The sequence below is a fragment of the Erinaceus europaeus genome, chromosome 7, assembly GCF_950295315.1.
Source record: "Erinaceus europaeus chromosome 7, mEriEur2.1, whole genome shotgun sequence".
Classification (NCBI taxonomy): domain Eukaryota; kingdom Metazoa; phylum Chordata; class Mammalia; order Eulipotyphla; family Erinaceidae; genus Erinaceus; species Erinaceus europaeus.
Window position 1 is genome coordinate 127,431,066 of NC_080168.1, and position 520,000 is coordinate 127,951,065.

The 520,000-nt window shown below is 46.0% G+C and overlaps 3 protein-coding genes and 1 long non-coding RNA gene across 11 annotated transcripts; 1 reads left to right on the top strand and 3 right to left on the bottom strand.

The window, feature by feature from the left end:
• Window positions 1–23,704: 23,704 nt before the first annotated feature.
• On the bottom strand, window positions 23,705–330,285 carry TMCC3 (transmembrane and coiled-coil domain family 3). Of its 7 annotated transcripts, none has more exons than XM_060195557.1 (5): window positions 330,194–330,285; window positions 293,522–293,638; window positions 36,759–37,663; window positions 32,248–32,383; window positions 23,705–25,611 (listed from the first exon to the last, which is right to left on the bottom strand). In XM_060195557.1, exons 2-5 carry the CDS (start codon window positions 293,573–293,575, stop codon window positions 25,309–25,311), a joined length of 1,398 nt encoding a protein of 465 aa, XP_060051540.1. In that variant the 5' UTR covers window positions 293,576–293,638; window positions 330,194–330,285; the 3' UTR covers window positions 23,705–25,308. The 7 variants fall into 7 exon arrangements, with proteins under 7 accessions (XP_060051540.1, XP_060051541.1, XP_007523257.1 ...); XM_060195558.1 differs by lacking the exon at window positions 330,194–330,285 and adding an exon at window positions 295,830–295,887; XM_007523195.3 differs by lacking the exons at window positions 293,522–293,638; window positions 330,194–330,285 and adding an exon at window positions 111,372–111,746.
• LOC132539534 (uncharacterized) lies at window positions 73,181–88,491 on the top strand. Its single transcript, XR_009550881.1, has 4 exons — window positions 73,181–73,420; window positions 87,133–87,410; window positions 87,493–87,653; window positions 88,283–88,491. It is a non-coding gene; the product is annotated as an uncharacterized LOC132539534 (long non-coding RNA).
• Window positions 330,286–428,052: 97,767 nt separating the features above from the next.
• On the bottom strand, window positions 428,053–450,253 carry NDUFA12 (NADH:ubiquinone oxidoreductase subunit A12). The gene is made up of 4 exons (XM_007523194.3): window positions 450,088–450,253; window positions 447,119–447,201; window positions 444,516–444,603; window positions 428,053–428,331 (listed from the first exon to the last, which is right to left on the bottom strand). Exons 1-4 carry the CDS (start codon window positions 450,171–450,173, stop codon window positions 428,151–428,153), a joined length of 438 nt encoding a protein of 145 aa, XP_007523256.1. The 5' UTR covers window positions 450,174–450,253; the 3' UTR covers window positions 428,053–428,150.
• A 13,717-nt stretch (window positions 450,254–463,970) lies between these two features.
• On the bottom strand, window positions 463,971–519,639 carry NR2C1 (nuclear receptor subfamily 2 group C member 1). Of its 2 annotated transcripts, none has more exons than XM_060195550.1 (14): window positions 519,184–519,639; window positions 512,190–512,246; window positions 507,475–507,705; window positions 505,763–505,844; window positions 502,971–503,150; window positions 500,501–500,648; window positions 499,875–499,965; window positions 491,958–492,142; window positions 490,052–490,205; window positions 481,862–481,983; window positions 473,844–473,983; window positions 471,743–471,880; window positions 468,929–469,034; window positions 463,971–465,805 (listed from the first exon to the last, which is right to left on the bottom strand). In XM_060195550.1, the coding sequence occupies exons 2-14, from the start codon at window positions 512,241–512,243 to the stop codon at window positions 465,631–465,633; spliced, it is 1,806 nt and encodes a 601-aa protein (XP_060051533.1). In that variant the 5' UTR covers window positions 512,244–512,246; window positions 519,184–519,639; the 3' UTR covers window positions 463,971–465,630. The 2 variants fall into 2 exon arrangements, with proteins under 2 accessions (XP_060051533.1, XP_060051532.1); XM_060195549.1 differs by having other exon boundaries at window positions 490,040–490,205; window positions 519,184–519,638.
• Between the last annotated feature and the right edge of the window lie 361 nt (window positions 519,640–520,000).

The window sequence follows — 520,000 nt, forward strand, 5'->3', positions numbered from 1 at the left end:
ATTAGTTTTTTTTTTTTTTTGGCGCATTTTAAACATGCCGTTTACAGGAACTACGATGCGGTCGGAAAATCCATCTTTGGCTGTGATACGAGACACAAATATTTCTTCATCCTGTGTCACTTGTCTTTGGATTTAAAAAAATCATCCTAGACTTTCTGCTGTCTTATTTTTAGTACGATTTATTCCTTTGTGTACGTATGCCTGAGAGACTGCCGTCTCTTAATTTGCTCTTTAAATACCTTATCGTGTGCCGTTATCTGTTTAGCAGAATTCTTGGAAATCGCATCTTTTATTAGCTGCATTTAAACTGGCACTTCCCTAACAGGGTGTCTTGAATTGAAGAGTTCCCGGCTTCTGGAGAGCTACCCTGGGGGAGTCTGGAGAGATCTGGGAAGCGCCCAGCCCACAATGCCTCTCATCTGCTTGATGTTGGCTCTGATGAATCTCCTTTTCTCAGGGAGTGACAGTTTTTGGACTCTTTGTCAGGATTCCAGAACGTACCACCTGTTTCAGTCTTTAATCATCCCTCCCCTCGTTACAGGCGCAGAAGGAGAAGGCAGCTGGAGAGCACCTGTCCCAGGGAAAGGCACCGTCTCTCCTGTCCCTCTCCTTGCTGGCCGCAGCAGGCCAGGCTACCTGCCTTCCACCTCGCTCCCAGCAGTGTCTCCAACACTCTGCCTCTCTCCCTGCTTGTCTCAGCCTCTGTCCCAGGCAGGCTCCCTGTACATGGGCACTGCTCCAGGTGTGCGGGGGCTCCCCGGAGAATGTGTATTCTTTCAGAGAAGAATGAATGCACAATAACGTGCAAAAATAAATATGGTGGCTAAAGAAACAGCTCAGACTTTAATGCCTGAGGCTTCTAGTTGGATGTCTGGAGCCACAAGTAATGGAGTGGTGCTCTGCCACCTCTCTCTCTCTCTCTCTCTCTCTCTCTCTCCACACTTTTACTTTCTCTCACACGCAGAAGCTGTCTCACAGGAAATAAGTAAAACACATCTTAAAAATTTAAATATAAAAATGAGTAGGAGGAACTAAGTCATAACAAATCACAGTTTCAAAAGCTTAAAAACACTACAAAGACACAAAATGCAGGAAAAGAACATATTGACCTATGTTGAATTTTTCTAACTGATGCACTTCTCCAATACTTCTCTCCCCCTCCCTGGCCTGGTCCTGCTGGAACGCAAACACTCTGCTTCTATCTTCATGAAACAGTGTGTCCGGGTACCCCGCAGACACTGTTGTCCCTGGGGATGGGGACAGGAAGAAACCCCAGGCTTTTTTTTTTTTTTTTCGGACAAGGCTGAGCACGGAGAGAAGTTTATGCTTGCATCACAACTGGTGTTTACCTCAACATGCTGAGCCATGGAGATGCACGAGTCACCTGGCACCCCACACAGACAGACACACTGTCGTCCTGATCGTCTGGGGTTAAACCCACAGGGGGACTGCTAAACTCAGTGATGCCCGGCTGTCGTCCAGCGAGAAAACAATCTAGAGTGTGTGAATTTAGCTTTATCTGCTGCACCCCTGGCAAGGGATAATCTTAGCTTTCATCTTACGTGATTGCATTAGAGGACTGGAAACATTTTTTTTAAATAATGTATTTATTTATTTTCCTTTTTGTTGTCCTTGTTCTTTTTTTTTATTGTTGTTGTTATTGATGTTGTTGTTGGATAGGACAGAGAGAAATGGAGAGAGGAGGGGAAGACAGAGAGGGGGAGAGAAAGACAGACACCTGTAGACCTGCTTCACCGCCTATAAAGTGACACCCCCCTGCAGATGGGGAGCCGGGGGCTCAAACCGGGATCCTTCCGCCTGTCCTTGTGCTTTGTGCCACCTGCGTTTAACCCACTGAGCTACTGCCTGACTCCCAGGACTGGAAACATTTTAATGGACCAAACTTTGGCTCTGTACATTTCCAACCTGTTTCTCTCTTGCACTCTCTGCATATATCTGGTGGTGAAGATGAACATATTAACATTCCAAAACCGCCACTAACCCTGAGGACCTTGTCATCAGTTGGGGAAGTCAGGGTCATGGAAGTATTCTGAAACCACCTGCACCGAACAACTAACAGATGGAATGACACCAAATAAATCATCTCATTGGACACAGAGTGAATGTTTCTCCTGACTGGTCATCAAAAATGCCTGTGGTTATGTCAAGGCCAGAAAGAGGAAGAATCCAACAGAGGAGAAGTTGACACAGAAAGAGACGGGTCTCTTGATAGCTGCAGCTAATGTATCTCCCAATTCTTTTTCAAAAACAAACAAGTAAGATTCCCACCCAGGGGGGCCACTTGGTGGAGCCCACACAACTTAAGGATCCAGGTTCTAGTCCCCTGTCCCCACATGCAGGGAGGAAGCAGTGCTGTAGGAATCTTTCTCCCTCTCTATCTCCACTTTTGGTCTGAAGTTTTGTATTTATGAGAGAGAGAGAGGAGGGGAGGGAGAGGGGAAGGGAGAGGGAGAGGGAGAAGAAGAGAGAGGAGGGGAGTGGCTACAGGAGAGGTGGATTTGCGTTTACACTGAGACCCAGCAATAACCCTGGTTACAACAACAACAACAACAACAACAAAGTTTCCCACCCAGAGCCAGGGAGGGGCCCCATAAGTTAGTGCCATCATCAGCTCCAAGGCAAACGCACTTCCCTTCCTGCTGCCCCCCACCCCCAACCTGTCTAACCCTCTCACAAAGTCTCTATATCTGTCAGACAGAAACCCGCATGAAATAAACTGAATGGAGAATACCAGGGATCCTCCCTACAGCCTGGGGGCCAGCAGGAAGCAGCAAGGAAGGCTCAGCCAGGACGCCTTTGCCCGCCACCCCTTCCTGCTCCCTCTGCGAGCACAGATGGACACTGGCCCCCCAGAGGCTGAGCACTGACAGCACCAGGCTGGAGCTGCGTTAATGTGCCCTTCCAGGGAGCCCCTCATGGACTCTGATGGGCGGGGTGGGGGTGCGTGTGGCACACCTGGTCCAGCACACTTATCACCACGCACAAGGACCCAGGTTCAAACACCTGCTCCCTTCGCAAGGGCTAAGGCAGGGTTGCCAGTGTCTCCCTCTCTTCCTTTTTCCTCAGTTTCTGTCTGTCCTAGCAAACAAAAACAATAAGTAAAAAAAAATTTTTTTTATATTTATTTCCCCTTTTGTTGCCCTTGTTGTTTTATTGTTGTAGTTATTATTGTTGTTGTTGATGTCGTCGTTGTTGGATAGGACAGAGAGAAATGGAGAGAGGAGGGGAAGACAGAGAGGGGGAGAGAAAGACAGACACCTGCAGACCTGCTTCACCGCCTGTGAAGCGACTCCCCTGCAGGTGGGGAGCCGGGGGCTCAAACTGGGATCCTTGTGCCAGTCCCTGCACTTCCTGTCATGTGCGCTTAACCCACTGTGCTACTGTCCAACTCCCAAAAGAATTTTTTTTTTAAAGAAAAACTGGCCACCAGGATCAATGGATTTGTTGTGCAGGCACCAAACCCAAGCAATCATCCTGGCGGAGATTTAAAAAAAAAAAAGGTGGTGGTGTACCTGGTTGAGTGCACATGCTACGATACTCAAGGACCTGGGTTCGGGCCCCTGGTCCCCATATGCAGGGGGAAAGCTTCCCAAGTGGTGAAGCAGGGCTGCAGGTGTCTCTCTGTCTCTCTCCCTCTCTAGCTCCCCCTTCCCTCTCAATTCCTGACTGTTTCTATCCAATACATAAATAATGATGATGATGGTGATAATAATATAGGACTCAGGTCAGAGCAACTTGGGCCTGGGGACTACTGTTGGGGACACCGTGATGGACAGCTCCCTTGGAGGGATGGAAGGAAGCGGGGGTGCTGTGGTAGAGAGCAGTGTAAACCACCCCCCATGTCAATGTCTGGTATGTGTCCTTACGTGACAAAAGGACTTTGAAAATGTGAGTAAATGAAATTAAATTGAAATGGAGGACATGATCTGGACTAGCTAAGTAGTAGATGCAATGTGATTCACAGGGCCTTTATACAAACGAAGGGCATGGCAGAGTCAGAGACAAGGAAAGGGGACACGGGGTGGCAGGAGAGGTTGGAAGGGTGGGGGACGTTTGTAAGGAAATGCCAGGAGCCTCCATGAAGGGAAAGAGCCCGGGAGCAGACTCCCTTCCATGTCCTGCACACAGGCCGTGGGGCTTCCAGGTCTGCACGGCGGGTGCGTGTCTGGGCTTCGGGCTGACACACACCTGCGGCAGCCGACTGCAGCTGGAACGGGAAGTGGACCCAGGAGCCAGAAGAAGGCAGCGAGGTGCATGCCCACTGCGCCTCCCCTGGCTCCTCCCCTGGCTGCCCACCCACTGTGGGCTAAACCCGTCCTCCCCAGATGTGCACAGGCACGCCCCACCCCTCCCCATGCCTCAGAACGGGACTCTGCTGCAATGAGCTACGTAAGGGGAAATGCAGTCACTAGGGTGACCCTGAAAGCACGGTGACTGTGTCCTTGTGGGGTTCGAGGCCCCAGCCCCCACCTGAAGGGGGAAAGTTTGCAAGTGGTGAAACAGTCCTGCAGCTGTCTTTCTTTCTCTCTCCCTCTCTAACTCCCCCTACCCTCTAGATTTCTGGTTGTCTCCATCCAATAAATAAATAAAGATTAAAAACTTAAGGGAGGGTAGGCCACGGCACAATGTTAAGTGCTCGCATTCCAGGGCACAAGAACCTAGGCTCAAGACCCTGGTCCCCTCCTGCAGGGGGGAAGCTCTGCGTGTGGAGAAGCAGGGCGGCAGGTGTCTTTCTTCCTCTCTATATCCTCCTCCCCTCTCAATTTCTCTTTGTCTATGCAATAATGAGAAAATAAAAGTAGGGAGTCTGCTGGTAGCACAGCAGGTTAAGCGCAGGTGGTGCAAAGCGCAAGGACTGGAGTTAAGGATCCTGGTTCAAGCCCCCGGCTCCCCACCTGTAGGGGAGTCGCTTCACAAGCAGGTCTGCAGGTGTCTGTCTTTCTCTCCCCCTCTCTCCATTTCTCTCTGTCCTATCCATCAATGACAACATCAATAATAATAAAAACTACAACAATAAAACAACAAGGGTAACAAAAGGGAATAAATATTTTAAAATAAATAAATAAAAGTATTTTTAAAAAATTAATGAGAGACCATACAAAGACACAGGGAGCAGACACCCATCTTCAAGCCGCAGAGAAAGAGAGAGAGTGGAAGCAGCAGCCCTGCAGACACTGAGGCCTGGTCTCTGGGACTGTGAGAAGCCATCTCGCTGGTGGGGGCCATCTGTGGTGGTCCAGCCGTGGCAGGAAGCTGCTGCAGAGGCCTGAGCAGGGAGCAGCAAGGCTGGTGGCATCTGGAGAGAGATCACGGTGTGGAGCGCTTACAGGGGCAGGCTCCGGGGAGGGGTGACGTGGGGAATGAGTGCCCGTTCAGAGCCGCCACTGCCTGTGTGTGCTGTGGTGTGTCTGTCCCCATCTGTGTTCACACGTGTGCACACATTCACCTTCCTGTGTGTGTGTGCTCCCACACACACACTTAGAGGCAGAGTCAGTCTCCTGGGCAAGCGGGCTCCACCCGCTCCTTCCTGCCCTTCCTGCTGAGCCCTCCAACCCCAGGCCCCAGGGAGCAAGGGGAGGCAGTGCTGAGCTGTGGACAAGCATCATCCCTGCCCTCGGGACACTCCTGAGAACTCTTTTTTTGTATATTTATTTATTTATTTTCTCTTTTGTTGTCTCTTGTTTTTAATTGTTGTTGTAGTTATTACTGTTGTAGTTATTATTGATGTCGTCATCGTTGTTAGGACAGAGAGAAATGGAGAGAGGAGGGGAAGACAGAGAGGGGGAGAGAAAGAGAGACACTTGCAGACCTGCTTCACCTCCTGTGAAGCGACTCCCCTGCAGGTGGGGAGGCAGGGGCTCGAACCGGGACCCTTACACCTGTCCTTGTGCTTTGCGCCACCTGCGCTTAACCTGCTGCGCTACCGCCTTTTTTTTTAAAAATTATTTATTCCCTTTTATTGCCCTTGTTTTTTTATTGTTGTCATCGCTGTTGGATAGGACAGAGAGAAGTGGAGAGAGGAGAGGAAGACAGAGAGGGGGAGAGTGCAACGCCCCACTCAACTCCAGAATGATGGGTCTGACAGGGTCAGCACCCAGGAAAACTCTCTTCAAGGAAGGAGAATTCTGGGAGTGGGTCTTGGCATCCTGAGCAGATCTAAATTGGAAACTCTGATTATTGTTTTCATTATGTACATGGTAATGATGCCGTGTAATCGGGGATGAACAGTCCCTGTTCCCAGATTAGATACAGACGGACAGGAAATGAGGTGGACGAAGTTATGGGTCATCAAATACATAAAGTTTTAGGAAAAATTCTTAATAATACTTTCGCACCTCCTCTTATGAAATATGTTAAAACTCTACGTAAAATACTATCTGCTAAACCTATTACTCAGAAATGCATCACCCCATGAAGTACGACATTTCTGTAAAACCGCAAGGCCATCTAATCAAGAAATGAGCTTTACTTTCTGTTTCAGATATTGTTTATGTAAGACTGAAAGATATATAAGTTCTCACTGGCTGAATAAAAATGGAGTTCAGATTCACCCTCCAACAGAGTGTGGTGTATTCTGTTCTCCCCTGCGCCGACTCCTGACCCTCCTGGTCCACCCATGGGTCTCTTCAGGGACCCTGCTCCTTCCTGATGCTCTTCCGCTGTAGCGGTCTGTCGCAGGAGAGAAAGACAGACACCTGCAAACCTGCTTCTCCGCCTGTGAGATGACTTCCCTGCAGGTGGGGAGCTAGGGGCTCGAACCGGGATCCTTACGCCGGTCCTTGAGCTTGGAGCCACCTGCGCTTAACCCGCTGCACTACCGCCCTACTCCCCTGAGAACTCTTTACTTCAGGCTGGTGCAAGACTTGGTCCTCGGTGCTCAGTAACCGTGGCAACCCCTAGAGGCTGCTATAGCCTAGGCAATGAGGAGGATGGTGCCTGGGAGACTGGCCGCCTCCCCCCACCTGCCCACACAGAAACAGGCAACTGAGCCTTGAGGGCCACAGGGCATGACCCAGCACATGCCACCATGAGTGGAGTCCTCCTACTGCTAGTGCCAGAGGGGAAAAACTCCCCCTCCGTGCATCTTGAGCAAGGAGATCACACAGCAAGTAGGAGAATGATGCCAGCAGCAGCTGACGCTCCCAGAGGCCACTTTTCCCATTTTGTTACCCTTGTTGTGATTGTTGTCATTGTTGTTGGATAGGACAGAGAGAAATCGAGAGAGGAGGGGGAGACACAGAAGCAGAGAGAAAGACAGACACCTACAGACCTGCTTCACCGCCTGTGAAGGGACCCCTCTGCAGGTGAGGGGTCTGGGGGCTTGAACCTCGATCCTTGACGGTCCTTGTGCTTTGCGCCTTGTGCGCTTAACCTGATGCGCTACCACCCAGGCCCCTGCTTTCTCTCTTAAAAAAAAATTTTTTTTGTCATCTTTATTGGGTAGAGACAGCCAGAAATCAAGATGGTAGGGAGAGAGAGAGAGAGAGAGATGCCTGCAGGCCTGCTTCACCACTTGCAAAATTTCCCCCTGCAGATGGGGGGTTGGGGGCTTGAACCCATCACCAGGCACATGGGACTTTCTCCAGCAATGACCAGGAGCATTGGGCTAGAAAGTGGCATCAGGCCTGGAGAAAACCCAGGTCAGAGGAGCCAAGTGGAAGATACTATAACAGGGCTCTGGGCCTTTTGAGGTCTGGCTACTAAGAACTGAACAGGATGGGGAGATAGGCTGTCTACCACACCAGAGGCCCTGGGTTCAAGCCCCAGCATCACACTGAGGCACCATGAACAGCACAAGGGGGTGCTCTGCGGCTGGCAGAGTGGTGCTGTGGTGTCTCTCTATTTCTCCCTCTCTCTTCACTGTCAGAAAATAATGTTGAGTGGCTGGGTGGTGGTACACCCAGTAACGTGCACAAGGACCCACTCTCCACCTGCAGGGGGCTCATTTCACAAGCCGTGAAGCAGCTCTGCAGGTGCCTATCTTTCTCCCCTTCCTCCTCTCTCGATTTCTCACTGTCCTATCTAATAAAACGGATAGAAAGAGGAAAAAGTGGCTGCTGGGAGTGGTGAATTCTTAGTACTGGCACTGGGTCCCGGTGATAACCCTGTTGGCAATTAAAAAAAAAACAACAACAACCTCCAATAACAACAAGGACAAGAAAATGGGAAAAAATGGCCTCCAGGAGCGGTGGATTCATAGTGCAGGTACTGAGCCCCCAGCAACAACCCTGGAGGCAAAAACATTCAATAAATAAATACCCTAATAACATCTCTTCCTTCTTCCTTCTCTTGTGCTTACTGGACAATTCAGCATGAAGCCAAGAGAGGTGGGTGGGCACAGTACAGCAGGGTGCCATATGTGTGCAGGGTGGCTGCCGGCCCGAGAGTCTCGGCAGGGCGCAGAGCTGTCATACCCTGGGGTGGCCCAGTGAGGGTGCCTTGGACTGCAGCAGGGAAGGAGCAGGCCGACAAAGTGGCTGGCAAGGGGGGAATACCAGCACCCCAAGGCTGCTCTCATGGGGGACGTGTGGGCAGTGGTGATGGAAATGAGTCGTACACAGCAGAGGCCACGGGGGCCAGGCTTCACTGTGGAAGAGGGAGAAGGAGTTCTCGGGGCTGGGTGGGACCAGAAGGGCTGGTAAGCCCACTCAGTTCTCAGGACCCAGGCCGACACACACGTTGCCACCTTAGCTGGGGCTGCTGGAACAAAATGCCATTGACTGGAATTTACAGTTCCGGTGGCAGTCAAGTTCAAAATCAAGGTGAGGTGGATCTTTTTTCTGGTGAGGACTCTCTTTTTATTTCACGGTTTTAAAGTTTTATTGCCACCAGAGTTATTGCTGAGGCTCAGTTTCAGTGCAGTGAATTCACGGATCCTAGCGACCATGTTATAAGCTTTTTACAGAGACAGAGAAACTGAGAGAAAAGTGGACATGGAGAGGGGGACGAAGAGATATCTGCTTTATTTCTCATGAAGCTCCCCCTCTGCAGGTGGGGACCAGGGCGTGAGCCTCAAGCATGGTAAGGAGTGTGTTCTACTAGGCGTGCCACCCCTTGGCCTCTCTTGCATTTTATAGATGACCACCGCCTCACTCTGGTATTTCCTCACTGCAAGAGACATGGAGAGAGAGAGAGAGGAAGAAGAAGATGAGGAGGAGGAGAAGGAAGGAGGACTATCTTCCTTTTATATGGTCACTAATTCCATTGCAAGGAAACTCATGTCCCTATCTAACTCTAATTACCACCAATGGCCCCATATAGAAATATATTTGTGTTTCACGGACACACACACACACACACACACACACACACACACACACACATATCAGAGTACCAGCACTCCCCCGGTGCTGTGGCACTTTCATAGAGAGCCAGGATAAAAATCTGGGCCAGTCTGAGGGCAGAGTGTGCACAGGTGAACTATTCGCCCGCTTAGGAGAAAGATCTCACTTTTAGGAATCGCATACTAGTGGCCAGGTGTGGTGCACCTGGTGATGAGCACACGTCACCCAGCACAAGGATCCGGGTCCAGCCTGGGAGGTTGGGAACAGGGGAAATTCATGAGCAGTGGAGCAGGGCTGCAGGTGTCTCTCCTCTCTTCCTCTCCCTCTGTTCTCTCTGAAAGCTGTGCAGGCAGCAAACTCTACTGCAGTAGCCCAAGTGGAAAAAAACAGGAAGGTGAAAAGGAATCACGTATTAATGGAAGTGATTTGTCAGCCTTGGCTTGGAGTGAGACAGATGTTTTATAGTCAGATCCAGCAGCTCCGTGCTTCTCACAGACTCTGTAAGAAGAGGCTGCAGTGTGATACAGTGACCTCACCCACAAAATCCCCACCCCCTGCTTGATAGAAAAACTCAGGAGACAGCAACCACTTCTCCTTATCAGTTTAAAGGTCGCTGTCAGTTTCTGTGTTTGAGATTACAGAAGGGGGTGAGATCACCATTTTGATTTAAAAAAAAAAAATGAGAAGGGCTGGAAGCCAGCCTGGGCTGGGCTCTGGGGTGTGTTCCCTTTTCTCCAGATGATCTTTGGACCCCAGCCGGGTCTCAGGAGACCTGCTTTATGGTCTCACGGCTCCTTTTGGGCCACAGGAGGAAGGGAAGCTGGGGCGTGGGGAAGGGCTGAAGGGCAGCTGGAAGAGGGCGTTGTCTCGGTGACACGGCTCTCACCCTCGGCAGTGGGACGGAGTTTCAGGGGGACCATTGGCTGGAATAGCCCCAAGCCACAGTCTGTGACATTGACAGAGTGCCAGCTGTCTAGGAAGGACTAATTGAGACGTGAGCTCAAACAGAGAAAAACATTTAACTCTTAGGTGAAATCCCAAACCCAAAGCAGACCTGCCCCTGCAGACAGCGGTGGTTACCAGAGGTGAGGGCATGCCTGTGAGGGGCACAGAGTGGCTAAAAGGGAGAGGGCAGTCAGTCCAGAGGTGCCTGCCTTCAGTCAGAAGAACAGTAGGTCAGGTGACGCACTCTCAGCATGGTGACCAGCGTTAACAAATACACTGAATATATTTGTACTGCCTGGCCCCTGCTTGTGGTGACACAGTAGACCGTCCACCATGGATGGAAGTCCTGGCACAGTGCTTGATGTCAGCCTTGGTGACAGAGTGTTCAACCTCCCAGCCTCCACCTGCAGGGAAAAAGCTTCACAGGCAGCAAAGCAGGGTCACAGGTGTCTCTCTTCCCCCATCTTCCCCTTCCTCTCCATTTCTTTCTGTTCTATCAAATAGAAAAAAAGAAAAAAGAACAGAAAGACAACATGCCCTTATTTAAGAAACAAAGAGTAGATCTGAAAAGTTCGCTTCACAAGAAAAGGAAACATCATAGTCTGTGTGGCGATGGGCACCAGTTAGTCCTGTGTGGAAAGGAATATATATATATATATATATATATATATATATATATATATATATATATATATATATACACACACAGTTGAAACTAATGTGTCATTTATACCTCAAAAAGGGAAGGAGAAAGAAAGGAAGAGAGTGAGGGAAGAAGGGAGAGAGGGAGGGAGGGGAAGAAGAAGACAGTGAAGAAGAGAAAGAGAAGGAGAAAGGAGGAGAAGTGGGAGGAAAAGATTGGATAGGACAGAGAGAAGTTGAGAGAAAGGAGGGGGGGAGAGAGAGAGAGAGAGAGAGAGAGTGAGGACACCTGCAAAGCTGCTTGTGAAGTGTCCCCGAGGGGGCAGGAACCCACATCCTTACATGGATGTTGTACATAGTGCTGTGTGTGCTGACTTTTTAAAGACTATTTGTGTGTGTGTGTGTGGGGGGGGAGGTGGCACACCAGGTAAGTGCACATAGAACAAGATGTAAGAACCTGCACAAGGATCCTGGTTCGAGCCCCTGGCTCCCTGCCTACGGGGGGTTGGGGGGGGATCACCTCTCAAGCAGTGAAGCAGGTCAGCAAGTGTCTCTCTGTTTCTCTCCCTCTCCACCTCCCTTTCCTCTCACAATTTCTCTGTTCTACACACACACACACACACACACACACACACACACACACACACATCTAAACAGTGGCCACAGGAACAGTGGATTGGTAGTGTAGGCACTGAGCCCCAGTGATAGCCCGGGGCAAAAAGAAAAGACAGGGAGTCCGGCAGCAGCGCGGTGGGTTCAGCGCACGTGGTGCGAAGCACAAGGACCAGCGTAAGGATCTGGGTTTGAGTCCCTGGCTCCCCACCTGCAGGGGAGTCACTTCACAAGCGGTGAAGCAGGTGTCTGTCTGTCTCTCCCCCTCTCTGTCTTCCCCTCCTCTCTCCATAGCTCTCTGTCCTATCCAACAACAATGACATCAACAACAATACTTCAATAACAACAACAATGATAACTACAAGGGCAACAAAAGGGAATAAATAAATGCATGTTAAAAAATTTAAAAAGACTATGTATGCATAGATCTGTATCAATAACTAGAAATATGGGGACAGGAGATAGCTCGCCCAATAGAGTGCAGGCCTTACCTGTGTGTGAGGCCCTGGGTTCGATCCTTGGCACCACATGGCAGCACAGGGATAGCACCAGAGGAGTTCCATGGATGGTGAAGCAGTGACGTTGTGAGATCTTTCTTCTGTCTGTTTCTCCACCTCTTAAAAATGTAAATAAAGAGCAGGGACTGGGCCCAGGAGGCCACTTAATGGTACCGCAAATGCTCAAGCCACTGGTTCCTTCCGAGCACTGCACAGAAACAACTGGGAGTAAAGATCTGCAGCTGGAAAAGAAGTGAGACCTTGCTCTAGACAGACGGTGGCGTCTGTCACAGAGATGACAGCTGGATCTGGACAGAGGGGACGAGAGGAAGAGGATGAGAGTGCTGAGAGGGACCAGAACTCTCAGTCCACCAGAGTGAAGTGAGTCTGCAGACATAGACTATCAAAAAGGCAGAAAGTGTAGAAGACGAGAAAAGCTGGGCAGGAAGGAGCTGACCAGATTCATGCCTGAGGAACCTGGGAGTCCCAGGTTCAATCCCTGACACCACCATTTGCCAGAGATGAGCCGTGCTCCCAGCTCTCTGTCAGTAATATGAATGACTGAGTGAGTGAGTGAATGAGTGAATGAGTCTTTCTTTTTTAAAAAATATTTTATTTATTTATTTCCTTTTGTTGCCCTTGTTGTTTTATTGTTGTAGTTATTATTGTTGTTGTTGTTGATGTCGTCATTGTTGGATAGGACAGAGAGAAATGGAGAGAGGAGGGGAAGACAGAGAGGGGGAGAGAAAGACAGACACCTGCAGACCTGCTTCACCGCCTGGGAAGTGACTCCCCTGCAGGTGGAGAGCCGGGGGCTTGAACTGGGATCCTTACGCGGGTCCTTGCGCTTTGCGCCCGCTGCACTACCGCCCGACTCCCGTGAATGAGTCTTTCTAAAAAAAGATACAGGCTGTGTTGCATGCGATGGATGGAGTAAGTGGGTTGCAAGCAGCCCCACTGGGAGAAGTTCCAGCTGAGTTGGGAAGCTGTAGCTGAGTCTTGGTGAGCTAATGAAGTGGGGCCCCTTTTCCAGGTAAGCAGGTGAAGAGGAGGGGGGCACAGAGAAGTGAGCTTGGAGACCCTGCTCCCCGCCTGGCGGGGGCTCCACAAGGGGTGAAGCAGGTCTACAGGCGTCTCTCTCCCTCCCTATCTTCCCCTCCGCTCTCAATTTCTCTCTGTCCTGTCCTATCAAATAAAATAGAAAGAAAAAGAAAAGGGAGAAAGGAAGAAAGAGAGAGAGGGAGGAAGGAAGGAAGGAAGGAAGAGAGGGAGGGAGGAAGAAGTAGCAGAGTATTTATAGTGCTGGCACTGAGCCCCAGTGATAACCCTGGTGGCAATGTAAAAAAGAAAGAAGGAAAGAAAGAAAGAAAGAAAGAAAGAAAGAAAGAAAGGAAGGAAGGAAGGAAGGAAGGAAGGAAGAAAGAAAGAAAGAAAGAAAGAAAGAAAGAAAGAAAGAAAGAAAGGGAGAGTAGTGAGCTGAGGAAAAACAGGAACCAAAAGGACAGCAGCGGCACGGACACTCGAGAAGCGGAAGCCAATGCAGGAAAACACGTGGGCGGTGGCTCAGGCAGCAAAGTGCAGGCCTTGCCTCACCGGCATCACATGCTGCAGAGTAGTGACTGCTTTTCTCTCTTCCTTCTTGCCCTTCCTTTCTTCTCCCTCATAAATAAATAAAGCTTAATAAAAAGGAGGAAGAGAGACTGGGCTGGAGAGACAGCTGAGTCTGTGGCGACAAGCCTGCAGGCCCGAGTACCCAGAGGCACCGAGTTCCAGCCTGGGCACGACCTTATGCCCAGAAGGGAACTGCTTCCCTCCACCCTTGCTCTCTCACAATAAGTAAATTATAAATAGCAAACAAACAAACATCAGGCAGGGAGCAGAGAACCTGAACGTAGAGAAGCAGGAGTTCAGAGGTGGGTAGAGGAGCAAGGGAGCTCACCCACAGGTAGACGCTGAAAAACAGGGACAGAAGGGAGAACGCTGAGGAGAAGTCGGACTGGAGTGTGCACTACACCAAAGTAAAGGCCTTGGGGCTGGGGCTGGGGCTGGGACATGAAGGCACAGGAGGACCTAGCGGGGGCTGTGTTGTTATGTGGAAAACTGGGAAATGTTATGCATGTACAGACTACAAACTACTGTATTTACTGTTGACTGTGAAACATTAATCCCCCAATGAAGAAATTAAAAGAGAGAGAGAGAGAAAGGGAGCCGCTTGGGCAGGAGGGAGACAAGAGGAGCAGAGGGGAGTGAGTGAGTGTGTGTGTGTGTGTGAGTGTGTGTGTGTGTGTGTGTGTGTGTGTGTGAGTGTATGTATGTGTGTGTGAGTGTATGTGTGTGTGAGTGTATGTATGTGTATGTGTGAGTGTGTGAGTGTATATGAGTGTATGTGTGTGAGTGTGTGTGTGTGTTTGAGTGTGTGAGTGTGTGTGTGAGTGTGTGTGTGTATGTGTGTGTGTGTGAGTATGTGTGTGTGAGTGTGTGTGTGTGTATGTGTTTGTGTGTGTATGTGTGTGTGAGTGTGTGTGTATGTGTGTGAGAGTGTGTGTGTGTGAGTGTTTGTGTGTGTGTGTGTGTGTTGCTTTTAGGCCTGAGGAAGTGGCGATCCCACCCCGGTGGAGGGTGCCTGGAGGAAGGCACCAGTTGTTGAGGTACTGAGGAGGTTTCTGGGTGAGGCCACCCCCCAGGCACTGAACCTGGGGCCCTGGCACGCAGCAGGACGCGGAGGGGCTGCTGAGGAGTTGGGAGGGTCTGCAGGGGAGTCCTGAGCGCCCTGTGCTGAGGGGTTACTCAGCGCTGACTCAGATCCAGGTGCTCATTTGCATCTGATTCATCCCCAGCCCCACCGCAGGCTGCAGGCGGGAACCCCGGGAGCAGCCCAGCCCTTTCCACACAGGCCCTGGATCACACTCTGCCCCTCAGGCTCTGCGGGGCTGTGTGCCAGGCTCAACTGGAAAGACAGACTCCAGGATGTCTGTTTCCTCTCGCAAGTGTCTCTAGGGAAGGTTTAATTTTAGGGTGAAGGCTCAGAGCACGGCCCTGACGGGCATGGAATAGTGCGTTTCATGCTTTGTCTCTGCCTAGCAGAATGTCCCCCAGGCACACAGAACAGGCGCTCAGTAAGCACCCGCGGAGGCCATGTGCTGGTGCATACTTTACTGGTCTGCGCCCGCTCCCCGCCCGCACAGGGGAAGTTTCAGGAGTGAAGAAGCAGGTCTGCAGGTGTCTCTCATTCACTCTCTTTTCTTCTCTTTTCTTCTCTTTTCTTTTTTAATATTTTTTTTATTTGTTACTTATTCCCTTTTGTTGCCCTTGTTTTATTGTTGTAGTTATGATTGATGTCATTGTTGTTGGATAGGACAGAGAGAAATGGAGAGAGGAGGGGCAGACAGAGAAGGGGAGAGAAAGATAGACACCTGCAGACCTGCTTCATCACCTATGAAGTGACTCCCCTGCAGGTGGTGTGCCGGGGCTCGAACCGGGATCCTTCAGCCGGTCCTTGCGCTTTGCGCCACCTGCGCTTAACCCGCTGCGCTACCGCCCGACTCCCTCACTCTCCTTTTCTGTCTCCCCCAGCCCCACTCAATTTCTCTGTGAACTAATTAAAAAAAGAGAAAAAAGAAAAAGAAAAAAGAAAAATAAATAACTTCCAGGAGTCGTGGATTTGTCGGAGCTCCAAGGATAACCCTGGTGGCAATAAGAAAGAAAGAAAATTAAAAAATGAACACCTCAAGGTAGGTATGGTCCTGTTCCAAGCACTTTCTCTCATTAGAGGGTGCCACCTGGGAGTCGGGCGGTAGCGCAGTGGGTTAAGTGCACGTGGCGCAAAGCGCAAGGACCGGCATAAGGATCCTGGTTCGAGCCCCGGCTCCCCACCTGCAGGGGAGTCGCTTCACAGGCGGTGAAGCAGGTCTGCAGGTGTCTGTCTTTCTCTCCCCCCCCCGTCTTCTCCTCCTCTCTCCATTTCTCTCTGTCCTATCCAACAACAACGACATCAATAATAACAACTACTACAACAATAAAACAAGAACAAAAGGGAATATATATTAAAAAAAACATGCCATCTTGTTCCTATCATTAATCATTAGCCAAGAAAATATATATATAAAAAAAGAGGGTGCTACCCTGGGAGCTGGCAGTCTAGAAACGGGGGGTTCTGGAAGACCCACCATTCGCCCAGGAGAACCAGACCGTGGGTGAGGAGAAGCCAGCCACCAGCTCAGGGCCTGTGCTCTGCTACCTAGCTGCTTACCGGCTGAACACAGCAGAGAAAGGGATCAAGCTAAGGCCAACTCCCACAAGCAAATCCTCAACCAGGAGCAGCAAATGAAGACACTGACTTAGCATGCAAGTCCAGGGGCTCCCGGCAGCTCTCATGTTCCCAGCAGCTGCAAAGCTGGGGGTGGTCCTGGCCAGACAGCCCTCCACAGGGCTAGATGGTGGTCTGTGTGCTGAGCAGAGGTGAGTACATGCAGGGAGGCCAAGGAAGCCTGGTGTGGGCTGGGAGCCAGCCAGCTCCACGGCCTCTGGCCAGCCGGGACCCTGCCTCCAGGTGCCGCCCCTTCAGCGCTCCAAATAGCCTGTGTCCTTTCAGCCTTGTCCTTCCCCACTTTCTTCTCTTTTTTCTTGCCTCCAGGGTTATTGCTGGGGCTCAGTGTGAATCCACCACTCCTGGAAGACCTCCCCCACCCCCATTTTATTGGATAGGACAGAGAGAAATGGAGAGAGGAGGAGAAGACAGAGGGGGAGAGAAAGACAGACACCTGCAGACCTGCTTCACCGCCTGTGAAGCGACTCCCCTGCAGGTGGGGAGCTGGGGGCTCGAACCGGGATCCTTACGTTGGTCCTTGTGCTTTGCACCATCTGCGCTTAGTCCGCTGCGCTACAGCCCGACTCCCCTAATGTTTTTTTATATTTATTTATTTATTCTCTTTTTGTTGCCCTTGTTCTATTGTCATATTTATTATTACTGATGTTATTGTTGTTGGCTAGGACAGAGAGAAATGGAGAGAGGAGGGGAAGACAGAGAGGGGGAGAGAAAGACAGACACCTGTAGACCTGCTTCACCGCTTGTGGTGCAACCCTCCAGCAGGTGGGGAGCCAGGGGGCTCGAACCGGGATCCTTATGCAGGTCCTTGCGCTTCAATCCATGTGTGCTTAATGTGCCGTGCTGCTGCCAGGCACCCCCTTTTTCCTTTTGCCACCAGGGTTACCCAGGGGCTCAGTCCCAGTGTTATGACTTCACCACTCCCAGCGGCCACTGTTTTTCTCGTTATCCTTTGGATGGGGAAGGGGGTACTGCAGCTGAGCTCCTCTGCTCATGAGGCTTCCTTGCGTCCACACAGGTAGGGAGGGGCTTGAACCCAAGCCAGGGCTCTACCTGCTGTGCACTGTGCAGGAAGGGAACCGAGTGCCTGTGCAGCTGTGATGCCACGGAAAGGCTTCCCTTTGCCTGATTTTTCTTTTTCCATTTTTCATTTGTATTGCTCCCACGGTAGTTGCTGGGACTTGGTGCCTGCACGGCAAATCAAATTCCCTGCTCCCTGTGGCCATTTTTTCCCTTTTTATTTTCTTTTTTGACCTAGAGAGAAGAACTGAAAGGGTGTGGGAGGTAGAGGGAGAGAAAGTGAGAGAGAGAGAGGGAGGGAGAGAGAGAGAGAGGAACCTGTAGCACTGCCACACTACTGTGAAGCTTCTCTTCTGCAGGTGGGGACTGGCGGCTTGTGCGTGGTAACCTGTGTACTCTAATGGGTGCATCACTCCCAGGCCCCCCTCCCCCCAATCTTTTCATTCTGCCAGAAACCACTGCACCACCCCACCCACCGTCCATAGAGCGGCCTAGGTGTGTCTGTATGGTGTCAGGGCTCAAGTCCAGGGTCTCCTGCACGACAGGAGTTTCTACAGGGTCAGACATATCTGAACCTGCAATAGCTTATTTTCAAGGAGAACAGAAAAAACAAACAACAACAAACACGCTCCAATTTCCAATGCCTTGGCAAATAGAGTGACCACCAACAAAACAGCTGTTACCACGGCCGACGTGTGTTCCTGTTAAGTGCTTTTGTCAAGTCGAAGGCCTGGCAGGGGGAGCCTTTTTTTTTTTTCCATTTTGTTGCCCTTGTTTATTATTATTTTTTTAATATTTATTTTCCCTTTTCTTGCCCTTGTTGTGGTATTGTTGTAGTTATTGATGTCATTGTTGGATAGGACAGAGAGAAATGGAGAGAGGAGGGGAAGACCGAGAGGAGGAGAGAAAGACAGACACCTGTAGACCTGCTCCCCTGCAGGTGGGGAGCCGGGGGCTTGAACTGGGATCCTTACGCCGGTCCTTGCGCTTTGCATCACGTGCGCTTAACCCGCTGCGCTACTGCCGCCTCCCATTTTTACTTGACTTACTGTTTTTATCGGCACCAGGGTTTATCCCTGCGGCTCAGTACCTACACTCTGAGTCCACTGCTCCTGGTGGCCATCATTTTCCCTTCTTTTTTTCATCTGATATGACAGGTGAAGTCAGAGGGGAGGGGAAAGGAGAGAGGAAGAGACACCTGCTTGTGGAGCTTCCGCCCAAAGTGGGGACCAGGCCTCGAGCTCAGATCCTTGTGCTCTGCCCAGTGCGCCAGCAGCCCAGCCCTTATTTTAATTTCTTACGCAGCACGGGGGAGCGGCCCCAGGGTCGTGTATATACACATGATACTGCTGAGTGACCTCCCTATGACTGACTTTTCTAGAATTAAAAAAAAAAACATCTTTTAAAAATTATTTATTGGATAGAGACAGTCAGAAACTGAGAGGGGAGGGGGGAGATAGAGAAGGAGACAGACAGACACCCGCAGCCCCGCTTCGCCACTCATGAAGCTTTTCCCCTGCAGGTGGGGACCAGGGACTTGAACCTGGGTCCTTGCGCACTGTAACATGTGCGCTCTACTAGGTGCGCCACCGCCCGGCCCCCATAAGTTTTTGAATAAGGAGGTGGGAGAGATACCACAGCCCTGCCCTACACCCAGAGTGATGTCCACAGTGCTCCCATGTGGTGCTCACTTCTGAGCCTGAGGTCTCACTTCTGAGCCTGAGGCTGTGGTATGGCAAGGCCTGCACTCTATCAAGCGAGCTATCTCCCAGCTTGGGAGACATGCTTCCCTTGTTTACATCAGTTTCCTTGTTTTCATCTCCAGCCATCAGATGACAGTGGGTGTGCCAAGTAACAGTAGAGGCGGCAAAGCTGCCACGGATCCAAGTGTCTTCTGTTACGGGGCAGGGGGTGGGCTGATACATTCACGAAGTCCTCTGTTCTCTAGGCGTCTAATTCTTTTGTCTGTAGGGTTTGGCGGCTGGGTGGAGACAGTTGCTCAGGACTGCAAGCTGGGTGCAAAGGACAGTGTGGGGCAAGGCAGAGCTCCCTGCCACTCTCACCTCAGGAATGGCTAGTGTGTGCCAGCCTGGACTGCACCCATGCCTTGGTGCAGATGCTATGGAAGTGAGATGCTCTGAAGACAACCACCACCCACACCAGTAACCCCTGCAAGGCCTGCCCACTCCCTGCCCTCTGGTCACGGGCACACCGGTCTCGGGGCTGCTGCACTCCTTGCTCTTTTCACCTCAGCTCACACTGGCTCCTGCTCTGTCTCCAGCACACCAGCACACCACTTTTCCTTCTGTCTGAAAGGCTTATTTTATGAGAGAGAAAGAGAGAGAGAGAGAGAGAGAGAGAGGATGAGGTTGACACTCAACTGAGACACAGAGGAAGAGAAGCCAGAGCACTGCTGTTACACGTAGTGCTGGGGACAGAACTGGGAGCTCCAGACAGGACGCTCGACCACTTGGGTTATTTCTTCAGGTGCCAACTCCAGGTACTGACTGTGAGTAAACCAGGCTTTTCCCTTCCCTCCCCAGGCTCCTGGGAGGGTCTGCACACCGCACACACAGGCGCCTATGGGTCAGAAGACTAGAAATGTACTCAAACACTGATTGGGGGTATTAACTACTCCGACTTTATAGCAGAGGGACTGAATCGATTTCTAGTTGTTTGGAACTGTGTCTTATTGTTATCATTTAAAATATGTATTTGACAGAACAGAGAGATGTTGAGAAGGGAAGGGGAGACAGAGAGGGAGAGACACCTGCATCACTGCTTCACTTCTGTGAAGCTTTCCCCCTGCCGATGGGGACGGAGGCTTGAACCTGGGGCCTTGTGCATGGTATTTTGTGTACTCTACAGGCTGCACCGCCACCCAGCTTAAGACTGTATCTTACACTGAGCTGTGGCTTTTGTAAAGAGTTGTGATTCAGGGATTTGCACAGAGCAAGTGCTCCATAAATATGTGACAGGTGACTCAAGGACTCAGTCCTAGTTGTTGAGGGAACTTCAAGGCAGTGAAATTATTCTGTGTGAGGCTGTAATAAGGGCTATGTTTGCCCAAGTCCACTGAAGGCACAAGAGTTATTCTAATGTAAATTATGAGCTTTAGGTGATGATGTGTCAGTGAAGTGTCACTGACTGCAACAATTGTGCCCTTCTGGCAGGGGGTGTTGACGGCAGGAGGAACTGTATGTGAGTGGGGCTGCCAGGACAGGCAGACTCTATCTTCTGATCCAGTCTGCTGTAGCCCTACCACTGCTCTAAAAACAAAGTCCAGACCCCTGGCTTCCTCTGCTCTGTTCCTCCCTTTGGGCTCCTGTTTATTTGTCCTCCTTTATAGCTCACTGTCTTTCAGCCACCAAGCTGCGGATGCTGCTATGACTCCATCCTGACTTCTTCCCTGAATAGACGACCTCACCAGTGTGTCCTGGAACCTCCCCTCCCCAGAGCCCTGCCCCACTAGGGACAGACAGAGACAGGCTGGGGGTGTGGATCCACCTGCCAACACCCATGTCCAGGGGAGAAGCAATGACAGAAGCCAGAACTCCCACCTTCTGCTCCCCATAAAGAATTTGGGTCCATACTCCCAGAGGGATCAAGAATAGGGAAGTTTCCAGTGGAGGGGATGGGACTGGTGGTGGGAACTATATAGAATTATATCCCTGTTATCTTACAATCTTGTTAGTCACTGTTAAATCACTAATTAAAAATAAAGACAAAGTCTAGTTAAAAACTGATCTTAGAGACACCTGGTAGCACACCTGGTAGAATACACACGTGGCAACGCTCTATGGCCCAAGTTCAAGTTCCCGTCCCCACCTGCAGTGGGAAAGCTTCACGAGCGGTAAAACAGGGCTGCAGGTCTCTCTTTCTCTCCTTTTCTATCCCACCTCTCAGTTTCTCTCTGTCTCAGCCAGTAAATAAATAAATAAATGAAACTTAAAAACCTGATTTTAGGGAGCTGGGCAGTGGCACACCTGGTTAAGTGCACGTTACCATGTACAGGGACCTGGGTTTGAGCTTCCCATTCCTTACCTGCGGGGGGTGGGAAGGAGAGGGCATGCTTCACGGGTGATGAGACAAGTACTGCAGATATCTCTCTCTCCCCTTTCTAATTTCTCTCTATCCTATACAATATAGAAAAATATGGCCACCAGGAGTGGTGGATTCATTGTGCAGGCACTGAGACCAAGTGATAACCCCGGTGGAAATAATACCAAAGCAAAAAATATCGATTCTCGGGTCAGACAGGTAGCTTACCAGGTAGAGATGTGATTTTTGCTATCACACAAGCTGGGTTTGAACCCAACACCGGGAGGTGCCGTGTATCAGAGGCAGCTCTGGTGGTACTTGTCTCTCTGAATGAACAAGTTGCTGGGAACAGTGAAATCATGCTTGCACAGGCCCCCGAATCCGGGGGGGGGGAGATAAATTAAACATACACATTCACACAAATCTACTATTCAAATGGGCTCTGACAAAGGTGAAAAGTTAAGAAATTTAGCTGTTTATTTAATGTGAAAGCTAACATCAAGTATTTTTTTAAAAAAAATAATGGCACCTGCTATGGATGGGAATGAAGTGCTACAGAGAATTCACAAGTTCAAGGGGACAGAGACCTGCAGTGGACCGCAGGACTGAGATTCCGCAGTAGAGCGCAGAGCTGACTTGCCCAGCGTCTACTTTCAGCACTATTGACAGCTGCCTAAACGCATCTCAAACACAAAGCATGTTCTGTTGGAGCATTTTCCTAAGGACAGACACAGCAGACATGCTTTAGATAAGTTAAAGCTGTGACACACCAATCATTCCTAAGACAGTCCAGGCATGTCATCTCCCCTGTGCTCCTGCTAAGAACAGAGAATGGTACGGACTTTAGAAGGTTAGAGGTTCATTCTGATTTCAAATTACGGGTTACCAAACTCCTGTTAATAACTTCACTGACTTTTTGGCTTTTACTTCTTATCTTTGCTGTAAAAAGAAACCTAGCTTCTTCCTGGAATTTCTCTAGCCAGGTAAAACCTTGCATTTAAATTCTTCCTGCCCCAGCTCCGCTCCTCACAACTAGAGAAATATGCAAAACAGGCTGTTTTATCACACGAGTTTATCTTGATGAATATATGTAAATGTTTTACAACTAACGTGCACCCACTGGATATGAAACCATCTAGCCTTCAGAACTCGCCCGAAAAGGGCAAAAGTAATGAGTTGCCCAAGGGAGTCCCCTCACTATTACTGAACCCACAATCAAACCTGTTATACTAGAGGAACTGCAGGGCAGTGAACACATGTAGTGGAGCAATGTCTCTGTGAGAGAGAGCAGGAATGGCAAAACAGGTCACCAGACTGCAGCTGCTTATCTGTTCAGTGATGGCCTCTCACCTCCAGGTACGAACAACATGTCTAATGCCAGCAGAACAAGGGAAAAGATTAGATGACTTCAATGTAATTCAAGCACCTAGTCCCAGAATGTGTTTTGGTTAGAGCATCACTTTGAAATGTCTCACTGTAAAATGTTATTTAATATTCTTATGAAGTGATGAAAGCAAGCAGAGGGTTTATTCCTTAGGAAGCAAATAAGCTGCTGAGGAAAAAGCTCCTTGGAGGTGATCACCTTACCTAACAACCTGGTGAGCTTTCAGTAAGAGTCAAACAAAACAGGTGCACATAGCCAGGTGCACACAGCCAGGCTGCCTGATGGCGAGTGAGCCCAGCCCGAAGAATTTTTGAGAAGAGTTCATCAACAGGTAGGGCCGCTGAGAGCCAGCTTCTGCTAACAGGTCCAGACTAGAGGGTGTGGACTGTTCTTTTTCCATTTTCTTCTCTGCTTCCTCTGGGAGAAGGGTGGTGGCGAGGCAGCCTGGCTGCGGGTCTGGGAAGTGTCCAAGCAGATGTGACGGGGGTGTTGGTGGCACAAGGACAGGAGGAACCGGTCGTCTAGGATGTGCCAGAGCCCTCACCACCAGGCTGGCATGCTCACCATCTAACTCTCAAGCGACACCAGCACCTAAACCCACCAAGAGCCCTGGGAGTCCCCAGGGTGCATGAGGGAGACGTACAGCGATCAGCGCACCTGCCTGGGGCCCCGTCTGATTCAAAGGTCTGAACGGTACCCAGAGCTCAGCCTATCTGGCCCTTCATACACAGGAAGTACAACTGGCCAGGCTGCTCCTGCCCTCCCCCCCAGTACTCCTGAACGCCCTCCTCTGGACTGGATGGGTCACAGCGCCTTCAGGCTGACTTGGGCGACCAAGGGGGAGGCAGACAGTGAAAGGGAAACAAACGGCCACAAGATGGGGTGGGCTCACAGACCCCTCTGCTCTGAGCCCAAAGTACATCACAGACAAAGGTTTTAAAGAAATGATGTTTATTGTTTAAAAAAAGAAAAGCTTTCGCCTGAAACTCAACAGTGGTGACAGTGGGTTGACTAGTGGATTGAACGGTCAACTTGAGAAAGACAAAAGCAGGGAGCTTGGGCCGTGTAGCGCTGAGCCCCTCACACCCGCTGAGCTGCACCCGCGCCCTGGCTGCTCCACGCTCTCGGACCACTGCGCGCCGTCAATGCTTGAGAAACACCTCACTCAACTTCAGTGCAGGCGGCCTGGATGCCCCTGGGAGAGAGAGAATGAGCACTCCTCTGTGTCTTCCTGCCTTCAGACGGGGGGCGGGGGGTGCATGCGGTGGGGGGTTGCCACCCAACCGCCATTCAAACCTCCTGGGTGTTTCTTCCTGTTCCTGTCTGTACAGAGAAGCAGTTAACTGAAAGTTATTGCCTGGGCTTGAAGAGAGCCAAGGGCAACCCCCTGGCCCCACCCCAAATGGTGACAGAGGTTGGCTTCTGGGTGCTTTCACCTGGGGGGGGGTGGCTACTGGGTGAGCCCTGGAGCTGTTTGCAGTGAGCGCCTCTGGGCTCCCATTCTGGCTGGTCTCTCGGCATCCTACCTCCCTCCTGTCCCTGGGCCCCCACCTCAGTGCACCTGAGCGCTACAGCCCTTGACCCTGCTGACCCTGAGCCAGCAGCGCGAGCCTCGCCCAGCACGTGTCTGCAGTGTGCTCTGAGCCCTGTGGGCCTACAGAGAAAATGAACCACGTCCTGGGGGGGGGGGGGGGCTGTCAGAGCCGAGGCTGCTGAAAGCCACGACCAGAGCAGTGTTTATGGGCCCCAGAGTCAGGGGAGAGTCACGGCCGGACATGGGGGTTGGAGGCATCTCTGCAGGCTCTGAAGGCCAGATAGCCTGCGGCCACTTTCACAAGTCAGAGGTGTGGCTCCCTGGACATTAAGAGGGAAAAGCCCGCCTTACAGCAGACAGTGCGACACAACACCTAGTCAGACTCTTAGTGGGTAGACAGGTGTGATATATGGTTTCCATGTTACAGAAAGTCACACAGGACCGACCACATGGACACTGGGTACACAGGGGGCCCCGGGAGCATCTGTGGACAAGTGGGGTGACTGCCTGGGCTTTAACTGGGCTCCCACAGGCCACTGGCAGGTGCTTCCTCCTTCGCCCGAGGAGAGCCACCTTTTCTGCTGTTTACAGGGGGGGAAAGAAAGGCCACACCTGGGAACAGTGAAGTCAACTTCTACAGACTTGAGGGAGAGGGAGGTTTCAAAAGAAGCAGTCCCCTCTTTTGGGTCACAAGTTAGACCAAGTGCTCAGCGACCACGGTTTACCATGTTGGGCTAAACAGGTGGGCAGGAAGTCTGGTCTGATTAAGGCAGTGAGCAGTGTGGGGGGCTTGGAAAGGATTCACATTAACCAAGGACGGGGACTGAGCCGGCAGCTGCTACGGGGTTCACAGAGCTGCGGGTATCTACGAGCACAGCCCCAGTGCTCCTTGCCACCTTCCATTGGCACACATGTTCATTTTCAAGATTTGGTTGTACGCACAGAGTTCTCTGGGAAAAAAATAATGAAAGCTTGAAAGGACTTGAGGCCAGGCCCCCGCGGCTTCATCTTGGTATGATTATCCGTTCCACGGCGCACACAATATGGTCCCAGTTTTTGCAGAATATGGCAAGGAGAGTCACAGCAAAGAAGGTGCCCAGGATGTGGGAGCGGCTCTTCATCATGGGCGAGACGAACCTGGCGATGGTCGACACACACACCAGGACGACGGTCATGAAGGCCAGGACCACGTTGATGCACTTGCCCAGGAGGACCTTGGCGTTCACCGTGTCTGTCTGCAGAACCTGCTGCTCCTGCTGGTGGAGCTCCAGCTTGGAGATGCGAGTCTGGCAAGATTCCAGGGCTTCCTGCGGGAGAGGGAGGGAGAGAGGGAGGGAGAGAGAGAGAGAGAGAGAGAGGGAGAGGGAGGGAGAGGGAGGGAGGGAGGGAGGAAGAGAGAGAGAGAGAGAGCTGCTGAGGCGGCCAGATGCCTGTGAGCGTGTGCTCTGTGGTGCATGCAGGCTCTGTCCCAACCCCTCCAAGCTCACAGCACTCAGCGCTCGGAGCAGCTTCAGAAAGCTGAATGCTTAGATGGGGTGATAATGACTGTGACTGGCCTCAGATGATGGTGATGGTGATGATGATGACGACGAGAGAAGCGGCAAGACAACGCGCCCAGGGTGGGTCTCCCCCTGGTGTTTGCGGACAAAATGAGCATACGTGCACAGCCACAAGATACCAAGATGGGGTGGCGGCTCAGGGTTTTGACTCCCGTTTCTGTTTGATGTGAACTGCACAGAATACTGGCCTCTGCTGGTAAGAGCAGGGACGACACAGAGGAGCGGGGCTCTGTGCTGGAGCAGCTGACTACCTTCAGCCACGGGTAGGGTCGGCCGTATCTCTGTATCTCAACTGCCAATCTCCCCCCCCCCACGGCCAAATTTGGCTCTGGGAGGGTGGAGGGAGAATGCACGCTGACTGCTTCCAAGCCCTCTCTGAATGCATTCCTCAGACACTCCATGTGTCCTGACCTTTCTTCTGTTGATTTCTTTTACTGCCAGCAGGGTTATTGATGGGGCTTGTTGCCTGCATGATGAACTCCCTACTCCTAGTGACCATCCCTCCCCTTCTTTTATCTGATAGGATAGAGAGACGCTGAGTGGGGAGGGGGAAGAGAGACACCTGCAGCACTGCTTCACTGTTTGTGAAGCATGCCCCCTGCAGGTGGGCACTGGGCTGTGTGCATGGAAACGTGTGCTGTCAACCAGCTGTGCCACCACCTGGCTCTGGTCTTGACATTTCTTAGGTCTGATTGCTGAGGCCCAGAGGACTCCCGGCTATCTTTGTTAACGCTGACTGGCATCTCTGCCTTCCTGACACCTCCACCAGAGCTCCCTAAAAGCTCTGAACTCACCAAGTCCGAATGGGACTCAGGCGTTGCACTGACCCTTCCAGCTGCCACCAGTCCTCTTTCCCATGTAGCCTTCCTTTCCTCACAATAAGGACCACGACCCACCAGCTGCTCATAGAAGCATCTGTTAAGCCATTCAAGACCTCTCCCTTGCACCCAGCCCTGTTGACAGAACATCTAGTAGTTATTTCCTTTTTGTTTATAAAGATTTATCTTGCTTATTAAATTTAAGAGAAGGTGATGCAGAGACGAAGAGAGAGGAAGAGAGAGAGAGAGAGCGAGCAGTCGGAGTACCGCTGAGATACCTGTAGTGCTTGGGATTGAACTGAGAACCTTGGGTGTGAGGAAGTCTGGTGCTGGACCAGTTGAGCTACCGCCCCAGCTGCCCAGAGCTACTGCAGCTGGCTCACTCATCTCCCCTTCCAGCCACCAGTCAGTCTCAGTCTGCAGCATCTCTTACCAACAGTAAGCTTGGTTTGTCCACATACTTCTATGCTCCTCAAGCCCAGGGATCCATCTGCCACGACAGCCAGAGATCTCGGAATAATGCAAACCTGTGGCAAACATCACCGAGTCTTTCCGTCGGGAACATGGCCTCCCTCCCAGTCCCGGCCTGTCCGCTCACTGTCGCCTGCCTCCCTAGATCCAGTCCACCACTTGCCCTCGCTGTGTTCCGGACAGACTGGCCTTTGTCTTTCTAGTGCCAGGACCCTGCTCATGCATCATTCCACCACTCCCAGAGCTGATTTTATTGTTGTTGTTATTCGGTTTAAGAGAGAGGAGAGGGGAGGAGATGAGAGGAGAAGAGAGGAGGTGAGAGAAGAGGAGGTGAAAGGAGGTGAGAGGAGAGGAAAGGAGAAGAAGTGAGAGGAGGCGAGAGGAGAGGAGAGAGAGGAGAGGAGAGGAGAGAGAGAAGAGGAGGTGAGAGGAGAACAGAGGAGGTGAGAGGAGAGGAGAGGAAAGAAGAGGAGGTGAGAGGATAGGAGAGGAGAGAGAGGAGAGGAGAGGAGAAGAGAGGAGAGAAGAGGAGGTGAGAGGAGAGGAGAGGGGAGGGGAGGGGGGAGGGGGAAGGGGAGGAGAGAGGAGAGGAAAGAAGAGGAGGTGAGAGGAGAGGAGAGGAAAGAAAAGGAGGTGAGAGGAGGTGAGAGGAGAGGAGAGAGAGGAGAGGAGAGAGAGGAGAGAGAGGAGGAGAGGAGAGAGAGGAGGGGGAGGGGAGGGGAGAGGGGAGTGGAGGGGAGGGGGAGGGGAAAGGAGGGGAGGGGAGAAGGGAGGGGAGGGGAGGGGAGAGGAAAGGAGAGGAGAGGAAGCTTATTCCCACTGTGCCACCCATGCATCTTCCTCCAGTGCTATGTTGCTCAAATCTGGGGCACTGGGCACTGAGCACCGACCACTGAGCACTGAGCACTGAGCACCGAGCACTGAGCATGTGCTCTACTGGGTGAGCTAGTCCCTGCCTGCCCCTCCTGCCCCCAGCTGACCGCTTCATATTCTGAGCAGGAATGTGCCTGCCGCCTCTGCACACGTGGATCTGGCTCCCCCTCACAGGTGACGCAGGCCTCGCTGAGACTGTCCCAAGAAGGAGCTCTGCTGGGTCCCTCTGGCCCTCCTCCTTAACCAAGAGATGAAGCTGATTCCGAGGACAGAGGTGCCGGGCACACTGCGAGTACCCCGCGTGGGCTGAATGCGCACCAGATGAACACTGCCAGTGCGACGTGAGGCTCTCGGGAGACGAGGGCTGAACAGAGGCCCCTAGCAGCTCACTAGCCCACCGCCTGGCTCATTTACCAACATGTGTTTGCTCAACTAAATCACAGCCGTCCTCTTGGGCTTTAAACAAGCGTAGCAGCTCCCACGCTGACTGGCTTTCTGTCTGGTGACTATATTCCCTGGGTCAAGGAGCGGGGTTCACTCACACAGGCTCCCGACACAAAGGGCAGAACTGTCGTGTCTTCCCAGTGCCAAGAAGTGTGAATGTTTTATAATCACAGGAAGGCATGTGGCCCAGAGGCCAGGCACTCGTGTCTCTGGTTCCCTCCACTTCAGGTGTAACAGAAAAGTGGAGAGACCAAGAGACAAAATCATTCTTTTAAGCAAATTAACTAGTTTTTGATAGCGCAGAGGAATTAAAACTATCAATAAATTACCGTAGAACTGATGTTATCTTTTTTTTCTCCTAGCAGAGGCAGCATGGAACAGAGAGGGAAAGACAGGCACCGACAGCACTGCTCGGCTGCTCAGGAAGCTTCCTCCTTGCAGGTGGGGACCGGGTGCGTGAACCAGGTTCTCCTGAGTGATGGTGTCTCACTCTACTGGGCACACCACCGCCTGGCCCCATCTCTTCTGATTTTTAAGTTTGTTTTGTGAGGCTCTTCCCCCAAGTACACCCCTTTGTCCCTAATGTATGCTTGTTAAGAAGAAAAGGGGCAAACAATATCAACTCGGTATTAACTCTCAGCAAGAGAATGCCACACTCGGACACAACCCAGTGGCGTCCCAAGCAAATCCTATTATACTAGAACCTTCGACTGTAGCAGGGGGGGATGTTGGTGCTTGGTGGTGGGTATGTTGTGGTGATACATTTCAGAGAGGTGTGAAACTGTAGTCCCCTTCTGCCCCCCCAAAGAGGAAGTCTTGTAAACCACTATTACCTCAACCAAAAACCAACAGAAAGCTCTGATAAAACTGACTGTATTGGTAACCTAGCAACAATTCAACAGGTTCAGAACAGCTGGTTGGAGAAGAGAAGCCTCCTCACTCAGGGCTGGGCAGAACACCCCACCCCCTACCCAACACGCACGCACACACAGCCCACAGCCCACAGTCACTGGCGGCAGACACGTCCAGTCAGCCCTGATGTTCTGGCTCACAGAGCTGTTCAAGCAGGCGGCCGAGGGCAGCCCCAGCTCATGAGTCGCGAATGAGACGTGGGCAGTCAAGTTCCAGCTCACATCCATTTTCTCCCTTGGAAAACAGGACTCAGACTGCCAACAGCCCCTCCTATAACTGCCTACAGAGAAATACTGTAAATATTTTGGAAGTTGAACATTACACTCTGAATTCAGAGTGTCTTTCTTTTTTCCTTTCCCTTTCTTTCTGCAACTGACGGGGATGTGAATTGTGCAGTCGCCATGGAGAACAGTGTGGAGGTTCCAGGAAAAGTTCATCAAGGGAACTGTCACCATCACCACACGACCCAGAACTTCCACTGCTGGGTCAGCCTGGAGGAAACGGAGTCATCACGCTGAGTCACCTGCACCTCCGTGCTTCTCAGCCATGTTTACGACCCAGCAAAGACGAGGACACAGCCTGAACGCTAGCTAACAGGGGACTGGCTACCCAAAGCAGGAGGACAGGCACATGTCACTTGGTGACTAGACCACAGTCTGAGAAGAGGGCTAGGCAATTGCCTCCTTTTAGGAATGTCAGAAAGCTGGATGTCTTATCCTGCCCCACACCAAGTATAGTATATGGGGCCCATCACCATATATGCAGCCATCACTGTCCAGAATGCTATGCAGTGCAAGTATGTATATCCTCATGTATAGAAATAGTATGCAGTCATAAAAAGGAATACCTGCCACTTGGGTAGGCTTTTCCAACTATCTTTATAAGCAGGACACACACACACACACACACACACACACACACACATATCTTATTTTAATGAGAGTGACATACAGAATGACCAGAGACTGCCTAGCTCTTGCCTTATGGTGGTGTCCGGGACTAGAGACAAAATTTCAGAGTCTCACACATGAAATTCTTTTACATAATCATTATGCTGCCTCTCTGCCTCTTGAGCATGATGAGGGAATTATGCTGAGTGACATGTGCTGGCTGGAGAAGACACTGTTATGGCCTCACTTATATGTGGGATTTGAAAACACTGACCTCTCAGCAACAGTGAACAACTTTACAGAGGATGAAGGACAGGAAAAATGGGTGAAAGTCATCAAAAGGCACAAACTTCCAGTCCCAAGACAATAAGCCCTGGGGATGAAAAAGTAGAGCACAGTGGGAGTCGGGCAGTAGCACAGCGGGTGCAAAGCACAAGGACCAGCGTAAGAATCCCAGTTTGAGCCCCTGGCTCCCCACCTGCAGGGGAGTTGCTTCACAAGTGGTGAAGCAGGTCTGCAGGTGTCTATCTTTCTTTCCCCGTCTTTCCCTCCTCTCTCCATTTCTCTCTGTCCTATCCAACAACGACAACATCAACAACAATAATAACTACATCAACAATAAAAACAAGGGCAACAAAAAGGAAATAAATAAATATTAAAAAAAAAAAAAAAGTAGAGCAGAGTGACTAGAGCTGACCACCCTGCATTATGTGTTGGAAAGCTAAAAGGGAGAGAGGGCCAGGCGGTGGCATACCTGGTTGAACGCACATGTTACAGTGCACAAGGACCCAGGTTTGAGCCCCTGGTCCCCAGCTGCGGGGGCAAAGCTTTGCGAGTGGTGAAGCAGGGCTGCAGGTGTCTCTCTTCCTCTCTGCCTCCCCCTTCCCTCTTGATTTCTATGTGTAGCCAATGAAAACGTAAAGATAATGAAAATTTAAAAAGAAAAAGAAAGCTAAAAGTAAATCTTGAACACCATCATCACAAGGGAAAAAAAAATGACCCTGTGGGTTGATGATCATTGATCAGACTCACTGCAGTAATTACTTCCTATTTTGTACAGAAAGCCTGTCATTTTTCCAGACGCCTTAAACTAGTGCAAAGTTCTGTGCCAACTGTGCCATGCTAACAGCAGTGCAGGCAGAGAGCCTCTGCTGACTGAGAAGAAGGGAGAAGACCCCAGCTGACACAAGGCTGCTTCACTGGCACCGGCCACCTCTTCCTTCTGTCTGTCTTCCCTTCAAGTCCTGCCTCCTTCAGGAAGGACGTCTATTCACATCCACTTTTCAGGGGACGTATGCCTGCGCTAGTCTGAGTCCTTAACCTCTCCGAGCCTGACCCTACACGGGAGGCATGCAGAGGCTCACAGGAACTATCTGTAAGAGTCGCTGGGATTGCACAGGGGGGAAAGGGGCATGTAGCGGGCTCTGCTAACGTGAGGCATCGAGTTTGCATGCAAGGGCGAGGAACTGTAACAAACGGGAGAGATGTCATTTCTGGAGGAACAAACAGACTTGAGGTGGGCTCAGCTGGCAACAGCAGTGCTGGCGCCGAGGGCTCAAGCCGTGCTAAGTGCTGGCCGCCCCGGCACTCCACAGCTCACCAGGCGCTGCGGCTTTCGGGGTCTGCCTCGGGATTCTGGCCCTTGCTCATACTGCCTTGAGCTGTCCTGCCATCTGGGCTAGACCTGACCCCCACCTAGCCAGCAAGCTTCTGGAAGACGGAGGCGTGCCATTATGAAGGCATCATTAAACTGTGGCGAGCAGGTGTGCTCTGACGCGGGCAGCAGGTGGCCAGCACGGCGTCCTTGCTCGGGAAGGTCTAGGGCAGGGACCCATGGGATTAACGCGAGGGGACACGCCTGTGCAGGGGGAATGCTTCACCCCACCTAACAGGGCTGGGGGCTGAGCACTTGCTCTCTTAGAGGGATGACAGGCTGGGAAGAGCCGGGGGGGGGCGGGAGTGAGGGAGGGGGGTACCTGGATGTCCCGGGACCTCTCGTAGGCCTGGTAGGCCACCTTCTCCTCGACGCTGGCCAGCGCCTGCTTCAGGTTGGCCGTCTCGTGCTGGTGCAGGTCCGTCAGGTCGTGCAGCTGGTCCTCTAGCCGCTCGTACCTGAGCAGAGAGAGGAGCACACTCTGAGCCCGACACAATGTGAAGAAGGGCGTCTTTCCCCTCAGCGCCACCAGCACCCAGGGCTTGTTTTCATTCCTGACGATCCATTTCCCAACGTCTCAGCCTGGCTCTGGGAAGCAGGTTTTATTCATTTATTCATTTATTTATTTATTTATTTTGTTTGCTTGCCTCCAGGGTTATCACTGGGGCTCGGTGCTGGCACAACAAATCCACTGCTCCTGGGGGCCTTTTTTTTTTTTTTCATTTATACTGAATAGGACAGAGAGAACTGAGAGGGGAGGAGAAGAATAGAGGGGGAGAGAAAGAGAGACAGACACCTGCAGACCTGCTTCACCGCTTGTGAAGTGACCCCTCCCTGCAGGTGGGGTTCTGAAGGCTTGAACCGGGATCCTTGTGCTTCATACTACGTGCACTTAACCCGGTGCGCCACTGCCTGGGCCCTAAATAATATTTATTTTATTTGGATAGAGACAGAGAAATTGATAGGGAAGGGGAGGTAGAGAGAAAGAGAGAGAAACATCTGCTTAACTGCTTGTGAAGCTCCCCCCCCCCCCCCTGCCGCAGGAGGGGCCAGGGGTTTGGGCCCGGGACTCTTCCACACTGAAATACGTGCAGCAGCGCCTGGCCTGGGGAGCACACGTCTCAACAGCTCTGAATGCCGGCTCTCCAAGGGCCCCTGCACTCTTTTTCTGTTTGTTCTATTTTAATAATTTTCAGTAGCTGACTGTCTCTAACCACAGCACTGCTCAGCTCTACCTTAGGGTGGTGCTGAGGACTGAATCTGGGCCCTCTGGAGCCCAGGCACGAGTTCTTCTGTGTAACCATTATACTGTCCCCCTGCAGTCGTAACTCATCCAGCTTCAGCACTGACGTCTCGTGCAGACCAAAGCGGTCCTGCCACCCACGTCACACTGGCCCTTGTGGTGACCACAGCGTCACTGTGGACTGTTCAGCGTCCTGCTCAAAGCAAGGGTCCACTGGCACCTCGGCGGTCTTCCCTCTCAACCCCTGCAGTGCCTCCATGACCTACTTCTACTCTTCCTCCTGCACACACTGACTCTGAAGACAGTTTACAGCTCTGAGGATTTAGATGCCGATTAAAAAATAAACAAGGTAAGCACACATGGCGCAAAGCGCAAGGACCGGCATAGGATCCAGTTTGAGCCCCCGGCTCCCCACCTGCAGGGGAGTCGCTTCACAGGTGATGAAGCAGGTATTCAGGTGTCTGTCTTTCTCTCCCCCTCTGTCTTCCCCTCCTCTCTACATTTCTCTCTGTCCTATCCAACAACGACATCTATAACAACAATAATAACTACAACAATAAAACAATAAGGGCAACAAAAGGGACTAAAAAATTATAAAAATAAAAATAAAGTAAATAAAATAAACAAGGGAGTCAGGTGGTAGTGCAGCAGGTTAAATGCACGTGGCGCAAAGCACAAGGACCAGCATAAGGATCCCAGTTTGAGCCCCCGGCTCCCCATCTGCAGGGGAGTCGCTTCACAGGCGGTGAAGCAGGTCTGCAGGTGTCTGTCTTTCTCTCCCCCTCTCTGTCTTCCCCTCCTCTCTCCACTTCTCTCTGTCCTATCCAAAAATGACAACATCAACAATAATGACTACAACAACAATAAAAACAACAAGGGCAACAAAAAGGAAATAAATAAATATTTTAAAAAATAAAAAATAAAACTCAAGCTTGGCCTGGGAGGTGGCACTAGCCTCTCAAGCGCGAGGCCCTTAGTTCAAGCCCTGGTCTCGTGCCAGAATGACGCTCAGGTTCACCCTCCTTTCTTTTCTCTGATTGATTTTCTCCCCAGCCAGGGCTACCTCCGGGGTTGAGTACCTGCACAAACAATCTACCACTACCAGTGGCCATATCTCTCCCTGCCCCCACTTTTAAAAGATGTTTACTATTATCTTTATTGGATAGAGACAGCCAGAAACTGAGAGGGAAGGGGGAGATAGAGAGGGAGAGAGAGACAGGGCGACACCTGCAGCCCTGCTTCACCACTCACAAAGCTTTCCCTCTGCAGGTGGGGACCAGGGGCTTGAACCTGGGTCCTTGTGCACAGTAATGTGTGCTCAACCAGGTGTGCCACTGCCAGGTCCCCAATAAGCAAACAAACAATCGAGAACAAACAAACAAAAGCACCCCTAAGATTTGGGGCTGGGGATGTGGCTCAGTGGTACAGTGTGTGCACGCCTCTTGTTTGGAGACCTGGCTATGATTCTAGGAAAACATATGCTGGAGTACTGTTCTGAGCTCTCTCTCAGAAAGCAAATATATCAAAGAGCCAAACAGATAAAAATTAAACTTATTACAAGGTATAGTTGACTTAACTGGTGGCATCCCCCAAATTCCAAGCTTAAAGTAACAGTCACTCAAAGATCCCATTCCTCTCCCGCAGGCCCCTGTGACAAGAGGGCTGCGTCTTACACGGAAAATCGTGTGACTGTGTTTACTGTTATGAAACAAGGAGCGCTGCTTGAGAGGGATACGCTAGCCTGAGATGACTCTGATCAATGTCAGGTCGCCACAGAACCATTTTCAAAAATGAGAACAAGGAGCCTAACAGAGATTTCGTCGTGACTATGCTCAGGTGGGACTTCTGGAGTGGCCGGTGCCAGAGCTATCAACGGCTTTTCAAAGATCTCCAGAAGTCAGCCATACGATGAATGGTGGCACTGCGGTGATCACAAACTATACGAAAACCAGAAACTGTCTTAAATGCATGTAAAGATGTGTAATGTGGAAATCTGGATTCAAAACTTGCACCTGAAGAGTGCTGGCTCCAGTCTAATCAGACAGAACAAACAATGATAGAAATTGGAAAAGTCGAGATTCAAGAATAGATCCAGTGAGACAAAGAAACCAAAGGTTTATGCAAGAAATATAGAGTGAGCATTAAAAAATTAGTAAGGTCATGGGACCCCTGGAATATGTCTAAAATAGACTTCCTAGCATTTTCCAAAATGGAGACCCCAAATCTCATCTGCTATACTCTTACCTTTAGATTCCTGATTATTAAGCTATTTGTTCTGCTTTATATCTTAATGTTTTTCAGCCACCAAGTTGCAGATGCTACCATTGACACCAACCTGACTTCCCTGGGCAGACGATCTCACCAATGTACCATCTCTCCAGAGCCCTGGCCCACTAGGTAAAGATAGAAACAGACTGGGGGAGTAGATCCACCTGACAACGTCCATGTCCAGTGGGGAAGCAATTACAGAAGCCAGACCTTCCACCTCCTGCTTCCCATAATGATCCTGGGTCCATGCTCCAAGAATGATAAAGGGTAGGAAAGCTTTCAAGGGAGGGGATGGGATGTGGAACTCCGGTGGTGTGAATTGTATGGAATTGTACCTCTCTTATCCTACGATTTTGTCGATCATTATTCTATCAATAAAAAAAGCCACATTACTAAAAAATTACATCTATCAGATATGAAACCATATATAGTTTTATAGATACAGAAGAATGTACAGATTAAATTAAAAAGTTACAATACGTGATATTAGAAGTCAGTATACTCATTATGACCAAAAGAAAAAAAAAAACAAAAACCTGGGGGTGGATATCTGTACTGGGAAAAATCACCTCATATCTGGCTCTAAGACTCTACTAAGCTACAAAGCTAGTAAGCTACAAGCATAAAAGTCAGCCTACACTAGACCTTCCACCTTCTGCATCCCACAATGACCCTGGGTCCATACTCCCACGGGGATAAAGAATAGGGAAACTATCAGGGGAGGGGATGGGATACAGAGTTCTGGTGGTGGGAATTGTACCCCTCTTATCTTGTCAGTGTTTCCATTTTATAACTAAATAATTTTTTTAAAAAAGTCAGACTACAATTCAGCTGGTTCTCAAAATGAGTTAATATTATCCACAAGATTTTAGCTGATACTATAATTTTTAGGATGATTCTTGAAGGATCTTTATTTAGGATGATAGCTTAACAAACAAACAGTATGTACGCATATACTTTATAGATAGTATGTACTCTATAAAGATTGGACGGATACGCCCACCTGGCTGAACAATGAATCCATTTTTCGCTCAGCGGTTACTATGGAGGGGGTAGGGTACAGGTCTCCGAGTTCTAGTGAGGCTTTACAACAACACCTACCCAACCTGCTTCTCAGGCACATGTGCTAGTTTAACAGACCCGCAGACGTCAATAACAGCCTTTCCCAAACTGCCAACGCGTAAGGCAAACGGACTAATCGAGAACTGCGAAGTAGGGGGCAGAAGGACCGACTCCCCGATGCCTTTGGCTCCCCACACGCGGACAGCCACTGGCAGCCACACCCAGGCCACCTCTCTGAGAACCGCAGGGAGTCGGAGTACCTGTATCTCTCCTCCTGCAGGGTCTGAGAGATGAAGCCATACTCTCTCTTGAGCTGCACCTTGAGCGCCTCGATGTCCTCTGCCAGCTGCGCCTGCGTCTCCTTGATCTCCCGCAGCTCCTCCAGGACCATGGTGAGCTTCCCCTGGCTGTGCAGCTGGCCGGGCCCGCCGGCCCCAAAGGACTGGTTCCCGTTGCTGTCCGCGGAGCCCGACGTCCCGCTCGAGCACTCGTCGTCACTGCCGTACTTGGGCTTGTTCACGATGGTGGCGCTGCCCCCGTAGGCCCGGGCGCCAGCCTCGGGCCGGAACTCCTCTAAGGAGTTCTTCAAGTGAGCGATGTTGTCGGCGCTGCCGAACTTGTTACGGATCAAGTTGGCGAACTCCCTGGACTTATTGAAGACGAACACGGGCGGGGTGAGGGACACCCCCGGCATGCCGCCCGACTTGCTGCTCTCCATGCTGTGGGGGGCCGTGCGCGACTTCACCTGGGCGTCTCTCAGAGAGCGGTGGATGTCCTTCAGGTCCTTGGAGCTCCGGGCGGCCCCATTCTGCTCGATCTCCTTGAGCTTCCTGTGGTAGTGCTCTAGCTTCTTCTGCAGCTGGGCGATGGAGTGGGCAGACTTCTGGTTCTTCTTCTCAAAGACTTGCTTGATGCGGCCAGCCTGCTGCTTGTCCGCGCTGTTGACCAGCTTCAGGTATTCGGCCACGTTCCCATCTCGGGACGTCTGCTCGATCTTGATCTGCTCCGTCACCTTGAGGATTTTTTGCTTCAGGCTGTCCGTGTTGAGCTTGGCCTTGTGGAAGTCCAGGATGCCATCGGGCACGTCGAAGTTAAGGTTGGTGTCTGACCCGCCTCGGCGGATGTTCAGGGGCAGGCTGAGGGTATTCATGTCATGACGCTCCACCTGGAAGGGCAAGGAAGTAGTGCCGTGAGTTGTGAGGTTGCAGAGATACGCTGTGTGCGACACATACACACACACACACACACACACACACACACACACACACACACACACACACACACACACACACACACACACCCGTTAAGCCTCAGATGTTCGGACTGCAAGAATCCACAGGGTAAGAAGTCCCTAGCAGTCTGACTTTTCCGCAGTCTTGTAAATTGAAGGTATTCAGCTGTCGGCCTGATTAGGTAGATGGACACTGTTGGGTGCCAGGCTGGAAAATGCACAAAGGAATGAGGTCACCAGTTAGTCCTGGTTTCTCCAAAGTGCCCAGGTAACCAGGGGCCTGCCCCATTCACAGTGGGAAATGCAGCCAAATCAGAACCCAATCACTTAACAGAAGAACAAAAAGAAACAAGGAAATAGAAAAAAAAAAAAAAAAAACCAGCAATGTTCAAATAGTACATTCATCAAAACAAGAATTTTTTCTATTTTATTCAATAGAACAGACAGAAATTGAGAGGAGGTGGAGACAGAGAGGGAGAGAGAAAGACAAGCACCTGCAGACTTGTTTTACTGTTCCTAAAGCTTCCCCCCTGCTGGTGGGGCATGGGGGCTCGAACCCTGGTCCCTGCATGGATCTTTGCACATAGCACTATGTGTACTGCCTGGCCCCTAACAAGAATTTTTTCATTGGAATTGTTCGGTATAATGGAATAATATCGTGTAAATCAATTAGAATCTAAATTTATACTGCAATATAAATCTTAAAATGAAGTTATACAACAGTATGCAAATGTGGAAACACCAACTACAACCAGACTAACAAGCCAACCACAGCAAAGTGATTAAAAAGACCGACAGTGATAACACTAAGGCCACATGGAACAGCCTTCTCACTGTTCCCTCATGTGGGGACTTGCAGAGAACACCTCCGTCCTTCTTGATAGTTCTGGAAAAATACATGACCAGAACTCTCTCTTGTTCCTGACCCATTTCTATCCCATTTGATTCATCCGTTCACTATTCAGCGGTTTATACAATCATAAGAAGACAGGGATACAGTCCCACGCCACTCCCACCCCCAGAGTTCTGTGCCCCATGCCTGGTCCCCCAAGGCTGACCGCCAGAGTTCTCCCCAGATCTTAGACAGAAGTCGGCTACTTTTGTTGTCGTTGTAACTTCATGTATTTTCAATCGTTATATTATGAAGTGTTTCATTTTTTACAAAGACTTTTTTTTTTTAGTCCTCAGATCTGATAAAGCCCTGTCAAACATCTAGTTTATCTTGGCACACAGCTGGTGCTCAATAACCTGAACAAAACTACGCTTACTTTTATGAGACCGAGGCAGCGCCCTGCCGTGGGATGTGCGGTCCAGGGGAGCAAGCCTGGGTCCTCACCCAGGCACGTCTTGGCTCTGCCCCGAGGCTGCCTCACTGGCAGTTAAACATGAGCACCTTGCTTGTTCTGTTCACAAGCTGATCAGCAGGCCTTGCAGAGTCTTAACGGCAATCAGTGGGTGGCAAGGTGATATTACTTTTTGCGTGGACAAAGTATGAGGTCACAGACTCGCGTTGCCTGAGATCACGTCCACAGTGGGTATCAGCACCTGTCTGCACAGGAAATCCGTTCACTGGTTTCCCCAGAGAAGGGAGACCAATGTCATGGGGGGGACACAGTCCTTGGCCAGCAGGTCTCACCTTCTTCATGACGCACGGAGTGTCTTTATTTTTTAAATATTTGTTTATTGGCTGGAGATGAGAGAAACTGAGAGGGAAGGGGAGATAGAAGAGAGAGAACGAGAAACACCTGAAGCAACACGTAGAGCACTGCTTCTCTGCTGTGAAGCTTCCCCTCCTGCAGCTGGAGACTGTGGGCTTAAACGTAGGTCTTCGGAAACGGTAACGTGTGCCGAACCGTGTGCAACACCACTTGGCCCCTGGAAGCCTCTTAATACTCATTCCTGCTCCCTCTCTTCCAACACACTCTTCTTTTTTTCTTAAGCCCACGAATAAGAGGCAGAACAGCCGTATGTAAGAAAGGTCAGAACTATGTGTGAGATCACTGTGAAACCAGGGCTATGGAGAAGGGCAAAGGGGTAGTGATTTCTGCCTGGCCACGAGGGAAGGACAGGAGCAGGGGCGAGAGAAAGTGAACAGTCGCCTTCAAGACCACAGGAAGCTCAAGACAGTCATGTGAGGACGCTCACTAGTGAACCCAGGCAGGAATGGCTCCAACAGGAAGAGAGTGCTGGGCAGGCAGGGTCCGCATGGCCACTGGGATCCGAGGGTGCGTATCTGAATTCACCGACGCAATCTGATCTGCCACTCCCAATTCTCAGCACCTTTCTTTGGCTCCCTAGGGCCTCCCAAATGAAATATAAGCTGACCACCATGAAGCCCGAGTTGACCTGTCAGACCTCACCGTGCACCTGCCTGATGCCGTTCACTTCAGGGGGCACCTTTCAAATCAAAGGCTTCAGGATACATGTGACTTTCTATGCATTTCCGTGTACATATATTTGTAACACCCACTATCCATCCACTTCTGCTTGGCAAAATCCCATGTACCCTTTGTTGCTGTTGTTCACCACTGGGGCTTCAGCCCTGAGTCAATTTTTTCAGATAGAGAAGGAGAGGGAGGGAGAGAGGGAGAGGGAGAGGGAGAGGGAGAGGGAGAGGGAGGGAAAGCTCTACCTTACAAGGCTTCCTCCAGTGCTTGGGGCTACAGAGAGGGTTTGAACCTAGCTCAGGCGCACAACAAAGCACGAGCACTACCCAGGTGAGCTGTCTTCCTGGTTCCTCCATAAAGATCCACTCCCAATGTCTCTTACCCACAGATTCATTCCTATATCCCCCGTCCCCCTAGAAAGCTACCTTTCCTGGGGCGTAGAGACTGGGGCTACTATGAACAGCTGGGTATGACGGAGCAGAGATGTGATGCTCTTTAAGAAATAAAGGAATAAAAACCTTGGGTCAACGAAATGACCGGGAGACAATATTCACACATCACGCATCTGATAAGCGATCGACACTGAAAAATTTTATAAAGAGATCACACAGCTCAATAACAAGAACACAAACAGCCCACTATGAAAGTGGGCAAAGTATTCTAACTGTCTCTAAAGAAGACATTCAGGTGGAACACAGACACATGAAACAAATGCACCCAGTCACTTATCACCAGGGAAATGCCAGTTAACACAATGAGAACCCACCTCACACCTGTGAGAACAGCCCACCAACAAAACAGGCACTGAGTGGGGACGAGGAGAAAAGGGACCTGGACACACCGCTGGGTGGAATGCCAAATGGTGCAAGTCCTGTGGAAAGTAACAGAGTCATTCAGCAAATAAAAATAGACACCCAGAGGCCCCAGCTCCCCATCTGCGGGGGGGTGGGGGGGAGCGATTCACTGGCGGTGAAGCAGGTCTGCAGGTGTCTGTCTTTCTCTCCCCCCTCTCTGTCTTCCCCTCCTCTCTCCATTTCTCTCTGTCCTATCCAACAACGATGACAACAATAAAAAAACAAACAACAACAACAAACCAAGGGCAACAAAAGGGAATAAATAAAAAAACAGACAGCTTGTTACTCAGCAATACCACTCACTCCTAGACAGTGTTCAAAGGACATGCAAACACTTCTTAAAGGGGCACACGCACCCTGACATTCACAGCTGCACCCCTCCCAACAGCTAAACACTGGCTGCAATCTTCATGCCCGATGGCGGACGGCTGGACAGCGAAGCCATGGAATATATGTTCAAGGGAGCACTGCGCTAAGTAGACGAGATCGCACCACTCAGAACAACATGACGGAACCAGAACTGACTGTGTGGAGGGAAACAGGTGAAGGACAGCTGCGGGAGGTTTTAGTCACACGAGGACTAAAGCTCGAGGATGGACTTGCAAAGAGTCACCAAACTGTCTCTTGGACTCAGCGGCGGCTACGGCGGTTATGGGTGTGGGAGGAACACAGGACATTGGTGGTGGTGGGGTGTGTGTGTGTGTGTGTGGTGACTTGTACACATGAGGTGTGGGTTTAAAATTATACCCCTTTGTAAAACACTGTGACGATATTAATAAAATTCAAAAACAGAAAACAACAGCTGGGCCAGGGAGGCAGTCCAGCAACACCACTGCACATGTGTGAAGCCCCGGGCTAACTCCCCGCTGCCACATGCGACAAAAGGCTGCTTCTCCCTACCTGTGACCCTCCTAGGTGCTTTGGAGGCACTCTTTTCCTCTCCTATAATCACTGAACCATTAAAAAAAATTATCTTTATCTATTTATAGGATGGAGACAGCCAGAAATTGAGAGGGAAGGGGGTGATAGAGAGGGAGAGAGACAGAGATGCCTGCAGCCCTGCTCCACCACTCACAAAGCTTTCCCCCTGCAGGTGGGGGCTGGGGGCTCAAACCCTGGCCCTCGTACATTGTAACATGTGCGCTCAACCAGGTGCGCCAGCATTATCCCTCGATTATTTTTAATGGCTGCAAGGGTCATCCATGGGACTTGAGCCCAGTTCCTTGTGCACGGTGATACACATGCTTACGAAGGTGCGCCACTACCCCTGCCCCCGCCAGCCATGAGTTCCTGATCCCAAGAGAGAATGAGATCCTTTGTGGAGCGATGACGTCTCACCTGTATCAGCCTGTGGTGCCGGCACTGTCCACATTCACAGGAGGCTGATGCTCACACAAGGCGGGGGCTATGCTTTGTTCCGGGGGAGCCTGCTCCGTACATTAGAACAAACAGGGGAGTCGGGTGGGAGCGCAGCGGGTTAAGCGCACGTGGCACAAAGCTCAAGGACCCGCATGAAGATCCCGGTTCGAGCCCCCGGCTCCCCACCTGCAGGGGAGTCGCTTCCCAGGCGGTGAAGCAGGTCTGCAGGTGTCTGTCTTTCTCTCCCCCTCTCTGTCTTCCCCTCCATTTCTCTCTGTCCTATCAATGGCAACAATAACTACAACAACAATAAAAAACAAGGGCAATAAAAGGAAAAAATAAATATATAAAATTTTTTTTTGATAAATAAACAAAAAAACCTGACTGGGGAGATGATGCAGTGTTTTTTAAATATTTATTTATTTATTCCCTTTTGTTGCCCTTATTGTTTTATTGTTGTAATTATTATTGCTGTTGTTATTGATGTTATTGTTGTTGAATAGGACAGAGAGAAATGGAGAGAGGAGGGGAAGACAGAGAGGGGGAGAGAAAGACAGACACCTGCAGACCTGCTTCACCGCCTGTGAAGCGACTCCCCTGCAGGTGGGGAGCCGGGGGCTCAAACTGGATCCTTACACCGGTCCTTGTGCTTTGCACCACCTGCGCTTAACCCGCTGCGCTCCGGCCCGACTCCCCATGCAGTGGTTTTATATCAGATATCCATAACACAGAAGTGAACAGTGTTCACAATGTTCAGTTTATGTCTGTCTGTCTGACTGTCTCTCATTAAAATAAATAAATACTGGGGCTGGGTGATGGTGCATAAATGTAAGTGAGGACCCAGGTTTAACCCCTGGCTCCCCACCTGCAGGGTGAGAAGGTTCATCGTGGAGCAGGTGTCTCTCCCTCCACCTCCCTATTTCACCTGCTATAAAAAGGAAGACAAAGGGAAAAAAGAAGAGGGAAGGAAGGAAAGAATAATATAAGTAGCCCAGGTGACAGGCCTGATGGCAACACACAAATACATATTAAGAAATACACTCCTGACAATCCAAGGTAAAGATGGCTTCCCATTACCTTGGCAGTCAAGTCTGTGTCATTTCAGATGCATCCAACTGAAGGAGGTTTTCTATGTCTCAATGTTTGACAAGACACGGAGGTACAAACACGCATATTTTACTCAAACAAAGGAGGAGATTTAGACATCACACTATGAATTTTTACCAACTGAGCACATAGTGCTAAACCATTGCATTCTCAACCAAGTTCAAACTGAAGAAACAGAAGCTCGCCTCATGTTCCTCCCCTCCCTTCACAACAGCACCAACTCCCCCTCCAGGGGCAAATGGGAGCTTCCTAACAGCACATAGTAGCTTAGCTACCTAACCTGTCAGTCTGTCTATCCACCCACCCTCCTACTGCCTTCTTCCACTCAGCACAGCTTGTGAGAGAGCGCGAGCCCTAAGAAAGCTCTTTCTGGTGGTCCGGGAGGTGGCACAGTGGATAAAGCATTGGATTTTCAATCATGAGGTTCTGGGTTCGATCCCCGGCAGCACATGTACCAGAGTGATGTCTGGTTCTTTCTCTCCTCCTATCTTTCTCATGAATAAATAAATAAATTCTTTAAAAAAAAAAAAAGAAAGAAAGAAAGCTCTTTCTGTTCTCAGATAAGATAGCGCTAAGCTACTAGGAAACAACCACCTCAACACCTGCCTCTTGTCTATGGGGACCAGAGCCTCCGTCCGCCCCTTGGATGACCAGAGGCTTCTACACCTTACCTGCGGAGGTGGCACCTGGGTCCGGAGGCCCCAGCAATGGCCTGCTTCTCCAGTGGGCTGCTGTGACAGGGCAACTCGCCTGCACGGGAGAGAGGGTCTGCCCGACTTGCAGCCCACTCTGCGGCCTCAGCGATGCTTGGCGCGTCCTCCTGAGTGCACGATGAGAGAGCAGCAGGCGTTCAAGGCGGTCGGCGAACCGCGGGGAGGAATGTCTGAGGAGGGTGGGGAGCTGGAGCTACGGGGTGGGGGGCGCCTTCCAGTCGGCCACACGCACCAGCAGATGCCCTGCGAGCCCTGAGCACAGACCAAGCTTCTGTGCGCGCGCGGGGAAGACAGCAGCCAGAGCTCCTGGCCCGTCAGAGCTCAGGGGTGTCAGGGCTGGGATGCGGGGAGCACAAAGGTCGCTGATCATCAGAGGCCACGCACCCACGGCCACCGAGGGGCAGTTTCAGCTGCGGCACTTCACAGCCCCGCGTGCTCGAGCAAGTCGAGGTAAAGCTACAGAAATCAGGAGCCAGAGCAAGCGCTGCGTCACGCCACAGCACACAGCCCGGCTGCCTTTGCCTTGGGCATCTCGCAAATAACAAGCCCCGGGCTCTGGAGACAGCCTGTCTTGAATCCCGACTCGGCACCACTCTGCTGGGCCGCCAGGCCTGGGAAAGATGGCTCAGGCCTCGCTGCCTCAACCTCCTCCACCCTAACGTGGACAGAAGGCTTCTCTCTCCCGAGCGCTGCCAGGAGGCCATCAAAGTGCTTCAGGACTTCCTGGCACGAGCGTCGCCCCCATAAACTGCTGCTATATCCCAACTGCACATGGAACGTACCTGCAAATCAAAACTAAAAGGAAGTTGCAACGTGCTAAGATTAATTATCAGCTGCTGTGGACTTTGAAGGGTCATTATTTTTATTTTGATTTTGCTTTCTCATCCTCCAAAAAAAAAAAAAAAAAGAAAGCGTGTACCTCAGTTTCAGCAGAGAACACGTTTTAAAACATGACTGCTAGCCTCTTTCAGCTCTCTCATGATTACTTATTACCTTACACGAACACTAGCCCACAAGCATCCCAGTGAAAATTCCCAGTAATGCTTTGCTTCCAGCAGAAAAACAAACAAACAAACAAAAAACCCCCACGTTTCCACTGTCACCTCAGTGTTCTGGAACAACGAGTGAAGGAAAGGCTTAAGCCCTGGGCAGACCCAAGAGTCAACCAACGCTGAGTCATCTCTGTAATAATCCGAGCCTGCAGCCCAGGCTCCCGGCAGGCTCACCTCACTCACCATCGGGATGCAGATGCGGCTCAGTCAGCAGCGGTGCTGCTGAACACACCGCACGGAGTAAGGCACAGGGGGATGGCATTCCACAGCTGCTGAGCAGGGCGAGCCCAGGGGCAGGGATGCCAGCATCGGGCACACTATACAAGCCAGCATCCTCGCCGGCACCAAGTGGGGCTCCTGGGCACGCCTGGAGGATGGAGGGGACAGAAGTGCCCTGGGGTTCAGAGTGGCCAGAAGAAGCGGGGCTTAAAGAAGTCAGAACAAGAGGACAGAGCCGCCTGTTGAGCTTTGGGCTCAAGCTCAGAGAAACGTTGCCTGAGTGGCCGGGGAGGGGGTCCAGGGGCGCCTGACTCTGAAGCACGAGGTCCTGAGTCCGATCCCATAGACGTGATGCTCTGGTTTCTGGTTTTCTCTCTCTCACAAATCATGATAAATATTAAGAAGGAGGAAAAAAATTGGTGCTGCTTGAATGCAGTCCTGGTCAGAATGTGCCAGGCTGGCACAGCAATGTCAGAAATGCTGGCGGCTTAACAGAAACAATCTGCTCAAATGGCGCATGGCGGCCAGGGGAAATAGCACGGCGGGCCAAGTGCAGTTCCTGGTGGGCCCAGCAGCACATCTCCTGCAGTGGCGCTCTGGAGTGGTGCTCTCCTTCTCGAGAGATAAATAAATCTTGGGGGGGAGGGGTGACACCCAGCAGGACACACACCTTACCATGTGTGAGGACCCTGGTTCACAGCTCTGATCCCCACCTGCAGGGTCGGGAAGCTTCAGCAGTGGTGAAGCAGGGCTACAGGTATCTTCCTTTCTCTCTACCTCTCCTCTCAGTTTCTGTCCCTATCAAAATGAAATAAATAAATAAATAAATAAACAAACAAAACAAGATCACTGGGAACCAAGCCCCAGAGGTAACCCTGGTGCCAGCAGAATTTAAGAGATAGATAAATAAATCTTTAAAGAATAAATAAAATAGGGCCAGGTGGTGGCACACCTGGCTAAGTGCACATTCAAACCCCTGGTTCCCACTTGCAGGGGGAATGCTTCACAAGTGGGGAAGCAGGGCTGCAGGTGTCTGTGTCTTTCTCCTCTATCTTCCTCTCCCCTCTCAATTTGTCTCTATCCAATAAACAAATAAACAAATATTAAGAATAAAAAATTTTAAAGTAGCTTATCTGGGAGTAGTTATCTGGGAATCAGACTGTGTGACCTCAGCAAAGGTGGCGATCTGATAACTCCCACAGGCCCTGAAGATTTCATGCCAGGAGAGACCTGTGACACCCTGCACGGGCCGTCCGTCTCCTGACCTCCGGGAAGGGACAGGTCAGGGAGTACAATCCTGCCGTATTCTCAGGAGGAAAGATGGGACGTGAGTGACTTCCTTAATTATCAAAATAGTCACTTCCTTAATTATCAAAAACTTGCGGTGGACCCTCCTCTTGTCACTATTTTGCAAGTGAGGAAGAAAGCTATGCCCAGGGAAGTCAGGGAAGGTGACAGGGGCACACAGCCAGTCAAGGCAGAGCGAGAAGTGACATCTCCGACATCTCCAGCCCCTGCCTCCCTAACAGCTGAGTGTATCTGTCATGGATCGAGCCCTGTGCGGAGGAGTCTTTACTGCGGTGTTTTTCATATAGCTACACATGCCTATTTTACGAGAAAAGCATGGCCCGTGGCCAATATAAAGGTGTCTTGAAGCTCATGGATACTGGCTTAGCTTCACGGATCAATAAGGATACGTGAAATGTGCAAGACTTTACACAGGGCCCAGGAGATAGCTAACATGTAAGAGCATAGGGAGTGCTTACCAGAGGTTCCAGGTCTAAACCCAGGCACACAATAGGTCAGAGGTGACAAGTCCTCTCGTCAGTCTCTCTCTCTCTCTCTCTCTCTCAAAACTAAGTGAATCTAGAAAAAAAGAAAAAAAAGACTATGCCAGATAAGTAGAGGCTCTGCTACCAATCCTGTGACAAAGCTTCTGTAATGCCCTCTACATGATCTAACATTTATGTGTATGTATAGATATGTACACACACACACACACACACACACACACACACACACACACACACACATCTAATTTTACTAGCTAGGCCGGAGAGAAATTGAGGTGGAGAGGAAAGAAACAGACACCTGCAGCCCTGCTTCAATGCATGTAAAGCATTTCCCTTGCAGGTGGGGATCGGGGGCTTGAACCCAGGTCCCTGTGCTTGGTGATATGTATGCTAAGTGGGTTTGTGTGGACACTACCGCTCTGACTTATACTGCTGTCAGAGAAGTTTCTTCAGCCCAAACCTGAAGCCACCGTTCCTGTAAGCCGCCTTTGATGTTACTGTCTCAAGCCCAGGCGATCGCAGGTGTAGGGACCACCATAAACTTGCACTTTTTCATCAGCACTTCAGATCATCAACAGGGCCAGGAGAGAGCTCACCTGCCAAGCCCCATGCCTGACCATGCTCCCAGCCCCGACTGAGCCCTGGCAGTGCAGGTGCACTAAGCATCTGAGGAGCTCTATAGATGGTGGTCAGTCGTATCTAACCTGCCTGCTCCCTGCCTACCTATTACAGTTTCTCTTTCTAGCTCTTTCTCTCTCTCTCTCTCTCTCTCTCTCTGTGTGTGTGTGTGTGTGTGTGTGTGTGTGTGTGTATGCACTCAGCACAGGAGCAGTGGAATCATGCAAGAGCAAGGCCCTGGTACCAGAAAAAAAAAAAAGTGTGTACATGTGAGTATGCATGTGTGTATGATGTGTGTATGTGTATAGTCAGACAAAATAACTTTGAGGATAAAAGAAATATTGGAGGGCCAGGCAATAAAGCACCCAGTTATACACACAGATTACCAAGTGCAAGGACTTTGGTTCAAGCCCCCACTCCCCACCTCTCACGGGGGACACAGCGAGAGAAGGGCTGGGCCAGCATGGCCCGACAGGGGGAACCGTCACATCCTCGGCCAAAGACCTGGAGCTCTGCATCCTCTTCCTGCTTGGAACAGACATGATACACACATCCCTCTTCCAGTTTGACACGTGGTGGTCACCGGACACACACACTTGTGAAAAGCCCAGCTGAAATAGGACTTTGGTGGTGGGTGTACATGTGTATATAAAGGTGTGGAAATATATTCCTAAAGTCTTGCAATATTGCCGTACAGCGTTAAATCATTAAGGGGAGGGAGTTGGGCTGTAACGCAGCGGGTTAAGCGCAGGTGGCGCAAAGCACAAGGACCGGCATAAGGATCCCGGTTCGAACCCCAGCTCCCCACCTGCAGGGGAGTTGCTTCACAGGTGGTGAAGCAGGTCTACAGGTGTCTGTCTTTCTCTCCTCCTCTCTGTCTTCCCCTCCTCTCTCCATTTCTCTCTGTCCTATCCAACAATGACAACAACAATAATAACTACAACAATAAAACAACAAGGGCAACAAAAGGGAATAAATAAATAAAATAAATATTAAAAAAAAGAAATTAAAAAAAATCATTAAGGGGAAAAAATATCTCCAATTGGTCAGAGAATACTAGATTGTAGTACTCAGTACTTGGTTTTCTGGCTAGTTAAGATGCCACACTGGAAAAAAGAAATCACTGCAAATGCTTGACAAGCATCAAGCATCTGTGTCAAGTTGTAACTACTGCACTCATGTGGTTCTGTAGACAGCAGGTCCAGTGACTGTTATTTCAGAAGAAAGCCACTTTCCCCTACTACTAACTAGAGATGAAAATTCTTAAAAGATCTGCATATAGTAGCCAAAAAAAATTGTTAAAGGGTCTTAATGGAATGTTCTAATTTCTTTACACAGTAACATTTCCTGCAGTAGTGCAAGTTGGATAAGAGGACGTTCTGAACTCTAAAAAGGTCCACAATTGACTGAACGGGAACTGCGTCACTAGTTTTACCCAAAAGATTTTATTTCCTTAATCTCTCCCTTTGTTAGTGTGATTGCCAAAAGCAATTTTGTAGCATCAAGTCTTTCTGTTTGTTTGTTTTACTGCAGGTTAAAGGAATCTCACTAGTCTAAACAGGGATTATTTGAAACAGGGGCTAGGAGACAAGTACCTTTCAGAGTCCACTTCTTTATCCACAGACACTACATATTAACAGTGTGAAGGAGATAGGCAAAGTGTTCAAGGTTCTCAAAAACAAATGCTTCAAGCATTTTCAAGCAATTATAAACACTTCTGATACTGTAATTAGAAATAATTATCTTCTTAGTAAGCCACCACTATGCAACAGAGGTGACCTACTTTGAGCTGACATGCACTGCAAAACAATCACTTCTTCCATATCTCACATTTTCAATTAATCCAAAGGAATCCCTTCAGAGAGCCGCCTGACTCTGTACCGGTGGACCAGGTACTCTGTAACAGACACTGAAGGGGAGGCCTGATGAGAGGCAGAGGGTACAGGCTATGGGGACGTACAGTGCTAACAATAAGCATAAGGAGGCTCTCTCTTGGCTGAGGAAGGATCTCTGGGGATCCATGTACCCAAGACAAACAAAGCCAGGTGGGAAAAGACAAGGGGGCCTCACGCCTGCCCTGTCAGCTGTGCGGCCTCTCTAGACAAGAACCCACAGTTCCTCCTCAAGGGGAGAAGTGGGGTGGAGAGTTTTTGAAAGGAGAAGCAGGAAGCCCCACTTTTAGGATCACACACAGAACAAACGTCACCGAGGCTTCCAGTTCCTGCGGTCAGGAGACATCAGGTGGGGCAGGTGGGGAGGCCCTGGACACTGACAGCTAACAGTTCTAGGGAGGAGGCGGCTGGTGGCTTGGAATGTCCCCTCCCCTGTTTGCTGCTCCCCGTGGTTTCTGGCACAGGGTGTCAGGAAAGCCTTCCCAGGGAAGGGCTATGAGCACCATGTTCCACTGAGGCAGAAAGAACCGCTCCCAGGAGTGGGAGGCATAGATGCCACCTGGGTACCCTGGCTCCTCGGCCAGTGAGCAGGAAACAATGGTGGCCAGCCCTGGAAGCTGGCCTCAGATGGAAGCTATGGCTCCTTCTCCCGTGTGTGACCCAGCCTTCTGCCTTTCCCGCTTATTTGCCACCTGCTTTGACCCCAGACCCAAAGGACAGGGTTTCCTGGGAAGGCTGAGTATAATCAGGGAGTCATCTAAATTCCCGAGTAACAGCCCCAAGTCCAGTACTGTCCTCCTGGGCCTTCCAGCACTCCCACGCCCAACTCTGTGCTTGGAGCATCCTCTCAGACGCGCAATGACGACAAGGACAGATTCAGGAAGAAGCAGAGACCTGCCATGGAAGTGTAGCTTCCAGAGCTGGAAGAGTCCTTCAACATCTCACTTGGTCAAATCCTTGCTTCTGAAAGAACCAGCTAGACTATGAACCCAACTCACTTCCCTTTTCAACCCATGCTTGTTTCACTGCACAAAAAGAAATCTGTCGTCTAGAGTATCTCTTCTTGGATAGATACAGAAAGCGAGCACAACTGTGACAGTGACAGGGTTGTCTGTCAAGTAACAGCAGTTATGACGCTTTCTCTCTTTTGCTGAGGATGCTACAAGTTCAGAATCAAAGTGAAAAGTAACGGTTGGACCTGGTGATAGGTCTTTTTGTCCCCGACTCCCTCTTAAAAAAAACACTTTTGCATACCACTAGTACTATTTCTTATGCACCTAATTCAACACTGCCTGCCTCTCAGTGGGAGAAGGGAGGCGTTCCTTAGTCTACAGGTGTCACATATGTCCCCTCCTGGAAAGCCATTCTCCCTCCCACATGTCACAGGAGGGATGTGGCCAAACCTGGCCAGCTCATAAACTGGGCACAGTTCCTGCTATCCTACTACCTCCCATCCCGGGGAACGGGGAACGCAGAGAGTCTCACCATCATCACAACAGACTCGTATCCCTTGAAAAGTTACTATCTAAGCCTGATCCAGGAGCAACATTGATACTCAGCCTCCAGAGTGCACTCCCATGGCAAGCCTGACCTTCATGACTAAGTTATCCTCTGAAGGTCAGGGTGAAATTTGGTTTGGCGCGATAACAAAATCTGGAAGGGAAAACATATGGACTGGATCACTGGTAATACACAGTTTTGCTGTAAGTGGATTAGACTAGCTATGAGATGGAAATGACAATTTTGAGGGAGGAAAAAACTGATCTATATTAATCTCTTTTCTTTTTAAATGTTGAGGCTATTTTCTCTGGGCAGTTATTTATCTTCTAGTCTATGTCAGCAGCACGCTACCAAACAGCAATTGAAGGTGCAAGGTTCCTTTCAGTCCTGCCGAAATCTACAGCACTGCATTCGGAGAAAAAAATTATTGTCATGTCTATAAAAAGTGCACTCCACCAACATTTTAATTTTTTCTTTGAATAGGTGGAAAACCATCTCATTTTCAAGTTGTGTTAGGGGGCGGGGGAGATAGCATAACGGTTATGCAAACAGACTCTCATGCCTGAGGTTCCAAAGTCCCAGGTTCCATCCCCCGCACAACCATAAGCCCAGAGCTGAGCGGTGCTCTGGTGTTTCTCTGTGTGTGTGTGTCTTTCTCCTTGCATCTCTAAATAAATAAATAAATAAAATATCAAGTTGTGTTAGGACTTAAAATGAGGCCAGTCAAATATAAACATTCTTACTTCCTGGGAGTCAGGGTGTAGCACAGTGCATTAAGTGCACATGGTGCAAAGCACAAGAACCAGTGTAAGGATCCCGGTTTGAGCCCCCGGCTTCCCACCTGCAGGGGGGGTCGCTTCACAGGTGATGAAGCAGGTCTGCAGGTGTCTGTCTTTCTCTTCCCCTCTCTGTCTTCCCTTCCTCTCTCCATTTCTCTGTCCTATGCAACAACAACAGCAATGGCAACAACAATAACAATAACAACAACAACAAGGGCAACAAAAGGGGAAATAAAATGGCCTCCAGGAGCAGTGGATTCATAGTGCAGGCACCGAGCCCCAGCAATAACCCTGGAGGCAAAAAAAAAAATCCTTACTTCCTTAGGTCAAGTAACATAATCTTCCTGAAAGATAGATTGAAACAGGTCTTATCACTTCTGGAAGCTTTTATAGTTTCTGAGAAAGAGAAAAAAAAAAGGCAAAAATCTTTAGCAAAGAATGAAAACTCTTGCTTAGCCCAGTGCCAACAGACTCATCTGTCATGCACTGGGCACCTGTAATGACACTGGGCACCTGTAAGGCCCGGGGCACCTGTAATGACACTGGGCACCCGTAATGACACGGGGCACCTGTAATGACACTGTGCACCTGTAATGACACAGGGCACCTGCAATGACACTGCGCACCTGTAATGACACTGGGCACCTGTAAGGCCCAAGGCACCTGCAATGACACTGCGCACCTGTAATGACACTGGGCACCTGTAATGACACGGGGCACCTGTAAGGCCCGAGGCACCTGTAATGACACTGGGCACCTGTAAGGCCCGGGGCACCTGTAATGACACTGCGCACCTGTAATGACACTGGGCACCTGTAATGACACGGGGCACCTGTAAGGCCCGAGGCACCTGTAATGACACTGGGCACCTGTAAGGCCCGGGGCACCTGCAATGACACTGCGCACCTGTAATGACACTGGGCACCTGTAATGACACTGGGCACCTGTAAGGCCCGGGGCACCTGCAATGACACTGCGCACCTGTAATGACACTGGGCACCTGTAATGACACGGGGCACCTGTAAGGCCCGAGGCACCTGCAATGACACTGCGCACCTGTAATGACACTGGGCACCTGTAAGGCCCGAGGCACCTGCAATGACACTGCGCACCTGTAATGACACTGGGCACCTGTAAGGCCCGAGGCACCTGTAATGACACTGCACACCTGTAAGGCCCGGGACACTACAAAGGGCTGAAGCCTCAAGAACACTCATTTAACCCCCACAGCTCCACAAGCATAAAGCTGCGCTTTACAGACCGCAAGCCGGGAGGCGTGAAGTCGGAGCTCCGGCTAAGGAGACACAGCAGCGCCATTTGTACCAGGGGTGACGCCTTTAGTCTTTCCCATTAGTCCACTAAGACAGCCGCCCACGAGGCTGTGGGCACCTTCCCTCTCCCGTGTCCGGTGCCAGCTGGCTCCTTTCCCTAATCCGGCCTCTCTCATGCCTCCATCCCAATTTCCCTTCCCAGAGTCAATTCGATCATTCTCTTCACGCAGAGCTTCCCCTGCATACAGCTGAAACCGAGTGTTCCCTGGGTGCCCACTGCCCCCAAATTAGCAGTGCTGGGCTGCTGGGTTTGGGGAACAGTGTTTGTGAAATGTGTGTCCCCATTGTCCTGCAGCCTTGAGAGGAAGCTTCTAATGAGCCACCTGGGCCCAGCCTCCCAGCCCTCCCTCCAAAGGACCTTTAGTGTCTGCTGCGTGAACCAGTGGCGAACGCGCAGCCAGCCGGGGCAGTCAGCTGTCCCTCAAGGTTGTGTTGGATTGTTTTCAAGACAGACTGAACTGCGGAATGACTGTGGCTTTGGATTTATGCAAGAGACCAGATATTCATGAAGCTGGCATCTTTCTTTTTTTTTTTAAATATTTATTCCCTTGTTATGCTTGTTTTATTGTTGTAGTTATTATTATCATTGTTATTGATGTCATTGTTGGATAGGACAGAGAGAAATGGAGAGAGGAGGGGAAGACAGAGAGGAGGAGAGAAAGACAGACACCTGCAGACCTGCTTCACCGCCTGTGAAGTGACTCCCCTGCAGGTGGGGAGCCGGGGGCTCGAACCATGACCCTTACGCCGGTCCTTGTACTTTGCGTCACGTGCACTTAACCCGCTGTACTACCGCCCGACACCCGAAGCTGGCATGTTTCAAGACTCTATTGCTCCAAGTAGAACACAGATGATCAGTTAGTGAATGTTAAGTATTCAGATCTGCAACTCAATGAAGTGCCAGTGAGCTCTACTCCCCCCAGTGGCCTTCTAACATGCCCATGTTTTGGAGCCTGACCCATTCTCTGTGATGTTATGATGAAGCAGTCTTGTACCGTATCCAGTGGAGACTTTTCAAATAATTTCTCTAACCCAACAGCAAGATTGTCAACTGCAGTTCTTTGTCCCATAGGAAGTCATAATGCATCAGAGCAAATCCTCTCAAATCTAAGAAGCAGTTACTTGTTTAAAGGGTAAAAGAGGATTGTGAGGAGGGAGGTCCAAGAAGAGGTAGGATCTTAAGTGTTCAAGTCACTTTAAGAAAAAAAATGAAAGAAAGAGGGAGTCGGGCGGTAGCGCAGCAGGTTAAGTGCACGTGGCGCAAAGCGCAAGGACTGGCTTAAGGATCCCAGTTCGAGCTCTGGCTCCCCACCTGCAGGGGAGTCGCTTCACAGGCGGTGAAGCAGGTCTGCAGGTGTCTTATCTTTCTCTCCTCCTCTCTGTCTTCCCCTCCTCTCTCCATGTCTCTCTGTCCAATCTAATAATGATGGCATCAATAACAACAACAACAGTAAAAAAAAAACAAAAAAAACACCAAGGGCAACAAAAGGGAAAATAAATAAATAAAATATAAAAACATTTTAAAAAATACAAGAAAAAAAGCGATCAGTTTTCTAAGGACTTGTTAAGCCTCATATAGTTTTTTAAATGCTGTGCATACATTTTTTTTCTCTTTTCAAGAATCTGGGACTAGTTAGCCCCATTTAACAGAGGGGAAAAATGACTTGTCTGACATTATAAATCTAGTAACAGCAGAGCTGGGCTTCCAGTGCAGGTCCAGCTGTCCCCATGGCCTGGACTCTAGTAACACCGCTACTTTCTACTGGGAGTTTGCTGTATAAGACACCAAAAAGAAGGAAGGAAGAAAGGAAGATGTGTCTTATAGACCCCGAAGGCCAACTGACATCATTGTGTTACTACGAGACTATAAGATGAAGATATGTATGGTGAAGATGCCAGAATAACAAATGCTAACAGATGGCTTTAGACAGTTTGGTGTTACAAGGCAATTATGGGAGGTTTTTTTTTTTTTTTTTTTTTTCCTAATTTGACTTTAGTAAGAAAGAGAACAAGCAACTGAAATCCCAAGATATCTCATATAATAAAAAATGTAGGTTGCTCCTGTTTTAACCACTAATGATTCTCTGCCCACTGAAACATGCTAGCCGGTGCACAAACTCCCTCTTCTGGCTAAAACTCTGGATGCTAGAATCACTACTGAGACACTACCTACAGAGTCACTACCTGCAGACAGTAGGCATCAGGCCTGTCCCTGGGCCCCAGCAGCACAGCAGAAACAGAGGTTTATATTTCAGGTAGAAATCAGCCCTCTAGAAACCAACTGTTTGGTAATCTGAGGGAAAGAGAACTACAGTGAGATAGACTGGAAGGAGGATTGCAATTTTTAAGATAAAAATGCTATCATGGGGCTGGGAGATGGTTACCATGTTATCAAGCCCAGGGATCTGGGTTTGAGCCCCGAGTCCTCCCCTGCAGGGGAGCCTCACAAGCAGTGAAACAGTGCTCAAGGTCTCTTGTGCACAGTCCTGGGCTCCAGCCTTCACTCCCTCTTTCTCTATTTCCCCCTCCCCTCTCAGTTTCTCTCTGTCCTATCCAATAAAATGAAAGAAAGAGAGGGAGAAAGAAAGGAGATGACAGAGGGAAGGGAGGGAGGGAAAAAACATGAGAAAAAAAAAAAGGCAGCCAGGAGCTGTGGGTTCATCATGCCGGCACCAAGCCTCAGAGATAACTAGTGGCAATAAAACAGAAAGTCAGGCATTAAAGTTCTATGTTACTATTATCAGTAAAAGCAAGGACTTTAGATAAGCAAAAGCTGATGTGTAACATTTCCTATCTCCAAGTCCTTTAAGCAAAACGAGAAACATTTGAGGGGATGGGTGGTAGCACACCTTGGACAGTGCGCAAAGGACCTGGGTTCAAGCCCCTGTTCCTTACCTGCAGGGGAGGGGAGAAGCTTCACAAGCGGTGAAGCATTGCTGCAGGTCTCTCTCTCTGTTTCCCTCCCCCTCTCAATTTCTCTCTGTCCTACCCGATAAAAGAAAAAGAAAAAATGTATTAGAAATACTTAGCTAATAACTGCAGCTTGCAGCTTCCTCTGAAAAGCCTCTTCAGTTCTTGAGGGCACTGTGTAATGGAAGCTTTTGCATTTATGTGTGGGGCAGTTGGACTGGTCCCCGGCTAATCCCATGATTTCATCGATTGTTCATTGCTGAACTTCACCCCCACTCTTTCTCCTTTGTCCTTTCTTCAGACCTACATCCAATTATCTCTTTGTCCTGTAACTTCCTGGCTCACTGGAATCCAGGTCCTCACATTCCGTGTCACCTCTACACAGGACAAGGGAGTGACCAGGTCACAGTGCTTAACACATTACTCTTCAGTCCTGCCCATGGAAAGTCACTACAGTAGTCTACATGCTCACTTTCATCACATTAAATCACTGCACAAGACAAAACTTCTTCCTTTAATAAAAGAATCAGGTTCCTTGGGGCCGCATGGTGGCGCACCTGGTTGAGCACACACATAACAGTTGACTGGCTACGGAAGAAGGGCAAACGCTAGAAGAAGGAGACAGTGCGTATGGACCCGGGTTTGAGCCCCTGGTCCCTACCTGCTGGGAGGAAGCTTTGTGAGTGGTGAAGCAGGGCTGCAGTTCTCTCTCTTTCCCCTCTCTCAATTTCTAGCTTTTTCTAGCTAATAAATAAAAAAATAAAGATAATAAATTTAAAAGAAGAATCAGGTTCCTCTTCCTGCTAGTACTTAATCCCTGAGTAAATTTTTCCAGTTCTGAGTTTTCACTGTCTTTCTCCTTCTTTCCACCACCCACCAAACAGATCTCAGCATGTAATACACTGAGCACATTTCTATACTTCAAAAAAGAAAGCGATTTCAATACTTACATATTCCTCTCTGAGCTAACCATTCCAAGACCTCTGTCTTATCCCATTCAAGTTTTTTTTTTCCCCCTCCATGAGGTCTTCCCAAAGAATTCCTGCCCACATTTCCATTTCCTCTCCTTGATCCATTCTAAATCTTAATTCTGTTGTTGAGTGGGACCCTGTTTATTGTCCTTGTTAGACTTTTAGGCTAATGACAGTATTTACTTTTTTTTTTAGATGCCATGTAATAATACTCAACACAGAATTAACACGACCACTGAGCAGCAGACATTTACTGATGTAGCCAACTTCTTCATAAAAAGCAGCATACGGGAGTCCGGCAGTTACGCCCTTACTCATCTCACCTGTAATCCCTTTGCTCTGAATCATTTTTACCTTAGCAGGAAGGTATAAGACTAAGGACTAGCTTTTCACTTATAGAAATCTCAGAATCTGAATTTACCCTAATATTTTTCCATCCTAACAATCATCTTGGTTTTCACCAAGGCTTTAAAAGGACTACGCTTGGGAAATGCAAAAATTCAAGACAATTGCACTGAAACTCTCATAATAGACATAGACACTGTTAAACTTCCCCCTTCCTGTCCCTTTAGGACTTGGTTCTAATAAGAGTACGTTCCATAAACAGAGTCAGTAACGTCTCAATTGACACTAAGAAAGAAATACAGGTGAGTAAAGGAAATCTCCAGATAGTTGGCATTTTGTAGGGTCAACATGCTATAAGCCAATCTGACAACAGAAGTATAGGTTTCCTTTGTTTATTTGTTTGTTTTGATCAGAGTACTGCTCAACTCTGGCTTATGGTGGGGTGGGGAACTGAACCAGGGACTTCAGAGCCTTAGGCACAAGAGTCTCTGTGCACAACCATTATGCTATCTATCCCTGCCCCAGATTTGTAAGTTTCTAAATTCCCGTGAGTGCTTTCCTGTTGACTAGGGTCATTCATATATTTAAATTTGAATAGTGACAGAGTACTGAGACCTGGAAAAGAAACCTGAACTAGACTGACAAGGGAGGCCTGAGCCCTGGTCAGTGCTCTAGGATTAATTCCGTCATCTGAGAAAGCAGACGGCTGACCCTGCCACAATTTTTTCCTGCCGCCAAGGTTATCACCTGCACCACAAATCCAGCCACTTTTTTCTTCTTCCTCTCCATTCCTCCTTTCCTTTCCTCCCCTCCTTCCTTCTTTCTTTTTGATATAGGCAGAAAGAAATTGAAAGGAAAGAGGGAGATAGGTAGAAAGAAAGACAACTAGGGCTAGGAAGATAGAATATGGTTTTGACTTTCATGCCTGAGGCTCTGAGGTCCCAGGTTCAATCCCCAGCACACCACCATCACAAAAACCAGTGTTGTTTAGAGCTCTGAATTCTCTCTGTATCAAAATTACAGCACTGCTGCATGGCTTATGAAGCTCCTCCCCCCATGCAGGTGGGGGCTGGGAACCTGAACTTGGACCCTTGCACATGGTAACATGGACTCTCTTCTGGGTGTGCCAGTTCTTGGCCCCAAGCCTGCAACTTCTTTTTTTTTTAAATATTTATTTATTTATTCCCTTTTTGTTGCCCTTGTTTTACTGTTGCAATTATTATTGTTGTCTGTTTTCGTTGTTGGACAGGACAGAGAAATGGAGAGAGGAGGGGAAGACAGAGAAGGGGAGAGAAAGACAGACACCTGCAGACCTGTTTCACCGCCTGTGAAGGGACTCCCCTGCAGGTGGGGAGCCGGGGGCTTGAACCTTACGCTGGTCCCTGCACTTTGCGCCATGTGCATTTAACCCGCTGTGCGACTGCCTGACTCCCCAAACCTGCAACTTCTAAGGCCTTTGTGTCTCATCTGCTTGCCGGTGCACCTGCTGCTCAATGCAGGGGTGCAGACACAGAAGACCGCTGCTCAGGAGCAGGGGAGGGACAATGGCTTGCCAGAAGGTGGCGCTCGAGAGCACAAGGCTGCTGGCAACCTCCAGGTGGAGGTGGGAGTTAAAGCAAGCACCAGAGCTAAGAATCACCCAGCAGTACATTTTTTTTTAAATATTTATTTTATTTATTCCCTTTTGTTGCCCTTGCTGTTTTTTTGTTGTTGTTGTTATTATTGTTGTTGTTGTTGTTGGCTAGGACAGAGAGAAATGGAGAGAGGAGGGGAAGACAGAGAAGAGGAGAGAAAGATAGACACCTGCAGACCTGCTTCACCGCCTGTGAAGACTCCCCTGCAGGTGGGGAGCCGGGGCTCGAACCGGGATCCTTATGCCGGTCCTTGTGCTTCGCGCCACCTGCAGTACATTTAAGCAGGCACCTGCTCGCAACTTATTTCTCAAAAGGGTGAAATGCAAAAACCAAACTTAGGCCATGAAAAATAGGGACACTGTGAACATCAATACCAGCACATTTCCAGGACCGACAGCATTACAAGTGTGTCGAGACCGCGGTATTCAACTCTAGCGCTAGCGAGACAGGACTTCAACTTCATGAGCATGCCAATTCACGCCGCGTTCTGCCGATTCTAGCACGAAACGCTTCTGAAACTTTCATGACACTCTCGAAAAAATAATCGTTTTTTTAGCACCAGAAAACCAATGCACAAAACACAGAAAGGGTGGAAACTTGTGCGGAATACTGATACGGCACTAATATCTAAGTGATTTAGAGGCAAAAATATTTAATAATAAATCCTGCAAAATGCAGCAAGATATTCTAAATGCCATACCAATGCAGAATACAAAGGCTCTGGTTCATTACATAACAGTTATTTAGGAAGCTAATGTCTCTCCAAGAGGCTGGATTTAACTAAAAGCACACAAAGTCCAATTAGGGCTTACTCACTTCTTAGACCAAATTGTTTTTATGACGGTGACTGGAACTGATTAATGCAGGCTCCAAACAAGGCCCGTGAAGCACAGTCTCCACTGCAGGATGTTTGGGGGCATCTATCTGCTAGCTAGCTGGGGACTGAAAGCAGCACATTCAGGAGGATGAACATGACCAATCAGGCCCTCGGAGTTCACCGGTCGACCACACAGTCACAGAAAATCCCAGTAAGTACTACAGGGGATGGGGGGGGGGGGGGGGCAGGGAGCCAGAAGGCTTCAGAGAAGAGGTCTCAAAGGGAATATTCCATTTTCCCTAACAAAATTTTAGGATGCTCCAAACTCAGCCCAGAGAATCTAATAATGAGTACAGAGACAAACAGTTGAGTACATCAGAGATGAAAAGCTTCTTCGGTTCCGCCTGAGTCATTCTCAATTAGGGGATGAGGAGGGGCCAGGAGACAAGCTCACTCAGTAGAACTTATACTTAACTGTGGCTGAGGACTCGGGTTCAAGGCCCTGGCTCACCACACAGGAGGACCTGCATAGACGGAGCTTCATGAGAAGTGGACAGTACTGCGGTGTCTCTCCTCAGCTGTCTGGGGGCGAGAGAGAGAGGGAGAAGGAGAGGGACAGGGAGAGAAAAAGGAGGAGGAGGAAGAGCCTGCTGGAAGGGGGCTGTAGAAGCATGCAGGCACAAAATCTCAGCAGAAACCCTGGTGGCAAAACAAATCGGACTGAACGAAAGGGCAACGAACAGAAGGGCAAGCACTTCTCAAAGGAAGCACAGAACTCTGAGGACTCCACAAACTGGCCAACTCTGCAAGCCAGGCTAGCTTTGATATGTTCATTGCTGGGGGGGGGGGGCCTGTGGCCAGGAGACAGTCACCCAGCAGGGCACACCTTTATCTGTTCATTGCTGGGGGGGGGGGGGGTTGTGGCCAGGAGACAGTCACCCAGCAGGGCACACCTTTATCTGTTCATTGCTGGGGGGGGGGGGCTGTGGCCAGGAGACAGTCACCTAGCAGGGCACACCTTTATCTGTTCATTGCTGGGGGGGGGGGGCTGCGGCCAGGAGACAGTCACCCAGCAGGGCACACCTTTATCTGTTCATTGCTGGGGGGGGGGGGGGCTGCGGCCAGGAGACAGTCACCCAGCAGGGCACACCTTTATCTGTTCATTGCTGGGGGGGGGGGGGCTGCGGCCAGGAGACAGTCACCCAGCAGGGCACACCTTTATCTGTTCATTGCTGGGGGGGGGGGGGTTGTGGCCAGGAGACAGTCACCCAGCAGGGCACACCTTTATCTGTTCATTGCTGGGGGGGGGGGGGCTGTGGCCAGGAGACAGTCACCCAGCAGGGCACACCTTTATCTGTTCATTGCTGGGGGGGGGGGGCTGCGGCCAGGAGACAGTCACCCAGCAGGGCACACCTTTATCTGTTCATTGCTTGGGGGGGGGGCTGCGGCCAGGAAACAGTCACCCAGCAGGGCACACCTTTTGCCATGGAGAGGATCCAGGCTGGAGAGTCTGTGGGCACACGGGAGCATCACGTCTAGCACAAAGGCAGAGTTCCATGAATGGTGGGGCCGCGCTATCCCTCTCACTGTCTATCTCCCATCTCCCCCTGTTTGAGACTGGCAAGGTAACAATAAAATAAAATAAAACAAAAGTCCAGTGAAATTGTACCAGTGCAGGGCCCCTGTAGAGGGAAAGAGGGAAGGAAGGAAGAAATAGAGGAAGGGAGGAAGGGAAGAAGGGAGGGAAGAAGGAAAGAGATGGATCACAAAGATCTTTTCAAGTTGGAGATTTTTTTTTTAAATATTTATTTATTATTTATTCCCTTTTGTTGCCCTTGTTGTTTTATTGTTGTAGTTATTATTGATGTTGTCGTTGTTGGATAGGACAGAGAGAAATGGAGAGAGGGAGGGGAAGACAGAGAGGGGGAGAGAAAGACAGACACCTGCAGACCTGCTTCACCGCCCGTGAAGCGACTCCCCTGCAGGTGGGGAGCCGGGGGCTGGAACCAGGAACCTTAACGCTGGTCCTTGGGCTTTGTGCCACCTGCGCGTAACCCGCTGTGCTACCGCCCGACTCCCGGAGCTATTTTTTAACAGCCAAAATGCAATAATGAGGCTCAAGAGGAGGCTCCCTATCAGAAGCCACACTTTGCCACACAGGAGCCTCAGGTCCAGGCCCCAGCACCACAAGGCAGCACAGCAGCACTGGGGAAAGCTCCGTGGTGTCTCCCCCCTTCTCCCTGAGATTACAAAAGCAATGGGAAAGTTCCTCTGGATACAATCCATGTGCATGAGTCCTCAGTGGCAAAAAGAGAAAGCAACATCACAGGAAGAAGGGGAACGGTGACATGTCCAGCCCATCCTCAGATGCGACGCCGTTTGGCCCTGCCTGCTTTAGGACGCAGGCCGCGACTACGCTGTACACTGGGGTTTGGTCTGGCTCAGAGGCTGCGCGGTCACTTCAGGCTTCATGAGTGGACGTGTCGGATCTGCCCGGCATATGGCCGGACACCTGAGGCGCTGAATGCCAGCACTAAGTGGGCCTCTGTTAGGGATGCAGGGATCACACCACCGGACCTACTGTTCCTGTTAACAGCTTGGAGCGGAGGGCAGCTTGAGTTCTCGTGAGACAGAAGAGCAGGCATTTGGCCTCATCAGTGCACAGGGTGAACGATTCACTCGTCTCCACTCATCTCTCCTGGCCAGAAGTGCTCAACAAACTCCCAACTATCACAGCCTCACCACGCTTCGTCGCAGGGCTCTCTAGACTACAGAGGAGCGGGCTTCTTCCCACAGTGGGTGAAAAGGCGAGAGTTAAGTCAGCTTCTCCGGAAGGTACGGTGCCTTCTGCCACTTATTTAGAGATCGGAAAGGAAAATCACCTTGAGGTATGATGCAAATCACATGGGCCTGGCTTGAAGCTACAGTTACGGAAAGCCTACCAGAGCCTGGTGCCTGCAAGCAAACACCACAGAACACCTCTTTATACTGAGTATCTATTATGATGAGATTCTGTCTGGAAAAAAAACTTTATAAAAAGCCAAATTGGATTACTATAGAAGAAAGAAAGGAAGGCTGGAAGAGAGAAAAGCATGTGGAGAGTAGAAGGCTGGGAAAGTACCTGAGATTTCTTTCCCCTCCACAGGGAACTGCAGGAAACTCAATCATTTACAAGTGAGTCTGCACTTGTAGCCTAGAACCCTCATTTACCCACAAGCCTGAAGGAAGCCTCAGAGGGGACACCTGCTGCCATTACAGCTCCTGTGCAGAACTACTGGAGCCTTCCTGAGGGGGCAACAGTGCCTTTCCTGGGAGGCTCAGTCCCTTAGAATGTATGTGATTGTAGGGAAATTGTGAGGATGTGGTTGAGATTCGCAGGGCTTGACTTGAGGGGACATCCATCCTGTCAGTCTCTCTCTCTCTCTCTCTCTCTCTCTCTCTCTCTACTGAGAGGTCGAGCGAGGAGGGACACAACCCCCCAAGGTTTGCCTCATCTTATCAGACTCCCTGCCTCACAAAGCACCCTGCACTCCTGATACTATGGCCTGCTCCCTTATTATCTACATAATCAGTTTTGCCTGAAATATCCCCACCCATTCCATTCCTTTGATCTATCTTCTTTCTACCCTCAAGACCCTCCCTGCCTACAGGGTAATATTAATCCTGCCAGCTAAAACCCTCGCAGCAGTTGCTAAGGAAGTTCCTACCTTTCCCAGTCCCTTTCTGCCTTTCTCCACCCCTTTCCAAACCATGGCAAGCCATTTCCATTTCTGACTTGCCACTTCCAGGTCCGACTCTTAAAAGCCTTGGCTCTCTGATCAATAAATAATCGAATCGCCTCGCCACCACGAGCTCTGTTCCTGGGTCATCTCTCTCGAGTCGCTGAGTGAGTAGCAGCCCAGGCTGGCTCCAGTCACCATCCAACCCAGAGAGCACACACCCGGGAAGAGGCACCCCCACACTAGCCCGGCAAGTGATGCTGGGGCTGTCCTCCTTCTTAGACTGGGGGAGCCGATTTAACTTGATAACACTCCAAGGGCTTCTGGCCACTCCAGAGGATTTCAGAGTGGTGCACTTTCTAACTTGACTCAGTCCACCTACCTTATTCAGCATTTCAAAATGTTAAGGGACCATCTGTTCAAGATTCACTTTGAACATTATGAAACCTCATTCATCCTAAGCTATTCCCATGAATTCTGTGCACTGACATTCACTTTACATCTATACCTGCTCCCATCTCTAATGGCACTCACTATGCCAGATGCTGTTAAGACCCGTGCATTATGAGTGACATCTCTGTCAACCTATCTGTAAGTGCACAATGCCTGTGTAGTCACTCCCCATCCTGCTACCGTGGATACACAGCCCACATCACAGGAGTGAATCCAAGACGCAATCAAAGCTAATCAGAGGCCGGAGTATATCCTTCAAAGGAACCACACTTTGTATATCAACAGTGGGACACTGACCAGATCAGGCAAGAATTCAATAGCAGATTTGCTTACTTTTCACTAACAGCATTTTCCTTCAAAAAACCTTAATATATCTTGCCAAAATGTTCTCATCTCAACCTGGGATATGATCATTTGAAAATGTCCTGATTTCACACTTGCCAACCAACAGGCATTCAGCCTTCAAGACTCACTGCCAAGTCTCTCCCCTGCCTTGATCCTCTTATCCAAAGCGTCCTTTCCATCTGGATTCTCTCTCTCTCTTAAACCAACTCCCCATTCTCTTTTCTCCAACACCTGATGACTTCCCGGTTCACATTCTTTTAATAGATTTATCTAGTTATCTATGAGAAAGAGGAAATGGGGGGGGGGAGACGAGGAGGGGGAGGGAGGGAGAACACTTCTTTTTTTTTTTTTTTGTCTCCAGGGTTATCTCTGGGGTTCAGGTCCTGCACCATGACTCCACTCCTCCTGGAGGCCATTTTCCCCATTTTGTTGCCCTTGTTGTAGTTGTAATTGTGGTTGGATAGGACAGAGAGAAATGGAGAGAGGAGGGGAAGACAGAGAGGGGGAGAGAAAGACAGACACCTGCAGACCTGCTTCACTGCCTGTGAAGCGACTCCCCTGCAGGTGGGGAGCCGGGGGCTCGAACCAGGATCCTTACGCTGGTCCTTGTGCTTTAGGCCACATGCGCTTAACCCACTGAGCTACCGCCCAGTCCCTGGGAGAACGCTTCTTTTTCCTCTAATACCTGATGATGACTTCCTGGTTAGATTCTTTAAAAATATATATTTACTTATTTATAAGAGAGGGGAAATGGGGGAGGGGGAGGGAGGATGAGGGAGGGAGGATGAGGGAGGTAGACAGAGAGGGAGAGGAGAGGGAATGCCAGAGTCTCACTGCTGGCAGGGACGAGACTCAGGACCTTATGCATAAGGGTCCAATGCTTTAACCACTGCACCGCCTCCCAGGTCTCTGGTCTGGATGTTCTGCACACAGCACGACTGGGCCACCACTAGGACCTGAGTCAGCTCACTGTCTCAGGCTGCCCCTTTCCATGGCCACCACATGGCTGTTTACAGGCGGTCTAGAAGCCATGCACTGAAAGTCAAAGCCAAGGTCTCCCGTGTCTCCCCCAAGTCTGTACGCACATCCTCCAATGGCCCGATCTGGGTGCACTATGTCCTGCTCAGCGTCCCTTCTGCTAGTGGGATTCCCCGCACCTGGGGTCCCCACTGTCCTCGACCATCTTCACTGCCTACTCAGCGCCGGCCTTGTGCCAGTCAACACGACAGACACCTGACAGCTCCCACCTCCGACCCCAGCCCCATTTTCTAGACTGACTTTGCTCTCATATGATGAGCATCAAAGAAATGATGACTCGGGCAAAGCCACACACTGGTGAGTTCTGACTCAGTTCTGATTTCATACCATGTGATCTAAAGTCTCAGGTTTCCTAAAGAGACGCCACCACCCCCACCTCCCTTTTCCTTCAGTCTGGCTCCAAACAAACCGTCCCTCACAAAGCCCTCCCTCAACCTCTTCAGAGGCTAGTGACTGGTACGCAGACCATCTCCTGTGCTTCCCTTGGGTCCCTCCAGTTGTGCTTGATCCTTCACTGCCTCATACGGCTCGAACCCCCGCGCTTCACACCGTCTCTTGAATAGAAGAGACAGTAGTGTCTTACCACCTCGCCGTTCTGAATGTTGTTTCCTCTGGGCAAACGCCCCTATTTCAGTTACTGAGTAAGTTAATGAAATGGGCAAGAGTCCCAGAGGACAGGGATAACTTGGTGACTTAAGACGCGTCACCACCCACCCAAGCTCTCGTCCATATTTCACTGTCCTCAGATGTGTGCCTGTTTCTTCAGGAAGGAGAGAGGACAGAGGCAGTCCTAAGACTCACACAGGGACAGTTTCTGGTCCCAGACAGGTGTACTGCTCTTCTTTCCTATTTTATTTTCATTTTTTGACTTTATTTATTCCCTTTTGCTGCCCTTATTGTTTTATTGTTGTAGTTATTATTGATGCTGCTGTTGTTGGATAGGACAGAGAGAAATGGAGAGAGAAGGGGAAGACAGAGAGGGAGAGAGAAAGACAGACAGAGAGGGGGAGAGAAAGACAGACACCTGCAGCCCTGCTTCACTGCCTGTGAAGCGACTCCCCTGCAGGTGGGGAGCCGGGGGCTTGAACAGGGATCCTTACACTGGTCCTTGTGCTTTTGCGCCACTTGCGCTTAGCCCGGTGCACTACCGCCCAGCTCCCTTCTTTCCTATTTTATTTGGAGGGACAGATTTCATCCAGATTTCCCTCCTTTGGCTAGGATGGTGTTACATGTCCCTGTGCGAGAGAGACTGCAGAAGCAGTTAGTCAGTGTTTAGTTTCTACTGAGAGCTGACTCTGCTGGGCAGGTAGAATGGAAGAAAATGACGCTTGGACGGGCAACTAACAGTGTTTGCAAACAAGACCATTAGGGAAATATGCATGTGGTGACAGGTACTGTAAAAAGAAACTCCTCCACGTCCAATTTGATGAATTACCATAAGAATGGACTTGCTCATCAGTCTGTATGAAGGATGTTAGGATGACTGGGTATATTCAACAGAGTACTACTCAATCAACAAGACGGGATTGTATCTATCACTTGGGGCGAAATGGATGGGACTGGAGGTCATTATGCTGAGTTAAAAAGTGAAGAGAATAACACCAACTCCTGGATGGTTTTGTGTGAATGTGGAGTCCAGGTGACCAAAACAAATGAATCTCTAAAAAGCAAACAAACAGAAAAAAAACAATGGTAAGCAAACTGTCTCTCGGGTTTTGTGACAACTACGGCAAGTATGGGGGGGCACAGGACTTTGGTGGGTGTGGTGACTCACGTCTGCCATGTGTGAACTGGCAGCTTTTATACTTGTACAGTCTCCTGATTTGATCAAACATTGTTACATCATTAAGAAACAATGGAAGAAAAATCCTATTACAACAGGGTGCTGTGTATAGCAAAGGCAGGATAAAGAGAGAACCAGAGTCCCCTGGCTTCTTAGCCGACAGGCTGTATATCGTCAGATCCTTGGCTAATGTCCGTCTCTTCTATCCTCATGAACACCATAGAGAAGACAAGGCAAAGAGATGGGGGTGGAGGGGGCGGCACAGGCCTGCTGAACTTCCATACAGATCTCCAAGTATACTGAGAAAATCTTTAAAATTGCAAGAGATCTGAAGGACAGCTTGCCTTTCTCAGTGTTCCACCACCACCACCGCCAGGCTTCGTTTTAGAATCAGCACAGACATCCACCGACGGGAACCTCTTAAAAGTTCTAGCACTGCACACTGGCGGGGGGGGGGGGTGCACAGTGGCTAAAGCACTGGACTGTGGAGCATGAGGCCCCAAGTTCAGCCTGGCATAGCACATGTCAGAGTGAGGTTCTGGCTCTTTCACTCACCCCCTCTCTTTCATTAATAAATCTTTTAAGAATTCTAGTGCAACAACAACAAAAAATAATGAAGCCACTAAAATTGAAATGGATCTAGGAATATACTACCACGGGAAGCCCTCCGGGCTAAACTGAGCTATGTCTACAGTGCACACTCGCTTGTGCTCTATGGGAAGGGCGGTGTGTGTGTGTGTGTGTTCGCGTGTGTGCACGTGTGTGTGTGTGTGCGTGCATGAGTACATGCGTGTGCCTGTACACACACAAGATATAAATGCGTTCTGGAAACCCCTTCCTCCTTCCCTCCTTCCCTCCCTCCCTCCCATCTCTCCCTTTCTTTTTAGGAGGTGCTAGGAAGCAAATACCCAGTGTCAGTCACACTGGCATGTAAGACTGAGCCAACTCCCCTCAGTCCAATTTATCTTCAAAGAGAGGAAGGGGAGGGAGAGACACAAGGCAGCATTCACTGTCTGTCCGTGGACACCTCTACCATGCTGTGGTGCTGGGGAGCAGCCAGCCTCGGGCCTCCTTGGAGCCACTTCTGAGTCGCCTGGAGAGAAGCGGCTAGGAGGCCATCTAAGGAATGGTGGGTGCTAGTGGCCACTGGAGAACATAATTTGGATTTGGGGCGGGTTTGCTTCAGCCTACTTTTTGGTTCAGGTTAACTTTCATTTATCCTGTTGTTTTCATAATTTAAAAAAAGTCCCCAGAGCCTGTAGCCTCCAAGTGAGTCCAGTGAACAAAATACCTGAAAACTTTTATTAGCATACTTGAGACTTCCTGGCTTCCTCTTAGGTCCCATAATTCTACTAATAATATCAAAACAACCCCAGTCTTCAGCCAGTAAGCAGTTCTGCAGCTCATATTAACTTGATTTACTTATGGGGCTTTAGAAAAACTCCCTCCTGAAAAGAGCTTTTAAATCCAATTTCCCAAGGACATAAAAATCATGTTCTAAAATATATATATGGAACTAAGATGAAATTGCCAAGTCACAAAAATTAACTTTGAAAAGAATATCTTATAAAAACAATGGGTATCAATGGACACAGCTCTTCACAAAATGCCATCTGCTCAGGGGGCCAAGGCTACCCAGACCTTTCTATGGAGAATGTGGCTTCCCCACCGCTCACTGTTGTGCACTTAATCCTTTCTTTCCTTTTCCCTCCCTCCCCCCCTCTTCTTTCCTTCCTCCCTCCCTCCCTCCCTCTTTCTCTTTCTCCCTTTCTCCCTCCCTCCCTTCCTTCCTTCATCCCCTCCTTTCTACCAGAGCACTGCTCAAATCTGGCGCGTGGGGGTGCCAGGCATTGAATTTGGGCCTGGAGCCTCAGGCATGAAAGCCCTTTGTGTAACCGCTGTGTTGTCTATCTCCCCAGCCCTTGTTCACAGCTTTGAAGCTTCACCACACAGGCTCTTCACTGAGAGCACCCGGGGCAGCTGTGCAGAGCGTCCTCTTCAGGGCGAGGCAGTCAGAGAACTGATGACTGTGCATACAGTCTCTGTCGCCCTTGGGGCTGACTGTCTTCTTTGTGATTTGGGGGTCTTCAAGTTTAGTTTTGCCTTTCAAAAATGGATTCTGTACTAACAGTGACGACGATGACAATGACGACAATAAAACAATCCATCTGTGTCCTGACAACTGAAGTTTCTCATTAGTGGAATCAGGACAGGACTGGTGCCAGTACTTTTTTTTTTCCTGGATGGTTCTAGGATTTGTTTCTAAATGAAGCAGTGCTGAAATAGGAGTACAAGATGCATCGGAAACGTTTACATTTAATGAATCCTTCAGACACTCAAAATGCTTGCATGTGGACCCAGAAATTCCACTCCGAGGGCCAAATGCCCGCACCAGGAGCACACACTGAAATGGTTCCCAGCTGCAGGCTCTCAACAGACACCACCCCCACCCCCAAATAACCCCAGGTCTTATTTGTACTGCACAGTGGAATAAAATGGACCATAGTTACAAGAACTAAAATGACTACGTTTTAAAAGAAGCAAATAAAAGAGGGAATACGTAGGGTATGAATTATACTTATGAAAGGTTAAGTACAGGCAAACCTTGTTTACATAAAAAACAGAGAGGTGGAAAAATGATAGAGAAGAGGCCAGGAGAGGAGCCAAGAGGTGGCATGGTGGGTAAAGCGTTTGACTCTCAAGCATGGCATCCTGAGTTCAATCCCCACAATCCTCTGCGTCACAGTGATATGATGCTCTAGTTTCCCTCTCTCAACAATAAATGAATAATTTGAAAAAAAAAAAAAAAACAGAAGGCTAGTTTACACAAATCTCCAAAGAGTACATCCCCTTGGGGGTGGAAGACTTGAGAGAAAGCTATAACCAGAGGAAAGGTCATAAGATCAAGTCCCAAGTCTTACTGTGGTGCAAGGTGTTTCTTGCTACTGTTTCTTTTCCCTTTGTGTGTGGGCTTGTGTGGGCTTGTGTGTGCAGCTGGGGTCTCACACATGGGAGGCATGTGCTCTACTGCTGACCTATATCCCCAGTCCTTTTGCATTGTTTATTTTTAAATAGAACATTCTGTATGTATAACATTTTATAACTGATAATAAAAAAAACTAAAGTTATGGGGTAAATGATAAAGCAAATGTGTGTGTCTGTTTAAGCTGTAATCTCTTAGTCCTCCTACTTTATTTCTGACTCCATGCTTAATGTCTTACTGATTGTTAAACCAGTGGCCTGAGAGGTAGCACAGTAGAGTCAGCACTGGACCCACATCCTGAGGTCCCAAGTTCGATCCCCAGCATAACATATGCCAAAACGGCTGACTTTGCTTCCTTAGCTCTCTCATTAACAGTAAATAAATCAGCATCTTTCAAATGTTAAATAAATACTAAGGTAGCATTCAAATCTGAGTTTGAGGCTAAGTTAAATCATGACCTGGGCTTCGAGGCCCAGAGGCCTCCTGCAGCATGTCCTGACCCAGTCTTCCTGGGTCCTGCCCTCGCAGACTGATGTGAAGAGCCCCCTTCTGACACGCCTGTGAACACAGTGCTCCAGCTCTACTGGGGAGGCCATTTCCCCTTTCATTCCAGCTGACATCACACGTGTCAATCTCTGTCGTTCTCTGCGCTCAAAACTATGAGGTTACTAAGACATGTTTCTATTAGAACAACTGGTCCTCTAGGTTTTTTTTTCTTTCGTAATAAAAAAATGAGTCTCCAAGCTGCAAAGGGTCAAAAAAGCAAACAAACAAAAAGCCCCCACAATTCCTCCCCCAACTTCCCTGGCTCCTCGTGACCCCCACCAACTACTGCAGCTTCTAATGAGGGTCATTATCATCTGTGGACTTGCCTGTGTGACACAGAACTGTCATTAGAAGAAAATGGCCTGAATTAATAAATGTATGCAAGCATTTTAATGACCAGGAAATGAAAGACTGTTGATTTTGCAACAATATGCTCAAGTCCCTAACACAGAGGCAATATTACTCTCTCTCCCTCTCCCTCTCCCTCTCAACATGGATCTCCCCTGAGGTCAGGGAAATGAAGCACCCCGCCCCCCAAGCCCCACAGGGAACCCTCCGGTCATGGGGGAGGCTGCCTAGGGGCTCACCTGGCTCTTCAGATCCAACACCCCCCACACACACACACACACACACACACTGCTGCTCTTCCCTCAACAGAGCTCCCAGTGCCCACCACATCTGTCTTTCCCCAGCTGGACAGACAGGGACTGAAAGTCCAGTGCCTGGAGTCAAAAGCTGCCAGGGAAGGGAGGGAATTCAAGATGTCCACTTGTCAGAAGGCCGGATGTCAGGAACCAAGTTCAGTTCCAACTGGACCTGGCTGGACTCAGACTTTCCAACCAAGAAGGAAGTGGGAGGGGAAGTGGCTCTTCTCCAGCCAGCAGCCACTAACCCAGATTATTTGCTCATCTCTTAAATCGCACATGTTGGTTCCACATTTTAAAGTACCAAACGAAAAGGTGTGTAAGCAGTTTAAATGCACAAAGCCCTACTGAGAAGTAGGGAAGGAACTGGACAAGTATAAAGATCACACACACACACACACACACACACACACACACACACACACAATTTCTTTCACACACATCACAGGTCATCACTGACTGCAAAGCTCTAATACATCTTTACACACTGACTGAGATGCAAGAGCAGTGAAGAGACTTACCGAAGGCCACAAGACAAACCAGGGAGAGACAGGACGGGCGGCCAGCTCACTCTGCTGCCCGAGAGGCACTGAGCCTGAAAGGAAGGCGGGCGAGGTATTCCAACGGCACCTACCTCATGACTCAGCCTGGACTCTGGAGACACTCACGTATCTCTGAGTATTCCTCCATTTGTCTCGGGAAACTCCACGCCCTGCACTGTACCCAGCACGAGGGCCAGCAGTAACACACTGTGTTCGTCTGCTGGGCAGAATGGGCTCTTTGTGCTGCTGGGAGGAGACACACATGCTTTGTATCTTCCTAGGGAGGCAGCTTGGGGGTGGGGGTTCTGTTATCACAGAACTGTGGGATGGCAAAGGGAACCTCTGAGGATGTCCAGTCCCTCATGCCCAGCTGGCTGACAAGGGACTCGGCTCACTGGGCAGCAAACCCAACAGGAAAGGAGGCGAGGCCAGTAAGGAATAAGCGGCCTCAGGGTCCACAGAGGACCATGGCTGGATGGCAAGGTCTGGAGACACTTCCCTCCGTGGCTTTACTTGCAAGCTGAGGCTTCCAGTGCACCCTGGCCCACGGTAACAGTCACTGAGGGGTGAGTGCCCTGCCCTGAGAGGTGGCTTAGTGGCTGGGAGCCCTTCAGGACAGCCAGGGTGGGAGGATACGCAGTGTTAAGGCAGGGAGAGATTCAGTCAGAAGGGGCGTCAGATGCACCGAGGTCTGAATTAGTCAGAAAGCAGGTGGACACGGGGGTAAGGTGAGGGCAGGGAGCGAAACGGGCGCAGACAGAGAGACTGGACCTTGTAGGCACCAGTCAGATGGCGCTGAGGCGCTGGGATTTCATGGGATGGGCCACGTGGCAGAAACCTCCATCAGAGGTCTGATGGAGATCAGGTTCTCCTTGCAGGAGGGAGGGACCAGAAGAGAGCTCACCCAGCAGAGCAGATCCAGGTCTGGGCTCCGTGGATGGTGGTGCGGTGACGCTTGCCTCTCTCTTCCAAAAAAGGAAGAAAGAAGACTGAGCCAGTGAGGAACAAGTGAGGAACAAGTGAGGAGCAAGTAAGCCAGTAAGGAACAAGTGGAGGGCGCTGCTTTAAAGCCAATTACACACAAGACAGGAACCTGTGGCGAGGCAGACGGAGGGAGTCAGCTGCTGGGGGTGTTTCAGCACTGGTGCTCAGAGCGAAGGGGCCCGGGCTGCAGACATGGAACCGGGGCCCGTCAGCGGCAAAGCAGTCAGGGCACCTTACTGAGAGGACATACGTGAAACCTCTGCCCCTATGCAGCTGCATGACTGTGGGCCTCTGAGATTCTAGTCTCATCTCGGGAAATTCTTCCTGGAAATTAGCAAGATCAGAAAAGGACCCTTCATGCCAGACACAGAAGGTATTTAATACTTTTCTCCTGCCCTTTCACGGTCATATTCTGCTTTCTATTAGAGTCATCTGAGACCTCACCTCAGCAAGGGATTATAAGCATTCTTGCTGCCTGTCATTTATCTATAAATAAATCCCTTCTGACCTTCTTCCTATGAACACCCTCTCAAATATTTGAACTGCCGTAAGTCAGATGAGAAACTCATGTCAGAATGGGTCTAGGGAACCGGGCGTTTCTTGCCCTTGACATTAAATAACTAATGCAGAGATCTCAAAATTGCCATGTGCTTTAATTGGTGTTGATTTAATTCGGTAGTAGACATGTGATGGAGGAGAAAAGGGCAATGGGATTTGAAGAGCGAGAATTTTGTCAGCCTAATAAAGGTTAGTCCTAGAAACAGAACTCTGTGTGTATACTGTAATATTTAAGAGGAAGAGTGTCTGCTGAAGTTAATATTGCATGGCCTCTCTCCGCTGGCTCAGTCCAAGTGGAGGTCTGAAGTATGTTAAATGTTCAATAATATATTCCAGAAAATGGACCATGCCTTAAGCCGTATGTTAGATCAATAGTATTCTGCAGTGAGAAATACCTTCTTTGCTAGATTCATCTCACTTATTCTATGTGTAAATCTTTAGAGGAACATTTAAAAACTACAGTGCTCTAAAAATTAGACCGACCATGATGGGCTAAGAATTCAAATCCACACAGGCAAGCTTGTTCATTTGACTTCTAGATCTGCCTTCAGACGTGGACTCTGACTTTCCTAACCTATTTTTACAACTGCCCTCCCAGTCTCAAAATATCTCCATCACTGGTTATTTTATTTCAACTCCAATTTAGGTAAATTTTTCCATCCATAGCCGAGTTCAACGTGCCCTCTTCATCTCAGTCATAAACACTTCAAAAAATTCACACAAGGAGGGGCCAGGTGGTGGCGCACCTGATTGAGGGTACATGTTACAGTGCACAAGGACCCAGGTTTGAGCCCCTGATCCCCACCTGCAGAGGGAAAGCTTTGTGAGTGGTGAAGCAGGGCTGTGGGTTTCTCTCGTCTCTCTCCCTACTGCTCCCTCTTAATTTCTGGCTGTCTCTATCCAAATAAATAAATAAATAAATATAATTTAAAAATTTAAATTCACACAAGGTTCTAATATAAAATGATTTGACAGCGCCTTCAAGTTCTCTAGTCATTTGACTCACTAGCTATCTTGAATTGAAATTATTCAACTGGAACCAGGGAGGTGGGGCAGAAAGGACTTATAAGCACATGGTCCTAAGTCTGATGCCCTGCATCACGTGTCAGAGTGATGCTCTGGTTCTCTCTCACCTCTCTCTCTCTCTCTCATAAATAAACAATTGCTTTTAAAAGAACTGTTCAACTTAGTGGTGTGCTCTTCAGATCTGGCTTCACTTTCTGCAATTTTTAACCTGGCCAGATGTGTGGCTCAAGTGTGAGAGTCTGAGAGAGTGTTCCTGTGTGCTGAGGAGTATGTCCTGAAGTGTCAAGAAAGAGCATGCCTCACCTCAGCGCCGAGTCTACCCTGAGGTCTCAGGTGTCCAGGCCTTCTGTACGCAGATGAAGAATCCCTTTAACCTCCCACTTGGCCAACCACCGGAGCCAAAGCCAGCCTCTACCATTCTGAGACTCTCTGACATACAGACATACAGACCAGTTCTTTCATGGTTTGAAAAGACTCAATAAATTGTCTTGGGCATCAAGAAGCGCTCTGTTGCTGCCAACAGGAGGCAACGTGAAGGCAGATAGACAGATGGTCAGAGGAGATCACACCCACCACTAAGCAAACCATATCCCCTTAAACACCAGGCTCCTGAATTGAAGATCCCTTGGATCCACTTAAGGAGAGGCACACAGTCTGTGAGAAAGACTAAGATGGCATCATTTTCAATTCAAACATTGCTTTAAAATATACATATACATATATCTAACACACACACACCCCTACCTCCACTATGACTCACTAAATTATAGGTGTGTTTAAAACAAAGAGAATCCCAACACAATGTTTCGCTCCAAACTGCCCTAAGAGACAGCTCACAGCCGGCAAACAGTTGACCACAGTTTCAAGCTGAAGTTTCTCCGATCCCATTCTGCTCTAGGAAGAACCTGTAACATATGGGGGTCGGGCGGTAGCGCAGCGGGTAAAGCACAGGTGGCGCAAAGCGCAAGGACCGGTGGAAGGATCCTGGTTCTAGCCCCTGGCTCCCCACCTGCAGGGGAGTCACTTCACAGGTGGTGAAGCAGGTCTGCAGGTGTCTGTCTTTCTTCCCCCTCTGTCTTCCCCTCCTCTCTCCATTTCTCTCTGTCTTATCCAACAATGAATGACATAAACAATAACAATAATAACCACAACAAGGCTACAATAACAAGGGCAACAAAAGGGGGAGAAATGGCCTCCAGGAGCAGTGGATTCATGGTGCAGGCACTGACCCCCAGCAATAACCCTGGAAGCAAAAAAAAAAAAAAAAAAAAAGAGCCTGTGACATAAAAGCTCACTTAGTGTGTGCTGCTCTGCCATGGGTATGACACGGGTTCAAGCCTGGACCCTACCACAGCGAGAGAAGTCAGTGCTGTGGTCTGTTTCGCTCTCTCTACCTTTCTGACGGTCTCTATAGGGAAAAAAAAAAAAAGACAAAGACTGATGCCCAGGCCATACATAAACAAGACTTACCAGCTCTTGGGGGCTGGGTTTTCAGGTCCCCAGGTAATGCCTACGTTGTGGGCAGAGTTTCATGCAAACGAGAAGAAATCAAGCTTTACGAACCTAGCCAGAGAAGGCAGCAAATTCTGTGAGCCAAATCACTCAGGGTCTACACTGCTTGAAAAACAAAACAATGGACTTTTCTGAACATGACAAGATGGGATGGCAGCTGAACCCTATCTTGTGCGGGGCCTGCACACGGCCTTCTCATCCATGTGGCATTTCAGCTTGTCTGAACTGTGAGTGGACAAGCCATCCTTCAAGCTGGAAAGAAGTCTGGATGGTGTAGATGAGAGTTTCTCAAGCTGTGATTGCGATCAGCTGGTCTCCAGGTGCTACTGACACCTAGGAGTCAGGGCTGAACCCAAGGGTCTACCTTACACAGCCTCCTCCCGCAGCTCCCACTCGCCCAGCCCAGCCCAGACTAGGCCACCCCACATCAAGCTCCAATCATCTCTAAGCTCACCCTGGGCCCCTCCTATCCTTGCCCCACCCCAGACCTAATAAACCAGAATCTCTGGAGAGACTCTTTAAACTAGGAGCCTTTAAACTAGTGCCCCGGGCCATTTCTAGAAACAAGTGGGTGTGTGGGGGTGGGGAACCAGTGAATTCAAAGTCCTCCTTTTAAGATAAGGAAAAGTCTAAGAAGTCAAATAGCTTTCTCAAGGACGAAGCAGCTGACTAAGACAGCTGAGACCTGAAATTTGGGGAACTAACCCTTTCCTCTTACACCAGCACTACTTCTTCTTCATTATGTTTACACGGGAGCATCTGTGAAGAAGTTACTGATTCACCAGTATGAGCCTCTATGTAAATGTGACTAATGCAGTCGGGACCCAGTGAGCAGGTCGGAGCATGCCACTGTTGTGAAGAGTAACTAATGCTGTCCCCTTGGCGTTCTTTCCCTTTCAACACCAGTAGAAGGAGAAATTACAAACCAAAAGCATCTGCTAAAAAAGTGAACTCAGCCCCACATAAGCAGGTGAAGCAGGAAGAGCACAATGGCCGGCTTAGTCTGCATCACCTCCCCATGTGTCCACAGCAGCACCTCCCGGCAAAAGCAGGCTGAGCTCAGTGCCGCTCACGTCAGCCTGCAGTGAGCAGCTGGCAGAGGAAAGAGGAGGACTCCCCCAGGGATGTAAAAAGAGGACTCCTGCCCTGGAGTCAGTGTCTCCAAACTCCAAGGAGAAACACTGATGGGAAACAAAACCCCCAGCCTGGAAAGCAACACAGCAAGCTTTAATCCAGTTATAATTGCCTCTAATTGGCCCACCCACACGGTCTCACAATGTACAGCTGTAACCAGTTCCACAAAGAAAAGTGCTACATTTCTTTTCTAGCTTGGAGATCAGAATCATCTTCGGTTAGATTTCCATTACTGTTTCAAACTTTGATATGACGTGGGGGGGGGGGGAGAGGGAGAGAGAGAGATATTAAATGAGTGAATGAATAAAAGCAAAAATGTAGGCATATCTTTAAGGAGTAAGTGCTGATCTCTAAGACCTAGTAACAACCCCGTGGGATTCAACTTTGTAATGGAGACTGATGTCTTGAGAAATCTTTGCGTTCTAGGGCACAGATCTGAAAACTGTATTCATCTTGTTGGACGTTTTTCCACACTCTGATTTTTATCTTTCTTGCATGCTTGGCTCTTTTCTAATAAAAGTCACAACCCTTTGTTACCATGGAGTCCAATCAGACATGGAGTCTGTTACTATGACTTCCCTGAAAGTCTAAAAAAAAAGACCCAATGACCAAAAGAATATTCCTTTTTTTTTTTTTAACTTTTTAAAAATATATTTTATTTATTTTCTTTTTTGTTGCCCTTGTTTTTTGTCGTTGTAGTTATTGTTGTTGTTGTTGTCGTCATTGTTGGATAGGACAGAGAGAAATGGAGACAGGAGGGGAAGACAGAGAGGGGGAGAGAAAGATAGACATCTGCAGACCTGCTTTGCCGCCTGTGAAGCGACTCCCCTGCAGGTGGAGAGCTGGGGGCTTGAACCAGGACCCTTATGCCAGTCCTTGCGTTTTGCACCACGTGTGCGCTTAACCCGCTGCGCTACCACCCGACTCCCCGCCTTTTGTTTAACATAGAGATGATAATTTAGAAGTCAAAGAGGATCCCCAAAATAACCCTTTAGTAGCCACTCAAGTTTAAGCTTTTATGCGAGTTAGCTTGACATAACTTTTGAGCCAAAGCTAGACAATGTATCATAGATTTTCACCTGGGGCATTGCAAAGATGCAAAGATGGTGATTTCACAAATATTTATCAAAGGGCAAACATATTCTTGAGAGTATTTTTTTTGTCTAAGCAAGAAGACAAAATTCATCTTTTTAGGATTGCTTCTTTAATTCTAGGTAAGCTTCCTGCAATCTGATAGCTATTTAGTAAACACACGTCAATCAGTAGCTACCAAACTGTAGTTTTCATATCCATCAGTGCTTACATCTTGCCAAGAGCTCAGTCTTTGTGAAGATACGTCAAACAGTACAAAAGACCCTCTGTTTCTGGACTTGGATTAATTACACTTGTAGGGGAAAATATCTGAGCTATGTAAGTAAAGAGGATTAATATTTGTTGAGTGACTACCATATGTGGGGACTTGTATATCAACAGAAAAATATCGGAACTATGTAAGTAGAGAGAATTAATATTTGTTGGGTGACTGCTGTACGTGCGAACTTGCATATCATCATCAGAACCTACAGAGGATCTCCATTTATTTTTAGATAAGGGACCAAGACTCACAGAACTTAAATACAAGGCCTTGAATAATGAACATCCTTTCATTCAATGTCATTTTATTATGAAGCTGATAAAGAGAACAGAAATCCTGAACGTTGAGCAAAGTCATGTAATTCAAGAATCTGGCTCAAACTGCAACTTCAGGGGGTCAGGCAGTGGTGCACCTGGTTAAGTGCACACATTACCATGTGAAAGACATGGGTTCAAGCCCCCACTCCCCACCTGCAGGGAGGATGCTTTATGAATGGTGAAGTAGGTCTGCAGGTGCCTCTCTTTCTCCCTCTGTCTCCTTTCCCTCTCAAACTGTCTGACCTTTCCAATTAAAAAAAAATTAATTAAAAAAAGGGAAAAAATGGCTGCTGGAAGTGGTGGATTTGTAGTGCAGGCATGCAGCCTCAGTGATAACCCTGGTGGCAATTAAAAAAAACTGCAGCTTCCAAGACTCAATGGAGGACACGAAGTGAGCGAGGACTTAACTGCTGATAACATCAGAGCAGCTGTTTCAGGACAGATGAAAGCAGAGGTTTATTAGGCTCCTGGGAGCCATGGTAGCAGGTTGACTTTCTGGTCTTACTCTCAGCAGATAAAGCTAAGTGATACTGAGAACAGGTGGAAGAAGAAAGACCTAACAGCAACAGTAACAGTGCAGTGTGACTTAGTTTCTCTTCTAAGGCCATTCCCCAAACCATCATCTTGCCAAGTGCAACAAAGGCTTAAATAGTTGCTTTTTTTGTTTTTTTGTTTTGCATTTTCCCATTTGTGGACAGGACAGAGAGAAATCGAGAGAGTCCGGAAGACAGAGACAGAGTGGGGGAAAGAAAGATAGACACCTGCAGACCTGCCTCACCATATGTGAAGCAAGCTCTGTCCTCCCTCCTCCCACCCAGTCACCCACCCACCCCCACCCCCCGCAGGTAGGGAGTCAGAGGCTCGAACTGGGATCCTTGCACTGGTCCTTGAGTTTCACACCACATGCGTGTAACCCGCTGTGCTACCACCCAGCTCCCTTAGTTTTTTGTTTGTTTGTTTGTTTGTTTGTTTGTTTTCCTCCAGGGTTCGGTGCCAGCATTACAAATCCACTGCTCCTGGTGACCATTTTTCATTTTTATTGGATAGGGCACAGAGAAATTGAGAGAGGAGAGGAAGATAGAGAGGGAAAGAGACAGAGAGATACCTGCAGACCTGCTTCACCACTTGTGAAATGACCCCCCTGCAGGTGGGGAGCCGGGGGCTGGAACCGGGATCCTTGTGCTTTGTGCTATGTTTGCCTAGCCTGGAGCACTACTGCCCGGCACCCACTTACTCGAGTTTTCAGAGCCCATGTCCCTCCGCCCGGCTGTCCCCTGCGCTATGTTGTATGCTGGTGCTAAAGCGACACCTGCTAGTCATGCCCACGTGGCTGCACCTTCCTCTTTGTCCGTGGCTCTGACAATCAGCAGTCACAACGAATATTCTCAACACTTGCCTACAATGCCTACTGGTATTCGTTCATTTCACACTCCTGACTTCACAGGGTGTGATGCCCTCTGCTAGGCTCTGTGGTCTTTATGAGACAATTTGCAGACTGCAAAGCTCGTCTGAGAAGAGGCTGTGGCATCTGTTCCTACTGGCACGGGGCGCCATGGCTGTGGTCAGCTCCTAACAATAGCATCCACACAGTCCAGCTACCCCCTAGGGAAACAACGAGCAAGTAAGTGCCCAGGCCACCTTACCCAAGGAAAGATGGGGGCCAGACAACTGCTACCCCCGCAGAGGCTGGCTGCTGCCCAAGGCCTTGCACCCCTGATGGCTGTCTTGGGGAGGACTCCGAAGGGTCTACTGGTATGCACTTCCCACAACAACGGCAAGTCCAAGCAGAGGGTAGTCATCACAGCTATTTCGACCCATCTTTTGGATAGCCGGTCTTGGGAAAGGGCTCTGAAAGGCCAGGGTGTGGCTGAGTGGCGGGCTCCCATGGGAGATGCCATGGTGATACTCTGGTTCTACCCTGAAATAGATAGGCTTTTAAAAACAGTTACTTTGGATAGAGGCAGAAAAATTGGGAGGGAAGGGGGAGAAAGAAATGCAGGAACACAGACACCTACACTTGTGAAGCCTGGGGCTTGAACCCAGGTCCTTGCACCCTGTAACATTTGCTCGACCACATGTGCCACCACCCGGCCCTGTAAGCTTTTAAAATACTCGTTTTGTTTATATATATATGAGAGACAGTTGTACAGGATACAGGGAAAGATGGCAGGAGAGAGAAGCCAGAGCACTGCCCCGTACATGGGGTGTGGAGGGCTGAACAGGGAGCCTGCGGCAAGCAAGTCCAGCATCCTGCCAGCTGAGCCGTCTTGCCAGCTGCAGGTGAAGGATCTGTCTGGAAAGAAGTGACTAGGAAGCAGAATGGAGCAAAGCACAGAGTTCATTCTGAACTTTTGTCTTTGGTCACAACAGTCTTTCAGCCAAGGGTATTGTACCTAATGTCACATATAATGACAGGGACCTTCATTAAAAGGAAATGGTAAGGGCGGAGGGTAGATAACATAATGGTTATGCACAGAGATGCTCATGCCTGAGGCTCCAAAGTCCCAGGTTCAATCCCGCACACCACCATAAGCCAGAGCTGACCAGTGCTCTGGTTAAAAAAAAAAAAAAGGGAAATGGTAAAACCAGCACAAAACTGGGAGCTTCACACCCACCGGGACAGTTAAGACCCAGACAGACAGAATGACAGAAGAAACAGAGCCCATAAACTGCGGGTGGGAACTTACAGAGCTGCAGCTGCTGGGGAGCATGGTCTGCAGGCCCCTCCAAAGGCTAACCAGATCTCCCCTGGTGCCCTACCTCTACCACATCTGCTCCAAGGCACATTCCCAAGCAGGCTGAAAATGGATGCCAGCAAAAATAAAATAAAATAAGCCCACCTGTCCACAAGTGTTTATAGGAGCACTGATCGCAAGAGCCCCAGAGAAGTAAACACTGGCTGTGCAGCAACGGGAGATTGGATGGACGGTGTGGTGCGCCCACACGGTGAAAGGCTATTCGGCAAGAAGAGGGAGTGCGGTGCTGATGGAAGCTCCAGTGTGCCCGACCCCGAAGGCGCTTCCCTCCAGGAAGGCAGACAGAAAGGCCACATTGTGCCTGATTCTCCCTGCAGACTGTCCCAAACAAGGCATGCGCAGAGACAGAAAGTGGCCTAGAGCTTCTAAGCAGAAAATGAATGGCGACTGCTTAGGGGGAACAGAGATTCTTGGTGGTGTGTGTGTGTGTGTGTGTGTGTGTGTGTGTGTGTGTGTGTGTGTGTGTGTGTGTGTGTGTGTGTGACAGAAATGTTCACAAAATTGACTGTGGCGGCTGTGTAACTCTATGAATATGCTAAAAAAAAACAACACTGAATCGCACACTTTTAAATGGGCAAATTGTATGAGGATGTCAATTCTTATCTTAACATAGCTGCTATTTAAAAATGCAAAGCCAACACGGCCCTTTCTCGATTTCTGCCTGTCCCATTAAACAGAATACAGGACAACCACCCAGACTGCCTAAGCTTGGACAGGCTCCTTTGTCTCTCAGGGTCTCCGTACCAGTTCAACAAGGCTCAGGACTGAGCAGAGCAGGACGCTCTTTCAAAACCAGAGCAGAGGGGCCTGTGAGTTTCTTCCTGAGAGAGAAACCACAGGGAAGGGTGGGTTCCAGACACCTGCTAGGCGCACTCTTTTAGCTCTGATCTCCAACTCACTGCCGTTTCTGTACACCGCCGAAACACAGAGACAGAAGCTGGACTCGGAACCAGAGGCTAAACTGCTTCTCTTATTCTCACCTCTGTTTCTCAAATTGGGTCACAGACTTATACTTGAGGTCCATGTTTGCTGGAAGCAAATTAAAATGCTGTTGACTTGTTTATTTTGACCTGAGCACTGCTGGGGACTGAATCTGGGATTTCTGGTGCCCCGGGCATGGAAGCTCATTGCCTGCTAGTGCTGGCCTGCAAGTGCTATTTGTTTCGATGGTAAGTTTCCTATTAATCTGGGGAATCCCAAGGCAACCACCTGCTCACCCAGTACCGCCCTAGGGCTTCAAGGTGTCCTCTGTGTCTTCATTCTGCTGCAGGCTAACAGGAAACACCTGGCTGACTGCATCACTTTCCAGGGCCGCATAACAAAAGAGCCGCTGTCTAAATGACTTGATCCAACAAAACTGTCTCACAAGGAAGAGATGATAGACTACTGTTTCACTCACTGTGGGATATACAGAAGTAAAACAAACAAACTTGAAAAAAACATAAGCAAACTGTCTCTCAGACTCAGAACAACAGTGGTGTGTGTGTGTGTGTGTGTGTGTGTGTGTGTGTGTGTATACACTTGGGTGGAGGCTGTGCTGACTTACACACACTCTGTATGGGTGTGAAACTATACCCCCAAAACCTTAGTCTTATAATTTTTCCGGTGCCTTCGTATCTTACTTCTTCTGTTTGCCTTTCTCCACATTTCCCCTTTTTAGAAGGACTTGCCCTTTTTACACGGAATATTGAGCTACAGTCCATGTCCATCCTACTGACCTTACATTAACTAGATTCCCTCTGTTAAGGCCCTGTCTCCAAGGACGGTCATACTTTGAAGTATTTGAGGGCCGGGATTTAATTTTTTATTTACATTTACTTCCTTTTTGTTGCCCTTGTTTTTATTGTTGTTGTAGTTATTACTGTTGTTGTTGTCATTGTAGTTGGATAGGACAGAGAGAAATGGAGAGGGGGAAGACAGAGAGGGAGGAGAGAAAGACAGACACCTGCAGACCTGCTTCACTGCCTGTGAAGGGACCTGCCTGCGGGTGGGGAGCTGGGGGCTCAAACCAGGATGCTCACGCTGGTTCTTGCCTTTGTGCCACGTGTGCTTAACCCACTGCGCTAATGCCCGACTCCTGAGGGCCAGGATTTAAAAAAAAAAAAAAACTTAATCCTGTGTATCTCCTCCTCTCACACACCACAACCATACTTCTGATCATCAAATACGTACGTGTGCATGTGTGTGCGTGTGTGTGCGTGTGTGTATCCCCCCCATATACATACAAAACATTCCACAATATGACTGGCTGAGCTATAATGTAACTCAGTCCTAACACCATCTAACCAGAGACAGTATAAAACTCCATGGGATAAGGCCCCCATGCCCTGGACTGCTACTCACCTGTGGCCCTCACCATTCAGACCCCAACTGCAAGGCCCTGTCACCTTTGCTTCTGACCGACTGGCAGTATACTGGAGGTCTCCAAGACCCTCTCCTTGCACTGGTCAATTTGCTAGGGTGGTCAACAGGATACAGGAGAACACTCAGTTCCTACTTCACTCGCCACAACCAGACCATGGGGTGTTGGGTGGGCACAGCTCACGGGCCTAGGCTTTTGTTCTTTCTATGACAGGGGAGAGAGAGATGCCATAGCACCACTCCACCAACCACGGAGTCTCCCGAGTGGTGCCCCCAGATAGTGCTGAGGTTTGAACCCAGAGCTGTGCTCTACTGTAAGCATGTGCTCTACTGGGTGCTTGTCCCTGGATTGTACCGGAACTTCAGTAAAAAGGTGTGATAGACCGGACCACTGGCACTGGCCTCTCTCCCCTCCCTGGGAGTAAAGAACAGAATCGTGAAAGTCCCAGATTTCTAATCCTGGTTGGTTCCCCTGGCAACCATCCCATCCTTAGGGTCTTTCCAAAAGTTAAATGTGAACATTAACTCAGGTCTGCTAGAAAGGGGTTTGTTCTCATATGAGTAACAAAAAACACGCAGTTCACTTTCTATGTTAACCTTTGCTTTGTGTACACCATTGTTTGGAATTTTTTTGTAATCAGATGCAAGGGGAATATTTCTTCAGACTGCTGACAAAACCTGCTAACAAAATCTCTATTCTTCTAGATCCCTGAGTGAAAACACGAATTAGCATCTTTGGGCAAACATTTTCCTACAAGCCAAAAGCAGAAAGAAGATAAATTTTAAAATATGGAGATAAGAGTGCATGTCTTCTTTAATTAGCCTTACTTCAACAGCAAACGTAGCCATGGCCTTCACTAATCAGTCAGTCAGTGTCCTCAAACACTGAGCTCTGCAAAGGGAAATGCTGCTGTCTGCTGGAATGTGGGAGCTTAACTATCACACTGATATCTGTGCGTGGAACGCTTCATTCATTCCTTCTTTGTCTCCTGCCATTTCTCTATCTAGCCAAACATTTATTCTGCATTATGCATCAAGCACCAGAGATGCAATCTCTGCCCAATTTCCTGTAGGGAGACAGACAAGAGAAGCATAGATGACAAGAATACAAAGGCTCATCATCCCAGATGGGGTGCAGGCTGGTGGGGCAGCACCCATGCTGGGCTGGTGGGAGTCAGGAAGGCTCTTTCAGGAAGCACCTGCCCTGTCGGGAAAGGCACCCTCCGTCCACACCAAGGTGTAAACTCAAACGGGCGGGCGGGCAGGCGGAGCTCGCAGCTTAGAGGGGTCTGCACTGGGGACTGAAAAGCGGGTAACCAGGGGGAGTAGCTCAGCTGGCCCACAGCCCGCGATGATAAGGGCCCTTGGAGGTCTTGAACAGGAAGGGAGCCTGGGAGATGAGCCGCGTTTAGATATGGCCGCTCTGTTTTTACTGCCGCCAATTCTGCTGCTGGGGATTGGTGTCTGCACAATGAATCCACTGCCCCTGCACTCATTTCCTCCTTCCTTTTACTTTTTAAAAAATTTTTATTTTATAAAAATGTATTTACTACTTATTTATATAAAGAGAATTTATTTATTAATTTTTATTTATAAAAGGCACAAAGTTCTTTTTTCCTTTTTTACTTTATTCGACAGGCTGAACAGAAACAGAGAGGAGGGGCAACAGACACAGAGAAAGAGACACACCTGCTTAACCACTCAGGAAGCTTTCTCCTGCAGGTGGGAAGTGGGAGCTCGAACCTGGGCCATCACATGTAGTAAATAGGTACTCAGTCAGGTATGTCACTGCTCAGCCCTGATAAGACCACCTAAAAAAAAGATTCATTGGGGGTGGGGCAATAGTGCAGCAGGTTAAGCACACATGGCGCAAAGCACAAGGACTAGCTCGAGGAAGCTGGTTCGAGCCCCCGGTTCCCCACATGCAGGGGAGTCACTTCACAAGCGGTGAAGCAGGTTTGTAGGTGTCATTCTCTCTCCCTGTCTTTCCCTCCTCTCTTGATTTCTCTCTGTCCTATCCAACAACAACAACAACAATAATAATAACAACAACAATAAACAATAAGGATAACAAAAGGGAAAAATAGTGGATTCCAGTGCAGGCACTGAGCCCCAGCAATAACCCTGAAGGCAAAAAAAAAAAATTCCAGGGGTGGGGTGGTAGTGCAGTGGGTTAAGCCACATGCTGCAAAGCACACGGACTGGCCTAAGGATCCCGGTTTGAGCCCCTGCCCCACCCCCACCTGCAAAAGGGTCACTTCACAGGCAGTGAAGCAGGTCTGCAGTGTCTTTCTCTCCCCCTCTCTGTCTTCCACTCCTCTCTCCATTTCTCTCTGTCCTATCCAACAACAATAACAGCAATAACAACAACAACGATAAACAGGGCAACAAAAGGGGAAAAATAGCCTCCAGGAGCAGTGGATTTGTAATGCAGGCACTGAGCCCCAGTGATAACCCTGGAGACAAAAAAAGAAAAAGAAAAAGAGAGAAAAAAAAACCCATTCATCCCTCTATTAGCATGAGACACAGAAGAGAGAGAGGAGAAAGAGAGAGGGGCAGAACACATCAGAGTATCACTCCAGCACACGTGATGCCAGGGACCAAACTTGGCGCCCCATGCTTTCAAGTCCAGCAAACCACACCACCACCCACACAGCACCCTCTTCAGCTGTCCATGGTGCTCCTGTGTGAGGCCAGGGATCAAACCAGGGCCTCACACGTGCTCGGGCACCACTCTTCTGGCTGAGCTAAGGCCTTGCCTCTCAACGATGTATCTAACCTGTGGCTGGGGCCGGTCCATCTTGCCCTCGAAGAGTACGATCCTGATGCGGGGAGGGCCTGATTTTACCCCTGGGGCATCGAGCACAGGAGGTGCTGGGGGCGTGTTCAGGGGACTCACCTGTAGGCACGCGCCACACCTGTGCTGCCTGGGAACAGACTCTGCCCGACATTTCCTTTCCGCTGTCCCCTGGCCTGGTGGAAGGGGTCACTCAGGAGTCACTTGGGTGTTGGGAGGGGAGGAGGAAGCTGAGCTAAGGGGTTAAAGGAACCTTGCTTTTAAATCCAGAGACATGCAAAGCTGCCCAGGTGACTGATTCTGCATGCCGCGCACTATGGAGACCAGGTGCCACCAACACTGATGATGCCGTCTGAGGAAGTCTATTAGGGCCCCGCCAGGTGCCACCGACACTGATGATGCCGTCTGAGGAAGTCTATTAGGGCCCCGCCAGGTGCCACCGACACTGATGATGCCGTCTGAGGAAGTCTATTAGGGCCCCGCCAGGTGCCACCGACACTGATGATGCCGTCTGAGGAAGTCTATTAGGGCCCATGGCCCCTCTCAAGGTATAGTGTGTGGGGGGGAGGGGGGTGCTCCGGGCCAGTTTGAGGATGTGAAGACAAATCTAAGGTTTTACCTTCTCTCAAGGTGAACAGACACCATGAAAAGACACTCAAGGCAAGGCGGTGCTTACACTCCACCCGTTCACACCAGGGCTCCTTGCTCACACGGGTCTTCGAAACCTCACCCGGACTGCCCAAAGTCAACCAACAACGCTCGCCCGCCCGCCCCTCCAGGGTTTTTAGACAGTGAGTGGGGCATGTGTGTGTGTGTGTGTGTGTGTGTGTGTGTGTGTGTGTACTTTGAACTTGTCTATGTGGCAACTTACAGAAATGGGCTTTCTTTTTTGGTCTCCAGGGTTATTGCTGGGGCTTGGTGCCTGCACCATGAATCCACTGACTATATTCCCCCCCTTTGTTGCCCTTGTTGTGGTTATTGTTGTTATAGATGCCGTTGTTGTTGGATGGGACAGAGGGAAATGGAGAGAGGAGGGGAAGACAGAGAGGGGAGAGAAAGATACACACCTGCAGACCTGCTTCACCACCTGTGAAGCGACACCCCTGCAGGTGGGGAGCCAGGGGCTCCAACTGGGATCCTTATGCCGGTCCTTGTGTCTTGTGTGCCTAATCTGCTGCACTACCACCTGACTTCCAGAAATGAGCTTTCTAAGCATCTTAACTAACATCTGCTCAATCTCAGGAAAAAAGCGTGGTGGGGGGGGTGGGGGGAGAGAGAACAGGATCATACAAGGGCAAGGAGAAAAAAATATTAAAAATTCAAAGTATGGGAGATGGAATACTCCTTCCCAGGGAGGAGCTGTGCCCAGAAGGTGCTGTCTGTCAAATTCCAAATGCTTTCCCATTCTGATCCTTCATAGGAATCCTGACCACACGACTCAGACGGGTTGAGACGGGGCTGGGGGGGCAAGTCTGTGGAAGGGAGGATCCATGTACAGTAACGGCAGCACCTCAGCACCTGGCATTGTGACTCCAAAGCACTGGACTCTGAACTTCAATGAAGGCATTAAAAAAAAAAAATCCCTGAAAGACTAACCCCCCTCAAAATAAATTTAACAATAATGTCCCACTGAGAAATGGTACTGTATCTTTGCATTTGTATCAAGTCTGTTGTCTGTAGTTAGAAAGGGAAAAAAAAAAAAGAAAAGAAAAGAAAAGAAAAGGTGACTGGTTTGAGTTACAAAGGCAGTGTGTTCTACTACAAAAACCTGCTGGTTGCCATGACAATTAGCATCTCTGTGCCTCCCTTCTCTACAACACGCTTCTTCTGTCAGAGTCAAATCGAATAACCCGTCTACCTGTGACGCCCATGATTCAGTATTTCCCTTGCATGAGGATACAAAGATGTATACACACCCCTACAAAACGCACAGCTCAGGGCTAACCACAAAGGACCCTCTCTCAATAATGTCCTACCAACTGCTACCAGGAGACAACCCCCACAGGAGGGCACGGGTGTGGAGGGAGAGGGGCTGGACTTACAAAATGGCGTCCACTGCTTCTGGACCAGAGCTTTGGTTCAGTTCTTTCTAGAACTCATCCACATGAGGCCAGGAGCCCCTGAGAGACTCACATTACCTGTCTTCGAGTCTGCCCTCCCAGTCTGAGCATCCAAGGGCAGTGCCTACACCTGAGGGGTCCACGTGAGGGGTCTCAGAGCCCTAGAGGCCCAGAGGCCCTCAGGACAGGGAAGGGTCTCTGGGGCAGGGTGGCCCGTCCGTACATTTTCTACTGAAACCTACACTTTGGGCCCTGCCTGCTTCAAATCAGCTCTAATCTGAAGTGTAGCAGGAAAAGTCAGGAAAAGTTTTAGAACCACACTGTACCTACAACGTGCAGCCTGGGATGCCCACAGCCTGCAGGTGCTGCTGGTTTCCATCACCAGGGTCAAACATTTGGCCCACTGCCTCTTCCCAGGCCAAGACAAGAGGGAGAACCAATTAATTATAGCATCAATGAGATTTTGTTTTTTCAGGACAAAGTCTACTCATCATAGATACATTTCATTGTGAACCATGTTTATTTTAGAAGAGTTATGAATATGCCTAAGAGCTAGAAGAAGAAAAACAAAACACCCACCATTCTACTACCCAGAGGCAAATTTATCTACACAGGGTCTGCATCTCTCTCTCTTTTCAGAGACTGAAGGAGTTCTGCCAGACGGCTGGAGATGGGCTCTGGAATGCAGGTCAAACTGGATGCATGCTCTAGCCCAGGGGTGAGGGCCTGTTTTTTCAGTCAGTGGCCATTCAGATATTTATACCATCATTTTCAGGCCATACAGAATGATCAACTTAAAAAATTAGCACATAAAGCAGGGAGCTGGCCAGGAGAGTGGGGTGCTCTGACAGGACTGGGGCAATGGCAGGCAGCCAGTGTCGAGAACTATAACCCAGATTTAAAAAACAAAAAACAAAGCACTTAAACGAGCTCCTGGCTTTGTGGAATTCCAAGTCTGATCTAAGGTTGCCTTGCTAGGACCAGACCAAATGAATTCATGGGCTGTGTGGCCTGGACAGCTGTCTCCCACCCTGACATTAGCCATCTCAGTGTTTTGCTTTTTAATCACCAAGACTATCTTCTGGGACTCTGAGCTGGTAGACTCTCTGCTGTTGTTTTTTTTTTGTTTGTTTGTTTGTTTTCAGTAGAGGAAGAGAGACCAGGGGAAAAAAGAGAAATCACAGCATGACCCCACTGCTCAGAAAGGCACTGGCCCACCTAGCTGAATGTACACATTACCAGGAAGGTGGGAACCTGGCTTAAGCCCCCAGGACCCACTTGCAGGGGAAACTTCATGAATGGTGAAGCAATGCTGCAGGTGTCTTTCCTCTATCTCTCATCTCCCTCTCAATTTCTTTCTGTCCTATCAATAGATATAAATAAGTAAATATTAAAACAACAACAACAACAGAAGAAGAAGAAATTAGTGTCCTTTCAAACTAGAGTTTGACACGCTACAGTCTTCATAACACTGTGGCAGTGACACGAGAAAAACGGAGACAAGTACAGTCAGCTGTGAGGCCCTGCATTTAAGTCAATAAAGAGGAATAAACGGCCAGTACTTATAATCGCGTGGAGCAACCTCAAAGCACTATGATGAGTGCGAGAAGTCATACTAGGAAGGGGAAACTATGAAGACGTGAGACCGCAGAGGAAGAGTGGACTGTAAAGAGGTGAGGATGAGTGTTGAGGTGAAGGCAGTATTCTGGACCTCAGCTGGGCGGTGATTGCAAACCAGTGCCACAATCCACATTTACAGAAGAAGAGTTTCACTGTGTGGATATTACGTACTGAAAAACACCGCACATCAGCTTGTACAGACTGTACCAGGAGGAGGGACGTTAAAGGAATGATGACATTCAAAACGCAGTCTAGTAGCCAATTCAAAATGATTTTACATTTGCTTTCAGATAAAATAAAAAATGCACACAAACTTCAGACAAATACTACTCAACACCTACACAAAATCCAGCATCATTTTGACTTTTTTTTCTATTTCTAGATGTTAAGGTGTATTTAAAAAAAAATCACTAGTGCACATGTAGTTACTTACAAAAGCACTTAAGAACCTCTGACAATGGTGTAGACATTCTTCTTCCTTAGTCTGCCCTAGCAATGTCACTTCTAGCTCCTTCTCTAGAGAAATTCTCCTACAAACATAAAGGCCTTCTTAGTCAGCCTGCCTGCACACCAAGAGAATGCTTTAAACACACCCTGGCTCAGTTAAGAAGGTATTGTACATTAGTTTAAAAAATGGGGAGGGGGGTTCGAGCAGTAGGGCAATAGCGCAGCAGGTTAAATGCATGTGGTGCAAAATGCAAGGACCGGTGGAAGGATCCCGGTTCGTGCCCCCGGCTCCCCACCTGCAGGGGAGTCGCTTCACAGGCGGTGAAGCAGGTCTGCAGGTGTCTGTCTTTCTCTCCCCTTTCTACCTTCCCCTCCTCTCTCCATTTCTCTCTGTCCTATCCAACAATGAGTGACATCAACAACAACAATAATAACCACAACAAGGCTACAACAAGGGCAACAAAAAAGGGGAGGAAATGGCCTCCAGGAGCAGTGGATTCATGGTGCAGGCACTGAGCCCCAGCAATAACCCTGGAGGGAAAATAAATAAATAAATAAAACGGGGAGGAATTTTAAACCACCGTGTTATTATGCTGACAAAGATAGTAAGGTACAGGATATGCCATTTATGTAAATGTAATATTACACATCGCTTACGGATCCATCCAATTTATAAAAACAAGAAATGAAATTTCAGGTTATGGAAACTGCTGAGAAGCTCAGAGGGAAAAGGTAGCCAATTAGTGCTATCTCAGACCACTTATGTCTGAAAATTAAGTGAGAGAAATCTGACACAAATATGGAAAAATGTCAGCACCTATTCAGTCTAGAGAGTACATGTATGTGTATCATTTCTAGATGTATCTTCTACATTTGAAGCATTTAGCAATTAACTTTGTCTACTTGCCATTTGATCATAACTACTCGGTTAATTATTTAATGTGTTCTTTTCTCATGCTCAGAACTGTCTTCCTGCTATGAATCTGGTTTACTTTTTAATTAGGGTGTAAGCTGTCTTTTTTTTTCTCATGAGTTATTTTATTACATTATAATTTTGCAATCTGAGGTCACTGCATGTAATTCCAAAGGTCATTAACTTCAACCTTAAACAACCAAAGCAAATATAAACTTAAAATTAAAATGCACTAAGAATTTAATAAGGTAAGTGCCCTAGAAAAACAATCAGGCTCATTTTAGGCCACTGTAAATAAACTAAGGAGATATTTACTACCACACGAAGCTTTCTGAAATGCCAAGAGCATCAGAAAACATCAAATAGGTTTAGTGTCTACCATGTGAAAGCACACTGTCATTCTTACTTAGTGGCTCTGTCATTAAAATTACCCCAAATGTGGGACAAATTATTTAAAAATGGGAGTTGAGAAAGTATCTGAATTTACAGTTTATCTCATCTACTTCTAATAACTTTCTTTTGATGAACATTTTTATTAGTGTATACCAAACATACCTGGTTTTTTTTTAATTTATAAAAAGGAAACACTAACAGAACCATATGATAAGAGGGGTACAACTCCACATAATTGCCACTACCATCTCCTCTCTTCTGTAGAGAAATATAGGCACCAAAAAGTGTTGTCTGCAAAATGTCCTTAAACAGCCAACTACAAGGCATCTTTAAGAGCTTAACTTGAGCCTCCAGGCCCTCAAAAACTTCCTTTCTACTAAAATCATTTTAGGTGGCCAGTGGACCAGAGAAACTTCTCAAGGGAAGAGTTTATAATATGATCCTACCCAGCAAAACAGTAGTGCCTTTTTAAGTGCAAGGACTTGACAGATGATCTGAGTATAAATAAAAGTTCCCCAGATAGAAACTGGACATAATGACCCGACCTGGCTGAATGAAAGACGACTCTCGCTTTAACTTTAGTGCTCATGTACGTACCCAAAAGGCACCAATTCAGGCCAAACTGCACAGCATAAGAGGTATTCTCTGGCTGGCCTTACACAACAAATCTTACGTGGTAGTCTGCTTAAATCAGGAGGTTTTTACAGGGGATTGGGCGGTGGCGCAGTGGGTTGGGCGCAGTGGGTTGGGCGCACGTGGCGCAAAGCGCAAGGACCAGCGTAAGGATCCCGGTTCGGGCCCCCGGCTCCCCACCTGCAGGGGGGTCACTCCACAGGCGGTGAAGCGGGTCTGCAGGTGTCTGTCTTTCTCTCCCCCTCTCTGTCTTCCCCTCCTCTCTCCATTTCTCTCTGTCCTATCCAACAACATCAACAATGGTAATAATGATAACCACAACGAGGCTACAACAACAAGGGCAACAAAAAAGGGGGGAGAAATGGCCTCCAGGAGCGGTGGATTCATGGTGCAGGCACCGAGTCCAGCAATAACCCTGGAGGGAAAAAAAAAAAAGAAAGCTTTTACAAGCACAACGCTGATCCCAAGCACAGCATGTTCACCAAGAGCAGATTCACTCCCTCACGCGCATGCTCTTAGGTCAGGTTATGCCGTGGGAAGTGCTGCTTCTGGGCACAGCTTATGCACTTTCAGCTTCTCACTGTGTGAGACAGGCTCGGATTACGAGGCAGGTGGACAGCTCCACAACTAACACAGGTGCACAAACCACCCCTCCATAGCTCTTGATATTTGCTGAGCCACCAGGGTAACTAAAACGAAAAGAAAAAAGTCGTATTAACTAGAAACTTGACATCTGGCTGAATTCCCCTTAAGTCTCCCAGCGCCTACTGAGGGAGAGGGTCCTGGGTCGGTAGCCAGCAGAGCACAGGGACCCGGGGCTGCTGTTCTCGGGGACAGCGAAGGCTGACTCCTCACTCTCCCTGCTGTGAGGGCAGCTAGAAGTCTATGTTAAAGAGAACTGCTGAAAGGTAACTTCTGTCCAAAAGAAATCTAAACACAGACTGTGAACATAAAGCAAGCTTTCGCCTGTGGGCCCTTCCTTGCTGTGCAGATGTCAGGATCACCCCGACTGGAAAGTTTCTAAGTGTGGACCAAAATTCTCAAAATGTTTCTGACTGAAACCTGGTTTGGGTTTCAAAGCAAAAAACAAAACAAAACAAAACAAACAAAAAAAACAGGCTGACAAAATAAGCTTACTTGGATAGTGTGTTGCTCTGCCATGTGTGTGACCCAGGTTCAAACCCAGCCTTCACCACATTGAAGGAAGCTTCGTGTTGTGAGTCTCTCTCTCTCTCGAACAAAAACACTAATAAAAAGTACAAATTTGTAAAAATGAATCTATAAATATGGACTATAAGTATGGACAGAGGAAAGCAGTGCAGGGATAACTGTAGGTATCTGAAAGGGAGCCCTATTCTAACTCGATCACAGGTAGAAATACATACTAATAAAAAAGTAAACTATATTAGAAAAAACAGGCCATTATTTTTTGCTTTTAGAAAAGAATCTCAAAATATTAAAGGCCATTCTCGGAATAACACAAACATATAGACAGAAAAAACTTTCTTATAAAAAATGTTATTTGCTGGAGGTCAGGCAGTGGCGCACCTGGTTAAGCGCACACATTACAATGTGCAAGGATCCAAGTTCAAGCCCCTGGTCCCCACCTGCAAGGAGAAAGCTCCATGAGTGGTGAAGCAGGGCTGCAAGTCTGTCTGTCTGTCTGTCTCTCTCTCCCCCCCCCCCCGTTTCTGCTTATGAAATAGAGAAGAGAATGATAAAGAAGGGTAAGAAAACCCAGAGAGGGCTAGGTGGTGGCTTACTCAGTACAGTACAGTACACACTTCACCATGCCCAGGGACCTGAGTTCAAGCCCCTGGTCTCCATCTAGAGGGGCAAAGCTCCTCTAGATGTGAAGAGGTATCACAGTACAGGCACCAGGCCCCAGCAACAACCTTAGTGCCAGAGACAGGGAGGGAGGAGCTAGAGCTTCATTCAGCTCTGGCATATGTGCTACTGGGGGCTGAATCAGAGACCTCAGGCTTGCAAGGCCTGTGTTCTACTGCTAAACTTTACATCTCGCTGTCTCCCCAGCTTACATTCTTTCTTCCTTTTTTTATTATTGCCATCAGGGTTGTTGGAGGTTCAGTGCAGGCGCCATAAATCCATTGTGCCTGCAGAAAAAAATGCAGCCATTTTTTCCCTTTGTTTTTAGTAGATAGGACAGAGCAACTAGGAGCATGTGTGTGCATGTGTGGGGGGAGACAGAGTGGGAGAGAGAACAACAGACACCTGTAGACCTGCTGCAAAGCGCATGAAGCGTCCCTCCTACAGGTGGGAAGCGGGGCTTGAGGCCAGGTAATGTGTGCGCTCAGCCCGGTGTGCCACTGCCCGTCCTCTCCAACTTAGTTTCCTCGTGACGACTTCAGGTTGACATTCAGTCAGTGTTCACCAAGTACTGGTCTATGCTTAGCACAGACAGACAAGGCATATCCTCAAGTGTGCATGGCATCTAGGTACCCTAAGATGGTGCCTACGAGCCCTACCTACTGGGTACACACCCTGCATGACCTCCTTCCTGTGTGTGAGCAAGACTGCTGAGCAGAATGGAGTTCTGCTCCCAGGCCTAGATCGCCTTATATGGCAAAGGTACAAAAGTTTTACAGACTCAATGAAGGGCCTTAATCCTTCCATTAACCAAAGGCAGATTAGCCGGGTGAGCTTGACCTAATCACGTGAACCCTTAGAAGAAGGCCTAGAGCCCAGAAACAAAAGGCAACAGACTCTCACTGGTCTTGAGGAAACAAACCGCCATGTCGTGGACAAAACCACAAGACAGGCATCATCTCGGCAGATGGAGGCCTGAGTCACATCTGCAAGGACCTGACTGAGTAAATAAGCGGTGAGTCTGGGAAAGAGTCCCACGTGCCGGAGGCCTGAGACCACGGTCCTGGCCGCCATCCTGACTTCAGGCTGCCGGAACTCCCAGGATGCAGGCAGCAGGCGGGACGCCCGGCCCATGGCGGGCCCGATGGGATCAACAGGTATGTTTGAATGTGCTGGGTCTGGAGCGGTCTGTCACATAACAGCAGGAAATTAGTAAGGCTTGAATGAGAAGTGGAGGGCGCACTATGGGCCACTTATTTAGTAAGGAAAACACTTCTATAACCAGATTTTAAAAATTACTAAATATAACCCAGTAGGCAAACGGTGAGAATGCAGAAACAGGCAATTTGTAACAAAGTGTTTTAAGTATGTGCAATCTGATCCACGTAAATGCTACAAACACCCAAGGGAATTGGGAATTGGGGGAATTGGGAGACCGGCTTTCCTCCCCCACCCCCACAACCTCATTTGTATCAAGAAAAATGCAAATTAAAAAAAGTTACAGGGGAGCTGGCAGGCGGCTCATCCAGGAGTGCACATGTGTTACAGTGCACTAGGACCCAGGTTCAAGCCCCGGGCCCCCACCTGCAGGTGGAAAGCTTCACAAGTGAAGCAGGGCTGCAGGTGTCTCCTTGCCTCTTTTACTCACTATCTCCCATCCCCTCTCAATTTCTCCCTGTCTCTATCTAATAATAAGGAAATACAGATATTTTAGAAAAGAATTCTGAAAAATGTGCAAAAAAAAAGGCATTCTGAAGATAGTTATTAAAGTATCTATAATAAGCAAAGGCTAGAAGCAATCTACATGTCCTTTTGTAAATAAAGAAATGACAACATAAACTATGGAACACCCCAATCCATAAATTAAAATTTAAAATTTGGAATCCAATCCATAAATTAAAACAAAGTCTAGTGATCTGCTTTGATGCGGATCAGGAGCAGAGTGTCTTACAGCTTAAGTCCACGGAGCAATCTCACAACATCACAACATACCCACGTTCCTTTGCTTGGTACTACTGCACGTGTGTGTGTGTGTGCGTGTGCGTGTGCGTGTGCGTGTGCGTGTGTGTGTGTGTGTGTGTATTATATAGCAATAGTACTGACAACTGTTGGATTGTCAGCAAAGTCATGATTTATTTTTCTATGCAAAAATATCTCATCACTTTCCTAACAAGCCAGTGTGTACCAGGCTCTGCACACAGCAGGGACCAGGCAGTGGGACACCTGGTAAAGAGCACACACATTGCAGTACGCAAGGACCCGGGTTCAAGGCTCCAGTGTCCCCCTGCAGGAAACAGCGCTGCGGGGGCCTCTCCCCCACCCCCATCTCTTCATTTCCCCTTCCCACTCAATTTCTCCCTGACTCTATCTGAAATAAATAAAGGGAAATGGGGGGGGGTGAGAAAAGAAAAGGACCATAGCTGTCCCTATGTGAGACACTGGAGCAGAAACATGACTCAGGAAATCCAAGAAATAAGGTCAGAGTTCAAGGGCTGAGAGTAGGTCAAAGTCAAGGGTTGGATGCAGCTCTGCGTGCCAGGCTACAAAGGTGGAATTCTGCCCCGCTGAAGGACTTAAAGCAGGATACTGACAGGACACTACCCAAAGCTCACACTTGGGTGGCCGTGGGAGGCCATCTGGGATTTCATCAGAGGTGTGTTAATGGAGCTAAAACAGCCGCAATTGTTAGTGAGTTGAATCACGTAGGCACACCCATCAGTTCATGCCTGCAGATGTGCGAACACCTATAAAAACATGAGGACAACATCAAGTCCCCTTGAGACCATACTTAAGATTCATTTTAGCGGTAGTGCAGTGGTTAAGCGCAGGTGGCGCAAAGCACAAGGACCTGGGTAAGGATCCCGGTTCCAGCCCCCGGCTCCCCACCTGCAGGGGAGTCACTTCACAGGCAGTGAAGCAGGTCTGCAGGTGTCTGTCTGTCTCTCCCCCTCTCTGTCTTCCCCTCCTCTCTCCATTTCTCTCTGCCCTATCCAACAACGACAACAACAATAACAACAATAACTACAACAACAAAAAAACAACAAGGGCAACAAAAGGGAATAAATTTTAAAAAATTCATCTGGCTCCTCTGGAAAAATATAAGTGGACTTCCCAAGAGGCTGGACAAGCTACTCTCCATATTTCTTCACTAGCTCAAGTCAACATTTAAGAACTTAGTCAAAGCAGCAAACTATCAAAGTGTCCCTCTTCCATCTCCCTCTCGGTCTTCTGTGCTTTGAACGGCTGAAGCTTGCAAGAGCTTTGTCCCAACAGCTCTCACTGAAAGGGCTTCAGATTTACAGATAAATTAAAGTCTATGCCAGGCAGTGATTCAGTCTCCAAGAGCGGCCACCTGTTCCAATTAGTGAGATTAAAATAGCACACCACTGACTCTGGCGTTGAGTTCCAGGCTACCAGGAGGCTTACCACAACACTTTTACCAAAGCTGAGTAGAAGGGACCTTTTGGGCCCAACACACAGTCACATACTCTGGAGTAAACATATTGAGGTGCTGAAGCGTAGCATTCACAAAGGACACACTTAACTTCTGGGCAACCGTTTGTATCCAACTTCAGTCCAGGACTGCAGCTCAAGGCACCGCTTAATTTCCTCCCATCACAATAAGCCACACACAACTTTTAGGTCCAGCTTCCCTTCAGGAAAACATAGCTTAAGCGTCTTCTCCACTTGCCCGCTTTCTGTCCTTGCCCAAGATGTCCACGCCTCCAGGGTGTTTCATTCTTCAACTGAGGGCCTCTCATTGTCTCAGTCTCCTTCAGGTCATCCACTGGGAATCTGGAGACGCAGGCTAAAGCAGGTATGACACATATCTACTTCCCCACCCTCCTTGTGCCCAGAGAAAACTGTCTTCAAATCAGCTGAGTTAGCTCCTCTTCCCCAAATCCAAAATTATCCAATTTTCACAATGCATAAAGGGCAACACACACACACACACACACACACACACACACACACCCTACTTAGTAGGCTACAGGTCTTTAAAACAGGATTTTAAAAAAAGAATGAAATAAATTAGAGACGAGATGAAGAGCAGCGTTTCCCTAAATGATTCTGGATTACCTGAATGACCTAAAACAAGGTTTGGTGGGTAATATGCACAGCTTACCATGCCTGAGGACCTGCACCTGACCCCTCACACAGTACGGATAGCACGAAGGGGAGGAACTCCACGGATGCTGGGGTAGATCTGTGGGGTCTCTCCCGCTGTTCCCCACTACACACACCTATTGGGGAGCCAGGCGGGGGGGTGGCATCAGGTTGAGGGCACAGATTACCACGCACAAGGAACAGGGCTTGAGCTCCCAACTTCCCATTTGTAGGGAGGTCTGCAGGTGTCTCTCCCTTGCCTCTCAATTTTTCTCTGGCCTATCAAGTATAATGCAATGAATGAATGAATGAATGAATGAATGAATGGAAAAAAAGGGCTGCCAGGAGCAGTAGATTTGTAGTGCCGGCACCAAGTCCCAGCAACAACCCTGGTGGGAATAAAATCAAATAAAAATTGCGCGCACACACACACACACACACACACACACACACACACACACTTTTTCTATTTTTCTTTACTGGGAGAATTAATGGTTTATAGTTGACAGTAAAATACAGTAGTTGGTACATGTGTAATATTTCTCAGTTTTCCACGTAACACTCTAACCCAGCCTAGGTCCCCCTCTGCCATCATGCTCCAGGAAACCTATTTTTTCTATGCAAAAATAGGTCATGACTTTCTTGACAGTCCAACAGACTGAAAAATGCCAGGCGCAGGACCTGCATGTTCGAAGCCCCGGGCTGGATCTCTAGCACAGAGCATGCTGGGACTGAGTGGTGCTGTGGTGCTGCCGTCTCTCCTCTTTTTCATTCTATCTCATAAAAAATAAAATATCTTAAAAGACTGTGCAGCAGAAGCAGCTCAGAGGTGTTGCAAATGCTTAAGTCCCCAGGTTCCTCCCCAGAACCAAATTAAATTAAAAAACAACCTTAAAGCAGGTAGCACAGGGTCACAGCTAACAGCTCTCGGGGCTCCAGGCCAGACAGGAGGGACAGCAGCGCTGATGCTGTAAAGCGCTCACGTACGTGTTGAGGAGTGAGCGGATGTAGAAGCAGCAAGTAAATGAAAGTCCAGGTGGCATGAGGCAGTGTGTAGGTGTGGGAATGACTGGGGTCTGGGGAACCGGTGAGCAGCCAGTGACGCCACGTCCCTAAGGGGTTTGTTTCCCAAGGCCGCTTCTCCAGGCTGCTCACACCTCCAGTAAGTGGAGGACCTGAAAATCAAGTCTGACTCCAGAGCCCACACTCTTCACCTGCACTCTGATCCACAGAGCCAGAAGCAAGGCAGGCGAGAAGGTGGAGAGAAAGAGAGAGAGTTAGCTGGGGGTAACTTGAGTAAGTAAAGCACATGCGGGGTGGGGAAGAGTAGGGTTTGAGAAAGCTTCCCAGGCATCTGGCTTGGAGACAAGCTGGATCAGAAAAGTACTGACCAGAAACCAGGGCGGGTGGGTGGGCTCAGGAGAGTGAGCCAAGTGGCCTGGGAGGTATACAGTGCATAGAGTCAAAACAAAGATGGACTCATTTTGCAGAACTATTTTTTATGACAGTAACAGGGCCAGGCAGTGGCACACCCAGTTGAGCATGCATGTGACACACGCAAGGACTGGAGTTCAAGCCCCCAGTCCCCAACTGCAGGATGTAAGTTTCACAAGAAGTGACCAGGCGCTCCAGGTACTGCTTCTCCTCTTTACTTGCCCTCCCCTTCCAATGGCTCTGTCCTATGAAATAAAAGGGGGAAAATGGCCACTAGGAGCTGACAGATTCGTCAGTAATCCTGGTGAGAATTTTTAAAACATGATAAGGGCTGGCAAACTAGCACACCTGGGCAGGTGCCCGTCTTGTTATTCATATAACCCAGGTCTGAACCTCACCACCCACCCCCTTAGCACTGGGGAAAGCTGTCCTGTGGTGTCTCTCCCTCTTTCTGTCTCTTTAAAATTCAGCTGGGAGCCTCAGATGAGGCGAAAAGAAGACAATTAAAGAAGAATTAAGAATGAATAATTAAAAACAAAATGGCAGGAGACCCAGCACAGCCACGTGGTCTAAGATATGAGATCTGCACTGCTGCCATTCCTCCCAGCCCCCAGCCTCACCAGAAACCTGCAAAGAGATCCAAGGAAAATGAGTGGTCTAACCTTAGTTCATCCACTTCTTTTTTTAAACCTAGAAAGCTCAAAATTTTTAAAATTTAAAACCTGTTATTGATTTTTCTACTTAAAATAATTTAAAATTCCCATTCTACCTACTTAAAATGCCTATCCCATGTAATTTAGCAATCAATTTGATATTTTAAAATATTTAAAGTAGCTTCCTTTGAAAGCATTCTCTTTTTATTTACTTATTCCCTTTTGTTGCCCTTGTTTTATTGTTGTTGTTGTTACTGATGTCGTCATTGTTGGATAAGACAGAGAGAAATGGAGAGAGGAGGGGAAGACAGAGGAGGAGAGAAAGACAGACACCTGCAGACCTGCTTCACCCCCTGTGAAGCGACTCCCCTGCAAGTGAGGAGCCAGGGGCTCGAACCGGGATCCTTACGCCGGTCCTTGTGCTGAAAGAACTCTTTTCTTTAATGGATTTTCTTTTAAAGAATCCTCTTTACAAGAAACTGATATAGTGGAGTTGGATCTAGCCAGTCTGGATCCTCTCACGGGGTGCAATCTGGTGGGGTGTCACTTTTCTGTCTCTGCAAAAGGAGTGCTCCCTGGGGGTCTACACTCTCTGGTTCCTCCATGGTAAAGTCTTCGAGGCTGACTTTTTTTTCCTCCTTTTTTTTTTTTTTTTTTGGTTTTAGGTTTTTTATTATTATCAGTGATTTACTAACCACCAGAGTTCTGCATCCCATCCCCTCCATTGGAAACTTCCCTATTCTTTACCCCTCTGGGAGTGTGGCCCAAAGATCTCTAAGGGGCACAGAAGGTGGGAGGTCTGGCTCCTGTCACTGCTTCTGTTTCTACGCCCTGCCTTAACTATGAGAAGCCAAGCTTCGGTCCAGTGCAGATAGAGTTCTACAGAAGAGCGAGGGCCAGGCCAGATTATGACTCAGTTTCCCCAAGGAAGCGCCGCATCACCGGCTCTCACTGATGGTCCTCCAGAGACCACATGTCAGAGCAGAAGGTGGTTCCTGAGAACCACTGAAAAGCTTTTTGAAGATTTCCCCAAACCCCAAGCAGAATTCTCCTATCCTCAGCATTATCAACAGTTCCTAAGCTATGACTTGAGCTCATGCATCACCAGGAGCCCGCTCGGGGCCTGTGGCCAGTGCAAGCCTGACTAAACGCCATGCCACGAGGACCACACAGCCTGGCCAGGCTGAATAGACGGGGCCCGACTTGCAGAAGTTGAGCACATCCATCTCCAAGCACTCAGCAGGTAACTCAGCCAGCAGCTCTCCTAGCCACCTACCTGAGTGACAGACGGCAGGCAGCGGTGAAAACACAAGCTCTGGCTTAGACCTGGTTCAGCACACCCACCTCTTGTCATTCCCCAATCACCACAGGTCTGTGGACAGATAACCCGCCTGGGCCTCACACCTTCACCTGAAAGATGCGAGTATAAACAGGCTACTGTGGCAGGCTGTAAGCAGACTGTACACTGGGGACGGGCAGCACCTGGTTAGACGCACGTTTCACCACGAGCAAAGACCTGGGTTGGGGCCCGGCTCCCCCCCTACAGGGGGACACTTCATGAGCGGTGAAGCAGGTCTGCCGGTGTCTTTGTTTCTCCTCCTCTCTATATCCCCTCCCCTCTCAATTTCTCTTTGTCTTACCTAAATACTCAAAAAAAAATAATGTTTAGAAAAAGGGGGTGGGCGTTAGCGCAGCGGGTTAAGCGAACACGGGGCAAAGCACAAGGACCAGTGCAAGGATCCCGGTTCGAGTCGCTGGCTCCCCACCTGCAGGGGAGTCGCTTCACAGGCAGTGAAACAGGTCTGCAGGTGTCTGTCTTTCTCTCCCCCCCACCCCCGTCTTCCCTTCCCCTCTCTATTTCTCTCTGTCCTATCTAACAACAACAACAGCAATAACAATAATAACAACAACAATAAACAACAAGGGCAACAAAAGGGAAAAAATATCCTCCAGGAGCAGTGGATTTGTAGTGCAGGCACCGAGCCCCTGCAATAACCCTGGAGGCAAATATATATTGCCACTGGGAGCAGTGGATTTGTAGTGCCAGCACCAAACCCAGTGATACACTGGTGGCAAAAGATAAAGGAGGAGGAGGCTGTACACGTGAAGTGCTTAAAAGCACGCCTGGTATGCTGTATGAACACGCTAGCCGTCAGCACTGCTACTGCACTCTTATGTTCTTTTTGCTTCCTTTTTTATTTTATTAAAAGATTTTATTTATTGATTAATGAGAAAGACAGGAGGAGAGAAAGAACCAGACATCACTCCGGTACATGTGCTGCCAGGGTGTGAACTCAGGACCTCACACTTGAGAGTCAAGCATTTTGTCCACGCACCACCTCCCGGACCACTTCTTTTTGCTTCCTCAAAGAGAAGTAGCAAAGAAGAATTGTTTCCCCAAGGAGATCCCCAGCCCTCAATCCCCAGTCAATGAAAGCTGGTGGATGATGCACAGATCAAGTACCCTGTCTCTTTCCTAAGGAGGATCAAGTCCTCGTTCTGATTCTGATTCACGGTGCAGTGATTCATGGTTCTCGTCCTTTCTTCTCACCGCCCCCTCCACTGACAACATAAAAACACAACTAAGGAACAGCAGGCCTGGGAGTGACAGCTTCTCCTTAAGACAAGATGAAAGTCGATTTCTGACCAAACAGCAGTCCTGGAAATTCAGAAGCAAAATACATCTTGCCATCCTGCTTGGTAGCAGATGTCTCAGTGTTCCACGGCGGATATGACCAGCAGCTGGTGGCTGGCAATTTGTGCTCTAAAGAGAACCAGTGAGCTTGCAGCAAAGCACAGCCCAACACACAACCACACAACCACACACACACACACACACAGCAAAGCACAGCCCAACACACACACACACACACACACACACACACACTCTCTCTCTCTCTCTCTCTCTCTCTCTCTCTCTCCCTCATTCTTGACCCATCTAGCCAAGCTACATTAAAGAAAAATCTGATTTGAGACTGTCAACATTATTCAGCAGCCCTTTAAATATCGCCTTAGTCGCACACGAACCGCTGGTTAAAAGCCGACTCACAGACTACTTGGTCTATCGCTTCAGCAGGTCAGTGTCACCTACAGAAGTCTGCGCCCATTCACCAGAGTCCCTGCCTGGGGCATAAGCATGCCATCTTTAACTTGTTGCATCACTGCCTAACTATTTCCACTGCAGGAAGAGCTGTGGCATCATCTTCTTGACTGCCAGGGGCCATTACAGTTCGGGATCTGACGCCAAGCGCCAGCACCGGTGACGTGCCAGGTGGCAAGCCTGCCCCACACAGGTTTCACCAGTGGCTTTTGGTTTCTGTCATTTTCACTGGGCTTCACCGCTCCAGGCCACCACCCCTTGCCCACCAACCCAACTTATTCAGATCCACAGAGGCAAGAGGACACGTCACAGCTCCCCCTCCGAGCACAGTGAGGACTGGGGCATGGCAGACAGGTGTGTTATCCAGGTGAGCTCTCTGGCCAGTCCAGAATCTGTTCTTATTATATAAATCTACATTTCTTTCAGAAAAAAAGGAGGGCATTTCCTAGAGCCACAAGTATGACTTAGTATAAATTACCAAATAAGCTTCCTGAAGGAGCTGAGTGGCAGTACACAGAGTTCAGCACACATGCTGCCAGGTACAAACCCTGGTTCCCCAACTGCAGGGGGACGTTTCCCAAGTGGTGAAGCAGAGCTGCAGGTGTCTCTTGGTCTCTCCTCCTCTATCTTCCCTTCTCCTCTCAATGTCTCTCTGTCCTATCAAGTAAAAATAAAAAGGGGGGGGGGGATGGCCACTGTGAGTGGTGGAATCACCCCACAGGCAACAAGCCCTCAGCAACAGCCCTGGTGGCAAAGCAGCCCTGGAGGCCAGACGGTCTTCCTGGGGCGTGGAACAGTGACCAGCAGTTCTCAAGGAGACGGCTCCCAGCAACAGAAAGGAGCTCTCGGAGTGCTAGAGTCTGAAGTTTGAAAACAAGCAAAGGAGCAAACATGTGCACACACACTGTGACAGAGAGGTACAAATTGCTCAAAACTCAGGAAGGTCTCTCCACGTAACTTCCCCAGTTTTAAACTTACCCAACTTTCTTACACAGCAGTAACAAAAATGGCCATTATCCTTTGAGCTTTGACCGTCCACCTGACACAGCTCAGACATCACTGCATCTGTATCTTGCCATACCCCCAGGGTGTGAACGAGGGAGCGAAGGCTTAGGACCTGAGAGGTTGAAGGTCACATGCTAGGGAGACTGAGCTTCTAGGGGTTAGTCTGTGACACAGGCCCCGCAGACGGAATAACCTGGTCCTTGCAGGCAGGGTGGGATAGAAGTCGGTGGGACCACGGGAGGGAGCACTTGGGGTCAAAAGTAACTATGCCAAGGGGAGACATTTGGGGGGCCTTGGAGGAACCAATTCTAAAGGTAAAGAAGAGCCTGGGGCCCGGAGGGTGACACACTCAGTAGAAGGCACACATTGCCTTGCTCCAGGACCTGGGTCTAAGTCCCTGTTCCCCGCTTGCAGGGAGGGTCGGGGGTGGGGGGGGGCGCTGTAAGAGCAGCGGGGCAGTGCAGCAAACATTTCTTTTTCTCTGGCTCTCTCTACCTGCCTCTGAATCTCTAGTTTAAAGAAAGGGGAAAATAGGGAGTTGGGCTGTAGCGCAGCGGGTTAAGCGCAGGTGGCGCAAAGCACAAGGACCGGCATAAGGATCCCGGTTCGAACCCTGGCTCCCCACCTGCAGGGGAGTCGCTTCACAGGCGGTGAAGCAGGTCTGCAGGTGTCTGTCTTTCTCTCCTCCTCTCAGTCTTCCCCTCCTCTCTCCATTTCTCTCTGTCCTATCCAACAACGACGACATCAATAATAACTACAACAATAAAACAACAAGGGCAACAAAAGGGAATAAATAAATAAAAATAAAATATTAAAAAAAAAAGAAAGGGGAAAATAGTCACCAGGAGTGCTGGAGTTGCACAGGCACCAAGTTCCAGCAATTGCCCTGGTGGGAAAAAAAAATAATAATACAAATAAAAAACCCCTGGGAGTCGGGCGGTAGCACAACGGGTTAAGCGCAGGTGGCGCAGAGCACATGGACAGGCGTGAGGATCCCGGTTCGAGCCCTCCGGCTCCCCACCTGCAGGGGAGTCGCTTCACAGGCGGTGAAGCAGGTCTGCAGGTGTCTGTCTTTCTCTCCTCCTCTCAGTCTTCCCCTCCTCTCTCCATTTCTCTCTGTCCTAGCCAACAACGACATCAATAATGACTACAACAATAAAACAAAGGGCAACAAAAGGGAATAAATAAATAAATAAATATTTGAAAAAAATTCTTAAATAAAATAAAAAACCCAAGAAGGAAAGGAAAGACCCAAGGGAATGGCTAATAGGTTAGAGACAGGCTAAGACAGCCTTCCAATATCCACCTTACACATGGATAACAGTATCCAGTGCTGAAATATATACACAACCTTTAAAAAATAAATAAATTCTCTCTTAATGAAAGACTCACTGTCACTCCTGGAATATTATCTGGGAATAGCAGCAGGGAATGTTATCACTTCTTGGACACGAGGATGGTCTGGGGTCTCTGGAAGGTTAGACCCTGCCCTGGTCACACAGGTGAGAAGCGTGAAGAGCCAGGGGCTGATGGTGATACCTCTGGCCATTTGAAATGAGAACTAATATGAATTTAGTTCACACATGACTGCTTACTCAAAACCCGACACTGGCTAGAAAGTCGATGGCCTGTATTCTTAAAAAGATGATGCCTTTCTTTCATACAGATGTGCACAGATCTCTTCAGATGGATGTCTTGGCTTCCTCTGGATAGATCCCCAGGTGGAACTATTGGGTCGTGAGTAGGTCCAATTCTAGCATTTCGAGAAACCTCCAGACAGGCGAGGAGGTGGCTCACCTGGTTAAGCGCTCACATTACAGTGCGCAAGGACCCAGGTTCAAGCCCCTGGTCCCCAGCTACAGGGGGAAAGCTTCACAAGTGGTGGAGCAGGGCTGCAGGTGTCTCTCTCTCTCCCTCCTCATCTCCCTTTCCCTTCTCAATGTCTGTCTCTATCCAATAATAAATAACAATTTTTTCAAAAGAGAGAAATCTCCACACTATTTTCCACAGGGTTGGACCAATTTGTACTTTTGAGATAAGACAGTACCCTTGTGACAACTGCCCGGTAAACCATTAAACACACAAGGTGGGGGGGGGGGACGATAGGCTTTAACTATCTAGGACAGGGGAGAATAAAGTAAGATTCTAATTATGCACATTTCACTTACAGTAGAGGGAGGTCCATGTACAGAGTTAACCTGGGTCATTTTTGAGTGTTACCCCAATGAACTTAAAAATGTGAATGACCCTCACTTGTTGGCACAGAGACAACCACAGAATTCATTCGATATACTGCATTTTCACGGGGTGAGGGGAAGATGTGGCAGAATCTGGGTTAGTCCACCTGGCTATTAAAAATAGAGTTCTGTGATGTTAAAATAATGCACTGCCTCATTATTGTGCCAATCTCAGAGGCTTAAGCAACTCAGCAAGAAACAAGTGTGTTTTCCTTGCTATCTTAACAGGGTATCAAGTGTGAACTGAAACACTGACTATTCAGTAACCGAGGACCTGATCATGGAGTCTTAGCCCTGTCCTGGGAGGAAGCAGCTTAACTCTGAGAGGCTAATCGACCCTCCACATGCAGGTCCAGTCCTTCTTAATGGTTTCAGGAGAGTTAATTTGCCCAGGGAGTCCACAGAATGGTTCATCTTAGAGGGTACACTGCCAAAGAAGACTGGCATCAAGAAATTGACCCCTCACACAACTGATGGAACTGATGGTTTCTTTTTGCACCACATACTTCGGGGGTGAGGAAAACAAGCCTTGGCAGACGTAGCGAAATGTGTTTCGCAAACAAAAGCTGCAGTCATTTAATGAGATACCTTTCTGCGCAGGAAAATCACTGCTGTTTCTCCTTCATTCCACCCAGCTTATTGCTGCCTGCAGCACAGGCTGCAAATTACTCTGGGTCCACTTGAGAGAAGTTCTCATGAGTTTACAAATTCTCCACTGGTTCCCTCTAGCCCTTACTCCCGCAACAAATAGACTGTAAAAACAGACGGTCAAGGAAATTAATCAGGGATCTCAGCATCACGGCAATAGGACTTGCAACTACTGCCCTTTCAGTCAGATTTTTAGTCTTCACTAGGCTCCATTGGTCCAAAAAGCTAATTTACAGTAATGCATATAGCAAACGACTTTAATACGCAGTCTGTTTACAAAGTAGGTACCTCCATGCTAGCGAAAACGATGTCCAGTCAAGGGGGGGGGGGTGGCTGGCTCAGAGGAGGGGAGCAGGACTTACACGAGTGAGGCTCTGGGCTTGACCTCTGACTGCATGCGCTGAAGCAAAGCTCTGTTCTCGCTCCATTTTTTTAATTATTGCTACCAGTGTTATAGCTGTGGCTTGGTACAGGCACTACAAACCTACTCCAGGCAGCTAATCCTTCCCCCCTTTTCCTCTTTCTAAGTTTTATTTTATTTTTTTTAATATTTACTTATTTATTCCCTTTTGTTGCCCTCTCTTTCTAATTTTTATTGACTATGACTGAGAGAAGTTGAGAGAGAGGATGGAAAGATGCGGGGAGAGAGGAAGGCAGACGCCCTGCAGGTGGGGAGCAAGGGCTAGGACCTGGGTCCTTGTGCATGATATGTGCACCACCACCACCACCCAAAGTAAGTCTTTAAGTTAATCATGTGGGAACCAGACAGTGGTATACCTGCTTAAGTGCATATGTTAGCATACACAGGATCTGGGTTCAAGACCCTGATCCCCACCTGCAGTGGGGAGGCTTCTTGAGTGGTACAGCAGCACTGTAGATGTCTCTCTATCTCTCCTTGCTTATCTCTCCTCCCCACTCTTCTCTTTCCTATCAGGAGAAAGAAAGGAAGAAAGAAAAAGAAAGAGGAAGAAGAGGAAGAGGAAGGAGGAGGAGGAAAGGTGGCCACCAGGAGGGATGGATTTATCCTGCAGGTATCAAAGCCCCACAATAACTCTGGTGGCAATGGTAAAATAAACTAAACAATAATGTACAGCCACTCTTAACAGGGGTGGGGTGGTGATGGTGGCACAGAGATTATGTGTCAAAAACTCATAACTCCTAAAGACTCAAAAACTTTCCTTACAGTCTGTCGTGGCCAGAAACCTTGCACACGACGTAAACAGTCCATTAATAAACTTCTTAAAAACACTATATTGTATTATTACTATAAAGTAAGGTAGAGGAGAATGTTATGAAAACCATAAAGAAAACTGGGACTGGGTCAGCATTAAGGCTGTAGGTTCCAACCCTGACACTGGTCTCTTTCAGTAAAGGGGGGGGGGGGAGAACAAGCCCTAAGAGAAAGCAGAGTTACCGTATTTGCCCTGTATTTATGAATACCGTCTTTCCTGTCATCTGCTCACAAGAAGATCTGTGGGTAAGTAGGCCAGTGCAGGATAAGCCCTGGCTGTTCAAAATCGCCCCTGGTAAAATGCTGTCAACATAATTTTAAAAATCAGAAGAAGAAAAACTCGTTTCCCATTAGGTTGTGATATCTTTCCAGAAAAGATGGGTCTGGGAATGGGACGCAGCAGAGGTGGCAGAGACAAAGTCGGAAAGAAGTTACAAACTGCTTCCTCACTTTTCATCTACGTTGAGGTAAACACTTCACCATCACTCCACAAATCTTGAGGGGTCAGTTTTGTCAAACTGATTCCGTGGCCTCACAACGACTTACTAATTTTGCTGTTGACACAAAACTTGTCACAACTGGGACAAGAAAAGCTTCAACACGTTTTCTAGGTCTCATACTGCTCCAGTCAACGGCAATGAGGACTATACAGACTCCAAGCACAGTGTGTCAGGAAAATATCCCGGCCTTTCTTTCCGGTTAACTATACAGACCTGAAGCCATCCTTTGAAGAACTTCTAACCAACGACAGAATCGTGTCCTTAATCAATGCTTTCTTCCTACTGGAGTTTTCTGACAGCTTTTTCTGCAGCAGCAGAGCACAAGACTTGCATATCTGAGGCCTGGCGTTCAGTCCCCTGCTCTGCACTGGGAGTTTCTGGCTATTTTCATAATGTACTGCTATGAAACCTTTTAAAAAGTGCAAACTAGAAACGTATTCTTTGGGGTGGGAAGTAAGAGAATTGGAGTGTGTGCAGCTAAGCACTATCCCACCAGGCACACACCCCACCTGTACAAACCCAAGACCATTCTGCTAAGTGGACCAGCAGATGTTAATGGCAGCACGGGTGTGTATACTCAAGGCTCAGTTACACCTTCTGCAGCAGCTGATGGTGCTGAACATTCCTGCCCACCCAAACCTGCACGGGGCGCCACCCCACACACCTGCGACTGGAATATCTGCGCCCATCTCAACTCCACAGGGAGGCAGAGGCGCCCAGAATGCTGAGCCAAGAACAGGCGCCCCTACCTGCCGCCAGAACAAACACCAAGGTGGAGGCAGGACCCTTCCAACTGGCACATTTAGCAGCCAAGAGAACGGACGGACAGCAGAGCTGAGCTGGCCCGGGCTCCACGACCCACGGCCAAGAAGGACAAAGGTATCAGGGGCGGGCGGGGAGGGGTGGGGGTGCCCTCCTGGCCGGGGCCGGGGCCGGGGCCGGGGCCAGCGTGGCGGCCTCCGCCTTTCCCATACAGCACCGTGCGCTCCTCTCTGCAGCAAGCTCGAAAGAGCTATTTTCGCCCACAGCCAAAAGCGGCAACAGCAAATTACCCTGCAAATAATGGAGAGGCGCCTGCAACGCTCGGCTGGAAACTCCGGAGCGGCGGCGCGAAGCCCGACTTTTCTCCCGGGCTGAACCGGGCGCGGTGGCCGCGGGACACCCGGCAGCCCGGGCGCCGCCTCCTCCCCGCGCCCCGGCCGGCCGCCAGCGCTGGGCCACCTGCTCGGAGCCGGGGGTCCCCGGGGCGCTCGGCACCCGCGCGGGCTCGTCCCGGCCGGGGGGCCGGGAGCCGCGGGGACCGGGAGCCGGGGGCCGGGGGCCGGGGGCCAGGAGCCGGGGCCAAGAGCCGGGGATCTGGAGCCGGGAGCCGGGAGGGGAGCCGGGGGTCGGGAGCCGGGGGCCAGAAGCCAGGGATCTGGAGCCGGGAGCCCGGAGCCAGGGCGGCGGAACTCCCTCGCGGGCGCTCCCTGGCGGCGGGGCTCGGGGCTCCGGGCTGCGGGCTGCGGGACCGGCGGGCGGGCAGTCCAGCCCCAGGAGCCGCAGGCTCTGCCCCTCCGCGACCGGGGGTCCCGGGCCGCCGACTAGACTCCGCCGCCCGCCCCCGCCGCCCCCGTCTCTAGCCCGGCCTGGGCAGCAAGGGAGGAGAGGCGGCGGGACGGGACGCGGGAGGACCCCAGCCCGGCCGGCCTCGCCGCTCACCCGGTTCCTGCAGCGCTGCTGCCGGCCCGGGTCGGAGTAGGTCCGGTCCACGGTGAGCGCCGTGTCGCTGCCGGGCATGTCGGCGCCCGCACCCCAACTTTCCAGCCTGCCGGGGCGGCTCGGGCCGGAAGACGCGGCCGAGAAGGCGGCGCGGGCCGCGGCAGCTGCCGACAGACACCCCAGCGGCCGACACCCTAGCGGCCGCGCCGAGCTGCGCCGCCCGCCGACTCCGCCGCCGCGTGGGGGAGGCGGGGCGGGAGCGAGCGAGTCTCCGCCCCCCGCGCGCCCCCCGCGCGCCCCCTCCAGGTGCGACCTCTCAGCCCCCCGCCCCCCGCCCCCGCAGAAGCTCCATCCCACCCGGGCCCCGTTTCCCCCTCAAAAGCTGAGCTGCCTCCATGCTATGTGTTGACTTGCTTGGATGTTGCTGATAAGATGAATTTCTAGCAAGATGCTGAGGCTTGCCTTAAATGCTTCCTTACATTTTTTTTTTTTTAATAGCAGTTACTATGGGCCAGACCCTGAGTTGGAGAGCAAAGATTTAAAAAAAAAAAAACTACATTTTTCTTAGGATTCTACTGATGGAGCATTGTACACACTTGCACTTAAGCAAAGATGTTTGTTTGCTTTATCTGTCACTGGAGCACAGCTAAACTCTGCCTGCTGGTGGTGCTGGCTCGGGCTGGGAATGTTTGGTGCCGGAGATGAAGGTCTGTCTGCATGACCCCTACGCTGTCTCCTCAGTCTTGCAGCAAAGACCTCTTGGTACTGTGTATTTTAGTTTGCATTCTGGCCCACCCTTATGCCATAAGCTACTTGGAAGTCAGGACATCTTTTTTAGGCTTTCCTAACTTCCAGAGAACAATCCCTGACCCCAAGGAATTTAGAATCTAGAAGAGACAAAGACTGATGGGGGAAACTATGCAGATGATCTAAATCAACATCCAGAAAGCTCACTTTCTGGCATGGCAGCTGGCGTAGTGGAGACTGGGCTGTAATACTGAGAAGTGCAACTGCTCCAGTGAGGAGTTAGAGGGCAAGGGGGCCAGCCTAGAAGGAAGGAGGCCTTGGCTCTTCCCTTTCAAAAGGCTGGGGTGGGGGAACAGTGATGGTACAGGGAAAAGAATGGAGCTCATCAACACGAAGTGCTAGGCTCTGGGCCTATCCCAGTGGAGGGTGAGTTCCAGGCTCTGCATCTACGAGAGTGGTGTTCCGGCATTTCTCTCAAGTCTATGCATCTCGTATGAAAATGAATTTTAAAACATTTTTAAATGGTACAGTTGGAAAACTTCAAATTATCAATTTAGGTGGTGTTTCCAGGAACACAGCTGAGAAAAATGCAGGTGGAAGCTATTTAGTGCAGGTATCTGCTCTCATGGTTAATAAACTATACTCAGGTGGAGAGCAGATAGCATAATGGTTATGCAAATAGACTCTCATTACTGAGGCTCCCAAGTCCAAGGTTAAGTCCCCCACATGGCCATAAGCCAGAGCTGCTCTGGGAAAAGAAAAAAGTAGTTCAACCTTAATTTTTGGCTATTGAGCAAATGCTGGAGGTTTGGGCCAGAGAAATAACTGCTAGAATAAACCCTTACAGAGATACATTTGATAGCTAAGTGAGGCACTGATTAAAGATGGGTAAGAAGGGGCACGGGTTAGAAGGCCGTTGCAAGGATTGAGAATAATCTAAGTGCCCTTCCAAAGGAGACTAAATCATTAAATATCTATCCAGCAGACTATCAGATGGTTATAATAGCATGAGGAAGTTCTAGAAACAGAGTTAGCATTCTTATAGAAATATTTCTAACATTATTAATAGGATACTTCATCATGTATGTAGAAACAATAAATTCAAATACATATATACAAATAACATGGATCTAGCAGGGTAAACAAGAAACTAAAGAAATATATAAGAAACTGATGGAGGGGTCTGGTGGTGGCACACTCTGTTAAGCGTACATATTACCAGGTGTAAGGAGCCAGATCAAGCCCCACTCTCCACCTGTAGGAGTGCATGCTTCACAAGGAGTGAAGCAGGTCTGCAGGTCTGTCTCTTCCTCTCTGTATCTCACTCCTCTCTCAGTTTCTTTCTGTTCTAGCTAATAAAAATTAGAAACAGAAAGAAAGAGAGAGAGAGACAAAAGAAAAAATGGTTCTAGGAGTGGTAGATTTGCAGTGCCAGCACTGAGTCCCAGCATTAACCCTGGGTGGAAATAAATGTGTGTGTGTGTGTGTGTGTGTGTGTGTGTGTGTGTGTGTGTGTATTGATGGATGGCCCAGGAGGTGACGCAGTAGATAAAGCATTGGACTCTCAAGCATGAGGTCCTGAGTTCAGTCCCCAGCAGGACATGTACCAAGGTGATGTCTGGTTCTTTCTCTCTCCTCCTACCTTTCTCATTAGTAAATAAATAAAATCTTTTAAAAAATGATGGGAGTTGGGTAGTAGTACACCATGTGAAGCCCAAGGACTGGCGTAAAGATCCTGGTTCAAGCCACTGGCTCCCCACCTGCAGGGGAGTTGCTTCACAAGCGGTGAAGCAGGTCTGCAGGTGTCTTTCTCTTCCCCCTCTCTGTCTTACCCTCCTCTCTCCATTTCTCTCTGTCCTATCCAACAACAAATGACATCAACAACAGCAATAATAACCACAACAACAATAAAAAAACAAGGGCAACAAAAAGGGAAAAATAAATAAATAAATATAAAAAATTTTTTTAAATGAAATGATGGCAAGAATGGGGAACTAGGTGGTTAGAACAAAGAGACAAGAGGGGTTTATTTCTTATTGAATATACATTTTAAACATGAACATTTATATTATAAGCATAGATTATCCAAAAAGTAAAATTTTAAAAAATTAAATAGAGCAAACTTACTATAATTAATCTAAGAGAGTCAGAAAACTCCACCTAGTCTTAAAACTATCCAAGAAACTAAACCAGCACTTTTACTTTATTTTATTTATTGCCACCAGGGTTATCAGTGCCAACACTATCAATACACCACTCCCACAGTCATTTTTTTCTTTCTTTTTTTCCTCCTATTTTATATGGTAAGACAGAGATAAATTGGGGTTTGGGGGTAGGGAGTGAGAAGATAAACACCTGCAGACGTGCTTGGCCACTTGTGTAGATGAGAATGATGAGGACAATGGAGGCTTGAACTGGGGTCCTTGGACGTGGCAATGTGTGCGCTCAACCCGCCGTGTGAACAGCTGACCTAAACCAGCACTTGCAGGCAACCTCTCCGTGTATGTGCACATAAACAACAAACACAATCACAGCAGAGTCACAGAGGTTTTTAGGTGATTTCTCCTAAAGCACAGAGATGTCAGATTTATCAAACTGTGTGTGAGAGAGATTTTAGCGAGGGTGGCTAGATAAGGCCTCATGATAAAATGATTGAGCAGAGAACTGTGAATTCCAAGCAGGAAGAACAGAAAGTACACAGGTCCTGAAGCAGAAGTATTTGGAGAGTGCTCAAGAAAGGTAAGGAGTCACTAGGAAGATGGAAGAAGATGATGACATCAGAGACATTTCAAAGGGCTGGATCATATACGCTATTTAAATCACTTCAGTTAAGGACTTTGATTTTGTCACCTGAGGAAGTTGAGAAGATTTGGACATTTTAAATCAAAGGAGTAGAGTAGCATACTCTGGCTTTTCAATTAAAAAAAAACCTCCACCTCAGAGCATACACAAAAATCAATACCAGATAGATTGAAGGCATAAAGGGGGGAAAAAAAAACTTTTAAAACTGTTAGAAGAAAGTAAGAGTAAACTATTATGATCTCAATTCATAAAATGCAAGACACAAAAAGTATTTACCACATAAAAATTTTAAAAATGTCATGGTCTGGGAGGTGGCACAGTGGATAAAACACTGGATTCTCAACCATGAGGTCCCGAGTTCAATCCCCAGCAGCACAAGTACCAGAATGATATCTGGTTCTTTCTCTCTCTCCTATCTTTCTTATGAACTAATAAATTTTTTTAAAAAAAATTTTAAATGTCTGCCTATGAAAAGAAATAGTATTAAAGGAAAACAAGCCATAAAACCGGAGCTAAGAAAACTAATATGGATGAATTTTGCAAATAATACTGAGAAACCAAAGAACAACTTAACATAAAACTGTGCACTGTAAGAGTCTATTCATATGAAGCTTAAGATATTAAGAGTAAACACTTACCACTTTAGGGGAACAAAGATACAGAATGAAACCATTACTGGGGCCAGTGGTTGCACACTGGATTAAGCGCACATATCATGATGCTCAAGGGTCTGGGTTCGAGCCTCCATTCCCACATGCAGGGAGGACGTTTCATAAGCAGTGAAGCAGGTCTGCAGGGGTCTGTCTTTCTCGTTCCCTCTCTTTCTTTCCTTCCCTCTCAATTTCTCTCTGTCCTGTCAAATAAAAATTAAGTAGAAATTAAATTAAATTAAAAAAAGGAAAAAGTGGCCGCCAGGCGTCATGAATTCATAGTGCCTGAACAGAGCCCCAGTGATAACCCTGGCAGCAATCAAAAATAAATAGGGGCGAGGATAGGTAGCATAATGGTTATACAAAGAAGTTCTCATGCCTGAGCTCCAAAGTCCCAGGTTCAATCCCTCACACCACCATAATAAGCCAGAGCTGATCAGTGTTCTGGTAAAAAAGAGCACACACACATTAAATTAATTAATTAATTAATTAATTAAGAAATGCAGTGGATGGTATACCCAAATTTCAGAATATGGCCAAGGCTCAATCAACTTTATATTAATAAAATGAAATAAATATTAAGCACAAAGATTGGCGTAAGGATCCTGGTTTGAGCCCCCGGCTCCCCACCTGCAGGGGAGTCGCTTCACAGGCGGTGGAGCAGGTCTGCAGGTGTCTGTCTTTCTCTCCTGCTCTCTGTCTTCCCCTTCTCTCTCCATTTCTCTCTGTCCTATCCAACAACGACGACATCAATAACAACAACAATAATAACTACTACTACAATAATTAAAAAAAAACAAGGGCAACAAAAGAGTAAATAAATATTTAAAAAATTTTAAATGAAATAAATATTGTGGAAAGGCAAAAAGAATCCACTGGGGAAAAGATATTAGAATATATATTAACTCTTTCACACATACACTTTTCTTATTTACTTTTTTAGGGCAACAAAGTCTCAAGGATAGATTAGTAATGAGGGGATCCTTTACCCCAGAAGTCAGGTCACCAATGGGTCCACCTTCTCAAACAATAATAACATCCTGACATCAGAAATAACATCATAAAGCCTGACAGAATGGCCAGGCACTCTGTTATCACTAACTGAAGTCCTATCAATTTAACCCTACCAAGATACAGTCTGAAAAGCTGAGTTCATCTCTGGGTTTTTCTCCTGCCTTTGCTTGGTACTTGACTTTTTTCCCCCCTCTCTCCTTATGGTTATAGTAAGTACATTACTTTTTTAACTTTTAAACATTATTTTACTTGGTAGGACAGAGAGAAATTGGGGGGGGTGGTCAAGAGAGAAAGAGAGGCAGAAAGACACCAGCAGATCTGCTTCACTGCTTGTGAAGCTTTCCCTCTGTAATGGAGACTGGGGGCTTGAACCCAGGTCCTTCTGCATAGTGGCATGTGCACTTAACCAGTGCCTGAAAAGTACATTACCTATGTAAGTGTAGTGTGATGTGTGTGTCTCTCTCTGTGTGTGCACACCTAATTTCAGGGGTCCTTAAAAAACAAAGGTCAGTGTGCCAACAGTCACCTGCTGTCCATTTCTATTATTGTCTTGATGTCCTCACAAACTCTAGCCTGGAACTGTGGACCCTCAATGAGAAGGATGAATCAGGCTCATATAAATTCCAATTAACAGTGATGTTCTCATTTACATTTCTTTCATAAGCTCATTGCCCAAAAGCTACTGTACTGCGTACTCACACAAAGTAGTTGTTTGAAAAACAGAAATTAAATATCACAAGAGCAAGCTTCCCAGAAAAGAAAGGAAACACGCTGTGCTGATGACCACTTGGCTCTCCCGCTGGGAAGGGCCCAACAGGAAAACAGACCTGACCCTTTCTTTGGAGGCAATGCCTAGGGTTTTATCAATGTGACACACACAGAGACAGAGAAAACAAGTTTCCTTTCTTTCTTTCTTTCTTTTCCTTTCTTTCTTTCTTTCTTTCTTTCTTTCTTTCTTTCTTTCTTTCTTTCTTTCTTTCTTTCTTTCTTTCTTTCTCTTTTTTTCCCCTGTTGACGGAAGAACTGTCTGGGCTTCTGGCCATACCTCCAAAAGCCTCTGCCTTTACCAAAAGCAAAGAGGGGGAGGGGTACAGTTACAGAGAAACAAATGCAATCAGAACAATTAAGAATACAAAGTTACAAAAACTAGGCTATGAAATGACACTTGTGGATTTCCAAATAGGCAGCTCACATGAGTAAATATCACTGCAAGTTTGGAACAACCAGAAAAGAAAGGCTTCATAAGGGATGGTGTTGCATTTAACTCTCACAGTGCATATTTGTTCTTTCTTAAGAAAGAAGGGGGAGGTCGGGCATTGGCACAGTGAGTGGGTTAAGCGCACATGGCGCGAAGTGCAAGGACTGGCTCAAGGATCCCAGTTCAAGCCCCGGCTCCCCACCTGCAGGGGGGTCGCTTCACAGGAGGTGAAGCAGGTCTGCAGGTGTCTGTCTTTCTCTCCCCGTCTCTGTCTCCCCTCCTCTCTTGATTTCTCTCTGTCCTGTCCACCACCAACAACAGCAATGACAACAGTAATAATAAAGACAACAGCAAAGGCAACAAAATGGGAAAAATGGCCTCCAGGAGCACTGGATTTGTAGTGCAGGCACCGAGAACCAGCAATAACCCTGAAGGCAAAAAAAAAAAAAATTAATTGGCTGAATTTTTCCTTTGAGAGCTAACCTATCCCTCTAACCTCCACTTAAGTGCTCTGAAGTGAGGCTCCAGCCTGGACCAATCAGAGCAGTGTAACAGAGAGAGGCAGATGACCCTGTCAGAGTCACCCTTGAGACTTTTGCTGGAACTGCTGCACTGGGAAAGGGCTGGGCACCATTAAGCTAACAGACTCTAAGCCTGCTGCTGTGGTGAGCTTCCCTCCCACCACACTGAGACGTCTCTCCAAGGACAGCAGGACTGAAAAGAGAAAGACTCGTCGCTGGACTGTTAGAACCGTATCTATTGTCCCCCTAAAGGTAAGGTTTCAAACCACTACCATGCGTCTGCACGACTCTGGATTGTGACCACACTCCAAAGCGCTGGCTAGGAGAGTACTCTACTCCAGGTGACACCCAGTGGGGCTGCACGCCAAGCTGGCTTCACTCACACGACAGCATCTGCAGGGGTGAGGGTGACTCACCCGGCCACTGGCACTTTCTGGACACCCTCATATTTCCCCATCATAGGTTTACACTGTGTAGACTCACATCTTCCTGGGCTTCCCTTTCTTCATCAGGGCTGCTGATTCTTTTTTCTTTTGCCTCCAGGGTTATTGCGGAGGCTCTTTGCCTGCACTATGAATCCACTGCTCCTGGTGGCCATTTTTTTCCATTTTTTTTTAATTGGGTAAGCAGAGAGAGGGGAAGGGAGATAGAGGAGAGAAGAAGAGAGACCCCTGCAGACCCGCTTTGCTGCTTGTGAAGCATCCCCCCTGAAGGTGGGGAGGCCAGGGGCTTGAACCTGGATCCTTGTGTGGGTCCTTGCACTTAGTATAATGTCTAATGAACTGGGCGCGCCACCGCCTGGCCCCAGGCTGCTAGGGGTCTTGACATGGTGACTGGCATCTGAGAGAGCAAAAGCCGGAGCTGCCAAGCGCTCCAGGCCTAGCTTGGGACTGGCAGAATGTCTGCTGCTTCTGCTACCCTTACACAGAATGAGCCTAAAGCCCAGCTTAGACTACTAGCAGGGAGTAAGTCCAAGCCAGTGTCTGCCTCCTGACAGGAGTGCTCTGTTCATAGAGGAGGGAGAAACTGCTGCTGCCTTTCCAGAAACCAGACCTGACTGAACCCCCTGGTCAGCTCTTTTTTGGGTTTCTCTTTTTGCTTTAACTAGTTTCAAGAATCCCAAAAACACTCGTTCAGTGTTCATTGTTGGCCCGGGCAGAAAGAGGATAAAGAGCAGGGCAGCATTTCAAGAGAAGGTAGGAGCTGTGGATGGCAGGGATGGAAGAGAACTCGAGTGGGCGTGGAGAATCTTTTAGAAGACCTCTCATGAGCCATTACACCAATGACAGCCTGTACTTCCATTTTAACACAAAAATGGGATTCTTTATTATGTCTTGTAAATGATTTATGTCGGGACCAAGGCATAGGTCACTCGGTGCTGGGTGGACTCTACCGTGCCCTGGTGTGGTCCCCAGCAGCACACAAAAGCACCATGGACAGCACAGGGCTAAGGGGAGCTCCAAGGATGTGGGGAGAAGCGACGTGGTATTGCTCCTATATCCGTGCCTCTCCCTTTCTCTCTAAATAAAAAAGAAAGGAAGGGAGGAAAAAAGGAAGGAAGGAAGGAGTCGAGCCTGGGAAGCCACCTGGTGGCACATGGGTAAGGCCCTGGGTTCATTCCCCTAGAACTGCATTAAAAATAAAGTGTATTTTATGTGGTGACTTGTATGTGACCCCCTATATACACATGATTGGAGGTTTCTGAAAAAATATATATGCTTCCTAGGTAACTGAGTATATATATATATATATATATATATTTGTGTGTGTGTGTGTATATATATATATATATATTCCTGAAAGTTCATGATAGAGTACTAGTCAATACATATAAGCAAACAAACTTGCTATTTATTAAATGTCAATCAATGTAGTTTCTAGGCACTAGGATTTAAATAAGTAAGACAGGCTTAAGTAAGTAAGATGAGAAGTTGTAGTGAATAAGAAGTGTGAAGTTTTGTAGAACGATGAATATTGCCCATTTTCACATAGTGTTATTGATGTTTGTAAACCTTGTGATTATTCATTGAGCACTTAGGATTTCCTGAGCCCAGTTACTGATGTTGGGGATACAAGAAAAAACAAGATATGGTCTAATCCTAATGGCATGGCCCATCTAGAGAGACCGAAAAGCAACGGATAGTTGCCAGTGGGGTGAAGTTTACTGTGTCCTCAGTACAGAGGCAGGACAGAAGCAGCAGGCTCCCCACAGAACTCACCTCCTGGGGGTTATAGTCTACCATGTCATCACAGCAGGAAGAAGGAAACAGACAGACAGACAGCGCATTAATGCAACGCAGGGGGGTGGACACAGCACCCCACACTAAGTCATCTCCCAGTCCACTTTTCCCAGAACGAAGAGGTGGAGATAGGGAGAGAAAGAGAGAGATCTGTCCATGGTGTTCACTGTGGAGCCAGGGATCAAAACAGGCTTGTGGCATGCAGGTGTCCTCACTGGCGGGCCGCCTCTAAAGCCTGGAAATGTTTGCCTGTACAGTTTAGCATGTGATTCTCTTGCAAAGAAGAATGTCTCTCCTTTCATATTCCATTTGAATTCTGCAGTACAAGAACATATTCCCTGAGTGAAAGATGCAGAAGATGTGAAGTACAGGAAGTCATATTTCCCTAAGGATTTAAGGAGGAGAATGAGAAGACTAAGCTGGGTTTCAAGCAGTTAGCGCAAGGTGCACCTACGCTGGTATACATGTCGTGTTCATGCCGAGGAAGCTGCAGGGAAGATACAAAGATGAATGTCTTATTTTAGCCCCCTGGTTTACCACCAATGGGAAATGACCAATCTCAATACTTGTATTCAATTAAAAAATTTTTACTATATTTATTTATTTATTGGCTAGAGACAGACAGAAATCTAGAGAGAGAGACAGAGAGACACCTGCACTTTACCACTTGTGAAGCTTCCCACCTGCAGGTGGGGACTAGGGGCTTGAACCTGGGACCTTGCAAGCTGTAATGTGTGTCTAGTCCCTGTATTCAATTTTTAACACAGCATGTTTCATATAACGATAAAAAGACAACCACTGCTATTTATTTAGCATTAGCAGTCATCTGGCACAAAATCTCAAAACTTCCACTTGGCAAGATTTTTTTTTTTTTGGCCTCCACAGTTATTGCTGGGGCTTGGTGCCTGCATTACTAATTCACTGCTCCTGTGGCCATGTTTTTTCGATTATTTGGGTAGGACAGAGAGAATCTGAGAGAGGAGGGGAAGACAGAGAGAGATAGAAAGAAAGACAGACACCTGCAGGCCTGCTTCACTGCTTGTGAAACGACCCCCCCCCACACACACACACATGTTGTTTTATCCGGGCTGGCTTCACGGGCAGGTAACAGAGACGACCAGAGACACATGGCTGGGCTGAGAACGCAGTTTAATCTTTATTCACGAACGGGCAAATCACCACACCATGTGCTTTTCTCCATCATCCTCTCTCCGCCGCTGCTGCTGGGACTCTGCCCGTCCTTAGCATAGGGGGCAGGGAGAAAGCGGGGCGCAAAACTAGCAAGGGGCAAACCAATTCTTCTCAGAGGTCGGGGGGAAGGGAACATAGCAACAGTTCCCCCTTCTGTTTTTAACTAAATGACCACAGTATCAGGGGTGTGGGGTGAACAGAAACTTATATCGTATAGGCATTTTCAAAAAAGAAACTGGCACAAACATGGAGAAGCATGTAAGCAAGTAACAAGAACCAGTGTGCTGCCAAGGGAAGGCCTGAGGGGGCCATTTTTTGCCTCTGTGGGCAAAACTTTAGCAGCTTAAAAAAAACATTTCCTGCCTCTGGGGGGCGTACATGTCTCGACGGGCATTTTCTAGCATGGGGGCAGGGAACGGCCTAGAGTCCCAAAGGCAGCTGGCTGCAGTCAGTGTTTGAGAAATCTAGCAGCACTTTTGCACTTTTGTGCAAAGTGTCTGAGGGTGTACCAGTGAGTCCAATAGGAGTGCCAGTCGAAAGCAGATGTCCACGGAAGAATTGCCAGGGGGTGGAGCGTTGTATGAGGAAGGTCCACTGCCGGAATTCTGATTTTCTGTAGAGAACTTGACAGCTGCAATTTACTTACTATGAAACAAACTTGTAGCAGGTTAGAAGTTTATCACAATTGATAACTATTACAATTAGAAGTCTTTTTTAGAATGATTTTAAGGTTGGTTAAAGTTTAAACAATAGAATTGAAAAGGTAAACATGAGAATCAAGGAAAGAAAACCTCAGGTATGAGTATCATTAGCATAGCCATTGTGTAATCTACCATTTCTAATATGGAAGGTAATCGAGAGTTTTACATATCAACAAGTCTATTTAACCTTTTGTTACACCCATTTAAGATGGAGACACACCCTAGGTGTGCGCAGGTTTTGTTTAGACCAACTTAGTTAAAATATATTGATTGTTAACTAATTTTTACCTCAGACTTTAAATGTAAGTTAATTTTATCTTTATGAGAATTACGTTGAAAACCTTTTTCATTTAACTTTGCCTGGTAAGAATTTAGCCTTAAAGTTATATTCTTAACCTTAAAGTTAATGTTACCAAACTTTAAACACACACATACACATGTTCTTCAATATACAAGGAGAGAAACTTTTGTTACGAAGACATGTCATTTTAAACACGAATTTAGATCTATACTGTCTTAGCTGTTCTGGGAGTGCGTTGTCCAGCGGTGGCCTCTCGGGCAGCTTCACTTCTAGGAATTGCAGGTTGCGATCTCTGGACAGATCTCTGCGTATTTTAGCTCGTCTGCCTTCAGACCCAAGCTGGAGATCTCGGCCAGGGGGCCCAGTCTCGGCAGGGAGCCTGTGGTCTCCAGGTGGTCCGGGATCTGTCCAGACTTCATAGCACGAGGGCGGGTGGGCCAGCCGTGCAGAAGGTGCGGGCCGAGGTGCCCTGGGGTGGCGGCCAGGATAGGCTGCCGCAGCCCTGCCCCATGGCCCTGCCATGTCTGCTGCCCTGCTCACAGTGGCCGAGCAGCGTGGAGGGAGCCCACGCCCAGCGCCACGTGACGGAAAGCTCCTGCAGGCTGGCGTTGGGCTCCTGCGGGCTGGCATTGGGCAGAAACCACAGAGTGGTCCAGAGATAAATGTTCCAGAAACAGCAAAACAGTCTCATGAAGAAAGGGCAGAGGCCTTTGGAGATCTCTTCACAAGCAGAAGAGAAGGCCATAGTGCATAGGTAGCCAAATTGTCTTCACTTATCTGAGAGATGCGCAGGTCCGGTCCCACGTTGTAGGCACCATATGTTGTTTTATCCGGGCTGGCTTCACGGGCAGGTAACAGAGACGACCAGAGACACATGGCTGGGCTGAGAACGCAGTTTAATCTTTATTCACGAACGGGCAAATCACCACACCATGTGCTTTTCTCCATCATCCTCTCTCCGCCGCTGCTGCTGGGACTCTGCCTGTCCTTAGCATAGGGGGCGAGGAGAAAGCGGGGCGCGAAACTAGCAAGGGGCAAACCAATTCTTCTCAGAGGTCGGGGGGAAGGGAACATAGCAACACACACACACACACACACACACACACACACACACACACACACGGCAAGCTTTCTGAGAGACACAGGGAAGTAGAGAGACTCAACTAAGCTCTGCGGGCTAGTGGGTTAGCCTCCAATACACTGATTTCTTAGGAGCAGGGAATCTTCAGAGGACTCTACAGGAAGGCTTCTGATGCTCTGGAAACTGGTTTCTAATATACTTTTTAATTTTTTTCCCTGAAGACATCTAGTTACATTAAGAAGTACCTATATACAGGGCTTCACTGCTCGGGGTCGACTTTTTTTCAGACACACAGAGAGACGGGGTTATACAGGGAGAGAAGGGAAGATGCCAAAATCTCTGCACCAAAATCCTCCCAGCGCAGAGAGGCTGTACTCGGACCCAGGCTGTGTGGAAGGCAGAGCAAGCACCTTCCCAGGTGAGCCGCCTCACCAGCTCCAAACAGCTCTTTTTAAACCTCCCCAAGTAAAAGTAAATAAATAAATCCCTGCTTTGTGAGCTTCTTGCTAAGAAGATGGACAAGTAAAGATGGAGAGAAAACACCTGAGAGACCAAATAGCTAACAAATTAGCTGGATTAGTTTCTGAAACATGTGAAGAACTCCAATGGGGGAGGACTAAAATGTGAACAAAAGACACAGACAGATATTTGCTTGGAAAGGATATACAGACGAAAAACTGTCCAACATCATTTGCATGATGAAAATGCAAATTAAAACCACAGAGTGGGTAGCATTACACGTCTATCAGAATGGCTAAACCAGGGCCCCGGAAGGCTCACTTAGCTTGCTTGAGGCCCTGGGCTGAGTTTCAGCCCCAGAGGAGAGTACCATGGATGCCCTCAGAGACCTCCAGGGATGTGGGGAGTTGCTGGGTTATGTGTCCTCTCTGTCTCTCTCGCCTCCTCTCTCAAGGAAATAAAGAATGGAAAATTAAACTGAGCTCAGTCAGTGGTATTAGGCACTGGGTTCATTCTCTAGCATTTCATGAAGAAAAAAAAAAAGAATGGCTAAGACAAAAGAACTGTGACAAATACTAAATGTTGACAAAGAGACAGAGGAGCAGATAACATATTGCTGGTGAGAAATGTAAAATATCAAACTTTCTGGGGAAAAAAATGTGGTATTTCCTTTTACAACTAAACATAAAACTGCCATATGACCTAGAAATTTTGATCTTGGATTTGCCCCAGAAAAAAAAGAAAACATATGTACACACACACACACACGTCCACATCAGCTTTATTCAAAGAAGTAGAAGACTAGAAACGGCCTACCTGCCCTTCCACAGGTGAAAATGGAAACAAATTGTGAGGCTGCACAACATGACACCACTCACCAATCAAAAGGGGCAGGCTGCAGGCATTCGGGGGTGACATGAGAGAGTGTCAAGGGAAGGGCACAGTGAGAGATGCGGGTCCCAACAGTCACACACTGCATGGGGCCATGTGTGCCGCAGAGTGGCGTCACAGTCAGCTGACAGGATCATAAAGTGGACACAATCGGTGGTTGCCAAGGGTGAGGAGAGTGTGGCGAGCGAGGTGTACGTGGTTGGCAAAGGGCACCCCTGAGACCCTGTGATGGGCTCTCTGGGTGGTGAGAGTGGTGCTGGGTGGGACGTTTGCAGGCGATGGGACCGCAGAGAAAGACAGCTGAATCTTGGGCTGCATAGTGTGAACTGCAGGGGCCCCTTACAGACAGATTCTTGTAAATGGACAACAGGCATGAGGTGACTTCTGCTATGAGCCTGGGATAAACACAGCTGTGGGTAAGTACAGTATAGCTTCATAGATTATTAACTCCATAGTGTTTTCTTCTGTCAAGCTTCCGTCACTGTAGAGATACAGTGCCTCATACATGCATACGTTGCACGACCTGTATGCTGGCCAACTGTTTACCGTCAGTGAAGCCTCAAGTCAGCAGCAGACCAAGAGAGTAGAGTTTGGGAAGGCGTGAAGAGCTATGAAGATGCTTCAACTGGCGCAGAGGTTCAGCACTCTTACAACCCCTGCCCCACGCCCCCTATGCTCCATGATTAGCTACATAAGAAAAACGAGGGACATCTGAGTAAGACAATGGACTGTAGTAATGCTAAGATGATATTGGACTACTGGTTTCAGCCTAAGCTTTCTCTGGGGAGACTGGGGAAAGGACACAGCGGAGGTCTCTGCACTACTCCTTACCATCAAATACGACTCCACAACAATAATCTCAAAATAACAACTGTAATTAAAATGTACTATAACTGGGAGTGTGTGTGCTGGTGGCGGTGCTCCTAGTTGAGTGAGTACACACACTCCACTGCACAAAGACTCAGGTTCAAGCCCCCACTCCTCACCAGCAGGGGGGAAGCTTCATGAGTGGTGAAGCAGGGCTGCAGGTATCTCTCTCTTTCCCTATCTACCCTTCCCTCTTGATCTCTCTCTCTTTGTCTCTAAATAATAAATTAATTATTTAATTAATTAAATAGTTTTTAATGTATTACACTTAGGAGCAAGAGAGCTGTCTCCCTGGGCAGGTGCCTGCCTTGCCATGTGCATAGGCCAGGTTAAACCTTGGCACCACAGTGGAGGTACCATAGCCCTGGAGAAAGTTTTGGTGCTGTGGCATCTCTTCTAGCTGAATGAACGGTGGCTTGGAAGCTGTGGATGTACATATATTATAAAATTATATTGCTATTATTATTATTATCAGAAAACTGCTCAGTTCTGGCTTTTGGTGGTGTGGAGGAGTAGGGGAAAGGTTGAACTTGGGACTTTGGAGCCTCAAACATGAAAGCCTTTTTATATAACCACAGTGCTATCTCCCCCCATATCCCCCAAAAGGAATTTTAGATTTAGGAATAACTGGTCATTTTCACAGGTAAAGTCTGGGTTTGAGTGGGGGTGGGCAGTGGTGCGCCTGTCAGAGCACACACGTCACTGTGTGCAAGGACCCAGTCCCCACCTGCTGGGGGGAAGGAGCTTCACAAGCAGTGTCTTTCTCTTTCCCCCACTTTCACTCTCCACTTTTCTCTGTGTCTATCTGAAAGTAAGGGAAGGAAAAAAAGCCCATGAGGAGTGGTGGAGTAGTGCAGGCACCAAGTCCCAACAATAACCCCGGTGGCAAAAATAAATAAATAAACAAAAATTTGGGTTTGGGTGGTAGAGGTATTTTTCTTTTCGCCTCTGGAGAAATGCTCCACAGAACAATGCTGTCCCAGCTCTGAGCCCTTCTTACAGCAGGAGGAAGCTGCTGTGGGAACCAAGAGATGGGGCCAAGGGCGAGGTATTCACCAGGTAGAACACATGCTTTACAAAGCTGCAGGCCCCGGGCTCTGTCCCCAGCACCACGTGGAAGTACCATGGACACAGAGCCAAGGGAACTGTGGATAATGATGCTTCGGTATCCCTCCCCAAATCTTTTGCTTTTTCTAAAACAATAAAGACTGACAGTTTCATTAGGAAGCAGTTCTGTAGTATCATACACACGTGAGCCCTGGGTTTAGCCACTGTTGGTTTTTTTTAATGAATTTTTTTTTACTTTACTTTTTTTTTTAATATTTATTTATTTATTCCCTTTTGTTGCCCTTGTTGTTTTATTGTTGTAGTTGTTGTTGATGTCGTTGTTGTTGGATAGGACAGAGAGAAATGGAGAGAGGAGGGGAAGACAAAGAAGGGGAGAGAAAGACAGACACCTGCAGACCTGTTTCACTGCTTGTGAAGCGACTCCCCTGCAGGTGGGGAGCCGGGGGCTCGAACCAGGATCCTTACACTGGTCCTTGTGCTTAGCGCCACCTGCGCTGTGCTACCACCCGACTCCCTTTTTAAATGAATTTTAAAAAAGAGGGATGAAGAGGCTGAGGGCCATGCTCATCAACAGGACCACTGCCATCAAGACTGCCGTCTACAGCATGTAGTGAGTGTCTGAAGCTCAGCTCAGCCATGAGGAACCGGAGGGTCAACGACAGGGTCCTTTATCCTTGGCCTTCTGGTACTGAGCATAGCACCTGGCACTAGGAAGTGACTCACTCTGCTGAACACATGCCTGCTATTGAGTCTTAAGTTGGTTGGAAGACTATATTCAAGTTCTTTATAGGCTGGTTTGGGTTGGAAATAGCATTCTTTGCTAGTAAAGTGCTGGGGAATGAACAATAGATCTAGCATGATACTGTTGAGAGGCTTTCTTGGCCCAATTTTTGTTTTTGATTCTGTACTCTTGGTGAGAAATAAGAGAAAAAGACAGAAATGGAGAGACCCCAAAACACTGCTCCATCACCCCTAGAACTCTCTTAGTGTTATTTATGGTGCTCCCATGCGGTGTGGGGGGTTGAACCCAGGACCACAAGTCCAGTAAAGCAAGCACCCTGCCCAGTGAGCTACCTCCTGCCCCCTGCCTGCCCCCAATGGCTACTTATTCAGCAACAATTTACACCTGCAAAGAGGGGCCAGGCAGTGGCACACCTGGTGATGCACCTGGTCAAGTGAACACATTACAGTGTGTAAGGACACACGTTCAAGCCCCTGGTTTGCAAACTGCAGGAAGAAAGCTTCACAAGTGGGGAAGCAGGGCTGCAAGTCTCTCTCTCTCTTTCCCTCTCTATCTCCCTCTCCCCTCTCAATTTCTCTCTTGTCTCCATCCAATAATAAATAAAAATATTAAAGAAGAAGAAAAAAAATTCTCCAAGATCATATACTTTGTTCTATTACAGGGTTCCATACTGGCTGAATCTGTTTCATATCATGAATTCATAAACTGTAACACAAGTGCTTGCGTTACTGCTAATCTCCTGAGCTGAGTGAGTGAGTGCCACGGGAGGGCTTTACCATCTGATCACTGTGTATGACTCTGGTTCTCTGCAGCTGCAGCTTCCCAGAAGCCCACAGCGACTACAGGAGAGAGACGTGAGAGCAAGTGTCTGACTTCACACCAGGCTCAATGTTCGTTCGGTCGAGCCCCGGTTACGGGAGCTGTGATGCCAGGGCTCCTGCTGCACTCAGCCACAGAGGCAGTGGCTCCCTGGAGAGTTCGAGCCGACTTCCCTTCTGTGCGTGGCCAGCCCAGGAGAATTCCTTTTCATTAGGCACTTGCTGCATGGAAGACACTGTCTATGAATTCAGCGTATCTTTCTGCTGTGCAAGATAAGGATACAGGGAGATGAAACTGCCAGCGATATCTACAGACAGCCCAAGCCCAGTCCTGGCAAGAGTAAGTTCTGCTGTTGACATCCTCCTCACCTACCCCAGTCCACACTCATCTCCCCTTCCTCTGAATTCCAACACTATCTATTGCTTCCATCATGAACATAAACATTAATGTGTAAAGGCTCTTCTACCAAGCCTTTGCCTCTACTTACTGGCTATCCAGCCTGGCTTCCCTCACTTGAAAGCTAGACAATAACAGGTCCAGCTTGTACTGTGGTTGAGGATTAAGGGAGATAACACATGTAAAATGTTTCCAAATAAAAGCTTAGTGAATGTCTGCAGACAACAAAACAAAACCTGAAAGCTCTCTTCTGGTGCTTTTTCTCCCCGGTGATAAGATTTCCAAGATGTATGCTTCTGTTAAGGAAGAGGAAGCATTGCAGAGCCATACTTCAATGCCACAGATGGTGACACAGACCACAGAGGAAAGGAGTCATTGCTGAGTAAACGCTGGGTCTTGGCTCTGGGCTGAGTAGGGAAAACATTCTTCCTTCATATTAATCTTCAGTGCCCTTTGTCCCCAGGATAATGACTTCCATATGTAATACAGATTTTATTTCACTTACACATTTTGGTGAAACAATCCCATTTCTAGGAGTCTGCCCTAGAGAAATAAAATAATACAACAGAATTTGTATAGGCAAGACTGCTCACCACAGTGTCTTTTCCTTTTGAAAAGTGTGGAACAGTCTAAAGGACTATTTACACAACTGTTGTCTGTGATAATAAAGGGTTAATTATGTAAACTATGGTTTAATCACACAGCAAGTACAATACACCTAAATTCTACTTAGGAAGATTTTATAACCATGTGGGGAGATGGGGAGGATGTCTATATAATGATGTAGTTATGCTCCGCCCCCCAAATCAGGATAGTCTTACCAGTACAAAAAATTAAAATGTATTCTGGTACTTAGCACTGCTAGTCATGTATAATAGTAGGAATTCTCACATGTGGGAAATAGAGATATTAAGAGATACAGCCCTCTTGGAGCAGGATTTGGCATACACTTGAATTTACAGATAGGCCAAGACCTAGTCTCTGCACTCCTCATCTTACACCCCAGTCAACCTAATATATGTCCAAATCATCCAAGGGAGAGTCTGCTGGAGACAGAACTCAACTGCAGACAACCCAGTTATTGGATACTTTCTAGCAAAGTGATTTTCCAATTAATATTCTTCTCTAAAATGCGAACTGGAGCCTACTAATATCAACTCATCTTACGGACTAGAGTTTTTTTTTATTTTTTCCCTCCCTCCCACCAAGGCTATCTCTAGGACTCAATGTCTTCACGACAACTCTGCAGCTACTGGAAGTCATTTCCCCCTTTCCTGCCTGCCTGCCTGCCTGCCTCCCTCCCTCCTTTCTTTGCTTTGTCTTTTCTCTCCTTGATAGAGGGTGAGAAACAGAGGGAAGAGCCACCAGGGACAGAGAGACAGAGAGGAGAGACAGTCGTAGCACTGCTCATGACCTGAACTCAGGCCTTTGTATATAGGAATGTGTGTGCTCTACTGGGTATGCTTCCACCTGGGCCCTAAGATTTTCTGCTCCATTTGGCCAAACCTAATACTGAAAACAAAGCCAACTCATATGGCCTCCTGTGAAGTGTCCCAAATGTTGACACCTCCTGTCCTGCACCCTACCCAGATAGTCAAGGCAAAATGGCCCAGAGATGCCCCAAAGGTTTTGCTACTGGAAGTAAGGGAATTTTTTTCTCTCCATTCCTTTTGTGTCGTCCTATAGCTTTACGACACTCTGTATGAAATCAGAAAATGACAGCAGTCGTTATTTATTCAGCCTACTTCACCTGTACCAGGAACTTCCAACACGTCGACTGTAAGTTAGTGCCAGGCCCCTTCCCTGCCCTCCCCTCTACGAGGTGAGGTGCTATGCTTTTCCCAGCTGGCTGAGCAGCAACCCGGGCCTCTGAAGAGACTAAGTGACTCGAGCAAGGGTTGCTCGGCTAACAATTGGCATAAGTGGAGCCCAAGACCCCTTTTGGGGCTTAGATTCTAAAACACATCGATTTTGTGTATATACCTGAACAATGTCTGCCATCTTTGTGGGTTTCAGTCTCTTCACTTGCAGAACGGGTATGACTGGACCCATTAAGCAACAGGTGACTCTCTCCTAAACAAGCATCTGTGCTGCACTGCTGAGACTGTGGCTGGGGCAAGTCCCAGCACATCTGGAGGCTTCACATGCATACCCTCCAGCACACGGATGTGTGAAGTCACTGCTATGCTTCTGCCTTTCCCTGTCCCTCCCAGTTTCATGAGCATCCAGCATTCTTAATAACCCCAAGAGAAAGATGATTCCCTATTAATCTTGTTTTCCCTTTTGGTAAAGAAAAGAGAAAAAACAAACAAAAAACAACAACACAACAACAGGGTCTGAGTTCAGAATGACCCCATCATGAATATTCTCCCCCAAAGAGCTCCTTGTAGACCTAATTTTTATAATTTCTAGGAACTTCTGAATTTTTACTTTCGCATTCAGAACTTCACATAATGAGAAATCAATTCTCCTGTCATTCTGGAAGAGAAGGCTAGATTTCCCACCCATATTTAGAAGTGTGCACCATCCTAGCTGACAGTTTTGCAAGGTATTCTATAGTTCTATTGTTTCTCATTGCTTGTTCCCAGATCAGCAGTGGCTGATGCACTTGAGTTAATACTTCTGGCATCCCATTGATTTCCCTTCCATTACAAGGCCTATCTTTCACAAAAGGAGAAAGCTGTCACACCAAGCACAAGATTTAAAGTATCTAATACAGACAATAACTTGGATTCACCTGCATATCAGATTTCAGGCTCAGAGAAAAAAAAAAAACTAGTATAGCTACAGGCCCTTTGAAATATAACTAAAATATGCCTACTAGCTATCTACAAAATGGAGGACCCCATAACACTTCATCTGCACTATCCCAGCCTTTAGGTCCATGATTGTTCAACAATATGTTTGGCTTTGTATGTTAACTCTCTTTCCAGCTACCAGGTTCCAGATGCCAGCAGGATGCCATCCAGACTTCCCTGGACAGACAACCCCACCAATGTGTCCTGGAGCTCAGCTTCCCCAGAGCCCTGCCCCACTAAGGAAAGAGAGAGACAGGCTGGGAGTATGGATCAACCTGTCAACGCCCATGATCAGCGGGGAAGCAATTACAAAAGCCAGACCTTCCACCTTCTGCATCCTACAATGACCTTGGGTCCATACTCACAGAGGGTTAAAGAATAGGAAAGCTGTCAGGGGAGGGGATGGGATACGGAGTTCTGGTGGTGGAAACTGTGTGGAGTTGTACCCCTCTTATCCTAGGGTTTTGTTAATGTCTCCTTTTTAAAATAAATTTAAAAAAATTTTAAAAAACAAATAAAGTATCTAATATAAAACCCCAAGATGCACAGGCTCACATGCATGAGTATGCACTCAACTCCCACATATTCAGGAGCCAGAGGGTTGTTTTTCCAGAAAACTAGCAAGTTTGATCACTGGTAGTTAAAAACAATACACACAAAGTCCCAGTTACAATCCCTGGCACTCCACTCACTGAGCAGTACTATGGTCTTTCTAATAAAAATACAATTTTAAAATGGCACTACCCCTTATAGTCAATAAAGAAGACCGTCGTAGGTTAATATGAGAGAAAACAAAAGATCTGAGAATAGACTGAACGGTTTATAAAGCTCAGTTTTGAGTGTCTGCTGTATCCAAAGAAGAAATTCCACAAATTGAACTGTAGCTTCCAGACAGTCGTCATAATATCTAACTGTTCTCCAAACACTGCTCTGCTGAGATTAGGCTGTTCTCATTCTTGACTATTGCCAGCTGGTTCCATTACAAATGGAACTGTGTTTCCTTCAGTCCCCAAATATCAGAATGTTCTAGACATAATCAACTAAAATACTAAATGAGAATATATGTTACCCATAAACCCCGGCTCAGAAACACCTATTAAATTAAAATGCTTGACGTATCTCCCCACCTGGAAAGCAAGATAAATCTCCTGTCTTGATGATTATTTAGTCACATGGACAAATAAAGTAGACACCGGCCACCTGTGACCAGAGAGCACTTGGAATGTGCCAACTGAGATGCAGGAACTAAACTTTTGGTTTTGTTTAAAAGAGAGAGATGTTGTGATTAGGACTTTGAAAAAGAGCAAAGTATCTCGATAGCCTGTTGCTGATCACATGCCAACATAAACAACAAAGTCTACTTTCATTTAGCTGTCAGAAAAGCACAAAGCTGCTAAGTATGTTCTATCTCTCCTATAGGAAATAGAAGTACACATGTGCACTTGCCTCCACAGTCACGGGTGGGGTTTCGCGCTTCTTCAGAAAGGAAAAGAGAAGAGACCAAGGGGCTGGGTTTCTCTCTCTCTCTCCATCTCCCCTTTACTATCAATTTCTCTCTGTTCCTATACAGTAAATAAATACAATATAAACGAGAGAGACAGAGACCAAAGTAGCAAAGCTTCCCCCAGCGCTGTAGCGCTCCCACGTGGTATGCACCAGGGGTCTGGGCCAGGGTTGCACGCAAGGCAGGGCATACACCCTTGCAGGTGAGCTATCTTACTGCCCCCTAAGTCAAATGAAATAGAAACACTGATACTGACATTATGCCTGGCTCAATAATCTCTAAGGTTAAATGAACCTCCTTCTTTGGTGCCATGTTGTATATGGTTTTCACAGAATATTCACCATAGTCTAATTTACACTGCACTATTTTACTTCTATTAAATATTTTGTATACATGTCTCCCATACTTCTTTGGGAGGAATAACTTGCTCATTTAAAAGGCCCTCCAGGGTCCAGGGGCATAGCACAATGGTTCGTGCATCAGTCTTTCATTCCTGAGGTTTAATGTCCCAAGTTCAATCACTGGCACCACCATCTGCCAGAGTTAACAGTATTCTTGCTGTCTCTCTTTCCTCTCTCTCTCCTTCTTTCTGTATACTCTATCTCTCATTAAAATAAAATAGATTTCAAAAGTCTTTAAAGCCCATCAGTACTCAGCACAGTTCTTAAGATGGAAAGTCTTGCATAAATCCCTGAGGATTTGAATATAGTGTTACTAATGTTTTTAAAACATTCGTGGTTCTAAAGAAGAAAACATAAAATTAACATGGAGCTATTCTATGTTCACAGAGAGAAAAATATAGTATCAACCAGATGTCAACATTACTGAAATCAACTGATAAGTGAAGCGGAAATAGATACATGCATATTTGGAAGCTTCATCTATGACAGAGGCAGCTTTATAAATCAGCAAGGAAAGGAAAATATTGGTAATTCATATGAGAAATGTAAAAACTTCAGAAGCCATCTATCTTGTATCAAACTGAAAGATTCAATTCATCTCTGAAAGCTATGTCATAGCTTCTAGTACTTGGGAGACTCTCAAGCAGAGTGTGTGATGCCTGGATTTGACTTTGCTCCTATCTAATGAAAATAGGCAAGAACAGAGATTACGATGTTTAAGGGCTTATTTAAAAGATACTTGCTCAACAGGGTGTGTAAAATACTTTTATTTTCCTCAGGGTGCTGAACCAAGCCAGAATTCACGGCAGCTTTAGGATGGGCTGTCCGTTAGAGCTAGGGTTAGGGAGACAGTGCAGTGATGGGACACCAGGCCTTGAGGGCTGAGGTCTAGAGGCCCCAGCTGCACTCCTCAGCACCACCATCTGCAGAGCTCAGCAGTGTTCTCGTGTCTCTTGACAATAAATAAATCCATCTTTTAAAAAATTAGAACCAATCTATATCTTGGTTTTGAGGCTTTGTTAGGAAGTGGACTACCCGAAATGGAATTAAGGCGTCCTACGAGAAAGGAAAGGTCTCACCCGAGTAATGAGGCTGCAGGGTTGACATTCCACGCCTGACGTTTCTGGACACATTTGGAAGTGAAGCCTGCTGAGGTGGTACTCGTTGCATTGAATAGGCTGGGACCAGCAGGGTCAGTTGGTATGAATTGAGAGAAGCATTTAGGAAAGTGAGCCCCACCCTAGAGGTTCCAGGACTGGGGGGGATTTGGGCTCTCTAGAGGAAGCGGGAGGTTCCTGCTGTCTTAGGGTTTAAGAAAATAATAGATAGTTATTGCTGTAATCACATTATCTGGCAATTGGGTTGACTTTGAAAATCCCATTGTTAGGATTTGCTGTATCATACACAACCTCACCATTATTTGTCCTTTGATGCCGTGTGTGTGTGTGTGTGTGTGTGTGTGTGTGTGTGTGTGTGTGTGTGTGTGTGTGTTTTATAAAGTAGCTCCACCGGTTGCTTCTGCTTTCCTGCTCTAAGCTTTTAGGAGAGTCAACATTTCAAAGACTCAGCCTATGGTCTGTGCATTAAAAAGTTTGAGACATTCAATTAATTTCCCCCTCATATTAATTAAATAGTGATTTATATGACTGCAAGTTAATAGGAGTGTACATCTGCTTCCCCAGAGCCCTTCCCCACTAGGGAAAGAGAGAGACAGGCTGGGAGTATGGATTGACCTGTCAATGCCCATGCTCAGTGGGGAAGCAATTACAGAAGCCAGACCTTCCACCTTCTGCATCCCACAATGACCCTGGGTCCATGCTCCCAGAGGGATAAAGAATGGGAAAGCTGTCAGGGGATGGGATGGGATATGGAGTTCTGGTGGTGGGAATTGTACCCCTCTTATCCTATGGTCTTGTCAGTGTTTCTATTTTATAAATAAATTAATTAATTAAAAAATTAGAACAGAGAGGGAAGTCAGTCAATAGACAGGTTCTGTTACTGTGCGAAGTCCGTCTCAAGACTTCTTTGAGGGTTACTCCATAAAGCTGGAACAGTTCCAGACGAACAGTCACTGCCCCAGAGCTGCCTGCCGGAGCCTCCACCAGCCTGGACTCTCCCTTGCCCTGGCCTCAGCTGCTCTTCTCTCAGCAGACCTGGCCTGCCTGATTCCTAGAAGCCACTCTCCCTGCGGGGACTGCTTCTACGCACTTCTGCAGTTCTCCGTCAGAGGTGAAATTCCTTCTTGGCTTCAAAAGATGCTGAACTTCCCAGGCTGGGCTTTGATAGGGGACATTTTTTACATGTCAATATTTTCCAGATCTTGTCTTGAGTCAGTTTATTTCCTGCTAGACAGCTGGTTCACCTGATTGCCAGCCTCCAAGGCTTGGGCTTTCCTGCTGAGCCCAGGGTGAGCTCAGACCGGCAGATACTGCTCTCAAATTCGTATTCTGGGGCTACCATAACAGAAACCCACAGAGGTGTTTTTTTTTCTCACAGCTCTGGAGACTAGATGTCCCAGGTCAAAGTGCAGCGAGACTGGCCTCCTCTGAGGCCTCTCCCTGGCTTGCAGATGCCCGACTTCCTCTTCACAGGGGCACCTCTCTTTCACACATCCCTTCTCCTTCAGCATGTTCTTTTCTTTCTACTTACAAGGACACCAGCCAGCCTGGATTAGGGTCTTACTTTAACTTAATCACCTCTTTAGAGACCCAATCTACAAAGCAGTTGAATTCTAAAGGATTGGGGTGGGGGGTGAGGGTTTCAACACCGGGATAGGGGGACCCAGTTCAGCCATAAGGCTCCCAGTTTGGTAAGTCTATGCAGGCAGCCACGCCGTGAGGCAAGGAGGCACAGCAGCTGGGGAGAGGCGGAGGAGAGCTGTCTAAACCCACAGAGAAACTCCACGTCCCTGGGAAAAAAGACATCCTGATTCCTTTTGTTGGAGATGGCTGATTTTGATTAGGCAGTCTTTCAATTTCACACAGAGGTAGAGTGGCATAAGGAATTTCACCAAAGAGCTAACGAGGGAGGTGATGATCCATGAAATGTCTCTAACAGCTCGTACAAAAATACCAGTCTTTGCCCCTTCTGAACAGCTACAGTCCTCAAGATGCCGGCTTCTGTCCTCAGCGAAAGCCTGTGCAGGGCCTGGGGCAAGTGGACAGAGTGTGGGGTCAGGCGGAGAACTGAAGAGATGAGAGAAAAGGAAGCCAGTGAACCTCAGTTGTAAAGAAAGAGGTGCACCAAGCTAGCAGAGCACTAAGGGGCCGGGGGTGGTGGGGCGGCAGAGGTGTGTGTCTTGTACGTGTGAGGTCCCGGGTTGATCCCCGGCACTGAGTATGAGGGAGTGGTCCTCTGGGCTCTCAGAATAATAAAGGAAGAAGGAAAGAACAAGAAACACACTGGGTTGTGGTGCATGATGGTGGGAACAGACGTAAGTTAGAAGGGAGAGTAGTTGGCAAATATCTGTCATGAAGAAATGAGCAAGAGTACCCATGTGTCAACAACTATCCTGTAAACCATCAGGCCTCAATAAAATGGGGAGAAAAGAAAGAAGGAAGGGAGGAAAGAAGGAAGGGAGGGAGAAGGGAAGAAGGAAGGATGGAAGGGAGGAAAGGAGGAAGGCAAAGAAAGAAACATACTGTTGATAAGAACTTTCTGCAAGGGGGCCAGGCAGTAGGGGCTGGGCGGTAGTGTGCCAGGTTACTCACACGTGGCACAAAGCACAAGGCCTGGCGTAGGGATCCCGGTTCGAGCCCCCGGCTCCCCACCTGCAGGGAGTCGCTTCACAGGCGGTGAAGCAGGTCTGCAGGTGTCTGTCTTTCTCTCCCCCTCTCTGTCTTCCCCTCCTCTCTCCATTTCTCTCTGTCCTGTCCAACAACGATGACATCAATAACAGCAAAAAACAGTAACAAGGGCAGAGTCAAGTGGTAGTGCAGCGGGTTAAGCACAGGCGTCACAAAGTGCAAGGACCGGCGTAAGGACCCTGGTTTGGGCCCCCGGCTCCCCACCTGCAGGGGGTTGCTTCACAGGCGGTGAAGCAGGTCTGCAGGTGTCTGTCTTTCTCTCCCCCTCTCTGTCTTCCCCTCCTCTCTCCATTTCTCTCTGTCCTGTCCAACAACAACGACATCAATAACAACAATAACTACAGCAATAAAACAACAAGGGCAACAAAAGGGAATAAATAAAATAAATATTTAAAAAAGAATAACAAGGGCAACAAAAAGGGAAAAAATGGCCTCCAGGAGCAGTGCAGATACTGAGCCCCAGCAATAACCATGGAGGCAAAATAATAACAACAGTAATAATAATAACTTACTGCAAGGGTGCTTCTCTGAATGACATGCTAGGACAGGACTGATTAATTTCTGATGTGAAAATAGATAATAGAAAGAAAAAATGTATGAACATGTGCTAAAACTCAGTGATTTTTTTTTTTTTTAACCAGAGCACTGGCTCAGCTCTGGCTTATGGCGATGTGGGGGGCTGAACCTGGGACTTCAGAGCCTCAGGCATGAGAGTCTCTGCATAACCATGACGCTATCTCCCCCACCCTCAGTGGTTCATTTTGAAATGATGTGAAATCTGCTTGAGAGCTCTGGGCACCACGGAGAACATGAAGCTAGCTCTCAGTGGGGACTCTGCTGTTCTAACTGGGGCAGGGGGCTGGGGCAGGGAAAATGCTCTGCCGCTGCCGAACAAACAAGAAGGGAGGTTTCCAGGTCAGACAAACAGCGTCCCCAAGGAGTTCAAGCTGCGCTTAGCAAAGGGCTATGCATTCTCAGGTTCCGATATGAAAAGTCTAGACCGTGCCAAGATAAATATATTTAAAGAGCTGTGGCCAGCGATGGGCTTTTATAATTATATATTGATTTAAATCGAATTTCTTGGTTGGCTGCAGAGTTTGGAATCTCTCCAGGATTACTACCCTGCCAATTTCTAGGTGACTTATAGCCATTTCAAAGCACCTCCAAATATACATCTTCAACAGATGGGATTATTAAATGCTTAGTGCAAACAGTGATCCACAGATGTGCTGCCACCCAACGGTAGACAAAGCAGATCTCCTCTCTGCTCCACTCTCACTCCAATAAATATTTACTCATTTCAAGATAGGGAAAGCCACTGCTCTTTTAGGGTGAATGCAAGAAATAGCTGGTGCTTTCTGGAATTTCCAGTTAACTAATGCTCAGAAGAGTGTCTGCTTGGTAGAAAGACTAGACACAGTTCATGGTCTGTAGGCATTTTCATTTATACATTCGTTTTACTCTGCAGTATGGTGCCAAGGGATTTTTCCAAGTAGGAGCATTTTTATTCCTGCTAGGACTTCATACCTGAGTAATTGCACCTACACGAGTAGACTTTTTTTTCCTTTTTACCAGGCAGAAGGTGAGAAACACAGAAGGCAGGAGAAACACGGCGGTGCTCCTCCCCCCGCTCAGGAAGCTTCTCCTTCTAGTGGTACTCCTAAGTGGGGGCTGAGACCCTGAGCCCAGGCCCTGTGACTGGTAAGGTGTGCCCTCTGCCAGGAAACCCATCTACCAGCCCTGGAGGCCTCTTTTAAAGTTATTTTTTAGAGGTCATTACTGTAGACCTTTTCGCAACCATGAAAAGTGCATGGTCCACTATCTGCTTTTTGTTTTTTACATTACTAACTTATTATTTATTTATTTTGCCTAGAGAAAGAGAGAGTCATGAGACAGGAGAAAGAGGAGGAAGAGAGGGGTGGGGACCGAGGGCAGAGAGCTCCTCCTCCTATCCCTCTTAGTTAGTCTGTGGAGGAGGCTGAGGTGAGAGCCAAGGCTGCAGTTAATGGGAAAGAGGGCTGCATTATTTTAGGTATATTGTTCCCAAGGATGAAATAATTTGGGTTTCTAGCATCCAGCCCCATTTCAGTTTTGGTCATGAGCATGTCTCGATAAGCACTCAGCACTGGTAAGGGATTTAGCCTACTTCCTGATTCAAAGAAACCCATGCGCTGCGAGGCTGGGTGGTGGCGCATCTGGCTGAGTGCATGTTACAGTGCACAAGGACCCGGGTTCGAGCCTCTGGTCCCCCCTGCAGGGGAAAAGCTTTGCGAGTGGTGAAGCAAGGATGCAGGTGTCTGTGCCTCTCCCTCTCAATTTCTAGCTGTCTCTATCCAAAAAATAAATAAAGAAAATAAAAAAGAATCTTAAAAATTGCCTCTATTAAAAAATAAATGCATGTATTGCTTATAAAGTTACTTTTAAAAAATCTCTGGGAACTGGGAGGTGGAACTGGGAGTGCTCACATCACCATGCTCAAGGACCCAGGTCTGAGCCCCGCAAGTGAAGCTGCAGACAGACGGCTCTTTCTCCCTCTCTACTTTCACCTTCCTTCTCAATTTTTCTCTGTACCACCACGCAATAAATTAAAAAAATAAATAAAATTTAGAAAGTCTTTGGCAGAGTAGGTGTGACTTAGAAAGGAAGAGAAGGTGGGACCATGGGTAAAAATGGGCAAATATATATATGGAGAGACAAATAGTTCCAGACATAAGAGTCAACCCACATCTGTGATCATGGGAGAAGTACTGTAGCTTCCAACTGAGAGAATGGGGATCCAGAACTCTGGGAGTGGGAACAGTGCAGAATTATACCCCTGCTACCTTATGATTTTGTGAATCAGTATTAAGTTACTAATAGAATGGGGCCAGATAGTGGTGCACCTGGTTAAGTGCTCACATTGCAGCGCACCAAGACACAGGTTCAAGCTCTGGTCTCTGCCTGTGGGGGAAGCTTTACAAATGGTGAAGCAGGGCTGCAAGTGTCACTCTGTCTCTCTTCCTCTTCATCTCCCTCTTTCCCTCTCAAATTCTCTCTGTCTTGATCCAATAAAAATGATTTTAAGTTACTAATAAAATTTAAAAAGTCTTTGGCTGCATTGGGGAGGTAGAATAGTGGTTATACAAAAACAAACAAAAAACCTTTCATGCCTGAGGCTTCATGTTTTCAGGTTCATTCCATCACACCGCCATATGCCATAAGCCAGAGCTGAATAGTGCTCTAGTAAAATAAAATAAAATAAAATAAAATAAAATAAAATAAAATAGTGACTGGAGAAATGGTTCAACTGGCAGAGCACCAGGCTCTAATGCCTGAGTCCCACTTCAATCCCCAGCACCACATGTATCATTAGATTACAATAGAGTCAAATTTAAAAAAATCGGCTATGCTTATATGTGCTTCCCAAAGCCATAGGGGGTGGAGACTCTACAGGGAAGTAGAAGCATAACTGGTTCAAATCACAAAGAAACTAAAAGATGACCCACTCATCTTTTAGTTTTCTTGGGAAGTTCAGAAATCAGGCCTTTTGAAAGAAAATTAATCAAGCCCTACGGCTTTGTGACAATGTGATGGAGAGACGCACACAGTGTTTCTGGGGACAGAAACCAAGCGGCTGCCCTGGGCCAATCACTGTTTAACTCTGTCGCCATGTGCACGGTGCCCAAGTTCAGCATCGGGAATAGCACTGACTGACTGACTGACTGACTGGGTTACAGAGTTGCTGCCGGGGCTCAGTGCCTGCATTATGAAGCCACTGCTCTTGGAGGCTACTTTCCCACTTTTGTTGCTGTTGCTGTTGTTGTTGTTATTATTGCTCTCATTGTTGTTGGATAGGACAGAGAGAAATCAAGAGAGGCTGAGAAGACAGAGAGGGGGAGAGAAAGACACCTGCAGACCTGCTTCACTACCTCTGTAGGTGGGGAGCCAGGGGGTGGGGGGCTGGAACCGGGATCCTTAGGCCGGCCCTTGTGCTTTGTGCCATGTGTGCTTAACCTGCTGTGCTACCACCCAGTGCCAGGAATAGTATTTATTATGCCTCTCTTGGTTCTGGGCAGAATCGGAGAGGTAGAGGCAGTGAAAGCACTGTCTTTCTTCCCAGTGTATCTTGTGACTGAAGGTGGAGTGAAAGGTAATTTCTCTAATGGCTACAGTCTTGAAGCAACATGTTTTATCTGTGTAACAACATCCACCAAATGATCTGAGAGAGAGAAATCTCAGTGATTACTTGACAGTTCCCATGTCACGTATTTAGAAAACACCTGCGTCTTTACTCTCCACTCCTATGATGCATGCTGGCGAAGCAGGTCTACTGCAAGTCAGTGACAGCAGAGCAATGCGTGAGGCAGCGTGTGCTCTCTGATGGGTCTCCACACGTGACAGGCTTTCCGTTTGCTCTGGCCTGAGGGTGAACCTGTTTTGCAGCCAAGTCCTGCCTGAGTAAATGTTCACACATCTACCACCAAGAAACAAACAAACAAACAAACAAAAAATGTCCCGCACAGCTGGTCCAGTTACAGAGCTCAAAAGTCTCCTTTAAACATTCTGGAAACTCCACTCCAAAGCAAGACCGCATCTAAGCCCAGTTCTGTGCCTACTCCTGACCATGTCCACTTCTGACGGAGAGAGACATGTGGCCGCCCCAGCCAGAGGCCCTAAGGTGGAAGAGGACCTAGTTTATTTTTCCCTTTTGAAAAAAAAAAAATTTATTCACTTTTATTACTAAGATTTGTATTGATTTAACATTGGTTTATAAGATTTTAGGAAGATAGTTTCAGGGGCGAGGGTAAATAGCATAATGGTTATGTGAAGAGACTCTCATGCCTGAGGTTCCACAGTCCCAGGTTCAATCCCCTGCACCACCATAATCCAGAATTGAACAGAGCTCTGGTCAAAAAGATTAAAAAAAAAAAAAAAAAAAGGAATACAGTTTCACAGGTGTACGTACTGTGTGTATAAGTACTCCACTACCTAAGTGCCTGTGTCATCATGCCAAATGTCACCCTCTTTCCCCCTCCCCCATGCTTTATCCAGGTCCCTCTGATACAGCCACAGTTTTTCACAAAATCAGGGTTTAAATTTTATATTTAATGTATTTTTTAATATTTATTTATTTACATTTTGTTGCCCTTGTTTTTATTGTTGTTTTTAGTTATTATTGTTGTTCTTGATGTCATTGTTGTTGGCTAGGACAGAGAGAAATGGAGAGAGGAGGGAAAGACAGAGGGGGGAGAGAAAGACAGACACCTGCAGACCTGTTTCACCACCTGTGAAGTGACTCCCCTGTAGATGGGGAGCCGGGGGCTCAAACTGGGATCCTCACGCCAGTGCTTTGTGTCACGTGTGCTTAACCTGCTGTGCTACCGCCTGACTCCCAATACTTTATCTTATTTTGTGTTAGGCACTGCTATTGCCACCAGAATTCCATGGTTGGAGCCTGGTATCTGCACTATTCCATCACCATTTCCTGCAGGCATTTTTTTTTTCCTTTTCCTTTTCCTTTCTTGGCAGAGGGAGAGAGAGACATCAAGAGAAAGAGATACCTGTAGCACTGCTTCACCGCTCATGAAGTTTCTCTCGATGCAGGTATGGTGCAGGGACTTGAATCTGGGACCTCTGGCATGGTGACGTGTGCATCTGCCAGGGAAGTCACCAACCTGCCCCCAAAATTTAAATTTTGAACCTCCTGGTCCTGACCTGTAGCTCTCACTGTACATGACCGATGCTGACAATGTTGAGCGGGGGTGGAGGTGGCAGATTAAGCGTGACAGAGACCACATGCAGCAGGCATTTCATCTATGTAACATTCTGGGCTCTGAGAAGCTCTGAGTAGGAGTGAACCAATCCCACAGCCAAGCAGATAAAAGCTGAAATCACCTTCTTGGCACAATTCTGTGGGGTCTCCTCTTCTTGCTCTACAAGACTAGCTCTCTCCTCCCCTGCCTCAACCCCAGGGGCCGGGGCCAGGGCCGGGCTGCCTAATACCCCGACACCCAAACTGCAGTCTTTTCCTTGCCTCCAAATTAGCACTGGGTAGAATTAATAGTAGCATAAATGTGAAAACAAAAAGAGTGTCATTCTTCTTTAAAGGGTATTTGGTACCTGGGACTGAAGTGTGGACAGAAGAGGTTAGTATGATGATCATTTCAAGTCTGGGCCTTGTGGAACCTCCCACAATCTACTGGAACCAGCCTTTCCTCTCCTTTCAACATCGACTCCTCCTGCCCTTCTGCCGTTCTCACCACTGCCTCCATTTACTCAGCCTGTCTCACGTCTAACTCGCAGGTTAAGCTCCAGTTAGAAAGCCTAACCCCTCCCTCTCTCAGGAACCCTTCCCTTCTGAGCCCAGGTCGGTTGTTCCTCCTCAGAGAAATCCTCTTTGCCACAGCTAATAAGAACTTCACAATAACAGCAGCTACTAATGAGACTGCCGATTTGAGTTTTGCTAAGGGGCAGGAACTGTGCAGAGCACTTTATAAATGCTACTTCGCGTAAGCCTTACACAGACTTCTGTGAGCGTGCAATATTATTCTCTTTAATAACTAGGGAGGCAGGTTCAATTCTCTGGAGTCAAAAAGGAGGAAGGACTTTGAAGGGGAGTGAAACTGGCTTTGGGCCAGGGCCAGACTCCAGAGCCCATGCAGTCCAGCACATGCTGCCTTACCCTGGAACTCACTGGGGGTAAACGCTCCCTGCTCATCCTCGATCCCCCAGAATAGGCTTCAGGACACATGAGGAGTGCAACCAGGTATGGCCTGAGTAAGTCAAGGATCCAAGACCCAAGGAGGTAGGGGAAATCACACCCCTGAAACTTCCTAGAGGCTTCCAAGAGATGCACAGTATGTGGACACGACTGTTTCCTCAGTTGGCGACAAAGGGTGTGAGGCATCAAAGAGCTACCTCAGGGCAGATTTCTTAGAATGGGAAGCTGGTGGTGGGGGTTGGGGTGGCTTTCTTTTCAGGTGGTTCTGCTATAAATCTATGTGTTGCAGACTCACTTGACTCCTTCAGTTATAAATTAGGGTGTTATAAGAATAGAGTTGGGGGGGTGGGGTCGTAGCGCAACGGGTTAAGCACACATGGCAAGAAGCACAAGGACCAGCATAAGGATCCCGGTTTGAGCCCCCGGATCCCCACCTGCAGGGCGGATGGTCACTTCACAAGCAGTGAAGCAGGTCTATAGGTGTCTATCTTTCTCTCCCCCTCTCTGTCTTCCTCTCCTCTCTCCATTTCTCTCTGTTCTATCCAATAATGACTTCAACAACAACAACAATAACCATAACAACATTAAACAATAAGGGCAACAAAAGGGGGAAAATAGCCTCCAGGAGCAGTGGATTCGTGATGCAGGCACTGAGCCCTAGCAATAACCTTGGAGGCAAAAAAAAACCAAAAACAACATAATGGATTTGGGAGGCTGGGTGTTGGCGCACCTAGTTGAGCGCACATGTTACAATGTACAAGTACCTGGGTTCGAGCCCCAGGTCCCCACCTGCAGGGGGAAAGCTTTGTGAGCGGTGAAGCAGGGCTGCTCTCTCTCTTCCTCTCTGTCTCCTCCTTCCCTCTCGATTTCTGGCCACCCCGTCATCTGGGGCCCTTGCCTCATCAGGGAATCCTTAGAGTCCCACTCAGATAAAAATAATAATAAAAAAGAGTAGCAGTGGTTCTGGTGCTGCAGGTGAGTCTGTGCTACTATTACTGGATGGCTATGTGGTCAGAACCGAATCATGGAGCTCAGTTTCAGGATTCTGCTGGAGAGGCTCTGCAAGAGGGGTTTATTGGTAAAGTTGCAAGCTAAGGACTGCCAAGACCACCAGTGCAAAAAGTCGTTCTGAGAGTGAAGCTTCTGGTGAAAAAGAGTAGAACTTGAGTGAGAAGAGTTTTGGTGGGATATGTAGGGCTTAGGGGGGTTATTCCTTGAGACTTGTATATGCCAGTCAGGCCTGGATGATGAGTGTGAAACCTTTCAGTGACGCATGTTGCTAACTCTCTCTCTATCTTCCTTCCTTTCTCCCTTCCTTCCTTCCTCCCTTCCTTCCTTCCTTCCTTCCTTCCTTCCTTCCTTCCTTTCTTCCTTTCTTTCGCTCGGGTCACTTGGAGTTGGTTTCCATGGCCTGTGACAAGAGAACTCTGACCTAGCTTCCATGTGACACATAACTCATCTCTCATGCAATGCACCCATTGAGAGCATGCATTTCGGTGACTTTTACCTTATTCAGAGATGAGTAAGTATCACAATTATGCACAACGTGAGGCCCCTAAATTCTCAGAAATGGCTCAGGGGCAGGAGATGAGGCTGGTACTGGGGTCATGCATGTGCAAATCTGCCTCCAAAGTCACCAGTATTTCAAAACCACTCTTAAAGTTTGACAAATAATTGACTTCTTGACTGGAAGTGACTTAAAGTTCAACACAGTATAATGCAAAAGGAAACAAACTAGGCTCTAGAATTCCTGGCTCCTCCTAAGAAAAATGAGAAAATCCCTCTGATCCCATCATGCTCTGAATACCTTCACAACTTCTGTCCAGGCCTCTCATCTTTCAGATAATGAGGTAAGGAGCACAGAGGGTAAGCCAAGTGCCCAAGCTGACAGTGCTATTTTAAGGCCAGACACATTCTAGAAGATCATCCTGCTCTCTGGGCTAGTTCTTACTTTTCCTGCTGAAATTCACAATCAAGATCCAGATCCATCTCTTGAACCTCCTAGAAGTTGAGGTTCTTGGTAACAAGTAACTAAGAAAAGCTCTATGATCCTAAGGACCTCCTCTATTCATGTTCAAGCCCAGCATGTCCTCTTTAGATAAGGGAAACATTGTATTTCACCTTCAGCTTAGAGGGACATCACTATACTGCCCTTAAAACAGGGTTTAATAGGGAATTTAACAAAACACTCATAGTTTTTAGTGTGCTAGGTAAGTAATTTATTGGTGAGTTTATGTATACTTTTGCGTAAGGGTCTTGCTTTGCAAGACCAGGTTTACTCACGAAGAAGAGCTTCTGGGGACAAGGGTGGGTGATGCTTAAGGGAATAATCACACTGTTATCCCAAGATAATTAAAGATATTTGATAACCAATCTAGAAACTTAGGATAACTTTACTTCTAACCACCCTGAGACAGGAGGACTTAGAAAAGGCGTAGAGAATCCTTTAGCTGGGATAGGGGCAAGAGACTGGTTCACTTAATGATGGCTTTTTTTGGCCAGTACCAGACCACCCAATCATCTGGGGCCCTTGCCTTATCAGGAAATCCCTAGATTCCCACTCAGATACAATGCGCCTAAACCTCTAACAGACCCCTCTCTCCACCATCGCTGTTCACTTCCATTAGGAACGTCTTCGTAAGCCCTCTCGTAGGCCACTCTAGGAGCTTGCCCTCACTGTAGAGGAGCAATGGTGGGGACTCCTCTCTCTCTGAAGGGAGGCTGGACCATCCTGCCCTGCCACTGCAGGAAGCCGGGTCCTGACATGAGCGCAGCCTAGAATGTTCTAGGCCATCCTGCCCTGCCACTGCAGGAAGCCGGGTCCTGAAATGAGCACAGCCTAGAATGTTCTAGGCCATCCTGCCCTGCCACTCAAGGAAGCCGGGTCCTGAAATGAGCACAGCCTAGAATGTTCTAGGCCATCCTGCCCTGCCACTCAAGGAAGCCGGGTCCTGAAATGAGCACAGCCTAGAATGTTCCCAGCTGTGACCATGGGCTGGGAGCTCAGACTGTCAGGGACTCAGAGGCCGCACAGGCTCCTGGGCTAAATATGAACAGATACGGGCCCTGGGTCAGGTTGATGGGATAAACAGTTAATTTTGTTCATAGATTTTCTTCAAGTTTGGGACCTAGTCTCTGCCCAATTCCAACTTTCTTCCCCTATTCTCAACACTGATGCCATCGTCTCAGGCAGCATTCTTGTCCCACTCCTTGTTAGCTGTCAAACCCAAGCAAAAACTGCAGAAGTCATGGGCCTCTAGGAACAGACCTAAAATAGACTTCCTAGCTTCTTCCCACCCTAAGATCCCTATTCTCATCTGCCCTATTCCAACTTTTTGGTTCCTGTTCATTAATCATTTGGTCCTGTTTTATATCTTACTGCCTTTCAGCCACCAAGTTGCAGATGCTACTTTGACGTCAACCTGACTTCCCTGGGCAGACGACCTCACCAATATGTCCTGGAGCCCCCCCTCCCTGGAGCCCTATCACACTATGGAAAGATAGAAGCAGGCTGGGGGCATGGATCTCCCTTTTCTAACATCCATGTTGAGCAGAGAAGCAATTACAGAAGCCATAACTCCCACCTTCTGCACCTCAAAAAGAATTTTGATTCATACTCCCAGAGGAGGAGAAATGTTAGGGGAAGATACCCAGAGGGCTCTGAACTCCAACTCCATCAGGATCCGGAAAGAAAAGAGGAAAACAGGAAAGATATTTGGAAGTAGTAATAGGTGTGACTTAGAAAGAAAAAGAAGGCAAGACCATAGGGGAAAAATGGGCAAGTGTATATAAATATAGATCATTACAGAAGTAATAATCAACCCATATCTGCAGCCTTGGGAGAACTACTGCGGTTTCCAGTGGAGGGACTGGGGGCACAGAACTCTGCTGGTGGGAACAGTGCAGAATTCTACCCCGGTTATCATAGGGTTTTATAAATCAATATTAAGTCACTGATAAAATTTTTTAAAAAGAGAGAATCCTTGGGAGCTGAGTGGTGGTGCACCAGGTTAAGCTCACATAGTCTGAAGCATAAGAACCCACACAAGGATCCCGGTTTGAGCCCCCGGCTCCCCACCTGCAAGGGGGTCACTTCACAAGTAGTGAAGCAGGCCTGCTGGTGTCTCTCTGTCTCTCTCCCTCTCTATCTCCCCCGCCTCTCTCAATTTCTTTCTATCCTATCCAATATAATAATAATAATAATAATAATAATAATAATGGCCGCCAGGAGCAGTGGATTCATAGTGCAGGCAACCGAGCCTCAATGATAACCCTGGAGGCAAAAGAGAGAGAGAAGGAGAGAGAAAGAGAGAGAGAGAGAGAGAGAGAGAGAGAGAACCCTTTAGCTGTTTTTAATTATATATCTGAACACATAAGAACTCTCTACACTGATTTTAGAAACTTTGAGAACACACTTCCTGGAGGAAGTGCAGAGGTTTGTATGGGGCAGACAAAATGCAGTACAGTTCAGGGCAGGATGCATGTGATTGGCTGTAAGCAAGGGCAGAAGGGCACTTGCTTCATCTAGGATATCCTGTGAGGACACACAAGGAACATCGAGGGAAACAGCAGCAGCAGCAGAAATAATATTCATGATCATTATTTTCAGTGTTTTTTCCCCCCACAAAACTAGAAAAAACAAGTTGCATCCTATCAAAGAGTATTGGATGTCTCAGTTAATGACAAGCAAGAGGTAGCAGATTTGTAAAACTCAACTCTGCAGTGAGGTCCTTGGATAGATTTCAAGGGAAAAATCATCCAACCGCCCTGATACAAATAGGAAGAGGACTCTCCACTTCTCCATGTACTTGTTATTTGTAGTTACAACTGGGAGAGGACAGAGCTCTCAGATGTACTGCCAAAATCTGTCTCCCTGTTCCTCAACCATCCTCCCTCCCGCCATGACTTCCCGGCACACAGATAGTTCCAGTCTTAGACACTATCATGACCTCTCTCCCTGCTAAGGCCAGGATCTCCAGGGACACAAATGGAAAAACATCAACAGGCTGCCAGCCCTGAATCTTTCCACTGTGTCCTTAGAACTCATGGTCTGTCATCAGCATAGTCCTCTCCATTCTCAAATTAAAAAAAAAAAAAAATCAATCAGAGGGCTGGGTAGTGATGCACCTAGTAGAGTGCACATGTTACCCTGCACAAGTATTCCTGGGTCCTCACCCACAGGGGAGAAGCTTCAAGAGCAGTGAAGCAAAGCTTCGAGTGTCTTGTTTCTCTCCCTATCTTCCCCTTCTATTTCAATTTCTCTCCCTATCTTCCCTTCCCATTTCAATTTCTCTCTGTCACTATCAAATAAAATCAAAAGAAAAAAAAAAAAGAAGGAAAAAATGGCTGTTGGTAGTGGTGGATTCATAGTGTCAGCACCAAGCCCCAGCGATAATCCTGGTGAGAATTAAGAGAAGAAAAAACTATTTTTATGAGAGAAAGCATGAAAGGCAGGGAGAAGCAGAGAGAAAGACCCAAGCACCGTGGTTCAACCATCCAAGCATGGTTCAACATGCAAGTCCTGTGCTCTGACACTGAGTGTTTCCCTTCTATTCTCAAACTCTGAACATTTTTTCCTGTCTTTAACTGGAACCTGGATCCTCCCTGGACACTGCTTCCTTTCGCACTTCCATTGAGTCAGTGGCCCTTAGCAGTAAGTCTTAGGTCTCTCTGAGTCAATGTTGTTCCTCTCTCTGCACTGGCCAGATTCTAAGACTGTTGTCATTAGACTACACCAAAGGCTGCCTCTCTTGTTGCATATCAGGAGAATGATATGCAAACCACATAGCCCCCAAACCACCACTCTCCTCCTCCTCCTCCTCCTCCTCTTCCTCTTCTTCTTTTTCTTCTTTTTTTTTCAGCTACCACCGGGGTTACTGCTGGGATTCAGCACCTGTACTACGAATCCACTGCTCCTGATGGCCATTTCTTTCTTTCTTTCTTTCTTTCTTTCTTTCTCCATTCCTTTCTTTCTCTCTCTTTTTTTTAAATTTTTAAAATTTATTTATTTTTATTATTGGATAGAGACAGAAAGAATTGAGAAGGGAGGAGGAGATAGAGAAAAAAGAGACAGAGAGACACCTGCAGCCTTACTTCACCACTCATGAAGCTTTTCCCTGCAGGTGGGGACCAGGGACTCAATCTCGGGTCCTTACACATTGTGATATGTGTGCTTAACTAGGTGTGACACTTCCTGGTCCTCCTTCCTTTAATTCTTACTATCTCTCTCTCCCTCTCTCTCTTTCTTATAATAGGACAGAAAGAAGTTGAGAGGAGAGAGAGGAGGAAGGGAGAGAGAGAGAGAGAGAGAGAGAGAGAGAGAGAGAGAGAGAGAGAGAGACCTGCAGTACTACTTCACTATTCATGAAGCTTTCCCCTGCAGGTGGGGACCGGGGGCTTGAACCCAGGTCTTTGCGCATGGTAACATGTATGCTCAAGCAGGCACAGCAACACTCAGCCCCTCTCCTGTACATTCCTGAAGGTTCTTAAAGTGCTGGTGAAAGAAAGATGGTTGAGAAGCAAGGGGACACGCCTGACTCACAGTTAAGCTCGCCAACGTTACATTACAAATACTTGATTTCCAACCACAGAGCAGCCTCCCACTGTCCCTGCCCCTCTGTTCCCTGACCACCTTTCCATCAGATCACTTGTCTTCTGTCACAGCTATGTCACCATCAGCACTGGCACTGCAAGGGGGGGGGGGGATTGGGGGGGGCGCTGTGGTAACAGAAACTCCTGGGCGGAGAAGCAATCGGAAGAGAATTGCCATGAGTTTCTGTCACCACAGCCCCCCCCCCAGGCGGTGCCCCTGAACCCACACACCCACTCACACTCTGACTTCCCTCCTGTCTGCACTGGGCCCTCTCCCTGGGCTCTGCCTTCCAGCCCCTCCACCACTCCTGACACCAGGCCAGCCATTGTCTCTTCTCTTCTTGGTGAGTTTCCAAGGACAAACACATGGTTATTCTCCTCATCCTTAGCAATACCTCCTGATCTCCGTCTCCCCTATTAGAACAAAGTCAAATCTTGTCAGTCTTCCCTTGAGTCCCCTTAGAGAGTCATCACTGCTACCAGGACCCAGTCAGGCCTTAGGGCTCTCTCTCCCTTCCAGCACACACTGGGGGGAGGGGGTGCTCCCCAGTAAAAGAAGGTCTCTTTTAAGGCAGTGGGTGTGTTCTCCCTCACTCTGCAGCCTCTGCCACCTTTGCAGAGGGCTTTTTTTGGGAAGCTGCAATGCAACCTCCCTTCCCCTTCCACTCCCGTCTCCAGCCCCCAGCTCTCCCTCTCTCCTCCCCACCCTTTTCTCATTTCAGTTGGTTAGCTATTCCCCCAGGGGATAGTCCTGGAGCTAGAACCTGAGCTCTGGGAAATCTGGGATTTGGCTCTGGGTTTGGGTTTTGTCTGGGTAATCACTGCTGAATGCACCCACAGGGCTGCAGGGCTAATAGATCTTGTTGAGTAAATGAATGGTTACAATTAAAGACAGATGGAGTGTCAGATCATTTTAAACTTTTGCAGCTATCATTCTTCTCTGGCTGACCTGAGCCTTCGTTCTGTCAGGTTCTATTCTAAATGTGCCTGTGTCTTTCCAACAGAAGTTGACTTGGGGTTGGGTGGTGGCACACCTGGTTGAGCGCTCACATTACAGTGCACAAGGACCCAGGTTCGAGCACCCGGTCCCCACCTGCAGGGGGGAAGCTTCATGAGTGGTGAAGCAAGGCTGCAGGTGTTTCTCTCTATCACCCACTTCCTTCTCGACTTCTCGCTACTATATCCAATAAATAAATAAAGGTAAAAAAACCTTTAAAAAAAAAGAAGAAGTCGACTTGAGTGAGGAAACAAAATCCCTGAGTTCCATGGAGTCTGCGCCCAGCCTCTCCTTCTTTCCTTTCAGCTGTACTAGGTTTGATCTGGAGGAAGAAGGCCTTGGTGTCTGTCAGGAGCTGCTGCACAGAGGGGCCGTGCAGAAAAGAACTGAGGGCTTGGGGGCGGCAGGGGTGCACCTGGCTAAGCACACATATTTCCAAGTACAAGGACCCAAGTTCGAGCCTCTGCTCCCCACCTTCAGGGGTCCGCTTCACGAGATGTAAAGTACATGTGTAGGTGTCTATCTTTTGCTCCCTCTATCTCTCCATTTTTCTTAATTTCTCTCTGTCTTATCTAGTTAAAAAAAAAAAAGGCCTCCAGGTGGACTCCTAGTGCAGGCACAGATAACCCTGGAGGCAAAAAACAAACAACACACTTAGGACTTCAGTAGGAATATCTGGCAACAGAGAGCATAAAGCCCAACCGTGACAGAGGAAGCAGACCAGCCCTGTCACCCGAGAGCATGGTCACCACATGGACACTGTGGACCCAAGGCAGTTCCCGAGGCTCAGAGGAGTGACATTCCACCCCAGATGAGAGATCTCAGCCACCATAAAAGGGAAAACAAAAGCCAGTGTGATGGATTCCCAAACCACAAGGAGACTGAGCTCTGGGGCTGGAGAGACCTCATTCTGGGCTTGGCCCCTCCGCCCACCTTCCTGCCCTGGGGACCCCGTGCTGAGGTAGTGGGGACAACACCGCAGAGCCAAGCCCTAGTAGCAGCTAGCAAACAGCGAGGGCTGCGGGGACCCTAGCTCCACCCAGCCCCACCTGCCCCGGGTCCCCAGAGCCCAGCCTAGCGGTGGTGTAGGGGACAGAGGGTGCTCCCTGAATGTTACTTTAGTGAGCAAGGGTGCAACTTGGGAGGAGTCTTTGTTTTTAACCCGGGCACTGCTCAGCTGTGGCTTCTGGTGGTGCCGGGGACTGAACCTGGGACTGAAGTCTCAGGCATGAGAGGCTGTTTGTTGTATGACCACTATGCTTTCTCCCTCTGCCTCTGCGCCAGGCTTCTCTGCATTGGTTTGTTCTCACTTTACTATATACCCTCTCCCCTTCTCTGCTCACCTGGTTCCCGACCATCTTCCCATTTATTGTTTGTGTCTCTGCTCCACAACAGAAGCATCTGTGACATCTGTGATGTCTGTGACGTCAATCCCTGAGCTGCCAAACACTTCTTTCCATTTAAAAACACTGGGTCAGAGCAGAGAACCACCAGCCAAGGAGACGCTATGCACACTCCCTGGTCTCCATTAATCACTCTCGGCTAACAGTAATTTTAGCAAGTTGGTGTTCTCTCCTCTAGAGGAAAGCCGGTTTCCATAGAAGGATTTCCCTCCTTTGTGTTCCTTCTTCATTCACAATTTGTTTACTTTTGCTTTTTTTTTTTTTTTTTTTTTTTGTCTTTGCATAGTCCTTGCAGTTTCCAGTATCCGAAGAGACTAGACTGGAATCCTTCAACCTTCCCTGAAAAGCAGTCTGGTTCCTGCCAACAGAAACTGACACGCTTCCCTTGTTTTCCTTGCACACCTTGATGGCATGAAAGGATTCTGGGAAATCATGTAACGGTACCTTAGACAACCTGGTACTTGTTTGTGGGACACAGGGTTTCAGTCTGCTTTAAAAACCCCCTTCTGTTTCATTTGGTTTAAACCCCCTGCATTCTATTTACATAACACTTCATTCTATTTACATAACCTCTGTTAACAAGCACCACCTTCCCTCCAGGGCATTGGTGGTTCAGTGATAGAATTCTTGCCTGCTCCGCCCCCTCTCCTTGTCATACCCTGATTTTCACCAGTCACTTTTCTCTCTGCCCTCTCTGCGTAGCATCCTGTTCCCACCCTACTGAGCTAGTATATTTATAAAGGACAAGATTGTTTGTAGTTTTTAGTTTAGCTTAGCTTGGTATAGATTGCGCTGCGTCCTGCATGAATAAAGAGATACTGCGTACAACCCAGCCATGAGTCCCGGGTTGTCTGTTACCCGCCCGTGAAGCCAGCCCGTCAAAAACAACATTATATAACTTATGTGATAGTCACAAGAGCTCACTTGTATTTCATTAAACCAAATAAGTACTTTTATATTTTTATGTAATTTCCAGAATACTGGAATACTGGATAACCATTATATAACCTCTGGTCCCTACTTGCTGGGGACAAGCTTCACAAGCAGTCCCCTCCTCTCTCTCCCTCTCACCTTTCACTTTCTCTCTGTCCTATCAAATATAAGAAAAAGGAAATTGGGGCCAGGTGGTGGTACATTCAGTGAGTGCATGTTACCATGCACAAGGACCTGGGTTCAAGCCCCCAGTCTCCACTTAATAGTGGCAATTTCACGAGTCGTGAAGCAGAGCTGCAGGTGTCTCTCTGTCTCTCTACTTTCTCTCTACCTCTCTTTTCCATCTCAGTTTCTGTCTCTATTCAATATAAACATTTAAAAAGAAAAAAGGCAAACAAATGTATTAGGATGAAGGAGGGCAAGAGCCTCTTTGCTCGGGAGAGGAAGCCCCCTGCTCAGGGGACAGCTCTGTCCAGAAGGACATGGTGTCTGTTAGAGGCAGTAACTCTAAAATAGTTATAGTTGCTTTTTAAGTTTGAGTTTTAAGAATAGTTTAAATATAGTTGCTTTTTGCCTTCCTGCCCAGTGAGGTGGAAAATTCCTTGCCCCTTTCCCCTCGACAGAACCTGAGAGGCCATCAATTATTTTGACAGACCCTGCAGCGAGCAGGACTCATCATGACCTCTGCAACAGAATACTGTTACCAGACAGTTAAAAATGGCCTGACAAATGATGACCTGATAGATTGCAAACAGATGGTCGGTGGTCCCAATAAAGAACAAAAAAATGTGGTGACCCCCACTTTGGCAATGACCTATTGGTCTGGTGTGATGTTTAGAAATAGCCCATGCTTTGCTCTGAATGGATCAGGCTTTTGCTAAGTTTGAAATGATTGGATATAGGCAGATAAGGTGATGTGTTCCCCCTCCCTGAGTGTAGTCTGAATTCCTATAAATTGTATGGTTTGAGCTTTGTTCAGGGTCGAGCTTGGTAGACTGACACCAGTCACCATCTCGGCCCGGATTGCAATTCGTGAATAAACATCTTTTGCTTCCTTGCAGTGGATGGTGGTTTGATTTCGCTCTTTAACATTTGGAGGCCCCAGCGAGATATCCTCAGACGGAGGCTCCTGAGGACACCCCATCCTGGGTCCGGATCCTAGGAAAAACCTTGGAAGCTTTTGCCCGGCGCCGGTAAGTCAGGCCTGATTTTTGTGCACGGTACCGTTTCATTTGTGTGCTTGTGTGTCCCCGCGGGGCCTGGGTCTGTGGATTGCGGGACGCCGCATTGAAATCCCAGACTGCAGCGCTGGGAACTGACGACTTCCAGGCTGCTTGGGTTGGGTGATAACTGGATCTGAAACAGGGTCCGCACCCTAAGGATCTGAAACAGGGTCGGACAGCCCAGGGTTGGGTGATAACTGGATCTGAAACAGGGTCCACACCCTAAGGATCTGAAATAGGGTCCGACAGCCCAGGATATTAGTTCTGTCTTTTGTGGCCATTTGTTGTGTCTGTCTTCTCTCCTCTTTGACGATTCGCGAAAAGGTTGACCTTGTTAGTGCAACTGACGGGTCTGGCCGGAGCTACTCTCCGGTGACTCCTGAAGGCCTAACCTGTGATGCCTTAGTAGCGATGGCCGGAAAGGTAATCGCCCTCCCTTGACTGGATGAATGGTTTGATGTGAATGCTAGTGTGCCTGTTGCATGCCTCACGGTCGAAAGACTACGGGGCTTGATTGGGCTCCAACCTGCGTGTCCGTGGAGTCGTTTCAGCTAAGTGGAGATTCTCAGCCTGCTGAGACCGAGGCCGGGGTTTATACGGCTACTCCTAAGCTAAGACTCCTTAAGGTCCCGCGAGGGGCCCGGCCAGGCGAGCATAGTTGATTGTCTGGCATCCATCGGATGTCAGTTCTTTTTCCAACACCCACTGTTTGTCTCTTTCTGTGTCAGCTGTCTTTCTGTGTCCAGACACCAATAGGCTTCAAAAAAAAAATAATAATAAAGAACTCTTGGGTAGGAAAACTGGAGTCCTCATTTATAGAAGCTCCACGCAGTCTAGTTAAGGGAGAAAGTCCCAGGTGGACACCCTTTGGGTTAGCAGGAAAAACGGTTGAGAGTGAGAGAACGTGTGAGAGTGTATGGTGTGCTGGCCAGCAAGTACAAGGAAGAGTGAGAGGAATCTTTGGTCTAATTGCTGTGATTCTTGTTGCAGTGTTTGTCTCCCTTCTTTTCCACTTTGACGAGGAGATGGGACAGAGTCAGTCCAAAACCAGCTCGCTAACCCCCCTTGAATGCTTGACTAAAAATTTTTCAGATTTTTCCAGGAGAGCTGCTGGGTTTGGAGCCCAGGTGGACGCCTTCACACTGAGGAAGTTCTGTGAAAGGGAATGGCCAGCCTTTGAGGTTGGCTGGCCTGAGACGGGAAGTCTCGACCTGGGAAAGTGCACGGCAGTGCACGATGTGATCTTTGGGAATCCCGGGCACCCTGACCAAATGCCATATATTGAGATCTGGATGAGTATTGCTAATGATAAACCAAGGTATCTGCGGGAGTGTCAGGGCGACTCCTAAGGAAAAAAGAAGGTCAAAAGCAGGTCGAGAGTGTTGGTGATCAAGGGCACGAAGGGGGATAGATTCCCTAGGAGGCCTACAGCTCCTCCTGTCCTCCCCACTAAGCCCGAATCCCCCATACGACTGAAAAAGAGGAGGGATGAGAACCCTCCACCGTATGCTGGCACTTCAGGGGCTACCGCTCCTGAACCCGATTCCACTTCTGGGTTGCCATCAGGAGTCCTGAGCCCACCTCATACCAGAGCAGGAACTATGTTTGGGTCAGAGTCCACACCAGTCGGGACTTTTCCTTTACGGGAGGTGGGGGAATTAGATACGTCAGGACGGCCCCTCCGAACTTATGTCCCGTTTAGCACTTCTGACTTGTATAATTGGAAAAATCAAAACCCTCCTTTCTCTGTAGACCCAGAAGGGGTGGCAACTCTACTTGAGTCAGTTTTTTACACTCATCAACCTACTTGAGATGATTGTCAGCAGCTGCTGAGTACCCTATTCACTCTAGAAGAAAGGGAGAGAATTAAAATCGAGGGAAAGAAGCAGGTCCGGGATAAAAAGGGAGAGCCTCCCACTGACTAGGACGTGGTGGAGGAGGTGTTCCCCCAATCCCGACCTAAGTGGGACCCCAACACAAGCACCGGGTATGAGGCCCTCACCAGGTACCGCCAGACTCTATTAAGGGGTATCCGGGCTGCGGGTCGGAAACCCACCAATCTGTCTAAGGTGACCAAGTGTAAGCAGGGTGCAGACGAGAGTCCGACTGCCTTCTTGGAGAGGTTGTACCAGGTATATCGAACCTAGACGCCCATAGATCCCAAAGCCCCTGAGAATGTGCAGGCAGTCGCCCTCCAGTTTGTGGCCCAATCCGCCCCAGATATTAGGAAGAAGTTGCAGAAGTTAGAGGGTTTTGAGGAGAAATCTCTCTCAGAGCTGTTGGCTGTAGCACAGAAGGTTTTTGATAATAGAGAGGACCCCGCGAAAGCCACTCTGGAACTGAATAAGAAGATGGCACAGGTCCTTTTGGCTAGGGAAATAAAAAATAGAGAGGAAAGAGAGAGGTATGTGAGAAAAAAAGGGCAGATGAAGAGAAAAGATAAACCCCTGAGAAGACTGAAAAAGACTCAGTGTGCCCTATGCAAGGAAGAAGGGCACTGGAGAAAAAAATGTCCAAAAAGAAAAGAAGAGGAAGGAAAGAGAATGGGGAAGAAAGCCCCCCTCTTAGTTTTAGATTGAGGAAGTCAGGGCTCCTCCAGCCCCCGGGAGCCTAGGGTAAAACTCGCGGTAGGGGGGAAAGTAATTAATTTTTTGGTGGATACCGGGGCCACCCACTCAGTACTTCAACAACCAATTGGACCCACCAGAAGAGATAAGGTTAAGATTATAAAAGCCACTGGGGAAGCAAGGAGTTATCCAAAGTCCATAGAAAGAGTCGCTGGCCCTGGCCTGAAGACTATTACTCACTCTTTCCTGGTGATACCCGAGTGCCCTGAGCCACTATTAGGTAGGGATCTCCTTCATAAGCTACAGGCCACCATTTCCTTTGAGACAAATGAAAGACCAATAGTACAAGCAGGTGGCCGAATTTTGCTCACCATGCCGGTAAGGGAGGAATATCGTCTCTATGAAGCACCACAGAATGTAGACAACCCGGACTTATTAACAAGGTGGAAGCGGGAGATTCCAAGAGTTTGGGCCGAGACCAACCCCCCAGGGTTGGCTAAACATGTGACCCCCATAATAGTCCAATTGGTCAGCACTGCCACCCCAGTCCGAGTCCGGCAGTATCCCATGAGTCGGGAAGCCCAGCATGGTATCAGGAACCATATTAGACGCCTAAAAGAGGCTGGTATCTTGGTGCCCTGCAAGTCAGCCTGGAATACACCCCTTCTCCCGGTCCGAAAGCCTGGAACGAACGACTTCAGACCAGTGCAAGATCTGCGAGAGGTAAATAAGAGGGTAGAGACCATTCATCCCACAGTTCCCAACCCTTATACTCTCCTCAGTCTACTGTCGCCTGATCGAACCTGGTATAGCGTCCTAGATTTGAAAGATGCCTTTTTCAGCCTCCCCTTGGCCCCACAGAGCCAACCTATCTTTGCCTTTGAATGGACAGACCCCGAGGAAGGTGAGTCAAGACAACTAACTTGGACCCGACTTCCCCAAGGTTTTAAAAACTCTCCGACCTTGTTTGATGAAGCCCTAAACAAGGACCTACTGACCTTCCGAAGTGAGCACCCTGAGTGCAGCCTCCTACAATATGTGGACGATCTGCTGATCGCTGCCTTATCTCGAGAGGATTGCGAAATGGCAACCAGAGACCTACTCGAGGTACTGGGGAACTTGGGGTACCGGGTATCGGCCAAAAAGGTTCAGCTGTGTACCCAAGAAGTAACCTACCTGGGCTACCAAATTAAAAAAGGACGAAGGGCCCTGTCTGAGGGAAGAGTCCAGGCTATCCTAAAGATCCCGACCCCCACTACCAAGAGACAGGTCCGGGAATTCCTGGGAGCGGTAGGCTACTGTAGGCTATGGATCCCAGGGTTTGCTGAACTAGCAAAGCCCCTCTACACCGCCACTGGAGGGGGCGACACTCCTTTGAAATGGACTGAGATGGAGGAAAGGGCTTTCCAGGCACTGAAGGAGTCCCTGGTAAGTGCCCCAGCTCTAGGTCTCCCAGATCTGAACAAACCGTTCCAGCTGTTTGTAGCAGAAAGTGCTGGTGTGGCTAAGGGAGTACTCTACTCACTCAAACCCTGGGGCCCTGGAAGAAGCCTGTCGCCTACCTGTCTAAACGACTGGACCCAGTAGCGGCCGGATGGCCTGGATGTCTGAGGACAGTGGCAACAGCTGCCCTACTGGTGAAAGAGACTACCAAACTAACTTTTGGGCAGACCCTAGAAATCACCACAGCCCACAATCTTGCCAGCTTACTTCGCTCCCCTCCGGACCGATGAATGACCAATTCTCGGGTCACCCATTATCAGGTACTGTTGTTGGACCCACCCCGCATTACTTTCAAACAGACTGCAGCCTTAAATCCAGCTACCTTGCTCCCCAACCCAGAGGAAGACGCCACCCATGACTGTGGAAAAATCTTGGAAGCCCTGACCTCATTGAGAGCTGACCTGACGGACGTCCCGCTACCAGACGCACAGGAAACCCTCTACACGGATGGGAGCAGCTTTGTGGAGGACGGCGTACGGTATGCAGGTGCCGCGGTGGTCACCAGCCGGGAGGTCTTGTGGGCTGCATCCTTGCCACAAGGGACATCAGCCCAAAAGGCAGAGCTGATAGCACTCATTCAAGCACTCAAGTGGGGAGCAGAAAAAAAGATAAATGTGTACACCGACAGCAGGTATGCTTTTGCCACCGTCCATGTCCATGGGGCACTATATCAAGAGAGAGGACTGCTGACGGCTGGGGGAAAAGCTATCAAGCATGCTCAGGAGATACTGGCCCTGCTAGCAGCTGTTTGGGGGCCAGAGAGGGTTGCTGTCATCCACTGTAAGGGACACCAGAAGGATGACTCAGAAGTCTTGCGAGGCAATCGGTTGGCAGACCAGACAGCTAGGGAAGCGGCCCAAAGACTAGTGGGGACCATGGCCCAACTGGTGGTGGCTACCCCTATACCAGGAGAAGTGACAAAAGGACAGAAACCAGTGTACTCGAAACAGGAAGAGGAGATGAGCCGGAGACTGGGGGGGAGATTAAATGAGAAAAGATAGATCGTCCTCCCAGATGATAAGATTCTATTACCCCAGCCACTGAGAAGACAGGTGGTCTCTCAAACGCACCAAGGTACCCATTTTGGGGAAAACAAATTAGCTGAACTGATCAGTAAATTTTATTTGATAATTGGTTTACACAAGATCTCCCAGAGTGTGACAGGTCACTGTGCAACGTGTGCCAGAGTCAACGCTAACCCAGTACAAGTGAAAAGACCAGGAACCAGGTGGCGGGGGGGGGGGGGGGGAACCTGGAGAACACTGGGAATTAGACTGCACTGAGATGCCTGTGGCTCAAGGAGGATATAAATATCTCTTAGTCATGGTAGATACCTTTTCAGGGTAGACCGAAGCCTTCCCCACTAAAAAAGAGACTTCCCAGGTAGTAGTGAAACAACTGGTCTTTGAAATTATCCCCAGGTTTGGGCTCCCTTATTCACTGGGGTCAGATAATGGCCCGGCATTCATTGCCAAGGTCACCCAACAATTGACAAAAATTTTAAAAATTAAATAAAAATTACATTACATTTACCGCCCCCAGAGTTCGAGACAAGTAAAAAAAATAAATAAGACTATTAAAAAAAGCTTAACCAAGTTAAAAATAGAGACTGGCGGAGACTAGATTTCCCTTTTACCCTTTGCTTTGCTTAAAAGCAAGAATACCCCATACGTGTCTAGATTTACTCCATTTGAGATTGTGTATGGTAAACTGCCAACCTTGGTGCCCCGGGTTGAGACTAAAAAATTGGCCGAAGTGTCACGGGGCAGACTCCTCAAGTCCCTACAGGCCTTGCAGGTGGTGCGAAGAAAAGCCAGAGCCGCCGTCCGGGACGAAAAGCCTGGGACCCGGAGGGAGGAAAGCCGAGGCCAAGTCCCCTTGTTCGAGCCTGGTGATTCCGTACTGGTGAAAAAGCTGCATCCTGACCATCTCGAAGCCCGGTGAGAAAGACCATACACCGTGATTCTGAGTACGCCAACTGCTGCTAAGGTTGCCGGGAAACGACACTGGATTCATCATACTCGCCTGAAGAAATTTGTGGCGGACCCCCCGGAAATAGAGAATCTGAGGAAATGGTGTGCCGTAGCCACCCCAGACCCAATGAAGGTCCGCTTGGTCTCCTGCTAACTTGTGTGTGTGTTTTGCCTGGTGCACTTCTGTTTTACCTCTGCCACTGCCCAAGCTCACATGCCTCCCACCCCCGAGTGTCCTCTCTGTATGTATGGGAGCTGAAAAACAAAGAGAGAAAGATGGTCGCCAACCAACTAACTGCCGGGCAGCCTATATTCACTCTTGATCTGTGTGATCTATTTGATGCCAACTGGACCAGGGTAATCTATGCCGGCCAGACTGCAACCGGAGGGACTACTATAGATGGAGGGTGTGGCTCCATTGACCTGGAGGCTCGCCTTTGGGACAGACCCTATTATGTATGTCCCAAAGAAGACAGCCCCACCAACTGCAGAGGAGAACCATATTTTTTCTGTGGGTTGTGGGGGGAATGTCTGACAACATCTCCAAGGAGGGATGGTGATAAACACCTAAAAGTCACAAGAGTGATTCGACCAGGTGGCCCGACCGAACCAGGTACTTGCTATATTGGAGACTGTAACCCTGTGGAGGTGACGGTCAAAACTTAGAATGAGACTGATTCATAGATTAGAGGGAGAATGTGGGGCATTAAGATTCCTTTTTCTGAAAAGGACTTTGAGACATTATTCACTATTCAACTGCGGATGCTGCCATGGACTCAGAATCCTATTGGGCCCTTGAGACCCATCATTTTAGGAGAAGACCCCCGACCTACTCTCTCCCCCTCTCTACGGATGGGTGGAGAGAATGAGACTAATGAAGATCAGACTGACATTACACCAAGTGGCACTAAACTGACTGACGCAGAACCTTTGCATCCCAGGGTGAAGCCACTAGTGAAAACTGTAAAATTAATGTATTACCTTTTGAATGAGTCTGACCCTAACATAACCAGAAACTGCTGGCTGTGTTTACACCCTGAGCCTCCTTATTACATAGGTGTGGCTGCCTCTGCAAAAATAGGTAGCCAGAAGAGAGACATAAAGAAGCTGGCTCTATCCTCTAGCAACTCTAAGGGCCCAGAATGTAAGTGGGGAGTACAGCCCCACATGACACTGAGAGATATCCAGGGAACAAAAACTTGTATTATCACAGCCAACTATAAATTGAAATCCTCCCCGTACAGGGGAAATTGCAACCTAACCATTAAAGTTAGTAAGACTCAAGAGTGGGCGACCCTCCTCAAAGCCCCTGAGGAGACTTGGTGGGCCTGTACTTCGGGCATGACCCCGTACATCACCCCCTACGGAATGACCAAAGAGGACCTCTGTGTTTTGGCCCATATCCTGCCCCATGTATACTATTCCCATGGCGAAGAAGGGTGGGCTCACCTTGAACGACAAGAAACAGACTACCTCGGACCAATAAGATGGAAACGTGTCCCGATAGTAGTTCCTATACTCGTGGGGACAGCCATAGCAGGGACAGCGACAATGGGAGCTGCAGTCCTAGCTAAAGAGACTACTCTAGTACAGTTAGATCAACAGATCAATCAAGATATGGCCACACTAGAGGGCACTATTGAATCTCTCGAAGGGTCCCTATCTTCGTTGGCCGAGGTGGTCCTGCAAAATCGTAGGGGACTTGATTTGTTATTCATAAAACAGGGTGGGTTATGTGTGGCCCTAAATGAGGCCTGTTGCTTTTATGCCAACCACTCCAAAATGGTAAAAAAAACTTTAAGTGAGGTCAAAAAAAAAATAAAAGATAGAGATAACCGTCTAAGAGACCTGAGCGAGGACAGCTGGTTCACAAATCTATTTTCTTGGCCCTCTTGGTTAAAAACACTAATTAGTTCCCTGGCAGGGCCTCTGATCACCCTACTTCTACTTCTTACCCTGGGGCCTTGTCTATAGAGGTCTTTGATCTCCTTGATTAAAAAGAGAACTGAGAAGGTTATGCTCCTAGAGTCTCAGTATGTCGAAGAGCAATATAGCTCAAAAAAAAAAAAAAAAAAAAAAAAGATAAATCAAAGATTTGATTCCCAGCTAAGACTAGTGGGGAATGTTAGAGGCAGTAACTCTAAAATAGTTATAGTTGCTTTTTAAGTTTGAGTTTTAAGAATAGTTTAAATATAGTTGCTTTTTGCCTTCCTGACCAGTGAGGTGGAAAATTCCTTGCCCCTTTCCCCTCGACAGAACCTGAGAGGCCATCAATTATTTTGACAGACCCTGCAGCGAGCAGGACTCATCATGACCTCTGCAACAGAATACTGTTACCAGACAGTTAAAAATGGCCTGACAAATGATGACCTGATAGATTGCAAACAGATGGTTGGTGGTCCCAATAAAGAACAAAAAAATGTGGTGACCCCCACTTTGACAATGACCTATTGGTCTGGTGTGATGTTTAAAAATAGCCCATGCTTTGCTCTAAATAAATCAGGCTTTTGCTAAGTTTAAAATGATTAGATATAGGCAGATAAGGTGATGTGTTCCCCCTCCCTGAGTGTAGTCTAAATTCCTATAAATTGTATGGTTTGAGCTTTGTTCAGGGTCGAGCTTGGTAGACTGACACCAGTCACCATCTCGGCCCGGATTGCAATTCGTGAATAAACATCTTTTGCTTCCTTGCAGTAGATGGTGGTTTGATTTCGCTCTTTAACAGTGTCCACTCAAGCAAGTATCAGGCCTCTAGGATTAGCGCATAAGCTACAGGACAGAGGGGACTGAGAACTACCTGCTAGACTCCACAGTAGCAAAAAGAAAGGCAGCAGATGTGCAGACGCAAAGGGAGTGACCCCATGAGGGGACACCCAGTCGGAAGCAAACTCAGGAATAAAGGCAGGGCCTCTTCTTGGCTTGCGTGCTGTCTCTCTGGCACTTAGCAATGTGCACAAGTCATGACTGGTGCTCAGTAGATATCTGTGGGGTGCGTGAGGGAGATAGAAGGACAGGGCCTCTTAGATGAGTAGGGGAGTTTTGGAAAGAGTAAAGCTTTCTGTAGCATTTGACTTTACTAGAAAAGATCTGTAATTCCACTGAGTTCCTAGGTTGATGTGGCCTGAAGAATATGAATCACCAAGGCTATTTTTCTGCCATATGTAATAAACTAAAAAGAGAGAGCTTCAAGCAAAGCAGATGATACTGCTGGAAAGGAGATGAGAAGCTAGGATGACCCGCGCACACAGAGCTGCATCTGCGTGAGTACTGCATGCGGCCAAGGAGGCACACACACACACAGCTAGCTAGAACTTACTGGATGCTTACCTCAAGATTAGCACTTTTTTTTTTAATTTTTAAAAATATTTCTTTATTCCCTTTAGTTGTAGTTATTATTATTGTTGTAGTTGATGTCATTGTTATTGGATAGGACAGAGAGAAATGGAGAGAGGAGGGGAAGACAGAGAGGGGGAGAGAAAAACAGACACCTGCAGACCTGCTTCACTGCTTGTAAACTGACTCCCCTGCAGGTGGGGAGCCGGGGGCTCGAACCTGGATCCTTACGCTGATCCTTACGCTGGTCCTTGCGCTTTGCGCCACCTGCACTTAACCCACTGCACTACCATACGACTCCCACGAATAGCACTTTCTAACTCTCATACCATCAAGATGTAGCACAATACTTCCACCATTGTACAAATTCAGGAATCAAGGCTGTAAGAAGTTTATTTTTCTAGAATTTTTTAATTGGGGGGACTAATGGCTTATAGTAAATAACAGTTGTTGATACATGAGCAAAATTTTCTGCAAAACACTCTTACTCCCAACCTGGGTCATCCTCTACCATCATGCCCCAGGACCCGAAAGCCTCCCCAAAACCTTCACTTTGGCGCAAGACACCAAACCCAGTCCACATTCTATGTTGTCTTTCCCCTTTCTGTTCTTATTTCTCAACTTCTGTCTATGAGGGAAAGCATCCCATATCCATCTTTGTCTTTCTGGCTGATCTCACGTCCCATGATTCCTTCAAGCCCCATCCAATATGATGTGAAGAACATGACTGAACACAAGGTAACCTTGGACGGGCCCAGCAGGCAGCTGACGTGGGGGCATGCTTCCTCCGCTAGGTGTACAGCGCAAGCTTGAGCCCAGTCCCAAACATACTGGAGAAAGCTTTCAGTGCTGTGGCATCTCTCTCTCTCTCTCTCTGAAAAAAAGCCCACATGAAATAGAGAAGCCCCAGCAGCAATAACAAACAGGCAGCAACCTTAACAATAAAACAATTCTTTCTCTTACAAAGATTTTTTTTTGACTAATCTGATTTTTTTTTAAGAAATGAAATCACAAAAAATCTTTCATATGCACTATTCAAAATAACCTCAGGGTTACTTTTTCCCCCCAGTCTGATAAAGAGACAGAAACCAACATTTGAGAATCCCTTTACTGAGAAAAACTATTAAAATTTCATATAATCTTGGAGATATAATTACCAATGTGAAGAATCTTATTCTTTCACAATGAAATAGCATGTGACATGATTTCCAAAGGAGATATTACTAAATTCTAGCAGGTCTGGATGTCTCTACATGTATTTCTCAGAAGCCTAGACAGGCATTTCTTGGTTACTAAAAATCAGAATTTACTATGGAAGTCTTCCACTTTATCCAACGACTTTCTCTTCAGTGGCTTTACTATTTTACACCTAGGTTCTGCTCTGATAGTCTCGGTCTCTTTATAGGCCTGGAGTTTCTTTAACCAGCACTTGCTTTAAAAGTAAAAGTGAAGTTTCAGGCTACAGACAAGATTTCACTTTCTATGTCTGAATCAAACACACAGACCTTAAGTCTAAAGCCAAATCAAGAAACATGAGAATAAATGAAACCAAAAAAGATATATTAACAATATGACACTTCTTCTTCCAGAGAGATATTTACTAACACGAATATAATACGATCAACATGACAGATGCCTTTATCATCACTATAACCAGTACTGGGGTAGGGGGAGAGTGTTCTGGAGATGAAACCGAGATTTCCATATGTATTTCCCATCGAAAGTCACTTTCTGTGTCAGCTGATATTGTTCTAGAGGCTTTGAGTTTATGTCTGTCCTGTTTCCGCAATAAAAACACACATGAACGCTGGATTGATTCCAAACACTTACCATGGCAAAGGGCATTGAAATGAATAGCTTTCTGGATAAATATGAACATGTGTTCTTAATGATTTCTATAGGTTATTTTTAGATGAAATGTATGCTAGTTTCTAGGGGAGCAAACTGGGAAGTCTCTAGAAAGACTGTATCAATATGTCCTGTGCAGTAGAGTCAACATTCCACTATGTCTTCCTGCTGTTGTAGTTGCTACATTAACCAAGACATGGCTGTAACAATAATACATTGCAAACTTTTTGTTGTTGATGGACCATCACTTATGGGAAGTAAAGTACTCAATCTAAAGAGTGCTGAGGCTGGGAGTATAGATTGACCTGTCAATGCCCATGTTCAGCGGGGAAGCAATTACAGAAGCCAGAACTTCCACCTTCTGCATCCCACAATGACCCTGGGTCCATACTCCCAGAGGGATAGAGAATGGAAAAGCTATCAGGGGAGGGGATGGGATACAGAGTTCTGGTGGTGGGAATTGTGTGGAATTGTACCCCTCTTATCCTATGGACTTGTAAGTTTTCCATTTTATAAATAAAAATTAAGAAGAGAGAGAGAGCTGTCTGAAGAGTCTTTACATAAGTATACCCTGCAATACCACTAATATCAACAGATAGAAGACATCCAACATTCCAGGAAGTCTCACTGTGACTCTTCCAACTCAATACTCCCCCACCTCTTACCCTAGAATAAGGGTCAATTTTCTCTTATTGTTGTTGTCATTTTGTCTTCACCACTCCAAGTGAGCCTTTTTTTTCCCAGATAGGAAGACAGAGAAATAAAGAAAGACATCATAAGCATGTAAGCTTCTGTCAGTACAGTGGGGGGCCTGTGCAAACCTGGTTTGTGTGCATGACAAGCAGGGCACCACCCAAGTAAGCTGTGGGGTTGTCAGAAAATCATTGTGTATCTTCCTGTTTTTCTATGCAAAACTCTGCCATGGTTTTTCTGACAATACAATATCTTGCCGGTCCAATTCCCTTTCCTCACTGTCAATCCATTCTAGCTGTCCTCAAACCTCCTAGATATACTCTGTTTCTGACTTCTGTTTCCCCAATATAATATATTTTTCTTAATTTTAACATTTATTTATAAAATAAAAAATAGAAAATAATGACAAAACCATAGGATAAGGGTGGTAAAATTTCACATGACCTCTCACAGAATGGGAGAAGATCTTTACATGCCATACATCAGACTAGAGGCTAATAACCAAAGTATATAAAGAGCAAACTTAGCAACAAAAAAATCAAATGACCCAATCCAAAAGTGAGTAGAGGATATGAACAGAATATTCACTATAGAAGAGATCTAAAAGGCCAATAAATAAATGAAAAATTGCTCCAGGTCACTGATTGTCAGAGAAATGCAAATAAAGACAACAATGAGATACCACTTCACCCCTGGGAGAATGTCATACATCAAAAATGACAGCAACAACACATGGAGAGGTTGTGGGGACAAAGGAACCCTCCTGCACTGTTGGTGGGAATGTCAATGGGTCCAACCTCTGTGGAGAGCAGTCTGGAGAACTCTCACAAGGCTAGAAGTGGACCTGCCCTATGACCCTGTGATTCCTCTCCTGGGGATCTGTCCTAAGGACACAATCACACCCATCCAAGAAGATCTGTGTACACCTATGATCATAGCAGCACAATTTGTAATAGCCAAAACCTTGGAAGCAACCAGGTGCCCAGCAACAGATGAGTGGCTGAGAAAGTTGTGGTCTATATACACCATGGAATACTACTCAGCTACTAAGAATAATGAACCCGCCTTCTCCAACCCATCTTGGATGGAGCTAGAAGGAATACAATATCTTTGAGACATATACATGTTTTTATATTCTCGGCTAATTTATTATATTGTCATGAAATTAGTCTGTTACTTTTATTGCTGTCAGGTATCGCACTGCACGAATGCATGGCATTTATCTGATCCCTCTCCCTGCTGATGTCCGTCTGCATAATTGGCTTGAGGACACTGGGAATGAGGCTGCTAGGAACAGCCCTGTGCACAGCTCCGTGCTCTCACTTTTCTTGAGTCTACAGCTATGAGTGGAAGTGCGGTCATGGAGTAGCTTTGAAGGAAACTAGCAATTTTTCAAAATGATTGAATCAATGTCTATCCCCCAGAATAACATTATGAGAGTTCCAGTTATTCTGTATGACCACTAATATACTCTTCAGTTTAAAAAACAAACAAAACAGATTTATTCATTCATTCATTCATTCATGAGGGAGAGTAGCAAAGAGATAGCAAAAGAGAGTGAGAACTACAGTATTACTAAGCACATGCAACACTGGAGATCAAACTCAGGGTCTCACGCTTGAGAGTCCAATGATTTATCTATGGCAACACCTCCCAACCTGCGCTACCTAAATCTTCAGGCATATAAACCAGGTTTTACAGACTTCTATCTGTAGTGCAGAGCATACAGTAATAGTGGAGAGCCTAGACAATTAATCCAGCTAGTTGATTTCTCACCTGAATAGTGCAGCTGCACTGCCGTGCATATGACCCCTGGCCCCTACAGCAGTGGAGGGAGCCTTGGTGCTATGGTGTCATTCTCTCAGTCTGCCTCTCTTTTTAGATAGAGACAGATAAGGAGAAGAGGGAGAAAGAGAGAGAGCAAGATCACTGCACCAAAGCTCCCTTCAATGTGGTGGAGGCTGGGCTCAAACTTGGGGTGCACACATGGCAAAGCAGTACACTATCCAAGTGAGGTAGTTTGCCCTTGCAGTCTCTTCATCTGAAAAAGTCAGCCCGGAGAGTATGGCCCGACCTGCCAATGACCATGTTCAGCGGGGAAGCAATTACAGAAGCCAGACCTCCCACCTTTGGCACCCCACAATGATCCTGGGTCCATACTCCCAGAGGATAAAGAAGCAGGACCGGATGGTGGTGCACCTGGTTGAGCACATGCATTACAATGCGCAAGGACCCAGGTTTGAGCCCCCGGTCCCCGCTTGCAGAGGAAAAGCTTTGCGAGTGCTGAAGCAGGGCTGCAGGTGTCTCTCTCCCTCTCTATTGCCCCCACCTTTCTTGATTTCTGGCTGTCTCTATCCAATAAATAAAGATAATAATAATAATAATAAAAGAATAGGGAAGCTATCAGGGAAGGGGATTGGGTATGGAGCTCTGGGGGTGGGCATTGTGTGAAAATGTACCCCTCTTATCCTATAGTCTTGTCAATATTCTATTTTATAAATAAAAATTTTTAAAAAGTCAGCCCAGAGTGGTGAAGTCCTAGAGACAAAGACAACAACAACAAAGATAATTCAATGTACAGACTTGGACTGACTGAAGCCTCTCCCATCTAGAAGGGTGTGAGGTGTGCTGCTATGCTTATGTTAGGTAAACTGAGATTCTGAAGAGGCATGGCTAAGGAGATAATAAACCAACTTCAAAGGCTTTGTGGAAGTACTGATACCAGTTCTTTGTCCTCCAACTAAGTTCTGGAGATTTTTGTCCACATGTGCACATAGAAAAACTGATCTGTAACTGTCTACCTGGTGGATCTAGCCATCTGCTAAACAGCTGGAGCCAAGTATATTTGTATCTGCACAGATACTAAGACCGAGATACAGAATCCACATTCTGCCTCTCCACTCCCACCCATTTCCTGGTAAGAGCTGAGTACTTTCATCTGCCCTTCAGGACCTGTTCTACCCTCTGCAGGTTCCCAGTCTACATGATCTGAACTAAACTTCCAGCAGGGCTTATTCCCGGGTGACTGGAGCAGGGGGAGGAAGAGAAGAGTGAAGTGGGCCTATCTATTCCCCACAGTGGGCTGACTGCGTTACTTTATCAAGCCACAGTTCCGGTGGGACAGCCCCCTCCTGTTCCTGGATTCTGGCTAGCTACTTCCTGGTTCTGTTTTTTATTGAGCATTAGAGCTGGTATCAGCCCTTCTGCTGGCCACAAGCTTGAAGCAGTAGCTCTGCACTGTATCCTGCGTTTTCTCTCTAACTTTGGAGAGGGTGCTCTTTATTCATGCTCCTAAAATTCTCGGGCTTGTGAATGTCATATAGATCCTTTGTGCACTCTTGTTGACTGTCATCTTTTCAAAGCCTTTGTAACACGTGTGAAGTAGGGCACCATCAGGAATATCTTAAGGACATGTCTAGTCTCAGGAGGAGGCCTGGAGCGTCCCCTACCACCCCATAAACTGGAACCAACCGTGAGGAATCAGCACCACCACCACCCCTCGCCATGTGGTCAAGGTGAGTGGGTGGAGGAGTAAAGAGATGCTTAGTGAGCACCTGCCAAGTACCAAGCCCAGCACCAGCTGGTCATATCCATCATGGCAAGTACCGCACAACTGTGAGCAGACTTGTAATCTCTCCATCTCAGTTTATCATCTGTAAGTGGGAATGATCTCAGGCCTTCTTTTAGTGCTGAGAGAATACTGGGTTGTCAGAGAGGTCATAATGCATTTTTGCATAGAAAAACACATCATAGGGAGTCAGGCGGTGGCGCAGCGGGTTAAGCGCAGGTGGCTCAAGATGCAAGGACCGGCCTAAGGATCCCAGTTCAAGCCCCCGGCTCCCCACCCGCAGGGGAGTCGCTTCACAGGCGGTGAAGCAGGTCTGCAGGTGTCTGTCTTTCTCTCCCTCTCTCTGTCTCCCCTCCTCTCTCCATTTCTCTGTCCTATCCAACAACGACGACGTCAACAACAATAACTACAACAATAAAATAACAAGAGCAACAAAAGGGAATAAATAAATATTTAAAAAAAACACATCATGAAGAAGATAAGAGGGCTCTGAACTCCAGCTCTATCAGCACCTGGAGAGAGAGGAGGAAGGAGGAAAGGGAAACGTGTGGAGGCAGTAATGACATCATGAGTGTATTGGAGAGGAAGACAGGGTTGGATCCGGAAGAAAAAGGGAGCAACTATGTACACATGACGTGGACAGCTGTAGTGATGCTGTAGTGATGGCGGCTGGCCCATGCTTACAACCTTAGGGGAACTGCAGTAGCTCGCAGTAGGGAGACTACAGATTCAGAGCTCTCTCGGTGTGGATGGTGTGGAGCTGTGCCCTTGTTGACAAGTAATTCTGTAAACTGATATCAAATCACTAATAACATGGAGTAAAATGAAAACCACACCATGACTTTTCCAACACCCCAGTAAATGGGATGACACACATGAGGTACCCACAGCAGGACAAAGCATATGTTCAGTGAACATTAACCAGTAGTGGTGATGGTGATGAAGCAGATGACGGACACGGACTTGACAGCGGTTTCCGACACAGCTGTCATTTCCCCAGTTTAAGGCCAGAGAAACTGAGGCTTTAGTAAGTAAGGAGGGGAAGAGAAATTGGTCAAAAGCCTGCACGGTAGCACGCACTGTCTATGCCACCACCGTCAGGCCAGCCCCTCTGTGTGCCGCAGTGCCCACCCATGGGAGGGAGAGTGTTCCTGTGACACATGTTCTCACACCCTTCTCTTAAAAGTGCTGAGGCTCCTCTTTTCAGCAGATCCCCCCCCCAAAAAAAGCCTCCTAACATGCTACCTACACAACCACTAGTAGTCAGAGCTGACCAGGGAAGAGAAACTCACTTGCTAGGCCTGAAGGAAAACAATAATTCAGAGGAACAAGGGGGAAAAAAATTAAAATCAACAAAGAGTGTGTGGGCCACAGATCAAGTCCAGGGCTTAGAAAAACCTCTGGTACCTAGAAAGTAGTCAGTAATATTTGTTGAATGAATGAATCTAGTGATCTCTAAGAGCCGGCATAATGTCATGAGGGCATTTATAGAAACTAAATACAGACAAAAAGAACATAAACAACTACAGTGCAAATCACACCAAAGCAGGCAGCAAAACCCTGCAACTAACTGTGGTAAACTGGAAAAACAGAGCAGCCTGATTCATTTTCAACAACCCTGAATTGGAGAAGAAATGGGGGAGGTAGCTGGCAGTGATGCACCCAGTTAACTGCACATATTACCACGTTCAGGGACCTGGGTTTCAGCCCCCGCTTCCCCACCTGAAGAGGATCTGCTTCATGAGCAGTGAAGCAGGTCTGCCGGTGTCTCTCTCCCCCTATTCATCTCCCCTCCCCTCTCAGTTGCTCTCTATCCTGTCAAACAAAAATTGAAAGAAAAAAAAAAAAAAGGAAAGAATAGCCACCAGAAGCAGTGGATTTGTAGTGCAGGCACTGAGCCCCAGCGACAACTCTGGTGGCAAAAAAAAAAAAAAAAAGCAATAGAGCGGTCCTTTCTAGCCTCTTAGTCTGGGTTCAAAGTCTCTCCAGGCAGATGATTTCATGGGCCTCCCTTAATGGCCAAAGGAAAGTAATTCACCATTAGCAACACCATTTGCCTTACATTGTTTACAGTTTCAGGTGATAAATGGTCTTGTCTATTTAGAATAAGTACTCATTCTAGAAGTCTTTTTTTAGAATTCGAGCAAACCCAAATTTGGAGTGGATGAGATCTCAGATTATTTAAACTTGAGTTCCCAGGGCTTTTGTGTGTCCCTTTTCCACTGAAACCCAACAGTGTCCTGGTCCAGAGATTCCATTTCCCTTTTGAACCTAACACGAACATATATTTAATCTTTTATTACAGAAGTCGCCTAAACCTGTTCTAATCTACACTTGATACAGAGGTTGGGACAGTGAAAAGCAAGCTATTCGCTCTCTCTCACTCCACCCAGATAAAAACAGGGTCAGCAAACTATGGCAAGTGGCCAAACCTGGCCTTCTGTTTATTTTTCTACAGTCTGTGAGCTAAGAATGGCTTCTACATTTTTTAACATTGGGAAAAAACAATCAAAAGAAGGATTCTATTTTGTAGGAAGTGAAAATGAGATAAGATTCAGCTTTCAGTGCCCACAGTCTTACTGATACACACCCATGTCCCTTCATTAGCTGTGATGTTCTGTGGCTGCTTCCATGCCCGAAAGAAGGACAGAGGCTAGGGGCATCCCTGGTGGAGGACAGATCCTGCCAGAGTTTCCAAAAACCATTTCTCCTGCTCACTCACTCACTCACTCACTCACTCACTCACTCACTCACTGTTCTGGTATTCACCCAAGTATGTATCAAACAACTCGCCTGACACAAGCTTGTATGTCAACCTACTTTTAAGGTATCTATTCGAAGGCTGGCAAAACACCTCCCTTGGATAGTGTGCCGTTCATTGCTCTTTGTGCAACCCAGACTCTTGCTTTGCCCTTATAACACTGGAGGAAGATTCAGGACTGTGGTCTCTTTCACTCTCTCTGCCCCTTTGTCTCTATCTGAAAAAAAAAAAAAAAATCACCCCAGAGTGATGAAGCCCTGGTGATGACAAAAAGAAAAAAGAAAAGAAAATGGATTATCTAATGTGGACACCCTAAGTTTTCACAGAGCCATCAAAGGTCCAGTAGGTCTTCTACTGCCAGCATGGTCCTATCCCAGTCCCCTGGGTACACGCCCAAGGGCACACCTCCCTCCCTCTTTGCTTATCTTGTAGGGGATCTGGAGAACAGGGTGGCTGCAAACACCCCACTGGTGATCCATCATGCTCCAGCGTGGCCCTCAGGTCTGTGGGAACACATCCTGTGTGACTGTGCTGTCTGGCTGGAGAAACATTTAGGAGACAAATGTCTTGAGTGAGTGGGGAGCCCCAGACAAATGAAAATAAAAAGATGTCGTTCTTCTGCCCTTTACCCTGGTATGAGGGTCTGCTCTAGACTGCACAGTGCTCGTGCTTGACTTTGACTTCGAGTGGCATTTCTTTCCACTGTAACTAGGCTGTCACTTTGTTACCATCTGACTGAAAAATGTGCTTTTCCTTAGAAGAGTACAATTAAAGAATAGGAAAGCTATCAGGGGAGGGGAGGGGATCCAGAGTCCTGGTGGTGGGAATTGTGTGGAGTTGTACCCCTCTTATCCTATGGTTTTTGTCACTTTTTCCTTATTATAAATAGAAATTTTTTAAAAAAAGAAGAGTCCAATTAAGTCAACAAATCTGCACCAACAGCATACGTGGTCTTTGGTATTTGCTTGAGTGAGAACAGAGAAAAAGCACTTTAACTACGCAAACACAGTTCCTGGGCTAATTTTTGTAGATGGTTCGAATAAGCGAGAAGAGACTTCCTGTCCTGTCATGAGGAAAATCAGACTGGTTTTGGTGTTTTGTTGGATTCTAATTTACATTGGCTACGGGAAGCCGGCAGGTGTTCCAGAACCTACCACTGAACAGCTCACACCACCGAAACTGAGTGCTAGAGACAACTGTACATACTTACTTTGCTCACAGAAGCTCAGTGAGTGGCTCACAGTAACTACAGCCACTCAGTTTGCTCAGGAAGGTTACAGTCTGGGTGGTGGGAACAGCTCAGCTCTGCTCCACAAAGCATTACATGGGTCACAACTGAGGCTAGGTGGCTGGCTCAGTGGGTAGGTGGCTGGCTCAGTGGCTAGGTGGCTGGCTCAGTGGATAGGTGGCTGGCTCAGTGGGTAGGTGGCTGGCTCAGTGGCTAGATGGCTGGGTCAGTGGGTAGGTGGCTGGCTCAGTGGGTAGGTGGCTGGGTCAGTGGCTAGGTGGCTGGCTCGGTGGCTAGGTGGCTGGCTCGGTGGCAAGCAGGTATTGGTTTCAGGGGTGTTGTTAGTCACCCTCCTCATCTCCTCCCCCTGTGGGCCTCCCAATGGGCTCTCTGGCCTTCACCACACGGCAAGATCATACAAGTCTTCTGACAGTTCCCTTATTCACAAGGTGTCATTCCAACTGTATTCTACCCATAAGCAAATGAGAAAGGTGAGCTCAGATTCAGAAGGTGGGTAATTTTATCCTTCTTCTCAGTGGGAGGGGTTGCAAAACATCTCTGTCCACCTTGAATCTACCACAGAGCATAAAAGAAAATCACGTTAATCAACTGGATCCTGCAGTGTGTCTCTAAGAGCAGGCACTAGATACTGAGTTGATAACAAAGAGAAGCCAAGGGTGGAATCAGAGAATCTCGTGACTGAGCCGCTTCCTGGGGAAGAAGTGACCATAGCAATGAGGAGTACCAGCCACCTGGAGTGACCCTTGCTTTGACACACAGCAGCCGGGTGACCTGGACCCCCACATCCTCCTAGGCAGTCTGAGGGAAACAAGGTCTATCGCAGTTTGTTTGGAACAATCCAAGCTCTGCTTTTTACTGAACTGAAGATCTGATATATAACATACATACCAAAAAAAAAATCACTAAGTGCTGTATAAATGTTCACATGTGACTCAACTTACTCAGCTGACCACCATGCAGACAAGATAAGGGCAGTGCCAGACCGGGTGTCCACTAAGGAGCAGCAGTGACTCTGGCACACTGGGAGCAAGTACCCATCTGATGGCAATGATAGCTTCTTGACTTTTCCCTTTTGCTTCCAAGCAAGGGTAAGACTAGTTAACTGCAAGCTCAGACTGACAGAGACTCAGCTCACACAGGCTCCTGTGCTAAATATGGGTAGACATGGGCCCTAGGTCACATCAATGGGGTAAACAGTTAATGGTATTTATATACTTTCCTCATGTTTGGGAGCTACTCTCTGCCCTAATCTAGCTTCCTAGCCCTATTCTCAGCTCAGACACCATCTTCCCGGACATTATTTTTAGTCTTCCTGCATGTTAGCTAGCAGGCTCAGGAAAAAAATTACTAAAGTCACGCCCCCCTGAAACATAAGTAAAATAGACCTCCTAGCTTCTTCCCCCGTGAAGTCCCCTAATTTCATCTACTCCATCCCTACTTTCTGGTTCCTGCTTACTAAATAATTTGTCCTGTTTTACATCTTACTGCCTTTCAGCCACCAAGTTGCAGATGCTACTATGACTCCATCCCCACTTCCCTGAGCAGACAACCTCACCAATGTGTCCTGAAGTCTCACCTCTCCAGAGCCCTTCCCCACTACAGAAAGAGAGAGACAGGCTGGGGGTATGGATCCACCTGCCAATGTCCATGTCCAGTAGAGAAGCAATTATAGAAGTCAGATTTTCCTCCTTCTGTACCCCATGAGGAATCTTGGTCCATACTCCCAGAGGGATAAAGAATAAAGAAGTTTCCAATGAAAGGGATGGGATACAGAACTCGGGTGGTGGGAACCATTTGGAGTTATACCCCTGTTATCTTACAATCTTGTTAATCATTATTAAATCACTAATAAAAAAAAAGGGGAGTCGGGCAGTAGCGCAGCAGGTTAAGCACAAATGGCACAATAGCGCAAGGACCAGCCTAAGGATTCCAGTTCGAGCCTCCAGCTCCCTACCTGCAGGGGGGTCGCTTCACAAGCAGTGAAACAGGTCTGCAAGTGTCTATATTTCTCTCCCCCCCATCTCTTCCCATCTCTCTCAATTTCTCTCTGTCCTATCCAACAACAATGACATCAATAACAACAACAATAATAATCACCACAACAATAAAAAAACAACCAGGGCAACAAAAGGGGGAAAAAATAGCCTCCAGGAGCAGTGGATTTGTGGTACAGGCACCAAGCCCCAGCAATAACCCTGGAGGCAAAAAAAAAAAAGTAGATAAGAGAGTGCAGGCTAAACAAAACATAGCAGAGTCCAACCTCAGCCCACAGGCTTGCATACAGGAAGTCTCCTCAGAAAGCACGATGCACAGAGCACAAGGAGAACTTAGAACTGGGGGGAGTGGGAGACGGAAGGAAGCAGGAGTGCAGCGCACGGCTGACTGTGGCAGGGCTAATGGATATGGAACTGACAGGGAAGAACTCGTGAAGCTGCCTTCATGTAGGATAAAGGCTTCCTGATGCTGGGGAGGACTGAGACAAACCTGCCACAAAGTCAAACACTCATTCATACTGACTGACTGACTGACTGACTGACTGACTGACTGACTGATTAAATTTTTGTCTCTACCTAGGCTTCACTAGTCTGAGATGATTTTTTTCCAGACAAAATGAGAGAGACAGAGAGCCAGAGGAAGAGAGGGGGAGATACCAAAGCTTCCTTCAGTCTGCACAGGGTCTAGTTCAGACCAGGGGCATGTGCATGACAAAGCAGGCACTCTACCCGGCTGAGCCATCTTGCTGCCCCACTGCCCAGTTTAATCACTGAGCTATCTGAGGGAGCTTGATGCCCTATGACCAACTGTACTGTGTCTCTCCCATTCATTTTGCAGAGATGAACACTTTTTAAAAATGTGCTAATGGATGGACATCAAACATGTGCTTCATTGTTGTGCCAACTCCAACTCCCCTGTCCAACCCTCTCTCTACTTTCTATGAGAGAGAGAGAGAGAGAGAGACAGGTAGAGAGGTAGAGAGAGAGAGAGGCAAGAGAGGCACAACTCCACCATCCTTGGAGTTCTGACTTGCTGTTTTATTTCTTGTGAAGTGCTTGAACCCAGAGCCTTGCACATACAAGGTGTGGGTCTTGTATGACTGAGTCACCTTGAAGGCAGACTTGTAACTTTCTTTTCTTTCCTGTATTGTCTTTGTATTTTTAATATATTGCCTTCCGAACTTCTTTAATACATTGCCTTCCTAACTTCTTATGAAGTGACCCACAGCACACATATTGTTGGAAGAAGTTAGCACTTTGAATTCTTTTTGGAAAGAGGCAGCTACAAATTAGTTGGTGAAAACCACGTCCCGTTCACAACTCTTCAAAATCTAAGGCACCTGGTAGACCAAATAGCCCCTAGCCGCCCTCCTCCTCCTCCTCCTCCTCCTCCTCCTCCTCACTGTCATAGGATTCAAGCAGTGGCTACTGATAAAGTGGGGAGAGAACTATCTGGAATCGCTTGCAAATAGCTGTGAAACTGGCAGATCTGGGGAATACCTGCCCACAGGATGAAGCTGGTGAGAACATCAGGAGGAGGACTGATTTCTTCAGAAATGTTCTCTTTAATCTTCTTCTTCTTCCTCTTCTCCTTCTCCTTCTCCTTCTCCTTCTCCTTCTCCTTCTTCTTCTTCTTCTAGCGTTTGCCCTTCTTCCGTAGCCAGTCAACAGCGTCAGGTTGAAAGCTGCTTGTTGCTGGCTTTGAAAGTGACTGGGATCCATGTGGATTCAGTCGGCTAGGAAGGATCGTCAGTTTCCCCAATGAATGGGTACTCATGGGATGCACCACGAGAAGGTCAATCAATAATTAAGCTGCCCAGGAGATAGTGCAGTAGGTAAAGCACTGACTCTCAAATACGAAGCCCCAAGATTGATCCCTGGAATCCCACGTGGCAGAGTGATGCTCTGGTCCACTCTCTTTTCTCTCTCATTAATAAAACTAAAAAAAAAATTAACCATTATGGTGCCAGGCCTTACACATATGAAAGATCACTGCTCCCAGGTTGATTTTCTTTCTCATTCTTCATATTTATGAGAGAGAGAGAGAGAGAGAGAGAGAGAGAGGGAGATGCATTACAACACTGCTCCATCATCTGTAGCCCCCCTCAGTGCTACACGGTGCTGGGGCTCAGCTCTAAGACTCTGCATGCAGTAAGGTATGTGCCCCATAGGATCAGCTCACTCCTGGGTCAGAAATTCTTGAATCAAATTATCATCTGAATATTACGTATGTGGCTGCAACTTATTCTGTGAGAGAGTGCACGATAAGCATGTCAGCATAAAGACTGCCAGAAAGCAGGTGGGAAATCCATCCTTCCTCTCCTTCCCGCCCTCTGCCCTGTCTTCTCTCACTCTGTCAGGTTGTGTGTGCTGACATGGACCTCTATCCACTTCAAGTGTCTGCGGGTACAGCCAGCTCATATTCTCCAGCTCTGCTCCTGGCTTGGCCAGAACACCGACTTTGTAGAGACCCCAGGAGAACGTAACACTGAATACTTCACTCGTGCGTCAGAGGTGATGTCTCTAGTTCAGAGATCTGGACTGTCTCTGGGGATAGGGTCTGTGTTCTAGAAATCATCACTGCTTTGGAGGCAGTATAATAGCACAGCTGCTTTTTAAAATTTTTGTTATATTTATTTATTCCCCTTTGTTGCCCTTGTTGTTTTTTATTACTGTAGTCCTTATTGTTGTAAAAACCTAAACAAACAAATATAGCACCACAACATCTCAGGGAGAAAAAAAGGAGAAAGCAGTTTTTGCACTTCTTGAATAAGCACCTTTCACCAGACCCTGCAGATACTCAAAGGGACAGGACCTATAACACTGGAGCGCGTGCGCCTCCCCATAGACAGGACTTTAGAGATGTTCAGAGCTGTCGTCGTTGGACGGGACAGAGGGAAATGCAGAGAGCAGGGGAAGACAGAGAGAGAGAGAAAGACAGATACCTGCAGACCTGCTTCACCGCCTGGGAAGCGACTCCCCTGCAGGTGGGGAGCCGGGGCTCGAACCGGGATCCTTACGCCAGTCCTTGCGCTTTGCACCACATGCGCTTAACCCACTACACGCTGCTGCCCAACTCCCTAGGACACATGCTATTTAGACAGCCAGGTGCTTAAATACATTTAGATAGAGATAAGATGTAAAGTAATGGAATAAAAATTAAGAAAAAACTTACTGGGGGCCGGGTGGTGATGCACAGGGTCAAACACACATAGTATGAAGCTCAAGGACCTGTGCAAGGATCCCTGTTCGAGCCCCCAGTTCCCCACCTGCAGGTGAGTCGCTTCATAAGCAGTGAAGCAGGTCTGCAGGTGTCTTTCTCTCTCCCTCTCTGTCTTCCCTCCCCCTCTCAATTTCTCTCTGTCCTATCCAATAAAATGGAAAAACGATGGTCACAGGAGCAGTGGATTTGTAGTATAGGCACCAAGACCCAGCAATAACCCTGAAGGCACAAAAACAAAACAAAAAAAATTCCCCTGAAATCTCAGTTTGCATCCTGTGGTAGCCTTAAGTACAGTGTTTTTATTTCTTCAAACACTTGTCTTAAATTTTTATAGTAGCACAGCATAAATTTAATAGTAACTAGGGCGGGGGAGATAGCATAACAATTAAGCAAAAAGACTCTCATGCCTGAGGCTTTGAAGTCCCAGGTTTAATACCCCCACACCACCATAAACCAGAACTGAGCAGTGCTCTGGTTAAAAACAAAGTAACTGGTCATTGGCTTCTCTTTGGTTAAGACGTGCAATATGGGAGCCAGGTAATTTCATACCTGGTTGAGCACAAATGTTACCAAGTCACTGATTGTCAGAGAAATGCAAATAAAGATATCAATAAGATACCACTTCACTACTGTGAGTGTCAGACATCAGAAAAGGTAGCAGCAGCAAATGCTGGAGAGGGTGTGGGGTCAAAGGAACCCTCCTGCACTGCTGGTGGGAATGTCAATTGGTCCAACTAATTGGTTGTGGAGAACAGTCTGGAGAACTCTCAGAAGGCTAGAAATGGACCTTCCCTATGACCCTGCAATTCCTCTCCTGGGGATAGATCCTAAGGAACCCAACACACCCATCCAAAAAGATCTGTGTACACCTATGTTCACAGTAGCACAATTTGTAGTAGCCAAAACCTGGAAGCAACCAAGGTGTCCAACAACAGATGAGAGGCTGAGAAAGATGTGGTCTATATACACAACAGAATACTACAGTACTCAGATACCAAAAATGGTGGCTTCACTTTCTTCACCTCATCTTGGATGGAGCTTGAAAGAGTTATGTTAAGTGAGATCAGCCAGAAAGAGAAGGATGAATACGGGATGACCTCACTCATAGACAGAAGTTGAAAAATATGACCATAACGCCGGCCTGCTTTTCCTGGGCGGATGACATCACCAAAGTGTCCTGGAACCCCACCTCCCCAGAACCCTGCCCCACTAGGGAAAGACAGAAACAGACTGGGAGTATGAACCAACCTGCCAATGCCCATGTCCAGTGAAGAAGCCAGACCTCTCACCTTCTGTATCCCTTAGAGATCTTTAGTCCATGCTCCCAGAGGAATAAAAAATAGGGAAGCTTCCAGTGGAGGGATGGGATATGGCATGCTGGTGGTGGGAACTGTATGAATTGCATCCCTCTTATCCCACAATCTTGTTGGTCATTACTAAATCAATAATAATAATAATAATAAGGAAGTTAAAAAATAAGAAAACACAAAGCAGAATTTGGACTGGAGTGGTGGGGGGAAGAGTTCAGGTCCTGGAACATGATGGCAGAGGATCTAGCAGGGGCCGAATTTATATGTGGAAAACTGAGAAATGTTATATATGTACAAACTATTGTATTTTATTTTTTGTTTTGTAATTTATTATTGACTGTAAACCATTAATCCCCCCAATAAAAAGAAATATTACTATGCACAAGGACCCAGGCTCAAGTTCTTGGTCACACCTGTAGGGAAAAAGCTTCACGAGTAGTGAAATAGTGCTGCAGATGTCTGTCTGTCTGTCTGTCTATCTATCTTCCCCTCCCTCTCAACTTCTCTCTTTCCTATCAAGTAAAAGAAAGGGGAGGAGGAGGAAAAATGGTTGCTGGGAGTATGTGCAAGAACCCTAGTAAAAATTAAAAAAAAAAAAACAGTGCTAGATATTTAAGACTGTAACTCTCAAGAGTTTAAGATAACTAACTTTATTTCATTGTTAAATTAAGAATTGTTTTGGAGAGAGTCTAAGTGCTGAGGAAGCCTCTGTGCTCTACCAGTTAGTAGTAATTTGAGGCAAAAGCAGTTTGTACTGCTCAGAATTGAACACAGAGTCTACAACTGGGCTTAGACATCAAAGTATTTCTATTTGCACCTGTGTTTTAGAGGTATTTAAATTTTAGCAAATGTTCTTTTAGGTCTCTAAACACACACATTCTTATGTGAATTGATCTATAAATTCACTTTGAAAGATGTTTTTTCTCAAAAGTCAACAATGCAATTCTACGACAATAGTTACATCTGCAACATTGATGTTATCCAGGGTTCTATTCCTGGGCACTGCCCCATATGATGGTCAGCATTTCACCATCTTAAACAATGCCTAGTCATCATTGTTTTTATTTTTTAAGCTCTTTTGGAAGAACTCACTTAATTTAAATGTTTTATTATCTTTATTTATTTATTGGCTAGAGAGGGAAGGGGGTGATAGAGAGGAAGAGAGATACCTGCCACACTGCTTCACCACTCACAAAGCTTTCCCCCTGCGGGTGGGGACGGGGGGCTTGAACATGGGTCCTTGTGCACTGTGACATGTGTGCTCAACCAGGTGCGCCACCGCCTGCCCCCCACCAGCCATCATTCTTTACGTAAATTTTTACTACATGTCTGTCCCATTCTTAAGATAATATGCTAGAAGTCACTGGAGCAAAGGATCTGTATGCTTTTAATAGTTTTCTTTTATTTTAATGAGATAAAGACCAAGGCACTACTCAGCTCTGGCTTATAAGGCAGTGATGGGAATCAAACCTGGTACTTCAGAGCCTGAGGCATGACAGCCTTCTCTGCATAACCATCATGCTGTCTTCCCAGCCACAGAATCTGTTTTTCACACCTTGGGATGCATATATCAAACTGCCTTCTCAGCAGACGACAGACATTTACTTGACACATAGCTGGCCAGCACCTCTCCCCACGACCTGCCAGTCCTGACTCCCCTTTCTCCTCTGCGGTCTTTGCTGGCACGTTGCGATCACGTGCCTCCCCTGACTATCTGTGAAGCTCAGCCCTTCACACATTTCTCCTCCTGGCCTATGCAGGAGCGAGTCCCACGCAGGTTCTCGCTGTACCTCAGCTCGGCACCACAGACCCCACAGGCGTCTGAGGAAGACCTGTGTGCACTTGTGAAGCCATTTGGGCTGCAAGATCTAAACAGAGTGAGACAGAAAAAGGGATGACTCAACCACAGCTTCTTGTCTCAAGTAAACAAAACAGCCTCCCTTGTGGGTCAACACACCTAGGACTTCTCCCTGCAGGGAAGGGGCCGGCTCTGGCTGCTGAGTCACTGAAATAATGCCCCACTTGGCAGCATGACTTCAGTGCCTTTTGCAAGCTCACGGGGGGCTCCAAGCTGCTCCAAACTGAGGCAATGCATTCAGGATGAAAGGATAAATACAGAAACACCTATCTGGGCAGGAGGTCAGCTATTTAAACAAAGTTCAATGCCTGCTTTTTGATTCAGTCCAGTTAATCTTTCTTAAATTAAAATTTAGACAAACTATTACAGGGCTGGAAATAATCTGAAGCAAAACATCTAAAATTCCTCTCTGAGTATTTTATCCCTCCCAGTGCTAGACAGTACCAAACAGTCATGGCTAGATTGCTGGTATTCCTCGTGTCTATTTCCTTTTCCAAGTTCATTAGTTCCTACTCCAGACCTGATGTGTCGTCTATGTTCATTATCTCTGCCCAGTGGCCTAGCTGCCTTCTGGGTACTCAGGGAGAAGACTGTGACACAGGGACTGGGCAGTGGTACACCGGTTGAGCACACGTTATTACCATCTGCAAGGACCCGGGTTCTAGCCCCCATCCTCACCTGCAGAAGGGACACATTATGAGTGGTGCAGTAGTACTGCAAGTATCTCTATCTGTAACTTCTTCTCCTCTCAATTTCTCTCTGTCCTATGCAGTTAAAAAAAAAAAAAAAACCAGAAGAAATGGACACTGAAAGCCATGGATTCATAATGCAGGCACCAAGTCTCATTGATAACCTGGTGGCAACAAAACAAAACAAACAAGCAAAAAAAAAAAAAAAAACCCTACAATATAACCTTTATTTCTCGGGCTTTTTCTTTACTTTATGAAAATGCAAATAAATGGGACCAGGAGGTAGCCTTCCTTGCCGTGAATGTGATGCCTATTTGAGCTCTGATGGCACAGGAGATGTGCTCTGGAAACTGAGGAAGCTTCGGTGTTGTGGTGACTCTGCCAGTCTGCCTGTCTGTCCGAATGAAAAAGCAGCCCTGTGTGGTGAAATAATGCATAGGTGAGGCCCCAGCTCTCCAACACACACACATGCACACGCACACGCACACGCACCACACCTGGAATTTAGAGTGACTCTAGAATCACAACACGACCTAAGTACACACAGAGTACGGAGCTTCAGTCTCCCCCAGCCTGGATTCTCCTCATTCAATGTCTCTCACCACCAGGGTCTGTTTGCCACAGTGAAGGAACTGATGCTGAGGCCTTCCTAGTAATTCACCTCCACACCCTCCTCAAATGTCACTCTCCTCGTTTTCCCCAATGCCCTTTGCCAGGCTAGCCTGAGGGTGTTTCTTCCCGGGCATGTGCTCTCTGGGTTGGAGAGAACTCTGCCGGAGCCAACCTAGGCTGCTGCCTACTCAGCGACGTGGGAGAGGACCAGGGACTCTCGTGGCTGAGCAGGAACACAATATGCCCCTCGTTTATTAATCAGATACATCACCTTTTAGGTATCTCGTCACCAGAAGAGGCAAGGGGAAAGGAAATGACTAGGAGAGGAGGCAGAGCAAAAAAAAGAGCTCAAACAGAACATAGAGAGCTTCCACCTAACCAGTGGGGATGAAACCAATACCCTGCAGGCAGAGTGGGTCTCAGGCAAGACAGTGATTATGTAAATAGATCACGGCATCAAGCAATGCAGGGGAAACTGACGTGATGACCAACACGGATAGAAACAGAAGGGGTCTTTAGAAGCAGAATTAGCCAAAGGAGAAATGATGACCAACAGCCCTTTGTCTTTGTCTGCAAGAGACTACTTGACATTCAGCCAGGTGTCCCAAGTCTCCTCTGGCCTATGACCATTCCTCGGCTGTTCTTTGGTTTTGATGACATGGATGGTCAGGCATGCCATAGGACGCCCCTCAATCAGAATCGGTTTGATGTCGTCTAATGTTTAGACTGGGAGCATGGGCTTTTTGGAGGACGGCCGCAGAAGTGGTGTGCTATTTCATCACAGTTCAAGGGCAGAGGCTGTCAGCACAATCATGCAGGGAACCTTGACCACCAACTTGGGTTTCTCCACCCTGAGGCTACTTCTTTGTCCCATTTCAGATTCATCTTACTGGTGAGGAATCTAAGGTTAGGAGCGAAATGGCTATGATGTGAAGGCAAAAGAAGTAAAACTGAGCACGGGGAGCTCAGCAGTGGCTCACTGGGTTGGGCACACGCACTACTATGTTGAGGACCTGGGTCCAAGCCCCTGTTCCCAGCTGCAGGGGCAGAAGCTTGACGAGCAGTGGAGCAATGCTGCAACTACATCTCCTCTCTGTCTGTCTTCCCCTCTCTGTTTTTCTTGTCTCTCATCCTTTGTCAGAAAGAAGAAAAGGGAAAGAAATGGCTACCAGGAACCATGGGGTTGCACAGGTCCTGAGTCCCAGTGATAATCCTGGTGATAAAAACTAAACAAGAAACGCCAAACCTAAAAATAAAACTCAGGGGTTCTCGCTCCTGGTTCTGTTTCTTCCACAATACCAGAGGCCAGCAAGCCCTGGTGGGCTGTGTGCCAAGTCCAAGCAAAGCATGGTTTTTATATTCTTCAATCATAAAAAATAAGCACGTTATTTCATTCCATCATCTGGGGCCCTAGTTGGGGAGTCCTGGGATTCCCACACAGACATGATGGGTCTATACCTCAAATAGATTCCTCTCTCCACTGTCACTGGTCATCTCTATCAGCAACAACATAATGGACCCCTTTGTGGGCCCCCATAAGGCCTTGCCCTCAATGTGGATCAACAGTGGTAGAGAATGTTCCATCGTCTGAAGGGAGGCTGGATAACACATTCTATCTACCACCTGAGAACGATGGATCCTGACATTGGTGCAACCTGGGACGTTCCTACTCATGACCACAGAATGTGAGCTCAGATCTACAGGGATGCAGAGGTTACATAGACTCCCAAGCTGAATATGGGCCCCAGATCAAATCGATAGGGTTTACAGTTAACCATATTTATACCTTCCCCATATTTGGGGGCTACTATCGTCCCCGATCCAGCTTTCTAGCCCTTTTTCCAGCCATGACATCATCTCCTGAGACAATAACTTGGGTCCACCTGCATATCAGATGTCAGGCTCTGGCAAAAACTAGTAAAGTCACAGGTCCCTTGGAATATACCTAAAATAGACCTATATGAGCTTTTTCCAAAATGGAGATCTCAAATCTTCATCCGCAATATTCTTGCCTTTAGGTTCATGACTAGTCAACAATTTGTTTGGCTTTCTATCTTAACTCTTTTTCAGCCACCAGGTTCCATAATGCCAACTGGACTTCCCTGGGCAGACGATCCCACCTATGTGTCCTAGAGCTCTGCTTCCCCAGAGCTTTGCCCCACAGGGGAAAGAGAGAGACAGGCTGGGAGTATGGATCGACCCATCAACGCCCATATTCAGCAGGGAAGCAATGACAGAAGCCAGACCTTCCACCTTCTGCATCCCACAATGACCCTGGGTCCATGCTCCCAGAGGGATAGAGAATAGGAAAGCTGTCAGGGGAGGGGATGGGATACAGAGTTCTGGTGGTGGGAACTGTGTGGAGTTGTACCCCTCTTATCCTATGGTCTTGTCAGTGTTTCCATTTTATAAATAAAAATTATATAAAAGAAATAAAGGTTTCTGGAACAATGCCATACGCACTTGCCTGTGCTTGCAGCTACATTTAAGTTAAGTCGACCAAGTAGTGAGCAGTTTTGACAAGAGACTAGATGACCCGAGACAGATTACACTGTCTGCTCTTTGACCAACCCAACACTCTACCCTGCTTGGTAGCAAGGAAGCAAGTAGCCTCTGATTTTTGCCAGAGTGATGGAGAAAAGAAGCCCTTCATGCCTAAGACCTGCTCACTGGGAAGTTGACAGAGTGTAACATGTTTCTGTAGGGACTCATATTTGAAGTCTGCTGTGCCTTCTTGCTCTGAGTGATGAAAACACCTTGTGGAGTGGTTGGGAGTACAGAGAGGAAGAGACAAGAGGTAGAGCAGAGGGACAGAAAACCTGCCATCCCTTGGAGATTACAATGAGGTGGGTCGGCGTGGGGAGAGACTCTCAGTGAACAGATGATAAGGGAAATTAGTGCTGTGAGCTGAGAAACAAAACTGCCCATTCCCTGAGAGAATGTGCGCTAGCCGGAGTCTTTGAATGCCAGCGCTGAGATCCACCCACACGTGCAGTCAGCACTCTCAGACACTTGTGGCTGCATGGCCCCGGTGTCAGCTGCTCTCCATCATGTCCCACAGAAAGCAGACTCCTCGCTCCCAGCATGCCCCTCATCATTCTTCCCACAATCCACCAGCCTGGCCACTTGCTCAGCTCCAAAGCTGCTCTGTTTATTTCTAATGGCAAGGAAATGATGGAGGTGCTTCATGATAACAGGATCCTGGGTTGCCTCTTTATATGTCTGACTTTGTATTGCACAGGTGACACAGAAAATTACTTCTGATTTTTTCCTTATGAAACATTTTATATTTATTTATTTATTTATTTTGCTTCATGGGGCTCAGCTTGCACTACAAATCCACTGCTCCTACAGGCCATTTTTCATTTGTATTTGATAAGACAGAGAGAAATTGAGAGGGGAGAGGAATATAGAGAGGGAGAGAGACAGAGAGACACCTGCAGACCTGTTTCACTGCTTGTGAAGTGACCCCCTGCAGGTGGGGAGCTGGGGGCTTGAACTGGGGTCCTTGAGCTTTGTATTATATGTGCTTAACCAGGTGTGCCATTGCCCGACTCCTCAACATTTTTAAATATTTTATTTATATTTATTATTGGATAAAGATAAAGACAGAGAGAAATTAAGAGGGGAGAGGACAACAGAGAGGGAGAGAGACAGAGAGAAACTGCAGCCCTGCTCCACCACTTGTGAAATTGTCCCCCTGCAGGTGGGGACTCAGTATCTTTTATAAAGAGTCTTTTTTTCCTTTTCTGATCTCATAGCAAATGCCTATGCAATGTCTTAGGCAAAAGACCCCCTCATTTAGAAAAATATTTTGCAAAAGCGTATGAAGAAGCTGCCACTGGTCAAGAATCAGAAAAACGGGATCATTGTTGGAGAAGAAAATGCAGCTGTCATGGCGTTGGGCAGTGGTGCACCAGCTGAGCACACGTCACTACCATGCGCAAGGATGTGGCTCAAGGCCCCGCTACCTGGATAGAAGCTTCACGAGCTGTGAAGCAGTGCTACAGGCAGAGCTCTTGCTTTCTACCTCTCCCCCTCTCAACCGCTCTCTATCCTATCAAATGAAAGAGAAAAAAGAAAAGAGAAAAGGAAAAGAGGGCCACCAGGAGCAGGAGCAGGAGCAGTGGATTTGTCGTGCAGGCACTGGGCCTCAGTAATAACCATGGTGGGGAAAAAGGGAAAGTGTTGTTTTCGCTGGGCTGGCTTCACGGGCGGGTAACAGACGACCAAGGACTCATGGTTGAGCTGTAGGCAGTATCTCTTTATTCATGCAGGACGCAGTGCAATCTATACCAAGCTAAGCTAAACTAAACTACAAACAATCTTGTCCTTATAAATATACTAGCCCAGTAGGGTGAGAACAGGATGCGACACAGAGAGGGTGGAGAGAAAAGTGACTGGTGAAAATCAGGGTATGACAAGGAGAGGGGGCGGAGCAGGCGAGAATTCTATCACTGAACCACCAATGCCCTGGAGGGAGGGTGGTGCTTGTTAACAGAGGTTATGTAAATAGAATGCAGTGTTAAGCAGGGGGGATTTAAACCAAATGAAACAGAAGGGGTTTTTAGAAGCATACCAACAATATTCCCCATCGAGACAGACATGCAGCATTTCATCCCTTGGCATTTTCTTCTGTGGTCAGCTACTTTGGACTAACACCTCCATCGGACTTACTGGTACACGCTGCTGGGTTTCTCAAAGACTAACTTCAGCCAATTGCCTTGAGACTTTATAGACCGTGTCCCCTCACCTGCAGGCTCTGTACCCAGAGGTAGAAAACTCCCCCTCCTTATTAGGTTATGCCCACAGAGGCAGGAAACGCCCTTTGAGGCAAAAGATGCCCCCAGAGGCATGAAGCGCTCTCAGAGGCAAGAAATGCCATTTCGCCTGCTAGACCTTGCCCTTTGAGGCAAGAAACGTTCCCCTTGGCATCACACTGGTTATTGCTGCTCGCCTATTTTGTTTTCCATGTCTTATGCCAGTTCTTTTGAAAACGCCTGTACGATATAGGTTTCTGTTCACCCCACAATCCTGATACTATGGCCATTAGTTAAAAAGAAAGGGGGAATTGTTGGTATGCTTCTAAAAACCTCTTCTGTTTCATTAGTTTAATCCCCCCTTCTTAACACTATTCTATTTACATAACCACTTCATTCTATTTACATAACCGCTGTTAACAAGCACCACCCTCCCTCTAGGGCATTAGTGGTTCAGTGGCAGAATTATCGCCTGCTCTGCCCCCTCTCCTTGTCATACCCTGATTTTCACCAGTCACTTTTCTCTCCACCCTCTCTACGTCACATCCTGTTTACACCTTACTTGGCAAGTATATTATTTTAGTTTTTAGTTTTAGTTTAGCTTAGGTTGGTATAGATTGTGCTGCGTCCTGCATGAATAAAGAGATACTGCATACAGCTCAACCATGAGTCCTGGGTCATCTGTTACCCGCCTGTGAAGCTAGCCCAGCGAAAACAACATAGCCTGTCGAAAACAACAGGAAAGAAAACGCAATTGTCGCAGAAGGGCCAAGGGAGGCAGGCACTCCTGGAGACACACACGTGGGTTCTGGTGCCCAGCCCCCACTGGTAGGAGGGAAGTGTCACAAGTGGTGAAACAGTGCTGCAGGTCTCTGTCTCTCTCTCTCTCTCTCTATCTATCTATCTATCTATATATATATATATATTCCTCTTACTTCTTAGTTTCTCTTTGTCCTATCAAATAAAATACATTAAAATTAAATTAGAAAAAAAAATTTAAAGGGCAAAGGGAAAGCCAATTAGAAAGAATCGCCTGACGGCTAATAATAAGCAAAACTCCCCCCAAGGGACTCTGCTCCACTGCTGGTGGGAATGCAAACTAGTGCAGACCCTTTGGAAGACTATATGGAGAGTCCTTAAACAAATAAAAATGGAATAATCTTATGATCCAGCACAAATATCCTTGGGTTTGCTTTCTGTGGGACATGCTGGAGCAGCTGAGACTGGGGCCATACAGCCAGAAGTCTCTGAGTGCTGACAGCGCATGTGGGTGGGTCTCAGTGCTGGCATTCAAAGACTCCGGCTATTACACAGTCTCAGGTCCTGGGCATTGCTGAGTCTGTCTACACATGTTATAGTCAAGGGCTCAAGGGCTCTACTTACATTTCACACCTCACACTTTCTTAATGTGCCTGATTAAACGACCCAAACTGCCCCTGCGGCTACAGACAGACTATGACCCACATAGTCAACGACTGCCACCTCTCCAGATTCAAAGGAGGTCTCAAAACTTTACATCAGGCTCAACCTGATGCTGTTGACTGGCTACGGAAGAAGGGCAAACGCTAGAAGAAGAAGAATTATAGCAACCCTGTGAAGTTAGGAACTGGTTTTGTTTAAAAAAAAAAATCCCAGAAGGATAAAATGGTCCATTTAAGTAACCTCCATGCGGCCAGAGCTCAGTATGTTGGATTCAACATTATTTACCCAGAACACAGTGGGTATTTGATGCAGGGCCCGAATCCAACTCAATCCCCTCTTCTCTCAGTTTCTCTCAGTCCTACCCAATAAGATGGGGAAAAAAAGACCATAGGAGCAGTGGATTCGTAGTAACAGCACTGAGCCCCAGCAATAACCCTGGAGAAAAAAAAAAAGGAAAAGAAATGAACACAATCCTTGCCCTGAACTGAAATTAATTTAAGATGCCCAAGATTCTGGGTGTCAAGTTGCTTTCTCGGTTCTGTTGATTTGCAGCTGACTCCCGGAGTGCCAGCAGTTGTCCTTCTGTGAGGCTCAAGCCAACAGATTGGACACTAAAGGTGGGCTAGAAGGGAGAGGGGCACTTATTGTGGCAAGGGCTACTCTTCATCCATTAGCAGCAAAAGCAGCAGAGACAGAAGAGCTGGAGACCTGCTTCACCACTTGTGAAGTGTCACACCTGCAGGTGGGGAGCTGGGGGCTCGAACCAGGATCCATGAGCATGGTTCCTTGTGCTTTGTGCTATGTGTGCTTAACCAGCTTCACCACTACCAAGCCCCTAGACTGTGTTAATTCCAAAAGGAAAGTATGGGCAAGACATTTATTTCTATCCATTAACACTAGTCATTACTATTTTGCAGAGCCAGGGCCTAACACAACCAAGCTAGCATTTCCATTCGGACAGAGAGACAGAGATGGGGGCCAGGAGGTGGTACACCTGGTTAGAGGCACACATTACAGTATGCAAGGACCCAGGTTCAAGATCCTGGTCCCATCTGTGAGGGAAAGCTTCATGAGTGGTGAAGCAGGGCTGCAGATGTCTCTCTGTCTCTTTCCTTCTCTATCTTCCCCCTCCTCTCAATTCCTCCTTGTCTCTATCCAATAATAAACAAGTAAATATTAAAAAGATAGAAAGAGAGAAAAGGAGAGAGCACAGTGGCAGAGCTTGCCCCAGTGATATATGACAGCCCCAAGCAGTGCGGGGGGCTGAGTCGGGGCTGCCCTTATGGCATATGGCATGAAGTGCACAGACCAGCACAAGGATCCCAGTTCACGACCCCTGTTGTTAAAATTTCATAGGCTCTTGCCGGGCGGTTTAGCTTCACGGGCGGGTAACAGAGACACGGAGACAACGGCTGGGCAGGGAAGCTGTATTTCTTTATTCAGGAACAACGATTCATAAACTAAGACAAACTAATCACCAAACAGAACTCTGCTGTCTCTTTGCAGCGGCGCAAGCACTCTCTCTCTGCAACTCAGAAACTCTCGAACTCTCGAACTCAGGAACACTCCAACTCTGGAACTCTTGAACTCTCAAACTCTTCCACTGTGGAACTCTCTCTTACTCTGTAACTCTGAAACTCTCCAACTCTAACTCTGGAACTCTGGCGGGGTTCCTCGGGGCAGGGCCAAGCGGCCCGCGAAATTAACTGGACTGATCCAATTCTCTTGGCGGGGGAGGGCTAGAACAAACCAATGTAAAGCATACGACAGACCCCGGCTCCCCACCTGCAGGGGGGTGTGTCACTTCACAAGTGGTGAAGCAGGTCAGCAGGTATCTTTCTTTCTCTTGCCCATCTCGGCCTTCCCCTCCTCTCTTAATTTCTCTCTGTCCTATCCAACACAACAATAGCAATAACAAAAAATATGATAATGACAATAACAATAACAACAATAACAAAAGGGAAAAAATGGCCTCCAGGAGCAGTGGATTCATAGTGCAGACATAGAGCCCCAGTGATAACCCTGGAGGCAAAAAAAAAAAAATTAGGGTGGGGTCTGGGGAGTGCCAGCCACCAGGAGTCCTGTAGGCACTGGGCCTCAGTTATAAGCCTGGTGGGGAAAAACAGAAGATAAATAAAAGCACGTAGTATATATTATGAATGTACTTTATGTGGACGTATGAGCAACACACACAGAAGTATGACTAGAGTATCTTTAAAGGAACAGAAACTCAGTATCGGTTGCTTCTGGGGAGGAGGCCAGGGTGGGAAAGAGCGACTTTATACCCTCCAAATCTTCTAATTCGGATTTTCTGTTTTTAATATGTCTTTTATTTAATCATTATTGGATAGAGACAAGGAGATTGAGAGGGGAGATGGTTCTAGAGAGGGAGAGAGACACCTGCAGTCCTGCTTCACCACGTGCAAAGCTTTCTCCCTGCAGGTGAGAACCGGGGGCCTGAACCCCGGTCCTTGCGCACTGTACCACGTGTACTCACTCAGCCATGTGCGACATCACCTGGCCCCACGGGAAATGTTTCCTTCGCGCTCCCTCTGCCTACTACGTGTGTCCACTCCACACTTAGTGCCATGACACGCCACCTTTACTTCCTCCTTCCTCGAGAAGGACGAAGGACAAGCCCAGAGAGGAGGCTGCATGCCCCAGGCAAAATGTCTGGCCTCTGAGGGACCAGCAGCTTCCTCTTGTCTAATTAGACCAGGAGCTGAGCAAAGCACAGCCTCTCATTCCTCCCTGAGAAATCACTGAAAGAACTGAACCTGACCAAGGGCAGAGCCACAGGGGCAGGAATGGGAGCTATTTCCCCAGGAGCACAAGTGTACAAGATGCTGTCAGCATGGAGCGCAGGAAAGGCCCCCGGTGGCCTGTGGGGCACTTCCATCTCTCACGGAGCCTGAATCCTCAGAGGCCTTGGGCTTGACCCACTGGCCACTTAGAATTACCGAGCCCTCCTTCAGCTCGCCTCTGATCCTCCTGATCAGGTGAAGTGTGTGTGTGTGTGTGGGGGGGGGGGGTCTCTGGCATGAGTCTGGGAGGCTCTGCAGTGGCCACTGTGTGTCTGTTGACAGTGAAACACAAACATGGGAGCCACTTGGTGACAGCTGCTGTTGGGGGAGCTCTGGGACCGGCATCTGAACTGCTTTTTAAGGTGGCGGGTGCTCCTGGGAAGCTGAAATTCACCTGCAGATGGAGCTCTGCTGCGCTGATGCAGGTGCGGACCTTGAGAGCAGTGCTGAGATAGAAACGCGTTTTCCTCCTCCAGCAGACCCTCTTCCCCGCAACACCACATGTGATGATTCTCCTGGTGGCCTCTGAAACCATGTGTCTGTGCATCGGCATATACAGAGTGGCAGGGCGGTGAGGAGAGGGGTGTGTGTTTGCTCTCAGGAGCAAAGAGCTGATCTCGGTGCTTTGTCTCCTGCACTCTGTACCTCCCCAGCGGCCGCCAGTCCTACGCAATTAGGGACTCGGTTTCTTGCAACCCACCACCAATGCCAAGACCAAAATCAACCAAAGAAGTGGGGGCACAAAAAGACCCAGAGGATCTGTTGTTGTTTGGGGGATTGCTGTTGGCTGGACTTTGACCTTGCAGAGTGCTCATTTCAGGAAGGGCTCAGAGTAAATAGTGCCTGCGCCCAGCAGTCTATCACCACCCTCTCCTGCCAACAAGACGGCTGTGTGCTCTGTAACAGCACTCAATGAAATGCCAAGCACAACATTCAGGTGGTTTCGTTCCTAAGTGGAGTACAGATGATGAAAGAAAAGGGACTGAGGAAAAGAAAGGAGGAAAGCCAGACTCTTCTAAAAATGTGAGAATTCAGGGGGTGTTGGGAGGGCACAGCACTTTGGTGGGGGATGTGGCGGCCTGCATGTGCCAAGTGTGGGCACAGAAATACTCCTGGAATCTGAGGATTCTGTAAAACAAAGTTAACAGTGTTCAACCACTAACTACAAAAGAAACTGCAAGTGTGAAATTCTGCAAAACCTCTGATGTTAATGGATCCAGAATGGACTTCTGTCTGTTACTTGTCACTGTTTATTGGCGAGCTGAGAGGAGAAGGCATTATTTCTTTCACTTTGGAGGCATAACTTTGTGGTTGAGGAACCACACTGGGAATTCCGACTGAAGCAAACTTGCCAGCGATCTCCTGAGCTTGGGCAGACTATGGTGCAAGTCCCCAGCCTCCAAGTCTTCCCTGGCTCCTCAGTCACCCATCGGGCAGAGGTGTAAAAATCACTTCATCTGTTGAAATGTTCTTCATGCAGAAGAGTCTGGTCCACTGCAGACTGACTGACTCTATTCCCTTCATAAGACCTACCAATGCTTGGTTATGGCAGGTACTCAACAAAGTTAGCTGGAGGAAGTGAAGATCAGAACTATATACATTAATAGAGGTGTGACTCCACGCCACTCCCACCACCCAATTTCTGTGTCCCCACCCTCTCCAGTGGTAACCACCATAGTTTTCCCGGGTCATAGATATGGACAGACTATGTATGTTTTCTTCTTTTTCCAAGTTCATGCATTTCAGTTCTCTGTATCCCACTTTTAAGTGAAATCATCCTGTGGTGTTGGGAAATTGTGAGGATGTGGTTGAGCTTGGCAGGGCTTGAACCTGAAGGGTGCGTCTATCCTGTTAGTATCTCTCTCTACTGAGAGGTTGAGCAAGGAGAGACAGTAGTAACCCTCGTCCTATCAGACTCCCTGCCTCACAAAGCACCCCACATTCCTGATACTATGGCCATTAGATAAAAAGAAAGGGGGAGATGTTGGAAATTAAGCCAGCACCCCCTGCCCCATCCTGCATTGCTGATACTATGGCCTATTTACATAATCATTGTTTTGCCTGAAAGATCCCCACCCATCCCATTGATCTATCATCTTTCTACCTCAAGACCTACCCTGCCTGCAGGGTAACATTAACCCCACCGGCTAAAACCCTCGCAACAGTTGCTAAGGAAGCTTCCACCTTCCCAGCGTGCTTCTGCCTTTCTCCACCCCCTTTCCTAGCCATTTCCATTTCTGACTTGCCACTTCCGGTTTTATCCTATAAAAGCGTTGGCTCTCTGATCAATAGATCCTTTTGCATTACCACACTGCCACGAGTTCCTGAGTCATCTATCTCCCGTGTCGCTGAGTGAGTAGCAGCCCAGGCCGAGTCCAGTCGAGTTCTCTCCAACCCAGAGAGCACGCACCCGGGGAAGAGGCACCTCCACGTTAGCCCAGCACTGTGGTTCTTCACCTCCTCACGTCACCAAGCATGACCACTGCCATGGCTGACGCCGTGTGGAGGTTGATGCTCATTTTCTCTCACTTACTTTCTAAGCCACACTTTCACCTCTGATGACTTCTGGAAAGGCCTACACTCTGTTTAAAAGACCTCAAACCCACAGGAGCACCTGCTTTAAAAAGAAGTTACTTATAAAAAGGAAACACTGACAAAACCATTTATATGTATATATAACTTTGGATAAGAGGGGTACAACTCCACACAATTCCCACCACCAGAACTCCATATCCCATCCCCTCCCTTGATAGCTTTCCTATTCTTTAACCCTCTGGGAGCATGGACCCAGGGTCATTATGGGGTGTAGAAGCTGTATAGTCATGGGCCCTTTGGAATAAAACTAAAATAGGCCTGCTAGCTATCTTCAAAATGGAGGCACCTTTTAATCTCAAGCAACAAGTTCTAAAACTTCATGAAAGGGAGTACTAGCAGATAATTTCTTTTAAGAACATTTTATTTATTTATTGGATAGAGACAGAGAAAAACTGAGATGGAAGGGAGAGGCAGAGAGGGAGAGAGACTCCTGCAGCACTGCTTAACCATCTATGAGCTTCCCCCTGAAGGTGGGGACCAGGGAATTGAACCTGTGCTCTTGAGCATTGTAATGTGTGTTCAACTGGTACACCAACACCCAGCCTCCTGGCAGTTAATGTCTTACACATGTATATATAGTCTCAAGCACTTCTATCTCCAGTATCTCATTTAACCCCAATGACAATCTTATAATGAAAGTTAAAGGTATTATTATCTTCCTTTAAAATATTTTTAAAGAAAATTCACTGGACCTTTTTGTGCCTGTGTGTTTCACTGCTTGTCAATGTCTGGCTCAGTGTTTCCACACAGGAAAGCAACTGATCTTTAATGCAAACAAACCAACAGTCACGTCACCATTTATATGTATATATAACTTTGGACAAGTAATTCAACTTCTCTGCTTGTCCTTTAACCAGAACACTGCTCAGCTCTGACTTGTGGTGATACTGGGGAATGAACTTTGGACTTTTGGGGCCTCAGGCATGAACATTTGTTGTGTCAATGGCTGTGTTACTCCTTAGAGTTGTAAGCCTTCACCCATGCGTCTGTAAATGAGGATACTCAAAGGGTTATTTTAAGAACTGAATGTGATGGTGTAGGCGTAGAGCTTAATGTACGATTTCATGACAGCCTCACCCAGGAAATGCTGGCTGTTGTCATCCTTCTGATGAAATGAAGGCAAGAAAAGGCAATCTGTGTCTCCGAGTTTATACTGAGGGTCACACGGCCTAATTTGTAGCAACATATTTTTCCTTTTTTTAAATCTTTATTTATTTATGTATTTATTTATTGGATAAAGACAGCCAGAAATAGAGAAGGAGGGGGAGATAGACAGAAAGACACCTGAAGCCCTGCTTCACCATTCACTGTTGCTTGACACAGCGGCGGGATGCGAAGGAGAGAGAATCCAAGCGCAGAGGGAACACAAATCTTTATTGTTGGGTCAGACAGGTGGTTCAGGCCAAAAAACCAGCCAAAAAAAAAAAAAAAAATGGCTGTCCCCTGCTACCTCACCACCAAGCACGAGGGGAGGGAGAGTAGGCGGACTTTTTAGGTCAACACCCCGGAGTGAAGTGTCGGGACATTATTGGTTGGGGAAAGCCTTGAAAGTACCATAATACTCTATGTAGGATGGCAGGGCCTTGGGGAGACATCTGTACAGCAATTCACAAAGCTTTTCCCCCACAAGTGGGGACTGGGGGCTCGAACCTGGGTCCTTGTCTGCAACATATTTTCCTTAGTTTCAGACTTTCTCCCCTATTGAAAACTGCTTGAATAAAAGTTAGCATAGTCTAAACCAGACAAAGATCTGGCAATGTAACTTTTTTTTCACATTTTAAGCAGTGCATGAATATGTGCATATATGCAGAACACACGTTGTGCATGACGGGAAGACATATGCTTGCACACAGTAGAGCAGATTTCATAAAACTAACATCTTGAAAAACGGCAACTTTATGGGTTTCTTTTCAGTGAAAATAATAGTGACAGAATGAGATTCATTCTCACAGACTGTAGACCCCACTACTGGTAAAAATTCATCCCATACAAGTACCAATGCATTCAAATTCTGATCGACTTCCTTCAAGTCTAGGAACTAGTGCTGATGAACATGTTATCTCTTGAAAGCTCTTCATCATGACTTCCAACAGACCAAAGACCCAGCAGACTGCAGGAGTAATGATGGCTAGCAGTAATTAACTCGTTTAGAAAACTGGAAGTCACAAATACATTATGTCAGTAAAGGAGTAGATTCCTTAGTGGTGGTTCCACTAAGACATAGATTCTGGAGTTGGTTTGTTTGTGCGCACTGTACCCAGATTCTTCAGCAGTTTGATTTCAAGCAGATGATCTAATACTTCTGGGCTGCAGTTTCTTATCTCTAGACAGTCAATCAGAAGAGCACACACTTCAAAGGGTTGCTGTGAATACAAAATAGCTGACACATATTTTGTAGCAAAGCCTGAACCATAACTCACTCAATAGAGCACACATGTCGCTATGTGTGAGCCTCACTTCATGGGAGCACCAGAGACAGCACTGGGGGAACTCCATGGATGTGGGGGAGGGGGGGTTCTGCTCTCTTTCTTTCTCTCTGCCTCTCTCCCATTTCCCCTCTCTCTCTCCAAGAGGGTGGAAAAATTGGGGTAGGGAAGCTATTCAGCAACACTGAGCATTAGGTTCATTCTTTGGTGCCACATCTGGAAAACAAACAAAAAGTACTTAGCACATGGGGGTGGATGAGTGCGTGTGAACTGCCACTACTGTACCAAACACAGAGCCTGCCCAGTTAACAAACACTCATCACTCAAACCACAGCTCCCTCCTTAGTGCCCTCCCTCAGGATTTACATCCAGACAACGATGCCGTGAAAACTCGGTTACCTTACGGTGCCTGTTCCTCAGTGCCCGTTGCTGTGACTGGCACAGAGTAGTTATTCCACACATATTTGCCAAGAGAATGAAATGATAATAGCAGCATACTCGAGCACTTTCAATATATGCCATGAAAAGTGCTATTCACTGTGACCTTCAGCGGTTACTGAGAAAACACTCCACGCTCAGCCTGCCCCTTGTCCCAGAGGGATGAATAGCAGAGGCCTAACAGAGCACTGGGCCTACATTATGTGGGTTTCCCAGTATGACAGCAACAGAAAGCTCCACCATGGAGCCAAGGCTGGTACCGCAGTACTTGAAGAACCAAAGAAAGCACTGTCACCCACACATTTCTCTCTTGTCAGTGCACTAGAGAGACTAGGGAATCACAAAGCTCCAAGGATTTGGTATTGCTTTCTCCACCTCTCACAAGCTCTTGGTCCCAAAAGCAGGCAGTAAGCAGAGTACTGACTTTCTAGCAGGCTTTATAATTGTCCCCTAACAGCAAAATCCTGGGGGGAAGCTCGGGACCAGTATGTCATTCGGGGATCAGGTACCAGGAAAATTCATAATCAGACAAGTGGGAACTGCTTGAGACACACAAGCAAAGCTTTCACCAAAGTCCATCAAAATGCTAAGCTTCGAAGGCAAATATCCTCCACCACCCCACCACCAACAAGCCAAAATGATTCCCATGGGGGACAGAGACTTCAGTGTTCCAGAGGCAAAGACTTTTGTTTTCTTTAGTAAAAAATAATAATAACCAACTACTCCAATATAAAATCAAATGGCTAGCATACATGATCAATTAAGCTCCTCTGTCCCCCCAAAGAAGGTTAAAGACCAACACGTGGAGTGGGTCAGTTTAATTAAAGAACAGCAAAACCAGGGGTCGGGTGTTGGCTCACCCTCTGGAGTGCACCTGTTGCCAGGCCTGGAGACGCCTAGGTACTAGCCCTTGGTCTTCATCTGCAAGGGGAAAGCTTCACAAGCAGTGGGGCAGAGCTGCTGCCCTCTCTCACTCCCCTCTCTCACCATCTACCACTAACAAAGAAAGTGCTGGGAGCAGTGGAGTCATTGTGCAGACAGAGCAAACCTACAGCCAACATCATACTCAATGGTGAAAAACTGGAAGCATTTCCACTCAGATCAGGTACGAGACAGGGCTGCCTACTATCACCATTACTATTCAACATAGTGTTGGAAGTTCTTGCCATAGCAATCAGGCAGGAGCAAGGAATTCAAGGCATACAGATTGGAAGAGAAGAAGTCAAACTCTCCCTATTTGCAGATGACATGACAGTATACATAGAAAAACCTAAAGAATCCAGCAAGAAGCTTTTGGAAATCATCAGGCAAATCAAGACAACAATGAGATACCACTTCACTCCTGTTAGAACGTCAGACATCAGAAAAGGTAGCAGCAACAAATGCTGGAGAGGTTGTGGGGTCAAAGGATCCCTCCTGCACTGCCGGTGGGAATGTAAATGTAATGGTTCAACCTCTGTGGAGAACAGTCTGGAGAACTCTTAGCAGGCTAGAAATGGACCTACCCTATGATCCTGCAATTCCTCTCCTGGGGATAGAGCCTAAGGAATCCACCACACCCGTCAAAAAAGATCTATGTACACATATGTTCTTAGCAGCACAATTTGCTATGGCCAAAACCTGGGGCAGATTTCAGTAAATGTGTCAGTTGTGTACAGGCCAGTTCAGGAAACGTGTCCTGCTCTCGCTCACAACTTGAAGCACAAATGTATGGAGATCAGGAATCTTTCCATTGTGGATGGAGACAACTCTTGGTCTAATACAAGCTCACTTTTCTAAAGAGAGATACAAGACCAGCAGAGAAACATGACACTGCATTATTTAAGAAGAGGAGAGAATGGAAGTTCTGACAGTTTAATTTTCCTGAAAATGGATGTGTCTGAATGTACTGCTGGCTGTGCCTCCGATGCCTGCCGATCAGCTCCTCTCCTTTCTCTCTCTCCCTGGAATGGCACAGCACGGCATGGCATGCTGGGTGCAAATGTGTGAACTCGTCAGCCTTATCAGGCATAGTTCCAACTAGCCACCTCACACGAACACAGTTAAAAGTTAAGCATCAATTAAAATTCACCAAATCCGTTTAGTTCACACACAAAAAAAAGCAATAATAAGTGTCCATATTTGGAGCACAAATTAGTTTTTCATCACTCTTTAGTTATCAAACATACTGGGCCTCATTTTCAACTCTATTAATTGCTCGTTCAGCTTACATGGAGCAGGCAGTGGAAAAAGCCTGGGACAAAAGACAGCAGAGAATCAAGTACAGTGCTGGCTTGAGATGGCCAGCCAGGGAGTCTGTCCGCAGAGACTAGAGCCAGCACTGGAGACTTTCTGTGTGAGGGCAGTCTCTGCAGGGGAGGGGGCAGTGATCTCTTTTCTGAGACTTTCGAAGATACACTCATCTGTTTGACACAGATATGGGGGAAGGGCTGAACCCAGGCTTCATGAATACGCATAGATTCACTATTCTTGGGTTGCTTTTTCCCTTCAGACAGAGAGACAGAGAGATGGGAGAGACACCACAGCAGCAAAGCTCCCTCCACTGCCACTGCACCTCCCACAGGGTGCCTGGGCTTGAACCTGGGTCATATGTCTAGCAAACCAGGTGCTCTGTCCAGTGAGTGAGCTCCCCCTCTGTCCTCTCTGTCCCTCTTACCTCCCCCTCCAAGGCCCAAAAGGCTTTTTTTTAAAAAAAATCATTGCCACCAGGGTTATCACTGGGGCTAGGCACCTGCACAATGAATCTGCTGCTTCTGATGGCCATTTTTCCCCTTTTTTATTATTAGATAAGACAGAGAGAGACTGGGAGGTTGGGCAGTAGTGCAGCAGGTTAAGCGCACATGATGCAAAGCACAAGGACCAACTAAGGATCCCGGTTTGAGCCCCGGCTCCCCACCTGCAGGGGAGTCGCTTCACAGGCGGTGAAGCAGGTCTGCAGGTGTCTGTCTTTCTCTCCCCCTCTCTGTCTTCCTCTTCTCTCTCCATTTCTCTCTGTCCTATCCAACAACGAACAACATTAACAACAACAGTAATAACCACAACAAGGCTACAACAACAAGGGGAACAAAAAACAAAAAGAGGGAATAAATGGCCTCCAGGAGCAGTGGATTCATGGTGCAGGCACTGAGTCCCAGCAATAACCCTGAAGGCAAAAAAAAAATAAAAATAAAAAGACAGAGAGAGACTGAGAGGGAGAGGAAGAAAAGCACTTGTAACCCTGCCTCACTGCTCTTGAGGCTTCTCCCCTAAAGGTGGGTGCCAAGGGCGTGAACCCTAGTCCTAGCACCGGTAATATGTGTGTCCAGCTGGGGATGCCACAACCAGACTCCCAGCAAATCTTCCCACCCGCCCGGCCAAGTCCTAAAACGCCTGAAACAGAATGCATAATCCTCCTGTGCTCCTCTGCTTCACCAACCAACCGCATCAGGCCAAGTTCAGCATCACCCTGAATCTCTGTCCTGTATCCCACGGCCACCCAAATGACTACTATGTTCAGACCTTTCCACAGCATTGTCCAGAGCTCTATCTGTCCCTCTGGCATGACTTTTTTAAGAGAGCATAGTCATTGCCACCTCCTCCTAACTGGCTTCCCTCATCACCCTCTTGCCTCCCAACAAGCCATCTTTTTGAGAAACTGAGTTAGTTCATCAGTCATCTGCTTCACACTGCATCTTACAGCTAGAAACCTATATTCATTTTCTACTATTGCTGTAAAAACTACCACAAGGTGGTGGTTTAAAACACCACAGGTGTATATTCTCCTATAGTTTAAAGACCAGAAGTCTAAAGACAAGGAACCGCCAGGGCCCTGGTTCCTTAAGAAGGCTTCAGAGGAAAGCATACCCTTGCCTTTTGCGGCATTTAGAGGTTGCCCGCATTCTTTGGCTTGTGGCCCCTCCTTCCACTTCTCTGGTTTTGACGTTCCCGTCTCACTCTTAGAAGGAACTCTGTGACTACACTGGGCCGAAACAGATAATTCGGGACACTGACACTTGCAAAGTCCTTTTACCATGCAGCATACTTACAGGTTCTGGGCACAAGACAGCATTTGCAGGAAGGAGTTGCTTATTCAGCACTGAGGCTAACCACAAAAACAAAAACAGGACTAGTACCTCCTTCGTGGGGTTGACCAACCCTGTGTGACCCAGACTTGCTCACCTTTTACCCTTGTCTCCCACAGTCCTCTCCCTTACCCATCTCCTGCCCCCACACTAGTTTGCTTTCTATGCCTTCCACACACCAAGCTTGCTCTCATCTCAGGGTCTGGAGCCTTGCTATTCCCTCCACCTGGAGCCTTGTCCCTCTAGAGGCTCCTGTAACTACTTCATTCCTGAGAGCTCAATTATTGCCAGCTGAAACCATCCTGCTGACTTAGATTGTCACTGTCACTAAGCTAATTCCTAGGGGAGGTTCCTTTTCTGTCTTGCACTGTGCCACCTAGAGTAGTGATTGACATAAAGAACGTAGTACCTACGGAAAGAATGAGCGGACTTTCAATGACCCCCTATAACAAGCCTTTATAACCTACTCTGCTCTCTCTGACTCACATTTATACAAATGCTTTCAAGACTCATCAACATTTTCAGCCTATATCTGTTTGCAGAAGAAGAACAAACAGAATAGAAACAACTCTGAAGCCTATAAAATATCAGGGGACAGAATGAGAGGATGTGACTGAAAAAAAATATGAACAACACAGAACGCAGAGAAGGCCCAGTGGGGGGCTGGATGGTTGGCGCACCTGGTTGAGCGCACATGCTACAATGTGCTAGGACCAGCATTCAAGCCCCTGATCCCTTCCTGCAGGGGGAAAGCTTTGCAAGTGTTGAAGCACTGCTGTAAGACTCTCTCTCTCTCTCTCTCTCTCTCTCTCTCCCCCTCCATCCCTCCCTTCCTCCCCTCCACCTTCCCTCCCTATCTCCCCCTTCCTCTTGATTTCTGACAGTCTCTATTCAATAATAATGATAATAAAAATTTTAAAGACCCAGAGGGGTTAATTATAGTTGACTCTTTACATGGCTCGTCAATGTGATGGAGCTGCCAAAGACATGATCTCCAGGCAGTAGCTATTTACAAGTAAAGAAAAAGAAAAAAAAAAAAAAGTTCCTTGGACATAGCCTATTGACAAAGATATCTAGCATTTACTGAGATTACATAATATGAAATAGATGTCAGTAAGAGCAAATGAAATAGCTCATTTAATCCTCAAAATACTGTTACAGAGAGAACACCATTAATATTTCTCATTTCACAGATGAGAGAATCATAGTTCAAAGAAGTCAGATGACTCACCCAAATTTATAGAAGCAGTAAGTCTCAGAGTTGGGATTCATGATTTCACTGCTGGGGTTGTGCGTGTGTGTGTGTGTGTGTGTGTGTGTGTGTGTGTGTGTGAACACAATGTCCAAGGGCACCAACTTTATTATATGAGTGTCACTAAGTGTTGGTAAGAAAACACTAGTCTTAAACAACAAGGGCAACAAAAGGGAAAAATAGCCTCTAGGAGCAGTAGATACCTAGTGTAGGCACCGAGCCCCAGCAAGTAACCCTGGAGACAGAAAAAAAAGAAAAAGAAAAGCAAACACTAGCCTGCTCTCAGAAGCAGTGGGTTTAAGGGTCTGAGCAGCCCTGAGCTCACCAGCAGGTTTATGACCCACAAGCGGAAAATGAAGCCCTTAAGCCCCAGCCTGCCCCCACTGCAGTCTTGCACACATGCAATTCTGCTGTTCGGGGCAGACCTTTCTCTTCTCATTTCAGGGAGAGAAAGACAGAGAAGGCGGGATCCCACAACACCATTCTACCATTATGGAACTTCCTCTAGAGCTATGCAAGGCGTCCATGTGGTGCCAGGGACTCAGACCCAGGTCCCCATGCAGGGCAAAGTCTGCGCTCTGACAGATGAGATATCTCCTGGCCCTGCAACATCAAATTTATAATTACAGAACACCAACCCGATGATTAGCTCCCAAACCACTACCATCTCCCAGGCTTCACTTTTCTTTTCTTCCTTTCTTTCTTTCTCTCTCTTTCTTTCTTTCTTTCTTTCTTTCTTTCTTTCTTTCTTTCTTTCTTTCTTCCTCTCTCTCTCTCTCTCTCTCTCTCTCTCTCTCTCCCCCTTTTGCCCAGGGATACTGGGGCTTGGTGCTTGCACTACAAATACACTGCTTCTGGTGGTCATTTTTCCATTTTATTGGATTGGATTGGATAGAGAGAAATTGAGAAAGGAGGGGAAGATAGAGGAGAGGGGGAGAGAAAGATAAACACATGCAGACCTGCTTCCCTACTTGTGAAGCGACCCCCTGCCAGTGGAGAACAGGGGCTCGAACCTGGCCAGGCTTCACTTCTTAAAACCATCTGTTCTCATGGTTGAGAGTCCAGTGCTTTATCCACTGTGCCACCTCCTGAGCTGCGATCTGTTCTTCCACTTCATGTCTTATTTCCAATGAGTCATAAAGGGTAGCCATCAACACCTATAATATTTATTTACTTTTTTATATATTTGTTTTTCCTTTTTGTTGCCTGTGTTGTTTTTCATTGTTGTTGCAGTTATTACTGTAGTTGATGTCGTCATTGTTAGATAGGACAGAGAGAAATGGAGAGAGGAAGGGAAGACAGAGAGGGGGAGAGAAAGACAGACACCTGCAGACCTGCTTCACCGCCTGTGAAGCGACTCCCCTGCAGGTGGGGAGCCAGGGGCTCGAACTGGGATCCTTATGCAGGTCCTTGCGCTTTGCACCACGTGTGCTCAACCTGTTGCACTACCGCCGGACTCCCTAATATTTACTATTATAATCACCTTATTTTAAAATTAAAAACACAAACTTATGGTAAGACCTCTACTACTACAAAAGATATGCCAATCTGAAAGTAGTAACAGGTATAGGTGTGACTTAGAATGGAAGAGAAGGCAGGACCAGAGGGAGGAAAAAGAGGAACATATACATATATGGACAGATAGTTATAGAAATAATAGTCAGTAGATAGAGATAGCTCTGTGACCTTGGGGGCACCACTGCAGTTTCCAGTGGAGGGCATGGGGGCACAGAACTCTGGTGCTGGGAACAGTGTGGAATTATACTCCTGTTACTTTGCAATTTTGTAAATCACTGGAAAAAAAAAAAGATGTGTCAAAAAAAAGTCTCCCTCTCATCTTGGGCTCCAAGTGTCCTTTTCTGAAGACAACTGCTATTGACACACGTACACAAGTGTGCACGCACGCACACACACACACACCAGTGGGGAAAGGAATGGCGAGCCTGGCTGTGGGCCACTTTACACACAGTGCAGAGAAGATGAGTGTGGGTCAGGCTGCCTCCAGGAGACCCACGTGGAGGCTTCTGATAGCGAGAGTGCTGGTGCACCATGCTAAGACCCTCAGATAGGACCAGCATGGCATGCAGAAGTGTAGATGGGATGGACCAGGCAGCGCTTGGATTTAGGGGCAGAAGAGAATCAAGAGTTTGGGATGACTCTGGCGTGGCCACCTTGCGTGGCCATTTCCCTGAGAGGAGCATGGTATGAGAAGGCCAGCTTTGGCAGGCATTCACAGTGACTGGGAGACAGGAACCATTGGGGATGAGGGTCAAGAGAACAAAGAGGAGGAGGAGGTGAGGCTACAGCCAGGGGATCACTGAAGCCTTCAGAGGCCAGCTCACATAGGGAGGCCCTGTTGGTCAAGAGATGAGGGCCTGGGGATGCTGAAGACAGCTGGAGGAAGCAGTTCAGGCACTGTATCCACGGCACACACAACAGTACACTTGCCCTACGGGACTTGCCCGAGACCTATCTTACCTGGAGGTATGATTTTGGCACTTGGCTAAACCCAGTGTTGCCTGGCGCATCTATCAATTCACATTCCCGCTATTCTATAGCAGTTGCCATCCTTCCAGACGTGGAGAGGGGGGCTGGCAGGTAGCTCACCAGGCGGACACACCCACAACCACAGGCAGGCCCCAGCATAAAGTCCCAGGTAGCCAGTCTCCTAGTTCTGCCACTGCCAGGAGGAAAGCCGTGCCTGTCCAGCATGGGCCCAGAACTGCAGTCTCCCCAGCTGGCCCACAGAAGTGCAAGTGAGGAGGAAAAGCGCATCTCCCTTATTGGCATGACTCCTTCAAGCTCCAGCCCAGATGACGCGAGGGAGATGACTGGATCACGCTGAGCGGCTGAGCAGGATTCTGTTGTGGCTATGTGCCACAACTCACTGGACATCTGAGTCCATCTGTTATCAGACGTCGAGACAAGTCCAAAAGAGAAGTGTGATTTCTAGATATCTCCCCTATAGGCAGCACTCAAAAAACAAGAACAGAAAGGGGAAACACAAAGTCAAACCTGCCCTGGGTTTGACGTCTCGCACAGAAGCAAAGGGCACTGGGGAAGCGGGGGGTCCTGATGCATGATGGTGGGAAGGGACCCAGGTCGGGGCTGAGAGTCTTGTACATATGCCTATGATGGAGAGTGAGAAATTAAACTCATGTACCAACAACTGTGCTCTAAACTGTGCTCTAAACTTCCCAATAATGATAAAGGGGGTCTAGTGAGTAAGAAATGCTTCCCTGTCGGGGATTAGGCGGTAGCACAGTGGCTTAAGTACACATGGTGCGAAGCGCAAAGACCTGCGTAAGGATCCCAGTTCAAGCCCTCAGCTCCCCACCTGCATGGGGGAGGGTCACTTCACAGGCGGTGAAGCAGGTCTGCAGGTGTCTGTCTTTCTCTCCCCCTCTCTGTCTTCTGTCTTCCCCTCTTCTTTGCATTTCTCTCTGTCCTATCCAGCAACAGTGACAGCAATAACAACAACAACAATAACAACAACGATGGACAACAAAAAGGAGGTTGCTTCACAGGCGGTGAAGCAGGTCTGCAGGTGTCTGTCTTTCTCTCCCCCTTTCTGTCTCCCCTCCTCTCTCCATTTCTCTCTGTCCTATCCAACAACAACAACAGCAATGATAACAACAATAATAATGACAACAACAAGGGTAACAATAAGGGCAACAAAATGGGAAAAATGGCCTCCAGGAGCAGTAGATTCATAGTGCAGGCACTGCACCCCAACAATAACCCTGGAGGTAAAAAGAAAAAAAAAGAAGTGCTTCCCTGTCATGTGCACCTGAGATGGGGGTGGTTATCATGCAGTATGTGCTCCCACTTGTCTGGGGTTGGTGCACTGCGCCAAAGGAAGACTCTGGGGTTGGGGAGGGCTCAGGTCTCGGAACAGGATGGCAGAGGAGGACCGAGAAGGGGTTGAACTGTTATGTGGAAAACTGAGGAATGTTACACATGGACCAAGTACTGTATTTGACTGTTGACTGTAAACCAGTAATCCCCCCAGTAAAGAAAATAAGTAAATAAAAAGGTATTCTCTTTTTCCTGATGTATAATTGATAGAAACTGCAATGTCCACCTTTCCATCACTTCTGACAGATGCAAACACTGGTGTAACCCACACCTGCAGGACAACTTGGAAAGCTGCCTCTAAGCCCAGAAAGCTACCTCTGGCCCTCTGGGCTAATCCCCACCTGACTCCTTCAGTCAGTGCCACGGTAAAGCAAGGAAGGTCAGGGGTCAGCCAAATCCAGTTCACTGCTGTTTTGTATGCCCCATGGGCGAAGATTGGTTCTCACATCTAAATAGTGGAGAGAAACATCAAAAGGGAAACATCACATTGTGAATGTGAACCATTCCTGAAGTTCCCCTTTCTATGCCTGCTGTAAAACCTCATTGGCATGGCCCTCCAGCTGTTTATCTGACAGCTGCAGAGCTGAGCAGCTGACACAGCAGCCTTAGCAACGGGCTTATCTGGCCCTCTCAGAAAACATCTGCCCATCCTGCCTAGGAAATGTGGCTGAGTTAGACATTCACCTGAGTTAGACAAATCACTCCTGAAAAATGCACATGCTCATGAAAAGTCTAAATGTCATCAAAACACACCATGTAGAAAGTGAGAACACGCTGAGATTCTCAAGAACGCGACAGCTAAGTCAAAAACAAAGGCGTGGGGGTGGGGACTGGGTGGCGGTACATCAAGTAGAGCACACATGCTACCATGCACAGGGACCTGAGTCTTAACACTTAGCCCCTCGTGTGTGTGTATGGGGGGGGTCTTCATAAGCAGTGAAGCAGTGCTACAGGCGTCTCTCCCCCTTTCAACTTCTCTGTCTCTATTAAATAAATAAGGATATATATAAAACGTGGTCTGGGAGGTGGCGCACTGATAAAGCTTTGGACTCTCAAGCATAAGGTCCTGAGTTCGATCCCCGGCAGCACATGTGCCAGACTGATGTCTGGTTCTTTCTCTCTCCTCCTATCTTTCTCATAAATAAATAAAATCTTTTAAAATAAATAAATAAAATAATAAAACAAGGGCTGCAGAGACAAAACAATGGTTACGCTTCTGCCTGAGGCTCTGAGGCTCTGAGGCTCTGAGGTTCCAGGCTCCAACCCCAGCACTGGCATGAGGCAGAGCTAAACAGTGCTTGGTTTCAAAAGAAAGTTTTAAAATGAGCCTTAATTGTTGCTGTCCTGTGTCATTTCCATTATGGGTTGGTATGATCTGAAATATCATTAACAGAACAGGAGTGAGAGAAGCCAGGAAGAGGAGCAGGCCCAAAGCAGATGGCCAGGGACGACAAGGGAACTAACTGCCTGCACTCACCTGGAAGAGATGAAGCAGAGCTGGACCCCAAGAGCACAGGCCTTAAACATTCACAAGTGCAAGGGCAGCTCAGGCATCCAACACAGGAAGCAAAGGTCCTTTGGGGAGGCAGGGAGGAGCCTGAGCTGCCACCCCACTGTGTGGCCTTGGGATTTCCCCTCCCCCACACCACCACCACCACCACCACCACGACTACCACCACGGAGCTGGGCCTTACGCATGGCCACTGGTCTGCAAAGTTTCTCCATTCAGATAGAGGGAGGGAGAAGGACCACATCGCTGCAACTTCTGGGGTCACAGCACCTCCCACGAGCCAGGCTCCAACCTAGGACACACACACACACACACACACACACACATACACACACACACACAGAGCAAGGCGTGCACTCTACCAGGTGAGCTATCTCTCAGGTGCAGCTGAGTTCTTTTTTTTTTAAATTTTTTATTTAAGAAAGGATTAATGAACAAAAACATAAGGTAGGAGGGGTACAACTAACTCAGCTGCACAGAATGCTCCTTCCTCTGTCCCTCTGCTGGGAGCACAGGCAGCATGTCTACTGTGCTTTGAGAACACACACTCTGCAGGCATCCTGGGAGAATCTGACTTTGGGAAACATCTCCAACACTAGAAGTCTGTTTCTTTGAGCTTTGCCCAACTCGTTCAGGATTCTTTATTAAAAATACTTGCTTTTTTCACTGGACAATTTCTAGTCTCATTAGGAGCCATTTCAATGATCAGAGAGTTAGCTGACCTGGCAGAACACCTGCCTTGCCATGTGCACAGGCCAGGTTTGAACTCTTGGCACCACACTGGAGGTGTCATGGTATTGGGGGGAGCTCTGATGCTTTAGTCTCTCTCTTTCTATAATTAAAAAGCAGCCTAGGTTAGGGGGTGGGGGGAAAGCAAAATGGTTCTGCAATGACTTTCATGCCTGAGGCTCTGATGTCCCAGGTTCAATCCCCTGCACCACCAAAAGCCAGAGCTGAACAGAGCTTCTCTCTCTCTCTCTCTCTCTCTCTCTGTGTGTGTGTGTGTATTCCTCTTATTAAAATATATAAGATATATAAAATAAATACTCTTTACAGTTAAAAAAAATAGCACCCAGGGTGGGGGAGAGAGCCTAACGGTTATGCAGAGAGACTCACTCATTCCAGGTTCAGTCCTCTGCACCACCACAAGACAGTGCTGAGCAGTGCTCTGAAAACAACAGTTCAGCCTGGGAGTGGTCTGGTCATTCACCATGTCTTATCTAGGAGGAGGTAGAGAAGGGGTTGGAGGAGGGAGGAAAGGGAAAGCAGACCTGCTCCGACACTACAGAGGGATGAAGGAAGGGTACTAAGCCAGGACTGTGCTGTGCTGTGCTGTGCAGGCAGAGGGAGTGGGAATAAACTGAATTTCTTGGGATTACGGTAAACAGGCTGAGTGGCTCCTTCTTATGTCAGTTCCTCTAGTATAGGCTGTATCACCATCAAAAACTATCACTTCAAGGGGCTGGGTGGTGGCGCAGCTGGTTAAGTGCTCGCTATACAGTGAGCAAGGACCCAGGTTCAAGCCCCTGGTCCCCACCTGCAGGGGGAAAGCTTCATGAGTTCTGAAGCTGAATTGCACATGTCTCTCTGTCTCTTTTCTTCTCTACTTCCGCCTCCCCTCTCAAATTCTCTCTGTCTCTACCCAGTAATAAATTAAATTTTAAAAATATGTCACTTCAGGGGACAGAAGATTGCTCACCTGGCAAAGTGCATAGCTCCCCACAGTGGCAGGTCCAAGATTTGAACCCTGACACTACAGAAGAGCAGCACTGCACGGGGGAAGCTCCATGGCTAGTGCTGAGGTCCCTTCCCTACCCTACTCACTATCTATCTGAAGTAGTGAGAAAGTGTGATGTTTGGGGATGAGAGTATTTTGCACACACCTAACACAGGGAGATGAGAAACTGTGTCCATGTGTCAACAACTACACGATAGTCCATTAGCCTCCCCACCCAATAAAGGGAAAAAATATTTAAAAAAAAAAAAAAAGTCAGGCGGTAGCACAGCAGGTTAAGCGCACGTAGCACAAAGCACAAGGACCGGCGTAAGGATCCCGGTTCGAGCCCCCGGCTCCCCACCTGCAGGGAAGTCGCTTCACAAGCAGTGAAGCAGGTCTGCAGGTGTCTGTCTTTCTCTCCACCTCTCTGGTTTCCCCTCCTCTCTCCATTTCTCTCTGTCCTATCCAACAACAACGACATCAATAACAATAATAAAAATAAGTAAATAAAATAGATTTTTTTAAAAAGTCAGCCCTGAGAGCAATAACATAGTCACTGTATGAGGCTACAGGGCCTTAAAAGCCACTTTAGGGGCTGGGTGATGGTGCACCTGGCTAGCACATCTGTCACCGTGCACAGGACCCAGGTCCACGCCTCCAGCCCCACCTGCACGGGGAAGTTTCAGGAGAGCTTGAAGCAGGGCTGCAGGTGCTCCCCCCCAGTTCCCCTTTCCCTCTCAATTTTTGTCTCTCTCCAAAATAAATAAATAATTAAAAAATTTTAATAAATTAAAATTTTGTTAATTTAATAAATTAACAAAATTGCTTTCAAGATTAATTATTAGTCAGTTGTGGGTACCCACATGTTTGAGCTCTTTTTTTAGGGGGGGATATGTGTGAATAACTCATTAAAGTTATGGGTCCTGAAATTGGGCTCTGAAATTGGGACAACTTGGAACATTCCTGCTCATGACCACAGAATGTGAGCTCAGATCTATAGGGATGCAGAGGTCACATAGGCTCCTAAGCTGAATATGGGCCCCAGATAAGATCAAGTCTAATCTATGGGGTTTACAGTCAACGATATTTATACACCTTTCCCATATTAGGGAGCTACTCTCGTCCCTGATACAATTTTCTGGTCCTTTTTCCAGCCATGATATCATCTCTCCAGACAATAAATTGGATCCACCTGCATATCAGATGTCAGGCTCAGGGAGGAAAAAAAAAAAAAAAAACTAGTATAGTCATGGGCCCTTTGAAATATAACTAAAATAGGCCTACTAACTGTCTTCAAAATGGAGACCCCCAAATGTCCATCTGCAATATTCTTGCCTTTAGGTTCATGATTAGTCAACAATTTGTTTGGCTTTATATGATAACTTTTCTTTCAGCCACCAGGTTCTAGATGCTACCATGATACCAACCAGACTTCTCAGGGTGGACAACCCCACCAATGTGTCCTGAAGCCCCACTTCCCCAGAGCCCTGCCCCACTAGGGAAAGGGAGAGGCAGGCTGGGAGTATGGATCGACCTGTCAACACCCATGTTCAGTGGGGAAGTGATTATAGAAGCCAGACCTTCCACCTTCTGCATCCCACAATGCACCCCTGGGCCCATACTCTCAAAGGGATAAAAAATAGGAAAGCTATCAGGGGAGGGGATGAGATATGGAATTCTGGTGGTGGGAACTGTGTAGAGTTGTACCCCTCTTATCCTATGGCTTTTGTCAGTGTTTCCTTTTTATAAATAAAAATTAAAAAAAAAAGAAAGCTATGGGTCCTTTCCCCTAGAAAAACTACACATGTATACACACACCCACTAATTCATGGGTGGACTTTGCTGGTGCAGGGCCCAGGGTCCCAAGCCTCAAAGCCTCCCACTAGTGGGTACAGGGAAGGCAGTGCTCACTGGCGCCCCCTGTGGGCCCCGCTTAGGTGTAATGTGCATGGGGCTGCACACCAGGCTTCCATGTCAGGACTTAGCCAGTGTTTGGTGAGAGGATGCAAGGTCTGGCTGGAGAGCAGAATACATGTTGGCATTCAAACACTGCATGTGCATGCACACGACGTGTCTATGGATGTGGTGTGTGTGTGTGTGTGTGTGTGTGTGTGTGTGTGTGTGTGTGTTTGAGAGAGATGAGCTCTCTGTTCTCTGGCCGCCATTTCCAGGGTTACCAGGAAACCCACACTGGGGGAAGCCAGTCTTTGGGACCCAGGGTAGACTGTCCCCAGGGAGCTCTGCCAAGCTCCATCTTCGCCACCCCCAGAAGGCTGAGGCCAGGAGCCCACACCAAAGCTTTTTCATCATGCAGGGCAGGTCCAATTCCCCCTTGTCACTAATCTGCTGCTTATCACTAAGCCTCCTGAAACTACATCGAACAGTGAGGCCTAGAGGGGATTACACGCTGCTTTCTCCCAGCCAGCAGCAGCCTGGAGTGTTCAAAAAGTGACAGAGGCAAGAACTGAGAGTAAAGGCATTCCCAGGGGGGTGAGTTTGTGTCTCTGAGGTACTGCGAGAGCATCCTACACAAATGTAAGACATGAATCGTAGGCTTCCCTGAATTCTGTCTTTCCTTGGCTAAAAGCTTAAGACTGATAGTGTCTGCCTACTCCTAGCTCGGGCCAGTGAAGAAAATCAAATCAGGAATGGCAGGCACCTGGCGTGGGCTTTCCTTTGGGCAAACACGCTGCAGACACGGGAGAGAGGAAAGAAAAGGCCACCACCTTCCTGGATTTCCAGAGACAGGCCTGGGATTGTTGCTGAGGTCGTCCAGACACGGTTCAGCTAAGGAGAGAGAACACTGTCATTGCCCAGGGTCAGCAGATTCCTCCTCGATTGCTTTCTGTGCATGTGCACACACAGTGCCCGGCAAGTAGTTACTTACTCTGCTGGCCCACGGCAGTGAAAATTGGTCTGTCCATCTGCACTCTAGTTTAGATCCCAGTAACTCCTGAGACCACAGCAAGAACAAAAGACTTTTGTTGGGCATTATTCCAGCCCCCCTGCTCTATAGCTGACGCTGTGGTCTATTTGCATAATCATTGTTTTGCCTGAGACCTGCCCTGCCTGCAGGGTATTGGTTAATCCCACTGGTTAGAACCTTCACAACAGCTGCTATGGAAGCTTGCTACCTTCCTGCTCTTTTCTCCAGCCCCTCTCCTAGCCATTCCCTTTTCCCACTTGCCACTTCCGGTTAAAGATACATATAAAGGCATTGTCTCTGATCAATAAAGGCATCGCACTGCATTCCCACTCTGCCACGAGTTCCTGGTCTCTTCTTTCTCCAGCGACGCTTGCCCGGCAGACTTTATGCTGGGCAAAGCCTGGTGGCCCAGGTCACCCAGTTCACCTCAAATCACTTTCTTCCTTTAAAAGAAATGCATGTGTGGGGACAGACAGTGGTGCATCCACATTCGAGCCCCTGCTCCCCATCTGTGGGGGGATGCTTCACGGATAGTGAAGGGGTTTTATACGCATCTCTCCTTCTCTGCCCTACTCCCTCTCCGTTCTCTCCTATCTAATTTTTTAAAAGGGAGGAAAATTCCCCACAGCTATCAATATCTAATTTTTACAAGGGAGCCCAAAATGTTAAATAGAGAAAGGACAATCTTTTCAACAAAAGTATTGGGAAAATTGGGTTGAAACGGGCAAAAGAATGGAACCAAACCACTTCATCTCACTACCAGAGAAGTAAACCCCAGGGAGTCAGGCTGTAGCGCAGCGGGTTAAGCGCAGGTGGCGCAAAGCACAAGGACCAGCATAAGGATCCCGGTTCGAACCCCAGCTCCCCACCTGCAGGGGAGTCGCTTCACAGGCGGTGAAGCAGGTCTGCAGGTGTCTGTCTTTCTCTCCCCCTCTCTGTCTTCCCCTCCTCTCCATTTCTCTCTGTCCTATCCAACAACGACAACAACAATAATAACTACAACAATAAAACAACAAGGGCAACAAAAGGGAATAAATAAATAAAATAAATATTAAAAAAAATAGTAAACCCCAACTGGATCAAAGGTTTGGATGTTAAATAAGAAACCATCAAATACTTAGAGGAAAAAACTGGCAGAGCTCTTTTCCATCTAAGTTTTTAAAGGAGTCCTTCAGTGCTTCAAATCCATTTCCAAGGAAAACAAAGACAAACAAAAATTAACCAATGGGACTACATCAAATTGAAAAGCTTCTGCATGGCAAAAGAAGCCACCGCCCAAAAAAGAGACTATTTACAGGAGAAAAGATCTTTTCATGCCACACATCAGACAAAATATTAATAACCAAAATATACAAAGAGCTGACTAAAGTCAGCAACAAAAAGGCAACCCCATCCAAAAGTTGAGGGAGGATATGCTTAGAATAATCACCAAATAAAAGATTCAAAGGACCAACAGACATATGAAAAATGTTCAAAGTCTCTGGTTACCAGAGAAATGCAGGGTGGGGGGAGATAGCACAGTGGTTATGCAAAGAGACTCCTGTGCCCGAGGCTTCAATCCCAGGTTTTATCCCCTGAATCACCATAAACCAGAGCTTGCCAGTGCTCTGGTAAAATAAATAAATAAAGACAACCATGAGATTCCACTTCACTCCTGTGAGAATGTCATACATCAAAGGTCACAACAAATGTTGGAGGAGTTTGGGGGGTAAGGGACCCCTTTTACATTGCTGGTGGGAATGCAAATTGGTCCAACCCCTGTGGAGAGCAGTCTGGAGAATTCTCAGAAGGCTAGAAATGGACCTACCCTATGGTTTGGCAATTCCTCTCCTAGGGCTATATCCTATGGAAGCAAATAGATTCATTGGGATCTGTGTACACTTATATTCATGGAAACACAATTTGTAACAATAGCCTAAACTTGGAAGCAACGTAGGTGCCCAACAGCAGATGAGGAGCAAGAAAGCTGTGGTGTGTACTCACTATGGAGTAGCACTCAGCTATCAGGAATGGTCAAGCCCCTTCCTTCACCCCGGCCTGGATAGGGTCTCTCCGATCATGGTAAGCCAGGAGGAGGATGGGTATGGGATGACCTCACTCCTAGACAGAAGGCGAGAAACAAGAACAAAAAGGGGAGACCAGTCGTCTGCACTGGTTGAGTGCATTGTACCAAAGCAAAGGTCTTGGGTGAAGGAGGATGGGGAGAGTGGTGGTGGAGGGGGCTTTCAAGTCCTGGTGCAGGATGGCGGAAAAGGACCTAAGTTGGGGGGGATGAGAGTGTTCTTCAAGGACCTATGTGTGCTTAACCTGGTGCACCCTACAGGAAACTGAACACATGTGCTAACAACTATACTGTAAAACATTAACTTCCCAATAAAATGAATACACAAGTAAGTTAATAAATCAACAAATGAAAAGAGGGGTTTAAAAAGACCACCAGACACTGAGCCCCAGTAATAACCCCGGTGGTAATTTTTAAAAGATTTTAATCTTTTGGGGAATTCTCACTTGCCTATATTGGCCTTTAAGTCAAGCAAGCCAGGGGCCAAGGAGAGAGCACCAGTAGCATGCCAGGCTCTCATGCTGAGGCGAAGCTCTGGTCCCACTCAGAAAAGCAAATCAGGGTGATCCATATCCACTATGAGCCAAACAGAAGCACTTTTGAGAATGAAAGACACTGCCATTAATACAAATTCTGGGACGGGGGCTGGGTGGTGGCACACCCATTTAAGGGCATATATTACTAAGCACAAGGACCTGCACAAAGATCCAAGTTCAAGCCCCCGGCTCCCCACCTGCAGGGGGACGCTTCACAAGTGGTGAAGCAGGTCTGCAGGTGTCTCTCTTCTCTCTCTCCCTCTTTCTCCCCCTCCTCTCTCAAGTTCTCTCTGTCTTATCCAATAAAATGGAAAAAATGGCTGCCAGGAGCAGTGGACTCAGAGTGCTGGAACCAAGCCCCAACAATAACCCTGAAGGCAAAGTAATAATAATAATAACACTGAGGCAGCAGCCATAACCATCAAGAGACAAGACTCCACCTCAGGTGAGTCCTGTGAACCACCCTCTGTCTCCAGCCATCCACCTGCTGACTCTTCTCAGTGCTTTTATTTGCCTCCAGGATTATCGCTGGCTGTTGGTGCCTGCACTACGAATCCACTGTTCCTGTGGCCATTTTTTCCATTTTTTTTAATAGGACAGAGAGAAATTGAGAGTAGAGGGGAAGATAGAGAGGGAGAAAGATAAGACACCTGCAGACCTGCTTCACTGCTTGTGAAGTGACGTCCCTTCAGGTGAGGAGCCAGGGGCTCAAGCAAGGTTCCTTGTGAGGGTCCTTGCACTTTGTACCGTGTGCGCTTAACCTGGTGCACCACCCTCCCAGCCCCCTCCTCTCAGAGTTCAGAACAGGACAAGCCTTCTCCAGCTGTAACACACCCTCCTCTCCCTGCTCTGTGTATCCTCAGCTTCCTCAGGAAGCTCACTCCTTTCCAGTCACTCTTCTCCAACCTCAGTCTAGGTGGAATGCGGTTAGGGAGGCCACCTTAGGTCCCATGATAAGCCTGACTCCCTCTCACGGGCTCCCAGAATGTCCTCCCCCTAGACACAGTGGTGAACCAGGTGTTCACTGCTGCCTTCTGCAGTGCAAGGATGAGAGCAACTCCTTTTTAAATTTTTTTATATTTATTTATTTTCCCTTTTGTTGCCCTTGTTGTTTTATTGGTGTAGTTATCATTGTCATTGATGTTGTTGTTGGATAGGACAGAGAGAAATGGAGAGAGGAGGAGTTAGACAGAGAGGAGGAGAGAAAGACAGACACCTGCAGACCTGCTTCACCACCTGTGAAGTGACTCCCCTGCAGGTGGGGAGCCGGGGGCTCGAACCGGGATCCTTACGCTGGTCCTTGCACTTTGCACCATGTGCGCTTAATCTGCTGCACTGCCACCTGACTCCCTGAGAGCAACTCCTACCGCCAGATCCTCAGACCCCTGCACCGTGCCTGAGGTGCGGCAGTGGGCTTGCCCCTGTCTGAGATGCTTTACCTGACACCACCTCCTCTCCCCATGCCGAGGGAAGGACGGATGGTCCCGAGTGCTTCTTAGACCCCGGGCTGCCCTGACCTGCCTGGATACACTGTGGGCTAGGGGCACAGAGCTACAGTGAGGGGCAGGTGCTGGGGAGCACTGGGACCACGGTGCCTCCCCTGGAGTTTCAGGCCCAGAAGTGTGTCAGGAGCAAGGCTCTGTCATCTGGCAGTGGTGAGGTTATATAATGTTGCCTGAGGAGCTGCAGCTGGGGCAGGAAACCCTGAAATCTGTCACCCTGACGACTCTGCAGCAAAATGTGTGAGCATTCACACTAGGCCCGAAATAGAGCCTTCCGACTTCCTCACCCCCTTCCAGGTCAGGCTGTGTCTGGCATTTCCTTCAGGTCAGAAGAGTTTTCTGTCACAGGGATGAAGAAAATTTGGTTGCAGAGAGCTTCTGGACTTTTAAGATCGTGGAAAAGGAAGTGTAGACATGAAGTAGCTGGCATTGAACAAAGTACTCAGGTGCCAGGGCTGTATGCTATGCTATGCAATATAATATTTTATATTAATATACATGCATTACTTGGAGCACACAGGATGCATATGTAATATCTCACCTAGTCCTGAAAATCGTCCTATAAAGTAAGTAGTCTCACATTTCTGACTTCTCAGGTAAGAAAACTGAGGGAGAGAGAGCACAGAGGACACACAGGGTAAGCTCCAGCCCATGAAGCCGGACACATGATCCAGCAGGCACTCAGGGATCACCGGGTAAGTGAATGTTGGTATGCTTCTAATTCTGCTTTTAAAAACCCCTTCTGTTTCATTTGGTTTAATCCCCACTGCATTCTATTTATATAGCACTGTATTCTATTTACATAACCTCTGTTAACAAGCACCACCCTCCCTCCAGGGCATCGGTGGTTCAGTGGTAAAATTCTCACCTGCTCCACCCCCTCTCCTTGTCACACCCTGATCCTCTCCTTGTCATACCCTGATTTTCACCAGTCACTTTTCTCTCCACCCTCTCTATGTCACATCCTGTTTCCACCCTACTGGGCTAGTATATTTATAAGAACAAGATTGTTTGTAGTTTGAGTTTAGCTTAGCTTGGTATAGATTGCGCTGCGTCCTACATGAATAAAGAGATACTGCGTACAACCCAGCCATGAGTCCTGGGTCGTCTGTTATCCGCCCGTGAAGCCAGCCCGGCGAAAACAACATATGGCGCCTACAACATGAGACCGGACCTGCGCAATTCCCAGATAAGTGAAGACTTTGCCTACCTATGCACTATGGTCTTCTCTTCTGCTTATGAAGAGGTTTGCCAAAGCCTCTACTGTTTCATCATGAGACAGTTACTCTGTCTCTGGAACATTTTGCTCTGGGTCACACTTTGTTTCCCTGACCGGGAACTTTGGTTTCTTGTGACCCTAATCATAGAGCTTGGGAGATGCACGGAGATTTCTCCTTGGACTTTCTGGATTCCCTCTCCCATGTTTCCTGAGGAAAAGGACTACATTTTGCTCCGGGCCACAATTTGGTTCTTTATGACCATGATCATAGACCTTGGGATATGCATGGGGATTTCCACTGGGACTTTCTGGACTTCTTCTCGCATGTTTCCCATGGAGAAGGACTACTCTAATTTGAGGAGCATTCTCCAGTACCCTGGCAGTCCCCAAGAATGGAGACACGTGGTTAGTTCTACTCTCCTGATTGGATTCTTTCTTCGATGGGAAGACACTTTTAAAAATGGGTGCCTGAAGCAATCCAGCAGGAACAGTCAGAAGCACCCTAAATGGAATTTCGAGGAGCTTTTTGGACTAGGACGCCCTCCGGGGATTCTTAATCCTACATGGTGAGATCTGTTTCGTAAGAGAGTGATTTGAATGACTGAATTTTTGTTTGACATTGACTTAAAAAAAAAATGCTAGACACAGCCATGATTTCTAGAGACATCCAGAAATAATCCAAAAAATTGTTTTTTCCTCCTTTGATTTCTTTTTTTACGTCTTGGCATAAATCTGAAATGTTTAATACTGAAACGGTATGAGTTATGGGCGGGGCAGATAGTGCAATGATTATGTTAATTATTCTCATGCCTGAGGCTTCTACCGTGGTTCTTCTGTTTACCTTTCCACATTTTATTGAGTTTAAACTGTTTAAACAACCTTAAAATCATACTAGAAAGGACTTCCAATTATAATGGAGTTTTCAATTATAGTAAACTTCTAATCTGCTACAAGTTTTGTTTGACAAATAAGTGAATTTCAGCTGTCAAGTCTTCACATGAAAAAGCATCTACTCAAATGGAATTCCTGGAAATCCATTTGGATCCTGTTCTCTGACATTGCCCACAAGATGGAATGACTACAACACACCCCCGGAAACCAATGATGTGACCTGGCACGACCTGAAGAAACAGATTCACAGACTCCAAAGATCACTCTCTACAGAAAAGCAGAATTCTGGTGGCCGACATTCTCCATCGAGACAGACATGCAGCATTTCATCCCTTGGCATTTTCTTCTGTGGTCAGCTACTTTGGACTGACACCTCCATCGGACTTACTGGTACACGCTGCTGGGTTTCTCAAAGACTAACTTCAGCCAGTTGCCTTGGGACTTTATAGGACATGTCCCCTCGCTTGCAGGCTCTGTTCCCAGAGGCAGGAAACTCCCCCTCCTTACTAGGTCATGCCCACAGAGGTAGGAAATGCCCCAAGAGGCAAGAGATGCCCACAGAGGCATGAAGCGCCCCAAGAGGCAAGAGATGCCCACAGAGGCAGGAAACGCCCTTTGAGGCAAAAGATGCCCCCAGAGGCATGAAGCGCTCTCAGAGGCAAGAAATGCCATTTTGCCTGCTAGGCCTTGCCCTTTGAGGCAAGAAACGTTCCCCTTGGCATCACACTGGTTATTGCTGCTCGCCTATTTTGTTTTCCATGTCTTATGCCAGTTCTTTTGAAAACGCCTGTACGATATAGGTTTCTGTTCACCCCACAATCCTGATACTATGGCCATTAGTTAAAAAGAAAGGGGGAATTGCTGGTATGCTTCTAATTCTGCTTTTAAAAACCCCTTCTGTTTCATTTGGTTTAATCCCCCCTGCATTCTATTTACATAACACTGTATTCTATTTACATAACCTCTGTTAACAAGCACCACCCTCCCTCCAGGGCATTGGTGGTTCAGTGATAAAATTCTCACTTGCTCTGCCCCCTCTCCTTGTCACACCCTGATCCTCTCCTTGGCACACCCTGATCTTCCACCAGTCACTTTTCACCCCACCCTCTCTATGTCACATCCTGTTTCCACCCTACTTGGAGAGTATAAAAATAGCTGCTCTTCTGAGTAAACACACTTGGAAATTGCTTTCTGGCTCCGAGAGTTCCAGAGTGTATCTCCTGCGAAGTTAGTGCGGCATGAGTTCCTAATTGCTCTCCCACACAGCAGCCTAGATCAGCTCCAGTTGAATTCTCTCCAACCCAGAAAGCACTAGCTCGGGAAGAAGCACCCTCAGGCTATCCCGGCAAGTGAATGCTTGGAATGACAGTGGGTAAAACCAAAAGGCTCTGGAGAGATGAACCTAACGCAGCTACAGAGCGCATCTCCAGAGGACTGCCTGCTCGGGGCCCTGTCCCAGGCATTGCTTCTCCCCCAGCTCAAAGGTTTACAGAAAGAACATTCCCAAGAAACCCAATGCCCCTGGACACAGAAGCCCAGGGCAAAGCGAAACTCCTAGCCCAAGGCAGGATGGATAGGATCCTCCCCTCAGGCTGGGAAACTGGAATTGTGAGGTCATTCATTTTCTGGGTCTCTTGACTAGAAAATAAACATAAGGAGCCAGGCGGTGGCACACCCAGCTGAGCGCATATGTTACCATCCATGCACAAGGACTTGGGTTCAAGCCTCTGGTCCTCATCTGCAGGGGGAAAGCTTCATAAGTGATGAGGCAGGTATGCAGGTCTCTCTCTCTTTCTCTCCTCTATCTCCCTCTTTCCTCTTGATTTTTTTCTTTCTCTATCCAATAAATAATAATACATACATACATACTTCAGAGGAAAACAGGAAATAGCTATATCCAGTGTAGTGCAGATATCCAAATATAGTCTGGTATGTTCTAGCATATAGCCTTTTCTCGCTTTCTTTTTTCTTTTCTTTCCTTCTTTCTTTCCTTCTTTCCTTCCTCCCTCCTTTCTTTCTTTCTCTTTCTTTCTCTTCCTCCCTCCTTTCTTTCTTTCTCTTCCTTTCTTCTTTCCTTCCTACCTCCCTCCCTCCTCTCTTTCTTTCTTTCTTTCTTCTTGCCTCCAGGGTTATTGCTGGGGCTCTGTGTGCAGGCACTACTAATCCACTGCTCCTGGTGGCCATTTTTTTCCATTTTATTGGATAGGACAGAGAGAAAATGAGTGAGGTGGGGGAGATAGAGAGGGAGAGAGGAAGAGAGACATATGCAGACCTGCTTCACTGGTTGTGAAGCATCCTCACTGAAGGCAGGGAGCCGGGGGCTTGAACTGGGATCCTTGCTCGGGTCCTTATGCTTAGTATTATGTGCCTTCAACCAGGTGTGCCTCTGCCTCTGTTTCCTACTTGCTCTTCTTCAATGAAATGCTGGTTGGCATGCAGGGACTAGCAGGCCGCTCGGGACTGCCACCACCCCTGATATGCAGCTGAGTATAGTCAGGAGTCGTCTGGTGAGGCGATCACTCAGCCAGTGTTTACTGTGTACCTGCTATGGGACAGGCACTCTGCTCAGTGGTGGAAAGCAGATCTATGTGGTTCCTGTCTTCTTGGGTGACACAGATGTAGTGGAAAGTAAAATAACAACTTTTGAGTGTTATGATCTGGGGGATATGTGGGAAGCAGAGAAAATACCCAATAGTGGCTTTAAATCAATTAGCAACTGGAACTGAAGTGGAACAAAAATTAATTACACTATTTATGAGCAGTTCAAGGTTGGTCTCAACACATTTTTCTCCAAAAACTAAATGATTGTGAAGAATTACTGATACAAACAGTAAAGCTGGGGATGGAGTCTTCATGTGCACACTTAATCATCCTGACGCCCCACTGTCAAGCACGGGCTGCCTGACTGAAGGAGATGAACAAGACTTGCATACATCCCACAAATGCCGACTAGAACACTCAGTATGGAAAAGCTTGAGTGCAACTTTCAGAAAACACTCAGCCCAGCTAATGTATGTTTTCCATTTAAAGTCAGACTTCACCCACTGAAAACCTGCACTCTGCAGAAAGCACTTGCAGAATTATCAGGTCACAGCTGGATTTCAGGAGCTAGGAGGGGGTTTCAGAGACGGTAAGCATGAAGAGGAGCCAGAGCAGCAGAACTGATGCAACATGTGCATCATCTGATGCAAAGATGAGAGACGGTGAATGTCCCAATGGTTTCTCCCTTTTCACTTAACATAACCTCAGTGTGTGTGGTGCTTGGATATGCCCTGCTGAATATATTCTTTCCTAGCCTCCCAACGTCCACAGAAGGCTGCATATCACAGTTCTGGTAAAGAAAAGCTAAGTAACTGTCTGTTTCTGACTCCTAGTAAAAGGATAGAGCGACTTTGCAAGTGTGTCTCTCCCTATTCACAGGCTGCCTGGAGCTTCCATCGCCATTTTGTCAGAATGGGCATCAAAGACACCAGGTCTAGCAGCTCTGATGAGGGAGGACCTGGGCTAGTCTACTTCAGAGACTTCATATTATGCAGAATGCAAAACAAACAAACAAAAATCCTCAAATAGGATTATGTTTTCACTCTTATTCCTAATATTTTTCATCATTTGCAACCAATTATTTCTAGGTGAATAGTACAAGACAGAAGGTTACTCTGAAAAGTTTGGGTCGTGGGGGTTGGGTGATGGCACAGCCAGTTAAACGCACTCATTACCATGCATGAAGACCCAAGTGCAATCCCCCGCACCCACTTGCAGAGGGGAAGTTTCAGAAGAGCAGTGAAGCAGGTCTGCAGGTGTCTCTCTCTCTCCCTCCTTTCTCAATTTCTATCTGTCCTATCAAATAAAAAAAATAGAAAAGGAAAAATGGTTAACAGGAGCTGAGCTCCAGTGATAACCCTAGAGGCAATAGCAAAAAATAAAAAAATTAAAAGCTGGGGCCAGATGTTGGTGCACCTGGTTGAGTACACATGGACCTGGGTTCAAGACCCCAGTCCCTACCTGCACGAAGAAAGCTTTGTGAGTAGTGAAGTAGGGCTGCAGGTGTCTCTCTCTCTCTCTCTCCCTATCTTCCCCTTACCTCTCAAGTTTTGGCTGTCTCTATCCAATAAATAGAGATAATACAAAAAACTTTTTTAAAATATAAAATAAAGAGGCTGAATTTTAGGCAATTGAAGCTATAATGTCTAAAGGGTTCTCTGTCATTGACAACTCAGTGTGAACACCAGGAGTAAGCTGTCATGTGTGGAGCAGTTTAACATATTATTACCTCAGGACACCAGATGGGACTGTCGGCAGAGGCTAGTGGTCATCTTCTCTACACAGAACTCTGAGTCTGTTTTCACGGTGAGAACCCAAGGTCCCTTCCCAGCCCCATAGCAAGCTCCATTTGTGTCATTTGTGTCCATTTGTGTCCATTTGGAAAACCAACAGATATTGTAAATATGGTCAGGGACCAAGTTCTAGCACGTAGACCATTCAGCTTCTTCCAGCCTCCACCTTGGATGCAAGAGGGTTTGATAAGGAATACACACTTAATCTGGTTTATCTTAGGCCTGTCCAAGTATACTGTCAAAGCTTTCAGGCGTTGGGGGTTTGGGTAGTAGTGGATTTCTAGGTAGCTGTTATTTTTTATACAGAATTCTTCTTCTTCTTCTTCTTCTTCTTCTTCTTCTTCTTCTTCTTCTTCTTCTACTTCTACTTCTTCTTATTATTCTTATTCTTCTCAATGGAAGTTTTTAATCAAGACTTGCTTATTTTTTAATGATCAAGAGAACCAGAGAATTACTTTTGAATGTGTGGTGTTGGGGATCAAGCTCAGGGCAAGTCCTATACTCTCCCTCTTGCACTACTCTGGCAGTCCAAAGGTAGCTTCTTAGGCAGGAACCACAGAGGCAGGTCTACTTCTCCTGCGCCTAGTGCCTCCATCATTCCCCTTTTAAAACTTCAGTAGCTGTCTATACTTTTCACTCACACTGGGCTAGTGCTTCATCTGTTAATAAGAGACCCCCTTTCTTTCCCCCAAATGAAAAAAAAAGGCACAAGAGGAATGCAAATCAAGATAACAATGTGATGCCATCTCCCCTCAATGAGAATGGCCTACATCAAAAAAAGGACAATAAGGCTGACAAAGAGATGGAGAGAAGGGAAGCCTACACAACCGCTGGGAATGCACACTGCCACAGTGTGGTCCTGTGGAAAACAGCTTGGAGATGCCTGAAAACATTACAAATCAGCTACCACACAACCAAACAATTCTTCTCCTAGGTATCTATCCAAAAAAACACAAAAACGGCTATAGGGATTACATGTGCACAGCTATGTTTATGGCGATGCTCTCAATCTTTGCAACATGCAGAAACAACCCCAGTGTTCCTCAGCAGGTGAGTGGTTACAGAAGTTGTGGCATAACTGGAATATTACACAGCTGAAAGAACTGGCATTCGTTTTGCCACAACATGGATGAAACTGGAGCAAATCATGTTGAATGAGGTAAGCCGGGAGTTAGACGGGTGAGCACTAGCTGACCTCACCCACTGATGGGCTCTAAAAGACATAGCAGAGAACAAACCGTACAGGGGGTTCTGAATAGGATTCCAGAGCTTGGAGTGGGAAGGAAGGAGCACTAAGGGGAGGCAGAGGATGTAAGTCTTACGAAAAAAAAAAAAAAAGGTTTAGGTTGAGGGTGAAATGTATACCTACCTTAGGGAAATAGACCTTTGTGACAACAAAAATCCTGTAAGTCAACATTTCCTCAATAAAGCGATGCTATAACTTGGAAAAAAAAAAAAGGGTACGGGGGAGTGACAGGTGACAGGTGCTAGGATGCATTCAGAAACAGTAAGTAAGGCTGGTGAGAGGTCAGAAGTGAAGTTGTACAAACAGGCAGAATTTCATCTGTCTGCATCAATGCCTGACTTCCGTCCCAACAGCAAGAAGAGTCTCCTGAAGGTCTTTAAGCAAGGGAGTGGTATGACCAGATTATTTTGTATCTAGGTTGAATATTTGTATTTATTTATTTTTTTATTAGGAGAGAGAGACCACTCAGACCTAGTATCTACTGGTACTAGGGATTAAACCTGTGGCCTTTGGAACCTCAGACATGCAAGTCCTATGCTCTAACAGGCTAAGCTATGTCCCCAGTCCCCATTACCAGGATTTTTTTCCCATTATTATTATTATTATTATTATTATTATAAAGACCACCTTGGCTGCACTGAGGGGAAGCAAATTTCAAGATGGCATCAGGAGGTTGCTTCCAAGACAAGATTCACTGGCGAGTTTGAGTGGTGTTTGGGAATGAAGAGGGAAAGGACTTATGCAGCAGAATATTACATATTACAGTGCGCAAGGAGCCAGGTTTGAGTCCCCTGTCCCCACCTGCAAGTGGAAGATTCACGAGTGGTGAAGCAGTGCTGCAGGTGTCTCTATATATAACCACCTTCCTCTCAATTTAGTTTCTGGCTGTGTCTTGTTGGTCATTAGGCCAGGTCTGCTGCATTGCTTGATGTTGTGGTCTATTTACATAATCACTGTTTTGCCTGAGACCTGCCCTGCCTGCAGGGCATTGGTTTAATCCCCACTGGTTAGATGGAATTCACGCTCTTTTCCTTCTCTCCTACCCACTTCCTTTTCCGGCCGGCCACTTTCGCCTCAGAAGATATGAAGGCAGATTCTTTTCTGATGAATAAACACATTGGACTGTGTTCCCACTCAACCATGAGTTCCTGGTCGTCTCTCTCCCTCCCGCTAAGCTAGCCTGGCTGTGTCTATCCAAATAAATAAATACATACACACATACATACATACTAGAGAGGAGAAAGGGGTGGAGGGTCAGCGGAAAGCTGGGAGCTCCAGGACAGGAGCTGGGAGCACCTCTGGTCAGTGTTACACAGTTCAGCCCAGCTCTGAGGGGCTCCTCCCTCCCCAGAGGACGTGTACTGTGGCCACCCCTGTGTCCACGTGACTCTCACCGCTGCCCTGGACTCAGGGAATTCATCAGTGGCTGATGGAGACCCCCACCTGGAAACCATGGAGAGTCATTTGCCCACACTACACACACTTAGAAGTGAGCAGAGCAGAAGAAATCAGAAACAGAGAGGGAGTAGGGACATTTCTCTGTCCAGGAAGACACCCACCATGATTCTGTGCTAAGGTTGGTTTCTCTTACTTGCAACTATAAAAAGCCCAAACTATAGCCAAGAAGAGAGGCAGAAATATAAACAGCTGTACTACCTGACAGAATGAAATATGTGTTAGATGGAGATCCGAGAGGCAGCTGGGTGGGGAGGAGGCGGGCCGGCAGGCAGGAGATTGATTTTGGTTGGGTTGAGGGAATGCTTCCAGCAGGGAGGTGGCACCAGAGCTTTTAAGGACTTTTAAGGGATAGTAGGGAACGAAGGGGAAAGGCACTCTTTAGCTGAGGAGCAGCTCCAGCAGATTCTCCACTCAGTGCTCTCCGAGGAGGCTGTGGCGCACAGAAGGGAGGTCCAGGGCTGCTAAGGGTTCCACAGTACTGGGGAAACGCCCATCTTAGGCTGCTGTGAGCTGAGTTCAGTGTGGAACACTACAGCAAGGTGTGTGTGTGAGTGTATGTACACACATGTCTGTGTAATTGTGTGTGTGTGTGTGTGTATACACACATACATCTGTGTGAAGACCTGCCAGCCCTTCTTTTATTTATTTTTGCATGTGCATATATTCTTTATTTAAATCCCATCTTCGTCACACTGGTCTGCAGAGACTGCCAGGTGTGGTTATTTTATTAAAAACTTTGCACCAAGCAAAGCACTTCCTCTTGTGGTTTCAAGCTCTGTCCCACTCCCTTGTATCAAGCTACTTTCATTGCTTCCACACTGGCATGGGGAATACATCCAGCCTTTCTTTGAAAACAAGTTTTCTTTGTTAAGTTCGTGTGATTAAAGTCCAAGGACCTAGATGTTAGTTCCTGGTCCCCACATGCAGGGGGCAGCTCCACAAATGGCAAAGCAGTGCTGTAGGTCTCACTCCCCCCCACACACACTCTATTGTCTCTTCCCCTCTCAATATCTCTGTCTCTATCAAAAAAAAGGAAAAACAAATGATAGCCAGGGCCAGAGGATTTGTCATGTAGGCACTCAGCCCCAGTGATAAAACTGGTGGCAATAAAAAATAAATTAAGATTACCTCTTAGAATTTAAGTATTTCCCTTATATTCTAAGATTACCATACAGGTGGAACTCCTGTCTCACCCTCAGACGGCAGGTGAACTGGGGGTGTCTGGGGAAACAGGTGTGGAGTAGAGACCGAAGTGGGGTCAAGAGACATGGGAGCTGGGGCAGGAGGCCTTGACTTGTAACCGACATACTTCCCACGTTCAGCAATGGGCCGTGCGCGTGTGGTGGTATCCACAGGTCAGAGCACAGCGGGCTACACCTTGGCGGCCTCTGTGAACACACCCTGTGATGTTAACACAATAGTGAAGCTGCCTACTGATGCCATTCTCTGAACACATGCCCATCATCAGCGGGTACCTGACAGTGCACTCACATGAAGACAAGGCTGGCTACAGGAGACCAAAATTCGCCTTGGCATAGTCTTCCCAAATATGAATAGGCTATGAGTTATTTTCTTGCCTTGTTACCTGACTGTTACTGAGGGCCTATTCTGTGCTGGACCCTTTGCATGCACTTTCTCCTTTCATCATTATGAGCCTTTCTTGGGAGGCGTTTTCAGATGAAGAAACTGAAGCACAGGCGGGTTGATAAGATTAATTTTTGCACAATTAAAGACAGTGTGAATGCCTACACAGAGCTTACAGACCAATGGCCCAGACGGAGCTACTTATGACGCAGATGTACTATAGCAAGATGCGTGCAGAGAGCCAGGGACTCTTTCAAAGAGTCTTAACTCGAGGGCTGGCTGCTGGAACACCAGGTTAAGGGCCCATAGTACCAAGCACAGGGACCTGCACAAGGATCCCGATTTGAGTCCCCAGCTCCCCACCTGCAGGGGAGTCACTTCACAGGCGGTGAAGCAGATCTGCAGGTGTCTGTCTTTCTCTCCTGCCAGGAGCCATTTCTCTGCTTGATAGATGATAAGCTTTGAGACAACGGAACCCCTCAAGACAAGTGTTAATCCCCCCCTGGGCAGGCCATTTCCCCTTAGGTAAACCATTTATCAGTAATCAAGTGAGTCAACACAAGTGAGTCAACACACAGTTTGGTTCCTGCCATTTGTTGCAAGGAACATTCCGCTTTGAAGTTTGCTCCCCCTCCCCCCTCCTCCAGCATTCCCTCTCCTTCCCCAAAGCCTTATAATGCCTGTGTTCACAATAAAATTTTACAGCTTGATCAGAAACTTGTCTTGCTGTCATTCTTCGTGTCTCATGTTCCTCCATTTCAGGTCTCATTGGGTTCCTAGCCCCTGTTCACCGCCCTGCTGGTCGGGGCACTCTCCCCCTCTCTGTCTTCCCCTCCTCTCTCCATTTCTCTCTGTCCTATCCAACAACAATGACAGCAATAACAATAATAATAACAACAAAAGCAATAATAATAGAAACAAAAGGGAAAAAAAAGAAAGCGTACCCACATGTCAACAACTAACTATAAGTCATAAACACACCCCACCCCCATGGAGTGATTAAAAAAAGAAATTAAGGGTGGGCTCAACTGGTAAAGCTTACCTGCCTCAAGTTCCCAGTTCAGTCCCCAGCACTGTGTCTGGTTCACTCTCATGTAATACATAAAATATGTCTTTTAAAAAGACCAGGGCCAGCAAAATAGCTCACTTGGATAGTGCTGACTTTGCTACATTCATGACTGAAGAAAGTTTCGGTGCTATGGTTTATTTATTTATTTTTTAGAGAAAACAGTCTTTTTTTGTTATTTATTTTTAATGAAAGAAATAGAGACTGGAGAACTTCTCAGCTCTGGCATATGGTGGTGGTTTCTTTTCTTCTCTATCTCAGAGATGAGAAATATCCAACCATCAGACGTTCACATCACTTGGGTTGGCCCTGCCAAGGCAACCACAGATGGAACTCAATAAATATAGGAGCTATTTTCATAGCAACACATTAAGTGCAGAGGGTTACACCTTGTGTGGCCTACAAATGATGTTATAAATATCCAAATTTGGGGGGGGGGGCGGCATAAGAATCTCGGTTCGAGCCCCAGGCTCCCCACCTGCAGGGGGATCACTTCACAAGTGGTGAGGCAGATCTGCAGGTTTCTATCTTTCTCTACCCCTTTCTGTCTTCCCTTCCTCTCTCAATTTCTCACTGTCCTATCCAACAATGACAGAAATAATAACAACAACAATAATAACACCAACAATAAAACAACAAGAGCAACAACAGGGAAAAAATAGCCTCTAGATGCAGTGGATTCCTAATGCAGGTACCATGATAACCCATCAATAACCCTGGAGGCCTATACAAATGGCCCTTGGTGTTTTTTTTTTTTTAAATAAAAGCTCTGCACCCCTGATTTATCTGGAAAATTCTGCCTGGAGGGGAAAACCTGCAGATGAAAAAAAAAAGAGAAAGAGAGAAAAACCCATTTAGGTTCTGAAGAAGCCTGCTTCAGCTCTGCAGGAGTGGCTGTGAAGAAGCTGTGGAGGGTGACAGGCCACTCTGCAGATGGCGGTAGGGCCTGGGAGAGAAGGCGAGGATGCCCCAGGAAGCTGATGGCCCGCAGTCCTGGCACGGCCAGGGAGAGCAGCAGCCAGACATCTCCTGGCATTCCTTCTCCTCCGCTCTGCTCTGTGGTGCTGTTTACTTCCTCAGTGACACAGCCTCCGAGAAGGAGGCGGCTGGCCTGACCAGGTGGAACAGATTCAGAGACACTCAGCCATCTAATCTTGCTGGATCGCTCAGCAGTAAACTTCCATCCTGAGTGTGTGCTGCCCTCCCTCCTGCTGGGTTTGAACATGTCCCTGGAGACCGAATATACTCTGTACCCTTGCAGACTAGACCAGTGCCAAGATGTGTCCAGGGTTACTACAAAGTCTTTCAGACCCAGACTTGTGAGATGCTTAAAGCAATTCGCTTTCTCATTCCCCGGGACTGATGCTTTGCATCATTTCTTCGCCAAGGAATCTGAGACCACACTGAGTTGTTTCCAGAAGCTATCTTCAGAATCACTCCCTTTTCTTACCGAAAGCTCGAATTCTGCTTCAAAATGCCATCAAACGAAGTAACGAAGAAAAAGAAAGCTGGTGGTGTTTCAAAATGTTAAGTTATGGGAGCCAGGCGGTGGCGCACCGGGCTGAGCTCACGTTTCCATGCTCAAGGGCCCAGGCTGGAGGCCCTGCTCCTCATCTGCAGAAGGGAACGGAAACACCATGAGTGCACAAGCAGGTCTGCAGGTGCCTTTCTCTCCCTCTGTTCCTCTCTGTCCTATCAAATACAATAGAATTAAAAAAAAAAAAAAAAGGAAAAAGTGGCAGCTGAGGAGCTATAAATTTCTAGTGCTGGCACCAAGTCTCAGCAATAACCCAGTGGCAATAAAAAAATAAAAATACCGGAACTGAGTGGTGGTGCACCTGACTGAGCACACCTGTTACAGTACACAAGGACCTGGGTTCAAGCCCCGGGTTCCCACCTGCAGGAGGACAGCTGAGTGATGATCGCCCTCCTCCCTCTCCCTCTCCATTTTTGGTTGTCTCTATCCAATAAATAAATAAAGATAATAAAAAAGAAAACATATTAAAAATTTTAAGTTATTTAAATTCAAGTTTCCTTATTTTACATCATTCGAAGACACTCAGGTCACACAGACATGATAAACAGTCCAGTGCAACTCTACTCTCCCCACTCAGGTCTTCAAGGGCACTTATCTTTTCTTTTAAGCTTTTTGACTTTTATTTATTATTGGATAGAGACAGAGAGAAATTGAGAGGAGAGGAGGAGGGAGAGAGGGAGAGAGATAGACACCTGCAGCCCTGCTTCACCACTCGTGAAGCTTCCCCCTGTAGGAGGGGACCGGGGGCTTGAACCAGGCTCCTTGCTCATCTGCCTCCTAAACCTACTCATCTGCCTCCTAAACCTACTCATCTGCCTCAAGCCTAGGTCTGTAGTTCCCTCTCCCCTCCCTAGAGTAAGAATGAAAACAATTGGTCAGGAAGGTCACTCAGTGGTGATAGCCCACACACACACACACACACACACACACACGGCGAGTCCTGGGCTCATTTCTCAGACGTCCCACACACATCTATGTTTCTATGTATTTTTAAATATATATTTATTTACTTATTCCCTTTGTTGCCCTTGTTGTTTTATTGTTGTAGTTATTGTTGTTACTATTGATGTAGTCATTGTTGGATAGGACAGAGAAATGGAGAGAGGAGGGGAAGACAGAGAGGAGGAGAGAAAGACACAGCTGCAGACCTGCTTCACCGCCTGTGAAGCGACTCCCCTGCAGGTGGGGAGCCGGGGGTTCAAACCGGGGGCTCGAACCGGGATCCTTACTCCGGTCCTTGCGCTTTGCGCTACGTGCACTTAACCTGCTGCACTACTGCCTGACTCCCGTTTGTATGTATTCTACTGGGACCATGCTGTAAAGGTCTTCTGCCAACTCAGTGTTCCACTTCATATTGTGTGGTGTAGTGTGGCGTGGTAGATTCTGTGGGCTGGGTGAGCCTATACTCCTTTGCACTGTTTGTCTCTCCATCTGCCTGTACCCATCGTTTTGAAAAGCTAAAGATTCAATTTATTAGCAGTCCTAGGAAGGGCCATATGTAAAGAGATCTTAGCTGGGGTGGGGGGGCTTACAAGGAAGCTTTTGCTTTCCTGATAAGGTGGACACATTAGTAGCAGTTGCCACCTCCACTCCCTCCTCTCAGCTTGGGAGGTGGACCCAATGCCTGAAAGTACAGCAGCTCTCCTGTGGCCACAAGGTCTCAAGCAACAGGAAGTTCACAGGCACTGCAGAACAGCCCTGTTGTGGCCAGACCTCAGAACCCAGCAATGCCAGCTGCTGCCTGTAGCCCATCTTCTTGTCATAAGGGGAAAAAGATCACTAAGTCAGCTAGAGTAAACATTTTTATTACTTGCAGCAAAAGCTTCTGACTTCTGTCATGAAAAGCAATGTAAACAGTTTTGATGCCATAATATCTGCTCTTCTGTGACAGCCTTTTTGAAATGGAGGCTCTGAGTTCAATCCCAGGCGCTGCATATATCAGAGAGATGTCATAAATGCTTTTCTCGCTAATGAATGGAACAAATCTTCTAAAACAAGAAGCCACTACTTTGGGGGGCTGAGAGGTAGCCTGAGCCTGGAGCTGAGACCCCAGCCTCCACATGGGAGCACCTGCACCATGAAGATTCTAGACGTGGCAGAGCAGTGCTTGGGTGTCTCTCCTCCTACTTCTTTCCCTCTCTGTCTCTCACTCCTACCTAAGAAGAAATCAAGTAAATGGATACACATTATTATAGCAAAGAGATGTAATGATTTATTTAACTACTTATCTACCGTTTGGCCGTGAAGTTTCTTTATAGACATACCTTAATACACATCCCTGCTTATTTCCAAGGGCACGCACATTTTTAGAGCTGACACCAGTCTGCGCCCTCATCAGCAGTACAGGAAAGTGTTCATTTCCTGTCTTCTCCCTAACGGGGAAATGGCCCTTTTAAAACTAAAAACCACACTCCCAGGTACCTCTTTCCCTCAAGTAAACCTTTCTGACTCTGCTTGTGGAAAATGAGACTTGAAGGTACTGGTGGTGACTTTTCAGGCTTGTAGTTCGACTACAGAGCAGCGAACACACTGTTGGCAGCAGGGCTTTGCAACTTTAATCCGCACAAATCTCCCCATTACGGGGACCCAGACTCCTCTCTGCAGCATAAGACTCTCCAACCACAAGCCAAAGCAGAACATCTGGGAAAGCTCAGAGAGGAGCTACAGGAAGAATGACTGGAAAATAGAGCCCAGAGCTGACCCAAGAGAGGAAGCAAAGTTCAGAGGGAACAAGGAGTGAAGATGAGGAGCAGCAGGTCCAGAATGACGGACCTTCAGTCTCCCTGGTAAGCCTGCCTCCCTCCTCTGCAGTGCCCTGTTAAAAAGCTGTCCCTTACTTAATAGCAGTTCTTTCTCACTTGTGACTCAGCTTTTTAGAGGGGACACCTCTGACCACCTCACTGAAAGTACTGAGTTGTCTGAAAAGTCCATGTTGCATTTTTGCATTAAAAAAATAGAACTCTCCTGGGGTGCAGTGGGGAGGTTTCAGGTCCTAAAAAACAGGTAGGTTTGAATTGTTATGTAGAAAACTGAGAAATGTTACACATGTATTGCATTTTATTTTACTGTTGACTATAAACCACTAATTCCCCAATAAAGAAATTAAGGGAAAAAACACAGTACATCATGACTTGTCCAACAACCCACGAGATGCGTCTTCTCCGACCTTCACAGCCTTCACTTATCGCTAACTAAAGTGACTGTGCTGACTTTGACTGTATTTGTGGTCACCGTCAGTGTTGTCATGGCGGACTGTGTCCTCAGCCTGAGTATGAGCCTCACCGCTATGTCTTCAGCTTGTAGACTAGTGCTCAGTGTACATTTGCTGACTGAATGAGCAAACAAACTGAAACTTCAAGCCACACACACAAAAAAGCTCACCATGGGTAGCAATAGATGACTTAGTTCTTCTGGGGAGCTGGTCAGTTTGCAACTCTCCTAAGAGCTGGTTTTGTTTTGTTTTTTTCCCTCGCTGACCTGCTTGGAAGGGAAAGAGTCCAACTAGCTGCTTAAAAAGGCTCTCAGAGGATCCAGCTCAGAGCTCCCGGCTCCCCACCTGTAGGGGGGTCACTTCAGAAGCGGTGAAGCAGGTCTGCAGGTGTCTATCTTTCTCTCCCTGTTTTCTCCTCCTCTCTCAATTTCTCTCTGTCCTACCCAACAACAACAACGGGAAAAGATGGCCTCCAGGAGCAGTGGAATCCTAGTGCAGGCACTGAGCGCCAGCGATAACCTGAGAAAAAAAAAAGGCACTCTGAGCAAAGCCTGTGATCCCTGTGGAGAGTTTAGAAGGGATCAAGGCAATTTTCCAAAAGCATCCAACTCCAAACAGTAATCAGTCAGGTCAAACGGACACTTCTGCCTGGTACCCAGTCATTTCAGCTGTCACCTCTGGTTACTTAACGCCCCTGCTTCACGCCTTCCAGATCCTGGAAGGAGGCTTCTTCACTAACTGGGCCTGCCTTTCCTGTTGCCTCACATGAACAAAAGAGGAATACTAATTAGCGTGTCTCAAAACCAACGTGAAAGCAGGTGTTACTATCTGGCTTTGAGAGAGGGGTCTTCTGGGGCAGAGGGGGGTCTCTGAGAGCCGACCCTGTCAGGGTGGGCACAGACACCACTGATATTTGCCCAGAACATGGCAAGCCTGAAATGAGCACGTGAGCTCAACTAAAGAGGCAGCAGGTGCCTGTGGAGCTCTGGCATCCTGATCACTCAGGCCATGGATGAGAAACAGTAAACGACAAAAGCAAAAGTTGCAGGATGACACATTAAAATTGCCTGCAAACGTTTATCACCTTAACTTAGCAAGAGCTGTTTTCCTTCTACTTGGCTTCTAACCATATACAGACTCCTTATTTAACATTGCAAACACATTCCCAGCCTTTAGGTCTCCCTCAAAATTATCTTGTCATTGCTGTTGTCACCAAAGTTTCTCCGCCTGGGAGAGACACCACAGCACCGAAGCTCCCCCAGTGCTACAGTGCTCCCACATGGTGTGCTGGGGCTGGAACCTGGGCCATATGCTTGGCGAGCTGACTGGCCACACCCCCCAGATTTATTTTAAATGGCTGCATGGTATAGATATGTTGACAAACCTAATTCTCTGTTCCTTTCCCCTTCTGTGGACATCTGTCTTGTCCTTCTGGGGGGTTGGGGAGGCCTGTGGGGTTCTAGGAAGCTGTGCTTTTGCTCCTCTCCCCATCTGTTATTGTTCATCTCCCTGCCTGCTTCTTGGAATTGACATGAACATAAAAGTGTTAGGTAAGTCCGAAAAGATGAGCGTTGTATCAGAGAGTGACAGACAGAGACAGAGAGAGAAGCCACAGCACCACTCCAGCACAGGTGATCAAGCAATGGGTGCAAGCCTGGCACTCCACCCGCTGAGATATTTCCCCAGACGCTGCATGAACACTCGTGCAGTCCACTACTCGCCTGGCCTAGCCCTACCGTTAAGGCTTGATTCACTGCTGCTTATTCCAGGCAGACTTCCCTGGCCTCCTGGCCACCTTAATACCTAGTACTTGAAGGGTGACGGCACCTGCCATGCTGTTATAACTGCTTGTCTACCGGACTACAAGCAGGAGCCATTTTCTTTTCTTTCTTTCTTTTTTCTTTTTTTTTTTTCTTTGTCTCTAGGGTTATCGCTGGGGCACTACAAATCCACGGCTCCTGGAGGCCATTTTTTTCCTTTTTGTTGCCCTTGTTGTTTATCGTTGTTGTTATTATTGTTATTGCAGTCGTTGTCGGATAGGACAGAAAGAAATGGAGAGATGGGGGAAGACAGAGAGGGGGAGAGAAAGACACCTGCAGACCTGCTTCACCACCTGTAAAGTGACCCCCCTACAGGTAGGGAACTGGGGGCTCAAACTAGTATCCTTATGCCAGTCCTTGCACTTTGCGCCATATGTGCTTAACCCGCTGCGCTACCACCAGCCCATTTCATCTTTTACATTTTATTTATTTATTTATTTAATGAAAAAACGGTATTGTGAGGAAGAGAGGGGGAAGGAAGGAGAAGGCTGATACCAGAGCACTGCTCCGCTCTGGCTTATGGTGGTGCTGGGAGCTGAACCTGGGACCTCAGAGCCACAGGCATGAGAAGTTCTTGTAGAAACATTATGCTGTCTCCCCAGCCCCATAGGTCTATTATTACCTTTCCTTTTTCTTTTTTTGTGCCTCCGGGGTTATCGATTGGGCTCAGTGCTGGCCCTACAAATCCACAAGCCACTGCTCCTGCAGCCATTTCCTCCCTCCCTGTCACCCATCATTTTATTTGGTAGGACAGAGAGAAATTGAGAGGGAAAGGGAGATAGAGGGAGGGAGAGAAAGACAGACACCCGCAGACCTGCTTCACTGATTGTGAAGATCCCCCCTGCAGATAGGGACTGGGGGGGGGGCTTGAACCTGGATCCTTGTGTGGGTCCTTTGCTCTTAGTACTATGTGTGGTTACTCTGGTATGCCACCACCCAGCCCCCATCATTACTATTTTCCAAAGGTTCAGAAGACTAAGTCGTTTTCTAGAGGCTGCACTGACTTAGAATATGATGCCAAGAACCTAGTACGAGTTTCTTCTTAAAAAAAGCCCATTTGGTCATCTGATGCCAAGAACCCAGTACGAGTTTCTTCTTTAAAAAAAGCCCATTTGGTCATCCACAGAAACCAGTACATATAATTTCCAGAAGGTTATGGATCCCCTGAAACTCACCACCTTGGAATCCTTGTTCAAGGCTCTGCATTAAGGAAAGAAGATTCTATAGAAAACCTCAAAGATTTATCCAGCCCATAGAGCAAACTGTGTCAGCAAGAATTCCAGAGGAAGCCTCACAGCCCAGGAATGGGCTATAAATCACCAGGTCTCACCAGACATCAGTTCTCTCACAATTAAAGTCATTGGACTGATTGAAGACTCTTGACCAAGGAAGAGGCACATGGTATGAATACTGTACTCTGATAAACCAGGTGCTGGGAGAGATGGAGGCCAGCAGCTGTCAAACCAGGGCCAGGCCCTTGATAGTGCAGATCATTTCCATTCACACCCCCTACCTGAAGTGCCCTGCAGAGTGGAAAAGCAGTTGCTAAGTGGGACCTAAGAGGGTGCAAGGAAACACCAGGGGTGCAGGAGTCACTTTGTAACACTCCTGATCCTGGGCTGTCCTAGGCTCAGAGTGGCTCCCGGGACCACAGGGCTTCCACATTGTGAGGCTTCTCCTGGGGTTTAAGAGGGGAACGTGTCTCTCACTAAGCCAGTTGAGAGACAGCAGCCTGGTCACTGAGCGTGGCGAGACCCGTCATCTGTGCAACAAGCCCTAAGCAGAGAAAGCTTAGGGCTTGTTGCACAGCCAAATGAAGCAATAAAAACGTACAGCACAAGTGTGTGTGCCAGACTGGCACTGTGTGGGCAATATCTCCAAGGCCACCTGGGACTGGAATGAGACAAGCCAAAGTAGTTTCCATGGTGAGGGTCTCACAACCAAGGAACAAAGGCTCAGGACTGTGAAGCATCCAGGAAAGCCGCCTGCTCTGGAGAGTGAGGTGTGACCAGTACACACATCCTCTCCCTCTCTTCCTCTCTCTCTGATGGAAACTGATGATTCTCTACATTCACTTAGGAGAACAAAGGGCGTGTGGCTACAGGAGCTCACTGAGAGAGCTGTCGATCTCCAAGTGAGAGCACACAGTGGTGCAAAGCAGGCCCTGCAACGTCTGGGAGGCAGACCCTCCATGGAAACTAAGTGCATTTTGCTTTTAGCAAAGGGCTTGAGGGCCCTCTGTCAAATCTATTGCCTGTAGTCTGAATTAAACCTCCACCAGTGCCAAAGTGTGTGTGTGTGGGGGGGGAGATCCTTAGCCCACAATCCATTACTTGTAATTCTGCAACACATGAAGTTCTGAAAGCTGCAATATTTTCCTAACATGTGCAAATCACTTATGGCCAAAATCGGAACTAAAATGATATGTCGTTGTGACGGCCTTTGTGTGCTGCGTCTAATACAGAAGCCCGAGGTCACACTGCAGATAGATGAGAGCAGGGAGCTGCCCAGCCCTGCTGAGGGTGTTATGCAGGGCTGGGGAGACAGCATAGTGACTATGCAGAAGATTCATGTCTGAGGCTCCAAGGTTCCTGGTTCAATCCCTGTAGTAGTGCTTTTTTATTTTATGTAATTAAACAATTTCAGACAATCAGTGATAAGCATGTATTCCCTGTTCTACAAGTCATAAGACCAATTGGGATGGTGATGATGACAATAAAAAGCCTGTGAGGTTTACTTAGTCCCTTGGCAGGTACACGGCTCTGGGGATCTGTCTCTGCCTGGGGTCCCTGGGCCAGTCTATCCTTCCATTTCTGGTTCTGGTTTATGATTTATCCAAGACATTTGATTCCATTAAACTCTTAACCCTGTAGCCATATAAATCCAAAGCAACAGCTGTTTTTCACTCACATATCAACATCTCCTACAGTGATGGTGAGAAGAGGTGACAGAGTCCTTACCCAGAAGAAAGTGGACCAGTGACTCCAACCGTTTTGTCTCCAGGGTCCTCTGATGTTAGCAGAGGAGAACCAAACAAAGTGATAGGTGAGGCATCTTCTTGATGATTCAGTTTTCAAAGAACAAGAGAAGGTAGGGGGCCAGGCAGTAGTGTAGCGGGTTAAGTGCACATGGAGTGAAGCACATGGACCTGCATAAGGATCCCAGTTCGAGCCCCCCCGGTTCCCTACCTGTAGGGGGGTTGCTTCACAAGCGGTGAAGCAGGTTTGCAGGTGTCTATCTTTATCTCTCCCTCTCTTGATTTCTCTCTGTCTTATCCAGCAACAGCAATAACAACAATAATAACAACAACAAGGGTGACAACAAAATGGGAAAAATGGCCTCTGGGAGCAGAGGATACTTAGTGCAGGTGCTGAGCCCCAGCAATAACCCTGGAGGCAAAAAAAGAAAAGGAACATGAACAAGAACAAGAGAAGGAATCCCCAAATTCCCAGCTTATCTGCTTGCTGTGCAGTGTATCTCTTCGGCTCCATAGCAAGGCAGGAGTCATTTTGGAGACTAGGAAACAAGAAAAGACCCAAGCATGATATTATAACCAAGAAGACGCGGATTCTAAGCCAGACAGTCCACTTTAATAACTTTGTGACCTTGGAAAGTCCACCTCCCTGCAGCTGAATGTCATTTGGAACCTGGAGAAAGATAATACTTCCCTCAGAGAGTTTTTATGAGGGATTAAATGGTATGTAAAACATGGAATGCATGGTAGGCCCTCAATATGTGGCTGCTATTAGCACTTGCTATATGCTTACTGCTTTCAGTTCTGGAATTCGAACAGTGCTTGACTTCACTTATTTCACCAGATCACCTGGCTCAGCAGAACACAGGGGATATTGACTTCATGAGCACACAACCAGAAGGTAATAAACACGCCCAGCAACAAATCACATCAGCAAGCCAATCTCCCTCAACTAATAACTGCTTCCCAGGCTCTTCCATTTGCCCTGTTAGAATTAAATCAGTTCTAATGGCTATGAAACCAAATCATCTAGGAGAGAGAGAATTTCATCAGCATTCAAGTTTCATCTGAGAACCACATGTGCTGGAGTCTGTGCTCAGTTGCCTCTTTTAAAGGAGGCTAAACAGGGGGTTGGCAGGTGGCTCACCCGGCAGAATGCATGTGGCAATCCATGCAGGAGGACCTAGGCCCCAGGCCATCACACAGGAGAGCCTGTGGGGGGGAGGGGGCTAGAGAGGTGGAGGGCAGCTTCACAAAAGGTGGAGCCCTGGGAGTTGGGCGGTAGCACAGCGGGTTAAGCACAGGTAGTACAAAGCTTAAGGACCAGCTTAAATGTCCCGGTTCGAGCCCCCAGCTCCCCACCTGCAGGGGAGTCGCTTCATAGGTAGTGAAGCGGGTCTGAGGTGTCTATCTCCCCCCCCTGTCTTCCCCTCCTCTCTCCATTTCTCTCTGTCCTATCCAACAATGACAACATCAATAACCACATCAATAATAACTACAACAACAATAAAAAACAAGGGCAACAAAAGGGTAGGTAAATAAATAAATAACGGTGGAGCCCTGTTGTGATATCTTTCCTCTCTCCCTATCTCTGTCACTCTATCTAGAGGAAAGGAGGAAATGGCTGCTAGGAGCAGTGGAGTGGAGCAGGCACCAAATCCCGGTGATAACCGTGGTGGAAAAAAAAAAAAGAATGAAGGCAGTTAGGGGACCCAGACCTTTGGTGGTGGTGGGTGTCATGTGAAATGATATCCCTGTATGCACCCCGTTGAACACACGTGTTACCATGCACAACCATCCTGGGTTCAAGCCTCTGGTCCCCACCTGCAGGGGCGAAGCTTCACAATCAGTGAAGGAATACTGCAGATGCCTCTCTCTCTCTCTCTCTTTCTGTCCTCCACTTCTCAATCTCTGTCTGTCCTGTCAAATAAAAAAGGAGGAAAGATGTGGGTGGCTGCTTGGAGCAGTGGATTCATTATGCAGGCACAAACCCCAGTTACAACCGTAGTGACAGTAAATTTTTAAAATAATTTATCTATTTATTTGTTTATTTTAATTTTAATCTTTATTTATATTTGGATAGACATCCAGAAATCATGAGGGAAAGGGCAGATAGAGAAGGAGAGAGACAAGAGAGACACTTGCAGGGCTGCTTCACCGCTTGCAACGCTTTCCCCCTGCAGGTGGAGACTGGGAGCTCAAACCCTGGTCCTTGTGCGCTGTGACATGTGCCCTCAGCCATGTGCATCACCACAGGCACCCCTGTTTTTTAAGAAGTTATGTTCCTATGATATTATCATTCTATAAACTGATTAGATTACTGATAAAAAATATACTACATTTTTTAAAGAAGTGGGGAAAAGGCTAAGCAACAACAATGCACAGGTCATACCAGTAGCTGTGACAGGTGCTTATTAAGGTGGAATGTCTTCCAAGACTTCTCTTACCTCCCATTCTTTCAGGTGACATTTACTGAACATACACTAGCTCCAAATGCCAAGTGCTGAGACACAAAGATGAAAGACAAGGTCCCTGCCTTCTGGGAATGCAGGCTTGTATCTACGATAGATGGGTGTGTTAGCTGGTACAGTGTTTGTTGTCAGCACCAAAGACAGAACGATGCGGAGCTAGCACAGAAGATCGCTCTCTATGACAAAGATTGTTGTCATTTTCTTAATGTTAAGGTGTGTCCATAATGCCATAATTTTAGGTAGTAAGCACAGCCTGCTGCTGAAATCAGAAAAAAAAATTAAGGAAAAAAAAAAAGAACAGTGTTGGGATGGTGGAGACAGATTATCAAGTATTCAAATAATGGGATGAGTGCCAAAAATCAGGAATAGAAGAGTTCCTTGGTGAGGCACTCGGGGGAAAATGCTGCCCACACCCACCCTCCAACTACACACACACACACACACACACACACACACACACACACACACACACACACGGAGGTAAAAATGGCAAGTCAGGCTTCCCTGGTAGGTGACAGTTATGATGAGACCTAAAAGCTGTATGATGGTTTGCCCACAGGAATGCTAGTTAAGCCTCTTTTGAGGACAATCTGGGAGTGGTTATCAGCATTCACAGCACTCACACCTCGTGACCTGGATGATCTCCAATTGAGGGGAAACACACATGGAGATTTGCATAAAAGGCCATTTAATGCATCTCTGTAGAGGGTATTATGACACTGGGATCTGGTGACATGTCCATCAACAATAGGAGGTTTCAAAAATTATAGTGTAGCCATTGAAGACACTTGAATACTCCCTGCCAGCTTCTATGAAGCCAACATCACTCTGATACCAAAAGCAGACAGGGACACAACCAAAAAGAAAACTATAGACCAGTATCTCTGATGAACATAGATGTGAAAATATTGAACAAAATTCTAGCCAACTGGATCCAGCAGTCCATTTAAAAAATTGTTCATCATGACCAAGTGGGGTTTATCCTAGGGAGGCAAGGTTGCTTTCATATATGTAAATCAATCAATCTGATTCACCACATCAATAAAAGCAAGATTAAAAACCACATGGTCATATCAATAGATGAAGAGAAAGCCTTTGACAAAATACAACATCCCTTTATGATCAAAACACTACAAAAAATGAGAATAGATGTAAAATTCCTCAAGATAGTGGAGTCTCTATATAGCAAACCTACAGCCAACATCATACTCAATGGTGAAAAACTGGAAGTATTTCCCTTCAGATCAGGTACTAGGCAGGGCTGCCCACTATCACCATTACTATTCAACACAGTGTTGGAAGTTCTTGCCATAGCAATCACGCAGGAGCAAAGAATTAAAGGGATACAGATTGGAAGAGAAGAAGTCAAACTCTCCCTATTTGCAGATGACATGAGAGTATACATAGAAAAACCTAGGGAATACAGCAAGAAGCTTTTGGAAATCATCAGGCAACACAGGAAGGTGTCAGGCTACAAAATTAACACTCAAAAGTCAGTGGCATCCTCTATGCAAACACTAAGTTAGAAGAAGATGAAATCCAGAAATCAATTCCTTTTACTATAGCAACAAAAACAATAAAATGCCTAGAAATAAACCTAACCAAAGAAGTGAAAGCCTTGTATACTGAAAATTATGAGTCACTACTCAAGGAAATTGAAAAAGACACAAAGAAGTGGAAAGATATTCCATGTTCATGGGTTGGAAGGAAGAATTAACATCATCAAAATGAAGATGCTACCTAGAGCCATCTACAAATTTAATGCTATCTCCATCAAGATCCCAAGCACATTTTTAGGAGAATAGAACAAATGCTACAAATATTTATCTGGAAGCAGAAAAGACCTAGAATTGCCAAAACAATCTTGAGAAGAAAGAATAGAACCGGAGGCATCACACTCTCAGATCTCAAATTGTATTATAGGGCCATTGCCATCAAAACTGCTTGGTACTGAAATATGAACAGACACACTGACCAGTGGAATAGAATTGAGAGCCCAGAAGTAAGCCTCCACACCTAATCTTTGACCATCTAATCTTTGACCAAGATGCCCAGAATATGAAATGGGAAAAGAAGAGTCTCTTCAACAAATGATGTTGGAAAAAGTGAGTTGAAATACACAGAAGAATGAAACTGAACCACTATATTTCACCAAATACAAAAGTAAATTCCAAGTGGATCAAGGACTTGGATGTTAGACCAGAAATGATCAGATACTTAGAGGAAAATATTGGCAGAACTCTTTTCCACATAACTTTTAAAGACATCTTCAATGAAATGAATCCAGTTTCAAAGAAAACTAAGGCAAGAATAAACCTATGTGACTACATCAAATTAAAAAGCTTCTGCACAGCAAAAGAAACCACTACCCAAACCAAGAGACCCCTCACAGAATGGGAGAAGAGCTTTACATGCCATATATCAGACAAGAAGCTAATAACCAAAATATATAAAGAGCTAAGAGTTTGTTGCCAAACTCAACAACAAGATAACAAATAACCCCATCCAAAAATGGGGGGAGGACTTGGACAGAATATTCACCACAGAAGAGATCCAAAAGGCCGAGAAACACATGAAAAAATGCCCCAAGTCTCTGATTGTCAGAGAAATGCAAATAAAGACAACAGTGAGATATCACTTCACTCCTGTGAGAATGTCATACATCAGAAAAGGTAACAGCAGCAAATTCTGGAGAGTTTATAGGGTCAAAGGAACCCTCCTGCACTGCTGATGGGAATGTCAATTGGTCCAACCTCTGTGGAGAACAGTCTGGAGAACTCTCAGAAGGCTAGAAATGGACCTACCCTATGATCCTGCAATTCCTCTCCTGGGGATAGATCCTAAGGAACCCAACACATCCATCCAAAAAGATCTGTGTACACATATGTTCTTGGCAGCACAATTTGGAAGCAACCCAGGTGTCCCACACCAGATGAGTGGCTGAGCAAGTTGTGGTCTATATACATAATGGAATACTACTCAGCTATAAAAAATGGTGACTTTACCATTTTCAACTGATCTTGGATGGGCCTTGAAAAATTCATGTTAAGTGAAATAAGTCAGAAACAGAAGGATAAATATGGGATGATCTCACTCTCAGGCCGAAGCTGAAAAATAAGATCAGAAGAGAAAACACAAATAGATCCTGAACAGGAATTAGTGTATTGCACCAAAGTAAAAGACTCTGGTGTGTGTGTGTGTGGGGGTGAGAATACAGGTCTAAAAAGGGTGACAGAGGAGCTAGTGGGGGTTGTATTGTTATATGGAAAACTGGGAAATGTTATGCAAGTACATACTATTGTATTTAGTTTGAATATAGAACATTAATCCCCCAATAATTTTTTTTTAATTATGGTGTAGTCATATGTCAAAGTGTAGCCATGGAAAAGGCTCAGGCGACATTGATACAGAACATGCTGAGTTCTAAAAGGCAAGTTACCCAGTAGTGTGATCTTGTTTAATAAAAATAGGTTATATGTACTTTCCACATAACAATGATTCTATATGAAGATATAGGAGATAACTGAAAAATATGAAATATACCCACAGCTCACAGAACTAGAGCTGGTAGGCTGGTCTCATGTAGACAATGTCTGCAATTTTACAGCTGAAAAAGTAGCTTGCTTAGATAGTGTGGTGCTTTGCCACCTGTGCAGCCCGGGTTCAAGCCCAGCCCCCACTGCACTGAAGGGGCTTTTTGGAGCTGTGGCTTCTCTCTCCCTCTACCCCCTGCTCATTTTTGTCTGTTTCTCTATCTAAAAAAGCCATCTCAGTGATGACAAAAGAAAAAAGACTACAATATTATAATGATGGTATATTAAAAAAAAAGAAGAGTACCCGTAAGTGGACAGTTATGGGTAGAGAAGAGTAGAGATTTTAGGGGGGGAAAGAGTCCAGAAACAGCTTAGCATTACTTGAATACAGGAGTCTCATTAGTGCAGAAGACAGACTTTGTGGTGGTGGTTGTGGTGATGGAGGCTTCACTACTCTTTCAGATGTGGTGGGAAGCATATCCCATCAATGAAGCTTTCTCCAGTGTGGGAGGGGCTGGGCTCAAACCTGGGGAATGCGCAAGGGGAACCAAGTGCACTCTGCAAGTTTCACCAGGCCCAGGGGAAAGAATTTAAGGCCGACTTGCAGAAGAAGAAACAGAAATGTGGGTTTCAGCACAGAGGAATGGACAACAGTAGTGGAGGGAACACAGTGGAACAGCCAGAAGGCAGCACAAGTATCAGCGCCACAGATACTGTTCACAGACAAAAGCTGCACAGGAGAGTGGGCTCGGGACTTTAGAGCGAGAAGCGGCTACTCTATTCAGTAGGAGAGTGTGAAGTGCAGAGGGATATATTATCTGACAGCAAAGTGTCGGAGGACCTAGTGGGGGTGGTATTGTTATGCGGAAAACTGAGAAATGTTATGCATGTACAAACTACTGTATTCACTACCGACTGTAAAGCATTAATCCCCCAATAAAGAAATTTAAAAAAAAAAAAAAAAAAAAAAGGAAAGTGTCTTGGCTTTTAAAGAAGTCAAAAGCATGTTTGCACTAAGGAGAGATACTTGGGAACATGACTAGTTTCTTGCAAATAAGCCAAATGAAGTCCTTAATGCGCTGATTAACTCAAGTGTTGGCCTATTACAAACACCAGGGACACTTGGAACAGAATCCTGACAATTAAAACTATCACCCAGAAGTGTCAGACTAGCTGTGGTGCTCTGCACCCCAGCTTCTCCTTTCTAGGAGCTTCCTCCTCCTTGTCGGCTCTGGTTTATCTCCTTGCCTCTGGGGAATCCAGTCCTTCCCGTAGGAAGGACGTCATTTTGGGTACAGACAGCAGCATACCTGGCTGAGCGTGAGAACTCTGGTTCGAGTCCCTGCTCTCCACGGGCAGGGAGGACACTTCACTAGTGGTGAAGCAGGGCTGCAATTGTCTCTCTCCTTCAGAAAGGAAGGGAGGAAGGTTTCTTTTTATGCATCAATGTGAATTTAAAGTCATTTTATTAATCTTTCAGTGTATTTTAATTTTAGGTCCTAACTCTAAGTAAAAAGTCCCACAGAGGGTTTTTGTTTGTTTGTTTGTTTTCTCTTCTTTTCTTTTTGGAAAGCAGTTTTGTGCATCAGGCAGATGTGGAGAGAGGGCCAGTTTCTTGACAACCGTAAAGTAGACAGAGTGCCTGTATTTACTGCCTTTGGAAGCTAGTCCTCTTCTGTCTTTCTAAACATGCTAAAAACACCTCTCTGAGCACTGCTATTTTGGCCCAGGATCTATATTTTGAATTTTGAAATATTGATCAGATGGGGCCAGGAGGAAATACTCACTTGTACCACTGTCCCAAGACATGTCAGCAAATAAACTGAAGATACAACTATTTTCTGGTTAATTTAATAAATTGTAGATGAGAAAATTAGTTAATTCTGCAAAAAAAAAAAAAATATATCATTGTGGTGGTCTGCTTGGCTGTCTACATCAATCAAATTAACTTGGTAACTCTAGTTTCTTATTTCCTATTGTGTCACATGAGTAATACTTTGGCAGGCTTCATGCAGACAATCTTAATTTTCTTATCATCCTCTCAGAACAGTCTGGCAGCTAAAACATATCCGTATTCCTTCCAAAGACAGGCCCTTCAAACAATGCCCAACTGATGCCAGTGTGGTGGGGGCAGTGGAGCATGGCACAGTTCAAACACTGCCCAGCTGGTCAGCGGCTGCAGTTAGGAATATGTAATGTTTTAAGCTGCGATCACTGTAGCCAGGGGAATACCTTAGCTGGACGAGCACAGGCCGTGCACACCGTAAGTTCCTGGTCTAGTGCCAGCGCTGCAAGGACCAGAACAGTGTCCGGGTTCCCATTTCACTGAAATGACCAACATAAACCTTTAGTGTGTGGCCTAGGAGGTTACCCTACAGATCTCTAGGTGTGAGATCCGGAATTCTTGTTGTCTCACAATGGTATTTAAACTTGACTTGTATTTGAATTCTCATCTTCTCACAGTGGTGTTTAAACTTGACTTGATATTCTCCCGCTGGAAACAGAAATGTAAGGAGCCTGGCAAATGAGAGGGGAGCAGAAGGGTAGTTCATTCTCTACACCGCCGTGTTTAAAAACAATAGTGGAAGACAAACGACAAACGGTAAATATATTTTTAAAAGCTCGACTTCACTTGCAACGCGATGTAAGTGACCCTTTTTTAACCTACTAGATGGGAGACATACTGGAATATTATTCCTGATGTGGGAGAGTACTTAAGAAAGCACATGCTTTTGGGGGGAGTATAGGTTGCTGAATTCTTCCAGAGTAATCTGAAATTTTGTTTAAAGTATTTTTTAATTCAAGTGCCCTGGGACTCAGCAATTCTTACTAAGAAAGAATCTCAACAAGCAAGTGCAGACGGTGATGTGCACAAAGGCTGTCTATCTAGTGAGGTCTACAAGAACAAAAAGTCATGGAGACCATAAATGCCCATGAAGAGTGAATTGGGGCAAAAGATGTAACAAAATGGACACATGAAACACTTCTGGGAATATGACACTCCTGCCCAGTCCTGTTGTGCTTTCTGATTTCTCCAACAATGAGCAGGTGGCATGTGTTTCCCAAGGACTAGGAGGTAAACAGGCCCAAACTTACACAGCACAGGTGGCACTGTCCCCACCTGCTGGCAAATACTGAGAAGGACCACTCAGCTGGCCTGACAGTGGGAGGCAAGAATTCTACCACTGAACCACCAATGCTGACCTGACAATGGATCTGTAATTCTGATGGCCGGTGTCAAGTTGAGAGGTTTTGATCTATACATGTAACACTGAGACTGATTTAGACTAAGATCATCTCTTGCAACAGAAAACATACTTTAAAGCAGGAAGATTTCTCCACATTAACAAAGGCAAAGCAAGGGAGCTGGGTGGTGGAACACCCAGTTGAGCTGGGTCCATACACAGGGACCCAGGTTTGAACCTCCACTCCTCACCTACAGTGGGGGAAAGCCTTCATGAGTGGTAAAGCAAGTTTGAAGGTTTCGCTTGGTCCCTCTTCTTGGTCTCTCTCATTCTCTCTCTCTCTCTCTTTCTGTCTATCTCCCCCACTCCTCTAAATTTGTATCTGTCCTATTTAATTAGGAAAAAGAGGAAAAATGGCTGCCAGGAGCAGTGGAGTCATTGTGTGGGCACCTAGCCACAGTGATGACCTGATGGCAATTAAAAAACAAAATGACAAAGCCAAGTAACATTCACTGTGTCTAAGTGTTAGAGAAAACCACACTCTGCTGAATGTGACATTATTCAAATAGTATACATTTTCTTTTTTAAAACAAATACTTTATTTATTCATGAAGATAGAGAGATAGGCATGTGCTACCAGGGATTGAACTCAGGGCCTCATGCTTAAGAGTCCAGTGCTTTATCAGATATGAGAACAGCTGCTCCTGCCCTTTTATGTGGGCCATTGGTTTGTATGATAGTTTTCCATCCTTTCACTTTGAGTCTGTTTGTCTTGTTGAGTTAGGTGGGTTTCCTACAGACAGCATATGGTTGGGTTGTGTTTTCTGATCCATTTTCCCACTCTGTCCCTTTTAGTAGCTGAATTCAGGTGACTGACATTTATTGATATCATAGAGTGAAGATATTTTAACGCTATCCTTTTAGATTTTTAGAGTGTTCTGATCTATGGAATATTTATGGTGATCTGACTGTTTATAGGAGACCTTTCAGAACTTCTTTCAGGACAGGCTTGGTGATAGTTGATTCTTTCAACTGTTGCTTGTCTGAGAAGGTTTTGATGCCTTCATCTAGTCTGAATGACAGTCTAGCAGGATACAGTAGTCTTGGTTGAAAACCTTTCTCAGTGAGCACTCGACAGATATCTTGCCATTCTTTTCTGGCCTGTAGTCTTTGTGTGGAGAAGTCTGCTGCTCATCTTACAGGTTTTCCCCTGTAGGTGACTCTTTGTTTTTCTCTTGCAGCCTTCAGGGTCCTTTCTTTATCCTTATTCCTTTTCATTCTAAATAGGATGTGTCTTGATGTCTCTAAATGTCTGGATTAATTCTGTTTGGGACCCTCTGGGCTTCTTAAATTTTTATGTCTTTGATGTTGTCAGCTGTTTGAACTTCTCAGCTGTTATGTCCTGAATAATGTTTTCTTCCCCTCCCTCTCTTTCTTCCTCTGGTAAGCCAATAGTGCATATATTCTTTTTTTGAAGTCATCCCATAGGTCTCTGTTGTTGTTTTCAGTATCTCTTAATCTCTTTTTGAGATCTTTTACTTCTTTTTTGGTTTTCTCTAATTCATCCTAAATTTTGCTAATTCTGTCTTCAGCCTCTTTTATTCTATTCTCTCTACCTCTGCTGTTTTCTGTAGTTCAGCTATTTTGTTTCCCTGTTCTGATACTGTATTAGCTTGTTCAACTAGTTGTGTTCTTAGCTCAGTTATTTCAGCTTTCAGCTCTCTAATTACCTCAGATAGTGTTTCTTTCAGAGTCTCATTTGTTGTTTCCCCATTTCTGATGACTTTACTTGCAAACTCTTTCCTCACTCCTGTGACTAATTCCTCAATTAGTGTTTGGATGTTGATCTCATTCTGTGCTTCTACCTCTGGGGGGATTTTAGCTGGGCTTTTGTCCTGCTTCATTTCTCCAATGTTTCTTCTTGGTTTAACCATTTTATATAGTATGTTATGAGGTCCCTCTCTCAGTACTTTTCAAACTACTGATCACTCTTGCCTGGATTGACTTGTGTCTAAATAAGGTACTTAAAGAGTTCACAGTTGTGGAAATTAACAGTTGTTTCAATGTTATCTCAGTCCCTGAGTTGAAGCATAGTGGCTGTTAAAGTCTCTTTTGTTCTTTTCTTCCCTGCAGGCTATATGGGAGCCTGAAGGCTTTTTAAACTGTAAGTAGGCTTTTTAGCTTAATCATTCACTCCTGACAAAGAGATAAATCAGGGTGGAGGAGAGATAATACAGCGATTATGCACAGAGACTCCCATGCCCCGAAGATCCAAAGCCCTCAGCTCAATTCTTAGAGCAGCCAGAGCCAAGCTGGAAGTAATACTTGGCCTTGTAAGTTTCCAAACAAGTCCCTGTTATACTCTGTGGGTTCTGTGGCAGTTATTCACCACATCTCCCCAATTCATCAGGAAAACAATGTGAAAAGTCTCCCACTATATAGCCCCACCTCTAGCCCACCAGGGTGTAGATCTTCTCCTGAGTTTCCCAACCAGTTCTGTGCCCCCACTGTCAGCCTGGAGCCTCCCGGCTTCTGCTCCAGCCTCTGAGAGGCAGTAGCAATGGAGACTAACAATTGCATTTGGTTAGCCCTTGGCAAGTTCTCTCCTCCCGTCAGCAGTCTTTTTGTTCGTAAAACAGACTGGAGGTGGCGCCTCAACCAGCAAACTGCCAGCCTGTTACTAGCTGCTTGGGAGTAGATTTGGGCTTTATCCCCAAGAGTCTCTCCTTAGGCTCCTCTCTGCCCATGAGCCACACGTATTTGCACTCACCTATGACTTGCTGGATTCCCAAAGTAGTTTTAGACCTGTCTTATTGTGGTCCCAGGTGGTCTCCTTTGATATTCCTAGTTCTGTTTTTTTGTTTTGTTTTGTTTTTTGTTTTTTAATGTCTATGCTCAACCAGGTGTGCCACCACCCAGCCCCAGATCATTATTTTTTAAGGAGTGGGGATGGCTCATGAGTTATTCCAGGCAGAAGTGACAGCACTGCAGACAAGAGTTTGGTTCCTTTGGGGAACTGGAGGAAAGGGATGTGGTTGGAGAGAAACACAGGAGATGAAGAGAGCAATGAAAAGAGGATGAGAGTGCCTCCAGCCTCTGCCTAGGGGCCAGGAACTTTGCCCTCTCTTTGCAAAGATCTGTTTCTATTGCTGTACAGCTGCCTAGAAATGTTTCCTTGTGCTCCAGAGAAACTGCTGGCTTCCACACACTAATATTTTAGTTCAACCCCTTTGAATTTTACACAGAAAAAAAAAGTAAAATTCCTCCCTTTCCCTCATGGAAGGCTTCAGTTACCTATAGACAGCTAGTGTGCTGTTGCTTCCAAGCTGAAACAGGCCCAAGTCCCTACACTGTATGTTGTCTATGTCACTCTTACAGGAAAGAAGATTTTATTTTCCCAGGGTCCAACTCTGTTATGGGATTTGAATTTCCTTCTTCACATGTAGTCCAAACTTTATTTGCAGCCTTGGATACTGTTTTATTCTTCTCAGTTTCTAACTGCTTTTCTGGATAATATCAAATAAGTGACAGTCAAGCCTGAGATCCTTAAGAACTAGGAAATCCTGCTAATCATTATTAAATAAAAAATAAATATGTTTTTAAAATCAGTAAATAAAATTTAAAAAAAGAACTAGGAAATCTCAAATGCATGCCATCAGTAGTATTTGTTTTTTTCTTCCTGTCTCTTTCCTGTATTCTTACAGGCAAATTCCATTTGAGGGGCTAGATTAGAGATCTTCTTCAAATAATGGCAATGACAGTGGACACTTACCAAAGGTACATTCAAAGAAATTCTGTGCTTGGTTTGCTGTACAAAAAATAAACACAGTCCAAAAATACAGACTGATCTGCCATTTATTTGGTGGAGAGGTGGTTGTGTTACATTCAGGGAAGGTGACTATAATGTAAAAATCCTATTGTTAGTTGCTTCCCTGACAGACCCAGATTCTCCTGAAATTGTTGCAAGGTTACAGGGCTGGTTTGTAGAATGGGGTAGGGGGGGAAGCATTTTTCCAGGCAGGTTTCATGCATCTCCACTTCAAAACCAGAGTGAAAAAATATATTGAAAATTTCCCAAGTAAATATAACACCCCTGTGGGGCCAGGCAGTGGCACACTGGGTTAAGTGCACATAGGATGAAGCACAAGGACTGGCACAAGGATCCTGGCTCCCCACTTGCAAGGGGGTTGCTTCATGGGCGGTGAAGCAGGTCTGCAGGTGTCTGTCTTTCTCTCTCCCTCTGTCTTCGCCTCCCCTCCTCTCTCATTTTCTCTCTGTCCTGTCCAAAAACTTGAAAGAATGACTGCAGGAGCAGTGGATTCATAGTGCAGGCACCAAGCCTTGGTGATAACCCTGGAGGCAAAAATAAATAAATAGATAAACAAATATAGCACTTCTGGAACACCAGGCAAAAGAGAAATAGCTTTTACTAAGACATTTTATCCAAATAAGTCAAAGTCTCAGTATTCCATTATTATTATCTTTATTGGATAGAGATAGCCAGAAATCAAGAGGGTAGGGCAGACAGAGAGGGAGAGAGACACCTGCAGCCCTGCTTCACCACTTCTATAGCTTTCCCTCTGCAGGTGGGGACCAGGGGCTCGAACCCAGGTCCTTGAGCACTGTAACATGTGCGCTCAACCAGGTGTGCCACCACCCAGTCCCAGTCTCAGTATTCCTAACTGCTCTCTTTCTGTTCTCTTTTATCACTGAGGTCAGATTTCTGGGCTTCTTTGCTGCTTCCTGTTGCAAGGTCAATTCTACTAGAGAAAGGGCTTGGCTCCCAGATGATTTCTATTCCAAAGGCTTTCTTCTCCACTGCCAGTCTTCCATTTCTGCATTATACCTTCATCAGAGGTGGGAAGGAGGCCTTCAGAGGCATGTGAGATTCAAGCAGACAAGAGACTTCACCCCACTCAGTGAAACACCCATGGGATAGGTGCTCAAAGAGAATCTAATGGAGAAAGGCTGTCCCGTCCTCATTAGCCTATATGGGCTCAGCTTCTACACACAAGGAGGAGAAATGCGTGCAGGAGAAGGTCTCCACATACCTGCCCTATTCTATTGCAAGTGACACTAAGATTCAGTGGATTATGATGAATGGGCTTCTCTCATAGGAATTATCTAATGTGTAAAACTCTTGGGAATTCAACTGCCAATTTCTAAAAGGCCCGGGGCCATGTTTATTCATTTCTATGTTATTTCAATAGTTGACAAACCTGCAGATTTAATTTTGAGCACAATACGTTTTATGAATATGATTCTTGACAATAACAGGCATAGGCAGTGAGAAAGATTAAGAATGACCTGAGTGGTAGGAATAAGTTAATTTTCATTTCTTCTTTTTGACTTCTTCACAAGCTCCTGATTCAGTAGTGAATCTGGGACACATTTAGTCCAAAAGATACCATTAAAAGTGAAATTCGGGGACCACAGATTATAGTCCCCTCCTCTGGACCCCGTGAAATGAAGGGCCAGAGCTGCTGACCAGCGCATCCAAAGCCACAGAGCTGATCAGCGAGGAAGCGGAGAGAAAGGTGAGGCTGTTCACGTGTCTCTGTGCAGCACCAATTCTCCCAACACACCCTGGCTTTCCCCCTAAGACATCATTTTGGTCATCCTGCAATCTAATGTCTTTAAAGGCCTCTAGCTCAATCTAAAAGCAAAATGTGTTATGTGGTGAGCTTATCCCATAAAAGATATTAATGTGGAAAATACAAAACAGAGTTTAGTTTAAAAGTTACTAAGTGAAGCATCCTCTGGTCTGCAAACACCTCTCTGCTACACCTTCGTCCCCCTCCCTGCATAGCCTCTCACAGGAAGCTAGACATGTGTGCAGGACTGAGCAGTGGACATCACACAAAGGATGGCCTGTGGGTTAGTTTGCTTTCCAAGGAGAACACTTAATTTAGGAGACAGTTACTGGGGGTTCACCTCCCATGAGATTTGTTAATGTGTGAATTCCATACTTTTATTATAAAAATTACAAACATACAGGGGCCAGGTGGTAGCACATCCAGTTAAGCACACATATCACTATGAACAAGGACCCAGGTTTGAGCCCCTGCTCCCCACCTAAGGGGGTACACTTCATGAGTGGTAAAGAAGGTCTGCAGGTGTCTATCTGTCCCTCTCTTTCTCAGTCTCCTCTCCTCTCTCAATTTCTCTCTGTCCTGTCAAATAAAAAGAAAAAAAATGGTAAAAATTACCACTGGTGGATTCATCATACAGGTACTGAGACCCAGCAATAACCCTGGTGGAAGAAGAAGAAGAAGGAGGAGGAGGAGGACGAGGACGAGGAGGAGGAGGAGGAGGAGGAGGAGGAGGAGGAGAAGGAGAAGAAGAAGAAGAAGAGGAAGAAGAAGGAAAAGTAGGAGGAGGAAAAAGAAAATAATAATAACTTAAGCATACAAAAGAGAACACTGAGGTGCGTTTCCATTAGCAGTCATCCAAATTCAGTCATTCCTCATTTATGACTACACCACCAGTCACTTTGCCTTGCCGTGGTCATTGGAAATTAGCCCCCAAAGTTCCCTCAGGCATAAATATTCTAGTATGTATTTCTGAAAAATAGACTCCATCTTTAAACATAACCACTCAGATATCACCACACCTAAAATATAACAATTCCTTAAAAATAACCAGCTATCCTGTGTTTTCATTTTTCTTCTCCAAAGAGAGAAAGGAAAAAAATGTAGCCAGTTTAATCCATCCAGCACCTTCTACTAGCTCAGCTAATCCTTGTCGTGACAAGAAGGGAGATCACATTGTATCATCTCCATCTTACAGGTGAGACTGAGGCACTGACAGGTGAAAGGACTTAGTCGAGGCTGCCCAGTGGCAGGTAGCAGAGTCAAGTTTTGAACCCCGGTGTCCTTGACTCTCAAGTCTGAGCTACCAACTTTGCTCAGTGTGTTCCAAAATACAGGTGAAAGCTCAGAGTTTCTGATGTTCTGTGTGTTGGGAGCAGGGATAGGCACAGGAAGGCATCGCTCTTGTCCTTGAGGTGTGGAGGAGTCTGGGGACAGGCTGGAACCCAGAGATCAGCATCAGACTGCTCTCACATGCTTCAATCTTCCCAGTCTTACTGGAAAGCACCGCCCCTGAGGTCTGTGACTCTGGAAAGACCCTGGACTGGAAGCCCTGCTGGTGGCAGTGCTTGGCTATGAGCTGCTATGATTTAGCCCATCACCCTCTATTCAGCCAGAAGACCCCAGGCCCCACCAGGAAGAAGATGATTCAGCTATCTGAGTCTCTGCTAGCAACAGCTGATTAATTTAAAGTGCAGGATTTAAAAAGAGATTGGGAAAGAGATAATTTACAAAGGTTCAGGCAGGGAGAAGGGAGACGCCAACTGGTAGCACAGAACCCCAGGACTCCTAACAATAGGCGCTGTCACCACCCCAGCCTGACCAAGGAATGAGTCCTGGACACAGGAGCCGAGACCTGCAGTTGAGGGACTCACACCTCAGGATTACTCCTCCCTTCCGCCACCCTCACTGTCTTCCTTACTGACTGTACCCAGTGAGGAACCCCCTGGGGTTCCAACAGGGCAGCCTCCTAGAGCTCAGAGCAGGGTGAAGAGGGAGGGGCAGCTCACAGCCTCCTGCAGAACTCCTAGTCTCTCAGCACTTCAACGGGCAGGCTTCCTCCACTGCTACCTTGCACTGTGCTGGCTCTAAGTGATCGGATGAGTCTAAGGTCCTCCAACAGTTTCCACCTTGTGCAGAATAAAGTCCAGAGTTCTGACATGCTTTGCATGGCTCTGTACAATCTGGCTCCTGCCTACCTCCCTAACCTCATCACACATGCAAACATGGTATTTGTTGAGCTCACACGCAAACATGAGAGACAAAACAACTCTGTTCATCTGAGCTCTATGTCAGTATCCCAATCCACTTGGCCAAGTCCCTCAGCTAAGCTGCGCTTACCAACATGTTTGCTGTTCGTTGTTTTTATGACAAAGCTTAATCCATGCTCATTTTTGAAAAATTCGGAGTGGTAGTCCAGGAAGTGGCACAGTGGATAAAGTGTTGGACTCTCAAGCATGAGGTCCTGAGCTCAATCCCCGGCAGCACATGTACTGAAGTGATGTCTGGTTCTTTCTCTTTCTCCTCCTATCCCTCTCATTAATAAAGAAAAAAAAATTGGGAGTGCACAGATAGCAAAATTTGATCAATATTGTTTTATGCATGTATTATACCAAATGGAACCTTTCTTTTGTTTGTTTCATGGCCTGCACTTTTGATTAACACTCAAAAGGTCATGTAAGTCTCAAAGTATACTGCATTTGCAGCTCTGCTGGACAGTGTGCTGCTTTGCTACATGCAGCCAGGTTCAAGCCTGGCCCTCACTGCACTGAAGGAAGCTTCAGCCAGCAGTCTCTCTTTCTGCCTTACTGTTAAGAGAAAGAGAAGTAGGAGGAGGAAGATGAGGAGGAGGAGGAGGAGGAGGAGAAGGAGAAAGGAGGAAGGGAAGGAGAGAAATGGGGAAGAGAGTGTTGGGAAATTGTGCAGATGCAGTCACATCACCATGTTGTCTCCTTAGGGTATTGTCAGTTCCTGCGAGAGTTGAAATTCTATTCCCGGAGTGCCTTGTTCCACCATGTTTTCCCCTCAGGGTATTGTCAATTCCCACGAGAAACTCGAGAAACTATCCGGGAGTGCCTTGTTTCCTAGCCAATCTTGTCCTGACTTGTCACTTCCGGAATTTCTCCCATAAAATCCCTTCTGCTTCTGCCCCTCTCTCTCTTTTTGCCCCTTTTCACCTTGGTGATTGGATGCAGAGATGGGTTGCTGCGTGTAGCAGGAGGCGGCCATTTTGCTAGCTCCATGTGGCCCGAACCGCTGGGCTCTCACCCAACTCTGAGGTGTCCACGTGAATAAAGATTTGTGTTCCCTCTCCGCTCCGATCCCTTCTCTCTCCCCCGCGACACAGCCCGACAAGAGAGAAAAACAAAATACATTGTTTTTCATTGAATAGTATTTCACTATATGTCAAAACAAAGTTGTCATTCACTAGTCCATATTGCTGGAGATTTCATTTGCTTCCTTTTTATTAACTATGATTGAAAAAAAATACATGAGTATGTTTACATCAGTGCACATTTCCATTACTATATGTTTCAGATAGATTCCTAGAAGTGGCATTGCTTGACAAACTGAAATAGAAATTAGAGCACTCAATACCCTCTTAATGCCACTGATGCTGCACTTAAGCATCAGTGAATAAAATAATCACCTCCTTTTACCTTTACCAACACTTTGGGAGAAAGGAAAAGGCAATAATGTATTTATTAAAAACTATGCTAATGTGCTGGCTGTTTGCTAATGGTCTAAGTCTCGTATTAGATCACACACTTCTTAAGAATGAAGACGATGCTTCCTGCCCCTGATCTATGTCTGATATGCAGTGGGCGTGTATTCTGAGCAGCTGGGTGGATGGCAACGTGGAAGCAAGAAGGGGTCTGGATGGATGAAGTTGGTCAAGGAGGACAAACTTCATCTTTTTTCAGTTCCTTTATTTATTTTTATTATTTTAAAATATTTACTAATTATTGGATATAAACAGAGAACTTGAGAGGGGGTGAGGAGATAGTGAGGGGGAAAGAAAGAGAGACACCTGTCTCCACTCCTCTGAAGGTTTCCCCTACAGGTGGAGACCAGGGGCTTGAACCTGGGTCCTTATGCGCTGTAATGTGAGCACTGAACTAGGTGCACACTGCCCTCTTTCTTCAGTTCCTAAGCCTCTCCAGACTGCTTTTGTGATTACCCAGGGGCAGCCGCTCCTCCTTGATTGAATTCTGCAGAGCACCCTCTGCATTAGGCTCTGGACTCAACATCCTCCCCATTCTGGTTCTCCCTCCCACTTGGCTTCAGCAGAAGAGGTATTAAAATCACTTATTTTGGCTTACATAATGTTTGCTGTCTCAAGGATAACTAATTAGTGTTTTACCAGCAGAAGAATAAATCTCAGGTCTCCCTCAGCCAAGTAAAACTGAAAGTAAACACCACACTGGTGTGCTCCCAGCAGCTAAGGGGACCAGCCAGAAAGATACCACCACCGGAGGCTGAACGTGACCCAGAATTTAGGCTAAGAAAAATGTAACCCAAATGATACCACGCTGGAGAGCTGCTGGTTCCCATTCATGCCTGTGTCAAACCCAGTGTGTCCGCCTTCAGGAATCCCAGGGTGGAAGGGTGTTGTTCACTGCATGGTCTCTATGTCCAGCACTGTTCGGATTACAGTAAATACCTTCGTTTTGTAATAACGATGAAATGTCTAGTGAATGAACAAACCCAAAAGACAAGGAGTGTAGGATAAGAAGATTTATGAAATTCTAGCTGAGGGCAAGGTAGGATATGGAGAACTCTCTATTCTTTACTATCCTCTACACTGAAAGGGAAAAATGGGCACCAGGTGAGGAGAGAGTTGTTAGAAATATGAGACAGAAAATGAGGCACGTAGAGTCAGGTGTGGAGACCAAGGAAAAGTCTTGATGCAGCAGCCAGGGGAGAGCTTGAGAAGGGCAGCTTAAGTAGTTGTAGTAGGGAGCTTAGGAGCCCTGGCCAGGAAAGTGAGAGAGCCCAGCGGGTGGAGCTGGAAGCCCAGCCCCGGGACAGGCAGCTGGGCCTTACAGAGGGCCTTAACTCAAGAGCCTAGACTTGTGATCCATTCAGAGGTTTTTCTGGTGGGACGTGTCTGGTACAGGCAACAGTTAAGTCTTCCCACGTGGGTAAGGGGTCTGCTTGTTCCCAGCATGGCCCCTTCAGTCTGTTTCAGTGAGGTAAGTTCTTTCCGTGAGAGTAGGGTCAGGCCTATATTTCCTTCAAGAGTTGTAGACAGAGTCAGGGCTCATAAATTCTGGAACCAGATTTGAACCTAAATCAGCAACAATCCCTGCTCTATGCTGCCTTTCAACCTTAGAGAGAAAATGTTCAATGTCCTCTATGTGAGAACTTGTATTGCAATAAATAATTTGAATGATAGTTTCAGATATAAATGGCCTCAACTGATCAATAATCTTAAAAGGTTCTTACTGCAACCTGACCTCTAAATGGTCCCTATAGCTGAAAAGCTACAGAAGACAATTTTCTACCAACAACAAATCAACAGGAAAAATAAAGGTTTCTTAGGTCAGAAAAGCAGAGAGCAAAATGTAGTCTCTATTTTTTTTTTTTTCTTAACAGAGCACACTGCTCAGCTCTAGCTTGTGGTGGTGGTCGAATCTGGTGGCTGAAAAAGAGTTAAGATATAAAGCAGAACAAATTGTTGACTAATCATGACCCATCTTATGCTAAACTGCTGTTTTTCTAGGAAACTGGAGCAAAGAGTTAGGCCTCATCCTCAGATGCCAGGAGAAGACCCAGGAAAGCCCTAGTTCAAGTAGCATATGGACAGCCTTTGGGGTTGGACTATGCATCTGCATCCCAGTTTGATAGTCTTTGCAGCTATGGGACCTTGGATAACTTCCTTATTTATATCCTCTGTCCCTCAGCTTCTGCATTTGTAAAATACGGGGATGGCAATAGGACTTCCTTCCAAGGGTGCCTGTGAAAACAGAAGAGAGCAATGCCTAGTGCATGCAGTGGGATTAAGAAGCACTGGCTGTTGTCATATAACCATTATTGTTATGGAGGCTGAGGAAAGTATTACATAGGAAACAGCAAAAATCCCTACTGATTAGCACAGGCCAGAAACAGATTACCTCAAATCAGTCTCTGAAGTCCCTGGGTGTGTGAGCATGTCTTTCCTGACTCCTAGCCTTACAGAAAGCCCACCAGAGGTCCATGAATACATCTAGGAATGTGTCTGATGAAGACACGCTGTAGTGCCAGGCCTCACCCTTCAGTAAAAATAATAATTTTCTTTGGCTAAGAGATAGGCTTAAGGAACCAGAAAGTTTTGTTATTAAAAGTAAATAGCAACATATTCCATTCTTCCTCCAGGAATCCAGAATAAATTGACTTGGCAGGCAGGGCTTGTAACTAAGTGCTAAGCTCCTCACACTCTTCTCTGCAAGTTCCTTTTAAGCCCCAGAGAGGTATGAATAGCTTATGAAGCTCTTCTGTTTGCTGACTGGACCCTTAATAAAGCTGAACTCGCCTGCTTTCTGAAAAGTATTTGAGCTCTATTATCTGGGAAAGACTGTGTGGGCCTAAAGGGCCTGCTTGGTGGCAGAGTATTTAGGAACATTAAGCAGTTCCCTGAGATGAGGAGAATGCTGAAGGACTTGATCCGGGAAGGGAACTAGCCTGTCTCTGTCTTCAGTGTTCTACTTGGGACTGTCTCCTTCCCCATGGGAAGAATGGGGATGAGAGGGCAATGTGGTCACCTAACCCATGAGCACATGTCAGATAGGGCAAGAAATGGCAATTTTCCTTCCTTCCTTCCTTCCTTCCTTCCTTCCTTCCTTCCTTCCTTCCTTCTTTCCTTCCTTCCTCTCCTCCCCTTCCTTCCTTCCTCCCCTTCCTTCCTTCCTCTCCTCTCCTCTCCTTCCTCTCCTCTCCTTCCTTCCTCTCCTCTCCTCTTCCTCTCCTCTCCTTCCTTCCTCTCCTCTCCTCTCCTTCCTCTCCTCTCCTTCCTTCCTCTCCTCTCCTCCCCTTCCTTCCTCTCCTCCCCTTCCTTCCTTCCTTCCTCCCCTTCCTTCCTTCCTCTCCTCTCCTTCCTTCCTCTCCTCTCCTCCCCTTCCTTCCTCTCCTCCCCTTCCTTCCTTCCTCCCCTTCCTTCCTTCCTCCCCTCTCTTTCCTTCCTTCCTCTCCTCTCCTTCCTTTTTCTCCTCCCCTTCCTTCCTTCCTCTCCTCCCCTTCCTTTCTCTCCTCTCCTCCCCTTCCTTCCTCTCCTCCCCTTCCTTCCTCTCCTCTCCTCCCCTTCCTTCCTCTCCTCTCCTTCCTTCCTTCCTCTCCTCCCCTTCCTTCCTCTCCTCCCCTTCCTTCCTTCCTCTCCTCCCCTTCCTTCCTTCCTCTCCTCTCCTTCCTTCCTCTCCTCTCCTCCCCTTCCTTCCTCTCCTCCCCTTCCTTCCTCTCCTCTCCTTCCTTCCTTCCTCTCCTCCCCTTCCTTCCTCTCCTCCCCTTCCTTCCTTCCTCTCCTCTCCTTCCTTCCTCTCCTCTCCTTCCTTCCTCTCCTCCCCTTCCTTCCTCTCCTCCCCTTCCTTCCTTCCTCTCCTCCCCTTCCTTCCTCTCCTCCCCTTCCTTCCTTCCTCTCCTCTCCTCTCCTTCCTTCCTCTCCTCTCCTTCCTTCCTCTCCTCCCCTTCCTTCCTCTCCTCCCCTTCCTTCCTCTCCTCTCCTTCCTTCCTTCCTCTCCTCCCCTTCCTTCCTCTCCTCCCCTTCCTTCCTTCCTCTCCTCTCCTTCCTTCCTCTCCTCTCCTTCCTTCCTTCCTCTCCTCCCCTTCCTTCCTCTCCTCCCCTTCCTTCCTTCCTCTCCTCCCCTTCCTTCCTCTCCTCCCCTTCCTTCCTCTCCTCCCCTTCCTTCCTTCCTCTCCTCTCCTCTCCTTCCTTCCTCTCCTCTCCTTCCTTCCTTCCTCTCCTCCCCTTCCTTCCTCCCCTTCCTTCCTTCCTCTCCTCTCCTTCCTTCCTCTCCTCCCCTTCCTTCCTTCCTCTCCTCCCCTTCCTTCCTTCCTCTCCTCCCCTTCCTTCCTTCCTCTCCTCCCCTTCCTTCCTTCCTCTCCTCCCCTTCCTTCCTTCCTCTCCTCCCCTTCCTTCCTTCCTCTCCTCTCCTTCCTTCCTCTCCTCCCCTTCCTTCCTTCCTCTCCTCCCCTTCCTTCCTCTCCTCTCCTCCCCTTCCTTCCTTCCTCTCCTCCCCTTCCTTCCTTCCTCTCCTCTCCTTCCTTCCTCTCCTCCCCTTCCTTCCTTCCTCTCCTCCCCTTCCTTCCTCTCCTCTCCTCCCCTTCCTTCCTCTCCTCCCCTTCCTTCCTTCCTCTCCTCTCCTTCCTTCCTCTCATCCCCTTCCTTCCTTCCTCTCCTTCCTTCCTCTCCTCCCCTTCCTTCCTCTCCTCCCCTTCCTTCCTTCCTCTCCTCTCCTTCCTTCCTCTCCTCTCCTTCCTTCCTCTCCTCCCCTTCCTTCCTTCCTCCCCTTCCTTCCTTCCTTCCTCTCCTTCCTTCCTTCCTCTCCTCTCCTTCCTTTTTCTCCTCCCCTTCCTTCCTTCCTCTCCTCCCCTTCCTTCCTCTCCTCTCCTCCCCTTCCTTCCTCTCCTCCCCTTCCTTCCTTCCTCTCCTCCCCTTCCTTCCTCTCCTCCCCTTCCTTCCTTCCTCTCCTCCCCTTCCTTCCTCTCCTCTCCTCCCCTTCCTTCCTCTCCTCCCCTTCCTTCCTTCCTCTCCTCCCCTTCCTTCCTCTCCTCCCCTTCCTTCCTTCCTCTCCTCCCCTTCCTTCCTCTCCTCCCCTTCCTTCCTTCCTCTCCTCTCCTTCCTTCCTTCCTTCCTTGTCATCACAGGGGCTTGGTGCCAGAAATAAGAATCAACTGCTCCTGGTGGCCATTCCCCATCCCCCTTTTTTCCTCTTTTATTTGATAGGACAGAGAAATTGAGGGAGGGAGTAGCTGTATGAAGAGGGAGAGAAGATAGACACAGAATGGTCTCCCTGCTTGTGAAGCATCCCCGCTAGAGGTGGGGAGTAGGGGCTCGAACCGTGGTCTTTGCATGGGTCCTTCCACATAGTGCTCTGTGCACTTAACTGGGTGCACCACCACCCGGCCCCTAATCATTCTTTCTTCAGCCGGGGCGGGGGGGGCAGGGAGGAAGAAGAGATGCAAGGGGCTCACCATCTGTTCTCTGCACAGGTGCTCCAAAGGTTTTCTCAGAAACCATATATAGAGGTTGCGAAATGTACAGAATTGCTGAACTTCACATCTTAGCTTCTGCCATGCAGCATGACAGATGACATATTTAGGGCTCTTATAGTTCTTATTAAACTCTCACGCTCCTCTGAAGAAATTGCTAGCACGCTCATCTTTACAAAAGAAAATGGAATCTGAGAAAGAGGGACTTCCCCCAAGATGTCACAGCCCATAAGTAATGGAACAGAGTGTGAGTGTAGGTCTGACAGTACCCTCATCCATCTAGCCAGGATGCTGGGCTGGCTCTTGGTTTCTCATTCTCTGTTTTTCTCAAATGCTGCCTGCAGTGTGTTAAGATCACTTCACCACCTGTCTGTATTTTGCATTGGTGAAGTCATGTAAATGGATTTTTTTAAACATTCAATTTTGTGTGCTACGACATTCATGTCCACCTGGTTTCTTGAGGACTGAGAAAGAAAGAGCCTTCCTCCTCTGGTCAGAGCACAGACTGTTGCAAGTCTGGGACGTACTTGTCAAGGAGAGCCCTACAGGAGGGTCTGGTGTCAGCGCTTACAAGGGGCCCCAGGCTCTGCTTTCTCTCCTTTCATCCTTGCTCCCACCTCACTCGGGTCTGCCTGAACCAGCTCTCCCTCTCCAGCCCAGGCCGTGTTCTCGGGACATGTCTATCAAGCAACTTGACACTTGCAGAACTTTTTGCTTAAAAGCAGGGAAAGTCAAAAGAAATTTTTAAAGAAAAGTATTTTCAGCTGTGTTTCTGGTTTTAAATCTATGAAATTGATGGAGCTTTAAGCCCATACCCCTAAAATAGTTATGTATCAACACATCATAGGAATGAAGAACCTTCTAGATCTTTTCCTTGCCTATAGATGCCTTATTGTTTTTCCCAAAGCTTGGAATTCTCTCACTTCCCACTCCTTTTTGAAATGCAAACCTTTTTCTTCCAACAGGATTCTCTCAGTCACTGTAAACTGTCTAAGCTTCATGGAGATAGTAGAATATACCTTAAAGAACTGTCAGGGAGATGTGGTTCATAGTGTGCAGTAAATGAATAACTGCAGGTATTAACAGTTCTTAGTAACTCTTACTTTCCCCTCAATCCTTTTTCTCTTATTGCCATAACTTCTCACTTCCTTCAGAAACTTTTCGTAAAAGTTTAAAACTACCTTTCAACAATATAAAAGAACTTTCCATAACACTGCTGACATAGGTCTCTTACATTTCGCTGTGTTAATCCATTTATTATGATAGATTATTTATAGATAAAGAATAGGAAAGTTATCAGGGGAAGGGATGGGATACGGAGTTCTGGTGGTGGGAATTGTGTGGAGTTATCCTACTGTGTGGAGTTATTCTCTTATCCTTTTGTGTTTCCCGTTTATAAATAAAAATTAAAAAATAATAAGCTTCACAAGGACAGAATGGATACGGTGGCCTTTCAGTAGTTCTCAACACCAAAAAAACGAGTGGACAGTGGTAGAGCAGTGGGTTAAGTGCACATGGTGTGAATCTCAAGGACCCGCACAAGGATCCCAGTTTGAGCCCCCAGCTCCCCACCTGCAGGGAGTTCGCTTCACAAATGGTGAAGAGGTCTGCAGGTGTCTATCTTTTTCTCCTCCTCTCTGTCTTCCCCTCCTCTTTCAGTTTCTCTCTGTCCTGTCTAACAACAATAAGAATAACAACAACAACAAACACAACAAGGGCAACAAAATGGGAAAAACGGTCTCTAGGAGCAGTGGATTTGTGATGCAGGCACCAAACCCCAGAGATAACCCTGGAGGCAAAAAAAGAAAAGAGTGGATAAGTTAAATAGCTTCCTCTGCTGTATTTTCACATAAATTTTTATTGGCTTTTAATATCGCTAAAATGTTAACCCCTTGTGGGCTGGGTGGTGGCACATCTGACTGAACACACATATTACCATGCATTGTTGGTATGCTTTTAAATTCTGCTTCTAAGACTCCTTTTGTTACATTGCTTGAGGCTGTGGTCTAGTTACATAATCACTGTTTTACCTGGGTCCCGCCCTGCCTGCAGGGTATTGGTTTCATCCCCACTGGTTAGATGGAAGTTTTCTATGTTCTGTTCGAGCTCTTTTTTTGCTCCACCCCCTCTCCTAGTCATTTTCTTTTCCTTACCACTTCCGATGAAGAGATGCATAAAAGGTGATGTATCTGATTAATAAACGAGATACTGCTTCCCAACTCAGCCATGAGTCCCTGGTCATCTCTCTACCGCCTGTGAAGTCAGCCCAGCAAATGGCACCCTGAACAAGGACTGGCATATTTTCCCCCTTTCTTTTTTTTTAATTTATTTCTTTATTGGGGAATTAATGTTTTGCATTCAACAGTAAATACAATAGTTTGTACATGCATAACATTCCCCAGTTAACAATATAACCCTCACTATGTCATTTATCATCCCCCTTTCTTCTTAACTAATGGCCATAGTATCAGGAGTGTGGGGTGAACAGAAACCTATATCGTACAGGCATTTTCAAAAGAACTGGCACAAGACATGGAGGAACAAGTAAGAGAGCAGCAAGAACCAGTGTGATGCCAAGGGGAGGCCTGAGGGGGTGTTTCCTGCCTCAAAGGGCAAGGCCTAGCAGACGAAAGGGTGTTTCCTGCCTCTGGGGGCATCTCTTGCCTCTGGGGGCATTTCATACCTCAAAGGGCGTTTCCTGCCTCTGTGGGAAGGGCCTAGTAAGGAGGGGGTGTTCCTGCCTCTGGTGACAGGGCCTGCAGGTGAGGGGACATGGCCTATAGAGTCCCCAAGGCTGCTGGCTGCAAAGTCCATGGACTGATGCGGTCAGTCTTTGAGAAACCCAGCAGCCTAAAGGGAAACTGCTGTAAAGTTGTGTAAAGTGTCCAAGAGGTGTACCAGCAAGTCCGATACAAGTGTCAGTCCAAAGCAGATGACCACAGAAGAAATGCCAGGGGATGAAATGCTGCACGTCTGTCTCGATGGGGAAGATCAACCACTGTAATTCCGCTTTTCTGTAGAGAGTGAGCTTTGGAGTCTGTGAATCAGTTTCTTCAGGTCGTGCCAGGTCACATCATTGGTTTTGGGGGGGGGGGTGTTGTAGTCATGCCACCTTGTGGGTGATGTCAGAGAACAGGGGTCCAAATGGATTTCTGGGGATTTCATTTGAGCAGATGCTTTTTCATGTGAAGACTTGACAGCTGTAATTCACTTACTTGTGAAGCAAAACTTGTAGCAGATTAGAAGTTTACTATAATTGATAACTCCATTATAATTGGAAGTCCTTTCTAGTATGATTTTAAGGTTGTTTAAACAGTTTATAAAATGTGGAAAGGTAAACAGAAGAGCCATGGTTAGAAGCCTCAGAAATGAGAATCATTGGCATAACCATTGCTTTATCTACCCCGCCCATACTCATACAGTTTTCAGGATTAAACGTTTCCAAGACGTAAAAAATCAAAAGAGAAAAAAATAATTTTTTGGACTGTTTCTGGATGTCTCTAGAAATTATGGCTGTGTCCAACTTTTTTTTTAAGTCAATATCATACAAAAATTAAGTCATTCAAATCACTCTATTACGAAACACAACTGAAAGCAGACAGCAAACTTAAGATATTCAGAGATAACAACAAGGGGGGAATCGAGAGAAAAGCAGTAGGCAGTTTTTGCTTCTTTCACCTTGAACCAGATTATCCAGATCTCACCATGTAGCATCATGAGTCCCCAGAGGGCGTCCTAGTCCAAAAAGCTCCTCGAAATTCCATTTAGGGTGCTTCTGACGGTTCCTGCTGGATTGCTGCAGGCACCCATTTTTAAAAATGTCTTCCCATTGAAGAAAGAATCGAATCAGGAGGGTAGAACTAACCATGTGTCTCCATTCTTGGGGGCTGCCAGGGTACTGGAGAATGCTCTTCAACTTAGAGTAGTCCTTTTCCACGGAAAACATGTGAGAGGAAGTCCAGAAAGTCCAAGGAGAAATCTCTGCATCTTTCAAGCTGTACGATCATGGTCATATGGTACCAAAGTTCCCGGTCAGGGAACCAAAGTGTGGCCCAGAGCAAAATGTTCCAGAGACAGAGAAACTGTCTCATGAAGAAAGAGTAGAGGCTTTGGGAAACCTCTTCATAAGTAGAAAGGCAGCCCATAGTGGATAGGTAGCCAAGTTTACTTATCTGGGAGATGGGCAGGTTAGGTCCCACGTTGGTTGGGCACCATATGCCAGTCCCTGTCCAGGGCACCATTTGCGGGGCTGGCTTCACGGGCGGTAGAGAGACAACTAGGGACTCATGGTTGAGCTGGGAAGCAGTATCTCATTTATTAATCAGATACATCGCCTTTTATGCATCTCTTCACCAGAAGTGGTAAGGGAAAGGAAATGACTAGGAGAGGGGGTGGAGCAAAAAAAAAGAGCTCGAACAGAACATAGAAAGCTTCCATCTCACCAGTGGGTATGAAACCAATACCCTGCAGGCAGGGCGGGACCCAGGTAAAACAGTGATTACGTAACTAGACCACAACCTCAAGCAACGTAACAGAAGCAGAATTTAGAAGCAGACCAACAATGCACTAGGACCTGGTTTCAAGGCCCTGCTCCTCACCTGCAGGAGGAATGCCTCATAAGAGGTGAAGCAGGTCTGTAGGTATCTGTCTTTTTCTCCCCCTCTTTATCTCCCAATCCCCTCCTGATTTCTCTCTGTCCTAACAAATAAAATAGAAAGAAAACAATAATTAAAAAAAAAAGGAAAAAATGGCTGCTGGGAGCTCCAAAGTGCTTCAAAGTGGCTTCAAAGTGCTGGCCAGAGCCGCAGGAATCACCCTGGTGTCAATCAATCAATCAATCAATCAATCAATCAATCAATAATTTCAACTCTTTAGCCCAGGAGGTAGCACAGCAGATGAAGTGTCCGACTCTCAGGTATTCAGTCCCAAATCTGATCCCCAGCGTCACATGTGCTAGAGTGATGTTTTGGTTTGTTCTCTTCTCTCATAAGTAAATCATTAAATCTTTAAAAAATATATATTAATTCTGTCTTCAGTCAGACACATCCATATTAAGCAACAAAAGCTGTGGGGTAGATAGCATAATGGTTATGCACAGAGACTCTCATGCCTGAGGCTCCAAGGTCCTACACTCAATCCCCGCACCACCATAAACCAGAGCTGAGCAGCACTCTGGCAAAAAAACAAAAAAGAAAGAAAGAAAGAAAGAAAGAAAGAAAGAAAGAAAGAAAGAAAGAAAGAAAGAAAGAAAGAAATTTAAAGTGCAGTTTTTTGTAGGCATGGAAGCCTTCCACATTTGCAATTCCACTGCTCCTGGACAAACTTATTTCTTTTAAAAATTACAGATAGAGGGGGCCGGGCGATAGCCCAGCGGGTTACGTGCACATGGCACAGAGCACAGGGGCTGGTGCAAGGATCCTGGTTTGAGCCCACGGCTTCCCACCTGCAGCGGGGGTCACTTCATGAGCGGTGAAACAGGTCTGCAGGTGGCTATCTTTCTCTCCTCCTCTCTTCCCTCTTTTCTTGATTTCTCTCTGTCCTATCTAACAATGACAGCAATAACAACAATAACAACAATGATAAACAACAATGGCAACAAAAGGAGAAAAACGGCCTCCTGGAGTAGTGGATTCCTAGTGCTGGCATCGAGCCCCCGCGATAACCCTGGAGGCAAAAAAATAAAACATTACAGAGAGGGGCCCTGGCAGTGGCACACTGGTTAAGCACACAAAGTAGGAAGCACAAGGATCTGGGTTCAAGCCCCTGCTCCCCAGCTGCAGGGGGAAGGCTTCATGAGTGTGAAGTAGGTCTACAGGTGTCTACCTGTCTCTCCCACTCTATCTCCCTTCCTCTCTCAATTTCTTTCTGTCCTGTCCAATTAAATGGTTAAAAAATGGCTACCAGGAGCAGTGGATTCATAGTAGTGGCACCAAGCCCCAGAAATAATCCTGGAGGGAAAAAAATTACAGGTAGAGGAGGAGAGAGAGAGAGAGCTCATCCATGGAGCTTCTCCTATTGCTGTGATGCTCAGATATGGTACTGCAGCTCAAATCTGGGACTTCACCCATGGTAAGGTGTGCACCCTACCTGGTGAACTCTCTCAGCCCCTACAAGTACAATAGCTTAGAAAATACCTCATCTGAGAAGCTCGTCGGCTCCCTCTAAACGCCTAGGTTATGGGCCTTATCATGTCTCTCTTTCTGCCATGCTTCCAGGAAGCTCAAGGTAAAAGTCAATCAAAAAGGCCTATTTTAACACTTACAGAGAACATTCTGGTATTTATTTCTTTGGTTCTGACTTTCAATTTATATATTCACATTACTAGTGTCATCGCTACACATCTTCTGAAAGTCACTTCCAATTCTTCATACAGTGGCTTAGGCTAAGTCAAATAAAATTCTAAAAGCTCTCTGCAGTCTTTTATATCCTTTCACATCTTGTCTCAGTCCTCCTAAGCAGGCTTCCCGGAATTCTGTACTATTCAGAACTCTTAAGACACACACTGCTTTTCCTGGGACTAATGTGCTACTCAGAGGGCATGGGGAAATGTTTACCTGTCACAGAACTGACTCAACTTGGCCGTGCTGGCTGGCAGCTGCACCATCTCCTCAGGTGACGTTTTGCCTTCAAGCACAGAGCCCTGCTTCATCCTGACACCAGGTCTGTGGTGAGAAAGTGACTGCCATCATTTTATTTCTTCCTTCCTTCTTTCCTTCCTTTCTTTCTGTCTTTCTTTCTCTTTTTCTGTTTGTATTGGGTTGTTCTTTTTCTTTTTAATGAGCTGTATGAGTTCTTTACAGATGTTTGATATCAACCGCTTTTCTGAAGTGTGGTGTACAAATATGTTCTCCCAGGCGCTAGGTTTCCTATTTATCGTTATGGAGCTTTCCTTTAATGCATAGGAGATTTTTAACTTGACACAGTTCCATTTGTTCAATCTTGTTTTTGTTCCCTTTGCCCATGGGATGAACTCTCCAAATACAACTTTAGTGTTAATGCCATGAAATGTTTCACCGATATATTCTTCTATGTATTTTATACTTTCAGGTCTAATATCCTGATCCTTGATCCATTTTGAGTTAATTTTGGTGTATGGTGTGAGTTGGTGGTCTAGTTTCATTTATCTGCATGTGGCTGTTCAATTCTGCCAAAACCACTTGTAAAAGAGACCTTCTTTTCCCCACTGGGCTGAGTTAGTCCCTTTGTCATAGATGAGGTGCCTGTATGTTGTTATTTAACTTAAAGCGGGGGGTTGGGGAGCAGCGGTGTGTAAAAGGATTCACAGTGGAAGTTGGGAACAAGTTTTAACAATACAAGGTTTATTAGGGTGAACCAGGTAAAGGGCAAAATAAGCAATTATCATCAGGGGTTAAGAGTATGCTAGGTCCATAAAGTTTGAGTATAGTTATCAAAAGTTTAGTCCCATAAGATAAACAATTAACAGCTGAGGTATAGGTTGCTCATGGCTGTAGAGGGGTCTAAAAGTTTACCAGCTAAGGGCAGGGGTAGATAGCATAATGGTTATGCAAAGAGACTCTCATGCCTGAGGCACTGAATTCCCAGGTTCAATCCCCCGCACCACCATAAACCAGAGCTGAGCAGTGCTCTGATAAAAATTTAAAAAAAAAGTTTACCAGCTAGCAGAATCACACATGTTCAGGTCCCAGGAAAAGTAGCCATGGCGGATACCTGGAGCATCTCCACCAAGATGCTTTTGACCAGGAGAAGAAGCAGTAGCCAAAGAGAGCCATCTGCTCCAAGTCCGTGTTTTTATACATCCCCTTCTGTGTCTCCTCTGGCTGATGTCATTCATATGCTAATAGTCCCAAACTCCTGTTGGGGTCACAACACCTCTACATGTGTGGACTGAACTCTGGACTCTCTACCCTGTTCCACTGCTCCATAGGAGCATTTCTGTCCCAAGACCATCCCTGCCATCACTTTCTATTCACACTCTGATGAGCAAACTCTCTGTTACAACTCTTCATCATGGCTACTTCATGCCACCTAAAGTAAATGCTGGGCTCGCTGCCTGAGTGAAGACTGTCAGTGCTCACAGTGCAGGAGGGAAAATAGCAGAGAGTAACCTCTCTTTTTTGTTTCAGTGTTTTCCTACCCACGCCGCTGTTTACATTTTGGGATCCACAGGACACACAGATGCTGACAAGCACAGAAGATTCTCATGAACATTAATTTTCTCTCAGCTCGGGGGAAGGCTGTCTCAAAAAGCTGTTAGTGGCACACTTGTCTGTGATAGCTCTCAGTAGCTACTGATGTCGCCCTTACCGTGCCCCAACACTAGGGGAGGCAGACCCCTGCCTGTCCTTTCCCTACACAAGAGAACACAGAGGGGAGAGCACAGAGGGGTTTTGTTCAGAGTTGATTTGCCATTTGCACCCTGCAGAGTGGCCCTGCCAATTCCTCACATTTTTAAAGACCAGTGCCTCACCTTCTCAGAGTATTCTTACCACTTGGTCTCTCCTCCATCAGTTCATGACCGGGTCATCCTAGTGGGAGTCCACAGAGCAGTTCCGGTGCAGTACTTGTCTTGTACCAGATGACTAACAGTTTAAGCAGCATCTGGGGTCTTGCTTCTTCTTCTCCTTCCTTGTTGGACACACACTCACTCATTTCTTCCCATGTGCTCATGTCAACCCCTCCCCTCTCTTGGACACAGCAAGCTTGGCAGGAGATAAAAGACATTCTCTTTTCACCTCCTTCAGGAGGACCAGGGACCCATTGATTCTATTTATTTGTTTGTCTGTTTGTTTCTATAATGAAAGAAGATCAAGTGAGCCTTTTACCCTCCCTGAGGGCAAATGCTCACGTGTCAACTTTATTGGTGGCATCAGCCACGTATGTCATGCCTCCTACTCTCTTGGCAAATCTGAAATCATCAAAGGCTTTCTACTTAACAGCAAAAGTATCCCATGAAGAGAAAGCAACTAGACATTCCACAGCAGAGTTTGAAAGTCAAGGTAGTAACCAGAACTGTGTTTGGGCAACATCCCAAACTAGGGCACTGGAGGGTGAGGGTGACAGATGCAAAATCCGAGGAACACTTCCAGCGATGATTATGCAAAGCACTAGCCTTTCACGCTCTGATGGCAACTTCCAGCTCACTAAATGCAAGCAGAGTTTAATGACAGCAGCTGGATTGAAAGGTAATTGGGAGCCAAAAATAGCTCTTTGCCTCATCATAATAACCCCCTACTAGAAGTGTTTGTTGTGTAAAAATGCATGATTCCCAGGACACCCGTTTCAAGGCATGGCCATTGAAGACTTTAAGGATGTTAAAATTAACAGTGTTTTTAAGCTGTAAATGCTAATAGTCCTATAAAAATTGATATGGGGAGAACAGGATGATTGAATACCACTTCAGGCAAATAAAATGTGAGAGCAATAAATCTGAACTATGAGCTTATTCTGCTCACCTGACTCCCCTTTACTGATGTTTTCTCCACGCCTCTTGGCTCTTTCCCCTCTTAACATCTTACCCCTCCCTGATATCTGGAACCCCAATATGCTCTGTACAATCTTTGTTATTTTTGCCTCCAGGGTTATCACTGGGGCTCGGTGTGTGGCGCTACAAATCCACTGCTCCTAGAAGCCTTTTTTTTTTCCATTTTACTGGATAGGAAAGAGAGAAATTGAGAGAGAAGGGGGAGAGAGAGAGGGAGAGAGGAAGACAGACACCTGCAAACCTGCTTTCACTGCTTGTGAAGCGACCCCCCTGCAGGTGGGGAGCCAGGGGCATGAACCCAGATCCTTGCACAGGTCCTTGCACTTAATTCTATGGGTGCTTAACCAGGTGCACCACCACCCAGCCCCCTTTACAACCTTTTAGAAGAAGCAAGGTGGGGCTGACAGAACTGCTCACCTGGATAGTGTGCCTGCTTTGCTGAGCACCCAACCCTGGTCTGAGCAGCTTCCACTGCACTGAAGGAAGATCTGGTGCTATGGTCCTTTCTCTCTCTCTCTCTCTCTCTCTCTCTCTCTCCTGAAAAAACAACAACAACCATGTAGTAGGGTATACTGAGGAAAGAAAGAAAAGAGGCTATTCTCCTACACTATTCCCTGCCACCCCTATAGTCTGACCACCTCATGAAGTCCTCTGGTAATGACGGTAGTGGTATGGTGACAGCAACCACCATTATGTGTCTGCATTGTACAGACTTGCTGGAATTCTACTTTAATTCTCAAGTGAACCAGATATGGAACAAGTACTTTCGAAACCCTGTTTTGATGGCAACATGCCTGACAGGAGCTCATATAATAGGGGTCTCATGTTCTCACACAGCAGGAAAGTTGGATACAGACAGCCCCACAAATGCTTGGGGAGCTTGCCATTGATAGAACATGGGCTGGGATTTCTGGGATTCTTCTGATACTTGGCCCCCAATCACACCGTCATGAAGCGCCTGCAGTGGCTCCAAGCATTGCATCCTAGGGCAACTGCACCCACAGCAGAAAACAAGGAGTAAGAACAGGCAGAAGTCATTCTACTCAACTCCCTCTTACCCAAGAAGCCAATGTCCCGGATGTCTTGTGCTCCAGTAAGCACTCCCAGAGCCAGGTCCTCAGGCCAGGAGCAAGGCCCATCTTTTAAGCAGCCTCAGCCTGTCTTTGCTAACAAAGAAGGAAAGAAAAATGGCTCTGGGGTAAGCAGCCAACAGTTCAACAAAGCAACATATTTTGTAACCTCCAGATGAGGTGACTGGGCCTAGTGGGGTCATGAACCTGGGAAAGGCCATGGCTAGTCAGACTCAAAGCTGGTCAGGCTGATCTTCACCCCACCGAGCAGCCACTGTCTCCCAGGCCGCAGCATCCCCAGAGAGATAGCCCATCTACTCCATCTAAGGTGCCCTCTCCTCTTCTTTCACTTTATAAGTCTCTTTTTTAATATTTTGTTTATATGTTTGTTTATTGGCTAGAGAGAAACTGAGATGTGGGAGACAGAGAGAGAGAGAGAGACCTGCAGCCCTGCTCATGAAATTTCTCCCCTGCAGGGGTAGTGGGGGCTTGAATCCAGGTCCATGGATATCATGAAGTATGCTCTACCAGGCATGATAGAACTCAAATTTCACCCTAGAATGACCAAGTCAGCCCATCCCCAAACATATGTCAGAGAGGAGTCCAGATGGGATAGGTCTGAACACCTGAACTGCTCTGCTGAGGACAGCCACTCCTAGCTGTCCTCTACTGGGGTCCCAGCAGAGCAGTCATCCCGTTATGGAAGCCTCAGGGACTTGCTGGCTCCAGAGATGTGGGGCACGTGGCCTGACAAAAATGTTATCTTCCTAGATTCAAGGGGGTGAGCGCCTTCCATACAGCTGAAATGTCAGGCCCGGGCTAGGCTGCACTTAGTTTCGCTGCAGTGAGCGCCGGAGGCAGCGGAGGCAGCAGACAATGAAGGTCAGGGTCTGAGCAGATGCTCACTGTCCTGGGAGATCTGCAACCCCCCACCCCCACCCCCGTGCTCCACTGCCCAGACCTCACGATGGAGGTGGCAACAGCATCTGTTCTAATGCATGTTTAGTTTGGAGATTTCAAAGACATAAACAGGGTTACAAAGCACCCTGTGGTAAAGGGCAGTGCTTAGGCAGTAATAATGGCAGCAGTAGTGGACAGAGAAACAAGACCCAACCCGTGCTCCGCAACCTGGGTTTCTGCAGATTTAATGGCACTAGCCAATTGCCTATCTATCACCTCATCTGTGTGAAAGCATGGCTCACTCCTCCCTAGACACTCCCAACAATGAATAATCACCCCGACACACACAGTATAAATTGAGTATTATATACTATCTTGGTGGGGGTTTTTGTTTGTTTGTTTGTTTGTTTGTTTTGATTTGTTTTTGCCTCCAGAGATATCACTGGGGCTCAGTGCCTGCACTACAGATCCACTACTCCTGAAGCCTATTTTTTCCCTTTTGTTTCCCTTGTTGTTTATTGTTTTTGTTGTTATTATTATTGTTGCTATTGCTGTAGTTGTTGCTAGATAGGACAGAGAGAAATGGAGAGAGGAGGGGAAGACAGAGAGGTGGAGAGAAAGATAGACATCTGCAGACGTCCTTCACTGCCTGTGAAGCAACCCCCCCACACACACAGCTTGTGGGGAGCCAGGGACTTGAACTGGGATCTTTACACCGCTCCATGTGCTTTGCGCCGTATGTGCTTAACCCACTGTGTTACCACTTGGACCCCAAATATCTTGGGTTTTTAAATTCTCTTCTTCCTGTGTATGTATGATAGATATTCCAAGAAACCTAAGGGATGTATATAATATGATGCTTTAAATCAAGGAACAATGAGACACACCACATATTCAAGCCAGAGACTAAGAAACAGAAGAAAGCCACTATCTCTGAAGCCCTGTGTGTCCTTGTACTGTTCCTAGTTCTACCCTGCCCACCACCCAGTGCAGGTAAACCTCAATCTGATTTACTGTTATTTTATTATCTTTTTCCCCTGAGCACTGCTCAGTTTCGGTTTAATGGCACTACTGGGAATTGAACTTGGAACTTAAGAGCCTCAGGCAAGACAGCTGTTTTGCATAATCATTATGCTGTCTCTGCCCCCATGTGAATTTTAAATTGGTCATTCTTTTGCTTTTCTTCATAATATATATATATATATATATCCCTAAGCAATAAATTATTTTATTTTGTTTTATTAAACTTTATGCAAATGAAATTATATAGCAGGTAGTCTCCTGAAATCTGATTTTTCATTCAATATTTATCATTTATTTACCTATTCTACTTATGGATATGTGCCTTGTTTCTGGTTTAACACTTCTAACCTAAAGATGGGCTTATCGATCCTAAAGATTTGGGGTAACCATACCACTTATTCAAATAAGATATATGTAGAATATAAGGGAATGCTACTAATAAATTCACCAAGACAAACAGAAATAAATTAGATTGCATTGTTACCATATACACATAGATATTATCTCAGTTAATCTCTTTCTCCCTCTCACCGACACACACACACACACACACACACACCTACCTAACATAGAATGAGGCATTTCAGTCCAGCCCTGCTTAACTGATGATTAGATAATATTTCAAATGCTGTTACCTTCTGCACTTGGGAAGTCCAAACAATTATCTTTTATCTTGGGAAGAAGAAAAGCAAATTCCTTAAGAGGTAAAATGCAGACAAGACAGTTTCCAGCTCCTGCTATCTCAGACATCCACAGCTCATCATCATGTGAAGGAAATTCCAGCTACAATGCTAATAATAATGGAGATAAAATATGTATGACCTTAAAATCCAAGTCATTTTTTCTGAGCTAGAACAGTGTTGAGTTCTCCTCCAGCTGCACATGGCAAATGTGGAAACTGAAGCTCAGAGAGGTCGAGAAACGTGTTTGAGTTCCAGTGCAACATCCAGTGCGAGCCTTCTCATGCCAACCAGGCCGCTGCAGTGAGTGAGTAAGGGGGGAGCTACTAACAACAGCACCAGGGAAACTGTGAGCTGGGTCTGTCCCAGAAACCCTGGCCCTATGGTCAGCCCAGTTTTAACTTTTCCACATGTTCTTATAAATTTCCAAGTGTAGATATTAGTAATTTGGGGGACTGATCAGATAGCGGACCTAAATCTTTGGTGTCCCTGCTCCTGATGGGTGGAGATTCCCCCACCGTTGCAGGCCCTCACCTGCAAGGTCCTTCACCTCTTCCTCTTGAGTACACCTGACAGACACCCTGGTGGCATCCTTCAAACTGACACAGTAAGTTGGGTGGCTCTGTGAATTCATCATCAAATGACTGCAGCTTCCCTCTCAAAGGTCTTCTGTCTAGAGCTGTCAGAGCACAGACAGTGCTGCATTCGCTGGGGTGGTCGTCTCTCTGTGAGGCTACAGCCTCAGTCTCTGACTAGGGGCTCAGCAGCCCGTACCTGCCACAGGCCCAAGACCCTCAGCCCCAGGCCTTTCTGCACCTGTGTGCATATGCATGTGTACACGTGTGTTCTTCCCCGTGTACATTTTAAAAGAAATAATCAGGCAAGGGAAAACAGAGCCACATTATAATCACCCTTAAGTCTGAAGCCCATGTAAATTTTTGCTATACAAAAAAGTTCACAACCACTCTATTAAAGTAGGCCTAAATCAGAAACTACACAAATGATCATTAACAGTAAAATAATTGGGAGCCTAGGAGATAGTCAAGTGTTGGGCTGGCTTCGTGGGCGGAGACAGACGACCAGAGACTCACGGTTGAGCTGTATGCAGTATCTCTTTATTCATGCAGGATGCAGCACAATCTAAACCAAGCTAAACTAAACTAAACTAAAACTGAAAACTCACAAACCTGTCCTTATATATACTGCCAAGTAGGGTGTAAACAGGATGTGACATAGAGAGGGCAGAGAGAAAAGTGACTGGTGAAAATCAGGGTGTGATAAGGAGAGGGGGCGGAGCAGGTGAGAATTCTACCACTAAACCACCAATGCCCTGGAGGGAGGGCGGTGCTTAGTTAACAATGGTTATGTAAATAGAATACAGTGTTAAGCAGGGGGGATTAAACCAAATGAAACAGAAGGGGTTTTTAGAAGCAGAATTAGAAGCATACCAACAGTCAAGCCCACTAGAGCATTGGATTTGCATGCTAAGGCCCCAGAGGATGCAGGTATCACCTATGTCACAGTGGAATGGTACTGATCGATCTCTCTCTCTTTCTGTAAATAAATATACTAAAACACACACACACAGAGGAAACTGTACCAGGACAAAACAGATGGAACTTGATGTGATTATGCTTAGCAAATGGGGATAAAGTATTAGACTCTCAAGCATGAAGTCCTGAGTTGAGTCCCTGGAAGCACATGTACCAGAGGAATGTCTGGCTCTTTCTCTCTCTCCTACTATCTTTCTCATTGATAAATAAAACCATTAAAAATTTTGACAAAAATTAGCCAGACCCACAAAATAAAAAAGAAAGAAGACTCAAATAAATAGGATTGTACATGAAAGAGAAGATATCACAACAGACACCACAGAAATCCAATGTCTCATGCAAGGCTTCTTTGAACAACTACATGCACCAGTATTCCAGCATAGGAAATTATCCTATGCAGATGGGCCATGTCAAAAAGAGTTGTGGGGGAGGGGGGTCGGGCGGTGGCGCAGTGGGTTAAGCGCATTTGGCACAAAGCGCAAGGACCAGCATAAGATCCCGGTTGGAGCCCCCGGCTCCCCACCTGCAGGGGGTCGCTTCACAGGCGATGAAGCAGGTCTGCAGGTGTCTATCTTTCTCTCCCCCTCTCTGTCTTCCCCTCCTCTCTCCATTTCTCTCTGTCCTATCCAACAGCAAACGACATCAACAATAGCAATAATGATAGCCACAGTGAGGCTACAACAACAAGGGCAACAAAAGGGGAAAAAAATGGCCTCCAGGAGTGGTGGATTCATGGTGCAGGCACCGAGCCCAACAACAACACTGGAGAAAAGAAAAAAAAAAAAGAGTTGTGTGCTCTTATGATCATCTCCATAGGATAGCTTCCTAAAATGGCGTGGTGTCACTTGCAGCTGCGGGACGCAGAAAGGGAACTCAATCCTTTATTTGCACTGGCACCTCAGAGTTGGGTGAGAGCAACAGTTTGGGCCACGTGGAGGTAGCAATAATGGCCGCTTCACACAGCAACCTTCCCTGCGTCTAGTCACCGAAGTGAAGGGCCGGCAAGAGAGAGAGGTGTGGAAGAAGAAGGGCTTTTACGGGAATAGCTCTCATGAGAATGAGAAGAGGGAGGGGTAACGATAGCACTCCCACTATCGTGGGGAACTGACAATGCCCTGGCGGAACAGGCTCTCCGAGAATGTCCCAACTCTCGTGGGAACTAGCAATAGCCTGAGGGGGCAACACGGCAGATGAGAAATGGAAAGAGGAGTTGTAGTTATTACTGTTGTTGATGTCGTCGTTGTTGGATAGGACAGAGAGAAATGGAGAGAGGAGGGGAAGACAGAGAGGGGGAGAGAAAGACAGACACCTGCAGACCTGCTTCACCACCTGTGAAGCAACCCCCTGCAGGTGGGGAGCCAGGGGCTCAAACCGAGATCCTTATGCCGGTTCTTGTGCTTTGCGCCACATGTGCTTAACCCGCTGTGCTTAACCTGCTGCGCTTAACCCGCTGTTCTACGGCCCGACTCCCAACCCATCATATTTTATCACCAGATGCACAAAGGGCTTTGAAGCAAGCCCCAGGAAGCCTGACTGCAGAGGTGAAGATGTGCACTTTGAGAAAGAAAGGGCAGCGGTTTGGGGACATCTGAGATGTACAAGGGTGATTACTCTTGCTTCTGCTAAGGTCTAGGGGTAAGGACCAAAACCAAAGGAGTTAAGTTACAAGGAGAACAGATGTAGGTTATAGCTTAGGAAGCAAGCAAGACTTATGGCCACCCTGTAAGCCTCACACTCCCTTCCGGTCCATCAGCAAGGAGCTCCCTGGAGGTGTCTGGTGATATAGCAGGTGGCATGTGGGCAGCCACTCAGAATCATCCCAAGATCAGCCTCCCAGACCAGCCTACTGTGTGGACAATCACATGACTTAGGAACTCCACAGTTCCCATCCAAATTCCAGTCTTAGCTTTTCCGACAGCAAGTTCTTTGAATTCTACACAAACTGTGCTGGGAAATTATGCCGATGCAGTCACATCTGCCACGTTATCCCCTCAGGCTACTGCTAGTTCCCACGAGAGTTGGGATATTCTCGGAGTGCCTGTTCTGCCATGTTGTGCCCTCAGGGCATTGTCTATATCCCCGCGATATCCTGGAGTGCTATGGTTACTCCTCCCCCTTCCCATTTTCACGAAAGCTGCTACTATAAAAGCCTTTCTTCTTCCGCACCTCTCTCTCTTGCCAGCGCTTCACTCCAGTGTTCAGATGCAGGAAAGGTTACTGCGTGAGGCGGCCATTTTCGCTACCTCCACGTGGCCCAACCTGCTTCTCTAGCACCCAACTCTGAGGTGCCAGCGCAAATAAAGATTTGTGTTTCCTCTTCGCTCCAGACCCCCTCTCTCTCATCTCCGCGGCCCGTGCTCAACAACATCTGGCTCAACAACAAAACTGGACCACTTTTCTCCATTTCTCCCACCCAACCCATCTTAGTCAAGCTGTCACCACTTCTCTCTCCTGGACCAATGACTTTCTTAATTGGTTTTGTTCTTCTGCTAGTCACCCCTGTTCCCAGTCCATTTGCTACACAGAAGCTGAAGCAATGGTTTTCCTAGTTCAAAGAGAAAAACAAACAGAAGCCATCACCATGACTACAAGACTCAAGAGAAGATTTCCCTTCCAGCTTTGCACAGGCCTCCCCCCCCCCTCCCTGCACCCCAGTCCAAAACTGGCGGCTTTTTGGTTCCTCTTTCACATTCAGCTCAACTCTTTCTGCCTCGGGGCATTTGTACAAGTTAAAATACTACCCATCCCCCACTTTCTTCATCCTTCTAGAACTCAAAGCTGGTTGTCATTTCCTAGTTTTTGATCCTAGAAGGACATCCCAGTGTCCTAAGGGTTTTATATGTGATTGTCACAACTCACAATCTTTACCTACTATCTCCAGCTTCTTAACAGCTGAATGCTTCTCCACCAGTCCTTCCAATGCACCAGTACACTCTTACCCCCTGGATTTTTGGGGAAAAAACTTATTTATTTATTTAGCCTTCAGGATTATCCTGGGGGCTCAATGCCAGCACTACAAATCCACTGCTCCTGGGGGCCATTTTTTTCTATTTAATTGGATAGGACAGAGAGAAATTAAGAGAGGACAGGTAGGGAGAAAGGGAGAGAGAAAGATAAACACTTGCAGACCTGCTTCATCATTTGTGAAGCAATCCCCACACACAAACACGCATGTTGGTATGCATGAGACCCCTTCTGTTTCATTTGGTTTAAATCCCCCCTGCTTAACACTATTCTATTTACATAACCACTTCATTCTATTTATATAACCGCTGTTAACAAGCACCTCCCTCCAGGGCATTGGTTCAATCCCCACTGTTTCATGATATGTTTTTGCTCCACCCCCCCTCCTTGTCACACCCTGATCCTCTCCTTGTCACACTCTGATTGTCACCAGTCACTTTTCTCTCCACCCTCTCTATGTCACACCCTGTTTCCACCCTACTTGGCAAGTATATATAAAGACAGCATTGTGAGTTTTAGAGTACTTTACCTTGAGTTTAGCTTAGCTCGTCTTAGATTGTGCTGCGTCCTGCATGAATAAAGAGATACTGCCTACAGCTCAACTATGAGTCCCTGGTCGTCTGTTACCTGCCCGTGAAGCCAGCCCGGCGAAAACAACCTAACCCATCGAAAACAACACACGCACACACAGGTGGGGAGCTGGGTGCTCGAACCAGGATCCTTGCTCGGGTTCTTACACTTTGTACCATGTGTACAAATCTGGAAAACACCAGAGGAAGGCAGGCACTGTTCACTTATTGAGAGAGAAGAGGGAAAAGGAAGGACATTCAGAAGCAGAAATAGGTGTAGATGTGACTTAGAAAGGAAGTGAAGGGGGGTCGGGTGGTAGCGCAGTAGGTTAAGCACATGTGGTACAAAGCGCAAGGACCAGCATAAGGATGCCAGTTCGAGCCCCCGGCTCCCCACCTGCAGGGGAGTCTCTTCACAGGCAGTGAAGCAGGTCTGCAGGTGTCTGTCTTTCTCTCCCCCTCTCTGTCTTCCCCTCCTCTCTCCATTTCTCTCTGTCCTATCCAACAATGAACGACATCAACAATAACAATAATAACCACAAGGCTACAACAACAAGGGCAACAAAAGGGGGGGAAAGGAAGTGAAGGCAGGACTGTAGAAGTGGATAAAAATGGGGAAAGAATATGTAGATAGAGATGTAGTTAGACAGATACAGATCTACAGTCTACCCATATCTGTGATAGGGGAGAACTAAGGCAGTTTCTGCTGGAGGAGGATGGGGACACAGAACTCTGGTGGTGGGAACAGTGTGGAATTATCTTAGAGTTTAGTAAGTCATATTAAATCACTAACAAAAAACCTTCTTGTGGCCAATTCTTTTTTTTTGCATCCAGGGTTATCGCTGGGGCTCAGTGCCTGTACTACGATTCTACTGCTCCTGGAGGCCATTTTTCCCATTTTGTTGCCCTTGTTGCTGCGCTTGTTGTAGTTGTTATTGTTGTCATCACTATTGTTGTTGGATAGGACAGAGAGAAATGGAGAGAGGAGGGGAAGACAGAGGGGGGGGGAGAAAGACACCTGCCTTCACCACCTGTGAATCGACCCCCTACAGGTGGGGAGCTGGGGGCTCGAACTGGGATCTTTACGCTGGCCCTTGTGCTTTGTACCATGTGCACTTAACCCGCTACACTACCACTCAGTCCCCCTTGTGACCAATTCTTATGACTGTCCGGATCCAGCTCGAATGTCAGTCCTCAGGAAGTCCCTCTTTCCCTGCAAATGCTTTCTTAGGCAAGTCCCCCAGTGTGTCCACAGCAACAATACTTATTCCACCATCATATTCATTTTATTCCACTGTGTTTCCTGCTACATGGAAAACTATATGGAGGCAAGGGCTACGTCTACATTGCTCAGGACTTTTGAGTAAATAAAGCCCTCTTAAATATCTATGCCTCCCCCATCCCAACATCTGAGTAAGTTAAAGGCTTTTAAGAAAATAATAGATTTCAACAGGAAGCAGGCAAACATGTGCTATTTCCTTCCTAGAATAATGAGGTGGATCTAGATTTCACACAATCCCCCTGCTAGGCAAAAGTCCACTGTGTATAACTTTCATTTTCACCAGCTGGTGTGGTGATTATCCTTTACCAGTCATTTAGTGCCCTGGGCCAATTTTCAGAATACATACCAAAGGTTCCGTCGGTCCTAACTAGACTAAAAAGATGTATGACATCGAATTCATAAAATGGCAAGATATAAGAGAAAAGTAAATCAGGAAAATACTGGAGGGCCTAAGACTAATAGGCAAAAGACAAATCTTTCACAGTCTGTTTCCCCAAAGGCATAAATAATTTCTTTTAATTTGATGAAATTGCTTCTTGAGAAAGCCTTTAAGAATTCAGAGCCCCACGAGCTAGGCTGAGCCTTGGGGAAGTCAGGAGACAACCAGCAGAGCCAGTGCCCCTGTGGCCCTGATGCTACCGACATAATGGAGTCTTGCTAACGGTTCATCTCCTATCACCTCTGCACTCAAGAGAAACCAACTTTAAGCTTACGCCCTACGAGGCAGCTCCGTGAGAAAGATTTTACCCCAAGTCAGCAGCTGACAGGTCCTGGCTCTCCCCACAGGAGAAGACATTCCAGTTTGTCCCCCTTTTATTGTCAGCTGCATGTGGTCTAAGGAAGCCTCAGCTTCTCACCTAAGTTAAGTGATCTTAGGCAAGTTACTTAAGAGCTTCACTCCTTAACAGTAATTAAACTCGCACTTACTATTTTCTGTCCTGTGCTGAGCACCGAATCTAGCACATAAGTGGAATTACAGTCCTTGGTGCATAAACAAATAATGCTATTAATCATCCTGTAAGCACATTTAACCTTTCCGTTTACTGCATCAGGTCCCATCTTCAAAGCAAAGGCAAGGAGCCAAGAGAAAGTTTACTTGGTAGGACCCCTGGTCCCCATGGATGCTATTGTCCTCTCATGGGGAGTGGAGAGATGCAGTGGTATCTCTCCTCTCTCTTTCTCTCCCTCTCTGTCTCTATCTGAAATCAAAGGGGGAAAAGTGTGATGGCAGAAGCATGTAAAGGGGGTGTGTGGTGAGGGGCAGGATACAGACAAAATACTTTGGAGTGAGCTCAACTCCGATTATGTGCTTAAGGGAATTTAGCAGCAACGGTTCTGAAAACTGTTGCCTAACTCACACTTCCTTAATACTCCCTGCCTCCTCTCTCCTAAATTCTGGCTACACACACCCCCTCAGAGTAAGAAAGAGTACAGTGACAAGAAAGAGGAAGAAAGGGAAGGAGAGAGAAAGGATACAAAAGTTAAGAAATGCTTTGCTACTGCTACTGTCTGTCAGTGAAATTTTATTTTTGTATTATCTTTATTTATTTATTTATTGGCTAGAGAGAGCCAGAAATTGAGAGGGGAGAGGGAGAGAGAGAGAGAGAGAGAGACTGAGACCTGCAGCACTGTTTGACCACTCCCAAAGTCCCCTGCAGGTGGGGACTGAGGGCTTGAACCCAAGTCCTTGTGCACTCAATGTGTGTACTCAACCAGGTGCACTACCACCCAGCCCCACCAGTAAAATTTGTTAACCACATCCCAATATGAGGAAAGTAAGTCTTTAACCACACTTCTCTGGTTCTATCTTTTATTTTTTCTTATTCTATTTATTTAGTGGACAGAGACAGAGAAATTGAGAGGGAAGGGGGGGAGAAACCTGCAGCACAGATTCACTGCTCATGAAGCTTCCCTGCTGCATGTGGAGGCTGGAGGCTTGGACCCGAGTTCCTGCACATTAAAGCACACGTGCTCACCTGGCCCCTATCTCTTTTTTCCCTCTTTATTATTATTTTTATTATTTATTTATTTATTTATTTATTATTGGATAGAGACAGAGAAGTAAGGGGGAGATAGAGAGGGAGTCAGAGAGACACCTACAGCCCTGCTTCACCACTCATGAAGCTTTCCCCCTACAGGTGGGAACCAGGGCTTGAACCCGTGTCCTTATGCACTATAATGTGTGCACTTAATGAGGACACCCCCACCTGGCCCTTCCTGGCCCCATCTCTTCACCTCCAAAGTTCATTTTGAAAGGCATTTATGCAGGTTCATTTGAAAACACCTGCTCCAGGACCCAGTCCCTGCGCTTTGCACCATGTGTGCTTAATCCAATGAGCTACTGCCTGACCCCCCCCAACATCTTTACTGGGATGTTTAGTGGGTACCTCGTGTCCCCAAGTGAGGGCCTGCATTCCTCCCAATTCTGCCTGTGGGAAGGGGCCACTGCAGTAAATGGGCCCAGTATCCCCTCTGGGTGCTTGGGTCAAGGGCTTTAGCTTTCCACCCCACTCGGGGTAAGTCGAGGTCCTTCCCACGTGTGCTCATCCATCCCAAACTCCAGACTTCCACATTCAGATGCCTATTTGACATTTTCTTTTCTTTTTTCTTTTTTTTTTTTTTTTTTTTTTTTTTTACCTCCAGGGCTGCTGGGGCTCTGTGCCTGCACTGCGAATCCACTACTCCTGGAGGTCATTTTTTCCTTTTTTTGTTGTTGTTGTTATCATAGTTGTTATTATTGTAGCTGTTGTTGTTGAACAGGACAGAAAGAAATTGAGAAAGGAGGGAAAGACAGAGAGGGGGAGAGAAAGATAGTGACCCCCCTTGCAGGTGGGGGTTTTCCACCCCACTCGGGGTAAGTTGAAGTCCTTCCAATTGTAACCCCACTCAGCCCAATTCTCTCTGCAACCTCCTCTCTAACTACTCCCTCCAGCCACTGCCGCCAGCTGAGACTACACATTACTAAACTCCCTGTTTTGTTTGGCCCAGCAGGCTCACTCCCTGCTCTGGAAAAGCCATAATGTATTTTTCTGTTTTTCTTTTGAAAGCTTTTTACTTATTTATGAGAAAGATAGGAGGAGAGAGAAAGAACCAGACATCACTCTGGCACATGTGCCGCCGGGAATCGAACTCTCGACCTCATGCTTCAGAGTCCAAAGCTTTACCGCTGTGCCACCTCCCGGACCACTCTTTTTGGTTTTCTATGTGAAGGCGTGTCATGACTTTCTTGACAACCTAACAGGTCAAATATCACCTTTTTAGACTCTCCCCTGGTCATCCTTTTAGAAGTTACAGTCTGCCCCTCCAAGCACTCCTTTCTTCTTCCCTGCTTTGCTTTTCTCCACGAAAGTGCACCAGCTCAGCTCAGTCAGCACAGAACTCACATCCCTGCGGCTCCCGCTGTGACCCCCAGCACTGCATGTACCAGAAATGGTGCTCTAGCCTTTCTCTCTCATGTAAAACTCCATCTCGTGTGAAACAAGTTGCCAAAACACATCACCATCTCAAGTTTTAGAATCTGTCCTTGTCTTTGATTACTGTCTGTCTCCTCAACTAGAATGTGAACGCCAAGAGAAGGGAAAGAACCATCCACCTTGCCTGCCACCCCTCTTTTTTTATTATCTTTATTTGTGTATTGGATAGAGACAGTCAGAAAGCAAGAGGGAAAGGGAAGAGAGAAAGGAAGAGAGACAGAGAGACACCTGCAGCCCTGTTTCACCGCTTGCAAAGCTTTCCCCCTGCAGGTGGGGACCGAGAACTTAAACCTGGGTCCTTGTGCACAGTAACATGTGCGCTCAACCAGCTGTGCCACCACGGGCCCTCTGGCATATATATCTCTAATACCTAAAGCAATACCTAAAACACAGTAGGCATTTTTAAATTTATTAGTATTACTATTTTTACCAGAGCACTTCTCAGCTCTGGTTTATGGAGGTGGAATTGAACCTGGGACCTTGGAGCCTCAGGCATTAGAGTCTGCTTGCATAACCATTATGCTATCTACCTCACCCTTAAATGATTTTTATCTTTATTTATTTACTTGATAGAGACAACCAGAAATCAAGAGAGAAGGGAGAGATAGAGAAGAAGATAGGCAGAGATACATCTGCAGCCCTGCTTCACCACTCACAAAGTTTTCCTGTGCATGTGGGGACGGGTGGCTTGAACCTGGGTCCCTGAGCATTGTAAAATAATGCACTCAACTAAGTGCGCCACCACCTGGCCCCTTAGGCATTTTCTTTTTGCTGGAAAAAATAAATCAGTTGATAATCAGTCATATGTGGTTTATGAAGGGTAGCAGAATACCCACAGCAAAGCATGCTAAAGTTTAGCATAAGGATTATTCGGAGCCAAAAGCAAACGAGAAGTAGCAGATAACAGTCCTCAGTCTCCTCCTGTCAGGAAGGACAGGCATAACTCAGCAGAGACACTCCAGCCCTTCATCAGCTCACAGACGGCACTGAAGAAGTCTGTGGGCAGTGCTTGCAAAGCCAGTCCTTATCTACCCACCTCCCCCAAACATTTGCCTTCCCATGGGTGCCGGCACGAGAAGCTCCAAGTCCCTTTTCTTTGTCTCATCCCTTCTCTGAAAAGGTGCCGCTCTTTTGCCAAGCTGATGCACAGCTTCAAGTTCCAGGTACCCCCTTTAGTTACACAGCTGAGTGCTTCCATATCCTCAGAAGACGCACATGTTGACAAGCTTTTATTTGCCTCTTGTTAATGCATCTTTTGCCCTTTATTTGCCCTCTTGTTAATGATCTATGTGCCCCCTGTCAAGAACCTAGCAGGCAGAAGAGAAAGGTTCTTTACCTCTGCCGATATCTGGGTAGAGCAGAGGCCAATTTTGGACTGGGGGAAGTAGGGGCTCTATAGTGGAGATGTGAGGTTCCTGCTGTCTTAGGGTTCAAAAAGACAATCGATAGTTAATGTTATCATCACATTATTTGGTAATTGGGTCAACTTTGAAAAGTCCTTTTGTTAGGGTTTGCTGTACAGTACCCAGTATCTTGTATATAGCTGTGCTATTGGTTGCTTCTGATCTACTTGGTCTAGGCTTTTGAGAGAGTCCGCATATCAATTACACAGCCTATATATTGAAAAGATTCAGTTTGTGTTTTGAAAAAGTTCGAGACATACAATTAATTTTCCCCCTATTGTATTAATTAACTAGTGATTTATATGACTACATTTTACTAGGAGTGTACATAAACACCATTCCCACCACCAAAAGACTGTGACCCATCCCTCCCACTCACTCCCACCCCCCACTGTCCCACTTTCCCATATGCCTCTCCCAATCCATATCAAATAATATTGCATCTGCCGATCACAACCTAACCAACACAACGATTGCCACCTCAACATGCTTCACTTCAGACTGTGTCCAGAGACTTCACGTGTGGAATGACAACCGTTCAACTTCATTACTCGGGTGAGACCTTTCCTTTCATAGTACACTCTAATTCCATTCACTTTCTAACAAAGTCCCAAAACCTAGATATACACCAGTTTCTGTGAGAGAAAGCATATGTTCACACGTATCCATAAACTACTGCAAAATATATACCTGAAAGCAGAAGTACACTAGAGTTTGCAGTGAGTACCTTCCTAACACTTCCTCTCCACTATTCCAAGCTTTGGGTCCATGATTGCTCAACAATTTGTTTGGCTTCGTATGTTAACTCTCTTTTCAGTCACCAGGTTCCAGATGCCACCAGGATGCTGGCCAGGCTTCCCTGGACTGAAGACCCCACCAATGTGTCCTGGAGCTCAGCTTCCCCAGAGACCCACCCTACTAGGGAAAGATAGAGGCAGGCTGGGAGTATGGACCGACCAGTCAACGCCCATGTTCAGCGGGGAAGCAATTACAGAAGCCAGACCTTCTACCTTCTGCAACCCACAATGACCCTGGGTCCATGCTCCCAGAGGGATAGAGAGTGGGAAAGCTATCGGGGGAGGGGGTGGGATATGGAGATTGGGTGGTGGGAATTGTGTGGAGTTGTACCCCTCCTACCCTATGGTTTTGTTAATTAATCCTTTCTTAAATAAAAAATAAAAAAAAATTAAAAGAAAAAGAAAAATAGGAAAATGAAGAAATGCCCAGCTCAGACATTAGTTTCTTTTCCTCTTGTCTGAAAACACTGGTCATTCTGGGTATAAGGAGAAGTGCACATTGCAATGCTCTTTAGACTTCAGTTACAAAGAACAAAGAGGAAATGCAGTATCTCAAAAACAACTTTTTTAGATGACGACAGAGAGACAGGGGCAGAGAGAGTATGAGTGTGAAAGAAACCATAGCACCAAAGCTTCCTTCAGTGTGATGGAGGCCAGGCTCAAACCTGGGTCGCACACATGGCAAAGTAGTGCGTATCCAAGTGAGCCACTGGTGTTCCACTGTCCTCAAAAATAACTATTGTAAAGCATGCAGATCTGGATCACGGAGACAACTCAGCGAATAACAGCACGGGACTTACAGACCTGAAGGCCCAGGTTGGGTCCCCATATGCCAGAGCTGACAGTGTTCCAGTGTCCCCACCTCACACAAATAAGTAAGCACATGTATAAAAAGAGCTGGGGGCAGGAGAGTGCACACTCTAACATTCTCATAAGGACCCGGATCAACCTCCAGTCACAACATGAGAGCACCCTGCAAAGGGGAAGCTTCAAGAGCAGTGCCGCTCCTCTTTTGACCTCTCTCTCCCTCACCTTCTAGCTTTAAAAATCTCTAGTGGATGCAGGCATGGGTGAAATCAGACAGGCAAAAAGCCCCGAGAAAACTCTGGTAACAAGAAAGACATTTTAAAACATACATGGCTTAGGATCAGTATACAGTTTTCAGAGTAATCACGGATGGAGGAGGTGACTGGCTAGTCCTGGTGGTGGCACACCTGGCTGAGCACACATGTTATAGTGTGCAAGAACCCGGGCTCAAGGCCCTGGTCCCCACCTGCAGGGGAAAGCTTCATGAGCAATAAAGCTACAGGTCTCTCTCTCTCTCTCCCTCTCTCTCTCTTTCTCTCTCTCCCTTTTTCTCCCTTTCTTTCCCTCTCCCTTTCTCTCTTCCTCTCCCTCTCTCCCTTTCTCTCTCTCTCTCCCTCTCTCTCTACCTCTTCCTCTCCCTTTCTCTCTTCTTCTCCCTCTCTCCCTCTCTCTCCCTCTCTCTCACCCTCTCTCTCTCACCCTCTTTCTCTCACTCTCTCTCACTCTGTACCTCACCCTTCTCTCTCAATTTCCTTATCTCTACCCAATAAATAATAAATAAATATAAAATATTTTTTTAAAAAAGAAAGGAGCTTACTGGCTTGTTAAGGCAGAGTGAAGGCAGAGGCAGGAACGGGGTACCCAGTCTTATCTTGGAGTTGTTCCAAGACATTCTGCTTGTATCACCTTTTATTCATGTCCAGTCTCCTGAACTTAAGGAATTAATTCTTATGTTCAAGTTTCCTCTCACTTCCACCAACTAGGCCTGGTCATGTCTAGAAACAAATATTCACATAACAACTCTAAAAACAAGATAATTTCTGTTTCTTGGTTTCACTGGAACAGTGTACCTAGATGAATTTTTACAGGTCTGCCTCTCCCCAGGATTATTTGACTAGATTCCTGCCCAAGGCAGAAGCTCCACCACTGGCCTCCAGAGCCTGATTTCCCAACTCCAGTCGTGAACCTGAGTGTCCAGCCTCTCTGAGTGTCAGTGTCCTCCGCTATGTACAAACAGTAGAGTATCCACTTGGGGCTGCAGAGACCTCTATAGGTCAAGGACCTGAAAAGCGCTTAGTCCCTCCATCTGGCACATGGGTAGCACTCAATACACATAATAGAAAAGCAAAAGCCTTTCAACATTGTCTCCTGTCAGTCATTTTATTTCCAATTATCTGTGAAAAAACAAACCCAACATATGAATGCCTAATTATCTCAGGACAGCAAGAGGCATTTGAAAGGGAGGGGGACAGGATAGGGGGCACACACAGGCTACAGCAGGAATTCAGTTGGTGACTAGATGTAGCCTCCCCAAGAGCTCTGAGCCTGCCAACCAGATAGCAATGAATGGGCCTTTGTACTGGATTTCTCCAGGGAGACTCTGCCTCTCAGCCCCAGTCTCCCTGTTTTCCTTTTAAGTTAATTTAATCTAGGAAACATGAGTTTTTGTAGCTAAGGCCTAACGTGGGTGCCTGCACCCTGGTCTAGTGCCCACTCTGCATCAAGAATAGCTCCACTATAATGTCAAAGGAGGCTCACCAAGACTAGGCACTGGCCCCCCCAAAGGGCTATCTACGTCTGTATAATGCAAGTCCTGTAGAGTGTTTTGAAGATCATTAACGTGTTCTTCTGGATAGACCCTCTTCCCAGCAATGAACAGCCTGCACACTGAGGCTTTATGCTACCACCCACAGTTGCATGTCCTGGTGAGATCCAAGCAGGCCTGCAGAACAACTCAGAATTGACCCATCCTGCTGGCTGAAATAAGTTGACAGAGAAAGACAATATACTTGGAACTTGAAAACATCAGATGCCTACAAACAGTTTAGAAGGGCAGTTTCCAGAGACTGAGGAGTTAGGGAAACTCAGAGATGTTGGTCAAAGGTACAGACTTCCAGGTGCAAGAGGTGCAAGGTCTGAGGATTAAGGCAGTGTGGTGACTATAGTTAACTGTACTGTACTATATATTCAAACTGTTGCATCAATAGATCTAAAATGTCATACACACACACAAAAGTAATCATGAGAAAGAATGGGTGTTAGCTAACTTTAATTTGGTAATTATTTAATAATAAACAGCACATGGTTACACATACACACACACACACACACATATATATATATATATATATATATATATATACACACACACACACACACACACACCAAACATACATGTCTCATACCCATTATTTGACTAGCTAGTATATGTATCTAGTCAATAATATTTCAATAAAGATGAGGAAAAAATCATCTGAGACCTGGAGCTTTTCACCGATTTCCTATCCCACTGCAATCTACAGACTTTTTCCACTTGATTTTTTGCTTTTAAATAAAAGCAACACATCACTCTCCCTGTCATAGCTGAAGAAAATGGTAACCATTTGGAGAATTATACCTCTCCCTTATCTGATGGTATTTCTGTGAGAACAGGGACTATGACTCAAAACATCTTTGCATTCCCAGCAATAAACACAGAAACTGATTCAAGAAAGGGCTGTTGAATAAATATATGTATGTGTGTATGTATATATAGTTGGTTTTTGTAACACCTAATGACATTGGAAACTTCCAAAGTAGAAATAATAAAACATATAGTAGCAAACCCCCCTTTCTCTTTTATTGCCACCAGGATTATTGCTGTGGTAGCCATTTTTTTCCTACTATATTTGATAGGACAGAGAGAAATTGAGAAGGGAGGGGGAGCTTGAGAGGGAAATAGAAAAAAAGACACCTGTAGACCTGCTTCACTGCTTGTGAACTGTCCCCCCTGCAAGTAGAGATCGAGGACTCAAGCCTGGGTAATATGTGTGCTCAATTGGCTGTGCCACTGCCACCCCCCCCACACACACACACCCATATCTATCTCTTAAGAAGAAATTGCAAAACCAATCAAGTGCCACATACTACCAAGGATTTTATACAATATCAAAACTAAAGAAAATGGACTACAACATATGCTTCGTCATTCACTTCGATTAGCACAGGGCCACCAATTTATTCTAGCCTTTACTTTATAAAAAATGTAGCAGTTCTCCATTTACAAAGCGGAAAAAGCAAATGTTGCTTCAATACATCTTTGTGAGTATTAAATAAGCTAACGTGCATCATGCTGAGAATAAGGCCTGGCAGACAGTGGCCACTTAAGAATCATTAGCCTTCATCATTGCTGCTACTGGCAGGCACTGTCCTGGCTAACAAAATCAGACCAAGTTAAACAGAAGTTCATTAAGTTAATTCGCCCAGAAAAGTATTAATAGAAACACGATACACATATAGTCCATCCTTTTGACAACAAAATTTTCCCTCAGAGCCTTAGGTATCTTCTGAAAGCTAGTAATGGATTCTCATCATAAAAGAATTACCTATACACTGTTTATTTCTTAGAATGTGATTATACCTTGAAGGAGAAATACATGTATTTAGTTGGCCCCAAAGAGATGCCAGGAGTAAGGGAAGTTAACAGCTTCTCTAAAAGATTCCTTTTATAAATACTACTACTACTAATAATAATAACAATAGTAAAAGTATATCAGAGAGCAATTTTTACCTTTTCTTTCAGGAAGAAGACGTTTCTGTGCGGTGAAGTTTGGGCCACTTTCATCGGCTGAAGGGCTTGTGAGTTTCTGAGCTTCAAAATGACTACTTCGTGGGTTACATATGGTCACTGAGAAACAAAAAGCAGAAGTATTTATAGAATTGCTCCTCTGCATTCTCTACACACACCACCATTCTGCGGCACCATACAACTATTCTGTGGAGAAGTTTAGGGGACACACTACCACCCCTGTTGAGAGCCACAAAGCCTATGGACCCAGTACAGATCTTGACCCCCGAGGAAAGATATTTGTTTAACTACATTTAACCTACTGTTTAAAACTTAATTAACCACAAATCTCCCCTCCCCCCTAGGTACATCTACTAGAATTAACATTTTGAAGCTGTCTAAAATTACTTATTTCTTCCCATTTAGAAGGGCTGTAGGCACAGTCCCCTGGCCCAAGCAAAACAGATGAGAAGGAAAGTAACTCTATGCACACCTACTTCCCCTCACTCAAAGCACATTTTCTCGTGTACAAATCAAACAGACTAGGGAGTTGGGCAGTAGTGTAGCAAGTTAAGCACACATGGCACAAAGCCTAAGAACCAGTGTAAGAATCCTGGTTTAAGCCCCTGGCTCCCCACCTGCAGGGGTGTTGCTTCATAGGCAGTGAAGCAGGTCTGCAGGTGTTTACCTTTCTCTCCCCCTCTCTGTCTTCCCTTCCTCTCTCCACTTCTATCTGTCCTATCCAACAACAACAATATCAATAACAACAACAATAATAACTACAACAACAATAAAAAAGGGCAACAAAAGGGAAAAAATATATATATATATACTCAAATCAAACAGACTACACTCAGGTAAGATGTGTAACTTCTAGGAATGGCACTCCCCTCTTTCATTTTGTTTTCTTTTTTTATAAATATTTATTTATTCTGTTTTGTTGTCCTTATTGTTATTACTGTTGTTGTTGTTGTTGGATAAGACAGAGAGACATGGAGAAAGGAGGGGAAGACAGAAAGGAGAGAAAGATAGACACCTGCAGACCTGCTTCACCGCTTGTGAAGCTACTCCTCTGCAGGTGGGGAGCCGGGGGCTCAAACCGGCATCCTTACACCGGTCCTTGCGCTTTGCATCACCTGCGCTTAACCCGCTGTGCTACCGCCCGACTACCCTCTTTCGTTTTTTTTAACCAGAGCACTGCTCAACTTTAGTTTATAGTGGTGGACTGAACCTGGGACCTCAGAGCCTCAGGCAAGAAAGTATTTTGCATAACCACTATGCTATCTTCTCAGTCCAAGTCAAGTGTTTAGAGAAGTAAAAATATTCTAAAAATGGATAATGGTGATGGTTGCACAATGTTATGAATTCATTGAACTTATAGTGGATGGAATTTATGATATGGAAATTATGCCTCAATTTTCACTTTTTATAAAATTATGTACTAGTACTTCAGTCAGTTGAATTTGGATTCCCACTGTGTCAATATAACCCGGGTTCCTTTTAACTCTCGCTCATTATCTTAGGGACTCAGCCTTTGAAATAGAGTCCCCTAAGCATTTCGCTGGACAGAACAGAGGCTGACCTATGTCCTGGCAAGAGCAAGATATTTTCCAAATCAACAATATGAAAGCTTTCAGTAAATTCATTTTTGTTGTTTGTTTCTAAGAGAACTGGACACAAAAGAAAATGTCATCATCTCCTTAGAGATGCCTGGCAAGTGGGGGTGGGGGAAGCACGAGAAAAGCAAAGCCATCTGCAGAGGAGCTGGGACAGCAACACAACTACCAGGCCTGCACCAGAGACTCACCGGCACTCATGGAGATAGAGGAAGGGACCTTGGTGCACTGCTGGCTACTTCCCGTGAGATCAGCTGGAACCCAGGCAAGTTCAAAAGCCTTTGCCTTTCATCTTATGGGTTTAAATCTCTCTATGGAAAGGGAAGGGAAACTGCAGGGCAGCAAACTCTCTATTCCGTAAAACAAGGAAGAGTCTTCTGGTTCTCCATTCCTTTGTGCTGGAGAGGGCATGGGGGAAGAGACAGCCGTGGAAAAACATCCAGGGCATCAGGCAAGCCGTGAGGAAAAGTGCAGCGGTCACCTCTGGCTGGCCACTCCACCAGCACGCACTGTCCTGAAAGATACTAAGTCTCCCTGCACGCTCTTCAGCCACGCACATCAGGGAGGCTGGGATGAGACGCCCGCCACGTGGCAGGGTTGCCTACACAGGGTTGGGCACTTGCCTTCAGTCTCTAGACTCGCTGTTCAGCCACGAAACCTCAGAATGTCCAAAGGAAGCATGTCATGGAATTCACCCAACATGAAGTCTCTCTAACTCAGCATCCAAGAAAACTTCAGAGCCTCTTTGGGGCTTTCTCCTGGGGACTACCTATACGGAGAAAAATAACTCCCTCAGAGGAAAGCCTACGGGGATCAAATGTAAGTGTCCTTGAAATGCAGGAGGACAACAAGGCCCTGTCCTTCTGGGTCTGTCCTAGAATGCTGCCTCCCTTCTGCTTTATCTGCTGCAAAGTCACGGAACTTGAAAGTTGAGAAGGCCTAGGGGGTGAGGTGGAACAGCTCAGCAATGGTCATGGAGAGCAGAAGTGGTCAAGCCAAGGCATTTTACTCTACCAAGTAAAATATCTCCTAGACCCAGACATACATTATTTCAGAAATCAAAAAAACATAGATTTGAAAGATTATTTTTGAGAAGAAATTTGCCACCAGGCTATTCCCAGATGACTGAAAGTGTCATCAAAGAGCAAATACAATGGAGTGCGGAGAATCCAAAGAAGCAGGGGGAGATGGTCTGTGTTTGGGAAGACTAAAAGATGGAAGTCAGGGGGACCTCAAATTATACAGCAAATATGAAAGAAAGATGATGCCTGAAAGTTTTAGGTTACAGAGGGATAGATTTTTGCAAAATAAGCATGAATTCCAAAAGAACAAAGAAATTTAAGAGTGATGGATGGCTTCAGCAATCCCTAGTTTAAGCAGAGAGATTCTAAAAGTATGGGGGGAAATGAGGGGCCCTGAAGAAAGCAAATCAGTAATCCACTTTCTTTCCCTAGTGGAGATCAGTCCCACAACCACAAAGGGAAAGATCAAAACTGCATTTAAACAAGTGTGCCACCACCTGGCCCCTTCTTTCACTCTCTCTTTCTTTCTCTCTGCCTCTTTGTCTCTCTTTCTGAAAAAAGTCATCCTGGAGCAGTGAAGCCCCCGTGATGATAGGAAAAAAAAAGCGGAGGGGTATTTATACTGTATTTGTACTCTTCTACAAATATAAAGTCCTTCAAAAGAATGAAAGTTTTTTAAATGACACAAATATCCTTACGCTCCAGGAAGATGTGCCGTGTTAATGTTATGGCTGCAGGGCCTCACGAGCCCCCTTAGCATGCCCCATCACTCCTGCCTGAGATCAGCAGAGGCTCTCTAGGTCATGACTCCCCACCGGAAGGAATGGGATACGGCACATAATTACCCAATTAAGTCTCTATATCCAGGATCTTTTCTAAATCCCACTCTGATGGGGAACAAGATGAAGCAGTGACAAGGCCCTGGCTGTGGTCCCATCATTTAGTGCTTGTCTAAGATCTGCACGAGATGAGTTAGTGACACACACAAAGGACAAACTTTGTGTGGGTGTCAATATTAATTCATTTACCAAGAAGTTTTGCTTTTCCCTCTTGCCTTCTAAAACAACTTTATTTAAACACTTAGTGCCACCTCCAGAGATAAACTGTCAATAAACTCTCAGCAGATGAAAAAGAAAAGCAGAGGGGTCAGGTAGTAGTGCAGCGGGTCAAGTGCATGTGAGGCAAAGCGCTAGGACCAGCTTAAGGATCCTGGTTCGAGACCCCAGTTCCCCACCTGCAGGGGAGACGCTTCACAGGCAGTAAAGCAGGTCTGTAGGTGTCTGCCTTTCTCTCCCCCTCTCTGTCTTCCCTTCCTCTTTCCATTTCTATCTGTACTGTCTAACAATGACGATGTCAATAACAATAATAATAACTACAAAAATCATGAAAAACAAGGGCAACAAAAGGGAAAGTAAATAAATATTTTAAAAAAATTTTTAAATCTTAAAAGAAAAGCAAACTTTCCTACTAACCTTTATTTATGTGCCTTTATTCTTAACTTGTTTCTGTAATCTTTGGGTAAGATTTTTTTTCTTTTTGGTTGTTGCTTTTAGGATAAAGTTTGCTTGCAGAGCACCCCATACCATTTATTTGACACAACTATGTGCTTCTCCCACCAGGGATTTGCAGGTAAGAGGCTCTATTTCCCTGCTCTATGAAGCTGGGCAGACCTTGTAACTTGCTTTGACCAACAGAATATAGCAAGTTGACAGCTTACAATATTTTAAGCCTAGACCCATATGGTTCTGATTAGTTCAGCTTACATTCTTGGAACCCTGTTCTATAGACTTGAGAAAAAGAGAAAACATGTGGCTGGGATTACTTAACATGAGATAATATCACATCACCCTGGGGTCAGCTGGTGGTTTGCTCACTTAGGAAGTTCTTGGTTGGGGGAACTAGTGTCATATGACCTTGCTATGACAGTGTGCTCATGGCAGTGGTGGAAGTAAGAGACATGCCACTGCTCCAGGACCCAAGATTGAACTGGACACACAATTCATCACTGCTACTTCATTCTATTAGCCAGAGCCAAAGTCGCAAGGCCAGACGCAGGAGGTGAGAAAGAGTGTTCTTCCAGGAAAAGAACTGAAAATGGCACAGATGTGAAAGAGGTATAGAAATGACAATTCTTACATTTTAGCTCCATACCTCCCTCCCCTCCCCCTCCCTCTCCCTCTCCCTCTCTCTCTCTCTCTCTCTCTTTCTCTCTCTCTCTCTCCCTCTCCTTTTCCCTTTCCCTTTCTCTCTCATTACCACCAGGCTTAGCACTGGGGCTCAGTGATTGCACAATGAATCCACTGCTCTCAGTGGATATTTTACTCCTTTTTAAAAGATTTTATAGAGAAAAGGGGGGAAAAAGAAAGATAAAGAGAGAGAGAGAGAGAGAGAAACACCTACAGCACTGCTTCAACACTAGTGAAGCTTTCCCCTGCAGGTGGAGACCGGGAGCCTGAATCCAGGTCCTTGCACATAGTAGCATGTGTAATCTACCCTGTGCCCCGCTTCCTGGCCCCAAAAGTACTATTTCTTACCCCAAATGCTTTAACTGGCTCAGGGATGCAAAGAATTGTTGGGCCTTGTGGTTGGGTTGAGGAGTAAGAACTGTTAAAAGAACTTTTAAGCAAATTATACAAGGATAACCAGGAAACCCAGTAAATGGGAGAAGACAATTTGCACATCACGTATCTGACAAGTGACTGATATGAAATATCTATATCAGATTGGTACAGATTGATGAAAGAAGTAAAAATGACCCAATAAAAAATGGGCCAAAGAACTAAACAGACATAGTTTTTTAAAGAAGAGATACACATGGCCCACAGACATATGAAGAAATTCTCCACATTACTTATCATAAGAGAAATGCAGATTAAAGATACACTGAGATACCACCTCACACCTGAGAGAGTTCCTTACATCAACAAAACAGATGTTGGCAAAGTTGTGGAGAAAAGGGAACTGTGCTAGACTGCTGGTGGGAACGTAAATTGATGCAGCTCCTTTGGAAGACTGTATGGACAGATCTTAAACAAATAAAAACAGAATTACCTTATGATCCAGCAATGCCACTCTTAGGCTTTATTCAAAGGACACTCAGAGTCTAATTCAAAGGTGACATGCGCCTCTGTGTTCATAGCTGCATTTGGCAATAGCCGAAGAGTGGGAACAGCCTATATACTCATCAACAGATGACTGGCTAAGAAAATTATGAGCTATATATTCCATGGAATACTCCTCTGCAATAAAAAAAGATGATATTGTGTCCTTTGGGACAAAATGGATGGAACAGAAGACAATTATGCACAGCAAAATAAGTTAAGAGATGAAAGACAACTGCCAGATGGTTTCACACACATGTGGAATCTAGAGATGTGATTTACATGAACTTGCAAAAAAAAAAAAATCACAGAAGAAAGCAAACTTTTTAAGACCTGTAAGAACTACAGTGGTTATTTTGGGGAGGTGGGAAGGTGGGGATACAGAACTTAGGTGGTGTAGAAATATACATATAATTTTAAAATATTGTAACCTGCTATTAATCACAAGTAGAAAATGGGAAGAAGTAGCAGAGAATTAAATAAATAAATAAATAAGCCTTTAAAGAGATCCCAGGTGGGAAGAGAGGAAAGGAAGAGGACGGAGCTCCATGGCAGACCCGTGACATGGCGGGGTGTGAGTACTTGAGAGCCATGTCTGACACATGTCTGTCTAAAGTGAGCAAGGGAAATAGAAAAGGAAGTTAGGTCGATACAGAGGAACACCACTGGAGGCACATCCTTCTCTGTGTCCATAGTATTTATGTTGCAGAGCAGGTCTGGGTTAAAGCTTTGTCATCTAATCTTGAGTCTGCCCCAAACCTCTAGGACACTAGAACACAAGGACTGAACTAGTGTCGCTGATCGCTTTTCCAGCACCAGTACCCCAGGATTATCCATTTTATGCTGCTGCCACTCAAAACTCTCTTTGTGATATCTATTCTTCAGGTCCACCTGTATGACTTTCCTTTCAGCACTTGGAAGATCAAAAGGAGCACAGCCATCGGCATTACCTTAAACTCAACCTTTCCAAATGGAATTCTACCACCTTAGATGATCAAAAGCTGGCAAAGGATTATTAGTCTGTCAAAGTAGCTTTGTGTGAAGGGAATCAAATGTGTACATTTTCAGGGCAGTGCAGATTCACTGGTAATTGAACAGAGATAAATCTATTTCAAGCAATAACTCCTCTGAATTCCCTCACAATAAGACTTGCCATTATTTCCCTTATTTCAGGTGTGTAGGTGTGTGTGTGTGTGTGTGTTTAATTCAGTTTAGGGGCCAAGAGACAGTTTAGGCAACAAAGCACAGATCTTACCATTCTCAGGGTGGTGGGTTCAAGTCCTGGAACCATACAGGAATGTTATAGACAGTATCAGGGGGTTCCATGGATAGGGAAGTGATGCTATGTTGGTTCCCCTCTTTCTCTGTCTCTCCCTTTTTCTTGTCTCTCTCAGAAATAAGGAATAAGATAATTGGCCTGGGAAGGACACTCAGCCATAGTATTGCACATGCACAAGGTCCTGGCAGTGCATAAGAAAGCAAATTAATGGGGCAAGGACCCGGGTTCAAGCCCTCAGCCCCAACTGCAGGGGGAGAATACACAAGGGGTTAAGCAGTGTTGCAGGTCTCTCTCTCTCTCTCTCTCTCTCTCTCTCTCTTTCTCCCCCACTTCCCTCTATATTCTCTCTGTAACTATGAAAAATAATCAATAAATAAGGGACCAGGTGGTGGTGGACCTTGTAGAGTTCACATATTGCCATGCTCAAAGATCTGGGTTCATTCCTGCAGGGGGGAAGCTTCACAAGTGGTGAAGCAGATCTGCAGGTGTCTCTGTTTCTTCCTCCTTCTCTACCTGTCCCTTCTTATCTCAATTTCTTTCTGTCCTATCAAACAAAATATATAGTAAATAAAAAATAAAAGAACATATTAAAATAATCAATAAATAAAATACATTTTTAAAAAGCAAATTAACAAAATTCACTTTTATATAGGTGATTATGTACATGGCACTAAACTCCTAAGTTACAAAATAGCCAAGAGTAAATCAGTAAAATTAGCTTTGAAAAGCCAAGTAATAAAACATTAAATGGCTCCCTATGATCCTTATTCCTAGTACACTTACACTTACAAAGTCCTCCTTAGGGGCCAGGCAGTGGCACACTGGGTTAAGCTTATAGTACAAAGCACAAGGACCTGCGCAAGAATCCTGGTTCAAGCCCCCGGCTCCCCACCTGTGGGGGGAGGTCACTTCAGAAGCATTGAAGCAGGTCTGCATGTGTCTATCTTTCTCTCTCTCTCTCTCACTATCTTCCCCTCCCCTCTCAATTTCTCTCTGTCCTATCCAATGGAAAAAAAAAAACTGGCCTCCAGGAGCAGTGGATTTGTAGTGCAAGCACCAAGCTCCAGCAATAATCCTGGAGGCAAAAAAAAAAAAATTCTTCTCAGGGACAACAAAAGTTATCAGGTGTGTGTGTGTGTATGTATGTGTGTGTGTGTATGTCTGTGTGTGTGTATGTAGTGCACATGGACACACATGTAAGCAACACATACTGGGGCTAGGAGATAGCTCACCTGGTAGACCACACATTTTCCTAAGCACTAGGTCCCAGTCTGAGCCCCTAGACCACATGGGAAGCCATCACAGCATAGGGAGAGGCTCCGTGAATGGTGGAGTGGTATTGTGGTGCTTCTCCTCTCTGTGTGTCTATCACTCCCTCCCTCTCTGCTTCTCTATTTGGATTTTTTTAAATAAAACTCTGCCAGCAGCAGTGGAGTCACACATGCCATTTTGCTCTGGGCCACATTTTGTTTCCCTGACCGGGAACTTTGGTTTCTTGTGACCCTAATCATAGAGCTTGGGAGATGCACTGAGATTTCTCCTTGGACTTTCTGGATTCCCTCTCCCATGTTTCCTGAGGAAAAGGACTACATTTTGCTCCGGGCCACAATTTGGTTCTTTATGACCGTGATTGTAGACCTTGGGATATACATCGGGATTTCCACTGGGACTTTCTGGACTTCTTCTCGCATGTTTCCCATGGAGAAGGACTACTCTAATTTGAGGAGCGTTCTCCAGTACCCTGGCAGTCCCCAAGAATGGAGACACATGGTTAGTTCTACTCTCCTGATTGGATTCTTTCTTCGATGGGAAGACACTTTTAAAAATGGGTTCCTGAAGCAATCAAGCAAGAACAGTCAGAAGCACCCTAAATGGAATTTTGAGGAGCTTTTTGGACTAGGACGTCCTCCGGGGACTCTTGATGCTATATGGTGAGATCTGTTTCGTAAGAGAGTGATTTAAATGACTGAATTTTTGTATGACATTGACTTAAAAAAAAAAAAAAAGCTAGATGCAGCCATGATTTCTAGAGACATCCAGAAACAATCCAAAAAATTGTTTTTTCCTCCTTTGATTTCTTTTTTTTACGTCTTGGCATAAATCTGAAACGTTTAATCCTGAAATGGTATGAGTTATGGGCGGGGCAGATAGTGCAATGATTATGTTAATTATTCTCAAGCCTAAGGCTTCTACCATGATTCTTCTGTTTACCTTTCCACATTTTATTGAGTTTAAACTGTTTCAACAACTTTGAAATCATACTAAAAAGGACTTCCAATTATAATGGAGTTATCAATTATAGTAAACTTTTAATCTGCTACAAGTTTTGTTTGACAAGTAAGTGAATTTCAGCTGTCAAGTCTTAACCTGAAAAAGCATCTATTCAAATGGAACTCCTGGAAATCCATTTGGAACCCTGTTCTCTGACATCGCCCACAAAATGGAATGACTACAACACACCCCCGGAAACCAATGATGTGACCTGGCACGACCTGAAGAAACATTCACAGACTCCAAAGATCACTCTCTACAGAAAAGCTGAATTCCGGTGGCCGACATTCCCCATGGAGACAGACATGCAGCATTTCATCCCTTGGCATTTTCTTCTGTGGTCAGCTACTTTGGACTGACACCTCCATCAGACTTACTGGTACACGCTGCTGTGTTTCTCAAAGACTAACTTCAGCCAATTGCCTTGAGACTTTATAGACCATGTCCCCTCGCCTTCAGGCTCTGTTCCCAGAGTCAGAAAACTCTCCCTCCTTATTAGGTTATGCCCACAGAGGCAGGAAACGCCCTTTGAGGCAAGAGATGCCCCCAGAGGCATGAAGCGCTCCCAGAGGCAATAAATGCCCTTTCGCCTGCTAGACCTTGCCCTTTGAGGCAAGAAACGTTCCCCTTGGCATCACACTGGTTATTGCTGCTTGCCTATTTTGTTTTCCATGTCTTATGCCAGTGCTTTTGAAAACTCCTGTACGATATAGGTTTATAGTTCACCCCACAATCCTGATACTATAGCCATTAGTTAAAAAGAAAGGGGGAATTGTTGGTATGCTTCTAAAAACCCCTTCTGTTTCATTAGTTTAATCTCCCCTGCTTAACACTATTCTATTTACATAACCACTTCACTCTATTTACATAACCTCTGTTAACAAGCACTACCCTCCCTCCAGGGCATTGGTGGTTCAGTGGTAGAATTCTTGCCTGCTCCGCCCCCTCTCCTTGTCATACCCTGATTTTCACCAGTCACTTTTCTCTCCACCCTCTCTGCGTGGCATCCTGTTCCCACCCTACTGGGCTAGTATATTTATAAGGACAAGATTGTAGTTTTTAGTTTAGCTTAGCTTGGTATAGATTGCACTACGTCCTGCATGAATAAAGAGATACTGTGTACAGCTCAACCATTAGTCCCTGGTCGTCTGTTACCCGCCCGTGAAGCCAGCACGGCGAAAACAACATCAGCCCATCTTGGATGGAGCTTGAAGAAATCATGTTGATTGAAATAAGTCAGAAGCAGAAGGATGAATATGAGATGATCTCACTCACAGGCAGAAGTTGAAAAACAGTATCAGAAGAGAAAACACTAAGCAGAACTTGGAATGAAGTTGGTGTATTGCACTAAAATAAAAGACTCTGGGGTAGGTGGGTGGGAGGGTTCAGGTCCTGGAACATGATGACAGAGGACCTAGTGGGGGGTTGTATTGTTATGTGGAAAACTGTGAAATGTTATGCATGTACAAACTATTGCATTTACTGTCAGCTATAAAATATTAATCCCATAATAAAGAAAAATTTTAATTTAGTTTAAGAGTGAATTCAGCAGTGGTATATATATGAATACTACTCCGCTGCTCAGAATGATGAATTCATCTCCTTTGCCTCTTTTGGATAGAGCTTACAGTATCTCTCTTTTAATAGATTGAAAGTAAAAGAAAAAAGAGTGAAATCATAGCGGTGCTTCACTACTTGTGATGTTCCCATGCAGCGGCCAGTGGCTTTAATCTGGGTCCTTGCAAGTGGTTAAGTACACAGGCTACTGAGCAGCCCATTTCCCTGTCCCCTGCATCAGTGTTCTGCAGAATAAATGACATCAGAGATAGCTGTTGAAGTGTCCTCTCTGGGAGTATCTGTAATGCTGCTTCTGGAAGAGACCAGCAATTAAACTGATGCACTGAGTAAAGTCAAAGGTCTTTCCCAAAGTGAGTGGGCACCATTCAGTCAGTCAGTGACCCAGACAGAACAACTCAGCCCAGGAAGGGGGAGACAGCATAATCATTGTGCAAAGAGACTATCATGCCTGAAGCTCCAATGTCACACGTTCAAACCCCTGCACCACCTAAACCAGAGCCGATTAGTGCTCTGATGAAAAACAAAACAAAAACAAACAGGAAGAACAGGTCCACTCTTCCCTGAGCAGAGACACTGTCTCCTCCTGCTTTCAAGACATCACACTAGCACTGCAGGCTCCCTGGATTTCAGGTTCAGATCAGGAATTATCAACCCCTCCATTCTCTCAGCCCCCCAGACAGAGTTCCAATACGCTTTCCTGGCTCTTTGTCAAGAGATTAGAGTACTTCCCAATCTTCATAACCACGTGAGCCAATTTCTACAAAAACATATTTTCTTCCTTCCTTTCTTCCTTCCTTCCTTCCTTCCTTCCTTCTCATCCATCCCATCCAGTCTATCCATCCATCCACCCACCTACTCACCCACATACTCATTGCTGTTTCTCTGCAGAACTTAAATACATCAGCTTCTTATGAATTTCAGAACCAAGGAACTTCAAGGGCCCTGAATAAGTGGCTAGAGAAACACTCTGTGTGATACCTAAACCCTTTCTTCCCTCTGCCCTATCTAATCTTTCTTCATTCAAAATTCATTTTCTTCCTTTTGCCAGACCCTAATCATTAGCAACACAGACTGCTCACCATGTCTAGGCGCAGGAGCCAGCCTCACTCTGCACGGCCTGCCATGTGGACACGACACTGCTGCAAGCACAGCTTCCGCAGCCTTTGCCACTCAGACACCCAGACCCTGGCTCACCCCCGCTGGCACTGTTGTCCCCTGATAGCCCTGCAGCTAAAGTTAACTGACTCTCAGGACTGCAAATGCTTCCTGTAGTCCTCCCAGAACCATACAGAGAATGCATCTGAGAGAGTCAGCATTGATAATAGCTTTAATAAAAACAGTATTGGCTCTGTTTTCAATTAAGATCTTAGCTTTTGCACAGCAGAACTTTAATAGAAATCCTAAGCCTAGGAGGTCACTGAGAATGCACAATACCTTTCTCTAGCAAACAAATAGCAGGGCTTTTGCTGCCATTCCTGAGGTCTCCCCCTGTCTCCCACCATTCCAATGCCCAGCTGAGGTTCATTCTTTTCTCCTTGCACAGCCAGATCACTTCCTTGTGTCCATGAACTACAACCTCTGTTTTTATTCCCTCAGAAAACATTTACATGGACTAATAATCCAAAGGAGAAACTAAGCAGTAGATGGGCTTTGTGTTCCTTGCAATAGGCTGCCATCAACAAACATACACTCTCACCAGGATTGCAGGTAGGAAGACACATCAGCTAAAGAGACACAAGGCAGGAGAGCAATGTCTGAGCTCTCACTCTCTTTTATCTTTATTTGTTTATTGGATAAAGACAGTCAGAAATTGAGAGGGAAGGGGGTTATAGAGAGGGAGAGAGACAGAGAGACACCTGCAGTCCTGCTTCACCACTCATGAAGCTTCCACCTGCAGGTGGAGACTGGGGGCTTGAACCTGGGTCCTTGGGCACTATAAGATGTGCACTCAGGGGAGTCGGGTGGTAGTGCAGCGGGTTAAACGCATTGTGGCACAAAGCACAAGGACCGGTGTAAGGATCCCGGTTAGAGCCCGACTCCCCACCTGCAGGGGAGTCGCTTCACAGGCAGTGAAGCAGGTCTGCAGGTGTCTATCTTTCTCTCCCCCTCTGTCTTCCCCTTCTCTCTCTATTTCTCTCTGTCCTATCCAACAATGACAACAATAAGAATAACTACAACAATAAAACAAGGGCAACAAAAGGGAATAAATTAATTAAATTAAATTTTAAAAAAAAGATGTGCAGTCAACCAGGTGCGCCAACGCCTGGCTACCGATGTCTTATCTCTCTGCCCATATCATGCTTCCTTCAAAACAGCCTCTTTGGGTCTGGCAGCAGGCTCTGGATAACATCACGTCTCTATAAATCAGTTCCACCACTCAGATATGATTTGGTTACTCATCCCTCAGGACAACAGGATGTTGGCTGATTCAGATTTGTTTTCTGAAGATAAATGAGGTCAGTCCTGGAGACTAGTTGCCTCCCTGCTAGGGGACAAAGGGACTATCCTGTCTATTTCGCCTGGTTCATAGGGGGTGATTCTCAGGTGTCTCCTATGAAAGAGACGAGCAGAAGATGGCCTGGGTCAAAAGGTAGAAGACAAAATAAAAAGGTAGAAGACACAAGAGACTGTCAAGAAAAGCAGTGATCGGATGGTAAGGAGTGACTCAGAAGGTAGCACAGCACATGTTCCTGTCGGTATGCATGAGACCCCTTCTGTTTCATTTGGTTTAAATCCCCCCTGCTTAACACTATTCTTTTTACATAACCACTTCATTCTATTTACATAACCTCTGTTAACAAGCACCACCTTCCCTCCAGGGCATTAGTGGTTCAGTGATAGAATTCTCGCCTGCTCCACCCCCTCTCCTTGTCACACCCTGATTCTCTCCTTGTCACACTCTGATTTTCACCAGTCACTTTTCTCTCCACCCTCTCTATATCACATCCTGTTTCCACCCTACTTGGCAAGTATATATAAAGACAACATTGTGAGTTTTAGGGTACTTTACTTGAGTTTAGCTTAGCTCAGCTTAGATTGTGCTGCATCCTGCATGAATAAAGAGATATTGCGTACAACCCAGCCATGAGTCCCAGGTCGTCTGTTACCCGCCCGTGAAGCCAGCCCGGTGAAAACAACATAGCCCAGAGAAAACAACATGGTCCTGAGTTCAGTTTCCCAGCATTGAAGATGCCAAAGTGATTCTCTGGTTCTCTCTCGCTCTCTCAAATTAAATAAAAATGGGTTTTTTTTTCTTGAAAAAAAAAACTCAGTTAATTTTAAGTGGATATTTCATGTAGTGAAGCAGGTCTGCAGGTGTCTATCTTTGATTCTCTCCCCCTCTGTCTTCCCCTCCTCTCTCCATTTCTCTCTGTCCTATCTAACAACAACATCAATAGCAACAATAATAACTATAACAATAAAACAAGAAGGGCAACAAAAGGGAATAAATATTTTTTAAAAAACTATCAGGAGTCAGGAGGTAGCGCAGCGGGTTAAGCGCAAAGAGCAGCATAAAGATCCCGGTTTGAGCCCCCGGCTCCCCACCTGCAGGGGTGTCTCTCCACACGCAGTAAAGCAGGTCTGCAGGTGTCTGTCTTTCTCTCCCCCTCTCTGTCTTCCCCTCCTCTCTCCATTTCTCTCTGTTATTTAACAACAATGACATCAGTAACAACAATAACTACAACAACAATAAAACAAGGACAACAAAAGGGAAAATATTTTTTTTTAAAAAAACTATCCACAATGACCCAAGTTCAGGTCTCAGGTCCCTTCCCACCATGAGTGAAAGCTTCAAAAATGGTGAAGCAGTGCTCAGGTCTCTCTCTTTACCTCTTTATTCCTCCCCTCTATATTTCCCTTTTCCTCTAAATTTCTCTCTGTGTCTATCCAAAAATCAAATAAAAAAATAAACTTAGAATAATATTACAAGAAAAGCAGGGGTTAGGGAGACAGCATAATGGTCACGCAAGACTTTCACGACAAACTCTGAGGTCTTCAATCCCCAGCACCAACATAAATCAGAGTTGAGCAGTGTTCTGGTGTGTCTGTCTATCTCTCTATCTTCCCCCATCTCCCACCCCATATCTTCCTCTCATTAAAATAAGATATTTTAGAAAGAGTAATAAAGCAGCTTAGTAATTCCACTAAGAAACTTCCAAGAAAGCAAGGGTGGCACACCCCACTAAGTACATGTTACAATGTGTACAAACTCAGATCCAAGTTCCCAGTCCCCTCCCGTAGAGGAAAGCTTCATAAGTAGTGCTGCAAGTCTCTCTCTCCCTCCCTCCCCACCCTCCCTCCCTCCGTCTCTCCTCCTCCTTCCCTCTCACCCGTACATGCCTTTCCTTAAGTGAGACTGTGAGTTTGATGCTCAGCACCATGAGAAAACCAAAGACAAAAATAGTGATGGAGTATGCTGTGGTGTCTCTGTCTCTCCCTCTCTCTATAAGAAATAAAAAGAGCCCCCAACTCTTTATCTGCACTATTCCAGCCTTACATCCATGATTGTTCAACAACTTGTTTGGCTTTGTATGTTAACTCTCTTTTCAGCCACCAGGTTCCAGACACCAGCATGATGCCGACCAGACGAGCCCACCAATGTGTCCTGGAGCTCCGATTCCCCAGAGCCCCACCCTACAAGGAAAGAGAGGGGCAGGCTGGGAGTATGGACCGACCAGTTAACACCCAAGTTCAGCAGGGAAGCAATTACAGAAGCCAGACCTTCCACCTTCTGCATCCCACAATGACCTTGGGTCCATATGCCCAGAGGGATAAAGAATAGGAAAGCTATCAGGGGAGGGGATGGGATATGGAGATGTGGTGGTGGGAATTGTGTGGAGTTATAACCCTCCTATGCTATGGTTTTGTTAGTGTCTCCTTCTTAAAAATAAATTTAAAAAATAATAAAATAAAACATATTGTGTATCCTAAAATTTATATTCCCATGTACTCAAAAAAAAAAAGCAAAAAAAAAAAAATTAAAATAAATAGAAAAAAGTTTTTAAAAAGAAAGAAAGAAAAAGAATAGGGAAAAAAGTTGACTGAGGAGTGATAAAATTCATGAGGTCCTAGAACCAGAAAAGACAAGATATACCTAAAGTAGAATAAGATCATGGTTTGCTTGAGCATAAAATGTACTGGTATCTATCCTGGGGAAATGTGGAAATGTACCCTTGTAACCACAAAAGTCCTGGAAATCAACATTTCATCAATAAAGTAACACTGGAATTGGAAAAATACTACATATTAGGTCCAGTGCTACTTGGGGTAGCTTTCACTGGGGTAATATAACATCCCTACTTCACACAAATAAAGGGGGGAAGCTGTACTTAATACTGGTGGAAAGAATTTTGCAAGTGGGAAAATGTTGTTTTCGCTGGGCTGGCTTCACGGGCGGGTAACAGACGACCCGGGACTCATGGCTGGGTTGTACGCAGTATCTCTTTATTCATGCAGGACGCAGCGCAATCTAAGCCGAGCTAAGCTAAACTCAAGTACCCTAAAACTCACAATGCTGCCTTTATATATACTTGCCAAGTAGGGTGGAAACAGGATGTGACATAGAGAGGGTGGAGAGAAAAGTGACTGGTGAAAATCAGAGTGTGACAAGGAGAGGATCAGGGTGTGACAAGGAGAGGGGGTGGAGCAAGCAAGAATTCTATCACTGAACCACTAATGCCCTGGAGGGAGGGTGGTGCTTGTTAACAGCGGTTATGTAAATAGAATGAAGTGGTTATGTAAAAAGAATAGTGTTAAGCAGGGGGGATTTAAACCAAATGAAACAGAAGGGGTCTCATGCATACCAACAATTCCCCCTTTCTTTTTAACTAATGGCCATAGTATTAGGAGTGTGGGGTGAACAGAAACCTATATCATACAGGCGTTTTCAAAAGAACTGGCATAAGACATGGAAAAGAAAATAGGCGAGCAGCAATAACCAGTGTGATGCCAAGGGGAACGTTTCTTGCCTCAAAGGGCAAGGCCTAGCAGGCGAAAGGGCATCTCTTGCCTCAAAGGGCGTTTCCTGCCTCTGTGGGCATAACCTAATAAGGAGGAGGAGTTTTCTGTCTCTGGGACAGAGCCTGCAGGTGAGGGAACATGGTCTATAAAGTCTCAAGGCAATTGGCTGAAGTTAGTCTTTGAGAAACACAGCAGCGTGTACCAGTAAGTCCGATGGAGGTGTCAGTCCAAAGTAGCTGACCACAGAAGAAAATGCCAAGGGATGAAATGCTGCATGTCTGTCTCCATGGGGAATGTCGGCCACCAGAATTCAGCTTTTCTGTAGAGAGTGATCTTTGGAGTCTGTGAATCTGTTTCTTCAGGTTGTGCCAGGTCACATCATTGGTTTCCAGGGGTGTGTTGTAGTCATTCCATCTTGTGGGCGATGTCAGAGAACAGGGGTCCAAATGGATTTCCGGGAATTCCATTTGAGTAGATGCTTTTTCATGTGAAGACTTGACAGCTGAAATTCACTTACTTGTCAAACAAAACTTGTAGCAGATTAGAAGTTTACTATAATTGATAACTCCATTATAATTGGAAGTCCTTTCTAGTATGATTTTAAGGTTGTTTAAACAATTTAAACTCAATAAAATGTGGAAAGGTAAACAGAAGAACCACGGTAGAAGCCTCAGGCATGAGGATAATTAACATAATAATTGCACTATTTGCCCCACCACGTTTCAGGATTAAACGTTTCAGATTTATGCCAAGACGTAAAAAAGAAATCAAAGGAGGAAAAAAACAATTTTTTGGATTGTTTCTGGATGTCTCTAGAAATCATGGCTGCGTCCAGCATTTTTTTTTTTTTAAAGTCAATGTCATACAAAAATTCAGTCATTCAAATCACTCTCTTACGAAACAGATCTCACCATGTAGTATCAAGAGTCCCCAGAGGGCATCCTAGTCCAAAAAGCTCCTCGAAATTCCATTTAGGGTGCTTCTGACTGTTCTTGCTTGATTGCTTCAGGGACCCATTTTTAAAAGTGTCTTTCCATCGAAGAAAGAATCCAATCAGGAGAGTAGAACTAACCACCACGTGTCTCCATTCTTGGGGACTGCCAGGGTACTGGAGAACACTCCTCAAATTAGAGTAGTCCTTCTCCATGGGAAACATGCGAGAAGAAGTCCAGAAAGTCCCAGTGGAAATCCCCATGCATATCCCAAGGTCTATGATCACGGTCATAAAGAACCAAACTGTGGCCCGGAGCAAAATGTTTCCTTTTCCTCAGGAAACATGGGAGAGGGAATCCAGAAAGTCCAAGGAGAAATCTCCGTGCATCTCCCAAGCTCTATGATCCCGGTCATAAGAAACCAAAGTTCCCGGTCAGGGAACTGAAGTGTGGCCCAGAGTAAAATGTTCCAGAGACAGAGAAACTGTCTCATAATGAAACAGTTGAGGCTTTGGCAAACCTCTTCATAAGTAGAAGAGAAGACCATAGTGCATAGGTAGGCAAAGTCTTCACTTATTTGGGAGTTGTGCAGGTCTGGTCCCACGTTGTGGCGCCATATGTTGTTTTCGCCAGGCTGGTTTCACGGGCGGGTAACAGACAACCCGGGACTCATGGCTGGGTTGTACGCAGTATCTCTTTATTCATGCAATCTAAGGACGCAGCGCAATCTAAGCCGAGCTAAGCTAAACTCAAGTACCCTAAAACTCACAGGAAAACAAGCCTGAAGAAGCTGTACTCTAAGAGAGCGTGTGTGTACGTGCATGTGTGTGCATGCATGCATACACACCACTAAGCTCTACTGAATTGTTTCCAATCTGGACTGCCAGCATGGAGGTGGATCCTTCCTTCATTTGAAATCTACAATTACTCATATGGTAATGAGAGGCAAAGCCAAAACTGTGAGAAATTCAGAATCAAGTGATCTTTTTAGTACTGAGATGATTTTTGTGTTTGTGATATCTCTGTGCCAACACTCCAACTGTGTTATTTCCAGAAATAATTCAAAAATATTTTCAATAGTGAGTTTTGAGTAGCAAAAATGGAAATGATATCATCACTCTGCTGCACACTGGTGGTCACAGCAGCTCAGGCTCTCCCACAAACATGCTTCAGAATGCACCAAAGTGAAATGGAGTCGTGCACCTGTTTAAGCACAAGGACCCAGGTTTGAGCCCCAGAAAGCCACCTGCAGGGGAGAAGCTTCACAAGCTGTGAAGCAAACACTACAGGTGTTTTTCTGTCTCTCTCTCTCTATCTTCCACCCCTCTTAATTTCTCTCTTACCTAGCAAATAAAACACAGAGAAGGGGGATTGAAGCGAGAATTGAGAGGGATATTTATTTTGTTTGTTTGCTATGTCAAATAAGTCTTGTTAACAAAACAAATACATCATAATTTCCTGAACTAGTTAAAAATAGACTTCTAGGGGGTCAGGTGGTAGCACAGTGGGTTAAGCACACATGGCACGAAGCGCAATGACTGGCAGAAGGATCCTGGTTCGAGCCCCCGACTCTCCACCTGCAGGTGGGTTGCTTCACAAGCGGTGAAGGAGGTCTGCAAGTGTCTTTCTCCCCCCTCTGTCTTCCCCTCCTCTCTCCATTTCTCTCTGTCCTATCCAACAATGACAGCAATGACAACAATAATAATAACCACAATGATAAAAAAAAAAAGGGCAACAAAAGAGGGAAAAACAGCCTTCAGGAGCAGTAGATTTGTGATGCAGGCACCAAGCCCCAGCGATAACCCTAGAGGATATATATATTTCTAGAGGCTGGGAGATGGCTTGCCCAATTGAGTGCATGTCTCACCAAGTGAGGCCGTGGGTTCAATCTCTGGCATCACAGGGGCACGCACTCATGGATGGGGAGGCATTGTTTTGATGGCACTTCTCATCCATCCCATTCTTCTTTGCATACAAAGATGAATTTTTGCATACAAAATTTTTGCATACAAGAATTTTTGCATACAAAAATTCTCTCTAAGCATACAAAGTTTAAAAGTTGGGCCAGGGGTACCACTTAGTGACATCACATACATGGGGAGACACTCAGGTCATTTCCCAGTGCCACACACACAGAGATATATCTAGACCACATCACAGTTCTGTTCAGTAAGTCTGGGGCGAGCCTGGAGGTCTCTATTTTCCCAAAGTTCAGAGAGATCTGCTATCTCCTCTTTCCACAACTAACTGAAATTAGCCAGATTTGTGGGCTGTGACCTAAGGCTACACTCAGACAGGAAATCACAGCAATGGCCTCAACGGGGACAGCCCTTCTGACTTTGCAAAAAGTGCCTTCACATAAACCACTTCATCCCAATGTCACAGATGAGGAAAATATAGAAAACGTAATTCCAGAGTGGTAAAGCCCTAGCAACAACAAATTTTAAAAATTGCTGTTTTACAGCATGTGAAAATTAGATGAAATTCAGATTTTAGTGTCAAGTAATGTTTCACTGGGACATATTCACTTCACATGCTGTCTGAGGAGGCTTTCACATGTCACATTTTCACATATGAGAAGCAGCAAAGTTAAAACAGCTGTAGTTAAAGAGACCATGTGGTCCACAAAACCTTAAATATTTACTGCCTGGCTTTTTCAAAGAAAAAAATAAGTCAATCTCTTCAGCTTGTGTTACAAGGTATTGAACTGCTTCTTGAAAATGGAAACTGTGATCTATTTTATTTCACATGCAGAATATGAAATAAAATGTTGAACTTTGAATCATCTCAGATATATTTTCTTTGAAACTGACCTAAAAGGTGGCATATCACAGTCCAGTTACCTCCACCAGAGTATCCCAATACTGAGTTGAGGTTCTCCCTGTGGTTTTCTATGCCAGAAGCTGGGGCAGAGAACAGCTTCTGCATATTCTACTCTGTGACTGGAAGGGTGGCCAGGAAGAGAGGTGCAGCCAAGCTTACGAATCCAGCAGGGGCCTGATATATGCATCTTCAATTACAAGTAGGTGAACTAGTTTTTCAGGTTCTACCTCGAAAAATCTGATTGTCTCTCGTTTATTAAGGGTTTTTTTTTTTTCTGGGCTTTTCCCTTTATTTGCAGGTATGATGCTTTTATTTCCCTTCCCATTCTGTCTGTTGCCAACCCTTTTCAGATTGTGCTGGAAGTTTCAGTCGATGGTCAGTTGAGGATAACAGGGGTGTGTCACATCAAGATTTCAGTTTGGAACAGTCATGGAGTGATTTCTGAAGTGGCTCGTGTTCTCAAGGTTACTCAGTAGGACATGTGGTGGGTGACGGGCCTGGGGAAGCTGCAGAGGTGCTCCTGGAATGGTCACTGTTATAGGTCCTGTTATGGACCGTAAGCTATTTGGATGGCCTTGAGAGGGTTATGTGTGGCCAACAGGTGCACACTGGGGCTCAGCAGCTACTGGGTGCTTCTGTGTGACAAGTACACAATCCGACTGTCTCCTATGAAGCACATGGGGTCTGGAAGTGCATAAAGTGATCTGGAGACCAGAAGTTTTCATCTGCAATTTTCTAGCCTTTAGATTCATGATTAATCAATAATTTGTTTGGCTTTATATGTTAAATCTTTTTCAGCCACCAGGTTCCAGATGCTACCATGATGCCAACCAGACCTCCCTGGGCAGACAACCCCACCAATGTGTCTTGGATCCCTGCCTCCTCAGAGCCCTGCCCCACTAGGGAAAAGCAAGAGGCAGGCTGGGATTATGGATCCACCTGTCAACGCCCATGTTCAGCGGGGAAACAATTACAGAAGCCAAACCTTCCACCTTCTGCATCCCACAATGACCCTGGGTCCATACTCCCACAAGGTTAAAGCATAGGAAAGATATCAGGGGAGGGGATGGGAAATGGAGCTCTGGTGGTGGGAATTGTACCCCTCTTATCCTATGATTTTGTCAGTGTTTCCATTTTATAAATAAATTAAAAAAAAATTTTTTTAAGTGATCTGCAACACTGGGAGAGACCCAATTTGATCTGAAACAGAATAGTTGGTTCCCAGACAGTGTAGGCAAGATCTAGTGATTGCAGGAGGGTAGACAGTGGCTCCCAGTGTCTCTACTTTGGGGGGACTGTCTCTGGCTATGTAAATCAAGCAGAGAATGGGAATCTTTCCATCAGGAGTGGGTGGCAGTGAATGCAGGGGGTGGGTCCCTTCCCCAGGAGTCACGTGTGTGCAGGCCTCCATAGCCAATGCACTCGTTCCCACCTTCTCCATGGAAGCCCCATGTGATATGCAGGCCTCTGGCAACATGCACACAGAAAACTAGCTCCTTCAGTGACCCAAGGAAGCCCTCATGGAGTTCAGGCCTGTGGTGCCAAGGGTAGCAGGTGGGCATGGTTCTTTGCTATACCCACAGAAATTCTCAGTGATGTGTGGGTAACTGCAGCTTGGAAAGCTAGGTCTCTCTTGGTGACCCAAGGAAGCCTTGGAGGTGTGGGGCTCTGGTGCCAAGGCAATGTACCTCACCTCCTTCATGTGCCATTCCACTCTTCACTTTTTCAGAGTCTGTTCATCCTAACTGGAAAGCAATACTTCTCCTCTTTCCCTGGCTATCCTTACCCACCCTTTAAGTCTCAACTAAGCAGCCACTTTATAGGGGAGGCTATTATGAGCCCTCTATCCTGGTCTAGGCTAGAAACTCCTCTACAATGCCCTAGCAATTTACTCCTTTTTCTGCAACAGTAAACCACAAATCAGAGCTGATTAAGTATCTTCTCAGATATAGTCTTATAAGGAAATAAAGATATGAGGTGAATGCCCACTCACAGTAGGCTCCAGGCACATGATGGGAGACACGTTTTACATGTCTGCTTGTTAGTTATCATCACGTTATACTAAATCTACGTGCAAACAAAGATTGTGTCCTCAGTTGTTTCTTTCAACTTGAAGGCAGATACAACTCTAAATTCGGGCAGTTACATATTATAGGCAGCGTTGATGCTTCATTCTCTCACTACTTTGGCAAATACGGAGCAAGCAGTCCATCAAAAGCAGCAAGAGGTAACAAGACTCAGAACCAGCCAACTGACATTCAAACCTTCGGGGAAAAGCCCCAGGTACTTTCTACAGAGTCACACAAGTTGCAGAGGAAACAACAATGCCTAAAATCTTGTGAGGATAACAATAATTATGGACAGGCTTTTGGCAAAAACACTGAACAGTTGTTGTTGGTGGTGGTTGTGGTGGTGGTGGTGGTGGGGTGTGTGTGTGTGTATGTGTGTGTGTACACATTTTGGGATTTACAGTCTAAAGCACAGCTGGGCATACTCACATGCTGCCAAGTGTAGAGCTTGTGGGTGAATTCACCAGAAGCTTACCCAGAGCACCAGCTCTCAGTTTTATATCCCCAACCTCCCATCATATATATATATATATATATATATATATATATATATATATATATTGCATAGATTTTAAAGAAACAGATTCTGGTGCTAGAAATACCTGGCTGAAAACCCCTGCCCCATCATTTATTAGCTGTGGTATGCTGCAGATGCTATTTAGTCATTCATTGTCTAGCTCCCTCACTTGAGAATGGGGGTAAACTCACATCTACTTCATAGGCTTTTTGTGAAGATGAAGTGAATTAATTGCATGCAAGCCACTTAGAGTAAAGAAGTATGTTTTACATTTACCAAGTGATGTAAGCAGTACTATAAGCACATTTCCTCATTTGCATGAATAAATGCAAGACATATCTGGGATACTGGAATTTATTTGGAGAAGGGGTGTGAAATGAACAGAGAAGAAAGAAGCAAAGGCAATATAAATAATTGTGTGATATAATAAATATTGCATAGTATAAATAATAGAATACTTTGCCCAGATTATCATTCAGACCTCAGAAAACCTTCTGATGCAATTTAACCAATCCAAGTTACATAGCTAGTAATAAACAGCTGAACTGAATTTCAACCCAGGAGCCCAAACCCTGAACCACCAAAAAACAAACAAACAAAAACAATAAAAAAAAAACATGTATCCTATGTTCTTCCTTTTATCATCCCTTAAAGACAAACCAGATCCCATAGTGTTTGTGGACAATTTACTTTCAATTCAATAGACCAGGCTGAAATCAAGGGTGGGAAGAGCTGTAGATGGATGTACTAGCAAAACAGAAATCATACCTCTATCTTGAGAAGAAAGATAAGATGAAGTGTTCTGTTGAAAAAATCATAATAATAAGGATCCATAAAAATAAGAACAAGAACATCTCCTCTCCATGCAAATCACTATGATAACAGTTGTAAAGAGATAGGGAGCCACAGTGTGAAGTGCAGGGACTGGTGCAAGGATTCCAGTTTGAGCCCCCCGGCTCCCGATCTGCAAGGGGGGGAGTAACTTCAAAAGTGGTAAAGCAGGTCTGCAGGTGTCTATCTTTCTCTCCCCTTCTCTGTCTTCCCCTCATCTCTCCATTTCTCTCTGTCCTATTCAACAACTGTAGCAACAACAATAATGGGGAAAAAATGGCCACCAGGAGCAGTGGATTGGGAGGCACTATGACAGCCCTGGAGGCAAGAGAGAGGGGGAAGTGGGGGAGAGGCATTCTCATACAGAGCCGGGGTAGCTATAAATTGAGGGCAATTTGGTAATCTCTCCCTCTCTGTTTCAATTTGCAAACTTAATTAGCACTTTCACTGTATCAGGTTCTATAGTTAGGCATTTTCAAATATCAATTTATTCAATTTTTGTGGTAGAATGTTGTCAAAATTGTTGGTAATAGTTCCCCTCCTGTATTCTTATCCTTGGAGAGTCCCCTCCCACCAGATTCTGGAATGGTCATGAGACTTGCTTTGTTATCTGCAACAACAGCACAAGTGAGGTAAGCAAAGACTTGAATAAACCCCTGTGCTTTGGGGTCTGTCTTCTCTTGCTGTTTTTTTGGAACCCTGGGTCAACCATGTGAACCTGAGCTTATCAGTTAGAGATAAGAGATTAGTTGTCATCCCAGAAGTTCCCACAGACGAACTATCAGTGAGCAGACATGGGAGTGAGGCATCCTAGATTCTCCAGTTACCAGCCAACTCCCAAGAGAACACAGATACATGAGAACCCAGCAGGGCCCAGTCTAGAAGAGTTATCTGACCTTGCCAGACTTGTGAATTTAGTAAAACAGTTGCTGGTTAAAAAACATTTATGTATTATCATTTCATTAAGGGGCACAACTTCTCATCTCCTCATGACAGATTTCTACAAAATACTCTCACCCCCCTCTCAGCTCTGGGTTATGCTGGTGCAGCAGACTGAACCTGGGACTTGGAGCCTCAGGAATGAGAGTCTGTTTGCAAAACCATTATGCTGTGTTCATTTTCATTTAAAAGGTTGCTCTGCAAATGAAGGAAGACTATAAATGCCTGGAACAGGAAACATTCTGAAATGCCTGACTTTGCATAGGAAAGAGCTCTCTGGATGCAAACTAAACAGCAAAACATGACCTAGCTACATGAAGAGGCAAGGATGGAATCCAGCACTCCCTTTGGTGGTGACATGGCATTCAAGGCACTGGGCTGAGTGGCCCTGCAGCCTTTCTCTTGGCCTGTCCTCAGAGAAACCCAATTACTGGGCATTCTCTGTGTTCCTACTTGGTAGATTCCCTCTGCAACTTCTCTTTCATTCAGGAACACCAAATGAAAGTAATTACTTTCTATTCTAATAGTGTGTCTGCCCTCCCTCTGCAATTACTGATCTACAACAGTAGAAAGGTTGCCACATGCATCTGCCAAACTGCTAAATTATCTGCTGCTCCAGAAGCAAAATGGGCTGGGGCAGGCGGAGAGGCAGTCTGGAGGCAGATGAGTGTCACGGCAACAGCCAGGCCAACCCTGGCACAAAGCCCAGATCCCCCACCTTGATGAGGTGCCCAGAGCAACAGACTTGCTTTTATTGTCCAAAAAAAAATTTTTTTATTTGCTCATTTATTGGGCTTTTTGGATAGAAACTGAGAGGGAAGTGGAAGACAGAGGAAGAAAGAGAGACACCTGCAGAATTGCTTCGCCTCTCACAAGGGGGCTCCATCTTTCTGAGCTTGATATCACGTGTGTAAAGTGCTGACAAGTTACTGTTCTACAGGATTCTTGTCGCACACGTGCCATGAAGCAGGTAAAAAAAAAATTCCTTTCATGTTAACTACTTTCTCTCACCAGGGACATGCCAACTGAGACCCAGCCACCTTCCACCTTCTGTTTCATGTTATATAGATCCCAACAATTTGCAACCTACATGTATATTTACAGATTTCCACATCTCCCTTCTTCCCAAATCAGCAGGTTTAGTTGACTCTGACTCCAAAACACCCCACCTCTCTATATCTAACTCCTGCACACAAAGACAAGCTCCTTTTACTACTGTGCCTATCTCATGATGCATTCTGCACACAACAGTCAAGTCGATATTCAAAAACGTACACCAGATCACATCATTCCATACCTCTGCTTTAAATTCTCTAAATAACATGTTTGCACTTAGGCTAAAATCGACATTTCTTACCAAGATCCCCAAGACTCTATTGAAATGGCCCCTACCTATCTCAACACACTCACTTTGCTCCACTCCTGCCACCCCATACTAGGGTGCTTGAGGGTACTGAAGGTCACCTGGGAAGCTGCTGCTCATTTCTGCTGTCTTGCAGGCCATTCTGGGGGGAGGATTGTCCCCAAACTGTGGATAATCACGTGGAGGCCACCACACTCTCTCTCTTTTTAATATATGTATTTAAATTATTTTTTAATTTGACAGGACAGAGAAATTAAGCGGGAAGGGGGAGATAGATAGGGAGACTGAATTGCACCAAAGTAAAGGTCTGTGGGGCAGGGCAGGGGAGGGTTCAAATCCTGGAACATGATGAAATGAGGCGGAGGAGGACCTCGTGGGGGTTAGAGTGTTATGTGGAAAACTGAGAAATGTGACACTTGAGCCAATTACTGTGTTTACTGTCAGCTGTGAACCATTAACCCCCCCAATAAAGGGTAAAAGAGGGATACTGAGGCAGACACCTGAAGCCCTGCTCTATACTCCTGAAGCCCTGTTCTATACTCCCGCAGGTGGGGAGGGGGCTAGAACCCATGTCCTTGCCCAAGGTCATGTGTTCACTCAGCTCGGTGTGACAGACTGCCAGTTTGAATGATGCTTGTCTAGATTTGACCTTGAGGATGGAGGCTGCTTTAGTCACATGCAGGGTCTCTTACAACTCACAGGCAGACTAGGTACCCTTCACATTTCCCAGACATTCTAAGTCAACCCTACAAACAGTTTAGCTTCATGGAGGGGTGAGGGCTGTGTTTTCTTTTTTATTATTATTATTTATTATTTTATTTATTCCCTTTTGTTGCCCTTGTTGTTTCTTATTGTTGTACTTATTATTGTTGTTGTTCTTGATGTCATCATGGTTGGATAGGACAGAGAGAAATGGTGAGAGGAGGGAAAGACAGAGAATGAGAAAGAAAGACACCTGTAGACCTGCTTCACCACATGTGAAGCGACACCCCTGGGAGTCGGGCTGTAGCACAGCGGGTTAAGCGCAGGTGGCGCAAAGCACAAGGACCAGCATAAGGATCCCGGTTCGAACCCCGGTTCCCCACCTGCAGGGGAGTCGCTTCACAGGCGGTGAAGCAGGTCTGCAGGTGTCTGTCTTTCTCTCCTCCTTTCTGTCTTCCCCTCCTCTCTCCATTTCTCTCTGTCCTATCCAACAACGACAACAACAAGGGCAACAAAAAGGGAATAAATAAATAAAAAATAAAAAAAAAGAAGCGACACCCCTGCAGGTGGGGAGCTGGGGCTCGAACCAGGATCCTTAGGCCGGTCCTTGTGCTTTGCGCCACATGCGCTTAACCCGCTGTGCTACTGCCAGACACCCGAGGGCTGTGTTTTCTGAGGACACAACGCTAAGAAATAGAAAACAAAACAAAACACAAAAGCAAGACCCCTCTACTCCCCCCACCCCAGAAAAAAAAAAAAAAAGAATAAGACTTTCTGCACCAGAGTCTTTGAATTTCCATTACTGAGGTATGTGTACTGTTCAGGTCACCCCAGCAACTTTCAAAGATTTCTACCTTTCAGCTGGGAGATTGCTTCAAAGAGACAGAGAAGATCTAGTGGAAGAGAGAGAGGTGGGGGAGTAGGATTTAGAGGGGTGTAGAGCAAGTAGAAGTTGGCCGCGGCTGCCTGGCAAGTCTGGGTGAGCTGACATGGAAATTTACCTGGCTTGCCTTCTGGAGTCAGTCCAGACCTGCGCAGGTGTTTCTGGGGAGAACAGGAATCCAGCCAGACTGGCCAGCTAGCCTGCCATTGGCCAAGCAGCCGGGGTGGAAATTGGTGGGATTAGCTTTTTGAACTCTAATTTCAGGGGTCAGCAACTTCCTGTCACTCTTAGGGCCATCAGGGTAATTAAGGAAAGCAGCCCGGCGGGAGCCTGTGGGCTGAGCAGGCTGTGGAGGGGGTTTGAGGGGGTCCAGATCTACAGATGGAGGGCACTGCCCAGAGTCTCTTTGAATGTGATTGCACACTTCCTGTTTGGGCTGAAGAATGGACCCTTGTGGCAGCTGGGCGGTGGTGCATCTCTTTAAATGCATGTATCAGCACGTGCAAGGACCTGGATTTGAGCCCCAGCTCCCACCTGCAGGGGGGGGGGGCGCTTCACAAGTGGTGAAGCAGGTATACAGGTGTCTTTCCCTCTCTCTATATCCCAGTCCTCTCTCAATTTCTCTCTGTCCTATCTAATACAAATTTGAAAGAAAGAAAAAAATGGCCACTGGGAGTGGTGGATCTGTACTACCAGCACGGAGCCCCAGCGATAATCCTGGTGACAACAAAGAAAAAAAAGAAAAACGAATGTACAATTGCTAGATATGCATGTTCCTGAGCTCAGCTTCTGTTCTGTTAAATCAGAATTGCTGGGGTTGGAGCTCAGCAATCTGCATTTAAACACCCACTATCTGTGAAATGATACCCCAGTACTCTTATAATAATCCTGTAAACCATTATCAAATCACCAATTTTAAAAAAAGTAAACACCTACTAGTAACCACTAGGTGATCTGTAGTAGGTATCTACTATGGGTAGGCATTGCTCTAAAGCTCTCGAGTACAATGGGGGAGATGGCAGCCTCATTCTATTGGAGGCTGCATTTTAGTTGAGAAGTTAGATAAAACATAAATAAATAGGATTCTACTTCCGGAGGCGGAGCTACGAGCAGCAGATCGCTTTCTCTCCTCTCCTCTCCCGGATCAACTAGGAATACCAAAGGAGACCACCTGGGACCGAAATATGGCAGGACTAGAATGACGACAGGAACCCAGTAAATCACCGGTGAGTACAAACACGTGTGGCTGGTGACAGAGAGGAGAGAGGAGGCTAAGGAGAGATTAAGTAACTGCTAACAGTTCAGCAGTTTATCAGTTGCGACACCACCTCCAGTCTGCTCCACCAAGAAGGGGACAGTTTAAGGGAGGAGAGGACTCCCCAGAGACTCACCAAGTGCAACTCTGAGTCTCCATTGCTACTACCCTCAGAATCTGGAGCAGCGACAGGGAGGGACACCAGGGGACAGAGATCTAACCATGAAACTCAGGAGAAGACCTATACCTCGGTGACATAGGTGAGGGGCTGTGAAAGTCTCTTTGCATAACCACTGGATTGTCTCTGCCACACCCTGCTTTATCTCTTGGTCAGGAGTCAGTGATTAAGCTAAGAAGCCTATTGATAGTTTAAAAGCTCTCAGGCTCCCATATGCTACAGGGAAGAAAAAAAAAAAAAACAGGCTTTTAAACCACTGAGCTCCAACTCAGGGATTGAAACAACTGTTAATTTCCACCACTGTAAACCCTTTAATTAACTTACTTAGACACAAGTCAATCCAGGCAATAGTGATCAATAATTTGAAAAGTACTGATAAAGGGAACTCATAACATAATATATAAGATGGTTAAAACAACAAGAAAAAATATTGGAGAATGAAACCAGGACAAGAGTCCAGCTAAGAGTCCTCCAGAGGGTGAAGCACAAAATAACGAGTTCAACATCCAAACATTAGCTAGGAAATAATAACAGGAGTGAGTAAAGAATTTGAAAAAATTGCAATAAAAAATACAGGAACAACAAATGAGAATATGGAAGAAAATACTAATTATCTCATGGTCATTAGAGAGCTGAAAGCTGAAATCACCGAGCTAACAATACAACTAGCTGAACAAGCTAAAACAGTATCAGAGCAGGGCAACAAAATAGATGAACTCCAGAAAACAGTAGAGGGCAGAGAGAATAGAATCTATGAGGCTGAAGACAGAATTGGCAAGATTGAGGATGAATTAGAGACAACTAAAAAAGAAGTAAGAGTTCTCAAAAAGAGATTAAGAGATGCTGAAAACAACAACAGAGTCCTATGGGATGACTTCAAAAACAATATATGCATTATTGGAATACCAGAGGAAGAAAGAGAAGGAGAGGAAGAAAGAATTTTCTAGGCCATAATAGCTGAAAACTTCCCTAGTCTAGACAACATCAAAGACATAAAGATTCAAGAAGCCCAAACAGAATTAACTCAGACCTAAAGACACCAAGACATAGCATACTTAGAATGGAAGGGAATAAGCATAAAGAAAGGATCCTGAAGGCTGCAAGAGAAAAACAAAGAGTCACCTACAAAGGAAAACCCATAAGATTAGCAGCAGACTTCTCCATACAAACACTACAGGCCAGAAGAGAATGGCAAGATATCTATTGAGTGCTCAATGAGAAAGGCTTTCAGCCAAGAATACTATATCCTGCTAGACTGTCATTCAGACTAGATGGAGGCATCAAAACCTTCTCAGACAAGCAACAGTTGAAGGAATCAACCATCACCAAGCCTGCCCTGAAAGAAGTTCTGAAAGGTCTCCTATAAACAATCAGACCTCCACAAATAGGACATATATCAAAACACTCTAAAACACTACAAGAATGGCGTTAAAATATCTTCAATCTTTGATATCAATAAATGTGAATGGCCTAAATTCACCTATTAAAAGACACAGAGTAGGAAGATGGATCAGAAAACACAATCCAACAATATGCTGTCTATAGGAAACCCACCTAACTCAACAAGACAAACACAGACTTAAAGTGAAAGGATGGAAAACTATCATACAAGGCAATGGCCCACAAAAAAGTGCAGGAACAGCTATTCTCATATCTGACATGATAGACTTGAAAATAGATAAGATTAAAAAAGATAGGAATGGACACGACTTAATGCTCAGAGGATCAGTCAATCAAGAGGACTTAACAATTATTAACATCTATGCACCCAATGAGAAGCCATCTAAATACATCAAACTTCTACTGAAAGAGCTACAGCAATATATTAACAGTAACACAATCATAGTAGGGAACTTCAACACCCCACTCTCAACTTGACAGATCATCCAGGCAGAAAATCAATAAAGACATAAGGGAGCTAAATGAAGAGATAGATAAACTAGAACTATTGGACATTTTTAGAGTCATTCATCCCAAGAAACTGTAATACACATTTTACTCAAGTCCACATGGGTCATTCTCAAGGATAGACTATATGTTAGGCCACAAAGACAGCATCAGCCAATTCAAGAGCATTGAAATCATCCCAAGCATCTTCTCAGACCACAGTGGAATTAAACTAACACTTAACAATCAACAAAATATTATTAACAGTCCCAAAATGTGGAAGCTCAACAGTACACTTCTTAACAACTTCTGGGTCAAAGAGGAAATCAAGGAAGAAATCAAAATGTTTTGAGAGTTCAATGAAAATGAAGACACAAGCTATCAAAATATTTGGGACACATCTAAAGCAGTCCTAAGAGGGAAGTTCATAGCTATACAAGCACACATTAGGAAACAAGAAAAAGCACAAATAAACAGCCTGATTGCACATCTTAAAGACCTAGAAGAAGAACAACAAAGGAACCCTAAAGCAACGAGAAGGTCAGAAATTACTAAAGTTAGGGCAGAAATAAGTAACATTGAGAATAGGAAAACCATACAAAAGATCAACGAAAGTAAATGTTGGTTCTTCGAAAGAGTAAACAAAATCAACAAACCTTTAGCCAGACTCACAAAACAAAAAAGGGAGAAGACCCAAATAAATCATATAGTAAATGAAAGAGGAGATATCACAACAGACACTGCGGAAATTCAACATATCATGCGAGGCTTCTATGAACAACTAAATGCCACCAAGCTAGAGAACCTAGAAGAAATGGATGATTTCCTAGATACTTGCCAACTTCCAAAACTAAGTAAAGAGGAAGTGGATAATGAACAGGCCCATCACAGCTAATGAAATTGAAACAGTTATCAAAAATCTCCCCAAAAATAAAAGTCCTGGACCAGATGGTTTTACAAATGAATTCTACAAAACCTTCAAAGAAGAACTAATACCTCTACTTTTAAAAGTCTTCCAGAAGATTGAAGACACTGGAATACTCCCTGCCAGCTTCTATGAAGCCAACATCACCCTGATACCAAAAGCAGACAGGGACACAACCAAAAAAGAAAACTACAGACCAATATCTCTGATGAACATAGATGCAAAAATATTGAATAAAATTCTTGCCAACCCGATACAGCAGTATATCAAAAAGATTGTTCATCATGACCAAGTGGGGTTTATCCCAGGCATGCAAGGTTGGTTTAATATATGTAAATCAATCAATGTGATCCACCACATCAACAAAAGCAAGACCAAAAACCACATGGTCCTATCAATAGATGCAGAGAAAGCTTTTGACAAAATACAACATCCCTTTATGATCAAAACACTACAAAAAATGGGAATAGATGGAAAATTCCTGAAGATAGTGGAGTCTATATATAGCAAACCTACAGCCAACATCATACTCAATGGTGAAAAACTGGAAGCATTTCCCCTCAGATCAGGTACTAGACAGGGCTACCCACTATAACCATTACTATTCAACATAGTGTTGGAAGTTCTTGCCATAGCAATCAGGCAGGAGCAAGGAATTAAAGGGATACAAATTGGAAGAGAAGAAGTCAAACTCTCCTTATTTGCAGATGACATGATAGTATACATGGAAAAACCTAAGAACTCCAGCAAGAAGCTTTTGGAAATCATCAGGCAATACAGTAAGGTGTCAGGCTACAAAATTAACATTCAAAAGTCAGTGGCATTCCTCTATGCAAACACTAAGTTAGAAGAAATTGAAATCCAGAAATCAATTCCTTTTACTATAGCAATAAAAACAATAAAATATCTAGGAGTAAATCTAACCAAGGAAGTGAAAGACTTGTATACTGAAAATTATGAGTCACTACTCAAAGAAATTGAAAAAGACACAAAGAAGTGGAAAGATATTCCATGTTCATGGGTTGGAAGAATTAACATCATCAAAATGAATATATTACCCAGAGCCATCTACAAATTTAATGCTATCCCCATCAAGATCCCAAGCACATTTTTTAGGAGAATAGAAAAAATGCTACAAACGTTTATCTGGAACCAGAAAAGACCTAGAATTGCCAAAACAATCTTGAGAAAAAAGAACAGAACCGGAGGCACCACACTCCCAGATCTCAAACTATATTATAGGGCCATTGTCATCAAAACTGCTTGGTACTGGAACATGAATAGACACACTGACCAGTGGAATAGAATTAAGAGCCCAGAAATGAGGCCCCACACCTATGGACAACTAATCTTTGACAAAGGTGCCTAGACTATTCAATGGGGAAAGCAGAGTCTCTTCAACAAATGGTGTTGGAAACAATGGGTTGAAACATGCAGAAGAATGAAACTGAATCATTGTATTTCACCAAATAGAAAAGTAAATTCCAAGTGGATCAAGGACTTGGATGTTAGAACACAAACTATCAAATACTTAGAGGAAAATATTGGCAGAACTCTTTTCCGCATACATTTTAAAGACATTTTCAATGAAACGAATCCAGTAACAAAGAAGACTAAAGCAAGTATAAACCTATGGGACTACATCAAATTAAAAAGCTTCTGCACAGCAAAAGAAATCAATACCCAAACCAAAAGACCCCTCACAGAATGGGAGAAGAGCTTTACATGCCATACATCAGATAAGAGTTTAATAACCAACATATATAAAGAGCTTGCCAGACTCAACAACAAGACAACAAATAACCCCATCCAAAAATGGGGGGAGGACTTGGACAGAATATTCACCACAGAAGACATCCAAAAGGCCGAGAAACACATGAAAAAATGCTCCAAGTCTCTGATTGTCAGAGAAATGCAAATAAAGACAACAATGAGATATCACTTCACTCCTGTGAGAATGTCATACATCAGAAAAGGTAACAGCAGCAAATGCTGGAAAGGGTGTGGGGTCAAAGGAACCCTCCTGCACTGTTGGTGGGAATGTCAATTGGTCCAACCTCTGTGGAGAACAGTCTGGAGAACTCTCAGAAGGCTAGAAATGGACCTACCCTATGATCCTGCAATTCCTCTCCTGGGGATATATCCTAAGGAACCCAACACATCCATCCAAAAAGATCTGTGTACACATATGTTCTTGGCAGCACAATTTGTAATAGCCAAACCTGGAAGCAACCCAGGTGTCCCAACAACAGATGAGTGGCTGAGCAAGTTGTGGTATATATACACAATGGAATACTACTCAGCTGTAAAAAATGGTGACTTCACCGTTTTCAGCCGATCTTGGATGGACCTTGAAAAAATCATGTTGAGTAAAATAAGTCAGAAACAGAAGGATGAATATGGGATGATCTCACTCTCAGGCAGAAATTGAAAAACAAGATCAGAAAAGAAAACACAAGTAGAACCTGAACTGGAATTGGCGTATTGCACCAAAGTAAAAGACTCTGGGGTGGGTGGGAGGGGAGAATACAGGTCCATGAAGGATGATAAATGACATAGTGGGGGTTGTATTGTTAAATGGGAAACTGGGGAACGTTATGCATGTACAAACTATTGTATTTACTGTTGAATGTAAAACATTAATTCCCCAATAAAGAAATAAATTTTAAAAAAACATAAATAAATATTCAATTAACATGATTTTAAAGCAGCTGGGAGATAGCTTACCACACAGAGCTGGTGCCTTTGAGTTTGAGTCCCAGAAACACATGGAGCAGCACGGGTAGCCATGCTGTGCTATTTCTCCCTCTTTGAGACAAGGGAATTGGCTCTGAAAGACAACTTAGAGGTGTGTGTGTGTGAGACCTTGAGTTTATACCCTGGGTGTGTGTGTCTAGCTTAGTATGTCTGTTTTGTGGTGTTCATGGCCAAGATTCCAGCCTTTCTCTCTATTTCTGTCTCTTTATCTCTGAAAAAGTCAGCTTAGAGCGGTAAAGTCCCAACAAATATTACATAAATATGTGTATGGGGGAGGAATTTTTTTTTTTTTAATTTTACCTAGAACACTACTCAGCTCGCTCTGCATTACGGTGGTACCGGGGATTGAACCTGGGACCTTAGTTTCAGGCTTGAAAGTCTTGTGAATGATCACTATGTTATCTTCTCAGGAGTTCTCCCTCCCACCCAAGGGCTATCCCTGGGGTCCTGAGCCCATACAGTGAACCCACTGTTCCCCTCCCTCCCTACCCATTTCCTTCCTTTCTTCTCTCTGTTTTCCTTCCTTCCTTCCCTCCTCCCTCCCTCCCTTCTTTCCTCCTCCTTCTTTCTCCCTCTCTCTCTCTCTCTCTGTAATAGGTACTCTCTACAGGGTGCACCACTATACCCCTAGAGAGAATTAGTTTTGAGTGCTATGAGAATTAAGCAGGGTAATAAAATGGAAAATGAATCAGGTAGTGGATTCACTTTAATTTGCATGGTCAAGAATTGACATTTAAGTATATAGACAATGAAAGGAAGGTGGCTGTGTGAAGGCTTGGGGGAAGTGTATTCAGGCTGAGGAACATCAAATGCAAAGGATCAGAGACAGGATCAGACTTTGCCTGTATGAGACGCAGAAACTGTGCTGTGTCCCCACACCTGTGGGACCCACGCGGTGCTCAGTCCCCGAACACAAACGGGACCCACGCGGTGCTCAGTCCCCCCACACTGACGGGACCCACGCGGTGCTCAGTCCCCCCACACTGACTGGACCCACACGGTGCTCAGTCCCCCGACGCTGACTGGACCCACGCGGTGCTCAGTCCCCCGACGCTGACTGGACCCACGCGGTGCTCAGTCCCCCCACACTGATGGGACCCACGTGGTAGTCAGTCCCCCCACACTGACTGGACCCACGCGGTGCTCAGTCCCCCGACGCTGACTGGACCCACGCGGTGCTCAGTCCCCCACACTGACTGGACCCACGCGGTGCTCAGTCCCCCACACTGACTGGACCCACGCGGTGCTCAGTCCCCCACACTGACTGGACCCACGCGGTGCTCAGTCCCCCACACTGACTGGACCCACGCGGTGCTCAGTCCCCCACACTGACTGGACCCACGCGGTGCTCAGTCCCCCACACTGACGGGACCCACGCGGTGCTCAGTCCCCCACACTGACTGGACCCACGCGGTGCTCAGTCCCCCACACTGACTGGACCCACGCGGTGCTCAGTCCCCCCACACTGACGGGACCCACGCGGTGCTCAGTCCCCCGACGCTGACGGGACCCACGCGGTGCTCAGTCCCCCGCCCCTCAGAGTCCCGGGCCCCGACGCCGCGAGCCCCGCGCCCTCCCGGCAGTGACCCCGCGCCCACACTCCCCAGGCCCGGCCGCCGGCCCCGCGTCTCTCGGGTTTTCGTCAGCGCCGCCCCGCGCCCCTCCGGCTCCGCCCAACCGACGCCGCTGTGGTGGCGGCCCGGGTCGTGCGCCGGGCGGCCCTCTGCCTCCTCTCCGCGCCCAGGGCGGGGGTCCTGAGGGCCGCGCCGCCCCTTCGAGCACTCACCTCGGCAGCGGCCGGCGGCGGCGGGGCGGCTCTGGCGGGCGGCGAGGAGACCACGCTGACGGGGCGGGGCCAGGACACCCGCGGCCGGGACCCCTCCCTCGCGCGCCCGGCACGCCCCCGCCACGCCCCCACGTGGCCACGCCCCAGCTCGCCCGAGGCCACGCCCCCGCTCGCCCGGCACGCCCCCGCCAGCCCCCACGCGCCCCACCGAGTCCCACGCGGGGCCACGCCCCCGTGCACCCCGCCACGCCCCCGCTCGCCCGAGGCCACGCCCCCGCCCAGAGCCCCGTGGAGGGAATCCGGTGGAGCGCACACGTTGCCAGGCACAAGAGCCTGACTTCTGAGGATTCGCGCCCAAGTCAAAGCCCCTGATGTGCAGACAGTAAGAAGTTTCATTCATTCCTATTAAAATGACTCAGGAAACATCTCCTCCCCTCCCCCCCCAAAAAAAAGACTTTGGGGTGCAGAATATATGAAGTTTCATTCATTCCTAATAAAATGACTCAGGAAGCCCACCCCCAAAAAAAAAGACTTGGGGGGGGGAAAGAGTTCAGGTCCTGGAACAGGACGGAGATAGAGGGGTTAGAGTGTTATATGCAAAACTGAGAAATGTTACACATGTACCAACTACTGTATTTTACTATGACTGGAAACCATTAATTCCCCCGTAGCGAAAAAATAAATTATAAAAAGTAGGGAGAAGAAAAAAAAAAAAGAAGCTGAGTTCAAGAACCTGGTCCCCACTTGCATGGGGGGAGATGTTTCAGGAGCGGTGCAGCAGGGCTGCATGTGTCTCTCTCTGTCTCTCTCCCTCTCTTTTCCCCTTCTCTCTGTTTCTCTCCACCCTGTCAAATTCAATAAATATTCTTTAAAAGTCTGGTTATCTTCCCACCTTCTTCACCACATAAGAAATTTTGGCCCATACTCCCAGTGGGGAAGAAATGATAGGAGGAAGACCACCAGAGGGCTCTGAACTCCAGCTGCATCAGGACCCAGAGAGAGAAGAAGAGGAAAGAAGAAAAAAGAAAAGGAAAAAAAAAGAGGGACATTTGGATGTAGTAATAGGTGTAGATGTGACTTGGAAAGGAAGACAGACCTTAAAAAGGGGGGAAGGATCAACAATAGCGCAGCGCACTGAGTGCACATGATGGGAAGCACACTGACAGGCATAAGGATCCCTCAGCATCCCACTTACAGAGGGAGTCATTTTACAAGTGGTGAATCAGGTCTGCAGGTGTCTATTTTTCTCTCCCCCTCTCTGTCTTCCCCTCCTCTCTTGATTTCTCTCTGTCCTATGCAACAATAACAATAATAACAAGGGTAACAAGGGCAACAAAAAAAAAAAAAAAGGAAAAATGGCCTTCAGGAGCAGTGGATTCATAATGCAGGTACCGAGCCCCAGGGATAACTCTGGAAGCAAAAAAAAAAAAAAAAAAAAAAGGCATGGGGGGGGAGGTGACAAACATATACAAATACAGACAGATAGTTGTAGAAATTATAGTCAACCTGTATCTGCAACCTTAGGTGAACTACTGTAGCTTCCAATGCAGAGAATGGGGACCAGAACTCTGGTGGTGGGAATGGTGTGGAGTTGTACTCTTGTTATCTTGTAATTTTGTATATCAACATTAAATCACTAATAAAGTTTTTTTAAGTCTGGTTATCTTTAAAATAAATAAATATATAGCAATAGCCCCTCTGTCGTTGGCGCTGCACAGAATAGCCCGCTGGTGCCTGTTTCTACACTTTAGATCCTTGTGTTATCACTGGGAAGTCCTGAGTGATTCTACATCTACTGGGGAGAGCAGTGGGAATCAGCAGCTCAGTGTACCCAGAGGAAATGCAGTCTCTCCAAAAGCAGCAGATGGTCAGGAAGGGGCAAAGATCCCTCTGCACCCCGCAAGCCCCTGTGAGCCAAACTCCCTTCGCACAAATGGCCCCCACACTGTCCCCACCCCAAACCTCTCCAAACTACACACACACACACACACACACACACCAAGATCCCTCTGCACCCCGCAAGCCCCTGTGAGCCAAACTCCCTTCGCACAAATGGCCCCCACACTGTCCCCACCCCAAACCTCTCCAAACTACACACACACACACACACACACACCATTTGGAAAAACTGCTACAGTAGGCCGTTCTCCCCATTCACAGGAATCTGATTGCTCTCTGATGTTTTGCCTTTTCGGTAAATAGCAATTTTAGTGAATGTACTTGCTTTTATACACCATGAGCTTTGTTGGGTAAAAATATTTTTTAATATTTTGTTTATTTATTATTGGATAGAGACAGAGAAATCAAGAGTGGAAGGCAAGAGATAGACAAATATAGCCCAGCTTCACCACTTGTGAAGCTTTCCCCCTGCAGGCGGGAACCAGGGGCTTAAACCTGGGTCCTTGTGCACTGTAATGCATGCACTCAACCAGGTAAACCACCGCCTGGCCCCCTAATATAGTTTTTATTTGTCTTTATGAGAGAGCTACAGGAAGAGATAGACAGGCAGAGACCAGAGCACTGTTCAGCTCTGGCTCTTGGTGGGACTGGAGCCTCATAGTCTCAGGCATGAGCATCTTTTGCAGAGCCATTATACTGTTTCCCCAGGTCCCACCATGAGCTTTGTAAACTCTGTTGTCTCTCAATCCACACAAACCAATGAAATGCCTACTCAGAGAGGTAGGTGAAGGGTGTCCGGCCACACTGTTTATTAGTGGCACTCTAGGGGTTTGCCCTCAGGCAGTCTGACTCCTCCTGTGCTCTGCTTTATTAAAACAAAAAAATTAAAAAAGGTCCAACAGTGGACAGATCAAGGAAACCTGAGCCAGAGGAATGCAGGAGCCTTTGTCCTAAAACACAAAGGCACAGCGTGATGTCTTTTCTGGAAAGAAGCCTGGTCTTTCTCTCTCCTGTCTTTAACTGAACTAAGTCAAGCAAACAGCACAGGACTCAAGGCAGCCTGGATCCCAGGCAGAATTACATACCCCTTGTTTACCAAAGGCCCCTTGGAAAAACGTGCCAGGATGCTAGACTTTCTTTAAAGCCAGGCTGAGACAGGTAGGCAGGCAGCAGCGGATGCAGAGGCTTGTGCTAGGTAAATATCCCTGACAAATGTTTCAGCTTTTCCATTGCGTAGCTGCTAGTTATCCTGGCAGATCACCGCGCATCACCACTGTCACAGAAATACACTTATAGGGGGCCAGGCGGTAGCACAGCGGGTTAAAGTGAGAATGGCGCAAAGCGCAAGGACCAGCATAAGGATCCTGGTTCAAGTCCCCGGCTTCCCACCTGCAAGGGAGTCGCTCTACAGGCTGTGAAGTAGGTCTGTAGGCACTGAGCCCCAGCAATAACCCTGGAGGCAAAAAATAATAATAATAATACACGTATAATTTTCTGACACTGATAACAGTGTCAGCATCAGACAGACTAAATGCCTCTCTGGTCTCATGAATACAAAGCATTTTGTCTGGATGTCTTTTTGGTGCCTGCCAGCCAACAAAGGGAGGGGTGACATACCAGACGAGAAAGCCAAGAAACCAATGGAGCCTGATAACCAACTGCCTTTTCTTCTCTCCAATTTATGATATGCATGCAGTAAACTTATTTTTTTCCCTGACCTGGTAGGTATCTCCTTTAATTTTTTAAAAATTATCTTTATTTATTTGTTGGATAGATATAGCCTAGGGCTGGGTGGCGTCAAACCTGGTTGAGTGCACTTGTTACAATGCACAAGGACCAGGGTTCCAGTCCAGTCCCCACCTGTAGGGAGAAGGCTTTGCAAATGGTGAAACAGGGCTGCGGGTGTCTCTGCCTCTCTCCCTCTCTACCTCTCCCTTTCCATCTCAATTTCTGACTTTCTCTATTTAATAAGTAAGTAAATAAAGATAATTTTTTTAAAAATTTATTTTGAGATAGCCAGAAATCAAAAGGGAAGGGGGAGATAGAGAAGGAGACAGAGAGACGCTTACAGCCCTGTTTCACCACTTTTGGAGCTTCCCCCCTGCAGGTGGGGACCAGGGGCTCGAACCTGGGTCCTTGCACATTGTAATATGTGCACTTAGCTAGCTGTATCACCAGCAGCCAGCCTCTGAATCTCTTCATATCGGTGTTGGACGTCTTACCTTTCAGTAAATGACAGTTCCAGTAAGTATCCCAACCTGTGCTCCATCAGTACTCCATCAGTACTCCATCCACACAGCCCTGTGAATGACAACTCCAATTTTGTTTCCAGAGAGTTATATTAAGGCTCAGAGAAGGTAGGCCTTCTGTGCAAGGTCACACAGCTTGTTAGTAGCCCACGCTGGGTTTGAACTCAGCTTGTTTGATTCCCTGTGCTTCACTACCCTCCTGCAAACACATGTAAAGGTGACACTATTGAAGAGGTATGACTCTAAGTCAAAACACCAGATTTTGTCATAAGACAAATCAGCTGTGTTTTATCTCTGGACCTTAGCTTCATTTCCTGTAAAATGAGAACTTGGAGGGGGCCAGGCAGTGGCGCACCTGCTTAAGGGCACACATTACAGTGCACAAGGACCCAGGTTCAAGTCCCTGGCCCCCCCCACCTGCAGAGGGAATGCTTCACGAGGGGTGAAGTAGGTGTCTCTCTGTCTCTTACCTTCTCTATCTCCATCTCCCCTCTCGATTTCTCTCTGTCTCTACCGAATCATAAATAAATAAATATTTTAAAAATAAGAACATGGGATAACTAGATACATTAAAGTCTTGTCTGGAAGTGATGTTGTAGTTCTGCTCATTGTTGGGGGAACTCATCACTGAATCTAGGTGGTACACTGTGAACAGCTACACTGGTTTGCATACTTTACCGCGCTGCCCCTTGTCTTAGATTGCTTTTGCTAATGTTATGAACAATTCTTTTTCACTCTTTTTTTAAAATTTTTTTAAAATTATCTTTATTTATTGGATAGAGACAGCCAGAAATCGAGAGAGAAAAGAGAGATAGGGAGAGAAACAGAGAGACAGACACCTGCAGTCCTGCTTCAACACTTGTGAAGCTTTCTCCCTGCAGGTGGGGACCAGAGGCTCGAACCCAGGTCCTTGCACATTGTAATATGTGCACTCAAACAGGTGTGCCACCACGTGGCCCTTTCACTCTCTTCTAATTAACACCCTTTGCTTTGTCAATACCTTACTGTTCATTTCCCAGTAAACTGAAATGATACTTCCGGTGTGAGGGGAAGTTTCAGTTAAGCAATCATTAGAGCTGTCAATCATCAGCTGTCTAAATTGGAAGACGCTTTGAAGAGGGTTAAACCGGGAACGGCTGCTGGCTATGATAACATCACCCCAGAACTCATTCTTAACTTGGGCCCCGCGGCAAAGAAGTGGCTCACTACATTCCTGTCCCACATCTTGGAATCCGAATCTATGCCCAAAATTTGGCATCGTGCGAAGATAATAGCAGTTTTGAAACTATAGACCAGCTATAGACCAATTTCTCTCCTCTCCATGTGTTACAAACTCCTTGAGAGGCTGCTTCTGTCACGAATTTCTCCTCTTACAGAGAAATTCCTATCACCCACCCAAGCTGGTTTCTGCCCAGGAAGATCTACCTGCGAACAAGCCCTGGCCCTCTCAACTTACATTGAAAATGGATTCCAGAAGAATTTAAAAGACGGGTGCTGTCTTTGTTGATCTCACAGTAGCCTATGACACGGTCTGGCACCGTGGTCTCCTAGTCAAGATCTCAAGATGCCTGCCTCCATGGGTGGCAACACTATATCGTTTCTTCTCCAAAACAGAAGATTCCGGGTGCATCTGGGTGACAAGTCTAGCAGATGGAGACTTGTCTCAAGTGGCCTCCCCCAGGGCTCTGTTCTGGCTCCTACGCTATTTAATATTTACATCAATGACCTCCCAGAAACTTCTTCAAGGAAGTTCATCTACGCCGATGACATCTGCTGTGCAACTCAGGCATCCAAGTTTGACATCCTCGAGGAAACACTCCCGAAAGACATGTCTCTGATATCTGATTACTGTAAAAAATGGCGACTAATCCCTAGCACTGCAAAAACGGTATCATCTGTTTTCCATCTACACCATGCCTCGGCCTCGCGTGAGATTAATGTGCAACTTGACGATACGAGAATCCGGCATGAAGCCCAGCCAGTCTATCTTGGCGTTACTCTCGATCGCACTCTGTCATTTCACGAACATCTCATAAAAACTGCAGCAAAGGTGGGCGCGAGGAATAACATCATTGCAAGACTGGCCAGCTCCTCATGGGGTGCGAGCGCTTCCACACTACGATCATCATCTCTGGCATTATGCTATTCCACTGCAGAATACTGTGCCCCAGGATGGTTCCGTAGCCCCCATGTCCACTTGGTCGATTCCAAATTATATTCCTCCATGAGGATCATTTCTGGAACCATCCGTTCCACCCCGGTTCCATGGCTGCCAGTTCTTAGCAACATCGCCCCGCCAGATATTCGTCGGGATGCGGCATCATCTAAGTTCATTTCCCACGTCTACGCTCGACCGGACCTGCCAATATACGCGGATATCTTCGCCCACCCTGTCCAACACTTGACGTCTCATCACCCAATCTGGTCTCCTACGCCTACACTGAACTTCTCTGTTCCAGTCTCTTGGAAACAGAGTTGGCAGTCAGCTGAGGTAAAGAACAAACACCTCATCACAGACCCCTGCGAGCGTCAACCCGGCTTTGACCTAGCACGTTATGAATGGGCCCTCCTCAATCGCTATCGAACAGGCCATGGCCGGTGCGCCGCTATGTTCCATCGCTGGGGAGCCAGAGACGACCCGAACTGCCCCTGCGGCTCCAGACAGACTATGGCCCACATAGTCAACGACTGCCACCTCTCCAGATTCAAAGGAGGTCTCAAAACTTTACATCAGGCTCAACCTGACGCTGTTGACTGGCTACGGAAGAAGGGCAAACGCTAGAAGAAGAAGAGCTTTTTTTTTTTTAAGAGATCTTTAGTTTGCCTGAATAATTTTTAAATTCCCTTCAGAAACTAAGGCAGTTATTTAACTGTGCCAAATGAACAACAGACATGGCACTGAGCACAGTCTTGCTGCTTGTTTATGGAGACCTCCTTGTTTCCAGTGCTATCAACTGTTTTGAAGAACCAATCTCAGTGAAACTGGACTGAATCATATTTTCCTCACTGGGGGGAGGGAGGGTTAGAGGTGGTAAAGAGGGTCCCTATTCCTTTCTTCTCTTTTTTTTAAATTGATGGGTTAATGCTTTACAGTAGACTGACTGACATATGCATACAATGTCACTATGCACTAGGCCCCCAAAGTTTTTTCCCTCTCTTCCCTCCCTCTCCCTTCCCAAAATCCTCTGCTTCGGTGCAAGGGGGTCTCTATTTCTTACATGGGTCTAAAGGATCTTCAGAGCATTTCAGCAATGAGTCATGTCTCTGTTTTGTGTTACCGTACGTCCATTACTCCTCTCAACTTCATTGTTTCCATGAAAACCACCTAACATTTGAGAACGCAGTGTTATTTTTCCCTTTCGTTTTTTTCTTCACTGTGTAGCATCATCTCCACCAGTCACACACAGTCATCCCTCTAGACCTTCAGGCTGGATTCACAGGCATCTATCTTAAACATGTCACAAGTGTAATAGGGTTGGAGTCAACTTAGCTTCTCCCATAAGATCTTAATGGACCAAGGCATCTGATATAAAATGTGAACAAAAACGAACCGCTGGACACTTTCACATAAATAGTAAAACAGAAATGAATAAATCTTTGTTTATTATTATTATTACAACAAGAGCATACTACTCAGCTCTGGCTTAGTGTGGTGCTGAGTGTTGAACCTGGGACCTTTAGTGCCTCAGGCATGAAAGTACTTTGCATAACCATTTTGCTATCAGATCCCCAGCCACTGGTCTACTTTTAGTAGATAAGAATACTATCAATTAACATAACTTCTTACCAGTCTCTAATTGTCCATTTAAAAATGCTTTAATACTGAAATACTGCTTTTCTGAAGCCATGTGATGGTGCAACTGTTTAAGCGCACACATTACAGGGCACAAGGACCCAGGTTCAAGCCCTTGGTCCCCACCTGCACGGGGAAAGCTTCATGAGTGATGAATCTGGGTTGCAGGTGTCTCTCTGTCTCTCTCCCTCTCCCCTCTCAACTTTTCTCTGTCTCTAGCCATTAATAAATATTTTTTAAAAAGAAATACTGATTTCCCTTCCCATTTTCTTACATTAGAACACTTCAGAAGACATCTTTTCAATACCTACAATGGAGGACATGCATTATTGATTGAATCAACTGCTATTTCCCTGAAACAGAACAAGAATAATTTTAAGGAGACATCATGTTCACGACTACTTACATTGGATACTTGATGTGTTAGCACCAGACCTGTGACAAGCCATTTTCCATGTATCAACCTGTTTCATCCTCACAAAAACCATGTGAAATAGTTATTATCTCCAGGTGATAAATTTGGAATCTAAAACTCATTGACAGTAAACAATCTACCAAGTGGCGTGAGTGGTGTGGCTCTAACCCAACTCTGCCTGATTCCACAGTCTATGAGACTAACCAGTAATAACAGGTGGATGGAATATATCACAGACTCTCTGGAACTTCGTCAAAGCAGTGGAGTAAATGAGTTAAGAGTTTTATATCCAGTAAAATTGACCTTAAAGTATTTGTATTAGGGAGTCGGGTGGTAGCGCAGCGGGTTAAGCACACATGGCACAAAGCACAAGGACCAGCTAAGGATCCCAGTTCGAGCCCCCGGCTCCCCACCTGCAGGGGAGTCACTTCACAGGCGGTGAAGCAGGTCTGCAGGTGTCTGTCTTTCTCTCCCCGTCTTCCCCTCCTCTCTCCATTTCTCTCTGTCCTATCCAACGATAACGACAGAAACAACAACAATAAACAACAAGGGCAACACAAGGGGGAAAAGAATGGCCTCCAGGAGCAGTGGATTTGTAGTGCAGGCACGAAGCCCGTGATAACCCTGGAGGCAAAAAAAAAAAAAAAAAGTATTTGTTTTAGAAGGAATTCTTGAAGATGAGTCCCAAGCTTGGATAAAATATATTTGATTTGGGGGCCATAAAACAGCTTCCCTGGAAGAGCATGCACTTTGCCATGTTCAAGGAGCCACTTTTCAAGCAAACACACCACATGGAAACACCATACACAGGGGAAGCTTCACCACTGGTGCAGTGGTGCTGAGGTATCTCTCCTTCTAGTTCTGTCTCTCTGGAAAAATAACAAAAAGAAAATATAAAGTCTGCTGAAAGTAGTGGAATACTACAGGCCGAAAGCCTCATAAAGCCCTGATTGGAAAAAAAAATGAATTAAGGGCCCAGCTGGGGTGCACCTGGTTGAGCGCACACATTACAGTGCATAAGGACCCAGGTTCAAGGCCCTGGTCCCCGCCTGCAGGGGGGAAAGCTTTATGAGTGTGAAGCAAGGGCTCTCTATTTCTTACCCTCTTTATCTCCCCTCCCCTTTCAATTTCTCTCTGTCTCTATCTAATAATAAATAGAAATATTTTTAAAAAGAAAAAAAAATTTTTGAATGACTTTAAAAAGTAAAGAATGCTTTTGGGTCCAGTAGCGGTGCACACTGGTTGAGAACACACAGGGTCCCAGACCCAAGCCCCACCCCACCCCTGCCCGTTCCCACCTCTGAGCTTCACCAGCAGTGAACCAGAGCTGCAGGTGTCTGTCTTTCTCTCTCCCTCTCTATCTCCTCTTCCCCCTCTCAATCTCCCTCTGTCCTGTGAAATTAAAATAAAAATTTAAAGAGGATGTTTTTGATAGGGGACAACGGAATGATGCAGGATGATGAACACACAACCTGGAAGTGATGACAATAGTGGCAAGTTCCCCTCAGGAATCCTGAGTCACGCCGCTGTGCAGATAAGCTTGCTGGTCCGCTAATGAGAGGCCAGAGGATACACGCTGAGTGCCATTACAATAGCCCCTCCAGTACTCTCACTGCAACATCACAATCACTTAGAGCTATTCTGGGCCATTTTCTTGGCTCTAGAGAGTCAGTCTGATTGCTATGCAATTCCTTTCCTTCTTGCCCTTGTCAAAGCTTATACAGATTCTGTGAACCACAATCAGGAGACTGGACACCCCAGTGATCTTCTTTTAGAAGGTGCTAAGTTGAAGACGGCAGAAATGGAGCGGAGAAGAGTTTGGATGGTGAATTTGGTTCTGTTCTCTCTTCTGAGATGTATGCTAGGGTTTGTCTCCTGACATATATTTTTGAGAACTAAATTAATCCACAAAATTCCCACCCCAAATGCTACTTACTTATTCCCATATTCCTTTCTAGCATTTGTCAAAACACACCTAGTTGCACGGCTTGCTCTGAGCTCCTGTAAGGACGGCAGTGCATTCATCCTTCTATCTCTAGAGTCTGTCACAAAACAGATACCTGATGCTTTTTTCTTTTTGCCACCAGGATTATTGCTGGAATTGGGTACCTGTATGATGAATCCACCACACCCAACAGCCACTTTTTGTTTTAACTATGACAGAGACAGAAATAGGGCAAGGGAGGGGGAGAGAGATGGAGAAAGACACCTGTAGCCTGCTTTACCACTCATAAAGCTTCCTCCCGGGGGTGAGGGGCAGGGAGTGGGCGGTAGCACAGCGGGTTAAGTGCACATGGCATGAAGGACTGGTGTAAGGATCCCAATTCAAGCCCCCAGCTCCCCACCTGCAGGGGGTCACTTCACAAGCAGTAAAGCAGGTCTGAAGGTGTCTATCTTTCTCTCCCCCTGTCTTCCCCTCCTCTTTCCATTTCTCTCTGTCCTATTCAACAACGATGACATAAAAAAAAAAAAAAAAGATTAAAAAAAGGGCAAGAAAAGGGAAAAAAGAGCCTCCAGGAGCAGTAGATTCATAGTGCAGGCACCAAGCCCCAGCAATAATATTGGAGGCAAGAAAAAAAAAAAATTCCCCCTTGCAGGTAGGGATAGGGGTTCAAATTTGAGTCCTTGTGCTTGGTAACTTGTGTACTTTATCAGTTGAACCAACACCCCAGCCCTGACACATGATACATTTTAATAAGTGGACAAATGATGTTTAGATCATATTGCAGTAGACAAGTTTCCTTCAAAAAGTTTTTCAGATTTTTTTTTTTTGCCTCCAGGGTTATTACTGGTTATATTTGGTTCCAGCACTATGAATCCACTGCTCCTGGCAGCCATTTAAAAAATATTTTCATTTATGTATTTATTTATTTTTGAGAAAGATAGAAGGAAAGAGAGAAAGAACCAAGCGTCACTCTGGTACATGTGTGGCCAGGGATTGAACTCAGGACCTCATGCTTGAGAGTCCAGTGCTTTACCCACTGCACCACCTCCCAGACCACTTTTTTTTTTCAAACATTTTTTTGCAATATAGTCCTCTTTTTAAAGATATCTTTCTTAATTTTTGGATAGAGATAGCCAGAAATTAAGAGGAGGGAGAAACAAAAGGAAATAGGAAGAGAGAGAGAAAGAGAGAGAGAGAGAGAGAGACCTGCAACACTGCTTCACCATTTGTGAAGCTTTCCCCCTGCAGGTGGGGACTGGGGGCTTGAAGTGGGGTCCTTGCACACGGTAACATGTGCTTTCACCCAATTTTGGCCCCCAGTTTTTTAGATTTTTTTATAAGATCTTAATAATTACTTACTGATAGATTAATATGTGCATCCCATTGATACAGTCATTATTCAGCTACCCCTCACATTATCATTTGAATTGTTTCTACTATTTCGGAATTCCTTGTGAGTTAGTAAGTAGGGACATGGCTTAACAGAAAGAAAAATAAGGAGAATGGTAATGTGTATGTGGTACCGTGAGTGGCAGGGAGACCAGCCTGGAGACTGACCTCAGTGATACAAAACGGGGCTGAGGAGGTAACCTGGGCCAAGACTGGCCAAGACTGGTGTTGTAGGCTTCACATTGGTTTTGGTCTCACCCCCACCCCACCCCCACCTCTGGGAGATAGTGGTATGGCCCCTGCTAGTTTCGCGGGTGCCCTTCTCCCCGCCCCGGAACCCCTACAGACTTCGGGAGTTCTTGGGGAGAAGGATGCAGGACAGATCTGTGTGGTGATTGGTTTGGGTTAGTTTATGAATCGTTGTTCGTGAATAAAGAAATACAGCTTCCCGGCCCAGCCGTGTGTCCGCAAATCTCTGTCTGCCACCGCGAAGCTAGCCCGGCCTGCTGGAGCCCTGAATTTTAACGACAGACTGGGGTGGTGGCTGCAAAGTGGGAAGGGAGAAACAGTTACTGCCAATCACTGCCCGAGCTGGGAAGTTCCCGAATATGGGATTGAAACTATGACAGACAATGGAGACTGTTCCGCTGTGGGAGAGGCACCATTATAGCACTGCAGACGCTCCCAGGTTGTCAGGGGACAGACACTGTCAGGCATGGGGCATTACTGATGTCAGTGAAGGGACCTTTCAATAATATTTATATATATATATATGAAAACTTCACATGCACAAGCCTAACTCCCATAAGAAAACAGGCACAAAAAGGCTATATAAGAGTCCTCCCCCCACACACCCGCCCCCAATAATACAGCTAAAAAGTGGCAGAGCTAACTTTTGAATCCAAATAATCTGGCTCTAAAATTCACTACACCACCGAGGGCCAGGTAATGGCGCCCTGGGTTAAGTGCACAGAGTACACAACATAAGGACCCACACAGGGATCCCAGTTCAAGCCTGCAGGGAGGCCGCTTCACAAGCAGTGAAGCAGGTCTGCTGGTGTCTATCTTTTGTTCTCCCTCTCTATCTTCCCCTTCCCTCTCAATTTCTCTCTGTCCTATCAAAAGAGAAAAAGAAAAATGGCCACAGGATAAACAACAGCCTAACTGAGTTCCTGTGTGGAGAGGGATTCTGAGGCCACATTCCAGCCCAGCTCAAAGTTGGAGATCCCCCAATCCCTCTATTGTAAGCGAAAGTCGTTTTGCTAAGGTCTCAGATATAGGTTAACTATTATCTCTATAACGATCTGTCTTTGTGTATAATTGCCCCCTTTTTTAAGATCCCATCTTCTCTTCCTTTCCAAGTCACACCTACACCTATGACTACATCCAAATGTCCCTCCCTTTTACCTCTTCTCTCTCCAGGTCCTGACGGAGTTTGATCTTCTTCCTCCTATCATTTCTCCCCCACTGGGAGTATGGATCAAAATTATTCTGGGGGTGGGAGTTTAAAGGTGGTAGTTCTGGCTTCTGTAACTGTTTCTCCACTGGACATGGGTGTTGGCAGGCAGAGCCACACCCCCAGCCTGTTTCTGTCTATCTTTCCCTAGTTGGGTAGGGCTCTGGGAATGTGAGGTTTCAGGAGGTGAGGTCGTCTGCCTGGTTAGGTCAGAATGGAATCGTGGTAGCTCAGCTCGAAGTTTATTGTAATCACTTGGCAAATGAAGCAGAGAATAATGGAAGATTTAGAACTCTGAAGGTGGGGGGGGGGGGAAATATTAAAAGACCTTGGATGTATGTTAAGGAATTCAGATATTTTCCCTAAAGCTGATGAGAAATCACCAGAGATGTTAATAAGATATGGCAGGTCATGTTGAGTGAAATAAGTCAGAAACAGAAGGATGAATATGGGATGATCTCACTCTCAGGCAGAAGTTGAAAAACAAGATCAGAAGAGAAAACACAAGTAGAACCTGAACTGGAACTGGTGTATTGCACCAAATTAAAAGACTCTGGAGTGGGTGGGAGGGTGGGTGGGGAGAATACAGATCCAAGAAGAATGACAGAGGACCTAGTGGGGGTTGTATGGTTCTATGGAAAACTGGGAAATGTTATGCATGTACAAACTATTGTATTTTGTAAAACATTAATTCCCCAATAAAAAATTTTTTAAAAAAGATATGGCAGGATAAAATTTAAATTTTAAAAATGCATATTGTGATTTCAGGCAAACATAAAGTAAAACACAGTCACAGATTCCCTTTTTCCCTGTATTCAATATAGTAAACAAAAACCAGTTCAGAGCAAGGACAATAAACTTTAGATTAAGTAGGAAGGGTACAAGGAGTTTTTATTCACACCATAAGGCAGACACAAGATTTCGGTGAAGCTTCCTTTACCAAGCAAGAGTGAGATGGAAAGAAATTACATACTGACTATAGAAATGTGGTACAGTCGGAAAGGGAGGGAGGAGAAAAGAAGGTAATACAGGAAATATCAAGACCTCAGCCTGAAGAAAACAGAGAGCCCCAAGACACAGGGGATCCACAGGGAGTGCCCTGCACTATAAACATATTAAGAAAATGAACCTGAGGAAGTAAGCCCTCAAAGATCAGATGATAAAATGACAGATGGAGACTAAAAAAGATTTCAGAGCTAAGGAAATGAATCAAGAACTAGAATAACACCATTATTTCTTTCTTTTTTTTTATATTTATTTTATTTATTTATTCCCTTTTGTTGTCCTTGTTGTTTTATTGTTGTAGTTATGATTGTTGTCGTTGTTGTTGGATAGGACAGAGAGAAATGGAGAGAGGAGGGAAAGACAGAGAGGAGGAGAGAAAGATAGACACCTGCAGACCTGCTTCACCACCTGTGAAGCGACTCCCCTGCAGGTGGGGAGCCGGGGTTCGAACCGGGATCCTTATGCCGGTCCTTGTGCTTTGCGCCATCTGCGCTTAACCCGCTGCGCTATAGCCTGACTCCCAACACCATTATTTCTAATGTGCAAATGAGAAGTGGCAAAAAAAAAAAAAAAAAACCCAAACAGGAAAGACATGATTTAAAGTTGAATTAATGGCATGGATAAAAGGCTTGAGATAATCATGACAAATATAAAGGGAAAAGTATAGAGGGAGCAGTGTAGTTAGGTAAGATAATAAAGAGGTAATAAGAGGACCAAGAGATCATCAAACATAAGGATAATTGGTGTTCTTAATTGCTATAGAGAACCTAAGAGATGCAACAAAATATGAATTCAGAAACACAATACTGGAACATTTCTCCTAAAATTAAGGAAAGACTCAATCCTCAAAGGATAATTTCTGTTGTCTAGCAGGGAAAATGCCTACTTGGGACAAACATTAAGACACAGCCTGGTTAAGTTACTAATTTTTAAGAGAAAATAATCATTGAGACAGTTAGACAGAAAAAGCAAACCATCCATGGAGATGGGAGTAGAGTCAAGCTGGTTACAAATATTTCCATCCTCGGTAACATGATGTCCAAAGAGCTGAGAGAAACACATGAATTTAGAATATTATACCTAGCTACAAACATGTCTCAAGCAATAACAATAATAAATTTAAAAAACACATAAAAAAGTAAAATGTCCTAAGTAGTTCTTGAAGAAAAAAAAAAAACTCAGTTAATCAGAACCAGAAGATGAACCTAGTAATTCAGGAACACAACAGGCTAAAGTAAGGAACAATGGTTGCTGGCAGACAGCTCACCCAGTTCAGCATATACCCTGCAGTGTAGGAAGCACTGAGATCAAGCAGTAGCGCCACCTGGGAGTGCCATGAGCATCACAGGTCAGCTCCAGAGAGGGTGTCACTGTTCTGAGTTAACCCCTTCATCTCTCACTGCGGGGGAACAGTGTGACCATCCAAAACTGAAAGATACATCAAAAGAAAAGTCAGCACTTCAACCTCCTCTCAATCACTTCCTTTTTTTCTTTCCCCCTTCATATAAGAATGCACTACTCCAGCAGTGGGTAAAAAGTGTTCTGAAATGGAATTACTTCCATTTAATTTCAGTTTTTCCTTCTGTAAAAGTAAAATTCATACTTTATAATAACTTTTGTAAATAATCTTGGAAAGTTTTTCTCTTTCCTCTCTCTCCTTCTACTTTTACACACATAATTATAATTCCTAAATGAAGTTAACGCTCATTCTTTCTGGGTAATGAGATTTTGTCCCCCAGTCTTATTGAGACAGCACATAACACTATGTTGCCTGAGGTGTACAAAATAAATCAATTTGCAGTGCATGTACATAAAATGCAAAGTAATATCATATACGTTTAATTATCATCCATCAACTCAAATTGTTACAATGGCAGGATTTCCCATTTTGGGGGGTGAGGGGGTTGAGATTCTGAGGAATGTACTGTTTTCTTCTTTGAAATTTTTTGCATTGTTTAAAATTTTTGGCAAGAACAGATATTCTTATTTTTAAATAATTACATTTATACCATAGATGGATATGGCTGTCTTGTATGATCTAACACTGAACTTTGTCCATGGTATACTACTAAGAATGTTGCATTTTTAAGGATTCTGGGGAAGGAGGGTGAGGGATGTGATGAAGGGACTTTAGGGTCCTGGAGAATGTTGGCTTTAAAATTACGTCTGCCAGGAGTCGGGTGGTAGAGCAGCGGGTTAAGCGCACGTGGCGCAAAGCGCAAGGACCGGCTTAAGGATCCCGGTTCGAGCCCCAGTTCCCCACCAGCAGGGGAGTCACTTCAAAAGTGGTGAAACAGGTCTGCAAGTGTCTATCTTTCTCTCCCCCTCTCTGTCTTCCCCCTCTCCATTTCTCTCTGTTCTTTCCAACAACATCAGTAACAACAACAATAATATCTACAACAATAAAACAACAAGGGCAACAAAAGGGAATAAATAAATATTTAAAAAATTACATCTGCAGTATAAACTCATCTAGGTAAAATCTACATATCATATATGCCTATTTGTAAATTTAAAACTCTAAAAAAGCATACAGCAAGATATTAATGGCACTTAACTCTGAAACTGGGATAGAGAATTAACAGAAGTTGTCATTTCTAGGCTCAGAACCTCCAGTTCCCACCTGCAGGGGTGAAGCAGTGCTGCACGTGTCTCTCTTTCTCCCTCCATGCCTCTCCCTCTATTTCTTCTTCTCTCTGTCTCTATAAGAAAAAGAAACACTGGCTACCAGAAGCAGCATCAAGCCCTAGTGATAACCCTGGAACTAGAAAGAGATAGACAGAGACAGAGGAAAAGACAGAGACAGAGAGAGATATGGGGGAAGAAAGGAAGAGGGGGAAAAAACACTACTCCACCCCCAGCGTGCTCTGCCGTGATGCAGGGATAGGACACAGGGCTCACACTAGGGAGGCAAGTGTTCTAATGCTAAGCCATCTCCCCTCTGCATCCTGACTTCCTAAGTACAACTTCACTTACATTTCTGCATAACTATCATTAGAGTAATCATGCGTTTTAGGCGTTATACTTATTGAATATTTTGGCCTGTTGTTTCTGTTAATCTACAGCCCATCACCCCTTCTTTCTTTTTCTGTATTTGTCGAAGAGCCTCCAGACATTTGTGTTGTCAAGTTTCCCCAGATGCATTTTGCAGCTTGAATAGTTATAGTGCCCTTCAATTAGTTTCTCTGCCCTCTGTGTTAAAAAAAAAAAAGGCATCCAGAACTATATTCTGTTTAGTTGCATTATATCAACAAAAGACCTACCATGTCTACTTGTCTCTCTTTCGGTGATAAGAGCTGTTCATTAATATGTCGATCTAGTAATGGCTTTTTAAAGACCATAAAGCTATGATTTCTATGATTTTACAGTTGTTTTTATTTATTAATTGAAATGACTTTTGCAAAGAGATGGTTCCCCTCATTGAGTACCCAGTTTATATATAAAACATGAATGCGACAGAGCAGCAGCAGCTGTGCTTCTCTCCTCTCCTCTCCTGGGTCAACTAGGAACACCAAAGGAGATGATGACCTGGGACCACAACAAGACAGGACTAGAACGACTTCAGGAAGCCACCAAATCACCGGTGAGTGCAAACACGAGTGGCACCTGGACAGAGAGGAGCCTAGGGAGAGATTAAGTGGCTGTTAACAGTTGGTAAGTTTACCAGTTGAGGCACCACCTCCAGGCTGTTTCACCAACAAAAAGACGGCTGAAGGGAGGAGAGGACTCCCCTAATACTCACCAAATGCAACTGTGAGTCTCCATTGCTACTGCCTTCAGAATCTGGAGCAGCGGCAGGGAGGCCCTCTGCTGACACCAGGGGACAGAGAACTAACCAGGAAATTCAGGAGAAGATCTATACCTCTGTGGCCTAGCAGTGGGGCTGTGAGAGTCTCTTTGCATAACCATTGGATTATCTCTGCCCCACCCTGCTTTATCTCTTGGTCAGGAGTCAGTGATTGAGCTAAGAAGCTTACTTATAGTTTAAAATCCATCAGGCTCCTATAGCCTACAGGGAAGAAAAGGAACAAAAGAGGCTTTTAAGCCACTGAGCTCCAACTCAGGGATTAAAATACTATTGAAACAACTGTCAATTTCCACCACTGTGAACCCTTTAAGTACCTTACTTAGACACAAGTCAGTCCAGGCAAGAGTGATCAGTAATTTGAAAAGTACTGAGAGAGGGACCTCATAACATACTATATAAAATGGTTAAACCAACAAGAAGAAATATTAGAGAAATGAACCAGGACAAGAGTCCAGCTAAAAGCCTCCCAAAGGTTGAAGCACAAAATAATGAGGTCAACATCCAAACACTAGTTACAGAAATAATCCCAGGAGTGAGTAAAGAGTTTGAAAGAATTGTCATCAGAAATGCAGAAACAACCAATGAGACCCTGGAAGAAAACACTAATTATCTCAAGGTTATTAGAGAGCTGAAAGCTGAAATCACTGAGCTAAGAACACAACTAGCTGAACAAGCTAAAACAGTATCAGAACAGGGTAGCAAAACAGATGAATTCCAGAAAACAGTAGAGAGGAGAGAGAATAGAATAAATGAGGCTGAAGACAGAAATGGCAAGATCGAGGACAACTTGGAGACAACTAAAAAAGAAGTAAGATCTCAAAACGAGATTAAGAGGTACTGAAAACAACAACAGAGACCTATGACTTCAAAAGAAATAATATATGCATTATTGGCTTACCAGAGGAAGAAAGCATTCTTCAGGACATAATAGCTAAGAACTTCTCTAGTCTAGACAACATCAAAGACATAAAGGTTCAAGAAGCCCAGAGGGTCCCAAACAGAATTAACCCAGACTTAAAGACACCAAGACACATCATATTTAGAATGGAAAGGAATAAGGATGAAGAAAAGATCCTGAAGGTTGAAAGAGAAAAACAAAAGAGTCACTTGCAGAGGAAAACCCATAAGATTAGCAGCAGACTTCTCCACACAAACACTACAGGCCAGAAGAGAATGGCAAGATATCTATCGAGTGCTCAATGAGAAAGGCTTCCAACCAAGACTACTGTATCCTGCTAGACTGTCATTCAGACTAGATGGAGGCATCAAAACCTTCTCAGACAAGCAACAGTTGAAGGAATCAACCATCACCAAGCCTGCCCTGAAAGAAGTTCTGAAAGGTCTCCTATAAACAGCAGAAACAGCCAGACCACCATAAATCGGCCATATATATCAGAACACTCTACAAATCTACAAGAATGGCATTAAAATATCTTCAATTTTTGACATCAGTAACTGTCAATGGCATGAATTTACCTATTAAAAGGCACAGAGTAGGAAGATGGATCAGAAAGCACAAACCAACCATATGCTGTCTACAGGAAACCCACCTAACTCAACAAGACAAACACAGACTCAAAGTGAAAGGATAGAAAACTATCATACAAGCCAATGGCCCACCAAAAAGGGCAAGAACAGCTATTCTCATATCTACCAAGATAGACTTTAAAATAAATAACATTTAAAAAGGTATGGACAGTACTTAATGCTTAGAGGATCAGTCAATCAAGAGGACTTAACAATTATTAACATCTATGCACCCAATGAGAAGCCATCTAAATACATCAAACATCTACTGAAAGAGCTACAGCAATATATTAACAGCAACGGTCATAGTAGGGGACTTCAACACCCCACTGTCTCAGCTGGACAGATCATCCAGGCAGAGAATCAATAAAGCTGTGAGGGAGCTAAATGAGAAAATAGATATACTAGAACTATTGGACATTTTCAGAGTCATTCATCCCAAGAAACTGGAATACACATTTTACTCAAATCCACATGGGTCATTCGCAAGGATAGACCATATGTTAGGCCACAAAGATAGCATCAGCAAATTCAAGAGCATTGAAATCATTTCCAAAAAAAGCTTTTTTTTCCATAAAGTAAAACTTGAACTTGGATTTGGACTTGGACAGGTGTGTTGTGTTGCATCAAATCAAAGGGCTTTGGGGAAGGAAGGAAAAGGATGAGACAAGGGACATTGGGGTCCTGATATATGATGGGGGAGGGTGTGCCTCCCAGATACCTAATTTACCTATTGGGAGAGATGAGGGGTTGGTTGCAGGTGGGGCAGCCGTGGGCTCAAACCAGGATCCTGATGCAGTGTCAGGCTAGTGATGCGAGAGAGATGACCGAGGAAGCGAGCTGGTGGTGGCGAGGCAGTTCAAATCTTTATTGATTCACGTGCCCCAGAGTCTGGCGGTAGCACAGTGGGTTACGCACACATGGCGCAAAACGCAAGGGCCAGCAAAAGGATCCAGGTCCACACGAGATCTTCAAGGCCAGAAAACGAAAGTGGCAAGTCAGAAACGGAAGTGGGTTGACAATACCATACATGGTTAGGAAAGGGGTGGAGAAAGGTAAAGGGGGCTGGGAAAGGTAGGAACTTCCTTAGAAACTGTTGCAATGGGTTTAACTGGTAGGATTAATAATATCCTGCAGGCCAGGAGGGTGTTGAGGGTAGATAAAGAATATATCAAATGAGCAGAATGGGTGGGGAAATAGGGAGACCTTAAGTTATTTGTTAGACAAAGCAGAACATTGATATGTAGATAATAAGAGAGTAGGCCATTGTATCAAGGAATGCAGAGCTGGCTTAATGTTTTAAGGAATGCCGATTCCCCTGGAGGCAGAAAAATGCAGGGTTTCTGGAGACAGGGAGTAACTGACAGGGAAGCAAAACACTGAGGTCCATATCTCTCCCCAGCTCAACCTTAGCAAGAGAGAGTCTGACAGGGAAATTCGTTTCCTCAGTTCCCCATTTTTCAATGGGAAGTGCCTCACCATGCTCAATGTTGGATAGTATGCCAGCTCCCCCTGGCTTCTGCTTAACCATATGCCTATATAGGGATAGATTTAATCCCATTCAAAGCTTTGGTCTATTTACATAAATCACTTTTACATTTACATAAAGCACTCCAGGGCATTGGTGGTTCAGTGATAGGATTCTTGCCTGCTCTGCCCCCTCCTTGTCACACTCTGATTTTCACCAGTCACTTTTCTCTCCACCCTCTCTATGTCACATCCTGTTTCCACCCTACTTGGCAAGTATATATAAAGACAGCATTGTGAGTTTTAGGGTACTGTACCTTGAGTTTAGCTTAGCTCGTCTTAGATTGTGCTGCGTCCTGCATGAATAAAGAGATACTGCCTACAACCCAGCCATGAGTCCCTGGTCATCTGTTACCCACCCGTGAAGCCAGCCCGGCGAAAACAACATAACCCGTCGAAAACAACAGCTCAACCTGGTTCTCACAGCATTCCCAGCAGCACGAGTCCTTGCACTTCACATACTATGTGCACATAATCTGGTGAGCCACTGCCTGGGCTCCTGCCTCCAAACTTTTCTTAAAAATTTAGAAAGGAGCTGGCTGGTGGATCTGAGTTCAAGCCCCTGGTCCCAACCTGCAGTGGGTGGAGGGAAGTTTCACAAGAGGTGAAGAAGGGCTGCAGGTCTCTCTCTGTCTTTCCTTCCCTCCCTCCTCTTCTCTGTTCCCTTCCCTCTCAACTTCTCTGCGTGTCTATCCTAAACAAATAAGTAAATAAAGAATTTAAAAAACTGTGTGGAATTTCTTCTTGATATTTTTATTATTTCTACATAAAATGAGTGTTTCTGAAATTTTAGAGAGAAGCAAGTTCAAAGATAACTTCCTTAACTCCATGGGACTCCCCCATGACATTTTCATGAGTAGTTCAAAAATATGGGGCTGGGTGGTGCTGCACCTGGTTGAGCACACATGTTATACTGCACAAGGACCCAGGTTCAAGTTCCTGATCCCCGTCTGCTGAGGGAAAACTTCATGACTGGTGAAACAGTGCTGCAGGTGTCACTCTTTATCTCCTCCTTCCCCTCCTGATGGGGCCAGGTGGTGACACACCTGGTTGAGTGCACACATTACAGTGAGCAAGGACCTGGGTTCAAGCCCCTAGTCCTCACCTGCAGGAGGAAAACTTCACGAGTGGTGAAGCAGGGCTGCAGGTGTCTCTCTGTCTCTTTCCCTGTCTATCTCCCAATTTGTCCCTCTCAATTTCTCTCTGTCTCTATCCAACAATAAATATCTTTGTTAGTCCTATTTTTATTTTCTTCTTAGAGATTTATGCTTCGATTTGATTTTAGAGAAAGGGAAAAAAGGAAAGGAAGTCTAACTGTATTGAATGGTTTAGAGAAGATTAACAGATGCGACCAGCTGTCACACACTAGCGCAGCTGTACAACATCAAAGTATTTAAATACTGCTGCTCCTCCAATCTGCAGGTAGCCTCTGTTTCAACCCCATGGGCCCTTAGAGGACTCCCTTCTCTCCATCACCTAGTGAAACAGGAACCAAAGATTCAATGTCCACACACAGAGCATCCTGCAGGGCCCTGTTCCAGCCCTGGGGCTGATGGGTAGAAACAGTTCACACTAGAGTCTAGAGACACTGCACAAGATTTGGAGCCTAGCGCTTTGTGGGTGCTGATAGTGAGGATGGCAAGCATCTGTGCCTTCTGTGTGGGTCTCCACTGAATAATTCAGCCAACATTTCTTAAAGCCCTTTGTGTGTGTTGGGCACTATGCTGAGCTGGGAGGGTACACAGACAATAACACCAAGTTCTTGCCAGTGAGACCACTACAATGTGGCGCCCTGTCTCTGGGGCCACTTGTCCACTGGGAAGGTGCCAATTTTGCCATAGTGATGGTGGAGCTCAGCCCAAAAGCAGAAATGAGAGAGAAGGGAGAAAGAGCAGCCCTCGTGACAGAACTCTTGCTTAAGCCATCACCTTAATAAGCTCATAAGTCCCCACCTTTGGAGAGTGAAGCCCTCAGTGGACTGGCAGCTTATTAAGACAGGCAAAAAGAAGCCATGCAAGGAACAGTCTGTCCTTGTAGACAATGAATCAAGCATCTCCTTAGATACAAAAGCCCAGACCCTTATCTGTAGAGTAAATCAATTACTTAACAAGTCCTGTTCTGTGTCCTAATTGGACTGGCAATGCTCCCTTTGAGTGTGAAGGGGAAGGGAGACCTGTAAGAGAAGCAGCTGCATTTATCTGAAAAACAACCATAACAGCTTTTCTTAAGAAAGATTTTTATACTCTAGTAAGGAACACAGTTGAAGAGATGCTCTAATTTGTGTGTGTGTGTGTGTGTGTGTGTGTGTGTGTGTGTGTGTGTGTGCGTGCACGTGCCCAGTGGCTGGAAGCACAAATCTCTCATGGGGGGGAATCAAATAGGACCAACTTCTCAATGCTGGAGCCCAGAAAACATTACTGGGGGAAATAAATTACTTTGGCATCTTCATTACCCGAAAGTCAAGAAGTCCCAATGGCTCACCTGTATTAAGCAAATATGCATTACACACCTGCTGTGTGTCCATGTATACCGTGGGCATAAAGCTCAGTCTTGCGTCTGTAGAAAAGGACCAGAAATTCAATGGAGGAGGACGACAATATTGTTTCCACCTGCGGATGAGACTTCTGAGGAAATGAACGCAGTCTAGCAGCATGATTAGTCAGCAGGCTGTTATGCATTTGGGGATCTCTTACCTCAGAGTTTGTTTCTGAAGCACAAGAATCAGACCCTTTAAATCATCCTCTGGCAGAACAAGGAGTCACTGGCAGCTCCTGCCATTAACTTCAAGTAATATTGGGTGGGGGGGTGCAACACAGGGAGAAGACCGACCAGAAATCTGGGTGGAGAAGCAGGGAGAAATGAAAGGAGCTTTTTCATGCTACACATCCTCTCATAAGAAGAGACGTTCAGGGAGCAGGCGGTAGCGCAGAGGGTTAAGTGCACGTGGTGCAAAGCGCAAAGACTGGTGTAAGGACCCTGGTTCGAGCCCCCGGCTCCCCACCTGCAGGGGAGTTGCTTCACAGGCGGTGAAGCAGGGCTTCAGGTGTCTCTCTGTCTCTTTCCCTTTTTATGTCCCCCTCCACTCTCAATTTTTGTCTGTCCTATCCAATAAAAATGAAAAAAAAAAAAAGTGGCCATAGGAGCAGTGGATTCATAATGCCGGCACGGAGCCCCAGCAATAATCCTGTAGGAAAAAGAAAGAAAGGGGGGGAGGAAGGAAGGAAGGAAGGAAGGAAGGAAGGAAGGAAGGAAGGAAGGAGAAAGAAAATAGACTAATACTTGGATAGCCTGAGGGTGCTTCTTCCTGAGCAAGCACTCTCAGGGTTGGAGAGAACTCAACTGGAGCCAACCTAGGCTGCTGTGTGGGAGAGGGATCAGGAACTTGTGCCGGCTAGCATAGGAGAAGAGAGACTCTGGGACTCTCGGAGCCAGAAGGCAATCCCCAGTGTGTCCAACTAGAAGAGGAGCTGTATATATACTCGCCAAGTAGGGTGGAAACAGGATGTGACGTAGAGAGGGTGGAGCAAAAAGAGATTGGTAGAAATCAGGGTGTGACAAGGAGAGGGGGCAGAGCAAAAAGACAGTTCGAACCAGTAAGATTAAACCAATGCCCTGCAGGCAGGGCGGTTCTTAGGTAACAGGTTATGTAAATAGACCGCAGGGTTAAGTAAGGGAAAGCTGGAATACTGCCCAACAGACTAACCCATTATATATGGATAAATCATACAGTCACTATCTGCCTCAGTCTTTGCATCTTTAAAATGGGATGATACTATTCATGGTATCTGTTCAGTCATTCTGAGGATTATTAACATGTATAAAAAGCTTAAAGATTGGGGAGAAAACGCAGAGGCTGCTCACATGACTTGCATGCAGGAGGTTCCAGGTTCCATTCCCAGCACCACCAGTAGTCAGAACTGAGTGATGCTCTGACCAAACATGAATGAAATAACAATAACAAAAAACACAGGAGGGGAGTGGGGTGGTAGTGCAGCAGATTAAGCACACGTGGCAAAGTGCAGGGACAGGCGTAAGGATCCCAGATGGAGCCCGTGACTCCCCATCTGCAAGGGGAGTCGCTTCACAGGCGGTGAAGCAGGTCTGCAGGTGTCTGTCTTTCTCTCCCCCTCTCTGTCTTCCCCTCCTCTCTCCATTTCTCTCTGTCCTATCCAACAACGAACGACATCAACAAGAATAATAACCACAACAAGGGCAACAAAAGGGAACATAAATATTAAAAAAAAAGAAGAAAAACACAAGAGTGACTTTCTCCCCAGTCCTGTTCTACTGTTACGTCTTGCTCACCTAAATCCTAGGGAATAAGTACCCCAAGCCTTACACAGTGTATATGTTTGTGAGGGCAGGGGTTTGTTGTAGAGGCCACTTATTCTTGTTCATTGTGGAACCATCTCTCCATCTGGTCCCCACTTGAGCAGATGCTAATGACAAGCTCTCCTACCCAGTGAAACTCCTGTTCTCTGGACATTCAAAAGCTCCTCTTTGCATTGAGGGGACCAGGTGGTGGTGCACCGAGTTAAGTACAAATATTACTATACACAAGGACCTGCGTTTGAGACCCTGTTCCCTACCTGCAGGGAGGATGCTTCACAAGCAGTGAAAAAGGTCTGCAGGTGTCTCTCTTTCTCTCTCCTTCTCTCTCTCCCCCTCCTCTCTCAATTACTTCCTGTCCTCTCCAATAAAATAGAAAGAAAACAAAGTGTGTGGGGGGTGAGGTGGTAGGTGGGGAATGGCTACCAGGAGCGGTGGATTCACAGTGCTGGCACTGAGTCCCAGAGATAATTCTGGTGGCAAAAAACAAAATTCTTCTTTGCATTGAGTCAGAGTCTGTCTCCCTGTCTTCTCTGCCTTTCTGTTCTCTTGGAAACAGAGAATAACATGGCTATCAATATTCTTTCAAAAACAGCCATACGGGAGTAGGTCTCATAGGACCTTGCCCTCAACTTGTATCAACAACGGTAGAGAATGTCCCATCCTCCCAGGTCTTTCCCAGGTCTACCTGACTTGGTCACCACCCAAAGTAATCCCCATCTCACTTCACTCTGCGTCACCTGCCAACAGGAATGTGTCTTTCTTTTATATATTCACCCAAGTAATTGCTCACAGTTTGGAACTGGAGAGATCTGGAAACTGAGCCTTGGAATAGGCACTAGGCCATCTCCTCCGAATACCCTGTTGCATTCTTCCACATTCGACCCTGTATCTCTACTTCTAGATCCTCTCCTTACCACTCCCCCTCTTCCCATGCTGGCCTGCCCAGCCTCAGAAAGGCAAATGTCCTTGTCTATGTTCTCCAGAGAAACAAGACCAACAGCATGTCCACCAATCTATCCATCAACTCTAAGAAATTAACTCAGTTCTCGTGAAGGCTGAGAAGCTAAAGACCAGCAAGCCAGAGATGCAGGGAATCTGACACAGTGGGGAGCCAGCACTAGGAACCAGCAGAAATAGCGAGGCAAGTTCAAGAGTGTGTCCACATTTAAGGCAGGAGGAAACTGATGCTCTCAGCCCAAAGACAGTCACAGAAAGACAAAGACCAGATGCCTTTGCTCATGTGTGGAGTACAGAGGAAACAAACATATAGATGAACTGAGCAAAGCAATAATAATCTTGTGGAATCCAAGACCAGTTAGTAGTGACCACAAGAGAATGGGGGAGCTGAATTGGGTATCAATCTGGGCAAAGGACACACATGTTGGTTTTCAGTGATGCCCACCTAAAACATAACGATAGAAGGTGGTGACACTTTTTATCTTTATGTTAAATTATTTTGGGGGCTGGGGGGAGAATACAGGTCCAAAAGGATGACAGAGGACCTAGTGGGGGCTGTATTGCTCTATGGAAAACTGGGAAATGTGATGCATGTGCAAACTATTGTTTTTACTGTCGAATGTAAAACATTAATTCCCCAAAAAAGACATTAAAATTAATTAATTTAAAATATTTTTTATCTGATAGCATAGAGAGGAATTGAGAGGGGACGAGAAGACAGAAGGGGAGAGAGACAGAGAGAGACACCTGCAACCCTGCTTCACCACTCATGAAGCTCCCCCCGTCCAGGTGGAGACTGGGGGCCTGTGCATGGTAACACATGCACTCTACCAGGTGCAACACCACCAGGTCCCTTATTTTCATTTTTCCGCCAGTGTTTTCACTGGGGCTTTATGCCTGCACAACTCTGCTCCTCTGGTAGACCCTTCCTTCCTTTCTCTCTCTCACTCTCTCTCTCTCTCTCTCTCTCCTCTTTCCCTGATACAGTTGAAGAGATAAAAAGGGGGAGAAAAAGAGAGGATGGGTGGAGGAGAAAGAGAAAGAAGCTTCCTCTTTGCATCGTGTCCCCATGTGGGGGCAGGGTGCTCGGACCCAGGTCCTTGAGTCTGGTCAAGCGTGTGCTTTTCAGGATGAACTGTCTGTTGGCTCCAAGGTTTATTGAATGTGTGTGTGTGTGTGTGTGTGTGTGTGTGAGAGAGAGAGAGAGAGAGAGAGAGAGAGAGAGAGAGGTGCCAACCAGAACACCACTGCAAAATAGGGATGGAACCCAAGTGAGACATGCAAGTCCTTCACTCTACTGCAGAGCTGCCTTTCCCCAATTTCTGTAAAGTCCTCCAGTCTGTGGTGTTTTATAATGGCAGCCTTAGAAAACAAATACAGGTGGTGTTTAGTGTTAATAATACTTGGGGACACACAAATCAAGGGGCCAGGTGGTGGTGCATCTGGGTAAGCACTCACATTACAGTTGCCAAGGACCCAGGTTCAAGCCCCCGATCCCCACCTGCAGGGGGAAAGCTTCACGAGTGGTAAAGTAGGGCTGAGTTGTCTCTCTGCCTCTTTCCTTATCTCCTTTTCACCTCTCAATTTCTCTCTGTCTCTAGCCAATAGTAAATAAATAAAAGCATTTTAAAAAAATTAGTGCTCAGGGAGTCAAGCGGTAGCACAGCGCGCACGTGGTGCGAAGCACAAGGGCTGGTGTGAGGATGCCAGTTCGAGCCCCCGGCTCCCCACCTGCAGGGGAGTCGCTTCACAGGCAGTGAAGCAGGTCTGCAGGTGTCTTTCTCTCCCTCTCTCTGTCTTCCCCTCCTCTCTCCATTTCTCTCTGTCCTATCCAACAATGTCGACATCAATAACAACAATAACTACAACAATAAAACAACAAGGGCAACAAAAGGGAAAATAAATAAATAAATAACAAATAAGTAAGTAAAAATCTTTAAAAAATCAATGCTCAAAGTCCTCGCTCATTCTTCATATTTCAGAGGCCCACAGACCACCTGCTCTGCTTCCCGTTGCCTTTGAGGAGCTCCTTAACCCCCGTGCCCCGAGCACAGAGCTCGTGTGGAAGTGTCCATCATGATGTCTGCCTGGCTCTGTCAGGGCCTTGCTTAGCATAAGGCCTCCTCACCTGGACAGTGGCGACGATGACCACTACAGAAAGAGCACGGCACACAGACAGACTGAGCAGAGTGTGCTCTGCATGTAGAGTGTGCATACACCGTGCATATTCAATATGCACTGATAGACCTCACTTTTCCTGCCAGCCGTGCTGAGCCAAGCCCATGAAGCCTGGCTGAGGCAGGCAGCCTGGCGGCAGCAGGGAACACTAAAACTGACACAGAGCAGAACAGAGAGATGACCGCTAACTGCCTGACTCCAGCCATGGTCCTTGTTGGGAACATGTGTGAGCCTGATAGAGCTTAGGGAGAACCACCCCCATCTTTGGATGGAGGTCTGAGAAGATAACCTCTTGGTAAGTCTCTCTCAACCGAGGTGAGCATAAGGGGGGAAACTCAGACTTGGTTCTTTCCTTCTTGACTCTCAGGCCCACAGATACCCCAGTACTTCCCTCCATTAACTGCAGGCCACATGGCCACAGATTCACTCATTCAAAGTCACCTTCTGATCACAGAAGAACACACCTTATCACACACTTCATCACACACCTCAGACCCCAGACAAGAGAAATTCCAAACTATATGGCCTTTTGATATTCATCTTTTCTCTGTCTCACCCTATGGGTTTAACCCCTATGCTTCTCTCAAATACCTTTGGATAATTAAGTTGCTTGTGTTATGGAGAATAACTGTCTTGTATCTCATAAATTCCTGTCATACCAACCCCCTACCTTAGGGGCATGCTGACTGTTAAGAAACCTGTAATTTCTGTCATATTTCAACAATAATTAACTTCATTGCTTTTCTGTTTAACTCATGTCCACTTTGCTAATAAACGGACTCTAGGATTCTGGGACTCAAGGACTCGGATTCTAGATTCACACTAAGAGTCCCCTGGTGTCTTTTACTTCGTGTCACCCCTGTCGTGAGCAAGAAAGAACCAGCCCGTTACCTTTCCCCTGGAGGCCACCCTGCCGGAGGAGAGAGACACCATGGGTTCGTGCCCCACGTTGGGCGCCAGATTTCGGAGTGTCTCTCTCCTTCTCCTTCCCCTGGCACAGTGGAGGGAACTGAGCCTGCGGGTACTAAAGAACCCACCAGAGGAAGTGCTCGTGCTACGGTGTCTCCCTGCATATATCCAAAGGGGAAGAAGTTAGATTGGAAATGGGAAAACCACTTGTGTAAGAGATCCCAAACTGAGCAATAAATAAATAATTTTTTTTTTCTTCCAAGCACCCCTACCTTGAGCTTCTACTCCTCTGTTGGAATGTCCACCTGGGGAGACACAAAGTCAGGGCGACATCTATTCTGCTATGCTCCCCCCCCCGACACACACACACACACACACACCCCGGCATCTGAATCATTGCAGATATTACCATCAGGATGGGTAGAAGCATCTGGGAGTTTGCTTCCTAACTAGTAGAAGGCCCTCGATTGTGTCCCACAGCCATTCCCAGCAGTCAGCAGTGAGAGACAGATTTCTACGAGGAATTTGTCTGGTGGTGTTTCAGTGTTACTGCATTTTCCAACAGTGTCAGTTGGGCAGCCAAGGGAACTTCCCCTTCAGAGGCTGCTCTGAGCTGAAATCGCCACCGCCACGGCTGGCCAAGCACTAAATGAGAAAGGACGCTGTACGTCAAATTGATATTTAGGGAAGAAAACGCACAAACCCCACACCGGCACGTCTACCTGCCTGCTTCCAGGCTTTACCCACAGAGCCACGGACTGACAACTCAGAGGCCTGAGCCACTGGTGGCCATCAGTTCAGACGCTGCAGTCCCAGGAAGAAAGAATCACAGGCGACTGGAGGAGTGGGGGAGGCAGGAGTGAGGACGTTTCTAAATGAACTTGTTGTTTTTAATATTTATTCCCTTTTGTTACCCTTGTTTTTTTTTTTATTGCTGTAGTTATTACTGTTGCTGTTGATATCATCGTTGTTGGGTAGGACAGAGAGAAATGGAGAGAGGAGGGGAAGACAGAGAGAGGGAGAGAAAGACAGACACCTGCAGACCTGCTTCACCGCTTGTGAAGCGACTCCCCTGCAGGTGGGGAGTGGGAAGCTCAACCGGGATCCTTACGCTGGTCTGGTCGTAGTGCTTTGCACCAACTTCCATGAACTTGTTTTTGTGAGCTGACTGCTGGGTGAAAAGCACGGACCCTATTAGACATCATGGCTGGAAGTCTTAATAGAAGAATAAATAAATAAATAAAAGATTGTGAAAGAGTGATGATGAGACACAAGGCACTTTGACAAAAGCGGGTTGCAAACCAGAATGTACAATACTGCTTCGGAAAATTCCACAGAAGGCCGGCAAAAGAGCTCAGCTGGAGAGTGTGCTGTGCGCTCTGCGTGCGAGCCAGGTTTGAGTCTGGCCCCACTGCACTGGTGTTGTGGTCATCTTTCACTCTTTCTCTCGGCCTCTTTGTCTCTATTTTTAAAAAATATTTATTTATTTATTTATTCCCTTTTGTTGCTCTTGTTGTTTTACTGTTGTAGTTATTATTGTTGTTGATATTGATGCCGACGTTGTTGGATAGGACAGAGAGAAATGGAGAGAGGAGGGGAAGACAGAGAGGGGGAGAGAAAGACAGACACCTGCAGACCTGCTTCACCGCCTGTGAAGTGACTCCCCTGCAGGTGGGGAGCCGGGGGCTTGAACCGGGATCCTTATGCCGGTCTTTGCGCTTTGCCCCACGTGCGCTTAACCTGCTGCGCTACTGCCCCTCTATTTTTTAAATCTATAAATATATAGGACTGAAAGAAAGATAGCACATGTAATGAGTGGCACGGATATTTTTAAAGCAGATCTTGCAATGGAATTTCCCAAGGTTGATCTCTTGTTATTGTTGTTGGTCACTGCTGGGACTTTACTGCTCTGAGTCATTTTTTTTTTCTGATAGAAGGAGAGAGACAGCAACAGAGAAGATAAGAGGAAATGTACCATATCACTGAAGCTTTCTCCAGTGTCGCAGAGGCTGGGCTGGAACTGGGGTTGCACACATGCAAAGCAGGCGCACTGCCCTAGTGAGCTATTTTGCCAACCCTCCAGATATTTTATACAGAATCAGTCATTGCCCACTGAGTTTCTGATTGATGTGATCTGCTTGGAGTCCAGGTCTTTCTATTTCTTTAAGGTTTATTTGCTTTCATTAATGGGGAATCAAGGCCAGCACATAATTCTGGCACATGCAATGCCAGGGTTCAAACTGGGGACCACATGCTTGTGAGTCCAAAGATAGACCCACTGCACCACCTTCTGGGCAGCTGTATTAAAATAATAATAATAATAACAGTATGCCCCAGTGGCTGTGCCATATTGGTAGTGCAGCGGGTTAAGTGCACTTGGTGCAAAGCGCAAGGACATAAAGATCCTGGTTCGAGCCCCCGGCTCCCCACCTGCAGGGGAGTCGCTTCCCAGGCGGTGAAGCAGGTCTACAAGTGTCTGTCTTTCTCTCCCCCTCTCTGTCTTCCCCTCCTCTCTCCATTTCTCTCTGTCCTATCCAACAATGATGACAGCGATAATAACCACAACAATGTTAAACAACAAGGACAACGAAAGGGAATAAATATATAAATTTTTTAAAAGGCAAGTTCATATCGGTAGTGTTGAAAACCACTGGTAAAAATAGGGGCGTAGGTGTGAATGACTTTTTTTTTGCCTCCAGGGTTATCAGGTTATCACTGGGGCTGGAGCCAGCACTACAAATCCACTGCTCCTGGTAGCCATTTTTTCAATTGTATTGGACAGTACAGAGAAAAGTTGAGAGAGGAGGGGGGAGATACAAAGGGAGAGAGAAAGATAAGACACCTAAGACCTGCTTCACTGCCTTTGAAGTGACATCCGGGCAGGTGGGGAGCCAGGGCTTCAAACCCAGATCCTTGTGCGTGTTTTTGAGCTTCATACTATGGGCACTTAACAGGGTGTACCACTGCCGGGCACCCTGAATAATTTTATGGGGGAAGTTCTGGGTTTTCCCTTTTCTATTTTTATTGGTTTATTTTTATTTTTTTTAATTTATTTCCTTTTGTTGCCCTTGTTGTTTTATTGTTGTAGTTATTATTGTTGTTGTCGTTGTTGGATAGGACAGAGAGAAATGGAGAGAGGGAGGGGAAGACAGAGAGGAGGACAGAAAGACAGACACCTGTAGACCTGCTTCACTGCCTGTGAAGCGACTCCCCTGCAGGTGGGGAGCCGGGGATCGAACCGGGATCCTTATGCCGATCCTTGTGCTTTGCGCCACCTGCGCTTAACCCGCTGCGCTACAGCCCGACTCCCTCTTTTCTATTTTTATATATTACTCCACAAACTACATCTACCACCAGAGAAGTTTATTATTAAAATTTGTAATTGGGGAGTCGGGCAGTAGCACAGCGGGTTAAGTGCACGTGGCGCAAAGTTCAAGGACCGGCATAAGGATCCCGGTTCGAGAGCCCGGCTCCCCACCTACAGGAGTCACTTCACAGGCGGTGAAGCAGGTCTGCAGGTGTCTGTCTTTCTCTCCCCCTCTCTGTCTTCCCCTCCTCTCTCCATTTCTCTCTGTCCTATCCAACAACAACGACATCAATAACAACAACAATAAAACTACAACAACAAAACAACAAGGGCAACAAAAAAGGGAATAAATAAATATTTTTAAATTTTCTAAAATGTAATTGAAGGGGAGGGCATGAGGCTCTGGATTTGAGCCCTGGCAGATCCAAGGGTGGTGGAGCAGTGCTGTGGCATCTCTCCTGTGTATATGTTTTTCTTTCCCTCTCTCCTATCTCCCCCCAACCCCTGTTCATTCCCCAGCACTACATTTAAAAACCACAACTGGGGGAGTTCTGCAGTAGCGCAGTGGGTTAAGCGCACGTGGCGCAAAGTGCAGGGACCGGCGTAAGGATCCCGGTTCGAGCCCCCAGCTCCCCACCTGCAGGGGAGTCGCTTCACGGGCGGTGAAGCAGGTCTGCAGGTGTCTGTCTTTCTCTCCCCCTCTCTGTCTTCCCCTCCTCTCTCCATTTCTCTCTGTCCTATCCAACAACAATGACAACAATAATAACTACAACAAGAAAACAACTAGGGCAACAAAAGGGAATCAATAAATAAATATTTTTTTAAAAATCACAACTGGGAGCCGGGTGGTGGTGCAACCTGGATGAGTACACACCCGGGTTCAAGTCCTCGGTCTCTACCTGCAGGGGGAAAGCTTTGCGAGTGGTGAAGCAGGGCTGCAGGTGTCTCTCTGTCTCTGTCCCTCTCTATCATCCCCTTCCCTCTTGATTTCTGGCTGACTCTATCCAGTAAATAAATAAGATAATAAAAACATTATAACTGAACTTGTTGAGAGCAGTAGCCTCAGACACCATCAGTCACTGGGATTGTCCCTGAGGGCCAGGCTTGGTTATATTCATGTTATCATTGAGTCCTTACAATGGCTCAGTGACAGGAACACTCATATTTCAGCCTTTTCACACATGAGGAAGCAAAGGTCTAAGGGGTTATGGTCCAGACAAGAGGGTGATGGACACAGCATAAACACAGGCACTGCCACGCGGAGAGCCTCGAGATATCTCTCTCTCTCTCTCTCTCTCTCTCTCTCTCACACACACACACACACACACACACACACACACACACACACACCTTTGTTCTGGTAAAATGGAGAAAAGCACTTGCAGTTGGAAGAGGTCCTGTGTGGTCCAGGCTCCCTCCAGTCTTCCCATCACAAACCCTCTGGGTCTAGGCCTCGCCTGTGGCTGCTTCAAGCTCCCCGGGTGTCATGGGCTGCTTCCTCTCTGCATTCTCATCACACTGCTGTTCCTTCCAGAGACTTTCCAGAGCTTGTTATTCTCCTGGGTAGACGAATCCTGTCATCATGCAAGTCAGACAGAGGGGGAAAGAAAGATGAGACTGAACACCCAGGCACCCTGACCGGCTATTAAGCCATGTCATAAGAATATGCCTTTTTTTAAAATAAAATGCTCAATTGTTTTTTACTGAAGTAGAGGAGGGTGTTCTGCAAAGTGTCCGGGTCCTTCTGCATGACAACGCGGATGTGAAATTCAACAGGGTTTTCCCCTGGTGAGGCACAGTGCTCATCTGAGGATTTCCTCATTTCACAGAGGGTGGTGTCAAGTTATTCAGGGACATACAGAAGCAGAATGAGTGGGCGCCCCAGACAGACCTAAAGGAATCTTCTAGTTCAGAAGTGAATGGAAAATCTTAAAAGGTTTTTTAGCTCATTTTTTTCTATGCAGTGTTGGGGTATGAACTTAGATCATCACACATTTAATACCACTGATCCTGGGCCTAATCTCTCTCCTACCTTCTTCTCTTCCCTTCTCTTCCCTTCCCTTCCCTTCCCTTCCCTTCCCTTCCCTTCCCTTCCCTTCCCTTCCCTTCCCCTTCCCCTTCCCCTTCCCCTTCCCTTCCCTTCCCTTCCCTTCCCTTCCCTTCCCTTCCCTTCCCTTCCCTTCCCTTCCCCTTCCCTTCCCTTCCCCTCCCCTCCCCTCCCCTCCCTTCCCCTTCCCTTCCCCTCCCTTCCCCTTCCCTTCCCCTCCCCTCCCCTCCCCTCCCCTCCCTTCACCTTCCCTTCCCCTTCCCCTTCCCCTTCCCTTCCCTTCCCCTTCCCTTCCCTTCCCCTCCCCTCCCCTCCCCTCCCCTCCCCTCCCCTCCCCTCCCCTCCCTTCCCTTCCCTTCCCTTCCCTTCCCTTCCCTTCCCTTCCCTTCCCTTCCCTTCCCTTCCCTTCCCTTTCTCTTCTCTTCCCTTTCTTTATTGTTTTGACCAGAACACCACTCAGCTCTGGCTTATGATGGTTCCAGGGATTGAACCTGGGGTCTCTGGGGTCTCAGGCAGGAACATCTGTTGCAAAACTGATATGCTGTCTCTTCGATCATAAGCCTGATTCTTCTCCTCCTTCTCCTTCTTCTCCTGCTTCTTCTTCTCCACCATCCTCCTCCTCCTTCTACTTCTTTTAAGAGAGAAGGAAATATAGAAGAGAGGGAGTAAGAGAATGGTGGGGGGAAAGAGAGACACCATAACACAGCTCCATCATCCCACAGAACTTTTCTAGTGCTGTGTCTGATGCTCCTATGTGCCACTGGAATTCAAACCCAGAGCCTCACACATAGAAGGTTGTGTGCTTTACAGTTGAGCTTTCTCCTGATCTCTAAAGGTATGTTATTTTGTTTTTAATCAGCAGGTATTAAATCCATCACCTTTTGTAGTATGGTTGCCAGATAAAATACAGTAGGGCCCATTAGATTTGAACTTCATAAAACAATTCTTTGATGTCTCAAATATGACATGGAACACATTTATATGAAAAATTTGGTTATTGTTTACTTGAGAGTCAAATTTAACAAGGAGTTCTCTTTTTTTTTTTTTTTTTGGTCTGGTGTGTGTGTGTGTGTGTGTGTGTGTGTGTGTGTGTGTGTGTGTGTTGCTTTTGTTTTTGCTTTTTACCTGCCAAATACAGCAGATTCCTAGTTCATGGGAAATGATTTGATTGTCTCCTTGGAGACTGTTCTCCCCTCTCAGTGTCATCAGTTAAATGATGTGAAGAAGCATAAAGTAGAAGATTAATCCCAGCCCATTCTTTTGTGCCAAATACTCACAGGGCCAACCTGTGGAGTAATCAGCAAGTTACACACTGTCAATGCACAAGGCCCACATGACCTGCACACTTTGCAACTCTCTCTCTCTCTCTCTCTCTCCCCCCGCCCCTTTCCCTATGGGAACAGTAATCTCCCATTCCTCCTAACACACTACAAAGCATTGGATCGACCTTCTCGTGGTGCATCCCGTGAGTCCCCATTCACTGAGGAAACTGACGATCCTTCCTAGCCGACTGAATCCACATGGATCCCAGTCACTTTCTAAGCCAGCAACAAGCAGCTCCTGACGGCTTTCAACCTGACCTGTTGACTGGCTACGGAAGAAAGGCAAACGCTAGAAGAAGAACTACAAAACAGAGAGTGAGGAATTTTTCTTTTTGGACAGTTCTCATCTATTCAAGGAGAAAGTTGTATTTCCACCCTGCTGTGTATGCCCTGCTACGATGGCCTTTCTACAAAGGTGGCTGGCAGTAAGACCTTGCCTTTTGGAGGCTGGGTGATGGCACACTCAGGTGAGTGCACACATCACATGTGCAAGGACCCAGGTTCAAACACCCTTCCCATCTACAAGTGGAAGTTTCAGGAGCATGAAAGTAGTGCTGCAGATGTCTCTCCTTCCCTCCCACTTAAAAAAAAAATTTAGATATTTATTTATTTCATTTTGTTGCCCTTGTTTGTTTATAAATTTAAAAAATAAATTATATTGAAAATAAGAAAACCATACAAAAGATCAACGAAAGTAAATGTTGTTTCTTCGAAGGAGTGAACAAAATTGACAAACCTTTAGCCAGAATCACAAAACAAAAAAGGGAGAAGAGCCAAATAAATTGGATTGTAAATGAAAGAGAAGATATTACAACAGACACCACAGAAATTCAACATAACATGTGAGGCTTCTATAAACAACTATATGCCACCAAGCTAGAGAACCTGGAAGAAATGGACAATTTCCTAGATACCTAAGAACTTCCAAAATTAAGTAAAGAGGGACTAGATAACATGAACAGGCCCATCACAGCTAATTAAATTGAAACAGTTATCAAAAACCTTCCCAAAAATAAAAGTCCTGGACCAGATGTCCAAGGAAGAGTTAATACTTCTACTTTAAAAGTCTTCCAGTAGATTGAAGACACAGGAATACTCCCTTCCAGCTTCTATGAAGCCAACATCACCCTGATACCAAAAGCAGACAGGGACACAACCAAAAAAGAAAACTACAGACAAATATCTCTGATGAACATAGATGCTAAAATACTGAACAAAATCCTAACCAACTGGATACAGCAGTCTATTTAAAAGATTGTTCATCATGACCAAGTGGGGTTTATCCCAGGCATGCAAGGTTGGTTTAATATATGTAAGTCAATCAATGTGATCCACCACATCAATAAAAACAAGACCAAAAACCACATGGTTATATCAACAGATGCAGTGAAAGCCTTTGACAAAATACAACATCCCTTTATGATAAAAACACTACAAAAAATAGGAATCAGTGGAAAATTCCTGAAGATAGTGGAGTCTCTATATAGCAAACCTACAGCCAACATCATACTCAATGGTGAAAACCTGGAAGCATTTCCACTCAGATCAGGTACTAGACAGGGCTGCCCACTATCACCATTACTATTCAACATAGTGATGGACATTCTTGCCATAGCAATCAGGCAGGAGCAAGGAATTAAAGGCATACAGATTGGAAGAGAAGAAGTCAAACTCTCCCTATTTGCAGATGACATAAGAGTATACATAGAAAAACCTAGGGAATACAGCAAGAAGCTTTTGGAAATCATCAGGCAACACAGGAAGGTGTCTGGCTAAAAATTAACATTCAAAAGTCAGTGGCATTCCTCTATGCAAACACTAAGTTAGAAGAAGATGAAATCCAGAAATCAATTCCTTTTACTATAGCAACAAAACAATAAAATATCTAGGAGTAAACCTAACCAAAGAAGTGAAAGACTTGTATACTGAAAATTATGAGTCACTACTCAAGGAAATTGAAAAAGACACAAAGAAGTAGAAAGATATTCCATGTTCATGGGTTGGAAGAATTAACATCATTAAAATGAATATACTACCCAGAGCCATCTATAAATTTAATGTTATCCCTGTCAAGATCCCAAGCACATTTTTTAGGAGAATAGAACAAATGCTACAAATGTTTATCTGGAAGCAGAAAAGACCTAGAATTGCCAAAACAATCTTGAGAAGAAAGAACAAAATTGGAGGCATCACACTCCCAGATCTCACATTGTATTATAGGGCTATTATCATCAAAACTGCTTGGTACTGGAACATGAATAGACACACTGACCAGTGGAATAGAATTGAGAGCCCAGAAGTGAGGCCCCACACCTATGGACATCTAATCTTTGACAAAGGTGCTCAGACTATTAAATGAGGGAAAGCAGAGTCTCTTCAACAAATGATGTTGGAAAAAACAGGTTGAAACATGCAGAAGAATGAAACTGAACCACTATATTTCACCAAACACAAAAGTAAATTCTAAATGGATCAAGGACTTGGATGTTAGACCAGAAACTGTCAGGTGCTTAGAGGAAAATATTGGCAGAACTCTTTTCTACATAAATTTTTTTTTATTTTTTTAAATTTATTTATTTATTTATTCCTTTTGGTGCCCTTGTTGTTTTGTTGTTGTAGTTATTTTTGATGTCATTGTTGTTGGATAGGACAGAGAGAAATGGAGAGAGGAGGGGAAGACAGAGAGGGGGAGAGAAAGACAGACACCTGCAGACCTGCTTCACCGCCTGTGAAGTGACTCCCCTGCAGGTGGGGAGCTGGGGGCTCAAACCGGGATCCTTCCGCTGGTCCTTGTGCTTAGCGCCACTTGCGCTTAACCCGCTGCGCTACCGCCTGACTCCCTTCTACATAAATTTTAAAGACATCTTCAGTGAAACAAATCCAATTACATAGAAGACTAAGGCAAGCATAAACCTATGGGACTTCTGCACAGCAAAAGAAACCACTACCCAAAGCAAGAGACCCCTCACAGAATGGGAGAAGATCTTTACATGCCATACATCAGACAAGAGGCTAATAGCCAAAATATATAAAGAGCTTGCCAAACTCAACCATAAGAAAACAAATAACCCCATCCAAAAATGGGGAGAGGACATGGACAGAATATTCACCACAGAAGAGATACAAAAGGCCGAGAAACACATAAAAAAAATGCTCCGAGTCTTTGATTGTCAGAGAAATGCAAATAAAGACAACAATGAGATACCATTTCACTCCTGTGAAAATATCAGACATCAGAAAAGGTAACAGCAGCAAATGAAATGCTGGAGAGGGTGTGGGGTCAAAAGAACCCTCCTGCACTGCTGGTGAGAATGTCAGTTGGTCCAAACTCTGTGGACAACAGTCTGGAGAACTCTCCGAAGGCTAGAAATGGAGCTACCCTATGATCCTGCAATTCCTCTCCTGGGGATAGATCCTAAGGAGCCCAACACACCCATCAAAAAGATCTGTGTACACATATGTTCTTAGCAGCACAATTTGTAATAGCCAAAACCTGGAAGCAACCCAGGTGTCCAACAACAGATGAGTGGCTGAGCAAGTTGTGGTCTATATACACAATGGAATACTACTCAGCTATAAAAAATGGTGACTTCACCATTTTCAGCCGATCTTGGATGGACCTTGAAAAATTCATGTTAAGTGAAATAAGTCAGAAACAGAAGGATGAGTATGGGATGATCTCACTCTCAGGCAGAAGTTGAAAAACAAGATCAGAAAAGAAAACACAAGTAGAACCTGAACTGGAATTGGCGTATTGCACCAAAATAAAAGACTCTGGGGTGGGTGTGGGGGAGAATACAGGTCCAAAAAGGATGACAGAGGACCTAGTGGGGGTTGTATTGCTATATGGAAAACTGAGAAATGTTATGCATGTGCAAACTATTGTATCTACTGTCGAATGTAAAACATTAATTCCCCAATAAAGAAATTGGAAAAAGAAAGAAATGGGGGTGCACCCAGTTAAGTGCACACAGTACTAAGTACAAGTGCCCAGGTTCAAGTCCCACTCCCCAGCGGTAGCAGGGATGCTTTATGGGCAGTGAAGCAGGTCTGCAGGTGTCTCTCTCTCTATTTCCTCCCTCTTTGCTTCCCCTCCTCTTTCATTTTCTCTCTGTTTTATCAAATAATAAAATATGGGAATAAAGGAAGGAAGAAAGAAAGAGATAAAGAATAAATGGCAGCCTGGATTCATAGTGTCAGCACCAAGCCCTAGTGATAATCCTGTAGGAAAAAAAAAAGAAGAAGAAGAAGAAGAAGAAGAAGAAGAAGAAGAAGAAGAAGAAGAAGAAGAAGAAGAAGAAGAAGAAGAAGAAGAAGAAGAAGAAGAAGAAGAGGAAGAAGAAGAAGTAGAAAGGGGAAGAAAGGGGAAGGAGGAGGGAAAGATAAAAGACATACACATACCCCTTATCTTTTGTATTTCAAAACCTGGATTTTTAAAAATTTATTATCTATCTATTGAATAGAGACATCCAGAAATCAAGAGGTTGATAGAGCGAGACAGAGAGACACCTACAGCCCTGCTTCACCATTCGCAAAGCTTTCTGCCTGCAGGTGGGGACCGGGGACTCAAGCCTGGGTCCCTGCACATTGCAACATGTGTGCTCAACCAGGTGCGCCACCACCTGGCACCCCCCCGCCCTTTTTTTGTAGCCCAAGAGGTGGCATGGTGGGCAAAGTTCTGGACATATAAGCACGAGGTCCTGAGCTCAGTCCCCAGCACCGTTCGTATATGGCAGAGTATTTTTCTGGCCTCTCTCTCTCTCTCTCTATCTCTGTCTCCCGCTCTCAGTCTATCTCTGATTTACAAAGTCAAACAACCTTTTTTTTTTTTTTTTACTGCTTTATTTTGGCTGTTGCATTAAACTGCTGATTTTGCCATAGAGTCAGTCAGGTAATGAATGTGACCTGATCAACAATGTGCAGCACCGTGAGTTGAAAACTTGAGTCATATTGAAAAAGAAAATACGCCCAGGTTCAGTGGAGAAGCAATTACAGAAGCCAGACCTACCACCTTCTGCACCCCACAATGATCCTGGGTCCATACCCCCAGAGGGATAAAGAATAAAGAAGCTATCAGGGGAGGGGAGCAGATACGGAGTTCTGGGAGTGGGAACTGTGTGTAATTGTACCCCCCTTAATCTATGGACTTGTCAATATTTCCATTTTATAAATAAATTTTAAAAAATACACTTGGGGGGGGTCGGGCGGTAGCGGAACGGGTTAAGCGCATGTGGCACAAAATGCAAGGACTGGCGTCAGGATCCCAGTTCGAGCCCCCAGCTCCCCACCTGCAGGGGAGTCGCTTCACAGGCGGTGAAGCAGGTCTGCAGGTGTCTGTCTTTCTCTCCCCCTCTCTGTCTTCCCCTCCTCTCTCCATTTCTCTCTGTCCTATCCAACAACGAACGACATCAACATTAATAATAACCACAACAAGGCTACAACAAGGGCAACAAAGAGGGAAAAAAGAGCCTCCAGGAGCAGTGGATTCATGGTGCAGGCACTGAGCCCCAGCAATAACCGTGTAGGAAAAAAAACAGGTTGGGGTTATGGATCCACCTGTCAACACCCATGTCCAGCAGAGAAGCAATTACAGAAGCCAGACCTTCCACCTTCTGCTCCCCATAAAGAATTTTGGTCTATACCCGCAAAGGGATAAAGAATAGGAAGCTTCAGGGATGGATGGTGGCACACCTGGTTGAGGGCACATGTTACAATGTTCATGGACCCAGTTCAAGCCCCCCAGTCCCTATCTGTAGGGGGAAAGCTTCATGAGTGGTAAAGCAGTGCTGTAGGAATCTGTCTCTGTCCCTCTCCATCTCCCCCTGACTCTCAATTTCTGGCTGCCTCTATCCAATAAATAAATGAAGATAAAGAAGAAGAAGCTGGGTGTCGGGCGGTAGCGCAGCGGGTAAAGTGCAGGTGGCACAAACTGCAAGGACCGGCATAAGGATCCTGGTTCGAGCCCCCGGCTCCCCACCTGCAGGGGAGTCACTTCACAGGCAGTGAAGCAGGTCTGCAGGTGTCTATCTTTCTCTCCCCCTCTCTGTCTTCCCCTCCTCTCTCCATTTCTCTCGGTCCTATCCAATGATAACAACATCAATAATAACTACAACAATAAAACAACAAGGGCAGCAAAAGGGAATAAATAAATAAATAAATATTTTTTTAAAAAAAGAAGAAGAAGCTAGGAAGTCTATTTAAACAAACAAACAAACAAAAAGGAGCTGAGTGGTAGTGCACTGGGTTAAGTGCAGGTGGCGCAAAGCGTAAGGGCCAGAGTAGGGATCCCTGTTCGAGCCCCCAGGTCCCCACCTGCAGGGGAGTCACTTCACAAGTGGTGAAGCAGGTCTGCAGGTGTCTGTCTTTCTCTCCCCCTCTCTGTCTTCCCCTCTTCTCTCCATTTCTCTCTGTCCTATCCAACAACAACAGCTATAACAACAATAACAACTACAACAAGAGCAACACAACAAGGGCAACAAAATGGGAAAAATGGTCTCTAGGAGCAGTGGATTCGGAGTGCGATAACCCTGGAGGCAAAATAATAATAGTAATAATAATAATAGGGAAGCTTCCTATGAAGGGGATAGGACATGAAACTCTTGGTGGTAGGGAGTGTGTGAAATTGTACCCCTGTTATCTTACAGTCTTGTTCATCATAACTAAGTCACTAATAATAATAAAAAAGAATATTCTGTTTGCAACTGCAACACTTGGGGAGCATATTTAAACTTAAAGTTTTTTGTCTAATCATTAAGCTTGTGAATCCAGCAAACTTGAAACCACTGTGTTTAGTTCGTCTGTAACTACGTAAGTGAAAACTAAGAGAACAGTGTAACTAATCCCAAATAACAATTACATCTCTATGAAACAGTGCTGCAGGTCTCTCTCTATCTCTCCTCTCATTTCTCCTGTCCTCTATCCAAAATAAATTAACCAAATATTTCTTTAAAGATTTTATTTATTAATGAGACAGATAGGAGGAGAAAGAAAGAACCAGACATCACTCTGGTACATGTGCTGCCAGGGATTGAACTCAGGACCTCATGCTTGAGAGTCCAATGCTTTATCCACTGCGCCATCTCCTGGACCATACCAAATATTTTTTTAAAAGAAAGAAACAGAGAGAAAAAGGAAAAAAGGGAAAAGGGTGGTTTGTTAGTGACAGACTTATATTTGCCAACTACTGGGCTATCGGAAAAGTCATAACATATTTTCTTTCTGTTCTTCTATGCAAAAATGTGTCCTGACTTTTCCGGCAACCCAAAAGACTGGAACCTTCCTTTCTTATGGTCAACCCCAAACAGATCCTCCATGAGATGGAGCGTCCTGACCAAAACAAGACAGAATTGATTGGCCAGCACGGGGCTCCCTGGGTGTGCTCCAGCAGAGACCCCCAATTCTTCTCAAGTTACACACCCGCCCCGCCCCTCTAACATCACCTACAGAGTAAAAATGACTCCCAGAGTCAGGACTATTACTCCGACCTCTCCAATGAACTCACTCACAGCTGCAGACTCAGCTCTCCACTTGGATATTTAATGCATTTCTCTAGCCAATCCTGAACTTGATTTGACTACCACCACCCCACACACACACACACAAAACCTTCACCTTCAGTGTCCTGGCTCAGTGCCTGGCTCAGTGCTCTTCAGCCATGCAGACCTCAGCTGGGAGCCCTCCCTCAGCCTTCCCTTTCTCTTGTCTCTGACATGGGTTCCATCAGCTCATCTCTCTTATCCACCCACTCACTGGTTTCACCTCCTATTTATTTTTTTGCCTCCATGGTTATCACCTGCACTGCCAATCCACTGCTCCTGGAGGCCATTTTTGTTGCCCTTGTTATTATCATTGTTATTGTTGCCATGGCTATTATTGTTGTTGGATGGGACAGAGACAAAACAAGAGGACAGGAAGACGGGGGGGGGGGAGAAAGATAGACACCTGCAGACCTTGCATCACCGCCTGTGAAGCGCTCTTCCCCGCCCCGCAGGTGGGGAGCCAGAGGCTCAAACTGGGATCATTGCGCCACTCCTTGTGCTTTGCACCAGGTACATTTAACCGGCTACGCTACTGCCCAACTCCCCCCCCCCCCTTTTATTTCAGAGAGAGAGATGAGGAGAGAGGAGAGGACACCATAGTGGGGTCAGGCTGGAAACTGAGGTGCACCTGAAGAACAAAGCTCAAGCAAAGTATACACCCTCCCAGTGAGTCATCTTGCCAACCTATACTTACCTATCACTCTATCATCTATGTCGGGCGGCCCCCCTGCTCCATTGCTGACACTATGGCCTATTTACATAATCACTGTTTTGCCTGATCTATCTTCTTTCTACCTCAAGACCCACCCTTCCTTCAGGGTATTAATTAATCCCACCAGTTAAAACCTTTGCAGCAGTTGCTAAGGGAGTTTCTACCATTAGCCCACTCTTTCCTTTTCTCCATCCCCTTTCCTAGCCATTGCCTTTTCCGACTTGCCACTTCCGGTTCTAAATACATAAAAGCGTTGTCTCTGATTAATCAAGACGCATTGCGTTCCCGCTCTGCCACGAGTTCCTGGTTCCTCTCCTGCGTCACTGAGTAAGCAGCAGCCCAGGTTGGCTCCTGTCAAGTTCTCTCCAACCCGGAGAGCACATGCCCGGGAAGAAACACCCTCACGCTAGCCTGGCACATCTATTTACTTATCTATTTAGCATCTAGCTACCCTATCATCTCTCTCTCTCTCTCTTTTTTTTTTTGCTCATTTATTTATTTATTTTTCTTTATTGGGGGGATTAATGGTCCCACCTTCTACCCGGAGCAATTGGCCCTGCCATGCTGGCCCACACGCTGTGCCACCAGGACCGTGGCTGTGAAGGCGGATGCCCGGCTGCTTGCACACCTGACTCCTGCTGCTGCGTGTTCCTCACAATGGGAGTGCTCTTGTGGGAAGGCTCGTTCTGGTGTTCAGACGTCTCCAAAGACTCCCATCCAAAGGCATAGACAGAGACGTAGTCACCGTGGCCTGAAAGCTGCCCCTTGGGCTGTCACCCTCGCCCAGCTCTCTCTCGCCTCTTGCCACCCCCCAGCTGCTCCAGCCGCTAGACCAGGCCTTGTGTGTGCCGAGCGGGCTGCCCCCATGGGGCCTTTGCACACAGCCCAGTCTACAATGGTTGTGCTCCCACACATTGCCAGTATCCTCCCGGGCTTCAGAGAAATCAGCTTCCCACCTTACACACCCAGCCGTATGCTGGTCTTACCTGGGGGCTCCCTCTCCCTTGACCTGCCTAATGTTTTCCATAGGATTCAGCACTTACTATCACCTGATCTGATCTATTTTATTACTAGTGTTGTTAATCAGAGCACTGCTCAGCTTTGGCTTAGTGTGGGTGCAGGGGCAGGGGCAGGGTTGGGGGGATTGAACTTGGATCTTTGGAACCTCAGGCGTGAGAATCTCTTTGCATAACTATTATGCCATCTCCTCCACCCTCGTTCTATTAATTTATGTGCCGGTTGCATCTGTCCTTTAGAAAGAAAGACTTGTTTGGATAGAGATTGCTGACTAGGGGACAAAGCGGTGGCGCACCTGGTTAAGCGCACACATTGTGGTGTGTAAGGTTGCAGGTTCAAGCCCCTGGTCCCCACCTGCAGGGGGAAAGCTTCATGAGCAGAGGAGCAGGGCTGCAGGTGTCTCTCTGTTTCCCCCTCACCTCTCAATTTCTCTATCAATAATAAATAAATTTTAAAAAGAGAGAGATTGCGGACTAGGGGTCAGGGGTCAGGCAGTGGCACACATGGCTGAGTACACGATACAATGCATAAGGACCCAGGTTCAAGTACCCGGTTCCCACCTGCAGAGGGAAAGCTTTGCAAGTGATAAAGTGATGATTTGCAAGTGATGAAGTGATGATTTCTCTCTGTCTCTATCCAATAATAAGTAAACATAATACATTTTTTTTAAAAATCGCTGACTTTGGGGGTCAGGCAGTAGCACAGCGGGTTAAGCACACATGGCGCAAAGCTCAAGGACCAGCGTAGGGATCCAGGTTCGAGCCCCCGGCTCTCCACCTGCAGGGGAGTCGCTTCACAGGCGGAGAAGCAGGTCTGCAGGTGTCTGTCTCTCCCATCCTCTCTGTCTTCCCCTCCTCTCTCCATTTCTCTCTGTCCTATCCAACAATGAACAACATCATCAACAACAATAATAACCACAACAAGGCTACAACAAGGGCAACAAAAGGGGGAAAGAATGGCCTCTAGGAGCAGTGGATGCATGGTGCAGGCACTGAGCCCTAGCAATAACCCTGGAGGCAATAAATAAATAAATAAATAAATGTCATGCTGACTTTTTGATGGAGCCTCATATGTACACTTCCACTGCTCCCAGGCAATTTTTTTCCTCCGCTTTAGAGAAAGAGACAACTGCAGCTTTGATCCACCTTTCCTGGTGTTGTGATATTCCCATGTGGCACCAGGGCTCAGATGTGGGTTCTCCCACATAGAAAGCCTGGTGATCTACGTGGGAGCTGTCTTCTGACCATTTTTGTTTGCTTTGTTTACTGCTATTTCTACTCCCCGGGTGCCTGCAAGAACAGGTGCACAGAGCAGCTTCTCAACAAACATCTGGTGCTGAATGGATGGAAAGAGCCTTCTGGACAGTCTCACGTCAGCTAAACCAGCACTCGTGTTGGAAGCTTCTGCCTCCCTCCCCTGCATTAGGCATTAAGAAGACTGTCCCCTCTGCACTCCTTTCCACATTAGGAATGCAAACTCTGGCGAGAACCTGAATAAATCTGCTTTTTATTTTTTTGCTTCCAAGGTTATTGCTGAGATTCGGTGCCAGCAGTATGAATCCACTGCTCCTGGTGGCTTTCTTCCTTTCTTCCTTTTTCTCTTTTTTTCTCTGTTATTGGATAGGACAGAGAGAAATTAAGACAGGAGAGGGAGGCAGAGAGGAAGAGAGAAAGACAGACACCTGCAGACCTGCTTCACCGCCCGTGACGCAGACGCCCTGCAGTTGGGGAGCCGGGGCTCTAGCCCAGATCCTGTGCGGATCTTTTGCTGCTTAGTACTTTGTGCACTTCACCGGGTGTGTCACCGCCCAGCCCCCAGCAGATCTGCACTTTGTATCTCTGCTTGGTTCAGTCAGTCCTGGACAAAGCCACGTGCAAGGATGCCCACGTGTCTCTGGTGCCCTGTGTGTGTGTTCTCCACGGAGAAGAAAACAAATCCATCCACACTGACACCCACTTCCATGGAAACTCCAAATGAGTTCAAAAGGTCAGAACTGGCTGTCCTTCCAGCTTTTATTATCCCCGCCAGAGACGGTGCTGAGAGGAGGACTTTTGAATGAAGTGCACCAAAGCCCCAATTAATTACCTTCAGCCACATGACTTCTATGATAGATGTTCTGATGAGAGGAGGAATCTGCCAGTGAGGCCCTTTAGCATATCCATCAGGGATCTTCAAGCCACGATGTGCACTCAGCCGCAGAGAGCCTTTCCCCCTGCAGATAAGGGCTGTTACAGAGAGGCTCTGCTCCTCCAGCAGGAGGCCAGTCAGTCCTCTGGCTTCTGCAGTTTCTCCCTGACAGTAAGTGTCTTGCGCAGAATCCTAGGGTAGCGCTGGGAGATAGCTCACCAGCAAAGTGCCTCCAGGTCCTGGGCTCAAGTGCTGGCACCACATGGGAGCACTTCAGCCAGCACCGGGGAAGCTCCATGGGTGGTGGGACAGAGCTATGGTGTCTCTCCTCAGAGAGGCAGGCTGGGAGTATGGATCCACCTGTCAACGCCCATGTTCAGCGGGGAAGCAATTACAGAAGCCGGACCTTCCACCTTCTGCATCCTACAATGACCCTGGGTCCACACTCCCAGAGGGATAAAGAATAGGAAAGCTATCAGGGGAGGGGATTGGATACGGAGTTCTGGTGGTGGGAGTTGTGTGGAGTTGTACCCCTCTTATCCTATGGTTTAGTCAATGTTTCCTTTTTATAAATAAAAAAAATTTTTTGAAGATTTTTTTAAAATGGCAAATTGGACTGTGGAGGCTTCCCAATGGTATCACATACTCATGAGAACCTAAGTGTGTTCCCTGATTGCATTAAAAGGAAAAAAAAAATGTGCAAGGACCCGGGTCTGAGCCCCTGGTCCCCACCCACAGGAGGGAAAGCTTTATAAATGGTAAAGCAGTGTTACAAGTGTCTCTCTGTCTCTCTCCTTCTCTATCACCCTTTCCCTCTTGATTTTCAGCTGTCTCTATCTTTAATAAGTAAAGAAACATAATAATAAAAAAAGTAGAAGAAATTTTTAAAGCCTGGGATAAGCACTGAATATTCCAAGATTGAACATTCCAAGTGTCCAATGGTAGATCACGTGGCAACTAAATGTTCACATCTTACTTTTTTTTTTTTTTTTTGCCTCCAGGGTTATCACTGGGGCTCGGTGCCTGCACTATGAATCCACTGCTCCTGGAGGCCATTTTTTTCCCATTGTTGTTGGACAGGACAGAGAGAAATGGTAGTGCAGTGGGTTAAGCGCACGTGGCGCAAAGCGCAAGGACCGGCGTAAGGATCCCGGTTCAAGCCCCCCACTCCCCACCTGCAGGAGAGTCGCTTCACAGGTGGTGAAGCAGGTCTGCAGGTGTCTTCTCTCCTCCTCCTCTCTCCATTTCTCTCTGTCCTCTCCAACAACGACATCAATGGGAAAAACAAGGGCAACAAAATGTGAAAAACGGCTTCCAGGAGTAGTGGATTCATGGTGCAGGCACCAAGCCCCAGTGATAATCCTGGAGTCAAAAAAAAAAAAAACTTTAAAATATTTTATTTACTTATTTATTGGCTAGAGACAAGGAGAAAGTGAGACGGAAGGGAAGATAGAAAGACACCTTCAGCTCTGCTTAGCCACATATAAAGCTCCCTCCCTCTCCCCGGGTTCTGCAAGTGGGGACCAGGGGCTTGAACCCATGTCTTTGCCTGTGGTGACTGTGCACTTAACCAGGTGCACCACCACCCCAACCCTGATAGAATTTTAAAACATATCAGTTGTATGCTGTTCTTTCTTTCTTTTTTTACTTTATTTGTGTGTGTCGGGGGGGGGTGTGAGTGAGTGGTTTCTAGTAGAATTTTGATACCTAAGCACAACCTCTCACTTCTTGAAAGGTGATGGGGCACATTTACTCCCCCAACCAGGCTACCCCCCATAATACACCAGGACCCCAATGTCCCTTTATTCCATCGAGGTAAGTAGTTACAAAAGTTGTGGTATGAGGGGGTATGGGCGGTGGTGCAGCAGGTTAAGTGCAAGGACCGGCCCATGGAGTTAAGAGCACAGGGACCAGCATAAGGATCCTGGTTTGAGCCCCCAGTTCCCCACCTGCAGGGAGGTCGCTTCACAAACTGTGAAGCAGGCCTGCAGGTGTCTGTCTTTCTCCCTCTCTGTCTTCCCCTCCTCTCTCCATTTCTCTCTGTTCTATCCAAAAAAAAAAAAAAAAAACTGAAAAACTGACCATAGAAGCAGTGGATTCGTAGTGCAGTCATCAAGCCCCAGCAATAACCCTGGAGGCAAAAAAGAAAAGAAAGTTATAGTCACTTCCCTCGGGAACATGATCATAAACCCTCTTCTGGGCCTCTCCAGAACCTTGCCCTCACTGTCAGACAGCAACGGTAGGGACTGTCCGCACTGGCGGGTCAGCCTACTCTGTTACTGGAGGAAAACATGTCCTGAAGTGAGAGCAGCCTAGAATGTTCCCAGCTGTGACCATGGACTTCGAGCTCAGACTGACAGGAGCGCAGAAGTCGCATGGGTTCCTGTGCTGAGTATGAGTAGACGTGGGCCCTGGGTCAGATGGATGGGGTACACAGTTAATGGTATTTACGTATGTCCCTCATGTTTGGGAGCTACTCTCTGCCCTGATCCAGCTTTCTAGTCCTATTCTCAATACTGACACCATCTGCCAAGACAAGACTCTTAGTCTACCTGCATGTTAGCTGTCAGGCTCAGGCAAAAATGACTCAAGTTATGGCCCCATGGGACAGACCTAAAGTTCCAGCTTCTTCCCACATGAAGACCCCTAATTTCATCTGCTCTATCCCTACCTTTGGGTTCCTGTTTACTGAACACTTTGTCCTGCTTTATATTTTACCGCCTTTCAGCCACCAAGTTGCAGATGCTACTAGGATTCCATCCTGACCTCCCTGGGCAGATGCCCTCACCAGTGTGTCCTGGAACCCCCCTCCCCAGAGCCCTGCCGCACTAGGGAAAGATAGAAACAGACTCGGGGTGTGGATCCACCCGCCAACACCCATGTTCAGTGGAGAAGCACTTACAGAAGCCAGAATTTTGTCCATAAAGAATTTTGGTCCATATTTCCAGAGGGATAAAGAATAGGGAAGCTTCCAATGGAGGGAATGGGATACAGAACTCTGGTGGTGGGAAGTGTGTGGAATTGTATCCCCTGTTATCTTACAAGCTTGTTAATCATTATTCAGCCACTATTAAAAAATCAAAATAAATAAATATATTTTTAAAAAAGAAAAACATCATTAGGGGTCAGGTGGTGGCGTGCCCGGTTAAACATTCACATTGCAGTGCACAAGGACCTAGGTTCAAGCCCCTGGTCCCCACCTTCAGGGGGAAATCTTCATGAGTGGTGGAGCAGGGCTGCAGGTATCTCTCTGTTTCTCTCCCTGTTTCTCTTCCCTCTCCCCTCTCAATTTCTCTCTATCTCTATACAGTAAATTAATAAATGAAATATTTTAAAAATTAAAAAAAGATCATTCATGCTTCAGTTACTATTACCTTTTGCTGCTATCTGTAACACTTGCTAGTTTTCCAACCTACCTTTCTTTCTATTCCTGCTCTCAACAACAGTTCTGAAGCTCCTTTCAAGTCTGTTCTCGGAATGCCACAAGCATGATCTAGCTATAATGAAAATTTGCTTTCTCTACTCTTCACACTTCAGTACCTCTGCCCTTCATTGCCTTTAAGACAAAGTTCTCATTTGTTTGAAGTAACCTTGAGCTGGCCCTTGTTGCCATCTCCAACCTCTCTATCAGGCCCGTCTCTACACTCCACCTTCAGCACCCCCTTGACCTCGCTGGAGTTTCTTCCCCAGTAAAGGCCATGGAGGGCTGCGTTCTCCTCCTGACTCCTGGTGGAGTCAGGATCAGGGAGAGGTCATCCACTCAAGAAGTGTGGAGATACAGCTCTTCATCCCTCATTTTCTCCTGGCAGCCCAGCTGCTGTTCTGCTAGGCACTCCCAGAGGAGTGCAATCTTGTCCCTTCATTCCTTTTTGCTGGCTCAGTGTGATGTCTGTTATTTGTAACCAAAAGAGTTCCAACAAATGTACTGATGAACTGAAGGAAACAGCATCTGTTTACAGGAAGTGATTTGCATGGGAGAAAGGAAGGTGATCCTTCACGGGAAGGAAGACGGAACTGGGGAGTATGGCCTGTGTTCCCCGTGGGGCTGGGGCTGGGGCTGGGGCTGGGGCTGAGCAGTGCAACCAAGCTGCAGAGCATCAAGTCTCGGTTTGACAGAGGGCCCCTGGTGGAGAAGCACAGGTCAGGTCAGGTGTCCAAGCCAAGCTGTCCCACTGAAAGATGGCGGTCTTGGCGCACTTCGAAGTGCTGTCCCCATGGACACCAGCATCTCGCATGACAAGAATGCACCATCTTCACAGGCTCCCTGGACACCAGCTATTCCTGGGGTGTGTGCGTGGGGGAGGGGTGTCAGAGCAAGGGAAGAAGACAATGGTGAATGTCCCTTGGTGACTGGCATGATTGCAATCCACCCCTGTAGCCACCCTCACACCAAAAACAACTCAGTGAGACTTGAGTGGGGCGGGGCTAAGGTCAGCAAAGCATGACCTACAGTATCAGCATGCCTTCGTTTCAAGCCACAGGTCAGACAAATATACTTATTTATGTATTTACTTATTTTGTCCCCAGGGTGATCACTGGGACTCAGTGCTGGCACTATGAATCAGCTCCAGGAAGACATTTTTTCCTTTTTTTTTTTTTTTTATTTTTTTCTTTTGATTTTATTGAAAAGGACAAAGAGAAACTGAGAGAGGAAGGGGAAAAAGAGAGAAAGACAGACACCTGCAGACCTGCTTCACCACTTGTGAAGCAACCCCTTGCAGATGGGGAACCAGGAGGTTCGAACCCATATTTTTGTGAGGGTCCTTGAGCTTAGTATTATGTGTGCTTAACTGGGTACACCACCACCTGGCCCCCAGGACAGGCAAATTCAAGAAAGTTCAGGTTCTCCACATGAAGTTTACTTAAAATGCCTTTTTAAAAACTGCCTATCGGGTTTTTCTCGGGGGCTCACTGCTAACACTACATATCCAAGACTCCTGCTGGCCAGTTTTCCCTTTTCCTTTTTCTTTTTCAATTTGATAGGACAGACAGAAATAGAGAGTGGAGGGGTGGTAGAGAGGGGAGATCGAAAGATAGACATCTGGGGGTCGGGCGGGTTGCACGTGGCACAAAGCACAAGGACCCACAAAAGGATCCCAGTTCGAGCCCCCAGCTCCCCACCTGCAGGGGAGTCACTTCACAGGCAGTGAAGCAGGTCTGCAGGTGTCTGTCTTTCTCTCCCCCTCTCTGTCTTCCCCTCCTCTCTCCATTTCTCTCTGTCCTATCCAACAACAAATGACATCAACAATAACAATAATAACCACAACAAGGCTACAACAACAAGGGCAACAAAAAGGAGAAAAAATGGCCTCCAGGAACAGTGGATTCATGGTGCAGGCACTGAGCCCCAGCAATAACCCTGAAGGCAAATAATAATAATAAAAAATAAAATAAAATAAAAATAAAAAATAAAATAGCTTCCCCAGAGACCCACCCTACTAGGGAAAGAGAGAGGCAGACTGGGAGTATGGACCGACCAGTCAATGTCCATGTTCAGTGGGGAAGCAATTACAGAAGCCAGACCTTCCACCTTCTGCAACCCACAACAACCCTGGGTCCATGCTCCCAGAGGGACAGAGAATGGGAAAGCTATCAGGGGAGGGGATGGGATATGGAGATTGGGTGGTGGGAATTGTGTGGAGTTGTACTCCTCCTACCCTATGGACTTGTTAATTTATCCTTTCTTAAATAAAAAATAAATTTAAAAAATTTAAAAAATAATAAAAATAAAAAAGAAAGACAGACAGACACCTACAGACCAGCTTCACTGCTCATGAAACTTCCCCCTTACAGGTGGGAAGTGGGAGCTTAAGCCTGCACTACGATTTGTGCGCTCCACCAGGCATGCCGCCAACCAGCCCCCAAAATACTTTTCTGAAATGCAAGAGGTAAAGTAACCTGGGAAAATCAAAATGCAATTCACCCATGAGACTTTCCTTCAAAGTCACCAATCGTTTTCATAAGTATGAAATGGTACCTACTGCAAGAAAATGTTTATGATTCAGCACACTGAGGCTCTGGCAAAGCAGATTGGGACAAAGCTCAGATTCAACAGCTACGGGCTAGAAGAAAGACATCTGTATAAAACCAGTATATCTGCACAGTGAGTCACACAGGTCTCCTCAGTTCTCCTTGAGCTCACTTGGAAAAAGGCAGACAGACATGTTTATTAGCACTTTTTTTTTTTGCCTCCAGGGTTATTGCTGGGGCTGGGTGCCTGCATTACGAATCCACTGCTCCTGAAGGCCATTTTTCCCATTTTGTTGCCCTTGTTGTTATTGTTGTTGTTATTGCTGTTGTTCTTGGATAGGACAGAGAGAAATGGAGAGTGGAGGGGAAGACAGAGGGGGAATGATAGCAAACCCCCTGCAGGTGGAGAGCCGGGCGCTAGAACCTTACGCCGGTCATTGCACTTTGTGGCATGTGTGCTTAACCCACTGCATCACCGCCCGGCCCCCCACATGCTCATTTTTAGTCCTTCAGTTCATATGGGATAGCTGACCCAGTTGTGAAGTGACAGGCTTTCTGCAGCCTAGCTGGAGTTAACTCAACTGAACATAAATAAGGCAAATCAATTCACCTGTGAAATGGACCACGCACTAGTCTTAGAAAAATGAAACAAAACAAAAAGCATTTTCTAGAAAGAAAACTGTGAACTAAATCCAATCTGGCATCTTTCAAGATCTTCCAGCTAGGGGGTGAGAGGCAGCTTATCAGGCACAGCACATGTCTTACCACAGATGATGACTGACCCAGGTTTGAGCTCCCAGCACCACACAGGAAGGGCCACGAAGGAGGCGGTTTCTCGAGCAGTGGAGTGTTGCGGCATTGTCTCTCCTCTCTGTGTCTCTTTCCTCCTATCTCTGTCTTTCATCTCTCTAGAGAAAAGAACACGTAAAAATGACCACCAGGAGTGGTAGAGACATGCAGGCAGCAATCCTGGTGGTAAAGCAAACAAACAATAACAAGAAAGCACATTCCGCTCTTAGAAGTGATGAGATACTTGTTTTTAAGTGGAAGTTGATGAGTTATAAATATCTTCTTGTAAAGTATTTGAACTATGTTTACAGATATTCTTATGACATCCAAGAGACATGGAATACATGGAAGATGAACATTTGGGAAGTTTAAATGTGATTCAGACACAAACTTTCAAGTAAACTAAATGCAAAACAGTAAGCTTTCTAGACGATAGGAACCATCCAAAGCAATGAACAAAACCTCATGAGAAATATAATATGGTTATCTTAACTCTACGGATGAAGAAAGAGAAGACTGGAGAGCTTGCCTAAGATTCCACAGCTAGGAAAAGGCAGGAGAGGGTTCAAGGCTAAGAGACTACAGCAGCCACACACGGCAACCAGGTCGTATACAGAGCTTCTCAAGCTCACAGGAATCTTACAGGCCTCTCACACTTAGTTTCTCCCTGTTAGCAGGCCACATGGTTGCCTGCTTTAAGGTTCACTCAGGGGAGTCGGGCTGTAGCGCAGCGGGTTAAGCGCAGGTGGCGCAAAGCACAAGGACCGGTATAAGGATCCCGGTTCGAACCCCGGCTCCCGACCTGCAGGGGAGTCGCTTCACAGGCGGTGAAGCAGGTCTGTAGGTGTCTATCTTTCTCTCCCCCTCTCTGTCTTCCCCTCCTCTCTCCGTTTCTCTCTGTCCTATCCAACAACGACGACAACAACAATAATAACTACAACAATAAAACAAGGGCAACAAAAGGGAATAAATAAATAAATTAAAATTAAAAAAATAATAATAAAAAAGGTTCACTCAGAGTTCACACATCCACCCCACCTTTTGATCACAAAGGAGAACACACTCTATCATACACCCTCAAACACCAGACAGAGAAACCCCAAAACTTCTATTTCCTTATGTGCTTTGATATCTATGATTTACATCAATCCTTGTTTTTCTTCTTTCTACCTCACCTTACTAGTTTAACCCCTGTGCTTCTCTCAAATGCCTTTGGATAATTAACTTGCCTGCATCATGGAGACTAATTGTCTTGACCTTTATGTATCTGCATCAGTTCTTGTCATACCAGCCCCCAACCATAGGGGCAAGCTGACCTTTAAGAAACCTGTAATTTCTGATGTATTTGAAAAATATTCTTTGTTTAAATCTCTATATAAACCCAAGCCCACCCCCAAATAAAACGAGTGTTTGTACCAAAATACTCCCTGTGTCTTCCTTTCTGAATCACTGAGCCCTTGAGCTAATGAGGGAAGATCGGTGTCGGTGACTTGCCTCCTAGCTGGAGCCACCCCACATGAGCACCAGCATCCCCCCACCTGCAGGGGGATCACTTCACAGGCAGTGAAGCAGGTCTGCAGGTGTCTATCTTTCTCTCCCCCTCTCTGTCTTCCCCTCCTCTCTCTATTTCTCTCTGTCCTATCCAACAACGATGACATCAACTACAACAACAATAATAAATACATAAATAAATAAATAATAAATAATAATACAACAAAAAAAGGGCAACAGAAGGGAAAAATAAATATAAAAAAATTAAAAAGAATAAATTAATATTTGGGGGGAAAAGAAATAATCAGGTGTTTATTCTAGGCTTGGAGGAAGAATATATTCTTCTCTAATCCTTGAACAAAATGAACTCAGGTAAGTACATATAGTGTTGTATCTTGATCATATCACAAGCTGTGCTCATAGCATCAACTGGAAAAACACTGTGATCACTATAGTGACACAGAATGAGAGGACTTCTGAAAGCAACGCTCCAGTGAACACAGGAGGCAAGAACAGAGACGCTGTGAGGTGAGTATTTCCATGTAACCACATGATAAAATTTAAAGGGGGGAAGCACTGGCTTAGGGATTTAAATTCTCACTTCAAAGTGCAGTCGGTGAATAAGGAAGTTTCTGAGAGCTCCCTAAAATACTCTTTTATCTCGCGCAGGTTCAAGACTAATGAAGCTGAAAACCAAAGACTGGTGAGTTATAAAGGGGATTTAAATCAGGGCTGGGAGAGCACTCGGCCAGCAGAGCACAGACGTCTACACGTAGATTGGCTAGAGGCCATCATAGCACCCAGCTGCACAGAGCAACACACTAGGGAGCAGGGTTCCCAGAGAGCATCTTAAGAGTCTCCCTGGGTAGACAGCATAATGGTTATGCAAACAGACTCTCATGCCTGAGTCTCCAAAGTCCCAGGTTCAGTCCCCTGCACCACCATAAGCCAGAGCTGAGCAGTGCTCTGGTAAAAAATAAATAACAAGAACAAAGAGTCTCCCTGACTCAGTGATGGACCAAAAGCCCTCAGCAGCTCAGTGCCATGACGGCCTTTCTGTAAAGTGGGCAGGACAGTGAGTGTCTGGAAGGCTAAGGTGTCCCCTCAGCTCAGCCTTCTTCACTCAAGTCTGTCGTGGCCAGGTTGCTGCGGGAGGCAAAGGTCATCATCAGATGAAAATACTCAGTGATTTCAACTAGCCTCCACTCAAACATTTCTCCTCTCAGTGCTCATATAGGGCCTCGTGCACTGCACTTTACCAAAGCAACCTCTTGCTGACGGTGTGAGTCTGCAACGCAAATGCATTCAAAACAATTGTACTGGCACTTCAATGGAAGGTTATTTGAACTTTTCAAAGGGTTTTGGACAGGTTCTTGGGAAAACAGATTAAACTCTCAAATAACTTTGTAAAAATGGTTCTTGTATTGACTCTGTTGGAAAATTTGAGTATGAAGCCTAATGTGATGCATTTTTATACACTGGTATTATTATTATTATTACTATTACTATTTTGCCTCCAGGGTTATCACTGGGGCTTGGTGCCAGCATTATGAATCCACTGCTCCTGGAGGCCATTTTTTTCCTATTTTATTATTGGATAGGATAGAGAGAAACTGAGAGGAGAAGGGGAGAGTGGGAGAGAGAAAGACAGACACCTGCAGAACTGCTTCACCGCTTGTGATGCATCACCCCTACAGGTGGGGAGCCAGGGGCTTGAACCCAGGTCCTTGCGATTAGTAGATTAGCACTACATGCACTTAACTGGATGTGCCCCTGCCCAGCCCCCCTTGATACATTTCTTTGCATAGCCCTGTGGAATAGGGGTAACCAGGGAGAGGAGGCCTGGCCTGCGGGAAGCGCAGCAGCACAAAGAAAATAAGGAGCTTCATCAATAGCCAACTCAAGAAAACCCCTAACTTCTCTCCGCACTCCCCCTTCATCCCTTCCCTCTCCCCTGCTTGCAACTCCAGCTCTTAGGAACCTCATGGTGCCTACAGAGGTTGTTGATCAGCATCCTTTAGATCTTAGGGACAGGGAAACGGTCTAAATCAAAAACAGCAAATAAATCAATATGAACCATCTTCCCGCTGGTCTGTTCAAACAGAGAGAAACCCACAGCAAAGCCCAGCAGTGTTAAAGCTCATTTTCAAAACACAAAGCACACAATATTCATTCTTGATAAGCCGACAGAGCAGCCACAGGGCTGAGCGAGACTGGAGGAAGGGTCATGGCTCAACAGACCAGTGTCGCAAACACAAGCGGCGGGGTTCACAGACAGTGCAAACACTGGAGACTGAGGTGGTGTGCCGGGCCAGGGAGGATGGAAAGTCCTTTGGGATTCTGAACAGGAAGCCTGTCCTTTCTGCTTTAAGCAAGTCAGGGCGTCTCTGCTGCTTCTGACTGAAGCAGAGAATAACTTACATCTGTAGAAGCCAAGCCAAGAATGGAAAAGAAAATGAAGTGCTGGCATCCGCATGATATTGCCTTGGGAAATAATCACCATGGGGGAGAGGACATGTTTAAACCAACTAATGAGTTACTGCATTCTAACAGCACTGAGGTCTCTGGTGAGCACCACTGAAGATCCATGTGGACGCCCTTTGTCCTGACCCACAGCCCCCCGGGGGAGGGGAGCATTATCCCAGAGCTGGCACTGAACACAGTCTGAAGAGTAAGATCAGTTCAGGCCACTGTGGGAGTATTTCAATCCAGCTTTCGCTGAAACTAAAGGCCTATCACTAACATGGCACATGGTATTTAATAGCAGTATTTGAGAAAGGATGATATCCTTGTCAAAAGTACGTGGAGAATTCAAAATCCGTGGGCTATATTAATCTGGGGAAGGATAATGAAAGTAGGTTAGAGTCTATTTATATCTCAGAAACCTCAGGAAAAAAAAAAACCAAGGAATAGGGCATCGGGCAGTAGCGCAGTGGTTAAGCTCACATGGCGCAAAGCGCAAGGACCGGCGTAAGGATCCCAGTTCGAACCCCGGGCTCCCCACCTGCAGGGGAGTCGCTTCACAGGCAGTGAAGCAGGTCTGCAGGTGTCTATCTTTCTCTCCCCCTCCTCTCTCCATTTCTCTCTGTCCTATCCAACAACAACGACATCAATAACAAGAGCAACAAAGGGAAAATAAATAAATATAATTAAAAAATTTAAAAAACAAGGAATAATAAATATCACGGTGGGTCAAATGCCTTAAATTAGTTAACAATTTATTGTACATCTATTTAAACTCTCAAGAATATCGTTTCAAAACCTTTATAGCTAGAATGTCTACAAAGTCTGTAAATCATGTTTAGTCTGTGTATTTGATTACAGATGATACGTAACAGCGTATTAGTTCTGGGAAGCTACATTTTCTCACTGTCCTGGATCACGTTCTCAGAAGCCAAGTGCCAAGTCTGAAACAGGGCCCAGGAGACACATGTTTCCTTGAGAGCCTGCCCCCAGGGGAAGCAGGGGTGAAGCCAAGGCAGGGAATGAGCATTACGGCCATGCCCAGGGGGCTCTGCAGCAGGAAGCCTGACTCATGGCTCAGAAAAAGTGGTTTCTAGGAGTGGTGGGCTCATCAGACAGGCACTGAGCCCGATGGCAGCTAAGTAATCACTACGTGGCTTTCCTGCCGGGTGGGAGTGGGGCACAGAACTGTTGTGGTGGGTGCAATGTGGAACCATACACCCCTGTAATCTTAGGATCTTGTAAACCATTTAAATAACTAATAAAAATTCACTTTAGGGCCCAGGCGGTAGTGCACCGGGTTAAGCGCACATGTGCGAAGTAAAAGGACTGGTTGGTGTAAGGATCCCGGTTCAAGCCCCTGGCTCCCCACCTGTAGGGGCGATGCTTTACAAGTGAAGCAGGTCTGCAGCTGTCTATCTTTCTCTCCCCACCCCCGTCTTCCCTTCCTCTCTCCATTTCTCTTTGTCTTAGCCAACAACAATAATAACAGCAAAAATAACTATGAAAAAAAAAAGCCTCCAGGAGCAATGGATTTGTAGTGTAAGCACCAAGCCCCAGCAATAACCCTGGAGGCAAAAATAAATAATAAATAAATAAATAAATTTTTTAAATTACCTGTCCTTAAGTTTGCTGAAAGTCAATTCATCGATTAGGTACACTGACCTTATTAAGACAACACTACCTACCACACACTCTCTATTAGGTGGGTAGGTGATGCCCACGGAGTGACTCTTAGTAACATTTTGCCTAGTACCGTGCGTAGCCACATATCCCACGGATGATCCTTAAGTCTAGGCCTGCACTCTGCCTAGCCCAGGTGAGCAGAGACCTCTGGCAGGTCAGCACCTCTCCTTTCTTTTGCCAGCATTGTTCTAAGTGATGATGCCTTTCTCTCCCTCCTCCGAGGAGCTCGGAAGACTTGGCAGATTCCTGGGGCAAACATGAACTATATTCATTTCACTGGGACACAGTGAACGATTGGTGATTTTTTTTAAAAAATGAGAAAGCCCTAAATGTCCCCTCCTGCCCACAGTCCAGGCCACTTGCTCAATTTCCCCCTGCCCCAAGCCACATGAGAACAGGCCGCAATCAGGAATGCTCTGCAGGAGCTGGGTGGGGACATCTTTCCAGTCAGTGCACCTTCTGATGCCCTTTCAAACGGCTTCTCCTGATGACGGCAATTTGGACTCCAGACTCGTTCTGAAGCATTTGCCAAGCACCTGACGTGCCTAGGCCCTGGCTATGCAGAGGAGAGTGACGTGCTTCCTGATTTATGTCCCTTTTGGAGAAAATGCTTATTGCTGGGTGTTATTAACCTCTATCAAATCGCCCTCTGTTTTTAGCCTCTGAGTGAGTGATGAATCAGGTTGCAACCTGACTGAGTGTTTGAAGACATATTAGAGTCAAATTAGATCACGTCTCCTCAGCCGTCATTGACATTTCTAAAGCACAGAGCCAGGATGTACTATCTCTGCCCGCTTCCAGCCCACGTCCATTACAACTTAATTTATTTTCTTCTCTCTCTCTCTCTCTTTTTTTAAATAGATTGGTTATAGAAATTCTTTTTTTTTTTTCCATATGGGCTACCTCTGGGGCTCTGTGCCAGCACTACAAATCTACTGCTCCTGGTGGCCACTTTTTCCTTTTTTTTCCCCCTTCCTATTTTTATTTGACAAGACAGAGAAAAATTGAGCAAGGACGGGAGATGGGGGGGGAGGCAATGTGCACTGGGTTAAGCACACATAGTACAAAGCGCAAAGATCAGGGTTCCAGCCCCTGGCTCCCCACCTGCAGGGGAGTCACTTCATAGGCGGTGAAGCAGGTCTACAGGTGTCTGTCTTTCTATCTTTCCCTCCTCTCTCAATTTATCTCTGCCCTATCCTACAAAATAAAAATAATAAATGGTCACAGGAGGAGTGGATTCATAGTGCCAGCACTGAGCCTCAGCACTAACCCTGGAGGCGGGGGTGGGGGGGACGGATCGCTTCTCGGCCTTTTGGCTAAAATCAAGTTCTTCTTCTAGTGTTTGCCCTTCTTCCGTAGCCAGTCAACAGCATCAGGTTGAGCCTGATGTAAAGTTTCGAGACCTCCTTTGAATCTGGAGAGGTGGCAGTCGTTGACTATGTGGGTCATAGTCTGTCTGGAGCCGCAGGGGCAGTTCGGGTCGTCTCTGGCTCCCCAGCGATGGAACATAGCGGCGCACCGGCCATGGCCTGTTCGATAGCGATTGAGGAGGGCCCGATCATAACGTGCTAGGTCAAAGCCGGGTTGACGCTTGCAGGGGTCTGTGATGATGTGTTTGTTCTTTACCTCAGCTGACTGCCAGCTCTGTTTCCAAGAGACTGGAACAGAGAAGTTCAGTGTAGGCGTAGGGGACCAGATTGGGTGACGAGACGTCAAGCATTGGACAGGGTGGGCGAAGATATCCGCGTATATTGGCAGGTCCGGTCGAGCGTAGACGTGGGAAATGAACTTAGATGATGCCGCATCCCGACGAATATCTGGCGGGGCAATGTTGCTAAGAACTGGCAGCCATTATGCTATTCCACTGCAGAATACTGTGCCCCAGTATGGTTCTGTAGCCCCCATGTCCACTTGGTCGATTCCAAATTATATTCCCCCATGAGGATAATTTCTGGAACCATCCATTCCACCCCGGTTCCATGGCTAAAATCAAGTGAGAGAGAGAGAGAGAGAGGAGAAGGAGGAAGAGGAGGAGGAGAAAAACAGACACCTGCAGATCTGCTTCATCACTCATGCAGCATTCTCCCTGCAGATGGAGATCAGGGGATAGAGCCCAGCTTCATCCCTACCATGATACGTGTGCTTAATTGGGTGCACCCAGCCACTCAACTTAATTTTTTCTTAAAGGGCCCATTACATATCTGAAAGTTGAATGTAACTTTAAGTTTGCTCCAGTCTTAAGCCTCCACTGCAGGCAGTTCATCCCCCAAGCAGGAGAGAGCAAGGCTTTCTTTTGTGCTCAGGCCCTGGGCAGGAGTAGTGTGCTCTGCCTTCCGCAGGCCTGGGCCTCCTGCTCCACAGGCACTGCGGAGATGGTGTGGACGAGAGCCAGACCTGCCCGGTGCCATCATGGAGCGAGTTCAAACAGGGAAATCAGTGTCTAGCCACACAGTCAGGGCCAGTGACACAGCTCAAGTAGACAGCATGACGTTGCTGGGGAGGAGAAAAGCTGAGAGCAGTGAGACTGAACATGCGCGACACCAGCTCTGAAAAAGAAGGAAGGAAGGAAGGAAGGAAGGAAGAGAAAGAAAATAAGAAAGAAAGAAAGAAAGAAAGAAAGAAAGAAAGAAAGAAAGAAAGAAAGAAAGAAAGAAAGAAAGAAACCCAAGACATGATTAATTCAAACAGAAGTGTATGGGGGGGGGGGGTCGGGCGGTGGCGCAGTGGGTTAAGCGCAGGTGGCACAAAGTGCAAGGACTGGCGTAAGGATCCTGGTTCGAGCCCCTGGATCCCCACCTGCAGGGGAGTCGCTTCACGGGCGGTGAAACAGGTCTGCAGGTGTCTGTCTTTCTCTCCCCCTCTCTGTCTTCCCCTCCTCTCTCCATTTCTCTCTGTCCTATCCAACAACGAACAACATCAACAATGGCAATAATAACCGCAACGAGGCTACAACAACAAGGGCAGCAAAAGGGGGAAAAAATGGCCTCCAGGAGTGGTGGATTCATGGTGCAGGTACCAATCCCAGCAATAACCCTGGAGGGAAAAAAAAAAAGTGTATGGGGCTGGGAAATAGCTCTCTTGGTAGAGTACCTGCCTGACTCTGTGAGGACCCTGGTCTGAGCCCCAGCACCAACCCACAGGAGCATGCGACAGCTTAGGGGAAGCTCCCTGGACAGTGGAGAACTCCTGCAGTCTCTCTTTCTCTCTTTATCTAAAGTAATAATAATAATAATAATAATAATAATAATAATAATTTAGGGCCAGATGGTGGCACACCTAGTAAAGTGCCTATGTCACAATATGCAAGGAAGAAAGGATCCAAGTTCAAGTCCCTGGTCCCCACCTGCAGGAGGGTGGGGAGCTTCATAAATGATGAAGCAGTGCGAGAGGTCTCTCTCTCTTTCTCCTGCTTCCCTCATCCCTATTGATTTCTCTCTTAATTATTATTGGATAGACACAGAGAGAAATTGAGAGGGGAGGAGCGATAGAGGGTGAGAGACAGAGAGACACCTGCAGCCCTGCTTCACCACTTGTGGAGTTCCCCCCTGCAGGTGGGGACCAGGGGCTTGAACCTTTGTCCTTGTGCGCTGTGATGTGCACACTTAACCAGGTGCGCCACCCGTTTTCCTATTGACTTCTCTGCCTATCTCTATTTATTTCTCGATAAATAAATAAATAAATAACTAAAAAAAAATAAAGATGATTTTTAAAAAAACCTCAACTTGGGGGCGCCAGGAGGTGGCGTACCTGCTTAAGCACACCTAGTGCAAAGCGCAAGGACCCGCTCAAGGATCCCATTTCAAACCCCTGGCTCCCCACCTGCAGGGGAGTCACTTCACAAGTGGTGAAGTAGGTCTGCAGGTGTCTGTCTTCCCCTCCTCTCTCCATTTCTCTCTGTCCTATCCAACAACAACAACTGCAATGACAACAATAATAACAACAGCAAGATAACAACAAGGGCAACAAAATAGGAAAAATGGTCTCCAGGAGCAGTGGATTCATAGTGCAGGCACCGAGCCCCAGCAATAACCCTGGAAGCAAAAAGAAGAAGAAGGAGAAGGAGGAGGAGGAGGAGGAGGAGGAGGAGGAGGAGGAGGAGGAGGAGGAGGAGAAGGAGAAGAAGAAGTAGAGGGGGTCGGGCGGTGGTGCAGTGGGTTGGATATACCTGGCACAAAACGCAAGAACCAGGTAAGGATCCCGGCTCAAGCCCCCGGCTCCCCACCTGCAGGGGAGTCGCTTCACAGGCGGTGAAGCAGGTCTGCAGGTGTCTGTCTTTCTCTCCCCCTCTCTGTCTTCCCCTCCTCTCTCCATTTCTCTCTGTCCTATCCAACAACGAATTGCGTCAACAAGGGCAATAATAATAGCCACAACGAAGCTACAAAAGGGCAACAAAAGGGGGAAAAAATGGCCTCCAGGAGCGGTGGATTCATGGTGCAGGTACCAAGCCCCAGCAATAACCCTGGAGGAAAAAAAAAAAGAAGAAGAAGAAGTAGAAGAAGAAGTTCTAATTATTCTTAAAGGCAAGCCAAGTGAAAATGTCTTTTGAACACGGTTGTATTCAGTAGTTATCTTCACTCGAGCCACCATCAAGGATGCACAAGTGCCCTGCTCAGGACTGAAGGGTGTTCCCTGCCTTCCCGCGCAAGTCGCCTTCCTTTGCTGGAGAGACATGTTGAAGTTCTACCTCCCAGCATCTCAGCATCGTCCCCTGATGCAGCATAGCTGATGTCTTTATAAAAAGGGGGAATTTGGGGCCAGGAGGTGGCGCACCTGGTTGAGCGCACACATTACAGTGCACAAGGTCCCAGGTTCAACCCCAGGTCCCCGCCTGTAGAGGGAAAGCTTCACAAGTGGTGAAGTAGGGCTGCAGGTGTCTCTCTATCTTCCCCACTCCTCTCAATTTCTATCTCTATCCAATAATAAATAAATAAATAAATAAAAATCTTTTTAAAAGGGGGGAATTTGGAGCCAGAAAGAGCTGCAGATAGGGAGGCCATGTGCAGACACGGTGGGAAAATACACAGGAGAATCAAAGGCCCAAATGAAGTTTTCTCTTTCTCTTTTTTTTTTTTTTTTATTGTCACAAGGATGGTTGCTGGGGCTCCATGCAGGCACTGCAAATCCAACACTCCCAGTGGCTTTTTTTTTTTCATTTATTTTAAGCTATACTGAGTAATGGTTTAGAGTACAGTCGTTCTTTCCCCAACACTCCCCTCACCAAAGGTCTGTGTCCCCCTCCCCACCCTCACAGATAACCACTACAGTTCTCCCAGTCTTGGGAATAAGTTGTCTTTGTCTTTTTCACATTCATATGTTCAATTCTCTATATTCCGCATGTGAGTGAAACCATTCTTCATTTTTCTTTTTTTTTTTTTTTTGCCTTTTTGCCTATATTTTTTTCCCTTTTGTTACCCTTGTTTTTATCGTTGTTGTTGTCATTATTGTTGTTGTTATTGCTGCCATCATTGTTGGATAGGACAGAGAGAAATGGAGAGAGGAGGGGAAGACAGAGAGAGGGAGAGAAAGACAGACACCTGCAGACCTGCTTCACCGCCTGTGAAGCGACTCCCCTGCAGGCAGGGAGCCGGGGGCTCGAACCGGGATCCTTATGTGCTGGTCCCTGCGCTCTGAACTCCATGTGCGCTTAATCCACTGCGCTACCCGGCCCCCAACATGTTGTCTGACAGGGTGCGCCGCTGCAGGCCCCCAGATGAAGTGTTTCCCGGCAGGGACTGCCCGGTGCTCCCCGAGCACGGCATGGTTCTCCCCGGCACCTGTGGAAGGAGTGCGGTTTGGCCACCACCTTGAGTCTAGGCATCTGGACCGGGGAAATTGCTTTCATCCTACGGTATCCTTCTCTCACTCTGGCAGCGCTGAAAGACAAGCACAGCCTTTGCCAACTGAGGAAACCTGAAATGTTTTCTGGTTTTTATTTTTCTTATACAGAGTGTCACCGTGACACTCTATATAAGCTTAGCTCATTATGCTGGTGAATGAAAAAAAAAAAAAAAAAGACAACTGAAGAGAAAAAATAGTACTCCCGTCAGATTTCCCTAAGATGGAATTAAGAAGACTTTGCTTTAATCAGGTTTAAATTAATCTACACTCTGTATTTATAGTGATATTAAATTAACCAACTGCATTTTTATAATAATGAACAGCAAGCTGAAGAGTGTAAATTGAATTGTGTTCATTTGAGTGCTTATTTTTATTTAGTAAATAAAAATACTAAGTAAAATTAAAATATCACTCATGGTACAACCCTGAATGAGTCTCAAATATAAAATAAAATAGTCTATTAATTTAAAACAGGACTCTGAATGCTATAAAATTCTGGACAGAAACAGTGGAAATGGGATAGTTAAATTTATGTGCCAACTTAATTGGTCCAAGAGATGCCCAGAAAACTGGCAAAGCACTACTTTTGGGTGAATCTGAGTGAGCTTCTGGGAACATTAGCACTTGATCAGTAGACTGAGTAAATCAGGCTCTCACCAGAGCAGGTGGGCTCCATGCAGTTTGCTGAGGGGCCTCAGGAGGGCAAGCCCCTTTCCTGCCCTTGACTCTGGTGTTGCTGTTTCCTGGGTCTTAGGCCTCACGCTGAATTATACCACCAGCTGGCCTGGTTCTCAAATGTGCAGACAGAAGATGGGAACTCTTGGCCAACAAAATCCAATTTCTTTTTTTTTTTTAAAAAAATTTTTTTATTTATTATTGCCTAGAGGCAGAGAGAACTTGAGAGGGGAGGGGGAGATAGACAGGGAGAGAGTATTTATTATTGCCTAGAGACAGAGAGAAATTGAGAGGGAGGGGGAGATAGACAGGGAGAGAGTATTTATTATTGCCTAGAGACAGAGAGAAACTGAGAGGGGAGGGGGGGATAGACAGGGAGAGAGACAGAGAGACACCTGCAGCCCTGCTTCACCGCTTGTGAAGCTTTCCCCCTGCAGGTGGGGACCAGGGGTTGGAACCTGGGTCCTTGTGCCCTGTAGTGTGTGCACTCAACCAGGTGCACCACCAGCTGGCCCCCAGGAGCCAATTTTAATAACGAATTTGATCTATCTATCTATCTATCTATCTACCATCTATCTTCTACTAGTTCTGTTTTCTAGAGAATCCTGGCTAATACATATGTGAAGGTAAAACTGCCAGAACCCATGGGGAGGTGGCCGGGGAATTATCATTGAGGGAGGGGTGGGGGGAAGGAAAGAAACGGATACCTTGGGGGAATCATTAGTCAATCTAATCAAGAAAACAGAAACTACCATAAATGTCAAAACAGAAGGGGTGGGGGGGCAGGTGCTGGTTGAGCACACATTTCAATGCATAAGGGCCCGGGTTCAAGCTCCCAGACCCCACCTGCAAAGGGAAACCTTTGCAAGTGGTGAAGCAGTGCCGCAGGTGTCTCTCTGTCTCCCCCTCTCTACCACCCTCTTCCCTCTCAATTTCTGGCTGTCTCTCTCTAATAAATAAATAAAGATAATTTTTTTTAAATATTTTTTTTAAAAAAGGGATTTTGTACAGGGAATTGGCTACATATTAAAAGCACCAAACAGAACAAAGAGGCAAATGTGACAATAACAAAAGGAGCCGCTGGTGACTTTAGAGTAACGATTCCCTGTCTGTGTCTCCAGTGTGGTGCTTCTCAGCCTGGAGCAGCTGACTCACTGGGGGCTGTCGGGCCTCTCTCTAGCTGGCCCTTGTGTACCAGGTATCAGTAGTATCCACCACCCAGATTGAAACGACCCAAGACGTTTACTGCTATTACCAAATATTCCTTCAGAGAAGAACAGAAGGGGAGTGGTGGAGTTGGGGGGGGGGGGCATGTCCCTGGCTAAAAACGGACCTAAAGAAACAACAGGAGAAGTTGGTATTACCTGAACCTAGGACCAAGGAGGCCCAATTTTTTTGTTATAGTTATTATTGACTGTTGTTAAAATTCGGAGGCTCCAGCCGGCCGGGCTAGCTTCACGGCGGGTAACAGAGACGACTAGAGACAACGGCTGGGCAGGGAAGCTGTATTTCTTTATTCAGGAACAACGATTCATAAACTAAGACAAACTAATCACCAAACAGAACTCCGCTGTCTCTTTGCGGCGGCGCAAGCACTCTCTCCTACTCTGGAACTCAGGAACTCAGGAACCCTCTCCAACTCTCGAACTCTGAAACTCTGGCACTCAGGAACCCTCTCCCTGGAACTCTGGTGGGGTTTCCTAGGGGCGGGGCCAAGCGGCCCGCGAAACTAACAGGACTGATCCAATTCTCTTGGCGGGGGAGAACTAGAACCCAATGTAAAGCAGACAACAATTGACATCAACTACAACAACAAGTAATAACTACAAGAAAAAAAGGCAACGAAAGGGAAAATAAATAAATACTTAAAAAAAGACAAATAAGTAAAATTAAAAGAATTCAACTATGCTAGAGGGAAGACTGAATTGTCTCAGAGGTCTGGGCGGTGGCATACCAGGTTAACTGCACGAGGACCCACACAAGGATCCTGGTTCGAGCCCCCCGGCTCCCCACCTGCAGGGGGGCGTCACTTCACCAGTGGTGAAGCAGGTCTGCAGATGTCCATCTTACTCTGCCCGTCTGTCTCCCCCTCCTCTCTCCATTTCTCTCTGTTCTATACAACAACAATGACAACAATAACCACAATAATAATGACAACAACAAGAACAACAATAAACAACAAGGACAACAAAAGGGAAAAATATATAGCGGGGGAAAACTTCACAAGTGGTGAAGCAGGGCTGCAGGTGTCTCTCTGTCTTTCTCCGTCTCTATCACCCCTTCCCTCTCAATTTCTGGCTGTCTCTATCCAACAAGCAAAGATAATTTTAAGAAAAGAAAAAATAATAATAATAGTAAAAAAAGAAAAAAAAGAAAGAAATGGTTCTGAGAACACAAAACTAAGTTCAGTAAAGAGATTCTGTCCTTATTCAGAACCAAGGTTTAAAGAAACTTTTAATTTTCTTTTTTATGCTGGGGCCAGGTGGTGGCGCGCCTGGTTAAGTGCACACATTACAGGGCACAAGGACCCGGGTTCAAGCCCCTGGTCCCCACCTGCAGGCAGTAAGCTTCACAAGTGATGGTGAAGCAGGGCTGCAGGTGTCTCTCTGTATCTTTCCCTCTCTATCTCCTCCTCCTTCTCAGTTTCTCTCTATCTCTGCCTAATACAGATACACATAAATATAGTAAATAAGTAAATCAATAAAAAATTTGAGTTTAAAAAAATTAATAAAAAAATAAAATGAAATTTTTATGCTGTTCCAGGCAATGAAATAAGCATGATATCACTGATAGTCCTTCAGCTCAATTTTAATTGTATAAACATATTTTTTGAGGAAGGGGACAGAGAGAAAATGAGAAAGGGAGAGGCATGAGAGCATCATTCTACCCATCCCTGGAGTTCCCTTGTGGCGCTGGTGATCAAAGCCAAGATCTGAGGCATGACAGTGTCAGGTTTGCCAAGTTTGACAACAACTGAAAAGATTTGCCAATAACTAGTTCTGAGACTGAACACCCTTTTGTAGTATATCTATATAAAAATAATTCGGGGGAGTCAGGCAGAAGCGTAGCAGTTAAGCGCACGTGGCACAAAGTGCAAGGACCAGCATAAGGATCCCGGTTCGAGCCCCCGGCTCCCCACCTGCAGGGGAGTCATTTCACAGGCAGTGAAGCAGGTCTGCAGGTGTCTGTCTTTCTCTCCCCCTCTCTGTCTTCCCCTCCTCTCTCCATTTCTCTCTGTCCTATCCAACAACAATGATGACAATAACAACAATAATAATGACAACAACAACAACAATAAACAACAAGGGCAACAAAAGGGAAAAAAACAGCCTCCAGGAGCAGTGAGTTCGTAGTGCAGGCACCGAGCCCCAGCGATAACCCTGGAGGCAAAAACAAAAAGGTAAATGAAAATGTAGCGATAAGGCAGTAGAGAGGTTTGTCAAGTCCTCAAATAGCAAAGATGCTATTTTTCTAGATTTTATAGCACTTGTCAGTTTTTAAATTTTTCCAAGTTGCTGTAATTTCTTTTCATATTTGAAGAAAATATTTGATTTCCTGTTTAACTTTATTTTTATGAATTTTCATTTTCATTCTGAAGCAAGAGACACACCTTCCCCCATTCAGATAAGCTTTAACTTCCACAGAGCCTGGATCTTGTCCTGACATCACAAATTACTTTATGAGTTCTACAAATAAGGACGGATGAAAGAGGAGGGTCTGTGGTCCTGGAGGTGGCGCAGTGGATAAAACATCGGACTCTCAAGCAGGAGGTCCTGAGTTCAATCCCTGGCAGCACATGTACCAGGGTGATGTCTGGTTCTTTCTCTCTCCTCCTACGTTTCTCATTAATAAATACATAAAATCTTTAAAAAAAAAGTTTAAGAGGGAGTCGGGCGGTAGCACAGCGGGTTAAGTGCAGATGGCGCTAAGCACAAGGTCCAGAGGAAGGATCCCGGTTCGAGCCCCCGGCTCCCCACCTGCAAGGGAGTCTCTTCACAGGCGGTGATGCAGGTCTGCAGGTGTCTGTCTTTCTCTCCCCCTCTGACTTCCCCTCTTCTCTCCATTTCTCTCTGTCCTATCCAACAACAATGACATCAGTAATAACTACAACAATAAAACAACAAGGGCAACAAAAGGAATAAATAAATAAGTAAATAAAATAAATTTAAAAAAATTTTAAGAAAGAAAGGAAGGAAGGAAGGAAGAAAGAAAGGGAAAGAAAAAGAAAGAAAGAGAGAGGAGGGTATGGGAGTGAGATCTGTGGAAATCTATGAGAAGTTATCTGAATGGGCAGCTTGTCCTGACCTGCAAGATGTCAAACTCTATTATCTCAAGGTAACTGAATCAGCAATGGCCATGTCCCCACGACTGGGAGAGTCCCTAGTTCTTCCTCGTCTGTATTCTTCCATAAGCAGCTGACAGTAGGAAGACTGCCCAAGAGGCAGGCCACAGTGAGCTGCGACTCCATGGCCTCTCCTAAGTTGGGAAGCAAAGAAAGGCAGCAGACAGCATAGCTGACGGGCAAACTGTCACTCCTCCACGGGGCAGCTTCACCGCGTGATCCGCCCAGGTCCAAGCTTGGCCTCCAGCACCCTGGAGGAGACCGCAGAGCTGTGCTTTCTCCCTCCACCCCTCTGCCTCTCTGGCTTGCTCTTTCAGGCTGAAAAGAGAAACCCAGAGTGGTAAAATTCAGGACAGAAAATACATAAAAGGAGGGGGTTGTATTAGATATTAGACACATAAGAAGTCGGGCAGTAGCACAGCAGGTTAAGCACAAGGATCCCGGTTCGAGGCCCAGGCTCCCCGCCTGCAGGGGAGTCGCTTCACAGGTACTGAAGCAGATCTGTAGGTGTCTGTCTTTCTCTCCCCCCTCTGTCTTCCCCTCCTCTCTCCATTTCTCTCTGTCTTATCCAACAACAACGACATCAGTAACAACAACAATAATAACTACAACCATAAAACAAGGGCAACAAAAAGGAATAAATAATATTTTTTCAAAAATATATTGGAGACAAAAGGCAAGGATTCCAATTTGAGCCCCCAGATCTCCACCTGTATGTGTGGAGGGGGAGGGTCACTTCACAGGCGGTGAAGCAGGTCTGCAGGTGTCTGTCTTTCTCTCCCCCTCTCTCTCTTCCCCTCCTCTCTCCATTTCTCTCTGTCCTGTCCAATAATGAATGACATCAACAACAACAATAATAATAACCACAACGAGGCTACAACAAAAGGGGAAAAAATGGCCTCCAGGAGCAGTGGGTTCATGATGCAGGCACTGAGCCCCAGCATTAACCCTGGAGGCAAAAAAAAAAGAAAAAAAAAAGGAAGGAAGGAAGGCAGGCAGGAAATGTGGGTTGAGGGCCAGGTGGTGGTGTACCTGTTTGAACACACCCATCACCATGCAGAGAACCAGGTTTGAGCCCCTGGTCCCCGCCTGCAGGGGTAGCCCTTTCTGGGTTGTGAAGCAGGGCTGCAGTGTGTCCCTCTTTTTTTTTTTTTTTTTCCTTTTTTTGCCTCCAGGGTTATCACTAAGGCTCAGGGAATCCACAGCTCCTGGAGGCTATTTTTCCCTTTTTGTTGCCCTTGTTGTTTTATCATTGTTGTGGTTTTTTATTATTGTTGTTGTCATTGATGCCATTGCTGTTGGATAGGACAGAGAGACATGGAGAGAGGAGAGGAAGACAGAGAGGGGGAGAGAAAGACAGACACCTGCAGACCTGCTTCACAAACTAAGTTTAACATTTTATTTAAAATTGTTTAAGTGACTTTAAAATCATACAAAAAAAATAGTAATCATTTTATCATGTCAACACATTAGGTATTGACTTTCTATAACATACTAGTATATTTTAATAAACAGCCTTCTAAAATCATATGAAGGTACTTAAGCCAATTCTAACCATTGAATCATCGATTCTAGTGAACTTCTTTTTTTTTTTTTTTTTCCCCTCCAGTCTTATTGCTGGGCTCGGTGCCTGCACCATGAATCCACCGCTCCTGGAGGCCATTTTTCCCCCCTTTTGTTGCCCTTGTTGTAGCTTCCTTGTGGTTATTATTATTGCCCTTGTTGACGCTATTCGTTGTTGGATAGGACAGAGAGAACTGGAGAGAGGAGGGGAAGACAGAGAGGGGGAGAGAAAGACAGACACCTGCAGACCTGCTTCACCGCCTGTGAAGCGACTCCCCTGCAGGTGGGGAGCCGGGGGCTCGAACCGGGATCCTTACGCCGGTTCCTGCGCTTTGCGCCACGTGCGCTTAACCCGCTGCGCCCCCGCCCGGCCCCCTCTAGTGAACTTCTAACTTGGTACAAGTGTTCTTCCTCTTCAGTAAATAATTACAGGTACAGTCTCCACATGAAAAACTGCACATATGGTAAGATTCAAAACTAAAAATTTTTCTTTTTTTTTTATTCATGGGTGTGTGATGACTCCTAAAGTCACTCATATCCTTAAATTTTTATATACTTCTCTCATCTTTTACAAGCCTCTTAAATTTTAACGCTTGACCTACCATAGTGAGAGCACTTTACTGGCTTCGTTTGCTAGTTCTGCTATTCAAACACTAGGGGTTAACCCCCCGTGGCATAAATTCTCAGTCCAGAGGGTCTCTGTTCACCCTTACACCCGTATTCCTTTAGAAGAGAAAAGTGCTCTTGCTGACATTGATCCATAGACACTGTTCATTAATTAAAGAAATAAGGAGGAGGTGTGGGGCTATGTGTAAGCTTGATAGAGCTTAGGAAGAACTCCCCCCATTCTTGGATGGAAGTCTGAGAAGATACCCTCTTGTTAGTCTCTCACAACCGAGGTGAGCAAAGGGGAGAAACTGTCCCTCAGACTGAGTTCTTCCCTTCTTGACTCTCAAGCCCACGGAGACCTCACTGCCTCTCTCCATTAACTGCAGGCCACATGGCTGGCTGCCTTACGGTTCATTCAAAGTTCACATGGTCATCCAGAGTTCACACAACCACCCCACTTCTGATCATTAGAGAAAGCACACTCCATCACACACCTCTCTGACAACAGTCAGTGAAGCACCAAACTTTATTTCCTTATAGCTTTCATACCTACCATGCTCTGTTTATCTTTACCCTACCTCACCCTGCTGACTTAACCCCTGTGTTTCTCTCAAATACCTTTGGATAATTAAGTTGCTTGCATCATGGAGAATAATTGTCTTGATCTTTATGTATCTCATCCATTCCTCTCATGCCAGCCCCCTACCATAGGGGCAAGCTGACCTTTAAGAAACCTGTAATTCCTGACATGTTTGAAATATGTTCTTTGTTTGGTTTTCTATTTAAACACATGTCCACCTGCCAATAAACGAGATCTGAGCACACTTCAGTCTCCCTGGTGTCTTTGCTTCCTTTCATCTCTTGAGCGAGCGAGAGAGAACCAGTTGAGTGCCTTCCTGCTGGTGTCACCCCACGTGAACTCCCACAGGGCAGTAGCACAGCAGGTTAAGCGCATGTGGCGCAAAGTGCAAGGACCGGCGTGAGGATCCCGGTTCGAGCCCCGGCTCCCCACCTGCAGGGGAGTCACTTCACAGGCGGTGAAGCAGGTCTGCAGGTGTCTGTCTTTCTCTCCCTCTCTCTGTCTTCCCCTCCTCTCTTCATTTCTCTCTGTCCTATCCAACAATGATGACATCAATAACAACAACAAGAATAACTACAACAATAAAACAAGGGCAACAAAAGGGAATAAATATTAAAAAAAATTTAAATAAAGATTTTCTTAGATGCTCTTACATACCTTTCTATATAAAAGCTGTTCACTGCTTTCATGTATAGCACATCAACACACCTACAGCACTCTGCCTTTTTTAATGATACCCTCTTTCTTCTTTTTGTTTTTTATTCTCACCCTTCTTATCACATATAGTATCTTGAGTTTCATTAATTTGGTGTTTGTGTCCAAAGACTTTTGTTGCTAAAGTTTATACCAGTCATAATAGGGCCTCTATTTCTCTGAAAGGTGATGCCAGACAGCTTCATTCATATGTGCAATAGAAGACATAAAGCACGGGAGTCGGGCGGTAGCGCAGCAGGTTAAGCGCACGTGGCAAAGCACAAGGACCCGCGTAAGGATCCCGGTTCGAGCCCTTGACTCCCCACCTGCAGGGGAGTCGCTTCACAGGCGGTGAAGCAGGTCTGCAGGTGTCTGTCTTTCTCTCCCCCTCTCTGTCTTCCCCTTCTCTCTCCATTTCTCTCTGTCCTATCCAACAATGATGACATCAGTAACAATAACTACAACAATAAAACAACAAGGGAAGCAAAAGGGAATAAATAAATAAATATTTTTAAAAAGAAGACATAAAGCACATGGACTTGTTTAAAAAAAAAAAAAAAGCAACCTCCCCAGTGTGTCCTGGAGCCCCACCTCCCCAGAGCCCTGCCTCACTAGGGAAAGATAAAAGGCAGGCTGGGGCTGTGGATCCACCTGCCAACACCCATGTCCAGAGGAGAAGCAATTACAGAAGCCAGACCTTCCACCTTCTGTACCCCATAATGATCCTGAGTCCATACTCCCAGAGGGATAAAGAATAGGGGAGCTTCCAATGGAGGGGATGGGATCCAGAACTCTGGTGGTGGGAATCGTGTGGAATTGTACCCGTTATCCTATGGTCTTGTCCATCATTATTCTACCAATAGTTTAGAAAGAAAAATAAAGCAGTCAAACTATTGCTAAAAAAAAAAAAAAAAAAAAAACCTCAACTGTCACAACTATAGGGTGAGTATGTTAATAAAATTTACATTTTACTTTACATACAAGGAACTAGAAGCACAAATCATTTAAGTCAATTCCCCAAGATCACATAACTAGTTAATGGCAGAGCTGGAGAGGAGGCCAGATGGTCTGTTTTGAGAGGAGATGACTTACATCCCAATTTTTCCATGAAATTGTGTGCACTGCATACAGTTTTATTTCTAACAGCTACAACATGGGACAACCAAATGACAGAATGCCAAGCTCACTCCTCCTGACCAGGCCCCCGTGAGTAGCCCCCGCAGATTCTCGTCTCCCGCCCCACACACAGCCTGGGGGTGCACTCCTAAAACACTGGAACTCCGGAGAGGGGTGCACCAGAAAAGGAGACTCACACTCACAGCTGTAGGCAGGCCTCTGGGAGGCCCTGTGGCTTCGAGACTCACACTGTGAATGGGACAGTGCTGTGTGTGGCCACTGTGTCCCACAGTTCAGAGCTGAAGCCAGGTGGCCTGAGTCTTCCCCAGCACAGGTCTGAGGCCCACTACTACATCACCAGAACTGATTCACACAGAACACCTATTTGCTCTCTCTGGCATAGAACAGGAGGGAAAGGAGCCTGTTGTTAGTAGGACAGAATTTGCATTCATTTGTGCGGCCACAATTCAGGTGGCCACAGGCCTGTTTCCACAGGGGCCTGGTGCAGCCCCAAAGGGCCTGTTCACGAGGAGTGAGCCCGGCATTATGTCTTGAGAAAGTGGAACACCCAACAGACTTCCCACTGCGGACAAGTTTCTACAGAAAGCTCAGCTGCATTCCCGCTGACAGACATGATTAACCAATCTTTCCCAGGGTGTTTTGTTTTTTTTTCCTGCTATTGTTCCTAAAGCTGTTTTGCAGATGGTCAGAAGTTCTCGTCATGTTTATCTAGAGCTCCTCATCCAGATGAAAGATGCCCTCAAGGCCCCAGTGCTTAACATAATAAACCAAGCCAATCAAACGCCACCAAGCCAGAGCCCTCCACATTCATGAGTTCTTTCCTCACTCCTTTCACTCCTCCTGTGAAAACATCCCCAATGAGCTGTCCACAGAACTGAACTCAAGGTCTGAACCCATAAATGGTGCCAAGAAAAGCCCCCACATTCCTCAGCCCATTCTTTCTCTTCTTAATTTAATTTGATTTATTTATTGTTGGATAGAGACAGAAATTGAGAGAGAAGGAGACAGTAGAGAAGGAGAGAGACAGAGAGACACCTGCAGCCCTGCTTCACCACTCATAGAGCTTTCCCCCTGCAGGAGGGGACCAGGGGATTGAACCAGGGTCCTTGTGCCCTGTAATGTGTGTGCCCTTAACCAGGTGTGCCACTGCCTGGCCCTGCCCATTCTCTCTCTCTCTGCCTAATGAAAAGCTTCCTGAGGGCTGGGGAGATAGCCTAGCAGTTTATGAAAGTAATTTTTGGGAGTTGGGCGGTAGCACAGCAGGTTAAGCACATATGGTGCAAAGTGCAAGGACCGGCGTAAGGATCCCGCTTTGAGCCCCCGGCTCCCCACCTGCAGGGGGGTTGCTTCCCAGGCGGTGAGGCAGGTCTGCAGGTGTCTGTCTTTCTCTCCCCCTCTCTGTCTTCCCCTCCTCTCTCCATTTCTCTCTGTCCTATCCAACAACAATGACATCAACAATAACTCCAACAATAAAACAACAAGGGCAACAAAAAGCAATAAATAAATAAATATTAACAAAATTTCTTTTAAAAAAAAGTAACTTTTAAGTTTGAGGTTAACTAAGCTCTCAGGGTCAATCCCAAGTACCACCATAAACCGGGCTGACCAGTGGTCTGGGAGAAAAAAACAAACAACCACCTCCCTGAGAGAAATGAACAGGAGAACAGGGACAGAGAGTTGGGAAATTCCTGTCCCTATTTCAGCAGGCTACTGTTAGGGCCACACCTTCTCTTCCCACCCATTTTCTTCTGTGAATGCCCGGGAGCGAAGCCCCTTGCCTGATATAACACCACTAACAACTGGTGAGCAGAGAGAAGGGCTCCCAGGAGCCAATGCCACGGAGCTTTCAGGGAGTTACAGGAGACAACAAGAGTCAGGCTGCAGTCCCGGTGGAGAACTGGAGAATGTTGGCTAACATTTCTCATGCCTCCTTGGCCTTGAGAGCAGCACGTGCCCATCGTGAACCAATCACTGTGGGTGGACCTCAGGGCTTTTTGGAGCAAGTGGATCAGACCCTCCCTGTGGCGCTCAGAACCTGTCTATTTAAGTAACGCAGCTAAACATAAGGAGAAGTGAGTCCCCAATGAGAACTGGGGTAGTTTTATTTCTTTATTGTTGTTGTTGTTATTAATATCATCGTTGTTGGATAGGACAGAGAGAAATGGAGAGAGGAGGGGAGGACAGAGAGGGAAGGAAAGACAGACACCTGCAGACCTGCTTCACCGCCTGTGAAGCGACTCCCCTGCAGGTGGGGAGCCAGGGGCTCAAACCGGGATCCTTACGCTGGTTCTTGCGCTTTGTGCCACGTGTGCTGAGCCCGCTGCGCTACTGCCCGACTCCCTGGGGTACTTTTACTTTGAAACTTAAAAAATGAGTATATGTTTCATGCCACTACTCAGCTCTGACTCAAGGTGGTGCTAGGGATTGCACCTGGAACCTCAGACCCTCAGGCATGAGCATGTTTTGCCACAGCTCCAGTGCCATCTCCCTGGCCCTCTAAGCAGTATTTTTTTTTACTTAATTTTATTTATTTTCCCTTTTGTTGCCCTTGGCTTTTTATTGTTGTTGTAGTTATTATTGTTGTTGTTATTGATGCCATCGTTGTAAGATAGGACAGACAGGGGAGTCAGGCGGTAGCACAGCTGGTTAAGCGCATGTGGCGCAAAGCGCAAGGACCAGCATAAGGATCCCGGTTCAAGCCCCCGGCTCCCCACCTGCAGGGGAGTCGCTTCACAGGCAGTGAAGCAGGTCTGCAGGTGTCTATCTTTTTCTCCCCCTCTCTGTCTTCCCCTCCTGTCTCCATTTCTCTCTGTCCTATCTAACAACACGACATCAATAACAACAATAATAACTATAACAACAATAAAAACAAGGGCAATAAAAGGGAAAATAAATAAACAAATTTTTTTTAATATCAAAAAAAAGATAGGACAGAGAGAAATGGAGAGAGAAGGGGAAGACAGAGAGAGGGAGAGAAAGATAGATACCTGCAGACCTGCTTCACCACCTGTGAAGCGACTCCTCTGCAGGTGGGGAGCTGGTGGCTCGAACCGAGATCCTTACACCTTTGCGCCACGTGCACTTAACCCGCTGCGCTACCACCCGACTCCCTCTAAGCAGTATTTTTAACGCAACACCAAGGACTGAATTTAGGACCTCACACGTGTGCAATACTGGGGAGCAGCCTCCTTGGCCCAGTGTTTAAATGCTATGTCACACGCCAAGGGGGCTGGGGTTGAGAGGCAGAGGCAGGAAAGCACCATTCCACCATCCCAGAAGTCCCCTTGGTGTTCTGCTATGGTCCTGAGGAGTGACCCCAGAGTCTCACACAGTGCAAGGGGCTTGTTCTACACACTGAGCTATTTCCCAGTCCTAAAGGTCATTTTGGTTTTGTCATTTATATGAGAGTAGGATTTACAAGGATTGAGATCAGCGATCTCTCCTAGAAAGGCAGATGGTGTATCTGCCAAATAGGTGCACAGTGGCCTGGAGAACAAGGAAATAACTTGGAAGCCAAGTAGGAAAATCTTTCCTTTTTGAGGAACCCACACCTGCCCCCCCAACATTGAGAAAACCAGATTAGAACTCAGCCTGTCCCCAGACCTTGAAAATCTAGAATTCCCCTGGGCTAATCAGTTTGGACGAGCCAGACACAAGGCTGTGATTTCTGCAGCCAGTGGTAACAACTCATGTTTGTCATTTTGGTTTCCTGTTTGTCCACAGTAATTAGTAACGACCTAAGGACATTAGAAAGGCCCCACGTGTCTGCCTTCTAGAAGGGAAGGAAAGGCCGATGGGGGTTTGGGTCCTTTTTCTTTGCCACTCCTGGAAACAGAAAAACTGGGGAGGTGACAACTGTAAAAAGAGGGGAGGTGCAAGGAGCCTGTGGGAGAGAGAGGTACTCTAGGCTGTCTGTGGTAAGGGGGCCAGGTGGTGGCGCACCTGGTTGAGCGCACATGTTACAAAGCACAAGGACCCGGGTTCGAGCCCTCAGTCCCCACCTGCAAGAGGAAAGCTTTGTGAGTGGTGAGGCTGTCCTATCCAATAACAACAATAATAATAAACAACAAGGACAACAAAAGGGGAAAAATGGCCTCCAGGAGCAGTGAATTCATAGTGCAGGCACCAAGCCCCAGCAATAACCCTGGAGGCAAAAGAAAAAGAGAAAAGAAGAAGAACAAGAAAAGATAAAGGGTGAGGGAGCGAGCAGTAGAACACCCAATTAGGCGCCCGTATTACCAAGCGCAAGGATCTGGGTTCCAGCCCCCACTCCCACCTGCTGCGGGGATTCTTCAGGAGTGGTGAAGCAGGTCTACAGGTATCTGTCTTTCTCTCCCCCTCTTTCTACCTCCCTGCCCTCTCTCAATTTCTTTCTATCCTATCTAATAAAAATTAGCAGAGAAAAATGGCTGCCCAGCAGTAGTGGCTTCGTAGTGCTTGTACTGGGCCCTAGTGATAACCCTGGGGGCAATAAAAAAAAGAAAGAGAGAAAGAGAGAGAGAGAGAGAGAGAGAGAGAGAGAGAGAGAAAGAAAGAAAGAAAGAAAGAAAGAAAGAGAGAGTCGGGCTGTAGTGCAGCGGGTTAAGCGCAGGTGGCGCAAAGCGCAGGGACCGGCATAAGGATCCCGGTTCGAACCCCGGCTCCCCACCTGCAGGGCAGTCGCTTCACAGGCGGTGAAGCAGGTCTGCAGGTGTCTGTCTTTCTCTCCCCCTCTCTGTCTTCCCCTCCTCTCTCCATTTCTCTCTGTCCTATCCAACAACGACGACATCAACAACAACAACAATAATAACTACAACAATAAAAAAAAAACAAGGGCAACAAAAGGGAATAAATAAATAAAATAAATATAAAAAAGAAAGAATGAATGAATGAATGAATGAATGAAAAAGAAAGAAGGAAAAAGAAAGAGAAGACAAAAAGAAATAGGGGCCAGGAGACAGCTCTCCCTTACCAGGTCTGAGGTGACCCTCTTCCACACCCAACACCACATGAGAGGATCAGGGGCAGCAGGGGAATCGCTTTGGGTAGTGGAGCGGCACTATGGTCCCTCCCTCCCTCCCTCCCTCTTCCTTCAAAGAAGAGAAGGAGGATATTGCTACTGTGCAGAAAAGGAAACAGGATGGGCAGACAGTAGGTCTCCCCGCCGCAGGCACACTCTACACCCAAGACGGGGGAGCTCACTCGGTGGGCCGTGCGCCCTGCCTGGCGCGAAGGCAGCTCGCAGTTCCCGCAGCACACAGGGGCGCAGCACTGTGCTGCTGTGTTTCTGTCTGGCTAAAGGAGAAGCAGAATACCGGGCCCAAGAATAAAGGAGCGGCATATGTGTGAGGTCCTGGCCCCACAACAGATGACAGACAGACAGACAGAAAAATAGAAAAAAAGGTGCAGGTGAACTACATGAGTCTCTTTCCTGGAAGAGATTTCTGCTTAAAAAAAAAAGGGGGGGGGGGGTTGGGTGGTAGCGCAGCGGGCTAAGTGCACCTGGTGCAAAGCGCAAGGACCCGCGTGAGGATCCCGGTTCAAGCCCCGGATTCTCTGCAGGGGAGTCCGCTTCAAGGGCAGTGAAGCAGGTCTGCAGGTGTGTCTGTCTTTCTCTCCCTCTCTCTGTCTTCCCCCCCCCCTCCTCTATTTCTCTCTGTCCTGTCCAACAACAACAGCAGCAATGAGAACAATAATAGTAACAACAACAACAAAGGTAACAAAAAGGGCAACAAAATGGGAAAAATGGCCTCTAGGAGCAGTGGATTCCTAGTGCAGACACTGAGCCCCAGTGATAACCCTGGAGGCAAAAAAAAAATTTGAGGGAGTCTGGCAGTAGCGCAGCGCGTTAAGTGCAAGTGGCTGTGAAGCGCAAAGACCAGAGTAAGGATCTTGGTTCGAGCTCCAGCACCCCACCTGCAGGGAAGTCACTTCACAGGCGGTGAAGCAGGTCTGCAGGTGTCTGTCTTTCTCTCCCCCTCTCTGTCTTCCCCTCCTCTCTCCATTTCTCTCTGTCCTGTCCAACAACAACAACATCAATAACCACAACAATAATAACTACAACAACAATAAAAAAATAACAAGAGCAACGAAAAGGGAAAAATAAATATAAATATAAAATAATAATAATTTTAAAAAAGAATCACCCCCGTTCAGGAAGAGAAAATTAAGAAAGCCAGAGCAGGCCAGTTAGAACCCCGAACAAGCTGCAGAGCTTGGCGAGCCAGTGTTCTGTGCTGACCAGAGAACCACAAAGCAGATGACAGTCTTTCCCTCCTGGACGACTTGTCCTTGATTCGCTGCAGAGGCCGGTGAATCAACAGCTGTACCTGAAATCAATAAAGTTCTCGACCCCGTAGTTAAACTGTAACATCACATTGCGCAGTGCGGGCTGGTAATGAGGCGATTGCTTAAATAAATCATGATGTACCCCGCTATGGAATTCTATTCATTTCGAATAGTGCTGGAGGGGAAGCACATTAACTTTGCATGATGTTCATAACTGACTGTCAATTAAAAAAAAAAAGCCAAGTTGGAAAGCAGCAGGAAGTTGATTATCACACTTTTAGAAAAGACTAAAACATTGACATTTTGTATAGAAAGAATGAGGAGAAAAAGAGATTTCTGGCGGTTTCCTCTGGGCAGTGGAATCATGAATTATTCTTTTTTTTTTCCCAAAGGTTTTACTTGATAGGTGAGAGAGAGACTGGACCTGATGGATCCTCACACACATGCAACACGTGCTCCACTCCCCAGATGCATGAATTAATCTTCTGAATCCTTTTTCCTGTTTATATCTTTGACAGTATTTAGATATTGGTTTTTTTTTTTTTACAATAAGAAGATAGAACAGAGATCTTTTTCATTAAAAATCTTTACCTATTACATCAGCAAATCTTCAAAAAGGCATTTCTTTTTCTTTCTCTAGGTGTTTTGTTATTCTGTTGAGTCCTCGGTGGAGTGAGGTACAGAAAAGAGACAGGCACAGATGCACGTGTGACCGAGTGAGCACGGACAGACAGACCTGGTGCCAATTAGCACTGCGAGGAAAACTCGGGGGGCGGGGGGGCAGGCCCAGCCCTTTGGGCTCCCTTACTCCCAGCGACTCAACATCTAAATAAGATCAATTCCAGAAGCCGCTACATCCCACTGAGTGTGTGGAGGCCTGGAGACGGAATGCTCCTGCTCCCGGGAGAAGTAGCTCACGAATCTATAGATTCTCCCACCACAGTGAGAGGCCAGTCTTTTTCCCTCATCCCCAGGTGGGTTTTTCTTCTTTACCTCCTTGGAAAGGAGGCTACATTTGGCCCTGGAGGGCATCTTGGTCCACAGTCTCCCACCGGGTTTCAGGAGATGGTCACTTTCTGCCACCTTCTCTAAGTGCGGCCGCCCAGTGGCTGCCCTCGCTTCAGCAACAAGCCTGTTACTTCACTTTGGTCCTCAGCAAAGAGGCAAAGAAATGAATAGCAGGTTCTGGACTCTGTCTGTCTGATTTTCTTTTTCTTTTTTTGCCTCCAGGGTTATGGCTGGGGCTCGATGGCTGCACCACAAATCCACTGCTCCTGGAGGCCATTTTTCCCTTTTTGTTGTTGGATAGGACAGAGAGAAAATGAGAGCAGAGGGGGACAGAAAGACTCCTGCAGACCTGCCAGGGGCTCGAACCAGGATCCTTGCGCATGTCTTTGCGTTTCCCGCCATGTGTGCTTAACCCGTTGCGCTACCGCTCAGCCCTCGTGTTTGTCTGATTTTTTTAAAGATTTTTTTTTTCCCCTTTTGTTGCCCTTGTTGTTTTATTGTTGTAGCTATTATGGATGTCGTCGTAGGATAGGACAGAGAGAAATGGAGAGAGGAGGGGAAGACAGAGAGGGGGACAGAAAGACAGACACCTGCAGACCTGCTTCACCGCCTGTGAAGCGACTCCCCTGCAGGTGGGGAGCCGGAGGCTCGAACCGGGATCCTTATGCCGGTCCTTGTGCTTTGCACCATGTGTGCTTAACCCGCTGTGCTACCGCCTGACTCCCGTTTGTCTGATTTTTTTTTTTTTTACCAGAGGGTTGTTCAAGTCTGATTTATGGTGAAGCTGGGGATTAAACCTGGGACCTTCAGTGCCTCCGGCCCGTGAATCTATTTGCATGACCATTATGCTGTCTCTCCAGCCCAAGGCTCTGGGTCTCACAAAGCTGGGAAGACGGTGGCCCTCTGAAGAGCAGCAGAAACCCACAGTCCCCCTCCCTCGTTCTGTTCACCAATCTTCTGGGTTGGAGCACACATTTTGGCAAAAATGGAGGCAAAAGAAACTCAGAAGCTTGCAAATAACATGACTGAATTGTCCACTCGTAGTCTGCCGTAGAAGATTATTGCCAAGGGAACAAAAAGTCCAGTGTTAAAAACTGACTTCCTGGGTGTCGGGTGGTAGCGCAGCAGGTTAAGCGCACGTGGTGCAAAGCACAAGGACCGGCATAAGGATCCCGGTTGGAGCCCCGGCTCCCCACCTGCAGGGGAGTCTCTTCACAGGTGGTGAAGCAGGTCTGCAGGTGTCTGTCTTTCTCTCCCCCTCTCTGTCTTCCCCTCCTCTCTCCATTTCTCTCTGTCCTGTCCAACAACAACGACATCAATAATAACAACAAGGGCACCAAAAGGGAATAAATAAATATTTTTTAAAGAAAACCCTGACACTCCCCCAGGAAAAAGCAGAAACCTAGACTATAATGTGAAATCTTCCAATATTTAAATCCTGGGAGATAGTTCTATTTCTTTCTTTGTCTTATAGAGTGAGAAGTGAGAGAGGAGGAGAGGAAAGAGAGGGAGGGAATAGGGGCCACATGCTGGTTAAGTGCACACATTACAGGGCATAAAGACTGAGGTGGGAGCCTCGGTCCCCAAGGCCAGGGCTTCACAAGTGCTGAAGCGAAGCTGCAGGTGTCTGTCTCACTCCCTCTCTACCTGCCTTTCCCTCTCAATTTCTGTCAAGTAAAATAGTTTTTTTTTAAGAAAAAATTTTAAATAACTGTGGTCCAGGAGGTGGCCCAATGGATAAAGCACTGGACTCTCAAGCATGAGGTCCTGAGTTGGATCCCCGGCAGCACATGTACCAGAGTGATGTCTGGTTCTTTCTCTGTCTCTCCTTCTATCTTTCTCATGAATAAATAAAATCTTTAAAAAAAAGTTTTAAAAATAACCTTACGAGAGAGAGAGAGGAAGAGAGAGAGGGAGAGGGAGAGGGAGAGGGAGAGGGAGAGGGAGAGGGAGAGGGAGAGAGAGAGAGAGAACTATAGCACTGCCCCATCATTTAGAAGCTTCTTCCTTGCAGGTGGGGATGGGAGTTAGGACCCTGAACCTCACGCATGGTAACGTGTGCACCCGGCCACCCAGCCCTGAGAGTTCTATTTTTTTTTTTTTTAACTCTTATATAAGTCTGTCCTGGCCAGGAACTCTGTTCAGTTGATAGTGACAGAGAGAGGAAATAACACAATATAATGTTGAGCTTGGTTGTCTCTCACTAAATGATCAAAAGGCCAGGGCTAACAGCAGCTCTGAAAGGTCGGCGTGTTGAGTCTCTGGGCTCGGGTCCCTTTCTAGCAGTGACCAGAATACATGGTCTTGAGTTCAGTGTCAGCCTGCTGAGTGTGCCTGGACACACTTATCTTCCTGTTTCTGCTTCCTCATTTGAAAGTTGGACAAGAATAGCACTGGCTTACAGGGTACCTGGGAGGATTTAATGAGATACTGACATGAAAAACATCAGGGTCAGGTGGTGATGAGGCACCTGATTAAGCGCACACGTTACAGTGTGCAAGGTCCCAGGTTCAAGCCCCTGGTCCCCACGTGCACGAAGAAAGCTTCACAAGTGGTGAAGCAGGTCTGCAGGTGTCTGTCTGTCTCTCCCTCTCTGTCCCCCTCCTCCTCTAAATTTATCTGTCCCTATCCAATAATAAATAAAAGTATTTAAAAAAAGAAAGAAAGAGGGGCAGGGTGGTGGCGTATCTGGTTGAGGGCACATGTTACAGCGCTCAAGGACCTGAGTCTGGTCCCCGCCTGCAGGAGGGAAGCTTCCCAGGTGGTGAAGCAGGGCTGCAGGTGTCTCTCTGTCTCTCCCTATCGCCCCCTTCTCTCTCAATTTTTTAACTGTCTCTATCCAATAAGCAAAGATAATAAAAATCGTTTTAAAAATTAAAAATAGGGAGTCGGGCTGTAGCACAGCGGGTTAAGCGCAGGTGGCGCAAAGCACAAGGACCGGCATAAGGATCCCGGCTCGAACCCCGGCTCCCCATCTGCAGGGGAGTCGCTTCACAGGTGGTGAAGCAGGTCTGCAGGTGTCCGTCTTTCTCTCCCCCTCTCTGTCTTCCCCTCCTCTCTCCATTTCTCTCTGTCCTATCCAACAACGACAACAACAACAACAACTACAACAATAAAACAACAAGGGCAACAAAAGGGAATAAATAAATAAAATAAAATATTAAAAAAAAATTTTAAAAATAAGAGGAATAGAAAGAAAACCATCTAGCACATAGGCTGGAGAGCACAGTGAACCCCACACGTGTGGTTTCAAGACTAAAGGATTCCGCCCCACACCCCGATATTCTGTGATGGCAAGGCGAGGTCCTGAGATACACCCAGAGCTGAGGATGTGTTCTGCATTGAAACTGCTCAGTATTCAAAACAATGAAAAGGCTGCGGAGGTAACGCTATCTTTGGCACAACAGACTCTCATGCCTGAGGTCTCTGAAGTCCTGGGTTCAATCAGCTGAGCTCTGGTGAAGAAAGAAAGAGCCGGAGGGAAAATAAAAGTGGAAATGATTCATTTTTCTTACCCCCCCCCCCACAGAACAGTTCACAGTAGGGAGCAGGGGGAAAACCAGCGTGAAAACAGAGCAGAGAAGGAGGTTTACAAGCATCTGATGTTAATTTCCAGATTGAGAATCTTTTTGAAATGTAAGACCATCTGTTGCATCATCAGTGTCTGCTAGGCACTAGAATGTCGATTGTGAGTCTTTTTCTTTTTAAAATTTTATTTATTTTCCCTTTTGTTGACCTTGTTGTCTTTTTATTGTTGTTGTAGCTATTATTGTTGTTGATGTTGTTCGTTGTTGGATAGGACAGAGAGAAATGGAGAGAGGAGGGGAAGACAGAGAGAGAGGGGAGAGAAAGACAGACACCTGCAGACCTGCTTCCACCGACTGGGAAGCGACTCCCCTGCAGGTGGGGAGCCGGGGGCTCGAACCGGGATCCTTAAGCCGGTCCTTGCGCTTTGTGCCACGTGCACTTAACCCGCTGCACTACCGCCCGACTCCCTGTGAGTCTTTTTCTATGGAAATTTTAAGGGGTGCGTACTGATCCAAGAGTGTTGAAGCAGAGCAGAACAAGTCTGACCAGGAAAATAGCTCACCTGGTAAAGCACCAGTCCTGTATGCCTAAGGTCCAGTTCAATCCCAGTGCCACATGTGCCAGAGTGGGATTCTGGTCAGCCACACTTTCCTTTTCTCACACTAAGCTTTCTCAGATGTAATAAATAAATCTCTTTTTTTTTTTTTGCCTCCAGGCAAAAAAATCGCTGGAGCTCAGTGCCTGCATTATGGATCCACTGCTCCTGGAAGGTATCTTTTGTTGCTGTTGCTGCAACCGTTGTTGTTGGATAGTGCAGAGAGAAATGGAGAGAGGAGGGGAAGACAGAGAGGGGGAGAGAAAGACAGACACCTGCAGACCTGCTTCACCGCCTGTGAAATGATTCTCCTGCAGGTGGGGAGCCGGGGGCTCGAACCAGGATCCTTATGACGACCTTGTGCTTTGCGCCACCTGCGCTTAACCCGCTGAGCTACAGCCCGACTCCCAGTATTAGTGTTTTTCTTAGTATTGTATGACTTGATAAGAATAAGTGGCCTATGTAACTAGAGGGATTTATCTGGCAGCCTTCTATGACCTTCTGTTTTTTGCAGATGTAAAGGTTTTTCTCTGGTTTGGGCTGGCATCCAAATCTGGACTTTGAGAGCAGTAACTTGGGACATTTTATGAGACCAGATTTTTTTAAAAAAAATTTATTTATTTATTCCCTTTTGTTGCCCTTGTTTTATTGTTGTAGTTATTATTGATGTCGTCATTGTTAGATAGGGTAGAGAAATGGAGAGAGGAGGTGGGAGACAGAAAGGGGGAGAGAAAGACACCTGCAGACCTGCTTCACTGCCGTGAAGTGACTCCCCTGCAGGTGGGGAGCCGGGGGCTCGAACCGGGATCCTTATACCCATGTACGCTTAACCTGCTGTGCTACCATCCGACTCCCATGACCAGCTTTCGCCCAGCTCCAGCCTGTGGCCCCTGTTCCTCTTTGCAGCATCTCGGCAGCCCACGGGCTGGGCTAGGTTACTTCAGCTGTGCCTCTTGATGTTTATTTCTTTTCTGCTGTTGCTAGGATACACCATGAGCATCCATTCATCCTTTAGAATTACAGCCAGCTTGGGCTTTTTCTGACTTCTCATTACTGTGAAAGCAGCAGCGATGTCAGAAGATTCCCATTCAATTGTTTGAGATGTCATTAGAGTGCTCTTGGGGGGCTGGGGGTGGGCAGCGGTGCTAAGGGATTAGTCATGTGAATCAAATGCCACTTCCCAACTTGCTGCTCCTTTAGGTATAAATATGAATTCAAATATCCCCTCTTCTTTCACAGTTGAAGAAAATTCAATAATCAGGGAAGGATAGAACTCATATTCTTACAGACGGACCTCCGATCCCAGATTCACATTTTTGTTGAGTTAGTCTGTTCAATAGAACATATTGTTCTCCATATATATCAACCCTTCCTTCCTACCTTCCTTGTTTCCTTTCTTCCTTCATCTCCTTCCTTCCTTTCTACATTAAATAAAAGATTTCTGGGAGCCGGCAGCAGTGCAGCGGGTTAAGTGCATATGGCGCAATGCCAAGGACCAGCGTAAGGATCCCGGTTAGAGCCCCCGGCTCCCCACCTGCAGGGGAGTCTCTTCACAGGCGGTGAAGCAGGTCTGCAGGTGTCTTTCTCTCCCCCTCTCTCCATTTCTCTCTGTCCTATCCAACAACAACAACATCAATAACAATAATAACTACAACAACAACGAAAAACAACAAGGACAACAAAAGAGAAAATAAATAAATAAAATATTTTAAAAAAGAAAGAAAAACACTAATACTATCTCCTAAAAATAAAACAGCTCCCATCTTCTCCTCCATGGGTCTGGAAAGCATTTGGTTGTCAGCCAGCTAGTAACTGAAGAATACTAAAGTTCTATTGATTTGTCAGGGGAGGGGTTGTTTATTATTCTTGTTGCTTGTTTTTAAAGATTTTGTTTAAAAAAAAGATTTTGTTTATTTATTCATGAGAAAGATAGAATAAGAGCCAGACAGACATCACCCTGGCACATGTGCTGCTGGGGATTGAACTCAGGACCTCACGCTTGAGAGTCCAAAGCTTTACCCACCGTGCCTCTCCCAGACCACTATTACTATTTTCCTTATATCCTCAGGACATTTGTTTTATAAAGGATGTTTATACCTCCCCTTTTTTACTCTTTTTATTATTTTTTTTCTTTTCTTCAAAGCCAGGGCTGTTGCACACATGATGTCACCAGTCCTGGGCTGCCTTTTCATTCAGATGGAGACAGAGGTGGGAGAAACTGCACAATAATGGAACTTCCTCTCCACGCTGTAGAGCTCCTATGTGGTGCTAAAACCCAAGTCCCACGCACGGCAAGGCGCACACCCTACCCAGTGAACTCTCTTTCTGCCACCCTTTCCCTCTCTCTGTCCTATCGAATAAAATAAGTCAAGTTAAAAAGTCAACCATGGGGAGTCGGGTGGTAGAGCAGCGGGTTAAGCGCAGGTGGCGCAAAGCGCAAGGACCGGCATAAGGATCCCGGTTGGAGCCCCCGGCTCCCCACCTGCAGGGGAGTCGCTTCACAGGCGGTGAAGCAGGTCTGCAGGTGTCTGTCTGTCTCTCCCCGTCTTCCCCTCCTCTCTCCATTTCTCTGTCCAACCCAACAACGACGACATAACAACAACTACTACAATGAAAAACAAGGGCAACAAAAGGGAATAAATATTTTTTGTTAAAAAAAAGTCAACCATGGGGGCCAGGCGGTGGCACCTGGTTAAGCGCCACATCACCACCACACACCATGCGCTAAGGGCAGGGGTTCGAGCCCCCATTCCCACCTACAGGGGGAGTGGCTTCAGAAGCAGAGAAGCAGGTCTACAGGTGTCTTTCTCTCTCCCTATTTCCCACTCACCTCTCATTTCTGTCAAAACAAAAGGAAAAAATGTCTTCTGGGAGCAGTAGTGCAGGCACCAAACCCCAGTGATAACCCCGGATGCAAAAAAAAAAAAAAAAGGCAATTATAACAATATTTGAAAACTTTGTTGTTTTCAAATATAATTATTCAATTACTGAAGATTTTAAATCAGAGGTAATGGGTAGATAGCATAATGGTTATGTAAACATATTTTCCTGCCTGAGGCTCCAAAGTTCCAGGTTCAAACCCCCGCACCACCATAAGCCAGAGCTGAACAGAGCTCTGGTAAAAAAAAAAAATTACTACAACAGTTTAAAAAAGGCAACAAAAGGGAATTAATCAAAAAATCTAAATCAGTAATTTCAAATTGAGTTTTCAGTAAAACATAAACCAATAGTGAATATAGTAACTTAAAATTTCTCTAAGTCATTCCATCTATACGACAGTATATGGTTTAGTAGAGCAAACTGTATTTATATGATTCTATTTATTTTAAATAACTTATAGCAAAACAGTTTAAAATTGATCATTTTTATAAGAACTGTAAATTACCATGCTCAAGGACCAGGGTTCAAGCCTTTGGTCACCACCTGCAGGGAGAAACTTCACAAGCAGTGCTGCAGTGCTCTCTGTCTCTCCCCTTCCCTACATCCCCCTTCCCTCTCACTTTCTGTGTCTACGTAATAAGTAACCAAATATTAAAAAAAGAACTGAAAGTACGGTGTATTATCTTATTTTTCAATGTTGGGTTTGGAAGGCTGAGTGGTGCTGCAGGCAGAGTGCTGGGTGGGCCCAGATTGAAGCCGCAGGTCCCCACCTGCAGTGGTGAAAGCCTCACTGTCGTGGTGCAGCGCTGCGGCTGTGTCTCTTTCTTCCACCCTCTCTACTCTGTCTCTATCAGAAAAGGAAAGAGGAAGGAGGGGAGGGACGGAGGGAGGGAGGAATGGCTACAAGGAGCAGGGGATTCAGTGTGCAGGCATCAAGGCCCAGCAATAACCCTAACAGCAAAGGTAAGTAAACAAAAGCAAATGTTAGGTTTGGGATCTTTTGCCTGTGATTCTACTAAGATAGATAAAGGCTGGTGATGATGCTGCTGCCACCAACAGAGGCTACTTTCCCGCAGATGCTCTGACAGCTACAGGGAGAGGGTGGAGTTGGAGACCGAGGGAGTGCCTAGATGCTGCTGAAGGCCTCGTGGCTTGTGGGCATGAGGGGCGGGTGTGTGTGTGTGTGTGTGTGTGTGTGTATGTGTGTGTGAGAGTGTATGTGAGTGTGTGTGTGTGGTGTGGGATTAACTCTTTCCAGTTGGCGTGTGTGTCTATGTGTGTGTGTGTGTGTGGTGTGGGATGAACTCTTTTTCCAGTTGGCGTGTGTGTGTGTGTGTGTGTGTGTGTGTGTGTGGTGTGGAATTAACTCTTTTTCCAGTTGGTGTGCGCATGTGTGTGTGTGTGTGTGGTGTGGGATTAACTCTTTTTCCCGTTGGCGCGCGCGCGCGTGTGTGTGTGTGTGTGTGTATGTATGTGTGGTATGAACTCTTTTTCCAGTTGGCGTGTGTGTGTGTGTGTGTGTGTGTGTGTGTGTGTGTGGTGTGAGATGAACTTTTTCCAGTTGGCAGGTGTGTGTGTGTGTGTGCAGTGTGGGATGAACTCTTTTTCCAGTTGGCGTGTGTGTGTGTGTGTGTGTGTGTGTGTGTGTGGTGTGAGATGAACTTTTTCCAGTTGGTGGGTGTGTGTGTGTGTGTGTGGTGTGGGATGAACTCTTTTTCCAGTTGGCGTGTGTGTGTGTGTGTGTGGTGTGGGATGAACTCTTTTTCCAGTTGGCGTGTGTGTGTGTGTGTGTGTGTGTGTGTGTGGTGTGGGATGAACTCTTTTTCCAGTTGGTGTGTGTGTGTGTGTGTGGTGTGAGATGAACTTTTTCCAGTTGGCGGGTGTGTGTGTGTGTGTGTGGTGTGGGATGAACTCTTTTTCCAGTTGGCGTGTGTGTGTGTGTGTGTGTGTGTGTGTGTGTGTGTGTGTGGTGTGGGATGAACTCTTTTTCCAGTTGGCGTGTGTGTGTGTGTGTGTGTGTGTGTGTGTGTGTGGTGTGAGATGAACTTTTTCCAGTTGGCGGGTGTGTGTGTGTGTGTGGTGTGGGATGAACTTTTTCCAGTTGGCGTGTGTGTGTGTGTGGTGTGGGATGAACTCTTTTTCCAGTTGGCGTGTGTGTGTGTGTGTGTGTGGTGTGAGGTGAACTTTTTCCAGTTGGCGGGTGTGTGTGTGTGTGTGTGGTGTGGGATGAACTCTTTTTCCAGTTGGCGTGTGTGTGTGTGTGTGTGTGGTGTGGGATGAACTCTTTTTCCAGTTGGCGTGTGTGTGTGTGTGTGTGTGTGTGTGTGTGGTGTGGGATGAACTCTTTTTCCAGTTGGCGTGTGTGTGTGTGTGTGTGTGTGTGGTGTGAGATGAACTTTTTCCAGTTGGCGGGTGTGTGTGTGTGTGTGGTGTGGGATGAACTCTTTTTCCAGTTGGCGTGTGTGTGTGTGTGTGTGTGTGTGTGTGTGTGTGGTGTGGGATGAACTCTTTTTCCAGTTGGCGTGTGTGTGTGTGTGTGTGTGTGGTGTGAGGTGAACTTTTTCCAGTTGGCGGGTGTGTGTGTGTGTGTGTGGTGTGGGATGAACTCTTTTTCCAGTTGGCGTGTGTGTGTGTGTGTGTGTGTGTGTGTGGTGTGGGATGAACTCTTTTTCCAGTTGGCGTGTGTGTGTGTGTGTGTGTGTGTGTGTGTGTGTGGTGTGGGATGAACTCTTTTTCCAGTTGGCGTGTGTGTGTGTGTGTGTGTGTGTGTGTGTGTGTGTGGTGTGAGATGAACTTTTTCCAGTTGGTGGGTGTGTGTGTGTGTGTGTGGTGTGGGATGAACTCTTTTTCCAGTTGGCGTGTGTGTGTGTGTGTGTGTGTGGTGTGGGATGAACTCTTTTTTCCAGTTGGCGTGTGTGTGTGTGTGTGTGTGTGTGTGTGTGTGTGTGTGTGTGTGTGGTGTGAGATGAACTTTTTCCAGTTGGCGGGTGTGTGTGTGTGTGTGCGGTGTGGGATGAACTCTTTTTCCAGTTGGCGTGTGTGTGTGTGTGTGTGTGTGTGTGTGTGTGTGTGTGTGTGTGTGGTGTGAGATGAACTTTTTCCAGTTGGCGGGTGTGTGTGTGTGTGGTGTGGGATGAACTCTTTTTCCAGTTGGCGTGTGTGTGTGTGTGTGTGTGTGTGTGTGTGGTGTGGGATGAACTCTTTTTCCAGTTGGCGTGTGTGTGTGTGTGTGTGTGTGTGTGGGGGGGGGGGTGTGGGATGAACTCTTTCCAGTCGGCCATGCTGTTTTGCTGACTCGGCAATGCTAGAGAGAATAAAACAAGATGTCTAAATTAAGAGTCTAAGGAGGGAGAGTTTGGAGATGATTATAGAGTCATTCATTTTTTATAAATCTCCCATGCAGCTAGGCAAAGACATCAACTTCTTAAACTGTTCTCAAAAAAGAGCAGGCACATTTGCAGTGTGCAGAATGAAACAGATGCTAATTCTTGAGCCCTGAAAGAAATCTCAACATAAAATCCATGAGCAAACTGACCAACAAGAAATGAAGGCAAGGCAGCCCCGGTGCTACAAAAGACCACAAGTGAAAACGTGACAGTCAGACAGACCAGGAATCTTCCAGGTACTCAAAAGGGAGGGGCATGTGGGGGTAGACAGCATAATGGTTATGCAAACAGACTCCCATGGCTGAGGCTCTGAAGTCCCAGGTTCATTCCCCCGCACCACCATAAGCTAGAGCTGAGCAGTGTTCTGGTTGAAAAATAAAGATAATATAACTTAAAAATTTACAGTTCTTTTTTAATATTTCATTTATTTATTACATAGAGACAGGGGCTGGAGCCAGGCACATCTGGTTGAGTGTACACACTACAGTGTAAGAACCTGGGTTCACGTCCCAGGTCCCTACTGCAGGGGGGAAGTTTTCCAAGTGGTGAAGCAGTGCGGTAGGTGAGATGTGGTAGGGGAGATGTGCTTAACATGCCTATCTCGGGGAGATGTGAGACTGTATCTCCACAAATAAAGAAAGCGATGCACAGTGATTGACATTTTTTATTTGTATTTTATTATTATTATTATTATTTTGGACTCCAAGGTTATTGCTGGGGCTCGGTGCCTGCACTACAAATCCACTGTTCCTGGAGGCCATTTTTTCAATTTTGTTGCCCTTGTTGTTTATCTTGTTATATTGTTGTTTTTGGATAGGACAGAGAGAAGAGGGGAAGACAGAGAGGGGGAGAGAAAGACGGACACCTGCAGACCTGCTTCACCGCCTGTGAAGCGACTCCCCTGCAGGTGGGGAACCAGGGGCTCGAACCAGATCCTTAAGTGGGTCCTTGAGCTTCTCGACATGTACACTTAACCCATTGCGCTACTACCCGACCCCCTATTTTTAAGTTTATTTACTCATTCATGAGAAAGATAGAAGAGAAAGGATCCCGGTTCGAACCCCGGCTCCCCACTTGCAGGGGAGTTGCTTCACAGGCGGTGAAGCAGGTCTGCAGGTGTCTATCTTTCTCTCCTCCTCTCTGTCTTCCCCTCCTCTCTCCATTTCTCTCTGTCCTATCCAACAATGACAACAACAATAATAACTACAACAATAAAACAACAAGGGCAACAAAAGGAGAATAAATAAATAAAATAAATATTTAAAAAAAAATTGTCTTAAAAAAAAAAAAAAAAATAAGAAAGATAGAAGAGAGAAAAACCACCAGACATCACTCTGGCACGTGTTGCTGGGGATTGAACTCAGGTACCTTTTGGTTGAGAATTCAACGCTTTATCCACTGCGCCATCTCCCAGACCACGTGATTGATATTTACAAAGTAAATACATGGGGCTGGGGAGACAGCATAATGGTTCTCAGAAGACTTTCATGCCCGAGGCACCTCAGGTCCCAGGTTCAGTCCCCAGTACCACCATATTCCAGAGCTGAGCAGGGCTCTGGTGTCTCCCCGTATCTCTCCTTCATTTAAATAAATAAATAGATGCTGTATGCATGTGCGGATTATCTGAAAAATATACACAATGTCTTCTAGACAGCAATACAAATTACTAAGAACAAAGAAAAAGAGAGAGACAGTAGAGCTTTCCACCAATAGAAAATTAATTAATTTAGAATTGGGGACAGTAAGGGAAATGGGACAAGCAACAGCTTTCTGACAAAAATAAACGAACACCTCAACCGTGCAAACACTCGGGTCTGTCGGGCAAGCAGCATTCCAACACAACAGTCTTGCTTGCAATTCTCTGGGCTCCGAACTCACAGTGCAGGACTTAATGGTAAATGATGGGTGCTTGTCAAAAGATCTCACATCCAGAGTTCCTGCAGGATGGCATTTTCCAAAATAATAATTTGTTCATTTATGACAGAAGCAGAGAAATTGAGAAGGAGAGACAGAGACGCCTGCAGCACTGTTTCACCACTAAGGAAGCTTCCCCACTGCAGATGGGTGGAGGGGCTTGAACATGGGTCCTTGTGCATGGTAACATGTATGCTCAACCAGGGCTCCACCGCCTGGCCCCAGGATGGTATTTGGGGGCTGTGTGGTGGCTCACCCACGTTACTATGTACAAAGATCTGGGTTCAAGTCCCCCCCCCACCAAGAGGAAGCTTCATACATGTACAAGAAAATAAAATAAACCATTAAAAAAAATCTTTCAGGAGTCCGGCGGTAGCACAGCGAGTTAAGTGCATGTGGCACAAAGCGCAAGGACCGGCGAAAGAATCCTGGGTCGAGCCCCCGGCTCCCACCTGCAGGGGAGTAGCTTCACAGGCAGTGAAGCAGGTCTGCAGGTGTCTGTCTTTCTCTCCCCCTCTGTCTTCCCCTCCTCTCTCCATCTCTCTCTGTCCTATCCAACAACAATGACATCAACAATAACTACAACAACAATGAAAAACAACAAGGGCAACAAAAGGGAAAAATAAAAAATTTTTAGATCAAATCTTTCTCGGGAGGTGGGCTGGGGACACGGCACAATGATTATGCAAAGAGCCTTTCATGCCTAAGGCTCTGAGGTCCCAGGTTCAATCCCCAGCACCACCGTGAGCCAGAGCTGAGCAGTGCTCTGGTAAAAAAAACCAAGATTTTAAAAAAATAACAAGGAGGGGGGGAAAAGACAGTGGCACACCTAGTTAAGAACACAACTTATGGTGCACAAAGTCCTAGGCTCAAGACCCCAGTCCCCACCTGGAGGGGGAAAGCTTCACGAGTGGTGAAGCAGGTCTGCAGGTGTCTCTCTGTCTCTATCCCTATCTCCCCTCCCCTCTCCTCCTCTCTCCAGGTCTCTTTGTCCTATGAAGATCCAAAAAGGAAAAAAAAAAAAAAAGAAAAGAAAAGAAAAGAAAAGATGGCATTTTTCCACAAGACAAGGTCATGTTCTCTAAGGAAGGAACATCAATCATGACCCCGCTATAGTCAACTTAGGCTTCTCCATGGCAGACGCCATTAATACTAAAAGCTACCCCCCCCCCCCCGCCCCCCAGCCTTTGCTTAATTCTGTTCACCCCTCTTTCAAGATGTCAGGGAATGCACCTGGAGTCTCCTACAGATTTAGCACTACTGGTGAGTGGTCCTCTAGTCCAGTTATTTCACTTGTGTTTCTTTTAAAGAGAGAGAGGCAGAGAAACATCAGAGCCCCACCATGCTGCTGCCTGAAGGTAGTGACCGAGCTCAGACGCAGGGTCTCACAAGCGGAAGGCGTGAACCACTTCCCAGGCCCTTATATGTTGTTGTTGAGTTTCCTGAGTTCTCTGTATATATGTTGGAAATGTATTCCTGATCAGATGTAAAATTTGCAAATATCTTCTACTCAGCAGGGCGCCTTTTTATGAATCTCTTTGTTGTGCAGGAGCTTCTTAGAGTTTGACACGGTCCTGCTTATTTCTACTGTGGCTTCTTCCTTGGCTGTTGAAATCAAGCCCTGAAAGACATGCCTAAGATTGACAGAGAAATTTGTTGGTTTTCTTCTATATATTTTTATTTCGTATATGACATGCAAGTCTTTAATCCATTTTGAATTAATTTACGATTATGGTTTGAGACAGACTTTAATTTTATTCTTTTGCATTTGACTGTCCAGTTTTCCCAAAACCACTTATTGAAGAAACATCCCTTGCAGGTTCCTAGTTTTGGTCCTAAATACGTGTACATCATTTCTGGGCTCTCAACTCTGTCCCACTGATTTATGTGTCTGTTTTTATCCTAACACCACACTGTTTGGACTAATGTCACTCCGTAGCACAGTTTGAAGTTGAGGAGAATGATCCCTCCATTTTTATTCTGACTTTTCAGAATGGTGTTGTTATTGAAGGTCTTCTGTAGTTTCAAATCAACAGCTTTTTGCTGTGGTTTCTACTTCACACCAATTCTCAAGGCTGCTCTTTTCTTTTTTTTTATTTTTATTTATTTATTTATTTATTTCCTTTTGTTGCCCTTGTTGCTTTTTTGTTGTAGTTATTATTATTGTTGTTGTTGTTGGATAGGACAGAGAGAAATGGAGAGAGGAGGGGAAGACAGAGGTGGGGGAGAGAAAGACAGACACCTGCAGACCTGCTTCACCGCCTGTGAAGCGACTCCCCTGCAGGTGGGGAGCCGGGGGCTCGAACCAGGCGCTTTACGCTGGTCCCTGCGCTTTGCGCCACGTGCGCTTAACCCACTGCGCTACCACCCGACTCCCAAGGCTGCTCTTTTCAAGTTTCTGATCATCTAGTCAGGGACTTGATACAGAGTCCAAGGTAGTATTTCCTTCAACTTAAGACACGCGATAAAAGGCATTTAAAATTTCTTACTGCTGGGAGTTGTGCTTTACTGTCCTTAGAGGACTCAAGAGTAGAGTACTCTTCCAGCTAGCAGCAGACATACTTCACAACATTTATAAACAGGGACCCTAGTGATCGCTCACTGATGCGAGTAAACTGCAAGAATGAAGGAAGGAGGAAGAAATCTCTGATAACCTTCTCCTTAGAAAGCGATCACAAAAGCCACACGTATCTGACTCCTAGCCTCTTATGCCTTTCCACTGACTCAAGTTTCAACCTCCCAGGAGCAACTTTCTTTGGCTCAGACTGGCTTTAGACCCCCGTCCCCCCCCAACCCCATCAATCAACTATGGTAGCAAGGCAGGGCATGAAGCATCAACACCACCACTGGCCTAAGAGGTAACTGACTATAAACCAAACAGACACCCAACCTCGATTCGAGTGTCAGATCGGTACGATTCTATTATTCTATTCTGCAGCTAAGCATGACAAAGTTAAGGGCAAGAAGGCACGACAGACAGACACCGCACAATCTAACCATTTTAATCAGATTAACAGTCAGCAGGAAATGTAGAGGTGCTCGGAGAGTCCCATACTTTACATGTCTACATTGTTTCCACTGTCTTCACTTGTAAGGTGTTGTCGGTGGGACCCACTCGTGGATCTTCTTTCTAGTGGTGGAGTAAGGGACGTATTGTTCTGGCGTGCCGCTCACGTTGAATTTATGGTTTGTCCAGATGAATTTACGGACAGTAGGTGGCTTTGTTGTCGGAGGATCATCAGTCATACAGTGAAGCCAACGATGCCTTAAAGAAGGAAAAAGACTGTTATGAAGAAGCTGTGAGTGGGGGCAGGCTGGGAGAGCAGCTTTGTTTTGCTGCTGGCCTCCAGCCTCAGCTCGGTCACTTAGTAGCCGGGCTACTTTTCCCCATCTACTTTTTTTTCATCTTACGTCCTCAGGATTCTGGTAAGAAGGAGATGAGAAACTACAGCCAAAGCACCTAGGAAAATAACCTGCAAACAGTTATGTGCTCAGCAAGTACTAAATAGTGCTACTAACATTTCTGTGTTTCATCAAACCTGGGATATTGCTGGTGTTAAGATACCATTATTATTGGGGGCCAGGTGAGTTAAGTGCACGTGGTGCAAAGCGCACAGACCAGTGTCAGGATCCCGGTTCGAGCCCCCGGCTCCCCACATGCAGGGGAGTCGCTTCACAGGTGGTGAAGCAGGTCTGTCTGTCTTTCTCTCCCCGTTTTCCCCTCCTCTCTCAATCTCTCTCTCTGTCCTAACAAACAATGACAGCAATGGCAACAAAATGGGGAAAATGGCCTCCAGGAGCAGTGGATTCACAGTGTAGGCATCAAGCCCCGGCAATAACCCTGGAGGCCAAAAAAAAGGGGGGGGCGGAGGGTTAGATAGCTATGCAAAGAGACTCTCACGCCTGAGGCTCCAAAGTTCCAGGTTCAATCCCCCCACACCACCATAAGCCAGAGCTGAGCAGTGCTCTGGTAAAAAAAAAAAAAAAAAAAAAAAAGATACCATTATGACTCACTAAGGAAGGAGATTTGTCAGTTAGCACTAGTTTCAGATGTGAAAATGTACTTCTACTCCAAGCTCAAGACTGACCCTGGATTCCCAGTGTGCTCAGCCTGCTCTTGCCACTATGTCTGTAGACTGGTCTCCTGAAGAACAGGGTTCTGCACGCACCAACTTCAAGCCAGGTCTAGATGTGGAGAGCATGTAACCAGTTATGCCGAGAGAAAGGAGAGCTAGCTGGGGCTGGAGGTGGCTCAGCTGTAGAGCGAGTGCCTTGTCATGGGTCTGACGCCATGAACAGCGCGCAAGCAGCCCACAGGCGGCGCGGTCTTTATTCTCTCCTGTACTTTAAAAGCCCTCGGTTCGTTCTCTGGTGATGCAGTAAAAACAGGGGGATAAAGCCACAGTGCTGAAGCTGCAGCGTAGAGCTGGTTAGCTGGCAGTATATGGGGATGAAGTCGAGGGGGAGGGGTGGAAAATGACGGGGGGGGGGGGCGGTAGCTGAGCTCACAAACCCGTGTAAGGACCTGCTTCACCAGCAATGAAGCAGGTCTGCAGGTGTCTGTCTTTCTCTCCCCGTCTTCCCCTCCTCTCTCCATTTCTCCCTGTCCTATCCAACAATGACGACATCAACAACAATAATAACTACAACAATAAAACAACAAGGGCGACAAAAGGGAATAAATAAATATCTTTTAAGTAGAAATTAATTTTTTTTCTGTGCCTTGATACGTAATACTTTGGTTCTGATAACTAACTCTTCCTGTGAGAGGCTAGCGGAGCCTGTCTCAAGCCTTCACGTGTGTCAGAGCTCCTGCTAGTAGCTGCAGTCTAGAGGTCCAGGTCGCACGCACTAATCCCCACTTTCCTTTGGAGGGTGTCTGAGACAAGAGCAGCCCAGTCTATACAGGCTTTTTTATCTTCAGTGTGTTAGCTAATCAAGATAGAAAGAAAGAAAGAAAATGGACAAAATCTAGGATTTAGTCATAAAAGCCAAACAAAAAAAGTTTAATCAAAGAAATGCAAATTAAAATAATATACAATTTTCTACTTGGTAATCTAACAGATTTAAAAAATAATAATAATACCAAGTACTGGTAAAGTTAAAGAGAAAAAAAACAGTATTTATATATGGCTGGCTGAATATATTTACTCTGAGTGTAACTGAAGGTATTTGGTAATGATAACAACAAAAAACATGTCACACACTTGGATACAACAATTATTTGTAGAAAGACCTAAGGAAATGAGGTTGTGTGGGTAAATGCTTACAAACAGAGATACTGACTACAGATTCGCTCATGACATATGCGTGTAACAGGAGAAGAAAGCGTCTTTTAAAATGACAATACAGGGAGTCAGGCTGTAGCGCAGCGGGTTAAGCGCAGGTGGCGCAAAGCACAAGGATCGATGTAGGGATCCCGGTTCGAGCCCCGGCTCCCCACCTGCAGGGGAGTCGCTTCACAGGTGGTGAAGCAGGTCTGCAGGTGTCTGTCTTTCTCTCCTCCTCTCTGTCTTCCCCTCCTCTCTCCATTTCTCTCTGTCCTATCCAACAACAACGGCAACAATAATAATAACTACAACAATAACAAACAACAAAGGCAACAAAAAAGAGAATAAAGAAATAAAATAAAATAAAATAATAAAATTAAAAAACTGAAATTAAAATGACAATACAGAGAATATTTTGAGATATGAAAAAGACATTCACTGGGACCAGGCGATGGCACACCCAGTTGAATGCACTAGTTACCATGAATAAGGACGAGAGTTCTAGGCCCCAGTCTTCATCTATATGGGGTGAGCACATACTGCCTAAGACTAGTTAGCACAGTACTCCCTGAAACGATGAGCACATACTGCCAAAAAGACTAGTTAGCACAGTACTCCATGAAAAGGTGAGCACATACTGCCAAAACTAGTTAGCACAGTACTCCCTGAAAAGGTGAGCACATACTGCCAAAAAGACTAGTTAGCACAGTACTCCCTGAAAAGGTGAGCACATACTGCCAAAAAGACTAGTTAGCACAGTACTCCCTGAAAAGGTAATCACATACTGCCAAAAAGAAGGCAATCTTTCTCTCCTGGACTGGTGACAACTTAACAGAGTATCAAAACAAACAAACAAACAATGGGGCCAGGAGCTAGCTCACACAATAGAGCGCACACTTTGGTGTGCCGAAGGACCAGGGTTCAAGCCCTCTGCACAGCATCCTGGGCCAAGGGAAGCTTCGTGAGCAGGGGGTGCCGACTGACCTGATGTTCAAAGGGGGAAATGTCTGCCAAGTGCAGTGAAATAGCCCCTGTGGCCAAAACAAAACTCTAATAAAAGATTAAGATAGAGAAAGTAGTTTAAAAGAAAGAAAGAAAGAAAGAGTCGGGCGGTAGCACAGCGGGTTAAGCGCACGTGGCGCAAAGCACAAGGACCGGTGTAAGGATCCTCGTTCGAGCCCCCGGCTCCCCACCTGCAGGGGAGTCGCTTCACAGGCGGTGAAACAGGTCTGCAGGTGTCTGTCTTTCTCTCCCCCTCTCTGTCTTCCCCTCCTCTCTCCATTTCTCTCTGTCCTATCCAACAACAATGACATCAATAATAACTACAACAACAAAACAACAAGGGCAACAAAAGGAATAAATAAATAAATAAATTTAAAATTAAAAAAAAATTTTTAAATGTACATGAGCAAAAAAAAAAAAAAAAGAAAGAAAGAAAGAAATACAGCTTAAAGCCAGAACCACAGTGAGATTTCAATCTAGCAAAAGCTAAGAGGAGTGATAGACTGACCAATTTTGTGTCAGCTAGAAGCAAAAAAACATTGCTACATCTAACGGGTAAAGTAATAGTTGTCTAAAGTAAGACGGCGGTGGTCCGGGAGGTGGCGCAGTGGCTAAAGCACTGGACTCTCAAGCATGAGGTCCAGAGTTCAGTCCCCCGCAGCACAAGTACCAGAGTGACGTCTGGTTCCTTCTGTCTCCTCCCATCTTTTTCATTAATCAATAAATAAAATGTTTTTAAAAGTAAAGTAGAACAGCATAGCAACAAATATTTACTGAGTAACTACTATGTGCTAAATAAGTGTTTTAGGCACTGTAGCACAGCAACGAACAAAGTTGAGAGAAAGCATGGCGGTGGAGAAACAGTAAATCAAGGCATAGCTAGTAACTCCTAAGGCAGACTAAGAGCTACCTGGGGGCAACTAGAGACGGTGAGAGGACACTGGGGGAGAACAGGGCTCTCGCAGGGGAGCCCAAAGAGCGCCCGGAACAGGCGCTGGGATCAAGCGGAGGCCGAGCAGAGACCGCGAGTGCAGAGTGAGGGACGGGGCAGCTCACTCTAAGGGAGCCAACAGGCAAGAAGCAGGGAGGAGGGGACACGCCTCAAGCGCATTTCAGGGCTTATGTGCCCGACGCTCCTGTTTGACCCCAGCAGCTGCATGTACTGAGTAGTGCTGTCCCCTCTCCCCCGGCTCTCATCAAACTCTAGTTCACATGGAAGAAAATATTTTGGCTGTAGGACAAATTCCCCGCTCCTGGCGGACATCTCTCCCCTTCCCTCCTCCCTCCCTTTCACAGGACATAGAGAAATGGAGAGGGGAAATGGAGAAGGAAAGAGAAAGACACCTGCGGACAAGCTTCATCACTCATGAAACGTCCCCCCTGCAGATGGGGAGCGGAGGCACGAACCCAGGTTCTCGCACAGGGTGGCATGCGCTTAACCAGATGCAGCACTGCCAGCCCTCAAAAAAAAAGCTCACCAGGTAGGGTATGTGACCCAGATTCAAATGACATGGCGCCAGGGCCAGCCCGGGTACACAAGGCCTTGAATCCAGAAAAGAACATCGCGTCAAGCTGGCAGGGTCATAAACAAGACATCAACAGAATCTGCACAGGTCACTCTGGGCACATAAAGCCCTGCGGAAGATGCAAATGTTGGCATCTGAAGTCAAAGGGTATTTCCGAGTGAGGATACTGTGATGAGTACTTGAGCACTGCAGGAATGAAAGCAGACCGGTAAGCAGGGAGCAGACACATCCCAGCAATGAGTAACCGCCACTGTCACTGAGCTAGCACGAGATATTCGGGAGGGAGGGAACTTGCTGGACAGACTGACTCGGTATTAGAGAAGAAATGAGCTGTGAGATGACCTGCAGACGTGGCCTGAGTAACCGAGAGCTCTGTGAGTGCTTAGGAACATGGTGCTCAGGTCTTGTGAGTCCTGCCTACATTGGGCATTTAAAGATTATATCCAGCGCAGGAGACAGCATAATAGTTATGCAAAGACTTTCAAGCCTGAGGCGTAAGAGGTTCCACCCCCAGTACCACGGTAAGCCAGAGCTGAGCAGTAGCAGTGCTCTGGTGAAAAGCAAAATAACAGAAACGATGCACATAATACATATGCTAGCGGGTGACCAAAGCACCAGCTTCCTCCAATGACAAGGTAACTAACACACAGTCCAACCAAGCGATTTCACCAGCCTTTTAAAGAAAGATACACACACGGGAGCCGGGGGCCGGGTGGTGGCACACCTGGTTAAGCACACGTTACAATGTGCAAGGACCCCCGGGTTCAAACCCCCAGTCCCCACCTGCAGGGGGAACGCTTCACAAGTGGTGAAGCAGTGCTGCAGGTGTCTCTCTGTCTCTCTCCCTCTCTATCCCTCCCCTCTCGATTTCTGACTGTCTCTATCTAATAAAGATATTTAAAAAACAGAAAAATAATAATAATAAAAAAACAGACACACACACTTGAGAGAGAGGAGGGGAAAGGAGAGGGAGAGAAAAAGAAACACACCAGAACACTGCTCAGCTCTGGTTTATGGTGGTGCTGAATGGGGACTGAACCTGGGACCTCAGAGCCTCAAGCATGAAGGCTTTTGCACACTTTATGTTGTCTCTCCAGCCTTTTAAAGATATTCTTAAAAACCAAATATAGTGCACATTTGTAAATGCCAATGCATAAAGGAATATAATTAACTAAACTTGTAAATAGCGCTAATTGTTTAGGAGAGTTTAATCCTTTCCATTAAAGTTTATCAAACATTCATCAAAGAACAAGAAAGACTGATTGTTCTTTATTTTTATGCAAAAGTATTTCAATTGACTAATCTTGTTATCCTATTTATAAATTGCACCCCAAGGGTAAAGTGTACCTAGGCTTTAAGAATGCAGCTGGAATAAACACAGCACTCATTTGAAATCCAGATTACCATTACTCCTTCTACACAGAAGTCTCTCCCTGGGCCAGGAACGTGGCCCCACAGGTAGAGCACTGAGATTAGCAAGATGAGGGCAGAGGGGGTCGGGCGGTGGCGCAGCGGGTTAAGCGCAGGTGGCGCAAAGTGCAAGGACAGGCATAGGGATCCCGGTTTGAGCCCCCGGCTCCCCACCTGCAGGGGAGTCGCTTCACAGGCAGTGGGTGAAGCAGGTCTGCATGTGTCTTTCTCTCCCCCTGTCTTCCCCTCTTCTCTCCATTTCTCTGTTCCTATCCAACAACAACAACATCAATAGCAATGATGATAATAACCACAACAATAAAAACAACCAGGGTAACAAAAGGGAAAAGATGGCCTCCAGGAGCAGTGGATTCGTGGTGCAGGCACCCAGCCCCAGCAATAACCTTGTAGGCAAAACAAAGATGAGGACAAAGGTAACATGCAAATGCCACAGCGGCTGTTTCTTAGGACGACCCGCACACTTCCCCATCCTGACAGTCTCCAAACTTGTCTGATATCTTCCGTTTCTCCAAGATTCACTGAAGTTCATGCAGTCAACTGCACATGGACATATTTCCATCCTATCTTCCCCCACCTTTCAGCATCGATCCAGCCAGCCTTCCCATCTATCCAGTGGTGACACGCTGATCTCTGCTTTTCCTCCTCTCTTGATGTAACTCATTCTTCTTCCGGGCTGCACCTCTGTGCTAAGCTCCAGGCTCAGATATCCATCTGATTATTTTTTCTGGATATCTGACAAGAAGCTCAAAATTACTCCTTCCCCAAAAAGGCTTTTCTGATTCCTTTCTCCAGACCCAAGCCCCCGACCCCGCCTGCTCCTAGTCTTTCCAGTTCAGTGAATGACACCACCATGTACCTACCCAGTCTCTCAAGCTCAAAACATACACACCGCCCTTGATTTCTCTCTGTTACCTCCAAGTAACTTCCCCATCTGCCTCCCAGCTTCTCTATAAGGGTTTTCAGAGGCCAGAACTATAACAGTGACTATGCAAAAGACTTTCATGCTGGAGGCTCTGAAGTCCCAGGTTCAGTCCCTGCACCACCATAAGCCAGAGCTAAGACGTGCTCTCAAAAAAAATTAATTAATTAATTAAAATCTATAAAGGTTTCTGAAACATACCAACTGCAAAAAACCAAGACAAACAACAGAAATACTGCATGTTGGGAGTCAGGCGGTAGCGCAGCAGGTTAAGCGCACGTGGCACAAAGCGCAGACCGGCATAAGGATCCCGGTTCGAGCCCCCGGCTCCCCACCTGCAGGGGAGTCGCTTCCCAGGCGGTGAAGCAGGTCTGCAGGTGTCTATCTTTCTCTCCCCCTCTCTGTCTTCCCCTCCTCTCTCCATTTCTCTCTGTCCTATCTAACAACGACAACATCAACAACAATAACAACTAAAACAACAATAAAAACAAGGGCAACAAAAGGGAAAATAAATATAAGAAAAAAAAAAAAGAAATACTACATGTTAATAAAGTATCCTAAAAATGTGTCTTGTTAAGAACAAAGGCATTTCAGGAGCCGAGTGGTGGCGCACCTGGTTAAGTGCTCACATTATAGTGCACAAGGTCCCACGTTCAAGCCCTTGCTCCCCACCTGCAGGAGGAAAGCTTCATGGATGATGAAGCAGGGCTGCAGGTGTCTCTGTCTCTCTCCCTTTCTATCTCCCCCCTCTCAATTCCTCTCTGTCTCTATACAATAATAGATAAATAAATAAATTAATTAATTAAAGAACAAAGACATTTATTTTACCAGGATCCTGGAAAAATCTTCGAGGACAAAAATCTCAACTGTAGAAAGACATAAAGAGAGAGAGAAAGAAAGGAAAGAATGAATGAATGAATGAGTTTGCAGTAGCGCAGTGGGTTAAGCGCACATGGCACCAAAAGCAAGGACTGGAGTAAGGATCCCAGTTCAAGCCCCCAGGCTCCCTACCTGCAGGGGGTCCGCTTCACAAGCAGTGAAGCAGGTCTGCAGGTGTCTGTCTTTCTCTTCCCCTCTGTCTTCCTCCCCTCTCTGTCCTACCTAATAACAAAGACATCAATAACAACAATAATAATAACCAAAACAACAATAGAACAACCAGGGCAACAAAAGGGGAAAAAATAGCCTCCAGGATCAATGAATTTGTAGTGAAGGCACCGAGCCCCAGCAACAACCCCAGAGGCAGAAAGAAAAAAAAAGAGAAGAGAAAGAAAAGAAAAAAAAAAAAGAAGAATAGAAACTGTTCTGGTTGAGAAGACAGCAAGGGATTATGCAAAAGTTTTCATGCCAGAGGATCCAAGGTCCCAAGGTTTAATCCCTGGCACCACCATAATCAAAAAATAATCATAACTCAAAATGGAGCAGTGCTCTAGCTAAAAAGAGAAAAAAGAAACAGGAAAAGGAGAAAAAAAAAAACTTTTACTATACATTTAAATGAATGTCTTCATGTATTACTTGAGTAATTTAACCATTAATTTTAATACAGAAAATCAGTATACAAGGAGAGATTACTGTATGACATCATGGGAGGAAAAAGACACATCTCAGAAATGAACAGAAGCTGCCACCAGGTGGGGAAAATGCAGATGAACAGCAGAAAGAAATGCAGGCGTTTTTTTGTTTGTTTTAACTTGGTTTAAGAATTTCAGGCTTCTAGTACTTCAAACTACAAACAAAAAAATTATTTATCCAGATGTAATTGAAAAAAAAAGATTTTAGGGACCAGGTGGTGGTGCACCTGGTTGAGCACATGTTACAGTGCTGAAGGACCTGGGTCACCTGCAGAAGGACAGCTTTGCAAGAGGTAAATAGTTCTGCAGGTGTCTCTCTCCCTATCTCCCCACTTCACTCTCAAGTTTTGGCTGTCTCTATCCGATAAAAATAACTAAAAAAAAAAAAAAAAGATTTGATACTATCATACAAAAAATACACTAAATTTGGGAGCCGGGCAGTGGTGCACTGGGTTAAGCGCACATGGCACAAAGCACAAGGACTGGAGTAAGAATCCCGGTTCGAGCCCCCGGCCCCCCACCTGCAGGGGAGTCACTTCCCAGGTGGTGAAGCAGGTCTGCAGGTGTCTGTCTTTCTCTCCCTCTCTCTGTCTTCCCCTCCTCTCTCCATTTCTCTCTGTCCTAGCCAACAATGACAACAGCAATATCAACAACAATAATAACAACAACAATAAACAACAAGGGCAACAAAAGGGAAAATAAATAAAAATTAATAAAAAATAAATAAAATTTTAAAAATACACTACATTTTCTACCTTTTGACTCTCAAATTTTTGCCTTGCCAAGTTTTATGTAGCTACTACTCAGATTATCTGTCAATAAATTCATACAAAAGTCTAACATAAAAATGACAATAAAGGTTCTGTGCATGGCAGTATATCCAGCGGCAAGGAATTTAAAGATAAACTTAAGGACAATCAGAACTACTATAAAACACAGACTTGACACCAAACTGATCTGAGACAAGTCCTGAAGTGAGGCTAAGAGCTGCCCTGCCTGCCAGCCCCAGTGAGTAGGACAGCGAGAAAGGGAGTGGGAACACACACAGTAGAGAAGACCCCTCTCCTCCTCCTTCGCTCCGCCACTGCAGGGAGTGGGAGGCCTGTGCCAGACCCCAGCAAAGCCCTTACTTCAGCGTCACCTCCACAAGCGAGCAGGGAAAACACACGGTTAATGATCGTCTCGATTCACCTGCTTTTCGATTTCTGTAAGAAGCTCCTAGTCACACTAGTGGACGCAGCAATCCTGCACTATGACGACAGATGGCTGAGTCTGCTTGGTAAGGCGGCCATCCGGCCACACTTAAGCACATCTTATATACTGAGACTTGTGCTATCAGATTTGCTCAGCCGTGTTGGGGTTTATGAATATATCAGTAAAATTAAGTGGATAATTCTTTGTGAGATCTAAAAAAAAGTACAATCTACTAATATACTTTGAGTATTCTATTCCACCAAATTAAATATGAATTCCTGAAGAAACTAGAGTTTGATCTCAGAGTAAAGTCTGCCAAGAAATCAAATGAATTACGACGAAGAAGATGTGAACACAGTGAGTCACAGCACGGCATTAGTCTAGCAGCTGGCATCTACTGAGCGACTGTGAACTCCAGGAGGGCAGGAGCCGTGAGCCATGACACTGTGAGTGTGTAAGTCCCCCACAGCCTGGCTCGGGGCTGGACAGGGTGCCAGGCAGGGGCAGGCTTTTCATTTTCTTTCCTTTTTTTTAAAATTAATTTCTTTTCTTTCTTTTTTTTTTTTTAAAGAATTTATTTATTTACTCATGAGAAAGACAGGAGGAGAGAAAGAACCAGACATCACCCTGGTACATGTGCTGCCGGGGATCGAACTCTCGACCTCATGGTTGAGAGTCCAATGCTTCATCCACTGCGCCGCGTCCTGGGCCACAGGCTTTTCGTTTCTAAGGTGTTGTAGCTTCACTGCCCAGCCCAGACACACGCACCAACAAATACACCTGGTTATGCTTGCAGTCTTGTTGGCCACTGGCTGATTCACAGAAGTGACGGCCTTGAGACCAGAGAGAATAAAATGCTCCCTCCGCGGACTTCTACTGCCTCCTGCCCCCGCACCCAAGATTAGGGGGCATTCAGGGTTCACAGAAGTTCTCTAAAGATACTTCCTGATTCTATCAAAAACACCAATCCATCTGGAGAAAAATCTTTCTGGGGGGAGGTAGCATCATGGTTATGCAAAGAGACTCTATCACCTGAGGCTCCCAAGTCTCAGGTTCGATCCCCCGCACCACCATAAGCCAGAACCGAGCAGTTCTCTGGTAAGAAAGAAAGGAAGGAAGGAAGGAAGGAAGGAAGGAAGGAAGGAAGGAAGGAAGGAAGGAAGGAAGGAAGGAAGGAAGGAAGTTTTTCTGTAGATGAGATGATATGGTGACTGGACAGACAAGGCACATGAACCACACTGGCACCGGAGGAGTCCGAAGGCCAGTACCAGAGCAGGAACAGCCTGACAGGCGGGCAACACCCAGCGCTTCACTCACTGAGTCCTGCAGGCAGACGCCCGCGTACTCAGCCGGCCGGGAACTAGTCCCTCTGCAGGCGACAAAGCTCAGGCTTCAGGAAGCTCAGCAGCAAAGCAGCGACGTACAGGAGCCTCCCTACTCACAGTTCCTTGCTACACAAAGGACAGAGAGGGGAACAGTAAAGCACGGGCTGGGTTTGGGGTGCTGCACCAAGGCAAAGGGCTCTCGGGAGGAGGGCACGTGATGGTGGAAAGGGCCTGCGCTGGGGCTGTGTTCCGCAGACACCTGCTTTGGGGAGATGAGGAACTGTGCCCACGTGCCAGCAACCGTACTGTAAGCCGTTTACCCCGCTTACAAAATGCTAAGAGGAAAGCAAACATCACTAACAACTCCACAGGCATGCCTTCAGGATTCCTTTGCTCGGGAGGGACAGGCCTGCTCTAAGGGTAGCAACTTAGAGAAACTGAAAGAGCGAACTTAGCAGGCGTGTATAAATCCCTTCAGTCCAGATGCACTCACCAATCAAGGGTCAATTTTATCAAACAGTACTGACACTACTTAACCGGATCTCAGAGGAACAGAAGTAGGGACCCCCCATGGGGAGCACACATTAAAATGTGCAAGGAGCCAAAATGCTGTGCACGTCTCTCTCTCCCTTCCATCTCAATTTCTGTCTCTAGAAAACGGGGTGGCAGATTTGTCTTGTAAGCAGTAAACTGGAAGCGACAAAAACAAGCAAAAATCTAACAAGACTAGGAAATTAACTGGAGATCGTTTTAACCTTTTCAATAAAAAAATATAAAATTAAATGATATAGGGGTCAGGTGGTAGCACTGGGTTAAGCACACGTGGAGCAAAGCACAAGGATCAGCATAAGGATCCCGGTTCCACCATAAGGATCCCGGTTCTAGCCCTCGGCTCCCCATCTGCAGGGGGGTCTGCAGGTGTCTCTCTTTCTCTCCCCCTCTGTCTCTTCACCTCTTCTCTCCATTTCTCTCTGTCCTAGCCAACAACAATAGCAATGACAACAACAATAATAACTACAACAACAATAAAACAACAAGGGCAGCAAAAGGGGGAAAAATTAAATGATAGTCTTCCTCTAGGTAAAAATCACAATGAAGTAAGTCCTACCTTGCAACAACTCTACCAAGACTTAAACACTAGGCTTTCTAACTATAACCCTCCCTTCCAACTTGGTAGAACAGCATACTTTTTTTTTTCTTTTCTTTCCCTTTTCTTTCTTTCTTTCTTTTTTGGCCTCTACAATGATCTCTGGGGCTCAGTGCCTGCAACACAAGTCCTTTTTGGACAGGACTGAGAAATTGAGGGCTGGGGCTAGCTAGCATAATGGGTATGGAAAGAGGCTCTTATGCCTGAATTTCCAAAGTCCCAGGTTCAGTCCCGTGCACCACCATAAAACAGAGATGAGCAGTAAAAGAGAAGAGCGAGGACTGAGAAATGGAGAGAGGAGAGGAATATATAGAGAAAGACACCTGCAGACCTGCTTCACCACTTGTGAAGTGACCCCCCTTGAAGGTGGAGTGATTTTAAGTGTTAGGCTGTCTTCTCTGGAAGGGTACTCTCCTTTCTTTCTTTTCTCTCCTCTTCTTTTCTTTGTAACTCCATACTTTATTCTCCTGAAGGGGCATTCTATATCTCAGCAGAGCTATTTGAGTCTACTGTGTCTTAAAATTTACTGTTGCCTTCAGAAGGTGAAGTGGCCTGGTTTTTGTTTGCTTTTGAAAAAGGGTGGCATTGGCCAGACTTTCACAGCTGAAGCACCAGTGATGCCAGGTTCAGTTCTTGGCATCACCATCAGAAACCGGAGCTGCAGACTACAGGAATGTATTCTGAAGTGAGACTGATTCCACAAGATGTGCTAATGAGTTGGATTTTTAAGAGAAAAAAAGAGAATATGTTGAGATTTTTTTTTTTTTTTTATCTGAACTACTAGTAATCCCTTTGCTGAGATACAGAAGATAGGGCTGGATGGGGGAAACAGAATTGGAAGGGACATCATTGATATTAAATGTAAGATATATGCTGCACTAGGTGGGGGAGATAGCATAATGGTTATGCAAAATGACTCTCCTACCTGAGGCTTCAAAGTCCCAGGTTCAATCTCCAATCCCTGCACCACCATAAGCCAGAGCTGAGCAGTGCTCTGGTGGAAAAAAAAAAAAAGATCTTCGGTCTATACTCCCAGAGGGATAAATAACAGGCAAGCTTCACAGTTTGTGAAGCGACTCCCCTGCAGGTGAGGAGACAGGGGCTCGAACCGGGATCTTTACACAGGTCCTTGCGCTTTGCGCCATGTGCGCTTAAACCATTGCACCACAGCCCAGCTCCCAAATTTAGTGTATTTTTTGTATGATAGTATCAAATCTTTTTTTTAAATTATTTTTATCAGATAGAGACAGCCAAAACTTGAGAGTGAAGTGGGGAGATAGAGGAAGAGACACTTGCTACCTGCGCTACAGCCTGACTACCGACTAAACAATATTTTTTAGTATATGTGCTGCCGAAGCGAGCACCTAAACAATATTTTTAAAGCTAGCACACACACACACAAAAAGGAAATCTTTTACAGATTTTCAATTTCTCTGGGAAAATGCTATTTAACTTAACATTCTGTTCAATTTTTACGTAACAAAAAACAGGAGAGCTGACTTCAGTCTCACCCACCTGGATGGACTCTGTATTACTGTTCAGTTCACTGCACTCACTATAATCACACCACTCACTAGTACCCACATCTGAATGTTCCATGCATGGATCTCTGAGTTTTGTTGTTAATGTTGTTTTAATGTTTAATTTTTTTAAGAGAGAGAGAGAGAGAGAGAGACCTACAGACCTGCTTTACCACTCACAAAGCTTTCCCGCTGCAGGTGAAGACCGGGGGCTTAAACCTAGATCCTTGCACATTGTAATATGTGCACTCAGCAAGGTGTCTCTCTTTCTCTCTCTCTTTTTTTTTTAAGATTTTATTTATTCATGAGAAATGATAGGGGAGAGACAGAGAAAAAGAACCAGACATCACTCTGGCACATGTGCTGCCAGGAATTGAACTTAGGACCTCATGCTTGAGAGTCCAAAGTCTTATCCACTGCACCACCTCCTGGATCTCTGAGTTTTCAGAGTGAAAGGTGATGAGTCTGAGGCTGTACCATTTTCTTTTTTTTTTTTTTTTTTTCCTCCAGGGTGATTGCTGGGCTCGGTGCCTGCACCATGAATCCACCGCTCCTGGAGACCATTTTTTCCCCCTTTTTGTTGCACTAGTTGTTGCAGCCTCGTTGTGGTTATTATTGCCATTGTTGACGTTGCTTTGTTGTTGGATAGGACAGAGAGAAATGGAGAGAGATGGGGAAGACAGAGAAGGGGAGAGAAAGATAGACACTTGCAGACCTGCTTCACCGCCTGTGAAGCGACTCCCCTGCAGGTGGGGAGCCGGGGGCTCGAACCGGGATCCTCACGCCGGTCCCTGCGCTTTGCGCCACCTGCACTTAACCCACTGCGCCATGTGCGCTTAACCCACTGCGCCACCGCCCGACTCCCACCATTTTCTATTAATAGACCCACACTGTTTCTGACGATCACATGCAACTAAATTATGCTTTAACCTGATGTACATATTGCCAGTTTTTTGGGGGGTGAAATTTTCTAGATGAGACCAATTGGAAAGGATTATATTATATATTATTTCAGCAAGCTATGAAAAAGATATATTTTGCCTTCAAATACTTTATACAAAATTTGGTAATTCAACTAAATGCACTTAGAATTTCATCTGAGGGGGGAGTCAGGTGGTAGCACAGTGGGTAAAGCTCACATGGTGCAAAGCGCAGGGACCGGCATAAGGACCCCGGTTCGAGCCCCCAGCTCCCCACCTGCAGGGGAGTCCCTTCACAGGTGGTGAAGCAGGTCTGCAGGTGTCTGTCTTTCTCTCCCCCTCTCTGTCTTCCCCTCCTCTCTCCATTTCTCTCTGTCCTATCCAGCACCGACGACAACAACAGTCACTACAATAAGGGCAACAAAAGGGAAATAATTAAATATTTTTTAAAATCTTTAAAAAAAAAATTCATCTCGGGTACCAGGGAGTGGCTCACCTGGTCAAGTGCTCACATTACAGGGCACAAGAACCTAGGTTCAAGGCCCCGGTCCCCACCTGCAGGGGGGAAGCTTCACAAGTGGTGAAGTAGCGCTGCAGGGGTCTCTGTCTCTCTCCCATCTCCTTCTCCCCTCTCAATCTCTGTCTCTATCCAATAATAAATAAATACACAAATAAATAAATATTCTTTAAATCTCATCACGATGTAAATATATTACAAAATCAGTTTTTAGAGATCGAAGGAATTTTTTTTGGGGGGGAAGGCTTTCATTTTACATATGAGAAAACTAAACCCAGAGAGGTTAAAGGATTGATAAAGCCCAAGTGTCCACACCACTACATATTCCAACACAGAATGTCAAGCTGGCAAGTCTCTACCAAACACGAGGGTCCTCATGCCCTACACCAAGGAACTTGGGCAGTGGGATGCGGTGTCGTGCTGGCTTCGCAGGTGTCTTGCTGCTGCTTAGTTAACAGTGGTTATGTAAACAGAATACAGTGTAAAGCAAGGGGATTAAACCAAATGAAACAGAAGGGGTTTTCAGAAGCAGAATTAGAAACATACCAAGAATGCGGAACCCAGATTGGACCAAATCAGAGCAGGCAACAGGGCAGCAGCCGCTCCTGACTGGCTGATTTTTAGAGAGGCAGAAAGAAAGCGACCAGGGCACGCATGCTCCTTCCATAGGATGGGGTCAGGCCTGAGCCTCAGCAGTCACACGGCAAAGCAGCTCAATGGCTAAAGGAGCTATCCCACCAGGCCCCGGAAAGACGGCTTCTGCCTAAGGAAGCTCAGGACACCTGCCGACAGCTCACAGTCAACCCGACGCTGTGAGTCAGTGTCATCCCTCGTTCTAGTACCCTGCATCTGAGGCTTCAGTCAGCGTGAATAGAAATCAACTTCACTGCCTGTCTGAATTTTTGACCCACAAAAACTGCGAGAGCTCAATACTTAACAACTGCGTTAAGCTGGTCCGTTTTAGAATCAGCCATGTAGCTTGTTGTGCCACTATTTAAACCCTGACGGCGGCTTTCAGAACACCACTGACTGCCTTATAAACGTGCAACAGGTCTTGTAATGACACAAATGTTGTAAAGTCAAATAAAAAGTGCTGATGTCACTTACCACTCAGGGGGTACCATGCTCCCGTCCACATCCCAGAATGTGTTTTTGCCATTCATTTCGGTCGTGTACATAACCCATCGGTGCCGGCCTGAGTGGAAAGATCAAGACTTACACACATTTGAGAAAACTCACCCACCTCTACTGAGTGTGAGCCCCAGCACCACATGGGAACACTAGACTGTGCCAGGGGAGGCCCACAGATTGTGGAGCTGTATTTACTTAAAAAAAAAAAAAGACCCTCTGGTGGCCCTCTCAGTTGCTGAACCAGCCGGCAGGCAGCCACAGTTCTGCTTCCTTCTACTTCTCAGATGTACACAGCACGGCAGAAGCAGCTGGCATACAGGGCCATGTGGCCACCCACACACCTTCCCTGCAGATGGCCGACATGTCCTTAGGCCCCAGAACCAGGAGCTTGGGACCTAGGCAGCGCAGAGCGATGGCTCAGTCATTCTCAAAGGGGGTGGTTCTGGCCCAGGCGCACATCTGGCAGAGTAAATCTGCAGATGTTTCTGTTGCCTCAGTCGCAATAGTGGAGGAGATGCTACTGACAGACACCTACAGGCAGGCAGGATAATCCCTTCACAGCAAAGAGTCTCGCCGAGGGAGCCGGGAGCGCAGCAGGTTAAGCGCACGTGGCACCAAGAGCAAGGACAGGAGTAAGGATCCCAGTTCGAGCCCCCGGCTCCCCACCTGCAGGGGAGTCGCTTCACAGGCAGTGAAGCAGGTCTGCAGGTGTCTGTCTTTCTCTCCCCTGCTCTGTCTTCCCCTCCTCTCTCCATTTCTCTCTGTCCTATCCAACAACAACGACATTGTTGTTTTATTAACAAAAATAATGACAACAATAAAACAAGGGCAACAAATGGGAAAATAAATAAATTTTTTAAAAGTCTTTATACAGTCTCGCTGAGGATGAGAAAGCTTGTACTGAGACAAGTTCCTCTCATTCACTTCTCATTTAGTTTCGCACAGATCTATGTGGTAAGTACTATTAACAGTCTTGCTTTATGGATGAAGGAACTGAGGCCTAGCGTCGTGGGTTCCCCAGGCTGCACAGTTCAGCGCGGGAAGGAGAGGTCTGCGCCTGCACTCTGACTCCACCGCTGACAGCCCTTTGTGTCTGCAATGCACGCTGAGAGGCCTGCGTTTTCTGTTTGAGGACAACACTCTTCTCCAGCTGAAACTTCTGTACTATGCACATCCTCCACATCTAACTACGTAAAATGTACACGTCTCTTTATCCTAATAAAAACTAAGTGTTCAAAAATGTGAATTGGACCACAGAACGCCAGCTCAGACCTACAGGGGTGCAGAGGTTACACAGGCTCCTGTGCTGAATATGGGCCCCAGGTCAAATCGATGGGGTTTAAAGTTAACAATATTTAGATAATTTTCCCATATTCGGGAGCTACTCTCTTCCCTGATCCAGCTTTCTAGCCCTTTTTCCAACTCTGACATCATCTCCCCAGACAATACCTTTGGTCCACCTGCATGTTAGCTGTCAGGCTCAGGCAAAAACTAGTAAAGTCATGGGTCCCTTGGAATAGACCTAAAATAGACCTACCAGCTTTTTCCAAAACAGAGACCCCAAATCTCCATCTGCAATCGTTTTGCCTTTAGGTTCATGATTAGTCAACAATTTGTTTGGCTTTGTATGTTAATTCTTTTTCAGCCACCACGTTCCAGATGCTAACCTGACGCCAACTTGACTTCCCTGGGCAGACGACCCCACCAATGTGTCCTGGAGCTCCGCCTCTCCAGAGCCCTGCCCCACTAGGGAAAGAGAGAGACAGGCTGGGGGTGTGGATCCACCTGCCAACGCCCATGTTCAGCGGGGAAGCAATTACAGAAGCCAGACCTTCCACCTTCTGCATCCCACAATGACCCTGGGTCCATGCTCCCAGAGGGATAGAGAATGGGAAAGCTATCAGGGGAGGGGATGGGATATGGAGATCTGGTGGTGGGAATTGTGTGGAGTTGTGCCCCTCTTATCCTATGGTATTATCAATATTTCAATTTTATAAATTAAAAAAATTAAATGTGGATTTATCAGCATACAGCGGGCATACAATGTCTTTTTTCAAATTTAATGCTGCAGTGAATATATTTGTTCTGCAAGAATATTTGTATATGAATTTTCTGAAGTGGAGATGCTACGACATAGTATGTGCAATGTAAGTTTTGGCAAATACTGTTTTCCAAAAGGATTGCAGTAGCCTCGATATTCTTACAGACGGTCTGTCAACACATGAGGAATAGTCATACTGAAATGAGTTAAAAACCTGAGGGGTGGGAGTATGGCGGTACTGCAGCGGGTTAAGCGCAGGTGGCGCAAAGCACAAGGACGGGCTCAAGGATCCCGGTTCGAGCCCCCAGCTCCCCACCTGCAGGGGAGTCGCTTCACAGGTGGTGAAGCAGGTCTGCAGGTGTCTGTCTTTCTCTCCCCCTCCTCTCTGTCTTCCCCTCCTCTCTCCATTTCTCTCTGTCCTATCCAACAACGACAACATCAGTAACAACAACAACTACAACAATAAAACAACAAGGGTAACAAAAGAGACTATATAGATAAAGAAATATTTAAAGAAAAAAGAAAAAACAATACTCACCAAAAAACTGCTTGTTGTCCTCATAGTACTTGTTTCCATATTTGTCTTCTCCCACCAAAGTCCCGACCCTCACATCATTCATCCTGCGAATGCGCAAAAGGAAGACAGAAATCTTAGACGGATTCCTCGCAGGAAACAGGGATGTCAGCAAGGTGAGGGTGGCGACACGCAGACGCGCAGTGAGCTGTGAGCTGTCCGGGACATCACCTGGCCCTGCCCTTGTCCCGGGGACAGCGCTGCTCCACTTCTCTCTCCCCTCAAGTTCTATCTCCGGGGGACTGGAGACACCAGGAAAACAGAAATCTAACCCAGCGGAGAGGCTGGACCCCGACACACAGATACCGGTGTCTCCACAGCAGGAGCGAGACTGTCTCTCTGGGCCAGCCCTGGCTCAGGAACTGTGGGTCAGCAACGACCTTCCTGAAAGGAGAACACCGAGGTCTAAGCCGCTCCTCTCCTGTCGTGTTTTGTTTTTTTTTTCCTTCCCCCAGAGCACTGCTCAGCTCTGGCTTATGGTGGTGCGGAGGGTGGGGGGGGAATTGAACCTGGGACTTTGGAGCCTCAGGCACGAGTGTCTCTTTACAGAACCCCCACCAACTAATTTTTTATTTTTTTTTTACCAGAGCACTGCTCAGCTCTGGCTTATGGTTGCGGAGGGGGATTGGAGCGTCAGGAATGAGTTTCTTTGCAGAACCATGATGCTATCTACACTTGCCTCTAGTTTTTTTTTTTTTAAGATTTTGATTTATTTATTAGTGGAAAAAAAAAAAATGAAGACAGAGTAAGGCATCGCTGTGGTCCATGTGCTGCGGGGGACTGAACTCGGGGCCTCACGTGGGAGAGTCCAGCGCTTGACCCACTGCGCCACCTCCCCGACCACTCAGATGCATCTTTAGCGGAGCAAGACTTTCAGGGTAACTTTCAGTTAAAAGTGTTTATGGGGGTTAAGCGCACGTGGCACAAAGGGTTAATGGACCAGCATAAGGATCCCGGTTCGAGCCCCGGCTCCCCACCTGCAGGGGAGTCACTTCCCAGGCGGTGAAGCAGGTCTGCAGGTGTCTGTCTTTCTCTCCCCCCCTCTGTCTTCCCTCCTCTCTCCATTTCTCTCTGTCCTATCCGGCAACAATAATAACAACAATAACTACAACGATAAAACAACAAGGGCAACAAAAGGGAATAAATAAAATAAATATTTTAAGAAAATCTGGGGGGCCGGGTGGTGGCACACCTGGTTAGGCGCACATGTCATAACGTGCAAGGACCTGGGTTCAAGCCCCCAGTCCCCACCTGCAGGGGGAAAGCTTTAAAAAATGTCTATATGTTATGCTTTTGAGTGCCATGTCATCGAGGATTATGGGATTATATCCAATGACCCTCTACCGCGTCTTCACCCCGTAGCACTGCTGAGCTCTGGCCGATGGCGGTGCTGGGGATGGAACCTGGGCCTGGGCACCTCAGGCAGCAGAGTGTTTTGCAGTATTGTTATTATTACTACTATTATTATTATTTCCCCATAGCACTGCTGAGCTCTGGCCGACGGCGGTGCTGGGGATGGAACCTGGGGCCAGGGTGCCTCAGGCAGCAGAGTGTTTTGCAGTATTGTTGTTGTTGTTGTTATTATTATTACTACTACTATTATTTCCCCAGAGCCTGCCGAGCTCTGGCGGATGGCAGGGCTGGGGACCGACCCTGGGCCCGGAGGGCATGTTGCAGCATTACTATTACTTTATTATTAGTAGTACTCCGACGGCGGGGCCGGGACCGACCCTGGGACCGGGGCGTGTTGCAGCATTACTATTAATTCTATTATTATTACTCCAAACCTGGGCCCAGGGCGTGTTGCAGCATTACTATTAATTCTATTATTATTACTCCGACCCCGGGCCCGAGGCGTGTTGCAGCACTGCTATTACTCTATTATTATTATTACTCCGACCCCGCCCCGGGCGTGTTGCAGCATTACTATTACTCTATTATTATTACTCCGACCCCGGGCCCGGGGCGTGTTGCAGCACTGCTATTACTCTATTATTATTATTACTCCGCCCCCGGGCGTGTTGCAGCATTACTATTACTCTATTATTAGTAGTAGTAGTACTCCGACCCCGGGCGTGTTGCAGCATTACTATTACTCTATTACTATTAGTACTCCAACCCCGGGCGTGTTGCAGCACTGCTATCACTCTATTATAAGTAATAGTACTCCGACCCCGGGCGTGTTGCAGCATTACTATTACTCTATTATTATTAGTAGTAGTACTCAGACCCCGGGCGTGTTGCAGCACTGCTATCACTCTATTATTAGTAATAGTACTCCGACCCCGGGCGTGTTGCAGCATTACTATTGCTCTATTACTATTAGTAGTAGTACTCAGACCCCGGGCGTGTTGCAGCATTACTATTACTCTATTACTATTAGTACTCCAACCCCGGGCGTGTTGCAGCACTGCTATCACTCTATTATTAGTAATAGTACTCCGACCCCGGGCGTGTTGCAGCATTACTATTGCTCTATTACTATTAGTAGTAGTACTCAGACCCCGGGCGTGTTGCAGCATTACTATTACTCTATTACTATTAGTACTCCAACCCCGGGCGTGTTGCAGCACTGCTATCACTCTATTATTAGTAATAGTACTCCGCCCCCGGGCGTGTTGCAGCACTGCTATTACTCCATTACTATTATTACTCTATTAGCATTAGTATTATTACTCTGTTACTATTAGTACTCCGACGGCGGCACACTCCCCGCACGCAGGTCGCCCTCTCCCGTCAGCTCGGCGCCTCTCCCGCAGGGTCGCGAGGACCCGCCCCAAGGTCGCGGGGTCAGGGGTCAGGGGTCGCCCCGGGGCTGCCGGCCCGGTCTCCGGATGTCCTTGACCAGCGACCGGGTCCCTCGGGCTGACCCAGCCGGGCCGCGTCCTGAGCAGCGCCGCGGGCGCAAGTGCGGGGGGCGGCCACGCACCTACCTGAAGAACACGCGCAGGTAGCCGCGGAGGCCGCCGTGCCCGCTGACCTGCTGCAGCCCGCGCTTCAGCACCTGCACCAGCTCCATCTTGTCCGCGGGCGCAGCGTCCCCGGGGCGCCGCTCTAAACGCGCCGGGCGGAAACCGACGCGGGGCGCCTGGGATCCCACCGCGGGGAGGGCCTCGCGCAGGCGCGTGAGTCGCCGCGGGCTTTGCGCTTGCGCGGGGTTGGAGCTACACACACACACACCCCCCACCCCCCAGTGTCTGGACAGGGATTGGTCGTTTCTGTCTGGACAGGGATTGGTCGTCTGCGTGGGTAAAAGGTCGCAGTTTAGAAGATTCTGCCCGCGTGCGGCCTGGTGGTGGCGCGCCGGCTACAGCACACAGGCTACAATGCTCAAGGACCGGGGTTCAAGTCCCCTGTCCCCAGCTGCAGGGGAAAGCTTTACAAGTGGTGAAGCAGTGCTGCAGGTGTCTCTCTCTCTCTTCCTATCGCCTTCGCTCGCGATTTCTGGCTGTCTCTATCCAAGAAATAAAAGATAATAAAACGTAAATTAAAAGATATTCAACAGGGAGTCAGGCTGTAGCGCAGCACATGGCGCAAAGCCTAAGGACCAGCACAAGAATCCCGGTTCGAGCCCCCGGCTCCCCACCTGCAGGGGGAGTCACTTCACAGGCGGTGAAGCAGGTCTGCAGGTGTCTGTCTTTCTCTCCCCCTCTCTGTCTTCCCCTCCTCTCTCCATTTCTCCCTGTCCTATCCAACAACGACAACAATAACCGCGATAAACAACAAGAGCAACAAAAGTGAAAAAAAAAGCCTCCAGGGGTGTGGGGGGGAAAATGGCCTCCAGGAGCAGCGGATTCCAGGTGCCGGCACTGAGCCTCAGCAATAACCCTGGAGGCAAAAAAAAAAAAAAAAAAAGTATCAGTTCTCTTAACATTTAAGTTGAATGCTAAAACTTCAAATTGTAAACATTTAAGTTATTAAATATTTTGTACATAATAAAACTTTCTAGTGTTCCTGTTGCTATTGATGGGTGGCTACTTGTGATTAGAAATGTTGGCATGACTGCAGTGCTCCTCATTTTGTTTAGATTGACTTTGCAGAGGCCCACCTGGTGATGTGTGTTACTCTAGGCAAGGACCGGACTCAAGTTCCTGATCCCCCACAGCAGGAGGAAAGCTTCACCAGCCTTGACACAACACCCCAACACCCCCTGTCCTAGCATGTCCCCTCTATTTTTTTTAATTTTTTATTTATTTTCCCTTTTGTTACCCTTGTCTTTATATTGTTGTTGTAGTAATTGTTCTTGTTATTGATATCGTCATTGTTAGATAGGACAGAGAGAAATGGAGAGAGGGGAAGACAGGGGGAGAGAAAGACAGACACCTGCAGACCTGCTTCACCGCCTGTGAAGCGACTCCCCTGCAGGTGGGGAGCCGGGGTTCGAACCAGGATCCTTAGGCCGGTCCCTGCGCTTTGCGCCACCTGCGCTTAACCCGCTGCGCTACAGCCCGACTCCCTCTCTGTTGATTTCTATCGCTATTCAATCAAAAAAAAAAAAAGTTTGTCTTGTAGCCTAACGTGCTATCCCAGTGACTTCTGTTGAGTGCAGCTTTTATCTGTTTTTGTTCAAGATCTTTATTTCCTTATTTATCTTCTAAATAATTTATCAGTTTTTGAAAATGTGGGAAATGAGGTATTGACGTTTCCTGTCAGCATTCCATCACTCCAGGAAACCTCCCCCCACCCCACAACAGGGTGAGAGAGAGAGAAAGGCTGGAGAAGCCAGCACAGTGCCACTCCAAGCCCCTGCAGTGCTCTCTCCCCTTGTCTGGTGAGGGAGCTTGATCTGGAGCCCTGCATGGGAACCAATGCTCTGCACTGCTGCGCTACCTCCTGACCCTGTGTCCTTTTTCTGTCTAAGCTGGTGATCATGTAACTGAGAAAATAGCTCAAAATAGCTCAATCTATAGCAGTGTGGGACTTGAATACATGAGGAGGATTCCAGCTTAGCTTTTTTTCCAGAGCACTGCTCAGCTCTGGTTTATGATGGTGCAGGGGGGCTGAACTTGGGACCTTAATGCCTTAAGCACTAAAGTTATCTTTTTTTTTTTTTTAAATTTGTGGTTAATAATGGTTTACAAGATTGTCAGATTACAGGGTATAGTTTCACATTGCCCCTGAGGCAGGAGAAGGTTTGCATCACCATTATGCTATTTCTTCTGCCCAAGACTCAGTTTAATCCTCAACTGGTGTTCTGGCTTTTCACTTTTATTTATTATTATTATCTTTATTTATTGAGAGGGGAGTGGGAAGGAGCCAGGTGGTGGCGCCCCTGGTTACTCACACACACTACAGGGCACAAAGATCCAGATTCATGCGCCTGGTCCTCACCTGCAGGGGGAAAGCTTCAAGAGTGGTGAAGCAGAGATGCAAATGTCTCTCTGTCTCTCTCCCTCTCCCCTCTCAATTTCTGTCTCTATCCAATAATAAAATTGAAAAAATTAACTTATTTTAAAAAGAGAGGGGGAGATAGAAAAGGAGAGAGACAGAGAAACACCTGCAGCCCTGCTTCACCACTCAGGAAGTTGCCCCCTTGCAGTGGGGACCAGGGGCATGAACCCAGGTCCTTCTGCTTTTCACTTTTAAACGTGGTGCCAGAAACCAAAGTCAGGTCTTGAGCATGTGCCCAACAGCTGGTCACCTGTCTGCATCAATTTTTCAATATTTTTTTCATTCATTCATTCAATTCACTCATTCATTTTATAAAAAATTGTAACACTGCTCAGATCTGGCTTATGGGGGTGCTGGGGATTGAACTGGGGACCTTGGAACCTCAGGCATAAATTTGTTTAAATTATCTTTATTTATTAGATAGAAACCGCCAGAAATTGAGAGGATGGGGGAGATAGAGACACACTGAGAGAGATACCTGCAGCCCTGCTTCACCACTTGTGAAGCTTTCCCCCTGCAGGTGGGGACTTGAACTTGGGTCCTTGTGCATAATAACATGTGCACTCAACCAGGTGTGCCACGGCCTAGCCCCCAATAATTTTCTTTTTACTTTTTTTTAATATTTATTTTATTTATTTATTCCCTTTTGTTGCCCTTGTTGTTTTATTGTTGTAGTTATTATTGTTGTTGTATAGGACAGAGAGAAATGGAGAGGGGAAGGGGAAGACAGAGAGGAGGAGAGAAAGACAGACACCTGCAGACCTGCCTCACCGTTTGTGAAGCGACTCCCCTGCAGTTGGGGAGCCTGAGGTTCGAACCGGGATCCTTACGCCGGTGCTTGCGCTTTGAGCCACCTGCGCTTAACCCACTGCGCTACTGCCCAACCCCCTTCTTTTTACTTTTATCAATCTAATGTAGTGATGGAGATCAAGACATCCAAAATAGGTGGGTTTATGACTAAGCTATACCACCTGCACTCTTTTTCCTATTTCAACACCAAATTTGATTTCAATTAACTTTATCGACCTGATTATTGTTTTTCCTAGTGACATGTCCTAAGTTTTGTCATTAATCTGATAGTGGCATTACTACAGAGACAAAGAACGCAAAATTGGTCTGCAGAATCCACTCAGATAATATTGTCTTGTACATCTGGACAAATATATATATTGCCAGAGGGCTGGGGAGACAGCATAATGGTTCTTCAAAAGTACTTTCAAGCCTCAGGCTGAGGCCCCAGGTTCAATCCCCAGCACCGCCATAAGCCAGAGTTGAGCAGTATTCTGGTCTTTCTGTCTCTCTCCTTAAAACAGAACATTAAGGGAGCTACGAGCAGCAGATCGCTTTCTCTCCTCTCCTCTCCTCTCCCGGATCAACTAGGAATACCAAAGGAGACCACCCGGACCGAAACAAGACAGGACTAGAATGACCACAGAAACCCAGTAAATCACCCGTGAGTACAAACACGCGTGGCTGGTGACAGAGAGGAGAGAGGAGCCTAAGGAGAGATTAAGTGACTGCTAACAGTTCGACAGTTTGTCAGTGGAGACACCACCTCCAGTCTGCTCCACCAACAAGGGGACAGCTGAAGGGAGGAAAGGACTCCCCAGAGACTCACCAAGTACAACTCTGAGTCTCCATTGCTACTACCCTCAGAATCTGGAGCAGCAACAGGGAGGGCACAGAGATCTAACCGGGAAACTCAGGAGAAGACCTATACCTCGGTGGCATAGCTGAAGGGCTGTGAAAGTCTCTTTGCATAACCACTGGATTATCTCTGCCACACCCTGCTTTATCTCTTGGTCAGGAGTCAGTGATTAAGCCAAGAAGCCTATTGATAGTTTAAAAGCCCTCAGGCTACCATAGCCTACAGGGGAAAAAAAAAAGGCTTTTACACCACTGAACTCCAACTCAGGGATTGAAAAAACTGTTAACTTATATAAAATGGTTAAAACAACAAGAAAAAATAATGGAGACTCGAACCAGGACAAGAGTCCAGCTAAAAGTCCTCCAGAGGGCGAAGCACAAAACAGTTCAACATCCAAACATTAGCTAAGGAAATAATAACAGGAGTGAGTAAAGAATTTGAAAAAATTGTAATCAGAACTGCAGGAACAACAAATGAGAATATGGAAGAAAATTCTAATAATCTCATGGTTATTAGAGAGCTGAAAGCTGAAATTGCTGAGCTAAGAAGGCAACTAGCTGAACAAGCTAAAACAGTATCAGAGCAGGGCAACAAAATAGATGAACTCCAGAAAGCAGTAGAGGGCAGAGAGAATAGAATCAATGAGGCTGAAGACAGAATTAGCAAGATTGAGGATGAATTAGAGACAACTAAAGAAGAAGTAAGAGACCTCAAAAAGAGATTAAGAGATGCTGAAAACAACAACAGAGTCCTATGGGATGACTTCAAAAGAAACAATATACGCATTATTGGCTTACCAGAGGAAGAAAGAGAAGGGGAGGAAGAAAGCGTTCTCCAGGCCATAATAGCTGAAAATTTCTCTAGTCTAGACAACACCAAAGACATAAAGATTCAAGAAGCCCAGAGGGTCCCAAACAGAATTAACCCAGACCTAAAGACACCAAGACATGTCATACTTAGATTGGAAAGGAATAAGGATAAAGAAAGGATCCTCAAGGCTGCAAGAGAAAAACAAAGAGTCATCTACAAAGGAAAACCCATAAGATTAGCAGCAGACTTCTCCATACAAACACTACAGGCCAGAAGAGAATGGCAAGATATCTATCGAGTGCTCAATGAGAAAGGCTTTCAGCCAAGAATACTATATCCTGCTAGATTGTCATTCAGACTAGATGGAAGCATCAAAACCTTCTCAGACAAGCAACAGTTGAAGGAAGCAACCATCACCAAGCCTGCCTTGAAAGAAGTCCTGAAAGGTTTCCTATAAACAACCAGACCACCACAAATAGAACATATATCAAAACACTCTAAAACTCTACAAGAATGGCGTTAAAATATCTTCAATCTTTGATATCAATAAATGTGAATGGCCTGAATTCACCTATTAAAAGACACAGAGTAGGAAGATGGATCAGAAAACACAACCCAACAATATGTTGTCTACAGGAAACTCACCTAACTCAACAAGACAAACACAGACTTAAAGTGAAAGGATGGAAAACTATCATACAAGCCAATGGCCCACAAAAAAGGGCAGGAACAGCTATTCTCATATCTGACATGATAGACTTTAAAATACATAAGATTAAAAAAGATAGGAATGGACACTACTTAATGCTCAGAGGATCAGTCAATCAAGAGGACTTAACAATTATTAATATCTATGCACCCAATGAGAAGCCATCTAAATACATCAAACTTCTACTGAAAGAGCTACAGCAATATATTAACAGTAACACAATCATAGTAGGGGACTTCAACACCCCACTATCTCAACTTGACAGATCATCCAGGAAGAAAATCAGTAAAGACATAAGGGAGCTAAATGAAGAGATAGATAAACTAGAACTATTGGACATTTTTAGAGTCATTCATCCCAAAAAACTGGAATACACATTTTACTCAAATCCACATGGATCATTCTCAAGGATAGACCATATGTTAGGCCACAAAGACAGCATCAGCCTATTCAAGAGCACTGAAATCATCCCAAGCATCTTCTCAGACCACAGTGGAATTAAACTAACACTTAACAATCAACAAAAGATTAGTAACAGTGCCAAAATGTGGAAGCTAAACAGTACACTTCTTAACAACTTCTGGGTCAAAGAGGAAATCAAGGAAGAAATCAAAATGTTTCGAGAGTTCAATGAAAATGAAGACACAAGCTATCAAAATATTTGGGACACAGCTAAAGCAGTCCTAAGAGGGAAGTTCATAGCTATACAAGCACACATTAGGAAACAAAAAAAGGCACAAATAAACAGCCTGATTGCACATCTTAAAGACCTAGAAGAAGAACAACAAAGGAACCCTAAAGCAACCAGAAGGACAGAAATTACTAAAGTTAGGGCAGAAATAAATAACATTGAGAATAGGAAAACCATACAAAAGATCAATGAAAGTAAATGTTGGTTCTTCGAAAGAGTAAACAAAATCGACAAACCTTTAGCCAGACTCACAAAACAAAAAAGGGAGAAGACCCAAATAAATCGGATAGTAAATGAAAGAGGAGATATCACAACAGACACTGCAGAAATTCAACATATCATGCGAGGCTTCTATGAACAACTATATGCCACCAAGCTAGAGAACCTGGAAGAAATGAATGATTTCCTAGATACCTACCAACTTCCAAAACTAAGTAAAGAGGAAGTGGATAACATGAACAGGCCCATCACAGCTAATGAAATTGAAACAGTTATCAAAAATCTTCCCAAAAATAAAAGTCCTGGACCAGATGGTTTTACAAATGAATTCTACAAAACTTTCAAAGAAGAACTAATACCTCTACTTTTAAAAGTCTTCCAGAAGATTGAAGACACTGGAATACTCCCTGCCAGCTTCTATGAAGCCAACATCACCCTGATACCAAAAGCAGACAGGGACACAACCAAAAAAGAAAACTACAGACCAATATCTCTGATGAACATGGATGCGAAAATATTGAACAAAATTCTAGCCAACCGGATACAGCAGTATATCAAAAAGATTGTTCATCATGACCAAGTGGGGTTTATCCCAGGCATGCAAGGTTGGTTTAATATATGTAAATCAATCAATGTGATCCACCACATCAACAAAAGCAAGACCAAAAACCACATGGTCATATCAATAGATGCAGAGAAAGCCTTTGACAAAATACAACATCCCTTTATGATCAAAACACTACAAAAAATAGGAATAGATGGAAAATTCCTGAAGATAGTGGAGTCTATATATAGCAAACCTACAGCCAACATCATAAAAAAAAAAAAAAAAAAAAAGAACATTAAAAAAAAATTTACCAGAAACCTCAAATAGGTCTTCAGCAATTTGATTTTCTGCTTAGCTTATATTGTTTCCCTTCAAAATTTTGTACCTTTAGTTCTTGGTCCAAATAATCACTTAGTCTGCTTCTTGAGTTTCTAGCTTGCCCAAGCAACTGGGAGTCATTTCAAACCTTTAGTTGTTTGTTTGGGCCTTCACTACCATATGACCAAATTGCAGGTTATATTATTTCCATAATCTTTTTAAAAATATTTCCTTTTGTTGCCCTTGTTCTAATGTTGTAGTTATTATTGTTAGTTATTGATGTCATCATTGGATAGGACAGAGAGAAATGGAGAGAGGAGGGGAAGACAGACAGGGAGAAAGACACCTGCAGACCTGCTTCACCACTTGTGAAGCGACTCCCCTGCAGGTGGGAAGCTGGGGGGCTTGAACCGGGATTCTTACGCCGGTCCCTGCGCTTTGCACCATGTGCGCTTAACCTGCTGCGCTACCGCCCGACTCCCATTTCCATAATCTTCTAACTTTAAGCATTATGGGTTCACTCCCTCACGGAAAATATTAGTCATTTCACAACGCACGTGCAAGCACACACACACTGACTTAACTCTGTCCCATTCTACCAATATAGTTTACTGAATTGTCTGGTGCATATCCAAGTATGAATCAGTCTGTGCTTACATCTCAAGGACTTACCTTCCCTGGATTCTGGGAATGGAGATCTGCAGGTAGGGAGCAGGGGTTTGAACCCATGTCCTTGCATACTGTAATGTGTGTCCTCAACCAGGTGTGCCAACACCCAGCCCTGTGCTCCAGACTCTTATATTTGGTCATGCTGGTATGTGTGGATGTAGGTGGTGCTGTTGGTCGAGCCTGAGAGCTCAGAAACTTGGGCATGGAAGTCACCTGCAGAAAACACTAGGCACCTTCAGTAAACCTCTATCTCTTCATCCAGAAATGCTGGTATACAAGAATATTCTGGAGGGTAAGTGGAGCAAGTCAGTTCGCACTGCAGGCTAAGTCAGTCTGTTCAGATCTGTTCAAATGGCCATCACCAATTCTTTTAGTTCCGTTTGGTCTCTCGTAACTTTTTGTTAGTATTTTATTTAATGTCTAGAGACAGGATAGAGAGACACCGTGTGGCAGCACTGCTTGTGAAGCCTGCCCCTGCTGTCTAGAGACAGGATAGAGAGACGCCGTGTGGCAGCACTGCTTGTGAAGCCTGCCCCTGCTGTCTAGAGACAGGATAGAGAGACGCCGTGTGGCAGCACTGCTTGTGAAGCCTGCCCCTGCTGTCTAGAGACAGGATAGAGAGACGCCGTGTGGCAGCACTGCTTGTGAAGCTTGCCCCTGCAGGAATCTGAGGGCAGGAAGCCGGACCCTTCCACATGGTGGCGGGTGTGCTTGACTTGCTGTACTGTCATCCATCTTCTCTCTCATAATTTTTATATTTGTGAATTAGTGCCTTTAAAATTCCATTACATTTTGACAAAAATTTGGAGATGTTAGAATTAAGGGACTACATTGAGGACATAATCTGGCAGTGTAGATCAACATTCTAGCTTTAGTAAACTTGTTTCCAATAACTTTATTTAAACTGTTAGAATCTGTAGTCCCATTTTATCTGTTATTTTTGCCACCAGGGTTATTGTGGGGGGAGGAAGGGAGGTGGCGAGTGCTCACACTATGAGCCAACTGTCCCTATAGTATTTTTTGTTTTGTTTTGTTTTTGCCTCCAGGGTTATTGCTGGGCTCGGTGCCTGCACTATGAATCCACTGCTCCTGGAGGCCATTTTTCCCCCTTTTGTTGTATATGTTGTTATTGCTGTCATTATTGGATAGGACAGAGAGAAATGGAGGAAGGGAAGATAGAGATGGGGAGAGAAAGACAGACACTACTTGCAGACATGCTTCACTGTCTGTGAAGCAACTCCCCTGCAGGTGGGGAGCTGGGGGCTCGAACCCAAATCCTTACGCCGGTCCCTGCACTTTGTGTGCTTAACCCGCTGCGCCACCGCCTAGCCCTTTTTTTTTTTTTTTCATTTTTGAGAGAGGGTCAGACAGACAGAGAGAGAGAGAGACACCTACAGCATTACTCCACTGCTACTAAAGCTTCCTGCCTGCAAGCAGGGGCTTGAACCTGTTTTATCATTATTATTATCTTTATTTATTGGCTAGAAACAGCCAGAAATTGAGAGGGAAGGAGGAGACAGACTGAGAGACACCTGCAGCCCTGCTTCACCACTTGCAAAGCTTTCCCCCTGCAGGTGGGGGGGGGAGGGGCAGGGGCTCAAACCCAGGTTGTTTCACACTGTAACATGTCACTCAACCAGATGCGCCACCACCCAGCCCTGAACCTGTTTTCTAACGTGCATTCCACCAGGTGTGTCACTACTCAGCCCATGTTCATTTTGTCACCCCACCTTAAAAATATAGTTATAAATTGAATGAGTTTTAATACCTAGTATTGTTTTCCATAGTCTCTGCTTTGCATATTTCTTAATTCATTCGGTGGCCTATTTTTAATAACAGCTTGTTGATTTTCTGTATCATACTCACTGGGCTGTTATAATCTTAAAAAAAAAAAAATACTGGGAGTCGGGCGGTAGCGCAGCGGGTTAAGTGCAGGTGGCGCAAAGCACAAGGACCGGCACAAGGATCCCGGTTTGAGCCCCCGGCTCCCCACCTGCAGGGGAGTCGCTTCACAGGCGGTGAAGCAGGTCTGCAGGTGTCTGTCTTTCTCTCTCCCTGTCTCCCCTCCTCTCTCCATTTCTCTCTGTCCTATCCAACAACAAAGGCATCAGTAACAACAATAATGACTACAACAATAAAACAACAAGGGCAAAAACAAAGGGAAAATAAATAAATATTTTAAAAAAATTATTACCTTTTGTTGCTGTTGTACTGTTGTAGCTATTGTTGTTGTTATTGATGTTATCGCTGTTGGATAGGACAGAAATGGAGAGAGGAGGGAAAGACAGAGAGGGGGAAAGACAGACACCTGCAGACCTGCTTCACTGCCTGTGAAGCGACTCCCCTGCTGGTGGGGAGCCAGGGGCTCGAACCGGGATCCTTCCACTGGTCCTTGTGCTTTGCACCACGTGCACTTAACCCACTGCGCTCCCACCCGACTCCCTTTAACTCCTACTTTTAAAGTATTAGCTTTCATGATTTGATTTTCTAATTTTATCTTTTCATAGTTTTGTCCCACTTCGAGTGTACTTATCAACTGTCTTTTAACCTTTCGAATGAATTGATCTAGCTAGCATTTTATTATCACTGTAACAATTATTTTATTGCCAACAAGATTAATGGGGCTTGTTGCATTTATGATGACACCACTGCTCTGGGGGCCATCCTTCCCCTACCCCTTATTTCTCCTTTCTGAGACAGACCAACGGAGTAGGTGCTAAGAGGGAGAGACACTTGCAACACTGCTTCACCACTCAGGAAGCTTCCTCCCTGCAGGTGGTACTAGAAGCTTGAACCTGGGTCTTTATGCATGGCAATGTGTGTTTTCTCTTTGTGGGTTTGTTTTTATTTTAGTTTTTTTAAATTATCTTTATTTTATTGGATAGAGATAGCCAGAAATTGAGGAATGGGAGGTGGAAATATAGACAGATACACCTGCAGCCTTGCTTCACCACTTGCGAAGTGTTGGGACTATGTGTAAGCTTGATAGAGCTTAGGGAGAACTCCCCCATCCTTGGATGGAGGTCTGAGAAGATACCCTCTTGGTTAGTCTCTCTCAACCGAGGTGAGCAAAAGGGGGACTCAGACTTAGTTCTTTCCTTCTCGACTCTCAGGCCCACAGAAGCCCTAATACTTCTCCCCATTAACTGAGTAAGATTCACTTACTCAAAGTTCACAGAGGAGAACACACCTTATCACACACTCCTAGCAGTGCCCCTTGATGTCCTCAATTTGCATCAAACCTTGCTTAACTTCTATCTTGCCTTAACTGGTTCAACCCCTCTCCTCCCCTCAAACGCCTTTGGGTAATTAAATGCCTGCATCAGGAGACCTGAGACCTGAGGTCTGAGCATGCTGCATGTCTCCCTGGTGTCTTTACTTCGTGTCATCCCGTCGCGAGCGAGAAAGAACTGGTCCGTTACCTTTCCCCTGGAGATCACCCCGCTAGAGACTCCGACAATGAAGTTCCCCCTACAAGTGGAGACCGCTGGCTAAACCCAGGTCCTTGCTCACTGTGACAGGTGCACTCAACCAGGTGTGCCACCACCTCGCCCCCAACATGTGTGTCCATGGTGTACCACCTTCCACTTCTCTGCTTATCGTTTTAAATTTCCAAATGTTTCTTTTCAAAATTTCTTGTTCTTATTTAACATATGCACAATCTAGCTTAATACATATATATATATATACATACATACATACATATATATGTGTGTGTGTGTGTTATATCTGTCCCCAACTCACAGCTGATCTCTTAAGTACTATTTTGGAAAATTTCCTCAAACATCTGATAATTCTAACTCCAAGTTCATATGTAATAGCAGGCACATAAAGGAAAAAAAAAAAAAAGGAGGGAAAACTCCATATATAAAGATAAGACAGTGGTCTGGGAGGTGGTGCACTGGATAAAGCACTGGACTCTCAAACTTGAGGTCCAGAGTTCAATTCCTGGCAGCACAGGTGCCAGAGTGATGTCTGGCTCTTTCTCTCTCCCTCTCTCCTGTTTTCCTCATGAATAAATAAACTCTTTGAAAAAATAAAGATAAGACATAGATATCAAGGGGCATTACAAAAGAGTGATAAGATGGCAAGCAGAATTTTTACCAATGTAAGACCAAAAGGAATATCTGGAAATACTCTTTACTCTTTACTCTGGGGCCAAACAGTTTTTCCAAATATAGAAATTCTGGCAGAAACCCCTATACCTGACAGCATATGGTTATCAAGTTCACATTTAGCAGAGTTTACACTCCATATATTCACCTTTGTAGCTAATCCAAGTCTTCTGTTAATTCTTAGTATTTTAGCAAGTCTTAGGCTCTTTCAGTTCAGTTTCTCAAAGAATTAACCTCTGGTCTCCTGCTCAAAAAGGATGGAAAAAGGTCACTTGACTCAACAAAGGGCAGAGGAAGCTAGTTGATTGATTCTGTATACAAACTTTCAACCAGTCTTTTCTTTTCTATGCCCCCAAACACTATCCCTGAATTTGAGCATATAGGTCTTTGGGTACTGAGCACTGTTCCTGAATGTACAAAGTATACTGGCTTTTTTCTTACTGCACTGTCTTTTGCAGACTTGGCTTTAACTACTATTTTTCTCCACATGCAATCGGTTATATAATCTGGTATCTCCATTCCCTTTCACCTTCTTCTTCTTTTTAAAAAATATTTATTTATTTATTCTCTTTTGTTGCCCTTGTTGTTTTATTGTTGTAGTTATTCTTGTTGTTGTTGGATAGGACAGAAAGAAATGGAGAGAGGAGGGGAAGACAGAGAGGGAGAGAAAGACAGACACCTTACCACAACAATGTTAAACAACAAGGGCAACAAAAGGGAAAATAAATACTAAAAAAAAAAAAAAAAAAAAAAAAGGAAAGACAGACACCTGCAGACCTGCTTCACCACTTGGGAAGCGACTCCCCTGCCAGTGGGGAGTCGGGGCTTGAACCGGGATCTTGATGCCAGTCCCTGCGCTTTGCGCCACATGCGCTTAACCCGCTGCGCTACAGCCCAACTCCCATCTTCATTCCTTTTTACTTGTCACTGTGTCTACACTTATACTGAGGTCTCAGAATAAAAAAAAAACAAAAGCAAATAGTAACTTTCTTTGTTTTTTTTTTTGAACCACAGCACTGATCAGCTCTGGCTTATAGTGATGCAGGGGATTGAACCTGGGACTTTGGAGCCTCAGGCATGAGGGTCTCTTAATAGTTTTTTCTTTTTTACTGATAATAGTTTTTTTTAATTTATAAAAAGGAAACTGACAAAACCATAGGATAAGAGAGTTACAACTCCACACAATTCCCACCACCAGTATCCGTATCCCCTCCCCTCCCAACAGCTTTCCTAGTCTTTATCCCTCCGGGAGTATGGACCCAAGGTCATTGTGGGATGCAGAAGGTGGAAGGGTGTGGCTTCTGTAATTGCTTCAATAGTTAATTTCTTTTTATTTATTATTATTTTTTATTTAAAATTTTTTTTTTAATTTATTAATGAGAAACATAGGAGGAAAGAGAGAGAATCAGACATCACTCTTGTACATGTGCTGCTGGGCATTGAACTCTGGACCTCATGCTTGAAAGTCCAATGCTTTATCCACTGCGCCACCTCCCGGACTACTCAATAGTTAATTTCTAATACTTAGTTGAAAGCATTTAAGTTCGGTTGTAAAAAACTTCTAAAATACTGGATATGGAAATATTTTCTAAGCATTTAGAAACCATTTAATAAATCTTATGAGTTTTTGCAAGCAAATTAATGATTGACAAAAAGGTGAACACGTAAGATTTTGAATCAAATACACTGGCAAGAAACAGATTTGTAAAGCAGGTCACATTTTAATATAGTTTAAAAACACTTCCATATATATAACTACAAATTTAATCAAGAAAAACACCTGAAAGAAATGTGTATCTTTATTAACTATTTATTAGCACATTGTTTTAAAGAATTATTTTCCTGAATCCTGGTCTTACTTAATTGGGCTTATAAAGGTATAAGCCTACTTACTTTTCTATTTGAGTATTTTGTACCAAACGCAGCGTTCTCCAAGTGATAATTACAAATGAACCTGTTAACAAAAAATCATGCTTTAAATATGGGGGTGGGGGTGGGGAGTGGGGGGTGGGGGGAGGGAACGGAACAGGACTTTCCATAGTAAACTGGTAAAGACTAAGTTGATCCTTTCAAATTTTTGATTTACTATAAAGTAGCATTAGTAAAATCCATACTCTCCCTAAAATTCAGTTTCTCTTCTATTGCAAATAGCTTCATAAAAATGTAGTGAGTGCAATAAAATCTCCATATTAAAAAAAAAAAGGAACAAATAAGACGCACTACAAAATAATTCATCACAAAATCAGAGCAAAGAAATATTTAACAGTACCAGGCTTGGTAAGGAAAACATTACCATGGAAGACATCCAAGCAGTCTATAATGCTTTAATGTGGCAATAACAAGGCTTTCAGAAGAAATTATACTAGGTAAAACAGCCTTTCCCCTTTACAGGGGGGAAATCTGTATGTGTTCCTGTTATTAAAAATCTAATTTAATGGAGGAGAAATACTGGTAAAAACCTAAAGGAAGTAAGACTAAACCCATTAAAGAAGGGCTAGAAAGTTATGTCAACCAGATAAGAGGGAGCAAGGTCAGGTGCTTTTTGTGGAATGGAAGAGCAACAATTTTAATATCTAATTTGAAATACTGAAACATTTTGGGCTCAATCAGTCTCTACTACCTTTAAAACAGTAGTAAAACAAAAATAGTAAAACATGAATCCTATCTTATCTCAAAAAACAGTTTCTCTGCTACATACATAAATAAAAAAGTGCATGTAACTAATAATATACAACACTGTAAGAGTCAACTCTTAAAATCATCAATGGTTGGTCTGTCTCACTGCCAGCAATGAGCGATATATGATAAGAGATGACATGATATTTACACAAGAAAATATATATATTCAATTATTATTTCCTATAGTTCTAATGTTACCTATACCATTGAGCATAAAATGGTCTTTTTTGACATGGTAATTTAAACAGATTATATTATGGAATAATAAAATGCAAGAAAATCCCACTTAGGAATTTCTAATCATTAAGTGTACTATTTCATAATGAGATTAAATATGAATAGAACACAGTTCTGGAAGAAAAAAAGACTAATTTATTTGCTTTGTAAAACAAAATATGAGATATCTTAGATCATCAAGAGATGATGACTTTAGATACCATCTTAACCAAGAATAAATTCAATGTACTATTTCTTATTCACTTAAATAAGACAGGAAGGGAAATTCTAATTTCTGTTACCTGCCCAGTCATTTCAAAACGTCTTCTTATGGAAGGTAAAATAAAAATACCTTCTATTTTGGTTATCTTAAAGTCAAGCTTTCCCAACACCTTCGAGTCAATGAGTTCAGTCTGGTGTCTTCTAGCGTCTGGGAAAGAACACTAACACCGAGATCTCAGCTTTCAAACGTTGTGACCAATTATTTGTGAGTTATAATCTGCAGGCTCCATTTTTAAAATATGTGGGATGACACTGTCAATTCGTACATTGCCAATGAGACCTTTGAAAAACAATTCTTCGGTGATAGTAGCATTCATTAGTCTCAAGGCAGGCAATCTGAGTAGAAGTCTTGACAATCTAAAAGAAAAACAGAAGCAAGGAACAGAGACATAAATTTAAAAAAAAACAAAAAAGCAACCTAAGTCAGAAATAGGAGCAATCACTAAATGAGTATTATTTGAAATCTAAGTTACTAAACATGTAATTTCCACAAGCTAAATAAAAAACTTGAATATTGGGTGTCGGGCGGTAGTGCAGCGGGTTAAGCGCACATGGTGCAAAGCTCAAGGACTGGCATAAGGATCCCGGTTCAAGCCCCCAGCTCCCCACCTGTGGGGGTGGGGGGTCGCTTCACAAGTGGTGAAGCAGGTCTGCAGATGTCTACCTTTCTCTCCTCCCTGTCTTCCCTCCTCTCTCCATTTCTTTCTGTCCTGTCCAACAACAACATAAATGGCAACAATAACAATAATGACAACAACAAAGGCAACAAGAAAAAAAAAAAGGAAAAAAATGGCCTCCAGGAGCAGTGGATTTGTGGTGCAAGCACCTAGCTCCAGCAATAACCCTGGAGGCAAAACAAACAAACAAAAAAACCTTAAAAATTCTTAAGACTTGCAATGTATACCAATCACCTAGATAATAAATGCACTGGTAGACTTCATTTAAAAAGTCCTGCTCTTAATTGCTATGTTGACTTGTTTGTACAAACTATGGAACTAAGTAATTCAATTATGCATCGTTACACATTAAAAAAGGGTTAGGAACTCATTTGAAATTGTAAGAATAGCATTTTTTTTTTTAATTTAAGAAAGGAGACATTAACAAAACCAGAGTAAGAGGGGTACAGTTCTGCACAATTCCCACCACCCGATCTCTATATCCCGTCCCCTCCCGATAGCCATCCCATTCTCTCTCTTATCTCTCTGGGAGTATGGATACAGGGTCGTTGTGCATTTTATACTACCAGGACCACCCCAAAATCAGTAAGTTCTCTATGAAAAAACAAAACTACTAAAAAAAAAAAAAAAAAAGTAGGGAGCTGGGTGATGGTATAGCCATTTGAGCACACACGTTACGACGTGCAAGCAGCCAAGTTCAAGCCCCTGGTCCCCACCTGCAGGGGGGAAGCTTCATGAGCAGTGAAGCAATGCTATAGGTGTCTTTCTCTCTTTACTCTCTCAATTCTGTCTCTACCCAATAAATTAACAAAGTATATATTTTTTGCCTTTTTTTCCGCTGTTCTTGCCCTTGTTTTATTGTTGTAGTTATTATTGTTGTTGTTATTGATGTCATCATTGTTAAGACAGGACAGAGAGAAATGGAGAGAGGAAGAGAAAGATAAGATACCCACAGACCTGCTTCACTGTTTGTGAAGTGACCCCGACACCCTGCAGGTGGGGAGCTGGGGCTTGAACCGGGATCCTTGCACCGGTCCTTGTGCTTCCCGCAATGTGCATTTAATCCACTGCGCTACTGCCCGACTCCGATAAAGTCTATTTTTAAAGTACTAGTTATAATTTTAAAAAGCACAGGATAAGGGATCAAAGCTACCAGGTTCAAACCAGGGGTCAGTTGGCCCTCGCCCTGAGAACGTGTGTAGACCACTCATTATGTCCCTTGGTGCTGTTGTGAAAACCAGAAAAATGACTCGTCAGTTTCTGTGCTAGAAAGTGCATGGCCATAAATGTCTTTTATATGAAGTCTACTGTAAGCTGAAAATTACTATTATAATTTTTTATTTTTAAAGAACTAAGATTGTCAGTGAGATAAAGCATTTATAGCTACTAGAACCAAGGTCAGCAAACAACTATATGACAAAGGAAGGGAGGGGCATTTTAATTTTAAATTCAGTATTTTTGTAAGAGGTATGAAACAACTTTCAAAACTTAAAAAATAAGGCTTAAAAAAAAATAGTTCAGGGAGTCGGGCGGTAGCGCAGTGGGTTAAGCGAAGCAGGTCTGCAGGTATCTATCTTTCTCTCCCTCTCTGTCTTCCCTATCTCTCTCCATTTCTCTCTGTCCTATCTAACAATGACAACATCAATAACAATAAAAATAACTACAACAACAATAAAAAGGGCAACAAAAAGGGAAAATAAATCAATAGACTAGTCCAATAACCAGCTCTGCAGAGCTAGATGCTGCTCAGCCACACTGGAGTGACTAGGGGCAGCTTCTTGAGCACTGAGCACTGTGCTACTCCAGTGTCTTGTTTTCCGTTTCTGTCTCCCATCCTCTATTTTAAATGAATAAAATAAAATGGCCACTAGGAGTGGTGCAGCGGTGGAGTGAGGAAGGCCGAGTCCCAGCAACAGCCCTGGTGGAAAAAAAAAAAAAAAAATCTAAAGAACTCACTTCTCCCTTTACTGTAGTTAAGAAAATAATGAATTAGGGAGGGGAGAATACAGGTCCATGAAGGATGATGAATGACATAGTGGGTGTTCTATTGTTAAACGGGAAACTGGGGAATGTCATGCATGTACAAACTATTGTATTTACTGTTGAATGTAAAACATTAATTCCCCAATAAAGAAATAAATTTAAAAAAGAAAAGAATGAATTAGGAGTAGTGTCATTTACCTGGATTCACAATCAGGTCCTGCTATTAATATACTGTGTCACTTGAACAAGTTACTTAGCGTGTCTGTGCCAAAGTCTCTCTGACAGAAAATGTAAACGTTGAGTGAAATATGAGAAGTAAAATACTAAGTATAGGTAAGGTAACTATAAAGCACCACTACTCTCTTTTTTTTTGTTTTTTGCCTCCAGGGTGATCACTGGGGCTCGGTGCCAGCACTATGAATCCACTGCTCCTGGAGGCCATTTTTCCCACTTTGTTGCCCTTGTTGTGGTTGTTAGTGTTATAGCTGTTGTTGTTGTTGGATAGGACAGAGAAAAATCGAGAGAGGAGGGGAAGACAGAGAGGGGGAGAGAAAGACAGACACCTGCAGACCTGCCTCACTGCTTGTGAAGCAACCTCTGCATGTGGGGAGCCGGGGGCCTGAACCCAGATCCTTATGCCAGTCCTTGCACTTTGCGCCATAAGCGCTTAACCCGCTGCGCTACCAGCCCAGCCCCCAGGCTCTACTACTCATAAAGGCACTACCTATCCCAATGGCACTTGGGATGAGAAATAGTGAAATAAGACTCACAAAAAACATCTAAGGTAAGTCTAATTAAATAGTACTTTAGTCCTAGATACCTGTAGGTGTCATCTGGATATGTTTTGGTTATATAATCTTGAAATTCCACATACGCCTTTTCCTGAAATTTTTCAATCTGTTCCATGTTTTCTAAGCCTGGATGATCTGAAACATGAAAGGGCAAATTATTACCCAAGTTATGAATGTTCATCGCCTCGTAGCATGACACCAAAAGAAGACAGAAGGGAACGGCGGGAATCACGCAGTGAAAGAGAGACTATCCTTTAGACGCTAAAGACCATTTCACCTCATATATAATCTAACATCGAGAACAAGACAAAACCACTGGTTCTACTAAAATAGCTTTCTCCATTCTAAGACTGGTAGAAGGAGATTTAAGCATTCTGCTTTCTGCAAGACCAAGAAATGAAATGACTTAATGCATTTAAAAATGGCCAGTGAGAGAGCTTGCCTAGGAAGGTGCCTGGCAATAGACTGCCTCACACACACAGCCCAGGCCTCTGCCCCACCACACAGGGGCTTCCTTCAGTGCTGTCACCTGTCTGTACTGACCCAGCTATCTATCTGGAAAGGTTGGCCTGGAGCTGTGAAGACCAGAGGACAACAGCACAAATGGCGAAACCAGTGTCACGCCAAGTAAGCTATCTCATTAGCTCAAAAGCATTCATACGCTAATGAAAAATTTGCAGATTGTCTTCTATATTATACTTTTAAAAATTAGGCTAGGGCAACAAAAGGGAATAAATATATATTTTTTAATATTTATTTTATTTATTCCCTTTTGTTGCCCTTGTCGTTTTATTGTTGTAGTTATTATTGTTGTTGTCGTTGCTGGATAGGACAGAGAGAAATGGAGAGAGGAGGGGAAGACAGAGAGGAGGAGAGAAAGATAGACACCTGCAGAACTGCTTCACCGCCTGTGAAGCGACTCCCCTGCAGGTGGGGAGCCGGGGGCTCGAACCGGGATCCTTATGCCGGTCCTTGTGCTTTGCGCCACCTGCGCTTAACCCGCTGCACTACAGGCTAACTCCCGGGAATAAATATTTTTTAAAAATTAGGCTGAATTCAGAAAGAGACAGATGAATACTGGGTGGTATCACTTACAGGTGGTACTTAAAAATATAAGGACAGTGGTCTGGGAGGTGGTGAAGTGGATAAAGCATTGGAATCTCAAGCATGAGGATCCTGAGTTCAATCCCTGGCAGCACATGTACCAGAGTGATGTCTGGTTCTTTCTCTCTCTTCTATCTTTCTCATAAATAAATAAATAAATTCTTAAAAAATAATAATAATTAAAAAATATATAAGGACATAGTGGTCTGGGAGGTGGCGCAGTGCTAAGGCTTTGGACTCTCAAGTATGAGGTCCCAAGTTTGATTCCCGGCAGCAGAAATCAAGTGGGGAGGAGATGATGGAGAGGGAGAGGGAGTGGTCCAGGAGATGGGGCAGTGGACACAGCATTGGCTTCTCAGCTGTGAGGTCCCAAGTTCAATCCCCTATAGCACATGTACCAGAGTGATGTCTGGTTCTATCTCTCTCCTCCTGTCTTTCTCATAAATGAAATAAAAATCTAAATATACACACACGGACAGAAAGGGGAAACACGATGTGAAATCTGAACTGGGCATGGTATATTGCACCAAAGCAAAGGACTCTGGGAAAGGAAGTTGTTGGGGTTCTGCGGCATGGTGGGGGAAAGGACCTAAACTGGGGGCAAGAGTGTCCTACAGACATCTGTCATGGGGGATGAGAGATTGTGCCTGTATTTCAATAACAAACCATTAGTACCACACCCAGAAAATGATAAAAATGTTTTTTAAAAATCTAGGCTAACAATATAGAAAATAATATAGAAAGTTCTGTCTGACTGAAGAAAATAAAAAGTAGTAAGTAGAAGATTCATGTATTTTATGCTGTGTAAAAAAACATTACAATTCTGGGCAGAGGAGACAGCATAACGGTTATGCAAGACTCATGCCTAAGGCTCAGAGGTCCCAGTTTCAATCCCTAGCACCATTTAAGCCAGAGCTGAGCAGTGCTGTGGTCTTTGTCTCTTGTGCCTCTCTCTATAGTTTTCATTAAGATAAAATACTTTTTAAAATAAATTTTTATTTAGAAATTTATCACTGAACTTGTCACTTTAGTTTATGTTAAAACTATAAAGAGGAAAAAAATCATTATTCGTTCATAAATATGCTTAGAAAATATGGCAATGTAACAGGTGTGGGGAGACTTCTCTGCCAAATACCACTTGGACGTGCACAACACCACAGGCAGGAAAACAAAATCATCAACTTGAAAACCAGTAGTTACTGTGGCTATGAAAAGCTCCCGTTTCCTTGGAGGGCCAGACCAAAGGACCTCAGCAAAGAGGCATGGCCGTGGTCTGTGATGTAACTTCACTCATTTCTGTGGTGCTCTTTCCATTCATGCCCAGATAAATGTCTAAATCCATTTCAAGTAATTTTATGATCAATGGGTTTTACCATATTCAGAATTCTATGACCATTACCATAATCTAGCTGGAGGCCATCTTTATCACTAAAAGGAATCTCTGGAGCCATTAGCAGTGATTCTTTGTTTTCTTCTATCCTTCCTTAGCTCCTGGTCAGCTGACTGTTTTTAAGGGTCAGTGTCTTGAAGAACCTACCCGACTTTCATTCCTTTAGATGGCTGAATGGCATTATACTGCATGCATATATTATATTTTACTTATTCACTAGCTTTGATAGCTATCAGACTGTTCCCACTTTCACTGCACCGTTTATATTCCCACCAGCAATATATGAGGGCTTCAGCTTCTCCAGACTCTCCAGGACTGCATTTGAGATGAGAAACCCGTGCTCAGATACCTGGACTAAAGAGGACTATGGCCTTCAGGTAGGCATACTCATATCCGTCAATGCAGAGTTTCACCATGCTGTTACAAAACTCCTGTAATTTGAAGATGTGTTCCATCAACAGCTTTCTTCTTTCAGTGGACATTTTATCTTTAACAAGGAAAAGAAAAAAGAAAAAAAAAAGAAGGAAGGAAGGAAGGAGAGAAAAAAGACAGTAAACAACTCAGTTTGGGACCTAAATGCATGACTATTTTTCATTCAACATATTTCTTCACCACTAATTTATAGCTTTAAGCACAGCCAAGCTGCAAATATTTAAAACTGATTATATCTGCAGACAGAGAAGAAATAAAGTAATGATCTTCAGACACTGTTTACTCAAGAAAATAAAAGAAGCTGGTAACATGGAACTGCTAAATGCAATGTCTCCTTTCACAGTATACCTTTGAAAAGGTATGCTACAAACCAGGGCAGGAGACAGGGCTGTATACGACTAATAAAGTCATCTGATTTGGCCAACAGTTCACAACATTGAGCGCTAATTTTTTTTAAGAGCTAATATCTAAGTTGATAAAATATATATGGTCCGGGAGTCGGGCGGTGGCGCAGTGGGTTAAGCGCACGTGGCGCAAAGCGCAGGGACCGGCGTAAGGATCCCGGTTCGAGCCCCCGGTTCCCTACCTGCAGGGGAGTCGCTTCACGGGCGGTGAAGCAGGTCTGCAGGTGTCTATCTTTCTCTCCCCTCTCTCTCTGTCTTCCCCTCCTCTCTCCATTTCTCTCTGTCCTATCCAACAACAAAGCAACGTCAACAATGGCAATAATAACCGCAACGAAGCTGCAACAACTAGGGCAACAAAAAGGGGGAAAAAAGGCCTCCAGGAGCAGTGGATTCATGGTGCAGGCACCGAGCCCAGCAATAACCCTGGAGGAAAAAAAAAAAAAAAAAAATATATATATATATATATATATATATATATATATATATATGGTCCATAAATGGTATCATAAATATCTAAACTCCCCTTGTTAGAAAGAAATCTCCCTAACCCATGCTCTAAATAGAGGCAGAAACACCAAAGTAACACTCTACCACTTGTGAAGCTTCCTGCCTACAGGTTTTCCTATGTGGTGGTCTGGGACTTGAACCCATGGAATCTGTTCGGTAAGTGGCCTGCCAGCCCCTTTATCTGCATTTTCTAAAATAACCATCAATGATACTAAAAAGAAAAAAGCAGCACTTGGCAAAACCACTGCCATACAAAGAAAAGTAAGTAAAAGGCGTAGTTTTATAACAGCTATCGCACTGTATTAATGTTATGTAGAAATATGTTTAAAGCACACAGGATTGAGGTCCATCCAGAAGGTGGCAGTGAATGGGGTACTGCACTTGGAAGCAGGAGGTCTCAAGGTCCATCTCTTCAGCCCATGTGCCAGAGTGATTCTCTATTGTACGCTAAATAAACAAACCACACACACATACATACACAGACACACACAAAACAAAACAAAACCCAAACTAAACCTCAGCACATCATATTAGTTTACTGTATCTTGTTTTATGATACATCCACATGCACTAAAAATTCATGAGAGAAAAATGACAGTCAGGAGTCCTGAGATGAGATGGAAATATAGAGCTGGTTTCTAGTAGGTCTTTACCATGCAATTAGCTCGGGAAAATAAAATTTCACTTTAAGCCTGGTCAGAAATAGCGAGTTAAGAGTTAAACATAGTTTTGTTTTGTTTTTTAAAAAGATTTCATTTATTTATTAATGAGAAAGATAGGAGGAAAAAGAAAAAACCAGATTATCATCACTATGGCACATGCGCTGCAAGGGATTGAACTCAGGACCTCATGCTTGAGAATCCAATGTTTTATCCACTGGACCACCTCCTGGACCACAGACCACCTTCCAGACCACTTAAACATACTTTTACTTTGACTTTGTTGTGCTTTTATAGGGTGAATAACGATCTAATCAAAATGTGAAAAAAAAAATCTAGTGCAAAAAGAGTATCAGCTTCTAAAGCAACAATCACTAATATCTAACTTTAATCATAAAACATCATTAAAGTGATGTCCCACTTATAGAATAAATACGGTGTTTTGTACCTTGCTGAAGGCTGCTGTGGAGACAATTAACAAATGTTGCCAGTATGGTTGCCACATTCATCACCTGCCAACACTGGGCAAGACCGAGAGTGAAAAGTTCATTCCAGTAAGCTTTCACCAATGAAATGCTGTTTTCCTGCCTATTGAAAAGACACACAAACCAAGTATCATCAGGCTCTTTGATAAACTTTATAGCTGACTCATGTACAAAATATTACTTAGCTCAAAGCACTCTAGTCAGAATAGCTGCACGTGGGCACGACTGTCTAACTGGACAGTCACTGCTAAGGAAGGCAGGCAGGCAGGCTGAGCAGGCCAAGTAGCAGCTCACTAAGCAACCAGCCAGTCTGTGAGATCAGCTGCAGAAAATATTTCCAAGTAAAAATCTGCAGCTTTAATGCCACATTTAATGCAAATACATGGAATACAGTTTGTTGTGTGTGTTTTTTTTTCCTCCAGGGTTATTGCTGGGCTCGGTGCCTGCACCATGAATCCACTGCTCCTGGAGGCCCTTTTTCCCCCCTTTTGTTGCCCTTGTTGTTGTAGCCTCGTTGTGGTTATTATTATTGCCACTGTTGATGTTGTTAGGTGTTGGATAGGACAGAGAGAAATGGAGAGAGGAGGGGAAGACAGAGAGAGGGAGAGAAAGACAGACACCTGCAGACCTGCTTCACCGCCTGTGAAGCGACTCCCCTGCAAGTGGGGAGCCGGGGGCTCGAACCGTGATCCTTACGCCGGTCCTTGAGCTTTGCGCTACATGCGCTTAACCCACTGCCCGACCCCCAGTTTGTTTTGTTTTTTTTTCAGTAAAAGGAAAGCATATATGTAAAAGTCTTTCCTAAATTCCCTTATGATTTAAAATACTGGCAAATATTTTTCTAAAAAGCCAATTAGAATGACAAAAGGTAAGCAACCAACATCTTGAGAGAAATGATTTATGCTATAGATGAGCTGTAAGTATGAGAAATCCAGAATCTTATGATGAGTAATGAAGTCATGAACCGTCAAGTCCTTTCTGGGGCCAGCAAAATAGTTCACTTGGATAGTGTTCTGTCTTGCTTGTGTGTGATCCAAGCTCAAGCCCAACCCACACCACAATGAAAGAAGCTTCGGTACTGTGGTCTCTTTTGATCGCTCTCTTTACTGCTCTCTCTATCTTAAAAAAGTCTTTCTTGAATTTCTGAATAAGAAATTACAGAAGCATGAAGAGAAAAAAAGTATTATGAGTCAAGATGCCAGAGTTTTAAACCTAAAGCAACTTATTCTTCATTTGAAATCAGGTAAATAAGTTTTCCAAGTCTAAAGTTATTTGTACGTAATAAATGTGGAGAAGCAAATACAGAAGCCAGAAGTCCCACCTTCTGCACCCCATAATGATCCTGGGTCCATGAGGGATAATAAGAAATATCTTATTATCCCCAGAGGGATAATAAGAAAGCTTCCAATGGAGGGGATGGGATATGAAACTCTGGTGATGGGAACTGTGTGGAATTATACTCCTCTTATCCAATGGATAAGATCCAATGGATCTATCAGTCATAAATCAATTTTAAAAAGAAATAATATGACATCTGTGATAGTTTCATATGTGATAAAAATAATGTGCTAGAAAAAAGTTGTAAGACAACATATACTGTCCTCAGAATTGTCATGGGCAGTAAATGTTAAGAATTATGTGAGCAGGTAGCTATGGAAATAGTTCAGCTAGTAGAGTGCAGGACTTATGTTCCTACGGCTCCTGGGATTCTGGCTTTCTCTCTCCCCAGACCACTGCTCAGTTTGGCTTTTGGAGGTGCCAGAGGATTGAGCCTGGGGCCAAAGTTCTCAGGCACATATTATATATATGTGCAACATATATAATATTTAACATTTGCCAGTGTATAAAAAAGTAACTGTTTCTTTAATAATCTCATAGGATCTTGAGCTTTCTTCCCAGATGTCAGGCATGAAAGACTTGCATGAACATTCTATCTTCTACCAGGCCACTGTCTATTCTTTTTCTCATGTGATACTCTATCTCATATGAGAAAAATAAATTAAATAAACAACAACAACAACGATAAACAACAAGAGCAACAAAAGGGAAAAAATGGTCTCTGGGAGCAGTGGATTCGAAGTTCAGGCACCGAGCCCCAGTGATAGCCCTGAAGGAAAAGGAAAAAAAAAAAAAAAGAAAGAAATCTTAAAAAAAAAAAAAAGTAATGTGGTTAGGCCATGACAGACATAAAGTAAATTCTAACTACTACAGAAATAACAGTAACAAGATGGATAGACTGTTTTCACAACAGAATGGAAACATTAATATATCATTTCAAATATCTGCTATGATCCTCAGCACTGCATGTGCCAGAATGGAGCTCTTGAGTACATACAAAAAGAGATTTAGGTAAGTTAGCCAGAAGATTTTTCTTAGGACTTGAACCCGCGGGGGTCTTTGTGCACTATGGTGGGTGTGCTTCACCAGGTGCACCACCATTATGATCATCAGTAAGGTAGTGTATTTAGCGACATTCACCACATTAAGAAACACAGTCGGGAGTTGGGCGGTAGCGTAGTGGGTTAAGCGCAAGTGGCGCAAAACGCAAGGATACCAGTTCGAGCCCAAGGATCCTAGTTCGAGCCCCCGGCTCCCCACCTGCAGGGGAGTCGTTTCACAGGCAGAGAAGCAGGTCTGCAGGTGTCTTTCTCTCCCCCTCTCTGTCTTCCCCTCCTCTCTCCATTTCTCTCTGTCCTATCCAACAACAATGACAGCAAGCATAACTACAACAATAAAACAACAAGGGCAACAAAAGGGAATAATTAATAAAAGAAAAAAAGAAAAAGAAACGTAGTCTTCTTAACAGCATTATGTCTTACTTAAGAATCGAATATACTGGGACTGGGTGGTGGCGCACCTGGTTGAGCACATGCTACAATGCGCAAGGGCCTGGGTTTGAGCCCCCAGTCCCCACCTGCAGGGGAAAGCGTTGTGAGTGGTGAAGGAAGGCTGCAGGTGTCTCTGTCTCTCCCTATCATCCCCTTCCCTCTAGATTTCTGGCTATCTTTATCCAGTAAATAAAATAAAGAGAATAAAATTTGTTAAAGAACTGAATACACTCAAAGGCTAATAATGCAAACTTAAAGGTTTTGGCAGTGTGGCCAGGTCCTGGCACATTTGGTGAGCACACATGCCACACACAGGCACTCGGGTTCAAGCCCCCGCTCACCACCTGCACAGGAGAAATGTCCTAAGTGGTGAAGCAGTGCTGTACGTGTCTCTCTCTCTTCCCCTCCCTTCATTTTAAAAATAAATATCTTAATTATTTATTTCATTGGATAGAGAGAAAAATTGAGAGGGAAGGGGAAGACAGAATGGGAGACAGGCTGAGAGACACCAGCAGACCTGTCTCAGCACCTGCAGAACTGTCTTCCTGCAGGTGGGGTCTGAGGGCTTCTACCCAGGTCCTGTGCACTGTCGGATATGTGCTCAACTAACCAGGGGCACCACTGCTCTACCATACTCCCTCCCCTCTCAATTTCTTTCTGTCCTATCAAATAAAAGAAAAATGAGTAAAATTAAACTTAAAGATTTAGAAAGTTCCTCACTAGAAATCATTCAGGTGAAGCCAGAACTCCAGGCTGGTTTCCTTTCAATTTCTCTGTCTTTATCCAATAATAAATAAAATTTAATATATAGAATAAAGAAAACAAAGATTAAAAATAAATTAACCACAAAGAGCTATTTGAATGTTAAGTTTAAGTGAAAAGAAAATCCACTTAAATCCTACACTAAAGGGACCGGGTGGTGGTGGACCTGGTTGAGTGCACGTTACAGTGCATAAGGACCCGGGTTCGAGCCCCTGGTCCCCACCTGCAGAAGGAAAGCTTTACAAGTGGTGAAGCAGGGCTGCAGGTGACTCTCTCTCTCCCTCCCTCTCTCTCTCTCTCTCTCTCTCTCACCACCCTCCCTCTTGATTTCCGGCTGTCTCTATTCAATAAATAACGATAATTTAAAAAAAAAAAATTTTAATCCTACCCTAGAAATGATGAAAATTTCAACCTCAGACAAAATAAGATGCTATTTTCATTTATCAGAAATTGGGTAAGATCCAGGATTGGGAATAATGTGTGCACTGGCTTTTGTACACTGCTTATGTGAGCATAAACTAGTTCAAGATGTTCTGTGAGGACAATTTGGTAGCACCAGTCAAAAAGCTACAGTGTGTCCCCTCGTAGACTCAGCATTTCCACTGGGAAGGACCTACTTTATAGGAATAGGACTGAGGGCCAGGCAGTGGCACATGCGGAGAGCACACATGCCGCTACGTCAAAGGACCTGGAGAAGCCTCCAGTACTGAGCTGCGGAGAAGCGTCACAAGCAGCAAAGCAAGTGCTGCAGGTGTCCTTCTCTCCCTCCCCTTTCTGTCTCTATCCAGAAAGTGAATCCATTTAGAAGGGCACACACTTACACTGCACAGAGGCTGAGTTCAATTCCTCAGGCCGTGCTTACAGGGGGTAGCTTTACAAGAGATGCTGCTAGTCTGTCTGTCTGTCTCTCTCCCTTTCCTCTCAATCTCTTTTTCTCGGGGGGAGGGGAAAGGCCAGCAGTGCAGTGCAGTGGAGTGGAGTGGACATACAGGTACCAACCCCAGAGATAACTGACAGCAAACACTTAAAAATATATTATGTGACAGAAGTAACACAAGTAGGAAATAATGTACATGTCATGTACATGGAACAGAACGCTGTATACAACAAAGAGACTAGCAAAAATACAAATGCTACTGGTAGGAAAGAGAAAATAAATTATTAAAAGCCCATACACATACACTAGAGAGAAGGATGAATATGCGATGATCTCACTCTCAGGCAGAAGTGGAAAAACAAGGATCAGAAGAGCAAACACAAATAGAACCTGAACTGGAATTGGCGTACTGCACCAAAGTAGAAGACTCTGGGGTGGGTGGTGGGGGAGAATACAGGTCCAAAAGGGATGACAGAGGACCTAGTGGGGGTTGTATTGTTATATGGGAAACTGGGAAATGTTATGCATGTACAAACTATTGTATTTACTGTTGAATGTAAAATATCAATTCCCCAATAAAGAAATTTTTTAAAAAATCAAAACCCATACACTAGAGTTCTAGGAAGTCAGTCAGTAATGGTGCAGCGAACAACCACATGTGCTGACAGAGAATGGAGTCTATCATATAAATGATGTCTAAAACTAGCCACGGACTGGGCTGATCTATCACCACACAGTTAATGGTGAGGTTACTTACACAAGACTGATTTTTTAAAATTTTAAATATTATTTATTGATTATTGGATAGAGATAGAGAAATGGAGGGGGGAGATTAGAGGGAAAGAGACAGAGACACCTGCAGCCCGGCTCCACCACTAGTGAAGCCTTCCCTGTCCAGGTGGGGACCAGGGGCTGGGACTTACTTAAACACTTACAAACTGTGATGTGTGTGCTTCACCAGATGCGCCACTACCTGGCCCCCACAAGAGAGTGAATTTTATTCCTTTGAGCTACTTTAAAATTTTACAAACATGGGGAAAGAGCTAAATGTAAACTTTAGACAAGTATGAAGCTATTCACTCAACTTAATTCTTCTTATTATTATTAAGAAATGGGCAGAGGGGAGTCGGGCGGTAGCACAGCGGGTTAAGCGCAGGTGGCGCTAAGCACAAGGACCAGTGTAAGGATCCTGGTTCGAGCCCCCGGTTCCCCACCTGCAGGGGAGTCGCTTCACAAGTGGTGAAACAGGACTGCAGGTGTCTGTCTTTCTCTCCCCCCTCTGTCTTCCCCTTCTCTCTCCATTTCTCTCTGTCCTATCCAACAACAACGAGATCAACAACAACTACAACAATAAAACAACAAGGGCAACAAAAGGGAATAAATAAATAAATTAATTAATTAATTAAAAAAAAAAAAAAAAAAAAAAGAAATGGGCAGAAAGAAAGAAATCACAGTACAGAAGCTTCCTTCAGTGTGCTAGCGGCCGGGCTGGAGCCTGGGTGAGCACACGGCAGAGCAGTGCACTATCCACGTGAGCTCCTTGCCGTCCTAAACTATGATGTTAATTGTTCTTTTAAAGTGTGTGTGAGGGGAGCTGGGCGGTGGTGCAAAGCGCAAGGACCAGCGTAAGGATCCTGGTTCCAGCCCCCGGCTCCCCACCTGCAGGGGAGTCGCTTCACAGGTGGTGAAGCAGGTCTGCAGGTGTCTGTCTTTCTCTCCCCCTCTCTGTCTTCCCCTCGTCTCTCCATTTCTCTCTGTCCTATCCAACAACAACAACCTCATCAACAACAATAACTACAACAACAATGGAAACAACAAGGGCAACAAAAAGGAAATAAATAAATAAGTCTTAAAAAAAAACCCTTTAAAAATAAAAAGTGTGTGTGAGAGGGAGTTGGGCGGTAGCACAGTGGATTAAGCACATGTGGTGCGAAGCGCAAGGACTGGTGTAAGGATCCCGGTCCGAGCCCCCAGCTCCCACCTGCAGGGGCGTCGCTTTACAGGTGGTGAAGCAAGTCTGCAGGTGTCTGTCTTTCTCTCCCCGTCTTCCCCTCCTCTCTCCATTTCTCTCTGTCCTATCCAACAATGATGACATCAGTAACAACAACAATAATAACTACAACAACAATTTTAAAAAAAGGGCAACAAAAAGGGGAAAAAAAAAAGAACAGTGAGCAGTGGAGTCCTAGTGTAACAACAACAACAACAAAGTGTAAAAGTGTGTGAGAGAGTTCAGAACATACCTCACCACTCAAGATACAACAGACTTTGCTTTACTTATGTGGGGACTGGATAGATAAGGAATGTGTTCTACTGCAGAGGCACATTCCTTGTCTGATTCTAACATTTTGAAGAGGAAAATGCCAGGTAAGGTGATTAACTAGGTAGTAAACAGAATAATAAGGTAGTAAACACAACAGTCAGTTGACAAAGAAAAAAATGAAGAACTCTTACTACTCAATGTAAGCAAAGTACTTAGATACTGTTGTGGGAGACTCAGGGGAAAAAAGAGAAAAGCTACAGTATATCAAATGAAAAACACCCAAGAGGTTGAATATTCCTGAGGGGGAAGAAAAATGAGGGGCTGGGTGGTGGTGCATTTGGTTGAATGCACATGTTACAATGCACAAGGACCCAGGTTCAAGCCCCTGGTCTCCACCTGCAGGGGAAAAGCTTTACAGGTAGTGAAGCAGGGTTGCAGCTGTCTCTCTCCCACTCCCCTCTCCCCCACTTAATTTGTCTCTAGCCAATAAATCAATAAAGATAATAATATAAAAAAGATGAGAAGTAACAACTGGAGAATAAAATATCAGCTATTTCCCTAAGAAAAGAGCTGAATGCAGAGACTAATTATAGGAAGGTATAGCTAGCTACCTTGTTAAAGTTCAACGAGAAATAAAACCAGCATGTCCCCATATTGAAGAGAAGGCTCCTAAAACCAGAGAGAGCATTTATAATTTACTTCATAGAATTACTAAGTTACTAAGTTTAAATGAATCTGTGTCACCTAAATACAGTAGTTACAAGGAAATATATATATTTTTAAAATTATTTATTAATGAGGAAGACAGGAGGAGAGAGAGAGAGAGAAAGAACAAGACACCACTTTGGTACATGTGCTGCCAGGGACTGAACTCAGAACCTCATGCGTGAGAGTCCAATGCCTTAACCACTGTGCCACCTTCTGGACCACCAAGGAAATATTTCTGCTTCTAATTTACAGACATGGAAGAGCTTCAGATTAAGTAACAAAGCAAGCAAATGAATAAATTCTGAAATTGCACACGAGTGTTCAAAGTCTATGCTTTTTTTTTTTTTAACACAAAGCAATACAGTATCAATGCCACTAAAAACTTGGTCAAATTATAATATATAAATGAAAATGTCAGCTGACATGATTTGACACAAGCGACTTAAGACTTTTCCTTAATAAAAAGCCTTCCTTCCAAAGTAAAAGTCCTTGCTTCAAGTGCTACCAGACGAGATTCACAGGCAGAGGCTTCGAAACACTCACCCTAAGGCCTGGAAGGAAGGGATGGAGAGCGCCCAGTGCATGGACAGGAACAGCAGCCTTGACGCAGACTCCCCGATGTAGTGCACGTTCAGGTACTCGGGCATAGGAGAAGGCATGGTGAGCTAGCGTGAACAGGATAGGGGCAAATTATGACAGAAGTTCTCAACTGTAACAAGAAGCTCTAAATGACCAGAGTTCAACTGCTTGTTACCACTTCAGACAATAACAACAGCACTTACTAATACACTCTGAAAAAGCGAAAGGTAAACATAAAGCATCAATATGAGTCTATCAAATAAATCGCAAAGGCGAGTCTGGGAAGAACCCTAGTAACTGGCCTTTCAAGCTTGCCAGGATTTGAGAACAATGAGCAGACCAATTTCCACCAAGCAGGAGTCCCATGATGATATCTTAATTGTTTTTAAAAGCCGTTCTTTGTAATGGTCTAATAATGTGTTTTCCCTTCCATTAATAACAATAGTCTACAACAAATTCAGTTTAAGGAACAAGCCTGCACATTCAGCACTCCTTTCATTCAAGCTGGGTCTGCTGGTACCATCAGGGCCAGTGCATTCCAGTTAAGGGGGTAGCTGTGACTTGAATTAAAAAAAAAAAAGTGTTTTGATCTAGAGTATTTTCAACACTTACACACACATTTGCACTTGCTACCTAAGGTCAGCAGTACTGTGACTACTGACAGTCTATGAGTTATATGTCCACAGACATTGATTTTAACATTTTGCCAGTAGAATGGATTTTACAACGAGCCTAAACTACAAATCCAATGCTCTTGGCAGCCATTTTTTCCCACTGTTGTTCAAAACATATCTTAAAAGCATTTCTGAGACCCTTAGTAAAGACAACCGAATTTTCTCGGCCTCTAGGGTTATCACTCTGTCTCCATTTCGCCTTCCCCTCTCAATTTCTATCTTATAAAATAAAGGTCAAAAAAAAAAAAAAAAAGAATGGAAAAAAGAGAAGGAAGGAAGGATATTATGAGTGCCAGCAATAAAAATTTAAACATAAAAGAAAAAGAAAAGAAAACGTGTATGTGTGTGTGGGGGGTCTATCCTAACTTTAGTTAGAACTGTCAAGGGTGAGTAGGGGAAAAAACCCCAGAGCTAAGGGGAACTACCAGTTTTAGCAGGGGAGAAATACAGAAGATACAAAACAGCAACAAAGACTATCCTTTGGGGTGGGGTAGACAGCATAATGGTTATGCAAAGAGACTCTCATTCCTGAGGCTCCAAAGTCTCAGGTTCAATCCCCCGCACCACCATAAACCAGAGCTGAGCAGTGCTCTGGTAAAAAATAAATTAATGAATTAATAATAATAATAAAAAAAGACTATCCTGGGAGTCAGGGAGTAGGCACAGCAGGTTAAACGCACATCGCAAAGCAGAAGGGCCAGTGTAAGGATCCCGGTTGGAGCCCCCGGCTCCCCACCTGCAGGGGAGTCGCTTCACACGTTGTGAAGCAGGTCGGCAGGTGTCTGTCTCCCCCTCTCTGTCTTCCTCTCCTCTCTCCGTTTCTCTCTGTCCTACCCAATGATGAAGGCAACAAGAACAACTACAACAATAAAACAAGGGCAACAAAAGGGAATAAATAAATAAATAAATTTTTTAAAAAAGGCTGGGGGTTGGGCGGTGGCGCAGTGGGTTAAGCGCATGTGGCGCAAAGCGCAGGGACCTGCGTAAGGTTCCGGTTCAAGACCCCGGCTCCCCACCTGCAGAGGAGTCACTTCACAGAGTCGCTTCACAGGCGGTGAAGCAGGTCTGCAGGTGTCTGTCTTTCTCTCCCCTCTCTGTCTTCCCCTTCCTTTCTCTATTTCTCTCTGTCCTATCCTACAACGAACAACATCAACAATGGCAATAATAATAACCACAACGAGGCTACAACAACAAGGGCAACAAAAGGGGGAAAAATGGCCTCCAGGAGCGGTGGATTCATGGTGCAGGCACCGAGCCCAGCAATAACCCTGGAGGAAAAAAAAAGAAAAGAAAAGACTATCCTTTGTGAAATAATTTTAACTGTTACTTTTTTTTTTTAATTTTTTTATATTTATTTTATTTATTTATTCCCTTTTGTTGCCCTTGTTGTTTTATTGTTGTAGTTATTATTGTTGTTGTTGTTGGATAGGACAGAGAGAAATGGAGAGAGGAGGGGAAGACAGAGAGGAGGAGAGAAAGACAGACACCTGCAGACCTGCTTCACCGCCTGTGAAGCGACTCCCCTGCAGGTGGGGAGCCGGGGTTTGAACCGGGATCCTTATGCCGGTCCTTGTGCTTTGCGCCACCTGCGCTTAGCCCACTGCACTACAGCCCGACTCCCTAACTGTTACTTTTAAATACTTGTAATAACTTTTATGTAATATGTTAACAAATTATACATCCGATAGTGTGTGAAAATTGGGTGTTAACGATATATAAAAGATTCACCTTGATTTATACAATGTTGGTAGCATTAAAAATTCGATACTGACTTCATCATCAAGTTGAAATATTTACAATCTGTACTAGAGGAGCTCATTATTTAAAAGACCACGAGGGGGTCGAGGACAGGTGGTGGTAACCTGGCTGAGCACACATCACAATGTGCAAAGACTGGGGTCCCTTTCCCACCTGCAGGTGGAAAGCTTCACAAGCAGTGAAGCAGCACTGCAGGTGTGGCTGTCTGTCTCTCTCCCTCTTCACCATCCCTCTCTATTTCTTTCTGTCTCTAAAAAATTAAATATTTTTAAAAGGCCATCAGGTAGCATTATTTTGTAAAGAGAATGATTCAAATTTCTCTACAAATTTTATTAAGCAAGACACATCTCTAGTATTATCAAAAAGCTAATCGATGAATAACATTATCATAAGTCTACTTATTTATTGAGTGAGTGAGTGAGTGAGTGAGATGCAGAGAGAGACACAGAGAGAAACACCAGAGCAGTGCGCAGCTCTGGCTTATGGTGGTGTGGGGGATTGAACCTGAGACCTTGAGCCTCAGGCATGAGAGTCTCTTTCCACAACCATTATGCCATCTACCCCCACCCATCATAAGTCTTTCTGTGTGATAAAGATTTCCAGCTCTACAAAGAGGTGGTGACTTTCTATTATGTAGACAGCAGAAGCTTCCCCAAAATATTTGTGCCCAGTTACGTTTATCAAATGAATTACATACATTTGTCAAATAAAAAAAACACAGAATAATGTTCCTCAGCATGCTGATTTGTGACAAAGGTATCTCAATATAGGCTGGAGAGATAGCATAATGGTTATCCAAAAAGTCTTTAAGTCTTTCATGCTCTTGAGGGACCAAAGATTCCAGGTTCAATTCTTGGCACCAACGTAAACCAGAGTTGAACTGTGATCTGGGGCTTAGAGGGGGAGTAAAAAAAATATATGAATGAATGACTATTAGTGTTGCCAACTACCACCTAACTTTGCTCATATGTGGAGTATAGATGGCCAAAACAAATGATCTTGCAAAAAGAAAAATGGTGATGAAACTGTCTCTTGGACTTTGTGAGAACTATGGTGGTTAAGAGAAAGGCCACAGGTTTAATGCTGGAGCTGCTTGGTGCCTTGTCTGAGCAGCATTTTCTCCCTCCTGCATAGATATCTTTTTAAAACACTGGGGCCGGGTGGTGGCGCACCTGGTTGAGCGCACATGTTACAGTGCGCAAGGACCCAGGTTCAAGCCACTGGTCCCCACCTGCAGGAGGAAAGCTTTGCAAGTGGTGAAGCAAGGCTGCTGGTGTCTCTGTCTCTCCTCTGTCATCCCCTTCCCTCTAGATTTCTAGTTGTCTCCTTTTTTCTTTCACAACAGGAAAATAAAAATCTGAACCTTCTAATAATGATGAATGTAAGTGAAAATGTGCTGCAAACTATACCATATGTAGAAGTGGGAAAGAGAAACAAAATGCCATTTAGCTCTACAACTAGAAAGGATATGATTTTCAATCCCAGCTGTCAGATCTTGAGAGAGAGACAGAGACACATACCACAGCAGCAAAACTTCCTTCAAAGAAGTGGCCTTTGGGCTTGAACTTGGGTCACCCATATGGTCAAGCAGTGCACCATTCAAGAGAGCTATTTGGCCTATGACCATGGTCTCAATAAGAAAAATAAACATGAAAACATCAGGGTGGAAAGGCAATGAAGAGGGGCCAGATGGTGGTGCACCTGGTTGAGAGCATATGTAACCATGAACAATGACCCAGGTTCAAGCCCCCAGTCCCTACCTACAGGGGGAAAGCTATTCCAGTGGTGAAGCAGTGCTGCAGGTGTCTCTCTTTCTCTATCTACCTCACCCATCCCTCCTGACTTCTGGATGTTTCTATTCAATAAAGATAATTTTTAAAAAATTTAAAAAAGAAAGCCAATGAGGAATAAAACTCTATCTTCTATTGTCAACAAGATTATCATTGGAATTTTTATCTATAACCAAATTATTACTAACTACCCTTAGGTTGGTTAAGAATGCTAAATACTAACAACAACAATAATAACTACAACAATAAAACAACAAGGGCAACAAACGGGGAAAAATAAATATTAAAAAAAAAGTATTTTAAAAAAAAAAAAGCTAAATACTGGGAGCCGGGCGGTAGCACAGCGGGTTAAGCGCAGGTGGCACAAAGCACAAGGATCGGCGTAAGAATCCCAGTTCAAGCCCTGGCTCCCCACCTGCAGGGGGGGTCACTTCACGAGGGGTAAAGCAGGTCTGCAGGTGTCTCTTTTTCTCTCCCCCCGTCTTCCCCTCCTCTCTTCATTTCTCTCTGACCTATCCAACAACAATGACATCAACAACAACTACAACAAGGGCAACAAAAGGGAAAATAATAAAAAAAATTATTAAAAAAGTGCTAAATATTACTTATTGAAATCTGGTATAAGCTCTCAGTAAGTTTGTAGATTATTTGCTACCAGATTCACTGCTGGTAAAGAAAAAGAGTGTTCAAAATGAAGGAGTATGAACAGTAGAACCTTCTATAAGTCTACAGCTGTGGTTCAAACAGTATTTGAGTGACAAATCAAAATACTAAAGGAATATCTTCTAATGCTCCATATTACTATTTCTAGTATTCAGTATATATTGTTTCCATCATAAACTAATGTATTTAGAGAAACAATAACAAAAAGTGAATATACCTTCTACAAAATGGTTATAATATAAAAAAAATAAATAAATAAACAAAAGCTGTGGTCTGGTAGATGGCGCAGTGATAAAGCTTTGGATTCTCAAGCATGAGGTCCTGAGTTCGATCCCCGGCAGCACATGTGCCAGAGTGATGTCTGGTTCTTTCTCTCTCCTCCTATCTCATTAATAAATAAATAAAATCTTTGGTGCCCAACTTTCAATTTAGTCAGGTCCTGCTTTTAGTTTCCCTTTCAGATCTTCTTTCTCAACTTCTGTTGATGAGTGGGATCATCCCATACTCATCTTTATCTTTCTGACTTAGCTCACTTAACATAATTCCTTCTAGCTCTGTCCAAGATGTGTCAGAGAAGGTGGGTTCATTGTTCTTGATAGCTGCATAGTATTCCATTGTGTATATAGACCACAGCTTTCTCAGCCACTCTTCTGCTGTTGGGCACTTGGGTTGCTTCCAGGTTTTAGCTATTATGAATTGTGCTGCTATGAACATAGGAGTACACACCTCTTTTTGGTTGGGTGCTATGGAGTCCTTGGGGTATAGTCCCAGGAGAGGAATTACTGGATCATATGGAAGGTCCATGTCTAGCCTTATGAGAGTTTTCCAGACTGCTCTCCACAGAGGCTGGACCAAAACCCTGTGGTGAGCGAATAGACATGCAGCTTCCTGGGCCAGTGGGGGGTGGGAGTGGGTGGGAGGGATGGGACACAGTCTTTTGGTGGTGGGAATGGTGTTTATGTACACTCCTAGTAAAGTGTAGTCATATAAATCACTAGTTGATTAATACGAGAGGGGGAAAATTAATTGTATGTCTCGAAGTTTTTGAAACACAGACTGAGTCTTTTTAATATTTAGGCTGTGTATTTGATATGCGGACTCTCTCAAAAGCCTAGACCAAGTAGATCAGAAGCAACCAATGGCACAGCTATATACAAGATACTGGGTACTATACAGCAAACCCTAAAAAAAGGAATTTTCAAAGTTAACCCAATTACCAAATAATGTGATGATAACATTAACTATCCATTGTCTTTTTGAACCCTAAGACAGCAGGAACCTCACATCTCCACTATAGAGCCTCTATTTCCCCCAGTCCTGGAACCTTTGGATAGGGCCCACTTTCCCATATGCCTCTCCCAATATATATCCATCTGCCGATCGCAACCTGATCAACGCAATGATTGCCACCTCAACATGCTTCAGCTCAGACTGTGTCCAGAGACTTCAGGTGTGGAAGGACAACCCTTCAGCTTCATTACTCGGGTGAGACCTTTCCTTTCATAGTATACTCTAATTTCATCCCAGGTGGTTCACTTTCTAACGAAGTCCCAAAACCTAGATATACACCAGTTTCTGTGAGAGAGAGCATATGTTCACACGTATCCATAAACTAGTGCAAAACATATACCTGAAAGCAGAAGTACACTAGAGTTTGCAGTGAGTACCCCCCTAACACTTCCTCTCCACTATTCCAAGCTTTGGGTCCATGATTGCTCAACAATTTGTTTGGCTTCGTATGTTAACTCTCTTTTCAGCCACCAGGTTCCAGACACCATCAGGATGCCGGCCAGGCTTCCCTGGACTGAAGACCCCACCAATGTGCCCTGGAGCTCAGCTTCCCCAGAGACCCACCCTACTAGGGAAAGATAGAGGCAGACTGGGAGTATGGACCGACCAGTCAACGCCCATGTTCAGCGGGGAAGCAATTATAGAAGCCAGACCTTCCACCTTCTGCAACCCACAATGACCATGCTCCCAGAGGGATAGAGAATGGGAAAGCTATCAGGGGAGGGGGTGGGATATGGAGATTGGGTGGTGGGAATTGTGTGGAGTTGTACCCCTCCTACCCTATGGTTTTGTTAATCTATCCTTTCTTAAATAAAAAAAAATTAATAAAAAAGAAAAAAAAAGAAAATCTTCTTTTAAAAAGAAAAAGCTGAAATGAACTATCAATAAATGACTCCTAACCACTTTAAGCTGAGAGCTAACAAACTGGAATCAAACGTAAGTTCTTCAAAGGAACCGTAGGAAAAGTATCAAAGTCCTAGATACCGGTTTATGTGGATGTAGCAGCAGGTCACCGAACACGGCCAGTGTGTTTGGTAGTCACAAATTTTATTTACTTACTACATAGACAGAAATGCAGAGGGAAGAGGAAGATAGGCAGGGAAAAAGAAAGAATCTACAGCACAACTTCACCAATCGTGAAGCTTCCCCTACAGGGAGGGACTAGGGGACCCAAGCTTGGTTCCTTGTACATTGTAGTACGTGGACTCAACTGAGCCAGCCACCTCCCATATGTTAATTATTTTATTTTATTTTTTCCACCCAGGATTTTCAGATATTAACTGCCTGCAAGATTCTACCACTCCCAGTAAAAGGATTATGAAGCTTCCCCTTTACACAGTGGTCCCACTGGAAGGTGCCTTGGGGCCTCAACCTGGGTCCTTGCGTGAGGGAAAGTGTGTGCTCAACCAGGTGAGCCATCTCCTGGCCTCAAAGGTCAAATTTTAAAAAATTCATTTATTTTCCTTTTTATTGCCCCCCCCCCTTTTTTTTTTTTTTACTATTTTTGTAGTCGTTGTTATTGACGTCGTCTTTGTTGGATAGGACAGAGAAATGGAGAGAGGAGGGGAAGACAGAGAGGGGGAGAGAAAGACAGACACCTGCAGACCTGCTTCACTGCTTGTGAAGCGACTCCCCTGCAGGTGGGGAGCGGAAGGCTCGAACCAGGATCTTTCCGCCGGTCCTTGTGCTTTGCACCATGTGTGCTTAACCTGTTGCACTGCTGCCCAACTCCCCAAATGCCAATATTTAAAAGTAATTTTTTATAGATTTAAACTCACGAATTGGTATTGTAACTGTAACTTGTAAACAGACGCTTTACCGAGCCATTACATTCAACTGTTATTTTAAAATCCAAGGGTATTTCTAATTTTAAAAACACAAGTATCTTCTGGTTTTTTGAAAGACAAAATAAAAATAGGTAACACAACATAAAAATTTAAGTATATAATAGATATATATGGAAATACCCTGAAAGCTACATGTGAATCGCTGAGAAGTGGACCCTCTTTTTCGATGTAATTTATGTTTGAATCTCCAGCAAGCAGGTGTACACTTCCTTCCATGCCCTCTACTGAGTTCTGACAGGCTGTGTTCTCCCCAGGGTTCAGTGCTTTTGCAAGCGTGTCAAATGCCCTATAAAAAAGACATCAGAAGCTGTGAACTTGGCTAATCTCCACAGTAAAAGAAAAAGTCTATATAAAAGCTGGCATTATTAAGACTTAATCCTGAAAACTGTTTAGGAAAAAAACAATCACTACCACAATGTTAATCACTCAGCAGTCTATTTCAAATGACTCTTCAAGTTAAACTTATATATATGGATAATACAAAATGCTTTGCTAGAGAATCAAAGTCTCTTAAAAATCTTACATAGATGGAGAGGGGGAGAAAAACCCTATATAAAGTAGCAGCCCATTTGACATATAGAGATTATTTACAAAGAATAGGGCAGGAATTATGTGACTTGACTGTAAACTACATGTTTGATTTTAACTTCATTTAAAAATTTAAGGATATCGGGATTCGGGCAGTAGCGCAGCTTAAGTGCATGTGGCGTGAAGCTCAAGGAACGGTATAAGGATCCAGGTTCAAGCCCCCAGCTCCCCACCTGCAGGGGAGTCACTTCACAGGCGGTGAAGCAGGTCTGCAGGTCTATTTTTCTCTTCTCCTTTCTGTCTTCCCCTCCTCTCTCCATTTCTCTCTGTCCTAGCCAACAACGACGACAGCAATAACAACAATAATAACTACAACAATAAAACAACTAGGGCAACAAAAGGGACTAAGTAAATAAATATTTTTTTTAAAAATTTAAGGATATCTATAGAGCTTATATCTCAGAAGTAAGAATAATAACTACAACAATAAAACAACTAGGGCAACAAAAGGGACTAAGTAAATAAATATTTTTTAAAAAAATTTAAGGATATCTATAGAGCTTATATCTCAGAAGTAAGAATATGAGGTTAGAAAGGCAAATAATTAACTAAGCTTAGCAAATAATTATCCTAAATAGTACCCCATGTTTTTAATCTGTTGTTCCACAAATTTTAATAGTTACTGAAACTCTAAGATACAGTTTCTATAATAATTTAAATCAACAGTGTGTGTGTGTGTGTGGGGGGCCTGAAGACATTTGGTTTCTAGTGTCCAAGCATTAATTATCAAAAGACAAAAACAGAATTTAGTTACAAGTTTCCTGAAATATAACTTTAATTGTAACTGATTTAACTGAGGTAAATTCATTTTTCTCACCAGAATTTGGTAGAGGGAAATCAATACAACTGCCTATGATGATAAACGTTTCTTTCTAAGTATAACAGTTTAAAAAATATGGTCACTGGGAGTCGGGCAGGAGCGCAGCGGGTTAAGTGTAGGTGGCGCAAAGTGCAGGGACCGGCGTACGGATCCCGGTTTGAGCCCCCGGCTCCCCACCTGCAGGGGAGTCGCTTCACAGGCGGTGAAGCAGGTCTGCAGGTGTCTGTCTTTCTCTCCACCTGTCTGTCTTCCCCTCCTCTCTCCATTTCTCTCTGTCTTATCCAACAAAGATGACATCAATAACAATAAAACATCAAGGGCAACAAAAGGGAGTAAATAAAAACAGAAACAAATATATATGGTCACTAAACTTGGAATGATAGACCCAAATTAACATCTTTAGAGGGGAAATATCTTAATTTTATGACCTTTCTTTTCTTCATTTACTACTCGTTATTTATAGAGTATAACCTGAATACATTTTACACCAAATATAGTTCTTGAGCTAAAACACACTATGCCTTAAATTTTCCAACAGATACTTGGCTTATGATGCTTCTGTAAATAGTTTAAGAAAACACTGACAGCCACTTAGACAAAAGATTACTTGAGAATCAAAACAGACTTTACCTTGAAACGTCTCCATTTGTCTGCATTTCTTGACGAAATTCACACATAGAGGTCTCACCATTGTTTAAGCTTTCAATTACTGACATTTCATTATTGTTTTGAGAAAGATCTTTAGTTTTTCCAAGATTTGCTAATGATGTAACCACACTGGCCAATGTACTTAAATCCCCCTGACATGATTCAGCCTTGAAAAAAAAGTATTATAGAAATGCATTAAAATCTGTACGCACACTGATATCAGTACGTTATCATTATTATTATTTTGCCTCCACGGTTACTGCCAGGGCTTGGTGCCTACACTACGAACCCACTGCTCCTGGAGGCCATTTTTCCCATTTTGTTGCCCTTGTTGTTATTGTTGCCACTGCTGTTGTTGGCTAGGACAGAGAGAAATGGAGAGAGGAAAGACCGGGGTGTGGGGGGGGGGGTGGGGAGAAAGCTAGACACCTGCAGACCTGCTTCACCACTTGTGAAGGGGAGTCACTTCACAAGTGGTGAAGCAGGTCTGCAGGTGTCTATCTTTCTCTCTCCCTCTCTGCCTTCCCCTCCTCTCTCCATTTTTGTCTTATCCAACAATGACAACATCAATAACAACAATAACTACAACAGTAAAACAAGGGCAACAAAAGAGAATAAATATTTAAAAAATTGAAAACATAAATAAATAAAACCTAAAAAGTCAAATTCAAGGAGTTCTTAGGTATTTAGAAACCTCTCAAGGAAAATGAAATTTTAAACCATCAAGTACATTTAAGGGAAGTCTGTACAAGTACTATAAACCTTAAAGTACTGGTAATGGCTGATGTGCCTACATCAGTTAGTTCCATGGTGACAGATACTGTCAGATGATCTTACCAGTTCTACTCATCATGAACCTATTTGATCTCGACATTTTAAAGCTGTATCTATGAGAAAAAGCAAGCAGAGTACTGCACTGGTATATGTAGCACCAGGGATCAGACTTACTGATTACTGTTATTATTTCTAACAACTTACACACACTGTTTATTCTGCGATACATTTTTGAAAGATTCCATGAGACAGTTCTAAGAGATAATTGCATCAGTGCAAAGAGGAGGCGAAAAGGTACATGTATTACTGATTAGACATCGCAGGACGGCGACTTGTACGACCACCCGCTGCGTTACACAGCATACAGGTGTTGCTGCAGAACCTCTTCACAGTATTGATTAGGCTGTTGTTACACAGCATGTATTTTACCATTTGCTTTCCTATTTCATACATATATTTGATACATTAGTCAGTCATAATTCTTCTGCTCGTCAGCCAGTACATGGGAACACCTGCATAGGGAAAGTTGTGGAGTGGTGCTATTATTACTCCTCTAATTTCTAAGGGGAGCTTACTCTCTACTTGAGAGAGAGAGACAGAGAGAGAGAGAGAGAAGGTAAAGAGGCAGAGAGTCAGAGACCACAGCATCAAAGTTTCCTTCAACTCAGTGGAGGCTGGACTCGAGGCTGGGTCGTGCAGCTGGCAAAGCAACACACTGCCCAAGTGAGCTATTCTGCCAGCCCCTCATCTTATTTTGTCAAAGTTCTATTTATTATTGAGGGTCAGTGGGTGGTGGAGAAGGAACCAGAGCGTCACTCTGGCACAAGCAATCCCTGCAATTGAACTCATGACTTCATGCTTGAGCACCTAAACTACCCCCTGGACCACCTCAAAGGGTGCTAAAAGGTAGCATAATGGTTATGCCAAGGGACTTTCATGCCTGAAACCCAAAGGTTCATCCCCCCACGCCCCAACAACTATAAACCAGAAATGAGGAGTGTACTGGTACAAAAATAGAATAAAGGGGGCCGGCTGGTAGCATAGTGGGTTAAGTACTCATGGCCGAAGCACAAGGACCCCCCACAAGGATCCCAGTTCAAGTCCCTGATTCCCCACCTGCAGGGATATCGCTTCACAGGCGGTGAAGCAGGTCTGCAGGTGTCTGTCTTTCTCTCTCCCCCTGTCTTCCCCTCCTCTCTCCATTCCTCTCTGTCCTATCCAACAACAGCAGCAGCAGTAACAATAACAATAACAAGGATAACAAAAATGGGAAAAAATGGCCACCAGGAGCAATGGATTTGTAGTGCAGGCATCGAGCTCCAGCAATAACCCTGGAGGCAAATAATAATAATAATAAATAAAGTCTACCTGGAACGGAGGAGTTGTGTACGTACACAAGTCCCATTGGAAAAAAAAAGACTGACAGAGAAGTATTACCAGTATGCTATCTCTTCAGCCTTCATTAATAACCATAAAAAAAAATATTCATCGCATACAAGTTTCACCTAAGACAGACAAAGAAACAAGTGAGAACATTAAGTCCAGTACACAGCGCCGGGAATCAAGCCAGTAACCTCTAACATGCCAGATCCAATGCTTTTCCAGTTGAGCTATTTCCCCAGTCAATTAAACTCCTAATTGTTATTTATTCCACTAATAATTACATATACATACATATATATTTATTTACTGTTATCACAGCACTGCTCAACTCTGGCTTATGATGATGCAGGGGGTTGAATCTGGGGCCTAAGAGCTTCAGGAGTTAACAGCTGCTTGCATAATCATTATGCTGTCTCCCCAGCCCCATCATTCTTTCTATTTTTGATATGTGTTAGTATACTAGCCATCCACCTTAATGCTCAGATTATGACATTCTAACAGAAAAGAGACCTTATGATTGCTGACAATGCCCTACCCTAAGGAGCCTTAATACTAATACTTTTTTTTTTCTTCTCTTGTTTTCAGGTTTTTTTAATTTTTTTTTTTTAATACAGAGAGAATTAAGAGATGAAAAAGATGGGGAGGGCAGGAGGGAGGGATCTGTAGCACTGCTTCACCACTCATCAAGCTTCCCAGGTCCTTCTTAACCTTAAGAGCAAACATGTTCCACTGATATTTCACTTGCTATGTCAATTCTTAAACATACTGAAATTAGTTTCAGAATAGAACAATTTTTATGCCATCTCAAATTGGTCTAAGAATTATGAGCAATCTACCTACCAGTTGTAGAACTCTTACATAAATACATTTATATATGCATTTTATTTAATCTTCATTACAACCTTTCACTAAAAATTATCTGTTGTCAATGGAATTGGAGTATTACACCAAAGTAAAAGACTCTGGGGTGGGTGGGTGGGTGGGGAGAATACAGGTCCATGAAAAATGATGAATGAAATAGTGGGGGTTGTATTGCTAAATGGGAATCTGGGGAATGTTATGCATGTAAAAAAAAAAAAAAGTAGAAACACAAAGCAGAAATTGACTGAGTTTGGAGTATGGCACCAAAGTAAGAAAGCAGAAGTATACTAGAGTTTGCAGTGAGTACCTCCCTAATACTTCCTCTCCACTTTTCCAAGCTTTGGGTCCATGATTGCTCAACAATTTGTTTGGCTTTGTATGTTAACTCTCTTTTCAGTCACCAGGTTCCAGGTGTCATCAGGATGCCGGCCAGACTTCCCTGGATTGAAGACCCCACCAATGTGTCCTGGAGCTCAGCTTCCCCAGAGACCCACCCTACTAGGGAAAGAGAGAGGCAGACTGGGAGTATGGACCGACCAGTCAACGCCCATGTTCAGCGGGGAAGCAAACAGAAGCCAGACCTTCCACCTTCAGCAACCCTCAATGACCCTGGGTCCATGCTCCCAGAGGGATAGAGAATAGGAAAGCTATCGGGGGAGGGGGTGGGATATAGAGATTGGGCGGTGGAAATTGTGTGGCGTTGTACCCCTCCTACCCTATGGTTTTGTTAATTAATCCTTTCTTAAATAAAAAATAAATAAATAAATAAATAAAAATAAAAAAATTAAAAAAAAATTATCTGTTGTCAAACTGGCAGTAAATAGAATCAGAAAACTAAGGACTCATATGTAAGTAAAAGGACTCACATATTCAGTTAACAGTTCTGCTACTAGAAATTCCCAGGTTATAGATAGATAGATAGATAGATAGATATGCATTTTCCTATTTTCCCTCTTTTTCTCTATCTTTTCTTTTTTGCTTCCAGGGTTATTGCTGTGGCTCACTGCCTGCACTACAAATCCACTGCTTCTGGAGTCCATTTTTCCCATTTTGTTGCCCTTGCTATTGTTGCCAGATAGGATAGAGAAATTGAGAAGGGGAGGGAAAGACAGACACCTGCAGACCTGCTTCACCGCTTGTGAAGCGACCCTTCTGCAGGTGGGGGAGCTGGGAGCTTGAACCAGGATCCTTACAATGGTCTTTGCACTCTGCGCCATGAGCACTTAATCCGCTATGCTGCTGACCAGACCCCTCTCTTCTTTTTAGCAGATTTTTATTCTGGGGCCACCTGGCTGAACACACACATTACAATGCCTAAGGACTCAGGTTCAAGCCCCTGGTTCCCACCTAAAAGGGAGAAGCTTCACTCACAGTGAAGACATGCTGCAGGTCTCTCTCCTCACACCCACACCTCCGTTTCCTCTCATTTTCACCGTCTTATAAAGATATTAAAAAATAAAAGATTTTTAAAATCTTTTTTGTAATATCAAAGTTGGTGCTTATAGAACTCCACCATCCCTCCAGACACTTTTTTTGTGTGTGAGAGACACCTGCAGCGCTACTCCACTATTCAACTAAGGACCAGGGACTGGAACCAGGTCTTCATGCATGGTAATACATGAACTCTAGCAGTGTTCCACAAACCAACACCGAATACTGTATTTATCTTTTTTTTTTTTTTTAAAGACTTCATTTATGAGGAAGATAGGAAGAGAGAAAGAACCAGACATCATTCTGGCACATGTGCTGCCGGGAATCAAACTTGAGACTTGACTCTGGAAAGTCCGATGTTTTGTCCATTTCGCCACCTCCCAGACCACAATATTGCATTTGTCTTTTATCTTTTTTTTTAATATTTATTTATTCCCTTTTGTTGCCATTGTTGCTTTATTATAGTTACTGTTGTTGGTGGATAGGACAGGGAGAAATGGAGAGAGAAGGGGAAGACAGAGAGGGGGAGAGAAAGACAGACACCTGTAGACCTGCTTCACCACCTGTGAAGCGACTCCCCTGCAGGTGGGGAGCTGGGGGCTCAAACCGGGATCCTTCCACCGATCCCTGCACTTCGCACCACGTGCGCTTAACCCGCTGCGCTACCACCCAACTCCCTCTTTTTTTTTTTTAAATATCTTATTATTATATTGAGAATGGAGGAGAGAGAAAGAAGCAGACATCACTCTGGTACATGTGCTGGCAGGGATTGAACTCAGGACCTCATGCTTGAGAGTCCAATGCTTTATCCACTGTGCCACCTCCCTGACCATACAATACTGTGTTTTTCTAACTTGACAGTTTTAAAACCATCTGCCAGAAAATTATCACAGAAAGCTTTTCATGCAATTTAATAAAAATGCTAAAAAGTAGTGTCCAGATTAAGAGCAATTTCTCAACATAGCTGATTTTAGTATCTTTCCTAATGAGTAGATGTACTGATCAAATTATAACTTACTATTCTAATGCTGGTCCACAGAAGACTGAAAACTTTTAATTCCAAAAACTATGGTAAGAGAGGTCAGATCTCCTGACCACTAACATGCTAACGCACAGTCTGAAGACTCTTGCCCACTTCCTACAGGTGAGAAAGGAAAATGGACACTCACAGCTCAGCAGACCTTCCAAAGCTGCAGAGCGGCTACATGGCAGGAGAAATGTGCTTACAGAGTGAAAACACTGACGCGAAGTCCATAAAGCACCAAGCAACAAAAATGTAACCGATCTAGTCACAGAAGAGGAAGAGTAATCACCTTACAGGTTATGTGGCACTGGGTCTCATTCTAGGCTGAGAAAAACACTAATCAAAACTGCCCTGAAATCTTTTTACAGATAACAATCTTCAGGAGAATTTTTTTGCTTTTATGGTCTCATAAAGGGTTTCTAGAAACTATACTATAAAGTTTCTAGAAACTTTATATGCTTAATCTAGGAAAAAAAAAAAAAAAACAAGAAACCCTCCTTTTTGTTTTTAAAACTTTTAAAAATTCATGTATCTTCATGCGGTAGATCTAGTCAGAGAGAAGAAAGACCAGAGCACCGCTCAGCTCTGGTCTACCGTGCCAGATCTGGAAACTCTGAGGGCCTCGGGCATGAAAGTCCGGCGCACATCTGCTACGCTGTCTCCCTAGCCCCCTTCCTTTTTTCTTTAGATTCCTTGCTTAATAACAAGTAGCTTCAAATCTCTAAAAGATTCCAGATGACTTGGACATGTAATAATAGATCTAGAAATCCTACTCCAATTTGATTCAAGTCAATGTTTGAGTGATGTATACTATGAATTTCTCTTCACCTGAAATATATTAAGTATTTTTCAGATATATAATCTGTAGGTAAACAAAAGGAATATTAAAAACTTTACACTCATTGTAAATTTTTAAGGACTTTTATTTCAAGATACAAGAAACCAGGAAGATTTGTAAATGTTTTGCTTAGTACACTGAGGCTCTAATTATCCTAGTAGGATGATGATCATTTCTACCAAATACTTGATAATTTATGTTTAAAAGCTTGGCTTAAAGGATTACAAGTACCTAGTTTGGTGTGGAGTCATTTAAAATATGATTTCGGTTTCATAACCGTGTTTATGGTCAGTAATCTGCACTTTTTAAAAAAAATTTATTTATAAAATAAAAATATCAACAAGACCATAGGATAAGAGGGGTACATTTCCAAACAGTTCCCACCAGCAGAACTCCGTTATCACATCCTTTCATGTTCTTTATCCCTCTGGGAGCATGGACCCAGGATCATTATGGGGTGCAGAAGGTGGAAGGTCTGGCTTCTGTAATTGCTTCTCCGTTGAACATGGGTTTTGGCAGGTGGATCCATACCCCCTGCCTATCACTTTCTTTCCCTAGTGGGGCAGGGCTCTGGGGAGACGGGGCTGCGGGACACATCGGTGAAGTTGTCTGCCCAGGGAAGTCAGGTTGGCATCATGGTAGCATCTGCAACTTGGTGGCAGAATAATCTGCACTTTTAAAGTACTACACATTAAATAAAAATGAATTGGATAATCATGTAGAAATGTTAAATAAATCTAAAAGTAAAAACTTTTTTGGGGGGGGAGTCAGGCGGTAGCGCAGTGGGTTAAGCGCACGTGGCACAAAGCACAAGGACCGGCGTAAGGATCCTGGTTCGAGCCCCTGGCTCCCCACCTGCAGGGGAGTCGCTTCACAGGTGGTGAAGCAGGTCTGCAGGTGTCTGTCTTTCTCTCCCCCTCTGTCTTCCCCTCCTCTCTCCATTTCTCTCTGTCCTATCCAACAATAATTACAACAACAATAACAAGAGCAACAAAAGGGAAAATAAATATTAAAAAAAAAAAACAAGCTTTTTTTTCCTGGCTGTCAAGGTTATGCTGGGGTCTTGGGGCTTTCAGGACTCCACCATTCCCGGTGCCAAATTTTTCCCCACTTGTTTAGATAGTGCTGAGAGACAGACAGCAAAGAAATGACAGGGAGAGAAACACTATTCTAGCACTTGTGAAATTCGTCCCACCCGGCCTTGCAGCTTCTTTCTTGTAGTGCTGGGTGCCTGCATCATGGCCCTTGAGAGCATAAAACTTTTATTTTTACTATGGTGTTGGAGAATGAACTCAAACCTCCACATCAGCAATACCACTGAAGGGCCTCAGAGGGCCAATCCCTTCACTCTGGTTACGAAGACAGTGAGGCAGAGAAACAAAGGGGAGGAAAACTCTAGCACTGCTCATCACAACATCCATGGAGTTGCCCAGTGCCATCCCAGCTGCTTCTGCTTGGGGCTAGGACACAAACTAGGTCTCATGCCTGACAATACACACACTCCACCAGGTGAAACATGTCCCAATTTCTGAAACATAAGTGTTTTAAACTTGCAATAAAATCTTTAAATTAACTGCACTAAACATACCTTATCTGGGGTCATCACAACAGTTGGTTCTGTTTTTATTCCAGACTGATGAATATTCACAAACATTCCTGAGTCTAACATTCCTGCTGACCTACAACAAACAAGTACAAACTTTAGCTTGTTAAATTAAGAAAACAAATAACCATCAATTTAATATGTGTTGTTTTCGACGGGTTATGTTGTTTTCGCCGGGCTGGCTTCATGGGCGGGTAACAGATGACCCGGGACTCATGGCTGGGTTGTACGCAGTATCTCTTTATTCATGCAGGATGCAGCACAATCTAAGCCGAGCTAAGCTAAACTAAAGTACCCTAAAACTCACAATGCTATCTTTATATATACTTGCCAAGTAGGGTGGAAACAGGATGTGACATAGAGAGGGTGGAGAGAAAAGTGACTGGTGAAAATCAGAATGTGACAAGGAGGGGGCAGAGCAGGCGAGAATCCTATCACTGAACCACCAATGCCCTGGAGGGAGGGTGGTACTTGTTAACAGTGGTTATGTAAATAGAATGAAGTGGTTATGAAAATAGAACAGTGTTAAGCAGGGGGGATTTAAACCAAATGAAACAGAAGGGGTCTCATGCATACCAACAAATATGATTTATTTGTTGCTCTAAACGCACCTTGCAGTTTCACTATCTGTTACAAAAGTCGGAGTTGCAGCTAGTGGGCTGCGAAGATCTTTTCGGATATAGATTTTTTCTGTTGAAGCGGCACAGTTGGAAGATTTTTCCCGAGACACTTCAATGGGTTTCCTTTCGCACTGAACAGCTACAAAAATGTGTGAGACTATTATGTTACAACGCAGACTCTAAAGCGATTATGAGCATAAACTCTACATCAATTACGCTGATGATGAGACATAGTCACAAACTGCCAGTCTTTTGTTTAATGTCATTTTAATTCTTTCTTTTACTTGATTTTTTTTTAATTTGATAGAGACAGGGAAATTGAAAAGGAAATAAAAGAGGGAACCCGAAAGGTATCTGCAGCACTGCTTCACTGCTTGTGAAGCTTTCCCCACAAGTGGAGGAGACCTGGATCCTTTGAACACTGTGCTCAGCGAGGCGCTGTCGCACCCAGCTTCCGCCATCGGCCTGTGTGTTTTTTTTTTTCAACAGAGTCAAACTGAGAGGGGAGTAAAGAAAGAGGGGAGAGGAGGGAGGGGGAGAGGGAGAAGAAGAGGGAGGGAAGGACATGAAGCCGTATTTAACCACTAGTAAAGCTTTCCCCCTAAAGATGGGGGTTAGGGGTTTGAACCTGGGGTCCTTGTGCATTGTGAGTACTTAGCCAGGTGCAACACTGCCTACCCCTCATCAGTTTTTAGAAAATATCTGCAAGTTCAACAAAACTGCTTCAGAACGTTAAGATTTAACTATTTGCGGGGGTAGATAGCATAATGGTTACGCAAAGAAACTCTCAAGCCTGAGGCTGTGAAGTCCCAGGTTCAATCCCCTGCACCACCATAAGCCAGAGCTGAGCAGGGCTCTGGTGTTTCTCTCTGTGTCTTTCTCTCTCTGCATCTCTCTCAAAAATAATAAATAAATAAATAAATAAATAAATAAATAAAATGCTTTAAAAGTGGTCCAGGAGATGGCGCAGTTGACTAAAGCATTGGACCCTCAGGCATGAGGTCCTGAGTTCAATCCCTGGCAGCACATGTACCAGAGTGATAGTTGGTTCTTTCTCTCTCCTACCTTTCTCATGAATAAATAAATAAAATCTTAAAAAAAAAAATTAACTATTTGCATCTCATTTCCTCTCCTACCCCAGATGTGGTAGAGATAGAGAGAGGAACACTGAGTTTTTAAAAGTTCAATCTTCAGACTTATAAAGTCAAGAGTTCCTCACCTATCTACACGAAAACATTAGAGAAGCAAAAAAGATGAGTGGGGTAGACAGCATAATGGTTATGTGAAGAGACTCATGCCTGAGGCTCCCAAATCCCAGGTTTAATCCCCTGCACCACAATAAGCCAGAGCTGAGCAGTGCTTGAGTTTAAAAAAAAAAAAAAAAGCAAAAGATTAACACTGGATCTTTTCTTCAGCATAAGGCAAGGAAATTCTCAACAAGTAATTTAACTGCTTACTTTTTATTTATAAAACATAATATATCACACATTAGATAGTAATTTTCAATTACTTAGAAGATAAAGTTTTTAAATGTGTACTTTTCTGAGAAAAAAAAAAACCTGCCAAATTTTAGATCCAAATTCTTATTACTTTTTACTAGTCATGTTACCTTGACAAAATAATAAATAAGAGTATAGAATTATGCTGTGAAAATACTACACATACTACACAGAAGGTAAAAGAGTTCAATAAATAGTAGCTGCCATTACCATAGTTGAGCACTTTAATTATGAGGTATTTAGACATTACTAAATAAATGCTGCATGAGGACAAGTACACATATGGGGGCTGGGTGGCGGCGCGCCCAATGAAGCATACATAGTACTAAGCACAAGAACCACGGTGTGAGCCCCTCGGACACAAAAGGCAAGGCAGGTGTGCAGTAACTATCTCTCTCCCACTCTGTCTCCCCCTCCTCTCTCAATTTCTCTGTCCTATTCAATTAAAAAAAAAAATTAATGGAAAAAATAGCTGCCGGAAACAGCAGATTTGTAGTGTCCAGCAGTAACACTGGAGACAATAAATAAGTAAGTGATACATATGTACGTATTTCTTCTCTATTTTAGGTAAAAACCAGTAAACTGAAAAGCATGTATATTTGACACATTTTAACGCTTCTAGAATCTGCCTGAATCTTAAACAGTATTTTTTTCTTTTTTTAAAATTTTATTTATTTACTTTCCCTTTTGTTGCCCTTGTTGTTTTTACTGTTGTAGTTATTATTGTTGTCATTGTTAGGTAGGACAGAGAAATGGAGAGAGGAGGGGAAGACAGAGGGGGAGAGACAGACACCTGCAGACCTGCTTCACCGCCTGTGAAGCGACTTCCCGGCAGCTGGGGAGCCAGGGGCTTGAACCGGGATCCTTACGCCGCTCTTTGAGCTTTGCGCCACGTGCACTTAACCTACTGAGCTACCGCCCAACTCCCTCTGAGTATTTTCTTTTTTAAGGCTAGTACATACAGTCTTGTTTCATTCCAAACGCAATACATCTCTGTAACCTGCAGTATTGACAGCGATTTCGATGGTGTTTATTGATGATACAGTCCTTTGATCCTCGACATGAATAAACCAAATTTTTTCGAATACTTCTTTTAAAAAATCCTTTGCAGCCTTCACAAGTTACTGCTCCATAGTGACGCCCTAGAGACAAGATATTTAACACAAAAGTCACAAATTTTAGAAAAGAAATGAGATTGTCTATTTAACCCCTTAATCAATAACAATTTATGAGACAAAGTGAGATTTTTCAGTTTATGACATAAAAAATTGAGTGATGGGAGTTATTTATCATAAAAACTATTTCACTGGGACCAGGCCATGGCACACCTGGTCAAGTGCACACATCACAATGCAAAAAGACCTGGGTTCAAGGGACCAGGCGGTGGCGCACCTGGTTAAGCGCACTCAGTATGGTGCACAAGGACCCAGGTTCAGGCCCCCGGTCCCCACCTGCAGGGGAAGCTTCACAAGTGGTGAAGCAGGGCTGCAGGTGTCTCTGTCTCTCTCCCTCTCTCTCCTCCCTTCTCAGTTTCTCTGTCTCTAATAAATAGTAAATAAATAAAAAATTAACAAAATATTTTTAAATAAAAAAAAAAATATTTCACTTTCTGATATCACTTACAAACTATAGCTGCCATATATGAAAATATTTTATTCTGAAAACTCCAGGAAAAAGGCAAAACACAGACTGGTCATTATGTAGACCACAATAATTCTTGTTGTGGATTCCACTTCAATATTTCTAGAGAAACTGTTACACACTATTCATTTATTCACTTGACAAACCGTTTCCCCCCCCTTTTTTAAAATTTATTTTCCCTTTTGTTGCCCCCTTTTTCATTCTTGTTGTAGTTATTGTTGTTGTTACTGATGTTGTTGGATAGGACAGAGAGAAATGGAGAGAGGAGGGGAAGACAGAGAGGGGGAGAGAAAGACAGACACCTGCAGACCTGCTTCACCGCCCATGAAGCAACCCCCTGCAGGTGGGGAGCCGGGGGCTTGAACCAGGATCCCTGAACCGGTCCTTGCACTTCGCACCACGTGCGCTTAACCCGCTGCGCTACCACTCGACTCCCCACAAACCACTTCTTTGACTGGCATCAACAGACTGAAGGGAGCATGAGCAAAGTGCCAGTGCGCCTCATGCACAGACACAGGAGGCAGCAGGCTGCAGCTAGGGTGTGCATTCTGCACGGCCCCCGCTGCTCTCGGCAGTGGTTCCCCCTCACTTCAAACACTGAGAGTGAGAGGGACAGTGACCACAGCATTGCCCCACCCTCCCGAGACTTCCCCTTTGCATCATGTTCCCATGAAATGGTGGGGCAGGGGACAGGGAGAACAGCAGCAGTGTCAGGGCTGCTCTTGTTGTGCCAACGCCCAGCCCCCTAAATCTTTTTTTTTTTTCCTCCTCCAGGCTTATTGCTGGGCTCGGTGCCTGCACCATGAATCCACCGCTCCTAGAGGCCATTTTTTCCCCCTTTTGTTGCCCTTGTTGTAGCTTCGTTGTGGTTATTATTATTGCCCTTGTTGACACAATTCATTGTTGGATAGGACAGAGAGAAATGGAGAGAGGAGGGGAAGACAGAGAGGGGGAGAGAAAGACAGACACCTGTGAGCCCTGCCACGTGTGGTGTATTCGGGCTCCCTCGTGGCATCAGGAGCTAGCTAGCTAGACACACATGTGATCAAGTCTTCTCTTCTATGATGGTTTTAGTGTTTGACAAGTCTGACAAGAATCCAGAGGAGGGAGTCGGGCTGTAGTACAGTGGGCTAAGCGCAGGTGGCGCAAAGCACAAGGACCGACATAAGGATCCCAGTTCGAACCCCGGCTCCCCACCTGCAGGGGAGTCGCTTCACAGGCGGTGAAGCAGGTCTGCAGGTGTCTGTCTTTCTCTCCTCCTCTCTGTCTTCCCCTTCCTCTCTCCATTTCTCTCTGTCTTATCCAACAACGACAACAACAATAATAACTACAACAATAAAACAACAAGGGCAACAAAAGGGAATAAATAAATAAAATAAATATTAAAAAATTTATTAAAAAAAAAAGAATCCAGAGGATGGGATAATTTCCTCTGTCTCTGTTATAGAAACCATTTAAAGAAAATAAATAGGGGTGGAGGGAGGATGGGGAGACTGTACACTTTACCCTGCGTGAGAACCCAGACTTGAGCCCCTAGCCACAGCATGAGAGTATCACGCAAAGGGAAAACTCCCGAGTGATGAAGCAGTGCTAGGTACTTGTAACCCTGTAAGCCAAGCTTCTTTTTAACAAAAATTATCAAGTATTTGGTAGAAATGATCATCATCCTACTGGGATAATTAGAGCCTGTGTGTGCTAAGCAAAACATTTACAAATCTTCCTGGCTCAAACCCAGATCCTTGCACTTCGTACCAAGTGCACTTATCCAGATGCACCACCGCCTGGCCCCTCACAACTTTTTTAAGTGAGCTGACAAAATCTGGTTTCATATTCAACAGTGTTTACTTTCAAAAAGTGAAGTGTCTTTTGTAATTATTCAAAATATGCATTTTATGTCATTAGAAAAATCAAATTAAGCTGCAAAATCTTTACATGAGAAAAATCTTTACATGAATGAAAAACTTTGAGGGAAAATTTCAGTTGAATATAGAAGTGCATAAATATGAAATGCAAAAATGGCAAGTTTTTGTCTTTCATTTTATGTCCAGCAGAAGAAACATGGCAACATGGAGAATATTTTAGTAACATAAAACACAGAAGAAGTTATTGTTACCTGATGCTTTATCTCCACATACCACGCAAAGATCAAAAACCTTATTTGGTCCTTGGTCCAGGGAAGAATTATCTGTTAAAAGCTAAAGAAACAACCCCCCCAAAAAAAATTTAGTTCATCAATAAATTAAGGATTAATTTCTTTAAAAATTAAAGTAACAACTGAGCATACCTTTTATTTGTTCTTTCATGTTATCCTGAAGTTGTAAACTCTATTATGCATGTATAATCTGTTTTTAATTTATATATGGTGAGAATCTAGTATGTCATTAACAAATACAGTAAAGGTACCTCAATCTTTCCCATAACAATTTAACTAAACTTTTAAAAACAAACATCAGCTATGGAAAGTTTCTTTTTGTTGTTGTTGCCTCCAGGGTTATTGCTGAGGCTCAGTGCCTGCACCACAAATCCACTGCTGCTGGAGGCTATTTTTTCCCTTTGTTGCCCTTGTATTTTTTTGTCAGTGTTGTGGTTATTGTTGTTGTTACTGATGTCGTTATTGTTGGATAGGACAGAGAGAAATGGAGAAAGGAGGGGAAGACAGAGAGGGAGAGAGAAAGACATACACCTGCAGACCTGCTTCACCACCTGTGAAGCAACCCCCTACTGGTGGGGAGCCAAGGGCTCGAACCAGGATCCTGATGCTGGTCTGTGCGCTTTGCACCATGTACATTTAATCTGATGCGCTACTGCCCGACCCCTCCCCCCGAAAAGCTTAACTCTTATTATTCATAAGGATACTTTTAATTTTGGTGGCAGTGATCAGTTCTATCATGACATTTGCCTTGAAGAGCACAGAATTTTTCCAGGTGTCACCACTCTGGGATTTATATATATATATATATATATTGAGAGACAAAGGCACAGAGAGAAGGACAGATATCACAGCACCAAGGTTTCCTTCACCAGCTCAGACCTACGCCAGGCATTTGGCAAATATTTCATAAGCTGTCTTCTATCACAACAAAATATGGAATCCAATTTAAGTGATATTCCCTGAAAGAGCTGATGAAGGAAGGCAAACGTGAAGCCCAGTGGTTTTGCATTCAACCTGGTCATCAGCAGTAACATATCCACCTAACAGGAAAGCAGCATATAAAATGCCTGTTATTTTACGCTGATTTGAACTGCAGGAAAGAGGAATTCATGGGGTAGAGACTGCAAGCCACATGAGTGAAGATGTGGATGACAAGAGAGGAGGCAGTGACCAAACTCATAACTGCAGTGTGACTTCTTGATATGGCATTTATGCCCGAGGCACGGGCAGCTGGGTCGTGGGAACTGCAGCTACACAAGATGCTTATGACTTAGCATCTCAAGACAAGACCGGGGCAGCAGCTCTCTTAGATGCCCCTTACCCAGCATGGCCCAAAGGTTATTCTTGGAAACTTGAGCTAGAACTGTGTCTTCAGCCTTCCCAGCAATACTTTGAGCTCTCTATATCCTTTATTAGATCCTTCCCGGCCAAACAATCCAGAGTGGATTGTACTGTACTCAGCTATGGACTCCAACTCCCTCTTTGCCAAAGATACAGGCACAAGAAAAACCACACATCGTGAATACCTGACACAGCATATTTTATTCAAGTTTTTCTCCTATTGAACATATATATATATATATATATATATATATCCTGAAAAGTAAGACTTCTGACATGCTTTACAATTTCTTTAAGGTGAAAGATGAACAGACATTTCTATAATTATTTACCTGGAGGTGCTGTGCAGACAGGTCAGGAGTTGTGAAAAATAACTGGTTGACACCTGCGGCATCTGGAGTTGTGAGGAAGACCTTCCCTGGTGTGGAATCTTGTCTGGCTAGAATGACTTTGCTTGGGGTAGAGCCGTCATGATTTGTCAGAATGAACTGTTTGCCTTGTGTATTATGATCAAGCGCTGTCACAATCTGGATTTTCTGCCCAGCTTGCTGCTCTGTAACAATCTAACATGATCATATCTAGTTAGTAATCCAACCCAAGAACTTTTCTGTTCTTCAATGACACAATTTCCTCAAGCCTTCAAAGAAAGCCCAAAGCAGACATGTATACCCCTTTAAACTAGCAGTGTTACTTTAATGAAATTCTACTACTGAAAGGAACAAGTGTGCACGTGAAGGCTCCACTGTAAGAATATTTGGACCCTCACGATCTTGACTCTTTCTTCCCTCTTCCTTCTCACCTAGCATTTAGACAAACGTGCACTGGGTACATTCTGTTTGCCAAGCACTGTTTGTTGGGAGCAATATGCAAAACAAAATCTGTTTTCATAAACTTTTTATTTTAGGGCTGGGGAGACAGCATAATGGTTATGCAAAAGCCTTTCAAGCCTGAGGCTCTGAGGTCCCAGGTTCAATCTTCATCCCCACCATAAGCCAGAACTGAGCAGTGTTCTGGTGTCTCTCTCTCTCTCTGTATCTATACTTTCTCATTAAAATAATAAACTAAATAAAATGTTTTATATAAAAACCTTTTAATTTTAGTGAGAACAGAGATTAAAAATAAAATGGCAAATAATGTTTTAGGGCATTAAGTAGTATAAAGAAAGATAAATCAGGGCAAGAAGTCACTCATAAGGGGTTGGGTGGTGGTACACCTGGTTGAGCGTGCATGTTACAGTGCATAAGGACCCAGGTTCAAGCCCTGGTCCCCACCTGCAGATGGGGCTTTGCAAACGGTGAAGCAGGGCTGCAGTTCCCTCTCTCTCTCTCTCTCTCTCTCTCTTCCTCTCTTCCCTTTCTCGATCTCTGGCTGTCTCTAGCGGGTTAAGCGCACGTGGCACAAAGCGCAAGTAGAGGCTTAAGAATCCCAGTTTGAGCCCCCAGCTCCCCACCTTCAGGGGAGTCACTTCACAGGCAGTGAAGCAGGTCTGCAGGTGTCTTTCACTCCCCTGGTCTTCCTCTCCTCTTTCCATGTCTCCCTGTCCTATCTAACAATGACGATATCAATAACAATAAAAAACAACAAGGGTGGGAGTTGGGCAGTAGCGCAGTGGGTTAAGTGCACGTGGCTCAAAGCGCAAGGATCCCTGTTCGAGCCTCCGGCTCCCCACCTGCAGGGGAGTCCCTTCACAGGCAGTGAAGCAGGTCTGCAGGTGTCTGTCTTTCTCTCCCCCTCTGTCTCCCCTTCCTCTCTCCATTTCTCTCTGTCCTTTCCAACAACAACGACATCAGTAATAACTACAACAATAAAACAAGGGCAACAAAAGTAAATAAATAAATAAATAAATATTTTTTTAAAAAAGGACAACAAAAGGGAAAATAAATAACAAAAAAAAAAAAATTTAAGAGGACCAGAGCACCACTCTGGCACAAGCAATACCCAGGATGGAACTCCAGACATCCTGCTTTCTGAGTCTAATGCTTTACGCACTTTGCCACCTCCTGGGCCGCCTATTCAACACATTTGAACATAAGGCACAGTGAGTAAGTAAAGTAGCGCAAAGGGGTCACACCTGAAGACAGGAGCTGAACAAACTGCGGGCATCGCATTGTAGAGGCTTTGCTGGCCATACAAAATCTGATTTTGCTATGTGAACTGGAGGTCAAATAAAAGGTTTACAGAGCAGAAAAGCTGTCTCAAGATGTCCACTCAAGATTTAGTGTGAAGACTAGACTGCAAATGTCCCAGAGTGCACGTATAGGGGAACCTTACTGCACAGACACTAGGCAACATCCAGGCGGTATTTGGCAGGGCTGAGGGGTGGAGGGCAGTATACAGCCTAAGAGACTCTTTGGTCTGTCCATGCCAAGGCAACCACAGCTGGGACTCAAAATTCAATAAATTCTGGAGTTTTCATAGCAACATGAAGTACTGAATACTACTTTTCTGTTGATAATTTGGTATTATAGCCTGCAAGTGATATTATAAATATCTAGCAACCCTTGGTAGAGAAAAGATTTGCCAACCTTGATTTACAGGCAGATACAGTGGCTTAGAACAGTGTCCATGCTGAGGATGGAGAGATTCTGAATTTGGAATATTTTATGGAAACCAAGGTAGTAAAAAGTGCTGATGGGGGCCAGGTGGTGGTGCGCCTGGTTGAGTGTACGCATTAGTGCACAAGGAACCAAGTTCAAGCCCCCGGTCCCCACCTGCAGGGGGGAAGCTTCTCGAGTGGTGAAGCAGGGCTGCAGGCGTCTCTCTCCCTCCCTGATCTCCCTCCCTCTCCTCTCTCAATTTCTGTCTCTATTTAAAAATAAATAGATTTTTAAAAAATTTTAAAAATTGTTTTTTAAAGTACCAATGGTACCAGGCAAATATTTTACAGAATAAATTCATTGACCTAATGCCATTGCTTGATTCAATTTCAAATTGGTAAAATTGGCTTATTTCCAATTTCCTGTTATATATTTTTTTCAAACTGATTTAATGTCCGATTTAGAAGCTAGGTTTTTTTTTTTAAAAAAATTTATTGATTCCCTTTTGCTGCCCTTGTTGTTGTTTTATTGTTGTAGTTATTATTGTCGTTATTGATGTTGTTGTTGGATAGGACAGAGAAAAATGGAGAGAGGAAGGGGAGACAGAGAGGGAAAGAGAGAGACAGACACTTGCAGACCTGCTTCACCGCCTGTGAAGCGACTCCCCTGCAGGTGGAGAGCTGGGGGCTCGGACCGAGATCCTTAGACCAGTCCTTGCGCTTTGTACCACCTGCGCCTAACCTGATGCGCTACCGCCCGACTCCCAGAAACCAGGCTCTTCTATCGGTATCTCTATACATGAGAGAAAGGCAGAGAGGCAAAGAAAAGAGTAAAAGAGAACACATCCTTCAAAGCAGCGTTAGGCTCAAACTTGGGCCGTGTATGTAGCAAAGTAGCAAACTATCCAAGTGAGTTATTTCGCCAGGCCACAATATATTGTTTTGATTAAATTTATAAAGAAAACTACTGTGGTCCAGGAGGTGGCACAGTGGCAAGAGCATTGGACTCTGCAGCACGATTTCAAACCCCGGCAGCATATGTACCAGAGTGATGTCTAGTTCTTTCTCTCTCCTCCTATCTTTCTCATAAATAAATAAAATAAAATATTAAAGAAAATTTAATTTTACTTTGTTTACAAAAGCACTGCTCAGCTCTGACTTGTAGTGTTATGAGGGATTGAACCAGGGACTTGGGAGTCTCAAGGAATATAAATCTTTTTGCATAACCAGTGTGCTACCTCCCAATCCTATTTTTAAATTTATTGGCTGAAAGGTGGAAGAACACTTTATTATTCTCTTCAAACTATGGAAACAAGCTGTAGCTTTTAAAGGGTATTTGCAGTATGGAAGACAACACATTAGGCTCCATTAGTCTATTCTGCAATTGAATTTATCTCTTGTTCAAGGGTGACTTTGTAACATTTTGCACAGGCCATTTGGACAACATTGCTTCACTGAGTTATGTGTACCTTTTAAATGTTAACACGTTCCAAAATCATGCTATGTTACACAGTGTCTGGAAAATTCCGCTGTATAATGTGAAATAACAGTAAGAAACCAAAAAAACATTTTATTATGATATGGGAATGATTTCAACCTTGCTGAATCTTCCAGGGTCTCTAGATGGTACTTTGATTATCTATGAGTTACGGTACCTCTTCCTAATAAACCAGATATGTAGTTTTTTTTTAAAAAAAAAAGAGCAGGGAACTGGGCAGTGGTGCACCAGGTTGAAAGCAAATGTTACACAGGGATCTGAGTTTAAGCCCCTACTCCCCACATGCAAGAGGGAAGCAGTGCTGCTGTTGTCTCTGGCACTCTCCATTTCTAGCTCACCCTTCCCTCTCAACTTTCCTCTCTACCCAGTAAATAAATAAAATAGTAAAATGCATGCGTGCATACGTATGTGAATAAGCAGCAGCTTGGAGCCCAGAAGGTGCTGCAGTGGTTAGAGCGCCAGACTTACGAGCATGAGGTCTCAAGTTCAATCTCCAGAATCCTAACTGCACTTACACTCTGGGCTCCCCCTCCCCCCCGCATAAATACAGGTTTTAAAAAAAAAAAGTCAAGCTTAAAAATCCAGTCACAGCTGTATGGGATTATAAACTTGAGTCATAAATTTTCACACAGAGAAAGCAGTGGCAGCATTAGAGCAGAGGGCCTGCGTGACTGAGGCTCCGGAAACCCAGGCATCCAACCTGCCAGGGCTGAGCAGTGCACTGGTGTCTTTTCTGACGTGAAAATAATCTTTCAAACTAAAAAGAAGGAGAAGCAGCAGCAGCAGCAGCAGCAGCTCTAATGTCTGTGGACATGGATCTCCTCCCACTGGTTCACTCACCTGCGCAAACATTTTCTGTCCCGGCCCCCACAACTCCCCACTGTTTTCCTTCTATTCAGAGACTATCAGTATAGCTGGGAACGGACTTTCACCCGTGCTCCTTCAGAGCCTAGAATATACAGCTGGCTTAAAGAAGTACGGTGACCATTTAAGGAAATGCAAAACTGACATACCTCTCCCATCTGCTGCTCAATAATCTGATGTGCAATTTCTTCTATGGTAGCCATGATCTGCCAAAATAAAATGATGCTTTTTACAGTTATGCCCATTACATATATAGAAGAATACATGTGAGACATTACAGTAAGCTACAACCTGATTCAAAATAATCTAGCTGGTGAACTGGAAAGGAATAAAACAATACTGGCCAGGCAATAATCATAATTGAAAAAACAGTGGAACTTAATACAGCAGATCTTAACATTATTCTTTCTTGCTTTCATATTTTAAAATGTGTATATAAAAAAAAAAAAGAAGAGGGAATTGGGCGCAGCGGGTTAAGCGCACGTGGCGCAAAGCGCGAGGACCGGCAGAAGGATCCCGGTTCGAGCCCCCGGCTCCCCACCTGCAGGGGAGTCGCTTCACAGGCGGTGAAGCAGGTCTGCAGGTGTCTGTCTTTCTCTCCCCCCCCTTGTGTTCCCCTCCTCTCTCCATTTCTCTCTGTCCTATCCAACGACGACAACATCAATGACAACAACAATAATAACTACAACAATAAAAAAACAAGGGCAACAAAAGGGAATAAATAAATAAAATAAATATTAAAAAAAAAAGAAAGAAACCACTGGGGGCAACAAAGCAGCTCATGCAGGAGGGTGTCTGATGCCGAGCCAGCAACCTGGGCTCCAGCCCGCCGCCCCCCCCCCCCCCCCCCCGGCCCCCTCTCCTGCTGGGGCACATTCTGACGCTACAGTGTCATCCCCGTGGGGAAAGCTCATTCCCATTGGTGAGGCCCCAGTGATGACAACACATAAAGGAAAAATAGCTCCTGAGGTGACAGAGCTCACAGGTAAGTCTGTGCATGGTCCAGGCTTGAGCCCCAGCTTCGCAAGGAGGCACTAGGACACTGGGAGAAGAGGGGGTGGTGTGTGTGTGTGTGTGTGTGTGTGTGTGTGTGTGGTGTGTGTGTGTGGTGTATGTGTGTGTGGTGTGGTGTGTGTGTGTGTGTGGTGTGTGTGTATGGTGTGTGTGTGTGTGTGTGTGGTGTGTGTGTGTGTGTGGTGTGTGTGTGTGGTGTGGTGTGTGTGTATGGTGTGTGTGTGTGTGTGGTGTGTGTGTGTGTGGTGTGGTGTGTGTGTGTGTGTGTCTGCATGTCAGAAGGAAAAAGCAGACTGGAGTGGTGAAATCATGTGTGTACAAGGTTTCAGTTCTGCAGAATGAATTCCTAAGGTTTTTAAACAGCAGTCCAGGAGGTGGTGCAGTGGGTAAAGCATTGGACTCTCAAGCATGAGATTCTGAAATTCAACCCCCAGCAGTGTATGTTCCAGATTGATACTCTGGTTCTCTCATCCCCTCTCTCTCTCCCTCCCTCACTCACACACACACACACACACACACACACACACACACAGAAATAATAACAACCTTAAACTATTTTTAATTAAAAAAACTACTATCAGTTTGATATTGAAGGGCCCAGGGAGGTGGTGGCTCAGCGACAGAACATACGAGAGTTTTTTGTTTGTTCTGCCTCCAGGTTTATCTGGGGGTTCCGTGCCGGCACTATATTCACTGCTCCTGGGGGCTTTTTTTTTGCTTTTGCACAGGACAAAGAGAAACTGAGACAGGAAGGGAGAGCTATGTGGGGGGGGGCTGGAGAAAGGTAAGACACCTGCAAACCTGCTTCAACATTGGAAAGTGACCCCCCCCACCTGCAGGTGGAGAGCCAGGGGCTCGAACTGAGATCCTTGTTCAGGTCCTTGTGCTTCATACTATGTATGCTTGACCTGGCGTTAATAGTTGAAAGAGGTAGGGTCACAGAGACTTAAGTTTAAAGGCAGAAAGTTTCTTTTTATTTTTTGAAACATTTTCTTATCTTTATTTATTGGACAGAGACAGCCGGAAATTAAGAGTGATGGGGATGACAGCGAGGGAGAGAGACAGAGAGACTCCTGCAGGCCTGCTTCACCCCTCAGGAAGCAGTCCCCCTGCAGGTGGGGAGCGGGGCTTGAACCTGGGTCCTTGTGTGAAGTTTGCACAAAATAATAATAACTGACTTAGTGACTTTTTTACTTTTAAGATGCAAAATGCTTTAAAGAGTTGTGCTGAAAGCTGTTATTTAGTATTCAGCTTGATCATTCAACTCATTTGCTAGACTAGAAAAGCAGTGGCTTGACAATTCTGCCCCAACTGGTGTGAGCTTGCTCTGACCCATTTTGGGGGTCTCTCCCCTTCTCCTGAATAACTAGGTTTGACATTGAAGAGCACCACTGGTTCACCCTGGAGAATCTCAGAAGTTGAGAGCTTCCCTTAATTCCATCCTACCTCTGTCCCTAGTCCGTGTCGGCAGCACCTCTACAGGTGTAAGATTCTCAAAATTTGTCTCTTGTGTCACCGATGAGGATCCAAGTAACTAGGCAAGAGAGTTCTCTGCTTTTTCCGGGCAATCCCGCCTGCTCCTGACTTTAGCTGAGACGGCCTCTGGACTGAGAAGCCAAATGCCAGTAACCTCCTGAGCAGGAGCTGCCAGTCACAACCTGATACTGTCTCCTAAATACAGCTTCCTCTCTTTCAAAATGATGTGGGAACGTTCTACTCCAACACTGACCCAGAGGACCTTTAACATTCCTATTTCTACCAACAGTCTCTTCCAAACCATCAAGGCGGGGCCAGGCAGTGGTGCCGCTGGTTGAGCACACATGTGGGTCCAAGCCCCAGTCCCCACTGCCAAGGGGCGGTATTACCCTTCCCATCTCCCCTCCCCTCAACTTCTCTGTTCTATCACATAAATAATAATCAATACTTTAAAAAATCAGGACCCCCCCAATATGCATGTCAGCTCTCCCAGCCTTTACCTATCATTCAGTTATGAATTTTTAGGCAATTGTCACTACCACACCCCAGTATCAGTTTAGTTTGCTTGGGCTGACGTGAAAAAACTCTCTCATAAAGTCTTTAAACAGATTTTGTCACCCTTCTGGAGTCTGCTAGGAATTGGGTTTCTTCTGAGATCTCTCTTTGACTTGGAAATTGAGACTTCCCAAATTAGCCTTATTTCTAGTTTACTCAACACAAACTGAATAATCAGGGACTTAAGGAAAAACTATCACTGAAGTAAATATTCTAAGAGCCTCCTGAGCACCCCTGGAGTTTGCTGTTGTTCATTTACTTTGGATAGAGGCAGAGAGAAACTGAGATGGAGGGAGACAGACACTTGCAGCGCTGTTTAATGGCTCCTGAAGCTCCCCTGCAGGTGGGGACTGGAGGCTTGAACCTGGGTCCATGCACACTGCAATGTGTGCGCTCAACCAGGTGCACCACCACTTGGCACTGCAAAGAGCTTCAAAATAAATATGAGGGGAAAGGCTCTTAGTCTGCTAGTCGGGCGGAGGAGCTGAACAGAATTAGAAATCGCTGGGGAGCCGGAGACGACCCGAACTGCCCCTGCGGCTCCAGACAGACTATGGCCCACATAGTCAACGACGGCCACCTCTCCAGATTCAAAGGAGGTCTCGGAACTTGACATCAGGCTCAGCCTGACGCTGTTGACTGGCTACGGAAGAAGGGCAAACGCTAGAAGAAGAAAGTTTCTGTGCTGATAATAAGACGCAACATATATGTGTACGGTATATACACATAAGCTTTCCCTCCTCCCTCCCTTTCTTCCTTTTCCAGATGAGATTATCTAGTTTTAGTCCTGGTTCTCTCATGAGTCCTCTCAGTATCTTCACACTGTTTTTCCTCTGTGTCATGTTGTAGTCTCTTATAGGACTAACAGATTGGACTGACCCTAATGACCTCATTTTGATTCCACATTTTTAAAGGCTTTTATCTCCAAATACTGGGATTAGGGTTTTACCATATGAATTCTGAACAGACACAATTCAGTCCATTACACTTGGGTATAAACAGAAATATGCAAGATCTATGTAAAGAAGTGCTAAAAAGATGCTTCCCAGACAAGGAAAACTACCTGATCAAAGACATGACATAAAAGAAGAAATAGTTATAGTAACAACCTGCAGGGAGAAGAAGTCAAAGTTTGTGGCGGGTGCACCTGGTTGAGTACATATGCTACAATAAGCAGACCCGGGTTCAAGCCCTTGGCCCCACGGCAGGGGAAACTTTACGAGCGGTGAAGCAGGATCACATGCATCTCTGTCTCTTCCCTCTCTATTTCCCCACTCCTCTTTCAACTTCTCTCTCTACCTAAATAAATAAATGAATAAAATGTTAAAACAAACTCAAAGTTTGAGAACAAAGATGAGCATAAGATTTACATAGTATGGAGGAGGGCACCAAAGTAAAACCCTGGGTTGAGGGTGAGGGTGGATGTTCAGCTTCATGAGGCGCATGGGGGGGGGGGGGGACACAGTTAAAAAAGAATTAAAAATATAGTATTTGTTCCTTAAAAATCTTAATTACAGGGGCCAGGTGGTGGCGCACCCAGTTAAGTGCATACATTACAGTGCACAAGGACCCAGGTTCAAGCCCCTGGTCCCCATCTGCAGGGGGAAAGCTTTGCAAGTGGTGAAGCAGGGCTGCAGGTGTCTCTCTGCCTCTCTCTCTCTCTCTCTCTCTACCTCCTCTCTCAATTTCTGTCTGTCTATATCCAATAACAAATAAGTGTTTTAAAAATCTTAGACGTACTGCCACAAGAAAATTGTTACGAATAACAAAAAAATCTTTTTTTTTTTAAAGAGAAGCATTTTCCAGAAATCCTTAAATCAACACTATTACTTAGTAAGAGCACACTAGGTTCCAAGAAGCTACTTCTCAAAACTTAAGTAGGGGAGTTGAGCAGTAGTAGCACAGCAGGTTAAGCGCACGTGGCGCAAAGCGCAAGGACCGGAGTAAGGATCCCGGTTCGAGCCCCCAGCTCCCCACCTGCAAGGGAGTCGCTTCACAGGCGGTGAAGCAGGTCTGCAGGTGTCTGTCTTTCTCTCCCCCTCTCTGTCTTCCCCTCCTCTCTCCATTTCTCTCTGTCCTATCCAACAACGACGACATCAATAACAACAACAATAAAACAACAAGGGCAACAAAAGGAAATAAGTGAGCAAATATTTAAAAAAAAAAAAAACTTAAGTAGATGGCGCAAAGCGCAAGGACTGGCACAAGGATCTGGGTTCAAGGCCCCCGGCTCCCCACCTCAGGGGGGGGGGGGTCACTTCACAGGCAGTGAAGCAGGTCTACAGGTGGCTGTCTTTCTCCCCCCCCATTTCTCTCTGTCCTATCCAACGACGACGACAGCAATAAAAATAACAACAACAACAACAACAAGGGCAACAATAGCAACAAAAATGGGGAAAATGGCCTCTAGGAGCAGTGGATTCATAGTGCAGGCACCGAGCTGCTTTTACACCCTATTGTCTTATGTGAACAGAAGGCTCCTATTCAAACTGGAGTACCATGACGCGAGATAACAACACTAAGATCAACTAGCATTTTAGCCAGAGCCCTGGGAGCAGGAGTCTGCGTGAGATGCACAGAAAGTGTATCACCCATCTCGGGTTCTGGGGGAACTGTGTAGCAGGGCATCAGCAATGCCATCATGTGACACACTGCTAGTGATCTGGGCATTGTTGGTCTTTTTTAACATTAACTTGAATATTGCTACTATTCCTAGAATAGCATTTTTGATTAATGAGTAGAAATATTCAATTTTGGGCTGGGGGGGTAGATAGCATAATGGTTATATAAACAGACTCTCATGCCTGAGGCTCCAAAGTCCCAGGCTCAATCCCATGTGTCACTATAAACCAGAGTTTAGCAGTGATATGAAAAAAAAAGAAAAAAAAAAAAAAGAAAGAAAAAGAATAAAGCCATCATTATTTCTTAAAAAAAAAAAATTGGGGGAGGGTCAATTTTTTGATGCTTAAGAAAAGCAATGAACAGAAGCAAATCCCTCACTTTTAAAACATTACAAACTCCTTACAGAATCTGACTAAAACAAGACAAACTCTTCAGGAAAAAAAAAAAATGGGCCTGGGTGGTGGCACACCTGGTTGAGTGCACATGCTACAATGCACAAGGACCCAGGTTTGAGCCCCCGCCCACCCGCAGGGGGAACGTTTTCCGAGTGGTGAAGCAGTGTTGCAGGTGTCTCTTGTCTCTCTCCCTGTCTATCCCCCCCTTCGCTCTTCATTTCTGGCTGTCTCTATCCAGTTAATAAATAAAGATAATGATTAAAAAGGCCTAGCATTAAAAAATTACATATTACATATACACACACACGATATTCTTGTCCCGTCAGTCTAATGGGCAAAGAATACAGTTTCAGCATTTTCGGCGTATTTTCCAGTTCTTTGCTACGTGCCTACGACCTATCTGGCGTGTTGTGCTCGAGCACAGCTCCCTTGTGATCTGACTTCCTCATCTTACTGCCTATCACTCCCAAGTGAGGCATCTTTCCAAGCAAACTGGGATAAACAAGTTCTTTAGTCCCCAACAAACCTTTCCAAATTCCCCCTCCCTAAAACTTTATTTCCACCTAACCTCTAAGGTTGATTCAAGGCTTTTTAACCCAACCATTAAAGATGGGCCCAGTCTTCACAGTACACACTAAGGCTGTTAACTATGCTATTCAGACTTTATAAGCTTTTCATTCTGTGTGCAAAATTGTAAGTGGGAGTCAGGCGGCAGCGCAGCAGGCGAGGCGCAAAGCGCAGGGACGGCACGAGGATCCCGGTTGGAGCCCCGGGCTCCCCACCTGCAGGGGAGTCGCTTCACAGATGGTGAAGCAGGTCTGCAGGTGTCTGTCTTTCTCTCCTCTCTCCATTTCTCTCTGTCCTATCCAACAATGATGACATTAACAATAACAACTACAACAATAAAAAACAAGGGCAACAAAGAGAAGATAAATAAAATATATAAAAGTTTGTTTTTTTTTAAAATTCTGCGTAAGGTGTATTTTTCTAGAGGTGGTACATGATTCTCTTCAGAGATCTGGGGGCGGGGTGAGCAGGTAACACAGTGCTTGTGTGAGACTTGCACGCCTGACACTCCTACCCAGGTTCAGTTCCCAGCACCAGCCTAAGTCAGAGCTGAGCAGTGCTCTGGTTAAAGAGGCAGCGGGCAGTGTCCGCATCCATCCCTGGTCAGCTGTGCGGTGTGCAGAGCTTCCCTCAGTCGCTGGCTGCCTTTTATCAGTGGGGCAACCTCTCCGTGTGCAGATGAACAGAAGCTTTTCAATTTGACGGGTCGTTTCCACGGTGGGGGGGGGGCTCCAGATGTCTCCTGCGGTGTGTTTTATGCCTCAGGTCTCACGTCGGCACCTTCAGTCTACTCGGAGCCAGTGTTTGGGGTATGGCCTCAACTGATGAGCGAATGTCATACTTGCACATCTGGCTGTCCAGTTTTCCCAACACCATTTTTAAAATCATCATCTTTACTTTTTTATTGGATAGAAACAGCCGGAAGTGAAGAGGAAGGGGAGACAGAGAGGGAGGGAGACACAGGGACACCCGCAGCACTGCCTCGCCACTCACAAAGCTTCCCCCTGCAGGTGGGGCCGGGGGCTCGAACCCGGCTCCTTGGGCCCTGTACCACGTGCGCTCGGCCAGGCCCGCCACCACCTGGCCCCCAACGACCCCCGTACCGACCGACGGCTGCTCTCTCCGCCCCCCGCGCTTCTTTTTGTTCCCTTCCGCACTTTGTCACCCGGCTGGGCAGCTCAGATAAGGCTCAGGACTGTAGCGCAGGTGGCGCAAAGCGCAAGAGGACCGGCGTTCGAAGGAATCCGGTTCGAGCCCCCGGCTCCCCACCTGCAGGGGCGTCGCTTCCCAGGCGGTGAAGCAGGTCTGCAGGTGTCTGTCTTTCTCTCCCC

Coding starts and splice junctions, on each gene's coding strand:
- TMCC3 (XM_007523195.3), bottom strand. CDS start 111,449: ATGCCCGGCAGCGACACGGCGCTCACCGTGGACCGGACCTACTCCGAC. Junction 37,664..111,371: donor AGCAGCGCTGCAGGAACCGG/GTGAGCGGCGAG, acceptor TTGCCCTTCCAG/GTGGAGCGTCATGACATGAA. Junction 25,612..32,247: donor AGAGGTCCCGGGACATCCAG/GTACCCCCCTCC, acceptor CCTCTCCCGCAG/GAAGCCCTGGAATCTTGCCA.
- NDUFA12 (XM_007523194.3), bottom strand. CDS start 450,173: ATGGAGCTGGTGCAGGTGCTGAAGCGCGGGCTGCAGCAGGTCAGCGGG. Junction 447,202..450,087: donor TACCTGCGCGTGTTCTTCAG/GTAGGTGCGTGG, acceptor GCGCATTCGCAG/GATGAATGATGTGAGGGTCG. Junction 444,604..447,118: donor GGACAACAAGCAGTTTTTTG/GTGAGTATTGTT, acceptor CTTTCCACTCAG/GCCGGCACCGATGGGTTATG.
- NR2C1 (XM_060195549.1), bottom strand. CDS start 512,243: ATGGCTACCATAGAAGAAATTGCACATCAGATTATTGAGCAGCAGATG. Junction 507,706..512,189: donor TTGAGCAGCAGATGGGAGAG/GTATGTCAGTTT, acceptor TGATCATGTTAG/ATTGTTACAGAGCAGCAAGC. Junction 473,984..481,861: donor CCTTCCTTCCAGGCCTTAGG/GTGAGTGTTTCG, acceptor TCTTTTCAATAG/GCAGGAAAACAGCATTTCAT.